Source organism: Felis catus, chromosome B1, assembly GCF_018350175.1.
Source record: "Felis catus isolate Fca126 chromosome B1, F.catus_Fca126_mat1.0, whole genome shotgun sequence".
Taxonomy (NCBI): Eukaryota; Metazoa; Chordata; class Mammalia; order Carnivora; family Felidae; genus Felis; species Felis catus.
This window is the reverse complement of record NC_058371.1, coordinates 78,655,333-79,142,919: the sequence shown is the minus strand read 5'-3', so window position 1 is coordinate 79,142,919 and position 487,587 is coordinate 78,655,333. Positions and strand designations below refer to the sequence as shown.

Below are 487,587 nucleotides of genomic sequence, written 5' to 3'. Positions count from 1 at the left end.
CTTGGTGAAAAGCCTTGCTCCCTAGTAGGTCAAATTCTGTTAGCTTTAAGATATAAAATTAACTGCATGTACAGATGTTTTAGAAACAAATTTGTGCTTACCACTCTAAAACTGTTTCTCTCCCGTTCTGTGTTTAATGGCCATGTTGTGTTCCAGAAATCTATCATGTTAGAACAAAGTTGAATGTTTAATGCTCAACTAGTCTTCTCTTTCTGGAAGCAAATAGTTTCATCTACCAGTTAAATGACATGTTAAAAATGAACTTGAAATTATCTGGTGGGAAATATATGTTTTCTAATTTTAAGATGAGCTGATAATTGTTTGCTGCTCTTCTGTGGTCCATATTATATGTGTGAAATTAAGGGGAGCAGCCTGTAAGGAGTGTGAGAAGCATTATGGCCGGTGGGGAGCCAAGTCTCTTGGCCCAAGAGGATCTAATGGGAAGGAGCAAAGCAGAACTGCATGGAGGAAGAACTCTGGAGTCAGGTGGGGCATCTGGTCTACTCAGGTCAGTCTCAAAGTCTGAAAAATGAATGATCGAGCTTTCCTACGGCTGTGAAGATAAAGGAGGCAATGTACACAGAGTGTTTAGTAGCAGTTATTGTTATCAAACTGTTACAGGTTGTTTTAGTGACCCCAAATATTAGCACTGAGAAATAAACATCTAATTAGTCCCAAAAGAGTATAATGGACATGTGGCTACTGGGGGGGGGGGGGGGCTTTAACACAGGGGGCAGAAATGTTACTCTATCTTGGATGTAGGCAGAAGTGCAAGTTATCAGAGGGACACAAAAATCCAGGTGTTCCTACGGACATTCAAATGAAATGTTTCCAAAACAACAGGTGATTAAAGTAAAGGATTTATTGTAATCTGCTTACAGTCCTTTGCAAAGACAGACATATGTTTTTGCATAAAGATATAAATTGCTTCATTTTAAACTAATTTAGTGTTTTTTAATTATATGAAGAAGTTTTGGTGAAATATGAATTGTACCAAACCAAGATTTTTAAGAGCAATATGGTACAAAAATAAGAGCAGACACACAATTTGGACTGGGACAGGCATTCAACAGTGAATTTAGAATATGGCTTTGCTGTTTAATCAAGCAAAGTTACCTGGAGACACATAAAGAGCCAGTAACTTTGTTAATACAAAAAGCTGATGCAGACTGTCTCCATCCCAAACCTGGTTACAGTGAAATTCCAATTTCATAAAACCTAAGTCTTGAGCTAAAAGCTGCTCTTGTAAGCCATTTCTTTTCTAGAAACTCCCAGTCTGCATGCTGAGTACTTATCACCTTCCAAGTGTGGCTTTCATATTGCTGTGCATGTAAGTTGACTATATTTAAAGATCTGCCTATAAATTAAATTACTGAAATTGCAAATTATGTAAGAAAAAGTCCTCCCTCTGAATGCAGCTTTCACAGGCTTCCCCTTGCATAAGGCAGGTGTCTTCTGAAAGACAAGGTAATGTTGCCTGCATGGTGAACCCTGGAGAAAAGTGGTGATCCCAATGCTGCCTTCTCCTGGCTTCTCCAGCTACAGCTTTTAGGTTCTGGAAAATAATGTGATTTCACTGAGTACCTGATGATTATCGTCACTTTTAAAAGACTAATTTGGCCTCTGTTCAAAGTAGTTTATTTAGTGCAATCATATTGTTAAGTTTCCCCAAAGATATATAGGTTTGTGATCTGGGGCAAGAGAAAAGCGATAAATTGCATCAGTGCCAAACAGATTAATGAATTAAAAATTTTAGTGCCACTGTCTTGCTTATATGATCTGTAGTTATTTTTTTTTTCCAAAACTGTTTATGTATAAAATTTATTTTTAAAACCTACCTTTTAAAAATCTAAAAACCCTCTAATTATCGTGCGGTCTCCACGCCACTCTGACCGGACCGTGCCAAAATGCATCTTCCCAGTGCGTCCTGCAATGGCCTATGTGTTCCCATGACCAGTTCCGGGAGTGCAAAACCCCTTTCCAAGACCAGACCTCCGCCGATGTAGAGAGTGCATGGAATTTCTTTCCCAAAGGAGAAAATCCAATTTTCTACAATGGGATGAGACTCAGCTCTCTGGGCCATGGCATTTCCGGTCTCACTCTCCTGGAGCCGATTCTGATTCTGCTTCGTGAGGAAGAAAGGAAAAGAGGCAACTCTCCTAAAGCTGCGGCACTCCCGGACACCCTCTCGCACGTGTGTTGTCAGGTGACCCCTTGGAGGAGCTGCGGGCACCACAGCCTGTCGCTCCCGGACGGAAGCAGGATGGAGCAGAAGCCAGAAACCGTGCTCAAGTCCCAGAACACCCCAAGCGGGAGACCAGAGACAAAACAAAAGTACAGAAAAGGTAGAAAGGCTTAGAGACAACCAAAGAGGTTTAAGTGTGGTTATTTACAACAGAGACTGTAAAATGGTAAATTAGATATGAAGCTAAAAAAGGCACAGCTTTCCCTTTCTTAAATACACTGTAAACGGTTCATTATGCATGCAGAACATTTCACTTTACAAAAAAAATTTTTACCTTGTTTAGACAAAGATAGTACTTAAATAGTCTCCAGCAAAATAGAATTCTTTCAAAAATACTTTCCCCTTCATCCTATCAACCATTAAAGTTTTTTTTTTTTTGTTTTGTTTTTTGTTTTTTTTTGTATGTGTCTCATTTACAAAAGTTCCTTATACCTTATTTCAGGTCCTTCACAATTGATACATACAGTAATGTACAGCACAGCAAAAGACTGCAAAAAATTATTTGTAAAGCCAACACAATAGATACTAGAAATTGAAACCAAGGCATTTAACATCTTATCCATTCTAATTAAATAAATGGACGCTAAAGGGTGTGTATACCAGTGATGCAGAGGAACGCGGGCGAATAAGCCCCCCCGCCACCAAGGGGGCCACTCTTCACCCCACGTGCTCTGTTATTACACAACAGGAATCTGTATATATTTTTTTCTTTTTTTGTGTGTTTTTTTTAAATAACAAAAGAATATTAATGCCCCATATTGACTATACGTTTTATGTGCAACCAAGGGTAAGCTCTAAAAAGTTCGTTAGTCCTTGAACCCTTTTAAAACAAGCGATACCGGAAACTACATGGCATAGTTAAAACTTCCATCTGTTAAAATATCAAAATCAGAGAGTTATTGACTAGATATGGCTTTTCATCCAGAGGAACAGGAACATGTTTCTAAGCGCTGGGGATTGGACAGGGAAGAATCCTTCAGACCGCTCAGGTCTTGCCAAATCCGTGTCAAACTGCTTTCCCGGCTCCGAACCCTTGACGTGATTTTCAACTTGAGAAACTGCTGAACAAGTATGAAGCAACCATCACATGTCAAAAATATGATTCCTTGGGTCCTTCGTGGGTGTAGAATAACATGGGGAAACTTAAGGCAAAGCTCTCCTGGTAAGACGTCTTCCGTCACTTCCTGTGAAAGTAAAGGGGCTTGGCGTTCCCGGACTCCACCTTGGGCAGCTGGTCGCTGATGATCTCCACCAGCATCGCGGGGAACTCGACCTTCAGGGCCTGGGACTCTCGGAAGGTGTAGAAGCAGAATTCCAGCAAGTCATTGACCAGCTGCAACACAGACGGGGAACAGGACAGTGAGGCCTCATCTCCGTCCCCACGCCCCTCTGTGTCCTAACCCTGCTGTAAGCTCAAGAGACTTGCAGAAATCTGACCAGGAAACCGTGGCCGTGAAGCTGCCTAATTTGGCTAAGGCATCTGTTTTGGGGGAGGATGGGGTGCTCATGTCACCATGCCTTTCGTGCAGAACTGATCCCAGCTGAGAACTGAGTGTGCAAATACTGAATATACCAGCGGGAACAGGGTCAGTTACAGAGGTCCTAGTGGTGGGGACACGGAATCGCTCTCCCCAAGTTCTCGTTCGTAAACGTGTGAATTCGGTGGAGCAGGCGTGTATGTGTATCTCTATAAGGTGGTGATGGGGTGGAGGGGCAGGTGGTGCCCAGGCCTTTGCTGGCATGAGTCATGCTTCCTCTAGTCTCGGGTGGGCCCTGTCAGTTGGGGCTGTGGCCACATGCTGGCCTTCATCTTGCCACCTTCTTCTCTCCTTTGGCTTCTCACCCTGAGCCGGGGGGCAGGGTTGAGACTTCTCAGTACCCACCGCTAGCTTTATTAAGGTGTCACTGATGCACTACACTGTGTAAGATTAAGGTGCCCAATGGGCTGATCTGATCCTTCTATATTGCAAAATGATTAACGCCTTCATTGTGTCGTATAATTACCATTTTTTTTTTGTGGTAAGGAAATTTAAGCTCTATCTACCCAGCAACTTTCAAGTAACAAATACAGTATTAGCTATAATTATCATGCTGTATTTCATATTCCCAGAACTTATTTTGTTAGAACTGAAGTCTGTGCCCTTCGACCACCGTCCCTCCATTTCCCCTTTCCTTACTTAACACCACTCTATTCTCTGTTTCTGTGAGTTTGGGTTTTTTTTTTTTAGGTTTCATATATAAGTAATGTCATACAGTAGGATGTATAATCTTTCTTTGTGTGACTTCACTTAGCATAATAGCCTCAAGATCCATCCATGTTACTGCCAACAGCGGGACCTCCAACTTTCTCACGGCTGTGTGTTTGTGTATTTCTTCTCCATTCTCAGCCGCTTTCTATTTCAGGCTGATTGTGGAGAGCAAACAGCAAGGGCCACCTCCATGCCTACTTGCCTGTCCAGCTATTTTTCCTACTTGGTGACCCAAGGACCTTTTCCATCCTCCAGGACCTGAACTACTCCCAATTCTGTAAGTTAAAAAACCCAATTATCCACAAATGCGATATACCATTATTTCCATACCTCACTGTAGGAAATTTTTGGCCATTTCCCACTGTATTAAAGCAGACAATATTACAGGTCATAAAAGAACTCTGTAGTCTTAATAAAATGATGGTAGTGAAAATACCATCTATAACTTTCCCTCAGGGTTTTTTTTTTTTTAAACTCAATTTACAATCTTAAGAATAGTAAATAACTGTATGGCAAAGGCCTTTAATACAAAAAAAAAATGTCATCAGGAAAAGTATCTGGTGCGTCTGTTTGTGCCTGTCTATGCCCTCTGTCTGCAGAGGGACATTACCCTAATGAGGTTCCAAGGACTGTGAAAGCTTTAATAAGTCTCATTCACTCACAGAAGGTTGGGGTCAAATAAACTGGAAAACAGCACAAGCCACTGTCCAGTCTGGGCACGTTCACATCTCTGCGCTTGCGTTGTGAACGCTCTCAGTTTCTGTATCTGTAAAATGGGGGATCTGCCTCCCAGGGTTGTTTAAGAGGATGGAATGAGTGAACTGCCATAAAGCAAGTACAATATGGATGCCAGTTCTCAGTCAAGATGTTGACAGGTAGTGCTGGTAAAACCCCTCTGATTCCATCCTCCCAAGTGGTCCCAAACTCTTTAAGCCACAAAACATCCTTTTTCTCTATGGGACACAGTTTGCAAAATCTGCTGTGGGTCATCTCTGTATAATTTTGTATCCCTTCTATAAATTGAGGGGCAGGAGAATTTTGTGTTTTACCTTTCCAGGAGAGAGATTTTTAGAACTGGGATACCAGATTTCTTACTAATTTTTTTAAGGCAGTGGGCTAGTGGCCGTGAAAGCTAAAAGCTGGGTGCCACTCTCCAGGTGTGGTGCCACGAATGAGTTAGTAGTTTCGACTGCAGAGAACGCCTTTCAGTGGGTGACAGCAGAGCTCTGTGCACCAGCTGCCGGTACAAAGAACCAAGTTTAAGTTCATCCTGATCCCTCCCCCCATCCTGCCCCCAAGGTCTCTCTGTGTGGTGCCTGCAGGGCTATAAAGGAGAATGATTTTTCCTTTTAAAGAATGTTAACCTCCATTTAAAATTGTACCAAAAGGGAGTGTCTGGGTGGCTCAGTCATTGAGCGTCCGACTTGGGCTCAGGTCATGATCTCATGTTTCGTGGGTTTGAGCCCTGCATCGGACTCTGTGCTGACAGCTTGGAGCCTGCTTCGGATTCTGTGTCTCCTTCTCATCTCTGCCCCTCCCCCGTTCATGCTCTGTCTCTCAAAAATAAAGAATTAAAAAAATTTTTTTAAATAAAATTGTACGAAAAAGAATAAAGTACCTAGGGATCAGCTTAACGAAGGAGGTGAAAGACCAGTACTCTGAAAACTATAAAACACTGATAAAAGAAACTGAAGATAACACAAACAAATTGAAAGATATTCCGTGCTCATGGATTGGAAAAATACTGTTCAAATGTCTATACTACCCAAAGCAATCTGCAGAATTAATGCAATCCCTATCAAAATACCAACAGCATTTTTCACGGTACTAGAACAAACTATCCTACAATTTGTATGGAACCACGAAAGACCTCAAGTAGCCAAAGCAGTCTTGAAAAAGAAGAACAGGGGCGCCTGGGTGGCGCAGTCGGTTAAGCGTCCGACTTCAGCCAGGTCACGATCTCGCGGTCCGGGAGTTCGAGCCCCGCGTCAGGCTCTGGGCTGATGGCTCAGAGCCTGGAGCCTGTTTCCGATTCTGTGTCTCCCTCTCTCTCTGCCCCTCCCCCGTTCATGCTCTGTCTCTCTCTGTCCCAAAAATAAATAAACGTTGAAAAAGAAATTAAAAAAAAAAAAAGGAAAAGAAAAAGAAGAACAAAGCTGGAGGTATCACAATTCTGGATTTCAAGATACACTACAAAGCTACAGTAATCAAAACAATACAGTACTGGCACAAAAACAGATCATAGCTCAATGGAACAGAGTAAAGGGCCCAGAAATAAACTCATGCTTATATAGTCAATTAACCTATAACAAAGGAGACAAGAATATGCAACGAGAAATACGGTCTGTTCAATAAGTGGTGCTGGGGAAACTGGACTACCTTTCTTATACCATACACAAAAAATGAACTCAAATGGATTTGAGGACTGAATTGGAGACCTGAAACCATAAAACTCCTAGAAGAAAACGTAGGCAGTACTCTTTGACACTAGCCTTCACAACATGGTGGAGAGACGGGCAAAATGAAGAGGGGCGGGAGACACAGGCTTCCAGCTATGGAATGAGTAAGACATGGGGATGAAATGTACAGAATGGAGAATACAGTCATTGGTATCGTCAATACAACGCTGCACGGTGACAGGTGGTAGCTATCCTTGTGGCGAGCACAGCATAACATACAGACTTGTCCAGTCACTACGTTGTACACCCAAAACTAATGCAACATCGTGTGCCAACTATACTTCAATAAAAAAAAAAAGGGAGACCGCTCACTTTCTAGGCAACATCAACCCCCCCTTAGGCTGGCTCTGCTGCCCTTTTCACTTCTCTGGGGTTGGCCCTAGTTCATGTCCAGAGATGAAGGCTCCCTGTCCCTGGGCCACAGGGCGTTCAGGGAGGTGGAGGTCCTTTTCCATAAGTCATCCTCCGTGTGTGTCCATCCAGGTTACGGAGTACCTGCTCTGGGCCGGGCACAGAGAAACCATGACAAACACAACAAAGCCTTGGTCTCAGGGTGTCTATGTTCTGCTCTGCCTGAGAGAAAATGATAAATGCGGTCAGGTGCCGGCAGTGCAAGAAGGGACAGAGGAGGTGCTAGTTTTGGAAGGGTGATCCAAGTGCCAAGGGGGCGGTGGCTGATGACCTGAAGGAGGTGGAGCGGAGCTGTACAGCCATCAGGGTGGGTGTGGGGTCGCTCAGAGGGTTCAGAGCAGTGCAAAGCTCGTGAGGCGGCACCTGTTAAGCGACCAGCTGACATTTGAAACAAGTTACCTGGCAGGGCCAGGGCCACTTAAGGTTTATATTTGTAAACATGCCAAGTTGCGTATGCGATAGGAGATGAGAAGCAGAGTAAATCAGGTCTTGAGCACCAGGCAGCACACACGGGAGCACCTCTGGGACCCTGTTAATGGGGACACACCTACCTTTAACACCTCATGAGCATCACCTAGGAGATGCTGAGGGGAGAGACCAGAGCCCAGGGCTCAGCTGTCATCCCTGACAGGTTGGCTGAGGACAGGTGTCCCTAACCAACCATGCATATTAACCTGGGGCTGGCATTTCACAAGCGCCTCTGTTCCACAGACTGAGACAGCAGTTCCTTTCCTGTCATGAGCGGACACCCAGGGCTTCTGTTTACAGTGAACGCCTCAGCCAGCTGCAGAGGGATGAGGGCTTTCCTGGGGCACAGGGGGTAGGCCTGGCAGCCTGGGATTGGGTATCTCGCCCTGTGAACACCTGGGAGTCAGGGGACTCCATCACTCTCTCAGGAAAGGGCTCACCCCTCGCTGCTGAGGCGGCCAAGATGCCCACGGGGCCGGGAGCGCCCAGAAAGCGCTGGCTGCTTCAGGAGTCTGCCTGGCCCACTCCTCCTGAGGCAAAGCTGAAGACCTCTGCAGGCCTCAACCCAGCAGGACCCGAGCCAACAACTAACCGTGGCTGGTGAGGTGAAAGGTTCTTTGGGAGAATCGAAGCCAGGCGCTCCTGGTCACCGGGCGAGGAGAACATGTGCCAGTCTGATCCAGGTTGCAGGTTCTGCCTGCCAAGTGTTCATTGGCCCACAAAGGCCTCCCACCGCCCTCCCCAACCTTGGCCTGCTGCACCCTGTGGGTCAGGGGCTTTTAGGACAGGACCCATGCGTACCCGGCCCTTAACAGGTGTCTGAGGTGGGCTGCTGCAGTACAAGGGCAGCGCACGTACTGGAGCACACAGGGCACAGGAAGGGCGAAGCTGCACGCGGCCAGAGCGCGAGGAAGCGGGGACTGGGCCCTGGCAGCTAAGCAGGAATTACACAGCAAACAGCTAGGTGGGCAGGGATGCTGACCAGTCAGAATGAACACAGGTGCATGAGCCAAACTTCTGTGTCACAGCCACGTGTCTAGCAGTCCTGCTGTTCACATGCACAGGTGTCTCCCAAGTGTCATCCTGGTACAACGCGCACACACAATAGGGCAGGGCCCCCGCCTGAGCCCAGAGCAGCCAGGAAACATGGGTGCAGACAAGCACCACGCACATGCCATCCTCAGACACCATCCGCTGTCCCAGGTACAGAGCTGGTGGGGGAAGCCGTAGTCACACCTGGCAGCTGGCCCTGCGTGGAGGCTGTGTATCACTAAATGAACATAGCTTCCGTCTGAACCTCGAACCACCATTCCCACTATGAAGGCAGAAGCCACCAGGGAAGAGCTCGGTTTGTCACGACCTGCTCCCATTCTGGTGCACCACGTGGGGAGAGCCAGACCGTCTCAAGAGCGGCCTTTAACGTGAGGTTACTTCAAGACAACTGTGTGGACAGCCCTTCAGAGATAATCCAGCAGTTCCCTTGGATATTCACTTGGTAAGGAATGATTTCTCAAAAGTATCACTCTCTCTCTTTTCCAGCGAGGTGAGTACTGGCTTCTTCTGCTTGTTTTCTGGGTTCTTTCTTTCCACATCCCTCGCTCCCTGCAGTCACCCCTGGCCCAGGCCTACCTGGAGCCCCAGCCTGAAGGAGCCTTCCTCTCCTCCGAACTCACAGATGCCACCTGCTGTCCTTCTAAGTTGATAATTAGCCATGGAGCCAGGTGGCACAACCTTCTCTTTTTTCTGGTGGATCACATCTCCTATCGATGTAACTTTTCACATTTCCAGGTCCCGAGGCAGCCTGCAAGCTCCCTGAAGGCAGGGACCGCCTACCTACTCAGCCCCACGGCATCCCGGAGAGGCCCCCTTCCCATTCCTTCCATGCAGCCCTGGTGAGGGGCTGAGGGCTGCAGGGACCAGAGCTACTGCTGCTGCGGCCTTGCTCCTGTGTTTCTGTGATTTCTTCCAAACTCTGAAGTGCTCAGAGTTAACGAATATCAACAGTGTTTTCTTAGGGCAACGTGTCGCTGGTTTTAATCAATGAACCAAAACACCAACTGGGCACTTTAAATAGGCATCCTCACTTTAGTGCCACTAAGTAAATAATGCAGGACTCAAGACATAAAGCTAACCTTTTTCATCTTTCTCTCTGAGTCTGATTTCCTTCAACTCATTTATTGCTGGGTTTTAATGTGACTTCATATGTAGGCTATGCCAGAGGTGCCAGGAGCCCCAGTCACTGCTCACTGTGATTAGAGGGACAGGCATAGGGAGGGGGGTGGTCACAGCTAGAGAGATAAAAGCTCTATTACCCTGTTGGCCTGTCAGCATGAATGCCCTAACTGCAATGAGAAGAAAGACCTGATGCCTTGATACTGGTTCCCACCAGCCGTTCCTGGCAAATACCAGACTAGAGGGAGAGGCAAGAACCCTAATTATAATCAGAAATGAGTCTCACATTATTAGGAATCAGAGAAAAGTCCTGTGCACTGACTTTTCATTCTACACAAAATGTATCTGTGGGGATCACAGAAGTTTAGCTAGATGCCAGGCATAATTTATCCAGCCTGAAGGGCCATAGCTATCAGGGCAGTGGAGGAGCCTGACAAGGTCTCAAGGCAATGGTGGTATTTTACTCACACTGAAGATGAAGCCATTAAGTTCCATCTCATCACCAGGGGCATGGCCACTCCCACCACAAGCAATGGCCTCTCAGCCCTGTTCTAAGGTCATAGAGTCACTAAGTGATGACAGAACACTTGAATGAAAACAGCCTCTCTGAAATAGGGTCCCACATATTTTCAACAGCATGCTCATTTCTCATGAGCTATCTGATGACTCCAGAACTTTCCCCCAATTAGGATCAAGCTTTTAGCCTGTAATAAGCACTGGGGTGGGGGTAGGTTAAAAGGTTTATTTTCAAGATCAGAATTGTAGCCAGCTACGTTAATAGGGTCAGAGGCAAAAGATACAGAGCTTCACCTCTAAATGCCGTGACACTCATAGAAATGGCTAGCACCTATTTACTCCAGGTGTTCCTGCAATAGTTCTGTGAATACTGGAAAATGTTGCTCAGTGATTGTATAAGGAGTTTGGCCTTCCCACAACTACATGGTCAAGTCATATTTGACAAAGCAGGAAAGACCAATGAAAAAAGTCTCTTCAACAAATGGTGCTGGCAAAGCTGGATGGCAACATGCAGAAATATGAAAGTGGACAACTTTCTTACACCATGCCTAAAAATAAATTCAAAATGGATGAAAGACCTGAATGTGAGATAGGAAAACCATCATAATCCTAGAGGAGAACATAGTCAGCAATCTCTTTGACCTCAGCCACAGCAACTTATTAGACATGTCATCAAAGGCAAGGGAAACAAAAGCAAACATGAACTACTGGGACTTTATCAAGATAAAAAGCTGCAGAGTGAAGGAAACAATCAACAAAACTTAGGCAACCTACAGAATGGGCGAAGATATTTGCAAATGACATATCTGACAGAGGGTTAGTATCCAAAATCTATAAAGGACCTATCAAACACCCCAAAAATAACCCAGTGAAGAAATGGGCAGAAGATATGAATAGACATTTTTCCAAAGAACACATGGCCAACGGACACATGAAAAGATGCTCAACATCACTCATCATCAGGGAAATACAAATCAACCCATGATGAGATACTACCTCATACCTGTCAGAATAGCTAAAATTAACAACACAAGAAACAATAGGTGTTGGCGAGGATGCGGAGAAAGGGGAACTGTCTTGTACTGTTGGTGGGAATGAAAACTGGTATGGCCACTCTGGAGAACAGTATGGAGGTTCCTCAGAACACTGAAAATAGAACTACCCTATAATTCAGCAATTTCACTCTTAGGTAGTTACCCAAAGGATACAGACATATAGATTTGAAGGGGTACATAACATGCATCCCAGTGTTCTTAGCAGTATCATCAACAATAGCGAAACTATGGAGAGAGCCCAAATGTCTGTCGATTGATAAATGAATAAAGAAGATATGGTGTGTGTGTGTGTGTGTGTGTAGGAATATTAGCCATCAAAAGGAATGAAATCTTACCATTTCAATGACATGGATGGAGCTATAATGTATTATGCTAAGTGAAATAAGTCCGAGAAAGACAAATACCATATGATTTCACTCATATGTGGAACTTAAGAAACAAAACAGATCAACACATGAGAAGGGGGAAAAAGAGAAGGGAGGGAAACAAATCACAAGAGTCAAGTCTTAATGACAGAACACAAACCGAGGTTTGATGGAGGGAAGGGGGGTGGGAGATGGGCACTGAAAAGGGCACCTGTGATGAGCCCTATATATAAGTGATGCATCACTGAATTCTCCTGAAACCAATATTGTACTATATGGTAACTTACTAAAATTTAAATTAAAACAAAAAAAGAGTCTGGCCTTCATTCAAAACCCCACTCTCCACCCAGTGCAAGCAGTGTGGAAGATGCCTGCATGTGCACAGGTGGGTGCCTGTGGCCATGTAGGGCTGACTGTTTTTCTCTGGTTGGTGATGCCTCGGTGAAACCTGATGGTAACATGGTACAAGAGTAACAATAGCACCCCAAATTTAGTAGCATTAGCTTCTATACCCAGAAGACAATATAACCTTTTACAACACAGTTTACACTACCATTTCCTTGTGGATTCCTCTTAGAAATCCAGGCCCCACAGTGCCAATACTCTGCTGAGTGCTCTTGGAGGGCTCACCTACAGGATGCGTTTGGGAGCAGTCCTGAAGGCCTCTTAGATGTGACCGAGAGAGAAGACTGAGAAGATATCAGGGAGTGACAGCACCACAGTGACAGAAGGTACCTTTCTGTCCCTCTTTTTCAATGAAGAATGAGTCATCCATCCATGAACAAAAGTGCCTTTGTGGGAGCTGCAGGATCTGGCACCATAGGCCAGGGAACTCAGGAGGAGTCTACATACCTGTGCATCCAGTTATGGGCACAGGTGGAACCCGTGGAGCAGTGAGCCTGCCCCAACTCCTCTTGACATAGTCATGAAAAAACCTAGAGAGTGCTGATCTAAGCTGATACCCACGGACAACAGAGAAGGTGCTTAAGCCTAGCTTTTATGAAGGGAGATTCCAGCACACCAACGGAGCAAAAACAAGTTTGGACACAGCAGAGATGGTAAAAAGCACTTTACCAACGCTGTCCTCACCCCCACCAAAGCAACATTGCACTGGGCTAAACTATCAGGTGGTAGTGACCTCTCTCACAGAGAAAAAGAAGAGTAGTGAGTAAGTGTCCAGCTACCCACAGTGGTATGGAATGCAGCTGGAGGAACCCATTCCTCTCCAGGAGCACTCAGAGTACCTAGGTGGGATCTCCACGATGGAGGAAAGAAAGATAAGAATATCAAAGGACACTAAAGGGACTCAGGGCCTGCTGCCTGCACACAGCGGGAAGTCCGATCATGAGCTTCTCAGAGTACTACACCTGAGGATCTCCCTACCAGGCCTGTGGGCAACCCTAATGCCCCAAGGACTAAATCTATATCTCCCTCCACTCTGCAGGTGGCTCCTTGTACACACTTCTGAGTGTGGTGGCAAGAGCAAGCTCCTTGGGAGTGTGCTTGAAAAACAGGCCAGGGTCTGTGGACTAGGGAGAAACCACAAACTTGAGCTATAGCACCGTCTTCTGCAAAATAAAACAAAGGTTTCCGATAGCCAGCCTGGTGAGTTGTAAGAACCAAAGATGTAAAAGCTTAAGAATTTTGCCACAAGAGGGAGCAAGAAGAGTGGAACAGGTGTACCCATACAAAGGCCAAGAAAACCCTAGATGGCAATAGCACTAATGAGCTGAATACCCAATGTGAAGGCAACAAGCAAAGATTTAAAGAGGTGGCTGCTACTTCAAATGTGAAAGCAGCAATGCAAAACTACAAAGAACATGAAAAATCAAGGAAATGTGTCATCACCAAAAAATAATAATTCTCAAATAACAGAGCTCAGAGGCATAGGATTTTGGATAAAGAATTCAGTATCAGTATTGAAGAAACTCAATGAGGTACCAAAAAAACTCTAAGGACAGTTGAAATCACACACACACACACACACGTGAGCATGCGCATTCAAGATGAGATATTACCAAAGAGCTATAAATCATAAAGGGAACCAAGCAGAAATTCTGGAGCTGAAGAATTCAATAAATGAAATGACAAATGCAGCAGAGTAGAGCAAATGGAAGACAGAATAAGTGAATTAGAGAAAAGAAATTTTGAAATAACCAAGTTAGAAGAGAACAAAGAAAAAAAAGAAGGAAAAACTGTGAAGAAAGCCTACATGATCTAATGGGGTTTCATGAAAAGAACATACAATCAGGATTACACAAAGAAAATAGAGAAGGGGACAGAAAGTTTATTTAAAGAAATAAGAGCTGATAGGATGCTTGGGTAGCTTAGTTGGTTGAACGTTCAACTTTGGCTCAGGTCATGATCTCATAGTGGATGAGTTTGAGCCCCACATCAGCCTCTGTGCTGACAGCTCAGAGCTTGAAGCCTGCTTTGAGTTTTGTGTCTCCCTCTCTCTCTGCCCCTCCCCTGCTCACGTTTTGTCTCTCTCTCTCAAATATAAACATTAAAAATTTTTAAAATACTATTAAAGAAGTAAGAGCTGAGAAGTTCCTAAACGTGCAAGGGAACTGGACATCCAAGTTTACAGAGCTATAGAAAATCACCCAATTATCTCAATGCAAAAACACCTTCTGCAAGACACATTATAATGAAACTATCAAAAAATTGGAAATAAAGAATGCTAAAAGTATCGAGGGAAAAAACCTTATAACCTACAAAGGAACCACCATTAAACTGTCAGCAGATTTCTCAAAAGAAACACTACATGTCAGGTGAGAGTGGAAGGTCATATTCAAAGAATATGAATTGAAAGAAAAAGAAATTGCCAGCCAACAATGCTATATCTGACAAAGTTATCCTTCAGATATGAAGGAGAAACAGAGACTTTCCTAGACCAACAAAAGCTGAAGGAGTTCCTTCAGCACTAAATCTGCTTTGTAATAAATGCTGAAAGTTCTTCAGGCTGAAATAAACTGACACTAATCAGCAACATGAAAATACACGAAAGCATACACCACACTAGTAAAGGTAAAAAATCCGACTTTGGATGGTATGTTAACCACTGAACTGCAGTATAAATGTCCAAGGAAAAAAGTATTAAAAATAATTATAGCTACTATAATTTAATAAACATACAACATAAAAAGAGGTAAACGATACCAGAAATATACAAGGGGGAGTAAAGGGCGAAGTGTTTATAGACAATTGAAGTTAAGTTGCTATCAGTTTAAAATGGCCTGTTTTATTTATGAGATGTCTTATGTAAGCCTCATGGTAACCACAAAACAAAAACAAAAACCTAGAGTAGATGCACTAAAGATAGAAAAGGGGGAAGCAGAGCATACCGCCATAGAAAATTATGCATTTACAAAGGCAGTGAAAGGAAACAATGGAAAAACAAAATATCAGAAAACAGTAAGATGGCATTATAAGATCTTACACAGCAATAATTTTAAATGTAAATGGATTGAATTAAGCAATCAGAAGGCAGAGTGGCTGGATGAATAAAAAATGACTCAACTATATGATGCCTACAAGAGATTTGCTTCAGCTTTAAGGACATACATAGCTCTGAATGAAGAGAGAGAAAAAGACATTCCATGCCAGTAAAAAACGAGAGTAAGGTAGCTATACCTACATTAGACAAAACAGACTTTAAGCCAAAATGGTAACAAGAGACAAAGGTCAATATATAATGAGAAAAGGGTCAATTCACCAAGAAGATATAACAATCAGACACACACACACACACAATATTGGAACACCTAACTGTATTAAGCAATAGATCTGAAGGAAGAAACAGACAACAATACAATAATAGTGGGGGACTTCCAATACTCTACTTTCAGTAATAGACAGATCATCTAGACAGAAAACCAACATTTACATTGGGCCTGAACCACACATTAAGCCAAATGGACCTGACAAAGATTTGTGGAACATTCCATCCAACAGAAGAATACACATTCTTCTCACGTGCACGTGGAACATTTTCCAGAATAGACCACATGACAGAACACAAATCAAGTCTTGTGAATTTAAGATGACTGAAATCATACCAACTCATCCTTTCTGACCAAAGCGGTATGAAACCAGAAATCAAAACAAGAGGAAAGCTGAAATATGTGAAAAGCTACAAATATGTGAAAATTAAATACTCTTGAACAACCAATGGGTCAAAGAAGAAATCAAAAGGAAATAAAATATCTCAAAACAAATGAAAATGGAAACACACTGTTCCAAAACCTATGGGATGCTGCAAAAGCAGTTCTGAGAGGGAAGTTTATAGTTATAAATGCATATATTAAGAAACTAAAGGGATCTGAAAAAAACCTAACTTTATATCTCAAGGAACTATAAAAAGAAGAACTAAGCCGCCAGTTAGCAAATGAAATTAATAACAAAGATTAGAGTGGAAATAAATGAAACAGAGACCAGAAGAATAATAGAAAAAAAAATCAGTGAAACTAAGAGCCGGTTTTCAAAAAAAAGTCAAATTGAGAAACTCTAGCTACACTAAAAAAAATAGGATTCAAATAAATAAAATCAGAAATGGAAGAGTGACATTTCAAGTGATACTACAGAAATACAAAGGATATGAGAAACTACTATGAACAAATTAAATGCTAGCAAATTGGATAATCTGGAATAAATGATAAATTCTTGGGAACATACAGTCTGCCAAGAGTGAATTGGGAATAAAGAGAAAATATGAACAGACTGACAATACATGAGGTGATTAATTAGTGATTAAAAAGCTCCCAACACAGAAAACTCCAGGACCAAATGTCTTCACGAGTGAATTCTACCAAACATTTGAAGAAGAACTGATGTCAATTCTTCTCAAACTCTTCCCAAATTGAAGAAGGAACACTTCTAAACTCATTTTATGAGAGCAGAATTACCCAGATACCAAAGGCAGATAAGGACACTATAAGAGAACTATAGACTAATGTCCCTGATGAATACAGATACAAAAATTCTCAACAAAATAAAAGCAAGCCAAATTCAGCAATGCATTAAAAGGATCACACATCTGGGAACGCAAGCTGGTGCAGCCACTCTGAAAAACAGTATGGAGGTTCCTCAAAAAACTAAAAATATAACTACCCTACAACCCAGCAATTGCACTACTAGGCATTTATCCAAGGGATACAGATATGCTGTTTTGAAGGGGCACATGCACCCCCATGTTTATAGAAGCATTATCAACAATAGCCAAAGTATGGAAAGAGCCCAAATGTCCATCGATGGATGAATGGATAAAGAAGAGGTGGCATATATATATAAAATGAAGTATTGCTCAGCATCAAATAGAATGAAATCTTGCCATTTGCAACTATGTGGATGGAACTGGTGGGTACTATGCTAAGTGAAATCAGAGAAAGACAAAAATCATATGACTTCACTCATACAAGGACCTTAAAAGACAAAACAGATGAACATAAGGGAAGGGAAACAAAAATAATATAAAAGCAGGGTGGGGGACAAAACAGAAGAGACTCATAAATATGGAGAGCAAACTGAGGTTTACAGGAGGGGTTGTGGGAGGGGGGATAGGCTAAATGGGTAAGGGGCACTAAGGAATCTACTCTTGAAATCATTGTTGCACTATATGCTAACTAATTTGGATGTAAATTAATGAAAAATAAAACAAGTTAAAATAAAAAATAAAATAAAAGGATCACACATCATGACCAAGTGGGATTTATTCTAGGAATGCAAGGATGGTTCAACATACATAAATCAATAAATGTGTTACACTACATTAATAGAATGAAATATAAAAATCATGACCATTTAAATAGATGCAGAATAAACATTTGAAAAAATGAAACATATTTTCATGATAAAAGCCCTCAACAAATTGGTTCTGTAAGGGACATGCCTTAACATAATAAAAGCCACATATGACAAACCCATAGCTAACATACTCAATTGTGAAAAATTGACAGCTTTTCCTTTATGATGAGGAAAAAGACAAGGGTGTCCTCTTTTATTCAACATAGTAATGGAAGTCCTAACTATATCAATTAGGAAAGACAAAGAAATAAAAGGCATTCAAATCAGAGAGGAAGTAAAATTGTTATTTGCAGATAATATGACCTTATGTATAGAAAACGCTAAAGACTCAACCTCAAACTGAATCAATGAATTCAGTAAATTTGCAGGAGATAAAATCAACGTATAGAAATGAGTTGCATTTCTATAAAATAACAACAAAACATTGGAAAAAGAAATAAAACTATTCCATTTGCAATAGCATTCAAGCAATAAAATTATGACTAAATTTAACAAAGGAAATGAAAGACCTGTACAATGAAAATTACAAGAATTTGATAAAAGAAATCGAAGATACACGTGCAAAGATATCCTGTGTTCATAGATCAGAAGACTTGTTATTAAAATGTCCTTACTACTCAAAGACATTTCCAGATTCAACACAACTGCAATTAAAAATTTAATGGCATTTCTCATAGAAATTTTTCAAAATCCTAAAATTTATACAAAACCATAAAAGACTCTGAATAGCTAAAGTTATCATGAGAAAGAAGAAGAAATCTGGAGGCACTGTACTTCCTGATTTCAAATTATACCACAGAGCTATGCAGTAATTTCAATATGTGGCTATTATAAATATAGCAAATAGAGCGATGGAATAGTGAGCCTAGAAGTAAACCCCTACATTTATAGTCTACTAATATTTGATAAGGGAGCCAAGGAAACTCAATAGGGAAAGGATGATCTCTATAACAAATAGTATTGAGAAAATTGGATAACTATCTTACACCATACACAAACATGGGTTGAAGACTTAAACATACAACCTGATACCATTAAACTCCTAGGAAAAAAAGGGCACCGAGGCGGCTCAATTGGTTAAGTGTCTGACTCTGATTTTGGCATAGGTCATGATCTCACTGTTCCTGAGATCGAGCCCTGCCTCGGGCCCTGTGCTGACAGCACAGAGCCTGCTTGGGATTCTCTCTCTCTTTCTCTCTCTCTCTGCTCCTCCCTTGCTTGTGCTTTCTCTCTCTCTCAAATAAATTAATAAACATAAAAAAAAAAACTCCTAGGAAAAAATATAGGAAAGAAGCTCCCTAACATTGGTCTTGGCAATTTAGATATGACACCAAAATCACAAATAACAAAAACAGAGTTCAACAGGTGGGACTACATAAAACTGAAAAGTTTCTGCACAGCAAAGGAAACAATAAAAAGAGAGAAAAGGCAAACTGTTGAATGGGAGAAAAATATTTGCAAAATCATACACCAGAGAAGGGGTTACTATCAAAAATATATAAAGAACTCATCCATCTCAATAACAAAAAAACAAACCAATTAAAAATAAAAACTAAAAATGAACAAACAAAAAAACCACATACACAAAAACATGGCAGAAGAACTAAACAGATATTTTTCCAAAGAAGGCATCCACATGGTCAACAAGTATGTGAAAAGATGCTCAGCATCACTAAATATCAGGAATGCAAATCAAAACCACAATGAGATAATACCTCTCACACTTGTTAGAATGGTTGTCATCAAGAAGACAAGAGAGGCGCCTGGGTGGCACAGTCGGTTAAGCGTCCGACTTCAGCCAGGTCACGATCTCGCGGTCCGTGAGTTCGAGCCCCGCGTCAGGCTCTGGGCTGATGGCTCAGAGCCTGGAGCCTGTTTCCGATTCTGTGTCTCCCTCTCTCTCTGCCCCTCCCCCGTTCATGCTCTGTCTCTCTCTCTGTCCCAAAAATAAATAAACGTTGAAAAAAAATTAAAAAAAAAAAAAAAAAGAAGACAAGAGATACCAAGTGTCGGTGAGGATGTGGAGAAAAGGGAACACTTGGTGCACTGTTGGTGGGAATGCAAAGTGGTTTAGCCACTATGGAAAACAGTATGGAGACGCCTCATAACATTAAAAACAGAACTACCATGTGATCCAGCAACCCCACTCTTGGATATATAATCCAAAGGAAAGGAAAACAGGATATGGAAGAGATCTCTGCACTCCCATGTGCACTGCAGCATTATTCACAATAGCCAAGGTATGGAAACAACAATAGATGTATAGATAAAGAAGATGGGGTAAATATACACATACACACAAAGGGATATTACTATTCAGCCATGAGAAAGAAGGAAATCTTGCCATTGGTAATAGCATGGATGGCCCATAAGGGCCATTATACTAAGTGAAACAAGGCATATAGGGAAAGACAAATATATATATATGTAGAATCTAAAAAAGCTGAACTTGATGGCAACTTAGGAAGATCCTGAATTCATCTCCTCTCATGGACACACCAAATCTATACCTACATATACAGGAATTCCTCCTAAGGAAGAACTGAAGGCTGACTGAACAGCTTCTGCACAATAAAGCACTGAGGTACCACACAGAGAACAGCAGGGGAGAGGGAGACACAGTAATGATGGGAACCCCACCCCTAATGTGGCAACCTACAGCAGGGAAGGGATATCACAGATGTGCCACGTATAGATTCATCTGACCCGAGGCACTGCAAAAAACAAAACAAAACAAAACCATCAGTTTAAAAGGCAAGTAGACTGTAAGTGAAGGAAACCCATGTACTAATCCTGAGTGTCTCCCATATGGTGGGGGAATTGCTGTAACTCTCTCCGGGGTCAATGGTGCCGGCAAGAGCCACTGTTTACACTCCCTATCTTGACAGCACAGACAGGAACAGGGACCCAGTACTCTAGCCAGCCTGCTGCCTCAGCAAGCTCTGAGCCCCTAGCTCACACCAGCTCCAGCCACTCCATCAAGGCTGCCCCAGCATGGCCCACATCTGCTTCAGCTCCAGCCATCCCACCAGGGCAGCTCTGGCATCCTGCCAGGGTTCCTGCTATGCAAAATGCCCCGGTCCACGCCTGCCCCAGCTCAAGCCATCCACCAGGGTGACCCTGGTATGAAGCAGCCTGAGACCCGCTGGTCTGTGGCCACTTCAGCCCCAGGTGTCCAGTGCCAGCCCGGCATGAAGCACCCACTTCAGCTCCAGCCATCCCTCCAGGGTGCCCCCTGTGCAGAACACCCTGGGATCCTCCGGCCTGTGCCAGCTCCAGCTCCAGCCAGCCAACCTCAGCTGCCAGGCATACAGAGTCCACATAGGGGACGTTCTTATATAAGGTCACTCCATCAAGACTGGGAGAGGTAACGGTTTCACCTAATAAACAGAAAGTCAAACGAAATGAGGAGACGGAGGAATATGCTCTGAACTAAAGAATAAGACACGGGGCACCTGGGTGGCTCAGTCAGTTAAACATCTGACTTCGGCTCAGGTCATGATCTCATGGTTTGTGAGTTCGAGCCCTGTATTGGGCTCTGTGCTGACAGCTCAGAGCCTGGAGCCTGCTTCAGATCCTGTGTCTCCCTCTCTCTCTGACCCTCCCCTGCTCATGCTCTGTCTCTCTCTTTCTCAAAAATAAATAAAGATTAAAAAAAAATTTAAAAAAAGAGTAAGACAAAACTTCAGAAAATGAAACAGAGGTAAGCAACTTACCTGGTGAACAGTTCAAAGTAATAGGCATAAAGATGCTCACCGGATTTGAGGAAAGAGAGGATGAGCTTTGCGAGAATGTCAACACAGACAGAAAATGTAAACAACAACAACAATCAGAGTTGAAGAATAATGTAAATGAAAAATACAGTAGGGGGGGATCAACAAATTAGAGGATGTGGAAGAGCAGATCAGCATCTGGAAGGCCGGGTGATGGAGAGTTCTCAAGTTGAACAGGAAAAAAAAAAATAAAGGTGAGGCTATTTTAAGGGCCCTGTGGGGCAATATCAAGAATACTAACACTTGCATTATAGGGATCCCAGAAGGAAGAAAGAGAAAGGGGCAGCAAATTTATCTGAAGAAATAACAGCTGAGAACTTCCCTAATCTGGAGAAGGAAACAGATACTCAGGTCTAGGAAGCACAGAGAGGCACCAAACAAGATAAACCCAAAGATGTCCACACCGAGATACATAACTAAAATGGCAAAAATTAAAGAAGGAATGTTACATACCAAGGAAACCCCATAAAGGCCATCAGCTAAGCTTTCTCAGCAGAAACTCTGCAGGTCAAAAGGGAGTGGCACGATACAGGTGAAAGGCTGAAGGGAAAAGACCAAAAATACTCTACCCGAGAAATGACCATTCAGAGACAAAGGAGAGTTTCTCAGACAAACAAAAGTTAAAGGAGCTCTTCACCACTAAACCGATGTTAAAGGGACTTCTTAAAGCAGAAAAGGAAAGGCTGCTAAGTAAAAGAAAATTATGAAAGGCAAAAAAATTTCATTGGTAAAAGCAAACATACAATAAAAATAGTAGGTCAATCACTTATAAAGCTAGAATGAAGATTAAAAGAAAAAAGTAGTAAATCAATTACATCTAAAAATTCAGTTAAGGAATTCACAAAATAAAAGGATATCAAATATGATTATCTGGTTCATAAAACATGGAGGGGAGGGGTAAAAATTTAGTGCTTAGTAAAAATTTAGTGAACACATTTTAGAATGTGTTCAAACTAAACCAACCATCAACAACATAGACTGCTATATAATTGGGATGTTATATGTGAACCTCATGGTAACCACAAACCTGTAACAGACACACAAAAATAAAGAGAAAGGAATTTAAGCTGAAAACTAAAGAAAGTCATCAATCATAAGGGAAAAGAGCAAAAGAAGAAAAAAGGAACAGAGAACTACAAATAAAAACACTACCAAAAAACAAACAAAAAAAAAAAGCCAAACTCATAAAAACAGAGAATAGAATGGTGGTTTCAAAGGGTGGGAGAATTGAGGAGGCATCGGAGGGTACAAAATCACATCCAGTAAGCCAGTCCTACAGATCTAATGCATTGGGTTCAAGTGTGTCCCTGAAGCAGGGGACAAGGCTCCATGGGGCTGCTGCTCTCACATGAGATCTGCCTGCAAATTCTAGGTAAGGGGACCCCCTGCAAGGGTGGCTGAAGCCAGGGCTCCAGGCCAGGATGGGCACCTCTAGCTCTGCTTCCAGAGAGGCCTGGCTGCCTGGAGAAGTGAAAGAGGCAGGGTTGTCCTGTGTAGCCTCACAGGGTATAGTTCCAGAGCCTAGGCTGGTGCAGGCTTGGGCATTTTGGGCCAGACCAGGTGCCCAAGAGGAAAAGAGGCCGGCTTCTGGGATGGGAAGTAGAGCTGCTCCACATCTTACGAAAAACCAAGGGCCTTTCTAGAAACTCTGTTATCTCAGGCTACTTTTTAATTTGTCTTCATTATCATTTTTATATTGAATTCAGTAGAGTCACTGATCTCTGGTCAGTGATGAATATTGTATCTTCAAAATATGTTGTTTGGATGCTATGCTAAGCAAGATGGGTTCAATTTCCTTCCAATTTTTTTGGACTTAAATTTATTTAATTTCCACCCTGTTTAAGTTTCCTTGTGTTACAAGCCTCATTCTGGATCGCAGCTCCGCCTTCTTGTGCATAAGGTCTATTGTACATGTGAGAAACACAAAGAAAAATGACACAATGGAAACAGAGAAAGGAGAGCTTAAAGATAAAGGGATAATTAGAACACTGCTGAACAAAGGGAATCTGAGGAAAGGGCTGTGTTTGAAATGCATTGGCATGTTACTGTATATAGAAGTATGAACTTTTCTTAATTTTGTTTTCAGTATTTCCTAGGATCCTTTTGCCAGTATACACTGTACTAAGCCACGTAAAAATCTAAACCAGCTCGTATTGGTAAGTTACCAACTTTAATATCAGGTTAACTCAAGAGTGAAATCCATTAAAATCCTTACTTCAGTTTCTGAAGGAAAAGGAACACTAAGGAACAAGGGGCAGACCCCCACTGGGCAGGGGCAACCTCTTTTGATCCAACTAAGAACACTTGAGACCAAGGGGTCTCATTCATTCCCTTGTTTCTATTATGCCACCGAATAAATCAGGGGTTAGCCAACTGTAGCCTGAAGGCCAAGTAGTTCTGGCCTAAGAACTGTTTGCCTTTTTTTTTAATGTGTTTTTTCATTTGGTTTTTCATACTTTTATTTATTTTTATTTTTTTCAATGTTTATTTTTGAGAGAGAGAGAAGTATAGCATGAGTGGGGGAGTGACAGGGAGGGAGACACAGAATCTGAAGCAGGCTGCAGGCTCTGAGCTGTCAACATAGAGCCCGACGGGGGGCTTGATCCCATGAACTGTAAGGTCATGACCTGAGCTGAAGTCGGACGCTTAACCGACTGAGCCACCCAGGAGCCCCTGTTTTTTATACTTTTAAAAGATTGAAGGATAATCAAAAGAAGAGTATTCTATGACATGCAGAAATGATAGAAATAGCAATTTTACTGTTTTTACTTGAACACCACCAGGCTTATTCATTTATGGCTGCTCTCTGCTACAATGGCAGAGCCAGGCAGTTGCAGCAAGACTGTGGGGCCCAGAAAGCCTACAGTGTTGACCATCTGGCCCTTTACAGAAAAAGCTTGTGGCCCTGGACTGGAAGGCATGCCAAGGATTCTGTAAGTTTATGGGAGAACAGGTTTGGTGGGTTGTTAAAATATATAAATCAAGTATAAGATGTCTCCTGATTTCAGAAATATTGAAATGTGAAAGGAAAAAAAAAGTGAACCAAGCAATATGGTTGGTAGCTAGAGCTGAGTTTCCAAATGCTCTCCAGATCCTCTGAGCCTTTAGGAAAGGGTTTACAAAGAATCCCTATAACATCATTGTCTAGCTTAAAGGCTCCAGAATTTGTCATTTGAATGGAGAACCACTGTCACCCTTGTCTTCCATTTCTGGCTGTTCTTTCAGGAGTCATTTCCCTTTGAGTCTATAGTCCCTGTAGGTACATACATTTCCATTTGTCATTATTCACGGTAGTTACATTCTGTTATGTCATGGAGAACAAAATTAGCAGATCCTGAACCCTTGTTCCTCGGGAGAATACAGGGTTAGGTTTCCATGAACTGCTGGTCACACTGTCAACAATCAATATACAACCTTGTTTTATGGGTTTCTGTTTAAAGACCTTATTTAATGTATATTGCTGATTCTTTAACGTTGAACTCATAGCCAACAGCACTATAACTCATGCCTCAATGGAGTTTTACTGAACACAATTATTTTCTCCATTAGGCACATCACAGCTTTCTTTCTGCTTGGGAACATGAGACAGTGCATGAGCACTACATTTGGGGACCATTTTAAACATCAAAATCACCAAAACAATGCAAAACCTGTGCCACTAAACAGATCACGAAAAAGACACTTCTTTGCTATAGGAGAGATGAAACAAGAAGGCAGAATATCACCTTGTTTGACCTTAGCTGGGAACGTGCACATTTTTACTACTTGTTGCATGTCTGTGAATGACTGCAAAAGTTCCGTATGGATTTTGGGTTTACAGATACACTTTAACCAGTAGGAAAATTTGTAAATAAAGAATCTGCAAATAATGAGGGTCAACTGTGTGTGAAACCACATACACTTTCCAGGTCCTTTAACCATGACCTTGGTAAACAAAATTGATCAACTGGCATCTTCCGGGTCCCTGCAAGCTCAGTCATTTAAAATGATCCACCCTCATCTAAAACAGCACATGATAATAACATTCCCCCTTTCTATTGCTTCACGGTGTCTCTCTCCCTTATGAAATTTCTCCACTATTTCTTTTTGTGTCATGTTGGGCCTTAGCTGTTTAAGGCTCCTTTCCAGTGTATCGACAAGTCTCTTACTTCCCTCAGTTCTCATACCCTGCTTCCTTTAAGCTTTCTGCCTTTTATAACCTCTGCTGCCTCCTTTCAAAGACACATGTGCACCGTGCACCACAGGCTGCAAAGTGCTCTTCATACTCAGCATCTCTTCTAATCAACATGATCTTAGATGGACAATATTATGCCCAGGACAGGCTGCATTATTTGGGGAGCCCCTTGTGCAAAGTTTGCTACAGATTTCAAGATGGTGAGAGCAAAATATTAAGCCAAGAGTGGGACCCTCCTATGTGCGGGGCTCTGAAGTGATCCCTAACCTACCAGGGCTAACAGAGCTACCCAGGTACAGGGCTGGCCCTACACTGACGTCTCTCACACATGTTCCCTTCCCTCCTGCACCCCTGCCTTCTGGTCCTGCCTCATTTATGAACCTGGGAAAGGGCACTTAATCACTCCCTGTTTTAATATTTTTTCTCTATAAAACATTTAAAAATGAGTAAATATTACTTTTATAGAGAAAAGTATAGAGAAAGGAATTTTTATAGAGAAAGGAATTAGGATGAGGTGATTAAGTGTAAATAGTAGTATTTACTCATCCTTGCCTCATGGAGGGAGTAGAAGGATTTAATGACAGGACTTACGAAAGAAAGGCACTAGGTAAACCCCAGGTATTATATAGTTATTTTATATTTTAAGAAGAGGGATTTAGGCTGCATAAGAGGTGGGGATTTATTGACACAGGTGTTAGACAATGAGATAGTTTTCCCAAATCTTCCCTAGATATATTTTAGATTAAGAAAAGATGCCTATGTGTCTGGTTAGATTTCAATGTGATTGTCTATGAGCATGGCTTCTAGGACCCTCAGTGGTTCTTTTTACCGGATATCTATCTCTATCTCTATATCTATCTATCTATCTATCTATCTATCTCTTCCCAGAAAGCTCACCCTCTAGCATCATAAGTCTTACAGAATAAGGTAGGAATGGAATGCATTATTCTTTCATATGTCCTCAAGCAAGGCAAGATCCTGGTCCCCCCCCTGCCCCCCCAGCATTCTTTCAAAAATGTGAGCAATGGCACATGTTCTATGGCTTTGCAACTTTTAAAATGTTAATTAATGAAGCCAAAGGAGTAGTTATTACCACAAGAAAATACACCTTTCCCCCTTTCTTTAAATAAATTAGGATCAGACATAACTTTTAATTTTTCCAGTGAAGGATTAAAAGACACAAACTGCTGTCTGTTATCATTATAAGTTCATAGGGGAAAGATTCTGACACCAAAATAAATAAACAACAAAGCCCATGGAATGAGAGAAAATACTCGCAAGTCATGTATCTGATGGGGGATTAATATCCAGAATAAAGAACTTGTACAACTCAACAACTACAACAACTGATTTAAAAAACGGGCAGAGGAGTTGAGCAGACAATTCTCTGAAGTAGAAATACAAATGACTAATAAACACCTGAAAGATGCTCAACATCACTGATCATTAGAGAAATGCGAATCAAACCACAAGATACCACCTCACACTAATTAGAGTGGCCACTATCCAAACAAACAAACAAACAAACAAACACAAAACAAAAGCAAAACAGCAACCAAAGAACAGCAAATAACAAGTGTGGGTAACGATGTAGAAAAACAGGAATCCTTGTGCCCTGTGGGTGGGAATGTAAAAAACTATGAAAACCAGCTTGGTGGTTCCTCAATAAATTAACATAGAATTACCATATGATCTGGCAATTCTACTTCTAGGAATATACCCAAAGAATTGAAAGTAAGGTCCTGAAGAGGTAGCTACACACCCATGTTCACAGCAGCGTTATTTATCATAGCCAAGAGGTGGAGGCAACTCAAGTGTCCACCAACAGATGAACAGATACATAAAACATGGCACATACTTAAAACAAATATTACTCAGCCTTAAAATGGAAGGAAATTTGGACACAACATGGATGGACGTGGAGGATAACCTAAGTGAAATACATCAGTCACAAAAAGACAAATACTGTATGATTCTATACATCTGAGGTACCTAGAGTAGTCGAATTCAGAGATAAAAAGTAGAGGTTGCTAGGGCTGGGGGAGGGGGATGAGGAGTTGTTTAATAGCACAGAGTTTTGGTTTCACAAGCTGAAGAGTTCTGGAGATTGGTTGTATAACAATGTGAGTGTGCCCGGCACCAATAAATTGTACAGTGAAAAATGGTGGAAGCGGTAACTTCGATGCTTATGTATTTTACCACAATTAAAATAAAAGCAATGACAAAACCCTGTATGGAATTTTTTTACTCACTTCTCTATAACTGAAAGCAACTGCATCTCAGAATGTTGCCTGGCTATAGACCAGCAGTTGGTAAATATTGCCATAGTCTAAACATTAGCCACTGAAAATATTCAATGTTTTAAATCAACCTTTTCCAAAGAGGTAAGAAGTAACACAGATTTGACATTAAGTCAGTCACAGGAAACCACGGCCAACCATGAAACACCAAAGGAGATAAAGTTCTGTGGCTGCATGTGGAAATTAACTGTCACTGTAACTAAGGTTTCATATGAACGTGATGGGTGAGAAAGGACTCAAGAGCGGTATCACTGATAAAATCGACTTGAAATGCAAAATCAGCCTTGAAGCACCATGGCTGCCTTCAATGCCCGCCTTCCATCTCTGTCTCTGTCTAGATCCATATACTGTGCAGTATGTCTATGTATATTTAGTGTACAGAATACATGTATATGTATATACTATCTAGTAAAGCTTTCACTAATGCACAATTAACTCCTACATGGCTGGATTGAGGTCTGTAATAGTTTGTTTTGGGGTTACTCACAAAGATAGAGTTTGCAAAGCCATTGTGATTTCTTTGCTGTACTCAAACACAAAAACTGCAGGTTCCTTCATCCACATATACTCATTTACACACATGTTCTCACATGACAGAAAGATTCATACTTCCTATTTATAACAGCAATTTTTTCTAAGGAGCTTTACTGGAAAATACCTTGAATTTTCTTCTTTTTACAAAAATATTTTCCCAGTTTGCTTTGTGGATTCTGACTGGTTACTAGAAACTACAGAACATTAACACAAGTTGAATCAATCAGTAGTTTTTCACAATAATCTCCTCGTTGCTATGGCTATTGAAGTTTTCAGACTGTTTGCTGACTGACCTTTCTGCAGCTTCTGACCCCTCATTTGCACAGTGGGAGATACATTGTTTTCTGGTTTGTCCCCTTTGTACCTCTTTTTGCCTCCTTTTTTTTTTTTTTTTTTTAGCTCAGCAGCAGCTCCTTTGTAGCCTCTCAGTAAACTTCCTTCTTGCGATCCACTGGCCGTTTCTCCCTCTGGGTTTGGTGCCAGGCCCTGTGTTCTCCACACCAATGCTTGGGCAGTGCCATCTGTCCTCAGGCTTCATGACTGCCACGTGCTGCCACCTCCCCAGTCTGTATCAGCACTGTCATGCCTCATCTTCTTCTGTATGGAGCCCAAAGTCTACCTGACATTTCTCCCTGGATATGCTAATAAGGGCACCTCAAATCAGTACACCCAAAACCTGCTTATCATATCCCCTCCCAAAGCTCCTCCTGCTCAGGCCCCTGGTCAGTTCTGGTTCCACCCCATCCAGCCACCTATGTCCAATTCCCAAGGGGCATCTTCTTTTCTCAATCTCCGTGTCCACTCCACCACATGAATATCTCCTCAGTCCCTTTTCCCTAGCTCTCAGTCCCCCATCTCTTCCCCGGATCACTGCACCAGCACCCCAACTGGCCCTTTGTTTCTCTTGCCCTCCACTAATAGATTCTCTAGATCAGCACTGTCCAATAATGGATAGTTGTCAGACTTCCTACATTGCCCCAAATGGTGGCAACTAACTACATGTGGCCACTGAGCATCTGAAATGTCGCTGGTGCAACTGAGGAACTCAGCTTAAAATTTTACTTAATTTTAATTAACTTCCATGTAAACAGTCGCACGTGACTAATGGTCATTGCACTGCAAAGGGGCAGGTCTAGATTCTCCACAGATGTGTTCAAAATCCCTCAATAGCTCCCTTGAGGTGATTTCACAGTTTCTTTCATTGTCTCCATCCTCATTTCTCTCAGTTCTTCCCCGATGCTCTTGGATACAATGAAATTCTCCATGTCTCAAAATCACCATGCTGTCTCTCTCTTGGGATATTAACTCCTTTGGCTACGAGCAGCTTCCTTCCATCTGTCTGGCAAACTCCTACTTTGCCTTTGGGGCTCAGCTCAGCAATCACTTCCCTCACCTCATGTCTTGGGCCTTCTCCACTGTGCCTCTTCCTCTTCCAGATACTCCAACTATGGGCCTTACAGCCCATAATGAGCACCTGTCATGCTGGATTTTAATCCCCAGTTTGATTGTTATACTCCCCATCATACTGCACTCTGAGGTCAAGGACCAAGTCTCCTTTGCTGCTGTTGTATCCTCCGTACCAGTACGGTACCTGGCCTGGTGGAGGCCGCTGTACATGTGCCTATTCTACTGGGACCTCGGGTCCCTGAAGCAGAGCCCCTAAGCAGCACTTCCTTTGCATACCTCTGTGGAGATGATAAACAGGAAGTGTAACTGACATAGGGATGTCTCATTCCACAGGGTCTAAAACAACGAGACACTGAAAGATATCTTTTCTTATGCAGTGTCCTGGTTATTGAAATCCTCTTTCCAACAGGTTTAGGAAGACAGTAATTCAGCTATTCTTTTGCCTCTCACAATATGAACTGATCAGAAACCCTAGGAGAGCTTGGAGAGTCACAGTCATGACCACTGACGCTGCCCTTAATTCATGTGTGAACAAAAAAGGAACAGGTAAAGACATCCTTCATATCTGTGGGGAGTTATATCTTCTATCTGGGCTTCATGGCCAATCCTTGAACCGCCCAGACCTTTCTATACCACACCCAGAGTCAAATTCCTATTTATCCACAACATTGAAATACTAGAATATTCTGACCTATCTTTTTCCATTTCCCCCCATTCTTATTTTTTCTTACATCCGTTGGATTTTTTTTCAACTCTACGAACATAAAACATGTTCTAAATGAACATTTAAAATAAGCACTCACTGGCACAACTCACCCAGGACAAAGCATTCTGAATCATGCTATACTCTTTAAATTAAATTTAAATTAAAAATTTGTAAAGGCAAATGACAGTCCTTACATACTATATAGAAGTGCAGAAACAGATGCTGTAAACCATTAATAACTGTTCCACTGGTTTCACCAGCTAGACAAAGAGTAAGATTTGCCATGTCAAGTATTCATTTAATTTGAAACCTTTACTTATGAAGACTTCTTTTTCAAAAGGGGAGGGTCTTTGCATAATTTGTATCCTCCCTCCACTGGTGCACAAGGCTTTGCTCCCTTCTCTGACTCTGGAATAAACAATTCTTCCTTTATTTAGAAACTTTCTTAGTCATGGTCTTGTCAAAGGAGAAGGCAGTGTAACACTGCTAACAATTATATTAAATAATTAAGTTTTGCTCAGTGAAATAGAACTGTGGCTTTGAATTTGAACTCTCTTACACACATACACGTGCACACACCCAGGTGTGCTATTGCCAGCACTGTACAAATAGAGAATCAGGAGCGCCTGAGTGGCTCAGTTGGTTAATTGTCTGACTCTTGATTTCAGCTCTGGTCATGATCTCATGGTTCCTGAGTTCAAGCCCCATGTCAGGCTCTGTGCTGACAGCCAGAAGCCTGCTTGGGATCTTTTTCTCCCCCTCTCTCTGTCCCACCCTGTGATCTTTCTCTCTCAAAATAACCATTAAAAAAAAATAGAGAATCAAATAGTGTCATTTCCTTGTCACTTGAGCAACAGGAAGAGAGGGAAATTTCTCTCCTCGTGCTGCAGCAGCATGGTCAGCCTTTTTTCATTGCTAGCAGTATTCTGGTAACACCTGAGGCAAGGGTTTATGGTTCGCCAGGATCAATCATCCTCATGGTCACCTCACAGCAATCATTCCATCATCAAATACCTTTAATCCTTTTAGCGAATCAGAAAGTGGTTCAAACACACCCCAACACGTTTGTAACAATACCAATCTCCCTCGGTAAATGTGTAGCTGATGTGTGCACCAGGACCTGAAGTACCGTGGAAATGCTTTAGGACTGACTTAATTCTATGAACTCACTACCAGATAACTTTTGTGCTTCCTGCCCTATTCTGTGGAATGATCTTTACTGCCTATTTCCCTGCTTGATCTGGCCAACTTTTAGACTGTCATTTCCTTGAAGATACATGCTATGTCTCAAAGGTTTGGGTGTCTCTGTATTTAAAAGTAAATTAAGGGGAGCCTGGGTGGCTCAGTCAGTTAAGGGACCGACTTCTGCTCAGGTCGTGATCTCATGGTTCGTGGGTTTGAGCCCCGCATTGGGCTCTCTGCTGTCAGCACAGAGTCTGCTTCGGATACTCTGTCTCCCTCTCTATGCCCCTCCTCTGCTCTCTCAAAAATAAACAAACATAAAAAAAAAGTAACAAGTAAATTAAAACTGCCTGATGGAAGGTTTTTGGTGGTACAGACACATGCTTTTGAGGAAATTCTAACAAAGTATGGGAAAAGGGGATGCAAAGGGGTGAATGTTTGTTTGGTGCTTGCTATGTGGCAAATGCCTTATGCAGTACCTGTGTTATTGCATTCAGTCCTAAAAATTCCCTATAAGGTGGATACTATTCCTGTTTTATAGTTGAAGAAACTGAGGGTGGAAAATTTAAGTGCCCAAGTTTACTGAGTGAAATGGTGGTGCCGCACCACAGGCCATCCCCAGGGGTTCCATTTCTGTGGTGGGCTCCTATTTTGGTCTCAGAACACTTCCCGAGGAGAAGCTGATTGGGAAGATGTAAACCAGAATCAAATGTGAAAGAAAGCGGGCTGCCCAAATGGTGGACCGAGCCAAACTTGTGGCTGGCATTCTTCAGCGTGCGGTAAGAAATGCTGAAAATAGGTTTGCGTCGATCTCAAAACCACCTATAGTGTAATCATGATGGAAATTACCACTACCACAGCCCGAATGCAAAAGCACCCACTAATTAAATGAGCAATGAGAATCTCAAAATAATTTGCTAATAGTCTCGACTGCTTGCAGCAATATCTCTTTTGTTGGTGACTGTGTCACTGAAACTTAACGCCCTCTTCATGTAGAGCATGAAGTCTCCCCAGTGTGCACGTGTAGCATTTACTGTATCACCAGATGTTCTGCTCCTCACCCCCCCTCGTCCCCCCACCTCGCAGAAGGAAAACCTTGGCTCCGAGAGAAAAGCCACTTCAGTTGTTGAGCATTCTCTCTGGAACCACAGAAGGCAATTATTCAGCAACATGGCCCTCAGAGTGTTTCCTTTTGTCACACAGAGAACAGCCTCTAAGTGATACGCCAGTGCCTGCCCAGGCAACGGATAGGTTCTTACCTGGATTTAACGATCGTCCGCAGAGACAAAAGCCTCCACACTTAAGTCTGCTCAGCTTACACTGAGACAGACCCAACATTATGTTTTGGGAACTGCTAAACATGCGTGCCACTTTAATACAGCACCAGGTTTCACTGCCTTCAAGATGCAACCGCGTGCCTCACGAAAACAACGCATTCCACAAGATGCCAGGGAAGATCCAAACGAGTCTGGAGAGCTGGAGCACGGTGCAGCTGTTTTTAATGTTCCTCGATGCTAGTTTTCTGATCTGCAAAGATGCAGACCGGCCTAAAACTGAGCAGCTGCTCTGAGCTTGAAGCTTTCCTTCACTATGACGGTGGTGTGAAAAGTACTAGACAGTGAGTCAAGAGGGCTCAGGTGCACTGGCTACCTATGGACCCTGCAAAATCACTCTCTGGGTCTCTGTCTCTTTTGAAATAAAGATTCTCTGAAATCCCCCCCTCCCCCCCCTCCACAAGCCTTCCAGGACGCCTGCCTGGCACAGCTGACTCCTGTAACTTTTCAATTAGACTTATTATCAACTCAGAATAAACTGCAGTGAGTCCACATCCACAACTAATGGCACGCTCACCTCATCGGAGCTCCCAAACACAATGCCTGTGTAGTGCCGTCTGGGTGCCCTGGGCAGACTACAAGCTCCTGGAGGTCAGGCTTTGGGTTTCTTCCCCTGAGTACGCTGCCTTGCACTTTCAGATATGAAAACATTTGTTGAGTAAGCGGAACGTCTTCCCGCATCAAACAAATGGGATTCCTAAGGACAGGTATTCTATTCACACTTGCACCTGCGGTTCCAGAACAGGGTGGGGACTCACTGGCACAGGAAAGAATGCAACTCATGTGCTCTCCAAGGTTCTACTGCCCAGATGGCCAGTTCTGGTGCCTGATTACTTTCTGCTGCATGCATATTGTGCTCCAGCCACCTGCCTAGAATCTAAGCTATCTGAGGGTTGGGTTGGTGTCATGTATTTATTTTGTATCCCCTGTAGCCCTGTCAATATTGCTAGGCACCAGGCCCCTTTTTTTCTAGTATATATGTTGAAATAAAGTTATCACAATAGTATGACCTTGAAACTAATAGAAAAAGGCCTCTAAAAAGTACTATTAATATCATTTAACATTTACTAACAGTTCTACACAAAGATCATAATATAATCCTTGACCTCTATGAATGAACAGAAGTTACCAATAAATTTATCAGAAATGTGCTTCTTTCACATAGAATATTAGTCACCAGTCTTAGCAATAGCTAGAGAATGACTATTAATGATCAATTCTCTTTAGAAGAATAAGAAATCTGTATGCTTTACAAATACCACCCAAACATTTACAATGCAAAAAATACATCTATTCCTAGCCGCCTGCCCACAGCTGCTTTCTTTGAAACATTCTTTGGGGAAAGATTGATGTTCAGGAGGATTATGATTCATTAAAGTTGCTGCCCGATTCAAATAGCTGCCAACCTATTTTTTCAGAGAATGTTCCTTTCACTCACCTTGGCACCATTCTGCCAACACACGTGTGCACCATGTGGGAGAAATCCACATGTCCTGAGATCTATGGACATGTGTCCTGAGGGGTGGCATGCTATGCACGCTATTTAAGCAGAACTTTGATTTGATTCATAGGGTTCTTATTTGTGTGAACCTCAGGAACAAATGCTCTTTTTCCACAAGGTGACCAAAACTAGGCTTGAGCACAGAGCCAGTCATTGTGTAGCTCTTTGTTCCCTGAAAGAAAATTCCACAAATGTTGATTCACTAATTTACTCTAATGAAAAAGCTGTAGGCAGTCTCAAGTCTGAGTAAGCGTGAATGTTAGAAAGGTCCCTCTAGACTTACAATGCATTTTTCAATGTTCTGTCTAGAACAGGAATATAAATAGAGCGTTCAAGATGCTTCTGTTGGGCTACTTCTAAGAGCAGACATTTTTGATAATTTAAAACGAGGGTTTCAGAATTAAAATGACAGCAGTGATTCCCCAAAGAAAGTTCTCCTTCCAGCTATGGTGGAATAAGGAGGATTGGATTCACCCTTCCACAAGAAAAAAAAATGCTCTGAGAAATACATTAAAAAAATGGTTTTTAAGACACTCCATATCTGTCAATGAAGGAGAGTGATCTCTAGAAGACAACAGGAGAAAAGCTTTGTGACACTGGCCTGGGCCAAGACTTCTAAAAACAAGATTCATGAAAGAAAGAAAGAAACAATCACTTGGACTTTATAAAAAAAATGGGAAACTGCTCTTCAAGAGACATTGTTAAGAAAACGAAGATAAGCCACAGACTGGGAGGAAATACTTGCAAATGATAAATCTGATAAAGGACCCGTATCTAGAACTTTTAAAACTCAACAATCAGAAAGCAATCCAACTTTTAAGAATGAGTGAAACAGCTGAATAGACAACTCACAGAAGATGACATAAAGATGGCAAATAAGCACACGAAAAGATCACTAATCATGAGGGAGATGCAAATTAAAACCACAGTGAGATACCAACACGTAGCTATTAGAATGGTTAAAATTAGAAAGACTAGCCATAACTGCCAGCAAGGAAGTGGAGTAGTCTGAACTCACACGTCTTAAGCGGATGTACAACTGGACAAGCACTTTGGAAGACAGTTTGTCAGTCTCATAAAAAATGAAAACACACATACCATATGACCCAGGCATTCTACTACTAGCTAGCTCTTCACCCAAGAAAAAGAAAGCAATGTCCATAAAAGACTTGTACACAAATTTCGGTGCAGCTTTCTATGTTACAGTCCCTAATCTGGAAACAACCTAATGTCCATCAACAGGTGACCGGACTAGCAAACTGTGCAATATCTGTATGGTGGGATGAACTAGTGATACGTGCATTAGCATGGATGAATCTCAAAATAATTATGCTAAGTAAAGAAAGGCAGACAAAAAGAAAAAAAAGCACAGTACATACTGCATGATTCCATGTATGTGAGACTTGGGAATATAGAAGTCCAACTTGCCAGAAAGCAATATAGAAAGCAACTGGGGAGCAGGAGGTGGAAGTAAAGGTTAAAAAAGGGGCACAAGGAAATTTTTCGGGTAATAAATGTTTTTTATCTTGATGGTGATGACAATTTCATGGGTGTATACTGTGTCACATTTCCCAAAGGCACGCTTTAAGAATGTTCAGTTTAGGGGCGCCTAGGGTGGCTCAGTCAGTTATGCGTCCGACTTTGGCTCAGGTCATGATCTCGCGGTTTGTAAGTCTGAGCCCCACGTTGGGTTCTGTGCTGATAGCTCAGAGCCTGGAGCCTGCTTCAGATTCTGTGTCTGCCTCTCAAAAATAAACATTTAAAAAAATGTTCACTTTACTGCATATCAATTATACCTTGATTAAAAAAAATACTAAAAGGACCCTTTTTCCCTCGGGGAATTTTGCAGAATATCATCATTTATGATATAGCCATTTGGGTCAAGCAGTCACTGAGTTCCGATCTTGTGCCAAGCATGGCACTGAGAAAACCAAGCTGGCAGAGGACAGTCGGACACACTGACCACTGGGGTGGACCCTGAGTATTTCCACACGGCCACTTTGCTTAAAGCACACAGACTCTGAAAGGCTGTGGATAAACAAGTTTTAACTTTGGTCGTCAGTCTCATTACTCTCAAATTGCTTCAAAATATATCAGCTATTATCATACGTTGCAATGATGACACATTACATACCAATCTTGATATTGCATTTGTGCCTGTCCATACGTTTGATCACATATGAGAATTCATCAAGAAGGAACCACAAAAACCCATTCGGAGTCCACTAGAAAGGACTTTCAACAAAACTGACAGAAGAAAGTAAATGTACTACTGGTTCTTGTGCAGATGACCTGCCCTCCAGGCACTGTTTTTCTCTGTTCCCCATGTGAGTTGTGTTCTCTAGAGCTGTGTTTGCCATCATTTTCTCGTCCTAAGATTTTCCATTAGGCCATGCTCTTTAGGCCACTGACAATTAGCAAAATTATCACTGAATTCACCTTGTGGGAATGTGAGAAGTTGAGAGAAAGCAAAATCAATGTGATATGTATGGAGTCTTTGGTGTAAAACACCGGAAAATGAGATTCTTTATCAATCAAACCACAGAGACGCCACATTCCACTGGCATAAACAAAATTTTAAAGGATGACTCGTTATTTCAATAGTAGTATTGTTATAATACCAGCCATGGAGCCTGGCAACATTTTTCTGAACAACGGAGAAATATTTGAATTCTTATACAAATCATATGGGCTGAACTTGGGCAATAACTTTTCCAGAAGAAAGTATGAAAACCTCACAAATATCAAAAACTAAATCAGCATGACTGTGTACAACTTTTTTTTTTTGAGCCAGAACTAGAGAAAACTGCTCACAAAGTGAAACAAGAAGCATATTTCAAGTGACATAACAAAGCAAGTTATCCAAATCGATATTTTGTAGAAACTGCTAACAAACACCTCGACTACATCTATAATTGATTGATTTATAAACAAGCTCAGAATTTACTTTCTATATTTACGTAAGACAAGAAAGGTGACTCCCGTGAGGAATGAATATAGGATTCAAACTTTGGCAAAGATTGAGATGATCCCAGTTGGCCCTAGACCACTAATAATGTTTTGGGAAGATTGGGTTATTAGATTAACAGTTGTAGAAGATGGACGCTATTTGTGCAATGTTAAAGCAAACATTTTTATTAACCAAACATTTCCTAAATTGTAAGCAGAAATGTGAAACTTGATCTGACACCTGTAGCAAATCTGAGGGCTTTCCCTGGCCCAGGACACAGAGGTTTCGCCATTATGGTCCATAGTACTCTTACCCTGCTCAGAATGGAAAAGAGCCACACCCTTTACTTTAAATGAGGTTTGTTTCAAAGGTTATCTGAAGGAAATTTCCTTTCTAATCAGTTCTCAACTCTTGCTGCCTCCCACTGGATAATTTACCTCTATTCTTCCCAAAGCCCTGAGAACTCTTTCTCCCCTCTCCACTGTTTGGTCAACAGTGTGTGTGATTGTTGATCCTTCATTTAACAGGCACCAAGAGGCTCTACTTACGTCATGCATGGAGTCCAAAAGCTTGGTCAACTGGTAGAACCTTTGCCAGCTCTGCCCAGAGTTGTTGGGACACTTAGTTACCATCTTCCTCAGTTCTTTGATGTAATTTGTCCTCATTTCTTCAAATGCAGCCTGGCTTTTGAGGCCATCCTTTGGAACTGTGTTTAAGGAATACAGACATGTAAATTCCCAAGATGGGAAACAGCTCTAACAATGGTGTAGAATATTTTGGGGTTTTTAGGCTCATACTTTTAGATTGATACTGAATCGTAATTAATTGCACTTATAAATAAATATGGCAGTTATCTATTGGTGAATTCTTGTTCACATCCATATATGAAAGAATAGTAACTGCTATTTATTGGATGTATATTAATATACACCTTGCATATATTAACTTGATCTTGACATCAATTTTATGACATAACCATTATTCTCATTTTACAGATGAGGGAATTGAAGACTGGAGGTTTAATCCTGCCCAAGAAACACAATAAATAAATGGCTGAGAAGGAACAGAAACCTAGGTCAATTTCCAAAGCCTGCCTCATCACCACAATGCTACACTGCCTTGTGCCCTGTCATCAAAGTTTCTTATGAATCCTAACTTGCAAGTACCTCATAGGTAAGAAAATACACTTTGATTTTCCAGGACAACTGGAAGAGCCACCAACAGTCTAAGCTGGGGCTAGAATTAGAAAGCAACATCTCCATATCCATATTCAAATATCAAAGACACTTGGGGATACTGGCCATCTACCAAGGGGGAGGCCAGGCATGTTGAGAAGTGCTTTCTATCTTCTTTGTACCAGGATCCTATGAGAAATTGGGCATGGTCACGTGGCCTTCCAGACAACCTGGTGGTGGTGCTGTGCACTGGTTTGCGTGTGCAAAGGAGTAACACAGAGGTGGCTCTGCGTGCAAGGCAGAATCGAAAACTTTTCGGAGAATAAACCACGTTCACCTTATCTGTGATGATGTGGAAAATGAAGCATCACATTTTCTTTTGTGTGGTGGCTGGTGTTTACTTTTATTTGGGATTCAGGGCTTGGAAACATATCAAGTGTTTCTGTGACCTGCTGAAGGGAGATGCTTTGTCCCAGGACACACGTGAAAGCACTTTACAGAGGAAAGGCGCTCCTGTGCCTGGAAGGAGGTGTATGTAGGGCAGAGTGTAAACTAAAGTACTCCCTTTGAAAATCTACTTTTGTGTTTGCTTTCTTTCTACTATAGCCAATAGTGATATGCATGCTTTAACTTTGAAAAATGAAATCACTTAGGACTTTATTTTTAGGAGATGAAGATCTAAAGAAAATTCATCTTGTGAAATTAATGTTCTGAGTTTGAAACTGCTCTTATTTTCACTTCTTAATTATACAGCATGTTTGTTAATTTATCATAACTGGGATAAATAATAATTCACTTGGGTCATCAGCCCTTTAGAACAGCTAAGTACATTTCTGAGTATTATGAGGACCCTGGAAACCTGAAATACTGCTGCTTCCAAATTAAACCCTGGCTGTCCCGTACAAAAATATGGATTATCTTGCAAATTAAATTCACATATTATGTTAACAGTCTTCTCGAGTTTAATTGTTGAGGCTTTGGTTTGTGGTTTATCTAAGTCTATTTTTGTGGGGAAAAAAATAAATCCCTAATAGTAATTGCACAAATTCCCGAGACGGCCACAAGAGTGGCTGTGGTTTCAAATATTTGACATTCATGTCAAAAGTTAAATGCCATCCATTATATAACAAATAGTTTGTTTTCTTTAAAAATAAAGCCTTGTTTTAAAAGTATAAAAAATATGAAGGATGGTAATAACCAGGATGTTAATAGTCAAACTTTAGATCTACTTTCTACCAAACTTTTAATGTTAACTTAAAACTTTCTGAAAGAAACTGAATGTCTGCAAATACTTTGCAAACAGTGCCCACCCACAGGTTATCATTTATTTTTTTAAGTTATAAAATATTATGGAGTAAACCTTTTGCTTTTCAGTATAAATATTTATGGATAACATCCTATACATTAAAAAACTACCTAAAATTAGAATGGGGTGAATAAATTTCACTACTATATTTCACTACTATTTGGTATATCCACTAAAATCCACCAAGACCTTCATATGGATAGTCCTGTATCGGAAATTCTCAAGATTATAAACAACTTATGTCAAATATTACTTATATATTATCTGTAACTGAAATATATTGTACCAATTTCCCAGCCAGATTTTTTAGGAGTTGAAGCAAACCCACAAATAAGGAGAACTTAAGCAAAACCTCAAATTTTGGAGGTCGGCCCAGATTTTCTGAATTTACTTATTAAATACAGCAGGGCTGCTGGAAATCATCCAAAATCTATGGGCTGGAGAAGAGCAAAGAGACAATTGGGATAGAGGGTCGTCTGTTTTCCTCCATAAGCATTAAGAACACAAGATTCTCTCAATGTCATTGGTAAAGACACTCTTGATACACTGGACATTAGGTGTACAATTTAACATCCTAAATAAGAAGAACAATTTTCACACATTCTGTCATACATTAGCAAAATAAGCTTACTAAAGCCTGCAGCTCTATGATTCATACAATTCTTTACTTACGTTTTCTTGCCTTTTTATTTTGCTTTTCCAGCATCTACAAAACCCAGAATTGAAAGTATTGAGCTAGTTGGAAGCTAATAAATTAATTCGGGTAGCTTCAAAATGGTATCAGAATTGATTAAAGGCTGACTGATTAAATGGTATAAAAGGATAAGACACCAATTAAGACTGAGTAGTCAGGATTTGTAAAGAATTGGTATCATGAGCATTTTTTAGAAAAAAAATACTTTATTTAAATTCTATCACCCATTTGATCTATCTACATCTATATATTTATGTCTATATCTATATCTACATCTATATCAATCTAAAACATTTTTCAAGCCAGTAATGGTTAATGACCTTGCTTGGAAAGGGGAATAAAATCACGGTCACCGAACTTATAGATTCCAGTTATATTCCAAAAGGATAAATCAGGAACATCAGAAATCTCGAGGAAGGACAGAGCGGGGAGAAAGAGCCTGGTTCTACTGACCCTGCAGAGGAGGGTTGCAAACACAACCCTACAGGAGACTGCCTGAGTGTAATTAGTGAGGAATGGTAAGGCCTGCGGCAAACAGGAGAGAGCATGCCCTGCCCTGGGCGATGAAATTCAATGAAAATAAAACAAGACAAAAGGCCAAAAGCAACCTAAATTCCTGTGCAGGCCAAACAAAACACAGCTGTGAAGTGCTGGTCCCACCTCCCTACCAGGCTGCTGTTTTGCCCCCTTCCTGGGAGCCTGAGTCTGGCCCACTAACCGATCCACTCTTCCTGTCACACTCCTATGCCACCAGCCTGCCTTTGCTCCCTTTGCTCCCTGCTCTGGGGGCCAGCACGAACAACACTGGATGTGAAGTCTAAAGCCATGGGTTTGAGTTCTAATTCACAGAGGATACTGAACAAAAACACTTGTGTGCCTCCTTTTTGTTAACTTTAGAATGGGGCCATCAATCTCAGAGGGTTGTGTGAAGCATTAAACTAGATAATATATGAACACTTCAACAACTGCAAGGTGCTAACCATAGGGAAGCAGACGCTTATCCACAGTCGCTGTGGCATCCCCTCTTCCTGCTCGTCACTACTTGATTCAGGCTAACTCCTCCTCAGATCCAGTCCCTCTTTGCTGGAAATAACATCTCGTCTTACCCCTTCTGTCCTTGACTAGTGATGCCACTTCCTCCCAAATGACTCTACTCAAAACTGCCCCTTCTCCCATGTTCCTGATTCACGGACCAAGGTGGCGGGGAGTGGTGCTGGGCAGGCACTGGATTCTCTTTTCTGCTTCCAGGTGGTCACTCAACAATCTCTCATCCCTTGAAGTCCATGTCATTCGCCCTGGCATCCAGAACATTTCTGTTTCCCCAGCGGCCACAGCACTTGGCTTAGACATTTCTTCTCCATACTGTCTCCTGCCATCGCTCTCATCTGATGTAAACTTACTCAAGTTCTATCCCCTCAGTTTGAAAATGTCTGTGTCGTTGCCCAAGGAAGAAGTACTCAACATCTTTGCCAAGGCTAATCCTGTCCTGTGTTGTCTCTCTGGCACCTTATGTCATCAACCTCTCTTCTCTCATACTTGGTTCCAGAAGCCTAGAAAAGCTTCCCCTCAATCTGCAAGTCCTTGGCCATCTGGCAGCTGCTCGATGTCTAGTGGTCAACTCTAGTAGGCTTCTCTCTGAGCTCTCAAGTTTTCTCTTGGGGAAGCTTTGCTTTTAGTCATGCCCCTTTTGGAAACCAGCACTTGGATCCCAGTTTCTCTGCTTCTCTGACAGTCCCATCTCTGTCTTTTTGGGCCTGCCATCTTCCTTTCATGTAAGTCAACTGGATCATTCCTCTTCTTTCTGAGCCCCGGCCACCCCACTCCCCATTTTACTTTAGATGACAATTTTCTATGAGGATAATTCCACATTCGTATCTCAATCCCCAAATCTGTCTTCTGAGTTCCAGTCCCCAATTCTCCTTATCTTTTGGCCTATTAGGATACATCTGAAAATTAACCCATTTGAAACAGAACTCAGTTTATAAAACTCCAGCAAATCTTCTCTGAGTCCCAACATAAACACGTTCCTCTTAATGGTATGACTGCCATCTTAGTCATTTCTCCATGCTCAAAACCTGTGTCACTTCCGATCCATATCCTTTTTATTTCCTCTTCTAGTCAGCTGCCAGTTCTGCAGTGAATCCATTTGCATCATTTGAATCCATTTGCTCCTGTCCATCATACCATCATCATTTAGGTCCTTATTTCAACAGCTCACAGCAGGTCTCTGTGCTTCTAAGCTGGCTAAATTCTCTTTGCTTCTCGGCCTCCCCTTAACTTTGCCCTTTAATCTAGTCTAGCGCCAGATACATCTTCATAAAAACACAAAACACAGCTTAAGTCACGTCATCCCACTGCTCAAAGCCTGTGGTGTTGCACTCCTCCGCCCACCCAATAAGGTCAGGTGGCTTCTACAGGCATTGAATATTCTGGTCCAACCTACACCCCAACCTTATTCCCCACTCCTCTCCAACCAAATATAGCCTGATACCCCTTGAAAAATTAATTAAATTAATACAGAAATAAGATAGAAATTTAGAACTTAATTGGCAAAACAACTTTTCCAAAACTAAGTTCTATTGCCTGGATATGCTTTCCCACATTTCCACAATCCCTCACATCATCCCCTCATGGGAATGCCATCTCAGACCTCATATCCAATTCATTGTCCTTGCCAAGTTCTCCGAGATTCAGCTTCACCGTGACTCGCTCCTTGGTCCCCAGAACAAAACATGCTTCTCCCTTTTTTGAGCCATCACGACATTCTTTTATCTTCTATAATGATTGGAGTATCCCTTTCTGCAGTGTATTAAAATCATCTTTGAATCTATCTTCTAGTAAAACTCTCTGAGGGCAGAAACTGCACCTTATTCACTCCTGTAGTTCCTGATCTGCCTAATCCTCCCATGCATATATAACAGACACTTAATATATATTTAGTAGTTAGGTGGATGAAGGAATATGCTCCTTCTTTACCCAAAGCTTCATACTCTCCATGTAACTTAGTTCATTCACTAAATACCAAAGCCCCTCTCCCACCTCCTCAGAAAAATTTTTATACCTACTGCTTGACACTGTAAACAGGCTAATCTCCTAAAGGTAAGATTATTGAATAATGTAGAAAAAGGGCCCAAGTGGACATCAGCTTACTTGTGCTTAGCAGCAGCAACACTTTCATTATGGTGTATTCTTCAAAGGTAAGCTGCAGTCGAACAAACTGAAGGCTGATTTGGTGCATCCCCTGGCACAATTCGTACATGGCGGACTGATGCATCTTCTCTCTGCAAAGGAAATGAAGAAAATGTCTGAGAATACAAGGTTCATGATCAAACCCAGACTGGTGGCCCAAGGCAGCTTAATAAGAGATCTGACTCAGAGTTTTCCTTTGGAAAGGCTTCAACATGGAGCAGATATGTATTTGAAAGACAAGTTAGATTTCACACCGATTGGCAAACTGCTTCTAGGCCAACACTGCCATCCCATTTACTAGTACCCTGCAACCATGTAGCAGAAGCACTGAAACCAAACTTTTTCGAAGGGTGGCATTATATAATTTTATGTCAAGAGTAAGGATGACTGTGTTGTGTTATATAGCAGAGAGGCCATTGTGATGTGGGGTAAAGCCCACAAACTTCTGTTCCTTTTCAGATACCAAGTGCTTATTAGCATTTTGATAAACTGTATTAGATGCTGTGAACACAGGACAGTGATGATCAGTCCTGTCTCCACATGGACCATCCTCGTGGAGGTCATGAAACACGACGGTTAACTGTTTGCAGCAGTACATTCCAAAAGGAAACTGGACAAAATTTTTAAATGTGAGAACCTTGAATAGAATCTTTTTTTTTTTTTAATTTTTTTTTCAATGTTTTTTATTTATTTTTGGGACAGAGAGAGACAGAGCATGAACGGGGGAGGGGCAGAGAGAGAGGGAGACACAGAATCGGAAACAGGCTCCAGGCTCCGAGCCATCAGCCCAGAGCCCGACGCGGGGCTCGAACTCACGGACCGCGAGATCGTGACCTGGCTGAAGTCGGACGCTTAACCGACTGCGCCACCCAGGAGCCCCTAGAATCTTTCTGATAAAGGCAAAAAGCAAGATGAGGGTTTGGGGCAATATATGCACATTTTCATGAAAACAACCAATCTTCTCCCTCCACCAAATCCAAATGTTTCCCTAAACATCTACATTATGTAACAACAGAAGTCACCATTGTCCCTTTCCATGAGAAGTAAGCAAAGCATCAGTTCATTTTTAAGATTTTTCTTTCTCAAAGTCATAAATCTTTTGGGAGGGCCTGGGTAACTATTGCTTTATGATGACCAGAACTTAATAACAGAAAAAGAGACTATTAGTGAAAAATGGGAACAGACTTGACAAAGGCCAAAGAAACAGAAAAAAAAGGTCAATGATGGCTGATAGATTTCCAAGGGTGACTGATGGCAGGTAGGAGTCTGTGGGACAGCAACATTGCGATACAGCTCCCAGGATGCATTCCTGGGTTCCCCTCACTGGCAGAAACCCTTTGATCTCAACTCTGAAAGCCACCTGCACAGAACCCAAAATGGAACACAGAACATTTTCTCTCCATTATTATTATATGTCTTTTGTCTCCCAGAAGCTGGAAGATATTCTTAATTAAATAGATGTTTCAAACACACACACACACACAGACACACACACACACACACACACACAGACACACACACAAATAGCAGGAGCCTAGGCATCCACTATCCAGAACTAACAATGTAAATAAATGCTAATGTTTTTTTGTCATATTTACTTCAGATCTTTAAAAATTAAACATGGCAGAGTTACAGCCTGCTCTGTCTTCCTTCTGGTTCCCATTCATCTTCCTTCAAGAAGGGCACTCGCGCACGTTGGGGGATCTACTGTTTCCTCTCAGATGTGCATATTTTACTACCACATGTATGTATCTGTAAAAACAGCATACAGTACCTGATTTGTTTTATGTAAATTTGAGATGAGATATACACATTCTTCTGCAACTTATTTTCATTGAATGTTGTAATTCTGAGATGCATCTATTTTAATACAGGTAACTGTAATTTAATTCATTGACACTGGTGCAAGTTTTGTTTGTTTGAATATATTACAATTTACTTATACATCCCACTGCCAATGGCCACTTGGGTTGTTTCCTCTTTATCACTATCACGAATGATGCCCAAAGGTATACCTTGTGCATTAATCTAAGATGCACAATGACAGCAGAATTGCTGAGTCACAGACCAGCACACATCTGCTGCTTCCATTCCAACCAGTAAGAGATAAGAATTTCCTTTTATTCCACATCCCTGGCAATACTTTTCATTATCTAATTTAAAATTTGTTGCCAACTGATGGGGGTTGAAAGGATAGTCCCATTGGTGCTTTTACTTGCATTCCCATTAACACCAGTCCGCTGAACATTTTTCAAATGCTTTTTGGCCATTTGGGTTTCTTGTTTGGTGATGTGTCTCTCCATATCTTTATCCATGTTACTGTTAAGCTTTTTCCCCTTCTATCACTAAGCAACACTACCTTTATTCTTAGTATTTTTTTTTTTGCCTTAAATTTTTTTTCTGATATTAATTTTGTTTCTTCCTTTCTCCTTTCCTGTCTCTTATTTTCTTCTGCTCTCTCTTTAGAATTTCCCTGGTAGACCCTAATTATATTTCACATGTCTCTTACCAACAGCAACAACAACAACAAAAAAAAGGATTTAAAAAATCTGAGAGTCTGTGTATTTTAACAACTCAGTTTAATCTGTTTTCCTTTATCAAGGTTACTGATGTTTTACGATTTTTTTTTCTATCACTCTAACTTTCCTCTTTTCCCTCTTTCTTGCCACTTTCCTTCCTTTTACTGAATTGATCCGGCTTAAAAAAAAAAAAATCCCCCTTTGCAGGGTGCCTGGGTGGCTCAGTTGGTTAAGCGGTTATTTGGATTTCACCTCAGGTCATGATTTCACAGCTCGTGGGTTCAAGCCCTGGACGGGACAGGCTCTGTGCTGACAGCTCGCAGTGTGGGGCCTGCTTCGGATTCTGTGTCTCCCTTTCTCTCTGCCCTCCCCCCCACAACCTTGTGCTCTCGATCAAAAATAAACATTAAAAAAAAAATCCCCCTGTGCTCCAGGAATGGATTCAGAAGGTACACATTTTATTTTTCTCTTTAATTATCATGTTGTGAATTTGTATACTTAAAAATTGAAAGTTAATCCATAGCTTTTCCATGAGAAACACACAAACAAGTAGAATACCTTTGGTCTACTGCTTCTAGTCCTCCATGTTACTGCTCTTTAGAATTTACATTACACCGTTTTTCACATCTCCCCTGAAATCAGCCCATCTCTCTTCACACCCACATGCCCGTCTGTCTCATTTTGATGTGTTTCTTTGGTCCCCATTGTCCCCTGTACTTCATCCTTCTGGGTTCGATTTCTTACATATTAAAGAATATTTTCTCATAATTCTTTCAACAGCGGTCAATCACTGAAAGTTCAAGTCTTTCAGTCTTGATTTGTCTGAAAATGCCTTTATTTTACCTTCATTCTTTAAAAAGTTAGAGGGGCACCTGGGTGGCTCAGTCAGTTAAGCATCTGACTTCAGCTCAGGTCATGATCTCCCGGTTTGTGAGTTTGAGCCCCTTGTGGGGCTCTGTGCTGACGGCTCAGACCCTGGAGCCTGCTTCGGATTGTGTCTCCCTCTCTCTCTGCCCCTCCTCTGCTCACGCTCTGTGTCTGTCTCTCAATAAGAAATAAATGTTAAAAAAAATTAAAAAGTTAGAGATTTTCCAGCTTGATACTTTTGTTCAATATTCTGAAGACAGTATTCCACTGTAGCTGGGCCTCAATAGCAGCTGCTTTGGGGAGATTTCTTGTTAGGCTAGTTGTCATTCTAAGGCAGGTAGCCTCCATTTTCTCTCTGGTAACTTACCAAAAACTCCATTTATTTGATGCCTGCAGTTTCATTATGAAGGACCTAAGTCCTGCTCAGGATTCAATATGCTTATTTGATTTGAAGATGTAGGTATTTCTTCAGTTCCAAAATGTCCTTCTACGTTGTTTCTTCAAGTATCACCCCTATCCCTTTCCTGTTACTTTTTCTCTTTGGACTCCTATTCGCAGGGCCTTGGATCTTCTCATTATGTCTTCCATATCAACCTCCCTCTCATATTTCTATCTTTTTATCTCTCTGGACTGTAACTAGGCAATTTTCTCAGATTCACTTTCTAACTATACATATTTTTTGTGTGTCTGATACGTTTAATGTCTACAGTGTTTTAATGACAACATTTTTCATGTCTAGATGCCTAGAAATAACTACTTAGTTCTTCCTCAAACGTCTGTTATTTTCCATAAGGTACTTCTTACTTTGTGGTTATTATATATTCTTTCCCTAAATTACACCTTTACTTACTACATCCCTGAATACTTTTAACATGTGTGTTTCCTAGTTGCCTTCAGATTTTTTGGTGGTGGTGCTCAATTTTCTGGGATGCTAATATGCATGTCTGAGCACTGTTCTGGCCTGGGTGAATCCTCAGGGCATTGCCTTGTGGAAGGGACTCTGAGGGAAGTTTCAGCATTTATAACTGTTGGGGGTATAAACATTTCACTTGTTTTGGACCAGCTTTTATGCTAAGGTCTTAGCTTACATGCTCTTTTCAAGACTTGTGTAGTTTAAATTTAGACTCCACATTTGATGTGATACAGGCTTGTGTTTCTTATGTCTTTCAGCTTCCCTGCCATGTCCCTGGGCTGGCTGGCTGGTGTGTTGAGTTTTACTGTCCTTATTAGTAGACAGTGAAATCTTTGCAGAGCTGTGGCTTTATACAAGAGCCTCCACTTTAGGCCCCGGCCTTGCCAGAGTCTATGTTCTTGTCTCCTGTTCGTGTCCTAATATCCACCCCCCCGTCGGAAGCATTCATCTACATCCACTAGTCTGTGCGCCAACTATAGCTTTGGGTCCAAGTTAAACCACTCGGGCTGTGAATTCCCTCTTCTCGCACCTGTTTGTTCCCCCTTTTAAGCTTGCCTATATATCTAAGACTTTCTTTTTTACTTAAAAAAATTTTTTGAATGTTTATTCATTTTTGGAAGACAGAGAGAGACAGAGCACAAGCAGGGGTGGGGCGGGGGGGGGGGGGGGGACACAGAATCCAAAGCAGGCTCCAGGCTCCGAGCTGTCAGCACGGAGCCCGACGCAGGGCTCGAACTCACGAACTGCGAGATCATGACCTGAGCTGAAGTGAGATGTTCAACTGACTGAGCTACCCAGGCGCCCCTCTAAGACTTTCTTTTTTAAATGCAGAATTTCTATGTGCTTAGAGAAAAAAAAAAGGCTCAATTCAGTTCCCCCATTAGGATGATTATGATTCTTAAAGGCAGGATCCATGTCTGGCTAACCTTTCTGAATATTAAATAGAATATGAGAGCCAAGTGTCATGTGTCAATCTTTGCTCAATGTATGTTCTATGAATGAATGAGAGAGAGAAGGAAAGAAAAAAAGTGAAGACAGCCAAATGAAGATTTGCATATGATGATGCTATTAGAGCAAGATGATACTGAAAACTTACACAAGGGAAGATCAAATATCTAGTAAGATAGATATGGCATTTGTGAAGTTCTTCAAAACTTTCTAAAAAAGAAAGAGGAGAGATTTAGGTTGTACAATGGGGTGGAGTGGATTACAAATCAGGATATCCATGGAATACAGCACAACATGCATTTGACACTATACAAGTTAAAAAGCAGACTCTACGCATTTGATTCCTCAGGCCACCTTGTGTTGGAGACAGCACAGCCATCCTTGGCTTCATCTCAGGAGGGTCAGGAGATGTGCAGCCCATGAGCCCTTCCGGGTGCCGGCTTTGTGAGTCTGCGATGGTTCTGTTTCTGAGACCCAGACTTACTGCATGTCAAACTGGGATACTAATAACAATTTCAACCTTGCAGAAATGTAGGAATCAATTATATGGGAATTCTTTTTTAACCTTTTAAAAATTTTTATTAATTTTTGAGAGAGAAAGAGAGAGAGAGAGAGAGCATGAGTGGGGAAGGGCAGAGAGAGGGACGGAGACACAGAACCCGAAGCAGGCTCCAGGCTGTGAGCTGTCAGCACAGAGCCTGATGCAGGGCTCAAACCCACAAACTGTGAGATCACAACCTGAGCCGAGGTCAGACACTGAACCGACTGAGCCACCCTAGTGCCCCTGGAAATTCTTAAATTATAAAGTACTGTACAACTCTTATATTCTTTTGTTTTTTTGGTATAAGAAAACAAAATGCTTTCTGAGAGACCCAAGATCATTTTGCCTAAAGCAAACCAAGCAATAATCAAATTTTTAAAATGACTTTATAGGAAAATAATATTGCATTATCATGATTATTTCTACATGTAGGTTGATAATGCAGAAAAACCAGAGAGAGTGCCGATTTTCAGGGAGGTGAAAGGAACGTGCCTGGAGAAGAACATGAGGACTAAACACCTCCGTGTTCAAGTGCTTCTGTTCTCAGATGTGTTGACAGAACATCCCTGCTCAGATTTAAGGGTAAAGAGAGACCTCAGATTCTACCAGAAGACAGATTAGAAGATCAATGTGTGCACACCTAAAGAAAGCATTTATTTTTATTTTTTTGCCCTTTCAGTCTGAACAGCAGCTCCTTAACTCCTTCTTGAGGTATTATTATTACCTGAATAACCTCCGTGGTCTTCGTAGCTGTCATGCATGGGCTGCCTACTGTATACCAAGGCTAAACTTATTCTTGTCAATTCCCACGATGCCCTGTGACGAATGATCCTCATGCTCATGATAAGGAAATGCAGGTACACGATGCAGCCCGGAGCCAACCCCAGGTTTTCCATCTCAAACTCAGGCCGTTTATCTCTCTCTGCACTTGCCAGTGGCCCAACAGTTTTTAGCTGTTTTCTCCAGAGCATCTCTTCACAACTATGAAGAGATATTTGGTACCTCATATGTTTTGTTATTACATACGCTCATTTGTTTACCCTTTGCCCTCCATTATGTGGGAAGATTTTGTGTTTACAAATGCCGCTGCTGTTTCCACTGCATGAAATTGAGTTCTCCAAATGAAGAGTACAAGGTACTCAATATAGCTTGAAATCTCAAGAAAATAGGCCATCTTGAAAACACATTTTACAGCACATCATTTTTGCACAATTAGATTAAATGCACAGAAATGTACATCCACAGAAGCTGAAACAAGGACAATCTTTTTGGCACGATACTGGTATTAATTTTACAATATTACTTCACAGAAGTACTCTTTGCTACGTGCTTTTATTCATTTTATAATCTTACCTCATTTCAGTAATGTAAAAATATATGAGCAACTTTGGGGAAAAGACAAAATTTGTATAATGCTCCTAAAACATAAAAGTAAATGCAAAAGTCACCCTTGAACACTGAACCAATACAAAGGCAGTAAGAGATTACTGAAGTCGGCAACATCCTTGTATTAAAGTGAATGTCAGGACTGAATAACTGACAGCCTTCTACACAGTGGGCACATGTCATCCGTTTATAAACATCTCATTTGCAGAACAGAATGAACTCTATTTTTGGATAAATAAATACAATAACCAAAATGGCCATAGAGACCCTGTTCCGATTCCAAAGACCTTGGGATAAAATCTACAAGAATAATAGTTCTAAAATATTTTTTAAAAAACACTTCAAAAAGATAAAAGAAGTATTTCAATAGTTTTGCAAACTTGTAATTTTCTCAAACTAAGAAACCAATTTTATTCAGAGCTATAACTTCATCTGGTTCTCTCTTAGAACGTCCATAAAATCATAAGGTCATTTGGAAATAGTTTTAAAATATTAAAATAATCTAATGTCTCCAAACCTGATTAATAACTTGGAACAAAAGTGAATAATTCAAGAGTTAGAAAATATTTTTTTCCTGGCTTTTTGAGAGAATTTGAGGTTGCAAATGGAATTTACTTTCATGATAACAGTGGGAATTAGAAAAAGTCCCATTATAATCAGAGTATTAAAGACATTCACAATTTAAATGATTCATATGCCAGTTCCTGCTTTTACTTTAGTAAATAATCGGAACAACTTTTGTGTCTATGGGACCCATGCCTTCTTGCCATTATTATGTTAACAGTATTGCCTTATTTTACATTATGAGGATAGTCCTTTGAACCTATTGGCCACTGGCCATTAAGGAACACTCTTGTTTTGGTATTCAAGTATCGGTTTACCAAGACACTACTAAAAAAGTATATGAAAAGCTTAGTCATTCAGTTATCTGGAGGTCTATCTGGAGGCAGCTGATTTGGGAAATTATTGACCCAAACTAAATGCAATCCTGGAATCATATTTATCTTCTGTTCTGTTACAGGTAAATATTTGATAAGCCCAAGCTACAAAACATTCCAAACTATGGGCATCTGCAGAATTCAGGAGCTCTAAGTATTAGCCCGAATGTCTCCTGTGACTTCTCATGCTGTGGCTATCTACAGACAGAACACAAGCTAACTTCTACTTAAAGAATCTTTGCAGAAATTTAAAGCAAGGTCTGAAAGAGACATTTGTACACCCGTGTTCACAGCAGCATTATTCGTAATACCCAAAATGTGGAAGTGGTCCAAGTGTCCCTAGACAGATGAATGGGTGAACAGAATGTGCTATTTTCATATAATGGAATATTATTCGGCCTTAAAAAGGAAGGATATTCTGACAGATGCTACAACATGAATGAACCTCGATGATATTGTTAGGTAAATAAGCCAGTCACAAAAAGTCAAATACTGTGTGATTCCACTCATATAAGGTATGTGGAGCAGTCAAACTCATAGGAACTGAACGTAGAACGGCTATTCCCAGGGGCTGGAGGAAGGAAGGAACGAGGACTTATTTACCTAATGTGTGAATATACTTAACACTAGTGAACTATAGAGTTAAAAAGGGTTATGTTGGTAAATTTTATGTTATGAGTATTTTTATCACAATTGAAAATATTTCTATTAGAAACAAAAAGGCTTCTCTGCAGCCCATGATCCTATCTGCTGTACTTTGATTGAGATTAAGAAACTAGGATGTGCATTAATTATGTAGCTTCTCTTAGGGTTCGGGCTTTTCATTCATTCTTCTTCTTTTATAATATACAAAATAATCTCTTTTCTTCTCGGTTTCTGCTACTTGCCTTTCACCTTTTTGTGTCTTGATGGATTTTTAGTCTTACTGTATGTACTTTTACTGCAGGCTGTGCTAAATGTTTTTTAAAAGCAGTAAGAGTAAAAATTCTTTAATAAACCATAATTTCAGAAAGTCAGTCAGAAACACTTCCTCAAAGGTCTGTCTGTTGTAGTTCTGGTACCCTGAGGGAGAAGGGAAAATACAACTACCTTTATCACTCTTTTCTCTTTCCAAGAATTTACATTTAATAAACATAATCCCTTCACATTGGCTGATTTTATAAATGCCAAAGCATAAAAGGTCCCCAGCTCTTTCAACTACAGGAGTCTATGAAAGGTACAGTGACATTTTTTAACTTACAATTCTTTAGCAATATTGCACTAAAGTGTACCCTGGTCACCTAAATACCTTTCAGGGGTGTCAAACATCACTTTATTTAGTAAGGAGCTACAAAAAGAAACTTTTCACGTTAGCCCATGGATTAAGCAACAGGCAACTCTCATCACTTCGAAGGCGCGTGTTCTCCTGGATAATCATCTGTGGTTGATTTTTGTATGTGTGTAGATCCCAAATTACACCAGTGCTAAATAAATATCTGGTAGCCACTGAGAACAGGTAAATCCAATGGATTTCACACACTGTGAGTTGCTCGTAAAATATAGATACCAACAACACCCAGCAAGGCTCATTCAGGGCCTCAGTCTGGAGCCTCAAGACTTCACAAGCAAGTTTGCTAACATTGCTCTTACTTCTATAAGTTGCCCCTAGGAATGTGTGTGTGTGTGTATTACATTGTAATACTGTCAGTCTTACACAGAGAGTGAAATAATTTCAGTGGTGTGGTGCACGCACAATCACAGCCAATCTGAAAGACCAGACCTTACATCTGATGCTGCAGACCACACTATTATGTCCAAATAAATGTAACATCGTGTTAAGTGGTCAGTGTTAACAGATGGTCCCTGTCTTAGGCTTGTTATTTCCCTAAAAAATAACATGCAGAAACAGGTTCCCTCCCCTTAATTAAAATAAAAATGAACTCAATTTGAAGATCCAAATTATTCCAGTGTATGATATACATTTTTTTTCATAGTCTTACCAGATTTTTCCTTAACCGATGAACAAGATGTATCCATAAAAGGACCATTAGGCTAGCTGCAGTTCTGATGTCTGTTATAGTATTTATGTCATTTATTTACAGCCAGGGCAGAACTTAGTCACTTTGGTCTAGGAATTGCTGGAAAATGTTGCTTTTCTGGACTAATGAGCCAGAGAGTGGTATCCCAGTGGTCTTTATGACATTCATCAATTCTCTATTAATTGTACATGGCCAACTCTAGTAAGAGTTAAAAGCTAACTCAGTGTTTTGTTTGTCACCTTAAGTGACGTTCCAGAAGGGATGTGTTTTTCTAGAAGTACCCTTGAACCTAAGCATCACAAATGGCCACTGACTTCAGTAGATGTTACACAGATCAAATCATATTTGACAATCTAAAAACTGAGAAAGGGCTTGGCTACATGACCATAATTTGCCACTGACAGTCCTAGAAATCATGAAAAAAAATTCTTTTCACCATATATTTTAGGTACAGTTTTTTGTAAAACACTCTTTTGTACCTTAGGTTTTAAAATACTTACATAGCACAATTTCTTTTGGTACAAGGACACATATTTGTGGTACAGGAAAGAAAACAGGAAGCTATAACCCACTGTGAAAATTTCCTCTTACCTGCTATATTAAGGTTAAAATACCCAATAGCATGCTTAGAACCTCATGAGCACTTAATAAAATGCAAACCATGTTAAGATTTAACACCTCAATTGCTCGACACATAGAAAGGATACAAAAAACCAATATTCTCTGGTAAAGGATTTTTTTTTAAATTATCAAAGTCTCATTTTTGTAGGATGTAGACTTTAACACTAAATTTCTGCAGATTTAATGATAGGCAGACCACAGATGTTCCAACAGAAGACAGAAAACCTTCAGTGAGCTATTACTGCCTCAAACCGGGACACTTTAGGTATAGACTTAAAGACATGGCTTACTTTCAATAAACGACCACAGTTTCCTCACTTGTGAAAAGGAGCCGTAAAAAGGCTAGATTCCTCCTTGATAACCACTGAATTTCAAGAATGTCAACAAAGTTCATTGCTGAATTCAGGAGTGTGGCTAGACTATTGTGTGGGTAAAGGGTGACAGCAAAGCACTTTTCCTAGTACAATAAAAGATTTGTATTAAATCGCAACTTATGGAGTCATGGTCTTCTTGAAGCCAGAGTCACATTATTCTAGCCACAGACCTGGCCCAGGTTATAAGGAAGGACATTTACTCCGATAAAGCCCAGGTATTCAGTTAGGCTTCCAAGGTAATGGCAGAGTGTGGCTCACACAGAGGTGCCCGCCAGTGCGCGCATGGTGAGACTGGGGCTGCAGAAGGCAGAAAGCAACTGTGCTCGCATGACAGGACCGCGGACTCCTCCTTCTACCTGCAAAGTCTCCCTGTGCAAGAAGAAAACAGCCGAACCCCCAGAGACTGTTATCACAGACACTACTCAATTCAGTAATCAAACTGGGTCCTAGAAAATGTTTTCGGGTGCCATGGTTTTGGAAGAAAGGTTTTTTTGTTTTTGAGTTTGAATCATTCTAAAGGCTGGTAAGTCATCTGCCTAAATACTAATAAAAAAAGATGATGTTCAACTCAATTAATTTATTAGACGTTAGCCACGTGTCCTTTCTTATTATTCTGAACATCTGTCACAAAGCAGATTTTGTTCAGGACATTATGAACAACTGCATCATTCATGACTGGGTGAAGTGAGTATAACACGACCAGGCCACTATACCCGTAGTGACATCTGTTTCCTCTGTAAAACAGCAACACTGAAACCATACTACACATGTGCATGAAGTGACACGAACACAACACTTATTCAAAGCACAGCCTAAATGTTTCTCATCTTCTTTACCCACTTGCAGAAAACTGCTAGTCAAGATAGCTGAGTACAGCTGATGTTCCTAACCTTCCCTTATACTCTGAAATTCTATGAACTTCCGAACATTCTCTAATCAGAACAAAATGGCCATGCAGTCTTTAATGACAAACAAATGATTTTGGGGGGAGTTTTTGGGTTCATCTACCAGAAGCATGGAGGGTAGAGGCCGATGCTTCAAAAGCAGGCAGGACCCCATTCCCAGCCAGACACTGGGCCTCACAACCTGGAAAGAGACTGTGATTCGAACCCCTCCCTCACTACTGCTCAGCATAAAGGGCTGGGGGTGGGGCCGCGCAGCCAGTTGACAGCAGTGTTTTTCTGCAACAAGTACAAAGGACAGTGGTCAGGAAGGATATAAAATGTAATAAAAATCAGAAAAGCAAAGTCACTTCTTCGAGTAGCTTCTGGAACAATTTCAATGATTTTAAGACTAAGACCAAGACCAAGATGGGTGGAACGTGAGTGAAAAAGCTTCCCATTTTGGGTTACCACTCCAAAGAAGAGAGCAAGAAAGGTCATAATGAAGTGAAACAGCAACTTTGTTCTTTCTGTTTTTCTTCCCCCTGCAAAGGTGTATGAAAACCTGAACACATCTCGTTTCAGAACTTGAAAGTTGCTCAGAAGGTAGATCTTAAAAATTCTCATCACAAGATGGGGTGTCTGGATGGCTGGCTCAGTCGGTTAAGTGTCTGACTTCAGCTCAGGTCATGATCTCAGGGTTTGTGGGTTCAAGCTCTACATCATGCTCTGTGCTGACAGCTCAGGGCCTGGAGCCTGCTTCACATTCTGTGTCTCCCTCTCTCTCTCTGCCCCACCCCCACTCATGCTCTCTCTCTCAAAAATAAATAAAACATTAAAGAAAATTAAAAAAAAGTTCTCATCACAAGAAAAAAACCTTCATTAACTATGGTGACAGATGTTAACTAGACTTACTGTGGTGATCGTTTGCAATATGTGCAAATATCAAATCACGTTGTACACTGAAACTAATACAATGTTACATGTCAATTATGTCTCAACTTAAAAACTAAGCTGACATTGGGATGTAATATTTTTATTTGATAGATGAGAGGCAGTGAAGGGCTGGAGAGCCACAGGGGGACGAACACAGAGGAGAAAAAGAGGAAGAGAAAAATTGGAAGAAGCAACGGTCACGCAGAAGTGGAGGGACGAGACAAGACACACAAAAACAAAAAGCTGTGGAGGGAAGGAGATTTGGGAAATCAGAACTAACGAGAAGAAAAGGAGAGTGGGAAAGAGCCCCCTCCATTCTGAAGTGTGAGTCTGCAGCCCTTCCTGACCTATGAGCAGTTGGAGAACTTCAGCTGTGAACGTCAGAGACGCACCCCCTTTCCTGCTCAGGTACAGTTCCTCACCTGTGGACCGTAAAGCATTGTCTTCACTGTGCCCATCCAAATTCTCACCCTCCTTTGGAGGCCGACTCCAGTTTTAAAATTATACAATCCCACTAGGCAGCTTTCTTTGATCACTTCAGCCCAAGAGAATCACCTTCACTTTAAACTCCTGGAGCACCCAGGAACACCCCTCTTAAATAAAACTTGTCACTTGTCATGTGGTCTTCGTCCTGTTGGGCCACTACACATATGTCTAGGTCTTAATTCACAAACCACACCATAAAATATTCCAGAGAATGGAAACTCTGTCCTTACAACAGCCATGGTGGTGCTTTGCATACTGTAGGTATTCTCCATATTTATTAATGACTCATGAAATCCAAGTCTTTGTTAATCATTTTTTTTTAGCTAAACAATTAAGGGATTTAAATTTCACTTTAGGGGAAGTGGTCAGGATATTCATTTATATTGTCCTTCTTTTTTTAAATTTATTTTAAAAATGTTATTTATTTGTTTTCAGAGAGAGAGCGAGAGAAGGAGATGGGGGTGGGGGCAGTGAGCACAAGGTGGGGAGGGGCAGTGAGAGAGGGAGAGAGAGAATCCCAAGCAAGGCCCTATGCTAACAAGGTGGGGCTTGAACTCACAAACTCTGAGATCATGACCTGAGCTGAAACCAAGAGCTGGATACTTAATTGACTGAGCCACCCAGGTGCCCCTGTTTTAATTTCTAATATGGGTAAATACCAATAGCTATAACTTATATAAACAAAAACTCTAAAAGCACCAGCTCATCATTCTTCAAATTTCCCCTATAAACCACTTGACTATTGACTGCCTTTGTACCATACATAGTATGCATGTAAATGGAGATACTACAGACTGAATGTGTGTCCCCCCCACTCCCCAAATTCCTATGTTGAAGTCCTAAACCTTACCAAGGTGATGACAGTAGGAGTAAACAGGTTTAGATGAGCACATCCCCCAAGATGTGGTGGGAGGAGAGGAGGACCAGGAGGACCAGGAGGAGGAGGGGGAGAAGAAGAAAAAAGCAGCAGCAGAAGCAGCAACAGAGACCCCAGAGCTTTTTCTTTGCACCACATGAGGAGACAGTAAGAAGGCACCATCTGTGGGGCGCCTGGGTGGCTTGGTCAGTTAAGCGTCCGACTTCGGCTCAGGTCATGATCTCACGGTCCGTGAGTTCGAGCCCTGCGTCGGGCTCTGTGCTGACAGCTCAGAGCCTGGAGCTTGTTTCAGATTCTCTATCTCCCTCTCTCTCTGCCCCTCCCCTGTTCATGCTCTGTCTCTCTCTGTCTCAAAAATAAATAAACGTTAAAAAAAAATTAGAAGGCACCATCTGCAAGCCAGGAAGAAGGCCTTCATAGAACATGACCATACAGGTACCCCGATCTCAGACTTTCAGCTTCCAGAACTGTGAGAAATGAATGCCTGCTGTTTAAGCCACCCAACCTGTGGCATTTTTGTTACAGCAGCCCAAGGTGACTGAGACAGAGAGTGACATTATACCTGTAGCAAAAAGGAAATTAGGAGTTTATATACTAAATTCCTCTGATTCTATTGAGACAGTGGTCATTTCAAGGTGGGGGAAGCACAGATGATGGGCCTTTAAACGATGGTCGCCACATCTGTAAATGTGGACCCTGTCTGGGGCAGTACGCCTACTACAGAAACACAGATGAGCCTTACTAAGAAGGCTGAAGGTCACCAACTATGGCCGTCTCTTTTTTCTTTTCCTTCCCTACTAGTTTTTTCAGAAAAGTACCAATCCCAGAACCACCCCTCAAAAATTAACCTCTTCAGAGCCCTCCAAGTACACAACTCTATTAATTTGCTTAGGGTTCAGAGGTGGAAGTGAGGGATTAAAACCAAATCATCTGTCATGTACGATACGATAAAAATGGATAATTATGTGGCTCGGTTTTGGTTCTAGAACTGTTTAGAGATGCAAGTTCAGTGAATACTTTGTATATCAAGACACATTCAAGTGTTCTCTTCCTACAACCTAGAGGAGCATGATCAAAGACACCATCTGTGTCTGAGGATGACACAGACGTCCTCTGTCACAGGATGACCTGTGTCAAGGGAGGAAGCCTAGTGCTCTCCTTTGTTTTGTAACTGACTAAGCCATTCCTCATCACCTGCCCCAATCCTGCAATAATAATCACTGCATTGAAATTAAATTTTTTAAAAAATAAATTCACTCTAGTGGTTTTATTTTCTGTTGAAAGGAAGAATATTTTTAGCTGGAGAGACCAAAGTCCTTGGGCATGTTGATTGAAATAAAAAGCAACATGCTAGCATTAGCCACACTAACTTTTACAGATAACATGTCATATTAAACTGTTTCTGACTTTTATTCAAAATAAAAAACCGCTCCCTCTAGTTATTCAGATTGAATCTTAGACATGTTTCTTGCATCATTATTACTCTGTGCAGTCTCTGTATGATTCCATATGGCTTCAACAGTGCATTCTCTTTGCAGTTTCTTATGTTTTGTTTTAATTTCATACTAAACTGGAAATTTCCCAGTTTCATTAACTATCAGGAAATTTCTCAGGTACGCTACAAGAAGCAACATGTAAGAAATATTAATATATAACAATGTTCCTGAAGTAAAATTTGAGAGAACCCTACAAAAATGAATCCTTTTCATGAAGTTCACACGCCAAGCCCTAAGAGCACTGCAGAGTAAACCTGTATCAGGGATCTTGCATCTGACGCTTGTGCTAGAAAGAGTACTTATTAACAAACCAAAAATAGCCACCAAGTGCCAATTATGTAAAAAGCATTTTGCTAGACATTAAGGAAAATTTTTTCAAGTATACTTTCTTTGCTCTAGAAATTTCAGTGTATCTGGAGTGAAAATGTATATAAAACACAAAAAGCAGCAAACAACTGATACAGAAGAAAGTAATATAGATAAAAGGTTTTTAGGGTGCCTGGGTGGCTCAGTCGGCCAAAGACCAACTTTGGCTCAGGTCATGATCTTGTGGTTCACGAGTCTGAGCCCTGCATGGGGCTCTCTACTGTCAGCACAGAGCCCGCTTTGGATCCTCTGTCCTCTTCTCTTTCTCTGCCCTTCCCCTGCTTGTGCACACATGCTCTCTCTCAAAAAAATGAACATTAAAAAAAGAAAAAGAAAAGAAAAGAAAAAAAGGTTTTGGGGGAAAAAAGTCCCTTCTGATTTTGAAGGGAAGAGAAGTCATTAGAGAGGAGGCATCCTTTGGGTTGGGCTTGAGGGAGAGAAATGGAAAATGTTAGCAAAGGCACGGCAGTGGAAAGATAGGACTAAGAGAAGAGAAAGGTTAATTTGGTTCACATAGCATTTATGCAAAGAAGCAGCAGGAAATAATGCTGAAAATAGCATTTTAAAATTAATTAGTTTATCAAGCACTTACTAATGCCAGACAGTATTCTAGGTGCTGGGTATGCAAAGATAAACCAGACAGGCCTTCCCTCCCTGAGTCTATATCATGCAGGCAGGAGACCTACTACAAAGAAAATAAATGTGTGATATAATGGGGGAGGGACTGACTACAGGAGTCTCTAGATCTGGTGGTCGGACTTCTGAATAAGGAATATTTGAGCTAAGACAAGAAGGTGAGAAAGGACCATCCTCCTGCACAGAGCAAATAGCATGTATAAAGGGGGCCTGAGTCAAGAGTGGACTTAGATCCTTCAAAGCACCACCAGGAGGTCAATGTGGCTAATCAAGGGTGCTAGCACATCCTCTGAGAGAATCCAAACTGCACCTTATCGTTTTAAATGCCACTTTTTCGCGGTTGTTTACAAGGATGATGGTATGCTACCTGAGCCATGGGGACACAGCAGGTGGGACTTCTTCATGCTGCCTCCATGTTTTCCACCACCCCACCCACCTACCACTAGAGTGTGAATTCCATTTGTTCCTGTTGTTCCAGTGCGCAGAACAGTGCTTGGTGTATTGAAGTCGCTCAGGAAATATTTGTTGAATGGACTGAATAAATATCACATTATCTCCTTCACCCAAGAGCAGTCCAAAATGAAAGGCAGGGTTTAGGGAAAAAGAAGACGTGTCGAGGAGTGAGTTAGAAAGTCTACCTATGGTGCCAGTCCTTATAGGACTCTTCAGTGTTCTCACCCTTCTCAGGTGAGGGTGGTCCCGGCCCCTACGGGCTCACCTTGGGAACTTTCTTTGATGAGCAGGAACTCAGCAGAAGCATCCATAGCGGTTACCCATTTATTTAAGAACTTCTCTCCTCTAAACTCCTTTGCTGGAAATGTCTGCAAGTAACTCTTTGCTCCGACTCTACTTCCTATCACTGTGGTAGGTTGATTATGGGGAGGAAAAGCTGTTTTTAAAAGAATCAAAAAAAAAAGAAGGGAAGAAATACCCCTTGTTTTGAGTTCTGTACCTACCTTTCCTCTGCTCCCATATAGGACTAGGTGATTAGCTCTCATTTGTAGCTTATAAGATCTCCTCAGGTTTCACTGTACCTTCCCCTAGATTTCCCTCTGCCTAGTCGCCTTCAGGTGGCACAGTGTCTTCCACACCTGAACTTTATGCAAAAGAAAGGTAATTGCATTCTGTCATGTTTCTGCACCTTGTAGACAAGGATTCACCATTTGCTGACTTGTGACATTGTTTTTCTCTATTTAGGAGTGTCAGACTCCTGAGTGAAGAGGGCCAGATGCAAACAGCAGGGAGTGGTGGGAACCATGGGGGGAAGGGCAGCACAAGCACCATGGAAAGGGGGAGCTTCAACTCCCGTCCAACACACAAAATGGCCACACCATTCTGCTGCAGACTCTGGCCCTCAAACTGGTAGGATAGGGCCTGGTTTCCACAGGGTCCGAGGGAAAGATAAGGCACACTTTTTCTTCTTTCAAAGTTTATTTCCTCATACTGACCAAATGGAGATTTCCAAATAGAGAAAATCTCAGAAGGCTGCTGGTTTTTCAGACAGGAGGTAGGCGTGCCTGTGTGTGTGTGTGTGTGTGTGTGTGTGTGTGTGTAAGACAGGCACAGAAAGAGAAGGAGACGGAGAGGGAGGAAGGAAGGAGGTGGGAGCAGAAGGAGGAGGAGGGAAAGGAGAGGGAGTGGAAGGAAAAGGGAACGGGTGGAGGTCAGATACTGGAAACTACACAGAACAGTGCCCCAGTGAGCACAGGGGAAGTAAGAAATCCTGTCTGAAAGCAGCAGAAAGGGAACAGAGGAGGAAGAGCCACTGGGGAGAGAGGAGGAAAAGCAAATGCAGCCAGTAAAGGGGAAGCTTATCCAGGCTCACCCCACTTCCCTGGCTCCTCTCACCAGAACTCCTGTCCCTCATCCATCACTGGCTCTCAGCTGGAGCAAGGGTTCAGGCACAGAATCCACCTCGAGTGGCTCAGGAATACTGACCATGATGCCTTGGGAGGTGTGGGTGGGGCATGCCATGTTCTAACTCCATCTGTGCCTGCCTTCATGAAGACACCCCAACAATAATGACACGGCCTTGGAACACACGGCTGGGGTATGAGCGAGGCCTATTAGAGCTTTAGGACCTTAGGTGCAGAGGGTCCTTGAGAGCACTGGGGAGGGCCCCTCACTAAGGACAACTGGACTATGGCAGCACAGTGGTCCCCCCTGGGGATACAGCAGGGACAGGCAGCACTCCATGAAACAGATAATGACTGATAACTGAGTTTGTACTTCCCTCCTGGTGCTGCCATCACACAGCCGGGGTGTGGGAGTGGCGGGGGTTCATCTTCCATCACTAAGGAACTGAGGCTAATGCATCGGTCTGGCACACTCAGGGTACTCACTCGGAGGGGTCCAGAAAGTGGTACCCAGACTTAAACTCTTGCTCCTACCAACAGTCTCTGAACCAAAAATATATACATACATACGTACATACATACATACATACATATATACGTACACAAATGGTTCAGAACCACAAAGACAGTCAAAGATCATTCAAAAAACATTTCTTGTTGGGCTACCACTTGAGGGAATGCAAGCATCCTTTTAAATATATTTTTAATTCTAAAATGCTGGCCATGACTTAAAACATAGTGGTAACACTAAATCTGCCTTTCAGAAATTAAAAAAAAAAAATTGGAAGAAATTTCATTACAGGCTTAAATGGGAGTTTTAATATGTGTACTGAATTGATAAGAAATTTGAATACTTGCAGCTATCTGTAGCAATATATGATAAGCTGTTTCAAGGTACAATTGAATAATTAATCATTTAATACATATTTGAAAAGTTTTGCATTTATAATAAGAAAAGTTCTATGCTAATTTAAAGTATTAACTCATATCTTCACCCCAATGTTTAATAAAAAAATATTGGAAAGAATGTTTTCCTTAATTATTCCTTGCTCCCCACCTTTCTTCCAACTCCAATAAAGCCAGTACACAGCTGAAGATAAGATCTCTGGTAACTTTCAGATCTGTTTCACAGGCGAAGGCAAACACAAAGGATCAACCGTTAAAATTTTGTTCACCATTTTAAACAGCAAAGCCTCTGTTCATGAAAACTGCACCCCCATCATACTTCTTTATCATAAATGTCATCCTCATAATTAGCAATGATAACTTAGAAAGTGTCTTCCAGACTGATTAATAGATTGTTTGGTTCATCTGTTCAATAATTCATTTATTCGGCAAATATTTATAGAGTTCCTCCTTTGCCTTGGACACTAGGCCTATGCCAGGTGCTGGAAATTAAAAACCAATTAAGACAAAGTTCGTGATTTCATTGAGGAGGTACCAGTGAAACAAAGTGGGGATACAGATACCTGAAAAAGAGCTGCCAGTGCAGGTGAGAGGTAGCCTAAAACAGTGAGTGGGAGAGCAAGGCGGGATCACATCACAGCATTCTAGCCTCAGCTGAATGGCGTATATTACTCCCTTACACAAAATGCCAGTTCCTTACTTCACTTGCTGGAAGGGTATGGAGTACAGGAACTGGCTGAGGGAAAGTATAGGGACACGTTCAGCAGACATGAATGTGCAAAGTGTTGGCAGGTGACCAGTGACACGTGCTTCCTATTTTGTGGTTCACTTCTCCAGTTCACTCAGATCACATGGCATTTAACGTTAGTAGCCATACTGTCTCTCTTGAAGCCCTCACTTTTCTTGGGATCTGTGATGTGTAGCACTTCCCTGTCTTGCTTCCTTTAACCACTGCGTCTAAAATGAATTCAAAATTTGTATCTTCAGCTGGCTCCTCTCTTTAGGCTTCAGATGTCTATAATAACTGCTTATTTGATATCTCTCCTTGAATAATTGGAAGGCAATTCGATCTTATGTTCAAAACTGGCGTCATACACTCCCTACCTGTTCCCCTCCAAAGTCTGGTCCTCTACCTTTGCTCCCGTATCCCAGGGAATGACACCAAATCCTACCTGGCACTGAAGGTGAAGGCCTGGAGGTCATCCCCGACACCCACTATTTCCTCCCTTCCATTCTCTACCTGAATGTGACCACCAGTGATTCCTGTTGATTCTGCCTTTCACATCCTTCCATTTCCCTCTATGTCCCATCATCACACTGTTCTGAATTGAGTTCCTTCCTGCCACTGGCTTTGCACATGCTGGTCCCTCAGTCTAGGTCAGCTTCCCTCCTCCTGGACTCCCTACACCTGGTTCACACTACTTTAATCAATCCCAGGGAAGGCTTTCCTGACTAGATCAATACCTCCCATTAACTGCCCTTAAAGTACCTTCCCTTTCAATACTTGGAATTGGAATTTGAGGATTCTCAGGTCAATATCTGTCTACCTGATTAGACTGTCTGTTCCATGAGACAAGGACTATATACATGTACTTTCCCTATTTGAGAACCACCACTCAGAACATGGGCAGCAGTTAGTAAGTATTCCCTGAATGAATGCAGGATGAAGCAGGAGTATGCATTCAGACTTCAGTTGCAGGCCGTTCTTTCTAACCCTAGTAGTCTCCCGAAAAAAACACAGGTTCTGTGACAGAGTCACTCACCAAGCTCTTTTTGTTGGCGTGATCTGATCAAAAGGCTGTAGGTCATTTCCAAATGTTTTCTGAGAGGCACTTCTCCCCCTTCTCAACTTTGAAAAACACAGGCCTCCCCTGCTCTTTAGTTGAGAGAAAACTAGAGAACTCTAGGTTGGGGCTGAGGTCAAAGTTTGGAGAACAGGGACAAAATTTTCAGTCTAATAATTATATAATAACATGTAACTGTTTATAACATTGGAAAGCAATCTTTGTGTTTCCATTTTGTCTTGATTTTTTTTTTTAGAACAAACAAATGCACACAAAGCATATATGGCCTTTTCTATTTTGGGCTTCTTATTTATTTCCCAAATGCTTTAATTACATTAATTTAGATTTAAAATATAAGCTGCTTTCCCCTAAATCTCACTTGTTAAAAAGGATTCTTACAATTCTATACTTTTTTCAGAATCTGTACACTTGGATATGTGTGTACTATTACAAATTAACAGAATACACATACGCATAGGCAATAAAAGAAAACAAAGATAAATTGCACTTCATTAAAATTAAAAACTCTAATTTTAAAGGGGTACTATGAAGAGTGAAAAGACAACCCACAGAATGGGAAAAATATACAAATTGTATCTCTGAGAAGAGTTTAATATCCAGAAAACATAAAGGCTTCTACAACTCAAGAACACAAAGACAAACAACCCAATTAAAAATGACTAAGAGGACTTGAATAGACATTTCTCCAAAGAAGATCTACAAATGGCCAATAAGCTTATGAACCAAGGCCCAACATCATTAATCATTAGGGAAATGCAAAGCAAAACCACAATGAGATACAACTTCACAACTACTAAGAAATAAGTCAGAGAAAGACAAATGCCGTATGATATCACTTTTATGTGTAATCTAAAAAAGGCTCACTTGTAAAAACAGAGAGTACAATAGTGGTTACGGGGGCGGTGAGGGGGAGGGAATAGGAGAGATGCCGTTTTAAGGGTATAAACCCGCAACTAGTAGATAACTAAGTTCTGCAGGTTTAATGTACAGTAGAGTGAATGTATAAAATATTATATTATAATCCTCAACCTTGCAAATGGACTAGATCTTAATTACCCCTACCAAAAGAAAGAAAAGAATTATGTGCCTTGATAGAGGTACTAAGATGGCTACAAGGGCAATCATATTACAATATATAAATGTATCAAATCAACAGGTACACCTTACCTTTACTCAATGTTATATGTCAATATATTTCAAAAAAAAATCCCACCCCAAAACATTTTATACCTAATAGTATGGCTATTAAAAAAAATAATAACCCAAAAACAGAAAATAAGTGTTAGCAAGGATGTGGTGAAATTGGAACTCTTGTTACATTGCTGGTGGGAATATAAACACTACAACTGCTGTGGAAAACAGTATGGTGTTTCCTCAAAAGGTTTTTTTTTTTTAACTTTTTAATGTTTATTTATTTTGTGACAGAGAGAAAGCTAGTGGGGGAGGGGCAGAGAAAGAGGAGAGAGATAATCCCAAGCAGGCTCCGCACCATCAGCACAGAACCCAGTGAGGGATTCTGTCTCACAAACCATGAGATCATGACCTAAGGTGAGATCAAGAGTCAGCCACCCAACTGACGGAGCCACCTGGGTGCACCTCCTCAAAAGTTTAACACAGAATTACAATATGCTCCAGAGATTCCACTCCTAGGTATATACCCAAAAGAAATGAAAGCAGGGACTCAAACAGATACTTATATACAAATGTTTATAGTAGCAATATTCACAATAACCAAAGGTATAAACAACCCAAGTGTCCATCAACAGATGAATAGATAAATAAAATGTGGTCAATGTTCTCTATTTGGTAAAAATAAATAAGGTAGTTATATTCTATTAAGTTGCAGCAAATACTGAATGAGTGACTACTGAACTGCTCCTCCTAAGGGTAATAGGTTCTCGAGAGCCACTAGTCACCTTTATCAACCAATTTATATATAATCCTGTTTTATGTGCATTTCTGTTTAAGCACACCTTATTAATATATATATATTATTATATATATGCACACATATATACACATATATATACACACATATACATATATACATATGATTCATAACACTGAACTTACAGCCAACAGCACTATAACTCATGCCTGAAAGAAGCTTATCTAAGACCTATATTTTTTTTCCCTAAGGCACATTATAGCCATCTTGCTTTAGGAACACTAGATAGCACTTTAGCACTATGCTTAGAGATCATTTTAAACAATGAAATCACCAAAAAACAGCACAAAAATGCAAAAAAAAACCCCACATGGTACTAAGTAGACCATGAAAAGGCCACTTGTTCACAGTAAGAGGGCTGAAACAAAAAGGCAGAGAGTCTCAGCTGAAATGTACACGCTGGGCAACTCTAATTTATTGCTGCTCTGGGCACATCTACGAAGGACTATGGGAGTGCTTTGAGTATGGACTTTGGGGTTACAAAGAAATGTAGTCAGAAGGTCAGTTCACAAATACAGAATCTACAAACAATGAGGACTGATTTTATATATAATGGAATAATAGTCAGCCATAAAATGAAATTCTGGTACATGCTACAATAAGAGTGACCCCTGATAACATGAGTCTTAAGAGAAATAAGCTAGACACAAAAGGATACATACTGTATGACCCTACTTATAGGGAACACCTAGAAGAGGCAAATTCATAGGCTAGAGGTTATGAGGTGTTTGGGGGAGGGAAGACTGTGGAGTTACTGTTTAATGGGTTGAAAGTTTCTGTCTGGGATGATGAAAGTCCTGGAGACGGACAGTGGCGATGGTCGCACAACCCTGTGAATGTAATTAACGCCACTGAACTATATACTTAAAAATGATTAAAATGGAAAAATGTTAAGTTATATGTATTTTATGAGAAAAACTTCTAATAGATGTGCTAAATAGGACTGAACGGATCATTTAAAACTCCTGTTAAAGTCAAATGGAGACATGCTGGATGGCCCGAGTAGCAATTCTTGTTTACCCACACTTCCATTTAAAGCAAGGACCTTCTGGGATGCCTGGGTGGCTCAGTTGGTTAAGCCCCTGACTTCGGCTCAGGTCATGATCTCACGGTTTATGAGTTCAAGTCCCATGTCAAGCTCTGTGCTGACAGCTCAGAGCCTGAAGCCTGCTTTGGATTCTGTGTCTCCCCCTCTCTCCGCCCCTCCCCACTCATATTCTGTCTCTCTCTCTTTCTCAAAAATAAATAGACAGTAAAAAATAATTTAAAGCAATGACCTCCCTTAATGTGTTTTTCTTTTGCTTTATAGACCATATTAAAAAAAAAGAAGCCTTGCTATATAATAATATCGGCTGATTAATGAGGAACACAAGTAAATGAAAATGTGCATGTTGGCTGTTTAGCCTTGCTTCACTCTTTTGGTGAAAAATTATGTGCAGTAGAAGTATTCTTTCTGACTAATCACCAAAAGGAGGGTCACCTTGGGAACCAACAGTGGATGTTCCCAATTTATACTGGGATGAAATGGTCTTGGTGACATGCCATACTTGAGTGAACTGGACTTCCTAGGTAAACTGCTCTGGTACCATTTAGGTGTCTCGGCACTATGTGTCCACTATCAATCTTTTGCATTGCTCTTATCACCAACCTATTTCTTATGCACTTCCTTCCTTACCAGAACCCCCTATTTTCCTATCTCTAGACAGAGCCATCTGTTAGAATAGCGATGTGGTTACTATCATAATTCAAATGTTCCTTTTTATTTTAGGTATTTCTTGACCCAACAATTACAAAGAAGCACTGCTGGAAACAAACATATGCGAAATGTGCTAACGTGGAATGAGAACTGCGTTGAAATATAAACGTAACATAGGAAGGAATTCATGGCCAAAGAAATATCTCTTACAGTTCTTTTGATCTTTTAAAATGCGTCATAAAACTAAAAACGTTTCACTACAGAACAACATTTCGGCTTCTTTTATGATTGCAAAGAAGGATAATTATGATTGTCATGAAAACACATTGAGCAGCTGTATACTGTTAACAAAAGAACCACTGTATGAATGCATGTAAAAATTGACACTTTATACATTCACATTTCCTAGAAATTAGATAGTCTTCTCAACTGGAGTAGATACCAAAAGAGACTGTTTTCTATTAATCGTGGCTTTGTACCAGTCAAGTTTTTAGAGCCAACTGGATCATCTTTCTTTTGGGACAATTCCCACATATTATATGAGATCTATATAAACTGATTTATATATACTCAGACATGTGCATTATAATTTTGCAAGAAGTAATTTTTAAATTCTTAAATGATAGATTTTCTACTCTTAAAAATGCTAGTGTCAGTGGATTCTTTCACAAACATACATATGATTTATGTTTAGAAATCATAAAAAAAGCATAACAAATAACTCTGAAGGTTATTTTATGAAGGCTAATTAATAGGTACTTACTCATTAAAGACTAGGTCTGGCGCAAAATAGAGAAATTGGCTGTTTGTATGTTTGTACGATCTCCAGCTCAAGGCAAATGATGATAGACACATCCAAGAATACTGGATTAGGGTAATTTGGTCCTCAAGAGGCAAGTTTTTGAATCCTGAAGAACAGAACAATTAATCACAGAAATACACTTAGCATTTAAGTACATTCCAGGAAGACGCTTCTTAAGGCAACCCCAAATAGTCACCTTTCTCTAACAGACTCAGATCAATTCAATAGCCATTTAAGGAGCACCCACCATGGGCATGGCCCTGTTTAACATCTTATTTTAAGTTTATTTATTTATTGAGAGAGAGAGAGAGAGAGAGAGAGAGAGAGCGCGCGCATGGATGCATGTGTGTGCGAGCAGGGGAGGGGAAGAGAGAGACAGAATCACAAGTAGGTTCCTCCCTGTCAGTGCAGAGCCCCACTTGGGCTCAATCTCATGAACCGTGAGATCATGACCTGAGCCGAAATCAAGAGTTGGACGCTTAACCTACTGAGCCACCCAGACTCTCCAACATTTCATTTTAAATTCACCCTAAACTTTCAGTGAGGGTGAACTGCCAGAACAAACAAAACCAGGGAGTTCAGACAGCTTCACTGTGGGTAATGGTCTAAAACCTTTGGTTAGACTGAAAGAATTTGTGTTAACTTGTAAAACTTGCTTCATCCTATTCACATTAACATTCAAATAAAGACTATTTTAATAACTGTCAACTCCTACATATCTATAGTTAACTTTTGTGAATTTGCAGTGGTTGAAAAAGTACTATTCCTTGTTTCCCCTCGTCTGGGAGAATACTGGACTTCAACAAAGGTATAAAGTAGAGTAAGTATCTTTGGCATCTGTCCTCCTCTCTCTTACAGTCTTCATTTCTGGGCTTACATCAGCCCATCTTTTGTTCCTTTTCTCACCCCCTGTATTCCCAGGGACATCATGGTATTCTTCTGTTTGCAGAGTTTCACCAGGGCATATTCCTCTTCACAGACCCAATCATCAGAGCTTTCCCCAATCTTTTTTCTTATGCCTCTTGGCTGACCATAGGTAATCCAAGAAATTGCTTATAAATTACATTATTATTATTATTATTATTATTATTGAGACAGAGACAGTGCGAGTGGAAAAGAGGGGCAGAGAGAGAGGGAGAGAGAGAATCTTAACCAGGATCCATGCCCAGTGCAGGGTCTGACACAGGGTTTAATGTCATGACCATGAGATCATGACCTGAGCCAAAATCCAGTCAAATGCTCAACAGAAAGAGCCCCCCAGGCGCCCCAAGAAACTGCTTTGATTAACGAACTGGGACAATGTGATAACAATTCTAAGTGATGTTTCTGTAGATTAAGAAGGACTTTATTAATAAAATTCTATAGCATAAAAAGTGACTACAGTAGGAATTTCAAGGACAATTTAAAGGGTGCTGGAGGCAAGATGGTATTTTCAGAAAGAACAGTCTTTCAGGATTTCCTACAACTTACTTGATAGGTCATGGTTTACTGGTCTATGCTCAGATTAGCTCTGGTTATGAGCTGCTAATAATGGGCTCAACTTGCGTTTTCACAAACAGAATGTATTTCACCTTATCGATATTTCGAGGTGGAAATGTCCTATTTCAATCACCAGCACAAGAAACGTAGATTAACAACAGAACCCTTAGCCCTAACAGCTCAGGAGAAATGAGCACATTGACAGATTTTCCCTACACACCTCATTAGTTTGGTAGCGATTACAAAATTTGGTATGAGGACCTGACAGAAAGCTAACTCCAACTGCACTCTTGGGGAGATGGTGAAATGTGTTGCCCTGACTTCTCTTCTTCAGGATGCAGACCTTGAAAGGAGAGGCATGCCTACCTGGAAGTACCTTTGCCCACTTCACGACTTGGATCATCTGTTTGCCTGCTAAGCGGTTTAGAGTGGAGAGTAGGTTTTCGGCTGTGTCTGGTTTTGAGTTGTCGTAGCCTGCATACACGATCTCAGGCTCGATGTTTTCAAGGATCGCAACAGGGGTAGGCGTGAGCGCTCGTGAGATTGTGGACAGCTGAGGAACCAGCGCTGAGTTGACCGAGGGCTCTTTTGCAGGAGCTATGTACGTTGTCCCCTCCTCGGGGCTCTGGGGGGGTGGGGGAGGGGGCGGGGGCTGCTGCTGTGACTGCTCCTCGTGAATACCTTTTAACTTGCCCAACTTCTTTGACTTTCGAGCTGTAAAAGAAATTGTAAATAATAAGGGGAAATTTAAATTAGGATTGGGATACCTTACATGAGGTAAGTTACAATTAAACATTGACTTAGTTGACTACTTTTCTTTTAAAGATGTCTTGTCACAGTAACAGAAATAGAGCCTTCTCAGTGATTTTCTAATATCGGGCACAGTCCTAAATGTTTTATATTAATTAACCAATTTAACAATTTTATGAGTAGGCACCATTAAGTTTCTTATTTTATAATGAGGAAACAGGCCAGAAGGGTTAAGAAATAGGTAGGTCTAAGATCACACAGCGAACACATGATAGAGATGAGCGTTCAGAGGAAGGTAAAATTACTTCATATGCTAATAAGTTACATATGTCTCCATTAACTCTTAGATAAACCAGTAACTCCCGCCTATTTTCCACCAGGTTGCCAACAAGTGCTAGAATGGGTCTTATTCTAATGCAGTCTCTGCTCCCTCTAATTAGCTTTGCTGGCCCCTTTACTAGTTCCTGTACTTCTCTACCACTTACTCTTCCTGTTCTGGTCCATGTGTCATCGCTGGCTTATGCGGTTATTTGGCATAAATTCTGCTAGCCCTAATCCCCAGTTACACTGTGAACCACTGAAACACAAAGACTGGGTGTTCCTCCTCGTTTACAGACCCCGTGGCACGCTGGTGAATGGTATACCTGGAGAAAGTGATTTATAGATTTCCACTGGATTAATGGGAGAGCAATCAACCCCAAAGCAAGGCAACAAGATGGAATAAATTAAATATCTAGGTGATTTCAAATTGGAGAGCTAACTACTAAGCTAACTACATTATAGGAATTAATGCTGCAAAAAACCATGTTTAAATTACACCAACGCACACATATACAATATTTAAAAATCTGACCCACTCTATATTTTGAATACAAATCAACAATTCACATATCATATAATCTAACTAAAAAATATCATACTACGATATTAGAATCTCACCTCAGATTTTTTGGAGAACTTGTTATGTACAAGTGACATTATGTTCTGATTTACCCAGAACAGCCCTGGTTTATGCTGGTTTTCCCGGCATGATTACCAATAATGCCCTGTTTATTCTTACAAGTGCCATATTTTGGACAATAAATATAATGTGGTCATTTTAATTAAAACCAAAGGATCAGTAAGTATTAATTTTAACAGAAACTGCTTTTCTTTCTCATTTTTCTCAAGGGCACTTAAAATAGACGAGAAATGAAAGAATGGGGAGATGTAAGGGAGACTGGAAGGTAGATGGGAGGTTGGGTTTTGGATGGCAGGTGTGTGGGGTCAATGGGTAGACAGATAACTGTTTGTTTGTTTTTTGAGACAAAGAGAGACAGGGGAGGGGCAGGGGAGCAGGGGAGGGGCAGAGAGAGAGGGAGACACAGAATCTGCAGCAGGCTCCAGGCTCTGAGCTGTTAGCACAGAGCCTGACATGGGACTCGAACTCACAGACTGTGAGATCATGACCTGAGCCGAAGTCGGATGCTTAACCGACTGAGCTACCCAGGTGCCCCTTGATGTATGACTTAAAGGATAAAAAGAAAAGAAAGCTTAGAAATGCCAAATTGAGCTTAGAGCTACAGTAATAACTTATTTGCAATTGTAAGGTTTTCTTTATTTTATTTTTATTATTTTTGAGAGAGAGACAGAGTGCGAGAGGGGCAGGGGCAGAGAGAGAGAGAGGGAGACACATAATCCAAAGCGGGCTCCAGGCTCCATGCTTTCAACACAGAGCCTGACACAGGGCTCAAGCCCACAAACTGTGAGATCATGACCTGAGCCAAAGTATGACGCTCAATTGAGCCATCCTGCAAGGCGCGCCTGTAAGGTTTTCAATTTCACTGAAGCATTTCAAAACTCTACTTAGTTCAAACACGTGAGGGACTTCTAGCATACACATTTAATGTAGAGTAGAAATATGCCACACTAATTAGCTTGATTTTAGAAATAACCATTCATGATTACAATCATGGCCATTAATCTTTACCACATTCATCACAGAAACACTTACCAATTTAGATGAACGACAAGCCACTGGCCAACAATAGATCTACCTGCCACACATCTATTAAATACTGGAACTGGGCTTAAAAGATAGAATTCCTATATTTTAAGGAGTTTTAAAATTAGCAAAACAATTTTAAAGCAGTCATTTCAAATCGTTTCATTTCTTAACAGACTACCTCCATCAATAAAAGATTTCTGGCAGAAAAAATCTGATGTTTGGAATTGTTTTAATGAAAAGCAAATGTATCATATTCACATGTGCTAATGGGAAGCTGTCGACAAGTACTGCACAGTAGTGCTAAACTTACGGTATGTAACTAAGATGCTTCTGACAAATGAGTGAGCTACCAACCAAGAAAAATATCAGCAAAGTGCCTCATCGATAGCATACTGATTATTTGGGGAATTAGATACTTGGGAACTGCCTGGGTCACATACACTTTTCTCTAAGCCTCAAGGAGAAATGGAGATGGTAAGGCTCCCCTCTCCTATGTCATAGAGGGCTAAATGGATAAGAAAAATAAAAACATGTTGAAAGTTACTGCTGACACCTGAAGTAATATTTCAGTGTTACTCCCATTCTTTCCATAATTCTTCGAATAGTAAAAATATTCCAGTTCATTAAAATGTCCTCCTTCTTTATAAGACTACATCTGATGATAACTGTAATTTGATTGACTAGCAACAGCCAAGGGTTATAGTTTCAAATTTTATTAAAAGTGATATTTGCTTGCAAATTAATTGTAAAAATCATATTTCTTTTTGGCCTTAGGTCTATACTGCTGTGTTTATTTTCATGGCTGACTTAAGGTCAATGCTATAAAATATCATGAACATTTTCTCTAGCACTTATCCACAAGGCTATGGCTTGTAGCATAACCTATTGAAGAGATTATCAACATTATGTTTGGTATTTCAGTTACACTTAACTTTAGCCTATGATTTTGGGAATATATGTGGGACACGCTTGGAACTGAGTAATAATCTGTATTTATTTAAACAGCTCAAGGTAATAAATATCTTCAGTGTGTAGATTTTGCAGCCATGTGTATCCATCCAATATCTTTTCTAAAAGCACGGGGAGATACATAATTAGTTATACTTATATTACTCGAAGTAGCCTTTCTAAAGTGTTTGGAAAGTTTATGCTGCTCTTCTAATACGTGTTATATTCTAAAATGAAAGTTCCTAAAAGTTGGTAATAGTGTCTTACACATTCCTAAAACATCCTTTCCATTATGCTTATGGGTACTTAATAAATGCTGAATTTATTTCAAATTCACATTTTGAGAAACTTTAATAAATTATTATACTCTATTAATGGAGTTATGCTATATGGTTTCCCTTCTAATCCTTCTTTATCTAATTTGCATTATTTTTATACTTTAAGATTAGCCACAGCTTCAAATCCAAGTGTATAATTAAGATGTTTGCTAATTACACAGGAAAATCTTTTGCCAAAGATCCTTAATAAGCATGTTTCCATTATCCAAAGCATCAGTGAACATAAATTGGGGGTCTTAGCACTGCCTACAAACCACCTTACTAAATTAACATGGAGTTAATGGGCATTGGGCTTGGGGACCCATGCTCCCAGGTGGCCACAGCCACACTTCATTTCTTAAGTGCCAACAACAGCTGTGTGTATGTGGGGGGGGGGGGGGGGGAAGGGTGCATGGAGGGGTACATTAATGTGAATTTAAACATGTCCCAGTCCCACTTGGACCTAAAGGAGTTTCACTCATTCTATGTGGATATTACAGTAACTACTATGTGCTTCCTGGCTGCCCTCAGCTGCCAAGTCCTTAATTACCAGCAACATCTGGGCAGCTACTTTTTCCTGGCACTGCTGGAGGACAGAACTCTACAGGCTCTCCACGATTGTTCTCCCCCCCCCCCCCCCCCCCGGAGCTGTGCAGTGGGGAAGCCCTGCTTCCTATCTTGACCAATATGCAGAACAGCAAGCAGGGCGCATCTGGTGGAACCTTATAAAAAGTGTGAAGAATTCCCATTGAGATCTCATGATTCACAAAGGCCTTGAGACATGGCATGGCAGGTCTTCCTTTGTGGTTTACTCTATGTCCCAAGGTGGACAGGACCTGTAACATAGTTTTTGACAAACTACTGGTGTGGAAGAATGATGGCTGGATAGGAATGATTTCATTTTTGCATCTCACAGTAAGATGGTGGGATGGGACTCTCCCATGGTTCATGTTACTTTCATCGTGATCTTTCTCAAGTATGTTCAATTAGAGATATTTTAGTTCAAGAAATGGGTAATCAGGACAGCCTTCCCCCTGCGCCTTCTGGGGTAGAATAAAAGACTAGTATGAGATTTTTTTCAATCATGACATTTCACTGGAGAAATTTAAAGTGAGAATTCTGTCATCTTAGAAATGTCTTGAAGTTTTAGGTCTTGGCAGTAAACATTAGAGAGAATAGACTGAGGTTATACAAAAACATGGATTTTCTGTTCACGGGCCAAATATAATTTCTGGTTTGAAGCCACAGGACAGTGACAGTACCCACCCATTCCTCTCTCTTCTCTCTTGCCACCCTCACCTTGCTCCCGTTTGCCCTATCCTCCTCATCCTCTTTGTTTGCGTGGCTTCTCTTTGCTTTCCTACTGCCAGAGAAGATGTGCTCAGAGAGTTAGGGGGACAACTGAGTATTTCTGTGTCATAGAACCAAAGGAAGGAATGTCACCATTCTATAGGTTTAATAGTTTTGCAGCAAAACCTCTCTAACTGGTACTAACAGGAAAAAGAGCACATATTGTTCCCAAGGCAGTACATACTAATGGGAGTGGGGCGACCATCCAGGGGCAATGTGCCTACACTGCTTTAGGAATAAATGATTAGCTTCTCAATGGATAATAAAAAAGTGCATTTCAACTGTTTATAAATACTCCTTGAGTGGTTAAAGAACTTGAAGACAGTGTTTTAAAAAGTATCTCTGAATAGTCTCATGTTAATGTACAAAATTTAATACATTAACAGGCATTATCAATGTTATTAGCATAGAACACATGCTAAGACAAACTGAAACCTAACTTCTGACCACATTAAAAGACTTTCCACATCACACAGGCCCGCAGATGATAACTATATGAGGTGATGTATTATGCGAATTAGCTTGTGGTAATCATTATACATGCACATTATATCACAATACCATGTAGTACACCTTAAATATATATAATCTTTTATTTGTTAATCATAACCTCAATAAACCTGAGGAAAAAAGACATTCTGAATGAGTGGATCTCCATATGTTTAATTTTAATACGTGCACAGGGTATCTATAGACATCTTTGTATCTTTAATAAATATAATTTTGTGGCTACCGTAGAATATATTTATTCACTACTTAGCAGGTAACCAATATCCACCCACTGTGTAGAGGTAGGCTGTTTTTGTGAGCAGTGCAATGTTGAGTAACAAGATCTGAGCCTAGACAAGAGATAACAATCTTGGGGACGTTCGATCAATACATAAGAAAGTAATTAGGTCTATGAAGCGGGCAATGATAAGTTTGGGGTCGGTGGTACTGACAATATATTTGGAGAGTAAGACAATGGCAGGGAGAAGTTGTTGTATCTTTCTACGGGAGGTCACAATTTACAATACCCCTCTGCCATCAATTCCCACCATGTCCTGGTTTGCTTCTAGTGTGATTCATGTTATACGGAAGACCCATGTGGACCAGGCCACCTTCCTGTGCTGGGAATCCACCCAAATTTAAGCACAACTGACCTCCCCTCAAAGAGGGGAGTCCCTCAGACCAGAAGCCAAATCTCAGAAGAGAGACTCAGGGGAATCCGAGGCAGTCAGAATAGGGGTCCACTAATTGTGCAGAGAGGGTAACAAGGTTCTGAAGACAACCCCCAATGACGTATTCTGACACTTTCCCTGCCAGAGGTACAAAGTCAGAAAGGTGCAAAGTCAGCACCTCCCTACGAGGTACTTCTGGGGGCTACATAGACAGCCAGACTTATGAAGGTGAAGCAGCATGTCTTCGAGGTCTGGCCAGGTTGAGACTACTTTAAATCAAGCAAGAATCTTACAAGAGGAAACAAACAATGTCAGAGAAATGGCCTCTTGGTGGTAGGTTTGTATTAAAGCAAGAGACTGCCATAGGATTGAGTGGCAGGGCTGAGCATAAATCGTAGGTCCAAAGCTCTCTGTGGCACGACTTCTTTTCTTTTTTAAGTTTATTTATTTATTTAGAGAGAGACAGAGACAGTATGAGAATGGGAAGGGCAGACAGACAGGGAGAGAGAGAATCCCAGGCAGGCTCTGCACGGTTAGCACAGAACCTGACATGGGGCTCGAACCCGCGAACTGTGAGATCATGACCTGAGCCAAAACGGACAGTCAGACGCTTAACCATGCCCGTGGCATCCCTGGGGCCCTACTCCCACAGAACGGTAAGCAGTGGTGGGGCAGGGAAGTAGCCGGCACCTCAAGGCCAGCTGGGGTGGTCCATGGGCTGGTTACATGGAACACCTTCTACCTGCACCTTGCCATTTATGTGCTGATACATACCCCAAGGAAGTCTCAGGGGGAACAACAAAATGACAAATCTTTTACCCACAAAGCCCTGGACAAAAAATGCTTAGTGAAGAGGGAAAAAAAAGTGGGAAAAGACTGGGATCGACTTATTCTACAGTAGAGGGTGAGGAGGGACGTGAGAGATGAAATAGCAATTTCGAAAACTTAACAAGGCACGTGGCAAACCCTGGTGAGGATCTGCTTTCTATCCCCATTGAAGTTAAGATAAGATATAAAGGGTTTAAAGGGCAGAAGAAGGGATTGAGATTAGATATCAGGAGAATTTCCTTCAAGTGTTCTGGAATGCATTATGGAGAGAGCCTGGAATGAATTACCAGCAAGAGCACGTAATATTATTTTCTAAAAACTCTAAAGTAATAGGTAGACAGGCATCCTGCTTGCCTGAGTGCAGTTCTGTCCAAAGGTAGAAAAACGTGATTCAATGAGTTACTGAGATCCAGTGGCCCCACAATGGAAGAACATCAGACCTCCACTGTACGTTCCGGCCTTTCATTTGTCTGAAAGGAACTTCTCTGGTTCATATTTGTTTGAGAAACAGGAATAAATCCCTTACCCCTATAAATGTGGTAAGAAATAAATTTAGAAGTATTTTTCCAAAATAAGCTCAAAAGACAAATACTGCGATGTCAGAATGCATGCCTGGAAGAAGGTCCAGCACCATGGAAAAAAACACGTCAAGTCCTCTATGCTCTCTTCCACCCTATCCCCCAGCAGTCACACCTTGTTTGTTAGAAACAGTTTCACCACTATAAGCTACAGGACTGTTTGCTTTAGTTCTGTATTTAAAATGGGCTCTTTGGTTTTCTTCTAATCCTGAGACTATGTAATTTTCTTAGTGGGGAAAAAGCAATAGTAAAGAGCTACCATTGATTGGGGATCTGTATGTTAAGTGCTAGGACACCATCTTTTAAAAATATCTCATTTAATCCTCCTAAGGGCCTTGTGGGGTAGGTACTATTGTCATCCCCATCGTACAGGGGGGTGCAGTGGTTTGCAGGGGGTCACAAGGATGGCACTTGTGACTGTGGCAGAGTCAGCAGGTGGTGGGCTACTGTAATGACATGGAAAAACAGAAGAGAGAAACCCCATTAGGTTTGCAGATGACATCAAACCAAGAGGCCAAAGGGGTGTGAAAAAGGGCCAAGCCCTCAAATGACTTAAATTTTTGGCAAGGTTACCATTAGGTTACCTGTACTGAAGAGATTATTAATCTCTTTAACAGGAGGCATATAACAGCCTGTACCAATCCACAAGATATTTTCTCTCCTAATTCCTTGGGCAGAACAGTCAACTTCTGTGGACTCGGGGGCTGCTCCTGTAGCAGGCAACCCAGGCTTTATGCTTTTGCTCCGTGTGAAGACACCGTAATCCTCATGGAAGGAGATACCAAGAGGCAGAATTCAAACTGGTCTGTATGAAAAATAGAATTCATGGGGGAAGAACCTACTACTTCTGATTAAAAATAAAGTTCCTAAGTTCCATTGCACCTGAGAGTTGAGTTCTTTGCACAAATAGATATTTGAAATCAAATGAACACTCTTAAGAAAATAAACATTATTTATCTGCTTTGTAAATTCGCATTCTTTAGGAATAACTATGCCATGCTCAAGATTGATACAACTGTATACGCAAAACAAAACACAAATAAGCAAAAAAAAAAAAAAGTAGAGAAAACCTCCATCTAGTTTTATAACATACTTAAAATAAGAAAAACAGAGCCATGATAGCTGTGGACGCCAAGCAAAAGTTCCCTCCCTCAGTTAAAAAGTTAATTCTTTAACAGCTGCAAGGGTTGCCTTCTTGGCACATGTTCGAGCACAGAATTTATTACACAAAGCATGATCTCATTGGGTATGCAAGGTAAATAGTCTCATTAAGGATGTTTTATGAAGAAACATTACTGTTCTAACAAGGTCAAAGGGTGAATAAGGTATGAGAAAGAGGCAGAAGGCAGTGACCTGGAAACAGACTACAGTGCACAGCTTAATTTACTGTGCCTTCCTGAGCCCCAGCACGATCCTCCATAGGCTCAGGCCAAAAAGAACTGGTCAGATGCTAGAACACATGCTGGGCAGAAAACCCATAGAAAGGGCCCCATGCACACCTCCTCAAACCAGCAAGTCTGCTAAATAGGATCTACCTTAAGCAGTTGTATGTATGTATTTATAAAAGTTTATCCAATAGATATACTAGGAGGTTATTTACCCTAGGTTAATGGCATTTTTCTTTATAATATTTTCAGCAAAACATTCTGTAAATAAGCTCTCAGAGAACATTTAAAATATAATGCTTTAACATTTGCCTGAGTGTCACATTTAGGCAGGTTTCAATTATTCCGTTTTTCCCTCTTAGCATCTGCTCTCACTTCACTGCAATGGCTTCTTCATCTTGGACCCTTTAATTGTACCCAGTGACCTTACGGCTTGCAAGTATTCGAGAATTCTAATGCAACGAGGGAAGATGCCTAAATTCAATTTCATATTTTTTTATGACTACTATTTGTGTACCTGAGAATTAAAAACTATGGAGTGGAATGGAAAAATATGCAGACTAAGAGAATAGTTTTATCTCCAATACCAGTTTTTTTTCAAAATATTTTATCCTTAGCTCAATACTCTTTCTGTAAAAGAATTACTTAGAGCCACATCATTATAGTTTTAATTATCTTTTATGGACTATTACTTAACAGCATATTTTATATAAAATTGTCTCAATTTTAAGCAAATTATAAGTAACACTTTACATTATTTACATGAAAAGTAAACTGACTAGGTTTTAGTCGAGACTACCAATGTTGAGATTATAATTGAATGATTAAAAATTATTAAAACTTAGCAAGAGAAAGAACTGAACTAGATAACAAAACACAGAATAATAATACCATGAATTGATATAGACACGTACTTTTCACAACTGGCATAACACAGAAAACATTCTGTATTTCTGACGACTATTAGTCTAGTGTTTTAACGTTTTAAAAATGCAAGACAGGGGCGCCTGGGTGGCGCAGTCGGTTAAGCGTCCGACTTCAGCCAGGTCACGATCTCGCGGTCTGTGAGTTCGAGCCCCGCGTCAGGCTCTGGGCTGATGGCTCAGAGCCTGGAGCCTGTTTCCGATTCTGTGTCTCCCTCTCTCTCTGCCCCTCCCCCGTTCATGCTCTGTCTCTCTCTGTCCCAAAAATAAATAAACGTTGAAAAAAAAAATTTAAAAATGCAAGACAAAGAAGCCAAGCAGAATTAAAAAATATATATTCATATTAGAAGCTAAGACTAATATAAAAAAAGGATGAGTGTAATAAGTACATGTTAATGAGTTAACAGGATGCCACTCAAGTTGGGGGGGGGCAATTAAATAGGCCTGAGGGAAGAGAGAATGTCAATGTTTGTATCTTTTATGCATTTTAAATAAATATTACTCTACATTTTATTCCACTGACATTATCAGAATAAGTCTAAATTAGGAATTAATAGTAGCCAATGATGCATGTACTTGAAAAAAAATTATTTTTCTAGGCTGGGATCTCTTCAGGATACAGGCTGAATTGGTCTGGAAACTCCCAGATAAAGCAGAGCCAAACCAAATGGCCTTTTTTGAATAAGTGATTCTCTTACATTTGCTTCTCATGGTTTCATTCCAACTTTTCTCTGCACACAGAGTTAGTACTAAAACATTTTGAGGCGCTCTGATGATGTCTTGTGTTGGCAGGTCTCAGGTCCCTGCTGAGGACGAGGCCTTCTCAGCTGCCTGGTGGTGAGCAGAGCCATGCCAGGGTGGGGGCAGACACACATGCCTGACCTCGCAGCTCTGTTTAGAAGACGAACGGCTATTTTTTCATCTGGTATTCTGCCACAGTGTAAATTCCAGAGCTTTGGTGACTCTCTCAAAACCTAATTCAGCACGGCAGGCTGGACAAAAAGAGTCTTTAAAAGAATATGCTTTCCACTTAAGTTTCAAAAATATTATTCAAATGTATATCACTTAGCTAAACTAAAAGCAAAAGGTCCAAGAAAGCATTTAAGAAAGTTGTTAATAAATATGATGCTAACTCATCAAAAAGAAACTTTTAGGAGAAGTAAACATTAGATCCCTTTTTATATTGAGTGATTCCTTATAATCTATTTTGCCTTCACAGAGGAGAAAGAACAGTAGATTTAGATGAAAACAAGTCAGCCCATCTCTGCCAGAGCTGGAAGATGAGCTGCCCTGAGGAGGTCTTCTGGAGACGATTTAAGTAGTTCCGGAAGGATAATTGGGCCATTCTGGAAGTTTTCCTTTTGTGCTGTAATTCATATTTATGCCACTGTTAGTAATTTTTAAAGTAATGTCACATTTACAATAAGGATATTAAACAAAAACACTTAGGGTTTCTTCTCACAAATTGCCTACCATTTTCCTATCGGTATTCTGCTTATGTTCCAAAGATAGGTTTCCCTTCATTTAAAACAAAGTCTGCTAGCATGTTGTGATTTTTAACACCTCTATATGTAACTGGGAAGAATTCATGGTGTCTTTGATGATAAATTTCACTGATGGCTTTGCTGATGTTAGAACAAGTCTCTTCTAGTGTAATGGGGTAGCCCACGGCTGTCACCCCAGAGCAGAGGTCTTTGCTAGGAGTAAGTTCCTCATTGCTGATTTGGGTTAGGGCCAATTTCATGCTAGGATTTTCAAACAGACAATGTGGTTCTAAGTTACACACCATGTAAAACACAATTTTTAGCATCCATAATAATTTTTAACTTCCATAACTGAATGGGGATGATACAAGCCTATAACCTTCCCTGCAAAGAATTTGTATTCTTTAATAGCAATTTCTTTGGGGCCCAGAGTTAGGATTAGAAATTCTTTTCTTTTCAATTTGAGAGAGAGTGTGTGTGTGAGAGAGCACACACGCAAGGGGGGAGGAATGGGGGGGTAAGAGAAGAGAAGAGAAGAGAAGAGAAGAGAAGAGAAGAGAAGAGAAGAGAGAAGAGAAGAGAGAAGAGAAGAGAGAAGAGAAGAGAGAAGAGAAGAGAAGAGAAGAGAATATGAATCCTAAGTAGGCTCCACGCTCAGCACAGAGCCCAACACAGGGCTTGACCTCATGACCCTGGGATCATGACATGAGCCAAAATCAAGAGTCAGACACTCAACCAACTGAGCTACCCAGGCAACCCTAGAAATTCTTATATAGATTCAACAGGGGGTGCCTGGGTGGCTCAGTCAGTGGTTAAGCATCCGACTTCAGCTGAGGTCATGATCTCACAGTTTGTCGGTTCGAGCTCCACATCAGGCTCTCTGCTGACAGCTCAGAGCCCGGAGCCTATTTTGGATTCTGTGTCTCCGTCTCTCTCTGCTCTCCCCCACTCATGCTCTGTCTCTCTCTGTCAAAAATACATAAACATTAAAAAAAAATTTTAGATTCAACTATTCTCCCTTTACAGACATGATCACAGAGAATAAAAGATCATGAGATATGCCCAGAATAATGATACACTCTACATTCATTTGTTTGGTTTCTGTATTCTCATGCTCAGAACTTGTCTAAAGCATTTTATTGCACAGCAATAAAGGGGGAAAAAAGGGAAGATAAATAAATGAATGCTTTCCTGACATTCGAAAACTGGTTATATGTCTTAACGTGAGGACTACAGTTGCCATTCTCTAACAAAGCTGTTAAGGGAAATAGAGAGTATGTTAGGTTTCACCCCAAGCCCCAGTGAGCTAGGCTAGTCTATCCAGAAAATAACTGCAGCCAGGGGCTCAATGAAACCTTGGTATGATAACAAAGGCAGGTCAGGTGCCCTCCAAGAAGCAGCAAGCCAAGTACAGTAGGAGAGGGCAGGCAGCCCTGCCACTTCTGACCCTGAGAAAGTCTAATGAGAGATGAAAAAGGGAAAAACCAAAAATAAGTGTTTTACCTCTTTAACTTCACAGAAGAACAAGACTAGAGACAGGATCCAGGAAAGAGGTACTCTCCATCCCTAATCTTAGGGTCCAATTTGTACTGCTGAGTTTGACACATCAGCATGATTTCCTTTCTGTGGATGCAATCATGGGAAATGATTCTGCCCTTGACCCTGACACATCCTTGGGGAAGGGGTAGGGATGCAGAGAAAAGCTGTGATCTTCTCCTGCCACAGATGGACCCCCGACGATTCAACGTTGGATATCTATATTGTGAGCACTCTAACAGAGTTATAGCCTTCTAGAACAAGAAGGAACATCACAAATCAGCCAGTTTAATCTCCTCATTTTAAGTCAGATGAAATAAAGTTCCAGGAAGATGAATTCACTGAGATTCCAACTGGTAAAGGGGATTTCTACACATGGCCTCATCATTTCAAGTACAGTAGCCTGTTGGTAGGGTCAGCCATAAGGATTTTTACAGAGGAGGGGCTCAGGGAAACCCGTGAAAACACATTTGCTCAGCAAGACATTTACCTGTATTTATTTATTATGAAAAACATTTGATGAATATTATGAGGGAGAAGCTAACGACCTCTCCCCAGGACATTCGATAACTATTTTAATATCTGCCAATAAACACAAAGCCATCCGGATAGAATTCCAGCTTTCTTTAAAATAGCTTCTTTGGGATTATGATGAGAAGTGGTCAAAGTTGGATAACAAAGTTACCCATGACCCTTGGTGGCAAGCTGGTTAGCAGACCAACGATGTTTGCAACTTACAATGATTGTAAGTTGTCTTATCTGTGTGGAAGGACATCTGTGTTGGTAATGACATCCCAGAGGCTATGCCTTGATAAATGATCCAAATAACTGCCACATATCCTTCTAATTATAAATTTCAACAAGACACTGAATAACTGCTGTAGACCTATCAAAGTCCTGTGATTTGAACTCAATTTTTATAATACATGGGATGCCAGTCATGAGCTGAAGCTCCTGAAGGCAGGTATCTGCATAAACATGTAGTTTTCCTGAGTTCCAGGAAGCATTAGGAGAAATAGCTCTTATGTGCCTATAAATGCCCTCCCCTTTTTGCCTCTATGGAACAACTACATGGTAATATTTCATATGCATCAGTTTGGTCAAGGAATCACTTACATGGATTATTTCTAATATTTTCAAGTTTTTAATCTTTTATTTTCAGGGAAGCACTATCAACCAGTGAAAAGACATATAGTATATTACAAAAAAAGTAGAGAAAAGAGACCAGAAATTTTGGAAAGAAACTGTAAGATATATTATTCAGCTACTTGGATGACTGATTGTCCATAAATATTTTAGTTTATTTCCCAAAGTGTAAATAACTATTAAAAGATATGCAATTTTTAAAGGCTTAGTAAAAGTAACAATATAGTTAAGGAGTTCAACTAATAAAGGATCCAAAAAAAGTGGAGAGAAGCAGATATTATGAAAACGAGGACTGTCCTACCACTTTCACTGTGGTCTGTGCACGGTCTTCCTTAGAATCACCTGCTTATTTCAAGAAGCAGAATCTTGGCCCACCCCAGATCCACATGTCAGAATATCTACAAGTGGGGGCTGAGAGTCTCCATTTTTTAGAAACTCCCATGTAGATTTTTTCTACATTCTGAAATTGAGAACTACCAACCTAAAGGTTCTGAATGACATTCCAGGAAGAGGAAACAGAGTATCTGGGAAAAAGTGCTTTAAAAGAAAGGCAAGTAAGAAGGGAAGGAGGGATACACAGAAATTAAAAACAGGGTCTACATGAAGATTTCTCAATCATATCACCATTGACATATGGGGCCACAAAACTATTTGTTGTTGGGTTCTGTCCTATGCAACGTAGAGGCCTATGCAATTTAGCGGGATCTCTGGCCCTCTACTCCCCTAATGGCCAGTAGCACACTCTCACTCTAAGTTGTGGCAACCAAAAGTATTTCCAGACTTGGCCAAATATCCCTCCAAGGGATATAATTGCTGCTGATTGAGAACCACTGGTCTACGCTACGGAAGTTGAGAAAAACAGGAACAGTAAGCTAGAAAGATAATTAAATTCCTAGACTATATAAAAACAAGCAAATGAGAACTGAAGTAAGCAGCATGCTAATTTATGATGCTCCTTAAGTTAGTTTCCTTGATAGCAAAAGTCACAAACTGGAAAGTAAGCTAAGTAAAATTAAAACAACAACAACAACAACAACAACAAAAAAAACCCCTTCATTTTCATCATTCAGAATGTGGCATATTTCACAAAAAAATTGTATTTCTGATATCTCAAAAAGAAATCTTAAATTCTGGCAAGATCTGCCTGTTTTCTCCCATGGCAACAAATGTCTGGAGCTGAGAGCTGGCCATGCCCTTTCAGATGAAGCACTGAAGGTTTTCCCCTGCTCTCTACAGATAGGTGAATTCTATACAGAATTCCTTATTTGTGTCACCGGTGTTGTAAAGGATTGGAACCTATCCATACATTTAAAACTTACGTTTAGTTTTCTGGAAATCCAAGTCTTATTACCAGTGCCACACCACAAACATATTTTACGAGCAACATGGGCACAACATACGGTGCACTAGAGAAGTTCCTGCAGCTTAGTGTAATCACAGCATCAGGTTTACAATTTAAAAGGCATGGCCAAGTGCCCTACCACGCCCAAAGGGTGTGTGTACTGACTGACAAGTGCATATCCTGTAGGTTATTACACTCATAAAAAAAAATGAGTAATGACTGACTGACTTCAACATTCTCACATTAAAATTCAAGCTGGGCTTTATACAATAGGCTTCCTTACTAACTATCCATTAAAAGAATATCTGTTCCTGTAATGAAACAAAGCATAATCTTCCTTCAGCTGTGTTGCTGGCACTGCTCCCCATGGTCAACATCCTGCTGACACCACCTGGAGGGAAAAAGGTGCACACCCCTAGGTTTATAGCCTGTTTCTCATCTTCGGAAGTTGCACCTTTTCCCCATCCCATGAATGCTAGCGCTGCGCCCAGCCAAATTAAGTGTGCAATTAAACCTGACTACTGTGTGAAGGAATCTCCAGGTATAACCTGCCCAGAGTAACTTCAATCATGAGTGTGGTTTCATGCTGTTCAGTTAGGTAGGCACACATTTTCCTAATGGGTGGAGGCCTCACAGATACTGTCTGATAACATTCTCCTTCTTCAGCTTGTAGGTTTCTCTATTTCCCAGAAACGGAGCCAGAATACTGTCTTCATGTTTATGGTCATGAACACAGCATTGCTTATTTCTGCTTTACTCAACTGGCCATCCAAACATGGGCTGAGCGTTTGTTTCTGTCAATCTTGGTGAAGTTCTTGGGAAGACAGGTCCCTCTCTCACCTGAAATCAGTACATATACCTGACTTTGACCTTGGGTTACAAATGTTCTGGAAACCATGATTCCACTGATGAAGCTCATGATCCCTGGGATTTAGGATCTCACTAAGCTGCTCAACTAAATCTTCATCTTAACCTATTCATCTCAGGTTTCCCTCACTCCTGTGTTTCCTTTCCATTACCTCTTGGCTTTGTCTTTTCAGATTTATTTTGGGGGCTCATTTCTCTAGCCCTTTCACTCCAGGTCAACTCAAACTAGCCTCTCTTGACCTTAAACTTAAACTTCACTACAAATTACCAGACCAGGGCTAGAATTTCCACCTTAATAGCTACAAGAGCTATCCCAAGATGGCCATTCTCTCATGTTGGGGACAAAAACTGTGGTTAAATAAGCATAATTTGGAAGTTCAAAAATCACATAAAATTCCTCATCAGTAAATGAAGACATACACAAAAACTTTTTTGCAATATGTTATCATTTAAGAAGTTGCCAAATTATACTATATAAGTCAACATTATGATCAAGACTTATATGTTTTTTTTGGAAACTGCACCTTCTTGGTAAAGGGATGGAAACAACAATATTTATAGAAATTTCTTAAAATATCATCCTTGGAATCTTTGTTATGGGACTGTTTACAAAATGAAGCCTACTGTGCCTTTAATAACTATATAACCAAACTTACAATTTTTTGCTAAAGTCAGCTTAGCTATGTATGTGCAAGGTTTAACTGCATGCTCATTCACTCATTTATTCAGTAAGCATTTATTAAACACTAACCGACTTGTTCCAAGTGCTCTAGATATGAAGACAAAGGGACAACTTTGCTCCTAAGAAATTCTTGACTAGTTGGCATGAAATACCTATAAACAAATAATTGTCATAAAAACTGATAAATGCTACAATAGGGGCTTTGGAAGCACAGAGGAGATACTAATTAACTTCATCTAAGGAAGTAATAAAAAACTCTATACAAGAAGTCTTAATAAAATACATACATATATAATATCTGGAACAGCCTAAAAGGGAGTGAAAGTTCTTTCCAACTGTGTAAAAGATTGAACTGTGAGGGCTGCACTTAATGTGGAGGTGATGCAGTGTTTGAAGCAGGCCTGGGGTGGGTGATGGAGACTAATTAGCATACGGAAGGAATATGTAGGCCATTTAAGAATTGTGTGGACAAAGGCACAACCAGAAAGTTGTGAGCAAGAAATCAGAGTGGCTTCATGGAAAGAAGTGGTGCCAGGGGGTAAGGGGAGAGGGGAATGAGCTGGGTGAGTATGTAGAGGGCCCAAGTCAGGAAGCAATCCAGAAATCCCAAAGCGGCAGTGTGTTTTGATGGGTATAGGTTGTTAATAGTGTGATGGCAAAACAATGGTCCTCCAAAGACATTTACCACCTAATGCCCAGAACACGTGAATGTGTTATCTTATAGGGCAGAAGGGACCCTACAGATTGAAATACATTAAGGTAGGAAAGATGCCTTTAATCTGGCTTTGAAGATGGAAGAGAGTCATGAGCCAAGGAATATGGGCAGACTCTAGAAGCTGAAAAAGGCAAGGAAATGGATTTCCTCCTTGAGCCTCTACAAAGGAACACAGCCTGCTGACATATTATTTTGGCTCAGTGAGACCCATTTTGGATTTCTGACCTCTAGAAATATACGGCAACAAATTTGTGTTGTTTTCAGTTTGTGGTACTTTGTTATAGCACCGATGGGAAACGTGTACACATAGGAATACAGGTGGTTTTCTTGGCCTTCCTATGTCTACTGCAAATGAGAGGACTTTGCTGTGCCTGACAAAGTGTGCTGTCACTCAAACCACTGAGACTGACTGGCAGGAACTTCTCTGTAGCACAGGACCAGAGGGAGCTGTGGGCGGGAGAAGTCACTGGCGGTGTGGAGGGCACACTGGAGCAGCTGGAAGGACTAGTTACACAGGGTAGAGCCTAGGAGTGGCACAGAACCTTTCAAGGGGCAGGGTAAGCAGGTAGAGGCGAAAGGGGTGTATGTGAGTTGAAAACAAACCAAGCCTTGTGTTCGCTGTGTTATGTTCAGTCACGGGATCCTATTTATTTTGAATTTCAAATAACCTAAGGGGAGGCTTCAGATTCTGTTTATTAAAGAAGAAAATGAGTCAAACATTTTGAAAAAAACTGACCTACTGGATACGAAAGCTTGTTGGGAATGGGGCAGTTAGTGAACCTTAGAGTAAATAAATCAAATACAGCTAAGTCTTTTAAGTTTTATTTTGAATCGGTCTTAGACTCTGGAGTATTTTAATAAAATCTCTTATATAATATTTAAAGCCTGATAAGGATTTTTGTTTAATCATGAAACAACTGGAAAGCCAACAATATGTCACCACTAATATTATCTGAAAAGAGTTTAATGATGTGACCAAACCATCTCTACTGGGAAAGAATGGAGAAGTGGGTCAAGATGTCCTTTACTCTGAAGAACAGTGTGGAGAACAGACCCACTTGAGGTCTTGGACGACACCACATACACAAACATCTGACCCACTGACTACCAGCTTGAGAGGGGACAGCCACAGTGCTGGCATGGGGGCACTCTAAGTGGGGGGGGGGGGGGGGAGATATAACCTAGCTCCTTTTCTCTCTCCTCAGTGGGGGCAAATGTCTACACATGTCCAGGGTATGAGGTAGGAGCAAATGAACAAACGTGAGGTGACACCTAAGATGGCATTTCTAAATCTGTTTCTTCTCTCGTAAAAAATCACAAACCTTTCCATGGACTCTCTCACCCCCCAGTTTCCTTCCTGAGATTATTCTCAGCCTTCTCATCTCTTTCCTCACTCTTGGCTCCCCAGAAGAGAGCTGTAGGGTCACTGTTTCAGACTTTTCCTCTCTGACAATAAGAAACCTTCCTTCATCTTTGCATTCTGAACACTCTGTCCCCAAATATTTGTAGCATTTAAATGTAAAATTTTAAAAGTTATTGCTTAGAAAAGCACAAACCAATAAAGTCAGTGGACTAAAAGCTAACATGGGCCTTTGAAGGGCTGTTAGAGTTGACAAGGAAAATACAAATATATATTAACTTCAAATGTCATTTTTAGGGGACCTCTCCTGATAAAGAAATATTTTCCAAATGCTGATTAGTGATTTACTTAAAAAGAGAAAAGTAATGCTAAGTAGAAAAAAAAAATAAATAAAACAATGGTGCTTTAAAAAAAAAAAAAAACAATGAGGGTGGGCGACTGGGTGGCTCGGACGGTTAAGCCTCCGACTTTGGCTCAGGTCATTATCTCATGGTTTATGGGTTCAAGCCCCACATTGGGCTCTGTGCTGACGCCTCAGAGCCTGGAGCCTGCTTCGGATTTCGTGTCTCCCTCTCTCTCTCTGCCTCTCCTCTGTTCATGTTCTTTCTCTCAAAAATAAACATTAAAAAAAAAAAAAAAAAAAAAGAGGAGCGCCCGGGTGGCTCAGTTGGTTAAGGGTCTGACTCTTGACTTCAGCTCAGTTCATAATTTCCCACTTTTGGGTTTGAGCCCCACATTAGGATCTGCACTGACAGGGCTGACAGTACAGAGCCTGCTTGGGACTCTCAACTACTCCTCTCTCTCTGCCCCTTCCCCAAACCACAAGCTCACTCATGTGCATGCTCGCTCTCTCTCAAAAATAAAGAAATAAACATTTAAAAAACAAACAATGAAAGGGCTTTCTTATCCTAAGAAAACTGCTGCCAGTGTTCTAGTAACCCCTAGAACAGATGTTCTTGGCTCTAGTGTACTGATGTACAATGCATACTATTTTAAAAGTAAAGATGCCCGTGCTCCCTCAGATTTACTGCATGAGGGTCTCTGGGAGTAGGGCACGGGTGAGTGGGTTTAAAACAAAGACTTGACAGATGAACGTGATATACAGTGAGAACCAAGAATGACTGATCGTTTAATTACACAGTCCTCTTGGGCTTCCTGTTGTTCCTTTGCATTATCTTTTGAATTTGGCTTAAAATGTCTAACTTAACTCAATTTATCGAAAAATAGGAGTATATACAGAATGGAAAGGTGTTTTTATTCTATAGGCTTTAAGTGTCTGCTTTAAAATTAAAAAAAAAAGTGAGCTACTTAACATATGCAAATGTTTCTAAGTCATTATCATGAAATGCCAAATAAAGATGAAACTGAGTTTTCACTGGTGAACTAATTTTAGAATTAGCAATGGCTTAGTTTGAGTCTTTCTAGATTAAGAAAACTTTGTGTGGAGAGGTCTTCAAGAATAAAATCATTAAAAATATTATTCACACAAGTTTGTCTCCTGGCTTCTCAGGCCATTGCTGCAGGTGAGTTCTGAAGTTTCTGAGGGAAATAGTAACATGCTATGGTGGTTCAAGAACTGAAGGGAGCTGAGAGAGAGCTCCTAGAAGGTGGCTCCCGAAGTTCCAGCCTTTCTTCACACACGTTTCCTAGCATCCGTTATAAGAGTGAAAAGAGACAGAGACATGGCACATGTTCTGAGGAGACCAACCAGAGCTGCTTCAGTTGTCCTAAGACCAGAAATGACTTAGAAACCTCTAAGGTGGCCAGAAATCTTCATAGTGAAGTTCAATTTTTCAGCAAGAATGTGAAGAGCTTATTTTCACAGCTTGAGTTGAGGGAGTAACAGGAAGTGAAGAATTCCGTTTCCTGACAGATGCTGTAGTTGGAACTGGGAAGGAGCTATGGTCATTCTGCAGGAGTTCGCACTGCACAGCTGCTCCCTTCTAGACAATGTCCCATGCAAGCATTAGCAGATGCCACAGGGCCGTTTGGTGGGATCAGCACGCATGGGAAGCAACTAGGCAAGATGAACCAACCAAATATCAAGGGACACAGTCATGGGAAGTCATCCTGAGGTGCCACCACTTTGATCAATACAGGTCAAGAAGCTATGGGTACCACTCTAAGGCAGAGAGAAAGAACTCCAGGGATTTGGGCCGCTATCAACGGTAAGGATGTTTTTTAAGTACCCTGCTGCAATTTTTAATGCTTATCGGGTCCAAAATAAATCTCTTCATTCTTAAAGATTAGATCTTTGAAAACAAGGCCAGTGCCTGTCTTCTCATTGCTACATCAGCAACATCATGTGGAACATCTGGAATTTCAGAGGTGTGCAATGGATATTTGCTGAACAAATCAACGAATGGGTTCATCAGAGATGCACTTTTGGAACAGTATGATGCCCTCCTATACAAATTAAATTAATCTTAATATAAAAAAAATAATTAGCTGGTAACTGAGCAACTGCTTATCTTCCTCACTATTTAAACATGGTCCATATTAGCATCCTCTCAAAACAAATACTGTACAAACACTGAAGGAGAAACAGAGCACAATTACATTTTGGAGTTTCTGACTTCTTTGACCTAACTCAGCAACTGCCTTTATATTATTGTTGATAGATCTTCTTTTCAAAATAATGAAGCAGCACATTCTGAAGAAACCATTTTTATTAGCTCTGCTAGTTCAGCTTTTAAGAGCCTCCCTGCCAAAATGTAAATGATTATTTTTTCATCAGTAAATAAAGTGCTCGGCAAACGTCTTGACTCATCTTCCATCTTTATTCCCTCAATATATTGCAGAGAACTATTACTTTCCTTTATTAATTGCTGTAGCAAGTATGTATAATTTGATAAATCAATAAAAATATTTTAAAAAATCTGTTAGAATTGGGTTAGCCTTTATTTTATTTTTTTATAATATTCTTACTCTAATACTATTCTTTTTTTTAATGTTTTTTTTTTAATTTATTTTTGAGACAGAAAGAGACAGAGCATGAGCAAGGGAGGGGCAGAGAGAGGGAGACACAGAATCCGAAGCAGGCTCCAGGCTCTGAGCTGTCAGCACACAGCCCGAGGTGGGCCTTGAACCCACGAACTGTGAGATCATGACCTGAGCTGAAGTTGGACGCTTAACCGACTGGGCCACCCAGGCACCCCAGAATTGGGTTAGCCTTTAAAGGGTAAGTTATCTGTGCCAGAAAAATCATCATCTTAACAGAAACTAATGATATTAAATATCATCCATATTTACTACGGAAGGCTGACAGACTGTTGGCAGGTCAGCTGGATGGTTTTCTGTATGTCCTAGAGGTGAGAAAAGAGGACTTTATTGTAATATAAATAGCTTCCTCTCCCCATCTTCACAATCATAACATTTTACTGTGAAGACGAGGAGATGTTTATTCAGAAAGGCAACAAGCAGATGATCATTAGTCTCTAGGTTTTCAAATGAAAAAGATTAAATTATATTCCTTAGTGGACATGCCTGTTAATTAAAAGTAAATGAATTCAAGATTTTCACTGTGGGAAATCAGAATTTGAGGTAGACAGTGCAATGAATCCTAGAGAACAGACAGGGACTTTAGCTAAAATGACTGAGCACCCTTTCTAAGTTGACTGAGTATGGTAAACCTATGATGCCTAATTTTAAGTGGTTTCATCTTCTTCCCTAATATTTCCTTAGCCCTCATTCCCTACCCTTCCCATGATCCTAGAGCTCATCCTTTGTCCAGAGCGTGGCATGTAGGGACAGAGAACTATCTTAGTATAGAGATGTTTTACAAGAAAATGTCTACCTTACGCATTAACTGGTGATTTTTTTAAAATTAAGATTTGCTTTATTTATGGTGTGTGTGTGTGTGTCTGTGTGTGTGTGTGTTTTCTGAAGAGCTATATCAAAAAGCCTTGAACTCCAAAATAAAGCCTTAGTAGTTTTTTCCAAGATCATGAAGTTATTGTTTTCCTTTGCCAATTTGCTTGCTAAAAACAAATGTTTTACTTTTAAATATATGGGTAACTTATAACATGTGAATAAAAATCAGGGTGTTGAAAAAATTACTATGATTTAAGGGATTCTCTACAATTAACAGCTAATTGTAACTGTTTAATGAGTTTACATTGAGTCTATTATACTCTGATTGCTATCTATACTTATAGCTCCTTCCTGAAAAATGGGATCAAAATCTTTCTTGTCAAAGATCATCGAACTTTGCAGCACAGGGATATATAACCTGCCACACCAGCCTGGGTAAGGTAGGGGCAGCAGAGGCAAAGGCAGCCATGTGTCTATATCCTCTGGAGGATTCCACCCAATCAGAAGCTCCATTCTGATAGTCGACCAACCAGTCAGCCCAGACCCTCTCTTGGAAGTTTGACTCCAGGACACTCAGATGACAATGAAGCTAAGGGGTACAGAAGGTAGTGCCTAGAAACAAGTATAATGAAAATAATGAGTAAGCAAAAACACCAACAGAGGGAGGAGAGAGCTTCCTGCTTGAAAAGAAGCCAAAAAAAGAGGAAAACAAATCTAAGAGAAAACCCTAGAAATTGAAACCTGATGTGTCCCAAGCAACATCCCAGTATTTCCCAATGGCTAATTGTGAAATTATCAATATTCTTATAATAAAACTCTATCATCTGGGGTGCCTGAGTGGCTCAGTTGGTTAAGTGTCCAACTTTGGCTCAGGTCGTATCTCATGGTCTGTGAGTTTGAGCCCTGCATCGGGCTCTGTGCTGACAGCTCAGAGTCTGGAGCCGGCTTCAGATTCTGTGTCTCCCTCTCTCTCTCTCTTCTCTCTCAAAAATAAATAAAAATAAAAATAAAAATAAAAATAAAAATAAACCTCTATCATCTGAAGTAACTTTTCAAAGAGTGCAACAATAGGAAGCACTGCGAACAGAGCAAAAACAAAAGCTCCCACAGTTTATCAGAGAGTTAGAAAACCATCATGTATTACAGAAAACAGCACTGAGTGTGTGGAATTGGAAGGCTGCTGGAGTCCAGACAAAAGAGGACCGTACATCCGAGGTGGTGCCCAGAAGGAGAGAGGCTGGCTCTGATGCCAGGTCTCTGGAGATCACCAGGGCCAGTGACAAGCTATCCTGGCCCCAAAAGGTCAGAAAGGCTAAGCTCCCCTGCCCATTAAGTAGAAGGGATGACAACCTACCAGGACAGACTGCAAACAAAAAAGTTAAAGGATGCATGGAAGTAACAAGGGGCCTTTGTATACCAAGCAGAACTTCCCAAACATCTCTGGGTCATATATTTTAAAAGATCCAAGAAAAGCGGCCTACCTGGGTAAGCCCACCCAGACATGAGTATGTGCCTACAAATGTGTATGTTCTTAGGAGGGACGAATCTTTGAATCGAATGTTTCTATTGCTAAGATGTCATCTGTCACCAAATAAGACACCAATATAATTAAGAGTTTTAAAAAAAACTAATAAAAATTAAATGCACATACTGATCGCAAATTATAATCATAATAGGTAAACTTTGGAAGAAAAAAAAGTCTCAGAAATGAAGAAAAATAGTAAATCTTGAAATTGTGTCTGCTTTGGGACCAATCCTGAACTTTCCTCTTTGAAATTTTGCAAGGTAAAAATACCAGTTGTTTAACTCAAGTCATATTACTAAGAAAATGAATAGGGCGTAACTTATACGTGAAGATTCAAAAACCATACTTTCACTGATTTATAAAAATGTGTTATTTCCCTCTGCACTTTACTGTTCAAAAGTCCCACTGAAATTCTTATTGTCTCCAAGCAAGAGGAATTGGAAAGAAAAAAAAAAATCCAAGCAATGGTATTTCTTCATAAAACTCAGTACACTTGGGCTTTCTAAACTTATACAGACTACTGCATATCCTGCCTCAGGAGACCCTTAAAGATATAAAAATTGTTTTCCTTATTGGATTTCAGATATTAAACCTACTCTTCACTGGCGTTGATCCTATAACTTCTCTCACCAGACCCACACCGCGTGTGAGTTTTGCAGGTGACCAAAAGTTGCTGGCAGGTAAAGCCAATTTACCTCAAGTAGAAAAGATCCTTTTTCTTGGAGAATCAGTTATGATTCTGTCACTCTAGGATCTTTGGGTCTTTTGTTTTTCACCCACTTCTCCATTTCAGTTCTCACAGCATTTCACAGCAGGAGACTGATTTACTGATGTCTCTAGTCTCCTTCCCCCTTTTCCTCCTTTCTGTTCAGGGAAAACTCCTTTGGTTATCTGTAGAATTCTTTACTTCGTCTGCTCAGTAGCAGTATTATTCTTATGTTTCCCTTCTTTTTAGTTCAAAACTGTGAACTCTATTTTTAAAGTTTTATTATAAAACGTTCATATTATTAAAAACAAGACACAACCACTTTTGGTACTTGAACATTTCTTCCTCAGTCTCTTGACTCCTCCAAGTCTTTTCCTATATAGCTAGAATCATAGAATAAGTAAAATTTTAATAATTTTGCATGCTAATTTTTCATTATTACTTTTTTTAGAAAGTTTCTATATTGCTCTGAATTTTCATCGCCATAATTTTATTGGCTGATTAATATTGCATTATGTGGATGAATTTTAATTTACAGATTTTCCTCTTTGGTTCCATCCTCATCAGTAATATACGAGAGTGTATCTTTGAACACTGCTAGTGTCAGCATCTTGCTTCCCTTCCTTTTTCACTGAGCTGCCTCCTCTCTGTCTCCAGAAAGCAACCATCATGTCTACTGTTGCTACTGCTTCCTGTGTCTGACATCCCTCTCTTCTCACATGACATGATCCATTCCAGGAGGAAGAGGCAGCCCTGCCTGATACGGCCACCCTTTAAAGGAAGGCTCTGGCTAAACCCAGTGAGAGTGATTGCTGGCATTAAGGAAAGCTGCAGATAGGCGCTGGAAGTAAATTGGAACCCAGATTAGAAATGCCCTGTGGTTTGTAAAGTCTACATTTCTAAAGCTACAGGGAACAAGATTTTAATGTTTTAGAGGCTTCATTAAAGGAGAGTGAAAGGGGACTTAGCCTATTTAATGAGAAATGAAATAAGAGAGGGGTGTGTTCTGGAAAAGAGGGAAGACAACGGAATTAGAATTCTTACGTTGCATTTTTTAAGTCTCTGATGATACGATCTTAGATTCCAAGTTCCTCTTCTGTAAATGGGAGGACTGGAATAGAAAAATCTTGAAGATCTCCTCTATGTGCCATGGCCAGAGTGCAGTCAAGTGAAGTGCTCCTCAAAACTTACTCTTGGTCTGAGGACCACTTGGCTTTAATGATATTTTATGCATTTTAGGAGAAGCTCTCAAAGACATGTATATAGATCATCCTCATCAGAACACTGGCATGTAAAAGTGATTAATTCTTTGGAGAAAGCTATGTAAAGCAGTAAATTCTCATGCATATGGAACCAAGACTTTTTTAGATCTACTGATAGGGGCTAGAGCAAGCATGGCAGGCCCAGCTTGGGGCCAGAAAAGCTGTTATTTTCCTTTCAATTTCTCTGTTGACATTCTCACATCTTCTGCTATATTTTCCTTTGCATGCAGCCTAAAGCGCAGCAGGATTTTAAAGAAAAGGAATGGTACTTGTGGTAAGAAGGAGGGAGTGGATCTAGAGAAAAGGGAAGAGGCACATTTTCTGGCTTTAACTTCCGAGACATAAAAATCGACTTGTTCTTCCTTCCTCCTACTTTCTAAGGTAGATGCTAGTGTGGGGACACAGTTAGGATTATACACTAACCAGATGATAAGCTAGGAAAAAAACTGTTGTCAAGTATTTTGGATTCCTGAAGTCTTCAGAAGGGGAAGGCTAATTTTGTTCCCAGAGTGATGACCACTCACCGACACAAAATGCCGGCCAAATAGTACACTGGGTTGGCAGCTGCCTTATCCCCCAAGAGAGGTAGCGGGGAAGAAGGGTGGATCAAAAGAAACTGCACAGTCCTGCTTCACTAGGACAACGGGTGAGATTGGAACATGTGTAAAAAGGTTTCACTTAACTCACATTTTTAAGATTGCTTCACATTAAAAGGTTAAACTTTACATTATCCTTTTTGAATGTGATAAAATTGCTCACATTTCCTATTGCCCAAATTGAAACTAAAAGCAAGGCTTCAAAATAAATTATAAAAGAAAAAGAAAGATTACAATGTAGGTCACTGCAACTCAACACTTAATAAAAGTTAAGGATTTAATCTCTGAGCCAGAAATGGTTAAGTTATAACTCGAATCTGAAGAAAAGAGTATTTTTCATAAATATTATTTCCTACTCTTCCCATTTTTGACTCACTACTTGCAATGACCTCGAGATTCAAAATATGCTTTCTCTCTAGTAAAATGTTTTACCAAAACTCACAAAACCTATGCCTCATACACAGAAACCAACAACAAACTATGTGAATTCTATATTCGGTACTGTGCCAAACCTCACTTACAGATCATTACAGACACAATTAAAAAAGCAGGGTGCTGCTGCTGCCATTAATAGATAATCTGGGCTATTTTATTTTTTTTTTTATTTTTTTTTTCAACGTTTTTTATTTATTTTTGGGACAGAGAGAGACAGAGCATGAACAGGGGAGGGGCAGAGAGAGAGGGAGACACAGAATCGGAAACAGGCTCCAGGCTCCGAGCCATCAGCCCAGAGCCCGACGCGGGGCTCGAACTCACGGACCGCGAGATCGTGACCTGGCTGAAGTCGGACGCTTAACTGACTGCGCCACCCAGGCAATCTGGGCTATTTTAAAAATGCCAATCTACAGGGGCTCCTGGGTGGCTCAGTCAGTTAAGTGTCTGACTTTGGCTCAGGTCATGATCTCACAGTTTGTGGGTTCAAGCCCCGCGTCGGGCTCTGTGCTGACAACTCAAGAGCATGAAGCCTGTTTCAGATTCTGTGTCTCCCTCTCTCTCTCTGCCCCTCCCCACCCCTCATGCTCTGTCTCTCTCAAAAACAAACAAACATTAAACAAATAATAAAAAAATAAAAATGCCAATCTACAAATAGTGGACCTATGTCATACAGCAGAGTGACACTGGGTACAGGCTTTGGTGCCAGGGACAGAGATTTGAGTTCTGGCTCTCCCATCCCCTGGCCCTGTGGCCTTAAGCCACTCCTTTAACCTCTCTGTGCCTCCATGAACTCACTTCCAAAATGGACAGATTAAAAGTATGTATCACATATGTTATGTGAGGTTTAAAAAGGATGACACATATAAAGTCTTAGCAAAATGCTGAGAACACAGAAGCCTTCAAAAATGCCAGTTAATCATTCATTCAATTAATTCAACAAATGGTTACTGAACACCTACTTTGTGCCAGGCACTGTTCTAGTTACTGGGGAAAAAGCAATGAACAAAATAGACAAAAATTCTTCCCCTGATGGAATTTACATTCTAGCAGAAAATATCTCACAACTGAATAGTGCTTACAATTATTTATTATTATAGCTAAACCAGTGGGTTTTAATGCCACCCAGGGTACATTTAGTGAAGTCTGGAAACATTTTTGGTTATCACAACTTGGGGAGAAGAGGTTGCTATCAGCCTTTGGTAGGTACAGACCAGGGATGCCGATATACCAATGCATAGGATGGTTCCTTATTATGAACTACCTGGCCCAAAATGTTAACAGTGCAGAAGTTGAGAAACCCTGTTTTATTTATTTATTTTTTCAATATATGAAGTTTATTGTCAAATTGGTTTCCATACAACACCCAGTGCTCATCCCAAAAGGTGCCCTCCTCAATACCCATCACCCACCCTCCCCTCCCTCCCACCCCCCATCAACCCTCAGTTTGTTCTCAGTTTTTAAGAGTCTCTTATGCTTTGGCTCTCTTCCACTCTAACCTCTTTTTTTTTTTCCTTCCCCTCCCCCATGGGGAGAAACCCTGTTTTAAAGGAAACTGGGCTCAGTTCATTCTTAACAATACACTATGAGGTAGGGAATTATAGATATGGTTATTTTGTTATAGTAACTAATAGTACTTATATTTTATAGAATGGGTTATATAATATTTATAGTAATATTTACATAGTAAAGTTTTACAATATTTGTAAATATTTGTAAGTTATATAAACTTTACATATAGACACTTTAAAAGATACTTCAGTTGTGTGTATGTATATTTAGATTCAGATGTTGGATTTTACAAAATTGATTCAGAGTTTATTTTATAACCAATGGCTGTACCCTTGTGCCATCTAGATTTTAAATGATTCATTTCTCCTGATTCTCACTCACACGCTTAAGAAGGTGATCTTTTGTGCCACATTTGCACTGATTCAGATAACAGAAAAAGGGAACAGTGTGGTTACTAGAAACATCAGACCACAAGTCTAGAGATATAAGACCATTTTACTGGCTGTGACATGTCTGGGCAAGTCACTTAGCCTCTCTGGGCACCTGAGGTTCACCATCACCAAAACATGGGGCAATAATATCATTCGGATCATGTGTGAAGGCGCTATGGAAATCACAATGAGCATTACCTCCACCCACTGAACATGCACTGAGTGCTTTCTCTTCTTTGCACACTGACTCATTCAATCTTCATCACAGTCTATGAGGCAGACATGCTGATCACTACAAGTTGAAGATAAGGAAACATGGGCACAGAAAAGGTGGTAGCTCCCTTGAGGTTACACGGTCAAGAAGTAGCTGGATTCCCACCCAGGCATTCTGGCTCCAGAGCCCATCCTCTTAACCAGCAAGAGCCTCTCTGGCTGAGCTACTGTGTCACATATTCAGGCCACAGTCTGACATGAGCAGTCTCAGCTGGCCACAGTCCATACTCCTCTGGATTTCTAAAAGTCTCTCTGCTCTCCATCCTGCCATTTTACTCACCAGTCCCGACTAGCAGCCTATTGGTTCATTTATCAAAGCAAAGAAGGATGAAGTCTCATTTGATTTCTTTTTCAAATTACTTTATTTCTTTTAATTAGGCAACATGTGTACATAACACATGCATTAAACAGAATACAAAATTCAAAGCCATGGAAGAGAATACAATGACAGTAATTCTGCTTCCTATCCTTGTCTCTCAGCTACCCAATCCTTTCTACTGAGACAACATGACCAGTTTCTTGTTTCTTGTATACTATTCCAGAAATGTTCAATACAATATATATTCTTTTTCTGAAACGGATATACCACTAGTAGTAGACAAAACATCTACTTTGCAACCTGATTTTTTTCACTAAACAATATTTTGGAGATCAAACCATATAGAGCTTCCTTTATTCTTATTAATGTCTGAAGAGTATCTGTAATTTATTTAATCAATCTTGACCACATGAATAATGTATTTCTGATGGTCAACAATGTTATAATGACTATTTTATGAATTTATCATGTCTTAATTGCAAAAATATACTTAGGATAAATTCCTAAAAGTGGAGTTATTGAGTCAAATGTTTACCATTTTACTGAAATAGCGAAATTCCTCTCCATAGGGGCTGTATCACCTTATTTCCACCTCAAATGCATAAGATCACCACTGAATTTTACTTTATTTCTATATCATCAAACAATATATCATAAACATGTTTTATTTTTGACATTTGTAAAAAATATCTTAAATTTGCGTTTCTCTTATTATGGTTAGACTGAGACTCTTTTCATGTGTTTCAAGTACCGATTGTATTTCTTTTGTCTATAAGTGTTCTGTTCATATTCTTGTTCTGTTCAATCTCATTTTTTATAGGAACTTTCTTTTTCTTATGAAATTGTAGGAGCTTTTTATGAAGAAATAAACCCTTTGTCTATAAGTCTCAAGTACTTTTTCCCAGCTTCTTATTTATTATTTGCCTTTGAAGCAATATTTGATTTGTAAATAGTGTTGATTTCCTCAATTCTTTTCTTTAATAGCTTCTGAGTTTTATACTTAGAAAGGTCTTCTCCACTTGAAGAGTATTAAAGAAATACCCATGTTTTCCTTTCGTACTTCTATGGTTTTATTTCCAAGCTTAAAACTTTGAAAGACTACAATTTATTTGGGTGGAGATTATGAGTTTGGATTCAACTTTCTTGTTTCCCAGATTGCTTCCCAGTTGTCACAATAATTTCTGTTGAATAATTTATCCTTTTACCACTGATCTGGAATGCCAAATTTACTATATACAAAAATCTCATGTTAATTTTTTTCTTGACTTTCTGTTGATCTTACAATCAGTAAACAGACCATTTTAATGACTATATCATATGCTTTATTATTTGGTAGAGCTAGTTGCCCTTACTATTTATCTTTTTCAGAATTTTGTTGCTTGTTGTTTAAGAACTTAGAATCAGCAATTGGTAATTTAGTTAGGACTGTGTTACATGCATAAATTAATTCAGGGAAAACTGATACCTTTAGCACACTGGACCTTCCCATTCATGGACACTGGATACTTTTGTGTTTGGTTCAAGTCTTTTACCATCCCCACCACCCATCCTACCCACCTTTTGGCAGGTTCATGTGATATTTCAAAGTTTTTTTTTTGTTTTTGTTTTTTGTTTAAATACAGGTCTTCCTTTATTACATTTATTCTTAGAGTTAGAAATGTATTCATATCTGATTAGTGTTATCACATATAGGGCTTATTTCTAAACAGACATTGTAATAAAAACTGTTAGTTATGGTTTTATATAAAAAGTCATTCATTTTTGTGTTGGTTTTGGTTATGTTCCCAGTTTTTGAAACCTTTGCAAACTCAGGGTTGAAAACTTCACTAGGACTACAGCCACATAACATACTTTTTTTTTAACTGCTGCTAAGAAAGAAATACTAAAATGTTTTAGCATGAGTATAGAACTTGTTAAGATTTTTAGAAATCTTTGCTCCATGTTAGCTTCATCTTAAATTTTGGGAGTATACAGAGCTTCCATCTTAACAATTTTTATTTAACTAAAAACACAAGACTTACCTCCTAAATTCATTCCAGCTTGAAGACATTTCTGAAGTCTGCAGGCAGGACAATTCTTTCGTCGAATCTTATCAATGATACAGTCATTTCTTCCAGCACATAAATAGTTGTGTTGCCCTGAATAAAAAAAAAATTGTTAAAACAAAGACTACTACACTAATATAAAGTACTAATATGTATAATCAGAACATGAAACTTCATCTTTCCTGCCTTGAAATTTCTTTTAAAAAATAGATGAGAAATATGATTTACAGATAATACAGACATAGGAATGCTCACTTTAACCTAACACAGACATAACAGAGTCACTTTAAAATAACATAACATAATAGACTTTACATTACAGATAAGATTAATACTACATTTATTTCCAACTCTCATATACGTACAGCCACGTTCCCTCTCTCTGAAATTTTTGATAGCTACACAAGCCCTTACAGGCAATGGTGCAACTTTCATTCAGATATCACAGCAGCAGCAAAGTGAATTATTCGAAGGCCCTCTTGCAGTTGTTTAAGCTATGCCTGCCCACCATTTACACGTGTGATTTCAGTGGGAAGACTTTTAAATTATACAACTGCAAATGTTTAACTATTTCATACTGTGGACCAAACTGTAACTTCAAACATTTGGATTGGGAATATGCTTAGCGAGAGGCATCTGCTGGCAAAATGTAAAACTGTAGCCTAGTTCTATTATTCATTTATTAATTTCAAAAATAAGTACCAGGCACTATTAGAAACACTGAGGAGAGGGGTGCCTGGCTGGCTCAGTCAGAAGATCATGCAACTCTTGAGTTTTTGAGTTTGAGTCCCATCTTGGGTGTAGAGATTACTTAAATAAATAAACTTAAAAACAAACAAACAAACACTGAGGATATAGCAATGAGAAAGGCAGTCAGAAGTCCCTGCTATCATTAACTTTCATTCAATTGGGAGGAGAGAGTCAACAGACAAGGTAATTAGGTAAAATACACAAATGTTGGACAGTTAAGTGCTAGGGGGACATGAAGAGAAGGGGCAAATAACATGGTGGAGATGTGGGAGGATGTGGGAGGATATTGATATTTTAAAGAGTAGGGAAGACCTCACTCAACGATGCTTTAAATAAAAGTCTGAAGGAAATAAAGGCGCTGTGTGGACATCTTGGGGAGAAAATACACTAGGCAGAGGGAAAAGCAAATGAGGGAAGGGTAGGGTTGGGGAGGATACTTGGCATGTTAAGGTACAGCCAAGTGTGAAAGAGTAGAGAGCATGAGTAGAAAGTAAGAGGTAAGGAAAAAGAGCTAATGGGAGTCAGATCATATGAGGCCATAGTAAAGATCATATTTAAGACTTGGACTTTTTTACTCTGAGTGTAACAGAAAGGTTCGAGCAGAGAAATGACTTGATGTGATTTACACTTAGCAGGATCACTCTGGCTGCTATGCTGACAACTGACTCAACAGATGCAGGGAGATCCGGGGTAGGAGGCTATCACCACAATCTAGGGGAGAGATGACGGTGGTTCTGGTCAGTGTGGTAGCAATGACAGTGGTGAGAAGTGGTCAGAATCTAGATGCATCTTAGAGGCAGAACTGTTAGCATCTGCTCATAGACCAGAGAGAAACAGGAGTTAGAGACATTAAGATTCTTGGACTGAACCCTTAGGAAAAATGGAACTGCCATTTAAGGGCATGTGGTTTATGTGAAACTTCCCCAGTTCAGTTTCGGATGTGTTAAGTTTGAGATGCCCGAGAGGGATCTAAATGGATATGTCAAGTTGGCAGTTAGATGCACAGGTCTGTGTCAGGGAGAGGTCTGGGCTGGAGATGTAGTCAGCTTGTGGTCATTATTTTAAGCCATGAGACTGGATGAGATCATACAGAGAGTGAGCACAGACTGAAAAGTGAAGAGGTCCGAGGACTGAGTCATGGGTCATTGAAAACATGCAGATAAAGGAAAGAAGGGGTTTCACTGATTACTGTAAAGCAGTGAACAAGCTCTAAAGCACTCCCTTCAGACTAGGACTCTCCTGCTCCCTTGGTTGAGACTAAGTAAATTACAGTAAATACTCAATAAAAGTAATATGTGTTGCTTAATGTAATTAAAATAATTTAATCTAGAGCACATTCTCGGTAACATTATGGTAAATCTTAGTAATAATAACAATAAACAGTACTAGAATAGGGAAATCTATCAAAGTAAAGAAATGGAAATCTACCATTATAATAATCTAATGGCTTTTTTAAAAAATGAAGACTCTTAGGGAGTGTAAGTAGGTATAGATAATTACACAAAGGCAATCAATACCCATTGGTAAAGACAATACCTGATTCATGTAACATTTTGTGATGCCATACATTATTAGGTAACTGGTTACCACTTTTAAAATAAAAGTTTAAGGCCCTATTATAGCACTATCTTATTTAAGCCCTGTAACAACCCTACGGTACAGAAGGAAATTATTATTATTATTATTGCTATTTACTCAAAATAAAGAATTCATGCTAGCGCTGGTAAAGTGGCTTCCCCAAATGGTGAAATTGGAAGAATTCAGGAAAGCTGACAGTATCCATGTACCTTAAGGCCAGAAGCCTTTTTTAAACATCAACTTGCAATATAATTTACTGGTGGTCCAACAGGATGCTAAAAGTACTCTTTGGAACCAATAAGCAAAGTAACATTATTTGAATGAGGAGTATTCTACTTTATCAGCCACTATTTTCACTGGAAACCAGCACCATGTAGTTGTGTTGCCTTTTGCATGGTGTGAACTTGAACACAAAACCACAGATTTTACCTGTAACTCCTATTGAACAAACTTTACAGTCCAAAGAGAAAACTAAATGTAATTTTAATTGTTTTCTTCAATGTTTATTTCTGAGAGAGAGAGAGAGAGAGAACAAGAGCATCTGGGAGACAGAAGATCTGAAGCAGGTTCTAAGCTGTGAGCACAGAGCCCGATTGAAGGGCTCGAACTCATGAACCGTGAGATCATGACCTGAGCCAAAGTCAGTTGCTTAAATGATTGAGCCATCCAGGTGGCCCCTAATTGGTTTTAATTCGGCAAGTTCCCAATGAATAATTGGGAACCCACTATGTGTGGAAGGCTGCCAAAATTTTGCATAAGGAGTTGGGGTAATCTAAGGTTCTTTCCGTTTCTGTGAATGTGCAATAAACTGTGACTAAGTCTCTGAGATTGTAGGCATACGAAAATGAGTAAGAAATGACCACCACTGACTTACGTACACACTAGAAGACTTTGTTCTTTGGGTGTTCAAAAACAGAAACTTCCAAAAGCTGGGATATTTCTTTTTTTTTAAGTTTACTTATTTATTTTGAGAGAAATAGGGAGAGAGAGAGAAAGAGAGAGAGAAGGCATGCAGGAGGAAGGGGCAGAGAGAATCTCAAGCAGGCTCTGTGCTGAGCTGGGATATTTCTATAAGAATTCAAAAAAAGTGAACACACCTTAAAAATACATGTTACATTAATAGCTGCAGGATAATTTCCTTCCTGCAGTAATATTTGAAATTGTGTATTTGGTTTCTACCAACCAGTGTGGTCACTGCCACCAATTCATCTTCCAAAAATAGGATGAGAGCAATGTAAGGGACTGCTGCAGGAATGTCTTAAGGGTTTTCAGATAATTCCCTGCCATTTATATTTTTAGTTGTGCAAACATTAAAGATTTAAACTGTAGCTACACAAATATGTAATGTGTGTCCCATCCCTGAATCTATATTAAAACATAAAAGTAGTAACAACAACAACAACAACAAAACCCACAATGAAAACAACAGAATGCATCTAGAAGATTTACAAAACTTTTAATCATGTCCTATTTAAACACTGTGTTCTCCTAGTGTTAAGAGTGCTAATCCTCAGCAAGTCACGTCCCAGGCTCTTTCAGGTAAATGGTTTTCTACTATGATGCTATGATAGGGCAGACAACCCAGACAGTGGAGGCTTTGGATGATAAGCTAAGGGACCCAAATTTTATTCAGCAGGTTATAGGATATCAATGAAGAATCTTGCTTACAATATGTCAAGTCCAGGGGCGCCTGGGTGGCACAGTCGGTTAAGCGTCCGACTTCAGCCAGGTCACGATCCCGCGGTCCGTGAGTTCGAGCCCCGCGTCGGGCTCTGGGCTGATGGCTCAGAGCCTGGAGCCTGTTTCCAATTCTGTGTCTCCCTCTCTCTTTGCCCCTCCCCCATTCATGCTCTCTCTCTGTCCCAAAAATAAATAAAAAACGTTGAAAAAAAAATTAAAAAAAAAACCAAAACAATATGTCAAGTCCAGAGCTGTGTTTTAGAAACATTAATCTGAAGGTGATATACTAGATAGACAGAACGGAAGTAGGGGACACCATTAACAGTACACTTGAAAGTTCTCGGACATGGCCTCCAAGCAAATTAGTAGCTGTATCTTTGTCAGACTATAAAGGAACAGGAATAATCCTGCAGTTAAGAAAAAAATCAAAGATTTCTCATTGAAATTACATGTCCATTATGGAGAGAATTCCAGTTCTGGTAGTGGCAGAAGAGATTGAATCAGATGAACCTCCTACAAATAACACTTATAAACTGTCCACAAAAGGAGAGAAAGAAAGATTTAAAGGCAATGGGGAGCAACCAAAAGCAGGCAGAAACTGGAAGAAAATGGATTCTTGAAAAAAAAGAGTATCACCATAAACAATATTCACCTCTGAATGGCTCTTTCCTTGAGAGCCTTGTGTTCTACTCAGTGCAGGGTAGATAGAAACTAAGCAAAATCCTCAGTCTTAATGGCTTGAGAAGGCAGAGAACAGATTTGGGGACTGCCAGAGCAGCGGGAAGTTGAAGGAAGTTATTCTGGAAAGACGAGTGTCATGGAGGGGTGGGGGGGTAGAGGGAGATAAAATGTACATATTAACTCTCCTCAAATTTTTGGCTGATCCCTAAACTGAACATGAAACTCCAAAGCGTCAAGGGGTGAAAGAATTTAAAGTTGAAAGGGCTGAGCAGATGATTTCAGCTTCTGCCCACCACAAAAAGTCTGAATCCCACTAAATCAGGACTCACTAAATAACTCAGGCTCTCCATTGAAATACCAGAAGGTCCCTGCCTTAAGAGGAAATACTGTATTCCAGGATTGAGGCATTTACCCTACAGTTAAAGGCACAACCAAAATAGACCTATCCTAAAAAAGTTTTTTTTTTTCCTTTTGAGAGAGAGAGAAAAGAAGAAGAAGAAAAAAAAAAAAAAAAACAGCAGGGAGGGGCAGGGAGAGAGCAGGACAGAAGATCTAAAGCAGACTTTGTGCTGACAGCAGAGAGCCCGATGCAGGGCTCAAAGTCAGATGCTCAAATAACTGAGCCACCCAGGCACTTCATCCTAAAGAAGTTTAAAGCAAAGGCTCTACAAGTTTAAGGTGATGGGTAATTTAATTGACTACTAGAAGAAAACTCAATACTCTTCAGAGAAATATAACAGGATCTGGATTTTCCAGAAAGTCTAGAATACAATATTTAAAAACAGAAAAATATGAACCAAAGTCAATAGAAAAATTAGTCCATAGAAACAGACCCAGAGGTTGGAATTAACAAATAAGGATTTAAAAACTGATATGTCAGATTGTATAAGAAAATATCATTAACAGGAGTTAAGAATTGTGGACTATCAGAAGAGGTTAGGAAACTATAAAACAAATAAAAACAAATGGATATTCAAGAACTTAAAAATATAGTATATAAAATAAAATATTTATTGGTTAAAATTAATAACATATTGGGCATTAAACAAAAATGGGTTATTAAAATTAAAGAAATATAATCATCCCAACTAAAGCATAAAGAGAAAAGATTAAAGGATAAATGAACAAGGCACCAATACCTTGTAGGACAGCATTAAGCAATTTAATATGTGTGCAGTTGGAGTCCCAGAAAGAGAGAGAAAATGGGTCAGAAAACTATATGAAAATTTACAAATCTAGAAAGCTTAGCAAATGCCCCCTTTAAAACATAAATACAAACAAAAGCACTATGGCACAATACAGTTAGGTTGCTGAAAAACAAATATAAAAATAATTGTAAGCAGCCAGAGCCAAAACAAATTACATTACATAAAAAGAAACAAGGAAAAGAGTAATACATGATTTCGTATCAAAGCAATTGAGGACACAAGACAACATCTCTTTAAAGACCATCAACTCAGAATGACCAATGAAAACATTTCTCAAAATGAAGGTGAAATAAAGACATTGTTGTATAAATTAAAGCTAAGGGAGTTTGTTGCTAGTAGGATTACATTATAAGATATGAAAAAAAAAAAAGTTCTTTTTGCTGAAAGAAAATGATACCAGATAGAAATTGGGATGCATCAAAAAGAAAAACAAGAACTGGAAATTATGGATGATAAACTGTAAAAGAAATTTTCTTTCTAAAAATTCTTTAAAAGTCAAATGATTGTTTAAAGAAAAAATAATAAAAATGTATTATGGGATTTATAAAATATGTATGAGAGAAATACCTGAGAACATAGCACAAATAAGGAGGGATATAAATGAAATTCTACTGCTGTTAAGTTTCTTACATTATCCTTAAAATGGTATACCTGAAACTGATTCAAGGTAGACAATGATAAATTAAGAGTACATCCTGTAATTCCTGGGTAAGCAACATTAACATCACATAAGAACTTATCAGAAATTTAAATTTAAATTCACAGGCTCACTTCAGACTTACTAACTCAGAAACTCTGGAACAGAACCTAGAAATCTGTGTTTTATATAACACTTCAGGTGATTCTAATTCATATTAATGTCTGCAAGACTGCCATGAAGCAGTCACTAGAATAACAACACTAAGAAGTATGGCTCAAAAGATGGCAGAGATATATAATGGCATACTATAAAGTATTTAACCCAAAAAGTAAAGGAAAAACAAAGGAACAAATAACAGAGGGAACAAAAGGGAAACAAACACCAAGATAACAGATATAAATCTAATATAGCAAATAATTACATTAAATGTAAATGGTCTACACACTTTGATTAGAAGTCAAAGATGGTGGACTGGATTAAAAGAAGACTGAGGTATGTGTTAAGATGCATTTTCAATATATAGGCACAGGCAGTTTGAAGGTTAAAAGATGAGAAAATACATGCAATGTAAAATGTTAACATAAGAAAGCTGATGTAGCTATATTAAAATCAAACAAAGTAGACTTTAAGACAAAGAGTATCAACAAAGAAACAAAGTCATTTCATGATGATTAAATGGACAGATAACAATCCTAAATATAAAATGCACCTAAGAGCAGAGTTGCAAAATAAATCAAGCAAAAATTGACATAACTAAAAAAGGAGAAAAGATAAATCCAAAATCACAGTTGGAGATTTAAGAACCCATCTCTCAGTAACAATTTCTCAGAACCACTATGTAGAGAAACAGTAACAATATAGAAGATTTGAACAATATCATCAAACACCTGACCTGATTAACATTTAGTCACACAATTACACAGAACATGTGTCCTTTTCAAGTGCTCATAGAACATTTGGTGAGATTGAGCATATCCTGAGCTATGAAAGTGTCAACTTCTAAAAGGATTAAAATCATGCATAGTATGTTTTCTGACCACAAAGGAACTAAATTAGAAATCAATAACAAAATATCTAAAAAAGCCCCACATATGTGAAAATTAAGCAACACCCATCTAAATAATTTATGGGACAAAAAAAGGGATCAAAATGGAAATTACTGAGTATTTCAAACTGAATGATAATGAAAATTCAACATATCAAAATTTGTTGGATACAGCTATAGTACTTACAAAAGAATTTTTAGCTTTATATCCTCATATTAGAAAAAAAATATTTAAAATTGATGATCTAGAATTCTACCTTAAGATGCTAGAATAAAAACTAAACCCAAAGCAAAATAGAATGAATGCAATATAGTATAGAAATCAATGGCAAGGACAAGCAATAGAAAAAAAATCAGCAAAGAGAAAAGTTGGTTTTATTTTAAAGAACTATTTTTCTGGATCTTTAAATCATATCCCGTTTACTTTAAGCTTCTATTTCCCTCCATGTTATGGAAATGTACCTTTTTTGGTAGATATTAATGAATTAGTCAAGAGCAGATAGGCTGGATATTCTGTTCCATGTCTTCTCACTTTGGGCCCCATGTCTTCTCACTTTGGGAGGAGTCATCATAGTGAATATTGTGAGTCTTATGCTATAGAGGATGTAGAATATGACTTAGGAAATATAATGCTCCAGCCCAGAAAGGGCAACTCACTATTCATTGCTCAGATTTAGTACAATGATAGCACTCAACCACAAAGGAGGCATGAAATGGAATCCTACCTTGTGCCCAGAAGGCAAAGAGATGGAAACAGATGGGGAACATCACTGAGGACTACCTTCATGAAGGGGAAACCAGAACATAAAATTCAGCCTCTGTATTAATTCTTCTCTAAAGTGTTAGATTTACATTGTTTTTTATGGGACAAATTAACTTTAATAATGTTGAGGGCCCTTTCCATAAATAGCTGAACTTTTCAAAATGTTAATGAGAAGATACTAGTGTGTACTACATTTCCTTTTAGAAGAAAAGAAGCATCTATGGACTATTTTAATAAATAATGTATTCCAGTGACCACCCCCAAGTCCAAACACCCACAGCCTATTTTGTCAATGGTAGTATACTCATATGCACATGTACTCAAGAATTTGTACTGAAAAAAAAAAAAAAAAGGAAATGAAATCAATTAAAACTTACATGGGAAGTGCAAATGTCCTACCATTTTCAAATAGATTACTTTTCCTCATAAAAATTTTGAGAACGTTCCATCTGGCTAGTTGGTAGCAAGCACTGTAACGGATTCTCCGAAGAAAAGAAGGTATGTTTCCACAACATGGAGGGAAATAGAAGGTTCAAGTAAATGGGATAGGATTTGAAGATTCAGAAAAATAGTTCTTTAAAATAAAACTTTTGTACAAAATTTCTGAGCATCCATCAATGGCACTCTACTAGGCTCTGTGAAGACATAGCCTACCAGCTAATGGAGAAAGTAGAGATACAGCACAAACAGCATACTACCTGGCCCATCGTTGCTACTGAATAAAAGGATCAATGAACGAATGCAATCATTCTGATAAACTAAGTCATGTACAACATACAGAATGTACATGTTCATATAGTGTGTTGTATATGCAGACAAACCCACAGTAATGAATGTTCACAGAAGGCCTTATTGGCTCCTAGGTAATTGGCTTACAAAAGACAGATGCATATAAATCTTTTCTGCCTTATCTCCAGCATCATACCTTTCAGACTCTCCTACACACACACACACACACACACACACACACACACCAATTGAGAAAAAGAGCTCTGAGGATTTCCAAGGAAGCAGCAGAGACTTCTGTGAAAGGCAAAACTTAAACCAGGGTCAGAATCCCACAGGGGATGAGTGTGCCTTCTTGGTGTCCTAGGTCCTAAGTAATTCTCCCCCCAGGAGACCCGCTTTATGCACCACTGAAATTCCTTAGGTTGCCTGTAACTGTAGCCATTACAGAGCCATCTGCATCTGAAAGCATCTTGTTTTAAGAATGAAAATCTGTTCAGTAGGGCTCAGGGAACTTTAGTCACTCATCCATCTGTGTGTACTAGTTCAACGTACCTCCTGCCTGAGGAAGTGGCAGCTTTTTGGAGAAAAGGCAGTAATTCTAGCAAACAGAAAGCTGCCAAGGTTACAGTAAACCTGAAGGGGGTACCAGGAAGTTTAGTTAGTACATATGTAATATAAATTCACGGTTTACAGAGTAACCAGAAATACAAAAATCAAAGGGAAAATGCCTATGGACTTTAAAAAACAAAGTTTGAGTTCAAAAATTAAAAAAATCAAGTGTCATTTTTTTCCCCTGTTGTTTTCAACTATGGTATTGCTTTTAACTATAGAATAATTCAGTAAGTGCCTAAAACTTAATGTCATTATTTTAAAAGTTACTGAACTCAAAAAAAATTGTCATGTAAAATTTTCAATTACTTTGAAATCAAAAACCAAGTTTTTGTTGTACTTGGGCTGGTCCCAAATGAGAAAATACAGATTGGGTGACATATGGGTCTTGCCTTAAAGCATCAATAATGCTAGAAAGGAAAGAGTGGAAACATGGAAGGCGGGGCAGGGGAAGGAGACACAGTGGGAAGGGCACAGCTTTGTATCCAGACACACCTGGCTTCCAACCCTATCTCAGTCAATAGGGAACTGTGAGATTCTTGGCCACTTTGCTTAACCTGTTCTGAGCTTCAGTTTCCTGATCTATGATGTGAACACAGTAACACCTGCTTTGTAGGCTGTCAGATGGATTCAATTAATATACACAAAACAAGAAGCACAAAGCCAGGCCGAAGGTAAAAACCAAAAAACCAAAAAACAAAAAAAAACACAAATGGTGATAGTGATGTTACCCATCATTTTTTTGGTTGGCCTGGAAAGAAAGAAAGAAAGAAAGAAAGAAAGAAAGAAAGAAAGAAAGAAAGAAAGAAAGAAAGAAAGAAAGAAAGAAAGAAAGAAAGAAAGAAAGAAAGAAAGAAAGAAAGAAAGAAAGAAAGAAAGAAAGAAAGGAAGGAAGGAAGGAAGGAAGGAAGGAAGGAAGGAAGGAAGGAAGGAAGAAAGAAAAGAAAGAAAAGAAAGAAAGAAAGAAAGAAAGAAAGAAAGAAAGAAAGAAAGAAAGAAAGAAAGAAAGAAAAGAAAGAAAAGAAAGAAAAGAAAGAAAAGAAAGAAAAGAAAAGAAAAGAAAAGAAAAGAAAAGAAAAGAAAGAAAGAAAGAAAGAAAGAAAGAAAGAAAGAAAGAAAGAAAGAAAGAAAGAAAAAGAATTTTGAAAATCCAAAAAACAAACACAGTCAACTCTTAATTAAATACATCAGCAAAGAACTTCCTGTGCGAAGAGAATATCACCAATGAAGGAGGAAGACCTGTAGATGAACAGAGACCACTTGAGAAGAGACAAATACCATCCAGCTCTGATCTCATCTTCAAGCCTTGACTTTCTCAACAAACTGGCAAGGATGTGAGAGTGGTGAGTGATATCCTTAGGGTAAACACAGGACAAAATGCTGGGATTCTGGTCTGCAACTCAGCTAAGAATTTAGACTGGGGCCCAAGACCTTAAGCGTGGTAGAAGACTCTGGAAAGTTACTACCGCCTTGTACTGTTGCTCCTCGCCTGCTTTATCTGTTTTCCAGTATCACTCAATATCAAAACTCTTAAAAGTAAGTAGGCACACATTTTAAAGGCAAAACATAGTACATTCCCTCCTCGAACTTTCTAGAGGGTGGATGAGGCTAGGGAAACTTCATAAGGTAAATCATGTGGGATTCATGTGGTACGGCTTTTTTTTTTTTAAGTTTATTTATTTTGAGAGACACAGAGACAGCATGAGTGGGGAAAGGGCAGAGAGAGAGGGAGAGAGAATCCCAAGCAGGCTCCGCACTGTCAGCACAGAGCTTGATGTGGAACTCAAACTCATGAAACCATGAGATCGTGATCTGAGCTGAAACAAAGAGCCGGAAGCTTAACCAAGGAGCCACCCAGGCGCCCCTGATGTGGTAGGACTTTAAAGAAGGAGGTGATTATACTGGGAAGACAGAGATGAGGAAGGCTTTATGCAGAAAGCAAGCATCAGAGGTAAGACTTGAAGAATGCTGTGGAGTTGAAACACAGAGGGGACAGTCATGCAGGCATCCCAGGCAGAGGATGGGGGCAGGGAACTGCAGAGACACAGTTAAATATGCAGGAAGCAACTGGTCTGGTCAATTGAAGCCCAGAAAGACAGGGGTCCAGAGAAGGAACAAGCTGTATCTACATATTCTGGTGACTAGAGGACAGCCAGGGAGCTGTCAATGCTACGAGGGCTCCTGGGCCCTCTCTTTTGGGTTTCAGACCCACGCATCCACCTAACTCAGAGGACGTCCCTACCTGAACGTCTCTGACACTTCAAATCCTCCATATTCACAAACCAAACATAATGTGCTTCCTATATTCCCCCACTGTGAAAGCTACAACTAGCTGTTGGAACTAGAAGCTTCAGGGTCACACTTGATTTACATCCCACCCACCTCCCTGCAAACCCTTGCAATCCTAAATATTCAATTGGCCATGAGGGCCTGACGATTCTCTCCCCTGAGTTTCTCCTGAATCCCATCTATGTCCACCAGTACCTTCTCTCCTGATTTCAAAGCTCTCTTGGTTAAATTTCTGAATTACAGAGTTTGAACCCTTGCTTACTGTGTGATCTGAGACAAGTTACTTAACTTTTCTGTACATCAGTTTCCTTCTGTGTTAAATAGGAATTATCGGGGTGCCTGGGTGGCGCAGTCGGTTAAGCGTCCGACTTCGGCCAGGTCACGATCTCGCGGTCCGGGAGTTCAAGCCCCGCGTCAGGCTCTGGGCTGATGGCTCAGAGCCTGGAGCCTGTTTCCGATTCTGTGTCTCCCTCTCTCTCTGCCCCTCCCCCGTTCATGCTCTGTCTCTCTCTGTCCCAAAAATAAAAATAAACGTTGAAAACAAAAATTAAAAAAAAATAGGAATTATCAAAGTGCCTATGTCATGAATTATCTGGAAGACGAATATACTACATAAAGTCCTGAGAACAGCCACTAGCATCCAGCAAGGATCCGGTGAATGGTAACTGTTATCATGATATTATTGCTATTATCATATAGCACTGCATATTACTATTATTATAACTAGTCTATCCTGCCTCTACTAGGTCTCCACTTCTAAATCAAATGATTCTTAAACTTTAATTTAAAAGCTGTCTAAAAGAAATTACTCTAACAGATCTCAGTATCTTAGAATATGAAGGGAAGAGTGACTGGTTGAAATGAACATAAGCCCCCCTGCCCACCCCCCCTCCCCCGCACCAGAGCTGCTCCCCATTTTGTATCTGTCAGTGATCCAGGAGGCACTCCACTCGCTAGAAAACCAGGGCTCCTCTGAGGAAACAGTCACAGCCATGAGCCTCCATCATCCACAGAGCTGTGCAGTGATCCTTTGGAATCACAAATCTGATAATCTCATCCTTTTGACTGAAAGCCTTCTAGGGCCCTTCACTCCTTAAACTTTCAAGTCGAAACTCTTATGTATCTTATTCAAGTGACACTGAGCCACTGGGGAACAAAAAGGGGAGGCAGGGGTAGGCAGAGCTCAAAGATATGCTCAGCAAAACTTACTGCTATTTCAGGAAAAGTAAGCAAAGCTGGGACCAGAGGCATCGGATACCGTAAAACCGGACTGTTATTTTTACTGGTGTTTTAGTTATGGTGTTTGTACTGTCATTTTATTGCTATTATCGGCATGAAAGACAATGTATCTGGTGGCTTATTTTAACAAAATGGAAAAAATTCAGAAGACTGGTCACTGTATATTTGTATCTCTCTTCGCAGGTACAGGTACACAGGCTGGTCCCAAATTATATACCATCCTTTGCGAAATCCTAAAACTGCAGACAGGTAACACGGTGTGCAGCGAGTATCCCTTGCCTGTCTGATCCTGGCTGAGGTTCAGCCCTAGGCTGTGGCTGCACCTGTGGCACATCTTCCCGCATACCTCTCTGCTTTGACCTTAGGAAGGAGTCCTATTTATGCTTCTGGCTCAACTAATTTCATATTCAGTGGTGTCTGTGGACACACACATCTCCTTCAATTCCCAGCAATGTTCTGCTCCTCTAATTACATGTGAAAACAAATACACTATCTTCTCTTATCCTCTCTTATGGCCTGGGAGCTGGGCCATAAGCATGGCTGATATCAAGTAAAACACTAAAGTTCTCAGGTAAAACTAGATGTGGAAAGAACCAGGTTCTAGAAGCCCTTAGAACATCTTGAACACCTATAAACACCTTTATGAATGTTTGAAAAAGATACACAAAGAAGGAGGTAGGTGAATTCAATCTGATGAGCAGGTATTTAATGTGACGGGATTAAAGTGATTCTAGATCTAACAGAATGTCCCAAGTTCTACATTTTGAGAAACTGACTTATCATGACACTTGGGGAGCATAGCCCTTTACAAACGGGGGACTGGAGAAAGTAAGGACACACTGAACATGACCTCCTCCCCTGCCTCAGCACCCAGATCCCTTTTCACCACCCCCAAAGAAGCTGTGCCTGGCGCTCAGGTTGCGCCTTCCAGAGAGGAACACTCCCGTCCCTCCCCCATTAATATTTCCTTCCAGGGGAGACTGCTCTATAGACGTCACACTTCCGGCCGTCTCTTTCTCCTTTACTCACTCTGCCTTGGTCAGTAAGTCTGAGAAGAATAAATCTGACTTCTTTGCCTCAGCATCTTCCCCTTGGGGGAGAACTCCCTCAGCGTGCAGCCTCCAGCCTTGAGGAAGCATATCCTGATCCAGCGTTTGCCTGTACCTGTCTCTAATTCTGTGTCTCAGGTAGCAGTCCTCCTTTTTTTGCTCTTAAGCCACATCTTTCAACTTATTTATTCCCCCCACCCCCCACAAGCTGATATTTTACCTACCATCAACTATTGCTTTATTTCTTAGTTTGTTCAGAATCCAGGTGGGGAAACATGGTGCTAGATCACAGGGTTCTTAGAGATGAAGAGAAAATCCAACACTAGAGTCCCTGAGACTAAGATCTCAACAACAGGGATATGATACCACATGAGCTCCCTCTGTGTGAATCCTGTAACAAAGATCCTATCCAACGGTTCTTTCTCCATCTACTTCCATGGAATCTTGCTCCCTGATTCCTGACTCCCCAGACCTGCAACATGTTAAAAGGCAGGGAACCCAGAGCATAGGGTCATGTGAGAACCCAAATGTCATGGTGCAAACCTCTTGATGACAGTCAAGTTTAGATCCTTTTCTGTTATTGTTTTTGTTTTCCTATTAAAAACAATCTGTCAAAGAGATTTCACCAAAGAATCTTATTTTCCTTTAAAATTTTATTTTCACACTTACCATGTCATGTGAAATGTAGTTTTCTTTTTCACACCTTGAAACTACAAGAGAGTTTAAGAGCGGGCAGTAATAAAATAGTTTAATATTTATCACCATCTGAAAGATTCACTGCTCAATAATTTGTTATATGCCCAAACCCATTAACAAATCTGATGGTTTTGTTGTTGCTGTTATTAAAACCCGAGGACTCTCTGCTTTAGCAAAAAACCAAACTTTCTGAGTCCTCTTTATTTAACTACCCCTGATGGATACTCTAGACTATCCAGACTTTACGTACAATGTGGTTTTCCTTTTTCTGGAAAAAAAAAAAAGGCATTCATTTTCAGAAAGGCAATTTCACCAAATCCCTCTTAGAATTAACTTTTTGCTTAAATTTCCTTCTCATTTTTAAAGGTCCATTTGTTATCCTGCTGGAGGATTTTTTTTTTTTTCTAAAGCAGTTGACAACTGCCCAGCAACAGCAGCCTGTGTTTGCAGTCACTATTTTGGGCTACATCACATGTCACTTACATAACCTTGTTTAACTGCTCTTGAACTGGTTTGAACAACCTGGGAAACAGATTAGGGCAGTCCCAGCAAATTCCCTCATTGCAGATTCTGATGGGCGATTTCCCATCCCCCGCCTCCCCTGGCCCCCTGTCTTATAATGTTGCACAGTGAATAAGACGGTGTCCGACAGGAACTGGTTATTCATTGTTAGAGCCAGCTAAAACGTTTGATAATTAACTTCCTCTGCTCAGTTTAAACCAGTCCGGTCTGCCCATAATAAACCAATGAACAATGATCCCCTGCTGCTGGCGTTTATGAGTGAGCCTGGATTAACATGCTTTAAAATGCCAGGGGGTTAAAAAAAAACAAAAAAAACAAAAAAAACCTCACTTGAGAAGTAAGTATAAGTTGCCTTTGCCACCTTTAAACACAAAGCTTTTGAAGTTATGTTTTGAGGATTCTAAGATTTTAATTTAGAAGTCAGATTGGACTTATTTTTTTCCCTGCGGTGTTTCAAGAGTTCTTCCCATGTGGGTAAGCACAAAATTCCCAGATAAACATTCTTCTTGGTGTGAAAGGTGTTAGTTTTTCATTAAAAAAATATAACTTCTAATTATTGTGACTTACATTTTAGGCACTCTGTATATTTTGGTGAAAGATAATCAAAGAAAATATATGACAAAAGCCAAGTGCAGTAAGTTTTTAACCTTGAGAAACATTTACTATGATGTGCAATAAGAGAAGACAAGTACATTATTGACAAGAAACAGTTTTGTTTTTTTTTCCAGGAGGAGTGACTTATGTCCTACACACATTCAGTAGTAGGAATTTAGCATAGTTGTTACTTCACTATGTAAAACCATCTGTTATCTTGATAAACTTATAAATTATTCAGGGCACTGGGCAGGGAATTAACATTTGTTGAATTCCTATTATGTGACAGGTGCTTTACCAATCATATAATTTAATCCTTAATTTAAAATCCTATGGGGTGAATCCTGTGAGATTGGTCATGTTTTCTCCATTTTGTCAACGAAGACACACAGGGAGGTTAAATCATGTGGCTCGCTTAGCTGGGGTTTCTACTTGGGTGTTCTTGCATTACTCTCTCTATGGCTCCACACATATTAGAAGTATCTGTAAGATATTTGTATCTAGAGGGTAAAATGGGACAGAAAGAGAATCTCTGCACTGAGAAACATTTAGGCTACCAAATAAAGGATAAGTTTTAGGAGACTAAAACATTAACTGTTCTGACACTTGGGAAGGGAAAAGGCATGAGTTTAGGCGAACCTACAACTGTGAGCCTCAAATGATTATTTCATAGCATGGCAAACTTATATAGTACCTAATCAACCACTTCTTCCGGATTCAAATGTACCTGAAAACCCCAGACCTTGAAGCAAACAAATCCACAGTCTTTCAGAACTGAATCCGTGTGCTGGGTTCTTAATGATCAGATTTCATTCACTTTTGCCCAACCAGTAAATTCCCTAAGATCTTAAAAGTAGAAATGAGGCCTGGCAGAGAGAAGGGGTTTTGTTCAGCCACCCTGGCCTCAAACTATTTGTTAAGATTGGAAGGTCTCAACACAGCTCAGTGGGTCCTTATTTGCCATCTGAGGCATAGCCTGGTTTCTAAAGACCCTTATGGCTTGAAACCCAGATGAGAGCTGTCTTCGTAACACAGAGCAATTGTATCCTAAACTTATATTGACAATCTAAATTTTTGCTAGAAAAGAAATTATGAAACTATTTAATATGAGGTTGTTTTGCTCATACACACACAATTAACTAAACTAATTTGGGTATATAATGATATAATGCCTGCACATGGTAGAGAATTCAAGCAGCATTATGGGTCATATGGTGTAAAGGTTCTCTCTCTCTACACTATCCTCTGGCTACACCCAGCTCCCGTCCCCAGAGGCTACCACTGTTACCAATGTCTTTGTAGCATTCCAAAGGTTTTCTAGGACACATGTTTTTTAAGCACAGTGAATATATCATTTGTTGAGTTAGGCACTATTAACTCAACATGTCTGCTTGTTATTTTACTAATTAACTCAACAAATAATTATTGGGTGGCTATTACATGCCAGTTATTATGATCAGCACAGGGGCCGAGAGATGAATAAGAGAAGATCTCTATCCTTGAGGGACTCATACATGGTCCAGTGTGGGAGACAGAGTGCTTAGCAAATCAAACCCCGGAACAAGAACAGCATGTGGGCAGAGTGCTATAGGAACATGGAACTGGTGACTGTTGTTTCAGAAGTCAGAAAAGGCTTCCTAGAAAAAATTATATTAGGCCAGATTCTTGAGGGATGTTTATTGGATGGAAAGAAAGAGAAGTTTTCTAATTAGAGGAGAACACCATATTTTAAAAAAAAATGTTGTCGAAGAGTATCATATATAGGGATGGGTGAGCTTGGCATGGCTAGAGCACAGGGAATGTATGTGGAGTCAGTACAAAATAAGACTGTAAAGATTTGCCATGCCATGCTGTGGAGTCTCGACAGGGATTTTTAGGCAATGGAGAAGCCAATCCAGGGGGTAGGTTAGTGGAAAATATCCAGAGTATAGTGAAGAGACTGGTTAAGCTCAGAATTTGTATGGCTCCTTAAGAGGGTGATTAGGAGATACAATTTCCAATTAGTCATCCTCCTCTCTGTTACTCCTCAGCCCCAAATGTATTTTTCTATATCTTAGTTGCTTCAACATCCACTCATCATCCAAGTGAGAACAGTTGAAGCCATGCTAAATTATTTATTTCTAGTCCTCCATGCAAATATTCCACACCTTTTATAATTCAAAGTTGTTGACTTCTGCCTCCTGTGTTCCATCATTGTCTCAAAGAAACAGATAATATGTGTGCTTCAGATAAAAATGGAAGCCTTTGGGTTACCTATTTACCTTGCCAAAGTAGAGGAGTATTTTCTTTTTTAGCATTCTAAATTGGGAAGTCCCCCTTTATCTAATTATTCCCCAAAGAAATGACTCACAATCTTAGGTTGTTTGAGCCAAACTTCTTGTGCTTATGAGAAAGAAGTGGTAAAGGACATAGATCTGCATACAACAGGACTTTGCATAGGATTATTTTACCACTTGGCGTTGAAGATCAGAATCAGATAAAGGAGAGTGGAGGAACTGTGGGAAACTGCCCTGAGAAATAAGACAACCTGTTGGCTGATAATGAGAAGGGCGGGGGGGGGGGGGGGGGGGGGATGAGAGACCGGCTCACAAGTGTGTGGAACAGTCATGAGAATATGAGAATAATAGCATGAGATGGAAATGCAGAGGACTAACGTTTGGTAAGGAACTACTATGCTCTAAGCTACTAGTCTGGGAAAGTTATATTATAATCATATTCAATATTTATGATAACCTTTTTGATAGGTAATATTATCCTCACATTCTGGACAAGGAAATAAGTTAAGCAGCTGTCCATGGTGCTTTTCATGGCCAGTGGTGATGTCAGGATTTGAATCCAGATCGGACAACGCCCATGCTTGCTGGGTGAGTCACTCAGAAACAGTCCTGAAATCTTAAGAGGCACAACAGTAGCTCATTCTTGCCTTCTAAGAAAGCTTTGTACTTACACATTTTAACCTTGTACATTTGATCATTTGACTACGTTGAGTGAAATCAAAGAATTTCCCATTTAGAAAACCGCTTAGTCCTTATTTACAGCTGAAACCCAGGATATGAAAAGTTCCTAACCATAGTTCCTAATGTAGTGATGGGCTTTGAGGTCAGACACATGTGGGTTATATCCAGACACTGTCGCTTATCAGCTGTGTAATGCTGAGGAAGCCATTTAACCTTACATTTTCTCATCCATGAAGTTAGAGTAACCAAATGTATCTCATGGGGGATTATAAAGAGGAAATGCAATAGTATGTTTAGCACCATGACTGGAACACAACTGGTGCTCCACAAACCTTCTCCTCCAAGGTCATACCCTTGAGATGGGAGATAGGGGAGTAGAGTACTGTTCCTGGAGCAGAATGCCTGGCTCCCACTTTGCTTCACCATGCCCTGTCTGTGAGGGCTGGTTGGTTTTCCTCACGAAGCCTTCAGATCCCCACCTATAAAATGGGAAGAATAACAGTACCTCTCCCTTAGGGCAGCCCTGTCCAGGCCAATGTTGACTTTGAGCAGGAAGGAACTAGTCCCTCTAGTCTAAACCTGGGATCTCTATGTGAAGTCTAATATAATCTCTAATTATATTTGTATTCTGGGTTCACTTTCTGCCAACTGGGCTTATGTCTTCATTCCCCTGTGTCCCGTTGTTCTGTTCTCTGGCTTGCATAGCACCCTCAATTCTTATAGAACAAAATTCCCAACACCCTGGCTCCCTCCAAAGTCAAGCTCCAAGACTGAGGTTCTGACATTTGTTTCTTGAGAGCCCACCTGGCTCCTCTTGCACCCACAGGCTCTCATGATGTCTTGCCCAGACCGCAGGGGCTTCTGCACTCTGCCTTCTGGACTGTATTTTCTTTCAGCATTAGTGTCCACACTGGTTTGTCCCGCACTGGTGAGCAGGTCCAGTTTCATACCCCAGGCCTTTCTAGTTTGCCCCTCCATTACTTATTCACCAATGATCTATATTCTTTAATTCTTGTCACCATTTCTGTTATACAGAAGAGATAAGACAAAGAAATAAGCATCTGGCTTATTTGCAACTATATGGTGCTTTTTATCCCCCTCTCAAAAAGCAAGAGCCTGTCATGAGGAATAGAAAAAACAATTGTGTTATTCGATCATTAAGAAAGTATGCAGATTTACAAACTGATTGCCTAATGATCACTGTAGTCATTTTTAAATCACAGAGACACATTCACTTCAGTGGCCCAAGTCGCTGGAAAATGGCCAGCTGATTTTTAGCTCAGTTGGACAATCTAATTAGGCCTGGGATGCTCGCTCACAGCCCTTACCAGTCTGGGCCTTTCCCCACTCTTCCAAGTCTGCCATCTCCAGGACTCATCCAGCCACAGGTTTGGGGTGGATACTACTTTTGGCCAAAAGTTGACAGAACATTCCAGCCCTTCCTACCCCCTACTCCACATCTATGATGCTGGTCTCCTGAGTTGGCTCAGAGCTGCCCTGCTGCCTGATGTTCTCTCACTAGACAAGAGTTTCCCATGCCTTAATTTCCCTACTGGTCCCCGGGTCCCAAGTCAGCAAGTTCTATGCTGTGTCCTCTTCTCCTCGGAGGGTCTGGGTAGGTCAGCTTCCAGATGGTAACCCTCTTTTGTTAATACGGAATGAAAGTACGCAGGCAGAGGCCAGCTTTGGTGTGACACCTGACTGGCTGAGTTTCTAATATCCTCTTGATATGCAAGCCCAGTGCACTGGACCAAGGCAATTTGCTTCCCCACTTGCCAGGGTTCCTTATGCATAACCCCTAAGGAGAGAAAAAGACCTGGGATTTGAGGCAGGTTGGGCCTTGGTCTTGGTCCCCCATCGAAGCTGCTTTCCCAGGCACCTGTCTGATATTGCTGGTGCGTCCTTAGCACTCCCTACGCTTTATCACTGTACTCTACCACATGGCTTAAGCTCCATGAACCATGGGCAAAACTCCAACATTCCAACTGTCTACGTGGGTTCTTACTCTTACGCCCTGTCTGTCCATCTGCTACATGGTCCCTGAAGCTTCATACCAACCATATGCCTGGACTGCGGCTGGGGAATGCTGTACCCATTTGACTCTTGACTTCATTCCTATTTGTCCTAAGATATGCTGTTGGTACAGTGCCATGTGGTGAGAATGAAGAAATCTGGAGACATAACAAATGCAAAGAAATCATAATGTGGTTTTTAAGCCTTTTCTATCCACAGTGCCAAAAAATGACTACTTTAATAAGTTAAATAATCTTATATAGAAGTTCCTCAGCAATCTTTGTAAATCCCTAATTTGCTGGTCGTCCTGGTCAAGTGACAGCCTTTCTAAATCCCTCTTCTTCACTTTACAATGTAGACATGGAATTGGATGATCTGCACTGTGACTGTGGCTCTATCGCTGCTTCTATGGTTCTGAAAAGAGCAACGGTTGAGGTTGAAGGAAAGATACAAAGTCATCATTAGATAGAGCAAGCAGCAAATAGGGCAATGTAGCTTTACCCTGTGGCCTATGTAAATACACAGTGTAATTGGCAAAGCCAAACTAAGAGCAAAGTGCTAAAGACAGGACAGGGAGCTGTAACCACTGTCCTTATCCCACACAAGAGTCTTAGAATTGCAAATTAGTTAAAAGAATTCAAAAGCAGCCACTATGGCCTTTGATGAGAAAGGCGACTAGTCAAAGATAACAGAACTTACTTTTTTGAAAATACTTCTAAAGAAAGTACTCCAGGAGATAAAAAGCAAACAAAATCTTAAGATTGTGTATTTATGTGTATAGATATCTATCCATCCATCCATTTTAAATAATTGTAACACTGCTGAAAGTTAGAAAGCCATCACATTACAATCTTGACGCTATGTTAAAAAAAATCTAGAATTTTTCACTTGGTATTCCAAGATTTAAAAAATGCAGAAATGGAAGATCTGCCCTCCTCCCTCATTTTCTGTGCTCACCCCTACAAGTTTTTAGGGAGGCTGCTTGTGTTTATGTATTTATCTTTATGCTGCAACTATAAAATTGATAAGACACGTTGGCAAAAAGTCTAGAAGTAATATTCTAAGTCAGAGAAAAATCAGAGATGATGATACTTGAGAAGCTGTGGCTTCCCTGGAAGAATATTAAGGAAAGAGTTACACTGTGGTTAACACCTCAGATCAAGTAACGTGGCATAATATGCCTATATGAAGCAGCATGGTGAACAAACAAAATACAGCTTGTAGGCCAAAAATAGCCTAGCTTTTCCCAGCTCAGAATTCCATCTGTCAGAATAAGGTGGATGGCATTCATCAGATACCAGCAATGCGAATAGAGCCGGACTGATTTAATCCTCTGGGGGACTTAAGTTTTATTACCCATAAAAATAATCAACCACCAATTAATGGGATTTGTGTAAATTCTTATGTAATGGAGGCTTTGGACATTATCATCAGCCCATTCCTTCTCCCTTTCTAGAGACTAAGGTCTTGACTAAACCTCACCATTCTCTGCAAACTTAACTGACCTTGGACACATACATCTTCTCTCTGAAACATCCTCACACATTATTTGAACCTCAGGGATCTAGCTTACATTAGCTGAGAACTGTTATGAGCTGGGCCCCACAGTGCTGCGTTATTTTAATTAAGATTTGTAAGAATACCATACACTATTAAAATTATTCCCATTTCATGTTGTTCTTATTGCCCTGGCAAATTCTCACTGCCAATTACTGCTTTCTTCCCTCTGTGAAGGCTGGGTGTTTGTGAGCCAGTTCTTCGTATCTGTATCAGAAAACCTTCAAGGTAGAGAGCCTCATGGTGCAGAGTACATGGTAAGTGTTAAAGATGCATTTATACCATTCCCAGAAGAGTGTGGTCCTCTTCTTTGGCACCAAACTAGTGTCTGGGGCAGGGAGGCTCTGTCTTCTCAGCTGATGCACATGCCCTGTGATAATGGCAGTTTCCTCCCAAACTTCTCAATGCCCTGGCTGGCAGAGCTGTAGGGGTTAACATTTAAAGTCTTGCACTAGAGGAGTCAGTGGTTATTGTGTCACCATATAATAAAACAAATATACACGGGGGGCCAAGAAAATATCTGAAAGTGAATGAGAAGTTCATTTGAATGAAAGGAAAAATTTTTTTAATTTTTTAATCTTTATTTACGTTTGAGAGAGAGAGAGAGAGAGAGAGAGCGAGCACGCGCGCGCGCAAGCGAGCGAGTGAGCCGGGGAGGGACAGAGAAAGAGACACAGAATACGAAGCAGGCACCAGGCTCTGAGCTGTTGGCACAGAGCCCAATGCAGGGTTGAACTCACGAAATGCGAGACTGTGACCTGAGCTGAAGTCAGATGCTTAAACAACTGAGCCACCCAGGCGCCTGAATGAAAGTGAAATTTAAACAAAAAGTACATTTTGCGATTTTTAGTAGTCTACAACAAGATTTTGAAAAATAGATTCTCGTTTAACCAAAGTTTAATCTTAGGATACAAAATGACTCGTGATAAAACAAAAATATTTTCTAATTCTATGGTTTCAGCCTCTGTCCCTTTTATAAACACCTGTGTGCCAGGCATTGTGTTTACTGACATACAATGGGGTGTAAGAAAAGTACAAAGTTGTTCACAAAGAACTTCATACATACATACATACATAGTAAAATGCACTTTGTGTATAAAAGTGTTACAAGCTTCACACCTATTAAGATGGCTGTTATTAACAAGTGTTGGAGAGGATGTGGAGAAAAGGAAACCCTTATACACTGTTGGTGGAAATGTAAACTGGTACGAGCTACTATGGAAAATAGTTCTTCAAGAAATCAAAAATAAAACTACCATATGATCTAGCAATCCTATTTCTAGATATATATCCAAAAGAATTAAGATCATTGTCTCAAAGAATTACCTATACTTCCACGTTCACTGCAGCATTATTCACAAACTAAGGTACGGAAACAACCTAAGTGTCTGCTGATGGATAAATGCATACAGAAAATGTGATACACACAGTGGAACATTATTCATCCTTAAAAAAAAGCCTGTATGCAACAAAATGGATGAAACTGTTGGGCATTATGCTAAGTGGAATAAGCCAGAGAGAGAAAGACAAATACTGATTGGTATCACTTATATGTGGGATTAAAAAAAATAATAATAAAAATAAAAAAAATAAAAAAAAGGTCAAACTCATAGGAACAGAGCAGAATGGTGGTGGCCAGAGGCTAGGAGATGGGAAAATAGGAAGTAACTGATAAAGGGGTACGAAGATGAAAAAGGTCTGAAAATCTAATATATAATATGGTGACCATAACTGATAATACTGTATTGTATAAGTGAAATTTACTCAGAGAGTAGAACTTAAATGTTCTCACAAAAGGAAAAAAAAAATTTTTAAGACAAATACACGAGGTAATGCATTTATTCATTAACTCAATGGTGGGAATTCTTTCACAAGGTGTATGTGTGTCAAATCATCACACACTTTTAAATGTATTATAATTTTATTTGCCAGTTTTACCTCAGTAAGTCTGGGGAGAAAAGTGTTATGAGATCACAGAGGAGGAAGAAATTACTGAGGCAAGGAGGGGAGATAGCCAGTAGTGACTGGAGAAGCTTGATCAAGAGGTCACCTTTATATGGACCTCAAAGGAGAAATGCAATTTCCCCAGCTGAGAAAGAAGAGGGAAGGACACTGGTGCTTTCAGACAAGATCATACCTGTCCATCTAGGGCCTCAGCTGCCGTGACATGGTCTCACAGCACACTCAGTGCCTTCCACAGAGGACTCCGAACAAATCAGTTGCGTAAGTGTATGGTAAAATTCAATGAAGTCATGGAATTAATTTTAAAATCAGGATAATAAAGATATCAAAAAATATTAGTAAAGACAATCATATTGCTAAAGCCAAGGGAAAAACAGAAATCAACAAACACGATTCTAAAAGTCCAAGCGATGCCCAAGAAAAGGTGAGAAACTGACCCCCTGAAACCGATGAAATGCTTTTGTTGGTCTGAAGTTACATGATAACTTACTAAAGAATCTGTTTTCCACTTTAATATTTATAGTATTCTGAACTGAATATGTTTATCTCGTATGAAATTAAAGTTGAGTATTATTATGCAGCACTTTCAAAGGATACGGTCTTTCACATGTACTCAACCTTTAAGTCAATACAATCTAATCGTTTAAGAAAAGAAGACATTACATCTCAGACAGCCATTCTGCCTAAAAACACTCTAAATTATTTAAATTGAATTCTGATTAAAGTTAAAATAAAATCTTCTTCAATAGGGCATGCAAGGTTCTTAGAACTTTTGCAAATGAGATCTTTGTAATCTGATTCTGTTTCATCCAGGAAAACCATATAATGAATGCGGTATGAAACTGCAGTCACTGTGGCCGCCGGTAGAATACTTTTCACTCACACAGTCCTCTGTGTAAGTTCTTCTTAAACTCTAAAAAGGAAGGGGGAAGCCATACAAATGGCTCTCCTGCAACTCTGAATACTAGGCACTACCTTCAATGATTAGATTGAGGATTTTGTTCCTTCTAGAGGACAATAGTTTTTTTTGTTTATTGTAGAAAATTATATAATTTTAGAACTGGAGGAAAATAGTTCCTTCCAACCTAGGGGTTAACCAAGGTCACAGAGATAATAGAGAGATGGGAGACTTTAAATCAGAAGAGCTAGGTTTAAAATCAAACTTATCTAATCACCTGCTGTGTGACCGGGGACAAGTTACTTTACTTTAAAAAAAAAATAATGTTTATTTATTTATTTTGAGAGAGAGAGAGAGAAAGCACAAGTGGTGGAGGGGTTGAGAGAGGGAGAAGACAGAGGATCCCAAGCAGACCGCCATGGTGTAGCATACAGCCTGATGCCAGGTTTGAACCCACAAACTGTGACATCACGACCTGAGCCGAAACTGAGGGTCAGATGCTTAACCGACTGAGCCACCCAGGTGCCCCCAAGTTCCTTTACTTCTTATGGGTGAGTTTCTTCACCTGTACATTTGTAAAAATATAATCTGCCTTGCTAGAGTATTGTAAAGGACGGGGGAAAAATATATTTAAGGTGCAAAGTATAGTGTTTAGCAGAATACCAGCTAAGTACCAGCTTAGTTTTTAATATGGATTATAATGTTGAGCCCTGAACCACGCAAGACCTCCTGGTTGTCGGTTCACCATACGGTCTGGGCTGTTTTTATTTGCTCTGCCCTAAACACACACACACAGAAAACTAAAGAGTAATATAATAACCATGTACCCACTTTCTACAATTTGAGCTGTTTTTCAACCCTAGAAACAAAGTAAGACAAAACAAAAAGATTTCCCAAATCACAGGCTAGCTCAAAATGAATGCACTTGGCTCTGTGACCACTTAGCATTTCGGGTGGACCACTGAAGGTTGCCTGTGACTAAGGAAGCAGGGAAGACTAGACAGTACTCCTGAAGAACCACCAGAGTCCCATGTAGGAACGGTGGGGCCCGGCACGTTGAGATGAGGCTGGGGCCATGAGATACTGAAATTCGTGAAACAGCAGGAGACTGCAGGCCCTGGCTCAAGGAAAGAGCAGCTGCTACAGCTGCTACCCCGGGCGTGCCAAGTGCTGGCATGCGGGAATGCAGGGGCACCGATGCCAGATCCTCCACTGCTTCAAGAGAAGCTGGGCATCCAGATTTTATGTGAAATCTCCCGACTCCTAAATGCTGGCAACGAACTCACAAATTCAAAAAGAAATACTGTATAGGCCGAATGAAACACCTCAGCAAGCTGAATTTCAGTCTGGGGAAATCAGCGGTAAGACCCTTACAAGGACAAGAACACCCAGGTGTGGGGGCTGGGGCTTCATGCAGCCGTCAATAACTAGATGGGGCTTGGAACGAGAAGCAAACGAAATGCTGCTGGGCAGGAATCTGGCCTTCTGTATCTGGATTTTTATTTTTATGTCTAAGAATTCACAACAAATCCCGGAAACTGGCATTAGGACAGATAATATAAACCCCGTCCAGGGTATGAGAAGGAAAACAGGGCATCTAGAACAGAGGCATGTCCCTGAATTTCGTCACCCTTATGTCCTTGGGATTCACTGCTATATGCCTCTGGTGTTTCATAGAGCATTGGGAAAAACATTCAAATTGACTCTCAGTTCTCGGGAAAGCCATTCCAGTTCACTAAGCTGCAAATGTTATTAAATGCCCTTGAGGCGTTTATCCACGAACTGCTGTATGCTGGTGGAGACTGTGCTCAGCAAGCTTACAGAAGCTGATCCAGGCCTTCCTCATGAGGAAGCAAATACTGTAGATAAACAATATGGAGAAAGTGGAGGTCATTTATTAACTCAAATATCAGTAAAGCCACACATGACCAAAGATATGCATCTGTAACATCAGGATTAAAATAGCTATTAAATTTGTGCTTCTTTTGACATACCCTGGTAAGTAACACCGGGCATCAAAGACAAGAATATCAGGCAAGAGGGCTTCCTCATTCTGTACCCTATTTGAGAGAAGGTATGATTACCCTGCCAAGCTTTGAGTACTGCAAGGCTCTATCTAGAGAAGGGGTAGACAAATTTTCTGTAAATGGGCCAAACTGTAAATATTTTAGGCTTTGTGGGACAGACATATAGCTTCTGTTACAAGTACTCAACTATGCTATTGTAGTGTGAATGCAACAACGCAAGATATGCAAATGAATGAGTATGGCTGTATTCCAATAAAACTTTATTTATGGACATCAAAATGTAAATTTCATGTATTTTTTTATGTATCATAAACTATTATTTTCCTTTTGTTTTTCCATCCATTCTTAGCTCATACAAAAACAGTCAGTGGGCTAAATCTGGCCCCTGATCTAGAGAAATAATCAAGCAAGAGGAAATTATATTTCCTGGTCAATTACCGTAATTTGTTTAACTGGGATAACAACCCTATGAAATATTCTTTTTGTTTCCTTTTTACATATGAGAATGCTGAGGCTTGTCTAAGTGTATACAGACAGGAAGTGAGAAGCTATGATTTGAACCCAAGCACAGACTGTGGGTTCCACGCTGAGGGCCATAAGCACATAGTGGTTCTCAACCCTGGTGGGCATCAGAATCTTACTGGAGAGTTTTCAAAAATACAGATACCCAGATTCACCCCCTGCCCCCAGCTTCCCTAGCATCCCAGTTTACCAGATTGGAATCACTGAACATGAAGAAACCAAGGCATCTGGATGTCAACAAAATATAGTTTCCCACTAGTTCTGGGATATAATGAGGACCTACTATATGCCTAGGACTATCAGACATTGTCCTCCTAATAAAGAGCATACATATCTTGAATGTAAACCACCCTATTCGGACTGTTACTTAGTTCATGTTCATAATCATAGGCAAATTCTTAAAAAGCTTCAAATTACAGATCAGGCTCACAAGAAGCTAAGTCCCAGATGGTGCCCAGAGTCTTATTACCAAAGCCATATTTGCTGAAAACTACTGCCACAGAACTGGGGATGAGCCAAAGTTGAACTAAAACTGTATGCCTAAACCATATCAAGAGCAAAAAGTGGCAAGACAACTAGAAAAGGCAATACAAATCATATAAGAACTTTAAATACATTTAAATAGGATAGGCATAGATAAACCAACCTGATTTGGGGCAAAGCCTTTATGTGCATGACTGCAATGGGTTTCTAGTGGTCAGAATTCTCCCCTATAGCTCTGGGAACTCCTGTAATTAAGCCTCTGCCTCAGAGAATTCACCATAGGAAGCTGCTGTGATCTCCCTTGCTAGATTTAACCCAATGGCAACCTCACAAGAATGTAACCTGCCCAGGGAATGTGCTTCTACCTTAGAACAAAAATAATGGAACACTCCTAGGACATGCACAGGAAAAATCTCTCATGGTCCAGAGAATCCAACCTATACACCTCAGAGATTTTCAACCTGGGGACAGGCGAGGGGCCTGAATTTCCCCTTGCCAGAGGTCAATAGTACAACAGATTATATGGAACTCACTTGAATGACGTGACTGTCCTTACTGAGGTCTTCCTGGGGCAGATCCATTCTCCTACTGTGACTTGACCTTGCAATGGACTTTCTGCCTCCTTCCAACTTTTTTCTTTTTTTTTAATTGTTTAATGTTTATTTATTCACTGCTGGGGGTGGGGGGGCCATGAGAGAGGGAGACAGAGAATCCAAAGCAATTCCACACTGTCAGTGCAGAGCCCGATGCAGGGCTCAAACTCACAAATGGTGAGATCATGACCTGATCCAAAGTCAGACGCTTAACCGAATGGACCACCCAAGCGTCCCCCCCCCATCTTTTCTTTTTGATGACCCATGTGATACACTTGCCACTGTCTCTTGACATCAGGCGATCTTTCCTTCCTTTTTATTTAACTTGGCTCTGACACCAAATGTGCGTCCAGGACCCTGTGACCCAGAGTACTCTACAGGTTTTCACTCTTTGACTGGGATTGAGTTGTTGCTGCTTATCAAGTATTCAAGAAGCTTAGAGCTACAAAGAATGAAGACAGATATGGAAAAGAACTGTATATCTAAAGGGGTAGACAGAATGTATATGTAATGAACTGTAGCTCTTGTAATGAATGTCTATTGCCACTGGCAGGAAACTTCAACAATGGCAACCTTTGAATATAGAAGACAATGAAAGCCTCTTAAAACCAGGGCAAATCTACTGCAGCTACATGCCTTTTACTTGCTTAGAGGTTTACTCAATCAGATAAATAGTTTTGTTGTCTTGTTTTAATTTTTTTAAGGAGTACCTTGTAACTTCAGCAAAGCAGTACAAAAGAAAAAGTTACCAACATTTGATCTAACTTTTTAATACACTTGGAGCCAGTGTCTGGAGTGTGTTAAGACTATAAATTTGCTACAAGCTTAAGTACAAAAACAAGGGTAAATATCATAGTTACAATTAATAAGTGTTACCTTAATGAGAAAAAATGAAAATAAGAAAAGATTTCAGTAACAAGAATATATGAATACATTGAAAATATATATAAAAAAATAGACTGGCAAACACAAAATAATACTTTGAGAGTGCAGTCCAAAGAGATCCCCAAGCAAAAAAACGTGTCATAGTTGAATAGTCCATCATACAAATGACGCAGGATTCTGCAGAATCATAGAAAGTTCTATGTTTTAAGGAATCTAAAAGACTACAGGATATAACCACATGCCCTCTCATAGGTTAACAAGAGTTCAGTATTAGTCTCATGGTTTTCTAGCTTTGGTTAATATTTTGGTGTGTTTCCCGTGTCTTATTTTTCAAGTACGCATTCTTTAAAACACAAAAATGTATTTTTCTCATCCATTTTAAGTGTATAACTCAGTGATTATTAGTTATTTTGCAGACCTGTGTAATTATCACCACAGTCCAGTTCTAGAACATTCCCATCACCCCAGAAAGGTGCATTTATGCTCATGTGCAGACACTTCTCATCTCCTCCACCCTGATCACCAATTAATCTATTTTTGGTCTCTTTCAATTTGCCTTACTGGACACGTCATATAAGTGGAATCATAACAGACAATAATTTGCTTTTGGTGTTTTCTACTCAACACAATGCTTCTGAGGTTCACCCACGTTGCAGCATGCACTAGTGGCCAGGCTTTTTTTTGTTTGTTTGTTTGTTTCTTTAATTGCTGAAAAGTATTCCATTATGTGGATATACCACATTGTTTATTCCTTCACCAAATGATTGATTTTGGATGCTTTTTACATTGTTGTTATACCAAATAATGTTCATGTGGACATTTGTTTATAAATCTTTGTGTGGGCTTATATTTTCATTTTTCTTGGGTGTAAGATACCTGGGAGCGGAATTTCTTCTAAGTTTGTTTAGTTTTTTAAGAAACTGCCACACTGCTTTTCCAACTAGCTATATCATTTTACATTTCCACTACCAATGTGAGAGGGTTCAAAGTTTTTTCCATATCCTGACACCTAATATTATCTGTTTTATATTTTTATTGCAGTCACTCTAATGAGTGTGAAGTGGAATCTCCCTGTGGCTTCAACTTTCATTTCCTTAATGATTAATTGTGCTAAACATGTTTTCATGGAATTATTAGCTATTCATGTATCTTCTCTGGTGTATGTCTATTCAGGTTTTTTGTTCATTTTTACAAGAGTTGTCGGTCATCTTGTTATTGGGTGCTAGGGGTTCTTTACATATTCTAGACACAAGTGCCCAACTAATGTCTAATTTTGCTTGGAACTCTAAATTAAACTTTCATTTGTTGAGCTAGAGGAGGGGATCTCAAATTGTGATCCAGGGTTTTTAGGACTATTTTAGAGAGTCCAAGAGGTCAAAGCATTGTCATAATTATACCAGAATATTATTTGCCCTTTTCATTCTCATTCTTTCATTAGTATACAATGGAGTTTTCCAGAGACTAGAAGTATTCACAATTATCTAAAAAGGCTCTTAAATACTTTTCCCCTTTTTCAACTATTTATCTGTGTAAAGCCAGATTTTCTTCAAATACCTCAAACAAAACAACATGAGTCTCCAGCTGTCTTCCATTAAACCATACATTAGGGAGATTTTCAAAAATATACACCAATGACATTCTTCTGTTTTTTTTCCAGAAAGCAGTTATTTTTCATAAGAAGTATATAATGTATGTTAACATGTAATGGATTTATTGTTATTCTTAAAGAAGTTAATTTTTTTAATGTCTGTTCTAGTTCCTGACACAAAAAATATCAATAGATATAACTCACATGAACAAAAGGTTTTTGGCATCTTCACTATTCATTTTTTTAAATTTTTTAACGTTTTATTTATTTTTGAGACAGAGAGAGAGCATGAACGGGGGAGGGGCAGAGAGAGAGGGAGACACAGAATCGGAAGCAGGCTCCAGGCTCCGAGCCATCAGCCCAGAGCCCGACGCGGGGCTCGAACTCACGGACCGCGAGATCGTGACCTGGCTGAAGTCGGACGCTTAACCGACTGAGCCACCCAGGCGCCCCATCTTCACTATTCATTAAAAAAAACAAAAGTTTGTTGTTGTTTTTTTTTGAAAGAAAAAGAGAGACATAGTGTGAGTGGGGGAAGAGTTGACAGAGAGGGAAACACAGCATCCAAAGCAGGTTCCAGGCTCCGAGCCCAGCACAGAGCCCAACACGGGGCTTGAACTCATGACCCATGAAATCATGACCTGAGCCGAAGTCAGATACTTAACCGAGTGAGCCACCCAAGGGCCCCAGATCTTCACTATTCTTAAATGCGTCAAGGAATCCTGCAACCTAACTTGAGAACGACTGAGGTAGAAAAACCATAAGTCAAGAAAATATTGGAGTGACTGATGATTATAGAGGTCACCAGAAAGCGTTTTCACATGCCAGAGTCCGGCACACCAAATCTATAATCAAAGGGAGAATTTCCTCATGGAATCCAGCTGAGGGGCAACAAACAAGAAAGTGGCTCAAATATGGAGAGGCTGAGTGCACTCCTGGGCAGATGTGGTGGCAGGGATCTCTGTCCCTCATCTGGACTGGGGTGGAAGGGATAGGGGAGCATGGGGATACAGCACTGGGTTGATGTAAAAGAATACACAGAGTGGACTCTGATTAAATTCCAGGTTTTTAACATCTGCTTCTTTATTTCAGATCCAACAAATGTTTTTAAACGCTCTGAGGCCTTTGCCATCACATGCTGAAGAGTGAAATAGAAACGCTAGCAAATAAGAAAATATGTGCAAAGAATATCTGAAGGTGAGACCAAATTTCTGATGAGATTATTGTTGAAACCTATTAAACTCTATGTATTATATGAGTCTAAAACAGATGGCCTCTGGGTCATGATGCTAATGCAATGTTAAACTGATCATCTGCCTCCTGGGTCACTTGTCAGAAGACAGTGGCTGAAGGTTTGAAAGGTAAATTGTAGGTTCTTATTATTATGCAAACCTACCAATAATTTTCTTTGTAATACATGTGCTAAATCTTAAACAACATTTCCAGAGAAGTCGCACTATACAGTCAAATGAAGTAGATGTACAATTCATAGAGTCATCCTTTCTCAATCACTATAATTTATTCTCAGATACCCTGGAGTTTGAAGGGGACTATGTTTAATTACTAGTCATAATATGTCATCAAATACTACAAATGAAAAAATGGAAGATAAAAGTTGGAAAAAGAAAGAACTGAGTAAGTTAGGTAAACTTCTTCAAAACAAACTGATTAAAGTTTACTTATTTTCTTCCATTATTCAGATTAGAAATGAAAAAAACCTCTAATAACTAGAAGATTTATTCCAAAGTAAAACATATCTTAATTACATTTTAAAGTCAGTTTGGAAACAGTACTATAATCTTAATACTCTAATATGGAATACTTATAATAACATAACAGATTTGTGTGTGTATATGTGCAATAAATGAGTTAATATAATCTATAAAGAGCTAAAACTGTGTCTGTCAATCACTCAGCTTACTTGCTTACTCGATTAATAGTTGACTAAGCAGTCAGTAAGGGTTAGCTATTATTATGATTGTAACTAATACAAAAGGAAACTCACTGATACCAAGTAAGACTTTTGTCTGTTTAATCTATGGAACATCATCATTATATTATCTTGAAATTAAAAGAAACATCACTGCAGTTAGGATATACGGTAGGAAGCGTCATAAAACACCATATAAAATGACTAATATTCCATTATTTGCAATTATAAGAGCAAGGGGGCATAAACAAGTAAAATTCCTCAATGTACTCCTATTTCTTAGGAGGTGGGCGTTAAGTACACAAAACCCTATTGATTTAGTAAATGAGCCAGAGCCCACTTTATCCTACAATGTTCACCTGAAAGAAATGCACCCTGGTTATCCAATGCTACTAAAGAAAAGCTGGTCAAATTCATATTTTTTTCAACAGCCACTCTGCCACTCAACAACCGAACATTTGCAGTATACTGTATTACAAATGGTAGCATTTAGGACATTAATGAAACATAATAAAAGTGACGTAATTTAAAATACAAGTTATACGTTCTATTTAAGATTCCTTATTTAATTCAGATAATTGTATAGCTCGCCATGTGAAATATTCACTAGGAAGGAGCAGAGAAGGTAGAAATTTTGCCATTTATTTTACTGGAATCCAGTAACATAAGTTTTTATTGATCATGTACTGTGTGCCCACCAGCTTTTTAGATACTATGGGAATATGAAGACATTTCAGATAACATTTTATGCCCTTGGGACTTCACGGAATAGATTGAATGTGACAAGATCTAATACATCAATGTGTGGGAGCATAAAGAGTAAAAATGTGTGGTAAAGATAAAATAGGCAATTGGGTAAAAGAAAAGAATATGAACTAGAATACTTTACAAATACTATAGAGAGAAAGAATATTAAAAAGGGGCTAGAAATTGAATAGCTACAGAAGTGTAAGGTATTCTACTTCCAGCCCCACTTTTCAACCTTATCCATCCACTCGGCCCTACACTGGCATCCCCCCTTCAGCAATATTTTAGAGCTATGCATTAAGCTCCAAATATTCCTTACGTCCTCTTCAGATCTTCACTCATTCTTTGTCCCCAGAGATCCCTACTCCCTGCATCTATAATTCTTAGTATTCACAAAGATTCAGCTTTAAGACCCATAAGGAAGCACTCATTTGGCCCTCATTAAGCACTACCATCTATTGTTAGTGTTGTTTTCACACATATGTTTTAATTCTCTAACTAGACCATAAACTGCTTGAGCACATGGACTGCGTGTTATACAAATCTGTGTATTCTCCACAGTGCCTGGCAGGCTTTCAATAAATATTTGGTAGTTGATTAAGGTAGAATCTGATTTATGAGCAAAGTCAGACTGCTATTGAGCTATGATAAGCTCTTATTAGAGAAAGGCACAAGGAAATAAGCACTGGGGAGATACCAGCTGAGCAATAGTATGGTTAGTTTGGGGATAGGGAAGTGTCTGCCAATTGATAGAAAATCAATATCTGAGTAAACAGGAGAAGAGAAGGCAGAGATACTTTGAAGGAAGAGCTACTAAAGAGGTAGAGACTGATTCTACTTAAAGAACAAAGGCAAGAGATATATCCAAATGACTTTAGGGTTATAAACCCTAGTGCCTAAAATAATAATGGTGTTATTAATAATAATGCGGAAGTTGGAAAGAGCTGCCATGTTTGCAGGGGGCTGGAAGTTAAATTTTCATCTTGTTTTGTCTTAGGCATCTGCAAAATCCATGCATACAAAGATCCTATGGGCAAATGAACAGATAGAACATGACTGAGAATTGAAGCTGAGTATGCTGATTTGGCAGTGTTCACAAGCATATGTTGACTGAATACACCAAAGAGATTAAGTCAAAAAAGGAAAAGACCAGAGAGTCAAGAACCTCAAGTTATGTGGGAAGAATATGAAGGAAGAACGAAAAGACAAAAAGAAGTGGGGAGGAAGAGTGAATGAGCAGAGACAACATGGACTGCCTGATCTTGGGAAGAAGTATAGGTTATCTTGCAACACATTTAATTGAGGTGGACAGTCAAGAATTTTATGATTAAGGGGCATGCTGAATTTTAGTGAAAGGATTTTATGAAAGACTACACACACACAGGCACACACACGCTGGTCAAAATGGAATGTATTAGAATGACATTCAAAGCACAATGATTTTATCTCCTTCACTTCTTCAGCCCTCACAGTAAAGCTCAAAGAAAACAGTGAATAAGAGTTCATGTAAACATGCAAAACGTTTCCAACTTACAAATAGTGAAGAAGCATTACGTTGTGGATTATACCGACAATGGAAAATGAGACTCTCAGCTCTATAGTGAGTCCTGTATACAGTGAGTCCATTCCATAGCTGGAGATCATTTAGAAGTTTTTTGCATTGACTTCAGTTCTAAATTTCAAGAGATTATGTGACATGTGGGAAAATGTTTGGGACTTGGAGGTGAACAAAATGGGTTAGAATAGCAACTTGGCCATTTATTTTAAAACTCTGAAGCTTCTGGAAGTAACAACTTCAATGTTCTTATTTAAAAATGTTAGTGAAAGATACAGTGAGAGGGCCTGACTCAAAGAAAAAAAAAAGTTCATTTTTCCCTCTTATTTCAGGGAAACTACCTTCAGAAAAAAACTCCTAGCATTGAGATTCCAGCATCTTGTTTCCATTTTAATCAAGTATTTCCTCTTCCTGCTGAATCAAGACAAAACTGCTGAACAAAGAGGGATGTATTACTGGAAATTATGTATTAAAAACTACAACTTTAAAAAGGGTATCATCTAGAAAACTGGAACCTTAAATCTTCATTGGGCTGACTAGAGGCCATAAAGACATATATTGCTGACAGAACACCAATTATTTTTCTCTCTCCTAAAGGCCTCCTCTTCTAACTAGAATCTCCTCAACCCCCACCCCAGCTGACACAAGATTCGAGAGAATCCTGTCACAAAATCCAGAAATTTCTGGTAAAGCTTGACATCTTACAGAAACCTTCTGCTGAATGATCAACAAAACTAGAGTCTAAAAAATGCTGTGTGGGGCGTCTGGGTGGCTCAGTCGGTTCAGCAACCAACTCCTAATTTCGGCTCAGGTCAGGATCACGTGGTTCAATGTGATTGAGCCCCGCTGTCAGCATGGAGCCTGCTTGGGATTCTTAATCTCTTGGGACTGTCTCAATTGATGTTGAACAAATTGATTGTTCAACATCAATTTTTAAGATTCATCCTCCCTCTCTCTCTCTCTCTCTCTCTCTCTCTCTGCCTCTCCCCCATTCACACAAGCACTCTCTCAAAATAAATAAACTTATAAAAATTCTGTTTGAGTTTCCAGAAAAGTTTATCTATGTATCAGAAAATACGAATTCATGTTTGCCAATGCAATTCGTTATGAAACAAAAAAATAATGCCTCAATAGATATAAAAATATAAATTCCCTTGTCTCCAGAACTTCGTTTTCAAAAGTTTATATGTAATAATTTTATGAATCCTGTAGCTTAATATTTTCTCTGCTGAAACTGACACAATTATTCACTTAGAAATTATCCATTCCCATCACCTCCTAATGAATTATACAGAATTTGTGAATATTAAAACTTGACTAATTTTGAAATAAATAGAGCCCTTTTGAAAAGAAAATACCAATATCACTTCCATACTGCTAACAGATTTACTCGGTTCCAGAAAAACGACACTAAAAAAACACACCAAAAACATTTTTATTAACAAAACCCAGTCTTCATAGGAAACAGATGCAAGGCATTTAATGGCAGACTCGCCCAGATTATACTCCTAATATTTTTACACTCTAACTTAAGCTACTTACACATCTAGCATTCTAACTCTTTCTCACTGGGTCATTTTCTCCCTTTCAAAAAGGACATTTATGAGGCACCTGGCTGGCTCAGTCGGTTGAGCATCCAACTGCAGCTCAGGTCATGATCTTGTGGTTCCTGGGTTCGAGTCCCGCATCGGGCCCTGTGTTAAGCTTACAGCCTGGAATGTGCTTTGGATTCTGTGTCTCCCTTTCTCTCTGTCCCTCCCCCATTTGCACTCTGTCTCAAAAATAAATAAAACATTTAAAAAAGGACATTTATGACTAATAAGTGTCCTAGCTTTATACAGTTTACCAAAGTAAGAGTAGATATTTTCAGATGTCTGCAATCCACAGTATAGAATTTATTAATGAAATTTAATTTTTTTAATGTTTATTTTTGAGAGAGACAGAGTGCAAGTAGGGGAGGGGGAGAGAGAGACAGACAGACAGACATAGAATCTGAAGCAGGTTCCAGGCTCTGAGCTGTGAGCACAGAGCCTGACACACGGCTTGAACCCATGAACTGTGAGATCATAACCTGAGCCTAAGTCAGATGCTTAAATGTTTGAGCCACCCAGGTGCCCTTATTAATGAAATTTTGATAAAATATAAATATGCGTTCCTAAGATATGTCTAATAAAAAATAATATGTTAGAAAAAATAATATAGTGCAAAATTTTGTTAAGGCATCTACCACAGACTGTGACTGTGGTTCCAGTTTTACACATGCCATTCTTGCTTCTGTTAGAAATCCTTCAATTTTCTACTAAGAGCTTATTATTCAATGCCATGCAGTCTGCTCCATTCTGGGCCTTGTGTTCAAATGATATAAAGTTTACTGTAGAATTCATTACATTTGGGTAAATACACACACACATCAAATTCATATGCAGAATATCTCCATCATCCCAAAAAGTACCCCTATGCCCCGTCTTCCAGCCAATTCCCACACACCACTGGGCAATCACTGCTCTGATTTTAATCACCACAGTTTGGTATTTGCCTTTTCTCAAAGTTCATACAAATGGAAGTTCACAGGCAGTGAGCTAAGTTCTTTGTTCAACATCAATTTTTAAGATTCATCGATGTTTTATGCATTACTAGTTCATTCTTTTTCAGTGACTATCCTGTTATATGAATACAGTTTGTTATTAACACAGATGTTATTAATATTCATGTACACATATTTGTGTGGATATATGTTTTTATATTTTCAGATAAATACCCAGAAGTAGAATTTCTAGGTTGGAGGGTAGGTATGTATTAGATAGGCACAGGGCATATATAACTTTACAGGAAACCGAGAAATTGTTTTTCAAAGTGGTTGTATTATTTTATGCTCCCACCAGATTGTAAGACTGCCAGCTAACCCACATCCTTGCTGATATTTGGTGATGTCCATCTTTATCATCAAATTTTGTAGATGCCAACTAGTCTCACTGATTTTTAATTTGCAATTTGTATTTTTCTGACTGCTAACATCTTTTCACGTGCCAACTCAGCATCTTTTGCAGAGTGTGTGTTCAAGTCTTTTCGCTAACATTTTTAACTTTAATTTTGAAATAATTTCAGAATTAGAAAAAAAAGCTGAAAAAAAGTCCCAAGAGTGCCTGTAAGCCCTTCACTCGGCTTCACCAAATGGTGGCATCTCACATAACCACAGTACAATTATCACTGGTTTACGCTACAATACTATTAACTCATCCGCAGACCTTATTTATATTTCACCAATTATCCCACAGAGGTCCTTTTCTTTGGGATCCAGTCTAGGATTCCACATTCCATTTAGATGTCAGGTCCGCTCAGTTTCTTTCCTCCAATGGAAGACAGTCACTCAGTTTTGTTGTTCATGACACTGACACTTTGGAAGAGGACTGGCCAGTTGCTCTGTAGAATGTTTCTGATACTGCCTTATGTTTAAATTTATTTTTGGCAAGAAAATCAAAAAAGTAACATTGTACCCTTCTCAGGGCATCACACCAGGTGATGGTGACATTTCTCATTACTAAGTATATTAACTTTAACCACTTAAGGTGATGTCTGCCAGGTTTCTCCACTGTGGTGGCATTAGGTTTTTCTTTGTAATTAATAAATATTTTGGGGAGAGATACTTCGAGACAAGGCAAATATTCTGATTCTTATATTTTCACCCATTAATTTAGTACCCATTAATTATTCTTACTTGTAACAATCATTACTGCAGTGTTAGCCAAGTAGTGGTTTTCTATTTCCCTCATTTCTTCAATATTTATTAAAGGAATTATACTATGAGAAAGAATTATTCCCTTTCCCTCATTTGTATGTTTATTGTGTATGGAATTATGGATGTTTAATTCATGCAAGGGGCTGTAAACCATTACTATCATCCATTTATCTTGTTGTTTAGGCTGTCCTTCAGCTTGGTTCTTGCACATGCCCCCATCATTTATTTTTTGAAGACCACCTTTCTGGTACCATAAGATGTTCCAGGATCATCGTATACATTCCTTGCCCCAGAACTAAATGGAACCATTCTCCAAAGATTGTGACCTTTTTGTTGCAAATTAAGATCTAGATGTTAGATGCCCTTATTGCTACTGGGTGTCACTGTTTCTGGACATTCTCACGAGACAGAACAAGAAAATGTGTATATGCATATGTAAACAGGCATATACATCTGCTTCCCTATCTATATATATGTATACCTATTAAAAATCATGAGTTGATATGAGGCCAGGATTACCTTGATTCCAAAACCAGACAAAGACCCCACTAAAAAGGAGGACTACAAACCAATTTCCCTGATGAACACAGATGCAAAAATTCTCAACAAGATACTAGCCATCTGGGTCCAACAATACATTAAAAGAATTATTCACCATGATCAAGTGGGATTTATACCTGGGATGCAGGGCTGGTTCAATATCCACGAATCAATCAATGTGATACATCATATTAATAAAAGAAAGAATAAGAACCACATGATCCTCTCAATAGATGCAGAGAAAGCATCTGACGAGATACAGCATCCTTTCTTGATAAAAACCCTCAGGAGAGTAGGGATAGAGGATCATACCTCAAGATCATAAAGGCCATATATGAAAGACCCCCTGCTAATATCATCCTCAATGGAGAAAAACTGAAACTTTCCCTCTAAGTTCAGGAACACGACAAGGATGTCCATTCTCACCATTGTTATTCAACACAGAGTTGGAAATCCTAGCTTCAGCAGACAATACAAAGAAGGCATCCAAATAGGAAGGAGGAAGTCAAACATTCACACTTCTGAGACGATATGATACTCTATGTGGAAAACCCAAAACGTTCCACCAAAAAAAAAAAATGTGAGAACTGATCCATGAATTCAGCAAAGTCACAAGATATAAAATCAATGCACAGAAATCAGTTGCATTTTGGTACACCAATAATGAAGCAGCAGAAAGAGAAATCAAGGAATTGATCCCATTTACAATTGCACCAAAACCCATAAAATTCGTAGGAATAAACCTAACCAAAGAGGTGAAAAATCTATGCACTGAAAAGTACAAAAAGTTTATGAAAGAAATTGTAGAAAACACAAAAAAAATGAAAAAATATTCCATGCCCATAGATTGGAAGAATATTGTTAAAATGTTACTACCCAAAGCAATCTACATATTCAATGCAATCTCTACCAAAATAACGCCAGCATTCTTCACAGAGCTGGAACAAACAATTCTAAAATTCGTATGGAACCACAAAAGCCCCAAAATAGCCAAAGCAATCCTGAGAAACAAAACCAAAGCAGGAGGCATCACAATCCCAGACTTCAAGCTATACTACAATGCTGTAATCATCCAGACAGTATGGTAATGGCACAAGAACAGACACTCAGATCAATGGAACAGAATAGAGAACCCAGAAATGGACCCACAAACATATGGCCAACTAATCTTTGACAAAGCAGGAAAGAATATCCAATGGAATAAGGACAGTCTCTTCAGTAAGTGGTGCTGGGAAAACTGGACAGCAACATGCAGAAGAACGAACCTGGACCACTTTCTTACACCATACACAGAAATAAACTCAAAATGGGTGAAAGACCTAAACCTAAGACATGAAGCCATCAAAAGCCTAGAGGAGAAAGCAGGCAAAAACGTCTCTGACCTTGACCTCAGCAACTTCTTACTCAACATGTCTCTGGAGGCAAGGGAAACAAAAGCAAAAATGAACTATTGGGACCTCATCAAGATAAAAAGCTTCTGCACAGAGAAGGAAGGAAACATTCAGCAAAACTAAAAGGCAACTGATGGAATGGGAGAAGATATTTGCAAATGACATAGCAGATAAAGGGCTAGTATCCAAAATCTATAAAGAACTTATCAACCTCCACACCCAAAAAACAAATAATCCAGTGAAGAAATGGGCAAAGGACATGAATAGACACTTCTCCAAAGCAGACATCCAGACGGCTAACAGACACATGAAAAAATGCTCAACATCATTCATCATCAGGGAACTACAAATCAAAACCACAATGAGGGGCGTCTGAGTGGCTCAGTTGGTAGAGCGTCCGACTTCGACTCAGGTCATGATCTCGCAGTTTGTGTGTCTGAGCCCCATGTCGGGCTCTGTGCTGACAACTCAGAGCTTGGAGCCTGCTTTGGATTCTTTGTCTCCCTCTCTCTCTGTCCCTTTCCCATTTGCACTCTGTCTCTGTCTCCCAAAAATGAATAAACGTTAAAAAAAAAAAAAAACAACCAGAATGAGATACCACCTCACACCTTTCAGAATGGCTAAAATTAACAACTCAGGCAACAACAGATGTTGGCGAGGATGCAGAGGAAAAGGAACCCTTTTATGATGCTGGTGGGAATGCAAACTGGTGCAGCCGCTCTGGAAAACAGTATGGAGGTTCCTCAAAAAGTTAAAAATAGAACTACCCTACAATCCAGCAATTGCACTACTAGGTATGTATCCAAAGGATATAGGTATACTATTTCGAAGGGGCACTTGCACCCCAATGTTACAGCAGCACTATCAACAATAGCCAAAGTATGGAAAGAACCCCAACGTCCATTGACTGATGAATGGATAAAGAAGATGTGGTGTGTGTGTGTGTGTGTGTGTGTGTGTGTGTGTGTGTGTGTGTGTGTGTATAATGGTATATTACTCGCCAGTCCAAAAGAATGAAATCTTGCCATTTGCAACAATGTGGATGGAACTCGAATGTATTATGCTAGGTGAAATTAGTCAGAGAAGGACAAATATCATATGACTTCACCCATATGTGGAATTTAAGATACAAAACAGATGAACATAAGGAAAGAGAAGCAAAAATAATATAAAACCAGGGAGGGGGGACAAAACATAAGAGACTCTTAAATACAGAGAACAAACTGAGGGTTGCTGGGGGTCGTTTGGGGTGGGAGGATGGGCTAAGTGGGCAAGGAGATGAGCTTGTTGTTGGGATGAGCACTGGGTGTTATATGTAGGGGATGAATCACTGGATTCTACTCCTGAAATCATTATTGCACTGTATGCTAACTTGGATGTAAATTAAAAAAAAATACCTTAACCTCTACCTGGTTTTAACATGATAAAGATTATTAGAGCAAAAGTGATTAACTTTTGTAACTATTATAGGTTACTTTGGTCCTCCATCTACACAGAATTCCTAAATCATCCTTATGTAAGTTTATTACAGTTTTGTTTTTAATCCGGTTTTTTCATTGTCACTTTAATTTCAATATAAGGATACAAATTACTATATGATTTATGTAAAATGTTTTATACTTATATCATTTAAAAATATGCCTTTTCTCTAGCAGTAATGATAGGATTTGTGGTTATGTGAAATAGCAGGTCATCTGTTGTGTAGTGGTGAGTTCAGAGTTATTAAAAATTACTTTTTATGAAAAAAAATCATGAGTTGATACTGCTATTTCCAATTCCAACCCAATACCACAGGGTTTATTCCTTATTTGTTACAAATAAGGAATCCGTTTCTGGTTTATCCTTCCTGTACAAATAAACATAAATATGCATATATGTGTACATTAGATCTTGTATTTTCATCTGTCTCAAATTAACAGTAGCATATATAGATAGGTACTTTTGTACTCCGCTTTTTCCACTCAACAAAACATCATCCATATCAAGTCTGAGATCTTTGTCATTCTTTCAGAAAGCCGTATTGTACTCCATTGCAGGACGTACCCACGGTTGATTTAATCACCCTCCACCGTATGGATGCTTAGGTTGTTTCCAATATTCTATAATAACAAATAAAGCTACGATGAATTTCTGCATTTTTTTATTGGGTGACGTGTATTTTTTAAAAGCTGTATCTATTATATGTATTCATTCTAGCTTATTTACATAATGTGTAAGATGTATCACAAATATTTACTTCATTCTGTACTTCTCTCTGCATTTTCTTCACAGTATCTTTTGATGAACAGAGTTTAGAGTTTGATGAAGTTCAAACTTTTGATGAAAAATAGTAAAGCAGAAAAAGACTTTAAAAACTCTGAAGAGTTACTGAACTTTGAACACTTATTTTTTGAAAACATGCAAACTATAAGTATACAGTTTAGAAAACCTCGTATTCAAGCCTATGCAGTAACAGCTTTGGAGAAACAGACAGTATCTTGTCACTGCAGCCGGACTGCTGGCAAGAGAGAAAGGTCAGGACATTGTCCAAACTTCTGTACCCTGTAGATACATGAGCTGGAGGCATGGATGAGAAGAGGATAAACGAGCCAGGGGGCATGGATGAGATGAATAATTATGGTGAGAGAAGGAAGGATTAAGAGAAATACCTGGTCCAGACTCCATGAGAAAGACTATTGAGCAAAGAGACCAGGTATAGACTGAGAAGCTATCTCTTAGCTTTGTGCTGAAAGCAGGCCAAAGCAAGTGAGACCAGCGTACATGACCAATTCTGGGCCTGAAAAGGGTCTCGAGAGCCTGACTCTAAAAAAACCAATCCTGTCTGGCTGTGGCTTTCCTGCAGAAAAGGATGAGATAATGGCTGCAGAGTATGGACATCCTCAGCTCATAGATGCATGTCGTGACAGGTCACAGAAAGTCCTATGACACTGAGGTCTTCCAGTTCTAAGACCTGCCACAGTGAAGAAAAGAGACACCAAAATGAAATTCACCGGGGTGACCTCTGGCCAAATATGCCAATTTAAAGTCAGAAGTTTAAAGTTTCTTTTTCATGAGCTGCCTAGAATTGAAAAGACCTTGTAGGGGGCCTTATTGTACTTTACCCATTTCCTTCTTCTCCCTTCCCCAAAGAACTGTAAATATACCCCCTCTGCACCTCTTCCCTCTTCAAGGGAACTAACTCCAATTTCGGCCCTAGGGAAATTCTTAATCCTACAGGGTAACACCAACACCCACCCTCCACCCCACATCCCCCCACCAGTCAACAACTGTTCTTAAGTGAGCATGTAACTCCAAGGCCAAAGGTTTGCTGAGGACATCTGGAAAAACAAACCTCTCTTACTATTATTATTATTTTTTATAAATGAGAATTCTCTCTTTTCCAGTGCATAAATGAGAAAGCATAACTGCAGTCACTTCTGGAAGTCAGCCTTGGAGTAAAACAGACACTTAGAGGAGAGAACAGAGAGAAGAAAAGAACCTGTATCTTGGTATTTTTATTCTCTTGTATTAGCCAACCCTGACACCTGCCTTCCTTCTGGATTTGCAGTATGTGAGCCAGTATTATTTTGTATTATTGAAGTCCGCTTGCATTAAATTTCTGAAAATTAATCACAGACAAAAGCATCCTAAGTGATAGAATATCCTACCTTTGTCTTAGCTATTTTTTCTCTTACATTTCATTTAAGCTTGCATGTTCAGTTCTAACCATGTAGTAGGATGAAGTAAGAGTAAGCACACTTCAAGTTTCACGTGAATGATGGGAGAATGTAATTACGCTTTTAAGTCTCAATCCTGGATTCAGCAGACTGTGTGGTTTCCCAGTGTCACACTGAAGTTTAGCAACAGCACAGAATGAGAAAGATGTGCTCAGCAAATTTTCAAAATTTAAATATCAGTTACCGAAAATAAGCTCTTGTAATATAAACTCAAAATGAATTCTAAAATGTGAAATTCATAAATGTGCACGGTAGTCACACAACCTAACAAGAAAGATGGATTTTTATTCTTAGCACCATCTAAAGGATGTCTTAGATCCTATTTGTCAAGGTAATTTTCACCCCTTGGTGAGTATTCCAATTCCTATGACAAATTAATCATCTCAAATAGTATCCTGCTAAAAGCATAGTGCTCTAATGTGACAACCAGAGTACCATGTTCTGGAAGACATAATTCTCTACTACGAGTCAAGAGCTAGATTCTAGGTCCAGATGAACAACTAATGATTTTGCACAACAAACTGAAACTTTTTAAATTCAGCTCTTTTGCTCTAAAAAGCAAAATGTAAGCAAGACTTGCTGCAACCACCAACAAACACTTGTATAATCATTGTAAGGACGAAATAACCTACCTATAAATCACTGAAATAAATGGCCCATACTTACTGACTAACAAGGTTGACCATCACTCACAAGCAACCCCCCAAAAACAATTTCTACATGCGAGTTTGGTTTCTGCCATGTTTAGTCAAGAGTCTTAAAGTATCCTGCCTACTGAATACGCTGAACCAATGTGTACAGTGTTTCTACCTTAGATTTTGGGAAGGAGACATAATCACCAATGACTTTTAAAATAAACTAGAAAGATCTGCTCTGTATGAAGATATTTTCACAGGATACTTGGCTAAACCACATCTGCTGTTTTATGATATCATGAAAATATTTACAAGACCTTTGATATGGTTAATAAATCACACTTAAAATTATAACTCCTGGCCCCCAAGATCCTACTCGTATGCTGTTTAGGACATTAAGCTCTGCAGAGTTTGCTTGGTTCCTGATGTGAACAATTATACAAAAGATATTTATAATATGATACTGAAGAATATTTCAATGATTTCCTTTTAATGATAATTATATTTAACACTTTTAAGTGGCCATTTTATTACATTTTTTAAAAGAGATCTATCTCTAAAAGATATATATTGAAGAATTTATGGATGCCAGACATGCTTGAAAATAATCTAGTGAGGTAGAAAAGGGGACATACTGATAAATGTTGAACCTGGGTGATGAATACATGAGGGTTCATTATACAATTTCATGCATTTTTAATGTAAAATTCTCCATAATAAAGTTAAAAGAATTTATTTTAAGAGAGAAAGAATTAAAGCAGAATGGTTTAGTTTTCTTTCTTAGTTTAAGGATAAAACGAAACTACTCTGAAACAGGATTTTATTTAACTTTTAACTGCTTTACTAAGTATAATTTACATCCATACAATTCACCCACTGTAAGCACACAGCCTATTGACTTTTAGTTGGCTTACACCACTGTATAACCATCAGAACAATGATTTCGATTTTAAGCCAGGAGAATTTTTTTTTTTCAGTTAGGAGTATTTTTTATTTTTTGTTGTTGTGAAACAAAGTTCTATTTAAATACTGGTTATCATAACAGCTTAGTTATGCTTTAGAAACAGCCTATTTTTCTCTTTTTGAAATATCAGTAATCCTAAAAAAATACAACAACAGTATTTATCAACAACTAGATTGAGACTAAAGCCATCTTTTTTCCTCTATCTTTACTGACATATTTTCTCCTTGCCAACTTATGAGGAAGAAACACACATTTCCCCCCAACCACCCCCCTTTTCCATAGAACTTCCCTGCTGGCAGACTGCCACAGCACTAGCAGTGGGCAAACACGAGATCTGAATTGGCTCTCCTGTGTTTCCACAGCTAGACCAGGGCAGCCCTGGGGAGGGTTCCCACCCCGTAATCCAGGACCCCTTGGGAAGAGCAGAATATAATTTATCTTCCCCACTTCTCAGGAAAAGAAAGAAAACCTGAATGCACTGACACAGGCCTGCACAGCACAGTGCTGTCAGGTAAGCCAATTTTGTTCCTGCTCCACCATCATCTCAATCCGGGTCTTAGAGGCTTGAGGCCGGTTATCATTTAGCTAACAATGGCTCCTGATATTTGTTTCTATACAAATCACTCTATGTTACTTCACTGGCAGCTCTGGGAATTGGCGTTTGTAATTTCATTTTAAATTTCCAGTCTCAACTGAAAAAAGAATAATGGATTTTTTCTAACAAAATACTATATAGGCTTCTCATGTGGGTGAAAAGATAACTTAATATTAGGATAATTCATTTTGGACACACCCCATTAATATATACAACTTGCAACTGATAGCCTTTACATAAAAAAAAAAAAAAGCTTAGAAAACTTTTTTTGAAGATTTACAGATACCATAAATAAAATATGCGGCATTTTATAATCAGTCATAATGCTCAAATTTCATTGTTTTGAATATTTAGAAGAAATAAATACTTCCGGGGAAGTGCTGCATATACCTGAAGACTCGCGGTCATAATTAATAATGCAGCAAACAGAGTAGCCGCACAGTTTATTATCCAAACACGTGTGGGTGTGAAAGGAGGTGCTGTTAAATACTGTACCAGGAACAGGCATAAGCCAAAACTATCCCAGGCAAATGGGACTAAAAAAACTATCCTATCCCCGGGACAAAACAAAAGTATCCCTGGGACACATGATCACTTTAGATATAAGCAAGTCAATGCAAAAACATTTAAGATTAACTGGACTTAGCTACAATTCCCAATTCTTTGGGGTCTATAGTGAAGTTTCTACAATAGTTATTCTCAAACTTCTACCCTTTGGAAAGCTCTAGCCACCAATATGGGAAAAGCTAAAAGGAATCTGTTTTTAAATCTCATCCTTTGACTCTGATATTTTACCTCTGTACCATTAATATCCTTATCTTTGTATTTATAATATATGTCAATGAACTATGGACTTTAATGAACAATATTAAACATAGCAAAACATTAAAACATCAAACGACAGGGGCGCCTGGGTGGCGCAGTCGGTTAAGCGTCCGACTTCAGCCAGGTCATGATCTCGCGGTCTGTGAGTTCGAGCCCCGAGTCAGGCTCTGGGCTGATGGCTCAGAGCCTGGAGCCTGTTTCCGATTCTGTGTCTCCCTCTCTCTCTGCCCCTCCCCCGTTCATGCTCTGTCTCTCTCTGTCCCCAAAATAAATAAACGTTGAAAAAAAAAATTACAAAAAAAAAACTTATCAAACGACAATTAACAACAATCATCCAATTGTAAAAAAAAAAAAAAAAAAAAAAAAAAGATTTTTTCACCCAACTGTAAAATTTTGAAACCAACATCCAATTCTAGGGAAGACGCTTTCATTTCCCAATTAGATAATTTAATTGTTTTGGAAATATATTGCCAAAACCTGCTAGCACTATGAAATACCAATGACAATTTTGAGACTCAGAGTGTACAGAAAAAGAATGAACGTGGTGGTACTCCCCACAACTAGCTATGTCATTTGGATAGTCCTAGAATTTGAATAACATTTCAATTTCTTTTAAGGTCTCCTCACACTAAAAGCGTCATAATTAACATTCTCAGCAGCATTTGTGTCCATGAACGTTAAAACCCAAATCAAACTAAAAAATTAAAAACAGCTGGAATTTATAAACCAGAAGGATTTTCTCCTCTGGTAAAGAGATTATAATGAAGTGTGGCACAATTTTATGAACTTATTAGTCCAACTAAATGAATTTACATTCTGCAGCACTTCAGTAACTTTGTAAGTCGGAGCACTGCCCAAAAACAAAATGGGAATTTTTTTTCTTGTTGCTTTTTATGCAGAAGTCAGAATGACTTACATTTAAAAATTAAATCACAGAATAAAATACAGGGTATTAAGAAATCAAGTTAAGTATACTAATGCATAAAGTTGATACATGATACAAAGTTGAGTAGTGTGATAGGCTTTTTGTGAAGCTAAAATGGTTACAATGAGTGAATAATAATGTGAATTTCTATCTTAAGAAACAAGCAAAATACATGCTCAAACTATTTCTGAGTGAACTTCCAAAACTATTAGCATCATTCATTTAAACACACTGATATTAAGACGATACCAGCTTAAATATGGATTCTGACAGTTTATTGCATTTATACAAGACAACACAAGGGGAAATTCAGACACATTCTTAGGATCCCAAATGGGAAAACCTCAGTAAAATTTTTCTACTAATATTTAGAGCAAACCATCTGAGGATACCATCCAATACATTTCCCTAAGTGATCACTACAATATCTGCTAGTACTATTTTATATTTTTATTTAAAATTACAAACTATATTTGCAAGAGTCTCTATTTTCAGGCATGGCCACTTGGCATGTTCAGTACTTGAATCCAGAAGAGGGAGGAGGTAACATGTAGCCACTTGAGAAGTGCTTTAGCAGGGAAGACTATGCAGTCACAGATGGAAACTCAAATTTATCCTTGATAGCTGTTTCCCAAAGCCAAAACAATGTTTTCCCTCAGCTGAATTTTACCATTGGACTGATCCTGTATGTCAAAAATGACTTTAGTCTCTTAATGTCATCTGTAAGAACGTGAGAAATTTGAACAAATCACTGTGACTAACACCCGTAACAAAAAAAAGTCATTTTGGCAGACAAAGGAGAGGTCAGAGAAACCAACACAGAAAAGGAACTGAAGTAAGCTATCAAAATTGTGAGAACAATTTTAAAGGAGTAATAGATATAAATTGCATCAAAAGACCATCATTAAGTGTTGAATTACAGTGAACTGCAGAGACCCAATTCAAAAGATAATAATCTTCCATTCTTCTCCTATAGTTAAAATTTTAAATATTGTATTTTCCGAGATCTGATGCAAGACAGACATTCAACAACTACATATGACTTTGAGGGGACCCTGGCAATCTGGGTTTATGGCTCATTCCTTCCTTCCCCTACAATGTACTACGTACTGTGTTACTTGCAGAAATAAAAGACTAAACAAGGCACGGTCCCTGCTCTTAGCAGTCCAGTGGGAAGACACAAATAAGACGTTTAACAGAGCTTGTGAAGATGTGGGGTGGGGCAACTCAGGTGTCACAGGACACATTGGAGTCGAGGAAGCTTTCCGGAAGCAGCCACCTCTAAAATGAGAACTGAAGCCCTGGGAGCAGCCGGCTGGCACCGTTCAGAGACAGGGAGGACAGAAGAGTAATCCAACAGGGAACTGCGTGTGCAAAGGCCGTGTGTGCGAGGGGGCAGCCAGACAGACGCACGGGAGGGACTGACACTTTCCTAAGCTGAGTGCAGCTGCAGAATGGATTCTGATGCATGAGTGGAGAGCGACAGAGCTAGAGAGGTAGGCAGGTTCCAGAGCTCATACATAATGCTGAAGAACCCTGAAAAGGCAAAAAGCCAAGTGGAAGAGGGAATGCTGGGTGGACTCACTTACCCTCTGTCATCTGCTCCCCAGCACCACCCTCGCCACACAGCGATTCAAAGTGGCGTCTCCGTGACAGTATTAAATGTCACGCATCTTTTGATGAAGGCCAGGCTCACAGGTGGCAACAGGAGTTTTGTCAACCCGGTTCATGGCATTTGGTACCTGTGGGTCTGATGCAGGGGGTCTTCAGTTCAGCTCTGGGGCTCACCTTGCCCTTTACCTGGATGCTTATCCTCTGAGGCCATCTGAGTCTGCCCCTGGTCTGGACTACTGAGAGGGAAGGCCCAGTGAAGACGGAATGTGGAGAGTCTCCTGTGCTCTCCAAATTCCTAGTACGTGCTGAGGACCAGGACAACTACACAGAGGCAGAGGATGGGCAACTGGGTCATTGTCACAAGCACCAGAAGGCACGGTTCTTAACCCCTGCTAGTAAGTCTAGTAGATCTGGCTGCTTTTTTTTTTTTTTTTTTAATTTTTTTTTCAACATTTATTCATTTTTGGGACAGAGAGAGACAGAGCATGAACAGGGGAGGGGCAGAGAGAGGGAGACACAGAATCGGAAACAGGCTCCAGGCTCTGAGCCATCAGCCCAGAGCCTGACGCGGGGCTCGAACTCACAGACCGCAAGATCATGACCTGGCTGAAGTCGGACGCTCAACCGACTGCGCCACCCAGGCGCCCCAGATCTGGCTGCTTTTTGATAAATTGGGGAGATAAAACACCAGGTAAAAATTGAAGTGTGAGAAGAGACTCTCTCCATTGTTTGGGAGACTGTGGGACCTTTCAAAGTTCTGTGGACACGTTTCCAAGCTTGTTTTATTTTTCTCTGTGGTCAAACTCTAGAAGCTCCAGAGAAGACAGCGTACATGGGATCTGGAGCCACCCCTCTCTTCTCTCGTGAGGATACTGTTCAATTAGTACGCAGAGGGCAGTCTGATGGGAAAGCACGGCACGAGGTCCCCCTGTGCATAAACGGGCATGTGTGTGAGGGAGGTGGCAGCGAATAACAGTTAAAAGGCACGGAGATAAATACTTGAAATTTCCTGGTAGCCACATTAAAAAGTAAAAACAAGTGAAATTAATTTTAGTATGGTCTTTTATTTAACCCAATTTCCCCCAAAATATTACTTATTCAACATAGAGTCAGTATAAAAATTATGAAAGGTATTTTATATTCTTTTTTTTTTATACTAAGTTTTCAAAAGCTGGTATGTATTTTTACATTTACGACACATCTCAATTAGGACTGGCCACATTTCAAGTGTTCGAAAACCCCATGTGGCTGGTGTCTACCATACTGGACAGTGAAGGTCCAGAATATTTTACTGAAACGTTCCATCTGCCACCAACCATCAGGCCGTCAGAATACACAGACATGTTTCTCATGGCAGAAGTAGCTAGCCTAGAATGAGGGGGAGGCTCTCACTGCCAGGAGATGGTAGTTTCATTGGGCTCCTGCCCAAATGCCCAAGGGCAGTGGAAGAACTGAAGAGGGATGGAGGCCGGCTTAGGGGTGGGGTGATTCAGCACAGGTGGGAGACTTAAGTAAGTAAAATCAGCTCCCCAGTTACAGGAACAGAGCTATTGCAGATGTAAGATCTGCTAAGTTCTGTTTTCCAAAACACCTTTTCCATTCATTCCTATTGTTTACAACTAAAGGTCCAGATACAACTTTTTACATATCAATCGCATCTTAAAATGGTTTTTAAAGACTAAAGGCCTGGAAACAGGAGAATGTATGTATCTGGCTCTTTGCCACAGAAAGACACTGGGAAGAAAGTCTTAGGCTTTCCTTACCTCACCTATAAAATGGGAAAAAATTATAGATGCCAAGTGTTGTGCCTGTCAGAGTGGTAATTTGTGATTTCTCTCCCTTCCTTCTGGACTTACTGTTAGGGATAAAATGCTGTACTTCTCTGGAACTGTGATGGGTGAAAACCATTCCATGTCTTGCTTCCAAGTGCCTTTACAAAAATAAAATCCAACCTCCTAACAGGGGTCTTTGAGGTCCTACATGATCTGGTGTCACCTCTGTGCCCTCACTCTACACTACCCTCATTTCATCCTCCTCTTGCCCATTCTTCAGCCACAAGGGCCACTGCCTATTCCTCTATCATTCCAGTCTCTTTCCTGCCCCAGGACCTTTGCACTGTACCCAGGGCACACTGAGGGCTTATTTCCACTTCAAACTTTTAAGTCCCATTTACTTCTCTGGGGAACTTTTTGAGACCACACTAACATAACTTTTCCCCTGCAACCCAGATACTCCATCTCAGAATTCTTCACCCCCCCCCCCCCCGGGGCCCTTTACTTTACCTATTTGTTTACTTGTAAATAACCTGTCTTCCCCACTAAACCATTCTATCTATGGGGGCCAAAGTGTTGCTCTGCCCCCAGTGCCTGGAATAGCATCTGGCACCCAGGAGATGCTTGAAATTTTCATGACTACAGAAATAAATGAATGTCATCCAAATACAGATTTTTATCAGTAACTACTAGGACAAATCCTTTCTTGAGGAGTTCCCTTTCATCATAAAAAATATATTTTTATTGACATTAAGTGAAATAAGCCAGTCACAAAAAGACAAATACCCAATACACTTACATGAGGTAACCTACAGTAGTCAAATCTACTAGAAAGTAGATCTAGAAAGTAGATTAGAGGCTACCGGGGGCAGGGGGTGAGGGGAGAACCTGGAGTCATGGTTTAATGGGTACAGTGCGAGCTGGGGAATGAATGGAGGTAGACTGTGATGACGGCCGCACAACATCGTGAATGAATGTAACGTCCCTGAACCACACACTGAAATGGTTAAGACGGTAAATTTTATGTTGGGTGTATTTTCCCACCATTTTTAAAGAGGGTAACAATGATACCGATACCTATCCAACTAGCATTAAGTAAAGAGTGTGCTACCACCTATTACAGGTGAGGCTGGAAATACACTCCTGGTCAGAATGCAAATTATGGCCATCTTTGGAAAGCAATCTGGCAACACTATTTTTTTTTAATATTTTTAAAAACGATGTTCATTTATTTTTGAGAGAGAGAGCATGCACATATGACTGGGGGATGGGCAGAGAAAGAGGGGGACAGAAGATCTGAAGTGGGCCCCATGCCGACAGCAGAGAGCCCGATACGGGTCTTGAATTCACTAACCCAGAGACCATGACCTGAGTGGTAGTTGGACGTTTAACCAACTGAGTCACCCAGGCATCCCTGGAAACACTTCCTAAAATCAAAATCCTCATGTGGTTAAGAAATTTTAGTTTGGAGACCTATGAGATGTAATAAATATAAGGACGTATATAGGAAAAATCTTGGAAGCATTCTCCCTCCACATGGCAAGAGCCCATAGCATATATATTTCTGTATTCCTGTGGGCCTTGCATTTACTGGGCAAGTAAAGCAAATATCACAACACCAACTGGCTTTCATATAATCCCTTGCTATGCTCAAAGGACAGATATTTATTCTATCTTCATTCTTTTTTCCTAAAATTTTGCAGAAAATATTTTCTTACATAAGCAGGGGAAAAGACTACTTATTAAAAAGTAGGTTAACTGATGCAATTTTACCATCAAATCAACTATCCCCCAGGATTAGAAGTCTAAAAGTCTGTTACAAAGCAAAGACAACTAATTCTTATGTTTAAGATGCCGAGGTATAGGAGTGAATCACATTAAACCTCAAACATTTAATTTCCCAAAATAAACTGCGCATCAAAAATGTATCTACTCAGAGACAAACTTAAGGCACAAAGGAAACACTATTAAAATGATTCTAATAAAAGTAGGAATATTAATTAATTGGTTGCAAGAAGGTTACCATTTTAGGTAGAAGGATTTCTCCAGATTTTTCCCCCCATTTTAACTAAGATAGGGAGTTCGCTATAAAGGCATTTCTTTAACTCTGGGAAAGATGGTTCCATAATAAACAGGATCTCAAGTATCACTAATAAGCTGATGTACCATGAAAAACAACTCAAAGAAAAGCTAATTTTCCTTCATTTACAGGCCCCAATGGTTCATTTTAAAAAAGGATTTCCAGGATCCCAAGTTTCCTTTCTGAGTTCTGTTTAAGACCAGACCTATATTCCTGGATTTTAAAGGGTTCCATGGCACCTCCTGATACACAGGAGTAAGACAGAAGATAGAAGATATACCATGGGAAGCCTCATTTTTATCATCTTCATTTCAACAAATACAGACCTCCATATAGTGGGCCTTGTTTATTTAATGTTTATTTCTGAGAGACAGACAGAGTACGAGCAGGGGAAGGGCAGAGGGAGGGAGACACAGAATCCGCAGCAGGCTCCAGGCTCCGAGCTGTCAGCATAGAGCCTGATGTGGAGCTTGAACCCATGGACCACAAGATCATGACCTGAGCCGAAGTTGGACGCTAACTGACTGAGCCACCCAGGTGCCCCCCAGTGGGCCTCCTTTAAATGGGGTACACTTGAACAACTCTCAACAGTGCTCTTGACTAGCTCCCTGTGGCCTGAATATGTCAAAGAAAATCTAAATGACTTAATCGCAGGTCAAAAACATGAAGCCATTGCAATGTCTTACGAGGGTGTAGAGCATTTAGAAGTCTTGGGAAGCAAATCATCTTTGATTTGACAATGAGCCAAGTATGACTTTGGTACCAGTTTATTGAAGAAAAGTGTTGTATGATTCCTGCTATAATTTCTGCAACAGAAAATTTTCCTGTGGTTAGATGGTTTACAACTGGCACTGTGCAAAGGTATTAAGATGGGTAGGTTTGAGAGACAATCCCTTATGTAAGAGAATAAGTTTACATTATAGTAAATTCTGGCTAAAACGTGCCAATAGGGTTAGCCGCACATACAGGTGGAACTGGCAATTAACTACAGACAAAACTACCAGCTTGACATATTGAGACATTCATTGACTTCCTGTTGGTTTAAAAGGCTAGTGACACATGGGGCACCTGGGTGGCTCAGTCAGTTGAGGGTCCTACTTCAGCTCAGGTCATGATCTAATGGCTCATGAGTTTGGGCCCTGCGTTGGGCTCTGTTTTGGATTCTGTGTCTCCCTGGAGCCTGTTTTGAATTCTGTGTCTCCCTCCCTCTCTCTCTCTGCCCCTCCTCTGCTCACACTCTGTCTCTCTCTAAAATAAACAAACATTTAAAAAAATTTAAAAAAAAAAAAGGCCAGTGGGGCGCCTGGGTGGCGCAGTCGGTTAAGCGTCCGACTTCAGCCAGGTCACGATCTCGCGGTCCGTGAGTTCGAGCCCCGCGTCAGGCTCTGGGCTGATGGCTCAGAGCCTGGAGCCTGTTTCCGATTCTGTGTCTCCCTCTCTCTCTGCCCCTCCCCCGTTCATGCTCTGTCTCTCTCTGTCCCAAAAAATAAATAAACGTTGAAAAAAAAAATTAAAAAAAAAAAAAAGGCCAGTGACACAACAGCCATCCTCAGTAAACAGGACCCTCTTAATATTAGCTTATATACTTGCTTATAGAGGGTCAGCTATAGGCTTTGGGATAAGAGAGGTAGGCATACCTGGTATTTCCAGGGAAAACCACTAGAAGTTAAAAAAAAATATTTTTGGACAATGTAAATCAACTGCAGGCTAAAATTTTTAACCAAGGGGCACCCCCTCTCCATTTTTCTCCAATATGTCACACTCCAAGCGTTGTATCTAAGCTTTGCCATTTACTAGGCTGTGTGAGCCTGCCTAAGCCGCTCAACTCCAAGTGTTTACTGGTATGAAGACATGTGCAAACATAAGCTGTTATTATCACACTTGTACATGAAGATATGGAAGTGAGCTTTGCTGTGTATTTCTTCTTTGGAGCAAGCTCACAGCTTCTTAACCTAAGCTGCAGAGTATTTGGATTTCTGAAGACTTGGTCTTGAAGGGAAAGAAACTGCCTAATATTTTTTTCTTTTCATCAATTACTGCTTTTCCTTCTCTTTCTTCTCAAGTTTTTTAAAAGAATACTTCCATATTAGGACTAGGTGGACTAAATTTTAGTAAAATTTTTGTTTCAAGTTAGAACTTAAACGTCTCCTTTTAGAAAAAGTACAATTTAGGACTTTTGATTTGTGCCCTTACCTAATATCATGCAGTGAATCTCTTCTACAAAATAGTATTACTGTACTATTATAGCTTTTAATGTCATCCATCACCCTATTTGATAATAAAACAGAGCTATTTTAACAATTGAAAAGTTGCTTGCCCTAGGTCTGCATTTGATTCCAATGGTATTTACTCTCACCAGGATTCAAAGAAGCCTCTTACTGGTTTTGAATACACATTTTATATTTAATACACGTGGGGAGGGGGTGGAATCTGACATATAAAATTATTGTTCCCCTGACATTTTATATACTATTCCACCAAGGTAGTACTTGGAGAGCTCTGCATAATCTGTGGTCTATGTCTAGTCTGACAAGTAATAAGAACACTCTGAAAAGCTATCATTTATTTAATGTCTACGACATGCCAGGTAATTGGCATACATCACCTCCAATTGCCAAAATACCACGCTAAACTAGGAATCACCTGGTCTTCATTTTACAGCTAGGAATCAGGGAGAGGCTGATAACTTTCCCCAGGTCCCAAGGCCAGTAGTGTATAATGGTAAAAACAAACAAAAGAGAGCCTAGAGTCGGAAAGACCTGCATGCAATTCCTACCTCTCTCCTTCAGTGTTTGACTATGGACAAATTACTTAATTCTTCTGATTAACCTCATCACAAATAAGAACAGTACTTAATTCGTATAAACACTGTAGAGAAATAAAACCACAGAATCTCCATTTCAGTGCCTAGTTCATAATGGCAGCTAGTAAATGTTAACCGTGATGAATATACTGTGTACAGTAACACTAGAATTTGAACACAGGGCTCCAAAGGTTACTATGCTGACTGTAACATCATACATCTAAACTGAATGTGAAAAATGGGATCTTATCATCTATTTTCAATTATAATTAAAATTAAGAAAAAGCACTTGTAGGGGGCACCTGGGTGGCTCAGGTAAGCTTAGGACATGATCTCACGGGTAGTGAGTTTGAGCCCCACGTCAGGCTCTGTGCTGGCAGCTCAGCCTGGAGCCTGCTTTGGATTCTGTGTCTCCCTCTTACTCTGCTCCTCCCCAACTCACACTCTGTCTCTCTCTCTCAAAAATAAACATTAAAAACTAATAAAAATAGTTAAAAAAAAAAAAAGAAAGAAAAAGCACTTGTTAAAAAAAAACACATATGGGGTGCCTGGGTGGCTCAGTTGGTTAAGTGTCCGATTCTTAGTTTAGGCTCCGGTCATGATCTCATGGCTTCATGGGTTCGAGCCCCACATGAGGCCTGCTCTCTCTCTACCCCTCCCCCACTTGCACTATCTCCATCTCTCTCAAAATAAATAAATAAACTTAAAAAAAAAAACATACAAAGACAGAAAGCATAATGGTGGTTGCCAGGGGCTAGGAGAGAGTGGGGAGTTCTTGTTTAATAGGTATAGATTTTCAGTTCTACAAGATGAAAAGAGTTATGGAGATGGATGGTGGTGACTGCAAAACAACATGAAAGTATTTAATACCTCTGAACTTACACTTAAAAATGATAATATGTAAAATTTATATATATATATGTAACATATAATGTTACCTCAATAAAAACAAAAACCAACATTAAGCTTTATTAGACTGAATCTGAAAATATAGCCTTAGATGGAAATTTTAAGGAAATTGAATTATGACATATTTTTCATATGACAATAAAAGTATTTTATTATATGATCTTAAACAAAGTATTTATTTTATGATTTACCTGTGTAATATAAAATAAATCATTGCCTAGAACTGATTTCCAATAGATCCTTTTTATTTTTGTGTGTGAGAGAGAGAGCACGCACAAGTGAGAGGGACAGAGGGAGTGAGAGAGAGAGAATCTCAAGCAGGTTCCATGCTCAGCACAGAGCCCGACACAGGGCTCGATTCTGCGACCCGGGATCATGACCTAAGCCGAAATCAAGAGCCAGACACTCAACCAACTGAGCCACCCAGGCGCCCCTTCAAATTTCTTTGTTTTTAAATTTTTTTTTTACATTTATTTATTTTTGAGAAATAGAGTGAGACAAAGCATGAGCAGAGAAGGGGCAGAGAGAGAAGGAGACATAGAATCTGAAACAGGCTCAGGCTTTGAGCCATCAGCACAGAGCTGGACACGGGGCTCAAACTCACAAACCATGAGATCATGACTTGAGCCAAAGTCGGACGCTCAACCGAGCCACCCAGGCGCCCCATTTTTTTGTTTTGTTTTAATGTTTACTTATTTTTGAGAGCGAGAGAGACAGAGCATGAGTGGGGGGAGGGGCAGAGAGAGAGGGAGACACAGAATCTAAAGCAGGTTCCAGGCTCTGAGCTGTCAGCACAGAGCCTGATGCGGGGCTTGAATCCATGAACCGTAAGATCATGACCTAACGGAGCCACCCAGGCGCCCCCAAATGATTCTTAAATAGATCTTTAATATGAATGAGTGGGTACATGCAATGTGTTCTAGAAACCTGAATATAAGAAAATGGTTGGTTGTCCCCTTGTTAGAAAACATGAAAGAAAGCAGAGGCTCTTTCTGTGATTCTATAGGCAGCAAATTCTATTTTAAAAAAGACTGCTCTTCAGTAGGCAGCATGAATGCATCACAGTACACACCTCTCTACATAATGACATTTTCTTTATTATTATTTTTTTTATTTGAGAGAGGGAGAGAGTGTGTGCAAGTGGTGAAGAGAGACAGAAGGAGAAGGAGAGGGAGAAGGAGTGGGAGAGGGAGAGAGAGAATCCCAAGCAGGTTCCATGCTCAGCACGGAGTCCTACCTGGGACTTGATCCCATGACTCTAGGATCAGGACCTGAGCTGAAAACAAGAGTTGGATGCTCAACTGACTGAGCCACCCAGGTGTCCCAATGACATTTCCCTTAGAAGCTGTTTTTCCTAAAAACAAGTCATCTGTAATGCATAACAGAATGAGGTCATAATGCAATTACTAAAGGAAAAACTATTTATACATTGAAAAATGTTTCAACTTAAATCTTAAACATATCTCAGTAACTGAAAAAAAATTTAACACAGGTTTTTTTTTTTTAATCTTTATTGGAAGCACCACAGTCACGACTATCTGAAACAATATTCCTCTTGTCTAGTCAATGATTGAGGTTCTTCAAAAAGTCATAATCAGACATGCTGAACACATTTAAAAATTTTTAAGGGAAAGTTGCAGTAATTTTATATTTAAAACCAGTTAATAATGGTATTTCTCTATTTTCTCTTAAAAACAGGGATTTTTATCAATGCCTATTAATACTCTTACAAAATTACTATTGTTTTTAAAATTATAATATCAAGTCATATTGGATGGTAAAAAAAAAAGCACAATTACTACTTATGTAATGGTAAGTTATGATAAATACAAAACAGGAAAGTCTACTCCATTTTTCTACATAAATGAAAACACCCAGGGGTGCCTGCGTGGCTCAGTTGGTCAATTTGTTGATTTCTGCTCAGGTCATGATCTCGCGGTTTGTGACTTCAAGCTCCGCATCGGGCCCTGTGCTAGCAGTGTGGAGCCTGATCGGGATTCTCTCTCCTCTCTTTCTCTGCCTGCCCCTCTCCCACATGTGTGCGCATGCATGCTCTCTCAAAAAAAAAAAATAATAATAAACCTAATAAAAAAAGAAAATCCATATTTTATGTTACACTTCTGACATGCCCCCCTCACTATAGTAAAGATAATTTGCTTGATTTTTTAAAATAATTTAAAATTGCTTTAAATGTTTCACTTGTTTTTACAAAAGATGTGTTAATGGCTCAATAGAGGTTAATTTTTGATACTAAAATAATTTCTATTTTGTTCTCATCCTCTCCCTGTGGATCATGACTATAAATTACAACTTACTCTCTTAAATAGCTACCAGTATTTGAAAACTCCAATTTTCTGCTTAGTAAACGGAGTTCAACAGTGAGAATCTTTGTAAAAAAAAAGGAAATCTTTTTCCTTTTTGAAATTTCCATTTGAATTCAAATTTCCATTTGAATTTTATACAGTTTGTACAGCTTCACTGGAAAAGACAAAGTTAATTCCTAAGGCTCATCATTATTTTGTCTTTTTTTGAAAGAGAGAGCAAGCACACACGAGTGTGGGGGAGGGGGAAGGGACAGAGGGAGAAAGAGATAATCCCAAGCAGGCTCCATGCTCAGTACGGAGACTGACACATGGGACTCAACCCCAGGACCCTGGGATCACGACCCAAGGTGACATCAAGAGTCAGATGTTCAACCCACTGGGCCACCCAGGTGCCCCTAGTTTGCTTTATAGGTAATTTTCAAAATCTGGAGGGGAAAAAACCAAAACAGAACAAAACACTGCTTAGAATGATATAAAAGGTGGTATCTGGGATCCTCATGTCTTTTCATTAATAGGACTGGACTGCAGCACACCCCCAGGGCCTAGTGCATAGTAAGCGCTCGACAGTGTTTGCTGCATTGAATGAAGGTGCCTGGGTTGAGGTCCGACTCTACACTATGCCACAGGTGGGGCATTTTCCTTTCCATTTTCAACGACTGCGTTATCCCTCATTGGCTCTGGCCCTGTTGGGTCCCTGCTTCTGGCCCTGCCCTCTCCTCACCTGCTCTCCAAGCTTTGGACCTTTCTACATTTCAGTGATTTCTGACCTCAGTCACTATTACAACTCTGTCCTGTGAGATGCTGGTTAAATCAATTAGGCAAAGGTCAGCTATTTCAGTATTTGGGAGACATAACATAAATATTTTGAATTTTAACTATCACCAATTAGAGCAACTAAAGCTCTTCAAATAAATCTAAATCCTAATCAGATGTGTCAGAAGCACATTTAATTTTAAAAATTGAGAGGGAAAGTTGTTTGAAGGAATTTTTTTTTATCTAGTATCATTTAATAATGGCATTTTCTGTAACTATTTCTCCACCTATTCATCTTTAAAAACAGTAATTTTTAAAAAAATATTTCTAATGAATGGCTACCAGTACTCCATTCTTTTTTTTTTTCTGAATTCAACTCTAGTTCATATGAGATAGTGAAAAACAAAACAATTAGTACTTATGTAATGCTAGCAATATCAAATTGCTGAGCCTGTTTCAACTGGGAAAATGCTATGGTGTAGGCCAGATGAAAAATAATCAACCTAGACTAATTCTCCACTGGTTTTCCAATTAAGTCATTTGTCAAGAGTGGGAGAGTAAGAGAATGCAGTATGTTTTAGAAATCTTGGTATGGTTAATAAAAAAAAAAAAGTAAAAAGTAGCTGGGATCTTGCAAATGGTTAAGATGTTGAAATATCCTTTGTTTTCTGATTCTGTATTCAGGTGGATTACATTTAAATCCTGACCTTAAACACAAAGGTTTCCCCACCACCGCCCTTTGGCATACAATACTCATAACAATATAGATCTGCCTCAACTAGTGACAAAGAGGTCAAAACTCCTAGTCTTGCCTAAAGTAATAGACACTTTAGTTTTTACTGGTTTTTCCTTCAAAGCAAATATTTAACATGTACATAAAGTAGCTACAGTTTAAATATTCCGCATTTTATTGTGAACCAAAGTATATTGATTAAATTGCTTCCTAAGTAGGAGAAAATTCTTTTTTAAATGTAATGTTTGTAAAGCGAGCCTTTATTGTTTCTAAAGCAGTTTAAACATACATGTACTCGGTTTCATCTTCCTAACTCTGAGAGATGGGTAGGGCTGATACTTCAAGATTTAACTTCTCTTGTTTATAGAAGAGGAAACACATGTTCAATTATCTGCTCAAAGTGTCAGAGTGAGTAGCACCATTCTGGACTCAAGTCCACCTTGTCTGACCCCAGGCTAATTCTCTTTCTGCTCTATCGTTCTCCATTAAAAAATGGACTTTAAAACCTATCTTGGTAAGGTTTTATTATACGACCTCTTACCAGAGGACTCACACAGTAAGTGTGCAAATTGTGGGATGACAACAATTAAATCAGTAAGTGATCAGGATGCCTTGGAAGAGGGTGTTGTGAATTTGGGAACTCAAGCCCAGGTTCTTCCTCCTGAATTGGAGAAGAAAATCAAATTTAAGAAGGGATTAGAAGGGAGGAGGAGGAGGAGATATTCTCCCTTTTAGTTTTCAAATTATATAGTTTTGATCTACTGAAATAAAAGAATATAAGTTAATGCACCTGACCTATACTACAATGAACATGTAATTTAAAATTTACATTGAACTTCCTAAAAACCTCACCCTGTCTACTCCTCAGCTAATTTGCTAGAAGTGACTCTTCAGTCCTTGCTGACAGTTACAATTCCTTTCTAGATTTATATCCTTTAATCTGTTGTTTTATTCCATTTGCTTTATTTCATGTTTTACCTTTAGAAAAGTAAACAAAACATTTTTGTAATCATGTATTAGGTTGTCAAATGCCAGTGATTTAATGGAGGCTTTAGTCTTCTACCTGTAAAAAGAAAATACATTTCTCACTCTTCCCTTAGGGATTGTTCTTTGCTCTGTGAGGTATAGAAGTTCACTGTTAATTAGCAACACAGCACATACAGGAAGGTGATGCCTTTGTAAATGGAACCTTATAGTCAACAAATTCCAAGAGCTAGCATTTATTGCAGAGCTTCAAATGGGGCCAACCCAAGGGCAAAATGGAAACAATCTACATTGCTCATGAAGAGCTGTGAGCTCCATTCCGGAGCATCAATCTGCTCTTCTCCGGTTGTGGATTTGATCTATGATGTTGGAAGGAGGTGCGTTGAGTGTGAGAGAATGTGTGCATGTGCACAGAGGGCTTTGTGACAATTCCAGGTGGTTCTGAAGTCCTCTTCTTGACATTCGGGGTTTCCCTTGCTCCTTAGCCTGAGGAACAGCAATCACTGGGTGATCAAGGGAGGTGGGGCAGAGCTCTGGAAGTGTGTATGTGCTACACCTGTCCGCTTGTCTCTAGAAAAATCATTATCGGCCTCTCTCTGTTTCCCACCTAAGAAGTCAGCATGGGCAGTGAACAGATACCAAGGAATAAGGTGAAAAGGGAAAAAAATCACTACACTAGATAGGTCTGTCTTTAAAGAGCAAAAACAGGAAAAGTTTTAGGGACTTGAAACACTGGCATCTTTTTATTTGCTACAGAATTTTTCTGCCTTCTCAACCATAAATAGCTTCATGTATTTGTGGCTCCCTATGGGGCCCTAAGCTGTTGAAATCATCATTTAGTACCTCTACTATGAGAAGTAACAACAGCACAAGTCCCCCCAATGATGACTACAGCCAGTGAGCCTGCTCCATAGGTGCTGTGGGCCCAACACCTTCGCCAGCCTTTCAACTTCATTGTGTAGCTTCCCACACACTGCACCAAACATCCAGAGCAGCCACTGACATCGACTACCTAAAACTAAGGCCGTCTGCCAACATGCTTAATACTTAACTATGCCGTTTGTTTTAAACATTTCAAGAAAATATTTCCAGGTAGAAAGGGAACTTTTTCAGAATTTTGTCTCTGCTTTTCCATTCCTATTTACCTGGACTGCTTTATCCCTTTTGGAGAACCGATTGCCACAGATTCACCAGTTCTCAACTCCACTTATCCATCATGTCTATTTTTTTTTTTCAATTCAAGTTAGTTAACATACAGTGTAGTCTTCGCTTCAGGAGTAGAACCCAGTGATTCATCTCTTACATATGACACCCAGTGCTCATCCCAACAAGTGCCTTCTTTAATGTCCATAACCCATTTATCCATAAGATCCATAACCCATTTATGGATGGGACAACCCATCCATCTCCCCACCCACCTCCTCTCCAGCAACTCTCATTTTCTTCTCTGTATTTAAGTCTCTTACAGTTTGTCTCCCTCTCTGCTTTTATCTTATTTTTCCTTCCCTTCCCCTATGTTCATCTGTAGAGTTTCTCAAATTCCACTTGAGTGAAATCATATGATATTTGTATCTCTCTGCCAAACTATTTTGCTTAGCATAATACACTCTAGCTCCATCCACGTTGTTGCAAATGGCAAGATTTCATTCTTTTTTATCACTATCACTCATCAGCATGGACATACAAATCAAAACCACAATGAGACACCACCTCACCCCGGTCAGAATGGCTAAAATTAACAGCACAGGAAACATCAGGTGTTGGTGAGGATGCGGAGGAAGGGGATCTCTTTTGCATTGTTGGTGGGAATGCAAATTGGTGCAGCCACTCTGGAAAACAGCATGGAGGTTCCTCGAAAAATTAAAAAAATAGAACTACCCTACAACCCAGCAATTGCACTACTAGCAATTTATCCAAACGATACAAAATTGCTGGTTCGAAGAGGCATAGGCACCCCAATGTTCATCGTCTCTGTTCTTAAAGTGTTTCCTTCTCCAGTCTCTGACCTCCTTCCCCAAACTAATCCACCATCGGCTCCTGCCAATTCTTCCCTGTCACCACTCAAATCAGGCCTTTTGCTCAAGGGCACCAATGCTGTCCCAAATTAAGTGCTTTCTACTCTGTCATCCACAATCCCATCTCAGTTGTCATCCATCCTCTAGAGGGCACCTGCCATAAGCCACTGTACCACACCAAGGGACAAAACCGCCTGGGCCACTGCACTGATTTTTTTCCACTGTGAAGAACTTATTAAAAGACTTGATGTATTTAGGAGAAGGGCTGCAATTTCTCATTCCAATTTGAGGGCCTTACGTAATGCGGCCCTTGTGTCTTTGTTCAGTTGCCTGCTCTGGCCAGGCTGTCCCCTGATCTGGGCCTGTGCAAGCAAGCAGGCTCAAGTTCAGGCTCCACCTTCCTGTTCCTCCTCTGCCCACTTCTCCTTAATGCCTAAACGCCTCCTCATACTCCCCATCCTTCCAGGACGCTATTTTGGCATTTGACTGCACTCAATTTAGCAATTTTCATATTTCCGGTGTCAAAGTATCACATCATGTAAGTTTTATGATCCTGATTACACCGTGAGTGCAAGTTCTGTGACAGCAGCTCTGTGTCCTATGGCGTTTGGGTATGGTTCTGAGCCACTAGGCATAAAGAAGACAACAAGACCTGAGGAATTAGTAGCTTTCAGCCTTGTATGAGGAAGGCCATTCTCACAATGATTCTCTGAACCTGATAGGCTACATCTAATTTTTATCACACACAGGAAATGAAACACAGGAAGATAAAATTTTTAAATAAAGCTTTAGATTAATATCAAGATGTTAAAGAGGTACTTCAGGATGGTAATGGTGACTTTTTTTTTTAAACTATGGAGATCATTCCTTAAGAAAAAAATAGAGACTACCCAATTTCTTTCCCATCAGGGCAACAGAAATTCAAATTAGAGTTTCAACTTGAAATGGCTAGGAGTTAATTATTTAGAGTATAGCGAGATAACTGTTAAATTATAATGTGCTCTTCATAAGTGTTCTGAAGCTAGAGATGTTGCCCTACTTTTTGGTGGGTAAAAATAGTTGGGATCTTTGTAACTCTTGTGAGAGGCAGTATAGTTTATGTGTTAAGTACACAGAGTCAAAATGCCTGGACTTCCTGAGTTCCAATCCCACTTCCTTCAGTCTGAGCGATCTTGGACTACTCGCTCACTTCTCACATGTCTCAGATGGCAGATATCTAACATGAGGGCAGATAATTATCATACCTATTTCATAGGGTTATTATGAGGATTAAAATGAGAATATACAATAAAATTATTAGCATAATGAGCACAAAATAAGTACTCAAATATTTACTATGACTGCTATTAGTTTTAAAAATTCAAGGAACATAGATACTACCTTTCAAAACTCACCAAGCTTTCAGATTTAAGAAGGCTGTCATGAAGAATAAATGGGATAAGGGTGCCTGGGTGGCTCAGTTGGTTGAGTGTCTGACTTCAGCTCAAGTTATTATTTCATGGTCTGTGAGTTCGAATCCCATGTCAGGCTCTGTGCTGACAGCTCAGAGCCTGGAGCCTGCTTCGGATTCTGTGTCTCCCTCTCTCTCTGCCTCTCCCCTGCTTGCTTGCGCGCGCGCTCGCTCGCTCTCTCTCTCTCTCTCTCTCTCTCTCAAAAATAAACAAACATTAAAAACAATTAGGAATAAATGGGATAAAACAACGTCTGGCATCTAGTAACTGCTCAGTAAAAGGTAGCTATATTATAGGAGTAGATGGGATAGAATAAAGCATTTTTTTAAAGCGCTGCTCCTTAAAATAAACCAAACCACTCCATTAACAGCAAAAATGAGAGTTACTTTTTAAATTTCAGATTATAATTTGTGTGGAAGGAACAGACACATTAAAACCAATGCTCGTTGGGGTGCCTGGGTGGCTCAGCCAGTTAAGCGCCGGACTTCGGCTCAGGTCACGATCTCACAGCTTGTGAGTTGATGAAGCCCTGTGTTGGGCTCTGTTCTGACAGCTCAGAACCTGGAGCCTGCTTTGGATTCTGTGTCTACTACTCTCTCTGCCCCTCCCCCCGCTCACACTCTGTATCTCTTTCTCTCAAAAATAAACACTAAAAAAAATTGAAACCAATGTTCGGGAAAATTTTCTTATAAACAGGCAATCCTCTAAACCAGTTTTGAAGAACATCCTGGGTGAGGTGACTCACTGTTGCCTTTGGGTTGCCTATTGTAAAGCCAAGAGCCAAATAAGTGGCCAGTCTCTACAAAGGCCTCAGGGCATATATTCTCTGTATTATCCCCATTCCTGGCTCTATTTTTCCCTTTCTTGCTCTTATCTTCCCTTTGTCCTGTTTTTCATCTCTTATTTTAAATTTCATTTTAACTTATATAAAGTTTTCTGTTCCTTTGGATGTTTTTCTCAAACAAGATGGGTGGCAAACAAACACATCAACATTTAAAAATTACTGGGCTTCTAATTTACACTTTACAAATTTGCTATGTAAAGTGCACCTTAACTTAAATTTTAAGTTACAAGAAGCTCTCCTTGGATAATGTGAATTAACTTTTGGTCCACATGTCCATGTCTTTACTTGAAATCAGTTTCTAATAAATTCCTTCTCCTTCAGAGAAACAGTGACAGAAATAAGGGTGAATCATATATATATATATATATATATATATATATATATATATATATATATATAACACATATATACATACTTATATTATATTATTATATGATTTAAATAGTTATCAGGAGCGCCTGGGTGGCTCAGTCGATTGGCTGTCCAACTTCAGCTCAGGTCAAGATCTCACAGTTTGTGAGTTCAAGCCCCACATCAGGCTCTGTGCTGACAGCTCGGAGCCTGGAGCCCGCTTCAGATTCTGTCTCCCTCTCTGCCCCTCCCCTCCTCATGCTCTGTCTCTCTCTGTCTCAAAAATAAATAAAAAACATAAACAAAAAAACAAATAAATATTTATAAAGTAGTCAATCAGCAAATGTTGCTTGAGGACCTGCTACACGTTTGGCATCATCTCTGCACTGGTTAACAAATCAAATCCCCTTTACATCATGTTTAGTTGTGAGCTCTGGACTGAGATTCAATAATAATCAAGGCTTAATGATGAATAAAAAACAAAAACTGGGATTGAAAATTCCACATATGCAAAAATGTCTGATGTCTAGCTAAACTTGGAATAAACAGAGACCAAGTTAACTGGGGCTTTCTGTGTGCAACTTAGAGAGAGAAAAAATTACTCATACATGTATAACACACACACACACACACACACACACACACACACACACACACACACACGATGTCCTACATTCATATTCTGTAAGGTTCTAACCATGGCACATTCTTTGTCTAAACACCCATTTCTTGGGCAAATGCATCTATTTTCATGGATGATGACTCCAAAATCTTTATTTTCAATCCTACCTTGTTCCCCAACCTTCTGCATCTCATCTCCAACTTTCTGTTAGGCACACCTGAATGTCCTATAGACATTTCAAACTCAATGTCCTAAATCGAACCTCATTCCAATCTCCTTTATCTTGGCAATGCCCCTTCCCCCCCACTGTTTTTTTTCATGTGCTACATAAATAACTCATTTATTGTGTCTAATCTCCCCACCACCTCTCACTGGAATGTATGCTCCACCAGGGCAGGGATCTTTGTTCATTTCAGATGTCCCTTCATTCAAGATGTCTAGGTATGCCTCGAATGGTGTCTGGCATTTAGTAGATATCAAATAAATAAACTCCCTCTTCAGTGTTACTAATAGCAGCTGAGCCTAGGGAATCATCTTAGATCTTTGCTTCTTTACCTCCAATATAGAACTGCTAATGTTCCTTCCCAGATAGTCTCGTTAACTACCCCTCCCCTCTCAATGCCTAACACTGATGGTCTAGTTCTTTACCTGGACATCTCTTACCAAAGTGATTTAAAACAGCCACCAGAACTCTTTAAATAAGCATACCACCCTAAATCCAGATATTAAATGCAAAACTGAGCCTGCCATTCTGCTGAAAACATCCAGAGGTTCTGTTTTGCCCAAGGATAAGTTCAGGCCCTGACTAACAGCCCAAGACCTGGACCCAATCTGCACACTTAGCTTCACCTTCTACTCACATCTCAATTTTCAAAGTGGTTAACACAAAATTGCTTCTGGTGCCCTGTGCAGACAGACTATCCTTATTCCTCCTCACCATGGCCAATTTTAATCTTTCAAGATTCAGTTTGGGGGTCAATTCTTTAAGAAGCCTTCCCTGACCTTCTAGGTTAGCCTAAATGTCATGGCTTTGCATGTTCCCATAGCAACTAACTCAAGGGCTACAAAAAATCTGGGCAAACATGCAATTAACACTAAACCCTTATGATTATACAAGGAGGAAGGGAGGGTTCATAAAAACCGTAGATATAATCCACTGAATAGATATTTATTTAAGCTCTTAAAATAAGTGAGTAGAAAGAACCAGGTTATCCATTTTCTAACATCTGGTAAAGGAAAGAAATCATCTTTAAAGAGTTTTATGAGAAAACTGTAAGCCAGAACAGTCCTTGGTTTCCTATCTCTGACTCAGCAGTTCTGTAAGTGACAATGGACTTTGATGTTCTTTAGCTCCCTGTACATGGCTCATGGAGACACTGAGGGCTGTATCGTAGCATGAACTGAAGACATCTAATAAATATATGTTATTTCCTTGCATTATCATTTCCTTAATTTTATATTTCAAGTTATAAGGGAATACCTATATTTCAATTATTATATAATGCCACCCTGAATAGTGTGTGTCCACTAAATTCAAGTTCTCTATTTTGGGGTGCAACTGTATTGTGCCCATCCCCACCCCCCTGCACCTCCCACTTGCTCACATTGCAGTGATAGGGCTAATGTGGTTATATGACACAGTGAGACAAGTTCCTCTGGACCTGTTCAGTTTAATCATTAATTTTATAAAGCAAAGGAAATTAACTATTAACCAACCATCACATTTCCTTAACAACAGTTACCTCAAAGAATAAAGTATAGGGGCACCTGGGTGGCTCAGTTGGTTGAGCGTCCAACTTTGGCTGAGGTCACGATCTCGCAGTCTGTGAGTTCGAGACCCACATCGGGCTCTATGCTGACAGATCCTGGAGCTTGCTTCGGACTCTGTCTCTCCCTCCCTCCCTCTCTCTCTCTCTCTCTCTCTCTCTCTCTCTGCCCCTCCACCACTCATGCTCTCTCAAAAATAAACATTAAAAAAATTTTTTTTCAAAGAATAAACTATAAATTTAAAGATTTTCAAATCTACATGCTGTGAACTACATATGTTAAGACTGAAATACGTGTTCAGAGGCTTGGTTACCTTAAAATTCTGCCTATCTGAGGAATCTTTTGATTAATCTGCAATTGTACCTCTTAAAGTTATTTTGTTTCAGGAAATAGATTTGTAAGTCTCTTACTTAAAAGGAAATGTCTAAGTATGGAAACTGACATCACATGATTTGGCTGACCTTACCAAGATATGCACTCTTTAGCCTAACAGGTCTGCTTGCAAAAATATAAATCCAGTTGACTTTACGTAATAATGAACTCTGTCCTTTCATAGCCTTGTACCTCTTCAGTGATTTGTGGTAGCTGTGTCTTCCAGACACTGCTTGTACACTGGGTATCCAAAAAGGAAATTAGGTTATAAAATAGTGTAGTGAATGTAGTCGCCTCTGTTCACTGAGGGATCACAAAATAAAATACACATGAGATGAAACTAATGGCAATTTACAGTTGGAAAGAGAGTAAAAACTCAGACTAGAATTACAAGTTGCAGATTAGAAGGTCAAAAGCCTGCACCAACTCTTGCGCTGGTTTCATTGCTAATTTCCTGATTTGCCGGGAAGTCACTTAACCTCAACTGCTCTCATGCCACGTGTAAACATTCATGTGTACATTCAAACATTTATTTGGTGGCTACTCTATACCTATAGTCTTGCTCCGTTCTGGAGATACGACTGTCTCACCCTAAAGACATCTCACAGAGGAGCTGAAGGTGCAGTAGGTTGGTGGCTCTTAATATTTTCTCTCACTATGCAACTTCCAAAGGCAAGACTCCCTGCATGGGTGACAGAGGGTCAATTATGGGGTAAATATCAACAGTCTAGGCTGAGTTGGAACATGTGCAACAGCCTCTCCAGAAAATTCTGGCAGACCCTCTGCCTACTTCTCCCACATGCCCTCTGAGAACTTTGAAAACTCCTAGGCTAGAACAATCTTACAACCTCCAAGGGAGCTCTATGAAGAAAATAATGTATTACAGGAAAAATAAAAACCTAATGAAGAAAAAAAAAAAAACCTAAAAGTGCCACATTATTGTACCACTTACACGATCTCTCTCTAAAGACATTAACCAGAGAACTGTAGCATTTGATTCTACAGAATAAATCTAGTATTTTGATGCCACTTGATGATTTATAAAATCTGCGAAAACATTTTGTTTCCATTTTATTTTTCTTAGCATTAGGTAGGGCAATACTACTTTCCCTATTTAGATATAAAGAAATTATATAGGCAAATTAAATAATGACACGTTATAAAATTTTTTTAATTAAAAAAATTAAATAATGTCTTACTCTCATACCTAGTGAGTGACAGAGCCAGAAATTAAAACTAAATCCTCTGACCCTAAAACCAGTCCAGTTTCCACCAAGGGAGAACCCTACTTAAAAAATATAAATATATAAATGTTTATTCTTTTTCCTTTTAAGATAGAAAGGTCTTGACAAACCTTCAAGGCAAATAAGCAATTCAAATTTAAAAACAAAATTATAAACTTCCATTTGTAACGTACAATAATATGGCTCTTAACTGACATTATTGGAAAATAAGCTGTTCTGGATGAGACTTCTAAGTTTTTTTATATTAAATGTTTAAGATAAAAAAAATAAGCACATATATATTTCCCATTAAACAGAACACAAAGAACATAATTTACACATTTTTTAATGTTTTTTTTTAAGTTTATTTACCTATTTTGAGAAAGTGTGTGGATGGGAGGGAGGGAGGGAGGGAGGGAGGGAGGGAGGGAGGGAGGGAGAGGGGGAGAGGGAGAGAGGGAGAGAGAGAGAGAGAAAGAGAGAAAGAGAATCACAAGCAGGCTCTGCACTGTCAGCGCAGAGCCTGATGTGGGGCTCAATCTCATGAACCATGAGATGACCTGAGCCGAGATCAAGAGTCAGGTGCTTAACCAACTGAGCCACACGGGTGTCCCCATAATTTATACTTTTAACAAATGATTTGCAGTCTCCTTACACCGTTACTACTACACTATTATACCAAGCTTTAGAGTGGAGTGCTCTAGGGCATAAAGCCCTAAACCAGTAAACTCAGAGCTCAGACTGTTCCATCTTTCTTCCTGCCTCCACTCTAGTGGATGCTTCCAGTTCTGCGCTTGGTGTGGTTAGCTCTTTTCAGCTTACCTGACTCCCCTTATCCCAGCTCCCTCTATCTACTGCTTCTTGAATTCTCTGCTTTTATAATCTAAGGAAGAGCTTAAGGTTATCAGGGAAAGCCCAATATCTATCTATCTATCTATCTATCTATCCACACACACACACATATATATATATACACACACACACACGTATTATATATATTTATGTTATATATATGTATTATATATTTTTATATACACTATAATATAGACCAAATTATGTCTTCTCAATGCTTACATCACACCATTATCACCAAGTAGGCATGAACGAATGACATATAGGGTAGAGTTTCCATGAGCTTGAAAATTACAGGTCCGGGAGTTCGAGCCCCGCGTCAGGCTCTGAGCTGATGGCTCAGAGCCTGGAGCCTGTTTCTGATTCTGTGTCTCCCTCTCTCTCTGCCCCTCCCCCGTTCATGCTCTGTCTCTCTCTGTCCCAAAAATAAATAAACGTTGAAAAAAAAATTAAAAAAAAAAAAAGAAAATTACAGAAAATGAAAGAAGTAGACTGAGAGATTCAGAGTTGTGAGATGTTGGGTTGGGTCTAGGTGTGGAGTCCTGAGACTTTAATCCAGGTCCAAGTTTGGTCTAATGATTCTGAATAGATTGATAAACAGGGTCTGATCCCAATTGTCTTCATCTATAAAAGGGGAAGAATAATACATCCATATACCATAATTTTATGAAACTAGTGCTTCCAACTATAAAGTATTATAAAAATAATTTATTTTTATTAAATCAAAAAAGTTCTGATACAGAGTCCAATTTCTCACATATTCTCTCTCATACACACATGATAAAACAGTAAATAAATACAAATACAAAATAAAAACAAGTAAGTCCTCACTCTGATCAAGTTTATTTTCAAAATTTATGGTCTGGTTTCACTCAGGTGAGCTCTAAAATCAAAATTCCCACTTAGTTCTCTAATTCTCCCCTCATACTCCTGAATTTTTATCTTTTTCTCAGCTTCCTCTTTTTCCATAATTTTATCTTCTAATTCACCTATTCTCTCTTTTGCCTCTTCAATCTGTGCTACGGCCGCCTCCATTTTATTTTGCACCTCATTTATAGCATCTTTTAGCTCCTCGTGACTATTTCTTAGTCCCTTGATCTCTGTAGCAATAGATTCTCTGCTGTCCTCTATGTTTTTTTCAACCTAGCAATTAATTTTATGACTATTATTCTAAATTCTTGTTCCGTTATATTGCTTAAGTAGTTTTTGATCAATTTGTTAGCTGTCGCTACTTCCTGGATTGGCAGGTGGGAGGGAGGGGAGGGTGGGTGATGGGTATTGAAGAGGGCACCTGTTGGGATGAGCACTGGGTGTTGTATGGAAACCAATTTGACAATAAATTTCATATTAAAAAAATAAAGTCAAATCAAATCAGAATTCCCCCCAAAATAGGGACTACGTTATATTTTTTTTTAATTTTTAATGTTTATTTTATTTTTGAGAGAGAGAGAGACAGAGTGTCAGCAGGGGAAGAGCAGAGAGAGAGAGAGAGAGGGAAACAGAATCCAAAGCAGGCTCCAGGCTCTGAGCTGTCAGCACAGAGCCCAATGCAGGGCTTGAACTCAGGAACCATGAGATCATGACCTGAGCAGAAGTCGGATGCTTAACCGACTGAGCCACCCAGGTGCCCCGGGACTAAACTATATTAATAAAAGTCTTAAAAGGTGCTCATCAAGTTTCATTATCTATTATCGATCAAATTTCCAATGGAAGAAAAGGATGTCTAGACATCAAGGTTTTTCCATATTTATTTATACCTCAGTTACAAAAACAATTGTTTCCTCAGCTACTTCCAACTAAGCAAAACCTTTGGGAAAGCCATTTGCTTCAGAAGCAGAGAAGTCCAGGTTCCGAAAACAGCCACAACTTGGGTTCTGATACGAAGGCTGAGACACAGGCAGGGTACCACAGAGGGTACCATTCCAAATGCCCTCTCTACACTGCTTTATTGTTATGTATTGCCTTACTTTGTTCACTAATTAGTGAGCCTAAGAGGGGAGTCCTTATATTGGAAGGTACAAAGTGGCATTAGGAAGGTACCAAAGGTAATTTTACCTTATTATCTTATCTTCTACTGAGCCAATCATATAGTTAAGGATAGAAAGAGGGGAGTGGTGGGTGAGGAAAGTCTTAAAAAATAAATTGATCTCAGTACTGCACAAATTTATTTTCCAGAAATCAATCTCCTGGTAACAGAATCCATGGTTTCCTACAGGAAATGCTCTTCCCCACTGTTAGTGTAGGTAGTTTAAGTTGGCTGACTCTAGCCAGAACTAGCCTGTCAGATCACTGCATTCCCAGGTCACTATAATTGGTTTGGAGGGGAACATGGGAGCCAAGTGCAGTCTTAGAGGAGATTTAACTGGGAGCTTTTCTAAGAACTGCTGGGAACAGAGAACTTCTTTTTAATGAGGTCCTGGTGGCTATCTCATCACCATGAGAGAACCTGGATGAGAACAGAGCCAGAGCAAAGTCAAGCACTGGAGAGAATGCAATGGAGTTCTAACCACCTGGTTTACAACCATGGCTTGTTTGAAGCCAAGCCTACGCCAGGGCTTTACGGTTATGTGAGCCAATGAATTTCCACTGCTGCTTAAGCCTGTTTGTGTTGATTTTCTGTCACCTGTAACCAAGAGCCCATATTCTGAGAAAGAAATACAGAACTCCTATTACCAATTCAATGCTGAGTTTCGGGACTATTAAATAATTAATAGTGTAAATAATGTAAAATCATGTAGTATTAATTAAATAACACGAAACCAATCCTAGAAGCACAGAAATAATGAGTTGGTCAGCTTTTCCATCCAGAACTGAGGACGCCAGCTTCCTGTGGTCACCAGCAAAACAAAGATGAAACATTCAAGTGCTTTAAGTCTCTGAAGCAGTAGTTCATCCCCCAGAAAACTGCCCGAGAAATAAACCTACAGGAGTCTTAGTGTTGAGCTCCTCCGTAAAATAAGCATCAATGATGCAATAATGCTGCTACTAAGAGCAAAACTTCTACACTTCAGCCAATCATATAGTCAATATTACTAAAACCATCTAAGTCTGATGGTAATTAATGGCTTACAAGTGAGGACGGAGGAAGGAGAACACAATCTAAAAGACTACCTCTCCTCAGGAAGTACAATTACTTGGACAGAAGCAAAGCTAGCCTAAATATACCTAGAGAATCTCAGTCAAATGTTTAATTTAGTGTACTGGTTTGGAAACCTTCAGTTAGAACAACGGTAGGACTGAAGCAGGGACCTGGAATCTGAAGCAGCTGTTCAATGCAATTATTCTGTATGGAACACAACTTAACTCACAGACACGATCCTGATATTAAAATTTCAATTTGCCACAAACACATATATTTATACAGAAACACAGAAAAGACGTGACACGATCTATGTGTGCCTAGTAAAAATGCTCTTGCACATCATGCAAATTAAGTTTACGGAGAATTATTTTTCTAAGTCTCACTGAAAAACAAAGACCAATAAAAACAAAAAAGTTCTTTCTGACAGATCTCAATTCCCAATTTCAAACTCTGCCCATTCAACAGCACTCAGTGGAAAATCTCCAGGTGGTTTTTAGATAAGACATTACTACTATTTATCACTGACAGACTGCCTCAGAAGTATTTTGTATCTATTTCCCAGTAGTGATTTAGAGTTAACTATGCACGCAAACTATGCAGCAGGAAAGAAAACGTGTAAAAGGAACACCCACATGAACATTTACCTTCCACTGCTCTTTTGAAGAATACTTTGCAGCTGCCACAGGTTACTACCCCATAATGACATCCTGAAGCCTCATCCCCACACACCAAACATATTTTGGAAGGTCTTGAAGATCCAGTAGAAACACTTCGTAAAGTAGAGCTGGGGAAAGAAATCAAGATTTAAATAAATACGCTACAATAGCAAATTTGATATGCTGTACAGCTTAGCTCAAACTTTGTCAATACTCGCAGTTTCATAAATGAATTCAGTATTTACTGGTCACAGATGTGACCTAGAAAATGAAGGTAAAACCCTATCAGTGGAGTAATGCTATCCAGAATTCTATGCAGCAAAGCCTTTTCTCAATGCCAAGAAACAATAATCACATAAATACTCCCCCCGGCCCCGCTATTTTTGAGAAAGTCGACCAAAAAAATTATTTGCATTCTAGGTGGGCAGGGAGGAGGAGAATCTTGAGCTGAGTCATTATCGAAGTATTTTGGCATCAAAGAGCTATTACAATACTTCTTTACTCTCTTCACCCAGACTCACATTATATATCTCAATTATGCCAGATAAAAAACTCTCCCATTTCCAAAACAATCCACTAATCAAAATGTAAAAATTCTTGCCTTGACTGCCAGCAATTCTACCCCTCCAAGCTTCTGCATTTTTCCGTGTTACCTTATATAGGTATGTTCAAATCATTTTGCTTACTAAAAGGACACAGTCAATACTCAAAAAACAAAAGCCGTATGTGGTGAATATCTCAGGTATCTTTCTGGTAAGAAAATGAAGGGCATCAGTTTTTAGGGAAAAATTTAGCCCTTTAAACAAAAATCTGTATGAATACTTAAAAAAATTTTTATTGCTTATTTATTTTTGAAAGAGAGACAGAGTGCGAAGAGGGGAGGGACAGAGAGACACAGAATCCAAAGCAGGCTCCAGGCTCTGAGCTGTCGGCCCTACGCGGGCTCAAACTCAAGAACCGTGAGATCATCACCTGAGTTGAAGTCGGACGGACATTTAACTGACTGAGCCACCCAGGTGCCCCTCTATGAATACTTTTAAAGGGGAATCTTCTCATATATACTGTGATACATTCTATATTACTGTGCTAATTTAAACAAGAATATTTTACATTCTAATAAGGCATCGTAGTTCAGTGACAGACGTATTCTGAACAGGCAAAGAAGGTGACATTATTCATTTGTAGTCCACATGTATTTGTTGAATATGTACCCACAGGCCCTGTGCAAGGTACTGAGGAAATAAATACCCAAACCCAGTCTCTGTCCTCCAGTGAGTGGGGACCTGAACAATTACGGTAAGTGCTATGGTGCGGGGTAGTATGGCGGCACATACTGGGAAGGGTGAGACTCTGCCAGTAGGGAAGCACTTCCCCAAAGGTGACCACTGAACTGAATCTGGAAGCACAACAGGATGAGAGCTGGACAAAGAAAAGGTGCAGGGGAAGCAGAGGTGCAACGGCTCAGGGAAATGCCAGATGGACGTGTTCAGAAGACTCTGAATAGAACTGTTGTATGTCACCACCATCGCCTTGCTGTCACGACGACATCAGTCTCCATGTAAAACAGCAGGAACGTGTGGAAAAGACTCAAAGAAAACACATTAGAAGACTAGAATGGTTATGTCACGGTGATGCTTTCTCTGTTTTCCAAATTAGCTAAAACGTGATTAATTCTGTCCTGGTAATTTTTTTTTTTTTTTAAGACGTTTTCACTGTGCTCTCACGAAAAACAGAAGGAACAAAGTATTCAGCTGCTGGAACACTGCAGCATAACTGACTTTTTAGAAAATGACTTCTTAAATCAAGGACTGCAACAATGTTCTCCAAAGTTGTTTCTCCTTCCGAGAAAAGTGCTCTTTATTATTTTTATTAGTGTCCTTTGACTTCTTTATGGCATTCAAAACATTCCATTTCAGCACCAGTAACTTCTTCAGCATGTCAGAGAAACTCAACCCATGCTCTGTCCGACCCTCTTACCTCTCTTATGCCTCACAGGGAAATATCGCAAGTTCATAAACAATTAGAATGCAACTTACAATCGTCGTTAACTGTGGCTGCTTTTTCACAACTACAAGCGTAGGTAGGACTTGTGTTTCACATTTATGGGAGCCTTGGTCTTGGTCTCCAAACTTAATAATCTCTTAACTTCACTTTTTATAGCCCTCCTCCTCTTGTCAAACCCATCCTCTCTGTGATCTTGTCTAGTTTCTCAGCTTTAACGTCATGGATATGCCCAGGGCTTCCAAATATTTATCTCCAGCTCAGACACCTCCTGAAATTTCTGACTCATTTATCCACCTGCCTGACATGCCCACTTGAGTGTGTGAGGTACACCTCAAACTTAACATGTCCATAACTTCGCTGATCTTCTCCCTGCCCCAAACCTGCTCCTCCTACAGACAGACTTTGTCATCTTGGTTAATGGCAACTGTTATGGGCTGAGCTGTGTCTTCTCCAAAATTCCCATGTTGAAGTCCTAGTCCCTAGAACCTCCAAGTGTGATCTCTTTTGGGAATAGAGTCATAGCAGATACCTTAGTTAAGATGAGAGCATTCTGGAGTAGGGTGGGCCCCTATTCCAACATGACCCACATCCTTCTTAAAAAGCGGAAATCAGGACACAGACACACACAGAGAATGCCATGTGAAGGTAAAGGTAGTGACACTTTCACGAGCCAGTTAACATCAAAGATTGCCAGAAAACCACCAGAAGCTGGAGACTGGTAAGAAACAGATTCTCCCTGACAGCCTTCAGAAGGAAGCAATCCTGCTCGCACGTTAACCTTGGACTTCGGGTCTTCAGGACCGTGAGACAATACATCTTTGTTGTTTAAGCCACCCGGTTTGTGGTACTTTGTTACCATGGCCCTGGCAAACTAAAACAGCAACTTGGACTCGTCTCTGACTCTTTACTCTCTCCCTCCACACATCCAATCTGCTAAATTCTATTTACTCTGCCTTCAGAATACATCCAGATTCTACTCACTTCACACACCTCCTCTCGTACCACTAGCTTCAGCTGTCAACACCTCTTCCCAGGGATTTGCAAAAGCCTCCTAGGTGATCTTCCTGTTTTTCCTTGCCGCCCCTTCCTTCCTCTGCAGCCAGAATCATCTTTATTCACTCCTTTGCTCAAAACCATCCAGGGGCTTTCCCTCACACTCAAAAGAAAAGTCAGTTATCCATGTTACTGCAGGGCCAAATCTGGCCTCCCAGACTTCTCCAACCTCTCCTGCTTGCCTATACCACTCAGCAACACTGGCCTCCTCAGTGGCCCCCAAAACCACCAGGTGTGCTCCCACGTCAGAACCTCTGCACTTGCTCTCCCCTCTCACCTAGATATCTACAGAGTCCCGCCCACCTCCTTCAAGGCTTCATCCAAATGTCACCTTCTCAGTCTGGCCTCTCTGACTACACTGCTGAAAATGCCTCCTTCCTTAGGACCCTCTATCCCCTTTCTGCTTTATTTTTCCTCTCGGAACAACACATTACCACCTAATATGTTGTCCTCTTTACCTCTGCACTCTGTTTATTGTCTTCCTCAGACACACAAGAAAGTAAACTCAATAGGAGCCAGGATTTTCTTCTGCTATTTACGATCGTGTGCCCAGTTCCTGGACCATTTAGTACCTGGGGCAGACCAGGACCCCCCAGTCAGCACTTGAATAAATGACTGATTTTGAGTAACTGGCATTGTTGCAACAGACACCATAAAACCCATCCCATCGTCAATTCTGAAGTCCTCCCACAGTCCTTATATGAAGGAATGAGATTTGTTTTTAACTATCTTGAGAGTGAGATGTATGTAGTGGAACCAAATTAAGAAAAGTTGAAGAGAAAGTCTAGCATAAAAAGGATGCACTGTGAAATTCAAATTAAAACATTTCTTTTTCATTATAAAACTAAAGCAAACACGAACCCTTTTCCCCTCTTGTTCACTGCCATCTTTCAATGACATTAGAGCAAATCTGCCTGTACACGCCTCTCAGCAGCCCTCTGCCTCCTGGGTTTCTGTAACACTGTACTGAGCCTGTTCTCCCTAACACGCCTCCTCTATTTTTCAGGCTCCTTCTCATTTTCTAGATCATCAATGTAGCTTTTCTTCGGAGCTCGACCCTTGGCCATCTTTTTCCTTATTTCTGTACTTTGTCCCTTAATGATCTCATTCACTCTCCCGGCTCAAACAGCTCTCTTGGTGAATGACTTCCCAAATCTTCCCATCCGGCTCCAACCACTCCCCCCATGTCCAACGGCCTGTTTTCACTTCCTTTATAGAACATCTCTGCCTTTGTGTTCCATGCACTTCTGGAAGGGTACTGCCATCTGTGAACCTCCCAGGTTCAAACCCTGGACTCCTTCCTAACTGGCAAATCTAACAGTTACCAGGTCTGCCGTTCGGCCTCACCGGCCACTGTGAACAGGGATTCAGGTCCCTGTCACTCACTTTCTCAGGCATCCTCCCTGTCACCAGCCTCTCTTCCCAATTCCTTCCACACTGGCTGACAAATGACTTTTCCTATTTAAGAGCTTGACTGCATTACTTCCATCGTCCCACCAACACTACCATGAATGATGACCTCGGTAGGACAGCTCAGTCTTCCCCCCTCTCAACCGTCCCCTGCAGGTCCTCTCACATGCCCAGCCTCGTGCGGGCCACATGACGCTGACATCCCTGTCGGTACAGACACTGGCACTGACACAACACTGCTTCCTCACCCCTGTGCACACTCCCCGTAGCACATCCATCCTTTAGGAGCCCTGGTGTTCTCCCAGCAGCAAGCACCGCTCTCCCTCCCCCGATTCATCCCAGCACTGCGCTACCCTCCCCTCCCCCTTTCAGCAGACACCACTTTGGGCCTCACATTAGTGACCTGTGCACTTATCCTAATCCCTGGAGGGCAAAAATCTTGTCCTGTGCATCTCTGTGCACCCTGCTGCCATTAGTGGATGGTTGCTACTATTTATTGAATGAATGAAATCGCACTCTTAATCTCATTACAGTAGAACATAAATTTCCAAAAGGCGATTGTACAGAAGGTAAATTAATGAGGCCAAGGTTATAGGTTCAATTCCCATGCGGTTCATTTAGCTTTGCACAGGGGGAAAAAAAACATCCAGGAACACAGACTTCTCTCAAAAGCTCAGCCAGCTGTCTCACAAACATATGCATTATTAACACAGAAGACAAGCCACAGAGCGTGGATGGGTCAGGGAAATGCCAGTCTCTACTGACACCTTATCGTGTGGTTATCTTTAAAACTGAACTACAGCACGTGTTGGGAAGTTACATATCTAGTTTTAAGCAATATATCGGTACATTTTAGAAGGGGGGTGGGTAGGGAAGGAGGAGGGGAAGGAGAGAGACAGGGAGAGAAGGACAGGGGGCAGACCTTGAACTCATTTCTTAGACACGGAGTGTTATGAAAATACAAAGTTTACTCAGTGATTCTGTAGATCAAAATTCAACTTTACAGTATAATCTATTTACTAAGCACCTACACAGAATGTGAGGCCCACACTGTAGGGCCAAATATGCAGGGGCAAAGGCGGGGACAGAGGCTCGAGCCGGGGGCCTCAGCTCCAGTTCTAGCTCAGTCATTTCTGAGCGAGAAACCACAGCAAAACCACCTCTCTTTAGATGATAATTCTCATCACGAAAAGGTTACATAGAAAATCTCGAAGATTATTTTTAAGAAATCCTTTTAAGTTAAAGATGGATACAAAAGATAAATGGGATGGCCTGTCCTGATCAAGTTTTATACAAATCGAATTTCAAGCTCAAATTAAAGACAATGTATTATACATCACAAATAACCACTTTCTGATCTAGATCAAGGATAAAAGCATATGTATGTAAAAACTTATTCTTTCTAGAACAGCTATTCATACAGCATTTAAAACTCTGTTACATCTTCACGATTGTATCTATGCTGATTTTGGTTAAAATTTCTTTATAAATGTACACATTAAAATGGTACTTTACCCCCTAAAGAACATTTTAATATTGACGTAAAAAACTACCCAAAATGATCATTTTTGGTCTTGGTAATCAAAGAAACAATGTTCACATAAAGAAGTTTATAATCAACAAAGGCAGTTCATAGGATTTCATACAAATGTTAAAATATTATAAAAGCAGAAATCTGTGAAAATTATATTTCCATTTGTAAAGACAGTGTCTCTTTTAGGGAAACACAAGTGAGATGCAGCTATTTTTTTTGTGCCAAATACAGTAATTCTAATGACCCAGTGAAGAGCCTGAAGAGATTAACCAAAGGTTCAAGGTGCACATTAATTTTGGTGACATTTGGGAGGGGATAAATAAGCCAATCATCAAAAACAACTGAGCTATCTTTTTCCCTGAAATGATTCGATGTTTAGGAAGAAGCCATAGGAGAAAAAATGATTTTTACTGATCAAAACAAGACTAGGAAACCAGCTCACTGAGAAACTGTAATGGACCACATTGTTCCAGGAATTACCACATGTACAACTACCCTTCACTGTCTTTATAACAATTATATAACAATACAGTGGTGACTGATCCACCATTCAGTGATAGGAAACTCTTCGTATGAAAATACTGTCTCATTTCTTAAACTCACTCAGTATGAATTGACAAACCTATCTTTTGTACTGCCACTTAATCAGCTGTATGCTTCTACCATCACCTGCAGCTACTAAAAACATTTTTTCCATGTGTAATCAATTCCAGTATTCAGTCAGCTATCTAGAGCAGGGTGAGAATTTTGAGGAATATGCAAACAATACTTCAGTAAGCATCCTTGTATCTGAACATGCTGGTGCGTTTAAATTATTCATTAATGAGGCGATTCACTGAAGGCCTACTATAGGCACCACTGTGATGAGTAAGAGAAAGTTCCTATTCTTGTGGAGTTTCTACTGTAATAAGAGAGGTAGTAACACAGAAGTAAGCAAATAATTTTAGAAAGTGATAAGTGCTAGAAAGAAAGTAACAGACTGAGATTGGATGGGGTGGTGGAGCATAGGGTTCTTTAGAAAGGTAGCCTGAGAAGACATCTTTGGGGAGACTGAAATGACAAAGTAGCTAGCTTTGTGAAGATGCCAAACAAAGAGACAAGTGCAAAGTCCCTGAGACAGGAATAAACGTGACACCTTCCAGAGACAGAAAGGAGGGCATTGTGGCTCAGATTCAGGCAACAAGAAAGAAGGGAAGATGGTTGATAGGATGTGATGCCCAAAAAGAGGGTGGAAATGGACCACACAGGCCTGGAAGGCTATAGTAAAGAGTCAGGATACTATTCTAAGTGCCATCAACATAACGTGAATACTGCAATGTTTTCAGCAAGAGGGTAACATGATCTGATTGACACTTAAACATCTTATTGTGACTGTTGTATAGAGAATGGACCAGAGGATGGGGTGGTGTTGGGATCAGGGAGAACAGCAAAGGAGACTCCTGTAATTATCCAGCTAGGAGAGGACAATGGCTTCTACAGATTAAGCTTTAATTAGTAAAGACTGTGAGAAGTGACTTTTGTTTTTACATAGATAGCAGTGACAGGATTTGTAGCATAATTGGACAGCAGTGCTGTAAATATATAAGATTGGGATAAAGAGCAGGTTGGCAAGGTAGGGTCTGTTTTGGATCTCACAGTAGGACAGTATTGGTACGTTATAGTCTACTTTTGTATATAATATAGTAACGATTAAATTAAAAGATAGTCTACTCATAGGAAAGACAGGGAGTGATCCACACCAGCTTTCCTTAACCTTTCTGGGCCAGTTTCCTCATCCTTAAAGTAGTAATAACAAAGCTCCTAGCTTATATTACTCCATATATGTAAGCACACTAAGAACACGGACATACCTTCAGTGTTATTTAAATTCTGGTGATTATTAATCAGTATTACTGTTGGATCTATAATTCGTAACAGTGACTGCCAGGTAATTCCACTTTTCTATATTATATTTTTCTGTATTGCTTTTAATTTCTATAAGCAGGCATAACATTGGTAAGCAGCAAAAGAAAGGTTTTTAAAAATTATACTATAGGGGTGCCTGGGTGGCTCAGTCGGTTAAGCATTCAACTTTGGCTCAGGTCATGATCTCGTGATTTGTGAGTTCAAGCCTGGCATTGGGCTCTGTGCTGGACAGCTCAGAGCCTGGAGCCTGCTTTTGATTCTCTATCTCCCTCCCTCTCTGGCCCTCCCCAGCTCACACTGTGTTTCTCTCTCTGTCTCTCTCTCTCTCTCTCAAAAATAAACACTAAATTTTTTTTTCAAATATACTATAAAATAGTGGTATTACAATAGCTATGTTGTGTTACTTACTGCAGTTAGTAGTGTTTTGTGTGAATATGGATTTAAGTATTTCTCATGTCTGTATTATGCAACTTGGAAACAGCCACATTAGATCATTAGGATAAACAATCACTGAGATTCAAATATATATTCTTTTATATAAAGAACACTAAATCTAAGAAACATAAGAATCTGGAAAACACTCAAAAAAAATTTTAAGAGTATAAATTAACCCTTACCAACTTGTTTACTAAAATCCTATTTTCACCAACACATAAAATAAGCAAAAAACAAAAAGAAAAACCCTTTTTGTAGACTATTTCCTTTTGTTTTGATAAAAAAAATATAATACATATTTTGTATTGTTCTCAACAACATATTTTGTTGTTGAGAAAGCGTGAGAGGGCAAGAGGGGGAGAAGGGCAGAGGAGGAGGAGAAGGAGAAGGAGAAGGAGAAGGAGAAGGAGAAGGAGAAGGAGAAGGAGGAGGAGGAGGAGGAGGAGGAGGAGGAGGAGGAGGAGGAAGAGGAGAGAGAGAGAGAGAGAGAGAGAGAGAGAGAGAGAGAGAGAGAGAGAGAGAATCAATCTTAAGAAGGCTCCACACTTGGAATGGAGCCCAATATCGAGCTTAATCCCATGACTCTGGGATCATGACCTGAGCCAAAATCAAGAGTGGGATGTTCAACCTACTGAGCCACCCAGGTGCTCCAATAAGCATATATTTTGAATCACAATATTTAACCTGTGCTATCTCATCCTAGTTTTCCTATTATTTAGGAGGAATATTTGGGAGTGAGACTTGTGGTATATTTTCCTTTATGGTCTCATCTTTGTTGATAAATAAATCATTAGTGTTTTGGGGGGATAATTCATCACTAAATAGAGTTTATCCTCTTAAGCCGCAATTCATAATGCACCATAGATAAAAATTAAAAATTGGTATACCATCTTACAACTTCAGTTGTATGAAAAATTATGAATAAAATTATATACAGAAAATTCAAGGATATACCTGGATTAGGAAATTAAAATTTAAAACACAGCCATGGCTGATTAGTATTTTCCACTTTACTTTTTTATTTGTTTTCATAATAGTTTATACCATTAATAATATTAGAGTGGCTCTGTTTAAAGAAGTATGCATTTTCTACACTCTAAATTTCATTTAAGTGAAAGAAATTTGCCAGTAAAAGACTTAAAATCATAATCAAGAAAGCATAGCTTTAGCACAGCAAAAAAGTATCTTGACACAGATCTCAAAGAAAAAAAAATATTTTGGATCAAAACAAACTGAAGCCCACATTACGATATGTAGAATTCCATTAAAAATATATATATATTTTAAGTAATTTCTACACCCAATGTGGGACTCAAACTCACAACCCTGAGATCAAGAGTCTCATGCTCTTCTGACTGAGCTAGCCAGGTGACCCAAATTTCATTTTAAAAATAAGGATCTATGTTAGGAGGGCATTTGAGTAACTTTTTCTCCTTAACTAGCTAGACAAATTAGCATTTGATCAAAATATGCAACATCTATTTTTTGGAAAATAAGCAAAAATATTTTAATCAAGATTAAAACGTATTTTCTAACAAAACAAAGAAAACAGTCAAATATAATTATAGGCCTTTGTATTATTAATGAATCATTTTAATCAAATGACTTTTACTAAATACAAGTTATGTGACAGTCCTTTTGAGAATACAAAGATAACAAATGGCTTCTACTCTCAAAGTTTAAAATTGAGCAGGGTAGATAAGACCTGGAGATTGGTAAATATTAAAGTCATTACACGGTAAGAATCATCCATGGTTTAAAAATAAATCGGGGCGCCTGGGTGGCGCAGTCAGTTAAGCGTCCGACTTCAGCCAGGTCACGATCTCGCGGTCCGTGAGTTCGAGCCCCGCGTCGGGCTCTGGGCTGATGGCTTGGAGCCTGGAGCCTGTTTCCGATTCTGTGTCTCCCTCTCTCTCTGCCCCTCCCCCATTCATGCTCTGTCTCTCTCTGTCCCAAAAATAAATAAACGTTGAAAAAAAAAATGTTTTTAATAAAAAAAAAATAAATCAAAATTCAAAAGTGAGCTGCACCAAAAAAAGAAGAAGAAGAAGAAGAAGAAAAGAAAAAAAAGTCCAGACAATGGCAAAATGCTCCAGGGTCCAAACACCAGGAATGCATTCTAGAGACAAGTGTGAAAAATAACCCAAACCATGGAGGGTCTCTAATACTAGATTAAGTAGTTAGAGATGATTGTAGGACAAGGAGTTGAAACATCTGGTAGACAACTGAAAATGTGGCATGGAAAATGGAGGTGGGTATAAAAATCTACGTTAAAGGTCGTAATAAAAGTGACCAGTTTACAGTTTTTAATGTGTACAATACAGACAATGAAAACAAGAAGATGCAATAAACTGGAAGAAAAGTAAGGACCACTGCTAGATGGTATAAGCACAAAAAACACATTCAAGGGTGCAACACAACTTAAAAGATAGGTTATTCTTGGGAGAGCAAGGACTCTAGATTTTATTTACGGAACAATGAATGAATTCACCCAGGGAGAAGTTGAAATGAGGAGAAAAGAAAGTCTCAAATGGAAATCTATAGAAAATGAACGTTTTTGGTTAGGCAGGAAAAGATGAACTCACTAATAAACCTGAGGCAGGAGGGCAGGGGGTACACAAAGAAGTAGGAAGACAAGATAATGCAGTCTTAGAATCAAAGGGAGGGCAGATTCAATGGGAGGTCAACCATGTCAAATGCCACCAAGAGAGCAAGACTTAAGGTTGACCACTCGGATGCTGTCATGGTTAACACCACTGACCTTAGTGATGGTCATTTTTATGCATATATAAGATGCATGTAGGGGCACCTGGGTGGCTCAGTTGGTTAAGCTTTTGACTCCTGGTTTCAGCTCAGGTCATGATCTCACGGTTCATGAGATCGTGCCCTGCATCACGATCTTTTTTTTTTTTTTTCCAAAGTTAAAAGTGCATCAAACACGCCTAGCATTTATTATTTTAATCACAAACCTACAGACCCCTTAGTACACCCTCCTTGGGGCTCGACCCCAAGGATCTAAAGCTGACAACCTTGGGTGTATGTGGTAGGAAGGATGGGGATGGGCAGGGAGTGTTTCTTAATAACTCTGAAATGGGGAGGACTCCTCCAAATGGAGAACTGAGTGGAGGCTGGAGGTTGGAGGTGGCCTAGCTTCTGAGTGGAGGGTCAATAAAAAAATCAGACAGCTCGGTGCTGTCAGCACGGAGCCTGTTTGGGATTCTCTCTCTCCCTCCCTCCATCCCCCTTTCTTGCTTCATGCTCTCTCTCAAAATAAATAAACTTATAAAAATAAGATGCACATATAAGCCATATTGAAGTGAAAAGCATTCCACATCTTTCTATTAAGGAGTTTCCGTATTCAGAGAAGTAGCCCTTGTCATAAAACTATACCTGGTAGTATACTATCCTTGAGTATATGCAGAGTCTCTAAAAAGATTTAATGTCAAATTATCTCCAGAAACATTTATTGAGCATGTATTTCTATGTCAATCAGTGGTTGCTAAGACAATAACCAAATATATGTGCTAAAAAAGATGCCTCCACATTTTATTTTGCCTCTGTGATCCCTGGCATATGTGAGTGTATTTATATACATCATAAGTTAGTTATCCAGAATTCTCTGGAAAGGAATCTTTCCAGAACTTATCACATCATCTGCGGGTCAGTACTTTATAAAGTGTGTTTTAAGGAGATTACTTCTAAATGCTTGTTTGAGCATATAAAGTGGGTTTTAAGAAGATTACTACAAAATGCTTGCTTGAGTGTTTTTAATTACAGTAATTTTGCTTTTGAAACATACTATATATAGTACACATGACTTACCTTTTCCCCCTGAATGTTAACTACCCTTATGTTAAGATGCAGACTTAGATGCTGATACAGATGGCATGAGACACTGAGCACTAATGGGTACTGAACCTAGGTATGGACCTTGAACCCGAGTTATTTAGAAATTACTGATCAAAGTGTGTTCTGTTTACCACATTTTCAAAAAGTTGATGTAAAACATGCTTCACCACGGACTTTCTGTGCAGAATACAGCTTCTTTCTAGAAATATAATTTATCAAAGCTCCGAACAGCTTTTTCCCAGAGTGGTTTTTCTTACAGTCTAGAAATAATCATTTTCCTTGCCGCTGGTATTGCCCTCTGATTCACCAACTCAATTCCACTATCACTGTTACTATGCAAGATTCGTACACAATATTATAGGGCCTTTTTGTATGAACTCACATCCTCCTCCTGTCTTATACTAAGTTTTTTTCATGTAGGATAAAGGGCTATCCTTCATTATTTCATCAGTATACATGTCATAGGTTCAGAGAAGCTCATTCCAAAATCTACAAATTAATGACAATGTCATAGTACTTTCACTGACATGACATCTTGCCATATTTACTTTAAACCTACTCAATATCTGACTTTGAGCAGAGATACCACCCTTAAAAATATTAAAATTAGCATCTTCATGTGACGTTAAAATTCCTGAAGAGTGGTTCTAATTAATGGGATTAGCTAAATTCATTCTTTGACATTTCAGTTTTTCAATAATCAATGAGATGTCACTTGAAAACTAGAGGTTGAGAAAAAAATGCCCAAGTAATAAGCATATTTTCTTAGGGTTAATTCTATTATTTTTAAATATTTTTTTTTATGTTTTATTTATTTTTGAGAGCAAGAGAGACAGAGTGCAAGTAAGGGATGGCAGAGAGAGAGGGAGACACAGAATCTGAAAGAGGCTCCAGGCTCTAAGCTGTCAGCACACAGCCCAATGCGGGGCTCGAACTCACAGACTGTGAGTTCATGACCTGAGCCAAACTCAGACGCTTAAACCAACTGAGCCACCCAGGCATCCCTCTATTATTTTTAAATAACATTAATGCTTTCAGGTCAGCTTAATACTCTGAGATGGTCTTTCAGTAAAGGTGTAAGGAATCAGGAAAAAAAAAAAAATCTTTCCTAATCACACATTAGCTTGTAACAGGTAAAAAAATATGTCCCTTTCCAAAACATGAATAAATTTTTTCTAGTCCTCCAGGGTTTTCTTTATGGAAGCCGACACTATAACCACACACACACACACACACACACACACACACACAAAGCAACCCTGTCCTTACTGTGCTGAAGGGCAGCATGACTGGTACCTGGATCCTGGTGGCAGTCATCACCAAAGAGAATGATTTGGTCAACACTGCAAAATGCTACTCAGGGGACAGACCAGCCTCACTTGTAAGCTCTGAAAATAAGGTGTGCACTAACACACACATTGAAGAGGAAACACATACACACACAAGCAAAAATCTTCTGCAGTGTCATGATTTGCTGCTCTTCAAAGTATTTTTCATTAAGAATTTCCTGGGAAGAAAATAGCAGAGGCTTTAAGTGGGAGCAACTATAGGCACTAGGTCAGCAGGATTAGATGGCGGAGTCTGCAGGGTAATTCAGAGACACCTCTTCTACCTTATTCCTATGCCCTTCGGGGTTGATGTATCAATGCTGTTCTATTCTATCAATAGTTGCCTGTGTTCACCTTTAAGGTCCCCATAGAACTCTCTTTTAAAATTCTCCCACTCAAGCATAATTTGTAAGATTAAGCCATATGAAATAGTTTTTTTCCAACGGTTTTTGACCTGAAAAATTGGAAATTTGTTATAGTTCCATGTAACACCTTTCTGGCCTCTGGCTTTAATGATAAAACCAGGGTCTGCCATTGGACAGCAGTTCCAACTCAATAAAATGATCATTTACTATCACGTGGGCAACAGCTAAGTATGGTGGACTTGGGCCTTCAAGGTAACACATGGAAGTACTGAGGTGAAGTTAGGTATTGTTTATTCCCACCCCACACTGCTAAATTCCCTTCTATTACCACATTCTCCATCAGTTTTGGCTAAGACTTACAAATTTCTTGCAATATGCTTTTCTTCATTTTTTTCTCATCAATTTTATTACTTTTACTTTTAAGTGAAAATGCGATGTTAAAAAAAAATAACTTTAATAAACCAAAGTGTACACTCATTTCCTGACTCGGCATGAACAGAACAATGGCAGAATCCTGAGTACTTTCTTTAGGTCTTTGTTTTTCTTAGGGTTTGAAGTTTGGGGCTATTTCCTCTGTCTACAAATATTTGAAACCTAAGGGTGCAGGAAGGTTGTTCATTGGTTAGCTAAGATTCTATGGGTACATGAGTGATAACACACAGCCACTGAATTAGCACTGTTCCACGCAGTCAACACAAGGGTACATACAAATGCTGTATTAATTTACTTCATTAGCTACCATCTTTTCCAGATATCTTATACCCTATCCTGCACTTAAGGACAAATCAAGAAAAAAAATCCCCCCCATACTCTTCCTCCTTTCTCTACCTTTCTCTTCTCATCCCTGTCCCCACCTTCTGTTGCCCCAACTCCACTCTCCCACATATTTTGACTTGAGAAAATGGCTACCACTATAATCAGAGGTGTGGGTATACTTGGTCCTTATTAGAGCAGACATTAAAATTCGTTAAATATTTAAATTTAAATTAAAAGGGCCATTTAGATACTTGCCAGTAGTTGAGAGTGGAAGAAGGGAGAACTAATCAGGGCTCAGTGTTCTTCCAGCTACTCACTTGAACGTCCTTCCTCATCTTACCTCTGGTGCTATTCTGGTACTAAGGACTAAGGAGAATCACCTCCAAGTAGCTCTCCGAGCCTATAGTTGTGTGCTATGAACAAGTGTTTGTCCCTCTTAGCATTTACCCAATACCATTGCTGAGTACCTAGCACATGCCAGATGCTTTCTGATACATACCCGCAAACAAAATACACTAAAGTCCCTGACGGTTGGACACCATATTCTAGTGTCAGAATGGAGGTGGTGGGCCCAGCGGTGCAGATAAATCCCTACTGGAAAGTGAGGAAATATTACTATGTAAAATAACCTCTGAAACAATTTTCTATTACTTTCCTCTTAAAAAAATACATCAAGTCTGCTTAAAACAGCCCCTTCCTCAAATCAAGAAAAACTAAAATGACAGCTCTAGATTCAGTTAACTCACTGTGACTTCTATTTCTTATAACTGAGATGTGAATCACAGAGATTCAAGGAGACACTCCCAAGAGTACTGAGTCATAAACAGGATTTGGATCCATACTCATACCGCTGAGTCCTGGGTGTGTTGTGTGTAAATACCCATGGCATTTATTTACATAAACATGCCAGTCTTCCTTGCTTTCAGTGAAATACGGTAGTCCCTCAAATGAAAAGGTACTCCTCTTTACTACTGGCTTTAATGCTAGATTTAATTATCTTCCAAGGTTGCAAAAAAAATCTGTACTTATTAAAGACAATTGTTAACTTAAACATCAAAATCGCCCTGATGTTCTTAAAAGAAATTATGGAGGTTTCTCTCAAAGGGTTTAAAAGTTAGGCTTTTCCTTTTGGAAAAGATCTGAGAAAAGATGAAAAAGGTTTTTAAAACAAGGCAAAGTGCATAGATATCAAAGCAAATGGGACATTGTTTAGTGGTCAGAAGTAGTTCCAATGGAGTTTGTGGGGGGAAAAAGGATTTCAGTGTATCTATAAATAGTGATGAAAGATGGTGAAGAAGTTGAGAAAGGGCATTCCTTCTGTTGTAATGGAACAAGGCAAGAAGTGGTGTAGAAGTCACTTAGATCTACTCTGCTTCAAAAATGACTTCCTGCATTATACTGCTGCCAGATGAGAAACAGAAGGACAGTCAACTGATACCAACCTGATAACCTACCACCAAAGATAGGAGGGCGACCGGCCTTTTTCTATCTCATATACGGAAATGCCTAAAATAAGATGCACTAACCTCCTATGTTTAATTTCAGTGTCACAGAACTAAAACTGCTAGATGTCCTGACTTGATTTCAAGGACCCTGCTAGGCCCTGTATTGAAACTGTACTATCAACACCTGCCTGCAATATAAATTTTGAAATCTATACCAATATTCTCTTTCTAGTGTTTGAAACAATGCAAATATGCATATGCTATATGCGCTCTGTGGCAGAGAGAGATTAATATGAAATATTTCCACACATAGGGAACATAAAGCATGTGTGTGTACATACATGTATTTCTATCTAGGCAAATTTCACCATGCTTTGAAGAATATGGTCAGCAATATAATTTTTTTAATACAGTAAAATAATGTTCAGGAATCAGATGGCATTTTGGCCTTTACCCTCATCCCTTAATTTAGTAAGACTTATATAAATTGATCATTTTTAAAGACCCGGAAAAGAAAAGCACCCAGAGGTGCTGCGATCCCAACACACTGAGAGACAGAGAAAGGAGACAACTTACAAGAGCCCACGTGTACACCTGAGAAGGAACACAGGGCTGAGACATGAAGCGGTCAGGAAGCCAAAAGAGAAGAATGAGAGGCAGAGAAAGCACACTGGGAAAATGTTGGGCAACCAGCTTGAGCCAGTAAAGGCAGAGATGCCCAAAGTTATAAAGGAAAGGTTCCAAGTCAGCAAGCCCTTGGAAACCAGGTAACAGAATTATGACCATCTGGGCAGAAGCACACGATTAAGCTCCAAGGCAAAAGACAGCCTGGGCTGGGTCAAGTTGGGGGGCAGACATAGAGACCAATGTTGGAGACAGATGAATTTGGAAGCTCTTCTCTCCCAGGGAGCCTCCCCAGCTTGCCCAGGGACACTGAAGCCCCACCCTAGACCTTGGGTGTGCTCAGCCCCGACCACTTCACCTGCAGAAAAAAACAGGCCAGCACATTCAATAGGTAATAGAAAGCCAGTTCATGGGAAAAAAGTAAAGTTAATGCAGGTGAGAAAGGAAAGGGAGAAAAATAAACCTTTCAAAAAAAAACCTGAGGTAGCTAGAAGCAGCATCAACTTTCCGAATATGGCAAGTGTTTTAAGGGAACTTCTGTTGAGAACAGATGGTGTTCAAGGAGACAAACGGCAATTTATCAGACTCCTAGAAAGGTGGATACATACAAGCTTAGTCAGAAAAGTTGCCTAAAAATGGCAGGCATTTCCAAGAAGGAAACAGGGAAATAACGGTAGAAATAAATTTGTCATAAAGGCAAAATAATTCTGAAGGATGTATCCAAGTTCACTGTTTACCTTCTGAGCAGAGAGTGCTATTTATTCGTTGAAATAATTAGAGCCATGATAAATAGAAAGGTCATTAGAAAATGGTAAGTGTAAGCAATTAAAGGTAGGGAAAGGACTGGTTAGGACAGAAGAAGCAATTTTATGCTGGACACTTGCAGGGTAAGAAAATAATTTGTTGAGGTCTAAAATTAGGCCAAAAATTTTTGCTTCCCTTTATTTTCAAAATTGAAGTAAAAAGGGAGTTTGTGAGGCAACGTATTTTTTAATAAAGTAGATAAAGCCTAATTTTTATAATCCATATAAAAACTAAATATAATGGAAATAACTGATATCGCCAAATGCAAGTCACACAACTAACAGGAAGAAAATGTGGAGTTCCTAAGAGTCAACAGATACCAAACACAGAACAGATTTTTAATTCAATTCCTGAAATGGGGAAACCTATTTCACCATAGGCTTATTTAAATAAGCACATTAAGTATGATTAATAGAAAATGTGATTGTAATAAAAATAGGATAATCTGTGTTATGAAATGTGGTGATACTACTTGAGTATAACTCAAAACTCTGATCTCTTCCTTAAAGCTAGTATTAAAATCATTCTAAAATATTTCAGAATATAGTGAACCTAATGAAGATTTTCACCTCACAGCTTTAGAATCCTCACTGTGAACATGTTATGGCAGCCTTAATACGTCTGACCTAAGAACATTTCCTGGACTGGGAGGTGGGGAGTGTGTGCACAGGGCAGGGACACATAGGCGTGAGGTGCTACTTTCCTGATGATTCCCTAGTAACTACTTGAATTCTGCATACAAATTAGTAAGTGCAGGTTCTGATTAATTTAGATATATTTAATAGTTGGTTTTTGGAGTGTTTTTAAAATACAAGTCTGATGTAGTGGGTCTTGCATGCATTTTATAGACCTTGAAGTAGACCCAGAACATAGGAATGAAAAGGCCAAAGACGGGAGGATTTACTCTTATTACTCACAGTTGCACAAAGTTAAAAGACTTTGTGTGAGAGTTAAACAAATAATGTCATGACAGTATTATTGGGGCAGGGATTTCTTCTTCCTAACGATAAGTAGAGTCTCAACAAGCCTTACCCAAAACTAGATAAAGGACCACGGTCTGGTAACGGTCCCAGTAAGGTGTTTATCAAGTGGAGCTGGATGAAAACAGATGAATATGGGTACCCTCCCTTTCCCACAATTAGTAATAGGCTGTTCCTGAGAAATAAATTTCAATCATTCAAAAGTGTACCGCAATTTCCTATTGTTTGTTCAAGTGAAATTCGGGGTAACACTTACAGAGGCATAAGGGAAGGCAATCGTTTTACTATTTTTCTTTTACACTACTGAAACAATTCACTAAGTTATAACGCCAATCACCAATACCATAACCCAGTGATAAATTTCTCTTTTATATAAATGGTTTCAAGAGTATTGGCAGCTTATATTCTAGTTAAAGTAACTGATTACATTTGTTTGCATGTTGTTTCAAGCAAGGTTAAGACTCAACCTACTGTGTGTTCAGTGACTTGATAATACCATTTAATATTATTTGTTTCACTTGATCTTTAGAAGCAAAGATTCAATTTAAGAAAAGAATCAAAATATTCATAAATGGGATCTTCTGTGCTATACGTTAAAAATCAAACATTCTAGGGGAATCAAATATACAGTAGCAACTTGAAGATCAGCATCACCTAATTTTTTTGGGTAAATATTAGCATGAAATCCTACAAAATGCGATCTTCTAATAAAAGCTTACATGTCAGCTCTAAAAAATTCAAGTCTGTTACTTTGTGGTATTAAGCAAGATAATAAGTACCCAAAGAAGACATTTAAAGACTATTAAAATGATATGAATCATCACTGTATAGAAAATAATATGCCTTGGAATCCTCATGGCTATGGGTCATCCTCACAGGCATATGAAGTACTACATGACTTTAAATATTATAATAAAGTATCCAAATCTCTAACAAATTAATCTACATCAAAATTATACGTGTTCTTTTATTTGTGCTGTGAAGTTCAAGTGAATAACAGGAAGTAAAAGTTTTACAAATGGTGCCCGAATTTAAAATAATCCACACCTCCGGAAGGCTGCTCCCATTGCCTCTACCCCACCCCAGCACTCATGCCAGAAAGTCTGCTAGCTCTGTGGCAGCAGCTACACTAGTCATCAGCACCTAAGGCCAACTGCCAAGGCCAAGACTCACGAAGGCAGGAGATGGGCAGGAGAGTATAGGCAGATCTACACCTATAGGACCTCAGGAGAGGAAATGCCTACAGTTTTGATCTCTGTATGAATTCCTGGGAGCCAAAGTGTGTTTTCTTCGAAGGAAATGAAAACAGATTCCTAGCATCCAAAGATGTAACTCTGCTACGAATAACATTATTTAGTTAAGAAACTATCTTTCAGGAAACGTTTCAGAGAGGTTACAGAATCAAGTTTTGAAATACTTATTTTCTAAGTTGAAGACAGCTCGCTTTTAGATTTGCAAAATGATGTGTAAGATTTTTCAGGGGACCGTGGTCTGCTTACAAACAACCTGGGAAGACTAAATATGAACCTATGACTGTAAATACAACAACATATTTTTTAAAGTTTTGTATATGCCTGGTTCTCCCTACCACACCCCAAACCTTTCACCTCCCCAAAAAGCTCAATTTTCCCTATGACTTTGTCAGGAAATACCTCCTTAAGAAACTTATCTGGTAAGAAATGCACTGTGTTTTTAAACTTAAAGTACACGTATACACACATACATAACATGTGTAGACGTCTATATCTCAGTGATACTTAAAAGTATGTATTCTTTAACCAAAATGAGAACTACTCATTTTTTTCTTTAACATTCTGGCCTTGGAAGTCTATCTTGAATTGTGAACTCAAGAGCTGTCAAAGGGAAAAAAAAAATTCAAGACTGATTTCTTGCCTTGTGAAGCAGCTAAATCACACCCTAATGGGATGGGGAAATTTTTCAGAAATTGTTATTCTAAAACAATATAGTAAGTGATTAAACTAGACAAATTTGGTGGAGAGTAAAATGTTAAATGAGCATTATCTTTAATTCCTTTTCTTTCTGTTATTGGAAGTGCAGGAACTACCAAAAATATGCATTTTATGCAAGATTTACACAAAGGTTTATATATTTTCCTATGGGAAAATAAATCTACTTTTCAACAACTGTTCAAAGAAATTTTAAAGCATAATGTCTCCTCACAATTTTTCTGAAGTGCACTTTTGACTAACTACTATCAGTTAACATGATCCTATGTCCTGGGAGAAATAAAAATAACTTGTTCTGCAATTTTTCAGTTTAAAAATACAGTTACCTGTTCACTTAGAAGAGTTAACATGGAAAGAAAGTTACGAATAATACCAGAAAGGATGTCAATTATAGCAAAGAAAACCGTAATGTACTTAGGAACACAGGCATACCTTGTTTTAGTGCACATTGATTTACTGCGCTTTGCAGATACTGTGCTTTTTACAAATTGAAGGTTCAAGACTTCAGTGGAGGAAGTAACTGCAGTGTGGTGGAAATAGCAAGAGAACTAGAAGTGGAGCCTGAAGGTGGGACTGAATTGCTGTGATCTCATGATGAAACTAACAGATGAGTTGCTTCTGATGGATGGGCAAAGAAAATGGTTTTCTTGAGATGAAATCTGCTGTGAAGATTATTGAAATGACAGCAAAGGATTTAGAATATTTCATAAACGGAGTTGATAAAGCAGCAGCAGGGTTTGAGGGGATGGACTCTAATTCTGAAGGACTTCTATGAGTCCTACCATGTCCTACTATGAGGACACCAAACAGCATCACATGCTACTAAGAAATCACTTGTGAAAGGAAGAAGTCAACGAATGTGACAAATTTCACATCTTATTTTGAGAAATTGCTAGAGCCACACCAACCTTCAGCCAGAGCTGACCACCACCCTGATCAGTCAGCAGGCATCAACATGGAGGCAAGATCTTCCCCAGCAAAAAGATTATGACTCACTGAAAGCTTAGATGATGTTTGGTGTTTTTTTTAGCAAGAGAGTATTTTTAATTAAGGTAGGTACTTTGTTTTTTTTAAGGCATAGTGCTATTGTGCACTTAACAGACTAAAGTATAGTGTAAACATAACTTTTACCTGCAGTGGGAAACCTAATTCATTTGATTAGCTTTATTGCAGTGGTGTGGAAGCAAACCTGCAATGTATCTGGGGTATGCCTCTCACAAGAATGGGATAAGGCTTTCAGATATACTAGGCCTGAAAGTCTTGTACCTCAAGTCACAGAATGCATCAAGTCATTGAATTAGTTCTATTTTAAAGCATGTATATCATATTTCCTCTGGTAAACTCCTATTAAGGCAAGAGAAACAGATCCATATGTGCATTACTTCCCCTTTTATGCTAACTTTTGATTGTGAAAATGTGTTTGAGAGAAGCAGTGAAGGCAAGCTGGGAAAAGCAATGAGCTGAAAGAGAAACTGAGCCCCAGGCTATCTGTGCTCCTCAGGCCAGAGTTGTAGGCACGGGCTAGAGCCATTTCCTTGAGAATTCCACTCAGACTCTGTCCCTCCCTTCATCTCCCATTGATACTTCATTCTTTCTTGTTCCTCAGCTCTCTACAATCAGGCTATCATGGCTGTGACCTCCCCTCTGTGTTTTCTTTTATCCCCTTGTTTAATTATAATCCCCAAATGGGAAGAAACAGTCTGTGACACTAGCTGGTTGGCCTCATGAGAAAAAAGTTTGTGAAAGATGAAAGAAGGCATTTTTTATTTTCCTCAATAAAACTAGTGCCTGTGGTTAGATGCAAATGCAGGAATGCCTGTTTGAACTGTGGTAAATTATATTTAATTGAAACAGAAGTTTCAATTCATTGCAACATAATTGAGCACATTCTATGGTTTTATATATTATTGCAATTACTCTGTGTCCTTTTCTAATTAAAAAAAATGAACACTTTATGTACACTTATACACTTTTAGTCATTACCAAATATTTTTATTTACATTTTCTCTTTCACAGTTACGAATTTTCACTTGCAGAACATTCATATACTCAGTATATATTTTAAAGCTTTAAAAATCAGTGCTTTCAGAGATATGTCCTCTACCTTGTGCTAGCTCAATTTAAATCCCAATCTTTGCTCTAGGTTCCATTGTTTCTTATGCCTTATGAAGAGAAGTGTTCATTGGGATCTCCTTTTTTTAAAAAAAATATTCTTTCTACCTCTTGATTCAGTGTAACAAATATTCAGCAAGTATCTATGCTATGTGGGGCATCATGCTAAATGCTTTGGGAAATGTAAAGATGATTCCTGTCCTTCCACAAATATATGTAAAGATAGCCATATATAATATTTATTAATGCTCTAATAAATATAGAAATAGTATCGTGGAAATAAAATAGGAAGAGATTAATTCATTTTAGAGGCAGTAATACTTAAGATGGGCCTTGACATACAGGTAAGATTTTAACACCTCAAAGTTTTCATTAACTTTCTGAATATCCCTTTTAGATTATTTGTTTATATATATATGGTAGGCTTGGACAACAATTAAAAACAGACAGAACCATTTTCTGTAATAGCAAAATTAAAAGGAACTCTGTTCAAGCTAAATACTGCAGGCAAGCCTACCATATCTTACAATCTAAAAGTATGTAGAGTAGGGATAAAAGTAGAAAAGTCAAGTAGGCTATTCTTTCAACAAACATTCACTAAACAAAAGTCAGTACAATGCAGAGGGAATGGTGACAAAGTCCTTGCTGGGAAGGAGCAAGGAAACAAGAAAGTCCCAAATTAAACATAGTATATGCACATGTGTGGGTGTAGATACCGGAAGGGACAGTAATGCCAAGAAATTGCCTAAAACTCATTTGGCAGGAGTAGTCTAAACAATTCAAGGGTGGCAATGAGGGAGGGAAGACAAAAGTCAAGGAAAGACAGGGGTAGGTAAAAAGAAAAGAAAGGAAGGGAGACAAGATGGACATAGGTGGAACAGGGCAGTGCAGGAAGAACAGGATTTGCAAGACTGAGAAGAGACACAAAGGGGATGCTCAGGAAGGGCAAGAGTTGAGGGACTGTGCTGACAATAAGAAGAAAACAAAGAAATGAGGGAGGAGGTTAGAAGGAAAAGGAAGGAAACAACTAGTTGAGGGGAAAAAACAAACAAGCACACCCAGCACACTACAAGGAAAAATTATTTTAAACGTCCTATGTGCTACGAGTACAAATACCTGGCACTTGAAAGAAGTAGACAGTAAGAATACCTGGGTCGTTTTAAAGATAAGAAGAAGCACGAGGGAAGAAGAGGGAAGAAGAGGGAAGAAGAGGGAAGAAGATAACTTTTAGTAATTAAAACCTGAGTAACTTTGCTTAAGCCTATGGTCAGGTAGGGGCGCCTGGGTGGCTAGGTCAGTTAAGCATCTGACTTCGGCTCAGGTCGAAGTCGCAGTCGCACTCCGTGAGTTCAAGCCCCACATTGGGCTCTGTGCTGACACCTCAGAGCCTGGAACCTGCTTCGGATTCTGTGTCTCCCTCTCTCTCTCTGCCCCTCTTTGGCTCTCTCTCTCTCTCTCCCTCCCTCAAAAATAAATCAACATGGAAAAAAAAAAAAGACTATGGTCAGGTAAACCAATTTTAACCACTACACCCAACTGAAAGGATCAAAAAACTCAGCACCGCTGTCACAGTCTTACATTCACAGAAATTATAACATTGCAAAATTGAGGAGTGTTTTCAAAAGAGTATTAAATTTTTAAATGAATGATACCAGGCTGATAACATTGAGGGTTTATAAATTGTGTTTCCTTCAGGCCAAGGAGTATTTTTGTGAAGAACCCATTGATAAGAGAAACACAAGAGCACCACTGACCGCAAGAACCCTCAGTGTTTTTCCCATTGTGATTGCTTGTGACGGATGTTTTAAGAATCTTAAATGACTATCAAGAAATTTAAGCATTAACTACTTCAAATTTAGATGATTGTTTTTCACTTGAATTGGATTTACAGTTTTATATTCAGTTCCTATCTACCTCTTTCTGTAACTCAATTGGCAATCTGTAACTCAATTGGCAAAAGGCACTTAAATATTTTTTCTCCATTTTTAGAATCCAGCAAGAAAAATGCTAAAAAGTTTACAATCTATACAAAAAACAACTTGTAATTCAATTCTTGGTTAATTCATAACTGCTCCTTAGACAACAAGTAACTTAGTTCATTAATTCATATTTGATTACATCAGTTTCTGGTAAATCATTATTCAAACTTTAGCAGTAGCAACGACAGAAATCCAAAAGGACATGAACCCTCTTGTGTCACCTTCGAGACAACTGAGGATGAAGATAGTTAACAGCCTATCCCTACCCACGGGAGTAATTAGTGCTTCCAAGATATTCTCATACCAATTAAATTCACTTTAGGAAATATTTTACTGACCTTCTACCATGTGAGAGAGACGCCTGTGAAGAAGAATGGGACAATGCAGCACTGAAGAGCCAGGGCACTAAAGGAGCAGTGAGGAGGGCTCGTGTGGATAGACCTCTACTAGTATTTATTCTTCTGGGGTACTCTTTGCATACATATGTATCCCCCAGAAGCCTGTCAACTCCTTGAGAGTAGAAACTGGCCTTCTAATTTTTAGGTCCCCAGCAAAAGATGTGGCATACGTTAATACTCCATACAGATTTGCAGACATAAATGCATGAATAGATGAACCAAAAAACAAATGAAGGTGTCTGAGTTTTCATTGACAGCTCAAGGCAGAACCAAGTCTAGGTACTGATCAGAGATCTTGACTTCTACCTAGGAGAATAACAGAGTTGTTTCGTTTTGCAAGAAATCAGGCAGATGAATAAATACATTCAGGTTGTTTACTATAAGGATTCCTACTAATCTATCTTGTCAAGAATACTTACTCGTACCGCCTTCTGACCAGCAAGGAAGGTGAAAGGATCCATGACTTCCTATCTTGTGGGCCAAGCTTTATTTTATACTGACATGCAGAGCTCCAATTAGTGCTTTCTGCCATCAGATGGCACACTGGCCCATAGCACTGTTAATCCCAGGCCACTGTCCAAACCTTCTGACCTTCAAGGGCAGGAGGAAGGCAATTAACATGTGCTGAACCCAAAAGCACTAAGGGTCTAGAGACTTTACATGCATTCTCTTATTTAATCCTACAGACAAATCTTCCTGCTATCAGTTACTGTTCTCACTTCATAGATGAGAAACTCAGGCCCAGGAAAAGTGAAATAAAACTACTATCTGGTTACAGAGCAGGTACCTGGCAGAGGGAGATGTGAACTTGGGTTAGTAAGACTCCAAAGCCATTTCTCTTTCCATCTCCCAGGATCATATAACATGGCGTGCATGTCCAGAGCCCCGCTCCCTTGATGTAAGCTGTCGCATCAGAGCGAGAGAGTCCTACTCTAGAACTGTCAGGCTTATACATTATGTCAAAAACTGAACTGAGGATGTCAAAAGAGACCAGAATCCAGAATGTTTTGTGCCCCAAGAAAGAAGTGATTTCCCCTTTGTTGCAGCCTTTATCATGGAATGATATTAAAAAAATGCTCAGGACTGTCTAATCCATAACTTACATTAGGGAAGACACAGAAAAACCAACCCTTCTGAAGAATGAGGGTGAAGTTGTGCAGAGTGTAGTGCAACCAATGAGAGAAACAACAAGCCTCGTTCATGGAAGAGGCAAGAGAGGAAGCATATTTCATCTTTTGAAATTAAAAACCTCCTCCCTCCATGGGCAAATATTACAGTTGGTTTACCGTCTCTCACATGTGGTGACAGGCTGAGTCAAATATACTGTTACCTTAAAAAGTCTGATGGTTTCTTATATAATTTCTATCAATCTATTTAAAATGTAGTCTGTCATAAAATACATTTATCTGTCACAGAATTTGTTCTAGGGGAAAAACATTAACATGTTAGTTTTATTCAAAGAATGATTTTACTATGTGTTCTTAAAAAGATTAAAAACAAAAGGAATTTTATACACCATTTGTTTTATAATTAACAGACAGTCCACTAGGAGGGCTGGAAAACAATGTGTTAAACCAGAATAATTGGAGAAATTTTGCCTCATCTAAAGTGACACTGCAGGCCAAGCCTAGGTGTGCGGCACAAAGAATTCTGTTAATTAAATTTCTGCCAGCAGTTCAAATTCTATAAAAGACCACGATGAACAGAAATGCAGTTTTTGGGGGGTATGCTGAACTGTTAAGATTATATTTTAAAGCCAATTAATAACATTAACAGAGCAAACCAGCAACCACTTTAAAAGACTCAGCTACCATGAATGGTTTTAAGTCCGTCTCTCTTGTCTTCTAGGGTACTTTCAACTGCTCCTGAATGTATAGGTCAGTAAAAATCAGGTTGTACAGAGCTAAGGAAAATAATCTGATTATAGGAATCAACTATTTGGATTCTAGAGCAACAGAAATTCTCTGTGATTCAGTTCTACAAATAATGGCACAGACCTTCACAATGACCATATGGTCACTGAAAAAAGAAAGTTCAGTCAAATCTATTCTTTTATGCAATAAAAGAATAGCCTGAACAGTCATTCTTGGCCCATCCAACAGAATCTGGATGAAGGAGGGACGAACCTCTTTCCTGAATAAATCCAAAAAACCACCACAGACTGTTCAACCCAGATACGGAAATCCTGCAACTGTCAAGTGCAAAGATGTTTTCTCAAGTTGTACACAGCCTTTTCGAGGCATGAGATGGAATACAGGGGTAAAGACATCTATGTGTAATCACAGAAGCTTTTTTAAGAAATTCAGCTTATTTAACAGACAGCAACATAAATCCACCACTTGAACTCAGTGACAGCAAAAATCTAACATAACTTCTGTCCATTATTACTTTACAATCATGTACAAAGAGAGTCATGATTCTTCTGTGAATGGGGAAGTCTTTAGGGAGTCAAGTGCACTAAACTCGCCTGCCCGCAACACATTCTTATTCTGCATCTGTATTTCCTGCTTGCTTGTGGCAGAATGCTAATTTCAGCTAATTTAAATGAAAGCCCCACAGAATGTGGCACTCTCATTCTATTTAAACAAAAACTAGCGATAAGGAGCAAGTAAGGGATGGCCCATGAGGCTGCTCAACCCAGCTTTCCATTATTTAACAGAGAATTATTAGCTATGCATGGTAACCATTTTTTTTCTCCAATGTTTTTGAATTCTGATCAGAGCCATTACTACTGTTTCTAACTTTGTACCCTCTTTTGCAAGCTTTCACAAGCCCCTTATTAAAGCGCTGGGAAGGCTTCCTATCTGATGCTCTGCCAGGCACTGTCCTTTTGGACACAATGCATTCAGGTTATTAGCCTGATGTGCACCATTCAGCAAGCTGTCTTACAATTTCACTGATCATCATCTAGTAAGACTGAATTGCTGCCTTGCCCATGGCTTTTAGATTTATATAATTAACCAAAATTAGCTTGATGTTTAAAACACAATGCCAGCCTACTCATTTATTTTTGGAAGAACACTTTAGTGAGCACAATGAGTGGGCTGATTTGGAATTGCCAACTTAAACTGTCAAAGTTTTCCTATAAAATTACTATGCTTAAAAAATTCAAATTCTATTAAGGCAAATACCATTACAAGAAAACTATGTGATAAAATAATCAGGTACCATATTATTTTCATTTAGGTTTACTATTATATTCAATTAAGTTCTAATATAAAATATGCCACACAGTTCCTTGGTTGTGTATTATGTTAGTTATACATAGTAACTCCTGGAAAAGTGTATAATGGTTTTAGTTACAAAACCTTACAGAAACATAGCATGCACAAAATGACATGTAATAACTATCATTTAGAAGTTATTAATGTCAAACAAAAAATTTTAAAAAGCCAGCTACACGCTAAACATTATAGTAGATAGCAGAGGATACCTTGGGGGAAAGCTTGAGTTTTTCCCAGCACACTTTTGCTTCCTTATATCAAATTTACCTTTGTAAGTAATCCATGAAAATATATTTAATTACCAACATTTTTCATAAAGGGGATTGAAGAATAGAAAACCAAAATGATTTCCGTAAAATGAAACAGTATAGTCTGTAAAAAGCATGTAGAAAAGCTGAAAATTAAAATTCAGCTCTCATGGCTATTTCTAGTTCCACCAAAGCCAGTAATATGTATTTTAGAGTTTGCTGGACCCTGGTTTGAATAATTTTAGGCAAATTTCAACTTGTCTGTAGTTCAGTTTTTGTTTTTTTGTTTTTATATGTAAGAGATGTCAATAATAACCCACCTCATAAGGATCTATTAGTAAGCACATCAATACCTTACAAATCATGTGACCGGCACAAACCATAACTGATATAAAATAGGTGATTTGTAAATGCTACTTCATTCATTATTCATTCATACTTAAATTTATTCAGCCGATATTAATTGAGCATGTGTAAGTGCCAGGCATTGTCCTAGGCCCTGGCCACGTGGAGCTGTCATTCTAGTAGGAATAATCAGGAAGAGGTTGGCTTGTGCCATAAATGCCAACGAATAGTCCCTCAGCCAACTTGTCCTCACCCCTCCATTCAGCACATAGTTCCTGGGCACCAGCCAGTTGCTCTGGCATACAAAAGGCTGCAAGATTTGAATCCTGCCCAGCTGCCTCACTTTTTTCTCCCTTGTTCACTCTGTCTGCTCCTTTCTTTTCTTTCTACTCTTTCAGTCTCAACCATCTACAATTTAAAACAGTAGCTTCAAATTGTGCCAAACACGGGGGTTTAGCCAAGAAGGTGACGGAGAGTAGGGACAGGCGTGGCTCGGGGGGACAGGTCTCTCAGCCTTGCCTAAATTAGAACAGATGTCTCTATTTCATCTGTTTGATGCCTTCTACTTAACATACGAGGCTTCCAGTTGCAAGATGCGGGTGTGAATAACTTTACTGATCAAGGAATGTTGTGGGGGGGGGGGGCAGGGGGGTGGACCAAGTTAAAATATGTCCCATTCTTTAACAAGTTGATGTCAGGAAAAGGAAATGAGAGTTTCTTTCAACTAAAAGAGACTTGTAAGACAGAAAAACCAAGTGGAATATATGGTTCTTGATAGGATCCTGAGTTGAACAAGTCAACTATAAACAGGCATTTTTGAGACAACCAAGGAAAATTTAAAAATGATCTGGGTACACAATAATTAATTTTGTTATGTATCACTATGATAATATGTTATGCAGCAAAATACACCTTTGTAAGAGAAGAGTACTGAAATATTTAGAGATGAAAAAGCATGATGTGTGTAATTATACTTGAAATGCTTACAGCCACAAAAAAAAAGATGATATAAATATGACAGTTGAGAACTGTGAAACCTCAGTGATGAGGGTGAATTATATGTTTCTCTTGACTTTCGATATGTTGGATATACCTCATTAAAAAAAGTTTTTAAACGCTCAATGCCTATTAGCATTCATTGGCTTTAACATGCCTCAAACTTCGTTCAGCTGCACAAGTTAAAACTATATACAGGTTGTTTGTTTTGTACTTTAAAAGTTATATAATCCTATTATAGCATTTAATAAAACATCAAAATGACTCACCACCATAAAGAAAAGAGATGGCTTACAAATTACACATAATCTTTACTGCATGGTGTTTCTACCCATGTTCTGGTATCTTCCTGTTATACAGATAAACTTCATGGCAAGTATATACTTACAAAGACTCTATAACCAAGTGTGGTGGGACAGCCTCTAAGATGGCCCCCAAATGAGCCCCACTTCCTGGAATTCCACCCTTACATAATCCTCTCCCCTTTAGCACTAGGCTGGAACTAGAGACTCAATTCACAATGGAATAGAGCAAAAGTGATGAGAGGTCACTTTGGGGACTGGATTGTAGAAGACTGAAACTTTCAGACTCCCTCCCTCCTCTCAGCCTTGAGACTGACTGCTTGCTATGATGCAGTGAGCTGCCATGTTGCAAGCAAGCTGCTCTGACACAGCCCCACATGGCCTCAGAAGAGCAGATAATGGGGAAATGTGGCCCCCAGCTCAAAAGCCTGCAAAGCACTGAATCCTGACAACAACCACATGAGTGGGCTTGGACCAACCCCTTCCCTGGTAGAACCTTAAGATGGCTGCAGCCCGTGAGACCCTGTGTTAGTTTGCGAGGGCTGCCATTACAAAATACCACAGACTGGGTGCCTTCAACGACAGAGATTTATTTTCTCATAGTTCTGGAGCTAGAAGTCTGACATCAAGGCATATGCAGGTCTGGTTTTTTTCTAAGGCCCCTTTCCCTGGCTTGCAAATGGCTACCTTACTCTCCTCAGTCCACATACATGTTTGTGTGAAAGTTACCTCTTCTTATAAGGACATCAGTCACATTTCATTAGGACTCACCCTAACTGATTCATTTCAATTTAATTACCTCTACAGAGGCCTTATCTTCAAATGCAGTCACATTCAGAGTTAGGGCTTCAACAGAGGAATATAGAGCAGGATACAATTCAGCCTGTAACAGACTCTAAAGCAAAGGACCTTGCTAAGTTACCACTGGATTCCTGATCTACCAAAAAAAAAAAAAAAAAAAAAAAAAAAAAAAAAGTGAGAGAATAAGTGTTGCTTCAAGCTGCCAAGTTTGGGGTAATTTGTTATGCAGCAACAGATAACTAATATACCAGGTCAAATAGTTATTACCATTCACCATCTGGACCTAGTGAAAAACAACTTCATGAAAACTTTTTATGTGAATATAATAAGCTCAAATTTTTACTCCATATTTTCCTGGTTATGAAGACATATATTCCTGAAATGGTCAATATCCTTTTAATGCAAATTAAAGTATTTTAATGCAAATAATCGCTCAGATACTGTCACGTATGAACCTAGAACATATTCACCTTGTAAACCCCAATTCCTGATTTCAAAACTCTTTGACAGGTTCTAGTGTATCGTTACTTCTGGTACTTTTCCTTGCATTTACATCATCAAAGCACAATACTGAAAACCTTGAGGTTTGCCAGTTTCAAGAGAGGAGGATCTCTTCTTTGCTCTATACATGCAAAATATTTTCATTTTTGATTTATAATAACCCATTAGAATGAGCAATACAATGATTTTTTTCATTTCTATATTATTTATTTCCTTTTATTCAACCTTGTATACAAGCCTGCCTTTAGCACTTCTCTACCTGCAAACAGTATCAAGTAAATCAGCATTTTTACTGCAAGGATGGTGCACAAACAACATGGCTTTCTAGACTGACTTCTCTTTATTCCATTTTTATTGATGTTTATTCATTTTCAAGATGGAGAGACACACACAGAGCATGAGCAGGGGAGGGGCAGAGAGAGGGAGACACAGAATCTGAAGCAGGCTCCAGGCCCCAAGCTGTCAGCACAGAGCCCAATGCGGGACTTGAACTCCCAAACCACAAGATCATGACCCGAGCCAGAGTCGGACACTTAACTGACTGAGCCACCCAGGTGCCCCTCTTTATTCCACTTTTTAATTAAAATGAATGATCATATTATTTAAAGACCAAAAAAAACCATGCTCTCCTCCATTTTGGTTTTATTTCCCCCCTTACTAATTTTAAACCTAACTAGATTATGACTTTGAATTTTTTTCTAATAATTGTAAGAAAGATTTACCACTTGAGTCTTTAGAGCAAGAACTTCTATTCTGCTACACAGAAAAACAATATGGACAATATCCTGAGTTCAGCCTTATGACACTATTTTCCAAAAACGTCTCCGTGCTTATATTTTAGGAGATGAAATCTATCTTAGAGGACTGCTTTGTACTCTATTTTTTGGTATGTATTATTTTTATTGATCTTACTTTTGGGATTTGACAAAGCTTTCATATCCTTTCCTGTTACTATCAATATTCCAGCCTGTTACTGAACATTAGTCCATGAAACCCAATTCTTACCTACAAAAATTACCTTTTATTCAGTTCTCACCTGTATTTACATATAGTGAAGTCAGTATACTCACCTTTTTTTCTTTGACCTTTTCACTATTATCAGTGATGTTTACTTTTTCTTTAGTTTCTTAAAATTTTTCAAAACATAGGTTTCCTACTGAGTAAACAGTACAGTAGCATTGTCATTCTTAACCCTGCTTTGTAGTACTTATTCCTAGTAATGTATCTCTTTTCCTTATGTGGAGTAGCCTCTAAGTCCTTCTTATATATGCTCTATCACCACTTTCTGGATGTCATTTATAGCATACAAAGGGTAAACTACTTTATGCACATACAATCAGCAGTCATCCTGATATTCACTATAAGAAATTGTTATTCTGGTTCTACATTTACCTCTCATGGTTTCTTCACTGAAATGCTGTCTGGCATAGAGTAATGCCTACTAATATTTACTGCTTTATATAATGATATTTTAAGAGGACAGATAGAAGATACCATGGTAACATTATAAAACCCTTAAGACACATATTTTTAAAAGAGATCTAAAGGAGGAAATTCTAGTATTTTAGACATGTTGCTATATTGACTTATAAAGTTGGAAAGAAAGGAGCTACATAAAAAACATACTAGTTCCCTGCCCAACCACCATTATAGTCCAAAGGAATCCATTCCAGGTTGGTGGTCAGAGTATGAGGTTTCTCTCAGACTGTGGTTTGCATGAGTGTGAAGGACCAAAATATAGAGAATTTTGGTAAGGCCTTTTAAAAAGTCAAACAGCTGGGGCGCCTGGGTGGCTCAGTTGGTTGAGCGTCAGACTTCGGCTCAGGTCATGATTTCGCGGTCCGTGAGTTCAAGCCCCGCGTCGGGCTCTGTGCTGACAGCTCAGAGCCTGGAGCCTGTTTTCAGATTCTGTGTCTCCCTCTCTCTGACCCTCCCCCGTTCATGCTCTGTCTCTGTCTCAAAAATAAATAAACGTTAAAAAAGTAAAAAAAATAAATAAATAAAAAATAAAAAGTCAAACAGCTGAGTTCTTGACTGACCCCCAATACTGTTCTCAAAGGTCTCTGGACTACTCAGGGCTACTGCCACACACTAGGCAACAAAACCAGTCATAATGCTGATATGACAGGTTAAAGTCTATAGAAAAGTAGGATTTTATAACCTTTTAGAATGTATCTATTTCATATACTTTTTAAAAAAATTTTAATGTTTGTTTATTGTTGAGAGACAGAGACAGAGCATGAGCCGGGGAGGGGCAGAAAGAGAGGAAGTCATAGAATCCGAAGCAGGTTCCAGGACCTGAGCTGTCAGCACAGAGCCTGATGCGGGGCTTGAACCCACGAACTGCAAGATCATAACCTGAGCTGAAGCTGGACACTTAACTGACCGAGCCACCCAGGCACCCCTATATTCTCTTGTAAATAAGCAATTCAAAGTGTACTCACTGGCTTCTAGACTTCAGGGCTATGATAGGTGAAGGGGACAGAGAGATGATATTGAGTAACAGCTGTACAGAACACTAAAACATATACCTATTTAGAGCTTCTGAAAGAATGCAGGATACGAAACAAGGTTAACTGTTAACTCCATGGCTAAAAACCCTGAAAAATCTCAAAATAAGAACACTTGAATTTATGGCAAGCATTTTTTCTGTTTTTTATTTAACTCAGAATTATAATGTGTAAAAATGTAAACCCTTGTTCAACAAATGCAATACATAATACATATATATGACATCCACTATTCATATGTAATATGGATAGTATCAGAAGATTGATCACAGAGGATCAAACCAGATACAAACCCTTCTCAAAAAATAAAAAAAGGTGGAGTTGATTTATAACCACTCATTTAGAAGCTCAAATTCCTTGCTTGGGCACATGCAGGAAAATAATTTTGTTATGGTAGTCCTCAGACCTATCTCTGCATCGGAATTTAAAGGATGAAATGGCATTTCATCTCATCAGATCATGCTGTGAACATTCTGGAAATCCAGAGACAGAGGTTGTTTGGGAACCCCCAGACGCTGGTTCTGCTTTACGATGCTGAGGCTGGTAAAGTGTGGGTGTGCAGTTCCCTCCTCCAACTCATTACTGATTGGAAATGCCTTAATGACAATGTATTTTCACCTAAAATGCTGACATTTAAGTTAATTTCTTACAATCAGAACTGATATTGCTCTTCATTCTGAGAAATGTGTGTTCTATCTGAGGGTCTCCTGTGTCTGTTGTCAACTATTCAGAGTCTGGCCTGTATGCACAACACATTTCCGGGGCAAGGGGAAAAGGAAGACACGTACTGCCTCTAATGGTGTAAGAGGTCAGTCTGGTGATCTACCTGTTAGAGATCATCACTTCAGATTTTTCACTGGTACGAGTGACAAAAGTCCTCCTACCAACACATGACCCTGGCTTGTTGGTTGCCCCTGACCTGGTCTCTGTGTCGGAGCACAACCCTCTCTCCGGGAACAAGGTCCGTAATCCACGCCAGGTCATGAAAGTGGCCTTTAGTTCTCAAAGCCCCTCTTCTCCCAGTACCCTTCCCCCAAACAGGGGATTTGGCTTCTTGGGTGTTCTTCTAGGGACCTTCATACTCTTTCAAAAACTGATCCAGTGAAATTACTGGTGGTGGCAAGCACCGATCCGCGGGCAAACAGAGCCAGGTTCACATCACAGTGCCTTACTTAGCCACGAGTGATTCTGAATTAAGTATGTGGTACCTTGAGCCACAGTGTCCTCACCTATAAAACGGGGATGGTAGCCGCTTTGTAGTTTTGAGGATTAACAGGGACAAATGCTTGGCAAAGTACTAGGAACATGGTCAGCACTCAGTATTCACCTTCAATTCCAGGCCGTAAATTTGGAAAAGTCCTGAGTGGCAGTTCCACCTCTTATATTTAATGAGCTCCAAGTAATTTCAGCTACATTATACATAAAACCACTTTGTGTTTTCCATATACAGACAACCTGTGCGTGGCTGCTTCTGACAAAACAGTATTTAAATTGTCTGAAAACATTTTAAGCATATCATCACCCACTCCCTCCCAGAATAGCCCTTTATCCTGTGTTCTATTGTAATTTAGTCCAAGGACCTTAACTGTTGACAATCCGAATTTTAATCTAGTACTATAGTACCTCTACCTTCATTCCAGCTCAAGAATTCCTTTTAGAGTTCCTCACTGATATAAAAAGTATGCTGCTTTGTAACGCTGTTAATCAAATGACTATGAAATAAGCATTCTCGTATTAAATACTGACAAAACTATGAAACATTTTAAAACTTATTTAAATATATTCATAAACAAGAAAAAATTAAAAGAGAAAACAGAGGAGGAGGGTCACTAAATTATACCTGATTTTAGACATTTCACAAAATGAAAGTCTCCCCTTAAGATACATTTTAGGATCATCTCTTCTGGAACTCAATTAATATTTAAGATATACAGATATAATAAGAAAAATTTTGAAGAATAATTCTGTGGAAAAATTAAGAAAACGGAATGTATTGACAATTACATTTCAGTATGAAAGTAAGCATTGTCCCCCCAAAAAGTCCAAAAAGCCACAGCCCTGACTCAGAATCATCACAATAAGGCTCCAGCTGTAGCACCTAACTCCCTTCTATCCCCGTGTTAATTCCCGTATGTCCCCTCTACTCTGGAGACTAAATACACAAACACTTGTGGTCTGTGACCCATTATCTATGTCATCCCCTACACCTAGAATGAATGCCTACTCCCACCATCTTTGTTAATCCTCTAAAGGCCACGCCCAAATGTTGGCACCTCCACGCACCAAGAGCAAAGGGCTCTTTCTTATACCCTCACTGTTGGCACTACAGTGAATTCATCTGGCACATGTCTACCCTCTATTAGAACCTAAGCTCAATAAAGACAAGAAATAGTCCTATTGCTTAATTCATCTTCACTTCACCACATCTCCCAGGAGAGGCACGTGCATAAAGCACCAACAGCTTTAACGCTGTGCTGCCTTCTCATCTCCATACAACTCACGACACACATAATCTGCAGCCTGATAGGACCTTGAAAAGTTGCATTTTTATTTCAGAATCAACCCATTTCATCCAGAAAAACAGCAAGCACAGAAAACACAGGACAGTTTTGTTCCAAGTTAATACTTTTGCTCAAGTTAATACTTTCCTTGAAACAGAGAGACCCTTAGTATGAGCTGAGAGAGAGGGAAAAAGAGAAGAAGATTGGGTCGTAAGACAGGACTAGGCAGATGTAGGATAAGCTAAGTATCTTCTTGGGCTCATATCCTTTATCGAAATCAATTATCACAGCACCCACTTACTTAACACCTATTATTATAAAAGACTATTTTGAAGGACTACAGTAATATTTTTACTGTCAACTTACTTAACTGTGCTCCAGCATCACTTACAATGTTACCACGTTTCTGGGAATTGACCCAAAAAAAGCAGCATTCACAGTTATTCCTTAAGAATGCCTTTTACTCCTATAAAAGATTCTAGATTGGAAAAAACAGAAACAAGTAATATTTTATTTTCTCCCATTATGGTTCAGTAGTAAAATAGACTGCTGTCTAATTAGAATCTTTTATTTGTTTTCTTTCTTCACACCAAGACATTATACCTTTCATAATCACATAATCATTGAAATCAAATGACTTTATTCTTAAGAAAACTGGATTGTTTTTAATGATTCATTGTCTTTATGACTTCAATCTGCTCAGTAATGATCTAACCAATTAAAAAAAGCACATGTGTCTATAACATAAATGGAATAGATGAGAAAGTTTCTAATCCCGTAAACGTAAAGGGGTCTGCATCGGCTGCCCATTTCAATTCATGCATAGAAACTACTGACCAGTGGAAAGAATTTCCTACCGGTGGCTATTATTCTAAATCTAAGCATTAGATCAAGTATACAGAAAATGTAATTTCACATACTGGGAATTTTGTATTTGTATCTACATCAATGTTCTGGTTGTGACACTGTACTATAGTTTTCCAAAATGTTATCAAGGGAGGAAATTGGGTAAAGGACACATGGGATCTTTATTAAGTCTTATAACTGCATATGTATCTAAAATTATCACAGTGAAAACTTCAATAAAAAATAAGAAGAATATGAAATAAAATTCCAAATACCAAAAACTTAAGTGAATTAAAGGCAATGATTACAGCCAGACTTGCACTTTCTAGTATATAAAGGAGACAGACACTTTTGTTATTTTATAATATAAGACCAGACAACACCTGAATATATTTACCTGGCCATGCACTATTCAATGCAGTAGCCGTTAAGTCATAATTAAGATAAACTGTAAATCCTCTGCCCAGTAGCACTAGTCATATTTCAAGTGCTCAATAACCATGTTACTAATGGCCAGCCATACTGAATAGCACAGAATGACCACGTCTATCAACATGGAAAACTCTACTGGACAGCGTTGTTAGGCAATTCCATTAAGAAGTATTCATGAATGGGTAAACAAAATAAATGACTTAGCTAATGAACAAACCAACCTATTAAAAACATAAGTTTTCTGGGGCGCCTGGGTGGCTCAGTCGGTTGAATGTCCGACTTCGGTGCAGGTCATGATCTCGCGGTTGACGAGTTCGAGCCCCACATCGGGCTCTGTGCTGACAGCTCAGAGCCTGGAGCCTGCTTGGGATTCTGTGTCTCCTTCTCTCTCTGCCCCTCCCCCACTCATGCTCTGTCTCTGTCTCAAAAATAAATAAAAATTTAAAAATATTTAAAAAAACATAAGTTTTCACCTCAAATGTGATGAATGCTCATAATTGCCTAGTTAGCTTTCATTATCTTTTACCTTATCCTTAAACATCATCTATTACCTTAAATTGTTAAATTTCTCAATTCAAACCCATTAACAAAAATACCTGGGCAATTCTAAAAAGAGCCCACATTTTCTAATTAAAATATGTAGGTATAACTTAGAGTAATTCATAACATTCACACTGACCTTAGAATTCTGAGAAATTTGCCTTGATATTAAAAAGTCACACACTATACACCCACCAGAATGGCTACAATTAAAAACACAGATAACCTAAAACACTGATGAAGGAGTAAAGAAAAAAAAAAAAAACAAAAACAAAACCCTCAGATACTACGCTGTAAGAAAAATGTCTGGCAGTTTATTTTGAGACTTAACATACATCTCTATGATCCAATAATTCCCCTCTTAGATATTTTCCCAAGGCAGCAGGGGGGGAACCATGTCCACAGAAAGTCATGTAGGAGAACATTCATAGAAGCTTTATTCTTAATAGCCAAAAACTGGAAAAGAGCCTCTAAGTGTCTATCAATAGAAGAGACACACTGGTATACTCTGACAATAGCATACAATAATACAGCAATAAAAAAAAAAAAATACCTGAGAACACTCGAAAACATTATGATAAGTAAATGTAAAACATACTACATGATTCCACTTATATGAAGCTCCAGAACATACAAAACTAACCTAAGGTAAAAACAAAATAAAGCAAAACAAAAGCCAGAAGAGTGACTGCCTCTGGGAACCAGCCAGGAAGGAGAGTGGCACGGGTGACGGAATGTGTTGCATCTTGATTGCTATTTTTAGAAGGTATAGTCTTTTTAACTAGAAATAAGGGACTAGAATGAATTAATTGCTAATCTAGCTTCCTCTTTACCAGCAAAGGCATAGCTCATTTAAAAATCACTAACAGCAACTTGAAACACTGACCTATGAATGAATATGCTGATCAAATGACTTCTGTGGAGGTCTTAGAAACGATAGCAGATACTGAAGAGTACTTTCTGCAGAACTCCAACCCCTTGTTGGTCCCTCATCCAACGTTTGCATTCAACAAAGCACAGAAATTCCAGTTATTCTGTTGGCAGAGAAATTACAAGTGCCATCGTATATATGCCATGTCTTCCATAAGCTAAGGCTTTCATATTTGGAATTTATCCTTAATGAATAAACACGTATTTAGCTTTATGTGCTATTTACCATTTCTTGCAGTTCTTGGGTGATCAATGAAAACAAAAACTTTCTCATTTACAAAATAATGAAAAAAGCGCAAAGCATTTTTTGTGTCACCGGAACACTTTGACATTCTGGTAGATAGATGATGAAAAGGGAAGCATGAAGCTGTTCATTTTCCGTCTAAGTAATTTGGATGCTTTTTCTCAGGTTTTGTTCTAGACCAAGTATCTTTGGTATCCAGGGCTAACTAAAACACTCTTTCTCTTTCTCCATTCCCCTCAATATAAAACACAAATCTTCTCCTAAAGCCAGTTACGAAAGGCAGCAGCAACAGTGAAAAGGAGCTGGCAGCATGGGGGCCGGGGGAGTGGGAGAGACAGGCTTCCAGTTAGGGAAGGAATAAGTATGGGAATAAAATGTACAGCATAGAGAATACAGTCAGTGATACTGTAATAGCCTTGTTTGGAGACAGATGGCAGCTGCACTTGCGGCGAGCACAGCATAATGTATAAACTTGTCAAGTAACTATGTTGTACACCTGAAACTAATTACATACGTGTCAACTATATTCAAAGAATAGTAATAATAATAAAAACCCAAGATGACTGGCAGAGGCTAAGGCTATGGCTTTCCCAGCAGCACTAGAGTCCCATGTGCTGTGCCCCGTGCTGAGCACCTCCCCCCACGGCTACGGCAAGGGGCACAGGGCTGGGCTACGGAACAGCGCAGATGCCACTCGATCCTGTTGTCAAGTATCCCATTCTTTAAAAGAAAAGAAAAATTGTAACTCCCAGAACTCCTCTGAAAATCTCCAAAAGGAAGAAAAGGCTATGATCTGGGGGGAAGTTGGGGACAACCGTCACTGGGGCTGTGCACATCTAGGGCTGCCCTCCGATCGACTGGGCAAAGCAGTGCTTTGTGGATGAATGAACACCCAGGGCCTCGGAGCTGGGGAAAAGTTGGGGCTTGCCTGCAGGTAACTCAATTTGGGGATGTGGAATCGAAAAAATGTTACAACTATTAAAACAGGTGGACATCCTCTCAGGAATATGAATAGTTTATAATAATTCAGAGAATTTACAGATTCAGTATGTGTCCTGGGCTATTCCAGTTGTATTTGTTTTACATATGAAGCCAAGCAAGCAGCTGCTCCCAGAGTTCTCAGAAAGGAAAGACTTGTGGGAGCCTGAAGGCCATGGAAGGGATTCTGAGGACAGACTAATGAAAGGACAAGAGTTGATTCCACTTTAAAGTCAAACAGCCCACAACAGGCCTCTGACCACCACTGCACACCGTGCCACGACCTTGTATTTTCTGCGCAGCACGTTACAGTTTAAGGCATGTTTTTGTAAAGTGAACTCTTCTTCTGCAGCCTATCACCTCACCTACATCTTCTTAAAAAGGCAAAACTAACCACCCAAGGAAGCAAGAGGTACAACAGGGGTTTGGATGTGCAGGCTTTTTCTGGATTGAAACAGAATGTTCTTCCTTCTGTTGTGTGTGACTTCCATTCACATACCTCTGAGGGGACTCTTGGTGGTATGCTTCCACTCAGGGAAAGAAGATGGCCTCTTTTGTTGAACAGTTAAGATAGATGCCTGGAGCACTTTAACTTTTTTCTGCCAAAAAAGAAAAGTTGGGGGCACAAGATGCCATGGGTATCCAAAAGCCTAGATCACAAAGAAATGTGTGGGAATGATAAACAACTCCTCTTGTCTCTGCTCTCCCCAACCCTTTAGTCTGAAGATGCTCAAACCTACAAAAAAGCTGAATGATGCATATACACAGTAAACCCTGTACCGAGATTAACCAACTGCTGGCATTTTCCCACATTTGTTTTCTCTCTTTATAGACACATAGATTGGATAGAAATAGTATGATGTTGATTTTATTGTCATTTTGACAGGGCCATGTGCCCACATACTTGGTCAAACGATATTTCTCTGAGTGTTTTTTGATGGCACTTAATTAGGAGGACTCTAAGTCAATCACCTTCTATAATGTGGATGGGCTTCATCTGGTGAGTTGAAAGCCCAAATATGATCAGAGACTGACCTCCCCTAGGCAAGAGGAAATTCTGATAGCAGACCTCCAGACTTGAATTCTAACATCAGGTCCTCCTGGGGTCTCCAGCCTGGGGACCCATCCTGCTAATTTTAGACTTCGCAATTTCCATAACTGCAAGGACCATTCTTTAAAATAAATCTCTCAATAGACAGATATAAACATAGATATAGATCCATTATATTGGCTCTATTTCTCTGGAAAGCCCTAATATATACAGTTTTCTTTCTACTGAAACATGCAAAAATACATGTAGACATCATACAATCTTACACCATCTATCACTAATATATATCTCCTAAGATTAAGACTATTCCCCTCCATGAACATAATTCTATTATCACACCTGAGAAAACTAGCATTCATTCAATAATAGATAAAATATAGTCAACATAAAAACTGTCAATAAAACATTTAAAAAAATTTTAAAAAATGGGGCGCCTGGGTGGCTCAGTCGGTTGAGTGAGCATCCAACTTCAGCTCAGGTCATGATCTCACGGCTTGTGAGTTTGAGCCCTGTATCAGGCTCTGTGCTGACAGCTCAGAGCCTGGAGCCTGCTTCAGATTCTATGTCTCCCTCTCTCTCTGCCTTGCCCCTCCCTTGCTCACAGTCTCTCTCTATCTCTCAAGAATAAATAAAACATTAAAAAAATTAAAATTCTTGCAGTTATCCCCAAAATGTTTTATACTTTGTTTTGATAAGGATCCAATCAAGGTCTACTTATTGCATTTGGAAATATCTTTTTTTTTTTTTTTAAGAATCAGACTTAAAAAAAAATTTTTTTTTTCCAACGTTTATTTATTTTTGGGACAGAGAGAGACAGAGCATGAACGGGGGAGGGGCAGAGAGAGAGGGAGACACAGAATCGGAAGCAGGCTCCAGGCTCTGAGCCATCAGCCCAGAGCCTGACGCGGGGCTCGAACTCACCGACCGCGAGATCATGACCTGGCTGAAGTCGGACGCTTAACCGACTGCGCCACCCAGGCGCCCCAAGAATCAGACTTTTTAAATGGGGTTTACATTCTAAATTTGTCTTGTTTTCTCATATTTAGACCTACAATAAACTGCTTTGGCAAGAATACTACATAGGTGATACTGTTTTTTATTGTGTCATTATCAGGAGACATCATATCAGAGTATTCCATCACTGATGATATGCATTAGCAACTTTAAACAAAAATTTAGTATCAAGTATATATCCCTTGCCTTCTAGCTCAGATTCTGTTATAATTATGCACTGAACACATTTAAGCCGCTTGCATTAACATTCATCCCATACAGAAACACAGGGCCAGACCCCATGCTTAAGGTCTGCAGGTTTTAAAGTAAAAACTTGCCAACTGATGAAATTGGCTTTAATGAAGCAAGCAGCAAGGTAATTCACCTCAAATGACTTACTTATACAAATAATCGCTGGAGAAGGACCAGGAATGATGTCAGTCTGTCAACCTCCAACTCACTGTATTGAAGACCAAATCCTGGTTACTTCCCTTCTTTAATTTTCTGTATATTCCCCGCTTTTTTTTGTTTTTGTTGTTGTTTTTGTTGTTGTTGTTATTGTTATTGTTTAGGATAAAGAAAGAAAAGTTAAATTACATGTTTATATTTCCAAATCCATGGGGAAACAAAATTCTGAGATGAAGCCTCCTAAAAAGGAGAATTTTCGAAGTTCTGTTACTCAAGCTAAAACCCAACCATCTCTTTCTTATGATGTTCCTGCTTTTGTTGTTGTTTGACAACTTGATTGTCTTAAACTGTGGTACAAGTAAAATGAAATTCTCTAACTTACCTTCCTTTCTACTGATAAATCATACATGGAAAAACCAGAAAATCAGAAGAAATATGGGAAGAATACTAATCAAAGAGGAGACAGAGTGACCGTTAAGTGGAAAAGTCTGGGATAGTGGATTCTTGGTTTTAGTGAATTCAAGAAAACAGAATTTTATTTTGAGCTGTGCACTGAAGATCTGCTGACCCAGGTGGATTTTATCATTTTCTCTGTAGCACTTCCATACGTGTATTTCACTTACAAAGATGTCAATGTCAATTTGAGAAAACCGTGGCAACATAGATTTGGAACCCATGGTGCTCTCTGTGTCTCTCTCCTTCTTCAGCTGACCATTTTACAGAGACAGCGGAGGCAGCACTGAGGGTTCCTACACCTGGAACAGCCTCTTCACTGTTCACTCTTCAACCTTTACAGGAAGGCAAGGAGATATATGCAGTTGCAATTCTTTTTTTTTAAATATTTACTTATTTTTGAGAAAGAGAGAGAGAGAGCGAGCGCACGTGCGCAAGTGGTGGAGGGGGCAGAGAGAGAGGGAGACACAGAATCTGAAGTAGGTTCCAGGCTTTGAGCTGTCAGCCCAGAGTCCAATGCGGAGCTCGAACTCATGAACTGTGAGACCATGACCTGAGCTGAAGTCGGACGCTCAACTGACTCAGTCTCCCAGGCGTCCCTGCAGTTGCAATTCTTGAGGAAGTGTGTTTATTTTAATATCGAAAGCCATATAAACATTTCTACAATCTGGGGAAGGGAGGGGCTTGATATACATTTTTTAAAAGGTAAAATGTCTTAGATAGTAAGAAAGAAAAACTGAGAGAAGAGAGAACACATCTGATAATGATCATACATTTGCAGAGGGATAAAAGAGAGAAGTAGAGTAACTTTCATAAAGCAATTACCTATAAACTGATTACACAAAACAAGAGGTGACCAATTTGTACAAACCTCTTCTACCCCTGTTTTCAGACTTGTGAATTATTATTCATATCTTACTACTCTATTAAACTTCCTTGAAATCTGGGTCTCTTGTATTCATTTTCAAATCCATCCCCTACGTCACCTTCTCCAACTGCCCAAGCATATTTTCGAATAAATAATAGCTTTTTATTTCTCTATGTGAGGACAAGTCTCTCATGAATACTCCTTGAACACATCCTAAAGTTTAAATTACTGTTAACTGGATCCACTTTTTTTGCTGCCTTAGTAAATCATAAATGTTTATTTTTATAACACAACTCTAAAATATGACAGAATGCAAAGCAGTAAAGTTTAGATCCCCCTGCGGGAATAAATAAAACTACTTTCAATAATGTTTCTCATTCTTTCAGTTGTGAACTAGGAAGGATATTATTAAATATTTAAGTCCCCCAAATAAGGGAACACATTAATGAAGGAAGTTCCTATTTTCCAGTAAGTTATAACAGATGGTTTCCAAACACATACCAAAGATTTAAATGCATAATTTCACCCTATAAATATGCTGCAAAACATTAAAAATAGATTATAGCACATATGCCTTATGGGGCAAATGAAATGATGAAAGGAATTTTGTAGTGGATAAGCTCATAATTAAGAGATCATACTTGTTTACAACTATGTGTCCCTTTTAATAGAATTAATGGATTAAATGGAACAGCTTTATAAATAACAATTAAGATTATTTCCTTAATTTACATCTTAATATCCCAGCACAGTATAAGAGGAAAGGTTTTTCCCTTTAACATAAATTTTTTTTTTGACAGGTTAGGGTTTTGGGATTTAAATTTTTTTCTATTTCTACCTCACAAATAAAAAACCAAGCTATATATAGTTATATACACATATAGTTATCTCACATTACGTTAGGTAAAAAATGCAAAAAAGATAAAACTTGGCAAAGAGAAATGGCAATCATCTTTGAAGGAATTTTCCTATTTATGATTTGTTTTCTCTGTTGAATTCTCTCTTGGAGCCATCAGTTTTGATGATTCCAGATACAGCTTACTAATGCAACTAAAATGTGTTGTGTATCAGAAAGTGAAAACAAAACGGCGAGTTAAGGAATTAATCAGTTATTCTGTATTATATTTCCATCAGACTTTATCAGAGACTCTTCAACATGGTTGCCTCAAGTATTAACTTACAGACTTCCAACAGGATGAAATGAGATTGGGAAGTAACATTTGACAAATGAAGACACTGAGAAAACATGAGATGTGTGCGACACGATGCTACTAAAACGTCCTTCACATCAAAATTACCACGAACGTACACCTTGTGCATGCCCTTCCAAATCACAAATCCAAACACGACCGGATCTTTGCTTCGGGAGCTCATGTTTACATTTACTTAACATGCATACGGATCTAGAGATGGTACCAGCAGTGCTTTGGGGGCGGACGCCCAACTTAGCTGAGAAACACGGGGAACAAGCTTGTTCCCCAAAGGCAGGAATCAAGTGACAAAAGGCGACAACAAATGTGTTTCCTATGTACAGGGGGGCCTACTGAAAGAAAGGAAAATGTTTTCAATAAACGCCCGGATGGGAGAAGAGTGAGGGTAAAGATAAACTCTGCATCATAGAGGAAGAGAGCTTTAGAAACACTTTACAAGAAAAAAAAAAAAAAGTCTAGTATACAAGTATGCTATTTTTTTTTTCTAGAGAGAAAAAAAAAACAACACTGACTCCATTTCCCAGCCAGTTCTCACCAAATTCTCTGTCCTCTTTCACAGCAAAACCATGGAAAGAACTCCCCACGCTCCGTCTCCAGTTTCTTTCCTCCCAGACTCTCATTAAACCAGTCTCTGGACACGGCCAGCCACAGTAGAACCACACTCACCACAGTCAAAAAGGACCTTCACGTTCCAAGGCCAAAAACAATTCTTAGTTCTCACTTATATAACCCGTAGCTTCAGACATACTGGATCATTCTCTCCTTGAAACATGCACTTGACTTGTTTTCCAGACAGTTTCCCTTCTAACACCCAGGCTATCTTTGCTCAGGCTCCTTAACCGTCTCATCCTTATCTTCCCACTGGGTTGGACAGCTAGCTCTCTGTTCTCTCAGTAACCTCATCCACTTCTGTTCTGCTGACTCCCAAATTTGTATCTCCAACCCAAACCTCTCACCAGTTTCCTAAATGCGACTGCCCACCCCACAGATCTACTTAAATATGTCACGGTCACGCAGAACACAACATAGGCAAATAAACATACTTGTCTCCCCAAGTCTCCAGTGGTCTCCCTCATCTTAGTTCATAATAACTCCATTTCTCCAGCTGCTCAGGCACCAGCCTTGGAGTCACCCTCCCTCTCTCCCGTGTCTCATACTGGCAAACCCAACTGACTCTACGAGCAGGTAAGATGCAGCATTTGGTCATGTCTCATCACCTCCAGCACTACCGCCATGACCCAAGTGACCATCAAATGAATCACTGCAGAGTGTCCTCCAACAGGCTTCCATACCTCTGTCCTTGTCCCTTAGAAATCATACATCAGCTAGAGTCAGCCCGTGGCATTTGCAAAGCCTCCACTGACCAGCCTTCCAGAACAGCACAGGTACGTTCATGTGCACACAAACACGGCAATTCCTTGTTCCCGCTTCTGCTTTGGTTTTTGGTCACACGTCACCTTTTAACATGTGTTTTATTTTTTAAAGCTTATTCACCCCTTAGCACTGTATTGGAGATAGCCTGTACTGGCTCAGGAAAGCCAGTTCTTAAATCTGTAGGAATTCTGCAAATCGGTCATTAAACTACAGCTATTATTAAAAATTACCTTCTATAACATTACAATTTAATTTTGTTAAAAAGAATAATAAATGCTCAAAAGTTATTGTTTCCTATTTTACTCTGTGTCCTTTAGGTATTTACATTTGTTCTATCAAGAAGGTAACTGTGCCACTTAGCACCTTTTCGCAACTCATTCAATCACATCACATTTGTAGACTGAGATCAGGGTGGTGGCAGTATTCACACTATAAAAAGCAACAACCACTAAAAGCCAGGGCCTTTCCTCCCAGACAGAAAGCCCATTGTTAAACATTTACTGTTACCAGCACAGCACTGATGGTCTGTCTGACTCGACTCTACTGTAGCTGTGCACCTCGTACAGTGCCTAGCATATGGTAGGCACTACAATATTGAAGGGAAGAGAGAATAAATTTCTCTGAAAGTTACTTGCTGAAGTATAATGAGAAGAAAGAAACTGCAAAAACAATAATGCATTCTCATTTGACAAGTCATATACAGTTTTATATGGTATTCTATTAAATAATGTCACATTAATTCAAATAAATGTCTCATAAAATGATGACTCAATCTGGCTGTAGCTGGCATTTTCCCAAATAATCATACTTTTAAAATAAATATATCCTTGCTTCAGAGTTTCATTTAGTATCGCATTTCAGCAAACTTATAAAAGTTTTTTTTTTTAAAAAAAGCATATGTCTTTAGTTAAAGATCTGTAATGCAATTAAATGTTACAGAATTTTTTTTACTATTGGAATGATTCACCTTTGAACTACTATAAGTTGTAAGCATAGACAATAAATGCATCATTAACCCACAACAAATAAAATTAACACTTTTCAAAGGCAAGAAATAGTAAATGATGCTCTTAATTACTTGTTTAAGTGACCGAGGACTCTCTTATTACCAACTGCAAGGAATATGCCATACCAAAGTAAGATAAAACGTGATGGATAATATACCAGAAAAAGGAAACGCTAGCCTTTAGAAAGTCCTTGGGCTGCAGTCCAATAACGTTTATCTTGTGAGCAGTAAGCAGATTTATTAAAATCCATTAAAAAAAACCACCATAAAACATGATCACTTTTTAACATACTTAGTCCTGAAAAACTTCAAATTTGTAACAAGTCCATTTCACTAACTGAAATTTTGATACACAAAATATTTTAAGCCATCCAATGTGTTACACTTGTGAGAAAACTTAGCTGATGAACAACACTACAGTTTGGTATGGCTCCTACTAGATTTTGAATTGACGGAAGAATCTTTCAATTTACATTTTGAAATCTAAGCCAATTAAACACTGTTAGCGTAAATTTAGCAAAATACTAAAATCCTTTTAATGCCAAGGACAAACGTGCAATATACATATTATTTTCCCCATTTTAAAAATGAAAGAAAACTGAGTTTCAGTGACTTACCCAAGCCTCTATGGTTATTAGTCACGTGGGAAAATGGGACCCAGGTTTTGACTCTGAATTCTCTGCTCTCTCCATCATACTAAGCAGGGTTTTCAAATGTTCGTCATATATCAAGTTTTTAAACTTTATTTGCTTTGGCCTTACCTACTGCAAGCTGGCTTTACCTTTCCTGTATGTATTCTGAAAAAATAGCATAGCAACTTTCTCGCTAAGCTCAACAGTAAAAACTAAGACCCCCAAATCCTATGGCAAGGCTTTTTTTGCTAGCACCCACTTGCAGGTTTTCTGAAAATGGCTAATATACCTGTTCCTTACACTTTTGCTAGGAGGAAAGCAGGTAATGGAAGGTTCTTATTTACAGAAGCTGCAAATACTCCAACTTCTTTTTGAAAGAGGTATATTTTATTGTAACAGCAAGTGCATGATACTGCAGTTCCAACCCTGACTAAGGAATCACAAAGTCTAAAGAGAGCTACTAAAAATGGATTCCATTACAAGAAACAACAAAAGGACTATATGGGGGAAAAGATCTTCAGAAGCAACACAATCACATCATTTGAGGTGGAAATGAAAGGGAAGAGCAAGTGTGACATGAGGGGGGTGAAGCATCCACCTCTCCACACTTCACCAGAAACAACACAATGTCAGATGCAAGTACACTAATTTTAGCACAGCATTAATTAGACTTGGGCATTTTTTTAGTTCTGTGAAAAATATTCTTTCAGATCTATAACCATGTTTCAAATACAAGGCCTTCGTAACATTTAAGAGCTTTACTTGGTCTTAGTCATGGAGAAGGTGCTGCGAGTTTACAATGCACATAGTTTTATAGATGTTTCCTAATTAGTGGTCTGGTTGCTTTAAAATTATATTTTACACTTATTATTTACAGTTTACACAGTCAGAAAACCGAATACCTAAAGGCCTTCATTCAATACAACGTTTAATGAAACATTAGAAAATCAGCTCCATGTCCATATTTTAAACATGATCTTAAGGTTACTAATAATCACTAACAAATAAATAGTTTTATAATTTCCTAAAAAGGATAACTCATTTTAGAAGTATCTTAATGTCTGCATTGGTTCTGAGGTGAAGCCTAATCAAATCCAGAAGATTTCAAAAGAAAAATTAAAATCTAAAGCCTTCAATTACAACTTCTTTGTAAAAACAACGGCAAATTCTACACCTATTTCTGATAGCAAAATAAATTACCATAATGTTCTCATAACTAAGAAAACATACATCCAGTAATTACACGGAATCTTTAATTAACATGCTAAACAATTTGAGTGTTTTATACAATGAAAATGATGTAAAATCTCTATTATGCAAAATTCTAACACTGACAACAGTTTTGTAAACATCGTATAGTAAATGACAATTATGTACTTTTAACATTGAAAACTCTTGATTATCTATAATTCAGGCAAATAGAAGTTTTAAATAACCAATGTTTTGACAGTATCAAAGTTGCCATGAGAATTTATTTTTAAAAAGCAGCTTTTGCAGTATGTCATGGGACCAGAATAGTTAGGGCCAGCACTAGATTTCCTCCTACATCATGGCTCACTATCCCGTCACTATGATCTGCCAATTCCTCCCTAAATCTAGCAGGCTCTTCCCAGGTTGGCCGGCCCGGTTCTTAGTTCCTCGCATGGTTCATTCCACTGCAAACCACAACCACTCTTGGGGTTCGAAGCTGTCACCCTGTCTGAGCCCACCTGTCAGGCAAAATGATCTGCAGCACCACCTCAGAGCTACCGCATTTAGCCGTTATCCCCGATTCTTCAACACCTAAATGCAATTTGAGCAAGGTAAAAATAAACTCTTCCGGAAAGCTCTGAACCCCTGCCTGTCTATCTGACTAGTCAGGAACGTGGCGTTACAATGATGCTTTCAGATTGTAACGTCCTGCAATACCTGTTCAAAATTTTTCTTGATGTAAGGATATTTTGTTTTCATGAGAATTGAAAATTAATGCTGATTGTAATGGAAGTTTTACTACATTTATAAAAAGTCTTATGACCTACACTTTCAAAAATTCTCACTCTTCGACCTTATAAATCCCCTGTCTTAGAATTCATCTTAAAGTGTCAGCATTCAAATGAAGATTTAAGTACAAATATGCACATTACGAGAGTCATATGAGGGGGGAAAAAACCAACACAAACTTGAATGGTCCAAAAAAGAAAATGTAAACAAAGGACACACGATATAGGCTATATGTTTTTTGCAAGCACTAAAAATATTTTCCATACTAAAAATGCTTATGGTATGCTAAATGAAAAAAGAAAAAAAAAAATTTATCTCATTTACATTCAATATATGTGAAGTAGTACACACACACACACACACACACACACACACAAAAGATTACAAGGAAATATGTAAAATATTCATAGTGATCGTCTGGTGTGGCTGAGAATATTAATTTACCCAATATGTAGTTATATATAGTTATTATGCATAACTTAAGATAAAAATATGTATATATTTATAGTGAGCATATAATATTTTTAATCCCTCTTTTAAGGGGGAAAATGAGATTATTTACCTTCTGAGAAGCCACAACCCATGTAAATGTAGCTTTAACTTGCTATACACAAATTTCTGTAAGGCAGTGACTTAATACAAGTGCCAATTCTTTTTTATTTTTTTAATGTTTTATTATTTATGAGAAAAAGAGAGAGACAGAGCACGAGCAGGGGAGGAGCAGAGAGAGAGGGAGACACAGAATCCCAAGCAGGCTCCAGGCTCCGAGCTGTCAGCACAGAGCCCAACCTGGGGCTTGAACTTGTGAACCGTGAGATCATGACCTAAGTCGACGTCAGACGCTCAACCGACTGAGACACCCAGGTACCCCAATACAAATGCCAATTCTTATGGAACATTAAGGGAAAGTATGATCTACAGGCCTACAAACAGGAAGGGATAAAGAAACTGGTATAATTTAACATACAAAGTGTCTTTGAATTATGAGAAATAATCAATAGGTATTTGTGAAATTTTCTCTTCTCAATTTGTTTCAAGAATGAAATTTTTATAATGAGCCAAAAATTATGCTTAATTATATAGATTACTGATTTATGGCTGTGACTCCAATTTGATACTATGTATTTATACTTCACATTATTTTAACAAAACATGCCTTCTGGGGTCCAATGTATTCCCCTTAAAAATTAAATGTTCACTAGTATTTTTAAAGAGAAATCATAGTCCTATTAATGCCTTAATTTATTGACTTAACAGACTAGAAATTGAATCTATTTATTTAAAGGAGTCTCATAAAAGATAGTTATTTGAGGGGTGCCTGGGTGATTCAGTTAAGCAAACGACTTCGGCTCAGGTCATGATCAGTTCATGGGTTCGAGCCCCATGTCAGGCTCTGGGCTGACAGCTCAGAACCTGGAGCCTGCGTCAGATTCTGTGTCCCCTCTCTCTCCCTGCCCCTCCCCCACTCACACTCTCTCAAAATGGATAAATATTTTTAAAAAAATTTTTAAGATAATTATCTGAGTGGAAGGGTATTTTAAAATTTTCCAGTTAGAGAAATTAAGACATTACCATTTTATCAGTTTATTCACAACTATAGTTACTTAATGAAATATAACTCAACCAGGTTGCTTTGTACCTATTTTGAACAACTGATAAAAAGTATAGAAGCTACATAAAAGAAAATACAACTGACGTGGTTATAATGTAGAGAGAGGGTATGGGGATTTGATGATTGCAAAAAATGATCTCAAAGAAAAAAGGTTTTTAGTTTTAATTTTCCTTGTGAGATACATCATGAATCATTTAGGCATTATTTTAAATGTATGTACAAGGAAAGGAGTTATGGTAAAAAAATAAAAAATAAAAACCTAATGGTTCTGTAGGAAAAACAAATAAAAGTTACATCTGCCTCGTTTTTTCAAAAGTCTTCAATACCAAGATCTTTCTAAACCTTACATAATTTAAAATGTCTGCATATGTTTTCATTCCACAAATTACTCACTTCCAAAGTCTACACAGATCTGACAAGAACACACCTAAATCTCAGTGCAGAAAGACAACCATCTGGTGAGACCAGCATCTACCACCGGCCCATTCTCTTCCTGTATCCCCATTACTAACCAAAGAAAATAGCATAGCTCAGAAAAGATCAGCTGTCTTTAACTGGATAAAGAATCATCCTATCTGCCTTAACAACTACTGGGCAAGTCTTCTGCTGTTGTTTAATTGCCACAGTCAGCAAATTAAAGACATGCAAACTATCTGTGACAGAAGCCAAATGTTACTTCAAATATTACATGGGCATGAAAAAGAAAATCAGTATCATCATTGCAGGGCCACGTCCAGGTTATGGAATCATTTGTTTAAGCACAAATTCTCCAAAACAAGCATCACAAGGCTTGCTGCTGTGCCTAAGGACTGAGTATAGGAGCGCTGTGTGCATACATGGGGACGGGATACCATAATCAACGCAAAATTTCATCATATAAAAATCACTCAGCTCTGCTACCAAATAGCTTTGTGACCTTGAGCAAGATAGCTTGGGTCTTGGTATTTTTATCCATAAAATGACATCTTTCCTATATATTACAATACACTAAAACTATAGGAGGTAAGCAGACCAAGTAGCTAACATTGCAAAGCAGCATCTGTGTATATGTATGGCTTAGCTTCTCTCTCTTTTTTTATCTCCAGTACACTGTCCCTATTGTTAGCCTCTTCTCTAACAGCAGAGATGTCATCACACACAGGTGTGCTACAGATCAATGAGAAAGAGTTGACTGCTCTTAGGGCAAGCAGGAAGTCATGAGGTGAAGTACAGTAACTCTGCATGAAATCTAGGTGTTCTCTCGCGACGGCAGATGTGGACTTTTCACACGTGTGATTGTCATCTATCAAGTGTGCTACAGCACAAAAAGGGTAAGATCAAAACAGATCTAAATAAGAGGTAATTTACTCACCAGGGAGAGACAACCCTGACTTTTACTACTGCAGTTAAGTAAGCAAGTGGTAGCAAATGATAAAAGAAAGTTTTCTCCAATAGCTGTGCTAAGTAAGCCAAGTACTTCCCCTACCTATAATAATTACAGCAAATGATTATCCTTTAAGATATTCAGAGATGAACCCTTACAGTAGTAGATAGTATCTAAGATCTTGTTTTATTTTGTCTGTAAGTAGGAGATACATATATACATACATGTATGAGTTTGGCTTGCATTTATCAAGATTCTGTTTTAGTTTTAGGGTTTAAGATTCAAGATTTTAGTTTTGCTTTATTTTGTTCAGTGAATCATACCACTGTTAACAACTGTTTGGGCAAGTTTGATCCTCAAAAACATACTTTGTTTCTAACTTATAATTCACTCTAGATGTGAACTTCAACCAGCAAGAGGCAAGATCACTGGACCCAGGTTGTTGTAAGAACTACAGATGTTTCCTTTTTTTTAATTTATCTTTTTCAGAGTACCTTTATAAACTTCAAGTTTTCTAACATTACTATTCCAAGATGAGTTCTTTAGAACTCCTTAGAGTAAACTCTTTAGCTTACACATAGCTTTAGTTGGTCCAGGAAAAGGTTTTATTATTACCCATTATTTCTATTGTTCCAGTATGCAAGATGTCAATCTTTCAAAGACTTTAGATTCTCAGGGTTGTTTGTTTTTCTTTAGGGCTTGAAGGATTTTGACACCAACTGTCTATGGAACAAATAGATTTAAACCATACGTTTAGAACAAGGACTGACAAACGTCAACCTCTGTGAAAACGAAGCTTCACCATTACTAACAATGGTCACCTTTCAAAAACGGAGCCTGCTGTTTGAGAAATCCCACCGTCTAATGCTTACACCTGAGAAATCTCACTGTCTAATGCTTATGACTAAATATAAATATTTTAAATGTTTAAATATTCTAAAAGAACATCTGCTTTGTAAATTAATACATAGGTAAAAATAATTAGAAGTAAAAGCACAGTAATAAAATACCACTAAAAATCATTATACTCATAAAAGAGAACTTAAATGGATCTAAACCACTACTTTAATTACTTCTTTACAGATACACCATCTAAGATAAGTCCATAGTTGAGTAAGAATTATTTTTATCTGATAATTCAGTTCTATATTCTCAGGTCTACATAAGAAGAAGATACATTAATGGGAAGAAATTAAAATTAAACTAGAAAAAGATGTCAGTTGGGTAAGGGCATTAATCTTCAACAATCAGTGTGGTTCAACAGGAATATAAATAAAAATATCTAATTTCCGCAATTCTAAGTCATGATTGATGGTATGATTCTGCACTGATTGATGTAGAGAAAAGCCTACATTACGTGTTCTTACTGATTAAAAGAAACACCTCAATTTCTGGAAGCCCAAAAAGTAGAAGAGAGAGAAAAAGCACATTTTAAAATTGAGGATATGTAGCTAATCTAGTTGAGGATATGTGAATCTGCAAATTGAAGTTCAACCTTGTATAGTTCCAATCTGAAAAAAAAAGAAGAAAGAAAGGTTTAGAAAAGGAGGAAGAAGGAGGAAAAAAGAAGAAGAGGAAAAAAACCTGGAAAACATGCTAATCATGGACATTTTCATGTACCCTTCAAACTCACCACAGTGATCCCCTATAGTACTGTTGGATCTTAGGGGCTATTATTGTGGCAAAAACGTTATCTATAGTCTGTAGCCCCTCCAAACACACCATAATGATGGCTTCTGGAGTTCCTGTTCTTTCCCATAGTCAATAATTAGCTGATAACTTCAGTGTACTAGAGCTCCCAAAGTCCCTTTTCTGACACCCTAATGATGATTTCATCTAAGGGAGTAGAAACAGCAAGGGGACAGGCATGGATACGACTGGACAAGGGGCAGGATGGGTGTGCTCTGTTACAGGAGTCAAAGTATTTGCCTATTAGTCTTATCTCCTTTCTCAGCACAGACATTACTTGCTAGACTTCACTCTTTTCTCTCCATCACCTATACATTTTTCCTCTCACATGCATTGTCTCACCTGTATGCAAAGGAACATGGCTCAGCCAGGCAGAAGAATGTGAACCAACATGTTAATGGCCAAGTGTTTTCCCATTCCCAGCCCCTAAAACCTCTTAGTTCTTGTGGGGGGATTTTGGTCATTGCAGGTTTCCTTTCTTGCCTTAATATTATGCCCCAGCTTGTCCTTTTCCAGAGGCAACGGTGGGCCCCAACAGCTACGGCTATTTATTTCAACACCAGCTTCCTGCCAGAGCTCTGCCACCTGTAGCTGGGGCTCCATTTGCTATAGAAATGACCAGAGTGATAAGGAGAGAGATGGTGGGGCAAAAGATGGAGTGTTCTACTTCCCACTGTAGAAGGAGGGGAGAAGTTGAAGGCAGAAGAATCAGCATGGGGAGGGAGATGCTTAAGGAAAAGAGAGGCATCTGTTCTCATGGCACAGAATGCACCTGCTCCCCACCTGAACACTCTACAAATTCTACCTCTTGCAAAGGTGGACACAGAATCCGCTCCCAAGGAAGAAAAGACACAGAGCCAAAAGCCCTGCCTTTTAAGAACATCCTAGCATTTGTCTTTGTCTCCTCTGCCAAAGAAACAGAAATGACGACAACTTTGGACAGTGTAAAGGGAATAGGAGTAGACCCCTCTCACTCCCCAAAAAAGAACAAGTCTTCTCCCCAGTAATAGCAACTAAGCTACCTGTCCTCAGTTTTCAGGAGTTATCCACCCAGCCAATGCAGATTTTTACATTTGTATCCATTAGTTTGAAGAGTAAAGAGGGCATCATTAATACAGAACTGTATTCTAAGTCTCAATTAACAGAAGGAAGAAACTAATAACAGGTTAACAACCACCAATGAACCAGGCACTGTGCTGGCTCAAAGAATTTATCCAAGGCCTCACAGCCAGTAAATGGTGGAGCACAAATTATAAACCTGGGTCTTCTGATACCAAAAGAATTGTATTTTCAAATCTGACTTTGACATACAGTCTCAACCAATCTCTAACCACACTTCTGCCAGACTGCTTAATGATATAATTAGTTTTTATGTTCTCCCTTTTCATTCTCTGTATCTGCATAAATTTAAAACCACTAAAGTTATAAGATATTAGAAAATAAGAGGATGTGATGAAGGCCCATCAGGGTCAAAAATGCAAACACCTTCAGGGGCCTGGAGACCGGGCACATGAATGAGGAAATGAAAAACTGTGCTTAATGAAGGAGCCCCAGCCCTAAGTCCTATCCAACATGCAATCCCAAGGACCTATTAGGATTTCTTTCATCTACACTGCTTAGATTCTATACTTTTTGGTTCCTTCTTCTAAAACTTCATGTCCCTTTCTTCCACAATACCAATTTTACATCACAAGAGATTTTTTGGTAAAAAGACAGTCTTTTAAGTAAAGTAAAAAGGAGAAGGTAGAAAGGCAACTTCTCTTTACTGAATACCTACTATGTACCAGGTAGCACACTAACAGATTTACATACACCAACCTCAAGCAACTCCTGGTAAAATTATAAAAACTTCTCTATATACAAGCAAGGAAGCTGAGGGTGACAAAGTTTAAGTAACTTGCCCAAGGTAGAGAAGACTAGATTTGAATTCTGACCAATTCTAAAGTCAACAATTCAATTAACAAAGAGAATTTTAAAATTAAGTTAAATTTAAATTCAAAATACCTAGTGATTCTTCATGAATTTCCATCTGTTAACTGGAAAATGTTTTATTTAACTCATTTGTCTAACCTGACACCTAAATCACAAATTGACTTAATAGCTTTTCAATCTATGATCACCTCCTACCTTTACATGCTTGGTCACTAATCATCTCTTATTTCTGACTAGCCAGGGAGACCATGAAAATATTGTGGCGTTACGTGGAAAAACTTAATATGCCTCCTAGCATCTACATGTGCTTTTTATCTTCATAAAACTCAACAAATATTAGCTAATTAATCCTAGTGAAAGCCCCATAATATGCATAAGATCGGATTCGTTCTCAATGGGCATTTATAAACTAGACAGTTATGGCTTCAAAATTGATGAGGTCCTCAACCCACAAACATTATGAAATACAACCTAGATTCACAACTAGCCCATCTGGAGTCCTGATGAAACAACAGGTTCTCTCTCATCAATTTATTAGACATCAGTGTCTCCTAGAGGTTCCTTTGGGCTATTCCATCGTCTCCGAGCTCACGGTATCCCAGAAAACAACGCCCTTCACGCCTCAAGCAGGTATAACCCAATTTAGATATCAAAGTCTAATTTTTTTATTGAATATAAAATTTTTATATACTGTTAATATTTTTATTTCTCTGATTTTGGCAAATAAAGATTTAAGAAAAAGCTACTTGCTTTTTTTTTTAACTCCAAGCTTTAGGCATATGTGCACATTCATGCAAAATGCCAACACTTCTTGTCTCCCATGTCACTTTATATTCAAACGTTCACTCATAGTATATAAATGATACACATATATTCTCCAAAATCAGTCAATAGAAAGTAGATCTAAACCTCATCTTTGGCATTCATTAGGTTTGTCCCTAGGTGCAAAAGAAAAAAAAAAAAAGAAAAAGAAAAGGTCATTCTTCTACTTGCAAAAGGTATATCTAGTAGTATTTAGAATTTACTTATGACAAAAAAGATGGGTTAAAACTAAAATGACCATGAGAAAAGATTGCCCCAAACATGGAAAGAACCAGCCGATAAAGTCCCCTCAGTGGACTATACATATCAACCTAAGGGGTAGCACAGAGGTGACAGTGTCTTTCAAATAGAAATATCACATTATATAAGGGCCAAGGTAACTCTAATTCAAAAAATAAATACATGACAATTAGAAAACTTTTACACTTTAAAGGTACTTCCACGGTGAAAGTTATACAATGACATATCTACAAGGTTTCCAAGTAACAACTTAAACCTAAGCTTTTCTTCCACACTTACATAAAATTTCTAGAAACCCTATGAAATACTACCATTTTCATAAATATATAAAGATACACTTTGACTTTAGAAACAAAAGACGACAAGTAACTTCCCAGTACAAGGGCAGTAGTGGTGCTCCAAAAAGAACAATGTCTATACGTTCTGATATCCCGCATCCAGGTGAACAAAGGGTGTGAGGAAATGAAACATGACATTTTGTGGAGGATATCTGACCTTGTCATGTATAAAATACCATCTTTCCTGACCCTGTCAAATAAAAAACATCATCTTTTATTACTAAATAGTGAGTACAACTGTCAACTCTCACCTTGGGGCTCATTCATTCTTCCTCATCTCCACTTCATGAGGTTGGAGAGCAGGGTAGGAATACTGGCTTTGCGTATTACTTGGTAAAGATGAACCTGAAAGCTCAATGGTTTCTAAGAATATCAGAAGAAAATTTAGGAGAATTGTCCAATGAACTCTGGGTTGGAAAGAACTCTCCAAGTTTGTTGCTAAATTAGAAATCATAAAGGCTGATGGCTATTATTACTTTAGAAAAAAAGCACTTATGGGAATGCAACCTGGTGCAGCCACTCTGGAAAACATTATGGAGGTTCCTCAAAAAACTAAAAATAGAACTACCCTACGACCCAGCAATTGCACTACTAGGCATTTATCCATGGGATACAGGTGTGCTGTTTCGAAGGGACACATGCACCCCCATGTTTATAGCAGCACTATCAACAATAGCGAAAGTATGGAAAGAGCCCAAATGTCCATCGATGGATGAATGGATAAAGAAGATGTGGTATACATATACAATGGAGTATTACTCGGCAATCAAAAAGAATGAAATCTTGCTATTTGCAACTACGTGGATGGAACTGGAGGGTGTTATGCTAAGTGAAATTAGTCAGAGAAAGACAAATATCACATGACTTCACTCATATGAGGACTTTAAGAGACAACACAGACGAACATAAGGGAAGGGAAACAAAAATAATATAAAACAGGGAGGGGGACAAAACAAAAGAGACTCATAAATATGGAGAACAAACTGAGGGTTATTGGAGGGGTTGTGGGAGGGGGGGATAGGCTAAAAGGGTAAGGGGCCCTAAGGAATCTACTCCTGAAATCATTTTTGCACTCTATGCTAACTAATTTGGATGTAAATTTTTAAAAATAAAAAATTAAATTAAATTAAAAAATAATAATATTAAGATGACCGTTCCAAGGTTATAGCTGTTTTTACCCTTCATCAAAGTGTACACCTAAAATTTGTGTATTTTTATGGAAATTATACCACAATAATGTTAGTTTTACTTTCAAAATACAAGATAATGGGATGCTATTTTTTTGTGGCACAATCTTACAAATATAAAATCAAATGTTTATTGTGTTGTGTTTTGGAAATGTGAATATATTATTGCATTGGTTTAAATACTATTAAAACTGAAAAAAATATTAAAAAAAAGAAAAAGCACTTAAAAATATTGATAATCTACAAACCTGAAAAAGGTATAAGTGTGACAAATTATGATTACATTCCAAGCTTTTTCAAATCGGGTTGAACAAGAAATACAAAATGTTAGAAAAAAATACAAAAAAGAAATGTGGTAGTGATGATTACACGCATTTGTGAATACACACATTTGTGAATATACAATTCAGAAAACCACTGAATTATATAGTTTAAGAAGGGAAATTGTATGGTCTCTGAATTATCTTTCAAACTCTGCAGATGAAAAGAAAAAAGAAAAGAAAGAAGAAAGAAAGGAAGTCAGGAAGGAAAAAAGGAAGGTCTTAAAAAAAAATCTATGTACGTCAATCATGGCAAAAAAAACCCTGCAAATAAAAATTACCACCTTTTGCCCAAGATTACAATACTTATAATGCCTGTTACCAACGCTAAAGTAAACTGATCCAACCATTTAGGAGGCCATTCAAGAAAATGCTTTAATATTTAAACTATTATAACTTTTGAGGTAGAATTCAACTGGGAGTGTCTTTTTTAATACTTAGGTGATACCTACATGAATATACATACCCATTTATCACGTTTGTAAGAACGTATACGAAAATTTGCTAGCAATGGTTATCTGCAACACGTTTGCTTTTTTGATGTGTATCAAAATACCCTATATGAAAATAGCTATCAAACTGTCCTTAGTATGATAATATCCATGGTAAAACATCTGAGTCAAAACGTCACATTATCTACAGCAAGGCTAGGGTAAGGCTGCCATCTGACCTGAAAGCCTTTCTTCTCACACTAGGATACTGGTATCCCCAAGGGCACGCAGTACCATGGAATGTTAGATAGCCATGGATATGGTGATACATCTTCATGGAGTATTAATTTTATTCAATTTTGGAGAAAATGTTGGTTCTTTTCCAAAGGATTGTTTGGGGGGGGGGCTTGTTTGTTTTGTCTTGTTTTTGGTTGCACCAGTACAAATAAAATCGATAGGAACTTAATTTTCCAAACGTACTCATTTTGTGTCTATTTCATCTAAAAAACCTTCAGAATTAAAAAAGAAAAATAAACATTATATGCTGAGAACAGGCCAAAAAATTGGCATTTCTGTACCATCGTTGGATAATTAATAGTAAAAATAACTGCGTTTAAACTGCACACAATGCTGTCTACCCAAAGGACACTTCCAAGTCTAATTTGCAGCTGGATGTTGGAGCCAATGAGGCATGAGCTGAACTATCTCAGGGAACTTTCAGAAAGTCTCCTTAAATTATTTCTAGTTATGGGAGAATGAAAACTTGGGAGGACCCCTAAATCTCCTGACTTTCTGATGACTATCCAGAACCACCAGTGATAGCTCTAGCCACCTCCTAGGTTCTTTTACATGAGAGGGAAATCTCATTTAAACCATTACTTTCTGTGTGTGGAGCTAAATGTAAACCCAGACGATATAAATAAAATCAGGAAAAGCCAGGCACTATTCATGTGAAGACTGTTTCAAAGTGAAACAGATACATTTTTGTGGCAAAAACAGACTGCGCCCAGGGCCTGGACCCCGCCCCACTGCACCAGTCCTACTCCAGTCCTACTCAGAAGGAACCAGAAAGCTAGAATTTGTGATTTCAGGTCCAGTCCCCTATGAAGCCCACACAGCTAACTTTCTTTGAAACTAACTTACAAAAACTCGATAAAACAAAACAAAAAACCCCACGATGTTTTGCTTCTGTTTTTGACTGTATGCTTTAAAAACCAAAATAATTTTAAATTTATTTTCAACAGGGAATGTGCCTCGATAATGAGAAAACAGAAATGTGAACTTGAAACAAGGGAAAATACACAAAACAACGAGGTGCATTTGCAACAACCAGAAGTCATGCAATGCCACAACTGACCTGATCACAAAGGTCATGCATACTGTCAGGAAAATTATGAAGAATGCTAGAAAACATTTATGGCTAAAATAAGAGGTTTTGTGATTTAGAGAAAGCAAAAGAGCACATAGAAATTTGCATAAAGCATCCTTCAAGGATTCGTAACAGAATGAGCAAAAATGGGGAACAGCGCACAACAGAAACTTTGGCATTGATGTGACCACAATTTGTTCTAGAAGACAAAGAAAAGGTGCAACCAATCTAAAAGGGGGAAAATGTAACCTTGGGTTATCAGACTATTGTAAAACATTCTTGAATTGATGCATTAGCTTGCTGAAAATGCCGTAACGAAGAACCATGAATTGGTAGCTTCAACAACGTAAGTTTATTGTTTCACAGTCCTGGAGGACAGAAGTGCAAGACCAAGGCTGTCGTCAGGGTTGGCTCCTCTGAGTGCTGAGATACACAGAGGGCTCCAGGTCTCTGGCCTGGCTTCCGCTGGTTTGCGGGCAATCTTTGGCATTCCTCAGCCTCCGCTGCCACCACTCTGATCCACCTCCATTTCCATCTGGTGTTCGTTCTGTGAGTACCTGCCTGTGCCCTATTTCCCCCATTTTTAAGGACACCAGCCCTATTGGGTTAGGGGCCTACCCCATTCCAGTATGAATTCATATTTGCTAATTACATCTGTGATGACTATTTCCAAATAAGGGCACATTGGAGGTATTGAGGAGTTAAGACTTCAATATATGAACTTTGGCAGAATACAACTCAACCCATTAACAACTGGTGAGAGGTCAGCTTCTCTGAAAGTAAGAGGATGTTAACAATTAATTGTGCCATCTGGTATTGATTTGTATTTGTATTTGTATTTATATATATATGTCTGTGAAACGTGTGAATTTACAAATCATATGATCACAAATAACTACTGAGTTAGCTGAGAGCTCTTAGTGGTAATGACTAGGACTACTATTCAGCCTGAACACAACAGCAGCCACTTACTCATCCACTGAATACACTGGCTCCTCTCAAGTATCTCCCTGTGCTCAGTGAGTTTGGTGAAATTGGAAACATTTAAAAGCATTAGCAATGGTCACTCATCATTTTAGAAAACCCTGAAATGAAAAGGAGAATGACTTTGAAAGCCTGCTCTACTCACTACACAGTTGTACTCCCCAGAATGGTCCACTCGGTTTTCAAATTCAGCATTGGCAAGCAATATGGCTATATAGTATCTAAAAAGTCATTAAAACAATTCATAACTAGTAATGATACTTTTGAGAATTCACGTTAAGAAAATCATAAATAGAGAAAAAAGTTTATGCATAAAAATGTTCACCGCAGTGTTATTTATAACACTGGAAAGTAATGAACAACAACTGTATGAGTAATGGAGATGGTCAGCCAACTACAGCATCACCAGGGTAATACTAAGCAGCTAGGACTGAATAACACATGAGGTTACTGATTTTTGTGTCGCTTCCCCTACTCGTTCTCCCAGAGTGAGTAGACAGTGTATGTCCCCCTGTTGCCTCTGGGGATGGTGTCTCAGAAGGTCAGAGGCAGATACTGCTTACAGACAACCTGACTTCCTCACACCTTCTGGAAGCCTGTGCACCTAAATGGGATTAGATCAAGTGTTCTTGTCGGTGGGAATGGAAGAGAGAAGCATGCCTTTGACAGCTGTGAGATCCTGGCAGCATCAGGGAGGCCTATCCAAGCCAGGAATAAGGGAGCCCTATGGCAGTGGGCGGCCTGGTAGGAGAAAGGGTTATTTGGTGGGGCTATGCAGAGATCCAGTGGCCACAGATTTGCCAGGATTCCCATACTCCACACGACAGTGAAGGTACAGATCCTTCAAACGTTGAAGGATCATAGTGGCTTGCTACCGAGCTATTAGTGGTGATGGCACAAAAACTCCTAACTAGGGGATCTCCATAGTGGTATGTAACCCCCCTATACACACTACAGGATCTTTGCCAGGCCCTGGGAAGAAAAAGCTATAGTTGAGAAACTGAACACCCCTTTCCCTAACCTGTCAGAGCAGCCTCCTAGATTTAGAAGGAGAAAAAAAGTACAAGTCTCTTGCATCCCCTAGTTTGTAGATTAAGAATCATATGTCCTACCTAGCCATTAGAATGGTATGAGAACATTACAATTATGTGAAGAAATTTGTAATGTTGTGGGGAAAAGGCAGAGTACAAAAATATACGAAAGTCTGATGGCATATATATATAGTGTTGTTTTAAAGCATATAAGGAAAAACGCCTGTAAGGAAATACATCAAAATGCCAATAGCTGCTGCGTCCTCTTTTTCAGAGGCCTGGGAAGAGGGAATATTGTTTTTCTTTTTTCTATGATATGGTTATAGTACTGCCAAAATGGAAAAATGATTCAAAACAAACACAAATGACTAAAACATTCTTTCGTTTCAAACCTACATTAAGTCGATTTTGGATTCATGTAGCCTTGTTGACTTTCATGATAAATTTTGTTGGTACAAAAGTTATAGTTTAGTGGTGGGTTTACTGGATTTTAAGCAGGTATACCACAAAGTAGAAACATTAGGAAGAAAAGGTCTTTTTCATTACGTTTATTTGAACTTTCAAATTTACTTAAGAATTTACTTAAGATTTGTTACTTATAACCAGTCAAAACACAATAACATCTGTTTTTATAAAGGACTTAATTTGATCTAGAAATCTTTGGTTTCAGTATTGGGTAAATATATAGGTTTGACAATCTTTTAACAACTGAAAAAAAAAATCAATGTTTGAGATGCTCCTTCAGAAAAGTAGAAATATATGGTACACCACCCAAATTAAGCTAACATTCCAAAGAAAATCAGTATTTTCATTAACATACTTATAACGCAATGATTTCAATATGAAAAATGGGAATTCATTTTCTGTTCTTTGGTTTTTCAGAGAGGGATGTTTCTCCTTTTAATTTTGGGAAACAGCATGGTGGCTAGTGCTTATAAAGATAGAAAACCTGGATTTGTATCTTGGATTTCTCCCCAGCTTTGTGACCAGTTATATATTTTCTACACTTTGCATACCTCATTTTTTTCCCCATCTGTAGTACTGGGATAATATAAGAACTGGCCTCACTGAGATACTGTGAGGATTAAATACTATATGTAGAAGTACACAGGTGCAAAATGAGCTCCAAAGAGCACCCAACAATATATGACTCTACTGTGATTATCCTTTCAGAAACAGGACTTGGTCTCAAAAGATTCCCAGGGCACCTGCGTGGTTCAGGAGGTAAAACATCCACCTCTTGATTTCAGCTCAGGTCTTGATATCATGATTTGTGAGATCCAGAGTGGAGCCTGCTTGGCATTCTCTACCTCTCTCTCTAAATAAATAAGCTTAAAAAAAAAAAAAAAAAAGGAAGGCTTCCCCTCATTAAGGGCAACAGCAAAACTGTAATGTAACTCACAAAAGTCACTTTCTGTTTAGAAATTCCCAGTTGTTTCTTATAGTATTAAAAACTATCTTAGAAGAAAATGCACTCAGTTATAGACTGGTTTCTCTTTACTAGACTACAGTATTTAATATCTAGTTAACTGAGAAAGAAATGCTAAGCAGAAAATTAAGCAGATCCAGTGCTCTGTAAGTTTTAATACATCTGGTCTACCAAAAGTATTAAGTTCAGACAGTGCATGTATAGACAAATATTCAAAGTAGGATTCCAAGCAGGATATCTAAGAGTTAAATGTAATGTGATTTTTAAAAAAAAGACTATGTTTTTTCCAAAGAGGCAAAATTAAAATGTTTATATTTTTAAACAGTGAAATGAAGGCATCGTATCAGTACCTTTTACTTTGCTTATGGTGAAAAGGCTTTCTCATGATTTACTCGGATTGGTTTATTCATGTAAAAGTCAGGCGTCAAAACTCAAATGTTTATAGAAATTAAGCAGGTAAAATAAAGGAGGAAAGCAGCCAGGGTGGGCATGCTCAGCCTGACATTAAAGGGCAACCAACCCTTCATCTTAGCAGGAAGGAGTAACAGGGAACAGTGGCAAATCCAGGGACCTAAAGAGGTGTCCCATCAAAAGAAGGTCGCTGCTCTGGACAAGGCAGAACTCAAATCCAGAAGTGCCAGACATTCTGGTCTCACCACCCCCACACCCCATAAAGAATAAGAAAATAACTCCATTTTAAGAGTTAGGAACTAATTTAATTAAAAACAACAACAACAAAAATGTAGGGGCCAAACAAAACACTTCACAGGGCCAAATTTGGCCTGGGTGCCAGTTTGTGACCTATGATGTAAGTGTTCCCAATCACCTAAAACATTTTCAGTAACATCCTTTGGGAATGTTTGAAACAGAAAAAAAATTATACATACATCCATTTTAATACATCTACTTATTTTTTAAGTCAAGAAAAAGTACCTGAAAACTAGGGTAATAACTCACGTATCTGTAATCAAAATACCCCTAAAATGCTGCCCATGCACACGTAGTCCAAAGCCAACCAACCGGCAAAGCAGCTTCTGAGCAGAAAACCACTGTTGTCACAAATCCGTGCACTGGATTTACATGGAAATCTCTAGTGCTGCCCCCTCCTAACTTTCTTACTCTTGATTTACATGTTTTACAATGAGTTGGCCAGTGGAGTAGGGCTGCTGAAGACAGTCCCATTGATCACAGATTTCAGGGTAAGAATGAGGATAACTGGAAGACTCAGAGGGTGACAGCACCAAGCAGCCAATGTCACAGCCTGAGATCTTTGTGGAAGGGTCTTGTTGCCCAATATGACTCAGGGAGCTCAGAGTATTACAAGGGTCTTTACTAAAAGGACGTGGTGGTTTTTCTATTCAGCACAACAGTTCAAACTAGTACTATTAATAACACACAACACACACACACACACACACACACACACACACACACACACTCTCTCTCTCTCTCTCTCTCTCTCTCTCTCTCTCTCTCTCATGGTCTGGGTTCTTAAGACAAACATACATAATTGATCAGCATTACATTTCAGAAAGATCTCTGTTTAATTCAACAAACATTTATAGGAAATCTATTATGTGCAGGGCTCTGGGCCACTGCAAATACTTGGTAAGAATTATTTTAAGAGCTGATGTTTCTGTGTAGGTGAGTCTACATCTCTGACATGCCTCATAATTCTGAAACTGGTCTGTTTTTTCCATAAGAGGTTAAACACTCCAGCTATCCAGAAAATCAGATGTGAACATTTAAGAGTTCCTAATGGTAGAGATAAGGGTTTGGTTTTGCTTCAAATCAGAACTGTGACTACAGATAACAAATTACAGAAAAAAAAAAATCTGATGTTTAAGGACTTTAGCTATCAGTGAATTGATCAAAAATAAGTTTGCTCCAATAAGCAATCACTCAAATAAAGCTTGGGGGCAGTAACTATGGTCAAAATGTTTGTGTAGATGGACTAGATGTTAATAAAGGGTCTGTTCGCTGATGGCACATTCTCATGAAAATAGGAGGCTTTATCCTCTCCCTCTTAGCTACTAGTGTCTAGGAAGTAAGAAGCAGCAATTAACCTTCAGCTCAATGCACACAAAGAACTGTAGAAATCAGAGATGCCTGGTTTTGTTCTGCTGAACTTCTTGTGAGTTGGCATTTAAGAACTGATGCTATGCATTTTTTCTGTTATTAAGGTGTGGTTATTTATTTCTCTAAAATACATAATTCCTAAGCCTAGAGAAGACATGAGCTACTGAAAATTAGAAGTAAAAAATCTGTAGGTGACTTTTTAAATAAGTTATTTCTAAGTCTTCACTAACTCACTATAACACAGAGTTCTGTTTCATTTTTAAATTTTCGTTGTTTTTACTTTACTCCAAAGAGTTTTAGATTTCAAGTAAATTAAACATTAAGGTGAGGAGAGCATTTCCTCTATCACTTAGAATGAGTCTAAGTTTGGCTTTTAAAAGCCCAAGAACAAGACTACAGTACACACAAAATAAAACTCTTCCCAGAGTCAAGCTTTGTGACATATGCAAGGAGCCATCAAGAGCAAGAAGGAGTGCAGTTCAAATTAAGAAACGCTGGAATTGTCAACGGAAAAGAGAAAGCAGAGCTGAAAGGGGGAGAAAAGGGAGAGGCTTATAGAGGAAATCTATCATATCATTTCTTTAATGTCATGGCTACCTCGAAGCACCAACTAGCAAGATACTAAACACTGAAAAGCACAGCAGAAAGTTCTCCGTTAGAGTGCTCCATACATGCACTGTGACAGGAATCAAATGGCACAAAATAAAACAACTCTGAGAATACACCTGTATTTCACATCTGATGAGGCCCTGGTTTGCTGATCCATAATAAGCCCCTTATGAGCTAAGCTGTGCTTTCACTATAATCCTTTCCCACATATCTGAACCTGCTGTGGGATTTTTTTAAACTGCTATTAGCAGTGACTAAAACTTCTAATCCCCTGCTATGCCTTTATTATTAACACATACAATTATCATGCTGTAGCATTAAAGAACTGTGAAAAACCTTATCTTATTTCTAAATCTCACTATTTCTAAAAGAGTAACAGTAGGATTTTCACAGAAATACTATTTCAGTCATTTTGTCTGTATTTTTACTGTAAATTACTTCAGCTATAAGGTTAATTGGCATCTCTTATAGGCCATGAGAAACTTCAAAGTACCTGGAATGAATCCATTACTAATGCAACTACTTAAGATATAAAGTAATCTTTCTTTAGTTTACTAAAGACAAGAGCAGATTTTCAGCCCATTCCTGGAAAGAAAAATAGAACCCATTTTGGAAATTAATATGGTAGCTGGGCACAGAAAGGAGTTCATTTGACTCCATGGTGATTATTAAATCAAGTATCACAGCTTTTTCCCTAGTCAAACTGAGGCAAGATTACGAAGCAGCCCAAATTCTGCAAGCTGCAAAGCAGAAACATATGTTCACCATGCCAAAACTTGCAGGGCTCTGAAGCAAAACTCACGGTACTCTACTCCTTACTGCCATGAGTAACTTATCCCCCACCACCTTCCTTTTATGCCTTCAAGTCCTTATTATTTAATCTCAGGGTCAGTTATTTGCCTTTATCAGTCTCTGTGTCACTGAACAAGAACTGCTAAGCCATAAGGAAATTTGAACCCTTCAGCCCAAATTCAGGGTCTCTGCAGCTCACTGAATCAAGCACCAAGGTGGTAGGGGGGCATCCCCATTTTCTGACCTACCCAAACTCCAGTGTTAGAGAGGTAAGAGTAGTAGTGGCTGCCTTCTCCCTGCTGACATCAGCCCTGACTGGCATGCTGTTGGTCCCCTGAATTTTACTGAGTGGATTATTTTTAACCCTCAAGGTTTGGGGTAGAGTTGGATGGTATGAAGCCCAGTTTTCTCCGTGTGTTTGTAGACAATTCCAACCTAAGCTTTTGGAAAATAGGATGAAAACTTCCTATGAATGAGCAATGAAACTCCCCCAAAGAAGAACTGTAAAGGTATATGAGAACGAAGATCAATTAGAGGGCCAAAGTCACTAAGTGACAAACTCACAAACACATACACACACAGTCCAAAAAAAAAAAAAAAAAAGCAAAGGAAAAAGAAAATGTAATAATTAACTCACAGTCTTCTCTTTTTGTGGTTGGGGCATTTTAAATTATGACTTCTCCCTGCAAAGTCAGGAGGCAGCGTGGTACTCGGTTCAGCTACAAAAATTACAAGGCTGGTTGCATTCCTGTTTGCTGGGCCAAGGAGTAAAGTTGTTGACAACTCCTGATATAGCTTTAAATTAACTGAATGACAAGCAAGCCATAAGCTACATCTAGGAAAAGGATGACAGACCCATGTTTTATTGAAAACTTCACAAAGAATAGTTCTAAAACCCTTACTCTTTTTTTCTAAGACTGACTTTACTCCAACAAGACAGAGAAACTTCCATTCCATTTCTCTTCAAGTACCACCAATGGCTACTTGAAGGGTTAGATCTTCACAAATACTAACACCTAGAGTTTCTAAACTTGCTAAAAATACTCAAATGTATTCCTCATATACAGTTTGATTAAAATATTATTTGAATTATAGATGTAATATGCTGCAATAGTGGAATTTTAAGTAACATCAAAGCTAGTAACTCAAGAAATCTAAACAACATACAGGCAACGTGGCTGGAAAAAGCATGAGCTTTAAAGCCAGACACCAGGGTTAGAGATCAAACTTCACTGGGAGCTACACAAATTTAGCAAATTATTCAATCTCTAATTTATAAAACGGAGCTACCACTGTGTCCCAATGATAGAACATACCTAACACACATGGAACTGTGCTTGGCACCTCGTCAGCATTCAATAAGTGCTGGCTGCTCAGAGCAGGAGCTGGACAACAGAACGTGGCCAGCCAGGATTTGAGTCCATCTTGTCTATCTCTAAAATCCCAGTGTTTCCACTGAGCCTCTGGTATTAGTCTGAGGTCCACGCTGCCACTATTGCTCAACACGCTTAATATAATTAAGAGGTTTAGAAATTTTAAAACTAGATGATGAAATCTGAATTCTCTTGAGGAAGAACCAGGACAATACACATGATCAAGATTTGCTTCTCTGCTGGATCTGAATCTGACTCTAAGAATGGAAAGAAGAGTAATTAACCCATTAAACAAGCTGGCTCCTTTTAACATTATTCCAAGGCCATACAGGATTAGCAATTCTTCCAGATTACTTTCCACTGATTAGCAAAGGATTAAAGACAAACAAATTCAAGTTGGTTTTCAGATGCACAAAATTAAAGATTGAGAAAACTTGGTATTTTCAAAGCATGCACCAGTGAAGGATTTCTTTTTAATTGTTCTTTCCAAAACTTTTAAACATTCAGTGAAATAATCTCAATTTGCTTCGCTTTGTTCTTTGCTTTCAAATACTGTAAATGGCTGGATTCCAGATAGAGTAGTTATCCTCAAATGCCTTCCTATGAGGCCTGCCAGATTCTGTGGTTCAGAAGTAATTTAAAAGCAGAAATGTGTAACAAATGAGACCTAATGGAAAACACTAGATGCTTTATAGTTAGAAAGATCACTTCTTTTTTTCCAGCAAGAAACAGACAATACATATACACACATGTGCACATGAATGCATACACATACAGATGCATGTAAACAAGACAGAAAATGAACTGACACATGTTTTACTTCTCTTCATTGTAGACACTAATTAGTAAGAGTAAAAAAATATATGTACACTGTTGTTTTTCAAAAGAAAATGAAATTCATGATGCAACTATTAACCAAACTCAACAACAACACTAAATCAAAACAGAATATCTGGGATAATACAACCTTTACCTTATGGGTTTTTGTTTTTCTTTTTGTTTTGGGGGGGGAGGTGTAAGTTGGAAAGCACATTCCCTGAGTGTTCACAAACCACTTTTTTACGTAAGACAAATTCTTCCTCCATATAATGAAACAGCTTTTTAATGGCTTGTTCACAAGAAGAAATGCCTATCTAATTAGCGAGATTTCCATCACTAGTATTCAAGCAGAAGCTGGGATGTTCCAAAGGTAATTCACATGCTAGATAAAGGTTAATTAAACCTGGGACTACCGCACTGTGTTCTTCTGGATTTGTTCATTCATTCATCTTTCTTAATATTCATGAAATGCTCACTAAATGCCAGGTACCCTACCTACCTACCGCACACTATATGTACCACAAAGGACAGACCTAGCTCCTGCCTTCCTGGAGCCTAGAGTCCAGTAGGGAAGATGAAATACAAACATTTACAAACATGATGAATGCTATATGGGAGATTAGGAAAGAAACCTACGCTGGAGGCAGAGAGACATTTTCTACTAAAACCACCTGAGGGAAAAACTGAAGTTAGCTATATAAGCAAAGTGTGCATAAGCAAAGTATGTATAAGCAAAGTGTGAGTGAGAAGTGAAGAAAAGCCAGGATGGCTGAAACGGAGGCAGAGAAGGGTGAAGCCTGCAAAAGAAGGCAAGGAAATGACCTTAATGAACACAATTAGGCGTGTGTGGATTTTATCACATGAGCAATGGAAACTATTAAAAGATCTTAAGCTCTGAAGCAATCCTTAGACTGGCTCAGGAAATGTGGGTAACATTGTTTAATGGAGAGAATGGAGGCAGGAAGATCAGAGGGGAAGCTATTACCATGGTCCAGTTAGGAAAGGATGGTGACATGGCCCAAGGAAATGGCATTGATGATGGCTGAGTAAACAGATTCAAGGATACCTATCTTGTTACATATGGTAACATTGGATGTGAGGGTGAGCAGTGTCAAAGAAAATGCACAGGATTCTGGCATGGGCAACTTGTTAAATGAAGGTGTCTTCATGGGATGTGAACATTGGAGGCAAAGCAGATTGGGACTAGGAAAGGAAGGTAATATGCTTAGCTTCAAACAGGTTAAGTCTGAGGTGCTTCCTAGGTACATGGATAAAGGGTCTAGAGCTCTGAAAAAGTTGAGGGCTAAAGAAGAGGATTTGGTCTTTGTGAGCCAGATCTTTAGGGTCCAATATGGCAGCCATTAGCCACATGTGTCTATGGAGCACCTGGGATGCCACCAGACCAAACTGAAATGTGCTATAAAAAAAAAAAAATACATCCTAGGTTTAAGAGAAATCTATATGAAATGTAGGATCTCGTTAATAATTTTTATATTGATTGTATGTTGAATGGATAAGATTTGTGATGTATCAGTTGAAATAAAATTAAAATGGATTCCTTTTTTAAGTATAGTTGACATACAGTATTATATTAGTTTCAGGTGCACAATATAGTGATTCAACACTTACATACATTATGAAATGATCACCATCTTCTGTTTCTTTTCACCTTTATAATGTGGCTCGACTAAAAAATTTAAAGTTACATGGGAGTTTTGCCATTCTATTTCTAGGGGTAGCACTGGTATAGACAGTAACTGAAGTTTAGAAGAGTCAGGGCACCTGGATGGGCTCATTTGTTTAAGTGTCCGGCTTCTGCTCAGGTCATGATCTCGCGGTCCATGAGTTCGAGCCCCATGTCAGGCTCTGTGCTGACAGCTCAGAGCCTGGGGCCTGCTTTGGATTTTGTGTTTCCCGCTGTCTCTGCCCCTACCCTGCTCACACTCCGTCTCTCTCTCTTAAAAATAAGTAAGCATTAAAAAAAATTAGAAGAGCAGGGGCGCCTGAGTGGCTCAGTCAGTTAAGTGACCGCCTTTCAGCTCAGGTCATGACCTCACTGTTAGTGAGTTTGAGCCCCAAGTAGGGCTTTGTGCTGCCAGCTCAGAGCTTGGAGCCTGCTCTGGATTCTGTGTGTGTGTCTCTCTCTCTGCCCCTCCCCGCTTGTGCTCTGTCTCTCTCTGTTTCTCAAAAATAACACAAAAACATTAAAAAAGTTTTTTTTAATTAGAAGAGTAAGGAAGACCATTAATGAGTCTGGTCTCTGTTGAAGCTGCAGGATTCAACACACGTAAGATGAGTGGGATGAAGAGGAGCTGAGAGAGAACATGAAGTGGATCAAGCTGGATAATGTGGTGCAGTCGAGGGCAAGACCAGCACAGGCTCTCTGGCCAGCAGAGATTGCACAAGAGGGTCAAATTCTGCTGGGTAGTCAAGTCAGACAAGGACTGAAAAGCATATTTCAACTAGAACACAGAAGAATAAATGGGAAATACTACTTTACTAAAAAAAAAAAAAAACCATCATTGGGTGCACCTGGGTGGCTCAGTCGGTTAAGTGTCCGACTTCGGCTCAGGTCATGATCTCACGGTCTGTGAGTTTGAGCCCCGCATCGGGCTCTGTGCTGACAGCTCAGAGCCTGGAGCCCGTTTCAGATTCTGTGTCTCCCTCTCTCTCTGCCCCTCCCCTGTTCATGCTCCGTCTCTCTCTGTCTCAAAAATAAATAAACGTTAAAAAAAATTTTTTAAAAACCCATAATTGTATTACTATAACTTAATTTTCTTGAGTTTCTGTATATTTTGCCACAAATTTTCAAATTCTTACTGTATTGACTTCCAAATGGCATATTATTTTAAATCAAAGGTTTTCACCTTTTATTAACCTATCCTTGTCACCACCACCCCCAAAATGCTCCTTCAGTATTATGTGAAATCCCTGATGACTGAAAACAAATCAAAGAATAGAAGAAAAAAAACTCTACTGTTTTCAAACTAAAGCTCCTTTTGCCCCATGAGTCACATATTCCCTCTACTAAGTCATCCTTGTTCATCACCATATCATCACTGATAATCTACAAAATTCTTCAAATTCTAAAATTATATGCATCTTTGTTAATATCCGCATTAATTCTTCATTCCATCCTCAATAAAATCAGTGTTCCTGTAAGATATGGTGGCCTCACTAAAAGCACCCGTTGTGAAAAAAGCACACGTCTGCACATTTTTGTCCAATTTGACTTTCCCAAAGCATTTAATTCAACACATATTTATTGAGAACCTACTGTCTACCCCCAGTGAGCTTCCAATCTGTGGCACAAAAAACAAGTATCATAATAACAAACAACCATCATAGCAGCAGTGGTTTATAAGGCTTCCAACTGCCAGTCATTGCACCATCCAGCCCTTTACACCAATTAATTTATGATATTCACAATCAACTCAGGTCTATTTTAAATATGAAAAACTCAAGACTGAGCAGCCACTCCTCCAAGCCACACTCTGCCTAAGTAAATCTAATCACCTGATTAGGCTTTAATTTACATCCTCCCCCCACCCCCCCAGCTGTATCAAGTCTGAACTTGATGTTACAAGGCTCTGTCCTCCCTGAACAGCACCTACCATGGTGGTAACTCACACTACGTGATTCGTGTCTGAGTCACCTACTTGTTCTAGACATTTCATGACGGCAGGGATTGTATGTTTTTATGTCCTCAGACCTAGAGAAATATCTGGAACATACTCATTAAGTACTAGTTAAATGAATCAAAGTAAACTTTCCAAATCCAAGAAATTTATTCATGTTCAGACCCGAACTTTTATTTTCACCAAAGAAAAATCTTTTATTCTCATCTGCCTTCTTGTATAGGGCAGAACAAATGTAACTGTAACTTCCCAGGGTCATCATTCTAAACTCTAATTTTTGTACTTTGTTGTAAATGCAGTGATGCCATTGGGGAGCTAATGAGGTTTATAGGGTCGTTTGCCTGGATAACAGATAGCTCCCTAATTGCTGTGCTAAGTGCTTGTATGGGTTTTAATGTCCTACCCTACCACTTCCAATATGTTTGTTCTTATCCCCTAATTTACTGCAAATATACGATAATCCAAGAAACCTGATACTTGTTTACTGACTTTATGAAAAGGGCATGAATTTTAACGCAGAGATTTTGTTATATCTATTTTAAAGACTAGAATGTCTTCTCTGCACTCTCCCTTCAGATTGTTTCAAGCCTTAAGATTAACTTGTTACTCTATCGTTGCTGCATTCATAGCAATAATATCAAGCACAAAGAAAACAACTAGAAAGAGAACGAAATAGCCGAACATACACTAAACTAATTTACCCAATTATTATTTAGAAGTGGAAACAACTTCCAAAAGCCTGGAGGAAATGCTTCCTTACTATTAACCACTATTAACCGGGAACCTGACACGGATAAAACAACAGTTTCGAATGTGTCACTTTTTGGTATAGAAAATTCCACTACATAATCCTTCATATTTCTGGTATTAAAGTGTTCTCCCTCACAAGAGTCCTCTTTGTTGCTCATCATTTTATTTGGCTTTCTTCCTTTTTTTTTTTCTGGTTTCATTATGTCTCTCTTGTACTATAACTTGGGTCTGAAATATAGCAACTTTCCAGGGACCCCTCATGATTTTGACTGTTGGAAATGTTAAGGTCAGCTAGAAAACCAGCCTAAAATAACAGAAATTGTACTCAGAGAAGGGTGTATGATGAATGTTTATCATCTTCTTTAGTGTAGCCCCACAGGGTTCCTGCAAAAAGGGATCACAAATGCCTACAGAGATGCATCCTGCTCTAGAGCTGAACAAACCTGTTAATGAGAAATGTCTCCCTTCTGTGAAGGCTATGTTAGTTGCTTGGGAAAGGAGTTCATAATGACCACTTTCCTTAGTGTTTACAACACGTTTGATTTTTTTGTCGTCAATGTTAATGTATGACATGCAATATCCTAGTTAATTTCATGGCTTCATTTCCCATTAGACAATTTTCCATTATTTGCTAAATTTCTTCGAGTCCCCAGAAAAGTGTAAAAGAAAGGTTTATAGTGTATATTGTTGGTATCAAATAACACTACAGTATACTGCTCCCAATGTAATGTTATGAGGCTGAGGGAAAATGTCTGGAGGAGGAAGAACAGATACATAAACATAAAGTTGAGGAAATATGCAAACAAGGGTCCCATTATACAAGTGGGAAAATAAACCAAGAGGCCCCAAACTACAATATAATTTCCTTTCCTGAAAGACAAGTACCTTACTATAAATAAAAACAGGAAACATTTACTTATTGCTTAGAATGTGAGCTAGTATTGTGCTAAATGTGTTATGTTATATCCTTACTAACTCTATAGGCCAGGGAATTGGACATTATGCCCATTTTATAGATGAGAATACTGAGGCTGAGAGAGATTAAATTGCTCAAGAAATAATTACAAAGTACAGAAGAAGGTCTGTTTGAATCCAAAGTTAGTGCCCTTACAGATGACCATTTTGAAATTATTTGTACTCTGACCTTCCATTGCTGAATATGAGAATTTCTAAGAATTGCAGATGGTGGGAATGAAATCCTATGTTTATATCCATAACATATGAATAAGACTTTTAATTGCTATACGTTTGGATAGACCATACACACACACACACACACACACACACACACACACACACACACAGACACACACACACACAGGCTACGTATGCTTTAACTTTTCAAATAACTGGCCCTAATGCATTAAGGGAAGAAGCTCAAAGGTTTAGAAATCTCTCTAAATGGCTATTTTTTAATTCTTAAACTCAATTATCCAAATTATACCCTCATTCAGGCCATGCTATTTTCTCAGACTACTAGATTAGTCTCCTAACTGATCCCCTCAAAAAAAAATTTTTTTACATAGCTACCACAGTAAAATATCTAAAACACAAATTTAAAACTGTGTCTCCTCTGCTTAAAAGCCTGTAAGATTCCCATCAACTACAGAAACACTCTAATCTCCTTGGCATGGGATGTAGAGCCCTTAGTGGCTGGTTCCCATCACTCACCTGTCTTAAAAAAGGGTGTGAACTCAAGGGTAAGAAACTAACAAGTTTTTAAAAAAGGGTGTGAACTCAAGGGTGGGAAACTAACAAGTTTTACTCGCTCAATCAATGTTTATGCAGATTAATTAAATTAATAGCCATAAACTTGGTACAAAATATTCTTCTATCCTTATATTCTTTTTTTGTTTTTTATTCCCTTTTTCCATCCTGAAACCATATTGCATACATCTCTGAATGCCAAAAGAATCTGGTGTGTAGGTGTTGAATAAAACTATATTGTATACATCTATACAACTATATTGTATACATCTATACAATTATATATATGTATACAAATATACATATGTATATATATATACAACTATATTGTATACATCTATACAACTATATTGTATACATCTATACAACTATATATGTATACAAATATACATATGTGTGTGTATATATATATATAACTATATTGTATACATCTATATTGTACACATATATACAATTATATTGTACATATCTCTCAATGCCAAAGTATCTGGTGTGTAGGTGTTCAATAAAAAAACAACTATAAAATCCTTACCAGTCTCCTGTTTTTATGTTTCAATGTCCTCAGGTAACACTTAAAAGGTGTTGCATAAGAAATCCAAATCTGTTTTAACATCCATTTCATGTTCTAGGCTAACTTGTCTTTTCTAATATGTAAATTTCCTTCTTTCTTCTCGCTCCTCAGGAACATCTAGTACCTCACCCTAACACCCTACCCTCTACCTTTCTCAGTGGCACAGTGGCAAGAGTCCTGCAGGGCCCTTTGGCCCCACTGCTAAGGACAACCCTGGGGAGGCTATCAACCACCTGAGGGCAGGGACAGACCCTTGGTCACTGTGTATCCCAGCATCTTCCCAAGGCAGTTGCCAGGTGATCAGCAAGTGCTTGTTGAGTAAATGAGGGAATAAAAGAGCAAATAAATTGACTCACAGTGAGTGAGTCTAGGTCTCCTCAGTCATGAAAGAGTAATAAATGTTTTAGCTAAAAATATTGTCATTAGATCTTGCAGGTAGTATTACTACGTCATAGGAGACATTCTCAAAATTCAGTCCCCATTCATTTTTTTATATATATCACTGACAAATAACATTATATTAGTTTTCAGTATATGCCATAATGATTTGATTATACAATCAAATATTGTATATATAATCAAATATTATATTGCAAAATGATTACCAGAATAAGTTTAGTTACACTTACCACCTCACACAGTTACAATTTTTTTCTGGTCATGAAAACTTTTGAGATCTACCCTCTTAGCAACTTTCAAATTTATAATACAGTACTGTTAACTATAGTGATCATGTTGTACATTGCATCCCCAGGACTTAATCTTATAAGTGGACACTCGTCCCTTCTAACTGCCTTCACCCATTCTGCCCACTGTCCACCTTCACCTCTCCCACTCTCACCTCTAGTAATCACCCAGGTGTGGTCTGTATCTACGTCAGTCTCCATTCTCTTTTTAAAGCCTTGGTTGATCAAGTACCTAAGTTCAGGACACTGAAATGGTGGATAATTTGTGGTTGAAGAAGAAACGAATTTTGGAATTCCAATGGAATTATAGGTGACTCAATCTTTCTGACTTGCCAAAGGAAGGAGGGGGTGATAAATCAGATCTGCTTCTTTGGAAGCTTCCTTAAGCCATGAGATGGATTTTACAACATTAGTTCTGGAAGAACAGTGTCCTACTCATTTTCCAGCAAAGAAACACTTGAAAATATTGTTCTGGATTTCTCTTTCAGTTTTTGGAAGTCATTTTGAGAAAAAGTAATTTGTGGAGTGATACTTATGGGATGTTACTTTATACTTTATTTTTGAGGTCACTCAAGAGTATTTGTTTTCTCTTTTCTGTGTTAATTGAAATAATAAATCTTAACCCTACATAGAACTATGACAATATGTATCCTTGCTCATCTAGCCAAAATGCTGCTTGGCATCTTTGAGATTCTATTCAGCCAGGGGTGCAAACCACAGAGTGACTCATTGCAGGCGGCTGCTTGCATGGAAATGAAAGGCCCTTCTTCCTAACATCAAACTGTGGATTTTCTCCTATTGGCATCAGCAGGTCATTAGAAAAGGATGAGAAATTCTGGTCATTGATCTCTATTAATCTTTGTCCTAACATCAATCAGCAACAAGCTTCTTCCACAATGAAACCCAGTAAAAGCTAACTATAGAGTCTTCATGTTTCTAAGATGGTATCTTACTGTTTGGGAAATGCTAAACAACCGGGTTATTCTGATTTTTTTTAAGTACAGATATGTAAGTAGTGTGAATGCTAAACTACAAAGAAAACTGAAGAATAAAGATTCTTATATAACACGGTATAAAAATGTAGGGCAGCTAACAAGTTACTTAGCACATTTTCTGAAATAATGTAAAATAAAAGTCAAACACTGAATGAATAAACATTAATGGGAACTCAAGTGGTAATAAAGCAGGTCTTAATATTTTAAAAAATTCTTCAAAACTGTGTACATAGACTACACATAGAAAAAAATTAAGTACTCACGTTATGGCAAGGTATCAGTTTTTACAAAACTAGAAAGATCTTCTACTTTTGCCTAAATAATTGTAGATTCATTCTCAACATGCCCCTAAGATATGATTGATCCAGATAACATATTTTAAATTTATCTATGTCCTGCTTTATTCTAAAAAATGTAAGGAAGCTTATATTAAAAACACCAGTTACATTAATTCCAAAACCCTGATAAATATACAACTGAAGCACCAATATATTTTCATTAATACAAATTCATTTTAATTTTTGAATTACAGAAATCCAAGAGCCACAGCTAAACCTATAGTTCGTCAAAACTACAATACGAAACAACTTGTCTAATAATAGAGAACTGCTTACATCCACAAACACAAAATTATATATAAATTTTCTATATATATGCATAAATATTCATTATATATAACGTGGGAAAGTTTTCATGAGATATGTTAATGCAAGTAGTTGCAAAAAAGACAATTTGCACAAAATTATACCACTTTTACTTAAAAAAAAAATATATGGATACCCAGGCAAAGAAGAGTGGAAGTAAATCCTGGAATTTCAAGTTTTTTACAATGAATGTGTTTTAAAAAGTACAAAATTACACTTTCTAGAAAAATGTATAATTGTCCTATGATTATCTTCCTATATGAAAAAAGCCATCACTGCTACTCAAAACAACAGAGTTCCTGTTAGAGGAGTAGAGGATATCTTCTCACTCTTATTACTGACTTCATACGTTGTATCAAGATTTTCTGTTTTACAAATAATCCAGTGAAGAAATGGGCAGAAGACATGAATAGACACTTTTCCAAAGATGACATCCAGATGGCTAACAGACACATGAAAAGATGCTCAACATCACATCATCAGGGAAATACAAATCAAAGCCACACTGAGGTATCACCTCACACCGGTCAAAATGGCTAAAATGAATAAATCAGGAAACTACAGATGCTGGAGAGGATGTGGAGAAACGGGAACCCTCTTGCACTGCTGGTGGGAATGCAACCTGGTGCAGCCGCTCTGGAAAAACAGTGTGGAGGTTCCTCAAAAAATTAAAATAGATCTACCCTATGACCCAACAATAGCACTGCTAGGAATTTACCCAAGGGATACAGGAGTGCTGATGCATAGGGGCATTTGTACCCCAATGTTTACAGCAGCACTTTCAACAATAGCCAAATTATGGAAAGAGCCTAAATGTCCATCAACTGATGAATGGATAAAGAAGATGTGGTTTATATATACAATGGAACACTACTTGGTAATGAGAAAGAATGAAATCCTGCCATTTGCAGCAACGTGGATGGAACTGGAGGGTATTATGCTGAGTGAAATAAGTCAGTTAGAGAAAGACAGATATCATATGTTTTCACTCATATGTGGATCTTGAGAAACTTAACAGAAGACCATGGTGGAAGGGAAGAGGGAAAAAAAGGTTACAGACAGGGAGGGAGGCAAACCATAAGAGACTCTTAAATACAAAGAACAAACTGAGGGTGGATGAGGTGTAGGGGAGAGGGGAAAAGGGGTGAGGGACATTGAGGAGGGCACCTGTTGGGATGAGCACTGGGTATTGTATGTAAGTTAATCTGACAATAAATTATATTAAAAAATATAAATAAATTTATATGATGGAAAAAAAAGATTATTTTATAGAACAAAGTTTCACCCTAGGTAGACTCATGTACTGTAATTAAGGAACCATAGCCTAGTGATGTTTCACTGCATATGAAATGGATTCTACCTAATGGGAATTTTCATTCACCATCTCTTACAAATAGTATTACACAGTGTAAACATGATTACAGAAATTGTAAATCCTAAGTTATTTATCTGGACATGTAAAAATTATTTTAAACCTACACAACTCACCCCAATGAAGAAAAATAACTGAAAAAAGGAAAAAGTGAAATGCATTTTCTGAAGAAGTGTATTAGAAAATAAATATGTTGCTCTGAAGGATAAATAGTTATAAAGGCATTTTTTCAAGCCTGTGCAATGTATCTTAAAATAAAAGATCCTATTACAAAACAATGATATAATGCTAATAATTATGATAAAAGACAGATTTTTTATATGTTACTGGTACATAGAGTATCTCCAAAAGAACACAGTTCATGAAGTTATTTTTACGAAAAATATTAAAAAAACTGTACTAGTTATGAATAACATAGATTCATCTTATAACCAGGAAAAACATAAAATGAGAACAAATCATAATACTCCAAATTAACAATGGAAATTAAGAAACGATTTGATTTTTTTTACCAAGTTTATGCTATTGTTCTTAAAAATTAATGCCTCTATCACATAATACCACTAAATTATTTCCATGAAGGGAACAATAAAATAACAGTTTTTAATGGAATTGAGCAAAATTAAACAACCACCTATTTAAATAATCAAAAGTTTTGGGGCTCCTGGGTGGCTCAGATGGTTGAACGTCAGACTCTTGATTTGGGTTCGGGTCGTGATCCCAGGGTCATGGAATCAAGCCCTATGTCGGATTCCCTGCTGAGCAAGGAGCCTGCTTAATATATTGTCTCTGTCTCTGTCTCTGTCTCTCTCTCTCTCCGCCCCTCTCCCCTGCTCGTTCTCTAAAAATAATTAAAAAATAACTTTTTTTTTAAGTTTAAAATGAATTGTTCTTATTGTCAGAAATTGCCTAGATGCAAATGTTCTACACATAGTAAGGATTCCTCTTGCTGCCCCACTCCATTCACAATTTATCAGTAGGATACCTATACCAAACTTCTCAAGGTGAAGTTCATACATCTCTTGGGGTAAGTTAGGTGTGCCAGCAATCAGAAATCCCAAGAAAACTATAGCATGTCACCGTAGGTTTTTAACTTTATGAGTGGAATGCTTCAAAGAAAAGTATCTTAGACAAAAGCACCAGCATGCTTAGAGCCCTGCATTCACCTGTTTCTCTCTCCTGGTCTCTGCATATTCCATCTTTTCCTCTGAACGCCCTACTCTATTCCCACTCCAGTTATTTTCCAGATTAATGACTAATAACTTCAATGTTGGTGTAACAGTCAGAAGAAAACTATCCTTAACGTCCTACGTGGCATCCCCTCTGGGGTAGTACTTCTAAGGCACCCTAGAACAGGACGGCCCACACATCTGCCACCAGGCAGCATCACAGGTGTTTCCCCTACCAGAGGAAGGGCAGGGATGCTCCCTCAGTATTGTGAACACATTACTATTAAACAACAAATATACAACCTGATCTAAAGCTTGGAGGTCCACCATGATCACTGGAAGATACTGGTAGGCTACCTGCTAAAAAAGCTCAGCACAAGGTTAAGGCTAACATTTTGGATAAAAACGTATCTTATCTGAAGAGGAAAGGTAAAGTTGAGGTTTTGGAGATCAAATTTTGGTCCTGCTACCTGACCCTGGCCAAATTACTTAAACTTTCTGTATTTCCCTGCTTCAAAATGGAGCAGGGCTAAATCCCACCACATTGGATCAGAGTGTGCATAAAATGAGCCATGGGCATAACATTCTTAGCAATGGGACCCAACAAGCACCTAGCATTTCCTGAGTGCCACTATCTTGAAAGTCAAGATCTTGAAAGTGAAAATTTCATAATGTTCATGTGCATACTTCGGATATACAGAATAAAATGATCATCATTCAGCAGAATGAAAACGGACCTACTGAAAACATTTTATATGTTATACTTATTAAACCAAAGCTATTGTTGCTGTAATAATGAAAGTATGCTCTATGTATATTTGAGAAATTTTCATTTATAGTACTTAAAATACCAATGATAACTAAAATACTAATGAAAACTTAAATCTATTGTAAATGTACAGTTTCATTAAAATGAGTATACCTGTGTGTGTGTATATATATATACATACATAATATATATACATATACACGCACACAATATAACTTTGAAGAAAGTGATACAAATATGTACAAATGGTAAATTCTTATTTAAAGACAGACATCTGTGGGGAACCTGGGTGGCTCAGTTAAGCATCCAACTTCAGCTCAGGTCATGATCTCATGGTTCATGAGTTTGAGCCCCATGACAGGCTCTGTGCTGACAGCTCAGAACCTGGAACCTGCTTTGGATTCTGTGTCTCCCTCTCTCTCTCCTCCTCCCCCACTAGCATGCTGCCCACCTCTCTCTCTCAGAAATAAACATTAAACAAAATTTTAAAAAACGAAAACATCTGTGAAATAGACATTCAGAATAAAAAGGAATTATTTTTCATACTTTCCCCCATAAAGGCTATACATCTAAGCTGTAGCTTATTGAGCCACAATTTTCTACATGTGAATTATTGGGAGATTAATATAAAGCTATCCACTATAACTTGGAATTTGCTACCGGGAAACTTAAGACACATATACTACTAAATAAAAAAAAGACCACTTCTTAAAGTAACCTTATGAATATGACACATAGCCCAAGAACAGACTCATTTACAAAAACACTGTCACAGGAGCATATGTATATGTATGTAAAAATAAAGTCTTGCTACCAAAATAAAAATTGCACTTCCCTACAGGTCTCTGGTTGTAACTTTATAACTCTGGTCAAATCTTTTTTTTTTTTTTTTTTTACGTTACAGTTGACAATGTTATATTAGTTTCAGGTGGACAACAGTGATTCAACAATACTATCCATTACTCAATGCTCACCAAGTGTAATCACCATCTGTCACCATACAAAGTTATTACAATATTATTGACTATACTCCCTATGCTGTACTTTTCATCTCTGTGACTTATTGACTTCATAACTAGAAGTTTGTACCTCTGAATCCCTCTATTTAACCCACCCTTTTCCAACCTCCCCTCTGGAAACCACCAGCTTGTTCTCTATTTATGAGTTTGTTTCTGTTTGTTCATTTGTTTTTTAGATTCACGTTTAAGTGAAATCATATGGTATTTGTCCTGTTCTGTCTTACTTCACTTAACAAAATATCCTCTATGTCCACCTGGGTTGTTGCAAATGGCACTATCTCATTCTTTTTTTTTTTTACAGCTAAGCAATATTTCATTCTATATACGTACCACAATTTCTGTATTCATTCATCTATCAATGGGCATTTGGGTTGCTTCCATATCTTGGCTATTGTAAATAATGCTGCAAATAAACACAAGGGTGCATATATCTTTGCAAATTGGTGTTTTTAGTTTCTTTAATACCCAGCAGTGGAATTACTGGATTATATGATATTTGTATTTTCAGGTTTTTGAGGAACCTCCATACTGTTTTCCACAGTGGCTATCCCAGTTTAAAAGTCCCACCAACAGTGAATGAAGGTTCCTTTTTCTCCACATCTTTGCCAACACTTGATTTTTGTCTTTTTGATACTAGCCATTTTGGCTGGCTGCATTTCCTCAATTAATGATGCTGAGCATCTTTTCATGTTTCTATTGACCATCTGTATGTCTTCTTTGAAAAAATGCAAATTCAATAAAGTTGTAGGATACAAAATTAATAGACAGCAATATGTTGCACTTCCATATGCTAATAATGAAGTAGGAGACACAGAAGTTAACAAAACAATTCCATTTGCAATTGCATCAAAAAGAATAAAATACCTAGGAATAAATTTCACCCAGGAGGTGAAAGACTCATACTCTAGAAGCTATACGACACTGATGAAGTAAACTCAAGATGACACAAACAACTGGAAAGATATTCCATGTCTATGAACTGAAAAAATTAATATTGCTAAAATGTCCATACTACCCAAAGCAATCTACAGATTGAATGCAATCATTTTCAAAATATCAAGAGTATTTTTCATAGAACTAGAAAAAATAATCCTAAAATTTGTATGGAATCCGAGATAACCCTGAATAGCCAAAGCACTACTGAGAAAGAAGAACAAAGCTGGAGGTATCACAGTCCCAGGTTTCAAGATATACTACAAAGTTCTATTAATCAAAACAGGCACACAGATCAATGAAACAGAACAGAGAGCCCAGAAGTAAACCTACATATGGTCAATCTATGACAACAGTGGCAAGAACATACAACGGGGAAAAGACAAGTCTTTTCAGTAAATAGTGCTGGTAAAATTGGACAGATACATGTGAAAGAAAGAAATGGGACCACTTTGTTACACCATACACAAAAATAAACTCAAAATGGATTAAAGATCTAAACGTAAGACCTGAAACCATTAAACTCCTTAAAAGAAAACAAAGGCAGTAATCTCTTGGACATTGGTCTTAGCAACATTTTTCTGGATATATCTCCTCATACCAGAAAAACAAAAGCAAAAATAGATCATTGAAACTACGTCAAACTAAAAAGCTTTTGCACGGCGAAACAGACCATCAACAAAATGAAACAACAACCTGCTGAATGGAAGAAGACATGTGCAAATGACATATCTGATGAAATTAATATCCAAAACATATTATAAAGAACTCATACAACTCAACGCCAAAGGAACAAATAATCTGGCCAAATCTTCACTCATAAATCTTTAAAATTAGGATGCATTCATTTCTGTATTGAAAGTGTCAATATAAATACAAGTTCATTCATCTATGGAAACAAGATCTATGCTTATAAATGCCAAAAACATCATCATCCTCTGGAGAGGACTGAATCTAAGGTATATTTCCCCACGTAAATTCATGTACTTTTATTTTTTTTTTCAACGTTTATTTATTTTTGGGACAGAGAGAGACAGAGCATGAACGGGGGAAGGGCAGAGAGAGAGGGAGACACAGAATCGGAAACAGGCTCCAGGCTCCGAACCATCAGCCCAGAGCCTGACACGGGGCTCGAACTCACGGACCGCGAGATCGTGACCTGGCTGAAGTCGGACGCTTAACCGACTGCGCCACCCAGGCGCCCCAATTCATGTACTTTTAAATGACTAGAGTGTGAGTCTTTTTACATGGTAGCTACAACATGGAAGTCTCTCCCAAATCATAACTTTATCAAGCTAAAACAAATATGATATACACACATATTGCTCCAAATATAAAACATTTCTGTGATACCTACAGATTTTAAATTTCTTCCCAGAAGAATCTGGGGAAATGTTAACATGACAAGCTTTTATGTTAAATACAAAGGAATCTCCATGAAAGGCTCATTATTTATGTAACATTAACGATTTCTAGTGATTTTTGCTAAATTGTACCATATTATATTCCTTTTTCTCTGTTTATCAATCCCCATTGTATCTTCTTTCCAATTATCATTAAAAAAAATTTAACAGAAGCATAAGCCACTTTAGTTCCTGACATATTAAAATCAAAAGTATAGGCTTACAAAGATGAGGAACAAGTCAAAAAAGGGATAAACACACTGAGATCAGAAACTTTTACTTCTCAATTTATAGAGTATTGTTATAAAAGAAAACCACAAATATCTTTAAATTATGAAAATGCACTGAAAGTGTCCTCTTTCAAAAGGGCTATATTTACTCAACTATGTGTTCCAAATACAAGGTAAACCCCTTATTAAAATGCCATGCCTCAGTTCTTTGTTTGCTAAATTTAAATTATATGAAACTGCTTAATCACTGAGGTTCTAAAAGTAGTAGGTCTTAGAATCTCAAGGGGAAAAAAAAGATTCCATTTTCAAGACACTCATAGCTGTGCTTGTAATGACCCATTAGAGTACTTGGCTAGTATGTTGATATTTAATTGGTAATTTACTTAAATTGCAATAATAGCATACCAATAACAGTATTTCCATAAGACAAGTTTGACCTTGAAAAAGGGAAAGTATCTACAATAACACAAATATGATAATATAAAATAAGCTAACCCACAATTCACAAAAACAACAAAGTACAAAACACATTCCAAAATACTACATATATAATTCACTGCTAGGTCATAAAAGAGATCTGTTTTTCAAGCATCATTTCTTTGAATCATCATGCCAGAACCGAACTGTTTAAAGGAAGAATACATGTGCTGGAATTGATAAATAAAATTGCTTTTGCTAATCTTTAATTTTGGCCCAACTTCCTTATACAGTTCTGTCTCTTTATTAATTTTTCTTTTCTGGACCATTCAACTTGGATATCATACAAAAAGATCACAAGCCAGTTTTGACCAAATGTGCTTAGTTTCTCTGCCCTGCCTTCACTATAGCTATTAAAAAGTTAGAGAGGGAGAGAGCCAAACCATAAGAGACTCTTAAAAACTGAGAATCAACTGAGGGTTGATGGGGGGGGGGGGGGGGTAGGATGATGGGGGGTGGGAGGGAGGGGAGGGTGGGTGATGAGTTGAGGAAGGCATCTGTTGGGATTAGCACTGGGTGTTGTATGGAAACCAATCTGACAATAAATTTCATATTAAAAAAAAAGAATACTTTGAACACCTTATAACCTAGATAAAATTTTTAGACTTTACTGGACCTCATGGTTATAATAGGCTCCCAACAGAAGTTACTTCTTCATACCCACTTGGGTTATACACAAGGATCTCCCCAAAACAAAGGGATTCTAGCCACCTTTGGTTTTACCAATCACAACTGGCAGATGTAGAAATATATGAAACTTGGAAGAGAAACAAAACAGTACCAATAAATTACCTTTTGCCAAAAATAAATGAGTCACCACTGTATCTTGCACTACTGTTTAAGAATAAGAGTTTACCTTAAAAATGGGGGTGGGAGGAGGAAGAGAGGGGAAGAAGGAAGGAAAGATGAAGGAAAAAGGGAGAGAGGGGGAGAGACAAGGTATGGTGGTGGTAATGGTGGAAATTTAAGAGTTAGCTCCCAGTTTTTCCCCATACTTTTGGTGTCCTAACTCCCTCTGAGAAACAGCTATGTACCCACTTCTCTTCCATATGTACATATATAACAAATTTTAGGTATGATTTCAAGCAGCCCGTAAAAGCTCCCAAATTAAGGCTTTAAAACTTTTAAAATGGCAGTATCATGTACGGGAGGGAGCTGTATATCTTTACACACAAACAACTGATTGAATCATCCTGTGTAATTGATTATGTGGGCTGGAGACAGGTGAGTGTTGGGAATGAGAGAATAAGGCAGGTAGGTATGAATGGGGAACTGACATACAGTGGTATGGTAAGGTCTGTGGATGTGCTCTGTTTACTTCTAAGCAGGAAGCAAAGGTAGCAAACTAAAGTGGAAGAGGTTCTTGGTGACAGTAGCTAGAAAGAAATGGAATTTTCTTTTTTTTTTTTTTTCTAATTTTTTTTCAACGTTTATTTATTTTTGGGAGAGAGAGAGAGCATGAACGGGGGAGGGGCAGAGAGAGAGGGAGACACAGAATCGGAAACAGGCTCCAGGCTCCGAGCCATCAGCCCAGAGCCTGACGCGGGGCTCGAACTCACGGACCGCGAGATCGTGACCTGGCTGAAGTCGGACGCTCAACCGACTGCGCCACCCAGGCGCCCCAGAAATGGAATTTTCAAGGCAGCATGTTCAAACACAAAAATATAGCAGAGATATCATAAGTCATTTAATAAAATCTTGGGATTACAAAGGCGTATTTTCATCTCCCCTTGCTTCACACTTCATTATTATTTTGCTTATTTAGCACTAAGCACTATAGAGAAAAACTTTTTAAAAATAAAAATTATATAATTAACACAATTTATAAACACATACACCTAAGCATGCTGTATAAATGTTTTCTCCACTTAATAGTGTGTCCTTTCTCCTTTAAACAAGACCAAACTGAAAGTGAATCATACTAATGTAGGCCTAGATCCATACACCATGTAACTGCACTTAAGTATGCTTATTAATTTCTTCTCTATGCTATAAGTATTAAAGGGTCTTACAATGAAGCTAAGGACTCACAGAAAAGGCAACATACTCAGCCAAAAGCATTACAAAACTTGTATTATATTTAGAATTACATTTTCAATAACAAACCCACTCTTCCCTTAAAAAAAAACTTATAAGCATCTGACATATTAACTAAAGATTAATAATCCCTATTTGGATTTAGGATGTGTTTGGGTTATAAACAAAATCATGCTATTGAGTTGCTGCTAGAAACATGATTTCTCAGATTCTGGAATATTCCAAATCACATAGTAATTGACTAGGTTTATAAAAAAAAAATGTTTAAAAACTCTTTAAGTGCTATGTGCCAGGCATTTTAATAGGAGATTTCATGTAAGTTTTCACCTTAATTATATAATGCTGAAATCTTTTATAATACAATATTAAATATGGATTGGCAAGAAATAGTAATGTTCAATTATATTTTTGACTCATGAAGTCTGGGGTTCCAAGTCTGGAGTGTATGACTCCAGCCATAATTTATACATCAATGGATCAATTTATACATGAGAATTCTCAGTAACAAAATTAAAGTGTTAAACCTCTAATCACTTTGAATAAAAATCTCTAAACTATGATATTCTTTTTTCTCTTAAATGTAACATAATTTGCATCCTTCCAATGACAGTAATTATTGCGAACACCAGTTATTATACAGAACTTTGCAGGTAGCTGCACCTACTGATGGCATAAGCCAAAGAATGAGAGAACCACATGGAAACCTGCCCCAGCCCTAGTCTTGCAAGCCGATGCCCCGAGAGGCTTCTGAAGTTGTCCTTTTCGTCCTCCTCAAATATGATGTAATTAATGGAAAATTATGGGCTCTGGTTTTAATCTTAGCTCCGACGCTTTATCATCTGAATCTTGGACACGTTAAATCTCTTTGGCCCACCACGTCTTCAGCTGTTCATTTTGCATTAACACCACCTACAAAAGTCTACTGTAGAGGTAGAATGAACACCCGCTACCTTCAGGGCCTTTCCTTGTCCTTCCATTCCTATAAGGCGTGACTTACCTTTAATTGTTACTGAGGTATAGGTGGCCAGAATTTTCAGAATCAAAAAGAGAGAGACATAACCACAAAACTAGATTAATATTTAAAATATAGATTTCCTAGATAGTTCAGGATACACGGCACACCGAGAGATTGCAAGCTGTCTGCACTATTTCCTTTTATGAGAAGTTTCTTGGAGTCTTTATCTCCACACTGGTCTTTCTATTATTTCCATCCCTGTATAGAATAGCATATAGCCATTCCTGCTTTCACCTGCTCAGGAGTTACAGAGTACCAGGCACTGTGCTCTGAGACTAAAGCAGGGAAGAAATGGGCATAGCTCCCACTGCAATCAAATTTACGATCCAGATGCTTGACGAAGAAAGAGCCATTTCACACAAAAAATTACCCACACAAATAATTACCAGTTGTGATAACTGCTGTGAGGCACGAGAGTGAATCCTACCACAGGAAAACCAGATTTGGCAGAGAGATGGGTAGAAAGTGAGGGAGGCTGGACAGGGTGTCTGAGGAATACCCATTTAGGCACAGCACTGAAGGCTCGCACACTGTTTCTGTTCGCTCTGTTTTTCTACCTTTCTTTCTGTGGCTTTCCATTTTCTCCATTCTCTCTCCCTCCCTCCCCCAAAGATGCCCAGATGTTGAATCCAAGGATCTAGCTCTGAGGTCTCATCTGTAAAGGTGACAGAGTTACAGCATCTTCCTGGGCTCAGTATGTAAGATGGGGAGGACATGTGCCCCAGGTGCCTCATTCTTGTGAATCAGGACTGTATGTGAAGTAACAGATGTCAAAACTCTTGATTACAGGATTCCCTAACAGTGCAAACTTATTTTTCTCACTACATTTTTCTTTTCTCTTATAATTTCTGTTTTCTTACATTCAGTGATCTCCTTACTGCTGCTAGCGTTCTCTGAAAAGAATGGACAGATATCCCAAGCCAACCTTCTGTTTCCTTCTTGTCAGAATGCGACATGTCTTCCTACCATTTTTCAGTCACTCATTCTCTGAACAGACCTTCAAACTGTGTGTGTTATGTATCCAAGTCACGGGCATTAGGGGATAGCATTTTAAAAATGAAAACAGGGCACTACTCCTAACAGCAAAAGTTGGCTTTTCATATATCTCTACACCCAGTCTCACCTATAATTTCAAAAGGGTAAAAATACTCTCTTGTCCAAACTGCAGTCAATCTCAAGCATCGATGAAAAGAAAATCAATGATGCATTAAAGATAAAACCTCTAAAAAGAAAGATCACATTTCAAAATTAATGCCTAATTCATTTTATTCAGTAATTATATTTTAACTCAATCATATGGCTTTACAATTAGTCTTGAATATGAATCCAAGTTTTAAAGCTTCTGAGTAACGTGACCACTTAATAAACTGACACCAACTCCAACTGACTCATCTATTAAATTGTATAATATTGATGAGCTCCATAAGGCTGTCATAAAAAGAGAACGTTCATAAAACATCAAATACAATGCTCAATATCTTTGTTCTCCCATCTCTTATTTATTTACTTCTTGATTAATTATACTAGGTACAGGAACTGAGCCACACTGCTACACTTTGGTTTTTGCTGAAGAAACATGTGCTCTTCTCTCGTGCTTTGCCTGACTGACATACTGCTTTGGGGAGCACCGAAGCCCATCAGTTTGGATTAGAGGACTGGAGAATACAGAAATCAATTTTAAAAGAAATATTTAGGGGAAAGTAATCCTCTTTTCTTCCACGACTGGTAATGTTTTGGAGCTACAATGAAATTGGCATGTTCCTGTAGCAATTCATCGTAAAGTGTAATGACATTGAGCCACACTGAAACTGGAGAACGAAAGCACAATTTACATTAACTCTAGATGCCTCGCTTATACTCTTAACGATTACTCATACATGCCCTGTTCTTAGAAAAGCAAAAATTCATATAATAAACATCTTCTGTATGCATAACGCTAAAAATTTTTAATACTATTTCTTTTGTTTTATCTTTACAATTAATTGCCCAAGTCAATGGGTATCGTCATCATACGGCACCCATGTGCCACTACCCAAGGTAGTGGCACCCAAGGTCACACACAGTGAGGTAACAGTAAAACCAGCAGCACAGTACCCACCTGCAATGTTCCCCTGTCCAGGGACCCCGTTTTATGGATACCTTTGGCAGTCTAGTGAAGTCTACAGACCCCTTCTTAGAATGTTGTTTAAAAGTGTTACTAGACTACGAAGAAAATCATCAGATTGACAGTTATCAAAATATTTAAAATGTGATATAATAATGTACTGCTTTATTAACGTATTAAATAACAAGCTCTAGCTGTGAGTCTAATAAATGCTGTAATTTTAAAGTAGTGATGAGCTTCAATATTTTGAGATATCTGTAACAACTATAATGTAAGATGAAAATATATGATTTCTATCAGTGGCAAAGTCACAGGCTGCCAATACTACTAGAGTTTATTGCCTACATTCATAAAGAAGGGAGAGGCCAAATTTCAGTTAGATACTAGTGAAAATAAAAGAGTAATTTTCTCCACATGAAGGCTCACAAACTCCAGGGAATTTTGGCCACTGACCCAAGTGGGTCCCCTGAAAACTCTCACAACAAAGCTCACCAATATATAAAATAGCCACAGAAATCTTACAGTGTTTTGATTAATGACAAAAAATTATCCTTACTATCAATGTCAAAATCTAAACATGACCTTCCCCCCTCCCAAAAAAAAAAGCCAGAAAATTGTTTCAAAAATTCAAAACTATTATTTCCTAACCTCCACCAACATTAATATTCCAAATCTTAATATAAATCTCTAAAATGATTTCAGGAAATATGGAATTCTTAAAAACTCAATCTGCTGAAAACATAGATGTTGGATAAACTTACTTTGGCTTCCAAATCAAAAGAAACAACAACACAGTATATGTAACCACACATAAAAATGTTAAAAAATCGGGGCGCCTGGGTGGCTCAGTCAGTTAAGCATCCGACTTCAGCTCAGGTCATGATCTCGCGGTCCATGGGTTCGAGCCCCGCGTCGGGCTCTGTGCTGACAGCTCAGAGCCTGGAGCCTGTTTCAGATTCTGTGTCTCCCACTTTCTCTGACCCTCCCCTGTTCATGCTCTCTCGCTCTCTCTGTCTCAAAAATAAATAAATGTTAAAAAAAAATTAAAAAAAAAAAGAATGTTAAAAAAAATCATGGGTAGGGAACACTTGTTTCCATGCCCTTTTCCAAGCCCCTCCCTGCCTCCCAGGGCACTCTCCCCCCACTGTTTGTGTGCCTTTCCCCCACAATTTAGTGCACTTGTTGCTTGCTCCCTGACTTCAGTGATATCATACACAATTCTACCTAGCAGGAAAGTACCCCTTGGAGGGAGACCTCATAGTGGCCCCAAGTAAGGAGCACGGTTTCTAAACCCTAAATAAGGAAACACGTTTGACAAGTTTATCTGTGGAAACAATTAGACAAAATACTTGATATCAGAAGGTTCCTGGAAAATCTGTAAGATGCAACATAATAATGCACATATAGACAAGTTCTTTCTCTCTCTAGAGATAAGGTTGACCTTCCTATACCATAATTGGCACACATGCCTACTCTACACACTGCACAATAAAGGAGATTTAGGAAGACTTTTGCCAATTATGTGACCGAAGTGCTCAGGAATTTCTGAAGTAATTTCAGCTGCTGTTTTAGATGCTTGTTTTTTTAAAAACACAGCAATATTCTAGAAGATATACTAGAGAAAAAAGTTACTGGCCCTTAAATTCAGTTATGAATTTGAAGACACTAGGACTAATTTAGAAAAATCTAAATTGATAAACTTATACCAAATCAATGTCTCTATTCTTCCTTATCAGTTCACAAGCCTTCTCCCATAAGAAGTGAAATAAGTCTCTATCAAATCATCAAAAATTTCTGATTTCTCCTTCCTCCTACATACTTAAACCCTGAGTGATTACATTCCATTCTGAGTATCGAAAGCTAAAAATTACAAAAAAGAAAAAAATCTCTACTAGAAAGGAATTTTCTAGAATGGCAAATCATCAAACAGTGAAAGATGACCTATTAGCTATGTTTGAATTTTATGAACAATAGCTACATGTACAACTACACTGGCAATGTGATTTCAATCATGCCAACCTACAAGAAAAATAATTCATTCTTAGGTTTTATGTATGGGGATTTATTTTCTATGGGGATATGCTAACACTTTGCAATCTCTTCTTAAGTTAAAAAACAGCCCTTAAAAAGTTCAGGATTAAGTATATTATACTCTATGAAACCAGTCTTGAATTTTGTCATCTCAAAGGTTACCCATTTTAAAGAGAATTCACTTAAAAATGCAAAAAGGTTCTAGTAACTCTACATTTGAAAGTCAGTATTCAAAAAATATATATAATAAAATGGAATTTTCATAGGATTGTGTGCTTTCACTACATCTGAAACGCTGCTGAAAAATTAAGAGGTGATCTTAAGGAATGAATTTGTTTGAGCTGATACAGCAATCCAATATCATACATAAATTTTCAATACAGACAGACCACAGTGATATCGTGGATTTGGTTCCAGACAGTCATAACAAGCAAATATCAGAATAAAGTGAGTCAAATTAATTTTTTGGTTTCCCAGGACATATAATAGTTATATAAACTCTGGTTTATGAAATATACAACAGCATTAAATCTAAAAGAAAATAAAACTAAGGCACATGCTTTAAAAATATTTTATTGTGGGGGGCGCCTGGGTGGCTCAGTCGGTTAAGTGTCCGACTTCGGCTCAGGTCATGATCTCACAAATCGTGGGTTCGAGCCCCCTGCGTCGGGCTCTGCACTGACAGCTCAGAGCCTGGAACCTGCTTCAGATTCTGTGTCTCCTTCTCTCTCTGTTCCTCCCCTGCTCGCGCTCTCTCTCTCTCTCTCAAAAATAAATAAAGATTAAAAAGAAAATTTAAAAAATATTTTATTGCTGGTGCCTGGGTGGCTCGGTCAGTTAAGTGTGCAGCTCTTGGTTTCGGCTCAGGTATCTTACAGTTCACAGATCAAGCCCTATGTCGAGCCCTGCTGACAATGTGAAGCCTTCTTGGGATTCTCTCTCTCCCTGCCTCTGTCCCTCCTGTGTGTGTCTCTCTTCCCCACCCCCCACCCTCAAATTAAATAAATAAATATGTTATTGCTAAAAAAAAAACACTGCTAACCATATCTGAACTCTCAGCAAGTCATAATCTTTGTGCTAGTGGAAGGTCTTGCCTCCATGCTGATGGCTGCTGACTGATCAGCGTGGTGGCTACTGAAGGTTGGGAGCGGCTGTGGCAATTTCTTAAAATAAGACAACAATGAAGTCTACCACATCCGTGGACTCTTCCTTTCCCAAACCATTTCTCAGGAGCATTCAGTGCTACCTGACAGCATTTTACCCACAGCAGAACTTCTTTCAAAATTAGAATCCATCCTCTCAAACCCTGCTGATGCTTTATCAACTGAGTTTATGGAATATTCTAAATCCTTTATTGTCATTTCAATAATCTTCACAGCAGTAGATTCCATCTCAAAAAAAAAAAAACATTTTCTTTGCTCATCCATCAGAAGTAACTCCTCATCTGTTAGTTTCATCATGAGATCACAGCAATTCAGTCCTACCTTCAGGCTTCACTTCTAGTTCTAGTTCTCTTGCTATTTCTACCAGACCTGCAGTGACTTCCTCCACTGAATTCCTGAATCCCTCTCAAAGTCACCCACAAGGGTTGGAATCAAGTTCTTCCCAACTCCTGTCAGGGTTGGTATCCAACCTCTTCCCATGAATCATGAATATTCATAATGGCATCTAGAATGGTGAATTATTTTCCAGAAAATTTTTAATTTATGTTGCCCAGATCCATCAGAGGAATCACTACCTATGCCAGCTATAGCCTTACAAAATCTATTTCTTAAATAAGACTTGAAAGTCAAAATTACTCCTTGATCCATGGGCTGCAGAATGGATACTGTGTTAGCAGGCATGAAAACAACATCAGGGCTCTTGGGTGACCGGGTACACTGTCAATAAGCAGTCAATATTTTGAAATAAATACTTTTTTTCTGAGCATAGGTCTCAACAGTGGGCTTAAAATATTCAGTAAACCAGGTTGGAAACAGATGTACCGTAATCTAGGCTTTTTTGTTATATTTATAGAGCATAAGCAGAATAGATTTAGCATAATTCTAAGGGCCCTAGGATTTTTGGAATGGTAGATGAGCACTGGGTTTCACTGGAAGTCATCAGCTGCATTAGCTCTTAACAAGAGAGTCAGCCTGTTCTTTGAAGCCTGAAAGCCAGCACTGACTTCTCCTCTGTAAAGTCTGAGACGGCATCTTCTTCCAGGATACTGCTGTTTTATCTACATTGAAAATCTGCTGTTTAGTGTAGCCACCTTCACTAATGATCTTAGTTAGATCTTCTGGATAACTGGATGCTTCACCTTGCACTTTTCTGTTACAAAGATGGCTTCTCTCCTTAAATTTCATGAATCAACCTCTTTAATATTTGTCAGTTTCCTCACCCGTGTGAGCCTTCACGGTATTAAGAGTTAGGACCTTGCTCTGGATCAGGCTTTGGCTTAAGAGAATGTTGTGGCTGGTTTGATCTTCTGTCCAAACCACTCAAACTTGCTCCTTATCAGCAATGAGCCTGTTTCACTTTTTTATCATCTGTGTGTTCACTGGAGTCGCACTTTTCATCTTTTCAAGAACTTTTCTTTTGCACTCACAACTTGACTGTTTGGCACAAGAGCCTTAGCTTTCAGCCTATGCTGACCTTGACATGTCTTTCTCATCTAAAGCTTCATCTTTTCTAGCTTTTGATTTAAAGTGAGGGATGTACAACCTTTCCTTTGAACACTTGAACACTTACAGGCCACTGTAAGGTTTATTCACTGGCCTAATTTCAATATTGTTGTGTCTCAAGGAATAGGGAGGCCCAAGGAGATGGAGAGAGATGGGGGAATGGTCAGTAGAGAAGTCAGAACAAAAACAACATTTATCAGTTAAGTTCACTGTCTTATATGGGTACAGTTTACACCCCAATACAATAGTAACATCAGAGATCATGGATTTGTCACCATAACAAACGAAATCATGAAAAACTCTGAAATATTGTCAGAATTGCCCAAATGTGACACAGAAAGATGAAATGAGCAAATGTCGTTGGGAAAATGGTGTCAGTAGACTGGTTCAATGTAGGGTTGCCACAAACCTTCAATTTGTAAAAGCAAAACGAAACAAACAGTAAACCCCTTTAAACTCATCTGTGAAGCACAATAAAGTGAAGGTCAATAAAAATAAGGTTTGCCTATACAGTTTAATTGTCCTCTTGGCCTATATCATGTTACATAAATGCTATAACATTACATCAACAGTGTCATCATTTAAGTGGAAGGTATAAAATATTAAAAAGTTTAAAGATACTCTCAAATAAACTGAAAAAATATCTATTAAAATTCAGCTTGGGTTTAATATGAAAAATGTTAACGTACCAAAAGAATTCTAGCTAAGCAATCATGTAAAAACATAGATATTAGCCTAAAATTTAACACAAGCTGCTGGATTGAATGATGAGACCATCAACTTGAGTTCTACAGTTCATTAGCTTAACCACAATCCAAACCTAATATCCATAAAGTCACAAAGGCAAATGTAATGTACCTCCTAAGTTTAGAGAACTACACAAATTTTTCATTATTCACATCATGAAGGATTTATGTTCAGCATTACTTTAGAGACAGCGAAGAAAAAACTGGAACAATCCTTGAGGAAGAACTTTTGAAAAAGCACTAAAAACCTATTTCTCTTAGGTTCCATACCAACATATTGAAAAACAGAAAAGTATCCTTAGAAAACAAAAACAAAAAAACTGCAAATTACTCAGTATGCTTCCACCGAGAGATACACCATAGCAACACTCAATCTTCCTCCACAGACCTGCCCTCCTGCTACATTTCCTCTACCATCTGTCTAGATGCCCAAACCAGGTCCTGGGCATCATCCTGAATATCCCCTCCTCCCCAAACCCTCACTCACCAATCACTCACCTTTGATTCCACCTCAGTGTCTCACAGATCGGGAGCCTGATGCCCTGGCTGGGGTAGTGGGCCCACCTCTCCCCAAACAACACTAGTCACCTGTCTTCCTCTCCTTCACTTCCTCAGACACCACTGCACCTGCTCAGACTCTTGCAGGGTCTCTGAGCCTTGTATTTCCTGTTTCACCTACAAGTTACTTCCTGTGGGAGGAGGAAGATCTCTAAAAATAGGTACTCGCTTCTTTGGTTGGATGTGTTCTAATAAGAAGAAAGTGTTTCAAAGGAATTAGTACATAGTCAAAGAAGAGAATCAAGAGAAGGGGACAGAATTCTGAGCTGTGCAGTGGTGCTTTAAATGTCAGGATTGATATTTAGCTCCCACCAAACCCCTCACTTCTGGTCTCTGCTACTGTTATTATTGTATCATTATCACTATTCATAATAATAAAAAACCAACAGTGTATTTTATTATTAATAAAATGAAAGGATACTTTAACATCACAATTATGTCTTTAATCCTTCCCTGGTTCTAGTTACACTGAGCACAAGAAGAGTCCTCTACATTCTATCAGTACATAATGGTTCAGCTTTCTAAATGCGGGTGAGAGAGGAAGCAGCAGAAAGGGATCTGAACACTGGATCAGTATATAAACCAGCACTGGAAAGGAGAGAGTAAAAGAAAAGCTAGGACAATATAAAAGGCACAAAGGGATATTTAGGAGATGTCCACAGAGACATCCCAGAAAGCGGGGCTCAATTTATAAGAAATCTCAATTCCTAAGTCTCTGCTCCACTTTACCCAGCATGATTTCCCAAAAGGTGCAGCCCTGTGGAGACCGAGCTTGTTTATATCATACTGGGGATATTTTCCTGGGTACTCACTAACTTTCCTTTTTGGCCTTTTCTAAACTTGTTGCCTTCAGTTCTTTTCTGGTTCTACCCCTCTACAGCTTTTTGCCATTAACTACATTCTGCAAAAATGCAGTCTGCACTTCAGAATTCTTTGCAAGCAGCAGGGTGGGTCACACTTGGCAATTACCTGTTAGCAAAGGAAAAAATCATTTCCCTTAATAGAGTTTATGCAAAGATGATCCGGAATGGATTATTAGGGCAAGTATCTAAATTGTGATTCTATACATGGCATGGCATTAGTGATTTTATGTGGTTTTGAAGCATTTGCTATCAACGGATAAAAAGTTTAAGATGCCCATAACATGAATTAAAAATATATTAGAATACAATTTCATGGTGACATATATAAGCCACCTTCCAATGCTTATTTGTACTTCTCCCACACGTTTCAGGACTACAGCATTTGTCCATAGAAATTTAAATGCCCCAAATAGCAGCATTAGCAGAAACATACTTCACTTGAAATATGAATAATTTGAGTTGGATTAAAAAAATGAACTGACAGAACTTAGCTGATAACAGATCTGAAAACTGACATTTAAATACTTCCTTAGCACTTTGCATATAATCATCGTGTTCACCATTTCTCTTAAACCCTTCACAGTTTTTCTAAATTTTAAAGCATAAGCTTCTGTTTCTGTATGGCAAATGGATTGTGCCCACTCTAATGTAATTATATAAATCTTTACCCAGTGATACCGATCTACTTCCTTGGAGGGATCTTAATTAATTAAGAGAACAAGACAAAACAATAATTTTGTAAAAGGAAAAGCAGTAGAGATGAGCTACATTGCAAAAAGTAGCAAGACTTGCCTCTGAGCTCATGGTTAGCTATCCTGGCTGTCTCAGTCTCTCCATACGTGGCAGAGAACCACACAAAATCGGACACAATTAATGGGCACTAAGGAGTTAGAACCAAACACTTCCTTTTTAGAAGCAGCAACTTTCTAAATCAGTAACAACATGCTTTCTTGTATACCAAGATGATGCAGCCAGCTTCCCTACTGGGAGGCACGTGCTTTGATGTATTTTTCTAGCAGTGATGATGGATAGAAGATTTGTCCCATGGGAATAGATGGCCGGTGACAGGTGCAAGACAACTGGCCAGTGTCAGCCATGCAATCTGACCAGCAAACAAAGCAGAATTCCTGCTTCTTCTGGAAGGAAACCTTCACCTTGGGCCCCACAAACCCCATGATTGACCTGGTCAGATAGGCTAAGGCAAAAAAGCCAACATAAGACTTCGAGGGCAATTTTTCCTGTCTACTGAATACCTATTTTCCTATGGATCAACATTTGGAAGAACCTCATTGCAAACCAATTAAAATAATTCAACACTACACAACAACAATGACAACAATAAACACTTTACTAAGCAATGAAAACATTGCTAGTCAATTCATTTTGCTAAAGTCTTTCTTGTGAATGTAATCGTGAAAGTGGTATGGTTAGAAGAATCATATAATTAGTCTTAACTTTTTTTTTCAATACTGTATTTGTGTGTCACTATGTCTGCACATGAAAGAAACGGATGTTTATTATTTTGGGTAAAATCATACGGGATGCTGTCAAAATCAAGAGATTTAGATAGGAGTTTCCCTACCCATGCAATTTATATGAAATTTTGAAACATGAATGGAAGGGTATGCAGAAATTTAGATATGCAGAAAAAACAAAGCACCCTCTCAGTCTGGTGTAAAGAATCAGTCTTAACAGTAAGCATTTTATTTAGAGAATAAGTTATGAATCTTAAGTTCCCTTCATTACTTTTAATTCTTATAATCATGCGGTAAGACAGGATAGCTGGTAAAAATGTCTCTGGACCTGTCTGCAAAGGGAACTAGATAAATGCCCAAGGACCCCTTGGCTTGATGGCTTTACAATTTTATAATTCTATAAATATTCAGAGACAGCAGAGACTCCCAGAGACACTACTACACCACAAAATTAAACAGGTATACCCCACCTTATAGAAAGTAAAAAATTATACACCTTTACAATAACCTTGTGTGTAAGCAGTCCCTTTAAATATAGTCTCCAATTTATCAGAGGAGAAAAAAAATGAAGGAAAAGACATTCAAAAGCACCAAGAACTTATTAGGAGGGATACCTAACAAATTTACTAAACACTTCCCTTAAAATTTCACTAAAATGAAAACATTATCAGTACTCACTAACCTGATATAGGTACTGTGATAGAGATTATGCAAAAGGAGGAACTAAAGATTAGATATATTAAATGAGGTCATTGCCTACAATCAAAAGCTAGTAACAGCACCCAAATGATACAAGATTAAAAGAACAAGGTGGAGAAACTCAACTCTCCAATTTTTTCCCATGGAAATGATTTATTCATTCCGCAAACATCTGTGACTACCCTACACCAACTACTGCTGGCCCCCTAGAAAGAAAAGAAATAACATAGGATGAATATTGCTCCTATACAAAAAGCTCATGGTCATAATGTTAGTACAACAGATCTAAAAGTAAAAGTAAAATGCACCTGTATGTTTTAGCAATTAAAGAGTATTTAAGTTCAGATGCATTAAAATATAACATTAAATACCACACTCCACCTTAAAAAGTGTGTTGTGGGTAAAGAAACCAAAGCAAAAAGCCATCTCACTTCCTGACAATCTCCTACTGAAGTAATGACAATGGCAGAAACAGAATTCTAAATCCAATACCATGATCTCTTATTTTAAAAACATGCTATATTCCCTCCCACTGATATTGTGCTACTAATATGTTCTTCAAACAAAAGCTACTATTGACCACTACTTCTCAGTGATTCTATTCATACCCCTGGAGGTGATGTAACGGATAATCTCAGCATACCCAAAAGATGAACAGATGCCAAATACCAAAGAAGCTTTCTTAACATGGAAGAAAATATGTGACTCAAGGTTTGAGAAACACATTTCCTACTGGCAACCAGATATACAATGTGCCTATAAGCAGTCTTATTCACTGTAGCTTATTTTAAATAATCTAGCATGAAATAGTATCTCAAATGGTTTGTTGCCAAATGAAAGGTACATGAAAAGAAAAAGTCAATAGCTTCTTTATTTTTCCAAGTTATTAACACTTAAAAGTCAAATATTTGCTGCATCGATTTCGGAGAAAAGTTATTCAGTCATAGCATGATTTTAAGGGATAATAACCAAGATTAAATATGCCAATCCTAGGGTACCTGGGGGGCTCAGTCAGTTAAGCATCCAACTCTTTGATTTCAGCTCAGGTCACAATCTCACAGTTCATTGGATTGAACTTCCACATCAGGCTCTGTGCTGACAGCGTGGAACCTACTTGGGATTCTTTCTCTCCCTCTCTCTTTGCCTCTCTCTCTCTCTCAAAATAAATAAATAAACTTTTTAAAAAATATGCCAATCCTTCCACTGATTTCTGAGTATGCTTCAGACAATTTAATCTCTTTAAAGAACCTTTGCTCTTAAATTGTCCAAAAACTCAAAACTCAGGAGTATAATACTTTTCTACTACTAAAGGAATTTATATGCCACTTGTAATTGAAAGATTTTTCAGCATTATCTATTTGTTATATGATCTGGAAAAAGTATCTGAAGAAGGTAGAGAGGTCTTTGATAAGGAATTAGGATAAACCAGCACTCAATGCAAGTTTCCAATATATAATGGGGTTAAACATTATTTCTTACTACATAGAGCAATGTTATACTTTGATTTCCTCTTAGAGTTACTTCTGTTTTTTCTTTCCTAGGGAAACCAGGTTCCATCCATGCATCAAATCCTCCAACCTCAATGGCTCTCTTCTTCCTGACTGGAAGTTCCTCCTGGCTCTTCCTTCTTCTCCTACTGGTAACATCCTACCCACCTTTCAAGCCCAGCTCAAATCCACCTTCTCAGATACACGTTCTCTTACAAAACATTACCAGCTGAAATCCATTGTTACATCTATATTATTACACTCCCATTCACTGTTTTACAACTAACCTTCCACATTATGCCTTCCATTCCTGTTACCCAGGTGTGTGCATGTGCCCCCTGAGCACCATATCTTAGATATCCAACAAAAAGTTTGCCAACTTGAACCGAATGATGAGTTTTTAAAATGTTAAAACTTAAATTAAGGATATTCACACACACAACCTAGTTTAAAACTCAGTTAATACGCAGATCTGTGAAACTGTCTTAAATTATCCTTTTAGAGACAAGGAAACTCAGAATCAGGGAATTTTAATGCATGATCCCAGGGACCAAAACTTTTGGGTAACAGAACCAGGACTGAAACCCACAGCCTGGGCTCAAAGGCCTGCAGCATGGTGCTTGGCAGCGGCCTCTCAAGGTACAAAATGGAATTCCACCCCCCAGAAGGTTTTATCAGCACTGGAACTCTTCAAAACTACCAAATGCCCTAATCCATATGCCATTTTTTACTCACATTCGCCCTGTGAATGACATCAAATCACAGCAGCCTATATAATAAATAGAAGGAAAAGGAATGACTGGGTACTAAGGAGGTAAAAATTTCTTCGAATTATACAACACTGCAAAATTACACATCTACATTCAATAAACGTAAATGAGCTATTCCCTATGTTAGCATATTGTGTTCTCACTTATTCATTAATTTCTAGTCTACAAAAAAAGCAAAATAACCATAGAATTTTGTCTGGACTCTTTATGTTGAAGGGAACCTCTAAGATCATCCCGTTCTACTCACTACTTTATAGATGAGGAAACTGGGCCCAGAGTGAGTCGATAGGCTCTAGGTCATATAATCATGAAATGAAGGCAAAGATGAGAACCTGGCCTCCTGAGGCTCAGCCTAACTGCTTTCCCACTGTACTGGCAGAACTCTATACGTATTTCTAGAGAAGCACTAGAAGTAGGAACATACGAAAAGAACCTCAAGATACTTAGCCTTAGTTTAACAACCTAAATTTTATGAAGAAACTGAGGCCAAAGTAGCCAATATCATTTTGCCCAACTTTTAAAATTATTTTCAATCAGTTCAGTGAAAATCCCCCCTCAAAATATTAAAAATATATTAGGATATAAAGAAAATTCATCACAGTAACTGACAGAGCATCTCTGTAGAAGCAGGATCCTTTCCTCCTTCTTAGATTCTCCACACATCCTAAAAAGACTGTCATAAAACCTATCTGATGATAAACATAATCTCCTCTACCTTCAACCATGTCTGAAAACAAGACAAATATCCCCTAATTACATCCTAGCGAAGTTGTCTTTTTATAAGAAACAGAGATTAATGAACCAAAAGAAAAAGTATGTTGACATGTGTCTATTGTATAAAATAATTTTAATGTCACTGAAGTAGGGAAGAATGGTATATTCAATAGTCGCTTGATTTTTTGATAAATAATCACAATATACGTTTCATTTCTACTCAGGTCTAGAAGTTTCTACGTGTAAGATTAATCAATAGAACTGCAAAAATTAAAACTTTTCACAAGATTTTTCTATCAAGAAAGTATCTACTTCTTCCTGGCATCTCTATTTTAATATCATGAGCAAATAATCCTTCCACAAATATAACATTTCCAAGCCTTTTCTTACATTTAAAAGAAAAAGTTTCAAAAGGGACACACCCTGTAGTTGAAAGGCAGAACCACACACCCTCCATTTCCCTCTACCTCTTTTCAATTCAGCAGCAGCCACACAAATTCCAACACAAGGGGAAAGCGACTTGGTAACGTCAGAAGTAGAGCAGGCACATTAAAACTAGAATCTAAAACCAAAAAGATTCTAGGACAACAGGAAGTAAAACCATGATAACAAAGAAAAGTAGGAAAACACCAACACGGAATTAATTTTTAAAGTCAACACAGTGTTAAGTGTTCTGAATTCAACTCAGTTCACACTGCTCTACTCAAGTTCTTTTCATTACCATGAGAGGACATTGTCCTTTTAAAATTTAAGAGTAATAAAAGTACTTCTGCTTATTTCAGCAGAAACGTACCCAAGACAAGGAGGAAGGCAGAAAAAAAAAAAAATGGACTGTTTGGGCACTTTTTCCCTCGACCACAACAACTGTTTTTCTATCTACGATAGAGGAAACTCTTCAGTATGGAAGGAGAAGGCAAATAAAAGGAAGAACTGTAATTCTTGAGCCTGTGCCAGTTTACAGTATTTAAAAAAAAGAATCTGCGCCACAGCTTGGCGGTCGGCCATATTTACAGTAAGCTATCAGAGTTTTGCCCAACAGGAAGAACAAAGGACTCAGTGTAGTGCTGCTGGTTTTGTGTGCTTCAAACATTGTACAGAGTAGGAATGCAGGTCCACGTGCAACAGACCCTTTGCTTTCTGTAGCTCTGTCTCTCCTCAAGGACTCTCAAAACATGGTCAGAGTCTACAAAAGGGCAAGAGACAGCTTACTGCCCTCAGAGTTTTAGCTTAAACTTTAAACAACCATTTCTTTTACTTTTAAAAATACAACCTATTAATTCAGCTTGAACTTTTAAAGTCAAAAGCTTTAAAAGCACGTGATGTTTAACAATATAGGTAATTCTATCTTCCAAGAATAGCTAACCCTGAAAAAGAGCCCCGGGTACAATTTTCTTAGTGAGATTTAATATATATTTCTTCCATTATACGATTAGAAATTTTTAGCAAATAAGTGGAGTGAATAACACCAAGGAAAATGATGTTAGGGACTCAAGTACTATTTTAATATAGTGCATTCCTAGTTTATCTCCAAATAAAAATAAAAATTTAAAGGTACAATTTCATGACTGCAGTATTAAAATCAGCAAAAACTCTTTTCCCTCAAAGTTATATTTCTTTTGAAACTTTGCCCAAATATATTGTAAATTCAAATTTAATTGTGTTGAAATTTACATATTTGCTAAGGTCAAACTTTTTTTTTTTTTTTAATCCTAAACCAACACAAAGGACAACACATCTCTGATTGAACTTTTAGTTTTCTCACTGACATTTCATTCTACTGGGGTTTCCTAAGGAGTATGTAAGTATTCTCAACTATTGTGAAGCTCTTCTCAAAGGTGGGGGGACAACAAAGGTAGTTTCATCTAAACATAGATGCTGTCCAGAAAACAAGAAAAGCAGCTGGCTCTGGGTCAGAAGGAACACCAGCAGCTAGAAAGAATTTATGAGGAGAAAAGGTGTATTGAAAGAGCAGATGAACACGGGAGAAGCAAAGCAAGAGACAGGTGATAATGATGCTGAGAGAAAAGTTAGTGCCCTAAAACTAATTATTACAATAGCTAGACGCTGGACACTTGTGAAGAGTCTGTAAACTGTGGCAGCCTGGAAGAGGCTTCTCGTCAGAGTCCGAGCAGCTAAGCAGAAGACTCCCAGAGACAATGTCAGACACTTCTACAGAAGGGTAGTTTACCGAGATTTTATTTTTTGTTGTCTCCATTGTTTTGTTTCTTCCCTGTGGGGAAAAAATGAAGGAGAGAACTTCTCTGGGATACAGGCTATAGAGCCTCCTGGTGCCCAGGAGATAGCAGGAGAGAGGAGTGGGTGCATGGTGCAAATAGAGACCAGGCAGGCAAGGCATTGCGTGGCAGCTGAGTGTCACTTCATATGGTTACAGGACCCGGGTGGTAAGACACACACCAGCTATATGGGGGAAAGTGTAGATGGACAACCAGAGGAACTCCTCAAATGTCCTACTGTGTGTGCAATTGCTGGGTCCTTCCCATTGGCCATGGAGGTGGCTGGAGGAACAATAATGAGTATGAGCTAGAAAGATACAATTTCCCTCCAATCTGGTTGCTTGGGAGCTCTTTAGAAAGAAGAAAAAGCAATTGAAAAACAAAAAGAAAATACTCATGCCTATCAGAACAGGCAAAAACTTTTAACTCACTGATAACAGGGTTGCTAAGAGTGAGAAACAAGGAGGACTCTCAGACACTGTGGGTAGGACTACAAATTGTAGAACTTGGCAACAACTAGGAGGAAAAATAAAGATATTCATACACCATGCCCTGTCAATTTCATTTACAGGAATATACTCAGAAAAACCTTTGTGCCATTGTATGTTTGCACAAGGAAACACAAAAAACATTCAATGCGCTAAGGTTTGAAATGAAAAATTACAAAGAATTCTCATCAAAAAGAAATTATGCTCATTATACTACAATATGATGTGGCAATGAAAATAAATTCACTGAATCACCCTGTACAAGCAAAAGATCAAAAAAAAAAAAAAGATAAAGTAAGCTACAAAAGAATTCCCAGTATATTACATGAAAATTAAAAGCTGGAAAACAATACAAAAGAGATTAAGCAACTAATAAATGAAAAATACAGGATGAAGAATCTTTATCTCAATTTAATCATGTGTCTAAATTTAGCTCTCTAGAAAATCTAGATAACTCAGAGTATGCATGTCATTTTAAAATAATTCTTACTTAAAAATTCAATTTAAGGATGTAAGCCAAGTATCCTTTATAACAGAAGTTCTCAAACAGAAGTGGTTAGGAATTCATCAATGAATCTAGGCAGAGATCGACCTCCTCCCCACCTCCGTGTGAGGAAGAGAGGAAAAGATTCAGACCCTGGTGTGCACATGAGCAGAGCAGAACACACAGCCTAACAGCAACACGTGCAGTGAGCCCACCCTCCCTGCCAGAGTCGCACAGCTGACAAGCAAGGCTGTCTCCGCGTTGAGAAATGAGATCTTGGAGAAGCACCAAGAAGGCGCCAGGAGAGCTGCTAAGTGGGATTTTCAAAGGGGTCTAAGACACCATCACTTTATAAAAACTACTTAAGCTTCTACTTGGAAACAAGTGTTGATAAGAGATAACAGGCCAATTTAAAATAAAAGAAAAATTTTATAGTATTCTCCCATGTTATTTACTAAATTAGGAACTTTGATTTTCTTTTTCAACGTTTTTATTTTTTTATTTTTGGGACAGAGAGAGACAGAGCATGAATAGGGGAAGGGCAGAGAGAGAGGGAGACACAGAATCGGAAACAGGCTCCAGGCTCTGAGCCATCAGCCCAGAGCCCGACGCGGGGCTCGAACTCACGGACCGCGAGATCGTGACCTGGCTGAAGTCGGACGCTTAACCGACTGCGCCACCCAGGCGCCCCCGGGAACTTTGATTTTCTAATGATGTCAATGATAAAAAGAAAGACGAGACGCAGCAAAAGGTTCAAAGAATACTTTGGAAATCTACTTCAACAACCTTAAGGATATTAAGAAGCAGGATAACCTTCAACCTGGCCTCTGTCCTTGTTCTGCCTCATAGATGCTCTCTTATTAAGTCCATATTTCAGCATGAAAATACTTTAATACCAACCAATACTCTATTTTCACCTAATTTGGAAAACTAAAATTGAGAATTACATGAAAAAGTTCACAAAAATAGATTTAAATGACTTTTTATGTTATTCAAAAAGGCATACAGGAAACTTAGGCTATCTTTGAAAAAATATAATGATTTAGGGGCGCCTGGCTGGCTCAGTTGGTTAAGCCTCTGACTCTCGGGTTTCCATTCAGCTCACGCTCTCACTGTTTCAGGCCCCAAGTCAGGCTCTGCGATGACAGTGCGGAGTCTGCTTTGGGATTCTCTCTCTGCCTCTCTCTCTGCCCTTCCCCTGCTCATGCTGTCACTCTCAAAATAAACAAACTTAAAAAAAATTTTTTTAATGTAATGATTTAGGGCAAATATAGTACCAATGGCACTACACATGCACGCAGTCTTTTTTCCCGTTTTTTTCATTGAGATATAATTCATATGCCATATAGTGCATGTTTTTAAAATATGCAACTCAGTGATTTTTTAATACATTCACCAAGTTGTGCAACCATCACTTCTAATTCCAAAATATTTTACCACTGTATCCATTAGCAGTCATGCCCCATTTCTGCCTGTCTCCAGCCCCAACAACCATTAATCTATGCTCTATGTCTATAAATTTGCCTATACTGGACACTTCAAATAAATGGTATCAGATAGTATGGGGCCTTTTGTGGCTGGCCTCTCTCATTTGGCATAATGTTTTTAAAGTTTCATATATGTTGCAGCATGTATTAGCTCATTTTCTGGTTCAATAATACTCCACTGTAGAGCTATACCACATTTTGATTATCCATTTATCAGCTGATGAACATTTGACTTTTTGGCTATTATAAAAGAATGCTTCTATGAACATTCATGTACAAGTTGTTGTGTGAACGTATATTTTCACTTCTCTTGGAGCTTCTGGGTCATATGGTAATTCTACGTTCAACTGTTTGATAAATTGCCAGACTGTTTTCCAAGAAAGTTGCACCATCTCACATTCCTACCAGCAATGCATAAGTGTTCCAATTTCACCACATCCTCACCTACACTTGGTATTGTCTGTCTGTCTGATTATAGCCATCTTGGTAGGCATAAGTGACATCCCCCTATGGTCTTGATTTACATTTCCCTAATTCCTAAAGATGTTGAGCATCTTTTCAGCACACAGATTTTCACAATAAGAATTTTCCATATAGTTTAGACTGATCTAACAAATGCTGTAACAGTAACAATGAATAATTTTTCAATTCACATATATTTTTTTACATTAGACCTCACTAAGTAGACTTACATACAATCAGTGAATATTCTGTGAATAAGAAAACTACTAAAAGATAATCAAAAAGTCAATCTTAAAAAATTACATACAGTGATACAAGGTCTTATACATTTATATACGTATAATAATACACTGTCCTTTAGCAAAAATGGTTGATCAAAGGATCGTTAGGGTAAGAATAAAGTCTGTAAAAAGCAGTTCAATATCTTACAGCAAAGTAGCAAATGGTGGCAGGCGAATGAGCCTAGTTGTTTAAATGCCATTTATTATTTTTCTAGAAAAATGTACTGATTCTAAATAATCACTACAACATTTCATCACTTGTAAAAGTTTCTAAATTGCTTTAAAGTTTACTTCTGTGACCTTTCTATTTGCTAGACCAAATATTAAATTATATTCAGAAACATTTCATTATTAAGTACTAGAAAATATACTCTGTCATATGACAAACTATATTACTGCCCACACTTGTGACATTTAAGACCTCTGTACAATAAAAGTATGGAACCTGATATTTAAAACATGGAAAATTCAAACAAAATGCTTCTATTTTTAGAAACCTAAAACAAGGAACCAAAAACTCAAAGTACTGCTGATAGCAACTGTTAACTCACTTAGGTTATGATCACTTTTTAACTCATTTGGGAGATGCCCACATTATCATTTAGTAAATGACACCATGATTTTTTTCCACTGAAAGAACCAAGCCCAGTGAGCTGTGAACATTCTGTGTGTGTTTTAAATGTTCTGGTCTGACCACTCCCCCACCCACCACCCACCCCCATATGATACTTCCAGCCTCTATACATTTGTCTGCGTAAGTCTCCTTGTCTGGAATTTTCCTTTCCCCGGTGTTCTTTTCGTCACCACTGCAATCTATCCAGATCCAACAGAGGCTCCATCTTGGATATAGAGACGTCCCGACTGCTTCTTCCACTGAGCAGTTACACCAAGTATCAGTGAGGGCAATTATATTCACAGGTAGGTAAAAGAAGCTGGATTCTGAAGGATTGACAATGACTCCTAGTTTCTAGTTTGGCTGACCGTGTAGACAGTCACAACCTGTTCCACATAAACCTTTATGAAGGTATGAGTCACGTCAAAGGCGACCGTCACCAAATTACAAGGCACGAAAGTAGTTGCAATCCTCTCTAGGATCTCTAGATGAGTTAGTTATTACCTATTCTACCTCCTCCCGACCGGACCCTGACCTAGGTGCTAAGGATAAAAATAAGAAGATGGCCCATGAACTTAATAAATATCTAATATTATCAAGCACTTATTTTGTAATAGTTGCTCCACTTCCACATTACTACTTTCATTTATTTTTTAATCTTTTTAAGTTTACTTAGTTTTGAGAGAGAGAGAGAACAAGAGCACAATCCCAAGCGGGCTCTATGCTGATAAGCACAAAGCCCAATGCGAGGCTCAGACCCACGAACTATGAGATCATGACCTGAGCTGATACCAAGAGCTGTACGCTTAACCAACTGAGCCATCCAGGTGCCCCCACACTACTACTTTTAATCTTCACAAAAGACCCTGCCATTGTACTCACTGCAGAGAGCAAACAAACTCAGAAGTTAAATGGTCTGCCCCAGCTCACAAACCAACCAGTACTCAGGCCAAGATCAAAAGACAGATCTGTCTGACCCCAAAGCCACCCACTTCAATGCCTCAAGCAGCTCAACCACTGAAAAGCATATGGAAGGTATAAAATAAATATTATGCAGATGCAATCATTATGAATTTATAGCATGTAAACGTAATGTCTACAGTTTCCATGATATTATACATTAAATAAGCTTGCCTGGATATTTTATTCTAATTTGTAACATCGTCTCTTTTTAAAATACGCTATGAATGGCAGTCATCAATTTAGTAGAGTTTTTACAGCATAACCTGTTTATAGGTAACTAACTTCCTACTGCCAACCAAGAGATCTACTATGGAAAAAAACCATAAAAGTCACTATAAGTATTATTAAAAGCAGGACACAAGTAAGATCTTATAAATAAAGGAGGAATGCACGTAAAGCAGTAAAATAATATTACCCCTTCTCTCCAACAAAAAACCCCTGCTCCGTACTCATATTCTTAAAAAAATGTAAATGGTTAATGTTGCAATTTACTCAGAGACAGTATTTCAAATCCAGTTTATAACCACAAGTTCGTTTATCCAAAGTGTAAATAAGGCAACCTATAAATTAGACAATAAGTAAACATACTCAGAATATTCTCAAAAATAAGCTATTACAAAAGTTAGAATATTCACAACCTGAAAATTATATACTAACTTGTAGGTAGAATGAAATATCGTCATGCTGCATGTTTCATTATATTATATAAAAAGTGGCTATAATAATATGAACTGAGGCAGTAATTCTGAATCATTTTCTAGCATTTTCCTTTCTGAGCTGAGAAAAAAATAAGCCTTAGGCAATGAGGATGGAGATAAATCTACCGTAGTAAGAGGCATTTTAACTTCATTTAAATCAAGACAACTTAGTTATAATTTTCTTATAGTCCAGCTTGTAGTAGCCTAGAAATTCCAATAGATCTTTATTTCTCTTAGAATCATTTCATACTTTTGCCTTTGGTTAACAATTATGGGTTTTCTATATTTTGAATGTATCTGAAATTAAACACGACAGCTTTGCCACAATTTTATGAAGTTGTATAAATGTTAAACAACAGCTGTTTGACTAGGGATTTACCATACCAAAATGTAAACTAACATCACCAGTGCAAAGGGCCTGAGTTTACAACTTTAATGCAATAAGCCAAGGACAGTTTGACTTCACAGAGTCTATAAATAAGCACCTTTAAAGCTGAATGACAGCAATAAGGAACTACATGCTTAGTAAAATGATAGGGATTTTTGTTGTTTTTTATGAACCAAGATTCACCGGCAATTTCTGGAAAGAAAAAAATTTATGTAGATTACACTTGGTATGTATTATTCCACCATATTCAAAACAGAAATTAAATGATCATGTGTGATAAATAATTCATGTTTTCTATTACCAAAAATATTAAAAATGTAAAAACAAATGTCTTCTACATGTAACAGAAGCTAAAACTTTTTACAACATAAGAATACTTGGTAGTAATTCTAGATCTTATTCTTATACATATGTTTCACATATAGTATAAATCTTTATATTTATTTAAAAGCACACTGGATTTGCTTTGTAAGAAAGTACCGTGAGAATTGTAATACTAATGTATTTTTTCTAGATGTTACTGACACACACACACACACACACACACACACACACACACACACACAATACATACCATACGGTCCAATCAACTGAATAAGTTTTTTTAATTAAAATTTTATACACAGAACCTACTAATATTATGCACATCAACACCATGTGGTTTTGAACTTATCACTCAAGTCCAAAATTCAGTACACACTCTAAACAAACAAGAAACTATATTTATACTTAATTTAATTCCCCAATCAAATACAGAGGATTTTCTTATTCTCTTTGGTGAAAACTACAGTTTTTTTCTATGCTTTTATCAATTTTGTAGCCATGATGTTCTATTATCTGTTCTTCCTAAGATGTAACATATATGGAGAACTGCAAATCAATTGAATAAAATATTCAATCGCATTTTACGGTTTCTTTTTGAAATCAGTTGTCAAAACACCAGTAACTAGGCATACTGGTAACCAATCTGCAATTACGGGTCTTATAATAACTACAAAGGAACACTAAATAGTGTTCCTGTCCAACTCTGTCCTGTCCAAAACCTGTCCAACTCTATTCATGGAGGCATCATCTCCCTGGACACCATTTTCTGAGGAGAGAGAGGAGATCCTAGATCTGGCCATGCTCATTTTATCAAAATGGAGGCACATTCCTGTGGTGTTCACGGGCCTTGAGAGGTTAGCAGACAGTCAAGTAGGAATAGCACACGGGTTCAGGGGCCTGCATCAGACCCCAGAGATCCTCCTATGGGCCAGCAACACTGAGATTGCCAAAGGCAGGATCTGAGAAATAAGCTACCACCTAAACGGAGGAACAAATTCCCAGGAAAACAGACTTATCACATCACTATTATATAATAGGAAGAAACTCTATGCATCATGCGGCTTGTGCTAAAATGCTTAGTGATCTCATTCTTACCATAACAAATTATCTGCCAGAAAAGACCTTCAAGGTCAACCCTGGCAACAATTAAAAAATAATGAAAAGCATTCATCCCTAAGGCAGAGTTAGAATGTTTTAGTTTGAAGCAAGGTGCTGTATATTTTATTAGCTATAACTTGTTTAATTATTCATTGCAACTCTTCTTATATTCCATACAGAAACCTCAGGTTGCTCAGATTTCTATCTGAAATCCCCCTTTTTCCCCCTTATTCAAGGGCAAATGCCTTAAGAACCCAAATTTCTATCCACTATTTCCAACTGAACACAGAGCTATACTTGTTTAGAATAAAATGCTAAATTAAAGCCAGAAAGATACAGAGGGAAAGAGAGAGAAGGGACAGAGAGAAAAAGAAAAGACAGGGAGACAGAAACACTGTTTCATCATGATCCTTTCTGCACCTCGGCTGCGCATGCACCCCACCTCCGTCCCGCCTGCGTTCTGCCCTTGCCCTGTGGCGTTCTCAGTGTCCAGGACCCTCTGCAGCCTGAAAGGCTGGCTGAAGCATTGCTAGGGCACCTTCTAAAAACACTTCTGCGTGGCTGCCCATCAGTGATGCCACTGCTGCCTGTGCTGTTTTCGGGCACCTGCCACCCCTACGGAGAGAGCTACTGTCATCGGCTGATGGTCTGTGTCAGATAGGCTGGACTGCCACAGGTGCTCTCCGCTGGAGGAGCCGGGGGCTGGTCTGCGCTGAATGCCCACGCAAATGAAGGAATGTTGTTCGTGTTTGCAAGCCGGAAACCGCCCTGATGCACATCTGAGAAGCAGTTTCCCTCATTCACATGAAATTGAGGAATTCCCTTCTCTCTCTCTCTCTCTCTCTCTCTCTCTCTCTCTCTCTCTCTCTCTCTCTCTCTCTCTCTCTCTTCTCTCCAGCCCTGAACAGCAGTCAAAAAAAAAAAAAATCCTACTTCAGCATCAAAATGAACAGGGCCATTCGCATGTGTGGTCACAGGTCCAAGCCAAGCTACAGCTGAGTCTCAAAGGGGTGACATGCCTGAAAAACAGCCTATCCTAGCTTTCCATACGAACGAAAGCCCTAGCAAGTAACCTGATGACAATCTTTCATAAAAATGACCACCAATACTATAAACGCTTAACCAACTTCACATGTGGGGATGCAGAAGGGAGCTAGATTTGGGGTCAAACTGAGGAAACTGTGAGCAAAAGACCCAGATAATCAAAACGTCTTTTACCTCAGAGGGATCACAGTGACTCATTCAATTCCCTAATTTTAGAGAAGAAAGGAGGAAGCCCTCATGCCAAGAAGAATGCAGTGATTTGTTGAGCATAACAAAGTCAGACATCAGCAGATTCAGGGCCAGACCCTGTGGTCTCCAAACACTGGGTCTGTAGCATTTCTACAGCACTACTGACTGCTTTAACTTGAGAACTACCTACAGTCAATTTTAAAGAGAAGGACTGTAGAAGGCTACCTTCTTTTTACTCTATTATTCCTTAGAGCTTTGCCTCACTCCTAAATCAAGGATTTTAAAAAAACAACAAAAAACCAAAAAAAGCAGTTCTCTTCTATCTGCCATTTTCCTGGGCTTTGTCTTGGGTCTCTGCCATAGAAATCTCTACACACAGGGTTGCTGGATCCTTCTACCTACCTACTCCAGTTTACCCCCCCTTTATTCTTAGTGACACTACCCCTGCTTTGTACACAGCAGCAGTTCCCAGCTAACAAACTATATACCCCAATCTCTGGTTCAGCTATGGATGGCAAAGAGACTTAGCTGTGGCCAAGGAGATATAAGCAGAAGGCACCATTTGGAGCTCCCAGTTTTTTTAAGGGATACTTGACTGGTTTGTGCCTTGTGCTCTTTGCCTTTCACCTTCTTTGTTCCTCGGAGGATTGTGGAGGTCCAGCAACGACACTGTCATCATGAGGCAGCAAGCATGAAGATGAAAACTGGACAACAAAAAGGAGAGCTGAACAGAAAGTCAGAAGCTCCTCAGATCTCATGATGTTGTGAAGCTACCTATCTGGCTCAGGCTGCCTCCCTCTAGATGACAGAAAAGAAGACTCGTTTGATTAAGCCACCGTGGCTTTAATTTTCTGTTATGTGCAGCTGAAATGATTGCTGATTCATGTATCAGGTATCACTGGATGTCACCATGAACAAGAAAATCACAATTGTATATTTTTAATTGTATTCTTCACGTTTTTAATGGTAGTGTGTTTAGATCAACCATTGCCTGAATGCTAATATTTTTTTTGGACGAACGGGGCAACATTGCTGGGATGAGAGATCACTCTTAGAAGAGGTATTGGTACATCCCACTGTCAAAAATATCCTCACCTGATGTATAAAGCATTAAAAATGGTTGTATCCCAGGAAGAGTTGACATAAATTGTGGTAAGATCTAAGAATTTAACAGTGACAACAACATGTCCTGCATGAACTCCTCCTACTGAGAAAGATGTGTTTTTATTCTAAACGGCTAATATCTCAATGTCTTAATTCCAAAACTTAGAGCAAGCAGTATTTTACAGGTGGCGCAAAGAACATATAGGTATCTGGTTCCCCATTTCCTATCAAATACTTGGCAGCCGGAAACAGTGTATGCGCATACTACTGAAAACCTGGCCACCTACCCTGCATTTCTGATAAGTTGCTTTAGTTTCTATGTCCAGAGTCATTCCCGAGACCACCCGAGAATTCTGGACTGCTACTACATCTGCCTCTGCCACACACACTCATTTTTATTCTTCTCTCACTTGCAAATTCTAATAAGCTGAAATGAGAAAATGGCTGCAGAAAACAATTTATATGCTACAGTAGTTTTCTTTACTTTTTCTCTAAATATTAGGCAAGTAAATTAAAAGTCCAATATACCTGGACAAAGTATTGTGAGGCTGCAATGACCTCTTCTAAATTTTAAATTGTAAAAATTTTGCTCTAAAAAAAAGTATACTTATGTCACATCACAACTTCATATAAAAATCTATCAGCCACCAATACCAATTTCAACATATAAAACCAGACAGAAAATGACAAAATGCTTAGATATAAGTGGGGAAACATGACACGGTCACTTATTTGGAACTAAACAAACCCATTTCTTGAAAATGCTTACTATTCAGTCACTGTCTTGCCCCAGTACTAACAAAGGAGTAATAAGTAGAAGAACTAGTAGGGAATGGCTGGGGCCTGAAAGGTACTCTTTAGTCACGGGGCTGTAGGAAAGCCAGGCCAGAAAGAGAGGAGTTTCTCTGACTCCCCCAATCCCCCCCACCCGCCCCCCCCCCCCCCACCGTTCAGCCAAGCTTAGTCAGGGGACTTCGGTGGCACACATCCATGGCAAGCAGGCTGGAAAGGGACATGTTCACTCATAGACACTGGCTCTGCAGGCCTCCCTATAGCATGCTGGATCTGCAAGAGAAAACTCTGCCTGGCTACTGCATCATAATTAAGTTGCACTACATGTCAGTATTTTAAAGACATATGTTGTACCTCAATTGATTCAACATTCAATTTCAAGGTCTTTCATCTAAGGTTTCCACTTTCATTTGCCAAAGCATTATACACGGCTCTTCCTAAGACTTGAAAAAAGCCCATCTCAGCCACACCTCCAGGTCTTTGAAGCATTTCAGCTTGTACTCAACAGCAATGAGGGGCCTGGCCACATCTTGCAGAAAGAGCAAAGCTGAAGATTTAACAACAACAACAAAAAAAGGCTCACTGCAAAGAGAATTTGGTCTATCTGTATTATGAAGAGGATAGCAGGTGCTCTGCCATGATCCTATAGTGCACAGATAAAAGGTGGTTCAGCTGCAGGATTTAACAGAGAAGTTTCCAATGTAAATGTACTATTTACTAACTTGGTAAATGTGCCTGTCCTTTTTATAGTATATTTTTAAAATACATAGCTTTGTAGCTTTAGAAGTCTTCTTGTCCTTTGCTCTTGTCTTTCTTTCCTTATTTAGATCTTAGTATTACTTTTGTGAATTACAAAAACTAAACTGTACAAAAAAAAATACTTTCCTTGGACTGATCTAGATGTATCTTGCATCTTTGATACATTTCATAATGACTGAGAGAATCCACTCTCACATGTTCATTTAAATATACAGAAAGCATTCTGTTGGTTATTAATTATAAAACATGAAGGACAAAAATACTAAAAGGATAAAGGATATTGCTCAGGCAAAAAACCTGGATTCGCAAACTACTACTTTATTAAAAATGAATTAAGAAATTTAAATTGTAAAGAATATAATAACGTTATTGAAAAACTTTCATCTATACATCTTATGTTACAGGGAAACGCAAGTTAAAACGACGAGCTACGACTACACACGTATTAGCATGGCCAAACTCCAGAACACTGACGATGCTACATGCTGGCGAGGATGGGGAGCAACGGGAACTCTCACTCACTGCTGGTGGAAGTGCAAAATGATGCAGCCATCATGGAGGCCAGCTTGACAGTTCCTTACAAAACTAAACACACTCCTAGCATACAGTCGTGCTCTTTGGTATTTATTCAAAAGAACTTAGAATGTGTATCTGCCCAAAAGTGTGCACACAGATGTTTACAGCAGCTTTATTCATAGTTGCCAAAACTTGGAAGTGACCAAGATGTCCTTCAGTATATGAACAGATAAAGTGTAATGCGTTCAGACAACAGATTATCATTCTGTGCTAGAAAGAAAAAGGGCTATCAAGCCATGAAAAGACACGGAGGAACCTTAAATAAATATTAATAAGGAAAAAAAGACAATCTTGAAATGGCTATATCCTCTATGATTCCAACTATATGATACTCTGGACAAAGCAAAACTATGGAGACACTGAAAGATCAGCGGTTGCCAGGGGTTGGTATGAGCAAGGAAGGGATGAACAGGCAAAGCACAGAAAATCAGGGGCCAGTGAAAACGCTCTGAATGATACTATAATGACAGATACATCTCATTCTACACTTGTCCAAACTCATACGATGTACAACACCAGAAGTGAGTGATCCTGATAATGGGTGAGATTATGCATGTATAAGCTAGCGGGTATATAGGAAATCTCTGTACCTCCCCTTTAATGTTGCTGTGAACCTAAAACTACTCTGAAAACAAAGTCTTTAAAAAATTTACTTGTAACACTATGCCTCAATTTTTAATATCATTGCCTTTTACATATACAAATTTAAGAATATATAATGCAATAGGTATTGTTTGCAGGTAAATAGGAAAGTGGTAAAAGAACACATGTACTAGAGAGGGGCACACAAGAATGGTCATATCTGGGTAAGGATATATAATTAGGAAATATAATTAGGGAACACTTCAATTACACATTCCTTAAAAAAAATGGAAGGGGGAAAGGTCTGCAGTCAATATGCAAAATGCTGACAACTAAATCAGAAATAAATGCCTGACTGTTTATTAGTGTGTTCAATTATTTTCTAGTCGTTTCTACATGAAAAAAAAATCTGGAATTATAACATTCCCAGAAGAAAATATGACCAAATGGGATGTAGGGTTAGGTAAGAAGTGTCAGGCTGCAGTAAGAACTGGAGAGAGTGGCAGGAAGCATATGCAGAAGGGTCAAAGAGTCGCGCCGAATCACCTGAAAAGAGGACAAGGTAGGACTGTCTGGGGAGACAGTACACTAAAGGCACTGTGTGAATGGAAACAATGGATGCTGTTTACTTGGTGATGTGTGACCCCAGAATTCAGTACTGTATATATCAGCTTACTAAGAACCAAAGAGAAAAGATGCTTGATTTGCTAGCATAAAACAAAACCTTAAACACAGAGGAAACCACTGAAATAGTGTTAAGAACAACAATCTTCAACTGGGATTTTGACAGCACACATGCAAAAATGGTTATAAAATACGTGCTTACCTATAAAAGTAAAAAATTATGCCTGCTCATAATATGACTTTTAAGAGTGAAGTCAGGAATTTATTTTATCTGGTACACCACAGTAATTTGCTGTAAAGCTTTATGAAACAGCTAAAATAATGTTACAGCCAGGAACCAATTGTTGCTAAAATGCATTCAGTTAAAATGGAAAATATAGGGAAATAAAACACTGTAATTGTCTCTCAACCCACATTATATATTATGTTGCTAAATTATATACTATTATATTCTCTACATTTTAATATGCTTTCCCATAGAGGAATTGATAACATAAGGAAATGATTCTCTGCTTTTATTTCTGAAGACCTAAAAAATATATCACACATATTTATAAACCAAACAGGGCCTCAGCCTCTTATTAGATCCCAAGGCTTATAAAATCTTTTTCACAAAACCACAACATGCAACAATGCATGAAAACCTAACACAAATGGTTTTCTGTTCTACTTCTTACTTTATTCACAACTGGGGAGTTACATATTTAAAGTGAACTATAATATGCAAGAAAAAAAAATCAAGATTTTCTTAATTTTAGAAAATCTTTTAATAGTATATTGTATAATTCATAAAAATATTGTCTTTGGCCTCGACAATATATTTTTTTAAACTTGTCCATCCACTGAATAGTTGGTGCAAGAAGAGATTTCTCCCCAAAGGGATGAAAGAATTCCATAGCCCTGATCCAAATTTAGCAGGATGCTGACAAACCATATAGTAGAAAGGAATACTACTTAAACAAAGGGCAAATGTCTCCTTTACTAGAGACCATGTGAGAATTTTTTAAATGTCATAAACTATTACAATTAATAAAATAGTAGAAAAACTTTGGCAAAGAAGCTTAGGTACCTCAAGAAAGTGAATAATTTTCCAAATAAGATGCATTTACCAAATATGAACAGAGAGACTTGAATCAAAAGAGACAGACCTTGGTGGACGTTTTAAAGGAACCACTTCCTGGGGTGCCTGGGTTGTTCAGTCAGCTAAGCATCTGGACTCTTGGTTCCGGCGTGGGTCATGATCTCATGGTTTCGGGAGTTCAAGCCCCACATCAGGTTCCATGCTGACAGTGGAGAGACTGCTTAAGATTCTCTGTCTCCTTCTCTCTCTGCCCCCTCCCCAACTCACGATCTCTCTCTTTCACAATAAATAAAACTTAAAAAAAAAAAAAACTTTAATGAAACCACTCCCTAATTCCTTCCAGGTTATGTTATCAGTTCAGATTTTCTATGAATACCTGAAAGCATGAAACAGGAAAGACAATAATGTGCTCACCCCCCTTTTAAAGTTCAGACTTTACTGAATTCACTCTGGGAAACTACTGTGCTTCTGAAATGTTTGCCAAAAGCAAGATTCAACCCATGTATTTCTTGCTGACTTCCAGAGTAGCCAGCAGGAACCCTCTCTTAGGAGACTTATGACAACGATCACCCCCTGACCTTCTCCTCACTGAGGGCACGCGTGTCTGACTGGTGTTGCCAGGATCTAGTGTAGCACTTGCTTATGACTCTGTGAATCTGTACCCTACAGAGAGAGAAGACTGGACTAACAAAACTGAGAAGGCAGGTCAAGGAAAACAAAGGCTGACCACAAAACATGGTGGTGGTGGTTTTTTTTTTTTTTTTTAAAGCAATCTCAAATAAGCACTGACCATATCTAAAAAATTATGTAATTTTATTATTGTAAAATAAAAGTACTTTACTAAAATAAAATAATATAAAAGCTGCTGCTTTCTGAGACACAGAAGGAAGACACGTTTTGTGTGCTTCTAAGTCCCTTTAATAAATTAATGCTTTACCTTAATTTCAAGGTAAATGGTACTAGCTCCTCAGAATTTTCTATAGGTAATCAACTGTTAATGTTCACAATTCTCCCCCATCTTTATAAAGACATCTCTCAATAGGTACAGATTCAAGTGCTAGTAAAAGGATCACTACCAAAATTTATTGCTGCTATTGGAGTTTCCTATAAGTAGAAGATCCCTCAAGCTGTAATAAATGATTTTTTTTAATATGAAGAAGGTAGAGTTTCAGGAGACAAAATTAAATTTTCCAGCAATTCATAAATTAATTTCCCTATCTTATTTCATCACCTATTCTTTTCACAGAGAACTTGTGAGGAAAAATTAAATAAGTGTGAAAGCATGTAACATTTGTTAAGTAGAGAAAATAGGTATATTCAAAGCATAGCCATTTTTCGATTATTCAGTATCATTCAAATATGTGAGAGCCTTATCTTGGGTCAGTGGTTCTTAATGATGGGTGTGGAGAGAAGCACCTGTGAAGCTATGGGCCCCTGCATATACCCAGGCTCTGCCTCCCAGTGGATCGTGTTCCATAGGTCTTAGGTAGTGCCCTGGAACTGGCAGCTTTAAAAGCTTCACAGGTGGTTCTGGGGTACCTGGGTGGCAGTTAAGCATCCGACTCTGGCTTGGGTCCTGATCTCATGGTTCATGAGTTGGAGCACAGAGCCTGTTTCTGTCTGCCTCTCTCTCTGCCCCTCCCTGACTGGTTCTCTCTCTCTCAAAATAAATAAACTTAAACAACAAGCTTCACAGCTGGTTCTGACACACAGTGCTGGTTGATGATGAGCTGTCACAGGTTCAAAGGCCCTGGGAGCTGGATAGATAATCTGAACTAGGGAAAGGGCAGTGGTGGGGACTATGACAAACCGGAAAAGACACCCCCTATCTGAAGAGGCAGTCTACTTAGCTCCAGCCCCTTGGGGACTTGTGGATGCAAGCCTCGTATTCCAGGGCTTCCATTTTGTTAAAGAGAAGAAATTCAGGTTCAGTTTAACGTAAAATCTCTTGGGTCCTAAATGTTTAAACACACCGATGATCACACTGAGGCCTTGGCAGTCAGTTTGTAATCTTTGGTTTGTAAGATCAACACCGTTGAATAATTTTTGCTTCTCAACGGGAATACTCAGAAGGGTATATAATACTGGGGTGGCAGTTTGAAAAAGCATGGCTACGGTATTTTGCGGCTCTTTCCAGAAGCAGTGGGGCCTATTTACCTGCCCCATGAGTCTGGCTGGCGACTTCTTTCGAGCAAGACAGAAGTGACACTGTCTAGTGTTCCAGAGCCAGGGCCTCAAGGGGCCTTGCAGCTTTCCATCCTCTTGGAACATCACTGCTGCCACATTGGCATGTGTGAGGCTGGCCACTGAGTAATGAAAGACTACATGGAGCAGAGGGCCCACCTGCTACATAGCACCGAGGCCCCAGTGCATGAATGAAGAGATCATCTCTCCAGCCCCAGTCGGCCAGGCTATCACATGACCACAGCTGCCTGAGTGGACCCAGCTCAACCCACCCAAAATGCAGAATCATGTCCAAAGAGTTACTGCTTTAGCCACTAAGCTTGGGGAGGCTGATTAAGCAGAAATGGAAAACTGCTACAGGCACCTTACTGAAGGTAGACTGCAACCGCCATAAAAATAACAAAGACTCGAAACAGGTGGCGTCAGTTTTGGGAGTGAATGGTAGGCAGGAGCAGGGAAAATTACGAAACAATGATTAAAGACTGGAGAAAGGGCAGCCTGTGGTGGCGAAGTAACTGATAGCATTTTGCCTCCGATAACTTGAAAGACAAAGAATGTGCCTAATGAACTCATTGAGGCGGCTAAGAAGACCCCAGAAGGAAGACCGAAAATACAACTTGGTTTCCTTAAACCGCTTATGATAAAGGCACAGAAAAAGAAGAAGAGCTAAAAAAGAAATTGTTCAGTTTGCAAGCGGAATGTGGCAGGGGGAAGGGCAACGGGGAGAAATAGAGAGTCCAGGATTTGGTGAGTTAGAAATAAACCTGTCTCTCATGCTCCAAGTTTTCAAAGTTATAGATAACCAACATGACTGTGTGCGTGGGAGGAGGGAAGGAGAGGTAATACTTGAGAAAAACGGAATATATATTTACACAGACATGCACATGTGTGAGCAGACATGTTTTTCTATCAGTTATTTAAAATACTGTTTTTCATCAAAATAAATATAAATATACTACGTATAGATTCTAAGTTGGCATTACTTTTTAAGACACAATGTAAGAGACTGCAAAGATATTTGATTCTCGGGACTAGTGGTTAGGGATACATCCCTAAATCGTCTGGGACAGGCATTTATTTCCTTCTACCACTTTAGGAGTACCTTGGTGGAAAAAGTGAAGCTTCAGGGAGATGAGCCCCCCACCCCCGCCCAGGTGAGCCTCACTTCACATGGTTTAGAAACCTGGCATCCATGAGAAGTCCCAACAAGATGAGGAGCGTGACGAGCTGCTGTGGAATTACAACTGTGCCACAAGGGTGATCCCGACTCTCACACATCCACTTCTCAAAAGACTAAAGCAAATGGCAGGAAAATTGAAGAACACAGACCTCTGTAATTAAAACAGATGACCTGGAATCCATGTGCTGAGAGTGCTCCCGTACAGGTAGAGGCAGTTGGGCTGTTACCTGGAGCATACTTGCTCTCAATGTACATAATACTAAACCACACTCGATTAAATTTTCCTGACTCATGACAAAGGGCATAAGGTATTGAGGATGAGCTCAACAAGCTAGATAAGATTATAGCCCCAAAGCAGGAAGCAGCGACAGCAGTCTGAGATCATTTATTCTGATGGCAAAGTACACTAAAAATATCAGTTGGTATTAAGGGCATCATATTTTGCCATAATGGTTTCATTCATTCAACTGAAATAACTGACCATGTGCCTATGGGCCTTGTTATGTGCCAGGGATTAAGAATCTTAATCTGGCCCTCAGTGTAGTTACAAGCGGGTAGAAATGGTAGTCATACTAGGCTAGGGATATGGAATACTACTACGCTTATGTAAGTAACCAAGCTCTGAAGGAGCTTAAAATAAACCATAGTTTGATCATTCATCAAGGAAAGGTTTTTGCTCAGAACAATCTATTTAAGACAGGAAAACGGGCAATTTATTTTAGACAGACTTCTATTCCAAATGTCTAAAACAAAACAGTCTTGAATTTTAAGCAAACTCTCAGCTCTGGAATGATCCCAACGCCAAAGTTGTACTGAACATATCATATGCAATATTTCATGATACCTCCTATAAATATAAAGCAGAACATAAAATAAATTACATATATAAACAGAGACTAAAAATTCATATGTTAGTACTTATGAGTAATAAAACTTGAAATAGTTATGTTTTCCCTGGGGCAAAGTTTCTTCATTTTATCCATTAAAAGTTCAAGGCAATTTGAGAAAAATTTATATCCAACCATTCTGTATACATCTAAATTACCCTCAATGTTGTATATAACTGAAGCACTTCTAACAAAGACTAGAAAAATAACTGAAGCCTAAGTTGAATTTTTTAATTGCAAAAGAAATTATTTTTCTTCCAGTTAACAGAATACGTTAGTTTCATTAAACTATAAAAAAGAAGCACAACTTTCATACCATGAATTTGATATTCTTTCAACCTAAATGATAAAATAGGGACAAAAATGTTTAAGTCCCTGGAAACAGGTTCCCATAAAACTGCCTTCTTGGAAAACAACTGCAGGCACTGAAGAATATTTTTAATTCATTTAGAAATCATACAATAGCTCATCTGAATGTATTCCATGAAGTAAAATATACTCTCGATTAGCTGAAAACTTAATATACTCTAATAAACTTTGAATAATTTTAAAGCAATTTCTGATCTTTTCATTAACTTTCCAAACTTTTCCTTACATTACATTACAAAAAAGAACATGGTTCTCTCCAACCCCTACTTCTGTTTATAAAGGACAATTCAATTTACAGAAGTTGATGTTGTGCTCATTTCTTTTCTGCCAGACATTAAAGAACATTTCTTTTGGAAGAATTTGAAGGTTTTAAGCATCAAGTGTAAACTACCATTTACAAATATTCTCTAGAAGTTCCAATATCAAAATGTGCCACATAAAACCCCACTGAGATTTACAGTTTGAACAGCTACTTTGGCATTTGACTTCATCGATCACATCCCATGTTGCAAAGCTGCTGCTATCACTGCACATCCCTCCAGGGTCCTATGGTGGGAAATTCCAGTGAGGACCCGTCTCCTCCTTTTCCCTCACCCTGACTGGCTGCCTAACTACCAGACTGGGCTCTGCACCCCTGAGGGCAGGCAGCCTCACTCCTGACCCTGAACCCTTGGGCTTTCATCATGATCCCATTTCAGGTAGCTTCAGGTAGTAAAAATAGGAAAGCTTTTGGAGCTGTAGTCCTGGGCTCTAAATCCTGGCTTACAGCCCAAGAACTATACAGCCTGGACCAGTTAGATAACCGCTGTATAACAGATACACAGCGACCAATCTTAGATAGCTATTAAAATGGACCGTCACATTTTTAACTACATTATGCAATCGGAGACAAGAACCTAAGGTTAAGTATTCCAAATTCTTAGATGAGAAAAACAGACTCAAAAAATTAAATAATTTTCCCATAGCCCACACAGTTAACTAGGAATCAAATTCCTGATTCATTCATTCAGGATATTGAGTGAATGTTCCATACGGAATGGCCACAGATCTGTAAACATAACAGATAATCTCTTCCCTCATGGAATTTACATTCTATTAAGGAGACAAGAACTTAATAAATTGACAACAATTACCTGTCACCTAGAGAAATACAATGGTGGGTGAGTATGGGAGACTAACTCTGTGTGCGTCTGTGTGTGTGCACGCGCATACATGGACGTGCATATGTGTGTGTATGTGCATGTGGTGACAGGACGCCAAGGAGTTCAGAGTGTGTCTGGGGAAGGCCTTTCATGAAGAGGTTAGCTGTTCAGCCACCACGTGAGAGAAGGCATTTCCATAAAGGAAGAACATTCTAGCAAAAAAGAACAAATGTATACTTAGGGTGGCACAGACAAGGCTCTGTAAACCACCTCCTGGTCATCTCTCCAGGCTTATTTTCTTGCCCAACTGCCCAGCTCAACCTCTGTGCTCTGTCATCCATTCAGAACCACTTTCCATCCTTAAAACTGCCTGCCTACTCTTGCCCCGGGCCTGTGTGTAAACGTCTTGGTATGTCTACTTATACTCAGAAAACATACAAGATTATTCTGCTTTTATATTACAGTGCACATTTTCCGTACTTGTATGAGCTTCATGATTATGCAAAAATGGCAAGATAATATTCCACTAAATGTCATTCCATAACTTACCATCTTATTATTCACTTATTTTTCTAATACCTAACCTAGCATTTTCCAAGTATGGAAGTATCCAGGCTGTAGGTTCCAAAATGGGACACTGGTGCAGGTTTTTAATCTTAGCCCAGTGGAGTGGTCAGTACTGTATGTATAGTAATAAGCCTCATGAACAGTAGACAGACACAAAAATTACCTTTTGGGCTTTGAATTCTTAATAAACTGCCAGACTAAATTACATTTCAGTAACTATTCTGAACTAGGAATAATGGGAGATAGGAGGAAGAGGAACTAATCATGATGAAGCTCTTAATAACAAAGGCATCTAATATTTAATAAAGGAACATCATCAGAAACCATACCTGCATTGTAGCAGAAGATATATGAATATGAAATATCTGGCCAAGATATTGTCATTCTTAAATCAATAAGCTGTTATTTAAGTGAATTTCAGGTTTTGTAGAGATATAAAATTCACATATCTGAGAGAGAAGCACCACAAAGATGGATGTAAAGACCCCAGACGGAATGGACTGCTCTTTAGTAAGACTTGCTAAATTTGCAGTTAGAAAACATCTTTGACATTTGTATCGTTTTTTATGTACAGAAACAATACAATAATCACTCTTGAAGTCCTTGAGGTCAAGCAGCTATAACTTTTCAATATCCCTAGTACCTATGTGGCAAATGATACACATTCAATAGGTATTTATTTTATGAAAAAATAAATCACTCAAATCTATTTCTTTAAAAATTTTAAGTTTTTTTGTACATGCCTTATTTATTTTTGAGAGAGAGAGACAGAGCATGAGCAGGGGAGGGGCAGAGAGAGAGGGGGACACAGAATCTGAAGCAGGCTCCAGGCTCCGAGCGGTCAGCACAGAGCCCGATGTGGAGCTCGAATTCACAAACCACGAGATCATGACCTGAGCCGGTCAGACGCTTAACCAACTGAGCCACCCAGGCACCCCAAAAGTTTTAAGTTTTAAGATTAAAATGTATACATGCCATGGAAAACAAAATATGCTTAAAAGGCTTTTCTGACTGACATGGAAATAAGTCCAAATTTTATTATTAAATTTTAAATGGCAAGTTGCAGGCAGACAATGAGTAATTTTTTAAAAAACTGAAAAACCTCTGAAAGAATATACACCAAATAGTGGCTCCTTTGGCTTTGATGGTGGGTTTTTTGGTTTTGTGTTGTTATTGTTGTTGGTGGTAGTGGTAATCAATAGAGAACTTTTTGGTCTATATAATTCTGTATTATCTCATATATACATATGTATTTGTATGTATATACATATATACCACATATAAAGATACACACATACTTTTAAAACACGTACTCTGTAAAAGATAAATTAAATGAATTTTAAAACTACCTGAGTAATCTAAATGAAAATAAATTAGTTCACAAAACCAAAAGCACAAAAATAAAAAGTGTTTAGTATGAAATCCTCACATTTCCCTTCTCATAGAACTATAAAGCTTCAATTGTATGTTTCAATAAATTACTATTTGAGTACCCAATCATATATGGGATGCTGAAAAAGAAAAAGAGTTCTCTCTATTCCACCAGTCCTTAATTTTTACACTTTGTTACCGTCTTTCCATTTATTGGGCAACAATATCTTTACTCCAGGGGAACCCCACCCCTGGCTTCCAAAGGAAATCTTCCATTAGAAAATGGTCAAGTGTTGGGGTGCCTGGGTGGCTCTGTCAGTTAAGTGTCCAAATTCCACTCAGATCATGATCTCACCACTCGTGAGTTCGAGTCCTGAGTCGGGCTCTGTGCCAACAGCTCAGGGCCTGGAGCCTGCTTCGTATTCTGTGTCTCCCTCTCCTCTGCTGGCACTCACTCGCTCTCTCTCAAAAATAAATACACGTTAAATTTTTTTTTTTAAGTAGTCAAGTGTTGAAGCCCAAAGGAAAACAGAAATTTAGGGAGATGTTCTATTTTCTAATGATTGAAAGGAAAATATCGACTTCTAGCAGATTTCAATGCTTGCCCTCTCCATGTAATGTTACCCAATCTTATTTTAGAATACGCTTTCCAAATTACTCTTGTGCTTGAGAAAATATATTTTTATACAGAGCCAGATACTGATTGAAAAATAAGGCCATGAAATTAAGACAAACTTTTCACTGCACTAGATTTGATCATAGTAATTTGCAAATTTAAGTGTTCTAAATAATACAGAGTGGAAAATAGGTACCGGTATAGAAGCCCAAGATTTCTACCAATTATGAGCACTTTTTATACTTCTCTGATAGCTAGTTTCTTTATGTTTTAAATGAAGGTATATTTTCTGAAATCTTTTCAAATGCCAAAAACTTCATGTTCTGTTTTATATACTTCTATCTTAAATGTACCTGAGGAACTGTTTATCTACTGAGAGGAGGCCAGTGATAATTTGTTAACTATATGAAGTTTCACAGTCCACTACAAGCTTTACATATCTGTCTACTCTTCTGGTAAGTATTATCCCCATTTCTTATATGGGAATCCAAGAGTGAAAACAGTTGTATCTTTTGTTCAGGCTCAGAGAGCTGGGTCAAATTTTAAACTCAAATATTTTGGATTTCACAAATCTGTGCTGATGCTTTCCACTTGGTACTACTTTGTAAATTATACATTCAGATCTAATTTATCTCCATTTCATTTTATACATCAGGCTTAAAGGCAGGTACACCTGCACAGACTAGCTGAAAACTCTAGTTTATAAAAATTTACATTTCAAGGTAGAAATTATTCACGGATTATTTACATTAGATAATATTTTTCTTTAGAATAAGATTCATTTAAAATTAAAGTTCTTGGGGCGCCTGGGTGGCTCAGTCGGTTGAGCATCCGACTTCAGCTCAGGTCACGATCTCACAGACTGTGAGTTCGAGCCCCGCGTCGGGCTCTGGGCTGATGGCTCAGAGCCTGGAGCCTGCTTCCGATTCTGTGTCTCCCTCTCTCTCTGCCCCTCCCCCGTTCATGCTCTGTCTCTCTCTGTCTCAAAAATAAATAAATGTTAAAAAAAAAAAAAATTTAAAGTTCTTCTGGGGCACCTGGGTGGCTTAGTCAGTTAAGCATCAGATTCTTGATGCTGGCTCAGGTTGAGATCTCACAGTTTAGTTTGTGGGACTCTACAATGACAGTGTGGAGGGAGCCTGCTTGGAATTCTCTCTCTCCCTCGCTCTCTGCCCCTCCCCCCACTTGCACGTTCTTTCTCAAAATAAACTTTAAAAAAATAAAAAAGTAAAATTAAAGTTATTCTGAGTAAACCTTAAGTGTGACATATGAAACTTAAGTTCACAAAAGAGGAATAAGAACGCATTTATTAAATGAAGTATATTAATATTTAATAGTCGAATTTTTGGTTTTGGCCAAAGACCCTTTCAAGGCTCCCAGAGCCTTGTTTTGTTTCTGTTTGTCTGTCTGTATGGTGATGGGGAGACAAGCTTCTGCACACAAAAAGGCAAACAGAAATTATTTCAGGTCTCCTGCAATAAGCATAAGTATCATGCTAGCGTAATGTTCTGTTAATTTCAGGGAATTGTTTTTGAACACTTATGATCTACCATCTCATCTAGAAATTCAAATTCAAACTAATATACATAGATCTTGATGAATTTTTTGGAAGGAAAATGATAAAATGATTTTAAAACATAATATCAAAGCATAAGAAAACATAATAAAAAAGGAGGAAATGTACTTAGGGGCATACTTTCAGTAATGATGAAAGTCTATGTGATGTTTTTCATTTACATTCACAATTTATTTGTGATATTTGCTTCTCAGAATGTTACCTGAAGGAAAATACTATAATCAAATTTAACTGACTTAAAATAACCAGAAATAAAAGCATATATTTAGTAGAATTTCCTAAGCTTATAAACTATAATGCATGTGAGGAATTAAACCGTTCCAAATTCATGTACTGGAGTTTTTAGCTAGTTATTTCAGCATACAAGGTCAGTGGACTGATAAATTTTCAAACATTCAAATATACAGAAATTTTTTAGGGGCACCTAGGTGGCTAAGTAAGTTAAGCGTCTCACTTCAGCTCAGGTCATGATCTCATGGTTCAGTTCGTGGGTTCAAGCCCTGCATCGGGCTCTGTGCTGACAGCTCAGAGCCTGGAGCCTGCTTCAGATTCTGTCTCCCTCTCTTCCTGCCCCTCCCCCACTCATGCTGTCTCTCTCTCTCTCCCTCAGAAATAAACATTAAAAAAATTTTTTTAAAGATAGTAATGTTTTAGAAATGTTTTCTGCTCCTATAATATTCGAAACCCAAAATGGACTCATTTTGCTTAAAGAAAACTTAGTAGATAGAAATGACAAGTCATGGCAATGACAATTTGACATGCAATATGCCTCTGTACAGAAAGATACACTATTCTCTCCAAAAGTCTGTATGAATTGCATTATATATAGCCATCATCTTTCTGCAATTATCAAGAGTAAAAATACCTTGCAAATCTTTCACCAATACACATGTGCAGCACACACACCACACATACACACCCCTTTCTCATATATTCACAAACTGGGACTAGGAAAGGGGGAATAGGTGCAAGATAATAGTGCCCATCAACCTCCAGAACCACATCAATTATTTTTACAGATACATTCATAGCAGAGGTGCAAAGACTTCATTCACTTCTCCCAGGCAAAGGATTATATTTCTGGGAGTTACTAAATGTAACAAAATTCCATCACTACAAAATGCTGATCAGTTCCTGAACTAGTCTGAACTGGGGTTTACCTACAACAAGAGGAATCAGCCTCTTTCTAGCAAAGTTTGAATGCTCTGTATTGAGAAAAATTGAGAGAGCTTTGGATTTATAAAGCACTTCACAGATGCGTGGTCTCTACTGGAAAGTTAGAGGTCTCTAAAGGCAAGTTCCTGCTTCATACTCAAAGGGCAGGCAGCAGGGCACCTGTATGTGCACCTGCAGACACAACAGTTGTCCAACAGAAGCCCAGTACCTCCAGCAGCTCTCGCTGGCCTTGACACTATTTGCCAACTCCCAGGCTTTCCAACTTTCAAATAATAATCTCTGTAAGAATAGTAAGAGAGATCCAGCACTATCCTAATGGGACATGCATTCTAGAAGGGAGGTATAGTTCAATAGGTTATAGAAAATTATAAAACAGTAACAGTAGTAATAATTGCAATATTAATAATGTACATATTTGGTAAAGAACTATGAAAAGCCATATGAATACACAGAAGGAAAATTTAAGGTCACAAAGTTTGGAATGCCTTCTTCACGGAGAAATGTTTAAGCTAAGCCCTGCAGTACTAACAGGCAGGACAGACTCATGAGGCAAGGCAGTTGTGGTGGTTGGGAGGTATGCAAAGAGAACTGCCCTGGAGATAGAAAACTGCCCACAGAAGAGAGTACATACTGTTGGAAAACTTGGAAGAAATTCAGCACATAAGAACTAGGTTGAACTAAGTATCCTGACTGATAAGCTCCTAAATATTGACATTTAGGATTTTTCAAATACTAAACTTAACGAATGTTAAACTAAGACCATTTGTTATGATACAAAATAACTGTTAAAATTTTTTTTTAATTTCTTGAACTTCAGGATATGTGATCTATAAAACACAAAATAGGTATATATCTCAGTGTTGGAATCTGACAGTTGACAGTCCCAGGAAGATACGAATTTAAGTTGCAGGTTTTAGTCTAAGAAAACGTAATACCAAGTGGTTAAAAAAAAAAAAAGTATGTATCTTAATTAACTAATGGCTACCATTTGCATAGAGTTAACACTTACATAAGTGCCAAGTACTGTGGTAAGGACTCTGTGCGCATATTATTTATTTGGTCCTCACAAATTCCCAGTGAATTAAATAGATTATCACAAGTGGAGAAAACTGAGGCTTATAGAAATTAAGAACTTTCCCAAGGGCATAATACTAGCAATTATCCAGAATCAGAATACAAATGTAAGTCGATATGATTTCAATTCCCACCAGTACACCATACCAACAGTCATAGGTACCTGTTAGGAAGATGGTACCTAGAACACAAGACAAATATGCCTACAAACAACAACAAAAACCCCATTACGTGTAGAATCCACTTGATTATATTTTCTTCAACTAAACAAAGTCTTAAAATCAGAGGCTGTGGCCATAAACTGCATGGTCCTAAAAATATATCTCTTTTCACATCATTTCCCATATTAAAATTATTTTATCATGTCTCCCAAACATATAATTAGTTTTGATTGAATGGTTTACTTTTGTGAAATTGTATTGATCCATTCATTAAACAGCTTATTCTTCAAAGAAAACAGTGTTAACGTCCGCATATATTACTACTGATAGACAGGATTTCACTAGACTTTCCAAGTACGCCAATACATTTTTTTCACAGTGCTAGAATATGATTTGCAAGCATATGCACATAATGAATCTAAATGAATGTAAATCACTCAAATCTATCAAGTGGTCCCACTTCGTTAGAATACATTCTTCTAAAAAAAATTAGTTCGCCATTCCATTTTTACATTAGTTAGCAGTTCTTTTAACTATTTTAGAATTTACTGGATTATAAAATGCTACACTCATTTTTATAAAAATTCAAGTATCCTTGCCCCATCACTATTTGCTAGTGGAATAGTGTTCAATCTAGAATGTTAGCACAAATATTAGAGTCTTTTCTTCTAGGTAATTTATATTAGCAAATGGATGTAAAGAGAATTCCAACAAACTGGTGACAGGCCCTCAGGAACACCTTCCTGGAAATTAAAACGGAACAATTTTTATATTAAAAAAACAAAAAAACAAAACCTTGACAATCCTCCCTCCCACCGCCCTCCTTCTGCTATTGTGTGGTAGCAGGAGGAAACCCGACATGTGGCCAAATTAATATCCTTAAAAAATTAAAAGGTTCCTTTATTACCTGTCACATATGAACTAGCAGGGACCCAACACCTGCAAGTAACTGTTTTTTATTTTGTTTTTTAAGTTTTAATCTGAACGTGGAAAAGGTGGGGGACAGGGAGTGGCGTGGTACAGATGGGCCAAACCAGGCCTTAATGAATTAGAGTAAATAATCAAAATCATTAATTCTACTAATCACTGCCAGTTATCAGGTAGTTATAAGGACATAAGTTGGATTTCCATCCTCCACTTCAGAGGTAGTTTCTGAAAACCCAGAGAATTTATTTGTAGGACTTGTAGAAAAGTTTTGTCTTGCCTCTCCCACTAAGGCTTATACTCCAGGAAGGCAGAGATCATACCTTATTTCTTCATCTTCCACAGCATCAAACTCAGTAATTACAGACAGTTGAAATAACCAAATCACCCACAAAAACTTTACAATTCAAAAGAGAGTATTTTTTTTTTAATTCTTTTTAACATTTATTATTGAGAGACAGAGCATGATCATGGGAGGGGCAGAGAGAGGAGGAGACAGAATACGAAGCAGGCTCCAGGCTCTGAGCTGTCAGCACAGAACCCAATGTGGGGCTTGAGCTTCCGCGAGATCATGACCTGAGTTGAAGTCAGATGCTTAGCCGACAGAGCCACCCAGGCACCCCAAAAGAGAGTCTTTTTTTTAAATGTTATGCGGTATGTTTACTTATAAAATGTAGCTGCTTAATTTAATTTTCTGTTTATAAAAACAACAGACTGACTACAGGAAACAGAATAAAAGCGTTAAGAAAAATGAAATAACTCATAATATCACCATCCAGAGAAATAGTGTATTTCATCTATGAATCTATTTCATCTGTAAGTATGTCTGAGAACGTATATTTTTGCATATATGGATATATGAAAAGATCATGCTGAATATGTTGTTTTATACCATTTTTAATTCAATATTTTCCTAGGTCTTCAAAGTTATTAGAAAATATTTAAATATTTATAGTTAGAAAGCCCCATATAATAGGAATATAGCAAACTTTGTTTCATAATTCACCTCTTAGTTGTCATTTTAAACCTAGGTCCTATTAACTCTGTGATGAATCTTTGTAAATATCCACATTCCTCATTATTCTCTCAGGACAGTTTCCTGGAAGTAGAGAAACTGGACCAAAGGGCAAAGGAATAAAGCTACTAACATCCTGCCAAACTGTCCTCCAGAAAAGGCCCTTCATCCCTCTCCCATGCTCTTGTTAGAAGCATACATGTATCTCTTATTTAAAAAAAACAAACAAAAAAAAAACCCATAACTTTTTTAAAGTTTATTTACTTATTCTTGAGAGAAAGAGAGAAAGTGTGAGTGGGGGAGAGGCAGCGCCACACTGGCAGCGTGGAGCCCAAGGTGGGGCTCGAACCCACGAACCATGAGATCATGACCTGAGCTGAAGTCTGACGCTCAGCGCCACTGAGCCACCTGGGTGACCCCAAAAAACAGAACTTATTTTAAAATGTGTCAATATAGAAAGCAAGCAATAAATATTATTGTCTTAATTTCTATTTCTTTGATATTTTAAGTAAGGTAAAACATCTTATCCCAGGACTATCCTTTTCTCTTCTTTCTCTACAAAAATCCTTCCTATGTGTCCTTATCATGAACCATGAACTATTCAGAACCTGATTTCAGAAACCCATGAGTTTCTGCCTTCAGGAAGAGCTATACACTCCCAAGTATTTAGCCACTAGACTTGGGCCATATCTTTGTTGCCACAATTTTGTTTTTGTCAAAACTTTTAAACCTAGACTTCATCATTTCTTGATGGAACTTTTCTATAGTTATAATACGTATATTCTAAATTTTATTTTTATTTTCCACAGACTTACCTACAAAATTATCCTTAATTAAGTCAAGAAGTCACTTTCTAGGTTAGTATTTTGTGACTTGAGAACATTATATAATAAGATACTGAAAACTGGAAACATATTACTAAAATTGAAATATAACCACATTTTTATTTAAATGTTATGTAAAAATGTGATTTTACATGATGTTTATTTGATTTTTTAAATTTTATTTGATTACATGATTTTATTTAACTACCTAGGTGGTCCTCTTAACTATCATGTCTTACATAAGTTCACGGTAAAACATCCCAAGGAAAGTAATCTACTTAGTCCTAAATGCTGCTTTTTTTAAATTGAGGTATAATTGATATACAACCTCATATTTGTTTCAGGTGTACAACATAACAATTCGATATTTGTATACACTGTGAAATGATTATCACGTAAGTCTAGTTAATATCCATCACCTTACACAGTTACAAAATGTTTCCTATGATGAGAACTTTTAAGATCTGTTCTCTTAACAACTTTCAAATATGCAATACAGTATTATGAACTACAGTCACCATGCTGTACATTCCATCCCATGACTTATTTTTTTTAACTGGATGTTTGTCCCTTTTAACCCCCTTGTACCCATTTCTCCCACCCCACATCCCCTAAATCCTGTTTTTACCAGTGCTTTTCCTCAGGACTTTAGGTAAAACATACTTTGCCTTTACTAAAAGTCCCCCTGTACATAATGGAGGGTTTAAGAATGCCCCTATCATCACAAGAGAATGAGGTTATGAGTCCAAATGACATGTGTCTCTAAAGTCCTTTAAATTATCCTATATTTAAAAAAAAAAAAAAACCTCTACATAAGTTCCTAAAACTACCATTATATATAATGTTTTCTAAACAAAACAACAACAAAAACCATTAAGTAAAAGTCACATCAATACTTAGGTACTTTTATTTTTTATTTTTTATTTATTTTGAAAGAGATAGAATACAAGCAGGGGAGAAACTGAGAGAGAGAGAGAGAGAGAGAGAGAGAGAGAGAGAGAGAGAGAGAATATCCCAAGTAGGCTGAGCAGAGCCTGATGCGGGGCTCGAACTCACGAACTGTGAGATCATAACCTGAGCTGAAATCATGAGCTGGATGCTCAACCAACTGAGCCACCCAGGCACCCCAAAATATAGGTACTTCTAAAGGGCTATCTCATTTTTAATGTAAAAGAAAACCATCTTTTTAATGTTGATTTATTTTGAGAGAGTACAAGTGGGGGAGGGTCAGAGAGAGGAGGGACAGTGAGAATCCCAAGCAGACTCCGTGTGTCAGCACAGAGCTCAGTGTGGGTCTCGTACTCACAAACCCGGGAGATCATGACCTGAGACAAAATCAAGATCAGATGCTTAACCGACTGAACCGCCCAGGCATCCTGAAGAAAACTCTTTAAATGACAACCTATATTCATTCATTTCTCAATCGATAGACTGTCATTCAACAATACATCTGAAATTTTAGAAAAGTATGCTAATAATCATATATGTATGAATTTCCTGTTATTATGAAATACTAAGTAGTAACTAAATCGCTTTCTGAACTAAGCTCATCTCAGACCAGCTGCTACTTCTTGCCCATACTATTCCAAATCAGGTCACCTGTACTTCCAATAAATGAAACAGTGCTTAAATTATCTATTAAAAAAGTTTTAAATAAAAGTCTACTCTCAAAATGAGGAATAGACACAGAAGGCTCCAAGAAACCAGACCAACCTCCAAAAGATAACAAATGAGCTTGTCTCAAATCCTCAGTTCATAGCATATTCCCCATTAATTGAGCAATAACAGGAGTTTATGGGTTTTAAATTTATAGACTTAATTCAGGGGCCTGTTAACACCACATTTTAGTTTAATTGCAGAAGTGTAAATCAAAGTATAAGATACAGAAATAAAATTAAAATACAAGTTAGTGTCTGGTGATGTACCTACATGAGACCTTTCACTACATTTCAAAGAAGCAGGGTGTCTCAAATTATTTTTCTTACCTGTTGAGTCTTCTTGAACATCTTAGACTGTGAGGAGAAAAAAGTAACTCCAAGCACTGAGTACTCGTAGACTGGCCATTCAGACTGCTTTACCTATAACACCTGAGGTTGTACTTCTATTATTTATATGCCCACAGAGCACAGTACAGGCACACAGTATTTCACCAAGAGGAGTGACAAGGCGTGCTTTATAGATGGCAGAATTCACAGACATACAGAACACGCATAGCTACCAAGGACACAAACCAAACCCAAGCATACAAAGAAGCCTCAGATATTCCAACTCTCAAGTTGGTGTCACCTTATCCAATTTGGGGGTCCTAACACAACAGTTTCTTGCTACTTCCCAACTACATATTTTAATTTTTTTTTTCAACGTTTATTTATTTTTGGGACAGAGAGAGACAGAGCATGAATGGGGGAGGGGCAGAGAGAGAGGGAGACACAGAATCGGAAACAGGCTCCAGGCTCTGAGCCATCAGCCCGGAGCCTGACGCAGGGCTCGAACTCACGGACCGCGAGATCGTGACCTGGCTGAAGTCGGACGCTTAACCGACTGCGCCACCCAGGCGCCCCCCAACTACATATTTTTAGTTCTGGCAAGAAGAGCTACTTTTGGCTGCTTGCATCAGGCTTCTTGTCGTTTCAATGGCTCAAACAAAGGATTAAAGAAACGATTTAGTTCTAGGTTCCAAAATATTTTTGTTTGGAAGTACAGTAATTACCAGCAAATCCCCCTGGCTTGTGGCCATTTGTTGTCGTGGTGGTTATTTGAGTGAAAAAAAAAATTCATATACAGAAAACTGGAAGCAACTTTGGTTGATGTCTTTGTTCCATATTTTTATACTTCCATCATGCACGCATATAAACAATAAATGGACATATTCTATTATTGTCCAGGCTTTTAAATTTGTATACGAATGGCATCACACGATATATATTGTTATACAACCTGCTTTTTCTCTTTCCTTCTTTTCCCCCTAACTCAACAGAGTGCTACTGAGGCCCATTCTCACACATTCCGGACCATGTGGTCCTACTGTACGTTGCCTTCAGACACCGTCACCTCACAAGACACTTACATAGGGTACCATCTGCATACACATCCAAGACAAGCTCTAACATTAACTACTAGACAAGCAAACTTAGTCTTCAGTGTCGCTAAAATAAATACTCTCTTTTCCCTCAACTTACCTCCTCTGCAGGTACATAGCAAGATGAAGAAACCCCACGACTCCTCTTCTTCTACTCAAGAATATAAAAATCCTCTCATGCCGAGACACAAAGTCATACCATTATGAAACCACTGCTAATTTTAATTAAGACAGCAGTACTGGTAAGAAAAGGGTTTTCAGAGTCTGTCAGAGCTAGGTTGTAAGCCCAGTTCAGCATTCGCTAAGTGCATGATCTAGCTACTCGGCCACTTCAAAGCATCCGTTTCCCTATAAGCAAAGCAAGAGCTAGCACACCTGTCTCCTAGACAGTTGCCACAAAGACTAATGCTTGGAAAGCACAGGGCAGCTAAGACTGGCGCATGGGCAGTGATGAAGCCATGGTTGACCACGGCTGCAAACGGCTGCTGGTATATCCAAAAGGCTTTCCTCTCCACGGGGCGGGGGGGGGGGGGGGGGGGGGGGGGGCGGCAGTGATGCCTTGCTTACTGCTAAGAAAGCGATGAATCCTTTACATTTAATGACTTATTTTCTAGGGACTGACATTCCTAAAAGTACAGTTTAAATTAGTTAAATTTCAAAAGACTGAAATTGTGTTAGAATACGTAAGTGAAATAAAAAAAGATCAAGCTGGAATTCGAACTACTTTCTTGGCTAAGTAGTCACAGTTATGGGATTCAGATTTAGCCTTTCAATGATAAAATGCAGGCAGCGTCTATTGGTAATTTAAATTGAAGAAAGAAGCAGAAGCAAGAGAAGTAGAGAAAGGGTAAAAAATGTTCCTTCCTTTCTTAGGAAGAAAAAATAGGGTTTGTCTGAGAGCCTTATAATGGCAACACCAACTGTGGCTTCAAAAACTCAACTGCCAGCACTTTCCAGTCTCATGAACATTCTTTTTCTTACTTACAGTTTCTAAAAATGTGTAATTTTTATCTCTGAATCTGTGATGAAGCCATCTCTGACCCAGACCACACCACATGAATATCCACCCCCCTATCCAGGGATCATCCCCAAAGGGCCATTGAGTGCTTCTGTCACACCTCAGGTGGCAAATGCTGTTGAGAGTACAGAGTACAAATTTGTGTCATTTGAGCTTTTTCCATCTGGGTAGCCTTATATTTATTTCCAAAGGCACTTAAGATAACAATCTAAATCTACACTGAATAACTGCGATCATCAAAATGAGAAGTTTCCTCTCTTTCATCTTCTTACACCAGCATAGGATTTTCACAAATATTTGAATTTCAAAAGCAAATAACAAATAAACAACCCTGACTTCTGTGTTTTATCTTGTGTTTATTGAACGCTTCTAAATAGCTACATAGCAGTCACTCTTGGTTAAGTCAGTGTGTAACAGTTTTCGGTTCTTAGCTCCACCAATATCATAGGGAGTTATTCCTATTGATGTGAATGAAGATCAGCTCTGAGGAGAGTAGTGGCAATGCTTCACTTCCTAGGGTAACCTCATTTCTGAACACTAAATTCTTTTATCAACTACTACATGAAAAGTGTTCAGACTTAAAGAATAACAAATTCTATAGAAGTATAGATCAAAAAATATCTTCATGAATATAAGGTAGGGAAGGATTTCTTTAAGAAAGCATCTAATGTAAGAAAAACTGAGGGGCAGGGCACATGGGTGGCTCAGTCAGTTGAACAGTCGACTTCGGCTTAGGTCATTATCTCACAGCTCGAAGGCTTATGAGTTTGAGCCCAGCATCAGGCTCTGTGCTGACTGCTCAGAGCCTGGAGCTGGCTTTGGATTCTGTGTCTCCCCTTCTCTGTCCCTCCCCTGCTCGCACTCTGTCTCTCACTCTCTCTCTCTCGAAAATAAATAAACATTTAAACATTAAAAAAAAAAAAAAGAAAGAAAAACTGAGGCGCATCTGGGTGGCTCAGTTAGTTAAGCATCCGACCGTTGAGTTTGGCTCAGGTCATGATCTCACAGTTCATGAGATCAAGTCCCATGTTGGGCTCTGCGCTGACAGAGTGGACTCTGCTTGGGATTCTCTTTCTCCCTCTTGCTCTGCCCTTGCCCCTCCTCTGCTCACAGTTTCTAAAAATAAATAAATGAATATTAAAAAAAATTGAAACTTTACATCAAAAAATTTGAATTATTAAAAAAATACCATAACAAAGTTAAAGAACAGGCCACAGATTGGGAGAATATATTTTCAACTCACATAACCAAAGATTTAATGTATGGATTGTTTTTATAAATCAATAAATAGAACACAAGCTGAAAGAAATCTGGGTAAACGGGATATCAATAACAATTTACAGAAGAGGAAACCCAGTCTCATAAACCTATAAAATAAGTCCAACTTCACTAGTAATGAGGAGATTCACATTTGAACCACAAATGAGGCGCTATTTCCTACTCATAATACAAAGTGTCAGCAAGGACCTGAGGAAACCAGGAATTCACACATGCTGTTGACAATGTAAATCAGTACAAACACATTGCCAAGCACCACGCAAAACTTGTAAAATTTAAAATATATACATCGTCCCTTACCCAGAAATTCTAATTATATATCCTAGAGAAATCTCTGCTCATGTGTATAAGGAGACATTTATAAAATTGGTCTTTGCAGCACTATTTTTATTAGTAATAAAATTGGAAACAACCTCAATGTCCACCAGTAGGGAACCAGATAAGTAACAAAATTCTATAAAGCACTTAAAGTGGAATGAACTAGATCTAAATGCATCACACATAGAACTCAAAAATTGCTCAATGTTTTACAAGGCTAAGATTCCATTTCTGTAAAATTGTTAAATATGTGCATATACATATACATGTGTAGGATAAAAACATGGGCAGAAGATACACAGGACATTCTTGACTTTGCCTCTGCACAGACAGTAAGGGAAAGGCAGAGAAGGGATTCAAATGGGACTTGAAATTCATCTGTAATATTTTGTGTCAAGTTTAAATAAAGATCTGAAACAAATGAGAAATTAACATGTGTTAACTCTGGGTGGCAAAATATGAATATTATTTTTGCCTTTGGCAGTTTGATTTTAAAAACAATAAAAAAAGGACAAATAAGGCATTGAGTGAAAATTCCTAATCCCTGTCTAGACGATTTAGCCTCTGTTTGGTTCGACTGATTCAGCTTCCTGGAAAATAATGGTAATCTACCTTGACTGCCATATACCTTCAGTAATTCTATTCTGAATTTCATGCCACTTTCAAAAAACACAGCCAATAACATTATTACCAATAGGTCAAACTTAATTACATTAAGGTCTTTTGGAAGATAATTTGTCATATATACTGATGCTAAACATGATAACTTCTGGAAAAAAATACATTAATTTGTCCTTAATTTGTTTAATGAAAAACTTATTTTTTCCTATAAAGAAATATTACTTAGGAATAACAACAGAATAACTATAAATATAAATCTAGACAAGGCACAATTTCCACAGTCATCATATGCTCAATGAATATAAATATCTGGTCAGCATACCAATTCCAAACCATAACATTATTAACAATGTTAGGCACTTTTTTAATAGTAAGAATTTCATATTACACATAAAACCCAATCTTTAAACATCTGGCAACAGATTAGCCCAGATATACAATATTATATATTTAAAAAAATATAATAAAATCTATTAGGCTTGCAAGGTTTCCGACGATCCACCCAATATCAAATAATACAATTCTTCCTGTTTTTTCACATTTAAAACTTCTCTTCATATCATTAAGGTAAAGGACCATGATGTGAGAACAGTACAACTTTAAAAATAAGTTAAAGAAAAATCAAAAGGTTGTCCATCTAATCTAAGTACCTCAAAGAACCACTGTTACACAATCATAGGAATTGAAAGGGTCAGATTTCAGGCCTGATAAAACAGAGACCCCATGGTGGAACAAGAGGAAAGAGAGATCATTAAGGTAGAGGAGAAGTAAATATGAGGATAATGGATTTTTTTATGCACTATTTTTATTCTGCCCAAATAGCTCTTAAGTTCCTGTATTAGCTTAGGAAATAAACCTAATTATGAAAACTTTGCTTTATTCATCATGCGTGCTTATTCAGATAATTATAAACATAACAATTTAACTCTCAGATAGTTTTAATACACGTTACAACAAATGGCCCTACAACTTCAAAGAATCTAGAAGCAGGCAGAACCTCCCAAGAGGCAAAGCAAATATTCTGAGAGGCAGGTGCAGGCCTACACAGTCCTCCCTTGACACCCACCAGGTCTTCCAGACTGGTCTAGAAAGCAAGACAAACATAACCTTCAAGCACAGATTCTAAATGCACAACAGCCCAGAATTCTTTACTTCTCTCTGAAAATGGTAGTGCCACCTGGAGGCAAAGATGATCTTGTTCTTATAGGAGAGATTTACTCCACTCTCAAATGAAATCATTACTGGTGCTCTTTTAATAATTTATTGTAGTAGTCATAATACAGTCTCACTGTAAAAACTTTGGTAAATACAAGAAAGAAAAATTAACAGAGCAGTAATCCTATTATTTGGGGATAACCACTATTGATTTTTAGGCAATTTCCATTCCATTAAGAACAAAATATATACATTCATTTATTTCCACTGAGAATAAAATACACACACATAAATGTGCAAAAATTCTGTAGATGCAGTTGCATATATAATGTTAAGTGAAAAAATTAGATTTTAATGACTCCCCATGTTATTAATTTTCTTTATAGAAATCACTGCATATATTACACAATATTATTAAAAATAAATTTATCAATCCATTGAAAAAAAGGTATTTATTTTTTTAAGTTTCCAAATAAATATATTTTGAGAGAGAGAGAGAAAGAACCAGGAGGGGCAGAGAGAGACAGACAGAGACAGACAGAATCCCAAGCAGACACCACACAGTCAGCGCAGAGCCCAATGCAAGGCTCTAATAAACTGTGAGATCGTGACCTGAACCGAAATCAAGTCAGACACCTAACCAACTGAGCCACCCAGGCACCCTGATAAAACATCTATTTAAAATTTTATAAGTTATGCTAAAATGAACATCATTATACAGCAATCTCTGAGCACATGTATAATAATTGCCTTATGATACAGTCCTAGAAACTGGACCTTATGAGGTACAGACAATGATAATAATAATAACAACAATAAAGCAAATACACATACGTAGGATTACTATAGGTCCAGGACTTTTCTAAGCAGTTTACATATACTAACTCAATGAGCCCTTAGAACAGTTGGTAAATTCTATTATTGTTCTCCATTTTACAATGGGGACAACTGAGGCATAGAGGTTAAGTAACTTGCCCAAGGTTACTCAGCCAGTAAGTGGTAAATAAAGCGCAGATCCATTTAGCTGTAGAGTTCATGCTTAAGAACTGTATCATACTATTTCTGGTGTTTTATGCTGTCAAATTACTTGTCTCTCTTTATTTAAACTCCCCACTTTCCAAAGCACCATCCATCCATCCATCAATTGTTCCCCTCTCTGAAAATCTGATAGATGAAAAATGCTATCTGTTGCTTACATTTGTCTCTATTTACTAGCATGACTCAACATGCTTTTCTATGAGCTTTTCTATGAGCTGCCTGTTCATGTTCTTTGCCTGTGTTTTTCCCCACCCCCACTGGAAGTCTTCATGATCTTCTTATCGATTTGTATTAGCTCTTAATATAGTTAACCTAATCACAACTTCCCATCTTTGTCTTAATTTTACCTGGCATATAGGCATCTAGAATTTTTACACAGTCAGAAGTTTTAGTTTATGTGTATGTACTTTCTTCCTCCCCTCTAATCTTAGAAAGCACTTCTCTCTCCTGGGGTCAGAGATGCATTCAACTAAATGTTTTCCTTGACCAAGGTTCTCTTTAAACCATCTGGAAATTATCTGGTGTATGGTGTTGGCATTAAATCTTAAGCATAGTGGAAGTGTAAAGATTTGCTACTATAGGTGGTTTTACATAATATGTTTTTTATCCTTATGTAGATTTCAGATTAGACAGCAACATATGCTGACTTATTACAACAGAATTACTCAATATGAGGAAAAGCCATAATTTAAGACACTTCTATTCTGGTTACAGCCACATCAAAAACATCTCAAACATGAAAATCATTCTTACCTTTAAAAACCCACAGAGTAAAAGCTGTCACAGGCCTTCCCTGAACAATAATTCTAGCCCAATGTTCAATATAAAAAGTCAGATTTTTCATAGCTCATCTGAATCCCTAACAGGCCTTCTTGTTTTATTCTGTTGTCCAAAGGAAAAAGCAACTATATATTTAGTATCATTGGCTTACCAGTTCTTACATATTTTTTTAGTGTTCAGTATTTACTTTTGAGAGATACAGAGAGAGAGAACGCAAAAAAGGGCAAGGGCAAAGAGGTGGGTGGGGGGGGAGAGACTCTGAAGGGGGCTCTGTGCTTACTGCAGAGAGCCAGATGTGGGGTTCGAATTCATGAACCGTGACATCACGACCTGAGCCAGTTAGGCATTTAACCAACTGAGCCACCCAGGAGCCCCAAAGGTTTTTATATTTGAATAGCATTATTACACAGTGATTTTAATTGTGTGGAGGAGGAGGAAGGGTCTGGCCATTTTTACTGACGTCTCAGGGTACCCTCTAAATCAGAGTACTATATAATAGGGCATGATCAGTTGTGAGTGGTGTGCCAAGTAATTTGTTAATAATGATGATACTGATGTTCGTAAATTACTTTCAAAACAGAACCACAAAACAAGTTCACAATTCTTCCCATAGTAAAGCCACTTACTTACTTGTTTGCATTCTCATGTTTTCACAAGCAGGAGAAGAACTGGAAATTAAAGCCATTACTGTATATTACCATGCGGCTTATATTCCTAAGCAACAGCCCATAATAAGCAATTCTTAGTGAATAATATTTTTATGCCGAGTATTGATTTTTTATGAATACCACAAAAACAAAAAGCTCATGGTGCTATTTGCTTTACTGCCCACACACACATACCCACACAAGGCTTCTAAATCAAATCTGCCACTGAGTTTGTGATATATGTGAATATTAATCTTCATTTGTATTGCTCTAAAAAAGAGTTGAGAATCCCTAGTCTAAACTATCTTCATAATCATCTCTATTTTTGGAATTCAGAAAAGAATGAGTTCTCAATTAAGGATCTCATGAGGGCACAAAGAATTGGAAGGATTTCCTCTCTCTAAAATAATGTTAGTTTTGTGGTTGAATTTATTAAATCTACATTGCTAATTCTTTTCACAATGGAATCTCTTAGGTCATACTTTCTTATGAGCAATTATTTACCCATGTACTTCCTATTTGTTTCTATTCCTCTATTTCAATTCTAATTGAAACTGATAATAAAAATCAACAAGAATAAAAACTAATATTTTATTTTCACTGAGCTGTCACTATATGCCAGCACTTTACATGGACTAGCCCAAATAAATTTCCCAATAGCCATGAGGGTAAGGACTATTATTGTCACTGTTTTAAGATATGGAAACTCATTGATAGAGAGGTTAGGTAACTTGCCTAAAAATATACAAGAAGCAAGCAGAAGTGCATTCCCAACGTTGGCCTTCCTATCTACCACTCTTCTCCTATACATTCATTTGTTACATTTTCTCCAATGTACCAAGACCATGCGGGCTTCTGATTATACCCTTCCCAAAAGATGCTACCTGTACCTACAATATCTACAATATTGATCTTTATCTTTTCAACTTATCAGATACCAACTAATCAGATCAACTAATAACGCTGGCCAGTTTATATGGGCCACTCAGTACTCCGTATTTCATGGGATTCTTTTTTTTTTTTTTTTTAATGTTTATTTATTTTTGGAGAGACAGAGAATGAGCAGGGGAGGGGCAGCGAGAGAGGGAGACACAGCACCTGAAGCAGGCTCCATGTTCCGAGCTGTCAGCACAGAGCCTGACGCAGGGTTCGAACCCACGAACCGTGAGATCATGACCTGAGTCGAAGTCAGATACTTAACCAACTGAGCCACCCAGGTGCCCCTTTCACAGGATTCTTTTTCCCAGATAGCCATCTTGCATAAGTATTTACCACGTGTTAGGAGATGCTGTGACTGAACATATAACCTAGCACTACTAGCAAACAAACAATTCAAACCACATTTTCAACTATAAATGTTCTCTTGGTAGTGGATCACTACGGTTCTCTTTCTGTTATACAATTATATTTTAACAACGACCAAGAGAAATAGTTCTTAACCTGAAGCAGGGAGTTCATAAAATGGTGCGTGAATCTTCTGAAGCCATATGCAAAATGTTGTAAGTATACACATATTTGTGCTGGTGAGTAGGTAGAAGTTCATTTCCTTAGTAATCCTCCCACACTAAGAAAATATCATTTGCACCAGGAACTGAAGAGGCTCTCAATCAACAGACCAAAGAAAATAATATAAGATGGACACTTCTTAGGTAGACCATCTCTGGATGGTCTAGGGCCATATTTATTAATGGGGTCAATTTAATAAGCCTTTGGTGTTACATTAAAGCTGATTTTCCATATGTATCAGAGAATGGGACTGAATCTGCAGTGTACTGCTCTTGGCACACATTCTGGTTACTACTAAATTTTATCATCATTAAAGTATCTATAAATGTACTCCACAAAAGAGACTATCAGATCTCTCTAAAAAAAGTCACCGTGGCCTTTCCAATCATCAATTTTCTGTCCTCCACAAGTTCTCAATACAACTAGATAGTCTACTTCAATAATAGTAAAGTCTTATTAACCATAATACACAGAGAGTCAAGCATTGTAGTTAATGCTTCTAATTAAATACAGGGTAACTAATAACTGACTATATGATCAGTTTTGAAATTACTGACACAGAGTACCGTTTTTGTTTGCCTGAACACTAGAGAACTATCTTCCTGTGTTCTTAGCCCACTGTGCTGGGCAAGGCCAAGCACCCACCCCCGCAATGCATATGTGCACACAAGAGCTATCTCTGCTCCACGCTTGTGGTGAGACCCAAGCCAGGCCAGTCAAAATCCATCAAGAAAAGAGCTGATCCTTTCACCGGGATCAAAAAACTAATGAAAATGCAAGCCCAGAGTGAGGCCGACCATACCTTCGAAAAACAAAGTTGAATGAAAAGAGAAAAACTGCAATCGATGGAGAAATAAGGAAACTCATGACACCACCATGTGAAACCTGGGATCTAGCCAAGCCTGAGGTTTGCCCCTTGAACTTCTCCCATTTTGTGAGCCAAGAGATTCCGTTTTCTTGAAGCTAGTCAGAGATGGTTTCCTGTGCTGTTTACAAACCAAGACTTCTCATTAATTACATGAAACTCACTTATGGGCATTATATAATTTCATTAGTGAAATTAATATTTAATTCCGAAGTATTCCCTCCCCGTGTGCTCAAAATATTGTTTGCTACCTCCAAAACAAACAAACAAACTTGCCACGATCTACTTTGTAATTGGATCTTGGATGTATCTTGACTGGGTGTCCTAAAGGATGAGGAATTTCTCATTTTTGCTCTGACCACACCTAGGATCATGCTTTGACAGAATCAAGTGCTTAATAAATGCTTCTTGAATGAAAATCAGTATTGAACACAGTTCATATCGGATGCTGTACTTAGTAGTCCAGAAGATCAAAGCTAAGGATGACATGGTCCCTGCTTTAGTCTCTGCTCGGAGGGGCTCACATAGTGGACTTTCAGTACACCTCCGTATCTCTGGATGCCAAATTTCATCAACGCAAGGTACTCCCATTTTTGTCAAGATTAAGTGCTACTTTATTTGTGATAAAATGTACGTATGCAGAATTCACTCTCTTAACCATGTTTAAGTATATAGTTCAGTGGCATTAAGTGCATTCACAGTGTTGTGCAGCCATCACCACCATCCCTCTCCAGAACTTTTTCGGATTAAGTGCCTTTAACGTGCATTGTTGTTTGTTATAGATTCCCGGGGGTTCAATAAAGAGAACTGATATTAGTTATTTATAGGTGGCAGTGCATTCCTCTTTGAAAAATCTCCATGTCTTCTGTCTTGTAATCATCTCTCTTCCCTCTCTTGGGCTAAGGACCAGGGAAGACCACCCCCTTTTAAAGCCAAGCAACTGAAGTATCAACACTAAAAACAGCATGACAAGCAAACTTTCAGCATTCTTCATTGATTAAAAGCCCTGAATAACTCAGGTTATCATGCTTAGTATCCATTACATGTGTGGAGGAGACAGACTGTATAGACTCTGACATATTCACAAAAATTTAGCCATTTTTCCCATTAAAACAACATTAATTGTTTTATGTCTATTCTCCTTAAAACCCTCATGATACCAGATTTGATGATTTCTGCTGTAGTAAAAGTTGGAAAGAATTAAAAAGTTTTAAAAAGCATATTGCATCACAAAGATGAGGCCATGTTCACAGTTAATATATATATATATATATATATATATATATTATTTTTTTTTTTACTTCTACTCTCAGGTACTGGCAACAAATTCATCCTCTAACAAATGCACAGTTGACACAATTATACTCATCATAAAAATCTTTGGCTTTTTAAGTGAACATTAGCTCAAAAATAAGGGGTACCTGCTAATGGACACCTAAGACCCTCCCATGAAGCCATTTCAGATTCATATAAATAGGGGTGCTTGGGTGGCTCAGTTGGTTCAATGTCCAACTCTTGATTTCAGCTCAGGTCATGATCCCAGGGTTGTGGGATCGACCCCCATGTGAGGCTCTGCTCTGAGAATGGAGCCTGCTTGAGATTCATTCTCTCTCTCATTCTCGCTCTCGCTCTCGCTCTCATTCTCACTCTTGCTCTCTCTCTCCCTCCCCCCGCCCTCAGCCCATCTCCCCTGCTTGGGCTCTCTCTCTCCCTAAAAAGTGAAAAAAATAAAAATAAAAATGTTAAAAAGTTATATAAATATAAGAGCTCTCGGGTCTAGGTTTTCACTACGAAAGGTTACCATGCTTATAACCTCTCCTTCCCTTACTCTACCCATCTGTCAGTTTCTTCAGTTTGCTAAAAAACAGTATTTAGGACAGGGGAAAAGTGCTGTTTGCACCTGAATCATAGCAACCAAGTCCAAAATACAGGGTATATGTCAACAAAATTATCATATTTCTACCACATACAGAAAACTCAAATGCTTCCAGGAGTCTCAAAGGAATACCTCACATGCGCATTTACCTCAGCTGGGTCTGAAAATGATGGAGAAACCAAGAAAAAAATACTTTGCATTCGATGAACATATATTATTCTGCCATCATACAGTAGTTCCAAGAACAAAAGCTGCTCTGAACAGAATCTGCACTTCAAAAATACAGCTAAGAATCCAAATTGGAGCAAATTGGAGATCTGCTCCCATGAAATCTCTCCACTCCCAAACTCTGTCCTTGGAATCTCTTCTCAAACTTATCAGAAAAACATTTATTAAGTAAATACAAACTGTAACATGTGATGGAGGAAAACAACCATGTGCCCAGTTTCGGAAAGAGCCCTGCTAATTCAAACAGCAGTTACTTGGGGACACAATAAACGGGCTTCCGAACAAGCTAGGATTCTGCTCATTTACAGACCTGTGTGCACCTCTGAAATCCATAATACTTCTGATGCATTTAGATCATCTTTTACCAGCTTGTTTTCCAACTTTGCCAAACCTGTTCAGCTCTTCCTGTTCCATTTCCCAGGGGCATTTTTTTTTTTTTCCTCCACAGTCTAATAAAAAAGTATTCTATTTTGGTATCGAAATGATCAGGTTTTATCTTCATCCACATAAAATTGTTTCACTTTTCTCTTAGAGTCATAATTATGTTTAAATGTCTTCCTTATTACTATTTTTGTTCCTTATACCCCGTGGCAATCTACGTCTTGTGGGGTTTAGCACATATGGCTTAGTGGTATAGTGGAAAAGAAAAGGCTTTGGGTCAGATGATCTGGCATTCAATTCTTTCTTCCTTCACACTCGAACTTCTATCCCCAGCCCACCATCCCAACCACTCAGCACTTATCCCCTAGGTTTGAATTATCAATACAATAGCCTTTCAACTGTTCCTATTGTTTCATTCACTATTTCTTATCTCCCTCATCAGATTTCCCTATCTACCCTTTTATGTCATTTCCAGGTTAAAAGAATGTTTAATAATGCTATGTTAAAAGTGCCCAACACTTCTTTTTGGCACTCTCGGATTTTCTATAATCTAGTTTTCCCTAAATACAATTAAAGCAACCCAAGGGGGCTTCGTCCTCTGTCCACACACCTGACCTGTGTTGATGCTTATCCTCTAATACATCTCTACTCCTCACCAAACATCACCAATCTTCAATTGTTGCCTGAAATCTCATCCCCTTTATGAAGCTTTTCTTGGCTATTCCAGCCCACAGAGAACTCTTTCCTTTCTAATCTTTGGTAACAGTTCTCACCTGCATCATTCAATGGAACACATGATTACAGAACTACTACCCAGCCCCCTCGCACACAAAAAAAAAAAAAAAAAAAAAAAAAAAAAAAAAAGCTGTATATACTCATGTGAGTCATTTCCACAGCTAGAAAGGAATACAGTGAAGACCACATTAAGAACACAGTAGGTACTAAATAATCCGAAAATTGTCTATTATTTTTCCCACTGTTAATCCAGAAATTTAAATAGCTAATTTTATCTTCATTCTAGGTCTTCTGTCAAAACGTTTACATTAATACCCACTGATAACAGAACTCAAAAAGAAAGCAGCCCAATAAAAATGGACAAAAGGGTTAACAGGTATGAGAAGAAGGCATATGGATGGCAAGGAAGCACATGGGAAAAAAAATGTTCAGTTTCATTTAGGCATTAGAGAAATGCCAATTTAAATGACAATGAGTTTTCATTACACGCCTATCATAATGTCTGTAATTAAAAAGACTGACTCTCTCAAGTGCTGGCAAGGATGTAATGGAACCAGATCTCACACAGTGTTGGTGGGAATGTAAAAATGGTACAATCACTTCAGAAAACAGCTTGACAGTCTCTTAAAAATTAAACCTACACCTACCATATGATCTAGCCATTCTACGTGTACGCATTTACTGAAGAAAAATAAAGCCTATGTCCATACAGGGAGCTGTATGTGAATATTTACAGCAGCTTTGTTTGTAACAGCAAAACCTGGAAACAACCCAAATGTCAATCAGCAGGTGAGTGGATGAACAAACTGTGTGGTACAGCCATAAATGGAATACTACTCAGCACTAAAAGGAAACTAATGATACGGGCAACAACATGGATGAATGTCAAAGGCATTATGCTAAATAAAAGAAGCCAGAATCAAAAGGCTATAAAAAGTGTAATTCCATTTATAAGACAATCTACAAAAAAATAGATCCACAATGATGGGGAACATATAAATGGTCACTACGGTTTGGTAGTGAAGAGGAGTGAAGGGACAACACAAAAGAATTTTAGTGGAAGATAGAACTATTTTTCTCTTGAATGCATGGTGGTTATGTGACTACTCACTTGGCCAAACTTCTCCCAAAACAATGAATTTTACCGTTTGTAAATTAAAAATAAATAAATGACCTCGTAAGTAAAGACTATGTCACCATATAGCCTGCAATACATCACCAACTACTTTATTATGCTGAGATTAGATAAAACAAGGACAGTACCTATTGATTATTTTTGTGAAAATCCTTAAAAATATGTTCATGGGTCACGCCAACTTTTCGCTAACAACACAATTCTGTTATTTGACAATAATTGTAGGAGTCTTACACAATCACCAACACTTATCCAGTCATTCCAGATACATGTCTGCCCCTAAGTCCCTCTGCTAAGCAACTCATTCATTCATTCATTCATTCATAATTTACTGGACATCAACAACGTACCTGGCACTGTCTTAGGTATGACAAATACACTGGCAAACAGGACAGATAAGGTTCCTGCTCTCAGGAAGTTTACATTCTAATTGGAGGAAGTAAAACAAAGATAACTTCTGATAGGTATGTGCTATGAAGACAACAAAAGTTTGTGACGTGTTGTTAGAAGGTGGGGGGGTGGAGTCACCACTTTAAATAGGTTGTCACGGAAGACCTCCTTGAGAGGGTGACACTTAAGCTAATTCCAAGTGACAAGAAGGAACAGGCAACCAAAATATGGAGGCAGAGCCTCAGCGGGGAGAACAGTAAGCATGGAGGCCCCACAGGGTAGGGGGCTCGGTTAGTTTGAGTCACAGAAAGGTCAGTGTGCAGAATGAGCAGGGAAAAAACAGATATTAAATAAAACAGAGCTCTGATATTTCAGTGCTTTTCAGACCCTCGATTATTTTACCTTATGCTGCCTGCAATGAGAGGCAGCCAGAGGGCTTTATATCGGCCACATAATTTATGTTTTTAAAACTTCCATCTTTCTTAGGACATTCAGTTTTCTTCTCTATCTCAAGCATTTGTTTCTTCATTTACCTTAGTTATGTGGCCTTAGGCAAATCACGAATACCATCTGAGCCTCAGTTTCCCTATCTTAAAAACAGTGATGCTGGCTGCCCGCAACTGCTTACATATACTGGTTCAATATGGCAGTTAAATACCTGACCCTGCAGCTAACCGTAGTCTCCCTTTTATTCTCAGCTTCCCCAGACACTGCCCTCGTCATTCTCTGCCCTCCTCCTCACATTTTCCATCTCAATCGCAGCACAGTCTCCTCCACCACCCTCGTCATATCTCACCTGTCCAACAAAATCCTTACTCTGATCCTGCTGCTCCTTTGTGCTACCACCTGTTCTCTCACCCTTTCTCTTTACCACTGAACAGATGCCTCCCAAGGGTAAATCCTGTGCCCACCTCCCCTAAGTTTCTCCTCTTCCTAACTTATTCCTTAACCGATCACGGTCTAATTCCCATTCCTACCCCTCTACAGAAGTCCTTCTTGAAAAATCACCAGCGCCAACTACTCAGTCTAATTTCTAGTCTTCCTCACCCCCATCACCAGGTTTTGAACCACCACCTCCTACTGAAGGAAAGAATGACATAATAGACAAAAGGGCAGGATCTACTCCCAGCTCTGCTACCAACTGCTTTGTATGATATTGGAAAAGGCATGTAATCTCTCTGGACCTTAGTTCCAGGCCTGGATTTACAGATAGCCTTAGAGCCCTTCTAATTTGGAAAGTCTAAGACTACATGATTCTTCCCTTTGGCATCCATGACTCGGCACTATCTTAATTCTCCAAACAACTCTGTCTCCTTTATTAGGATGTGTTGCTCATCTCCTAAATGGGGTTCTGTTCCTCCAAATGCCTCTCACAATGCACTGTAAGCCATACCTGAGTCATACATACATTCTCTCCCTGGGCAGTAGCACCCACATTGACACCCTCAACTGCCACTTCTATGAAGAGGCCTCCCACATCTCCAGACCAACATTTCCACCTATAGGGAGGACTCTTACTGTCAGAGGTAGTATGGAACTTAAAACTCATGGAACCAAGATAAATCATCACTTCTTCTCCAACCTATTCCTTCTTGACCTCTCCATTTCCCTTAATTGCTTACCATTATCCATGACAGTCAAACTCACAACTTGAGTTTTCGCTGATTTTCCACATACTTTACCCTCCATTTCTACCTAAGTATCTAGTCCTCTCCTCTCTCTTAATAATTCAGTCCTAAAACCATTAGGCAAGACATAGCAAAGTAAAAATCCACAGTAGGGGGTAGGGTGTGAACAGGTGTCTTGGCCCACAGTAGGGCACCAAGCCCAAGGGTGGCTCTGATGCCCAATGTGGGGGGGGGGGGGCGGAGAGAAAGCATGCATGTGTCTATGCGTTCACATGGTCTAGTGCAGAGCAGCGCCCAAGCAGGGAGAGGATGGCCCAGCAGGGGGAGTCAGTGCTGGAGTGGGCTAAGGAGGGCATCTGTTGGGGGGAGTGTGGCCCTGTGACGCAGAATACCGAGTTAGATCCCAAAGGCAGACAGGAAAGTATCTGTGGGGATGGGGCAGTCCTTGGAGAAATAGCTGACTCCAGGACTGGGGCAGAAAAAGCACAAGATGGGCCTAAAGCAAGTAACTTAATGTTAATTTCTTGATTTTGATGGTTATATTGCAGTTATGTGAGAGAATGTCCTTCTTTTTAGTTCATAATGGACTTATTTTTTTTTTTGGTAGGTTTGTGATTATTTCAAAATAAAAACCTTATACAAACTCCTACAAGGGCTTCTTCTGTAATGTCTCACATCTGTCTCTTTTTTTCCATTACCCTGGACATCCTTGCTCCAGAGAACCAAGTTCCCATTCCCCTGCACTGCTGCAAAAATTTCTTAACAAGGCTCCACCCCACAGCCATTGCCTAATTAAGGTTTTTCCAAAGTGCACTTCAGCTCATGCCACTTCCCTGCTCCAACATTTCAATAGTTCCTCATTACCTACCAAATTAAGTACAAATTTCTTAGTGTGACTTTCAAGTTCCATTCCCTTCTAGTTCCAAAGAACTAATCTGTTACAGCCTTTCTTCTCCTCATTCGCTATTGTCACAATCAGCCATACATCTTGACACATTCAGTGTTTTCTGCCAATCTCCAAGTTTAGCTCACGTAACTCCCTCCATCAGGAAATGACCACTCCTACCCTCTGCCATTTTTTCAAGACTAAGGATAAATATCCACTCTGACCACCACCACCCCACTCCTCATTTTCCAAAACTTGCCTAGATAATCTTATACTGTCAGAATACCCAAAGTTGACTTTGCCCATTGTAAATCTTATTTCACTGTTTTAGATTATAATTTTTATTTGTAAGTCTCAACAACTCCTAATATATAAGGTAAGGATACATAACAGTGAAGATATCATCATTAATTAAGTCACAGCCATGGTTACATATTCAGATCGCCAGTTATTAGCTCACTCTCCCTCCCTAGTGAATTAACTTTTTAGGTATTCAAATTACTTTTTGTTTGTCCTTTTTCCTTCCTTATGCTACAGTTTTCTATTTCTTGCATAAATACAAGTGATTTCTACCTCTTTTCTACATAGATAGTTTGGCCTTGGCCTTACCACTGACAATAATAAATCCAGAGGTTTCCAGGCATCCATTAAGTAACAGGTGCTTATACGTAATTATGTTTTAACTTCATCATTACCTCTAAAACACTTAAAACTGAAAACAAAGCCTATACTTGACAAGTTTAAAACTAGAAATTCTAAAATTTAAGATAAAGACCAACACATTTAACACAATTCTTTTTCCTGGGTCTTCACTAACAAACTTTGGAATGCAGTCCACAAAAATATACAATTTAATGACTATATTTAAGTTCCATATAAAAGCTAATATTTTTCTCTTGATTTGAATTTAGCAAATGAAAGAAAATGATACACTATGTAGCAGGAGAGCTGAAATTTTATCAGTAGATGAGTAGTATTAAACTAAAGCAACAGTTGAAAGCCTGGAAAAAAAAATATTATTTTGGAGAAAAAAATTAATGCCATCAAAGCATTAGGGGAAGTGAAGTGTTACTCCTAAATTACTTGTGATCAACATAACATCTGGTACCACTCTAAACATTACAAGTATAGAAAAGGTCACACACATCCAGAATTTTACTCCTGCAAAAGGTATCAAATCCATAAATGCTACATCCCCTGGTCTTAGTTCTAGCACACCACTGCTGGATATGCAAACAGCCTGAATAGTCTGAAGTTGAATAATTTGAGTTTATTCAACTGAAAGCAGGGCTTTTATCTCTATTTTTAAAGTATGAAGTAAACAGTTCTAAGTATATTAAGTATATCTAATACTTAATAAAAGGTAGACATACTGACATATAAACCTAGGACACTTATGATGTTAAAAGCAAAATTTATCAAACTGTACATAGCGATTTGTTCGTTAAAAACCACTAAGGGTTTTCTTCTTTTTTTTTTTCAATAAAATTATCACTACTCTTACCAGAAATACCATAAATGAATGAAAGTGGATGAATCATCAGGAGAAGCAAGTCTCATTGTGAAATCATTTCTAAAAATATTATTTAGAATACTAACCGGGAGAAATTCTAGGTACACCAGCAATTTCAAAATCAAAATATTGTAAGACAAATAATAAGAAAAAGAAAGTTCCAGGTTTTCACTTCCAAATGACCTAAGTAATTCTTAATGGATTTATTTATTATAGGAAGTATGAATACTCAATCACTCCAATTCTACCTCCCCTCCAAAAAAAAAAAAAAAAAAAAAAAAAAAAACCATCAGTCTTTCATACTCTGCATTACATAGACATATTTAGATCTCACTGGTTTACTCAGAAAGTCTGCTAAGGGACAGGTAACTATTCTAACAAACTCCTTGAATTCTAAACCTTTTGGTGTACTACAGAAGGTAAGTTTTTAAAAACTCTAGGCACAACTGAAAAAAAAAAAAATAACCGTAGGTTATTTACTAAATTGTTTCACTCTATCATGGAAAAAAAAAATGCAGCATAGAATAAGATAAACACCTGATCATTCATCTTGAAACCTACCAGAATATGCCCTTTGAAACAGTGAACTTTACATTCAAAGGTCTAAGTCAATGTTAGTGCATGTTATGATGCTATCAGGGTGACTATGACCATCACCATAAACATCAATGTTGTGTCAACAGAAAAACCCTGTCTTCAAAAGAAATGGTGAAATTAAAAGAAAAATAAATTCATAGTGAGTATCAAATTTTACAAAAGATTTGATTTTAAAAAACCTCTGCTTTTCAAACTGAAATAAGTCACTGCTTCTTGTTTTTAAATGGTAAATGGTGGGGCACCTGGGTGGCTCAGTCAGATAAGCATCTGACTTTGGATCCAATTTGGCTCTGCTCAGGTCACAATCTCACTGTTCATGGGTTCAAGCCCCATATCAGGCTCTGTGCTGACAGCTCGGAGCCTGGAGCCTGCTTTGGATTCTGTGTCTCCCTCTCTCTCTGCCCCTCCCTACTCATGCCCTGTCTCTCTCTCTCAAAAATAAACAAACATTAAAAAATAGTAATAACAAATGGCAAAATTACAATAATATTTTTCTATCCAGGACACCCTGGAAACCACAGATCTGGACCTGCCATTAAAATATACTCCAAACCAGATTAGCAAATATGTTAAAGGATACTCTTGATTTTTCACAAACAGAACTCCAAGGAAACTGCACAGCCACTCCATGGTTTTGCTGGCAGACCCTCAGGAGAGCACTGAGTTCAACACAACCACTTTAAATGAAGAAACTGAGGCCAAGAGAAGCTGTGACTCACCATGGTCACAGTTTTGTTTGTGTCCTAGATGACAGGGAAACTCCAATCGACATGACACAACTAGGTCCAGTGTCCATCCTCAAAGCTTTACATTCAGCTTGTGTCATAATTTACTTTACACTGTGGTGCTCAGGCAATCCACTCACTGGAAATGATTAACAGACAGATGGCTTTCGTCACCGCTCTTACAGGATGCCCACAGAGAGGAGGACAACACACACTTCACAGCCATTACTCACTTCTATCAGCTTGAAAAATTAACTAGAGGAGAATCATTTTTCTTATTTGAATAGGGCACTCCTTCTTCAGCATCATATTCAGGAAGGCTAACATAAATAAAGTAATAACGTCTTTTTTCATTCACTGCCAAAGGGTGTAGAGAATAGAAGAGACCGGCAATTCTCAACTTTGGGGTCTTAGGACACCTTTCCACTCTAAAAATGTATGGAGGATTCCAAAAAGCTTTTGTTTAGGTCAGCTAGATCTAATGGTATTTACCATATCAGAATTTAAAACTAATGCTCATTTTAAATCATTTAAAAATAAGAAGCCATTACATGTTCACATAAGCATATGTCTATGAAAAAATAACTATGTTTCCCCAAAAACTTGAGTGAGGAGAGGTACCGTTTTACATCTTTGCAAGTCTATTGTCTCCCTTAATAGAAGACAGCTGGATTTTCATATCTACTTGTGCATTCAATGTGTGGCGACAGGTTTTGGTTCAAGAGTATGAAGAAAATCTGGCTTCATACAGATATGTTGTTGGAAAAAGGAGGAGCATTTTAACGATCATTGGAGATAAATGCAGATGTGATTCTTTGACACTACCTTGAAAACTGCAAGTGAGTAGTTTCTTAAAGGTTAGTTGCAATGTAGAATCTGAAACCCTATTAGTAAATTTTTCATACACTAGCACTGGTCTATCTTCCATTTTGAATGGATCTTTTACCGATGCATGATCTTTCACTTCACAACCCTCCTTGAAAGGGTCTCAGGAATCCCAAACAACACTTTGACACCTACTAGAAAACAGTTTCCAGTTCAATCTAAAGACAATGATTATTACAAAACCTAGGAACAGTCACACACCGCCTTGATCCTCCACAACCTGTAATTCTTTAATCTATTCCACATCCCCCAGAACAGGGTATCATCATCCCACATTAAGGTATAGACAAAAAGGCTCGATTTTGATCCAAAATAAGAGACCAGAGATGAAGCATAGATGAGGTTAAATATTATAACACGTAGACTGCAATCTAGAAAAAAAATCTAAATATCTTCTGATCCTTGAGCCTTTATTCTGAGAATGATCAAAACAGCAGGTTTCGATAATATTCACCAGAAAAGGCTGTAAAGAACCAGCAGGCTATAAGTGGCTTCAAATGACAATAAAGCTTTGTTATTAAAAGTTTGGGGGCGCCTGGGTGGCGCAGTCGGTTAAGCGTCCGACTTCAGCCAGGTCACGATCTCGCGGTCCGTGAGTTCGAGCCCCGTGTCAGGCTCTGGGCTGATGGCTCAGAGCCTGGAGCCTGTTTCCGATTCTGTGTCTCCCTCTCTCTCTGCCCCTTCCCCGTTCATGCTCTGTCTCTCTCTGTCCCAAAAAATTAAATAAATAAATAAATAAATAAATAAATAAATGAATGAATGAATGAATGAATAAATAAAAAAAAAAGTTTGGGGGAAACTTCTACAAACTAGCAACCACACTAACATGCATGTAAACAAAATGAATCCCCTCTGATGATGCTAACACATACGTGAAGAATTTTGGAATCCTCCTGAAGAGACAATGAACAACACCTCCAGTGCCCACAAACACAGAGCAGGCTCAAGGTCCCTGATTCACATTAACATGTTTAAGGCTATGGGTCACTAGAACATCGGGAGGGGCTTCAGGAGTGTAAAAACTACGATTAAAGTAGTGGAAAGAGGATGCAGAACAAAACAGAGCAGAGAACTGATGATGATTTTATCTACTATATCTCTACTATTGCTACCCAGAATATCATTACCTAAAGCAACTGCCTTCAAAACTAATAAAGCATAAATAGAAATGTAGTGGCAGGGGTGCCTGGGTGGCTCAGTCGGTGAAGCGTCTTTAATTTCAGCTCAGGTCATCATCTCCTGGTTGTGAGATGGAGCCCCTAGTGGGACTCCGTGATGATCATGGAAACTGCCTGGGATTCTCTCTCCCCCTCTCTCTCTGCCCCTCCCCCTGCTCATGCTGGCTCGTGCAGGTGTACACTCTCTCTCTCTCTCTCAAAATAAACATTGAAAAAAAAAAGAAACGGAATGGCAAATGTATGGTGCCTAACCATAAAAAATAATAATAATCAGAGTAGGATTCAATCATAAGAATTAACAAATATTTCTTTCAACTATGTATAAAATATTTCTTCAAAATATTTTGTGTAATTTCATATAATGAAGAAAACAAAAAACTAAAAGAAATGAAAACTAAAAATTGTGCAACCTAATCAAATGTTAACAGGAATAGCTAAAATGTATATAACACCTATTGCATGCCAGACGATAGGCAAAGTGCTTCTCATAAATTAACTCAATTATCCTAACTACCTTTGAGATGGGTACTACTGAATTCTTTTTCTTTCCTTCCCCCCCCCCCCCCCCCCCCCCCCCCCGGGGAGGAGAAAACCAAAGCCCCAGAGGTGAAGGGATTTGGGCAGTGACACAAAGCAATTAAGTGGCACAGCTGAGATTTCGACCATGGCAGCATGCCCTCCACTACCAGGCTACACTCCCTCATACTAACTCACTAAAAACATCACTCACGAAAATATCAACATCGTGTGCAAAATTTCCTTCTCTGAAAGTAAAACAAAGCACTAGCAGTAGACCACATGCTGAGTTTGTTTCTGATGAAAGCCATGCTGTCTTAGGCTACGTTGCATTAGTGTTTAGAATTTAAGAGACAGAGGCAGAATCCCAGTATGACAGTTCGTGCTATGGACAATTGTTATAACGTATCCTTTAAATGGAATGTTTGCTTCCATAAAGGCCAGAGGAGCAAGGTGTGCATCAATGACAAGGAAAGGAGTGCACCAATTAAAGTTTTAGCTTTTGGCTCATAAGGAAGGCAGAACGGAAGAAGAAAGATACAGAAATACATGTAAGCCCTCTGTTGCTAATGGGATGAACGTATCTCCCATAACATAAGTTTTTAGGGAAAATTATCTGTGTATTCCTAAATGCCAAAGGAATGAACTACATCTAGGAAATCTATTTTTTATATGTTCAATAAAGGGATCATTTATCACAACCATGTAATAAAAACAGTACTGAAGCAAAGTTCAATACAAGTATTCACTATATAACTTAGAACCACCCTTTACAGTCATACCAAAAACCTCATTTTTTTCTAAACATACACAATATGCCATCTGCAAAAAGGAAAGTCAAGAGATATTTTACAGTAAGTAATGCATGTCCTCTTGCAGATCATAAAAGTTGTAAATCTACCAATTCAAAACTGCTGTGACATATTTTACTTCCAATATGAGTAAGAAAACAAGACTGTCCACCTAGTAATTTTAGATGTGCTGAGTCTTTAAAAGCCCTCACAGTTAAGGAAATGATTTATTTGTATTGAAAACCATAACTTACATACAATTAACCTACCTAGAAAAGGACCAAGAGGGTGCAGAGCTTGTGGGTAACTGATTTGGGGTTCAATTTCATATTTCACAACCAATGAAGAGATGAATTTAAAAAAAAAAAGCTAAGGAAAAGGACTAAAGCCACAAAGAAACGAATTTAACACAATTCTAGTAAACCTGTGTACAGCTAAAGAAACAAACAGTCTAGCACTAGTCTGCTAAAGTAAATACAGTATCAGGCAGTACAAAACAAGCCTTTCCCAAACACCTACAATAGGCAATGTAGAAGCGGGGGAGGGGACACCCATATAGGCTCCCCCCTTGAAGATCAACACCAGTATTTCCTAAAAGATTTTAAGTTTTTTTTTTTCCTCTATTTCAAAAAAGCAGTAACATTGTACTAGCAAGGAAAGAGGGGAGCACTCAATGACCATCCTGAAAGCAAACATAAAACAGTAAACTGAAATGTGTTTAAAATTACCAACTGTAAATACTTTTTCAACATTTTATAAAGCCATGATTTTCAAAAAAGGAGGAAAAGCCAACTTACCTGGATACGTTTTCTGGAATGTATTCTAGAACTGGATACCCATCACTTCTTCTAGACGACAGGTCACCATGTGACTTCCATGACTCCACTAAAGTATTAACAGGAGGAAAGGAACTCATATGTTGGAAAGATTGGTCTCTAGCTGTTCGTGATAAAGATATTGTACCTTGAGCACCAATCCTGTAGTGAAAGGACTGTCCACCTGAATTCACACCAACAATAGCGGATGAAGGGATGCTGGCCTCTGGGTAATAGCTCCCATCATCTGGTTCCTGTTTAATCCCCATTGGGAATCCACTGCCTTCACAGTTACCATCAAAGCCGGGCACAGGTGGTCCTAAAATTCCTGATAGAGAATAATAGTCTTTATCATCCATAAAGGAAAAATATGAACCATCCATAAATGGAAATGGGTTCACTGTTGGATTCCCTTTAAAAGCGGTGCCTGAACACGAATGCTTGGTTGATTCTTGTTTTATTGGTACCGAGAAAGGGGAGTCAGAATTTATTTTGCTATTTCCTCCTAGGCATGAGCTGCTAAAAGCCCCGTCTGGCTCCGGTTTTATGTACTGTACAATGTTAAGCTGGCCAGTCACACCATTGGAGATGGCACTGTCTACTTCCTCACTCTTAGGAAAGGGGACCTCGTGAGCACCTTTCTCGTGGGTGTCTGGACTAGGAACCACATCCCGGGCTGCACTGGATCCAGCAGGGGTGCCAGAGGCAGTGTAGCTGAAGGCATTGTTTACAGGGCTACAGATAGATCCCACAGTACTAGCAGTTGGACTGGAAAGCGTGGATCTGTTGTTTGTGTTGGAAGGGCTGGAAACAGAGCACCTTGAGTTGTTGACGTTTGCAGGGCTAGACACAGAGGATCGCAGAGTGACGTTAGTAGGACTGGAGACCGGAGATTTTACACTGCAATGACTCGGAGGGCTGGATATTGGGGATTTCATGCTACTTAATGGACTTGATAGAGGAGAGCCCACATTACTGGCGTGTGCCGGGCTGTGCGACCTGGAGCCTCGGTTTTCAACATTAGGGGAGCATGTCAACGGAGTCCCCTGGGTGATAGGGCTGTGCACTGTGAAGCTGCCAAAGCTGGCAGACGTGGAGGACACAGAGCTGATTCCTGCAGGGCTGCAAGCTGAAGAGGCCATGCTCAGGGGGCTGCAAACGGATGGACTCTTCTCATGACACACAATAGGGCTTTTAACGATGGCACGCATGACCCCACCATTCACAGAGCTCCCAGAGTCAGACAGGAAGGATCTCAAGGGCCTGTTCACACCACCTAGGGTGGAAGGATGATGGCCATTTTCTTTATAAAATTTCACCAGCTGTTCAACATTTTGATAAATCTTCGCTGGACTCATGCTTCCTTGTTGGTTCTGCTGATCATAGGTGTAGTCAGCATCTCTTACGGAATCCATGTATAAACCCATGGACTCAGCTACAGTTGCTGCAAGTTCCTTGGACTCCAGCTCAGTTTTAATATCAGATGTTAAAATCCCCGACCGATTATTGTCTTGCTGAAGGCAAGGGAGTAGTTCGTGTTTTTCTTTGCTGCTTCCTTGAGTACTGTTGTTTGGAATAGCACCGGAAACACAGCTTACGTTGACAATCTCCATGTAGTTATTCTCATCGGTCCTCTCTGTAGGTCCCAGGGAAGAATGTTCCACAGCCTGAGAAACTTGACCCCACCGTCTTTCCATATCTAGACCTTCAGGGAGACTGTGGTAGCCTTTGGTCTCCATAGCTAACAAATAAATTTATATTAAAAAATCGAATTAGAGTCATTTATAGCCATATCACCCTAGAAGACATTCTAAAGTTGTATTTATTAAACTATAAATACATATTCTACTTACTATAAACGGTACTTCTAGTTATATTAAAATTATTACCTTTTTGGGGTGCTATAACAGAGTACTGACTATAACTTGTCCAGAGGCCAGAATATGAGCAGCAAGCATACAAAATTATTTTGCATGTAAGTAAAAGTAACATATTTGCTATAATACATGTTTTAGAATTTGCAAAGAATGTTCACAAATGTCAACTCACGTAATATTCAGAGTAATCCTGGGGACTGATGAGGCAGACAAGGAGGAAACTGAGAGCTTAGTCATATGGGTTATTTGCCCAAAGTCAAACACATAATAAGCGATGAATATGGGTTTAAAACTAAATCTTCTGACTCCAAAACGTTTGGAGTCTTGCAGCATATGGAAGCTGCTTTCCAGATCTACATGGTTTTATTAAAAACCATACGGAAATGCAATCAATGTTACCATTTCTCAATATAAAATTAAAGTTATCAAGTGAATTATCGCAGGAAAAATAATTGAGATTTTTTAAAAAAAATAAGATTTTTCTTAAAATGTGTTAGTGACGAAGATAATCCCGTATCAGTTCTAAAAAGAAAAGATTCATATATCCTGATTAACTAAGATGGTCCATAGTTCAGACAGGCAGTATGAGAAGCTGCGAATGTCACCACCAGATTCTCTGTATTTCAATACTGACAGGGACTTCAACATGCATCCTTACTTAGTGGTACCTCTGCTATAAAGACTTCTAGCAAAGACAGTTTTATTTTCAAGAGCAAATGGAGGAAGTCTGAGTCCTGACAATTTGTGTTCATTCATTCAACAAATATTTACCAAGTGCGTGCTACATCCTAGGCCTATAAAGACTCACTGAATCTATAGTGACAAACAAAACAGGTACAGTCCTCATCCTCAGGGAGCCCAAAGGTTGTTTTTTTTTTTTTTCTTAGATATACAATCATATTCACCGACTATATAAATTTATTTCATAGACAAAATCATTATAATAGGCTATATTTACATAATTCTATGCATTATATAACTCAATGCAACATTATAAGCCTCTTATTTACCCTAATAACCCTATAAGGTCAGTAAAACTATTATCCAAATGATACATTGGGGAAACCGAGGCTCTGGCCACACAGCTATATGGCAGGGCTGAAATGTAATCCCAGGTCTCTGTACAGCAAGGTATCTCGACCTCGGCACTACTGACATTTGGGGCCTGATGATTCTTTGTGTGAAGGTCTGTCCTTCTGCACTGTAAGATGTTTAGCAATATCTCTGACACCTACGCACTAGACTCCAGTAGCACTCCCCATCCCCAGCTGTGACGACCAAAAATGTCTCCACATTGCCAAATGCCCCTTGGGGCATTGGGGGCAATATTCACTCCTCACTTTGAGACCCACCACTCTCAACAAACATATTTTAAAGAAAATTAACTCATTCTCAGTACAAATTTCATTTGTAAATTTTAATATACAAAACTGCTGAAGTCATTATGTATACATTTTTCAAATCCTTTCAGGTCTGTAAACAATCCATGACCCAAATAAAAGTCCAGTGCAGTTTCTGCAGATCTGTACACCAACATTACTTTAGGCCCTCTCATCCTTCCCCGCCCCACCCCCACCCCCTTGGCCATGCACTACCTCCATCCTCCCTAGCTTCTCCAGAAAAAGAGACCAGGAAGTCCTCAGGCCACAGAACTTATGTTAATTAACAGAGAAAAATAAGAGAATGGCTCTACTAAATAAATTGGCAATAGACATCACAAAGCTGTATTATGACCTTTAATGCCTAAATTGTCTGAGTACCATAAATACCTCTTACTTCTTTGTATTCTACACTTGATTTGAAGTTAGGCAAAAACTATCAATTTCACCACTGCATCCTAAGCAGATACCTAGTACAAATAAAAAATCTTTCATTATAATATAATCGATACTCAATTTGTGATGATTAAACTCCGGTATGTAGCCTACTTTTTAAAGAACATTCTATAAGTTCTTAATCACAAGTCAATCACAAAACAGGGGAAAATGACAAATTACAATAGTTGTTTATCTGGTAACTCCAGCCAAAAAATTTAGTATGGATGAAAGACAAGTTGAAAAAAAAAGACTTAAGTTGAAAACTACAAGTATTCTGTGTTTCTACTTCCACCTAAGAATATTTTGTCCACCCCATACCAAACTTGAATGGATGCATATCTAAGGTATAGATGTTTTAGGTCCAAATACATTAAACACCACAAGAAACATGTCTATTCGTGTTCAAAACTGAACATCTTGGGGTGCCTGGGTGGCTCAGCTGGTTAAGCATCCGACTTCGACTCAGGTCATGATCTCATGGTTCAGGAATTTGAATCCCATATAGGGCTCTGTACTGATAGTGAGGAGCCTGCTTGGGATTCCCTCTCTCTCTCTGCCCCTCTCCCACTAGCTCATGTGCACTCTCTCTCTCCCAAAATAAATACATAAAAATAAACTTAAAAAAAAAAACAAACTGAACATCTTCTGTGTATCACACCCCTTTCCTGGAACCCTGTCCCTAAATCCACATTCTTGTCTTGGTGAACTGCACCACCCTATACCCTAGTGACTGCAGGTTACCCTTGCCTAGGCACCTTTGCCAAAGGCCTCCAAAGGCTCCAGCCTCCCCACCTTCCACCTAGCTGCATTATTCATCTGCACCCCCACACCCCCCCCCACACTCCAAGCAACAGGCCTATCTACCCTGAGTCTGAAAGGAGAATCCCCAGCTCCAGATCCCTCTCCAAAATCCATCCTCCAAACGTTTTTTTGCAAAGGGTGATCACTTACTGCTTTTTTGAAGTTTCACACTGTAAATCTGCCTGCTAAACTCCTGAGAAGTTTTCCAGTACAGAAACCTGTTTCCTTTCTAATCCAATGTCCTCTAAATAATTTGGCCACTGCCCCCTTTTTTCACAACACCTACTAATATTCTAAGGGATGTCTTTCATCATACTGCCTTAAAGCAAGAGCCAAATCTAAGACTTGTGAGGCTGTATGAAGATTTGAAGAGAATCGACGTGGGAGATAGCAGGCAAGTACAATCTTAAGGCACTCTACAAGGAAGCACCTTATCAGCTAACATGCAGCTGATCACAACTTTCCAAGTCCTGTTTGGCTAGCCTTGAACCCTTAATAATAACATAAAACAGCCTGCATTTCACCACGTTATTGACAGGGCTATCGTTAAAGAATTTGCAAAAGGCTTTACTGAAATCTAAATTAGTTCTATTTAAGGTACCGTATTCATCTACCAACTTAATGCACTTCTCAACAAAGGAAATAAAGATTGGCAACAGTAAGGCACAAGACTAGAGGACATTAGCATCTGCATGGCTTCTACTGCAAACATTTTTCAAGATCAGAGTTTTTTAAAAATTTAGGATTATTAAAATATTTTATACTGAGTTCCCCCTATTATTTTAATCAGTCTTCTCTGTAAAAAAAAAAATATATGTATATATATAGATTTCCTATGTTGTCCAAGAAACCTAGGTTGTCTTTCTGGAATTGACACAATAACCATGGCTTGATCAGAATTTCAGTTAACCTGAACGTACTAGTAAATAATGATAATTTTAGTTGATGAATATGAGCCTCATAGAACTTAATAACCAGAGGGTAAAGGAAAAGTTTTTGTTACTGAAGTATAAGATGAAGCAGACACTGGTATACACATCTAGCTTATATAGAATCAGACTTGTCTCCCTTACATTGGAAACTATAACAGAGGCGCTCTTGGGACAAAGGCAAGAACCAGAAAGATCCTTTAATTTTCATGCAAATGACCTCCCCCCAAAACATAAAGGAAATTTCACAAAAGAAAAAGCACTGATAGAAGTTCTACCTTAAGCTACGCATATGCTCTTAAACACTATTTCTGCAAAGGAAAAATCTGACTTTAAAATTTTATGTTTTACAGTCTGTGTTAAATTGTTCTTTTCCATAAGGAAATAGCTTTTTTCAGGAATATTAACAAAGATTCTTGCCAATTTATATTTTATCTGAAAACTTTCACTTTTAATATCCCCCCCCAACCTAGTCCCACTTAAAACATATCATTTTCTATAGTTATTTCACTATAATATGGCACCTTAAAGACAGAATCTTAAAGTCACAATTTTCACTGGTTGTATCGTTGTAAAAGTTTGCCATTCTTAACTACTTTTAGGTCACCCCCACTACGGAACTATTATGATGTTCCCCTCCTTTATAGAGGAGGTAAATGATAGAAACCTGCCCAAGGTCACCTAAGAGTGCTGGAGAACCAGTTAGAACTGAGCACACCTGATTTCTATTCACTCACCTAATTCACTCAGCCACCTGATCTTTCTAAAATCCCCAAGCCACACTATTTCTCCCTTAAAGGAAAAAGTCTCCTTTAGATTATTTTTTTTTAACTTCTATCCTCAGGCATTTCAGCGACAGTGTGCCCTGAACTCAAACATAAAATTCAAACTTCACAGAACTTCACAGATGGGGAACGCTGTTATCATTACTATGTAAATACCATCAATAACAGCACCTGGAGAAATGGCAATACAAATGTTAAGAAGCAAATTAGTGTATTAGGAATTCGGCGGCTTCCAAAACTTGTCTGCTATCAAACAAAAGTTTTCCTAACTTCTAGGTTATAATAAATAGTTAAAACTGATGGTACCCTAGATCATTATGATTCAAACCTGGTCTTTTAAAATTCAGTAGGAAAAGCCATGCACCTAAATTCAGTAGTAGGGTACGGATGACATCAAAAGAAGCTTCATCCCTTCTCCCCTGCCTTTACAATTGCAACTGATGCCACAGAAAGCATTTGCCTCTCCCAAGAGTTTTATAATACTAGGGGACGGTAAATGCACGAATTTCCAGAGCCCCCTTCAAACAGGCTCCATCAGGATTCTGTATCTCCTTCAACTGCCCTTATCCGCTACACCTCCAGCTAAGATCTGGGTGCTTCCGCAATTGATAGAGGAAAGAAATATTATTCAAACGTCCTTTAAAAATTGTGAAAGGAAAACGATCCGAAATTCATCCTTGGGGAAAGGGAAGGGTGGTAGACCTCCCACTGCCAAAGGCAGTTGAAAGCTGCTCGTTAGAGGGCATTTATCCAAAGTGGCCAAACTTTCCCAAAATAGTCCTCTGGCGGCCAAAGGGGGGAAAAAGTGGAAAACCAAAACAAAACAACAAGCACACAGCACCATACTGACTGTGCCTCCGGATTACGCAGCCACTTCTCCCTGCAAAGTGCACGCTCCCGTGCGGCGGCCGCAAGCCGAGTCCGGCAAGCGGCGCCCCGCGGCGCACCCCTACACACCTGCCTCGGCCGGGGTCCGTCTCTCGGCGTCTACCTGTTGCAGCGCTCGCCAACGCCACGACACCCCTGCTGCGGAGCCCCCCTAAATCCAACCACATCCAGGCCAGTGAGTGCCGCTCTCCCTGCAGCGAGAGAGCCCGAGGCAGCAACGCTCTTGCACCCAGGTGACTGCACGGGCTTCCTCCGAGCAGCCTGAAGTTGGCTTGCGTCTCCCCGGCCCAATGACACCCCGGGCGCGGAGAGGCGGAGAGGAGGGGGCAGGGCCAGGGCCAGGGCCAGGGCGGGCGAAGTGGGAAGGGAAAGAGGGAGAGAGGGCGGGCGAAAGCCCGGAGGGGGAGTGGGCCAGCTCCAGGGCCGGGGTGGTCACATGTCCAGATAAAGTTCAGGTTGCTATCCCGCCCCCCTGAGCCCTTCCCATTGGCCCGGAGGGAAGCAAGGCTCCACGCTGCACAGGTCAGGCGGGCTTCTCATTGGACAATCGTGGCTGTCAGTCACCAGGAGGGCGACATGACTGATACAAAGTTGCTGCGACACAGCCTAGACTCGGCAGCTCCCTTAAAGCCGCAGCCACGGCGGGTGCTTGGGGTGCCGGGCAGCAGCTACGACACTGGGTACTGGGCACCATCCACGCTCTGACCCCAGCCCCTCTCGCTCCACTGCCCCAAACTTGCTCGCTCCCACCTGACTCTCCTCCTGGCCGACCTCAGGCTATCTGGAAAGACGTGAAAAGTGTGGTGACGCGGAAGAAGTCGGTTTTCCCGAGATCCAGTCAAGGTGTTGTTCCCTCATGCTCTCCACCTGCAGCGCCAGGTGAGCGGCAGTCCTGGCCCAGGCACCGCCCACAGCGTCCACGCGCAGGGGAGGACTCCTAGTGGGCTTTACCCGACCCCCGAGGTTCCTCTCCCCGCCCCTTTTCTCGGTCTTGCGAGTTACCTCTCAGCGGAGCAGCCGCAGCGTCGCTGCCAGCGAGCAAAAGGATCACGTTCCCACTCGATTTGAATTTCCTTGTTTTAACCGTGCGGGAAAAGTGGGTGATTTCAGTGCAGCCAAAGCCCTTTAAACGCAGCCTCTCTCCCACCCCCACCCACCAAAAAAAAAAAAAAAAAAAAAAGTGCCAGGGTCAAAAGCTGCTGGTCTCCTTTATGATTTTGTTGGTGCATTTATTAGTTTAGTATTGGATTTTTCCACTAGCTCAATTTGAAAGAAAGCTTACCATCAAGGGTATTCACTTCTTTATAATGGGTGGGAGGGGTTGCACATAATTGGGAAAAACATACATACATGAGGGGTATGGAATCAAACAGTTTTCTAAGGATCGAGTGTCTGCAAGAAGAAATTTCGGTTTCCCTCCAACCACCCCCACCTTGACTCTCCTCTCGCCCACCCGAACGCTTTAGTTACTAAGCAAAAGGATGGGCTTCTTAACTTTGATTTCTAAGGACTTTGAAGCTCCGCGTCTGACTCTCGGTTTTAGGCTCCCGGCTGGCCGGGAGTCAGCACCAGTGACGTACACACCTAAATCTGGTCCCCCGGCCCTCGGCGACCCGCAGCCCGGTGGCGGCAGCTGTGCAGCCTCCAGCCTCACCCTTGTCTTGCACCCGCCAAAGTCGGAGGGCGGGGGAGGTTCACCCTGGCTGTGCCCAAAGGCCCCTCCTCTCTTTACAATAATTAAGCTTCGGGATTCCAGACCCCGAACGCTGGAAGACTCGAACTCTCCGCCGCTGCAGGTAGGGAACTCCCTGGCGGCGGGGACGACTCGGTGCTCAGCAGTCCCCTGCGCAGAGCGGCCGAGAGGCCCCCGGGACCCCGCAGCCGGGAGTCCCCGCCAAGTGTCCCAACTTTCCCGCGGGGCCCGCCGTCACGCGCACTCTCCCGACCAAGCGAGCAGTCTGGCATCGATCGCACCCGGGCCGAGCGCGGGCGGCGAGCAGGAACGAAGGGAGTCCCGGACCAAGCGCCGGGGCAAGCGAGGAGGCGGCGGCGCAGCCCGCGTTGACAAATTATTCATTATTAAAGCAATGGACGTGTGTCTTTTACTAAGTTTTTACCTCCCTTACGGAGGGCCGGTCTTGCCCTGGATCTTAGCTTCTTGTAAAATCTAGGTTAGAACCGTGCAGGGTCAGCCGCCGCGATCCCTTGCCCGCCGCCCAGCACCCCTGCCCGGAGGCGGCCCGGCGGGCACCTGGTCTCCTGCCTGCAGCCCGCCTCGGTTCGCCCACCCGCGCCCTCCACGCGGACCCTGCCTTTCCCAGAGCCGCCTCTGAGCTCCCCGGGCCCCCTCCCGCCGCTGTCAGCGCAAAGTGACTGTCGCTGCACTCACCTTTTCTAGGACATGGTGGGGAAGCTGGGGCGGGGGGGGTGGGGGTGAGGACAGCGAGACTCCCGCCGCCGCCGCTGCCGCCGCCACCAGCAAGTCCAATATTAGCAGATCGGCGGTAAGGATGGAGAAGAAGATAATCCTGGCAGTCGCCCTACTGACGGTGGGTAGAGCAATAGACCAGTAGTGTTGTTACCCCGCAGGAGGAGGCGAGGCGGCGGCGCCAAATCGCGCAGAAGGGGACGCGGGCGCCTGCCCGCCCCCAGCAGCGGCGGCCCGGCCTCCAGCCGGCCCCTCTCCCGGGGCTGTTGGTCTCCCAGGCGTTGACGGCGGCGGCCCTGGAAGCCGGGAAGTACAGCGGGATGATTCCGCGCCTGTGCCCCGCAGCGCGGCTCTCCGCGCCCCCTCTTCGGGCCTGGGGTGGCCGGTGACAGCTCCGGCGGCGGAGCGAGTGTGTCTGTGTGTATGTGAGGGGGCGGCCGCAGGGGGAGCCCGCGGCGCCGCGGCCCCCTCCCCGGGTCACACCCTCAGCGGCGGGAGGAGGCTGCAAAGCGTCCAGCCACCGGCTGGTGGGAAATCGGGATGGGGGCGCCAGTGGCTGGCTGCCCTCTCACCCTGGCCCCTGGCCGCACGGAGGCCGAGGGAAAACGGTACCCCCCCCCAGGCACGTAACCCTCCCTCCACCACTTCCCACGGCCCCCCAAAGTCTGGGCCTGAGCTCCCGCCCTGGCCTCAGGTGCAGTCCCCACCCGCGGGGGGCGGCGCGGGCTGGGGACCACGCGCGGGGGGCGGGAGTGAAAAGTTTCTTTTCCTGCTCCCTCGCCGCCCACCCAGTGAAGCTGCTCCTCTCCCCCTCTCCAGGGCTCGCGGCGCCTTTGCCCCACCCCCACCGTGGGGGGGGGGGGAGGGACGCCGGGTAAGGACCGGGTGTCTGCGCGTGTGGGGAGAGTGGTGAGGAGCGGCGGCCGTGACCGGTCCCCTAGCTCTGACAGCGGCTGACACACGGCCGTCCGTGGCTCCGCGGAGCGAGCTGAGTAAGGGGCCCAGCGCCAGGACCCCTCCCCCTCCGCTCGCAGAGCGCTGCGCGCCCCCGCGCCGCCCCGCGCGCCCCCGAGCCCTCGCGCCAGCCGGGGCAGACACCTACGCAGACGCGAAAGTGAAAGGGGGGAGAAGCAGCGGGGTAGGCTGATGCAGGGCAGGGGGCAGAGAATGAAGCTGTGGCCCGGGGTCCCGGGATTCTCCCACTCCCTCTGCCCTGAGAGCAGTCTGCCGCCTCCAGGCTTCGCAGCCTGCCCAAAGTCCCACATCCGTCACTCTCTGCCACACAGAATCCCCCCCCCCCCCCAATCAGGGGATACGTGTGCGCTTGTGTGTGTTTGTGTGTGTGCGTGTTCACGTGCATTCACGTGTGTGAGATACACGTTCAGTCACAGACTCTCCCACTGCACCGTTACACTTACCTTTGGTGGAAAATTTGGGGGGGGGGATGGGGGTGCATTGTGACTGTCACTACCACTTACAGGCTTCCTTGCTTCTTGTCCTTTAGGATTTAAATCCCGCGAACTGACCCTGCACACCCCCTTCCCGGTTTAACACTCTTCCTAAAGGATCTCTTGACCACCACCCTACCCGCCCGCCCCCACCCCCGCCCTTTTCTGGGTTCTTTCCCTTTTTCTTTCCTAAATAGCTGTGAAAGTTGCTAATCTCTTCCCACACAAAACCGTGTTAAACACGGAGCTGCCCTGTTGAAACAATCACTGCCTTTCTTCAAACACATTCCCACTGTCCGAAAATCGAGCTTCCCTCTGCGTCCGTCACCCACGCAGTGTTGGCACTGCTCAGTTGTTAGATAGTTGAAGGTGGCATTTTGGCCTCTAATAAAACCTTTTTTGCCTCAGTTTCCTTATTTATAGGGAATGTGAAGTTCTTAAGGTGTTATGTTTTAAGTGAAATCAAGATAATAATAACATATTTTCAAAATTGACATTAATAATTACTTAGAAGTGTCCTGACTGCAAAACCTGAATCTTGAAATGCATCAAAAATAAGATGGATTGACATTGATGGATTGGTAAAATGCACAGAAGGATGGATAGATATGTGATGAAGAATGTATATACTCTAGTACAATATTAATGGTAGAGTTTAGTTGTTGGGTATACAGGTGTTCGCTGTAAAATTCTTTCTGCTCTTATGCATGTTTGAAATTTTACATAATGAAATATTAGAGAAAACTCTTATTTAAGGTAACCTATGTAATATAAATTCTGTTTACAAAATTAGTAAATTAGCTATTGATTTTTCCTTTCTCTTTTAAAAAAATGATTTACCATAAACATTCTTTACCTAGATACTCCACCATGATTTTAATCAATAATTTCCATTACAGACAACTTGTCAGAGATCAGACTATGGTGTAAAGAAGGTTATTATAAGTGCCACATTTTAGAAATTTAGAAGATTTCTTCCTGTGTTTTTTCTTGACCGTTCTCAAAATGTTATCTTCCCTGCCTTAAAACCATTTGGTATTATAAAACTAAGATTGAGTTTTTAAGCATATATAAATATTCTTTTGAAACTTTTCCACACCAAAATAGCTGGGGGGTGGGGGGGAGTATATGCCCATATATAGCAGTTTTTTTATCTTCTGGGAGGGATGTTAGGGGATCTTGCAATTATTGACAGGCAAATCTCTGGGGATATCTGAGTATTTACATACTTGCCCAAACATTTGAACAATTAGGTTTTCTTCATGTTTTTATTTTGTTGTGCTGTCTGTAAGACAAGAGGTGGTCCTGTGCCACCCTGTAAGGAGAACAGCTCCAGGATAAGATCTTGGCTCTGTCATCTGAAGAGAAGGTGAGGCTTGTTTTGCTTGGAATCACCCCACGATGATGCCTCTGAGAGACTCCACCAAAGATGGGGATGCGGGGTGTTCTGGTTGTTTGGAATATTCTTTATGCCAATATTCATTAATAAAGAGTCCTATCACCTTAAAAAAGTGTATGCCTAGAAATGCCCTTACTTGCTTGTTTTTAAAGCTGTCTCAAGAAAGTTTGTTCTTTTCATCCTTTTAGATAAGCATATTTTCTCTTTGCAAAAGGATGAAAATGTGTTTTTTTTAAATAAAAATTAAGAAAGGAAAAGCACAGAAAAGAAACTTAACTTCAGATAGAGACAATTTACCAGTGCCATACAGTCTTAAATCTTAAAGCAGCAGCAATAGTTATGACCCTTTTGATAATAGATCACCTAGGTCCACAGTCACTGTACCTTAGGACACCTCCCTCCCTCATCCCATTAGTGTCACATTCCCTGAGGTTTGCCACCATAAAATGCAAGACTCAGCATTTGCAATTTACATGTGTGACATCACATCCTCTATTATATAACTTCAGATACAAAGCCTAATATCATCTAAGTTTGTGTTGGAAAAATTCTCCCTTGCTCTTTATTTTAGCTTTAGCAGAGCCACCCATTAGTTCCCTGATCCTAGTCCTATTTCTTCAAACAGCTGACTGTTTGGGGGAAGAAAAAAAGGCATAGAGTAGTTTTAGCCATGAAATCATTACCCACCCACCCCCAAAATTGTTTTGAATATATTTTGAAATGTATTAAATACCTCCCTTTATGTCTTAACTTACAAGAAAGTAAAGACTATTAGGTATCATATAATTTAATTGTATTCAATAATTTTTAGAAGTTAAAGGCTAAGTATTTGGCCATAGTTAAAGTCATTAATAAGCCCAGCCATGCTGGCATTTTTTTCTTTCTAAAAAGCTAGGCTCCCCACCTCCCCTGCTGTCTCTTACCAGCTGTTGGAAAGAGTTGAGAAAGACAGAGAGAATCAGCAAGAAAGGAGGGGGGTGTTGGAGAGAAAAGACAAATAGGGGAATAATATAAGATAGAGCTTTTTCCTTGTTTATTGCAAAACACACATGTTACAGTTTATAAACATTGCAAGCAAATAAGAAATTGTGGACCAGAAGATAAATAGAAAACATATCAGTGTTTTTGTTAATATCCAAAATAGACCAAGCTCAATTTTCTAGACTCCTTGGAATATTTTTATTAGCTTTGGTTATTCATCCATTTCTGTATTTGTTTACCTAACTATTTATTCATCTATCTACCTTAATTTCATTTGTAGTCATTTTAAATAAAAATATAAAAACCTAATACATTTCTATGGCCAGATTTTGAGATGACAGAGCACCCAACAGCACATGCATCACAATTAGTATGCCATATTATTAGAAGCAAATCAGATTTCACTGTGCCTACACTGATGTTCTAAATTTAGAAATAATGTACAGTAGTTGAAAAGGGGGAGAGGAACTTAGAGCAGTATATTTTAATAAAAATAAAGATATTTTTTTTCTGTCCTCTTTTTCTTGCTTTAGTACAGGAAATTCGTCACCTTTAAATAACTGTGCTAACCTTACATAAATAAATTCATGGTTTGTTTGCACATTAGGACTATACCAATGCTGTTTCTCTGATATTACATGCAATAACAACCACAGAAAAGTGAAACAATCCAGTGGGTCAGGTGTGAGAAACAGAAGAGTCTCTGTTGAACTTGATGAAAACTCATTTAGAATTTCTCATTAGGACTTCACAGGAGCAGTTAGCTTTTCAGTAGTTGGCACTATATTTTTAGCAGCATTTTAACAGCTGTCAGTAACAACTAAGACAACATTTTGATCAACACCATTTTTTTTTATTCTAACAAAGATGATTACAAAGAAGCAAAATCTTTTAGGATTTCAATGTTTAGCTATGAAAAATCACAATAAAGAAGATTTTTTTTTGCGATATAAAATGTTAATAGTACCTCAAGGGCAGGTAATAAGGTATCCATACAAAATGAGGCCAAGTAGATTTTTAAATTTTAATTTTCTGATGCCTAGGTACACATAATAAAGATTATTTTATTCTTAAAAGGTATGTTCCATGTCAGAAATAGAAACGTCAGAATAAGAATGTGCAGTGTATCTTGTCATATATTTGCAAGTAGGTCAAGAATAGCCATGTGGGCACCCAAAATGAATAAAATCTTTCCTCAACATTAAAGTTTATAAAGGGAGGTTATCATATGTCAGATATATGACACTGGAAATAGCAGACAGAAAAATGTAAGAAGCTTCATGGCGGATGTCATCTTTCTTCCTAAAGATAGAGGTAAATTTGCTATGGGTAATGCATTACAAAGCAAACCAAAACTAAATCTCTGCAAGTGTCAAATTTTCCTTTCACCCATAGTCTCCCCAAGTGATTTCTGTTCCAAGGCAAGTAGGGGTAATAGTATATTATTAAAGCAGCCTACTGAATCATCTTATTTAGAGGTCATCTACTCATTTTGAGGACCTAATCCAAGTTTTGAGTTTGTCCCAACTAACGCAGCTGAGTATTTCCCACTTCATCTAGCTGGCACAGTGAGGAAATTAATGCATTCTTATGTCGAATGATATTTTTATATTACTGCATTTGTTTTTCTAATCCTTTTGGGGACACTTATCTATTAGCTCTTTCTACATGAAGCATTTTTAACTGCTTGGTAGGACTTTTTTTCAACAGATACATGCAACTTTAGTAAAAACTGAGATATCCTTTAGTAAAAACTTTAGATATCCTTTCCTCTTTCCCAGCACCAACCCCTGCCAGATGCAAATCTTTTGGTGTTAACAGTTTTTCACAGATCATTATATGGTTTTCTTGGTGCATAAATTTTGGACATTAAATATCCATGTGTAAAAATGAAACATCTATAAACCATTTCTATACGGAAGGTATATGCCACATAAATTATTAATATTTAAACCACAATCTATTTTGAAGTGCTTAGTGCTAATTATAGCTAGACTTTAATATTTTATCAAAACAAGTAGACATGTTTCCATTTCAACTAGTTCATTACTTTAAAAAAAAAAAGTTTTGTAATGGCCTTTGCCATGAATGTAGTAAAACCATGTCCTCTAAGTAGAAGTTAAGTAGACTTATTTAAAAACTTTTTTTAAATGTTTATTTATTTTTGAGAGAGAGACAGAGTGCAAGTGGGGAAGGGGCAGAGAGAGAGGGAGACACAGACTCAGAAGCAAGCTCCAGGCTCTGAGCTGTCAACACAGGGCCAAATGTGGGGCTCCAACTCACAAACAAGGACCTGAACTTAAGTCAGATGCCCAGTCCAACCGACTGAGCCCCCCAGGGGACCCAAAGTCAAGTAGACTTATAATGCCTCTATACAATGACAGTAGAGATTGCTTTCTTGTGTAAAGGACCAAATAAGCACCTAGAGTCTTGAGATTTTTCTAATATTTATCAATGTAACTTTTTTTGTTTTGCTTTTTACTTGAGAGAGAGAGACACAGAGAGAGAGAGAGAGAGAGAGAGAGAGCATGAGTGGGGAAGAGGGGGAAGAGGGAGGAAGAGCTCCACACACAGCACAGAGTTTGACTCCGAGCTTGATCCTATGACCCTGGGATCATGACCTGAGCTGAAATCAAGAGTCAGGCACTCAACCAACTGAGCCACCCAGGCACCCCATGAATGTAATATTTAATGTATTGTTTGAGGTAATACAAAAGCACATGTTTTTATAATAATTGTATGCCTCAAAAAAGAAAAATCTCCAGGAAAATTATTATAATTACATCATTTCAACATATATCACTCCCCTATTCATTTATAAATTATTGCTTTTATTTTCAATTTGAGTATCACATGAACTAAAGCTTTGTTTGAAAATACAATTAATTTTTAAATTATCTTTATTTGTAAATATATATATTATTATAATTCAATAAAAACTTCCAAGGAACATAATACAGTATCATTTATGCATATCTTTTTATTCACTATAAGTTATTTCCATCGCCCCATGTGATTACAATACTAAAACACAACTACTGGTACATTAACAAACTATGGACCCAATAGCTAAATCAAGATTATTAATCACAGCAAGTGCATTCACTGGGAAATTCAAACAAACAATAACTTCTGCAGATATTTCAAAAAGTCCAAGGTACAAGAAAGAGCCGAAGTTCAATCTTCTTGAATGAAAAATCCAAGCAAAAATAATCTGTCTAGAACTATACTTCACTACCCCTTTTCATAGAACCAGCAAATCAAGCATTACTGTAGAGTCAGCTTACATGGCTTAGAATTCTGGCTTCATCACCTACTAAACTTATGACCCAGTGCAAATTACTTAATCTTTCTAAATTTAGTTTTCCTTATTTGTAAAATGAGATTATTGATACCATAACAGGATACGTACTTAACATAGTACTTGGATCCAGTAAGTGCTCTCAAAAATGCTAAATATCTATCTCTGGAGGTTTGTCATAGAAAATCAAGATTGATTCTCTGGAGAATTAAAGATCTTGCTTCCAATCAAAGGATTTTCAAGGACCCTTGAGAATCAGAGCTTCACCTGAGATCTTCAAGCATTTGACTTCTGAGACTTCTCTTTTCTAAAACAGAGATTCTCAAATTTTAGCATGCATCAGAATTACCTGGAGAGCATGTTAAAAGAGACTACTAGGCTCCACCCCCCAGAGTTTCTCGTTTAGTAGGTATGGGGTGGGGCCTAATAATTTGCATTTCTAACAAGTTCCCCCCTTGAGGCTACTGCTGCTAATCAGGAAAATACTCTTTGAGAACCACTGCCCTAGGGGACAGTGAATGAAACAATTGGTTCCGGGCTGCTCCCTTTGCTGGCAGCTGCTACTGGGAGTGTAGGGGGTGGGGATGAGAAACAGGAAGTAGGGGACAGAAGAAAGGAAGTGTCAGGTAGTGATAAAAAAAAAAAAGAGTAGGGGTAAGGGGTGGCCTTCATAATCACATAATTATCGGAATAACAAGACTGACTAGCTGCTGTTGAGGACTTTCTCTTTAAATACACAGCCTTTGAACTGTATGTTGATTTTTCTAGACCTCTGGATTCCTCCTCTGAATCAGTATTTGGGAAGTACTTTATCACTTTCAGACTCTTGAAGTACCTATTGGTTTATTATTGTATTATCTTAAGGCACTAACTTTGGTTTATTTGGGGGAGCTGAGAATTGATAGCCCAATTCTTTTAATTGCACACAGTTCATTGTAGTCAAGTCCAGATCACTTTTCCCTCTCAATTCTGAGTGTGACATGAAGATGGGTTCATTTCTCTTGAGTTAGATTTTAACTGAGTTCTTTTTTCAGTTTTCATTCTATCATAAGGGAACATTAGATCAATTGGATGTGATCAAGTTTTGACAAAGTCATAACGGTTCATTCCTAGTTTTTAACCAAATATGGTATCAGGAAATTTCTAATGTTTTCCCCAGGAACTCAGGCCTACTGTTTATACCTATAATAATGTTATCACTTTATTAAGAAATGATATTGTCATTGTAGGATTTTCTGTCCTCAAGAAGCTGAAAAATAAAATCCAATCAAGATAGATGAAACTCCTGGGGTGCCTGGGTGGCTCAGTCGGTTGAGTGTCCAACCCTCGGTTTCAGCTCAGGTCATGAGTTTGTTCAAGCCCCACATGGGGCTGGGCACTGACAGTGCAAGCCTGCTTGGGTTTGTCTCCCTCTCTCTCTGCCCATCTTGAACACACACTCTTTCTCTTTCAAAAATAAATAAACTTAAAAAAAAAAAGATAGATGAAATTCCTATATTTATAGAGATGCACCTAAAGAACAAGCAAGTAAAGCCAACAGAAATAAAATAATGCTACATTCCTAGCATTACTTAAATCAAACTTGACCTGGAATGAGCAAGATAAAAAGGGCAAAGTAGAATATGTATCTGGGAGGAAACTTGGTGTTATAGTTAGCAATGGACCTCAATTGGAGCATTACGTCATTCATGGGTTGTAGAAACAATTCAGAAAGAAAACCTAATGTCAGTAACAGTTTTTGAAAGTAAGATATACATGAAAAAATTAAAATGATTGGATTTCCTTAATCTAGTAGAGAGTGACATCATACAAAACGATTCATAACAAGTTAGGTAACCCATTGAGTTCATTTTATTTTTTGCCACTGTAAAAATCACTTAGAGTTTTTGACTGCTTTTTAATGTTGCTATATTAATATTTAATTATAATATTATAAAGTATAACATATTTTATACATTTATAAATGTTTCATGAAATATTTCAAGCTTACCAAAAAAATAATCACAGCCTACAGACTTTAAGTAGTCACCAACCACCTTTATATCATGAGGTGGGAACAATTTGTCATATTTGCTGCAGAAGTATAAAAACCTGCATGGGAGTGATACATTCCTATTTCTTGATAGGGGTTACTGTTGGAGAGGGAAGGAGCCAAAAAGTATAGAGGGTAGGCTTTCATCACCTGGGAGTTTCACTCCCACTGTTATATACCCTCGGTATTGCACTCTTGGCCCAAGAGTTTAAGAGGGAATTAGTTCTTAATATATGCAAACAACACTCCAAGTGGGGCTGTTGGATAATCCCAGCTCATGGTTTCAGTTGAGGGAAGGGATTTAAAAGTCAAACTATTCTCTCTGAGATCCTCAAGAATGAAGATGACTTCAGGGCAATGAGAACTGCCCACCTCAGAGACTACTGATCCTTGGAACAGAGCAATTCAAGTTCAGTTCATTTCAATGGTACTACTTCTTGGGTCACTTTTTAATCATCTTTTTTCTTAGCCCAATTGATTCCAATCACCTTTTTTTCAATGAAATGCAAGACTCACATAATCCATTGCATGTTGATTTAACTCATTACCAGAACTATTCTGATTGGTTTGCCTATGCTGTATGAATTGCTAAATATTTTGACTCTATCCTAGAGAAAAGTGTTCAGTCCAAATTGGGCAGGTATCTTAGCTTGTTTGGGCTTCTATAACAAAATGCTACAGACTGTATAGTTTATAAACAGCAGAAATTTATATCTCACAGTTCTGGAGGATGGAAATCCAAGATCAGGGTGCCAAAATGGTCACATGAGAACCCTCTTCTGGATCGCAGGCTTCTTGTTGTATCCTCACGTGGTGGAAGACGTCAGAGAGCTCCTCGGGGACTCTTTTATAAGGGCACTAATCCCATTCACGAGGACTCTGCCCTTATAACCTAATCATTTCCCAAAGGTCCACTTCCTAATATCATCACTTTGGGGATTAGGGTTTCAACCTATGAATTCTAGGGAGACACAAACATTCAGACCAAACCAACAAGGCTTAGGAATTCAGTGAGTTTAACCACAATTTAGCTCATTTTATTTGGTAATATGTTGCCCTTCAAGCTAGTTCTTAAGTACTTATGTATTATGTATTCTTAAGTACTAGTTCTTAGAACTTAAGTTCTTAAGTACTAATGTATTAGGTACAAATGAAGCTCCCATAAATGGGTGGCTTAGATAGGAAAGAAGTTTAATTCTATATCACATAAGGTCAAGAAAAATGAACCTTGTCCAGGGTAGATAGGTGGTTTTGCTACATGAGGTCTTCAGGAACCTCTTTATGGGGCAAATTTTACCACCCCAAAATATGCCTCTTTGACATATTATTTTTTTTGACATATTGATTATTTTAAGCTGGTTATTTTTAAGAAACTGTGGACATAAGAGAATCTCTGAAAACCAATTAGAAGTTACCTTTTTGTAGAAGTCATTTACATGTGTAAGAGAAATGTCCGTTTGTGAAAGTGTCTCCTTGGCTATTCCAAGATAACTCTAATTCTCTAGAAACTGTTATCAGTGGAGAAGGCATGGATTTAAATCCATGTAACATTACCCTTCTTTACTGTGCTTTTCCTGGTAACCTTCCATAACTGACTCTCCACATCTTTTGTCTTTTGCTGGAGCTATTTACAATGATAGCTTTGGCCATTTCAGAGACTTAATTTTCCCAGGTCTTTTCCATATATACATTTTATTGAACTTTGGTTGGTATTTCTCCTGTTAATCTGTCTCATGCCAATTTAATTCTTAGAGTAGCCAGGAGAAATTTGAAAGACAAAGAAAAATATTTTCTCCCCAATAGCCCCAATTCTGTAGAGTGTTGTCCTCATCTATATGGTGGAAACTGTGTCACCAGCATCATATCCACAGTTTTCTATTAAAAACCAAAATTTTTGACCAGGTAATTTGTACACATCGCTTCTGCTTACATCTCACTAGCTAGAGCAATTTTCAAGAAAGATTGACTGGCCATACGCCTGCCAAAACTATAGTTCTACTACTAAAAGGAAGAGGGGGAGAATAAGTACAGGGGACAATTAACAGCCTTTGTCATGTGATGATCAACTCCACTGAGCAGAGAAGAAAGTGAGACAGGCTTAAACTGTGGCAGAAAGATCTAAAGTTATAGCTGATGCTATAAGAAATGATGTGTGGAAGGGTGGGCAAGGTCAGGGGCCAGGATGTAGATACTGGGATCAGGATTTACACTCTCAAAATCAAAGGGGCCATCTGTTGCAATACACCTAGATTGTGGAATCAGTGGTAACCAAAGATTCTAGTTAAGATGAGCTAACCTTTCACCAAGCCATGTGGTAAATTTATAGAACATGCTAGATTCAATTAATGATTTTTTTAAACTGAGAAGAAACATATCCAATACAAACCAATCTCAAAAAACAAATCATTGCAATATAATGAGAATTTTAGCTATTCGAGATATATCAGTAGAGTTTGAAATGCAAGTAATACTATTCCATAGAAAGCCAAAAGAGCTCAGATTTTAACCTGCACATGACACAGAAATAGAGAGCTAGTATGTGGCCCCCAGTGTTTATATTAGCACACACAGGGGGAATGTGCAGGAGATTACAATCTCCTTTAGCATGCTGCCAGAGCACCACAGCACAAGGTTAAGAGCAGGCCTGATGTTCAGTGGGTTAGTACCAGGACAATTCCTTGCTTACAGCCTGTGGCCCTGCTGATTGGCTGATACCCATGCCTGATTGGTAATGCTGCCATACATGTCATTAAATATTAACAACATTATTCTTGCTTTTAAAGACTATTCAAAATTTCCTTGAGAGATGATCAAACTACAATGGCCCAGGAAAAAGGTTCTTAAGAAAAAAGGAAGAGTTTCTTCTCCAATCTGCAAAAACTCTTCATATAGGATAGATAAAATAGAGAAAAAAAAGAGACAACACCCAGGTTGATCTGTCAATCCATCTTTGAGTTAGTAATGTAGAAGGTCTGCAGAAAGCATACATTTTGCTAGTTTTGATTCATATGCTATTCAGAATTTACTGACCTTTCTGGAATTTTGATGAAGCATTCTAGATTCCCCATACATTCCAGATGCCATGTATCTACTTACAGAATGTGAAATGTTGAGACAGATTACAGAGGAAGTTGTGGACTTCCTACTCTGGAGAAATTTAGAAGGAGCATTTCCTCTGATCTGAAACGGCAAAGGCAGGGGTCTGTAAGCAGGGTGATGGATAAGCTATCCATCAGTTTGTTTAGCCTTTTAAATAATTACTTTGCAAAGAGGAAATGAGATCAGGAAGAAAGAAAGGCCCAATATAGCCTGATGAATCAGTGGGTGATAAAGTACATTGGAACTTTGACATCCAGCCTTTTACATTTTCTTTTGAAAAGTTGCCTCTATGTCATAAACCAAGTATCACTTAGAAGAGGAAATCCAGCAGGGTTTGTCTTTTAGAGTGGCAATAAAGTATAAAGGTTAAAAGCATAGACTCTGGAGCCAGATTTAGCTTGGGTTTAGATCCTAGCTTTGCCTGGGTAGCTGTGTGACTCTGGGCCTCAGTTTCGTCACCTATAAAATGAGATACTACAACTTACCTCATAAGGTTGTTATGGGGATTAACAACCTATAAAATGGATTATATGTAGTAAACAATTAACAATAACTATGATATTTTTCATACCATTAATCCTAAACCATTTGTTCCTACCCATTACTCTACCCATATTCTTTCCTGCTGTCCGTTAACTTGACATCTGATCTTATTGGATCTCTTCTCCCTTTTTGTATTTTCCTTACTGGTTTATTTGATATTCATGGCTGTCTGCCTGGCTTCTTCTCGTATCTCAAGCCTCCTGTCACAAAACATGCAACTCTCCTGGCACAGTTCCGCTCCTCCTATAGTAACCTAGTGTCCCATGGCATAGACTTGACTTTGACTTTCACATAATATTTATAAAGTCTTTATGTTATTTGAAGCAGTAAATTTCTTTAAATAGTGTAGAAGACACAATTCTATGGGTTCTCCAAATTTGATCTCTTCCACTCATTCTCTCTTTTTTTATTTTCTGAGCACACGAAGAGGCTACAGATCTCAGCTTCCCTTGCATTTCGGTTGGGTCCCTATGACTGGTTTGCATCATGTTACATTAGTGGAAGTGATGTGCTCCACGGGTCATAAGACCCCTTCACTGATTGTCTAAACTGCCACTTCCCTTACCATGAATGCCTGGGAGGTCTCAAGTTTAGGATGGCATTATCATAGCATGGAAGGAGATTGGATCCCTGAGACACTCCTTGGAGCAAAGTTACTATGGAGAGTTGCCTGAACTGCGTTGTACTGGAATGTGAGTGACCAATTTTTATTGTATGCATTCCATGAAATTTGGGTGCATTGCCCTGATCAATTTAGATAGGACAGAATATAAGCCCACAGGGAGTAATATAATAAAGTTTGAATGTATTTATACTAGGATGTTTCCCTATATTGATTATTTAGGCAGCAGAATATTGTGGAGAAAAGGATATAGATTATAGAATCCCCAGAACCAAATCTGAATTTTATCTCAAACAGTTGTAACTTTGACTTTAATATGTCCTTTCTCTGGAATCAAAGTGATATTTTCTTTCTAATAGTGTTATTGGGTAAGTCAACTAAAACCTATTAGGTAACTATCTTCCAACCCTGTATCCTTTCCAATATTCTAATATTTCCAATCCAGTATTTAATTTCTGAAATTCTCCATTCTAAACTGTTTTTCATAAATTGTACTTCATAGCAGCACTGAACTAAAATCTTGACAATAAAAGGTAGTAATTTGGTCTGGAGAAAGTATCTGTATCCTTAATTTGTGCCCAAATAAAAGAAAATCATTACAAAATTTTATGTGTTGAAAATAGTACTTAGTAGAGAACAATTTCCCCTTTATTTAGTGCATTATTCAGAAAGTTCCCAACTTAGAAAGCCTATGCCATGCACCACAGCACAATTTGGAAAATATTGTATTTAATTAAAATGGGAATTTCTGAAATGATTACTATAGAATTTATCTTTTCAAACCTCACATAAAATGTTTGACCCATGCAATATTTATGAGTTAATTTTCCTTTTCCCCATCTCATCTTAACAATCAGAAGAATAGCCTCCATTTCAAATTGCTGAGTGTGGGCCATTGGCAGAATGTGCACCAGCAAAGACAGAGATAAGTGGTGACCACCTATTTTTCAACCTCACTGTTTACACACACAAAAAGCCATTTGCACACACAGTATAAACACAGACTTCAAAGGCACACCTGCGAGAGCTGCCTTGTTACTTGTTTAATATTTAAACAAATTGTTTAGAATTTATGACATATACTTTCTGGCTTTTTAAATTAAGAAACAAGCCAGCCCAAAACTCATTAAATTAAATGACAAAGATGACAACATTTTACATTAGGCATGCAAGACAAGAGAGTTAACAATTCAATAGGCATTAGTAGAAGTTTGCAGACCCTGATCCTACAATGCACAGTAACAGCTTTAAAAGATCAATACTGCAACAAACTAAGCTTTCTGTGGCATAGCTTCCCTTTTATAACGTTAGTAAAATTCCTTTCAATGAGCAGATAGATGTGCCTGAAAATTGATAAGAGTAGCTGTGTGCTCTCTCCATCTTCTTTGCATTTCTGATCTTCGTTCACCATCTTTTCTTTTCTTTTCTCTTTTTTTTCCCACCATCCCAACTCTAATTTCCCTCAAGGCTCCATCCGAAGACTTCTGCTTCCCTGTCACCTCTCCTCTAATGTGGAGTTGCACTTTACAGAGCGTTTTGTTCTTAAGTCAGTGAGTAAGGTGAAAAATCATACCAAGTCAGAAATACCCTAGGGAAAAAAAAATCCCTTAAAGTATAATTTACATGGCCATTTTTGTGCATGTTTGAGGCTGATATAGCATCCAACTCAGCCAGTTTTTCCTCCAGCATTGGAACAGATTGCTGTTTTCTCAGCTAAACACCTGATGAAGTAGTTGGCTTGCATTTAGGGGCCATGTTGTACAAAAAAAAAAAAAAAAACGTATCTTGAAACACTTGAATCACACTCAGCATGGTAAGATGCTCATTCTATGAGAGCAATTCAGGAACTGAGACCAACTGAGGGAACATCAGATTCGCATCTCCCATCCTGCGCTCCTCGGGGCATATGCTCTAGTGGAACGTGGAACAGAATCACCCACACTATTTACATTTTTCTCTTTCTCTCTTTCTCTTTCTGGCAGAGTAAGTAGAGTTGAGTATGGATAAGAACTTTATTCTCTATGGATTAAGGAAAGATTCTATTGAAAACCACACATTTTTCTAAGAAGGGCAGCTTGTGTTAAAGGAAATTTCAGGGTCTCTGTTGCTCCTGTGTCTGTATCAGTCCCCTTCAGTTTAATGGAGGGAACCACCTCATAGGTTACGGACTTCAGATGGGAAGACATGGAGTCTGAGAGTATGGATGCTGGAGAGAACAGACTTACTGTATGTCATGTTTTCTCAACCTTGGCTCTATTGACATTTTGGATTGAATAATTCTTTGTTGTTGGGGGTTGTCCTGCGAACTAGGACGTTTCGCAGCATCTTCAGTCTCAGCTCACTAGGTGCCAGTAGTAAACGTGCCCCCAAGCTTTAAAAATCAAAAATGTCTCCAGACATTGCCACATCACCCCAAAGGAGCAAATCACCCTTGGCTGAAAAACTTACTGGAAAGAGTTTGAAAATCTTGGGGATAAATTCTGAATGGAAGAAGTAAAATTGAACTTTGGGGTGGGGTAGAAGGAGCTTTCGAGATAGTGCAAGGTTGAGCACAATATGAGGTAAGGTGGCCTCTGAAAAATTCTTAGTCATAGAACAGTTGAAGGCTTTTAAAAGACAGATATGTCTAAAATCCCATTTGGAGCCGTTTTTTGTTATATGAACTCCCTTCCATTTCCCAAACCTTCAATAAAATCTATTGTAAGCAACAACACCATGTGAGAGCAGTTAGTTTGTGGGTACCAAAGGAGGGAATGAATTCCCTAGCTGGGCTGACACAGTATAGAATGGGACAGCTCATGTGGAAAGGTCACTTAATTAAGGAAATGGCACCTTGGAACCAAGGTAAACATTCACAACATGGATTGTGCAAAAATCTTTGGATTTCCAAAAGGAATGTATTGTAGGTTTGAACAACTTACCTGTATCCTCCAGGGCAAGGACTTTCCAGTGGCACCATTAATTAGTGGTACTCTGAGGTTTTACAGTGTCTGGGCTCCACAGGCCACGTGGAGGCACCACTAACTCTGGCAAGGGTTAGTATTGAAAACAGACTCGTCTCCATGTCTCTCAGCATGTTACGATTGGAATCTAGGGCCTCCTGAAAGGGAGCTGATCACTTCTCATGGTGTGAATGGTCTTTAATACGTAACACAAATCTGCCCAGGACACTTTTAATTCTTCAGCTCCATCACCCTCAAAATCTGTCACTTTTGCTTTTCCCTCTCAGCTGCTTCTTTGTCACCTGTCACAGTGTCCCATACATTTTTCTACAAAAATTTTTAGATGTATTTTTTTTTGTCACTTTTCCCAAGGCTACCTTGTGTTGATTGAATACAGATTTGGAAGAGTCTACTTCTCTTAACCCACTCCCCTTTTAGGATCAGGTCCATCCTGTCAGATATAAACTGTTTACTCAACATATTCTGTTCTTTATTACTCCCATTCTATTCTAGTCTCAAGCTATTCCTCTCTATAGAAAGTCTTTCATTGCCATATCTTCCTGTCTTAATTTGATCTATTCTATTTGAAAATACTGATTCAATAATACCATTTCTGATAGTAAGATAAACTCTGAACTCATAGAGTTTTATCCATTTTTTTTTTTAGTGGGATTTATCATTTTCTATCCGCTGTGAGAGCTATTTGCGTACATGGTATTTTTACTTTTAGACTAAGAGCTCCTTGAAAACAGGAACTATGTCTTAACATAATAATTGGTTCGTAACAGCTGTTAAGCAGTTGATTTTAATTTTATTTCTATTTTTCCCAAAAAGAATTTAAGATGCCTTAGAAGGACACAAAATATTGGCTGATGTCTTAAATTAGAAGAAAATGAGAAAAAAAAGCAAAGAGAGATGTGATAGCAATTTAAAAATAGTAGGTTATCAGTAAATGCTTGCAGAAAAATAAATCAATTTTCTTTACATAAGCATTGTCAATGGGTGCAGTCATAGACACAAACTGTATTTGTTTCCTCACTCACAACTCTCACAATGATGACAACCATGCTTCATACCCCTTCTCTAACTCCCTATTTTTTCTCTTTCCCAAATCTGGCCATGCTTTATTATGCGACCCATTAGAAACTACCATCTTCTTCCACAACCTTACCTTCCCGACTGCAATGCTGGTTCTAGGCATGGGGACTTGCTTTAAGCCAAGCCAAACAGAATACTTCTCTTGGATTTTGGAGCTGGAGCAAGAGGTAAGAGTCTTTTCTCCATGGATGGTAAACCAGGAATCTGCTGAATCACCATACTCACTGGGTAGAGAAAACTGATTTTCAGGAGAAGAGATTGAAGCCAACCTACAGAAAGAAGCAGAGATCAGAAACAAAGAGAGAATTCTGATGGCATTTGTACCCTTCGTTCTTATTTCCGAGGACCCACCCCCCCACAACCCCTGCCCCAAAGCTTCACTCGTCCCCTGCCTTTCAAGGCATTTTGTTAGAGCTTCTTTTGATTTTTGTTGGATTAAGTCCAAGCCCTTGAGCCTGACAATACAGCATTTCCAGCACCCAGTCAGCCTTATCTTGCTTCTAAATTCACAGTTGAGAGCTGCCATCTCCCAGATGCCAGGCTCATTCTTTGCTCTGTGGTTTTCTTACAGTTATTTCCTTACCTTGAATGACCTCTTGCCTCCTCTCTCTGCAATACTAATTCTAGCCTTTCTTCAAGGTCCAATTCAAGATCTGTCTCCTCCATTAAAACACTTCTTGATTGATCTTTTCCTTCTCTGAACTACTGTAGCCCTTATTTCCCCAGTTTTTACGATGCTGTCTAAAATACACTTATTTTTCTGCCTTAGATTGTTCTCTTATATATTTTCTGTGTAAGGTAATGTTTCGGTTTATTACTCCCAAACTTAACTACTTTTAAGAAATGGTATCTCCCCCTTTGTTTGTTGGCACTTTAATTTGTTTGGGTATGAGAGTTTGGGGTGAGGATTGAGGGAACACTGCACTGGTCTACATAAAAAAAGAAGAAGAGACTGTGAGGCTCTTGCAAGCATTTCAGAAAAGGAGAAATGGAGAGCAGAGGGTGAGACTGGGAGGGAAGGGAGAGTAAAGCAGTGAAGCAGGAGAAAGTTGTACATAGCCCAATAGGATCATTTCCCATGATCCTCAATTGCCCAGGAAATTAAAATAAACTCATTAAATGCTTGGAGAGCATGTGTATTTTATGGAAATTGGTGAAAGGATAGACTTTTGGGTGTAGGCTGTCAAGGAAGAAAACAGAAGCGACCCACATGGATGCAGGTGCTGTAGACAGTGACCCTGAAAGATATGAGCCCCTAGGGATTTGCAGAAAGTATGAAAAGAGTTTTGAAATTCAATCAGGTGTGGATTTGGGGGTTCAAGCCAAAGGGCAAAAGGTTACATCTGGGGCAAACATCTGGGTTATAAGCGTTTATTAGTTTAGTAGTAGACACATTAGCCTTGCCTTCCCATGTTGATTGTAGGTTCCATGATGTAGACCATTCTGTCTTCTGTCTCAGAGCCTCTCATGCTGTGTCAAGCCCATGGTAGTAGTTTCCATCTTTTGTCTCTTCACTTTCCAATGCTTCCTCTATATCAGTGTTAGGCTAATAAATCTTATAAGTTTCCTTTTATTGTATCAGTTCCCTGATGTATGAAAAAGGAGGAGGAAGAGAAGGAAGAGGAAAGGAGGAAAAGAGTCTGTTATTGGTCTCAGCAGCCGTGTTAAACTCCATTGCTGGAGTCACAAAGGTCACAGTCCTTTGTTATCTGACCTCATCTGATTTATCCAAACTCTCTTCCTTTTGTCAGACATAATCTCTTTTCCAGGAATGCTGAGTTCCTCTCTGTCTACCCACAAGGCATGGAGAGTCTCATCTCAATGCCTTTTTAATGCAGTTGTCCTCACCTAAAAAACTCCCAGTCTCAGGGTACCTGGGTGGATCAGTTGTTTAAACATCTGACTCTTGATCTCAGTTCAGGTCTTGATCTCAAGGTCATGAGTTCAAACCCGCTGTTGGGCTCCACACTGGGCATGAAGCCTACATTAAAACAAAAACACAAGAACAAACCAAAACTCCCAGTCTCCGTTCTACCTATCAAAACCTACTGGTCCTCAAATTCTGGTACAAGACCCGTTTTCTCCAGAAAACCTATTGTGTCTCTCAACCAATCTCCAAATCTTTCTGCTCAGAACTTTAATTGCATTTATAGTTTGGACCATGCCACATAGCACTGATTATTGCTCTTGTGATTTAATAGTGGTTAATCTTCTCATAAGCACCTTGAGGACTGAAAGAGTGATTTACATTTTTTATACAATGGGTGCTCAGTACTATTAAGTGATTAAGAAGTCCCTTCCCTAAGTAGATTCACAAAGAGCAGGGGATTTATTTGGTTTTCTCTTCTTTCCCCAATGCCAGAACATTGCCTGGAAAATAGTGGGTACTCAATGAATATTTGTTTAATGAATGAATGAATGAATGAATGAATAACTATTGGTCTGCCAACCTTTATGACTCCCAGGAGGGAACACCAGTCTTTTTACTTTGTCTTCTCCGGCACATGTTTAAGGCCTTGACATAACTCTCTTGACCCTTGTAACTGTACTTCCTTTGTTGGATTTCTCAGCCTTTCAAATAATTTCAAATGGTGCTATGTAGCTCCTTCATATGACATCAGTCATTCTTAAAGTGCTGCACTTATTTCGAGTCACATTTGTGCCAAATTTAAACTGTTTATTCTGAAAGAGAAAACAGGAGAGCAATGCATATGTGTAGCCTGCCCCTTTACTTCCATGCTCCCTTGGATGCATCACAATATTGAAAAAGTGGGACTTGAACATGTATATGGTAAAAAAGAATCTCTTTAGAGATATACCATTTTCATAAATGGAAATATTTAATATTGTAAAGATACCGATTATCTCCAAATTAACATATACAAATATGATGCAATTCCAATGAAATGCCAACAGAGAATTTCATTTGGTGAAAGTTAGCAGGTAGATTCTAAAACTCACTTGGGATTAAAAATTGAGAATGGCCAAGGTAATTTTAAAGAAGACTTTTCAGATACCAAGAGTCATTGTAAGGCCATAGTAATTAAATCTGGATGATGTTAGTGTAGAAACAGACAAATAGACTCATAAATAGGGCAGAGGGTCCAACACACATGTGCACACATGCACATACATATACGCAGAAGTGGCATTACAAATTAGGGATATTGGGGCACCTGGGTGGCTCAGGTCATGATCTTGTAGTTTGTGAGTTTGAGCCCAGCATTGGGCTGACTCTGTCAGTGTAGAGCCTGCTTTGGATCCTCTGCTCCTCCCCTACTTGTGGGCACGTGCACATGCTCTTTCTCTCTCTCTCAAAAATAAATAAAAACATTATAAAGAATTAGGGATATTAGCTTGGACAAAATAATCTTGGGACAATTGATTGACCATATGAAAAAGAATTATATTTTTATATCATATACAAATATAAAATAAATTCCAGTTGGGTTAATAGCTTAAATGTGGAAAGGAAAAACCATAAATGCCTTCAAGAAAAATCCAGAATATTTTAAGACCTGGCGGAAGGAAAATTTTTGTATATAACACAAAATGCATAGGCATAAAGGAAAAAACGATAAAGAAATTTGACTACATTAAAATTTGAGGCTTATTTATTTAAAAAAAAGACATCATTAAAAAAGTTAAAAGGCAAGTTACAGACTTGGAAAAAATATTTCAAACCATGTATCTGATAAAGAATGGTATCATGCATATTTAAAGCTCAGTTTTAAAAAATCAAGAATCTAACTGAAAAAAAAAATGGGCAAGGAGTTGAATAGAAAATTCCCAGAAAAAAATAAATGGCTATTTATTCAGGGAAATACAACATTTAATAAAATTGAGAGTGTAAATACCCTATTTTATTATAATTTTTATTTTAGTTATATATATATACATATATATGTATATATGGTATACATGTATTTTTAAGTATATGTGAATAAGCAGATATTTGCAAAGAATCTCAGCAAAATTCTCATATTGAAAAAATGGGAAAAACCCAAATTCTTCTTAATAGGGGAATAGATAAATTGTGGCATTTTCCAAAAATCAGTTCAAATAAATGAATTAGAGCTGCATGAATCAACATGAATAAACCTCAGAAACATAATTTAAAGGAAAAAGGCGCATTGTAGAATATGTATAACACAACAGTATGTAAAATAAAGCTTAAAACATACAAAACAATATTTCATGTTATTCAAAAACATATGGTGTATAGTACAGAGGACTGGGGTCCCTGTAAAGCAGGTCCTGAGATAGAGATTACCAAGCAGAAGTTTCTTTTGGGAGTGCTTTTGGGCATAATCTTACCTAAAGGAGGTGAAGGAAGCAGGACTGGGCAGGAGAGTTTGAGCCATGGTACAGTCTTTTTTTTTTTTTTTTTAATTCTTTTTTAATGTTTATATATTTTTGAGAGAGAGGGAGTGGGGGTGGTGGGGGGGAGGAGCAGAGAAAGGAAGACAGAATCTGAAGCAGCCTCCAGGCTCTGTGTTGTAAGCACAGAGCCTGATGCAGGGCTCGAACCCATAAACCGTGAGATCATGACCTGAGCTGAAGTCTCTTAACTGACTTAGCCACCCAGATGCCCCCAAGCCATGATCCAGTCTTAACAATGGCCTCAGTCAATCCCTCTGAAAACCTGTGAAACTAAGATTGCCCCTCAGAATTGTCATGAGTTGGATGAGGGCCCTGGTCTTTACATGCCTGCAATCCCACTGGATATGGGAAGGTGCATGGTCTTGGAGCAGGCAGTTCTCCTCAGACTCTGTGTAGTCATTAGGAACATTCACACAGATATTCTGACTCTCTTCTCCAGGACAGATAGTAACATTATATTTCCCTGTGTCCTTTGAGTTAGGTATGGCCATGTTACATGCTTTGGCCAAGTGGAACGGAAGCAGAAGTTGTATGGGTCACTTCTAGGTAGAAACTTTTAATAGTCACAGGTGATCCTCCACCTTCTGTTCCCATTGTCATGGTGATCTGTGACATTGTAGATCTGTGGAGGCTCTTCCACCTGCATGTATGAGTGAAGACAATGTGGAGCAGTGCTCTCAGCCATCCTGTGATCAACATCAGGCCTGAACAAAAAGTAAACATTGTCTGTTTTAAATCACTAACTTATTGGGTTGGTTTTTTGTTTGTTTGTTTGTTTGTTGGTCACTGTAGTGTAATAAAGTAGGTATCCCAACTCATACCACCTCTTGATTCCATGTCTTGATTGCAAATTTTTGCCATCTTTAATCTCTTCTTCTTACCATATATACTTAATTAATAGTCTTTTTGTCTTGTTTCCTAGATCAGGGTTTCACAAAATATGTTCTGCAAAAAACTATCATATGAGTTGCCCTCTAAAATCATTGTTTTTATGGTCAAGTAGGTAGGAAACCACATACTTTATCACTTTTTCAGGGATTTATAATTGCCCATTAGTATATTAAATTTCCAGAGCAGTTTTTTTTTTCAGAAAGAAACCTGTTTTAACTAATTTTAATCTTCCATTTCACAAATTCATTTGACTATGGAGTCCTAAAAATAACATCTATTAACATCTGACAGAAGAACACGTTTTTGGAAACTATGCCCTAAGCAATCTTCCTCTTTCCATTCCAAATTAAACACATCCAGCAGGTCTACTTGGAAGTGAAGAGAATGGCACTGGGGATTTTTTATGATGGGTTCGAGAACTAAAAGCCTTTTTAGAAATGTACAATTTCAATAGAAGTGCCTTGTAAAAAAAAAAAGCAAACATTAAATTAGCAGGAAGATCAATCAACACACACATAGGATATACAATCTAGAAAACACATAGATGTATTGGATATGCAGTCCTTAATCACCTAGGGATGGTAATTTGTTTGCAAACATAATATGTAAGCACATAGAAAGCAAAACAATAAAAGTATATAATCGCTGTCAAATGAGTGAAGACAGAACCTTGAGGATATCTAAGATCACATAATGAGAGCCAGCACGCTGTCTACATTCCATGTATTAGATCTGAGAATCAAAGATTCACTGAATCATAGACCACTCACTCTTTGATAGTATTCTGTGGTATGATGTATGAGAACTTAAATCTTAGGCACAATTAGGGTGATTAACATTTCTGTATATTTCCATCATGGCATCAGAAAACAAAAGAATACTAGCCAGTTTCCCAGTAGGGCAAAGTCAAAAAATGTCTGCTTGTCTACCTTCTCAATGTAGCAAATTATAGCACTGCTTGTTGGCTGACAAAAATGGCGCACTCAGAATGACGAGGTAGATAGAGCAGATGGCTGCCTGCACCTCTATAATTTTTTTCCCTTACAGAATTTAGAATTAAGGAATTACGTCTTTTGAATGAAAATTCCATATTTTAATAAATTAAATGGTCGACAGCCTGGAATGGATGGAGCAGAATGTTATATAATTTCTAAACTCCTCCTCTTCCTTTTTATGTATTTTGAATGAAGAGGAAACTATTTTAGCCGACAGGAAGAAAAGACAAAACTTTAAAAGAAATACAAAACTAACAAACTCTTGCTTTTGCCTACACACGTAAGAGTCTGAAATAGGAATAAAATTCACAGTGTAATGTATTAGAGACTCAGAATCCAGATATTTTGGGAGTAGATGGCTCAGCAAAAACACAAATTACTTTTAGACCCAATCTATTATTTATTATTTCAATTTATAAAAAATGCACCCAATGCATCTTTGGGATGAAGAGTTCAAAGTCATTGTGATTGTTTAGTTGGCTTATCTCTGGCATATAGAAATCTGCATATTTTATGTCGACTTGAAGTTGTATTCTATATGAAGTGTGATGCCATCAAAACAAAAAGCTAGTTTTCAAGAATAAAATTCACAATGTTATCATAAACATATTAATTACTTTTAGGTTACATATCAAATAATATCCTGTCAATAAGAAGTTGTAATTAAATTGTGAGAGCTGACTGCTGAGATTTGGAGTGGGGCATTATTTTTATCACTATAGTTAATCATTCCTATTGCCTTGAAGCCAGAATAAAAAGTCCTCCACAGAATTAAAAATGTGAACCTCATTATTTGTAAATTGAAGTAATTAGTTTCTTTAGTTGGATTATCAGTGCTTACTCTAAGTCACCATTTCTAACACCTTCATTCCCCAGCCCCCCAACAATGCTTCTCCCAGCCTCCCAACTTCCAGAGGTTTCTGGTCCACTTACTAGAGCCAGGTTTCCAATTTGAAAAAGACACAGTGGTTATGCTGAGCTCAAAAGTTTCCCTTATTGCTACAGTTTGAGATTAGTGACAATTTTTAGAAGGTTCTAATTTTGATTTTGAGACTCTTCTTTCTAAAATAAAATTGTAATTGAAATTGAAAACTATTGAAAATATTACTTTGAAATTAATCTATTATTTTTTTCTTAAAATATACTGCATGCAAGAAGATAAGAAAAATTAAATTGTCTTTTAAAAGTTGAATTGTAGATACCTCCATACATTAAATATTCAATTCTCAAGTACGGGTTTTGTTTTCTACTTGATTTTTCAGTGTCTCTTGTGTAATATTACATATCTGACGTGTATGTGCGACTACTTTCAAAAGAATAGTGCAACTATTTTCAAAGTAAAAAGAATCAAAGTTTAGCTATGTAATAAATATAGTTTACTGCTTTCTTTGTTAAGGGTAAAAGACTGTAATACATTTGTAAATTCATAAATAAGCAGCCGGTTTGGCAAACTTCTTATATTAAATAAGATGGCATTTAATTATTAAGACAACTAGGCAATGAATGCCATGCTAATTAAAGACCCAGCGAAACAGCTACTCTCCATTCCTGATTTATAATCAAAAAAGTCAAAAAAAAGGTCACCATATCTTCTGACATGTGCATATATCTAGGAAAGAAATCTGGCTATTAAGTATAGCATCATTAGATATAAATCCTAACTTGAAAAAATAAGCGTATAAAACAACGAACCAAACAAACCGAAAAACTTCATAGCCTGAGATTTCAAAAATGACAAGGCTATAAGACAAACTACCTAGAAAAATTACAGTTCACAATTTTGTGTGAAAAGTGAAAGCAATGCATCATTTTCAAGCAGCGGGTAAATAGACATTTGTGTTGTTGCATCACAAGCTCAGCATCTCTGTAAGGCATAAATACGGTACAGAAATAGATTCTTAAAAATTGAGTTCAAGTTTTATCTTGCTCATCATATGAATGTGAATGAAAATAAGTCAAAAGCTTAATCGGAACAAACTACTTGTCATTGGCGCTGTTAATGAAACACTGGTTTCAAACAGCATTTAGGGTATAAAACACAGAATGAAGAATCAGAGATCCCATTTTCTGGTACGATGAAGTGTTTTTGAAGCTAGTTTAATTCTTTCAACTTCCAGTTAGTTGATAAGATGATTGGACCATCTTATAGGAGGAGGCTGAGTGAGTCCCTCTGCGGCGGTCTACCTAGAAGTTTCTAGAGACAAACTCATATCACATTAAATATTTTGACTGTTTTCTCTGCACTGCCTTCAGAACAGCACAAAACAAACCAACTACCCAAAGTCTGAAGAAATGGGAAATTCACATTTTCTCTAAGATTTCTTTTTTTAAAATTTATTCATTTTTCAGAGACAGAGACAGAGTGCAAGTGAGGAAGGAGCAGAGAGAGAGGGAGACACAGAATCCACAGCAGGCTGTAGGCTCTGAGCTGTCAGCACAGAGCCCCATGCAGGACTTGAACTCATGAACTGTGACATCATGACTTGAGTTGAAGTCAGACACTTAACCAACTGAGCCACCGAGGCGCCCCTCTCTAAGATTTCAACTCTGTGTTTATAAAATAGATTTAATAGGAGTGAAGAATTTACTTAGTTTGGTTCACCTGGTTGATTATGGTAACCCTAGAGTGGTAAGATTAATTAACTAGTCGAGCGCTTTTTGTCAGTGAAGCCAAGCATTCTGCTGGGTACTTACAGTCGTCTACTGGTGTCATTTTCATACCCACCCTGTATCCATGCTCTTAGCCATGTGATTTCACAGATCTGTTCCTTAAGAGACAGAGTCCCCGTCCTCGCTCTTTTGGAACTTCTTCCTCCATCAGGTAAACAAGCCCTGGCTTCTAGCCAGGGGATGAAAGATCACTGGGACCAGAATAAAGTCAGTGCAGTTGTCCTAACAGAGGCCCCAGACACGTGAGGGAACCCAACCAAGATCAAGACCTGACCTGACGCTTCAGATCTAACTTGAAGTTGATCTACAGCCAATTGAGGACATGAAGAAGCCCAGCTGAGCTCAGCCTAAATTTCCTGGAGCTAAATAAATAGGTAGCTGATAAAAAATATACTGTAAATTGATAATACCACATTGTCCTCAATTAGTGATGTGCCACCTAAGAACTGAATCAATAAATTCAGGGCCTAAAGACATAAACACATTTAGCCACATCTCTATATAGACTGTCATTTTTCCTTTTTAATTAATTAATTAATTAATTAATATAACATTTTTGAAGTTATTTATTTATTTTGAGAGAGAGACAAAGCACCAGCAGGGAGGGGCAGAGAGAAGGAGACAGAGGGAACCCCAAGCAGGCTCCACACTGCCAGCGTGGAGCCAGATGTGGGGCTCAAACTCACGAACCATGAGATCATGACCTGAGCCAAAGGCAGTCACATAACTGACTAAGCCACCCAGGGACCCCTGGACTGTCATTTTTAAAGTATCTGTTGACATTTTATTTTGCAGGGCAATACACAAATTAGATTGATAGTCACTGCCTTTTGGTACTTAAAAAGAATGTTTACCATACAAAATACATTTATGTTCTTTACGTTGTATACAAGTATCCAAAAACAAGTGTATTCATGCTTGATTGGTTGGCATATTTCATATACTAAATAATTTAACATCAAAAAACCGAAAAGAGATGAACCTAAGAAGCCCCACATACCTACTAAAAAACAAACAGTAAAGTCAGTATATGTGTAGTCGGCCATGTATATGTACATGATATTATAAAAGCTCATCAATGCTCCCTTGTTTGTGGGCATTTTCAGAGCAGTCAAGGACCATTCTATCAGAGGTCCCTTTTCTCCAACCAAACCTTTTATATTATTATAACCTTATTTAGGCCATTATAGATCAATCCCCAAATTCATCATGAGCCACAGAGTAGATAAATGATAGAATTTTAAAGTTAGGAGGAACTTCAGAGGTTACTGAATGTGTTGGTGAAAAAAAAACAACATTATATGCAGAACCCGATTTTATTCCTACTTGTGTCACATGTTACCTTTTTTAGCTGAGAGTTTTGATCTAATAGTAAAATGAGAGCTTTGGTATATAAGACTTCCACGCATGGGAGGGCAATTAAAGACATTAATTCCTCTTTGCATTCTACAAAATAGCCAAGAAATGCTGAATTGCACAGGACTACGGAGAGGCTTTTCAAGAGGTCAAGTGAGGAAAGAGAGAGAGGAGATGTCACTAGACATTTGGGGAAGTTTGTTGTCTCTGGTATGTGAGTTTCTCCCCACCAAGACTTTTAAAGTTGTAATATTGGACAGGTAGGGGAGTGGGGGACACAGCCTGAGGAATACAGCTAAGTGCACCTGGAGGCTCCAACACAGGCTGGAAGTGAGAAAAGAAGCTGCCCCCAAAAGCCCAGTCATACTTGGGTTACATAAGATTCCTTGCATGTCTAAAAATCTCTGGCTGTGAAGGCTGCCTGTGCGGCATTTATACTAAATAACAGTCCTCTGTATTCTAAATTCCCTAACTCAGAATTTTTGATGAGCCATTTGGGACCTGGCTGATGTATATCTCTATGCTATATATAAAGAAAGGGTTTGTCAAGGAAATAAATGGTACAAATAAGATCATAAAAATGACACTCAAAATGCTTGAAAGAGCAATTTTCAAACATCCTAAATACTTTAGGAACATGATTTAATCAACGGTCCTCAATAAATACATTAAAATTATGACCAATGACCTAAAAGGCTGTATGTATATGTTTTCTCTAATTTTGCAGAAAGGTAATCGGAAGACATTACCTTTTCGATGCATGAATTTTAACAAGATTTACGGAAATTGGCTAATAATATGGCAGGCTGATTAGATGAATTAGTAAATTAACCCAAGCTGTTACTGTACATATGTAAGTCCTCTGAGATGGGAATTTTTAATTGATTCCTCATGGGTGCTTGTTAAGTGGCAAGATAGCTGCCTGACTGTTCATGTATGTTAAAAAAAAAAGAAAAAAAAAAGAAAAAAAAGCATTCTGTTAACTAGTGGGAATTGACTTCATAAAGACATCACGACCAGTGAATGTCAAAGTTGCGGTTGAAACTCAAGGCTGGTTGGTTGTATTTGCTCTCCTCCTGTCGATCTCCCAACTTCTCACACCCCCAATGCCATCGATCAGTAGTAGGCAGTCCCCTCTTGCCAAATGTCCTTGCTCATGTTCTAATCTCCTCCTCCTCATTTTTTTTTCCTCGTCTTTTGCCTCTGTCCTCTTCTGTTTCTTCGTGCATCATCCCAGTGTTTTATATTCTCATTTCCCCTATAAAACACTGGTTTAATGTACTGAAGTGGAGTGGATAGGGAATGAGATTTTTATCTGCGTTGGGTGCAAATCCTGATTACTCTATTTAGTAACTGTGCAGCCTTGGGAAAGTTACTCAACAACAGTCCTGTTTCCTCATCTGCAATTTGAAGGAAATAATATCTGCCTTGCATGACTGCTGTGGAAATTCAAGATGGTATAGATAAAGCTCTCAGCACTTAGCACATAATTAATAGCTAAATGATTTTCTTTTCCTGTTTCTTTTTCCTGAAACTCAGACTTCTTGTGACACTGCTTTCCCCACAATACTCTAGGTGTTGCTCCTATATTTTGGCTTCTGGAAGAGGACTCTGCATTATCCTGGCTCCCTGCAACTTCCGGCAAAATTTCATGTAGTTTTCAGTTAACAATCTCTCCTCCTCTGAAGGACATTCTGGCTCTTGGTATCTCTTACTTCCCAACAAGAATGTGTATAATTTCTTTTTATTTCATCCTCCTAAGAATGCTGGGTGATAGGGAGGGCCAATATTATGTTGATGAAGTATCCATGTTCTTGTTCCTGTTACCTCTGGGTCATTTTTTTCTTAATCGTCAGGGACTTTGGAACTTAGCTCACCATTTCTCTCTTTATTCCAGCATCTGCTGTCATCTTAAGTGACTTTATGATATAGACCGATGAGCCATCCCACAGCCTGCCCTCACAATTGACATTTACCTCCATTCTACTTTAGTAATCCCATTTACAGAAGCACACTTTGGACCTTTTACTCATTTGGGAACTGCTCCTTGAAAATTAGAATTTTGAAACAACTCTCTCTGCCCACACCTTTGTATTCTTTCTCTTCTCAAACTCTTTCCCACAAAACCTGTTCTTTAGTCTTATTGCCCACGGCTACTGCTTCTCCAATCCTTCCTAGTCTCTCAGTTTGTGAATATCCTCCCTCCTCATCTCCCACATGACCCCTCTGAATTCCAAGTGTGTGCTCATTCATACGTTCCTTCGTTCCCTATTTCTCGAGCGCCTTCTATGTGTCGGGCACCGTGGTGGGAATCCTGACAGGTCATTACCTCAGCCCCAAAGCAGCTCAGGGTGGACTTAGTCCTTTTCTTTACATACTCACCAACACTTTTGGATTCTTCATCTCTTTTTCTTTCCTTTGTTTCCACTGGGAAAAATGTTGGTTTTGGTTATTTTCTCTGTCCTGAAACTTTCTGGATCTAATCACTGCTCGAGAGCATCCTAGGGCCTTATGATCCCTTGCTTCACCTGGGTCTTCAGTGCAAATCTAATTTCTCACACATTCCAGACAGAGCCCTCTTTCTCTGCAGCCATCATTCCAAAACTTGACTCTCTTCTCAGGCTTTTACCTGCTCTCTCATTGAATGATCCAGTCTGGCTTCACAAGGAAAATAAAGGCTGTCAGTTATGAAATACCTCAATATTTTTCATCATTCATCCCCACTTAATCCTCCTTCTCCTTGTTGTTGTTGTTGTTGTTGTTCTTCTTCTTCTTCTTCTTCCTCTCCTTCTTCCTCTTCTTCTTCTTCTTCTTCTTCTTCTTCTTCTTCTATGGCAAGGGCAAGATCAAGCAAGACAAGACATATTTTGCCCAGCTAGCTTCTCCACACGTACTTTGGTCCCATCTCCTCTGACTTCTACTTGATTCCTTAAATTATGTGCTCTTTCACTCTTCCACTTCTCTGCCTCCAACAGAGTCTTACCTTTAGCATAACAAAGACCCTAAACAAGCTTTCTCTGAACTCTACCACTTAAGCTTCCATCACATAATTCCATTTAACATCAGCAACCTTGAGAAAGATATCTTCACTCACTGCCTTCAATCACGAACCTCGCCTTCACCCCAATGCAATGTGGCATCTACTCCCAAAACTAACAAATCACTTCAATACTTAATTGCAAATCCCTGGTGACCTTTCAGTCCCTTTGTTAGTGGAAATGGTTTACCATCTCTTGTGTTTAGTCATACCCAGTCTACATCTGGCCAGAACTTGATAAGGATCTCTGACAAAAATTCTGGACTTTTTGCCATTTTGCAGTCTTACTCCTCTACCTCCCTAGTTGTGCATTTACTTGATGTTTGACCTCTTGCTCCCTCTCTGATTTATGGCCACCATTTATCACTTGACTCTGATGACAGATTGGCATTCTTTGGAAAATCTTTGGAACATGCCCACGGTGTCTGATGTAATTCCAAGATCTATAATCCTACTCTATGACTAGATATCATGTTGGTTTCCCTGCTGGGTTTGGTCTGAACTCCTCTATGTGGGTGGGACTCTTAAAGCCTGTCCTTGCCTGGTTTTCATGATACTCTTCTCTCCTGATGCTTTTTATACTCCTCTAACCATTCTTTCAAGTATCCTGTGAAATCTCTTCTTCCTTCGCTTCTCACTCTATACACTTTTCTTGGCAGATTTCATCCACTCCCATGGCTTAACCATCATCTCTATGTTGCCAACTCCCAAATTTATAATTCCAATTTTGAATTTTTTTTCTGAGTTCTATATTTGTAATGCAAACTGCACACTGGATAGTTCCTCTAATTTGGACTCCAAATTCAACATATTTAAAAACAAATTCATCATCTTTTTCTTCTAACCTTCTCTTGTGTTCCCTACCTCAGTTAATGTTACTTTAACTTCTTATTCCTAACAGCTACTTGAACATTATGCTTTAGGAATGCCTCCTCTAAATGCTCTCATATCTGTTTTTTAGCAATTTCTTCTGATGCAGTCTAGATTAGACCTTGCATCATTTCTTGCCTACACTTTTCCAGTAGTCTGGTAACTTGTTTTCCCTTGTCATATTTGCTTCCTCTTCCAAGCGGTTTCTCATACTGCATCAGAGTTTACCTTCTAAGGGAGGGTTTTGTTTATGTCACTCCACAACTTTAAAACTTTTTAATGTACCTGGAGCTACATCAGACAACTTGCTGTCTCTGCAACTTAACCCACGATTTTCACATCTGAAGCTCTGTGTATGCTTCTTCCTCTATCCAAGGTGAATTTGCTTTTTTCTTCCAATTGAAACCTTACTTCACTGTCTATCTCTGATACAATGACTTCTGAAAGGCCTTTCCTAAAACTTTCCAATGCATTCCCATAGCATTTATTTTTCTCCTCCAAATGGTGACTCAGCGACCCAGGCTCCTTTTATTTTGTGGCTCTGCCATCTCCTGGGACTCAGAGTATTCCACTGGTTCCACTGCATCTGGTTGGAAGATGAGGGAGATAAATGGAGGATCGCACATGGGAGGGATCTATGGCATATGACACTGTGGCTGACAACCTAGTGGCCAGAACTCAGTCACATGGGTGCTGCTAACTGCAATGGTGGCTGAAAACAGTAGTCTTGTTCTGCCCAGAAGGAAAAGGGATATGGTTTGGTGAACAACTAGTGAATGTCTTCCACACTGGCACATGGGATATGGTTAGTATATATGTTTATAATGTGAGAGTGAATTAACTTAGAGAATGGCCATTAGCTGAGCCCAGTGTATACTGATATTCCTGCCTTCCAGATTTCTTATTGGCTTTCAACATGGTAATTCAAGAAAAATAAACAGGATTATCATATGGTCATACAACAAATTTTACTATTGGTCAGGAATTTGATTTTATTGCTTAACCAAATATTTTCATTAATGCTATTTTTCATGTATAAGACTTACTGACATTATAATTTTCAGAGACAGACCACTATCCAAAGAACACTAAAAGTGTAATGAAAATCATTGAATCTGTATTCCTCATAATGATTCACAAATCACTGAAAATTACTTTGCAGTGTCGCCATGCTTCAAGACCATTAATTTCAGAATCCATCCATTTAACTGTTTGGGAATGGCAGACCTTGTGCAAAATGTGATCCAACTGTGTGTAGTAGAAAGAGCACTGGGGAATTCAAGTTCTGACTGCACTGCTTCCTGGCTGAATATGACTGATAAGACAATTTAGCCTAAATTTCTTCACCTTTAAAATGAAGGGCTTTTAATGGAAGAGCTCTTATGCCTCTTAGAATTTTAACACTCACTTCTAGGATTTGTTTGAAAGTGCTAGTTAATAGTGGATAGAATGGCAGTCAATGGAGAGTTTACTATATCTAAGTGAGTTAAGTTAAATAAAGTTGTGTGTAGTATCGGAAGTCGGTTAGTGATCTTTAAAAGCCAGGGGAAAGTACTATCTAAAATTATGTAAAGTCTTCTTTATTGCTATATTTACAATCGGACTGAAGCACTGCAATTATTGGGTCCATTTGCAAAGGCTGTTCCCCTTTCCAGCGCTCATGCGTTAGCACATCCCTGTCTCGCTAAGTGGTTTACCATTGAGAGTAGCTGGTAGTTTTTGTTATCTTAATAGCATCATCTCTCAAGATGCTGTTATTGTAGCAGAAATAACTATTTGCTTATTGACAAAGAGTACTTTGGAATGGCTCACAAAGAGTTTATTTAGGGACTGTGTAAGATTAGCGCCCAAGAAACGTGTATTAGTTCTCAGTGTGGTGTCAACAGCTCTACCTATACCACAGCTTAAAAGTTTTCCTACCATCCTGCCTAGTATTAGTAAATGTAACCTGCTTTAAGTTTGCTTGTTTTTTTTTTTTTTTTGGCCCCAGGTTACACTCATGAAATTGTAAAAGAAGTTTCCAGATCTCACACTGTTTCAGAAATTAATGCCTCTGAGGTTAATAGTGTAGATCAAGTTAGCACAATGTCTCTCTAGAGGTCCTGAAAATATAGTAGGGCTTAAAATTTACACCTGTGACCCAGAACCTAATCTGCCACTCAGGAGATGTGCCAAGTTGGTCAAATCTCTTAAGCCTACTGCTCATTATTTATGAAGTGGGATCAATGCATTCCTGTATTTATTGGGCATCTACTATGTGCTAGGGATTGTTTTAGGACTGGAGAAATAGTAGCAAACCAAATTAATTACCATCCACATGGAGCTTATGTTCAAGTACAGAAAGACAAACAAAAACCACATTTTGTCAGATGTGAAAAGTGGGGAGTGAGATACTATTTTGTTTGGGTAGTGAAGGAAGGGTTCCGAATAGGTGACACTTACGTGAAACTTGAAAGAAGTGAGGCTGAAAGCCATGTGTATATCAGGGCAAAGTGCATTTCAGGAAGAAGGGGGAGATATGTAAAAAGCCTGAGAAAAAGAATCTGGTTTTTCACCTTCATTATAAAATTGCTGTGGGGATCAAATGAAATAAAATACATGACTTGTATATTGTTAAGTATTTTGTTAATTTCCACTGCTGTTGTAGTTAGTATTTTCGCATAGAGCTTCTTTTTGCAAAATGAACTATTTTGTTTTAAAAGAGAAATTCATAAAGACATGTAGTGAATACCATAATCTTGAGGCTCACTGGTGAAAATGCACTTCATTTCTATCTTCAAAGAATTTAGAAACTACTAGATGAAATCTGTAGGAAAAAACCAGAATGTAAGAAAAAATAATGCAAGACAAGTGCCAGGCTTATGAAGCAATCTAGCAAACAGTCTCTGAGATTCAAAAGTTCAGATTCTTTGGGGTGGCTGGATGGCTCAGTTGGTTAAGCATCCGACTTCAGCTCAGGTCATGGTCTCACTGTTCGTGGGTTTGAATCTGGTGTCACGCTCTGTGCTGACAGCTCAGAGCCTGGAGCCTGCTACAGATTCTGTGTCTCCGTCTCTCTCTGCCCTCTCTGCCCCTCCCCTGCTCGTGCTCTCTCTCTCTCTCTCTCTCAAAAATAAATAAAACATTACAAAAAAATTAAAAAAAGAGAGAATTCAGATTCTTATGACATAAGAGATGGGTTCTTCTATTTAGGAACACTTTTCTCTAAATCAGGTTACCCTCTGTCTCTTTCCTGCTCTCCCTCTCTCTCTTTTTTTTAATTTCTATCTTTTCTTGTTTTTTTCTTGCCTTTTTCACACAGACTTTGAGGTGGCTTACAAGAAGAACACAAGCAATAAATAGTGGTTAAGAAGGAGGAACTTAAAACATTCACATGAATACAGCTAAGAACACATTTCTTAATGTTAAATTCAAACACTGTTAGATATTTTCATGACAAGTTAAGCAGCAGAGAAATATTATAATTTCTGCAGATAAACAGAGTAAAAGAAAGATGGCTCTTTGGTTCTGCTCCTCTGATATTGGAGAACAGTTGCCTTGAGCACGGAAGTACTCTTGACAAATATTTGTATTTGTTTCTATATACACATGGAACAAATATTCAAAAAATTTTGTAAAGTGAGGCAGGGTACAGACAAACCTGTAAACAACTAACTTTGAAAACTGAATTGAAACAATGTTCATAAAGGTGCACAATGAGAGAGAAACTCCATTAAGGAGCTGTTTAGCATTATTTGAAATACCCATTCCCAGAGTAAGTCACAATATTTAGTCCTACATGTTTATAGATATAGTCATTATTTATTTTAAGTATCATTGAAAAATTTAAAATATATTCCTCCACCTAAACACTAACCCTTACCATGATCTCAAAATAAGAACTTTTTTGTAATGAGTTGCAGGCAATAGGTTCTACAGTCTTTCATTTATGCATTTATTTAGTCATCTTAAGTTCCAGATGTGCCATGCTTTTTAAGCATCTGCTGTATAGCTTTGGGGTCATTGCTTCATAGTGCTTGGGAAAAGAAGCAGGTTCTGGAGATGTAGAACACTAAGGTTTTAGTTACTTTAGTTGGCAAAGAGAAAAGGATTTCTTTCTGAGTTCTCCCAGATTGCTTTTCTCAAGTTTAGGCCAAGTGCTGCTCCCCGTCCCCCCAACCCACCAAATCCTTCCCAGGAGACTCATGATTGTTAAACTTGAATGTATTAAGCCACACCTGGAGTGTTTGCTACAAATCTAGAGATCTCAATTCAGCATGTCTGGGGTGCAGCCCGGAATCTGTATTTTCCATAAGGACCCAGGTGCTTCTGATGCAGATGGTTTGTGGACCACACTGTGAGAAACACTGTTTAGACAAATTTACTCAAAGGTAAAGAAGTCTTTAAAGAAGCTGAATGTTGTAATGAGAGAAAATGGTTGATACATGGTTCTGCTTGAGCAAGAGACTGGGAGTCCTGTGAAATTGGTGGGATAAATTATTTCAACAGGTAATTTTTTTTTTAAATTTTTTTTTCAACGTTTATTTATTTTTTTGGGACAGAGAGAGACAGAGCATGAACGGGGAAGGGGCAGAGAGAGAGGGAGACACAGAATCGGAAACAGGCTCCAGGTTCTGAGCCATCAGCCCAGAGCCCGACGCGGGGCTCGAACTCACGGACCGCGAGATCGTGACCTGGCTGAAGTCGGACACTTAACCGACTGCGCCACCCAGGCGCCCCTCAACAGGTAATTTTTAAAAAACATTTTATTTTATTTTTTCCCCATCATGATGAGTGTACTCTTTAATGCCTATCACCTATTTCACCCATCCTTCCACCCACCATCCCTCTGGTAACCATCAGTTTGTTCTCTACAGTTAAGAGTCTTTTCCTGGTCTATCTATCTATCTATCTATCATCTATCTATCTCTCTATGTGTCATCTATTTATCTTTGTTCATTTGTTTTGTTTTTTAAACTCCATATATAAGTGATATCATATGGTATTTGTCTTCCTCTGACTGGCTTATTTCACTTAGCATTAAACTCTATAGATCTGTCCATGTTGTTGCAAATGACAAGATTTCACTCTTTTTTATGGCTGAGTAATATTCCATTGTATATACACACCACATTTTCTTTATCCATTTATCTACTATGGACACTTGGGCTGCTTCCATAATTTGGCTTTTGTAAATAATGCTGTAATAAACATTGGGGGGGGGATACATGTATCCCTTTGAATTAGTGTTTTTGTATTTTTTGGGTGAATACATAGTGGTGTGATTACTAGATTGCCAGGTAGTTATGTTTTTAACTTTTTGAGGAGTTACTGTTTTTCCCAGTGGCTGCACCAGTTTGCATGCCCATCAACAGTACCAGAAGATTTTTCTCCACATGGTCATCAACACTTGTTTCTTGTGTTTTTGATTTTAGCCATTTTAACAGGTGTGAAGTGATATCTCATTGTGGTTTTGATTTGCATTTCTCTGATGATGAGTGATGTTGAGCATCTTTTCATGTGTATGTTGGCCATCTGTATGTTTTCTTTGGGGAAATGTCTGTTCATATCTTCTGCCCATTTTAAACTTAGATTATTTGTTTTGTTTTGGTGTTGAGTTATATAAGTACTTTATATATTTTAGATACTAACCCTTTATGGATATGTCATTTGCAAATATCTTCTTCCAATCCATAGGTTGCCTTTTTGTTTTGTTGACTGTTTCCTTCTCTGTGCAGAAACTTTTTATTTTGATGTAGTCCCAATAGTTTATTTTTGCTTTTATTTACCTTGTCTCAGGAGACATATTAAGAAAAATGTTGCAACCGCCAACATCAGAGACCTTACTGCCTATATTCTCTTCTGGGATTTTTATGGTTTCAGGTCTCACATTTAGGTGTTTAATCCATTTTGAATTTATTTTTGTGTTTGGTGAAAGAAAGTGGTCCAGTTTCATTCTGTTGCATGTAGCTGTCTAATTTTCCCAATACCATTTGTTGAAGAGATGGTCATTTCCTCTAAGGTCAGGAATAAGACAAGGATGTCTACTCTCACCACTTTTACTCAACATAATACTGGAAGTCCTAGTCATAGCAATTAGCCGACATAAAGAAATAAAAGGCATTTAGATTGTTAAAGAAGACGTAAAACTCCCACTATTTGCAGATGACATGATACTATATACAGAAAACCCTAAGACTCCACCAGAAAACTACAAGAACTGATAAATGCATTCAGTAAAGTCTCAGGATACAAAATCAATGTACAGAAATCCATTGCATTCCTGTACACTAATAATGAAATGCAGAAAGTGAAATTAAGAAAATAATCCCATTTATAATTGCACCAAAACCAATAAAGCATCTACAAAGAAACTTAACCAAAGAGGTGAAAGACCTGTATTCTGAAAACTACAAAACAGTGATGAAAGAAATTCAAGATGATGCAAAGAGATGGAAAGACATTCCATGTTCATAGGTTGGAAGAACAAATATTGTTAAAAATGTTTATACTACCTAAAGCAATCTACAGATTTAATGCAATTCCTATCAAATACTAATAGCATTTTTCACAGAACTAGGACAAACAATCCTAAAATTATTATGGAACCACAAAAGACATTGAACCAAAGCAATTTTGAAAAATAAAAACAAAACTGGAGGTATCACAATTTCAGATTTTAAGTTACATTACAAAGTGGTAGTAATTAAAACAGCATATGGTACTGGCATACAAAATAGACATAAAGATCAATGGAATAAGAACAGAAAACCCAGAATTTAACTCACAATTATGTGGTCAATTAATCTTTGACAAAGGAAGAATAACTATACAATGGGAAAAAGACAGTCAATTTAACAGATAATTTTTATAAAAACTTAATAAAGAATTATGAATTGAGGTGGTTAGAAGGAGCTATGGTGGGTATCAGGAAAAAAGGACATTGATTGATCAGAATTACAAGAGCCTTGAAGGCAAGGGTAATGATTTTTCATCATGAAGATATGGGGCCCAGAGGAGAGACAATTACTTAAGAGTTGTTCCAGTTACTATAGTTATATAACAACTATCCCAAAACTTAGTGGGTTTTTTGGTTTGTTTTTTGTTTTTGTTTTTTCCCCAAAAGTTAGTTTTTAAAAACAGCACCCATTTGATTGTGTCTATGGATTAGGAATTTGGATAGGGCACATGGATACTAGCTTGTCCCTGTTCCACAGTGCCTGGGAGTTCAACTGTCAAGACTCAAGCAACTCAGTGGATGGGTCTGGAATCATTGGCTGGGTCCTTCACTCATGTGTGGCAGTTGAATTGCGCCACTTTTAGGGGTAGAACTGCTACCTGAAATTCCCAGACATGGTCTTTCCATGTAGTTAGGCTTACTTGCAATGTGGTGAACTCAAGGTATGTGAACTTCTTACATGGTGGCTCAATCTCCAAGTATGAATGCTCCAATAAATAGGGTGGAAGTTGCATCATCATAAGACTATGACCCAGCCTCAGAAGTCACACAGTGTCACTTCTGCCATATTCTATTGGTTGAAGCAAAGCCCACCTTGACTCAAAGAGAAGTGACTCATGAGATAGTGGCAAAGACATGTAGTAAAAGAGTGCATGGCATGAGGAGTATTGATGTACCATCTGTGGAAAACAAAATCTGTCAGGATCTAGGTAGTGGCGTGGCTGGAAGAGTGGAAACAAAATGGATACATCAGTAGTAGTAAGCTTATTCAGTGCAATACTATACAGTAATAAAAATCAATGAACCATAGCTATACACATTAACATGGATGAAGCTTAGAAATACTGTGTGTTATTAAAAGTGCAAGTTGCAGAATACTTAGCAGTATGCTACCATTTTTTTTAAAGTTTAAAATAGTTAAAAATGAACAAGACATTTTTATTGTTTAAGTTTATCTACATATGTGATATGACCCTAAAGAAAAAACAAGCCAATGGCAAAAAGGAAAACTTTAGGATAGTGGGGACTTCTGAGGGTTCTAGATGGCAAGATAAAGGGATGAAGCAGAATATACAGGAAGTTTCTAGGTTCTAATATTGTTCTACTTTTGAGGTAGGGGATGGGTTCATGGGTGCTTGTCCCACCCTTTATTAATTTAGTGTTAATTTGTCCATGTTGACTGGGAGGTTAATTTATTTGTTCTTTCAACAAACATGTATTGAGAGCCTAGAAAGCGCCTGACATGTGTTAAGCCATAAGAATAGAATGATAAGATAGTCATGTATGGTTCCCACCTTTTCAGAAGGTGTTTGTGGTGAAGAAATACATAGTGGAGGAAGAAAGTAAACAGAAAATGACATACAGTGAAATAAATCATCTCACAGGAGGACAGCAGCTATGAGAGGCACATAAGTCAGGAAACATCTCTGTATGGAAAGAAACATCTTAATGGAGACTGGAAAGATGAACAGACAGAAGCAAGAGCATATCAAAGCAAGGGTTTGGTGGTGAGAGGGACCTAACGTGTTTGTAGTATTGAATGAACATTAAAGATGAAGCAGGAAATAGCCAGATATGAGTTTGGATGGTTAAATAGGGCCTATATCATGAAAGGCCTTGTAAACCATTTGCCTTTATAAGGGTTCTTGGTTGCAAGGGTCTGGAGCATAACTTGACCAACTTAAAGGAGATGATTTTTATCACAAATATGCTGCACCATCTATAGAGCCCAAAGATAAGGGTGGGACCAGTTTACGGGGACATCTGAGATCAGAAACTCAAATGCACTCAAGGCATCAGCACTCTCTTGATTTAGTTCATCTTTGTGTATCTACCTTCTCTCTGCTGACACCTCTGATTCTAAGGGTCACATAACAACAACAACAACAACAACAACAACAACAAAAACCAGGTTCACTGACTTCCTTAGTCCCAAAGTCTTAAAACCCAGGGGAAGAGACCGAGAAACTATGGCTACAGTAACAATGCAGCTCTCACGGTGGCCATACAGACAAATGGGAACAATTACTTGAGAAAGGATTCTCCAATGTCCTTAAATCTGTATGTTAAAAACTGGTAATTTTCCTAAAGGTAATAGAGTTTTAGTAAGATGGCAATATAACCTGATTTGCATATTGGAGAGATGAATTTGTCCAGAGTTTGGAGAATTGCTTTGGGTGGTGGTGATAAGGTCAAAGAGAGAAAAATGAGTTGTAGTTTGCTGCAGGTGGGAAAGAATGTGGTGTGGGTAGTGGCAGTGGGACGCTGAACGCATGTGGTGAATTTCTGTTTACTTTATACCACACTTGAGTGTTTCAAACTGTGTCATTAGAGCACTCTTCCAAAAAGTGTAGCACCCGAAGAGGGGTGGTAAATGTTTTCATGGCCAATAAAATAACCTTCTGTAGGAGGGGAGTAAGTTCTTTTTTTCTATGTGATTCCTAGAGAATAAGTATGATTCACTGAAGCTCACTGTTTTGAGCTTCCTTAATGTCTGCATCTGCCCCTTTTGTTTTATTCTCATTGCCACCATCAGGGGATAGATCCAGGCTTAGGAAACCCCATTTTAGAAGAAAACATCAAACATTACAAATACAAAATTAGACATGGAAGTTAATTTGTGTTTAGACTGGTGAAAGGAATCATCACTTATAAATACGACAGGCATTACTAAATCCATAAAAATAACAGGACGTTTTTATTAATTCACTGCTTCATATACCTCACCACAATTTTTTTTCCTGGTATATATATTTTTTGGCTGCATATTTGTTGATCACCTCTTTATAAGTTAAGGATTGTGTAATATTAAAAAATTTTTTTTCAATGTTTATTTATTTTTGAAGGAGAGAGAGACAGAGTGTGAGTGGGGGAGGAGCAGACACACACACACACACACACACACACACACACAGAATCTGAAGCAGGCTTCAGGTTCTGAGCTGTTGGCACAGAGCCCGACGCGAGGCCTGAACTCACAAACCTTGAGATCATGACCTGCGCCAAAGTTGGATGCTTAACTGACTGAGCCACCCAGGCGCCCCGTAATATATTTTTTTTAGAGACTAAAAAGACAATTCAGTCTTTCTCCAGCTTGGTGGATTAAAATTTAAAAAATTACTAATAGTTTAGAAACATTTCTTTCAGCATCACAGATGATTACTGGGGATGTCATGTCAATAGTTCTCAGTTGTAGCCTCCAACTAATGAAAAAACCTATTAATTTTTTTCTCATATATCAATTGCTTTAAACTTTTTGTGAAGTGGGGCTAGAAGCACATATGTGTTTTATAAAGCTAAGTGTTCTGAAAACTTTTATTTTATACAATTTCATTTTAAAAAGAAAGTGTGGTGTTTAAAATTATAATACAGCTAAACAGTTACAATGCATATGCTGCATTGTTGAATACATTCCAAAGAGGAGAGGACATCTATTCTGATTAGTTATCAATAAGAACCAAATCTTCCATGGGGTGCCTGGGTGGCTTAGTCAGTTAAGCTCTCTGGCTCGTCTGGCTCTCGAGTTCAGCTCAGGTCCTGATGTCAGGGTTTGTGGGTTTGAGCCCCACCTCAGACCCTCTGCTGACAGTTTGAAGCCTGCTCTGAATTCTCTCTCTTCCTCTCTCTCTGCTTCTCCCCCACTCACATGCTCTTTCTCTCTCTTTCAAAATAAATAAATAAACTTAAAAAAAAAAACCTTAACAAAAAAAGAACCAAATCTTCCACTTCTAACTTTACATATCAGATGGTTGGTAGAATTTTCCACAGACTTGGCTTCCAACTCCACATATTTCAAAATGCATTTCTCCTTTACCACCCACACCTTTGGGGCCTAAGGTTCTGAAGACATATCATGTTGTAATACAAATTGTGTCCCTGCACCTTCATGTCCAGACTCCAGGTAAGATGGCACTGGGGCATAGGAGTATTTCTGAAACCACTTCTGTGCAGGAAAAGACAGTAGTAACCTGACTATACAGGGCAGTGAGTGAAAACCATTTCATATACTAAACCCAAGGTAAATCTTTCTCCAACACAAATTGCTCTTAGTCCAATTCCTATAATGTCCATGGCCTCTCCAGAGAACAACAGAAGGAAAGTGATATGGAAGGAAAATAGAGGTGTGCCATAGACTGAAAGTTTGTATCCCTTCCCAATTCACATGTTGGAGTCCTAAACTTTAATAGGATGGTGTTAGGAGGTAGGACCTTTGGGAGGTGATGAGGGTTAGGTTAGGTCATGAACATAGTGCCCTCAGGATGAAGTCCTTATAAGTGTCCTTGTAAGAAGAGGAAGGGAACTCTCTCTCGTCCCCCATGAGGACAGAGGAAAGGCTATATGACCACATATCACCTCATGGGGCTATCTACAAACCAGGAAGAGGGCTGTCACCAGAATTCAGCCAAGCTGGCTCCCTGATCTCATACTTCCAGCCTCCAAAACTGTGAGAAAAAAAAAGTTTGTTATTTAAGTCACCCAGTCTGTGGTATTTTGTTATGGCAGCCCAAGGTGACTGAGAGAAGGTGGAAACAGAGAGTGGTCTTAACCAGTCAATATCTCATTTTTGCAAAGTTCACCAAACCACTTGACTATGTGAAGGTATTGACTATGCGAAGGTATTTCTGAGGCCTTATAGGAGGCTCATGCTAGTGTGACGCCAAAAATTAAGTTTCATTAGCTTCAGGTAAATTCATCTTTGGCCACAACCCTAATTCTAGCCTTTAATACTTAGTGCTCGAATCATTGCGTTAACCTTCTAATGAATTTCTCTGGATCGAGTCTCCTCCCTCAACCAGGTTGGATAACTACTGCAATAGTCTTTCCCCAATACCTTCTCTGCTTAACGCCATCAGACACCTATGGAATAAAGTCTAAATCCCTTAGTCTGGTATTGAGGTCTCTACAAACTGGCTGTAGTTTTTGTTTACAAATTATTATCCTGTGGCTCCCCCATGCTTCACACACAAAAGCAATTACTGGGGGTCTATTTAGCCATAGGCATTTTCCCAAATGTTAGTATTTTAAATTCTTATAACAAATGCTCATGATTTACAAACAAAAGAATAGAGCGCAGAGACAACAGCTGGAGTTGGAAGGTAGATCTGTCTGACTCAGTTCCCTTGCTCTTACTACCATACTATGTTATGTGCCTTTAGCTCAGTTCTTGACTCTGTGAATTTGGATATGGTTAAATCTCCATTTTTATCCCGTCATCTCAGGAAAGTCTTTCCAATTTACTTCCTCAAGTATGGGCCCTTCCCTACTTTGAAATGCTACAGTATTTGGAATCTGTATTATTCATTGGGCATATCCTCTACACTGCCTTGCATTTTTAACTTAATTTACCCTATGTGTCCCAACTATAACTTGTTTGTAAGCCCTTTGGCGGAAGAGAGAATGGTTGATGCTTTTGTGTATCCCTTGCAACACATGGCAAGGCTTCCTACACCAACTAATAGATCATTCTAGAATAAGTATATTTGTTCATCAGTGGGAACCACAAAATTAAGGTCAAAGGAGGGAAAACCCAGCCAACTGCCGCTCACTATTTCTCTACCCCATTATTAGATTATTAGGGCAAGGACAGTTGCCACTGGGGCTTGGTTTTAAACTCTTCTCAGTATAGCTGCTGACTGACAAGACCTCAGAGAATATTAAAACAGCACAAGCACCAGTTGGCAATAGCTGACACAGCGATGCTATTCCCCAAAGCACTACGCTTAGAGGTGACTGACACACCCATCAGCTTTCACAATAATGACAGAAGATAAAAGAGCTCCATTCCCTGGGGACTCAGGACGCTTTAACAGGAGAAAAAGTTGACATTTCCCAAATCATCCTGACACTTGTCTAGTGCTCTCTGGTAAAGTTATATTTACCTTTCTATCATATTTATTGTTGGTCTTTGTGTTTCGTAAGGAGTATGACATTCGGTTTTTAAGTTTTAGTTGCTATTTTCAACTTTTGGTCATAGAACATTTAAAATATATACAAAAGTAGAGAGAAGGATGTGATGGACCCCCATGTAATCATCCCAAAGCTCCTAAAATCAATAGTCCATGGCCAATCTTGTTTCATTTGTCCTTCAACTTGGGATTTTTTTTGAAGCAAATTCAGGGATCATATTATTTCATCCTTTACTCTTTTTAAAATATGACAAAGTAAGTCTTGATGAAAGAAGCTCAATCTGGAAAAACTTGAGAACTCTTTTAACATGACGAATTTTTAAAATCATGACATTTGATTTATTAAATTTTACAAAAAATACTCATGTGAAATAATCTATTATAAAAACTGTGACTATAGAAATCCTGAGTGATAGCAAAAAAGAGTAAAAATTAATCATTGGGGCACTTGGGTGGCTCAGCTGGTTAAACGTCCAACTTTGGCTCAGGTCATGATCTCATGGTTTGTGGGTTCGAGCCCTGTGTTGGGCTCTGTGCTGCCAGCTCAGAGCCTGGAGCCTGCTTTGGATTCTGTCTCCCTCTCTCTCTGCCCCCTCTCCTGCTTGTGCTCTGTCTCTCTCTCTCAAAAATAAATAAACATTAAAAAAAATAAAAAAATAATCTTGTTCATCTTATTCAAATATTGAGAGTTAGCTAGTAGGAATAAGTAAAATAGCCAACGAATACAAATGTTGATCTGGTGTTTTAGCTGGAAACCATTTTCTTTTTTTTTTTAATTTTAATTTTTACTTATTTTTAAATATAATTTATTGTCACATTGGTTTCCTTACAACACCCAGTGCTCATCCCGAGTGCCCTCCTCAATGCCCATCACCCACTTTCCCCTCTCCCCCGCCCCCCCATCAACCCTCACTTCTCTGTATTTAAGAGTCCCTTATGTTTGCCTCCTTCCCTCTCTGTTTGTCCCTCCCCCCCACCCACCCATGGTCTTTTGTTAAGTTTCTTAAGAACCACATATGGTATCTGTGTTTCTCTGACTGACTTATTTCACTCAGCCTAATACCCTCCAGTTCCACCTATGTTGCTGCAAATGGCATGATTTCATTCTTTCTCATTGCCAAGTAGTATTCCATTGTATATATAAATCACATCTTCTTTATCCATTCATCAGTTGATGGACATTTAGGCTCTTTCCATAATTTGGCTATTGTTGAAAGTGCTGCTATAAACATTGGGGTACGTATGCCCCTATGCATCAGCACTCCTGTATCCCTTGGATAAATTCCTAGCAGTGCTATTGCTGGGTCATAGGGTAGATCTATTTTTAATTTTTTGAGGAACCTCCACACTGTTTTTCCAGAGCGGCTGCACCAGTTTGCATTCCCACCAGCAGTGCAAGAGGGTTCCCGTTTCTCCACATCATTGCCAGCATCTGTAGTTTCCTGAGTTGTTCATTTTGGCCACTCTGACTGGCGTGAGGTGATACCTGAGTGTGGCTTTGATTTGTATATCCCTGATGATGAGTGACGCTGAGCATCTTTTCATGTGCCTGCCTGTTGGCCGTCTGGATGTCTTCTTTAGAGAAGTGTCTATTCATGTCTTCTGCCTATTTCTTCACTGGATTATTTGTTTTTCAGGTGTGGAGTTTGGTGCGTTCTTTATAGATTTTAGATACCAGCCCTTCATCCGATATGTCATTTGCAAATATCTCTTCCCATTCTGTTGGTTGCCTTTTAGTTTTGCTGATTGTGCTGGAAAACATTTTCAACCCTGTTTACCTAACTCATACATTTATATTCTGCCAATCCAATTCTTTAGCAATACATAAGTAGTATCTGTTTGATTCCAGAATGGTCATTACATTATTGAGACTTCCCTAAGTGAGCAGTTTCGCAGCTCTTTGGATCTAATTAGAACAACAGAGTCATATTTAATGGGGAAGAATGTGTTGGTGGCAAAAGTCACACCTCTTCCCTCTTCAACTCTCTCTTGATGTCATTTTTCCTCCTGCAATGAAAGACACTGAAAGCTCATTTTGATAATCCTAACAAACTTAGAAGACAGGGCAGGCGAAGAAAGTAAAACACAAGATAATTTAAAAGACATTTAAAGAGCCTATAATGAAACTCATTCAACTTCTTTATCTTTTTAGTTTCTGATGTCTCTCACTGTCTCTTAGGATTCATAATCTCCTCCTGGTTGCTATGATGAGACACATGTGGAACTTTTCATTTTCCTGGATTGTGTAGACTTCAGCTGTCATCTTTACTGAATAAGCCAACCTACAAGACAGCTCAGTTCAGGCCTTTTGTTATTTTTGTTTTTTGTAATCGTAAGAAAAAAAAACGACTGATGTAAAGAGAGGAATGCATTTCTAAAGCCCACTCAGGGGAGAGTTTCTGTAGAAGGGCAAATGATGAGGGAATTAGAAATGCTAGTCCGGAAGAAGATGTAGAGGTTTTCTCTGAATCTGAGAAGTGCAAGTGGGTGGTTTGGAGGCTCAATGAGTATAGTAGTAGAAATTTCTGCGCTATTGTCTCCCTCTCATGCCGTCCTCGGGAGGCAGGGCCCAGGTGTCAGGTTCTCAGTGTCTGCAAAGCCCCACATTGCATCTCAGCTCTGGAGCCACCATGTGCTTTGGACAATAAGCAGGGACAATGGCAAGTGTGGGCTGAAAAACAGTGGGTTTCTCAGCCACGTAAGACTTTCAGGATCTACACTGAACCTGGACAGGGGTGGGGGTAGTGGTGATAGTGCCCAACTAGTAACCAAAATCAGTTTTCCTATAGCTTGTTGATTAGATTATTTAGAAACATTATTTAGAAAAATGACAAACGTGGCATTTCTGAGATGTGAGATGTGAAGTCAAATTCATGAGAGCTGCATTTTGTGTTTTGCCTAATTTACTTTCTCAGAGGACTTGAAAGAATCCTCTGAAATATTAAGGGAACTTTCTTTTAATGGGATTTATGATTTTGAAGTTTTGTTTTTTTCATATGTTATGGACTGAACTGTGTCCTGTTCCTCCACCTACTCCCTAAATTCCTATGTTGAAGCTCAATCCCCCCGCAACATTTGTATGTTGAAGCCTAACCCCCACCCCCAATGTACTTGGAGACAGAGACTTTAGAGAGAAAATTAAAATTAAATGAGGTCATAAGGGTGGAGCCCTATTTCAATATGACTGATGTCCTTATGAGAAGAGAGAAAGACACCAGTAGTGTGCACACAGCGAAAAGGCCTTGTGAGGACACAGCATGAAGGCGGCTATCTACAAGCCAAGAAGAGAGACCTCAGGATGTCTAGCCTCCAGAACTATGAAACAATACACTTCTGTTGTTACACAACTCACCTTGTGGCGTTTTTTTCTAGCAGCCCTGGCCAACTAACGTACCATGTTTAATACTTTCATATATAGGTCCTTATTCTCCGAGAAAATCTAGTGAGATTGTATCCTAATAGAAATCCTACTGTTGGGTGGAACTGGTTTACACTCTATTGGGCAAAATGATTCACTTTCTGAAAAGAGTGTTGCGAGGGGCCACAGAACATACTGGATGCCACTGACCAAACATACAGACAATGAATGCCTCCCTAACAGTGACTACTAAAAACAAGGTGCGTTTGCAAGGGAGATGCGACCACGTTAAGTCTCATGGGAAATGCTTTCCCCAGATACCGTGGTAATGCTAGAATCACATTAACCTTTGTTAGTATGAAATTGCTGAATATATGTAGTTAGCCAGGGGATAATATTAACTTACAAAAGTTACTTTCTTTCTCCCATATTTGCCTATACACTGCTATTATAATTCTGCTTAAAATCTTTAAAGATTGAGAGTCAATCTGTTAATGATTTTATAAGCCTCTAAAATTGCTAGTTAAATTTCATGTGCACTGAAAAAACAGAGAGAGAGAGAGAGAGAGAGAGAGAGAGAGAGAGAGAGAATAGGAAAAATACAAAGATAAATACCTATTGCTAAACTATATGTTTCTAGAAGTCAAGGTTATAGCATTGTAAACTTAAGATCCTCAAACACACTATTTTACACACAGTTGGCATTTATGATTGGCTTAGTGTATGCAGAGAAAAGCATGCAATTAATATGACTAGAGAAAAAAGATTAAATTTTGCATGTGACATGTGAAATTAGTTTCATCACTTTACAATTATATACTGTATATGAATGACAATATGTGAGCAGCCTTTAGCTAGGCCAATATACTTGCGCAAATGCAGGTATTCCTGAACTTGTAGGTATTTCCAAATATCTATGGGATTAAACAATGTTAAGAACAGAAAAATAGATGGTCTTAATTGGTCACTTTTTAATTGGTTGGCTCCTCGCTCCCCACCAGCTCTATTGAGGTATAACTGACAAATAAAATCGTAAGATATTGAAAGAGTACAACGTGAAGATTTGATACACACATACACTGTGAAACGATTTCCACAAATGAGTTAATGAACACATCCTTCACCTCACATATTTACTTTCCTTTTGGTTTGCTTTTTGGAGAAATATTTGATATAAGAAAAGCTTTCCTTATTTAAGAGCAAATACTAGCAAAGGTTAGTAGTGTCTAAGTTTCCTAAATACATCAACCTAGTAATATGATAATTTGATATACAATTTGTCATACCTTAGTATATATCATTATATTAGTATCGTATATCATGAATTAAAACAAAAAGAAAACCATTATTTCTATATCTCAGATAAACACAGGATTCTCCCAGGAGTCAGTGAGAATTGAACCAAATTGCCTGACTCTACATCTGCAAAATAAAATGTTGGGTAAAGTTCCCTTCGTTAATCTATTACTTCTTCTCTCTGACACATACCATACGAATATCCTGTGTGTTATGGTACAATCAGAACACAGGAGGGGGAGAGAAGGACCTGGGTGACAGGGGGATGTGGGAGTCACCTTTTTGTGCTGCTACATACACAAGCCCAGTGTATCCACGTTGGCTAGGTGTTAGCTGTGTCCTCTGTAGGCTCTGCAGCCTAATCATAACAACGGCAGTAACATCAGAGAGCACTTGTTTAGTGTAGACAAAACATATAATCTTGTGCTAGGTGGTTTCATTTGTTATGTTTAATCCTACCAAAAACTCATGGCAAAAACAAAGTCTAACTTGGTTTCTGCTTGTGGAGGAAGTCTCACAATGGTATAAGAAATGCTGGAAAAGAGTGGCCACAGTGCCAAAGCCGTGAACCATTTTAACCAGTACTTCAAGAGGCTTTCTTGAGGTGGTCACTTTGGAACTGGACCTTAAATGATGGCTCTAGATTTGTCAGGAGAAGGAGGTGCTGGGCACTCAGGACAGAAAGAACCAACTTTGAAAAGCATTGAGGCATGATATGGCATGACACATTCAGGGAATACTTCAAACAAACCTCATAGTTTACTAGAGCCCCAGTACATTTCTTTTTTTCTCTGAAAAGAGAAAACAAAAGCAAGCAAATGCCCAGTGACATGGTGGTTACTTTTTATTGAGCTTTCTCTGTCAGCTGTTTGACTTGTTATTATCTTTGTAAAGGCATTGAATAGACATTCTACTTTTTAGAAATGTTGGTGGGTATAACTTTCATGTTCTAGCCTAGAAAATCTCAATTAAGATTTTTATAAATCTGGAGACTTTATTCAAAAGGCTATCATATTTTATATTTTACTTTTATATTAAATGTTATTTTTTAAATGTTTATTTTACTTACTTTGAGAGAGAAACAGACAGAGAGAGCATGAGTGGGAGAGGGGCAGAGAGAAAGGGAGAGAAAGAATCCTGAGCAGGTTCTGTGCTGCCAGACAGAGCATGATGCAGGGCTCAGTCCCACGAATCGTGAGATTATGACCTGAGCCGAAATCAACAGTCGATGCTTAGCTGACTGAGCCACCTAGGTGCCCCTGTATTTTATATTTTAAAAGTAAATATTTATACTTAAAAATAAATGAAATTAGAGATATTTTTATATTTATATAAAGCTAATTTATTTTAATTTTGTAATTTGCACAAGCTGTAAAGGATAGTAAACTTTGGTCCCCAATCAACTTTCTCATTTTTAAGACAACACATAAAATGAGATAATAATTTGAGTTTGGATGAGGAAAGGAAAACTTTGTCATAGTTATATCCATGAATCACTGGTTTTCTTTTCTAAATTTCACAGATAGCAGCATCTAGCTTTAAACTGTTAGATAATATTAGGACTCCCTAAATAATGAATTGCATTTAAAAGAGAATGTGATATATGACTCATAAATGAAACCAATGATTTTATTATTGTCCATTAGAAAAAAAAATCCACCTTTCTCCTAACTTTCAATCTGAAGAAGACAAGTTTGAAAATTTTTATGTGAAGCCATAATATCCCAAACAAAGATGTAGGCTGGCAAAGGACTAGAGAGAGAAGTAGTGGAGAGGTTTGGTTTCTTCTGCATGCAATGTGAGCATACTTATTTGTCTTAGACTAAAGTGGTACATTTGCACTTTGCAATATCTGTTTTTTTGTTTTTGTTTTTTTTGGGAAGAACTGGTTTTGGGGGCACATGTCCCTTTAAGGGATTGCAGTGTTACTTAATGGCATGGATGAGGTTTTGCCCACAGGATGTTGTATTTTTGAATCTTTATCCCTTGCCCCTTGATGTCTTTCTCATCCCTGGAAGACTGCCTGGGAAGAAGGGCATTGTAGGAACAACTACATATACTTCCACTGTTCTGTTTCATGAAGAGGGTCAAGGTCAGTTTCTGGCTATAAAATGTAGAAGCTGACCTCTAAACTAAGAGGAAGTCCTGGCTTTATAATTTATCCAGGAACTCTAATCTTAATATTTCAAAGATGTACATGCTTGATAAACTTTTAAACATCAACTAGGTCAATGAGTATATTCTGTGGTAACTGCTTTGCATAGTTCTACAATGCAATGTACTTTAGAATGTACTGAATCATTGGAAAGAAAAGATTAGAGCCATTTAAGTATAATTTCATATTGCATCTCAAAATCAAAACTCATTTTAGTCAGCAGTGGAAGACGAACTTGGCACGTATGTTCTAGTTTACTTAATAAAGTCTTAAAAATGTAGCACGACTATTAGTTTAAATAAACTTTTACATAAATATGGTAATCTAGGAATGCTCAAAAGATCAGTGTTTAGTTTTCTTGGCTCAATCAGTGTCTGCCTCTGCAATTTATTTGCTGCCTCAATTGTATAAGCTGGAGAATGTATAAATCATGCTGTGGCGTTTTTTTTCTGGGGGAAACCATGTCATTTCCAGACTCACAACATGACTTGAATGATACACATTCTACGGTTTCAAGCTACAAAGCACTTTCTCTGTTATATGTAGCCACATGGTTCATTTAGTGAAGAGCTTCCTAAACACTTTTGGTCATGACACAACAAAAATTGTCTTAGTCGTATGGCAAACTAGAATAAATGGAAGCAGGTGCTCCCAGTGATGGGTCCTGGGGCTCCAGCCTCCCTTGTCTCTGCCCCACAGACCTGAGAGATAAAAATATTAGCATCTTGGGAGACTTACAATCTATTCATAGGCACACGGGTTGAGCTACTTTCATAGCTCATCTAAGAACTCCAAATACTCATCTTCTACAGTCAATTATCACATTTTAGAGTTGAATGGGACTTAAGAAAACTTTTAGGGTGATCATTCAATGCACAGATAAGACAAACAAGGAAGAAAGTGATAGCATGATAGAGTGAGGGCAGAAGGGATTTTATTTTATTTTATTTATTTATTTTTAATATAATTTATTGTCAAGTTAGGTAACATACAGTGTATACAGTGTGCTCTTGGTTTTGGGGGGTAGATTCCCATGAAGAAGGGATTTTAAAAAGAGAAGTAGGTCTGTGCCTTGGGGCTACTGTTTACTATATTTGTAATCTTAGGCATGCTACTAAGCCACTCAGAGTCTCCCTGTCTTCATCTGCAAAGCAAGGATAATTATAATTACCTTGCTATAATATTTTAAGATTAGAAATAATGTATGTGAATTACATACCTAATATGGTATGCGACACATAATTAATTGCTAGTTTGCTAAGTGACTTTCCTAGTTTATAGAGTAAGATACAGAAATGGAATTTAAATTCTATACCCAACTTCCAGCTCAGTGCATTGTTTACACATTGTGGTGTCCCAGATATTTCAAAATATTTTGATCCCTTATGTTGACTGGACGTGTGCCCCCCAAATTCATATGTTGAAATTCTAACCCCTAGTGTGATGGTGTTAGGAGGTGGGGCCTTTAGGAAGCAGTTAAATTTAGGTAAGTTCACAAGGGTAGAGCCCGCATGGTAGGAGTAGTGTCCTTACAAGAAGAGGAAAAGATCAGAGCTCTCTCTCTTCCCCATGTGACGATGCAACAAGAAAAGTAGCCAACTGCAAATCAGAAAGAGGAGCCTCACCAGACACCAAATCTGCTGGCACCTTGATCCTGGACTTCCCAGCCTCCAGAACTGTGAGAAATAAACGTTTGCTATTTAAACCACATAGTTTATGACATTTTGGTCTAGCACACTGAGCTAAGACACTTTAGTTCTGCGTACTTGAGTTCACTCATGTTGTATCTCATCAGTTTAGTGGTTTTCAACCCCCACTTTATTCTAGCAAGTAAACCTGGGGGAGAAGAGATCTTTTGGTAATAATCCTAAAAGCAACCAATATTTGGGGAGCACTTACAGTTTTCAGAATGTTTTTAAAGATTTGGGGTTTCTGAATAATCTTAGGGAGCTGCAGCAGTCCATGTCTTCCCCACCTTCACTGATGAGGCAGCCTCAGTCAAAGATGCTAAGTGTGGCCAAGGCTTATGCCTCCGTATGAAAGGATACAAACAGATTCTGTCCCGAATCCTTGTGGTTCCACTGCTCAGCGTGTTTCACTGCTGGATTTTACAGTGGACTGTAGACAAATATGCTGATGGTTCAGACCCCTAACCACACACAGTGGATCAGAACATAGTGATTAGAGGGGCGCCTGGGTGGCTCAGTCAGTTAAGCGTCCGACTTCAGCTCAGGTCATGACCTCGCGGTTTGTGAGCCCGAGCCCTGCGTCAGGCTCTGTGCTGACAGCTCAGAGCCTGGAACCTCCTTCAGATTCTGTGTTTCCCTCTCTCTCTGCCCCTCCCCTGCTCACGCTCTGTCTTTCCCTGTCTCTCAATAATAAAAAAAAATAAACATTAAAAAACTTAAAAAAAAAAAAAAGAACATAGTGATTAGAGAGGCAGGAATAAAACACACAGTGATGGTGGAGAAGACAGTTCCGATGGAGGAAGCAGACACAGGAGGAGACCACAGTGCTGGAAGCTAAGAAGTGGATGAGCCTAAGTCTTCTCCAGATGTTTTCAAGCCATTAGGATAATTTCAATTTGCTAAAAAAATAGCATGATTTGAGGCCTCTGTAAAGTGGCATGATGCCACCTAACAGCATCATGCCTTGCCTTAGCACAGACTGTTTTTCTGGTATTTTGATACGGTAAGGGAGTATTGTACCAAGCATTATTTTACTCTTAATTAAACTTTAAAAAGTTCAAGTGATACGTCAAAAAATTTTGAAATAATCTGGTTGAACCAATATTCATGACAATCTAAACTGGTATATGCTAACACTCATTTGGAGAACTGATTCATCATGCATGGTTTCTAAGTTTATTTATCTGGTTTCAAAGACAGAGGAGCTATAAAAATATAAGAAATTAAGATTAATATTAAGAGATTATGGTAACTTATCCACATATATTAAGCTTTGTGGGGCCTAAGAAAAGATATGCTGAATTGTGCCAAAATATATGTACAATTAAAAATAGAGGGGGGCGCCTGGGTGGCTCAGTCGGTTAAGCGGCTGACCTCAGCTCAGGTCATGATCTCGTGGTCTGTTAGTTCGAGCCCCACGTCGGGCTCTGTGCTGCCAGCTCAGAGCCTCGAGCCTGTTTCAGATTCTGTGTCTCCCTCTCTCTGACCCTCCCCCGTTCATGCTCTGTCTCTCTCTGTCTCAAAAATAAATAAACGTTAAAAAATTTTAAAAAAATAATAAAAAAAAATAGAGGACAGATCCAGTGAAATCTGCCCTCAAATCCATTAACAGGAATTAGTACAGACTTCCGTTTCTCTGAAGAGCATTAATTTTTGACTCTTCAGCAAACCACTTGTTCTTTCTAGACTAATTTTTCTCATTTATGAGAGGTTGCACTAGCCTGTGGCTAAGCTTTTCATTTTAAACTTATTTTAATAGATGATCTAAGTATTAAATGGTAAAAATAATTTCAATTTATTGAACATATAACAAATATCAGATATTCTGCTGGACCCTGTGTGTGTGTGTGTGTGTGTGTGTGTGTGCGCGCGCGCGCGTGCGTGTGTGTGTGTGCGCAACATCTGTAATCTATACTACAACCAGGAAAAGTGAGCATTGTAAGTCTCATTTTATAGAAGGGGAAATTGAGGCTCAGTGCATTTGGCGATTAGCCTAGATTAGAATCCAGTCTTGCCTACCTATAAAGCCTACACTCCTTCTTCATCATACACATTCTGAAGGTGTAGAGAGATGTTTGATATTCAAGAGGCCAGTTTGAATATACAGTATAATTCATGCATTTATTCTACAAATATTTATTGAACTTTTATTATGTTCCAGGCACTGTGATAAGAGATGAGTCTACATTGATGAACACAGCCAACAAGGGGCCCCTACCAATGAGGACTTTCACTGTCTTGTGGAGGAGTTTATTAGTTTACTATTCTAGCAAGGAGAAAAACAATGGCTGTTATTGAGAGGTGCTATATTAAGTCTCTAAGTGCTTTAAGAAAAATAATAATTATGAAAAAAATTTGATTCTTGAATTTTGTCTCTGAAAGTAGCAGAGATATTTCTTTTTTAAATTAATTAATTAATTTTTGTTTGTTTCAAGTTTTTATTTAAATTTCATTTAGTTAACATACAGTGTAAGATTAGTTACACTAATCTTGTGATTTTTCACTTACATGTAACACTCAGTGCTCATCACAACCAGTGCCCTCCTTAATATCCATCCCCCATTTAACCCATCCCACTTTCCACCTCCCCTCTAGCAACCCTCAGTTTGTTCTTTATAATTAAGAGTCTGTTTTGTGGTTTGCCTCTGTTTTTGCCCCTCCTCCATGTTTATCTGTTTCATTTCTTAAATTCTACATATGAGTGAAACCATATGGTATTTGTCTTTCTCTGACTTATTTTGCTTAGCATTACACACTCTAGCTCCATCCACATCATTGCAAATGGCAAGATTTCATTCTTTTTTATGGCTGAGTGTTATTCTATTGTATGTATGTATGTGTCCACCCCTTCTTTATCCATTCATAAGTCCATGGACATTTGGGCTGTTTCCATAATTTTGGCTATTGCTGATAATGCTGCTATAAATAGGCAGGTGCATGTATCCCTTTGAATCAGTACTTTTGGGTAAATACCTAGTGGTGCTCAACCTTTTCGAAAAATAGTGATAAAGTCATCCCTCTGTAGGTAAATGTATACACTGAATTCCTCTGAAGACTCACCATAGGTAGTTTCCCTAACTCTGCTTCTCAAGATATGGGGTCTCTGACTACATCTAGAATTAAAAATAATTAAGAATATTTCTATTTTTACAAAGAAGCCATTAAAAAATACAGATAGCATGAAAGGCAAAGGTACAGTATTTCTAGAAACTGACTTTTTTTTTTTGCTTAACATTTCCATCATTAATATCAATTAGCAAAGAATTAAACATCATCTCTGAGTGTTTATTTACTTTGGGAAAAATGAATTAATTAACAATAACATTTATGTATCTAGTTAGTTAAAACCTATGGCCCCTCCCCAATGTGTTTTATTTCATTTCAGAATGTAACAGATTCCACTATGCATTGTCTTAGGTATGGACTAATGAGATTTATGGGATTTAATCTATTCTTGATTTCATCTTTCTGTCAACCTCTCTGCCTTACTCCTGCTGAATTTGGTTGCGTGTTGAATCTAATACTTGCTGCACTTTCTCCCCATTCATTACTAACCCCAACCTGACTTTGATGCACCTGTTCCTATTATAAATGAATCTCAAAGTGAAAGATAATCACATTCAATTTCCACTCTTCCTGAAAGTAAAAATCTCTCAGTAAAGTGGAGAACTTCATTGTGGAATTTTCGGTTTCCTTTAAATGAGGTTTAGTGTAACCAGACTTGCCCAGATGTGCCTGAGAAAGAATGTCAAAAGGAAAAGATCAAAATAAAGGCACTAATGAAGCCAAGAATAGTTGCCTATTGTTCTTGACTCTTAGATCCTTTTTTAAAAATGAAATGCTTGACTGACAAGGATTCAAATGCTTGCCTTTCTTGACAAAGGCTAACTCAATGTGTTGACATAATTGTGCAAAAGTGCCTTACTAAAGTGCCAAATAAAACAGGACATAAGCTCCAATAGATGTTGCATTCACAAATACAATTAAATATTTAAGATTTTGCAGATAATGAAAATTATTCCTAAGAGATTTGGAAGTTCAAATGACCCAAGAGAAATCTTGCCTTCACTTCTCTTGATATTTTCATGTTTTAACTGTCTTTTGGACATTATCTATTGTGGTATTATCAACATTTTCATTATTGACTCAATGCATAATGACATTTTTTCCCTCTAATACCCTGTTTTCCTTATAGCCTGAGGCCTGTAGGAATGGAAGGAAGCCTCACATTCAGACTTTGCTAAAGGGAAAGGTCATTTAAATAAAACTTTCAATAGCCCAAGTTCCTGACTTGCAGGTTGGAGGTTATTCTGCAAACTTTCTCCAAGTATATGAAGTAACTTCAGAGTGTAGAGACTATTGTCACTATATTAAAATAGATGACTCATGCTGTGCGTATTTCCAGGATGGAGAGTTAGTTCCTCCTGCATTTCTTCCCATGTAGCCAGAGCAGACAGGGTTCTCCTCTCAGTCCTCCCTGACTTCAAAGGAAATATTACATTCCTGTTTCCTCCTCATGTTAGAATAGGGGTGGAATTAGAGAATTTAGACAAAGTCTTTCCTTTCTAGAAATATCTGTATGTAAGTAACACATATAGAAATTTATCTAGAGTCTATGCACAGAAACATATAACAAACTTTTATGGAGAAATTTATTTAGAAATATATATATATATATATATATATATATATATATATGAATTTTGAAAAAAATATGGCAGTACTCCAATTTAGTTTACATTCTAGAGGAAAGAACGCTGGATTCTGAGTTAGAAAACCTGCACACTTACTAGTCATGGGTTCTTAAGCACCACATGAAATATCTCTAAACCTGGGTTAGTTTACTCATGGTACACTAATGGCAATAACTCCTGTCCTACTTCTTAGGTTATTGTGAGCATGAAATAAAGTAATACATATGAAAGTGATTTAAAACCTGTAAAGCCCTATCCAACCGTAGAGTTTTATTATTGTATGACACCTTTTACTTGCCTGTGATTGTCACCAGCTTAACTTATGTGCCTTAAGAACCTCATCCACAAAATTCATCTTGGAAGCCCAAGGAAAATGGTTTGATCTACACAAATATTTGTTTTGTCTATAACATTTACAGCTAAAGGAGAAAAAAAACCCCTGCATTTGTGTGAACAATTATGCAGAGAAGCATGTTTACAAATGAAGTAGAGGTAGAGGTTAGCATTATGCCTTAGTCAAGGGAGTGATTACACATTTCAGGGTGAAAAGTGTAGGGTGTAGGAGATGCCTGTTCAGTTGTGCAAAGACAGCTGTGTATTTAATCTCGGTAGCCCAGCCAACTGGTATCAGCTCTATTATCACTCATCACCTGCTCCTACCTCTGCTGTTGTGTGAAAAACAGTGAGACTCTTGGCATGCACATATCACAAACTTTAGTTTGGATCTTTTCCTATCAATATATTGGCAGTCTGAAATGACCTCAACTGAACTGAACACTAAGGCGGAGTAATTTACCTTAGCTGATTTGGGTCCATCTCCTAAACGTGAGGATTAGTACCTATTTTCGTGCCTGTGTTGGCACATGTCATACTTGATTCACTAGTGAACATACAGAGGCTGCATCCCCTCAGATAACCAGTGATCTTGCAGTGTGTTCAGCTTTGCTCTGAGGCATTCACTTAGCTAGCTTTCTTTCCTTCTTTGGCCAAAGACACCCAGCTGTGTTTTTGGCACTTCTGCATTTCTATCATTAATTTGTGCAAGTGTGTTTAGCTGCAGGCTACACTCTCACCCCTGATGTTTCCCAGAGACACCAAGACCCCTCACAGAGAGGTGAGTTTCATGCTCTTCCTCAAGGCCAGTTCAGAACGATCAAGTGCCACTATGCCTCTTTGTTTCTCCTAGGCAAACATGGGTGCTGATTGCGCTATGTTCACATATGGGTATGAGTTTGCTAAAATTCTGCCCTTCTGGAGGTTGTATTTTCTCAACCATGACTTCTGAGTCTTACACTGTGTATATGTTTAGGGCTTGGAGTAGAGAAGAATTGTTGGTATTTTTATAGTTCTGAACTACTTCCTCCAAAATCCAATTGCATATTAATATTAGTCAGTCCCTATGGATCCTAGCTAGTGACATTCTTTTTTCTAAATATTTTGATTTTTTTTGAAAGGAGAGAGTTAAACATTTCTGCAATAGGTAAGCATGCAGAGATCACTAGAATAAATTTGTGACATTTTCCGGCCAAACAAGTACCAAGATGTGGCATATTAAAAGTTTAATCAGATTGAATGAAGTCACTTTAAAATTAGCAGAACAGCAGCAAGTAATAAAATTATGGTAGCATTTTGGGACATGTTCTTATATTCATATATTCACAAGTCCACCTTTCACTTGCTGAAATGGTAAACGGTTACTATATCTGTGATATGTTAATCATATTTCTGTTTGCTAGAATCACAAATTCAGATCCAATTATGCTTGGTTAAGTCTAACATCTTTCAGAGAAATAATTGATATTTTCAAAAATTCCCAGGTCAGAAATTTTACATAGCTTTTAAAAAATGAATCTCTCTCTATTTCATCTGTGATTAAAATGCAGCGGAAATTTTTGGAAAGGTTACATTCCACCTTAATGTTCATGGGTAGAATTTCTGGAATGCTGCTACATTTTTTAAGAAGTATTTCTTACAAACATGTTTAGCATGTGTACGTATACAAAATATGTTTACAAAATATTCATAGCTGTGAAAAAAATACCTTTATGCAATATTTGCCTTCTTGAAAATTTGCATGTCCGTATTTCTAGAAATGCAGTAGTTTTCTATGGATTTAATAGCAATTTCAGAACTATGTCTCACACAGACTTATCCTTCAAATATACAATTACTTTTTCAGGATAAAAAGATAAATCTCTTTTCTTTTTTATGTATTTTCCTTCCAAAAGTCTGTTGTGAGTATGAATTGCTTGTTATGAGAAAATGTATTTGTTTAAAAATTTTATAAATTTTAAGCAATACCCAACACAAGATGAGCTAAACTAGTGTTATCTTTTTACAATGAATTAATATCCAGTTGTTAAAAACTCATAACGGAATACGATGACGTGAAAAAATAAATAATATATTACATGAAAAAGTCCGTTACAAAGTAGTAAAAATTAAATTTTTGAAAGAACACTGTGTGTGTACACATGGATAGAGAAAAAGCCACAATGGAATATTAATTATAGTTGTATGTCACTGGTAAGACTATGAATGTTTTGTTCTTTTTAAAATGTTCTAGATTTTTCAGATTACTCTGAGAGTTGTGTATCATTTCATAAGCAAGAAATACATATATTTAAAAATAAGAGTATACAGTGCTTAGATATATCTTTTAAAATTCTATTAGTAGGCATGAAAATGAGAGAGATCTAGACCCAGGGACCAGAACAATGAAATTCACAGAAGTGTAACAGAACATTACATTTGGTGAATGACAAGTAGATCTACAGAGCTGAAGAGATACACAGGGCCAGATTATATAAGAGCTCATGAACTAAGCTAAGAAATTTAGACTGTGGATGAAGGGTGACCATACAAACTGGTTTACCTGAAAGAGTACCATTTTAGTCCTATTGTAACAACATAATTAGTAATAACATCCCCTATTATCAAAATTGTTTGGGTTTAGATGATGAATTATGGGGCTATCCTATACAGATACTAGGAAACCACTGAATCTTATTACTAGGAACTTAACGTAGCCAGATATACATTTTGGAAAGAGATCCTTGGCTGCACTGTGCAATAATGAATTTCGGTGGGGAGCAGGGAGTGCAAGGATGTGTGCAGGGAGATTAATTAAGAGACTATTGTACAGCTTATGGCAACTAAGTCAACAGCAATAGGGTTAGTGTAGAGGAGGCAGGAAGGAAATTTATATGGAAGAGGAGGTTTAAACATTCATATAAGAGAAATTTTAGATATTTAAAGGTAGAGGTGGGTTTCTCTTGATATCACTTGTAGAAAGTTCTAAACCAGGATTGTCCAATAGTGCTTTCTTTATTGATGAAAATGTTTTTGATCTGAACATCTGAAAATGTGCTGTCTAATGTGATAACTTAAAATTGGGTTTTAAATTACATTAAATTTTACTTAATTTAAATTTGAATGTGAGTAGCTCCGTGTATCAGGGCTTCTGTACTAGACAGAGTAGCTCTAGATTTTTGTCTGTCAGCTATGACAGAGAGAGAGATCTGGCCTACAGATTAGCTTTGTGAGGGATCAGTTAGGTGCTGGATGAGTAAATGCAATTGACCAGCGTAACTTATATACTGAGAAGAGAGGATGGTATCATATTTAAGAGATTAGCAGAGAAAGAGGAGTCTGCAAAGATTAAGGATTAGTCAGAGGGTTGGGGGAGACCCAAGAGAGGGAGTTGGTTTTGTAGTCAAAGAAAGGAGAGAATAATAGTGATCAAAGGTCTTATGCTGTAAAGACATTCAAGTAAAGTGGACACATTTTGGAAGGATTGAGGCTAGGAGACTATACAAGTAGGGAAACATTTAGGGGGCAGTAGAAGAGTTTAGGTCTCAAAGAGTTGAACTGAATCTGGATTAGAATAGTGCTGCTGAAACTCCACTCTCAAAGGGAGTGATAAGGGAGAGAGTTCAGAAAGCAAAGCAGTGGAATTTGAGGACTAACTCAATGTTCTGGGAGCCATGGGGGTGGGATTTAGAGTTGACTAAGAGGAGACAATGTTGGTGAAAAAGACAACAGTGAGAATGAAGTTATTTATATAGCCTCTATAGAGGTTGAAACACAAAAACTCACTATGCCCTGATTCTTAAGGAATTGTACAGCAGATTCTTGATGCAGCTACTTTCATAAGCAATGATGGCTTGTGCCAACCAGGAAGGAAACCTGTTCATAAGTGCAAGGAACTTCTTTTTTTTTTCTTCTTTGATGATATCAGGCAAGAACCTGGAGGTTTGTTTACCATTTCAGCAGGGCAACTGCAGCAAAGGCCCACAGATGAAAGAAAGGTGGAATCCAACAAAGGAAGACAGAATCAAAACATCCTCTCAATAAAAAGAATGATTATTGAAGAAAACCTCAAAGTTTATTTTAGGAACATTAAGATGGGAAAGATGCAAATAATTGTGTTCATCTGTAAGCTGCTTTTGGGGAGGCAATGTGATGCGGTGGAATAAACAATTGAACTAGTAATTCGTCTAGTAGCCTTAGGTTCTAGTGCTGGCTCCATTGTTAATTAACTATAGGACCTTGGCATGTATGACATTTAACTCTTCTGGGTAACAGCTACTCATAAAAGTAGATTAGTGTTCAAGTTTATGTTTTTCAACTTTAAAATTCCATTAATGTAAAGGCCAAGGTGAAATTAGTGTAAAGGTCAAGGATCCATGAAACTGCTAAATTTTGTTGACCTGCGTCACAAAATTTCACTCACTGTTTCAGTGGAGACATTTGAAACGGCTTTAATGGCTGTGTTGGCCATCCACATATGAGACACCAACACTAAAACAGATAATACAGAGACTAACCCAGTTTTGCAAAGTTAAATAATGATAAAATACATAAGGAGTTATTTTCAAATTACAAAAAAAAAAACCCACAAAAAACAAAAAATAAATAATAAGGTTGTGTCTAGGCTGAGAACCTGTATGTCAAGTTTCAGTTCAAAGAAACTGTTGGAGGCTTCTTAATGGTGCCTGGAGGGGTAGACAGTGTGGTGGGTTAGAGAATGCAATACATTTAATCTTTGGTTTTAATACCTATTCAATGCAAAAAAAAAAAAAAGAAAAGAAAAAGGAATGAAACAGGAAGAAAGGAATGGAAGAAAGAAAGAAAGAAAGAAAGAAAGAAAAAGAAAGAAAAGAGAAAGCAAGCAAGCAAGTAGGTGAGCGAGCAACAGGGATGGAAGGCAGGGGGGAGAAAGAGAAAATGATATGTGTTGTTTATTGTTGCAAGAAAAGGTTGGTGTGGTAGAACATAACTAGATTCAATCCTTAATCATCCAGTAACTGTGTAGCCTTGGACAAGGAATTACCCATCTCTGGGTCCCCATTTCCTCATCAGTAAAATAAGGGATTTTGGCCAGGACATTTAAAAATTTCCTTCTAATTCTACAGTGTTACAACATTGACAGTGTAACTCACATGGCCCAGGACTGTTAGTTTGTGTTGTTCAGGAAAGAGCAAAGCATAGCGTTAGGGAAAAGTTTTCTATTCAATACTTCACTTTAATGCATATATTCATTTTCAGGAAACCATGATTTCAGCAGACTGAGGTGAGAAAATGAGAAGTGATCTTACCAGTTCATGAGCCCTACTATTCTAGCTGGGATGGAGGGGTGCCTAGAATCACCAAACCTGCCTAGGGGGTAGAGTCCTGAGGATTCCCCTCTTCTATTCTCTCTGCTACCCCTTCCAGCATCAGTCCTAGGAAGATGTGCTCATCTCTACCACCTCTGTTCTAGAGAAGAAATGTGGGGGAGAGCTAAAAAATACCGTAGGAGACTGGACCTGTTGAAATGCATGTATTTTTGCAACTCATAGGTGTTTAACAAAGATTTGTTATAAATTGCTAGCCTTTCTACACTTAATTTTTTTTAACGTTTATTTATTTTTGAGAGAGAGAGAGAGAGAGCAGGGGAGGGGCAGAGAGAGAGGGAGACAAGAAACCGAAGCAGTCTCCAGGCTCTGTCAGCACAGAGCCTGATGTGAGCCTCGAACTCACAAACCCTGAGATCATGACCTGAGCTGAAGTTGGAGGCTTCACTGACTGAGCCACCCAGGCACCCCAGCCTCTCTATGCTTATATGCAGTATGATCACTCCTTTGAGGCACTGAGGTTACTCTGTAAGAACATGAGAAATATCTTTTTTGAAGAGATGGCTTGCCCTGGTTTTTATGTGCCAAGCTCCTTCCTTGTACCAAAACTAAAAAAGATTTTCTTTAGAAAATCTTGTTTCCAAGAGACAAGAATTTTTTTCCCCCTGCAAGTAAGGGTCTTCTTTTAAAAATCTTTATTTTTGGAGTAGGGTTGGGCAATACTCTCGCTATCAGAATCTTTAGACTTATCAAAGTGCTAGCTGAGGTTCTGGAATTAGGAGGGTCCTACATGTTTACAATTTCCAGAAATCACTTAAGTTTGGACTGTCCTTAAGAACAGGGTGAGGGTAACAGAGTTCACTCTGCCTAGATTCCCAGGGTGCATATTACTTCTCTGTTTCATGTAAACAGCTAAAATGACAGAGTGTGATGACTCCTCTCAGGATTGTTGTATTTTTTTTCTTTTATTATAGAGAGTGCTAAAACACTTTAAGTGATACAAAGCGACAGAAGAAGAGCAGTGCTTTTTAAAAAATATTAAAGTTTGTGAGACTTTAAATATCAGGTTTCTGGAAAAAAGGGTTGTTATTTTGGTTGAAATATTCTTGACCTTTGGGTATTAGACCTGGCTCACTTGTAACTGCTTTTTGTCCTTTTTGCATCTCAACTGGTGAGGCTGTGGTATAGAACTCCCCCTCCCCCTCCTCCTTTTTTTTTTTTGCACAGAAACATTTAAAAATCTTTGACTACTAGGCACCATAGCTATTCAGTATGGGCGTTTCTTAGAAACCAGTGTAACAATGCATTATCTATATTTACTAATACAACTTTCTCAAATGTCATTCAAAAGCAAATGACCTTAGTCCTCATTCTCTAAGACCACTATTCATATTGGGCTTGGCTAACCAATGCTTCTCTCTTGAAATTCTCCTTCTTTGACATGTCCAACATCACCACTCTGGTTCTTCCCCTTACTTTTCACCTTTCCTAATTAAGTTTTGTTGCTAAGTTTCTTTCCACTTTACTTCCTCTTCAAACTTGGCACTTTCCTCTCTCTACATTTTTCTGGAATATGAGCTTTGTCTTTTTAAAAAAATTTTTTAATGTTTATTTATTTTTGAGAGAGAGAGAGAGAGAGAGAGAGAGAGAGATACGGAGCATGAGTGGGGAAGGCACAGAGAGAGGGAGACACAGAATCCAAGCAGGTTCCAGGCTCTGATCTGTCAGCCCACAGCCCAATGCACAGAGCACAATTCGAACCCACCTACTGTGAGATCATGACCAGAGCCTGAGTTGGATGCTTAATTGACTGAGCCACCCAGGCGTCCCATGGAATATGAGCTCTTTCTTATGGCTTTTACTACTATTTCTAGTTTCTTAACTTAAAATCTGAATCTCTTGTTTTGATATGGTATCAGAGTTACATTCTTGAGTCTCCAGGTGCTTCTTACGTGTTTATAACTTGTGTAATTAGTGCTAGGTGAGGTGAGAGTTAATTGTGTTTCCAGTGAGTGAATTACATTGAAAAGTTACTAATAGCTTTTATTTATGGAGGCAGATATTCACTATGGAGCAGATCTTTGCTTTCTTAAGTTATACAAATACAGGGCTAATTTAATCTTGGGGTGGCTCTGAATGATAGTGACATTACCTATTTCAGAGATGTCTAGTGTTATGTTTAAGAAGATAAAAAATTCTCTTGCATTAATATAGATACTATAGATAAAATGTCATGACAATAAATTTGAAAAATCAGAAAAAATAAGCACCTTTAAAATGATAACTTATTAAAACTGATGCAAGAAAACAGGTGAATAATTCTACTTAGGAAATAGAATCCCTTTTTAAACACCTTCTCATAGGGGCACCTGGGTGGCTTAGTTGGTTGAGTTTCTGACTTCGGCTCAGGTCATGATCTCACGGTCTGTGAGTTCGAGCCCCATGTCGGGCTCTGTGCTGACAGCTCAGAGCCTGGAGCCTGCTTCAGATTCTGTGTCTCCCTCTTTCTCTGACCCTCCTCGTTCATGCTCTGTCTCTCTCTGTCTCAAAAATAAACATTAAAAAAGTAAAATTTAAACATCTTCTCATAAAGAAAAAAATAAATTTTAAACATCTTCTCACAAAGAAGTATCCAGGCCCACTAATGTTCCAGATATTTAAGGAAAACATATTACCAATAGCAAATTATCAGTTGATTACAAAAAGAAGATCAACAGGTCAACGTCACTCATAAACATAAAAGCAAAATTCCCAAACACAATATTTGCAAAAAGAATCCCACAATATGTTAACAGGATGATATTTCACCAGTGTTGCAGATGTGGCCTATGGGAGGGTCAAGGTTACCTTCCAGTATACTCATTTGTTGCCTGAGGGCTTTCTCTGGAACACAGGCATGGAGGCCACAGATACCAGAGGATTAACACTTTCCAGAAATGGTTCTCAACAAATGATTGATTGATGGGGAGGGGTTGGGTTATAAATATTCCGGTTCCCTCTTCTCTCAGGTGGGATAGCTCTGAGACATGTGCCTATACCATTTCCCAGAGTTTCTTGGTAGACTTAAGCTCTAGTCACCTACCATGGCCACTGGCTTGATAATTCACCCTTTGTTGACTTCCTTTTCTTCCCTGCCTCACTTCTCCATTCCCTTAACAGAGTTTTCTTCAACTCCTCAATAAACTATGTGCAAGCAAATCTTTGTCTCTGGGCCAGCTATGGGTGGGGAACCCAAGCTAAGACAATAACCAAGTTGGATTATTCCAAGAAGGGAAAATAATGTTAACATTGAAACATCAGTCAATTTAATCCATCACATTTACAGAATAAATGGGATTTATATAAAACCATAAGATTATCTCAATAGATGCAGTAAAAGTATTTTTCTAAAAATCAATACTTGTTTATGGTGAAAATTCCTAACATAAAAGAGAATTCCTCAAACTGAAAAATAGTTGGTACGGAAAAAGGAATTCCACAATCTGAAAATAGTACATACAGAAAAATCCTACAGGGAGCATAATACATAGTCATGAAATATTTAAATTTCTTTCCTTAAGATAGGAGACAGATATTTGCTGTCACTACTCCTATTCAACCTTGCACCAGGGGTGCTAGACAATGAAAGAAGGACAGAAAAAATCATATGCTTTGGAAAGAAAGAAACAAACTCTCATTATTCATAGAAAAAATAATAAATGGTATAGAAATTCAAAAGAATGTGCACATAAATTGGAATTAATAAGTGAATTTAGTGAAGTAACTGGATATAATAGGGTTAATATAAAAATAAATTTTATTTCTATATACTAGCAACAAATAAGTAGAAAATTAATTTCAAGAGTGCCTGGCTGGCTCAGCCTGTAAAGCATATGGCTTTTGATCTCCGGGTCATAAGTTTGAGCCCCACTTTGGGGGCAGAGATTACTTAAATAAATAAACTTTAAAAAAAAGAGAAAAGAAAATTTAAAAAATGATACCACGGACAATAACATCAAAAGCAACAAATACCCGTTAATAAATCTAACAAAAGATGGAAACAAATCTCCATATAAAACTATAAAACATCACTGAGATGGCATAAAGAGCTAAATAAATGGAGAGATTTTTTTTTATGTTCATTAATTGGAAGACTCAATATTGTAAAGATGTAATGTCTTCCCCAATTTGTCTGTAGATATAACGCAAGTACAATGAGTTTGGAAAAAGGTGCAGCGCGTGATGGAGTGCAGTATGGAATTGATGCTAGCAAGGGGCAAAGCCAGCCAGCCTTCAGAGGCTGCAGTATCACTGTCCTACCTCCTAGGGTCCCCTGCAAAATTCAGAACGACAGCAACTTGCCCCGGGAAGTGGTGCAATAATGCAGTTTGGAGATTGTGAGTGCAAGGCCATCAAGCTTGATTCCCAGGCCATTGCCTAGATTCCATGATGTAAAATTTATCCTTTGGTACATTTCTTATTCTGCTTAAAATAGGGCAGGTGGGTTCTGTTGTTTGCAGCTACAAACCTTAACAGAGACAAAAGTGGTGAAAGCAGAATATGCCTCTTGAGTCAGTACTTGTCTAGAAGGAGAAAGAAGAAAGAAAGAAAGAAAGAAAGAAAGAAAGAAAGAAGAAAGAAGAAAGAAGAAAGAAAAATACATATTAGTAAAAATGTTAAGTTCAGAACAAGTTTTAGAAAACTGAGGAGAAAAGCAAGTGGCAAAAGGATATAAAGAAAACATGATAAATTTAATATAACAGTGTAATATGCAAAAGGTGTTAATGCATATTTGACAGGGGAATACATTCCCTGCGGCACTCTTCTCCTTTCTCTCACTTCTTTGTTCCTTGGGAGGCTGACTTCTGTCCTCTGCATCATTGGGCCCCCTGCTTTCTGGATATCTGTTGGAAGCATCATGAAGTAGGAGTGTGAGAACAGAGAAGTCCATTCTATTTTGGCTCCCTCCATGCAAGGTCTCATGGATGGAAGCCTACCTTGACCAAAGGGCTAGGTTCTAGTAAGACAGCCTCATTCTCCCCACATCCTTTCTTTGATAATTTTTCTTAGCTGTTGAAATGTAGGGATAGGAATGGAACTCCAAAACTACTAGTCCCAGAGTACTACTTATCCATCCAGTTTACCTGCAATATATCACACCTCTCCAAAGAGTCTCTTTATAAAGTCTCTACCATTTACCCATTTGAGTGTGCCATCAGTTTTCTGCTGGTATCCTGACTCATAAAGTAATATATATTATTTGGGGTACATGTCTTACAAAACTATAAAGACCTGCAGGGAAAAGATAAACACAGTATTCTAAAAAGTGGCTAATCCCAGGGGACAGGAAGACTGCGAGAGTAATTACATTGGAGGATGGTGAACAGGAGACAGAGATAGTAACTATATGTGTAATATATATCATATAAAGACTTATTCATAAGCTGGGTCATGGGATTGTGAATGTTACCTATAGCACTCTATTATTTTTATGTTCAAGTTCATAATTTTTCACTCTCCTAATGATATCTTTCAATGAATAAAAATCTTAATTTTAATATAATTTAATTTATCAGACTTTTCTTTTATGGTTAGGGCTTTTTACATCCTATTTAAGAAATCTTAGCAAAAATGGCAACACAGGAAATGCTGACCTCTGTCCCCCAACAAAGAAAAACAATTATATTGACTATCCATAAACAAAAACTCATAGAAACAGAGAGTAGAATGATGATTATCAGGGGTGCCTGGGTGACTCACTGTTGGTTAAGCGTCAACTCTTGATTTCAGCTCAGGTCATGATCTCATGGTTCATGAGATGGAGCTCTGCGTTAGGCTCTGTGCTGATGGCACAGAGCCTGCTTGGGATTCTCTTTCTTTCTCTCTCTCCCTCTCTCTCTGCCCCTCGTTTGCTCATTCTCTCTTTCTTTCTCTCTCTCAAAATAAATAAATAAACTTAAAAAAGATGATGATTACCAGAGGCTTGGGGGTAGGAGTGGAAATGGGAAGTTGTTGGTCAAAAGGTACAAACATCTAGTTTTGAGATGAATAAGTGCTGGGGATGTGATGTATAGCCTGTTGGTCATAGTTAGGAATACTGTATTATATACTTCAAAGTTACAAAGAGTAATTTTTCAATATTGTTACCACAAAAAAGAAATAGCAATTACTTGAAGTGATACAGTTGTCAGCTAACACTACAGTGGTAATCGTATTGCAAAATGTAAGTGCACCAAAAAAACACCTTAAACTTAAAATGATGTTATATGCCAATTATATGTCAATAAACCTGGGGGTGGGGTGGGATCTTAACCTATTTAGGAATATCTTAGTCATTAAAATGTGCTCCATGATATTTTCTAGAAGCTTTATCAGGTTACCTTTCTCATTTAGGTCTACAATCTATTTGGAACTTATTTTTTGCATGGTGTTAATGTTTTCTATGGTTAATGTATTGTGGCATTTTTACAGCTAATATTGTAGTTTAGGATTTTGCCTTTATGTTCTTGAGTGAAATTAGCCTATCAATCCTTTCATTTGTAATGGCCTTGTAATTGGCTATTGGTAATATTTCTCCCTTAAATATCTGGAACATTCACTGGACCTGGCTATTTCTTTCTAGGGAGGTCTTACATTGGAGATTCCTTTTCTTGAATATAACTATTCATAATTCTTTTTCTTGCATCAATAATAAGTAGGTTAAGATAAATGTTCACTTCTTTTCCATTTGGATATCCAATCTATCTTGCACTATATGTTAAAAGGCTTTTCTTCCCATTTCTGCCACTCTTGCTGCACCAGAAGCACCTTTAATATAAATTTTTATATATTTGTGGTAGGTTTTTTTTAATGTTTTATTATTTATTTTTGAGAAAGAGAGCATGAGTGGGAGAGGAGCAGAGAGAGAGGGGAACAGAGGATCTGAAGCAGATCCTCTTCCACCGACAGCAGAGAGCCCGACACAGGGCTAGAACTCATGAGCTGTGAGATCATGACCTGAGCTAAAATCTGATGCTTAGCCAGCTGAGCCATGCAGACACCCCTATTTGTGATAAGTTTTGAACTCTGTATTCTATTTGCCATCTTGCATCTATCCTGCCATCAGTATCTCACTATTTTAATTACTATGGCTTTATAGTGAGTCTTGATACCTCATGTAGCTCTTGCATACTTCTTTTCAGAATATCCTGGCTATTCTTGACCCTTTTTATTTCCACATAAATAGAAACTCACCCTGTCAGAATTTCCAGGGCAAGCAAAAACTTTTTTTTTTAACTTTTTGATTGAAATTACATTGCACTTGCGTTATATCTACAGATAAATTGGGGAAGAGATTACATCTTTACAATATTGAGTCTTCCAATGAATTATGTTCATTTTCATGTTCTTTCTGTTTCTAGACAAGTACTGACTCAAGAGGCATATTCTACTTTCACCACTTTAGTCTCTGTTAAGGTTTGTAGCTGCAAACAACAGAACCCACCTGCACTATTTTAAGCAGAATAAGAAATGTACCAAAGGATAAATTTTACATCACGGAATCTAGGCAATGGCCAGGGAATCAAGCTTGATGGCCTTGCACTCACAATCTCCAAACTGCATTATTGCACCACTTCCCGGGGCAAGTTGCTGTCGTTCTGAATTTTGCAGGGGACCCTAGGAGGTAGGACAGTGATACTGCAGCCTCTGAAGGCTGGCTGGCTTTGCCCCTTGCTAGCATCAATTCCATACTGCACTCCATCATGCTCTGCACCTTTTTCCAAACTCACGTCTTATATGAGGTGCACTGGAGAGGCCCAGGTCACGAGCCCATACCCTAGATCTGAGTGAAGTTGGAAAAGCAATTTCTAGCTTCTCCTTGGGGGAGGTAAAGACTCTCCAATATAGGGGGTGTGTTCAAAAGTTCCTGGACAGCCATGGAAGTGTAACAAAATGTCCTCCCATCCTCTACCACCTATCATATTCATGCTAATTCTTGCCTCAGTGCCTCATATTATTGTATGCCAACAAAAGGCCCCACACCCTGGGTGCAGCTGTATAAATGTGGTTCCTCTTCTGAGAGTACTTGCTCTACATGAAGCACCTAAACTACTCAGTACCTCCTTGTTTCTAAATTCCTTTAGTGCTCATTAGTGGTATCATTCAATGAGCCATTGATTTTGCCTTTTTAATGATGTTTGTGATTTTGCTAAAATAGTATGAAATTCCATTTTATCGGTGGCCATGTGTTTAATTATTTGGGTTTCTCTCTTCATTAAAATTTTAGAGATCCTTGGGAGAGGATAATAATCTTTTCCTTTTCATAGGAACTAGTATATTGCTATGAATATGAGAAGTGTAAAATAAATGCTTGTCTTTTGATTGTGTTCTATGGTTTGAGTCTTGAGGGACAGAGATCATGATCAACTCTTTTTTAAAAAAATATATTCACGTACATTCTACTGTCCAAATCATGACACAAGCAATTCACACAATTTCTATTCCTAGTTATCCATTAGTATACTTGTTAGTTGTTAACACATTTTTGAGTTTTCTTTCCCTCCCACTCCAACTTTGTCTTAGCCTAAATAGAGGGCAAAAGCTGTAAAATAATATGGTATTTATAAAAAGTCCAAAGGGAGATGAAACTTGGGTAATAAGATGTTTAACCTTTTTGAATCCAAATTTAGGAATATAACCAACAAGTCCTTTTTGGGGGGAGGATTTTTGCTGAGTTAGAAACATGAAGTTGGGTATAAGTAGGCTTTGTCAAAGAACTTTTATAGTAGGAATATGTCAGTAGCTCTTTTGGGGATTCCTAAAATATAGTCTGGGGAATAAATAACCAACTGGCCAACAAACTTCTAAGATGCTTGAGCCCATAGGGCATAGAAAGAAGGTAAATGAATGCTAGACTCATGTTTGTGTTTACTACTCACTTGTTATGTGTCACCAACTGATGTGGGTGTGCTGGTAAACATTAGTGTTTGAAAAACATGGAGGGAAGGTGAGGGAGCATGTCAAGCCTGGTACAAGCCTCCATGACAAGTCCATGTCAAGAACCCATACTTGCACTCCTAGAATACAGTTGAGGTGCTCAGGAAAAATGCTAATAAACTATATGGAAATCTTGGCAGAATACATATAGGACCACAGACTTAGCATCTAAATCTGGGAAGAACAGTCATATCCCAGCTTAAAGAGAGAAAACAAAGTAGCCAGTTATTTGTTTTGATTAATAAGGGATAGATATCTAAAAGCCATCATGATTTTTGTTACCTAGGCAGCATGGAGATCCATGAGATCCAGGATGCAGGTGTGGAAAGTGGAATCAACCAGAAGTCCAGTGTTCTCGCATATGTGGAATTTAAGAAACAAACCAGATGAACACAGGGGAAGGGAAGGAAAAGTAAAGTAAGATAAAAACAGAGAGGGAGGCAAACCATAAGAGACTCTTAAATACAGAGAACAAACTGAGGGTTACTGGAAGAGAGGTGGGCAGAAGATGGACTAAAATGGGTGATGGGCATTAAGGAGGGCACTTGTTGGGATGAGTGCTGGGTGTGATAGATGAATGATGAATCACTAAATTCTACTCCTGAAACCATTATTACACATTGTTAACTAACTGGAATTTAAATGAAAAAAAAAAAGAAGTCTAGTGTTCTCCAGGGTTTACTGTCAGGAAAGGGGTGTGTGTGTGTGTGTGTGTGTGTGTGTGTGTGTACATATACATATGTGAATATACATATTTATTCAGACTCTAGCATAAAATGAGGCTTTCTGACCTGTCTTATCAACATATATTAAGCACTTATTAGCTGTAAAAGAGTTGTCTAAGTGATTTAAAGAAGAGAGGCTATCTTTCCACAGTGGGAAGAGCAATATACATTACTGTGATTAAAACTCCATTGTGGATGGGGGGGAAACCATGAACTTTCCCCCTGAGATTGGGAATATGACAGGGATGTCCACTCTCACCACTGTTGTTTAACGTAGTGTTGGAAGTCCTAGCATCAGCAATCAGACAACAAAATGAAATAAAAGGCATCAAAACTGGCAAAGAAGAAATCAAATGTTCACTTTTTGCAGATGACATGATACGCTACATAGAAAACCTGAAAGACTCCATCCAAAGACTGATAGAACTGATCCATGAATTCAGCAAAGTTGCAGGGTACACAATCAATGTACAGAAATTTTGTACACCAATAATGAAGCAACAGAAAGAGAATTAAAGAAACTGATCCCACTTACAATTGCACCAAGAACCATAAAATACCTAGGAATAAACCTAACCAAAGATGTAAAAGATCTGAACGCTGAAAATTATAGGAAGTTTATGAAGGCAATTGAAGAAGACACAAAGAAATGGAAAAACATTCCATGCTCGTGGATTGGAAGAATAATTATTGTTAAAATGTCAATACTACCTAAAGCAATCTACACATTCAATGCAACCCCAATCAAAATTGTACCAGCATTCTTCTCAAAGCTAGAACAAACAATCCTAAAATTTTTAAGGGACCACAAAAGATCCCAAATAGCCAAAGTAATATTGAAGGAGACAACCAAAGTGGGACGCATCACAATCCCAGACTTTAGCCTCTACTACAAAGCTGTAATCATCAAGACAGTATGGTACTGGCACAAAAACCAACACATAGACCAATGGAATGGAATAGAGAACCAAGAATTGGACCCACAAATGTATGGCCAACTAATCGTTGACAAGGCAGGAAAGAGTTTCCAATAGAAAAAAGACAGTCTCTTTAGCAAATGATGCTGGGAGAACTGGACAGCAACATGCAGAAGAATGAAAGTAGACCACTTTCTTACACCACACACAAAAAATAAACTCAAAATGGATGAAAGACCTAAATGTGAGACAGGTAACCATCAACACCCTAGAGGAGAAAGCAGGCAACAACCTCTTTGACCTCAGCTGCAGCAATTTCTTGCTCAATACATCTCCAAAGGCAAGGGAACTAAAAGCAAAAATGAACTATTGGGACCTCATCAAGATAAAGATTTTCTGCACTGCAAAAGAAACAATCAACAAAACTAAAAGGCAACTGACAGAATGGGAAAAGATATTTGCAAATGATGTATCAGGTAAAGGGCTAGTATCCAAAATCTATAAAGAACTCACCAAACTCCACATCCCAAAAACAAATAATCCAGTGAAGAAATAGGCAGAAGACCTGAATAGACACTTCTCCAAAGAAGACATCCAGATGGCAACAGACACATGAAACGATGCTCAACGTCACTCACCATCAGGGAAATACAAATCAAAGCCACATTGAGATTCGACCTCACATTGGTCAGAATGGCTAAACTGAACAAATCAGGAAACTATAGATGCTGGTGAGGATGTGGAGAAACAGGAAGCCTCTTGCACTGTTGGTGGGAATGCAAACTGGTGCAGCCACTCTGGAAAACAGTGTGGAGTTTCCTCAAAAAATTAAAAATAGAACTGCCTTACAACCCAGCAACAGCACTACTAGGAATTTATCGAAGGGATACAGGAGTGCTGATTCATAGAGGTACATGCACCCCAATGTTTATAGCAGCACTTTCAACAATAGCCAAATTATGGAAAGAGCCCAAATTTCCATCAACTGATGAATGGATGAAGAAGATGCGGTTTATATATACAATGGAATACAACTTGGCTATGAAAAAGAATGAAATCATGCCATTTGCAGCAACGTGTATGGAACTGGAAGATATTATGCTGAGTGAAATAAGTCAGTCAGAGAAAGACAGATATCATATGTTTTCACTCATATGTGGATCTTGAGAAACTTAACTGAAGACCATGGAGGAAGAGAAGGGGAAAAAATGGTTATAAACAGAGAGGGAGGGAGGCAAACCACAAGAGATTCTTAAATACAGAGAACAAACTGAGGGTGGATGGGGGCCTGGGGGAGAGGGCAAAATGGGTGTTGGGCATTGAGGAGGACACTTGTTGGGATGACCACTGGGTTGTATGTTATCCAATTTGACAATAAATTATATTAAAAAAAAAAAAAAGCTCCACTGTGGAAGTGACTGTTCTCTGCTGTATTCTCATCACTCAAAACAGCTCGGTGCTCCAATAAATAAGCACTAAGTAAACGAATAAATTATTTCTTGAATAGGTTCATCAGTTCCTCTGATGTGAGTGATGTTTACCTTAAAATAGGCAAGTCAGACAGTGAAGACCTAAACTTAGTTAGTGTATGTAATTCTTACAGAAGCAGGAGGCTTTGAGACTGGGCAGGTGTGAAGAATATATGACAATAGGAGACTCTCATAGATGCTGTTTGCCAAGCTGGAGGATGGCAAGCAAAAACAGAGTGAGCGGAAGAAAAACTGTAAAGATCCCACGAAGTAAAACTTCATATGACTCAGTGTAATTCTGGAATTCCAAGTGATAACAGGCAGAACATCTTTACTTGCATCAGTTAGAAGTATAGCTATATATGAATAATGGCAATGGGCAGAGTATGATTTTAATTTGTAGAGTCACGAATAGCTCTGGGCTCTGCAAATAAGGCTACAGCTGCCAACTACAGAACAGCCTTTATGTGTGTATAGTGTGGAAAGAACAGTTGGTCAGGCAAAGGTTTTTTCAGCCACACCTGTTCACGCAGATAGCAATCGCCAGCACTGGTATCTCTGCATGTAAAGATAAATATATATTTTATATATCTATGTCTATAACCATATACATACCTTGCAAACTAAGTGGAAGTTAGGTTGGTTGATTTTGCTCTTTTAGAATACAATCCATCTTAGACCCTGGGTAGAAACTGGTAAATCTAACATCATGTAGAGGGATCTTTTTATTGAGATGATTCTTTCAGAGTCATTTATTGTGGGCTCACTTATGAGTACAATACCAGAAGAACCTTGTTATGAATGACTCATTAATTTTATCAAGTCAGTTATATCATGGGTCAAATCACACCTCCTGAAGTAAAACATCCACATGTAATAAAGGCTGAAACAACGCAATTGGCCTATTAACCATTCACTCACTCACTTAACAAACACATATCCAGTACCTCCTAAACTGGAAGGATTATAGGTCATATAAAGATGAATAATTCATAAACTTTGTCCATAATATCCTAAGAAAACTAGTTTGATTTTGTGAGATTGGTACGTTAAAAGAATTCTTACAAGGTTCTGTGGCAATATTAATATCTATTATGTGAGGGGCGCCTGGGTGGCGCGGTCGGTTGAGCGTCCGACTTCAGCCAGGTCACAATCTCGCAGTCTGTGAGTTCGAGCCCCACGTCAGGCTCTGGGCTGATGGCTCGGAGCCTGGAGCCTGTTTCCGATTCTGTGTCTCCCTCTCTCTCTGCCCCTCCCCCGTTCATGCTCTGTCTCTCTCTGTCCCAAAAATAAATAAATGTTGAAAAAAAAAAGTTTAAAAAAAATATCTATTATGTGATATGTTCATCCTAGATTTTTTGGGAAAGGTCCACGACATCCTTCTCAAAATAGTTTTTAGAATATCTATTGCCTTAAAAAAATTTTTTTTAATGTTCATTTATTTCTGAGAGAAAGAGTGTGAGTGGGGGAGTGGCAGAGAGAGAGAGAGAAAGACAGAATCCGAAGCAGGCTCCAGGCTCTGAGCTCTCAGCACAGAGCCCAACACAGGGCTTAAAGCCATGAACAGTGAGATCATGACCTAAATCGAAGTTGGACGCTTACCTGACTGAGCCACCCAGGTGCCCTTCTATTGCCTTTTAAACAAAAATAAAGTAAAAGGTCAGTAATATGCATCAATGTGCTATTTGGATGAAAAACCTGATTATGTGTCTTCATTATAATTATGAAGTTTAAAATCGTTTAGCTATAGGGTAAAAACTTGTTAGAGCTGCTTGTCCCTTAACTCAAACTTAATCCAGGCTATTAACTATTTAACTAAAATTTAAGATACTTAATTGTCATGATTTAGAATATGTCTATGCATTCTACAATGTGCGTAAGTGGAATATGTTTTTCTGGTTAAAGTCATAGAGGAGGTAATGTTTGCCCAATGTGAGATTCTCTTCCTTTACCATAGATTAAATTTACAAATTATTTAAAATAAGTTAAATGGTGTCTTATTCATCTCTAGTAGATGGTAATGTCAGTTATCTGTTGCTGCCTAACAAATCATCCCCAAACTTTGTGACTTAAAATAATAATCATTTTATTTGCTCACATTTTTCTAGGTAGGCTGGGAGGTTCTTTGATTCTGAGCCAGCTTTGTTAATCTCTACAGTAAATGGGCAGTTTATCTGAAGCTAAATGATCTGGGATCATTTCACTTTCATGTCTGTTAGCTGGAAGATTGGTTAGACTAGAGCCTTTCAGCTGGGATGGCTCATTTTTGTCCACAGGGTCTCTCATCTTCCAGTAGGCTAACCTGGGCTTCTTCACATGGTGGTGGAAAATTTCCCTGATGCAAGAGAGAGCAAGTCCCAAGGAACAAGTCCTTTTCAAGTCTTTGCCCACATTCATGTTTGCTGATGGCTTTTTGACCAAACCAAGTAAAAAACCCCAAGCCACAAACAGCCCAGGATTCAAGGAGTGGAGTAAAGATTCTCCCCCTTGTTGGGAGGAACAAACAAGTCATGTTGTGTAGGGGTGTTCTTATAGGAATGGGGGGAATTTTTAGTGATTTATTTGTAATCTACTGTACAGTGTTCTACAATAAGTTTTATTCTTCTCTGTGAATTAATGCCAATGAGCATAACATTGTGTAGATGTTAGATTATTTGTAGATTGATTCAGGTTCTTATCTAGGAGGTGTTTTTTGTTTGTTTGTTTTGTTTTGTTTTGTTTATTGTTTTGAGAGAGAGAAAGAGAGTAGAAGATCACCTATGCATGAGCAGGGGAGGGGCAGAGGGAGAGAGAGGATCCCAAGCAGGGCTCGAACTCAAGAACCCTGAGATTATGACCTGAACTAAGATCGAGTCAGATATTTAACTGGCTGAGCTACCCAGGCACCCCTATGAGGTGTTTTTAAAAAGTAACATTTACTTATAATTAGAGATTAAGAAACATACTTCATTAAGAAAAAAATATAAACATTTAAAAATTATTTGAGTAGAATAATCAGGGCAAGTTGGTTAGGATAAAGAAAAGCTGAACCCTGCCTTAGCTCTAAGGTAAAGCCTTTTCAGCCCCACTAAGTAGAACATAATTTTTAATTGGTATAATGTGTATAGGTCTCTGTTGTTCTTTCTTTGCTTATTCTCTTTGCTCTACTCTAAATGATCTCTACTTTCATCTACACACCATCACCTATATTATAATAATTCCCAATCTATATCTTCAACTTTGACCTGTCTTTTGAGTAACAGAGGTATTTAATTAATTGACTCCTTGATTATCTTTAGAGGGCTTTCCCCAGGGGTATTCCAAACTCAACGTGTCCAAATCTGATTTCATTGTCATCTGTCCAAACATTTTTCTCCTACTGCAGTCTCTAACTTAGTGAATGGCAATGTCAAAATTTATTCCATGTCCAAACTAGAGAGTGGAGAATTAGCTGAGGCTCTTCCTTCCCTCCCATCATTGCCTCCTTTTCATCTATCACCAGGTAAGTGGGTTTTGCCCCTTTGATATTTCTGGATTTCAGTTCCTTTGGTTCCACTGCATCTGTCCCAATCAGAGTCCTCAGCTCATCTCTCTGCTTTCAACTTTTTTGCAAATGCCTCCAATCCATTGAATTGCTAGAAAATTCAAACAAGGTAGGGATGTAAATTTAATGTAAATGATTATGTTTTCAAAACCCAATATCTATAGAAACTGTTTTAAAATGTGAATTTCATCATGTCATTCCAAAGCTTCCATCAAAAAAAAATCCCCATAACTTTCAGGATATGATCCACTTCCTTATCTTGGCTTACTAATCTCTCCAGGATCTGACCCCTGTGCTCCATCAGAGGAAACTGCGGAGATGCTTTATAACATCTCTCACTTCTCTGTCCAAACGGATCCCCCGTCTTTATTATCCTTCCTGATCCCTTTCCTTCTCCACCTGATTAACTCTTGCTCATTCTTTAAGAACTCAAAGTCTGTCTTCCTTGGGAAGTATTCATAAGTTAACCCCAGGCTTAGGTGGGTGGTTCATTGCTTTCCCTTATGTGGTACATACTATCATAAGTCACATCTCATAGTTTTTAACTGGTAATTTACTTGGATCATCTTGAGATTGAATGAATTGGTTAAATGAATGAGTCAATTAATGAAGGATGTGAGGAGAGTATAATTAGATTAGAGTTGTCCACCTGCCCTGGCTATATTTCCACCCCACACACATGGTAGAACTATTTATTATTCAGAAGTAAATTATGTAAGCCTGGGTGTTGGAAGGAATGCACATGGAGTTTAAGTCAAGATTGAGCTGAGTGTAAGAATGAAGGTCAGTTTGAGAATGGGAACAGCTCTGGTTCTGAAATTTTGAGGCCATTTATCAGTTATTTTATAATTGAAAAAGGAGCTCTGTTAGGCATTTGTCTCATCACAATTGAGGGGATTTATTTTCTTTATTATTGGTGGCTAACTCTTACTGTCTGGTGGGATTCTTTCTAAACTTTAATCCTCTTCTAGCCTGATACCACTGAGTATTTTCCTAGAAAATTTAAACTAATTTTAATATTTTCCTAAGTGAGGTAAATTAGGAATGTAAATTTAATGTAAATAATTATGTTTTTCAAAACACAATTTAAATCATTTTGGGATATCTGCTGTTTTTGATTATTCAGGTCAATGCTTCTAGCATCTAACCATGGGTAATGGAGTTGTAGATGATTAGTAAATTGAACCTGATTCTCTGCATTTATAAGCAGCTGGGTGGTAGCAATAGACTTTCCTGCACTCTCATTTTGGAATATTCTGCTTTGAAAGAGAGATTATCTTCTATAAATGGAGTTCTTTTCATTTGCATCTTTATAATACATCAAGAGTAGTGTTAAGAAGACATTTCTATCATCAATGTATGTATATGTATAAAAGTGGTCTTATATTACTTTAAGAATATCCACTCAGTGAAAAGAAGAGTTATATCATTAACTTTTTGTTACACTGTCTTTCTTCCCTAAATACAACAGATTCCTAGTCAACATCCTCATTCTTCCCAGCAGCCCATTTCTCAACTATTCACCTTGAACTACTGACTGCTCCATTTTTTACTTTATGTTGAGGAAATTATTTTTCCTTCTGTGTTATAAGAAAAGAAAGCTATTAGAACAAACACTTTTAACTTCCTGACATGAGATTGATTACTTGTTAGGAACTATATTCTTTCTTGTCTTCTTTTTCCTCTCACAAAGTAGGAGGAGTCCATTCTCTAAAGCCTAACCTGGAAACTTTGTCTAGAATCTGTTTTTCTCCAGACCTCAGTGTCTCCCCATTAAAATTTGAACATACTCAAGACTGTCCCATCTTGTAACCTCACATGCCAGTCCACTTTTTGCATTAACTCTCTCTTTTGCTTTTGAGCCAAGTTTCTTGAAAGGGTTGTATATATTCATTTACTTTGTCCTGACTTACTTCTTTTTTTTTTTTAATTTTTTTCAACGTTTTTTATTTTATTTTTGGGACAGAGAGAGACAGAGCATGAACGGGGGAGGGGCAGAGAGAGAGGGAGACACAGAATCGGAAACAGGCTCCAGGCTCTGAGCCATCAGCCCAGAGCCCGACGCGGGGCTCGAACTCCCGGACCACGAGATCGTGACCTGGCCGAAGTCGGACGCCCAACCGACTGCGCCACCCAGGCGCCCCCTGACTTACTTTTTATTTAGTCTACAACTCATTTCGTTATGAATTCTGACCCATCTCTCTACTTAAACTTGTCAAGGCCTTGTCAAAGTTTTACCAATATCCTTGGTCTCTAAAGCCAATGGACATTTTGAAGTTTTTATTTTATTGTCTTGAACGTTTAATACTGCTAACCATCCCTGTCAACAGAATAAGATTATCCAACAAATAGACTAAGCACATGCTTGCGGCTCTTGCAAATTAAGGAAAAATTGAAGAAAATTAGCTTTGTTGAATTTACCTAAATTCTTCCATTGGAAGTTTATAAAGAAACTATTTTAATTTAAACATATGTGTTGGTTTCATGCTTTAAATGTTTATTTATTTATTTTTATTTTGAGAGAGAGAGAAAGAGAGAGAGAGAATCCCAAGCAGGTCCATGCTGTCAGTGCAGAGCCTGACGTGGGGCCTGATCTCACAAACCATGAGATCATGACCTGAGCTGATATCAAGAATTGGACACTTAACCCACTGGTGCCCCAGCAGGGACTTTAAATGTTGGTGTTCTTTGGGGTTTTCTTTTTCTTTTGACCTGTCTTCTTTTCTCACTGTAACCTCACTCACTGGATGAGCCTATCCACATCTCAGCTTCAGTTTATCTTTCTGGAATAGGATGATGCCTCCTGAAAGCACATCTTTGTGTTAGACCTCTTTCCTGAGTTGTTAGTATACTAATTATCTATTGGAAGTCACTGCTCAGGTACGTATCTGGGAGATGACTTAAGTTCAGTGTGCTCTCAAATGATCTCAGTGTGTTTCTCCACAACTCTCTCCTTTCTCCTCAGTGCTCATTTTGGTGAATGGCACTACAGTCCAAACCAGAAAGCTGGGATTCTGACATAAGCCCTCCCAGTCCTTCATGGTTACAACCAATCAATCAGCAAATCCTAGGATTCTGCTGCCTATTATGCCTTGATGATGCTTACTTTTCTCCACAGCCACTAACACACCATTTCAGGCCACCATCATTTCCCTTCCTAATTACTATGATAATCTTCTAATTGATATCCCTCCAGTCTAGTTTCCAATTAGAACCAAAGTGATTTTTTTTTGTAAACAACATCATACTGTTTCTCTCCTATTTAAAGTCATTACTTTTAAGATGACTTAAAAATCCTTCATGGGTATATCCAGACAATGGAACATCATTTAACACTCAAAAGAAATGTGCTAACAAGGCATGAAAAGATATGGAAGAAACTTTCACTTTCAGCATATTACTAAGTGAAAGAAGACAATCTGAGAAGGCTACATACTGTATGGTTCCAACAGCATGACATTCTGAAAAAGGTGAAACTATGGAGACAGTAAAAAGATAGGTGGTTGCCAGGGGTTAAGGGGGAGGGGAGAATAAATAGGTAGAGTGCAGAGGATTTTTAGGGTAGTGAAACTACCCTGTATGTTACTATAATGGTGTGTGCATGTGATTATACATGTGTTAAAACCCATATGATGTACAACACCAGGAGTGAAACTTAAGGTAAACTATGGGATGTTGATAGTGGCAGAGGCTGTGGTATGTGAAGACAGGGGTATATGGGGACTTTCTGTACTTTGTGCTCAATTTTGTTGTGAATCCAAAATTGCTTTCAAAAATAAAATCTATTAAAAAAATCCAACCCTCCATGGTGTAACTTCTCTATCCCTCTTTAAAATAATCTCTTCTCCATTCTGCCCTTGCCGTATTTTTTTGTTTTTGTATGGAACTTCTTTGTTTCTTTGCATTAGCCTTATTCTTGTTGATCTCTGAATTTTTGCCCATTTCTTCTTACTTTTCGTCTTTGCTTGCTGTCTGCTTGTCATCTTTGATCATTTATCATACTACATTGTTACCATGGTTTCATTTTTCTGTCTTCTTTGGCCAGATTCTACATTCTGAGTCCATCTCGCTCACTGTAGTATCTTTAGTGTGGGGCATACAAAACACTGAATAAATGAAAGGGTGGCATAAGGTTTGGAACAATTTTCTTCCATTCTTATCTAGACCTACCCTGGTTTTGTTTTCAACTGCTCTAAGCTCTTGGTAAGAAAGTACTCTAAAAAAAATTACCAGCCTACATTGCCAGATTTAATAAAGACAACAAAAAGTACAGGACACTCAGATAAATTTGACTTTCAAGCAGACAATGGATCATATTTTACTATAAGTATGTCCCCAGGTATGTAATATTTTTATAATATTTGATTTAATATTTATATAATATTTGGCGTCATTTATATTAAAATCTATTCATTGTCTGGAATTCAAATTTAACTGAGCTTCCTGTATTTTATCTGGCAACACTACTCAGGCCCCAAGAACTGTTTCCTGGTTACTGGAATCATTTGTTTAAACACAGATAATAGAATTGGGTAACTGCCTCCATTTTGAGCTTTCCACAGTAAATTTCTGCTGAGGATTCCCCTTTTCTTTTGCAAATTTTCATTATTCAGTACTTGCAGCAGAGCATTTCCATCTCTACCCATGGAGAAAGTTTTTGCCATTTACTAGGAGGAAAAGGTTTTGCCTTTGAGCTATTGTCTTTTGAAATGGTGTTATTCACATATAATTCATACACCATACAATTCACCCACTTACAGTAATGGTATACAGTTTAAAGTGCATGACTCAGTATATGCAGAATTGTGCAACTGTCATCACAACCTAACTTCAGAACATTTTCATCACTGCAAAAAGGAAGCTGGTACCTATAAGCAGTCACGCCCATTTGTCACCTACCCTCAACCCTAGGTAACCACTAATCTACTTTCTCTCTCTATGGATTTGGACATTCCATTTAAATGGGATCATGTACTACATGGCCTTTTGTGACTGGCTTCTTGCCCTTAGCAAAATATTTTTAGGGTTCACCCATGTTGTAGCATGTATCATACTTCATTCCTTTTTTCTTTGCTAAAAATTATGGCACTGTGTAGGTACTCCATATTATATTTGTACATTCACCATTGATGGACATGTGGATTGTTTCCACTGACTTTTGTAAAGGTAACATTCTAAAATAGATTTTTGTCAATTTTATGTTTATTGTCTATGGTCAAGCTTTAGAGAAAAGCAAAGAATATACCCTGCTTGTTTTAGTAGTTATAGGATTTTATTTTGCTTTTGAAATTTCTTTGGATTCATTGATCTATCCTTGTTTTTTATCTAAATCGTTTCTTTCACATGGCAATTGTTTAATATAAAGGTATATTTGATGTTGTGATAAGCAATTTAGATTTTGTCAGGTGGCACAAAATCTGTGGTACAACAGGTCTGTCCAGTGTGGTATTTTCTGTGACTACAGATAATATCTTAGACCAGAGCATCTGGACTTGATTATAGTCTTTGGCACAGATGTGTGAAATTGTGGTGTGAGGCTGGAATTTTTATGTTATATGTTTTTACATAATATATTCTCATCTGATCTGTGGATGACTACACCCAAGATAGAAAATCAAAATATAAAACCAAAACATATCAAGGTAATAAGGATGTTTGAGTCTTAACAGACACAGAAATGTCATTTTAAAAACAAGTAATTTCTTAGAGAATGTGAATACATGAGAGTCAACACTGACCTTTCTACTATACAAGAATATTAATTATGCCATGGTGGGGGGGGGAGGGTTGTCACAAGGCTATGTTTACATTAACCCCAAATAATGGAAGATTTGCAAAATTAAATATCAACCTGCTGTGCTTATGTTGTCAATGCATGACTTCCTTTCTTCCTTCCTTCCCCTCTTCCCGCCTTCCTTCCTTTCTTCCTTCTGTCCTCCCTTCCTTCCCCTCTCCTCCCTTCCTTCCTTTCCCTTCCCTTCCCTTCCCTTCCCTTCCCTTCCCTTCCCTTCCCTTCCCTTCCCTTCCCCTTCCTTCCTTCCTTCCTTCCTTCCTTCCTTCCTTCCTTCCTTCTTTCCTTCCTTCCTTCCTTCCTTCCTTCCTTCCTTCCTTCCTTCTATGATTTCCCTTAAGTCACCTGAGTAGAATAAACAGTTGGAAATTGCTTAAAAGAACCACAATACTTTGGGCATTTAAAAATAAATATTGATGGTTGGGGCATCTGGGTGGCTCAGTCGGTTGAACGAATGACTTTGACTCAGGTCATGATCTTGCGGTTCTTCAGTTTGAGCCTGGGTTGGGCTCTGTGCTGACAGCTCAGAGGAGCCTGAAGCCTGCTTTGGATTCTGTGTCCCCTTCTCTCTCCACCCCACCCCTGCTTGTGCTCTGTCTCTGTCTTTCAAAAATGAATAAACATAAAAAAAATAAATATTGATGAATCCGAGGTACTGATTTTCAAACTCAGGTTTTGTGATGACCTAGGTAATATAGAATTATTTCAAGGGGTGTGAACAAATTTCAGAATAAGATGAATATAAATTAACTTTAGTTTTTACAAGTACCTATCTTAATTGTTGTTTAAAAATAAGATGTGAAACAAAAACTGCTAGGATGTCAACTCTTTATAAAGCTTGAATGGTGTCTTAATCTATTGGAGGTTGTGCATTAAGCAGTCTGAAGCACACTCCTTTTTACACATGTACATATTCAAAGCTGTCTTTTTAAATATTCCTAAAGTTGATACTCAGAGACTAAAATCCAAGAAATAAAATAGATCACTCTGGTCCACTAAACTGCATATTTGCTATTTGACTTTCATTCAGGACTTAATGAGTGTTCATTGTCTGGAATTTTATATGTGATCCGGAATCTAAGATTCCATCAATTTTCCATCAAGAAAGAAGAAAGATACTAATGAATTTCAATGAATTGGAAGCAATATCCTAACTTCAGAGATGTAAAAGTGAGGAAAAATATACACTGTAGAATTAATGAAAAGTACGAGCACTATTGAAAGTATACAAATATACTCAAAAGGCATACTGCACACTAAAGTATATAAAGCATCGGTCAATTTCATTCAGTTATAAATTAACTAAGCACTTTAAATATGCTTAGTTCTGGGCTAAATCCTGGTCCATAACTGGGCTAGAACCATTTAATTATCTAGAAATTTCTATTTGTTTGTAATCTTCTATGTGTACCACATTATACCAGTTGGAATGGGTGGAGTAGGTAGCTGTCCATGAAATGTGGGTTAAAGTTCTCTGGGAAGGTCTTTATCCCTACTACTTTTTTCTGATGCCAGAAAATTTCCTGTAAGCATTTTCTTCCTTTGGTCTTATGTCCTTTGAACATGTGGGTATTTCTGGAAGGATGTATTGAGTATTTTAATTATTAACTGCCCGGTGTGGAATCATTGGTTACATTTTCCCAATGAGATAGCAACTAGGGCTTTCCTTTCCTTTTTTTTTTTTTTTTCTTTTTACAGCACACTATCATAACTGATGAGGAATCAGAGACCTCCTGTAACTTGTCCAGGACTGCACAGCATGTAGGTAATTTAACTGGGCTTTCAACTGTGCTGTTTACTGGGTCAGACTGTCTTTCATGTACACCTCAAATACACAGAAGGGAAATCTCCAATCTGGCTGACCTTTTGAAAGATAAGAGCCTAAAGATAGAAGTGGAGAACTGGAGGTGTTGCCTGAAAGGATCACCCCTAAGTGGGGACTGAACAGGGGGTTGGCTTGGGCAGTGAGAAGGCAAAGGTTTCTGAAGGGGAAAACGGAAAGGTTCTAGAAGTGGACTGGTTGCTTCCCAGTTCCCCCCGTGCATGCATCAGAATTACTGATTCTTAGAATGGAGCTCATCTATCTTTCACATTTGCTAGGTTTACTTCAATTCAGCATTTTACTGCAGTTCCTCAGGAAGACTAGGACTCACTCAGAAACTCTGGTAAAATTCTTATCTTGACTCTATTGTTGCATTTTTAACTCATATTCAGTGCAAATTTTCTGACCAGTATTTAAGACATTGGATGTTCCTTTCCTCCATTTTTTTCTATGACTGTGATGGGAAGGCAGATGAGAAACTGCCTTAAATATTAGTGTACAGACGTTTGAACATACCCACACTTGTATCTGTATGCAAATCTTTTTTAAAAAATTTAGTGTTTATTTATTTTTGAGAGAGAGAGAGAGAAAGAAAGAGAGAGAGAGAGAGAGAGAGAGAGGGAGAGAGGGAGGCAGAGTGCAAGCAAGGGAGGGCAGAAAGAAAGAGAGGCAGACACAGAATCCAAAGCAGGCTCCAGGCTCTGAGCTGTCAGCACAGAGCCCGATGTGGAGCTGGAACCACAAACTGCGAGATCATAACCGGAGAAGAAGTCAGATGCTTAACTGGCTGAGCCACCCAGGTACCTCTGTATGCGAATCTTAAAGGCAGTTTATAACACTCATGGAAGGATAAGAGATTTTAGTATCATTTTTTCTTAACAAGTATAATATTGTCTCTTTGTCCTTTAATAACACTGAAAAATAAGCCAGAGATTTGATATGAACACAAGGATGTCATGTACTCTTACTTGTGCAGTAGGTGCTTGACATGCATACATGAAACCACTGCAAACCCTCAAGTTTAACCATCAGACTGAACTCACCAGAGTTCCTGGTTGGAAGCCGTAAGCAGAAATAACAGGGCTGTGTTGAATTTATTAATTCATTCCACAAATATTTATAGAGCTCCCACTATATATCACTGTCTATACACTTTGCTGGGAGGTAGATATACAGCAGTGCACTAATCAGACAAATCTTCCCTGAATCTAGTGGAGGAAGGGATGCATACAGTGAGAACAATTATGTGCTTAAGGTCATGAACAGATACAGTAATTTTCACACTCGCTATTCATTCTGCTTCAAAAACTTCTCGCCCCGACGTTCACTAATTTCTATTTACCCTTTATGTCTCCATTTAGATGACTCTTCCTCTGACCCACAAATTCAACGTATCTGCCCTTCTCATCCACTCTCAGGAAACTTTGCATTTTCACTCCTATGTTATTGCTTTCCTTGTAGTTTTTCTCTAGTAGATTATAAACACTGAGACAATAAGACCCATGAACTCTTTGGTCCTATTTATACTTTCAGCAACCTGCACTGTGTTTGGCATGGGATGGGAACTACTGTTTACTCAGTGAATAAATGATCTAATGAAATGTCTTCTCACACATCAGTCACTTACAAAGTATAATTCAAATCCATATTTCTTCTTGTTACAGATTAGTTGATAGTTATTTAGGAAGAACCTACCAAGGATGTGAGATCCCAGTTTACCAACTGTCTAATGCATTGAGTTTCTGGTCAATGTGTCAATGTTGTACAGTGGCTGATAAGATTTTAAGATGTTCTTGTCTGGGATGTAGGGAGTGTGTGTATATGTGTGTGTGTTTGAAGAGGTTAACTTTGATTTGCCACATCTTGGTATGTGAATCTCAAAGTATACTTCATATCTCAGCCCCTGCAAATACGCAGTATAAGAGCGCCAAGGAATCACACCACACAAAAGCAGTGATATGGCAAGATAACAGTTGTAGGGATAGCAACATACACTTATTTAGTCTTACTGCGTGCCAGGCGATGTTATAAGCACTTTATCCATACGTACTCATTTAAATATACCCACAACTCTCTGAGGAAATGGAGGCTGAGGGGGGGAGGGTTAAATAATTTGATGACAGAGTGTGTAAATAGTGGAAAGGAATGTGAACTCCAAAGCTTAGCTCTAAAGTTCACGTTCTTCTACATTGTACTCCTACTGTTTGAAAAAAATAATAAAAACCCACAAAAAACAAAAACAAAAACAAAAAACCTCTAGTGATCTCAAAAAAAAAGCAACAACAAAAAACCAAAATAAAAGAATAAAACAGCTCAAGAAGTACCACTTGAATTGGACCTAAACATTCTCTCGATGTATTCAAAACTAATATATTAGAAGCTATCACCGTGCCTATTTTTTTTTTTTTTTTTTTGCCAAGGGAATTAATTGCTTATTAGACAGATGGAAGGGTTCAGTGGAGGGGGAAAGCGCTAAAGTATGTAGCCTGTGTGAGAGAAAGGGCAAGCGTGGCGCGCCGTGATATTCCAAAAATACTTGCAAAAATATGTCAGAAAGATAGCAGGCAGGTGACTAGCATCCCAAAGTCCACATGACTGGGGCCAACATGGGGAACGAAGAGAAGGCAGTGAAAAGAGAGATGACAGGTGAACAAAAACCTTTTATCTTTTAAAAGAAGTCTTGTGCAATGAAACAGAAGAGATGAGTCACAGTGCTGTAATTAGATAGGTAGAACATTGTAAATCACAGATTATTGGTAGAGTAGAAAATTTTAATGACTTAACCAATTAATATCAAATAATATTTTTAAGAAAAATAATTTTTGATAATCACCCTTTTGATGAGTAAGGATTTTGATTTAGGGTAAGGATAAAATATACTACTGAGAACTTCTATAAGAGAATATAGATATTTCTTCTGCTACTGAACGATACATATTTTTCTGAAAAACCTCATGTTTGGCAAAATCATCTCTGAAAAATAACAAAGCCTTAATGGAAAAATAGAATTGGGGCAGGTCATTCCAAACCTGTACAACTTACAACCTGTGCATATCAAAAAATAACAATACTAATTACAAACTCTATTTCAGTTAAAAAGATATGCAATACTCTTTTAAAAAGAGCACTACAGTACATTTTAAATTTCACCCTTGGGGCATAAAAGGTGAATGAATCTGGGTGGAGGTGAATGTAAGGGAGGGCTGAAGCATCTGAATTATGGAAATAAGGAAAGAGAGTTAAGCTGCAGGTTGAAGAACAATTTCAGGCTTTGCAAAAAAGACGATAAAGACCTCCCACCAAGTGCTTCCAAGATAGTGCTTGTTTCACTGGGCATAGTACTGTATCTGTTTGCAGCCTGCTGCAGTTAGCTGTGTTATTGTATTGTGTTCAACTGTTGTTACTCAGTGACACAAAATGTTAAGGGGCTGAGAAAGTTCATGTATGAAATACGATGATTTTTGTGTACAAGCTGCGACATAGTAGAGAATCTATGAATTGTAACTTTCTTTCCTTCCATCCACCCATCCATCTATCATCCATCCATTCATAAGTCTATCATCTGTCTGTCGGTCTGTCAACCTACCTAGTTACCCACTTACCTATCTACATAGCTACAGAGCATGAGAGACTGATGATGTTCTTAACATGAGTCTTTCCCTCTCAGTGCCCAGAAAACTGTGATCCCTCCTGTCACTGTAGCACCTTAGAACTCCCATTTGGATCTTTTGTTGCTTGAAGCTGTTTCTCATACCTGTGACTCTTTGCCTCTATTATTTACTTTGGAGCTCAGAAACCATGTTGGTATTTTTTGATTCAAATAAGTTCAAAATTGATATTCTTGATTCAAAAATTTTAAAATCTCTAATACCTCTGATTACAATAGAATTAGTCACAAAACCCCTCAAAGTTCCTTAAGAATACGGAAAATCTGAAATACATATTTATCTTATGAAATTAAAGTAAACACAGCATTTTCTCTTTTCTATTGAACTAAATTGCTGTTAATGCTTTTCCAGTTCTATTTTTATACCGAATGACTAGGTTATATGAATTTTTATTGCATGCTGCTTCTTTTGCATTGGTAAAAAAAATCATTTTGAGTGAAGAATTACTTCTCTCAATATAGTTTAATTATTTCTGAGGAGTTGGCAGATGAAAAAAAATGACAGGAATATTATTGCTTGTGTTTAGCTTTTAGCATATTTAACATGTGTAGCTAAGATAATTAGAATGAAAAGAATGCTCTTTTTATTTAATGAATTAATGGAAGGGCATCCAGAAGTTGCACTGCAAAAGTTCAGCTGAAGCTGGTTAAACCTTCTTCCATAAATCAACTGAGTTGGTTCAGTAATTTCATAGCCAATAAGATAATAATGTCTTTCTTTGCCTTACTTTTATCTTCTGCATTCAAGTTACATGCACACACTCGTTTGATATACAACTTCACTTTTAAGTTTATATGAAAGATGCAACATAATTTTATTCTAAATATGAACTTGACAATATGGATTCAAATTTGATTCACTGATGTGCAACCTTGCGTGTGATATCCGAAACCAGAAATTGTCAAATGGTATATCAAAAAGGTAAATTAGCATTTTCTCAGTGCAACCTGACATGACAGATGGGTAGGAGGAGCGCTGTTATCTCTGAGAAGAGACTAAATATATTATAATTTGGATGTATACACAGACTGGATAAAGATTTTCATAAAAGAATTTTCAATGCAAAAATCTATTTTCCACACTCATAATAGTTAGTTAAGCCCCCTCCATCACTCACTTCTTTCTACGCTTCTATGAATTGCCTTGCAAAGCATCCATGCATAAAAATTACTTCATAGGATTTATGTTTATTGAGCACATACTAATTCCAACACACAATGCTAGACCCTGTAGAGTGCATTGGTAGGTCATTGCCATGAAAATAATATTAGTAATAGTAATAATAAGAATATTCATACTGATAACTGCTAACAGTGATTGAACATTTATTGTGTGTGTCAGGAACCATGCTAAGTTCTTTACATGTATTCTGACTTTTGTACACAGATATGTACACCAGACAGTCACCTAACAATAAACGACATGTGAGTGATGTGAGTGATATTTGTTTTTCAAGATCAGAAGAGGCCTAACACCTGAAGAGTCACATGGAGAAGGTGGATGAGCTAGGAGCAGAAATGAGCCAGAATTGGGTAGACAGCATGAGGAGATAAGGCATTTGGGGGCAAAGAGATGGGGAGAAGCTCTGTGGGAAAAAACTTAGCGGTGGGAAACTGCAGTCTGCAGGAACAGAATTTATATTAGGAAGGAAGTTATGGTGGCTAAAGGGGGAGGACTAATGTCAAGAATAAGGTTCTTGAGTGCAAAGCTGAGGGGTTTAGATTCAATACTGTGTAGGTCATGGGGACCCACTGAAGTTTTTGGATAAGGGGAGTGATTTAAAAGCAATAAACTGGGAAGATGTATATGGTAACAGGACAAGTGTGTCGAAGTGAGGAAAGGTGGAGTTGGAGCTAAATGAGGAGGCTGTGGTTTGTCTAGAAACTGATGCAAAGTGAGGATGATAGGAAGCTGTACTTGTCAGCTATCAGAGGTGAAGAAAGAGGAATCGGAGAGGAGCCATTTTCTTGGTCTAGATGACTGTCAGGATGAGGACCTATTTATGGGAGGGAGGTGATGAGTCAAATTCTATAGGCATAGCATTGAGATGTCTGGGCACAGGACTGCAGAACATGGTCTGAAATTTATGAGAAGGGCTCAGTTTTGGGAGTCATCAGCTTGGAGCTGAGAGCTAGACTAGAGATAAGGGCAACTTATGTTCTGCAGAGACAGAGAGTAAGAAGGGCGGGAGAATAAAGAGAAAACCAAACAGTGGAGGCGGACTAAAACCCAGACAGAACAAGAGAAAGAATGGTCTGGAAGGGAGGACCAAAACAAAGAGCACGCGCTATGGGAAGGGGGGGCAGAAGAGAAGACCAGGAAGGAAGATGTCTTTGATACTATGTGATGTTGCAAGAGCACATAGAGAAAAGGGGCTGCATGCAGATCAGTGTATTGTCCTTACAAAGTCACTCGACACCTGAGAGTACAGCTTTAGAAAACAGGTAGATTAAGACCTTAATTTAGACTACATTTTTACTGATCACAATAAGTTACTTGATGCCATCAGTTGCCTACATTCTGCTCGTTTCTAGGTAGGCTAGGTTGTCAAGAAAAGATATCACGTACGTCTTCAGGCTTTCAACAATGATAGGCACCATAGATAAAGAAGCAGGGCAGGGCACTGTTGGGGATTCATTGTATTCCCAGATTAGAGAAACAATAATGTGAGAGGCTTAGAGTTATTTAATCACCTGCTTAAAACTATTCTTCCTAAGGGAGACAGAGAGTAAGTGAAGTCTGCTCTCAAACCATATATTCAGTTTTTGAGGAAAGTCTTCCTGTCCAAGAGGCCTTTAGCTTTTGTTTCTGTTCTTGAAATGCTTTAAAAGGAAATATGGCTTGTTTATGACTCTGGGGATGTGGATAGATCTAAAAGCATGAAAGTTTTTCTATATACTTATAATTACACTCAATGGTAATTGAAAATTACACTTGAAATTCAAGTGCCAGCATTACCCCAAAAAATCATATTCTGTCAACCCCAGCCAAAAAACACAAAAAAACAAAACAAAAAAAAAACAAAAGAAAAAAAAAAACAAAAGAAAAAAACCAACAAAAAAATAATTCTCCTAGGAGACAGAAGTTAATTTTTGTGATAACTGGTGATGAAACTATAGGCCTGTTCAATACAGTATTCCCAAGTGGCCAAGTGAGACTATTAAATTAAAATTAATTAAAATTAAATAAAGTTGCAAGTTCCATGCCTCAGTCTCACCAGCCACAGTCACATTTTAAATGCTCAATAGCCAATGCAGATGAAAACCTCTCCATCATCTCAGCAAGTTCTGTTAGACAGCACTGGTATAGGCTATAAAACCATCTAAAGCACAGCCTGGTGTCATAACCAGATGTGGAGTGCCATATATAGATAATAATTTCATTTTAAAGAATACAACAATATTTCAAGATGGCATTTGTGTTTGTTAAATCTTGTTACAATGGGACTTATTTGCTACACAGCCTTGGGATAAATTTTCTTTTGTAATAGTGTTGCCCATAGCTATGAGCTGTTTTCCAAATAACTACGAATGGGGGTGAGAGGTAAAGGAAACAGCAGCAGAAGATGTGTGGAGAACCTCAAAGCATTAATTTCTTGGGATGGGGCAGCCATTTCTACCTGAGTTCTTTCCACTGTTCTGCTCTGCATGGATTGTGAAAGCTTCCTGTGAGTGCTGATACTAAGTTTGTATCCATAGGAGCCCATTTACAGAGTAGCTCAATGATGTGATGGTGTCATGAATGTGGAGAAGCAAGACATGGGAGGGGAAGAAGGCGGGACTGGAGATGGGAGAACAGGGCCCCCCCTTCACTGTTGAACAGAGATTTTTCTGTTGGATAGCAAAGGCTGTAGGGGCTCAGAGGGGAACAGAACTGTGACTGGAAGCCACAGGCAGCATCTGTAAATTCTGTACTCCACAGCTGGGTGAGATTGCAGAGTGAGATAACATGGATACAGGTATTTAGCAAGTTGCACATCATAGCTTAAATATCACTTGTGGAAGAGGACATGATAAAGGAAAGGAATGGACATTTTGTTAAGTCATTTCATCAATTTAAAAATGCAGCTTTCTGGTGATAAGCTTGTGTGTCAGTCTAGGTTCTCTGGAAAGCAGAAGTAGAAGTGGGGCAGTGGGAGAGACAGTTGATTTGAGAGGTGATCTCAGAAATCTGGAGAGAGGGAGTAAGAAGTATGAGATGGGGAGGAAGAAGACAATATGAGGGTACATTATTATGGACAGCTGCTGTGGGCAAGGGGTCTCTATTCTGCTGGAACCTCCACAGTTCTTCTGAAGGACAAGAAATTGCTATCAGCTGTTTGCCGAGGGTTATTTCAGGGGTCTGAACTCCCTACATTCCAGGCTGCACTTCAGGCTGGCCCAGCAGTATTCCCAGGATCTGGGGCAGAATGCAGAAAGATCCGAGGCACTTTCCTGAGATGGGATGCTGTCAGTGCATCTTGAGTCTGAGACACATGAATCTGTCCATCCCATCTGTGGTTGAAATCAGAGGGGCCTAGGGGATGAGATGCCAAGCACCAGAGGTATCTTCTAGTTTACTTAGAATAATCATTATGTACCACTGTGCTATGACAAAGCATATGCTTTTTCTTATCTAGCCATACAGTTCCCCATGAAGTGGATCTTATGCGCCTGCATCTCATAGAAGAAGATATGGAGGTTAGAGAGGTTAAGTAACTTGCTCAAGAAACAATATATCAAAAGACTAAGGTCACAAATGGCTGACACAGGATTCTTACCCTGGCCTTTGTGGCCCATGCACCTAGTTCCACTATTCTTCATGCTTCCATAATGGCTCTAAATTTGGCCTTCCATCTTGCTATTTTTTGGAATATCTCTCCTCACATCCCCCCACTCCCCAATTGCTCTTTATAGTGTAGTGTTTCTGCAAGTTTTGGCAAATACATACATCCCTGTGGACAATGATCACCACCATAGTCGCTATATAAAATCTATCACCCTCAAAATTCCCCCATGGCCCTTTGCAGTAAGCCTCTCTTCCCTCTTTCCAGCTTCTGGCAACCACTGAATTCTTTTGTTTCCCTATCGTTCTGACTTTGCAAGAATGCCATATAAATGGAATCATACCATTTATAGCCGTTTAAGTCTGGCTTCTTTTGCTTAACATAATGCATTTGAGAATCAAATTGTGGTATCAGGAGTTCATTCCTGTCTATAACTGAGTAGGATTCCATTGTATGGCTGCACCATTGTTTATCCATTCTCTAGCTAAGGGACATTTGGGTTGTTTCCAGTGTTTGTGGTGATTACAGGGAAGCTGCTATAAGCATTTGCATAGAGCTATTTGTATGAACAAAGGTTTTCATTTCACTTGGGTAAATACCTAGGAGTCAGATTACTGACTCTTATTATAAGTGTATGTTTAACTTTTTAAGAAATTGCCAAGCTGTTTTAGATACTGACTTTACTACTTTGCGTTCCCACCGTTATTTCCTCCATGTTCTCACCAGAACTTGATACTAAAAAAAATACTTTTTAGCCATCCTAATAGGTATTTAGTGTTTTATCATTGTAGCTTTAATGCATTTCCCTAGTCATAAATGATGCTGAACATCTTTTCATGTATTTACTTGAATCTGTATATCTTCCTTGGTGAGATATCTGTTTAAATCTTTTGCCCATTTGTTTTATTGGGTTATTTGCTTTCTTATTATTGAAATTTGAGACGTCTTTTTATATTAGGCATATACAGGTTTTTGGTTTTGTAATAATTTTTTTAATGTTTATTTATTTTTGAGAGAGACTGAGCACGAACAGGGGAGGGGCAGAGAGAGAGAGAGGGAGACATAGAATCTGAAGAAGGCTCCAGGCTCTGAGCTGTCAGCACAGAGCCTGAAGTGGGGCTCGAACTCACGAACCATGAGATCATGACCTGAACCTAAGTTGGATGCTCAACAAACTGAGCCACCCAGGTGTCACACAGTTTTTTTTTTTTTTTTTCAAATCAGATATGTGTATTATGAACATATCTTTTCAGGACATGGCCAAGCTTTTCATTCTCTTAAAGTGGTTCTTAATTTTATGGAGTCCAATTTGTCATTTTTCTTTTATGGTTTGTGCTTTTGGTGTCATGCCTAAAAATCTTTGACTAACCCCAGGTCACAAAGATTTTCTTCTAAAACGTTTATGATTTTAGGTTTTACTGGAAGATATATGATCCATTTTGAGTTAATTTTTGTATGAAGTGCAAGGTGTATATCAAGATAACAAAAAAGAAAATGGATAGCTAATTGTTCCAGCCCATTTGTTGAAAATATCCTTTCACCATTGGATAGCTTTTACGCCTTTTTCAAAAATCAATTGACCATATACGCGTGGGTCTGTTTCTGTACTTTCTACCGTGTTCCATTGACTACATGCTTATTGTTTCTCCAGTACATTGTCTTAATTACTATAGTTTTATAAAAACTCTGGAAATAATGTACTGTTATCCTTTCAACTCTGTTCTTTTGTAAAAAAAATTGTTATTGTTATGTTTCCATATACATTTTAGAATCAGCTTAAGGATTTCCAAAGAACAATCTTGCTGGACTTTAACTAGAATTCTATTGACTCTATAGCATATTTTGGGGGAAGACTGACATTGTAACAACATTCCCCTTGTTTTATCACTTGTAGTCATCACATAGAGGGACTGAACATAAGCAATATAATGAAAGGAAGACATGTTTTTAAAGTGTGCCAGCATAGTTGGAAAATTGCAAACACTTGTTTCCCAGGTTTGCATATAAGTATCAACCAAAGTAATACAACCTTGTGTTGTTGCCTAGGAGGAGGAAATAGTGTCTGTTGGTCTGGGGAAAACAATGATATTTGAGTTTTGCTGTTCCTCCCTCAAACTTTGATAGTTTCCCCTATGTGATCAAATATCTGTACCTGCCAAATATAAATTCTATATCATTTGTAGGTCTTTATGGAATACAGTAAGTTGTTAAAAAAAGTCATTACTTCTTAAAATATGTTTCCAGAGTGAAATACTCCCTATTGCTAAAATCAAAAATTGGGATACTTACAGGAAAAAATGTAGTTTATTATTATTTTTAAAAATGTAGGACAGGTAGAGGTGCCTGGGTGACTCAGTCGGTTAAGTGTGGGACTCTTAGTTTTGGCTCAGGTCATGATCTCATGGTTCATGAGTTCGAACCCTGTGCTGGGCTCTATGCTGTCAGAGTGGAGCCTGCTTGAGATTCTCTCTTTCCTTCTCTCTCTCCCCTCTCCCCAACTCATCCTGTCTTTCTCTCAAATAAATAAATAAACGTAAAAAAATGTAGAACAGGCAAATAGATGATCTTTAGTGCAGGTCTCTGGCATGGAATATTTCAGAATTTCTTGACTCTGCATGTTTTTCAGTGGTAACTCTGTTGGGATTTTCTAAATGTCTGTGGGTAATTTTTAGTTGATAACTGAAGAAAGCATAAATGTTTCTGATAAAGAAGGAGAGGTGTCTTCAACTTAGATTCTGTCACCTTTACCTCTGGGTGCCAGGCCTCCTTTCTGTTGTTCATGCCCCAAATTCAACTTTCAAAATGTTGTTACTTGCCAGCTCTGTGTTTTAACCTTTCCCCAGCCTATTGCTGGCTCCTTGGCAAGATGTCAGCCCTGTCCAGGCAGGACGTCAGACCAGTCCGGATTCAACTAGCTTGATCGAAGAAACAAGCCAGTGCAAACAGCAAGATCCTCATTAATCTTAATTAACAGTTCCAGAGTTGCACAACAAGGTCATTTTCCCTAAATGAATTATTAGAGATAATATAAGAAGTAGACTTCTCTGAGCAGTATTTTTCAACCCCAGGAGTTGGCAAAAACTGTCCCAGAGAATCTCTTTCTGAGTCAGTTCACTCTCAAAAAGTTGAGGTTGAATATTCCCTGAGAACATTGAAGTCATGGTCTATACCATTTTCAGGGAAAGCTATACAGTGTTATTTCCTCACCTGGAAAAAAAATAATTAGAAAACTCTAAACAGACTACAAAGCCATACTTCCTTATAAATTGAGACTATCCATTGTCTTCCAGAGAACTCTAAAACAATCTTCTCTAGCTGTCCACTTGCTTATCCATTTTATTGACTCTTTTGCTTATTAAAAATTAATCGGGCACATTTTTCATAAATTAGGGCCTGTTTTTTTTCATTTACTTTGTCTTTCACTTACTCGCATGTGATTCTCTTATTCACCCCCAAAGCAACCAATATTGTTTCTATGAAAAGACTTGACTTTATGATGAAATGTACAGAGAATGGTATTTTTCTATGCATTTGAGAGCCTACCTTTATTTAGATACTATCTAAAAATCCAAATAAAATTATTGGTTAAAAAATGCAAAAAATTTACTTGGACACATAAATACAAATGTCAGAGTAGATTGACAGTTTTTCAACCTTCTTGATAAACTCTCAAAGTATCTGTAAATAAATATAAATACGCATGAACACTGTTGGCTTCTCTGGCCGTCTTATGCCCTAGTGAAGAGATAAAAGCACTTAGCTTCAAAGTTTATCTAAGAAACTCTGTTAGATTCAGAGTTACTGTAACAATTCTTGTGAAAAATGAAAACACTGCCAAAAGCAGCTGAAGCCGCTGACCTGGCAGCCTGAATCTGAAAGAGGCCTGCACTAAAAGCTAAAGGGGTTGAACTAAACATATGGTATCGGATTACTATTAATCTGGAGAAACAGACCATCAGCAAATTGAAAAAAGAATCTCTTATTACAGTGATTTGTCAAGGCTTTGAGTTTTCATCCTTGTTCTTCCTTTCTGATTTATCTTCTGGTATCTGCCTTATTGTCATGTAGGGATAATGGTTTTCATAGTGAATAGATTTCCCTTGCAAATGCTTATACACATGTTCTCACCAATGAATTGTCAATTTCAAACTGACATTGACCTATATGCACATATATATATATGTGTGTGTGTGTGTGTGTGTGTGTGTGTATCTATACTGGTAGATGCTATTATAGCTATATACGTAGGTAGTTTATATATAAAATATGTATATAGTTTAATGCATTAAATATTGAAGATATTATATATATAAAACCAGGTAATATTTAAAAGAATTTAAATTCATGTTTAACTTACTAAATAATTTTCTCAAGGTGACGTAATAGTCTATGCAAACTATAAGAAGATGGTGTCTAGGCTTAGATACAGTTTGGTGATAATGGCTGTTTCATTGTGCAAATTGCTTTACCAATCAATGTATGAGCAGAACAAGTTGATTGTTTTGTCTCTGGCCTTCCAACCTCGCAAGATGCAACTGTTTAAATAAGTTTTTGAGGTATGTAGATAGGTGAAAATATAAGGAGAAAATAACAGTTTCTTACCCCGATTTTGGTATAAGATGTCTGAAAAAGTAGAAAAGAGGTGACATTTTATTAAGAACAAAATAACCTGATGGTTAATGACATTCAAAAAAAAAGTGAAACCAAACCAGCAAATAAATTGGTCTCAACATATTCAAAGATCAATTCAATCAAAGTGAGTTCAATTAGTGACTCTATATGAATAGTTTTACTTACATGTGGTATATTACAACCTGATAATATGTGTGCATTCACTAAACTATCAAAGTACCAATATTTACATATCATAGACCTTGTCATATAACGTTGAAACACACTGTTTTTAGCATGCATCCTCCACCAGTCCCTCAAGAGCAGGAAAAGTATGCTTCCCTCCAGCACGCTGCCAGTGATTAGTTCAGTGTTCAGCAAATTATAGGAAGATCCTGCAGGAGTGGATGGTGAGCAAGGTGATAGGTAGAAGAAACAGTGAATTGTTGGAAGTGACTGAGATAGGACATGTTTCGGATACCAGAAGCTGCTACCTTTAAGAGATTTGGTGATGCCAAAGCCTGCTTTTCTGGGAGGGCATCCATACAAATGCTGAAATGAAGGTCTTTGCCATAACTGTCTATGGCTCTAGTTCCCCTCCCCACTCCCCATTCCTCTAGACTTCCGAATCTCTGAACATATTACGCAAATTTACTTTAAATGTAATTTCCCCTTTATTTTTTAATTTATTCTGCCTTAAACTATGGTCTTTAAAAATGTAAAAGCTTTAAGCAGGGACCCATATAAATTCTATCAGTCTTGTATTTGATTATAAGCTGCTACTAAGTGAGAATGGATTCTTCTCTGTAGCATGAATAATTAGAAAAACCATAAGACTTATGAAAAATCATTGAATCTTAGAGAGAGAGAGAGAGAATATGAAATATGGATATGGGGGCATTATGGAAAGAGAAAACAATCTAACAATCTATGTTCTGGAAATATTGCATGTATATGGGAAACCTAATTGTTTAATGAATAGATAAAACAGAATCAGTAGAAGCAAAACGATGAAAGTTGAATTGATGAAATAAAAAATGAATTAAATATATTCACCCATAATTCAGAGATTAAGGAGGAGAAAAATGAGACATAGATGACCCATCAAAAGGTTAACCTATATAAAATAGAATTCTATAAATAGAAAAATAGCAAGAATGAATCAAGAGCAGTGATCAAAGGAAAAATGAAAACTCCATCATGGCAAAAAGGATGACCTCATCCTCAAAAGATAGAATCTATTGAAGTAAATTATAGGTCACCTTTATGAAAACAGAACCAAAAAACTGCACATATTCTGGTGCAATCCTTAAAAATCCCAGTGAAGTTATCAATGTATGAGAGCAACAGAATGGTGCTCTTTGGTATGTATGAATTAAAAATATGCTATCCTGACAACATAAATACATAATTTGAAAATCTGAGTTATAACAATGTAAATAGTATCAAAGTTTCCTTGACAAAGGAAATAGTGGTTACAAAAAGCAACTAGTCTAAATTATTGGTAAAAATGATTGGACTTATAATTTAGTCTAACGTACCACATGGATTACAAAATTTGGGTTTCATTGCATAATGTATTAAAGGGATAAAAATGCAGAAAAAATGAAATTAAAATCTAGACCTGGAGAATATTCATAAGCAGGGCACAAAACATTTTTTTCTCTGTCAGTGGCAGTTAACAAATGATTATTTTGATCTAACTCTTATGGTTACTTTAATATCATCTTATAACTGTCTTTGAAAAGTTTAAGGTAATTACTTCAGGGATAAGTATAGATATTTTTCTTTGTAAGTCAAAGATATAAACAGCAACAAAAACAAACACCCAATCCCCCCCAACCAAACTTCTACGTAGGGAAAATAAATAGAGGAAAATCAGCAGGAAAATATTTTTAGAAGAATAAAAAGAAAATACATATTGGTAGAGGTACGACCAAGGACTAATTAAACCAATAAATGTATATTAGTTAATATATTACAAGGCTATGATAATAAAACAAGTATGGTATATGAATAAAAACAGACACATATATCAGTGGAACAGAATAGAGGGCCCATGAATAAGCCCCTGTATATATGGTCAATTAACGTGCAACAAAGGAACCAAGAATGTACAATGGGGAAAGGACAGTCTCTTCGATAAATGATGTTGGGAAAACTGGACAGCTACATGCAAAAGAATGAAACTAGACCACTATTTTACAACATACACAAAAATTAGCTCAAAATGGATTATAGACTTGAACATAGGACCTGGAAAATAAAATTCCTAGAAGAAAATATAGACTGTAAGCCTTTTAACATCAATCATGACATGAGCTTTTTTGGGCTTGACACCAAAAGAATGTCAACAAAAGCAAAACTAAACAAGGGGCTCTATCAATCTAAAAGTATTCTGCAGAGCAAAGGAAACTATCAATAAAATAAAAAGACAACCTACCTAATGGTAGAAAATTTTTGCAAATTATATATCTGATAAGAGGTTAATATCCAAAAATATATCTGTTATAAATATATATATAAATATATAAATATAATATCCAAAATATATCTGTTAGAAAGATATAAATTTTGCATAATTCTATGATAGAAAAATACTGTAAATAAGGTATCCATTAGTAGAAAAATGGTTAGGGAAATTGATTTTGCCACATACTAAAATGTTATACTTGAGATTATCTATAATAATATTTTTGAAGAATATTGTTTGACACAGGAAAAAGAAAAATAATATTTATTACTATTATAAAGGAAAATTATTACACAAGATTCAATAAGTAGTATGGTTCTATTTTTTGGTTTAAAAAATAGAAGTGTATAGAAAAATGTCTAAAACTAAATATGGTAATTGTTAATACTGTTGATGTCTAGGTGGTATCATGAGTGATTTTTCATGTTCTCTTTTGTATGTTTTCTAATTTTTCATTAAGTATATATTACTTAAATTAAAAAAATATTTAGAAAAGAAAGAGCATGGGGAGTATTGGCAAACAGGTGTGCAGAATGGAATCCTTTGAAAAGTACCTTTTCTGAAGTATTCTTTAGGTTTTTGTCATTAAATAATACCTATAAACAAATGGACTACTCTATTGTCTTCCTTCCCTAAGACTTGTAAAAAACACTGAGTATGACTGAAAAATTGGAGCATCAGCCAAATAACCACAAGTTTTCCCTATCATATTAAGAAATATTAGAATTTATATAGGACTCTGGATATTGGACAATATTTCCACAATTACCACCTGATTTAACTTTCACAACAATCCCTGAACAAAGTGATACTGTTATCCCCCAATCTACAGGTGAGAAAAGAGACTCATAAGATATAAGTTATTTTCCCAAGGACACACAGATAAAGTCCTGGACTCTTTCCAGCATTCCACCTGCACTGTTTATACAGGTATTTGAAAATGCCCCTGACACTTCCTCACACTGCACTTTCCTCAGTACCCCCTTCTCTGAAGTTTTCATTCAGATTCAGTTTTTCTTGTTTATTAGGATACACAAGTATTGCTATTGTGTAGACATACCTAACAAATATGGAGAAACATTTTATTCCTAGGCGTGATATATCATAAAAATTAGTGATACAAACTTTCTTGGTTACCAAGAAAAATTCATATTCCTTTTGTTTTAATTTTCATTTGGGTACCAATTTCGAGGCACATACAATCGACCTACAGTTGTAAACTTACACCTATTATTTTTTAAAAGACACTTTCTTTTTTAACAGCAGATTTAGATTCACAGCAAAATGGAAGGGTAGGGACTACACCTGTTTTATTGATGTCTCTCTACATGCCCCTAGTCACATCCGATGGTGTGCAATTTTGTGACTGAATCTAATGCTACATTTATTAGGGAGTTTGGTCTACATATAAAACTCAGCCAAGCATTAATGGAAGAGCCACTGGGTATTGAAAGTGAGTATATTCAGCATTTTATCTGGGCTAGAAGTCAATCAGAATGCAATCATTCATTAAGGCTCCTGCAAGCAACGGCCACTGTGCTGTGCCAACATTCATCAAGTTAAGGGCCAGGAAATGTGAGTGCCAGGACAGATCTCACAGAGATAGCACAAAAGTCAGCCCGTCTCAATTACAACACAGCAATGGCTGCCTTCCTCTGAACTACACTCTCGGAAGGGAATCTGGGAGGCAGTTCAGTCCTTTTTCCTTGGGCTCCTTCCCAGCAGGGATACCCTAGAAGATTGTAAACAAACTAGGATCCTTATTTTCATGTTCTTAATTTTCACAAGAACGGTTGAATACAGTGCCTATGTCTTGCTGACTCAGGAAATGAAAGAAGCAAGAATTAAGAGGAGCAGTGGATATTTGGTGTCATGTTGAGGGAGGATATTGAAGTGGGGACACTGACCAGTTTTAGGAAGACAGTTAAAATCTTAGCTCTACCCCTTGCTGACCATGCATCCCTTGGCAAGTTCTGTACTTTTTCTGAATTTCAGTGTTCTTATCTGTAAGCTATCGGATCCATAGGGTTGTTGTAATAAATACATAAACTAATGTAAATAAAGTACCTGGAAAGGTGCTACAGTACCTGGTAGCTATTATAATGAAGGCAAAATGTCACCAAGATTAGAAAATTCTCTCTTGTGAAATTTGGATGTAGATAGCTATGTTTTTAAGAGTCAGATAAAGAGTTAAAGTTCGGAGGCAAATGGTAGACATCAGGGACTTAAAAAAAGTCCTAAGAATTCCTTGGAGAATTTTCAACTCCTGTGGGTCTCATTATGAAATAAGATCGATGTATGCTTCTCACATAAGCCTGAAAAGATGTTTGAAGTTCACCTGTCAGCAGGGAGACATCCAGGATAATTACTGAAAACAAATGGAGCTTTTATATGTCCAAGATGTTTTGACAGTAGAGGAAATGACTAGAAGTGGGTTTGACTTTTGGTAGCACTCACTCATCTTCATGGTTTCTGTGGGCCTCTGTGAGTGTGTATGTGTTATAAGGAGGTTGAATTATAAAAACCCAACTGTTTATTTAATGTTCTCCAGAATCACATGTAAATATGATGTAGTGTCTATAACATTTATGAAATTTATTTATGATAATAAGATAATATAAATATAATAAGGATGTAAATGCTACCGTCAACATGGTAATATACTTTGTATCTATGTGTGTGTTGTGATTTACCATGTATCTGTGAATGGCGGTGCCTCATCCCTGTACAGTCATATAGGAAGGAGAATTCTGTTTGAACTCATGGTCAGTTTCTACTACTGTGTGTGAGGAAAGCCCAGGGTACAATTCACAACCAGAGTTTCCTATTTCACTAAGAAGCCTATGGCATGCAAGCCTGTAATTCTGGTATGCATGACTCCATGGATGAGGAATTGGAGTCCTGCTTCAAGGGTTGGGCTCGATGTTACTGTACAGCACATGGCCACGGTGTTGCTGGGCAACGGGTTTGTTTTCCTGCTGCTGGGATTCCCACTTCTGCTTTCAGAGACGCATGCTACATAGTTTATCTGTGTGGTGTGTTCTAATTCTGTTTAAGGAGGGTGGCTGCCAGCAATCCAGGCTTGGCAAGGGGGAGGGGGGGGGGGACGTTGGTTATATAACATCTGTCTCTTTTGTTATAAGGTTAAGGAATAATATGAATCTTCCATTATACAGATGAGCTTTAAGTGTCACACTCTGGCAGGCCACCACCTGTTCAGAAATCTCCAACCACTGGCCCCTGTCCCACTCTTCTGCTGGTGTACTATGTTTTAATTTCTGAAGAGTCCGTGTAAAAGTAGCTGAGAGCGGATAAAGGAATGACATATGTGCCAGCAAGGATGGTGCTTACGGGAACTGTATTTCAGCCCAGTCTGACAGAAGAAGTTGCTCACTGCTCCGACATGGATGGGACAACATTGTTTAGGACCCTGGTCATCTTAGCCAAAAGTACACCAATCTCGAACTACTTTGATACGCTGTCCTGTGGGGAAGTGGAACTGTTTCTCCCGGATGGGACCAGCACTTGTTGCAATTGGAGAAAAAAGTAATTAGAACTTTATGCCAGCTAAGAAAAGCAGTATGGCAGAAACATACAATTTTAAAATTGCCTCCTTCTGCTGCTTTGCAAATGCTAGAAATGTTTCCTTCTACCCTCAGATTTCTACACTTGTATGGCAACACAGCAGGAGATGCCTTTCTACTTCGTTTGCTTTCCCAACTTCTACTCTTCCCCAACATTCTTTTCAGTGTTTTAAAATTTTCTTAATGGATAAATTCCAGTATGCTAGGAGTAATACAATTTTGACTTGATTTTATGGATTAGAAATGAAGAAGATAACAAATTTAAAATTATCGAGGACAACCAGATTCCAATAAAATGAAATAATGTAAATAATTTTGAAATAATGTAAAAAATAATGTAAAGAGTTTTCCTGTGCCCCCTAACATGTTGAATCTGCTAGGGTGGTGTGCTGAAAGTTGCTTCACAACCAGCTCGGGGGGATAGGTGGAGTCTTGATTTGTAATGCTTGCTGATTTCTATGGCATACATACTCTCACCATAGCTGATTTCAAGCTGCCAACCCAATTTCACTGGACACAGAGCTGGGAAGAGATGAGCCCAATTGGATCTCTGCACAAGCTGGCTCGAATACACCGTGGCTGCTAGGTGTTAACAGGAATTTTGGAAAGAAAGCATTCATAGTTTTTTTTAAAAAATGGGAAATACTGGGTAAATACTTAGAGAATTAAGGTTAGGTGAAACATGTGAGAACTCTTGTAGCATTTAGAATACTAATTTATATTTTGTAATTCTAAGATATCCTTTATACATTTTTTGACTATTGAGCATTTTACTTGAAATACCTATTAACCTAAGGTAGGATACTAGTATTCTAGGAAAGACAATTAAGAAAATGCATAAGTTAAAGTTAATTTTTTTAATCTTCTAAATCTTATAATTCTTTTAAGCTATTAAAGTGATATTCAGCTCAAATTAATAAATCCCTGATAGAAATTTAAAGAAATTAAAGTATCTCTTTTAATTCCACTTCCCTGCATTAGTCAATGCTAAGGGTTTGATGTATGCCCTTTCATATTCTTAGCATATCAACATATAAAACTTGTAACTACCTATATAATAGAAGTTCCCCCCCTGACCCCTTTACTTTTTGAAAATTATTTAAAGTTTATTTATTTTGAGAGAGAGGGAGAGAGAGGGAGGGAGAGAGAGAGAGAGAGAGAGAGAGAGAGAGAGAGAGAGAGAACACAAGCCAGAGAGGAGCAGAGAGAGAGGAAGAAAGGGAGAGAGAGAGAGACCCCCACTGCCAGTGCGGAGCCTGATGCGGGGTTTGAACTCACGAACTGCAAGCTCATGACCTGAGCCAAAGTCAGAAGCTTAACTGGCTGAGTCACCCAGGTGCTACCCATCCTTGACTTTCTAAAAAACACTTTACTCTGCAATTAAAAAAAAACAAAACAAAACAACTTTTAACCTTCTTATTGTAAAATAAAATGTAGAATCAGCAAACTGCACAGAACAAATGTAGAGCTCAATGCAATGATTCTCAAACTTTACATGCATCTGAACACCTGGACAGACTGTCCAGACACAGATTTCTTGTCCTATCTCAAGAGTTTCTGATTCAATAGGCCTGGACAAGGTCTGCGAATGTGCATTTCTAACAAGTTCCCAGGTGATACTGATGCTGTGTATCTGGGACAAAACTTGGAGAACCTCAGGCTTAGTGAGTTATTTATAAGATGAATATCTAATAAACACAAGGCAGGAGAGAAAATAGAACTCTGCTGCCACCGACAAGACCCTCCGTGTAGCCCCTTCTAACAAGAGTTCTTCTCAGCCTTCCAAAGTAACCACTATCCTGACTCTCAATCACTTTCTTGTGTTGCTTTGTGTTTTATTTTCTCATGAACATATTTTTTATTAAACAAATTAGGATCATTCTGGACACACTGTTTGTACATGCCACAACATAGTGTGTTTCCATGTCAGTAAAATACTCATCTATATTATATTTAAAATTAATAAACTTATTTTTTAGAGGAGTTTTAGATTCATATCAAAACTGAGTGGAAAGTTCAAGAAAGTTGTCATGTAACCCCTGCCCTTCTCACCCCCACAAACTCACTGACTGTTAACATCCTGCACCATAGTGATATATTCCATTAGTTATACCTGAAGTCCATAGTTTACATTTGGGCTCCTTCTGTGTGGGTGTTATATATTCTTTGGGTTTGGACAAATGTATAATGATATGTGTCTATCATTATAGTATCACAAAGAATACTTTCCCTGCCCTAAAAGTCCTCTGTGCTCTGCCTATTCATCCCTCTCTGCCCCTTTACTCATCTTTCTACTATCTCTGTAGTTCTGCCTTTTCCAGAATATCATATAGTTGGAATCATACAGTATATTGCCTTTTCAGATTGGCTTCTTTCACTTAGCAACATGATAAAAACGTGACATTCCTCATGTCTTTTCCTGATAACTCATTTCTTTTTAGTGCAGAATAATATTCTATTATCTGGATGTACTGCAGTTTATATACTCATTCACCTACTGATGGACATCTTGGTTGCTTCTAAGTTTTGGCAATTATGAATTAAGTTGCCACAAACATCTGTGTGCAGGTTTTTGTGTGAGCATAAGTTTGTTTTTTTTTTTTAATTTTTTTTCAACGTTTTTATTTATTTTTGGGACAGAGAGAGACAGAGCATGAACGGGGGAGGGGCAGAGAGAGAGGGAGACGCAGAATCGGAAACAGGCTCCAGGCTCTGAGCCATCAGCCCAGAGCCTGACACGGGGCTCGAACTCACAGACGGTGAGATCGTGACCTGGCTGAAGTTGGACGCCTAACCGACTGCGCCATCCAGGTGCCCCAAGTTTTTAATTCATTTGGTAACTACCACGGAGAACAATGTCTGCATTGCATTTGCCAAGAAACGTTTAATTTTGTAAGAAATTTGTCTTCCAAAGTGGTTGTACCATTATGCATTTATACCAGCAATGAACGAGAGTTCCCATTGCCCTACATTCTGACCAGCATTGGTGTTTTTAGTGTTTTGGATTTTGGTTATTCTAATAGATGTGTAATGCGACTGCATGTTTTAATTTGTAATTCTTTAATGACATAGAAAGTTGAACATTTTTTTAATGTTTATTTTTATTTTTCAGAGAGAGACAGAGAGAGAGAGAGAGAGAGAGAGAACAAACAAGCAGGGGGAGGGCAGAGAGAGAGAGGGAGACACAAGATCAGAAGCAGGCTCCAGGCTCTGAGCTGTCAGCACAGAGCCCATTGCAGGGCTTGAAACCAGGAACCAAGAGATCGTGACCTGAGCCGAAGTTGGACACTTAACAAACTGAGCCACCCAGGTGCCCCTGAACATTTGTATATTCTTATTTGACATCTACATATCTTCTTTGGTGAAGTGTTTTGTCCATTTTTAAATTGGATTGTTCATTTTCTTATTGTTGAATTTGAAGAGTTCTCTGTATATTTGAGATAACAGTCCTTTTGCCTGATGTCTTTTGAAAATATTTTCTCCTAGTTTGTGTCTTGTATCCTCATTCTCTTAACATTTTTTACAGAGCAGAAGTATTAAATTTTAATCGAGTCCAACTTATCAATTATTTCTTTCATATCGTGCTTTTGTTGTATCTGAAAAGTGTCTCTATACCCAAGGCTATCTAGTTTTTTTCCTATATTATTTTCTAAGAGTTCTATAGTTTTGTCTTTTACATTTAGGTCTATAATGAGTTAATATTTGTGAAGGGTGTAAGGCCTATGTTTAGATTTTTCTTTTCTTTTCTTTTTCTTTTTGAATGAGAATGTCCACTCACTTCAGCAACATTTGTCGAAAAGACTATCTTTGCTTGATTGTATTGTCTTTGTTTCTTTTTCAAAGACCGGTTGATTATATTTATAGGTCTATTTCTAGGATTTCTATCTTGTTCCATTGATCGATTTGTCTATTTTTTGAACAATTCCATAGTTCAATCCAAAGCACCTTTACCTATTCCTTCTCCAGTGCTCTTCCTTTCTTTATGTAGATCCAAGTTTCTGACATTTCAATTTTTTTCTCCTGGAAGAAATTCTTTTTAATTTAAAAAAATATTTTTTTTCATTATTGGTTGATTGACTGATTTTTAATTAAATCCAAGTTAGTTAACATATAGTGTAATACTGGTTTCAGGAGTAGAATTTAGTGATTCATCACTTAACATAGAACACCCAGTGCTCATCCCAACAAGTGCCTTCGTTAATGCCCATCACCCATTTATCCCATTACCCCCACTTACCTCCCCTCCAGCAACCCTCAGTTTGTTCTTTGTCTTTAAATGTCTCTTATGATTTACCTCCCTCTCTGTTTTTATCTTATTTTTCTTTCCCTTCCCCTATGTTCACCTGTTTAGTTTCTTAAATTCCACCTATGAGTGAAATCATATGATATTTGTCTTTTATGACTGACTTATTTTGCTTAGCATAATACATTCTGGTTCTATCCACGTTGTTGCAAATGGCAAGATTTCATTCTTTTTGATCACTGAGTAATATTCCATTGTATATATACACCACATCTTTAAAAATTTTTTTTAATGTTTATTTATTTTTGAGAGAGACAAAGACAGAGTGTGAGTGGGGGAGGGCAGAAAGAGGGAGACACAGAATCTGAAGCAGGCTTCAGGCTCTGAGCTGCCAGCACAGAGCCTGATATGGGGCTCGAACTCATGAATCATGAGATCATGACCTGAGCCAAAGTCAGACATTCAACAACTGAGCCACCCAGGTGCCCGTATACCACATCTCTATCCATTCATTAGTCGATGGACATTTGGGCTCTTATCATAATTTTGCTATTATTGATAGCATGCTACAGACATTGGGGTGCATGTGCCCCATCAAATCAGCATTTTGTATCCTTTGGACAAATTCCTAGTGGTGCAATTGCTGTGTTATTAGTAGCTCTATTTTTAATTTTTTGAGGAATGTCCATACTGTTCTTCAGAGTGGCTGTGCCAGTTTGCATTTCTACCAACAGTGTGAAAGGGTTTCCCTTTCTCCACATCATCACCAATATCTGTTGCTTTCTAAGTTGTTAACTTTGGCCATTCTGACAGGTGTAAGGTGATATCTCATTGTGATTTTGATTTGTTATTTCCTTGATGATGAATGATGTTGAGCATCTTTTCATGTGTCTGTTAGCAGTCTGGATATCTTCTTTGAAAAAGTGTCTGTTCATGTCTTTTGCCCATTTCTTCACTGGATTATTTGTTTTTTGGGTGTTGAGTTTGGGAAGTTCTTTATAGATTTTGTATAATAACCCTTTATCCAATATGTCATTTGCAAATATCTTCTCCCATTCCGTTGGTTGCCTTTAGTTTTATTAAATGTTTCCTTTACAGTGAAGAAGGTTTTTATCTTGATGAGATTCCAATAGTTCACTTTTGCTTTTGTTTTCTTTGCCTCTGGAGACATGTCTAATAAGTTACTGTGATCTAGGTCAAAGAGGTTGTTGCCTGTTTTCTCCTCTAGGGTTTTGATAGTTTCTTGTCTTACATTAAGGTTTTTCATCCATTTTGAGTTTGTTTTTGTGTATGGTGTAAGAAAGTGGCCAAGGTTCATTCTTCTGCATGTTGCTGTCCAGTTTTCCCAATACCATTTGCTGAAGAGACTGGTTTTTTTCCATTGGGTGTTCTTCCCTGCTTTGTTGAAGATTAGCTGGCCATACAGTTGTGGTCCATTTCTGGGCTCTTTATTGTGTTCCATTGATCTATGTGTCTGTTTTTGTGCCAGTACCATATTGTCTTGATGATTATAGCTTTTTAATACAGCTTGAAGTCCGGAATTGTAATGCCTCTAGTTTTGGTTTTAGTTTTCAACATTACTTTTGTTATTTAGGGTATTTTCTGGTTCCATACAAATTTTAGAATTGTTTGTTCTAGCTCTGTTGAGAATGCTGGTGTTATTTTGATAGAGATTGCATTAAATGTGTAAATTGCTTTGGGTAGTATTGACATTTTTCGATACTTGTTCTTACAATCCATGAGCATGAAGTGTTTTTCCCATTTCTTTGTGTCTTCTTCCATTTATTTCACAAGATTTCTATAGTTTTCAGTGTATAGCTCTTTTACCTTTTTGGTTAGGTTTATTCCTAGGTATTTTATGACTTTTGGTAAATGGGATCAATTCCTTGATTTTTCTTTCTGCTGCTTCATTATTGATGTATAGAAATGCAACTGATTTCTGTATGTTGATTTCATATCCTGTGACTTTGCTGAATTCATGTGTCAGTTCTAGCAGTTTTTTGGTGGAGTCTTTTGGGTTTTCCCCATAGAATATCATGTCATCTGCGAAGAGTGAAAGTTTGACTTCTTCCTTGCTGATTTGGATCCCTTTTAGTTCTTTAAGTTGTCTGATTGCTGAGGCTAGGACTTCCAGTACTCTGTTGAAAAACCGTGGTGACAGTGGACATCCCTATTGTGTTGCTGACCTTATCTTTTTAACATTTTTTTGCAAGGCAGATCTACTGGCAACAAATTCTTGCAATTTAAATGTCACAGGGTACAGAATTCTAGGTTGGTGTTTTTTTTTTCTTCTCTTAACACTGAATATTTCAATTTTTTTTTCTTGTATGATTTCTGAGAAGAAATCAGGTGCAACTCTCACCTTTGGTCCTCTGTGAGGGAGGTGCTTTTTTTCTCTGACTTCCTTCAAATTTTTTTCTTGATCATTGATTTTCTGTAGTTTGAATGTGATATGCCTAGGTATACTTTTTGTTTGTTTGTTTTGTTTTGTTTTCATTTTATCCTTCTTAGTATCTCCCAACTTCCTGGAAATGTGGTTTAGTGTCAGATTCATTTGGAGAAATTCTCAATCATTACTGTCTTAAGTATTGTTTCTGTTCTTAGCTTCTTTTCTTCTGGTATCCCCATTTTGCACTTGTCCCACAAGTTCTTGGATAGTTGTCCCACAGTTCTTGGATATTCAGTAGTCTTTTTTCAGCTTCTTTTCTCTTTGCTTTTCAGTTTTTGAAGTTTGTACTATCATAGCCTCAAGCTCAGAGACTCTTTCCTTAGTCCTATCCAGTCTACTAATAGGCCCACTAAAGGCATTCTTCATTTATGTTACAATGTTTTTTAACTCTAGCATTTCTTTTAGGGCTTTTTTGTAGGATTTCCATCTCTCTGCTTATATTATCTGTTTGTTATTGTATGTTGTCTACTTTTCCCATTAAAGCCCTTAGCATATTTTAGTCATAGTTAAAAAAAATTAAGGGTATGAAAATCTCAACATTCCTGCCATATCTGACTCTGGCTCTGATACTTATTCAGTCTCTTAAACTGTGCTTCTTGCTTTTTAATATCACTTGTAATTTTTTGTCCTTGTTGTTGAAAATGGATGTGATGTTCTGAGTAAAAAGAAATATGACAAATAGGCCTTTAATAATGTAGTCATAAGTTATGGGGGGAAGGAAAACATTCTATAGTCTTGTGATTAGGCCTCAGTCTTTTGGTGAGCAGGCCTCTGGAATGTGAACTTCACCAGTGTTCTTCAGTTGTTTTTCTCCTCTTAGGTGGGACAGGATGGCCAAAGGAAGCCGGAGTTGGGTATTTCCCTTCTCCCAGGTTGGTTAGGTTCTGATTAAACTCTAGCAGATTACACTTTAGTAAAATAGTTTTGTCTGAGGGCAGGTTATTAAAAAAGAACAGAATGCTCTGGCATACTGCAAGATGGTTACCTTTCCCCTCTTCATAATGGAAGCACAGAGGGGATTTTTCTCTGATATTTACTGTGAGGACCTTGTAGAACTCTTAGAGATGAAACTCATAAAAGTGTGAAGGCTGCCTTGTGACTGGGTCCCTTGGAGTTTTTAACTCTCAGACTTATCCACACTGAGCCTCCAGTAACTTGTCATTTACAGTCTAAATGTTTGTGCCCCAGCACTAGTTTCTCTGGACATTTCTGCTCATGGGTGTCTGCTCTAGTAAGTTGTGATTCCCAGTATATCGCTCAATTTTGGAGGCAACAGTTCTGCGACCTCACTTCTCCGATGGATATAAGAAGAATTGTTTAATTTCCAGTTGGTTCAAGTTTTTACTTGTTGTTATGATGGAGTGGTGACTTCTAAGCTTCTTACATGTTGGACTGGAATCTGGGAATGTGCTTTATGTTTTTATCACCCAACTGTGAATCCCTACACATAATTATTAATTAATTAGTTAATTTTTAAGTAGGATTCATACCCAATGTGGAGCCCAATGCAGGGCTTGAACTCATGACACTGAGATCAAGACCTGAGCTGAGATCAAGAGTCAGACACTTAACTGACTGAGCCACCAGGTGCCCCTCCCTATACACTATTGACCAAGCTTGCTTCTCCCAATGTCCTAATTTGATATGTCTTAAGTCTGTAAAAATTTTCTGTTAAAGAATCCTGGTCATTTGACCTGTAGAGTTTTCATAACCTGGATCTTGTTGATTTTATAATATTTGTCCAATTTAACACAGTCATTTGTCTTTTATATTTCTTCAAATAAAAGCTGGATCAAGAGGCTTACTCAGACTCACATCCAAGAACTTTGGCAAATGCAGAAGTGGTTTGAATTCTTCAGCATGAAGTACATGAAGTCTGGTCTTTTCTCTATTTTTTTTTTAACATTTACTTATTTTTGAGAGACAGAGCATGAGTGAGGGAGGGGTAGAGAGAGAAGACAGAATCTGAAGCAGGTTACAGGCTCTGAGCTGCCAGCACAGAGCCTGACTTGGGGCTTGAACTCCTGAACCGGAAGATCATCACCTGAGCCAAAGTTGGACACTTAACCGACTGAGCCACCCAGGTACTCCACAGCTTTTCCTTTATTTCTAAATCAGTTTTATTGTTATGTAATTTATATGCAATAAAATTCACCAATTTTAAATGTGATATTTGATGCGTTTGATAGATAATGTGTATCCAAGAAACTATAACAATGATGATACTGAGCACTTCCATCACCTCAAAAAGTTCTCTATACCTCCTGTACCCATCCACCATCTCCTGAAAACCACTGATCTTTTTATCCTATCATTTTGCCTTTTCTATAACTTTAAATAAATGAACTCATACACTATGTAGTCTTTTGTATTTGTCTTATCTCACATTACATAATGCTTTTTACTTTTAAAAGAAGGATATCCACCACACAATTTAATTTTATTTACTTCTTAGAGAGAGAGGCAGAGAGTGAGCAAGCAGGGAAGAGACAGAGAGAGAGAGAGAGGGAGGGAGAATCCCAAGTGAGCAATATAAATTACTGACAGTGCAGAGCCCGATATGGGGCTCGAACTCACAAACCATGAAATCATGACCTGAGACGAGGTCAGACACTCAATGACTGAGCCACCCTGGCCATGTGTTTTAAGAAGGAAAAAATATGGATTCTGAGAAAATGATGGCAATAGCACAGCTTTTGGATATTTCTGAATTCTTATGTGAAAACAACCCAAGTAAGTAACTAGAAAGCAAAAACAAAATATTTACAACAAAATCAATAATAAGTAAATCCCAAAATACAGATACAGACAAACCACCACCAACTACAAGATCTAAATGTTATTGACATTTGTATGAGAGAAAGCAGAGAGGAGCCAGATTACACCTTAATGATCTAAGAACAGTATAACACAGAATAGTCAAACTAAACTCTGTGAGGCCAGTTTAAGAACAGTAGCTACATCCAGAAAGGGTTTTGCAATCTTAGTATATAAGCGTGAAGAGCCATGGTTGGGGCTAGAGAGTTTAGAGCAGGCTGGCCCCTGGCTGTGAACTCTTGAAATTGAATTAGCAGGGCTCCTTTATAGGACAGTGCCACAAACAGGAAAAATGGAGGGCACAAAATGAAAACTGATACCACTGGGAAAAGAGGGACAAAGAAAAGAGAAGAGGCCAAAGAAAAAATGAACAAAGTGAATGAAGCCAGGAAATCTTAGAAAGCATTATGTCATATTTTTAACACTATACGAAAGCAGAAAAGGAAATTTTGTGAAAACAGAAAGCCAAATAAGCCAGGCTCCTCATAAAAGTTCAGAAGAACTGAAATTATTAATATTATGGTGAGCAATATAAATTACTGAAATCAAATCCCATTCAAAAATACTTCATTAAAAAAAAATAAGAGGGGTTCCTACGTGGCTCAGTGGGTTAGGGGTCCAACTCTTGATTTAAGCTAAGGTCATGATCTCAAGGTTCATGGGATCGAGCCCCATGACAGACTATGCACAGACAATGGAGAGCCTGCTTGGGATTCTCTCTCTCCCTCTCTCTCTGCCCCTCCCTTGCTCTCTCTCTGTCTCAAAATAAGTAAATAAACTTAAAAAAAAGAATAATAACCAGAATGACATCTCCATAGCCAATAAAGACTTGCTAGAAAGACACATTCAAAAGACAGTAAAAAATATTAAAGTACTATTTCAAAACAAACTAAACAACATTAAGAAAATGTACAAAATATGAAAAACAAGTATAATTCAATATTAGAATCCAAAACTGAGATGACAAATTTCACAAATTAGAAAAAAGATATAAAATCATTTTAGAACTAAAAACTAACCTGGAAGGAAATAGGAATTAATTAACACAAGAAAAATGATCTTTAAATATAAATGATGAGAAAGAGGAAATACTTTTTTAAATCTAAAGGAAATAAGAAAGATTTCAGATAGTAACACATTTAAAGATAGGCAAAAAAAAAAAAAATCCAATATATGGATAAGAGGAGTCCTAACAAGGAAAAGCAACATAACTAAAAGTTTATAAAACTTACCTAAAATAATAATAAAAAAAATTTTGTAACTATATATTGAAATAATGTGTACTCAAGAATATAGACTCAGAGCAACAAACCAAGACATTCTAGTGAAATTGTTATGCTTATAATAGACAACTTATAACCTTTGGTGTTCAAGAGAAGAAAGCACATGACTTTATAAAAAGTATAAAAGTATATTATTATCAGAATTTTGTCATTCTATCTTTATGCCAGAAGAAAATAAAGTAATATATTTAATGTAGTCAGGGAAGTAATATGTGAACCATGTAATTTCTATCCAGTGAAAGGGATCTTTAAAATTAAAAAGCACTAGCTATTATCAATAACCAATAATTCAGAGACTATTGTTGCCATGAGAACTCTTAAGAAATCTGCTAGAAAGATGACTTAAAGCAACCATAATGACCAAAGGGACATTTACATAAAGACTAATGTAAGAAACAAATATATGAATACATATAGAACTAATTCTAAATAAACATCTCACATGTAGATGTATTATAACTATAAAGAGATAAAGAGTAAGACAGCATATAAAAATTTTTAAAATATTTCCAGTAACCATAATTAGTGGTAGTAGTATTAGTATTTTTATAAAATTCATACGTTTAGAGTAAAACAAATAATAATGGGATGTTTTAATTATAGTATTTCCTATGACTCTACAGGGTTTTCAGAATGTAAGAAAAAATATATAGCAGTATAATACAGACAAGATTAAGTAAAAACCATGTTGTATTGAATCTTAATCAAAAATATCATTAAAAACATATGAGGTATTTTTTAACTGTGTGTGTGTCCTAAATGTCTACTGAAAAGGTCTAGAAACAATCCAGCAACAAAGAGTATCAATGGGGACCCAGATTGTAGCCTTGAAATGCTATTTCCAGTAAAAGCTTGGAGGGGTGGTGCTTCCTGAAACTTAACTGATTCTGGTCAAAAAGGAGATGAACAAAACGAGCATGTAGTATATACATATACCAGAGAGCATAGAACTATTAAAACCAGGATTATTATATATTTATAAGAGCCAGCTTAAAGAAGAGTCCACTATCCAAAGATAGAAATTTTGAATTTCAGTAAGAGTTAGAATTGCAGTGTATTAAAACTCAGTGCATATGTTTAAAAACATGATTTCATAATGACATTTTCCTTTTCTTGTCTTCATTAGCTAGGATTTACAGTATAATGTCGAAAAGGTGTGGTGAGAGGGGTCATCCTTGCCTTTTACCTGATTTTAGTGAGAGAGCTTGAAGTTGCTCACAATTAGTTCTAGGTTTTTTTTTGTTTGTTTGTTTTGGTTTTTTTTTTTTGCAGATACTCCTCATCAAGTTGAGGGACTTCTCTATTCCTAGTTTGCTGAGAGTTCTTATCATGAATGAGTGTTCAATTCTGTCAAACGCTTTTTCTGCATCTATTGATATGACCTTGTGATTTTTCTTCTTTATTGGTATGATGGATTTCATTAATTAATTTTCAAATATTGATTCAGGCTTGCATCCCTGGGATAAATTCTACTTGGTCATAGTATATCATTCTCTTTATATCTTATTGGATTCAATTTGCTACTATTTTGTTGAGGATTTTTGCATGTATGTTCATGGGAGACATTAGTCTATAGGTTTTTTTTCTTCTATTGTCCTTGGTTTTAGAATTTGGGTAATGCTGTACTCAGAAAATGTTAGAAAGTGTTCCTCTGTTTCACTATTTTGGAAGAGATTAGAGAGAATTGGTATAATTTCTTTCCTAAATGTATGGTAGAATTCACCAGTGAACCCATTTCAACCTGTGCTTTTTGTTTTGGAAAGTTATTAGTATATTCTGAGGATGACTAGAATTCAATTCATTTTGAAAACAGTAAATAAAAAGACAGAACCAAGCATTTATCCTGTCATTCCAATGGGTAATTAAATAGTATATGTGGGAGTTGACTCTTTGGTAAATAATATATATTAAATAAAATTATAAATGAAAATGAAATAGTATCATTATTAAGAATATCATCATTATGAGAACAAATACTTTAGGTAATGGCAAACTAATTTCCCAACAGATCAAAAAACAACTATGGGGAATCTGGCTGGCTCAGTGGGTTGAACATCCAACTTTTGATTTCTGCTCAGGCCATGATCCCAGGGTCGTGGGATCAAGTTCCACATCAAACTCTACACTGTGTGTGGAGCCTCCTAAGGATTCTCTCTCTTCCTCTGCTCTTCTCCCCCACTCATGAGCTATTCTCTCTCTCTGTCTCTCGAATAAAAAATAACTATAATACAAGTACATAATTCAAAAATGAAAAAAGCAGGTTGCTTGAAAGCACTGCTGAGTGAACAAAAACTGACAGATTCTGGTAGGGAGACAATGCTCAAAGGAGAAGAGCTGTAAGTACTGGATTTCCCCTTGCATGAATTTATCTGGGAGCCAGACATGTTCAGCACAATTTCTTAAAAAATATTTTAATGCTTGTTCATTTTTGAGAGACAGAGAGAGACAGAGTGTGAGTGGCGGAGGGGTAGAGAGAGAGGGAGACACAGAATCCAAAGCAGTTTCCAGGTTCCAAGCTGTCAGCACAGACCCTGATGTGGGATTCAAACCCAAGGACTCTAAGATCATGACCTGAGCCAAAGTCGGACACCCAACTGATTGAGCCACCCAGGCGCTCTACATTTAGCACAGTTTTATTTGTAATAGCCCAAAACAAGAAAAACCCTAAAATGTCCATCAACTGGTAAACAGATTAACAAATCTGTTAATTTACCAGATTTACAAATCTGGTAAATCCACACAATAGAATACTACTGTGTAATAATAAAGGAACAAACTACTGATCCACACAGAAGCAGAGGTAAATCTCAAAAGCATTATACAGGGGCACCTGGGTGGCTCAGTCCATTAAGCGTCCAACTTTTGATTTTTTTTGGTAGACTCTACATTCTCCCATTTGACCATTTCTGTGCCAACATATTCTATTAAGATTATGGTAACTTTATAGTAATGCATTGTGTTTAGTAGGACAAGCATCCCTTTACCATTTTATTTTTAATTTTTAGTTACTATCAGTTTTTCACAATTGCTTTTGTATATGAAATTAAAAATATAATTTTTATATTACAAAAATTCCTTATTGTAATTTATTTGGAAATGCATTAAATTTATATATTAGTTTGAGGGATAACTGACATTTGTATGATATTGTCTCTGTATCTAGGAATATGCTACGTATCCAAAGTTATTCAGGTCCCAATTTTGTGAATGTGTGTATGTATAAAGAAACATAGATTGTATGATTTTTCTTTTATGTCCTTGGAATATTTTAAATAGTTGTCTGTGCACTTGGTCACAAAAACTATTTTCCCTTTAAAATGTAGACACTTTCAAAGCACGTTCTCTGAATATAATCAAATAAAGAAAGAAAGTAATAATAAATAGTTTTCCAGTATAGTTTCCATACACTTCTTTGAAAGTATAAACTGGTTTAACAACTTTGAAAACTATTTAAAAGATTAAAGCTCAACACTGAATATACACATACCCAACAATTTGACAACTAAGTCTAAGCCCTATGGACAATGTGTACCAAAACACGAATGTACGTAGTATTACTATTTATAATAGTTCCAAACTAGAAATAGCTCAAATATCCTTCAATAGTAGACTTCATAAATAAATTTTGGTATCTCCAAACAATAAAATACTATATAGTAATGAGAAGAACAAAGAATTGTTGCAAAGAAAATCACTGATGACTTTCATAACGATAATATTAAAAAGAGGAACCAGCTAAGAAAGAGTATAGACAGTATAATATCATTTATATAAAGTTCAAAAATAGGCAAAACTAATTTATGGAAGTTGGGATAGTGGTGCCCTTAGGGGAAATAATGAATGGGAAGGAATAAAATGGCCAATGCAGTATTGATGATGCTCTCTGTTGATCACTTTGTGAAAAGTTATTAAGCTTTATGCTTATGATTTATGAACTCTTTTATGCCTGTGTTACACTCTGGCAACAAATACACTTAAGAATGTGTTCAGGATATATTCTTGTTAATTTTACTTATTTTCTACACAAGCAAGCAAAAAGCCACTCCCAATCACATAACCAAATAAACACATACATCAATTTCAGTACACAAATAAATATTTTTCTTCAGATGGAACAGATGGTTTTTGTTGTTCATCAATTATTTTTTTTACCTAATTTTTTTTTTTACCAAAAGAGGTTTTGACAAATGACTCTGGAAGAATTATAATGTTGAGGAAAGATGACTATTAATGCAGAGGAAGAAAGTATTGCTACTGCCTGCTTCTTTTACAGCTATCAGGCTGACCCAATGCCATGTAAGCAGTATCCATAAAAGCAGAATTTCGAAAGACCTTGCGTTGTTTAAGGTTTCAGACCTGGAGTTCTTCTCTTATCCATTTCAAATCTTGCTTCCCAATTTCCTGCAAATTTGAGTGGCTTCTGACACCATGATTCTTCTCACATTCAGGAATCTACACATCTCTTGTATCCCTTCTCTTTTCTGACCATGACTATCCCCTCCTAACCATGCTGCAATGGTCATCCTGTGTAAATCTGCCTCTCAACATCCTATTCTTGGCTTGGCCTCTCTCACCCTCTTCCAGTGTCCTTAGATTATTCTTGGCCCTGAAAAAGGGTTCTAGACCAAGGGTTCAGGGTTTTTGAAACTTCATTTAAAACTCCAGACTTACATAGAAAAAGTTACAAAAAAGTAGTAGAAATAATTCCTCTATAGCCTTCTTTCAGATTCTCCAAATTAACATTTTGCCACTTTTGCTTTATCATTTGCTCTCATTTCCACTCTTTCTATATTGTCATTATTCAAGGTATGTTTGTTCTGTACAGTCACAACAAACACTGAATTACCAAATACTGAGCTCCTGGGGGAAATGTAGGATTAGATTCCCATGAGCCTCTGCCCACAACGCTTCCCTCAACTGATCAATACAAAATCTTGCTTAATGTGTGTTTCTGTTTAAGACACTTAAAAAATTTTTTTTAAATGTTTATTTATTTTTGAAGGAGAGAGAGACAGAGAGTGAGCAGGGAGGGGCAGAGAGAGAGGGAGACACAGAATCCAAAATGGACTCCAGGCTCTGAGCTGCCAGCAAAGAGCCCGAAGGGGGGCTTGAACTCATGAACCGCGAGATCATGACCTGAGCTGAAGTCGGAGGCTTAACTGACTGATCCACCCAGGTGCCCCTAAGACACTTTTAAAAACTTATGCTGTTGATTCATTAACATTGGACTAACAGACGACATCACTATAATCCATGCCTGAAGGGAGCTTATCTAAGAACATCTTTTCTCCATGAGGCACATTACAGCCTTCTTACAGTTAGGAACACTAGACAGCACCACCTCAGCAGTCTGTTTGGGGCCATTTTAAACAGTAAAATCACCAACAGAAACCAAAAATGCAAAAAGCACATGGCACTAAATCAACTGTGAAAAGGACACTTATTTACAGTATGAGAGTTGAAGATGGCAGAACATCGCTTGTTTGACACCAACTGGGAAGTGTGCACAGAGTGACTCAGATATTTCAACGCACTGCGTATGTCCATGAATGATTGCAAAAGTGCCACAAGTATTATTTTGTGGATGCAAATAAACTTTGGTAATTAAATAAATTTGCAAATATGGAACCCATGAATAATTGGAATTGACTATATGTAGGCATACATGTATGTGTGTGTGTATACACACACACACACACACACACACGCATTACTGAGACATTTGAAAGTCAGTTGCACATGTAATACTTTTTTAGTCCTAAATATCTTAGTGTGTATTTTCTAAAAACAAGAACATTATCTTATATAACTTTATTACAATGGTCACAACCTTGATAAAGTACTATTTATAAATTTGATAAAGTACTATTACAGCTACAGATTTAATTTATATTTCATCAACTATTTCACTAATGCCCTTTGTATTTCAGGATGCAATCCAGAATCATATGTTGCATTTAATTGTCATGACTCTTTAATATCCTTTAATTTAGTCTTTACTTGCTTTTCATTGATGCTGTCTTTTTAGTGGTGTTAGAACATGGAAGCAACAGAGAAAATTGTAAACGATATAAATGAAGGCAGGAGATGAGAGAATATTTTTTATTAAGCATTGTTGGATTCTGATGATGGTAATACAGAGGAAATACAGCAATGGGAAGCAAGAATTTTGTGCCACCTACCACACTATTTTCACTTTATTCTTTCTGAACTAATTACCTGTGATTCCATATTTATGCAAATAAGGACACTAAGGTTTTAGATGGTAAGCCTTTGTAGAAGGTCACTTAGCACTGGAGAGATTAGAATTCAAACCAGGTTAATAAGGCACTAATAAGCAGTGCTCTTTAAAACATACACCCAATGGCATCCAATGAAACATCAAGTAATCTCATGTACAACATAATTGCTATACTGCTCTTATCCGCTATCTAAAAAAAATTTTAAAAAATTAAAAAGACACCCCACAAAAACAATATAAGAGAAACAGAACAGGCTTTAACAAAACAATTGTAAATCCAGACAGAACCATTAAAAACTTTCCATCAGGAGGTGGCCTAGAGGCAATCTCATTATCATTTTTCCCATCAGCATCTCCCATGAGTATGCATTTAATTTTATTGTTAAACTTGACTTTTAAGATTTGTATAAAGCAGTATTTACAAAGTTGTTAGCAGAGCCTCCCTTAAGGTAGGAGATATATGGATTTGATTAGTCTGTGTTCTCAGGCATGTTGGAAAGGGATATATCCTGGGAGTTAAGTTTGAATTTAGGGACTGTAATTCCAATCCAGGAAAAGTCTGTTTAACTAGAATGCTTGTTCTTGTCCCAGTGGTCTAGTGAATACACTACATGGTCAAATTGCTCTGTATAAGCTGAAATCAACAGTACAGGAGAGCACCATGGTGTAGATGGGATGTATGGTGGCATTTGAACATATACATAAGAGCCAAGCATGAATTGTTTCCCTGATTCTTCTGTTTTTGTTTCTAATCATAGAATCAGAAATAGAACTGGAGGGCTTTAAGAAATCATCTTGAATAACCCTCTAAATGCAGGATTTTTTCTATTAAAATAGATTTTTATAAAAAAAACCTAACATTCAATGAGCCCTTAGGATGTGCTAGATATTGTGTGCTTCATTACTTAATTTTCACAATTCTCTGAGGTAGATATTACTACCCACAGTTGGCAGATGGTGAAACAGAGGCTCAATAACTTGTCCTAGGTCACATAGTTAACAAGTGATAGAGCTTCAACAACAAGGAGTCAGAGCTTCAAAAAGTGTGTGTTCATTTCATCACATCACTGATTTCCTAAGTTTAATATGTCCATCCTCTCTGAGGGACTTGTTGTTATACTAACAGTTATTAATAACTACCAATAGTCTCAAAAAACTGTGAATTAGGTGAAATCTGTCCTTGTTATTTTCCTAGTCATTGTCTTAAACAATCAGTTTACTAGTCTGGCTTATATGTCTTGGCCTGTATCTTTGAAGATTTATTCCATTACCTATCACTCTGAGTTTCTTAGATCCAAAGGTATCACCTAGATAGTCAGATAAATTATACTCATAACTGTGAAAATGGGAAATAACTAGATAAGTAAACTTTTGGAGAAAATATGCACTTTTTTCTGTAAGATAGACTTAGTATTGGTGTCTAATTCATTGAGATGCGGTTTTTCTATGGAAAGTTGTATGGGATTAAGTCTGCTCATGAAGTAGAGAGAAGCACATCTATAAAAATGGATTATTAATGCTCATCTCTTCTATGTTATCTGTTTCATAACTCCTGACAGGTTAACAAAATAGGTATAGGAAATTAAAATGGGTACAGCAAGGAATTAAAGGAAGCTTGAGTTCTGAGTTCAAACAAATAGGTTATTATTATGATATTAGGCATGGGGGAGTTTAAGAATGCATTGCTAAAAGGTTTTCATTGTCTTTCAGCACTGTTATTTTTAAAGAATATAAAATGTAGTAACAGAAATACCATAGTCAGAATAAGATAGCTATGATAGCTAAAACTGTATGTTGAAATCAACTAGCAATCCCTAACCCACAGCATTTTACTCATTTCATTGTGTAAAAGAGCTTCAAATGGCCAGGGAGTCTTATAATGTCTTTACTTTATGAAATGGAAACATGAAAAAGTTCTTGTTTCGGTCATAATGTCTGAAGATTATTGTATGTCAAAGGAAAATTCACATCTGAACACCATGTGTTTAACATCTGCAGAAGGAGGAAAAAAATGAAAGATTCGACCAATTTATTATAAAGTTCTAGATACAATTAACCTACCCATTTGTAGAAGCATGGAAACTTAGGACACAAAAAGGGAAATCACTTAAAAAATTTTTTTAACATTTATTATTGAGAGACAGAGCATGAGCATGGGAGGGGCAGAGAGAGGAGGAGACACAATTTGAAGCAGGCTTCAGGCTGTGAGCTGTTAGTACATAGCCCAACGTGGGGCTCGAACCCACCAACTGTGAGACCATGACCTGAGCCGAAGTTGGACGGCCAACCGTCTGAGCCACCCAGGTGCCCGGGAAATCACTTTTACAAATACAGTTGACTCTTGGACAGCATGGGTTTGCCATGCATGGGTCCAATTATACATGTATAATTTCATACAAAATATTGGAAATATTTTGGAGGTTTGTGATCATTTGAAAAAACTCACAGATGAACCACATAGCTTAGACATGTCAAAAAAATAAAGAGAAAGGTATGGCATGAATGCATAAATACATGTAGATATTAGTCTGTTTAATCATTTACTTTCATAAAATGCATATGAATCTATTATAAAAAGTTAATCAAAGCTTATGCACTAAAAACACTTACACACCATATATGACACCATTCATAGTTGAGAAAAGTGTAAAGAAATGTGAAGATGCCATATGATAACTGCATAAATTCAACTGTAGTACGTACAGTGCTACTACAATAATTTACTAGACACCTGCCGATGCTATTGTCATAAGCCCAGGTGGTCCAAGTGTCTGCTTAGGATGCCATGTGATACTAATCATCCTCATCTAAGCAGTTTGTCTCAAATAAATTGCATATTGCAGTAAAAAGTGATCTCTCACAATTCTCACGTATTTTTCACCACGTTTAGTGTAATACTGTAAACACTGAATAACACCAGGGGACACATACGAAGTGCCACTAGTGATGCTAGAAGTTCTCCCAAGAGACAGAGAAAAGCAACGGTACAAGAAAATGTTGGATTGCTTGATATGTAGCCATAAATTGAAATCTGTAACTGTGGTTGCCCACCATTTCAAAATAAATGAATCCAGTGTAAGGACCATTGTAAAAAAAAAAAAAGAAAAGAAAAAAGAAAATTCATGAAGCCATCACTGCAGTTTTGCCAACAGACATGAAAACCTTGTACTTTTTGTGAAATATCTTTTTATCTCATACTGAAAATGCAGCTTTTATGTGGGTGCAGGGTTACTATAAGAAAGGAATACTTACGCACTCTAATACGATTTGAGAAAAAGCAAGGTCATTATATGTCAATTTGAAGCAAAACGAAGGTGAAGGATCTAAAGCTGAAGAATTTAATGCCAGCAAAGGATGGTTTGATACTTTTAGAAAGAGGTTTGGCTTTAAAAATGTTAAGCTAACCGAAGCAGCTTCTGCCAATGAAGAGGCAGCAGATGAGTCGTTGATGCCATTAAGAAAGTCATTTAGGGAAAAAAATATCTGACAGAACAGACTTTTCATGCAGACAAAACTGCCCTATTCTGGGGCAAAAATGTCACAAAGGATATTTACTAGTAATAAAAAGAAGTGAGCACCAGGATTGAGGCAGGGAAGAAAAGGCTAACTCTACTATTTTGTGCAAATGCAATTGGGTTTTGATCTGGACTGCCTTTGTCTACAAAGGTGCTAACCCCTGAGCCTTGAAGGGGAAAGATAAACATTAGATGCCAGTCTTTTCATTATACAACAAGAAGTCCTGGAGAATAAGAACCTTTTTTCTGGATTGGTTCCACTGATGCCTTTGTCCCTGAAGTCAAGAAGTGCCTTGCCAGTAAAAGACTGCCTTTTCAAGTTCTTTTGATATTGGACAATGCCCCTGGCCACCCAGAACTCCATGAGTTCAGTACCAAAGGTGTTAAAGTGGTCTACTGGCCCCAGACACATCTCTAATTCAGCCTTTAGATCAAGGAGTCATAGGGACTTTTAAGGCTTATTGCACATGGTACTCTGTGGAAAGGATTGTCAATGCTAAGGAAGAGATCCCCAATAGAGAGAACATCATGAAAGTCTGGAAGGACTACACCATTGAAGATGCGATCATTGCAGTTGCAAAAAGCTGCAAAAACCATCAAGCTCCAAACAATAAATTCCTGATGGAGAAAACTGTGACCAGATGTTGTGCATGACTTCACAGGATTTATGACAGAGCCAATCAAAGAAATCATGAAAGAGATTGTGAATATGGTAAAAGAAGTGGGATGTGAAGGGTTTCAAGATACAGATCTTGTAGAAATTCAAGAGCTAATAGACACCCTACCGGAGGAATTAACAGAAGATATCCTGATGGAGATGAGTGCTTCTGAACCACAGCCAGACTATGAGGAGGAACACATACAAGAAGCAGTGCCAGAAAACAAATTGCCATTAGACAAACTGACAGAAAGTTTCTGAGTATTCAAGACTGCTTTTGCCTTCTTTTATGACATGGAACCTTCTATGATATGGACGCTAATATCAAAGCAAATGGTGGAAGAAGGATTCGTATTGTATAGAAACATTTTTAGAGAAATGAAAAAATAAAATGTCTGACATTTATATACTTCTATAAAATTACATTGAATGTGTCTGCCTCTCTTTCCTGCCTTCCACTGCCTCCACTCCTCCACCTCTTCCACCCCTAAGATAGCAAGCAGGATCAATCCCTCTTCTTCCTCCTTCACAGTGTACTCCACATGAAAACAATGAGGATGACGACCTTTATGATGATCCACTTCCTTTTAATGAATAGTTAATAAATCACTATCGCTTCTCGGCCTTTTGGCTAAGATCAAGGGTAGTATCTGTTCTTATCAGTAAATAAATCACCATGCCATACAGTTAATAAACTTAAGTGTTGTGTGTGTGTGTCTTCATATGAAAATCTAATGACTGTTCGTCAAGGGCTGTATTAGACATTTTTGGGTCATTATTGTCATAATTGCCTCAGTCTTCATCCTGTAGAACTTTGCGCAAGACTTGTATGGAAGTGGATAGTCTATCCTTGCACACATATAAAGTGAGTGATATTTAATGTAAAATTAAGAATGTGTTAGTGTTCTTACTGTTGTATAACTTTGCTTTCAAAGAATTACATTACCATACAGTATGAATGTCTCATAATTGGAGAAACTGCATATCACCCTATCATCACAGGTAAGCGGTTTCTCTTGAAAAATGTAACAAGTTTTCTAATATTGTATTATAAAAATAATTGCAATACCAAATATCATAAAAATTTTATAATGGTTCATTCATTAGTGTATAGGCTAGACTACAATAAAGCAATCACATTGCTGTTTCTTCATTATCAATGCATGAATCATTATACCTATAAACAAATATGAATTTTTTACATCGTCTTTTCATTTTTTTTTTTAATTTTTTTTTTTGCAACGTTTATTTATTTTTGGGACAGAGAGAGACAGAGCATGAACGGGGGAGGGGCAGAGAGAGAGGGAGACACAGAATCGGAAACAGGCTCCAGGCTCTGAGCCATCAGCCCAGAGCCCGACGTGGGGCTCGAACTCACGGACCGCGAGATCGTGACCTGGCTGAAGTCGGACGCTTAACCAACTGCGCCATCCAGGCGCCCCCGTCTTTTCATTTTTGATGTCTAGTGTTAGCAATATATTTAACATCTACAGTATTTTTTTGTGTCTAATTGAATTGTGTCAATATTGAAATAGGTGCTGACAGACAATTCATCTTATAAAGAGGTGACATAAACTAAATGCATCGATAAATACCGTAAATGTATTTTATTTTCCTTATGATTTTCTTAATAACTTTTTTCTCTAGCTTACTATATCGTAAGAATCCAATATATATAATACATATAACATATAAAACATGCGTTAATCAAATTTATATTATTGGTAAGGCTTCCAGTAAAACAGTAGGTTGGTAGTAGTTAAGTTTTTGGGGAATCAAAGTCATGTGGATTTTTAGGGGGGTGACACCCCGATCCTTGCATTGTTCAAAGATCAAATGTATATTTTCTGGTTAGTAGTATCAAAGAAAAAATAAACACACATTATATATACATATGTATTTTTTCTATTATATTATAGGAATATATATTTTTCTAATATATATATTTTTTCTAATATTTTCTATATTATATATATTATATATTTATATGTTTTTCTAATATTTCTTTATTACATATATTATATATATTTTTCTAATATTTTCTATATTATATATATTATATATTTATAATATATATATAATATATATTTTCTATTATTTAGTGCCAAATTAAGTGATAAACTATGGTAGAGAGCACGAGTTAACTAGCTTCAAGTCAGGACAATGAAAGTAAACTGTTGTCCTTGAAAAGAAAAGCTAAACTGTTTCTAATCCCTCATAGTTAGGGAAATTTTGTTACATAAATAAATGCCAGAAGCTGTGCTGATCTGCTCCAGTAAAGAGATTATATTGTACATAGTAACTGTAACCTTGTTAAGTTTTCAGAGGTTCACCTTCATTTGCCATGATCCATTGGGTTTATGAAGGCCTTGATGAATTGATTGAGATATGATGTACCACCACTGTATCCTTCAGTTCTTTGATGATGGTGGATATCTCTGTGATTCTTTATGAGATCTGGCATTTCTTCTGATTTTTTTACTTTGATTACTTCTGATTATTTACCCTGGCTAGGATGCAAATTTTTGGAACTTCCTTCCATAATATCTCTTGCCCCAACTAATGTGAGCTGCTGCATATATGTGCATCAATTATACATTTAGAACCTGAGGAAATTACCAAAGAGTAGGCTCAAGGACTTATTGCACCCACTATCAGATGATCCTGAGCTATAATTGCATTGATTACCTGGCTTCCATAAGCTCTCATTCAAACTAGAGGACTATGATCGTATTTTACATCTCCACAGAAAATATGGGTATTACTTGTTCCCTAGTAGTCCTTTTCCTGGCATATGACTTCAGGTTTCTTTAGAGCAAGAAAGAAGGTATATTTACTATATATACCTGTGGCAACATTGTAGGGTCAATCTTCAGAGGGATCTGTCCTCCATTTATTTAATTATTTATTTATTTATTTAAATATGAAATTTATTGTCAAATTGGTTTCCATACAACACCCAGTGCTCATCCCAACAGGTGCCCTCTGCAATCCCCATCACCTACTCTCCCCTCCCTCCCACCCCCCATCAACTCTCAGTTTGTTCTCAGCTTTTTAAGAGTCTCTTATGGTTTTGTTCCCTTCCTCTCTAACTTTCTTTTTTTTTCCTCCTTCCCTCCCCCATGGTCTTCTGTTAAGTTTCTCAGGATCCACATAAGAGTGAAAACATGTGGTATCTGTCTTTCTCTGTATGACTTATTTCACTTAGTATAACACTTAGTATAACACTCTCCAGTTCCCTCCATGTTGCTACAAAAGGCCATATTTCATTCTTTCTCATTGCCACATAGTATTCCATTGTGTTTGTAAACCATAATTTCTTTATCCATTCATCAGTTGATGGACATTTAGGCTCTTTCCATAATTTGGCTATTGTGGAGAGTGCTGCTATAAACATTGGGGTACAAGTGCCCCTATGCATCAGCACTCCTGTATCCCTTGGGTAAATTCCTAGCAGTGCTATTGCTGGGTCATAGGGTAGACCTATTTTTAATTTTTTGAGGAACTTCTACACTGTTTTCCAGAGTTGTTGCACCAGTTTGCATTCCCACCAGCAGTGCAAGAGGGTTCCCGTTTCTCCACATCCTCACCAGCGTCTATAATCTCCTGATTTGTTCATTTTAGCCACTCTGACTGATGTGAGGTGGTATTTCAGTGTGGTTTGGATTTGTATTTCCCTGATGAGGAGAGATGTTGAGCATCTTTTCAAGTGCCTGTTGGCCATCTGGATGTCTTCTTTGGAGAAGTGTCTATTCATGTCTTCTGCCCATTTCTTCACTGGATTATTTGTTTTTGGGGTGTGGAGTTTGGTGAGTTCTTTATAGATTTTGGATACTAGCAATTTGTCTGATAGTGTCATTTGCAAATATATTTTCCCATTCTGTTGGTTACCTTTTAGTTTTGTTGATTGTTTCCTTTGCAGTGCAGAATCTTTTTATCTTGGTGATGTTCCAATAATTCATTTTTGCTTTTAATTCCCTTGCTTTTGGGGATGTGTCAAGTAGGAAATTGTTGCGGCTGAGGTCAGAGAGGGTTTTTCCTGCTTTCTCCTCTAGGGTTTTGATGGTTTCCTGTCTCACATTCAGGTCCTTTACCCATTTTGAGTTTGTTTTTGTGAATGGTGTAAGAAAATGGTCTAGTTTCATTCCTCTGCATGTTGCTGTCCAGTTATCCCAGAACCATTTGTTAAAGAGACTGTCTTTTTTCCATTGGATATTCTTTCCTGCTTTGTTAAAGATTAGTTGGCCGTACTTTTGTGGGTCTAGTTCTGGGGTTTCGATTCTATTCCATTGGTCTATGTGTCTGTTTTTGTGCCAATGCCATGCTGTCTTGATGATTACAACTTTGTAGTAGAGGCTAAAGTCTGGGATTGTGATGCCTCTGGCTTTAGTCTTTTTCTTCAATATTCCTTTGGCTATTTGGGGTCTTTTGTGGTTCCATACAAATTTTAAGATTGCTTGTTCTAGCTTTGAATGCTGGTGCAATTTTGATTGGTATTGCACTGAATGTGTAGATAGCTCTGGGTAGTATTGGCATTTTAACAATATTTATTCTTCCAATCCATGAGCACGGAATGTTTTTCCATTTCTTTATATCTTCTTCAATTTCCTTCATGAGCTTTCTATAGTTTTCAGCATTCAGATCGTTTACGTCTTTGGTTAGGTTTATTCCTAGGTATTGTATGCTTCTTGGTGCAATTGTGAATGGGATCAGTTTCTTTATTTGTCTTTCTGTTGCTTCATTATTAGTGTATAAGAATGCAACTGATTTCTGCTTTTTTTTGTTGTTTTGTTTCAAAATTAAAAATGTTTGTATTCAAAGGACACCATCATCCTAGAGAATGTGAGAAAATATTTGCAAATGATAGGTGTGATAAGGTACATGGATCTAGAATACACAAAGAACACTTTCAACTTAGCAATAGAAAGACAACCCAAATGAAAAACAGGTAAAAGGATTAAAATCCACTTCTTTAAAGAAGATATACAGATGGCCAATAAGCACATAGAGAGGATATTAGAGAAATGCAAATCAAAATGCCAATGAGCTGCCACTTCATACTCAGGATAGAAATAAAAGAATAGATAATAGCTAGTGTTGGCAAGGGCATGGAGAAGTTGGAACCTTCATACGCTGCTTGTGGGAGTAAAAAATGATACAACCAATTCGGAAAACAATTTAGCAATCCAATCTGGAGTTAACACAGGACCCAGCAAACTACTTGTAAGCATATATCCAAAGGAAAAGACATAGGTTCACATAAGTTCTTGTATACAAACATTCATAGTAACATTAATCATAATAGCCAGAAAGTAGAAGTAACCCAAATATCCTTCAACTGATGGATGGACAAAACGTAGTGCATCCATACAAGTTGGAGTGTCATTTGACAATAAGAGAATGAAGTACTTCTGTAGGTTGCAATATGGATGAGCTTTGAAAACATGAAGTAAAGGAAGCCAGTCACAAAAGATCACATATCCTATAATTACATTTACATAAAATTTACAGACTAGGCAACCCTAGAGAGAACATAGATTCATGGTTACCTCGGGGATGCTCACATGACATTTACTGATTTTGTATCCTGTGACTTTGCTGAATTCATGTATCAGTTCTAGCAGACTTTTGGTGGAGTCTGTTGGGTTTTCCATGTATAATATCATGTCATCTGCAAAAAGTGAAAGCTTGGCTTCATCTTAACCAATTTTGATGCCTTTGATTTCATTTTGTTGTCTGATTGCTGATGCAAGAACTTCCAACATTATGTTAAACAACAGCAGTGAGAGTGGACATCCCTGTCGTGTTCCTGATCTCAGGGGGAAAGCTCTTAGTTTTTCCCCACTGAGGATGATATTAGCTGTGGGCTTTACATAAATGGCTTCTATGATGTTTAAGTATGTTCCTTCTCTCCCGACTTTCTCGAGGGTTTTTATTAAGAAAGAATGCTGAATTTTGTCAAATGCTTTTTCTGCATCAATTGACAGGACCATATGGTTCTTATCTTTTCTTTTATTAATGTCATGTATCACATTGATTTGCGAATACTGAAGCAGCCCTGCAGCCCAGGAATGAATCCCACTTGATCATGGTGAATAGTTCTTTTTATATGCTGTTGAATTCGATTTGATAGTATCTTGTTGAGAATTTTTGAATCTATATTCATCAGGGATATTGGCCTGTAGTTCTCTTTTTTTGCTGGGTCTCTGGTTTAGGAATCAAAATAATGCTGGCTTCGTAGAATTAGTCTGGAAGTTTTCCTTCCCTTTCTATTTTTTGGAACAGCTTGAGAAGGATAGGTATTATCTCTACTTTAATTGTCTGGTAGAATTCCCTAGGGAAGCCATCTGGTCCTGGACTCTTATTTGTTGGGAGATTTTTGATAACTGATTCAATTTCTTCACTGGTTATGGGTCTGTTCAAGTTTTCTATTTCCTCCTGATTGAGTTTTGGAAGTGTGTGGGTGTTTAGGAATTTGTCCATTTCTTCCAGATTGTCCAGTTTGTTGGCATATAATTTTTTATAGTATTCCCTGATAATTGCTTGTATTTCTGAGGGATTGGTTGTAATAATCCCATTTTCATTCAGTATTTCATATATTCAGGTCATCTCCCTTTTCTTTTTGAGAAGCCTGGCTAGAGGTTTATCAATTTTGCTTATTTTTTCAAAAAACCAACTCTTGGTTTCATTGATCTGCTCTACAGTTTTTTTAGATTCTATATTGTTTATTTCTGCTCTGATCTTTATTATTTCTCTTCTTCTGCTGGGTTTGGGGTGTCTTTGCTATTGTGCTTCTATTTCCTTTAGGTGTGCTATTAGATTTTGTATTTGGGGTTTTTCTTGTTTCTTGAGATAGACTTGGATTGCAATGTATTTTCCTCTCAGGACTGCCTTCACTGCATCCCAAAGCATTTGGATTGTTGTATTTTCATTTTCATTCGTTTCCATATATTTTTTAATTTCTTCTCTAATTGCCTGGTTGGCCCATTCATTCTTTAGTAGGGTGTTCTTTAACCTCCATGCTTTTGGAGGTTTTCCAGACTTTTTCCTGTGGTTGATTTCAAGCTTCATCGCATTGTGGTCTGAAAGTATGCATGGTATGATCTCAATTCTTGTATACTTATGAAGGGCTGTTTTGTGACCCAGTATGTGATCTGTCTTGGAGAATGTTCCATGTGCATTCGAGAAAAAAGTATATTCTGTTGCTTTGGGATGCAGAGTTCTAAATATATTTGTCAAGTCCATCTGATCCTCTGTATCATTCAGGGCCCTTGTTTCTTTATTGATCCTGTGTCTAGATGATCTATCCATTGTTGTAAGTGGGGTATTAAAGTCCCCTGCAATTACCACATTCTTATCAATGAGGTTGCTTATGTTTGTGAGTAATTGTTTTATATATTTTGGGGCTCCCATATCCGGTGCATAGACATTTATAATTGTTAGCTCTTCCTGATGGATAGACACTGTAATTATTATGTAATGCCCTTCTTCATCTCTTGTTACAGCCTTTAATTTAAAGTATAGTTTATCTGATATAAATATCGCTACTCCAGGTTTTTTGACTTCGAGTAGCATGATAGATAGTTCTCCATCCCCTTACTTTCAATCTGAAGGTGTCCTCAGGTCTAAAATGAGTCTCTTGTAGACAGCAAATAGATGGGTCTGGTTTTTAATCCATTCTGATACCCTATGTCCTTTGGTTAGAGCATTTAGTCCATTTACATTCAGTGTTATATTTGAAAGATATGGGTTTAGAGTCATTGTGATGTCTGTAGGTTTCATGCTTGTACTGATGTCTCTAGTACTTTTTGGTCCTTGCAACATTTCACTCACAGAATCCCCCTTAGGATCTCTTGTAGGGCTGGTTTAGTGGTGATGAATTCCTTCAGTTTTTGTTTGTTTGGGAAAACCTTTGTCTCTTCTTCTATTCTAAATGACAGACTTGCTGGATAAAGGTTCTCGGCTGCATATTTTTTCTGTTCATTGTATTGAAGATTTCCTGCCATTCCTTTCTGGCCTGCCAAGTTTCAGTAGATAGGTCTGCCACTCGTCTTATGGGTCTCCCTTTGTAAGTTAGAGCCCGATTATCCCTAGCTGCTTTCAGAATTTTCTCTTTATCCTTGTATTTTGCCAGTTTCACTATGATATGTCATGCAGAAGATCGATTCAAATAACGTCTGAAGGGAGTTCTCTGTACCTCTTGGATTTCAATGCTTTTTCCCTTCCCCCGATCAGGGAAGTTCTCAGCTATGATTTGTTGAAGTACACTTTATGCCCCTTTCTCTCTCTTCTTCTTCTTCTGGAATCCCTATGATACGGATATTGTTCCGTTTGATTGCATCACTTAGTTCTCTAATTCTCCCTTCATACTCCTGGATTTTTTCTCTCTCTTTTTCTCAGCTTCCTCTTTTTCCATAATTTTATCTTCTAATTCACCTATTCTCTCCTCTGCCTCTTTAATCCATGCTATGGCTGCCTCCATTTTATTTTCACCTCATTTATAGCATTTTTTAATTCATGATGACTGTTTTTTAGTCCCTTGAGCTCTGTAACAATAGATTCTCTGCTTTCCTCTATGCTTTTTTCAAGCCCAGTGATTAATTTTATGACTATTATCCTAAATTCTTGTTCCGTCATATTGTTTAAATCGTTTTTGATCAATTCGTTAGCTAATGAATTCATTAGCTGAGAATTTGACAGCTGACGAATTTCTTTTGTGGAGATTTCTTCCATTTTGTCATTTTGGGTAGTCCCTGTGGTGGCTCCCAACTGCAGGGCACTTCCCCTGTGCAGTCTGGAGAAACTTGTGTTGGTGGGCAGGGCCACAGTCAGACCTGATGTCTGCCCCCAGCCCACCGTTGGGTGTACAGACTGGTATGTACCTTATCTTCCCCTTTTCCAGGGGCAGGACTCACTGTGGAGTGGTGTGGCCCCTGTCTGGGCTACTTGCACACTGCTAGGCTTGTGGTGCTTCTTTGATGGGATCTGGTGTATTAGCTGGGATGGATCTGCAAGTTTCACAGGGGCGGGAGGGGCAGCCTTAGCTTGCTCTGCCCTCAGTGGTCCCCTGTAGGAGGGGCCCTGCAGCACCAGGAGGGAGGCAGACCCGTTGGAGGGATAGATCCATAGAAGCACAGTGTTGGGTGTTTGAGCGGTGCAAGCAAGTTTGGTGACGGGAACTGGT

General features: G+C 38.6%; 1 protein-coding gene, 1 long non-coding RNA gene and 1 pseudogene across 3 annotated transcripts; 2 read left to right on the top strand and 1 right to left on the bottom strand.

The window, feature by feature from the left end:
- Positions 1 to 844: 844 nt before the first annotated feature.
- Positions 845 to 349,501, bottom strand: NR3C2 (nuclear receptor subfamily 3 group C member 2). 2 transcript variants are annotated; one of them, XM_019828874.3, is made up of 9 exons: positions 349,217 to 349,501; positions 342,033 to 343,791; positions 179,837 to 179,988; positions 103,514 to 103,630; positions 71,632 to 71,979; positions 69,748 to 69,892; positions 43,932 to 44,062; positions 38,155 to 38,312; positions 845 to 3,578 (listed from the first exon to the last, which is right to left on the bottom strand). In XM_019828874.3, exons 2-9 carry the CDS (start codon positions 343,787 to 343,789, stop codon positions 3,423 to 3,425), a joined length of 2,964 nt encoding a protein of 987 aa, XP_019684433.1. In that variant the 5' UTR covers positions 343,790 to 343,791; positions 349,217 to 349,501; the 3' UTR covers positions 845 to 3,422. The 2 variants fall into 2 exon arrangements, with proteins under 2 accessions (XP_019684433.1, XP_003985005.1); XM_003984956.6 differs by having other exon boundaries at positions 179,849 to 179,988.
- Positions 290,345 to 298,144, top strand: LOC109498941. Its single transcript, XR_002155984.2, has 2 exons — positions 290,345 to 290,483; positions 297,942 to 298,144. It is a non-coding gene; the product is annotated as an uncharacterized LOC109498941 (long non-coding RNA).
- Positions 349,502 to 479,014: 129,513 nt separating the features above from the next.
- LOC111560370 lies at positions 479,015 to 479,171 on the top strand (annotated as a pseudogene).
- Positions 479,172 to 487,587: the final 8,416 nt, after the last annotated feature.

Coding starts and splice junctions, on each gene's coding strand:
- NR3C2 (XM_019828874.3), bottom strand. CDS start 343,789: ATGGAGACCAAAGGCTACCACAGTCTCCCTGAAGGTCTAGATATGGAA. Junction 103,631..179,836: donor AGTGGAAGGTAAATGTTCAT/GTGGGTGTTCCT, acceptor TTTTTTATTCAG/GGCAACACAACTATTTATGT. Junction 38,313..43,931: donor GTTGCTGCTGCTAAGCACAA/GTAAGCTGATGT, acceptor CCTTAAACACAG/TTCCAAAGGATGGCCTCAAA.